This window comes from Loxodonta africana, chromosome 27, assembly GCF_030014295.1.
Source record: "Loxodonta africana isolate mLoxAfr1 chromosome 27, mLoxAfr1.hap2, whole genome shotgun sequence".
In the NCBI taxonomy this organism is placed as follows: Eukaryota; Metazoa; Chordata; class Mammalia; order Proboscidea; family Elephantidae; genus Loxodonta; species Loxodonta africana.
The window spans coordinates 20,675,942-21,252,657 of record NC_087368.1 but is presented as its reverse complement, the minus strand read 5'-3'; the positions used below and the strand labels follow the sequence as shown (position 1 = coordinate 21,252,657).

Genomic DNA, 576,716 nt, shown 5'->3' with positions numbered 1-576,716 from the left:
GAATTGGACTTAGTAACTCTGATTTCCTGCTGAGGATATTGAAATGGGTGAGACAGTTTAGCATATCACAATATGAGACCAATTGTTCTTAAATGTGGCTCAGCCTACATTAGTTAGCTACTGAGAAAACCTCAAAGACTGTGATGGAAATGTATTGCTTTAATAAAGAATCACGTTTTCCACCTACATAAATTCTAGTCTTGTGCGTGTAAGAATTTGTTGAAACATAATGAAAATGAAATGACCTCATTTTTGTTGTCAACATATTTTGTTTTGCTGTGCAGAAAACATTGTCTAACACTAAAATTCATTTCTCATCATTTCTAGCAAATTTATTTAAACCTGAGCCATTGCAAGCTTCAGGAACCTTGGAAAAGACTGCCAACCTATACGTGTTTATTCATATCATGAAATTGCATGACAGAGAGTGAATGTTGATAAATACAATCATAAAATTTTGTCTCTGAATTTATGTCATAAAACTTTGTGATCATGTGAAACCTCATTTTACAGATGCGGAAAACGAAGGCCCAGGATGTGTAAGCGACACACTCAATTTAGCAAGACTCTTTTTTGGCTAGAAAATACCTTTTTATATCTTTTAAGGTGGGGAGGGGTAAGAAGTGTATTGGTTTGCTTTTTAGGGATGAAGATATTATTTAAAAAAAATGTTAACTCATATTTCTAAATTTAAGATCACCTTGAATTTTCACCATGAACTGATTCTTGTAGATCAAACGATTTAATAATATAAAATGTTTCTTGATAAGAAGACAAGCTAATAAGACATTGTCATAAATCTAGACAAAACAGATAATTTTGTCTACATACAAACCAACCCGTAGATGACGATTGGTGTTTTCTTATGTCCCATCTTTAATATGGTAGGAGACAAAGCATAAATCTGTTGCCTCCAAATAACCATCAATAATGTTTTCTTAGAAAATAATCTTTAATGAGGGTTTTGTTGAATAGTAAGAAGCATTAAATCAGACACTTTTCTCTGGAGTAAATATTTTAAATGGAAGCAGTAGTCGAATGATCTTCCTAATCACATTTTCCCTTCATGTAAAGACATACTTTTTGAGGACAAAGTGGAGAAACTGGAAGGTTTCCAAGTAGCAGTGCTCTCTGAATAAGAAAGTTAAATAATTGGTTGAGCAAAGCCCAATGAAAATTGAAAACAAAATTTTAACTGATTTGTATGATACAGCCACCATCCATCGTTGCTTTGTGTACTGTGGTGGTTTTTGTGGTATGCTGATGCTGAAAGCTCTGTCCCATGATGGACATGTCTCAGCAGAGCTTCCAGACTAACACAGGTTAAAAAGAAAGGCCTGGTGATCTGCTTCTGAAAATTAGTCAATGAAAACTCCATGAATCACAACAGAATAGTGTCAAATATAATGCTGGAAGATGTGTCGCCTAGGTTGGAAGGCACTCATAATACACAGTGGCTGCAACGATGAACTGGAGCATATCAATGATTATGAAGATGATACGAGACTGGGCAGTGTTTCATTCTGTTGTGCATGGGGTCACCATGAGTTGGAGCTGACGTGACAGTGACTAACAAAAACAATAACATAGTATAGCTCAGTGCTTCTCAAGCCTTAATGTTTGAGAACCTGGGTATCTTATTGTCATGGATTGAATTGTGTCCCCCCAAAATATCTGTCGAATTGGCTAGGCCGAGATTCCCAGTATTGTGTGATTGTCCACCATTTTGTCATCTGATATGATTTTCCTGTGTGTTATAAATCTTATCTCTATGATGTTAATGAGATGGGATTAGAGGCAGTTATGTTAATGAGGCAGGACTCAATCTACAAGATAAGGTTGTATTTTAAGACGATCTCTTTTGAGATATAAAAGAAAGGAACAAGCAGCAAGACATGGGGATCTCATACCACCGAGAAACAAGAGCCAGGAGAATAGCACCTTTGGACCTAGGGTCCCTGCACTGAGAGCTCCTCACCCAGGGAAGATTGATAACAAGGACCTCCTCCCACAGCCGACAGAGAGAGAAAGCCTTCCCCTGGAGGCGACGCCCTGAATTTGTGCTTCTAGCCCACTAGACTGTGAGAGAATCAACTTCTGTTTGTTGAAGCCATCCATTTGTGGTATTTCTGTTATAGAAGGACTAGATAACTAAGACACTTGTTAAAATGCAAATTCTAATTTACAAATTCTTGGATGGGACTTCAACTTCTGTATTTCTAACAAGCTGGCAGGTGACGCTGATCCTGTTGACCTACAGACCACATTTTGATTCACTTTTATACATCTGGAACTTCTAAAGGCTGGGGTGGGAGCCTTAACGTCATTTGAAGCACTTTGAATGGCTTGACTTGCATGCCGGTTTGCATATCCATACTATTTTCACATTTTTAAAAATGCTTTAATCGATTCACTTTCTTACTGCCATGCAGAACCAAATCATGGCCAAGAGCTAATTTGGTGAACTGACTTAGAAGTTCAAGGGTACGTGGGAAAAGGGTTTGCTCCTCTACTTGCACAGCTGTTATTTGAAAGGTGAAAACATTGAAGATGGAGGAAAGAATGTCAGTTCTCTTCCCTCTCATTGTATGTTTAAAGGAATAAGGTCATAAAGCCAACTGAAGTCTTGTATATTTATGTGTCGTCTCATACTAAAAAGGAGCCCTGGTGGTGCAGTGGTTAAAGTGCTTGGCTGTGCACTATAAAGTCAGCAGTTCAAACCCACCAGCCACTCCTCCGGAGAAACACATGGCAGCCTGCTTCCATAAAGATTTGCAGCCGTGGAAATACTATGGGGCAGATCTACTGTCGCCTATAGGGCTGCTATGAGTCAGAATTGACGGGTTGGCAGTGGGTACTAAGTAAGGGACTGATGCTGAAACCTGTAAGTAACTTCAAATGAGGACCGTCTGGTGCCCTTTTAAATGCAACACCCAGTGGCTCCAAGACGGCTATTTTTATTACGTTTAGCTATTCCTAAATCATGTGACTATTTTTAATTGAAGTGCTGCTGGATGTTAGAACAGCTGTGAGAGAAGTGTTGTATTTAGAGAGTCATGTGAAGAACTTGATACTTGAGGCAATAAATTCTTCTTAATAGCTTCCTGCCTTTGAAGAAAGGTTAGTTTCTAGCAGTTAAACTAATGCACGAAAGCCTACACCATTTCAAGATTACGTTCCTGCTCTTCACGGTAGGTTTTTTGATGAGCATCCCTGTTTTTAATGCTAAACGAGTATATTAAGAACAAAGACAAGATGCACCTGTAAAGGTAGCTGAGAGCCAGCAGCTAATCCCAGAGATGGCAATAAACAGATCCCACGTGGCCTCTCTTAAGCAGACATTCTGTCACTTAGACAACGCTAGGGTTTGGCAGAGATAATTCATGAAAACAAAGGCTTTGGAGTCAAGAGGACTTAACTCGTTGTGCTGAAAGAACATGACGAATATTATACACAATTTTTTCCCCGTCATGATTTTTTAATCCAATAAGAGGTAAATTACCATATCATTTGATTCCTTGTTAGTGTCTTCATAAAAAACAACATGTCACCATCTTGACACATCTTACAAATTTGAAAAGCATTTAAATGGTGAAAAATAACAAGGACACCTCTCTTTTACTGGTAGTATATCACAGGAAAACTAGTCTTGGTAGCAAGTTTGGTCCTATCCCCCTTCTCTCCAAATTTCCAGGTACTTTATACAAAATGGAGCCCTGGTGGCACGGCGGTTAAGTGTTCAGCTGCTAACCAAAAGGTCGGCAGTTCAAATCCACCAGCCACTCCTTGGAAACCCTATGGGGCAGTTCTACTCTGTCCGATCGGGTCGCTATGGGTTGGAATTGACTCTACAGCAGTGTTTTTTTTTTTTTGTTTGTTTATGCAAAATATCTTTAGGGTGCGTATGAACCTAATTAAAAATGGTGTTATAAAATCTCCCCCACACAAATGCAGAAAAGCGCTTAAGTGAGTTTGTGAACTAACCATTCTGATATATAGTTGTAATTAAACTTGCTCATCTTGAGAATGAGGTGCTATATAACAGGCTTGGTGTGGTATGGATAAATATTTAAATCTAAATAGAAAACTGAAGCACATCCATAACCCAGAAATTCCACTTCTTGGTGTCTATCTAGAGAATCACTTGTTTAAAATGAGGGCATTTAAATATATTTCATTATAGTGCTATTTATAATAATACAAATATGAAAATCAGTGATGTGTCCATTCATGCAATGGAATATTATGCAGCAGCTAAAAAGGAAGTTAAAAAGCAAAAGATAAATTTATGTAGCTGCAGGAATGTAGCTCCAAAACTTGTGATTGAGAGACAAAAGCAAAATATAGATTTGTACAGTATGATACACTTTTATGTAAACATTCACAAAGCAATACTGTACATTTCCTATTTTATACTTACTAAAAGTTTTTCATACTGAAGGGACATCCATGAAACTATGATGCGAGGTCCTGATGAGAAGGTCAGGTTCACATGGCACTTGATTCATATCTAAATGGGGCACCGAGGCCATATCTCATAGTAATTAAGGATTTGGCATATGGAACCAGTCTGCTTGCCTTCAAACCCCAGCTCTGCTATTTACTAGATGTGACTCATTGGACAACTTAAGACTTCTCTGTGCCTCAGATTCCTCATCTATAAAATGGTATCGGTAAGAGTACCTTCTTTAGAAAATCACTTAGATGATCGCTCTGGTTATTACATGTCCTGAACATAAGATGTCATCATTTCTAAGATGTACCATTATGACACACCACCAATTTCAGAGATGTCAAAATGGGAAAAGGTGAGCTGCTTAAAATGGAAGAAAACATGTAAAGCACTTAGAATATTTAATATATGTTGCTTATTATATTCTGAAATCTTCAGCGTATTATTGTTATAAATATTAATAAAATAGCAATGCATAAAGAAAAGGGTGGTAACAGACTTTATGGAGTCTGTTACTTAGCTAGTATATTTCAGGAAATCATGAAATAGGCTCTAACTGCCTCCCCTAGAACTCTCCACAATCAGGCATACTGGTTTCTCAGCTCCCAAAATCAGCCAGCGTGGGTGGAGTTAACTTCCCTAGGTTCATCCATGGCAAATCCCAATTTCGACAGCATCTGACACAGCAGCTCCTGGGTTTCACTGATGGCCCCTTAAGAAAACCAGCATTATCAACTAAGTCCTAAAAATAGTTTATAATCCAGAGCAAACCAGAACTGTTACACAGCACAGCTGTGTTTTCCTTGAACCATTCCGGAGGCTCTCCAGAATCAATTATCACTAGTAATCTATTGTGCCTTATATTTATAGGGAGAGATCAGCTTAAATTAATTGACTTTAAATAACTACCAAAGTCTATGTGACACGGCTGTCCTCCTTCTAATCTAACACGTTTCTGAGAATGTGCGTGCTACCTAGAATCACGGTCCCAGTGAAGGGTCGTATATCGAGGGCATCTGCTCTCGAATTGATTTCCTTAGTGGATCAAAATTCCAGGCCACTGTGCTTTTGAGATTACACTTCAGTCTGCAATAGACATTTGTGTAAGGCGTTTGCTGGGTTGATTCTCAGCTTTAAAGAGAGTGAAAGGGGTGTAGTTATTAAAATGCCTGTTTCTATGCAAGCAAAAGTGCATCCAGGCTGACCTTGCTTAGCGAATCTGAGTGTTTTGGTGTTCCACATGGTGAGCCTTTCTTTCTTGCTGTCCAAGTCACTTAGGGCAGGAAAATCAACCTGATCCCATGCTACTTAAAGCCCTCCAGGAGTCCATAGTCTTGGTGTTTTACTACAAAAGCAAATTGATCCTAGAAATTAAACCGAGCTTTAATTGTGTTAACAGTTGCTCTTAATCCTTCCTTGGAGTGTGGAAAGGGGGAAAGAAATGCTTCTCTGCTTAATGGGTAAAGGCATAATGTAAACAATAACTCTTGGGAAGATTAGTGATCCTGGAGAAAGCAATTAGAGAAAGTAAGAACATTTAGACGCAAGCTAATGCTTAGTGGCTTGCAGCAGGGTGAAGCTATGCAGAATTTTATTTCCACATTAAACAGAATCCTTTCAAAGCTTTTGTACTGCAAAACAGGAAAACTGAGTTCCCAATGATTCAAATGATACCAAAAAAAAAAAAAAGATATGTAATATGACAAAACTTATTCAAACCCCAATGTTATTTTCCACTTATGAAGTCAATGTAGAAAAGCTGTTTTGTCCTTCATGTGTACCCAGGACTAATCACTGTGCCTGGGACATAGTAAGTGCTCAATAAACATTAGTTGAATTAATGGATAAGTAAAGGAGTGAGAAAGGAACCCAGACTTTACAGTAATTCCTAGCAGAATAAATAAACATATATTTTACTGTCACATTTTCCTAAAGACAACTGATTAATTAGTATCGATAGGCAAAACTTACTTAGGCAGCCAGTTACTCTTTAGTGTTATCAGGAAAATTATTTTGTCTATTGTGTTTAGGCGAGGCAGAATGAGAGCAATCACTGTGAGGCTCCTCTAGTGTATAAGTAATAGAACATAAGTGAAAGATCAGGAGATTTGGAATGTATCTCAAGTCATGCATTTTGGAAAATCATGTACATTTTACATCCCTTAGTATTTTATTTGTTTTTTACATTTACAAGGTGCAAACAATATCTATTCTTGATACGTCAGCATAATCAAATGGTATATTATGTGTGAGAATGCTTTGAAAGACTATGATGCAATGCTTCTCCAACTTTCTGTGATGAAGCACCGGCATTTCTTTCCTTGGTTTTTAATTTCTAAGCCATCAAGGACTGATACTTTTAGAACAGTAATGCTAAATCGATGCAGTGTAAAAGATAGTGAATATTTACACTCAGCTTCAGCCTCATCCTCTTGTGGAACAGTAGGAAATGAATTTCTGACTGGCCTGGGTCTGCCAGGGTCTTCCCTTTGAGTAGTGCTTCTATAAAGAGTGGTACAAATAGACCTGGGATAGTGATGATGATGATAATGCCAATGGTGACAATGATATTGCTCCTGGGAGTGGGCCCGGAGCTGGACATCAAACTGGACTGGATTTGAGCTGCATAAGAGGGAAGTGAAAGTACGTTGCATGTATAGAATAAAGGATGAACCGAAGTGAGATTAGCATCACACACCTTATCAAACCATTCCAAAATGGAGCAGACAGCATACGTTCAGAAAATAAGGTTGGAGGGTGAGATTTTGAAGGACATTAAGAGTTTGAGCAAGTGAGGGACAGGATTAAAGTGGCATTTAGAGATACTACGTTGGCAATTTCAATGGGGATATGTTGAAGCAGGAATGTTGTTGTTGTCAGGCGCCATCAAGTTGGTTCTGACTCATAGCAACCCTGTGTACAACAGAACAAAACACCGCCCCATCCTGTGCCATCGCACAATCATTGTTATACTTAAACCCATTGTTGCAGCCACTGTGTCAATCCATCTCATTGAGGGTCTTCCTCTTTTGCGCTGACCTCTACTTTATAAGCATGATATCCTTCTCCAGGGACTGATCCCTCCTGATGATGTGTCCAAAGTATGTGAGACGAAGTCTCGCCATCCTTGCTTTTAAAGAACATTCTGATTGTACTTCTTCCAGGACAGATCTGTCTGTTTTTTTTTTTTTTTTTTTTGGCAGTCCATGGTATATTCAAAATTCTTCAACATCACAATTCAGAGGCATCAATTCTTCTTTGGTCTTCTTATTCATCATCCAGGTTTCACATGCCTAAGAGGCTATTGAAAACACTATGGCTTGGGTCAGGCACACCTTACTCTTCAAGGTGACATCTTAGCTTTTCAATACTTTAAAGAGGTCTTTTGCAGCAGATTTGTAAAATGCAATGTGTCTTTTGATTTCTTGACTGCTGCTTCCATGGGTGTTGATTGTGATCTAAGAAAAACGAAATCCTTGACAACTTCAGTCTTTTCTCCATTTATCATGATGTTGCTCATTGGTCCAGTTGTGAGGATTTTTGCTTTCTTTATGCTAAGGTGTAATCCATACTGAAGGCTGTGGTCTTTGATCTTCATCAGTAAGTGCTTCAAGTCCTCTCTACTTTCAGCAAGCAAGGTTGTGTCATCTGCACAACGCAGGTTGTTAATGAGTCTTCCTGCAATCCTGATGTCCCGTTCTTCTTCATATAGTCCAGCTTCTCAGATTATTTGGTCAGCATACAGACAGAATAGGTATGGTAAAAGGATACAACTTTGACACACACCTTTCCTGACTTTAAACCATGCAATATCCCCTTGTTCTGTTCGAATAACTGCCCCTTGGTCTGTATGTAGGTTCCTCATGAGTACAAGTAAGTGTTCTGGAATTCCCATTCTTTCAGATGTTATCCATAATTTATTATGATCCACATAGTCAAATGTCTTTGTGTAGTTAATAAAACACGGGTATTGCGTAGTTAAGAAAACACTTTCTGGTATTCTCTAATTTAGCCAGGATCCATCTGACATCAGCAATGATATCCCTGGTTCTATATCCTCTTCCGAAACTGGCTTGAATTTCTGGCTGTTCCCTGTTGATATACTGCTACAGCCACTTTAGAATGATCTTCAGCAAAATTTTATTTGTGTGTGATATTAATGATATTACTCAATAATTTCCGCATTTGGTTGGATCACCTTTCTTTGAGATAGGCATAAATATGAATCACTTTCAGTCGGTTGGCCAGGTAGCTCTTTTCCAAATTTCTTGGCATAGAGGAGTGAATACTTCCAGCGCTGCATCCATCCGTTTGTTGAAACATCTCAACTGGTATTCCGTTAATTCCTCTAGCCTTGTTTTTTTCACCTATGCCTACAGTGCAGCTTGGACTTCTTCTTCCAGTACCATTAGTTCCTGCTCATATGGTACCTCCTGAAATGGTTGAACACTGACCAATTCTTTTTGGTATAGTGACTCAATGTATTCCTTCCATATTTTGGTACTTCCTGAGTCATTTAATATTTTCCCATAGAATCCTTCAATATTGCAACTGAAGGCTTGCTTTTTTTTCTTCAGTTCTTTCAGCTTGAGAAATGCCGAGCATGTTCCTGCCTTTTGGTTTTCCATTTCCAGCTCTTTGCACGTGTCACTATACTTTGTCTTCTCAATCCACCCTTTGAAATCTTCTGTTCAACTCTTTTACTTCATTTCTTCTTTTGCTTTAACTACTGGATACTCAAGAACAAGTTTCAGAGTCTCTTCTTGACATCTATTTTGTTTTTTTTCTTTCTTTCCTGTCTTTTTAATGACCTCTTGCTTTCTTCATGTATGATGTCCTTGATGTCATTCCACAACTCATCTGGTCTTCAGTCATTAGTGTTCAACATGTTAAATCTATTCTTGAGATGGTGTCTGAATTCAGGTGGGATATATTCAAGGTTATACTTTGGCTATCGTGGACTTGTTCTAATTTTCTTCAGTTTCATCTTGAACTTGCATATGAGCGATTTATGATCTGTTCTGCAGTCGGCCCCTGGCCTTGTTCTAACTGATGATACTGAACTTTTCCACAGTCTCTTTCCACAAATGTAGTCGATTTGATTCCTGTGTAGTCCATCTGGCAAAGTCCACATGCATAGTCGCCATTTATGTTGTTGAAACAGGTATTTACAATGAAGAAGTCGTTGGTCTCATAAAATTCTATCATGTGATCTCTGGTATCATTTCTATCACCAAGACCATATTTTCCAACTACCGATCCTCCTTCTTTGTTTCTAACTTTCGCATTCCAATCTCCAGTAATTATCCATGCATCCTGATTGCGTGTTCGATCAATTTCAGACTGCAGAAGTGGTAAAATCTTCAATTTCTTCATCTTTGGCCTTAGCAGTTGATGAATAAATTTGAATATTGGGTGTATTAGCTGGTGGTCTACCTTGTAGGTGTATGAATATTATCCTATCACTGACAGTGTTGTACTTCAACATAGATCTTGAAATGTTGTTTTTGATGATGAATGCAATGCCATTCCTCTTAAAGTTGTTCCTGGCATAGTAGACCATATGACTGTCCGATTCAAAATGGCCAATACCAGTCCATGTCAACTCACTAATGCCTGGGATATCAATGTTTATGCATTCCATTTCATTTTTGATGATTTCCAACTTTCCTAGATTCATACTTCATATAGGAATACAGTTTAATATTCAAGAAATGAGATGATATGAGCCTAGATGCCAGTGATTAAACTGGGAACCGAAAGGAATGAACACAAGAAGTATAATGAAGAAAGAACTGTTAGAAACCAGGATCTAAGTCACTGTCATGGGGATGAAGAAGAGAATGAGTGCAATATGGTGCAGCCATGAAAATACAGTAATAAGTAGAAATATAGAGGACAGTATAGTGTATTATATGTAAGAACAGACCAAGTGTTGAAACTATATTGTGGCTCTGCTACTTGCTAGCTGTGTGCCATTGGATAATTCATTTCAACTTTTTGAACCTCAGTTTCCTTATCTCTAAACTAACTGCAAAAATATATACTTCACGGAGTCATTGTGATATAGAGTGCTATAACATATGTAAGGTATATAACATAAAGCATGTAATAGCACAGGACAGGGGCACACTCAGTTATATAAAACCAAACCAAACTGGTTACCATTAAGTTGATCCAACTCACGATGACTCCATGTGTGCAGAGTAGAACTGCGCTCCATAAGGTTTGCAAGGTTGTGACCTTTAGGAAACAGATCAGCAGGCCTGTCTTCTGAGATACCTCTAGGTGGGTTCAAACTGCCAACTTTTCAGCTAGTGGTCAAGTACTTAGCCATTTGCACCACCCAACAACTTGTAGAGACACCCGCATATCTGTGTGTCTGTATTTAAGCCATAGCATTATCTTTCTATCAACCAGCTGTCTACCTATAAGTATTTTCTCATTTCAACAGAGAATGTTTAAAGCAGTTTACAAAATACGTTTTCGGTAGAAGTGAAGATAACTTTTGAAAGAGGGGCTTAACTAGACTAAATTATGTGATGTGGTCACCTTCATTTGACCTGGTTATGTGCCCCGCTTTTATTATACAAATCGACTGGCAGGATATCGTGGTAACAATCATGTCTTCCTGTCTTGGATTCATACTATAGCCATTCCATTGTAAGTAGAAGTTAAAACTGTTTTGTGGGCACCCTGTGTTATTAATACTGACATTATCAGTTGTATATCCTTGATACTCCAAATTATATGGATCCAATTACACCTTCAGAGAAAGTGTGTTATCAAGGCAGTATGCTAGTGAGTTCAAAATTTGCTGAAGAGAGACTGTGTGGCTTTATCAGTTTAGGTGTACAAGCTCAGCAAATAGAGATCTCCATTTTTCTTAGGCCATTTTGCTACACAGGGAATAGCAACCACTTCATTATTGTCTTACAGTTTGAATATTAAGGCTTCACTGAGGTAACCATTCAAGTGTACAAGGGTGGTATGTAAAACACTCTCGTTTGAAGACTTCTAGATTAAGTGTTATACTTTTTAAATTCCTTTCACCAAGAACATGTTGTTATACCATAAGACCAGTATTTTTTTTTTATCTAGGATACCTTCAGTATCGTCAATTCAGTAGACTTTCATTCTTTCAAAAATCATGTATTCTGAGTTCTTTTTGTGCTTCATGCTAGGACTATTCATATAATAAAAGGTAGTTCTTACACTCAAAGAATTTAAAAGCTAGTGTAGCATGCACCGTGGACAAATGCAACTTCAGACACACTCAAATAGAAATAAACCTCGTTAAAACTGTACAGTGGAAAGCAGTTGTCTCTAAATAATATCTATCATGCACTTTTTGTTGTATTTGCCATCGATCGAGTCAATTCTGACTCATGGAGTAGAACGTCTCCATAGGGTTTTCAAGGCTGTGACCTTTCTGAAGGAGATCACCAGGCCTGTCTTCCAAGGTGCCTCTGGGTGTGTTTAGACAGCCAACTTTTTGGCTAGTAGTCCAGCGCTTAACCATTTGCAACACCCAGGAACTCCTAACCATGCACTAGTATCAGTAAAGTTTTATTTTGTTTATATTATGTTATCTATAACTTTATGTAATTATTGCTTATAAATAATATTCTGACCTAATATTAATGTGCATAAACCAAAAAACAAACCAAACCCAGTGCCATCGAGTCGATTCTGACTCATAGCGACCCTATAGGACAGAGTAGAACTGCCCCATAGAGTTTCCAAGGAGCACCTGGCAGATTTGAACTGCCAACCCTTTGGTTAGCATCCGTAGCACTTAACCACTATGCCACCAGGGTTTCCTTAATGTGCATAAACATTTGTAAATATGGACATTAAATAGGATGATATAAAAAGAAATTAAACTGTATTTTAAGATATTATATTTATGAATGACATGACCCAGTATCCCTGGAACAAAACAAGCAAGGGTGCGGAGGATTGTGCTGACAGGATTGATTACAGAGTTGAGAAGGGGCAGCAGGTAGATGACCTGAGACCTTGAAAGCAGCTGTTATTCTGGTTGGGAGAACAAACTATTAGATTAGAGCAGAAGAGTGACATGATCCAATTAACAATTTTAAAACACCCTTCTGGCTGCTTTATGGAAAATAGACAAGGAGATTGGGGGCTAAATGAAGAAGACCTGATAGGAGGTGAGAGATGTGGCTTCGACAAGAGTGGTCATGATGGAGGAAGTTAGATCTGGTCAGATTCTGAATATAAAATGGGAAAGAAAGTGGACATAATGCAACTCTAAGAAGTGGCATGCTGGCAGATACTAGCAGCCAGCTCACAGGAGGAAAAATAGTACATATACACATTCATGAGCTTACATTAAATTTTACTAATATAACAGATGTGCACTACGTAATTTACTGCTAATAACAAAATACATCATATTCTTTGTTGTAAATTTCAAATAGCCCACTGATTCTCACAGAAAACTTTTGTTGATTTTTGTCCAGCTCTCGTATCTATGGTTGGACCTGACAAACAAGTATAGTTCCAAAATACCTAATTGTGGGTGGATATTTTTGTTTTCATCACAGTAAGATTAAAGTGAATTAATGAAGACTTATCTTGAAAGCACTCATTTATCAATGATATGAGTGACTTATTTGCTGTATAGAATAGTTTTCAAATGTTAAGAATATCTCTGTAATTTTTTATACTATTCACGAGGTGAGGGCTACAGCCACAGCACACTTTTAGCCTTAAGCTGCGCTATTAACATTTTTTCAATCACTTTCTGAAGTCCAGACAATCAGCAAAGCAAACTAAGGCCCGATTTGTAAAATTTGCATATCTCCATGGTGTAAATACTCCCACCATGGCCTATTTCAAGTTACCAAAGTTAAGTCACTGAACGTGGAGTTGGGAAGAGACGTATTATATAAAAAAAAAAAGTATTATAGCCCACCATTATATAATATTTCTACAACATATTCAACAGCTATAAATAAAATGAAGAGCATAGGTAGTAATAGAAAATAGTAAAAAAAAAAAAAGATGATTATTTTTTAGTATTTATTATCCTTGTTTTTAATATAATTTAATTATGTTTATATCATTTATGTTTTAATAATGGCTTTATTAAACAACTACCCAACTACTAGTTTACAAAATTCCTGAAAATTTAAAAATAAGCTCTTGGGAGCCAGTATAAGCTGGCTCCAGCATATCACTCGTTGATGGTTTTTGATCTGGAAACTAGAAGGATAGGGTTTCATTTAAATGAGGAAAAGCAAGAAGGAACAGTCATGGGGAATTAACCTAAGAGTTGGATTGGATCTTGCCAGGTTTGTGATGCCTATTAGATACCCACATGGAGATGCTGACTAGTTAGTTGGATATTCAAGTCTGGCATCCACAGCAGAGGTCCAAGTTGGAGACCTTGAAACTAGATAAAATCCCTTATGAGGTGAGTGCCATTAGAGAAAGAACAGAATCCAAAGGTATACTCCAAATTTAAAGAGAGAGAGAAAGAGAAACCAGCAAAAGAGAGCAAGAAGGAACAGCGGTGTGATAGGGAGACAATCAGGGAAAGCAAAGTCTGCAAGCCAAGTGAAGAAAGTAATCAAGAAGAAGGGAGGGGTCAACTATTTCAAATGTTTCTGCTCAATCAAATATACTAAGGACAGAGAGTAGACATTTCCATTTGGCTATAAAGAGATATTTTACAATTTTTGCAAGAGTTGCTTCAGTAGAGTGGTGAGGATGAGATCCTGGACAGAATCTGCTCAAGAGAGAATGGGACAAAATGGACAGAGCAAATACAAACAATTTTATTGAGAAGTCCAGTCCACCCAACTATTGAAAACGATTTTGTTGAAATTTGGCTATTTGCATTTCATCTAACTTTATGTCAATTACTCATTCTCACAAACTAAACAGATGTTGCATTTTTGTATTTTTAATAATAGTTTAAAACTCACAAAAATACTCTCGAGAAATTTTAAAGCAGGTTGCAAAGCTCTGTTTTAATTTTATTTCCTAAATGGCAAGTGGCTGAGCATGTTTTTATATGTGGCACACAAAATTTGAGGCATAAATAATAGTGCAATACAAGGAAAATATTTCCAAACAATTCTTTTCAAAATGCTCTATCCAGACTACAAATTTCTTCAGAAAGGCAAAAGTCACACCCATTCACTGTTAAAATGCCATCTTTATTTTGATAGAAAAGATCAAGTGTTTATTTTCTCCCAAAATATTTGCTGTGTAGCATATTGCTGACATCTACTTGTCATCACGGAAAATTTGGTGCACAACTTTTTTTTGTCAAAGAAAATTCATAATCTGTGTAAATTTACATCTGACAACTTGTATTAGTAGTTTCTCATGAGATAGACATCAAACTTTGTGGTACAAAGATTTTCAAGGTAAATCCCTGACTTAAAGAGTATTGAAAAGATTCGAAGAGTCTAAGACGATTTCATGAATAAATATCTTTAGCAGTGTATATGTTAATTGAAATATCTACTGAAAATATTCTGGAAGAAAAACAAAGACTACTAGGACCATGTTCAGCCACTGTGCCGTATTTCATACAAGTCATTTCTCCTTTCATCACCTTTTTCTTAAAATACTTGAAATCATGTAAGAAATTAAATTGCATTTCTGATTTTCCCTATTATTTTAGCATTTTGAATGGCACCAAAAGGGAGCCCTAGTAGTACAGTGGTTAAAGTGCTTGGCTGCTAACCAAAATATCAGAGCTTTGTGGAAGAAAGATGTGGCAGTCAGCTTCCATATAGATACACAACCTTGGAACCCTGATGGGGCAGTCCTACTCTGCCTTATAGGGTCATTATGAGTTGAAATTGACTTGACAGCAGGGGGTTTGATGGTTTTTTGTTGGTTTTTTGATTTAATTCACCAAATACTCATGAATATCATTTTCAATAGTTGTATATCTGAAGATATGATCATTTAAGATGTAATTTATGTCAGTATTTTCAACATTGTTAAGTAACATTACAATGAATATTCTTGCACATGAATCTGTCCAGGCATGTATAATTTTGTAGATTAAATTAAATTTATAGATTTTTTTTTTTTACCTTTTGGCTATTGTGAATACTGATGCAATGAACATTGGTGTACATGTATCTATTTGTGTTCCTGCTTCCAACTTGGCGGGGGTGGGAGGGGCATGTTCCTAAAAGTGGAATTACTGGATCATATGGTAATTCTGTGTTTAACTTTTAAAGGAACTACTAGAAATGTTTCCACAGCAGCTGCACCTTTTTACTATCCCACCAGCAATGAATGAGGGTTCCTATATCCTTACATCCTTGTCAACTGCTGTTTCCCATTTTTTAAATCATAGCCATCCTAGTGAGTATGAAGTGATAACAAATTGTGGTTTTGATTTACTTTTCTCTACTGACAAATGGGAAACCCTGGTGGCACAGTGGCTAAGAGCTATGGCTACTAACCAAAACATCAGTAGTTTGAATCCACCAGGCACTCCTTAGAAACTCTACGGGGCAGTTCTGCTCTGTCCTGTGGGGTCACTATGAGTCAGAATCAACTTGATGGCAACGGGTTTGGTTTTTTGGTTTTACTGACAAATGACATTGAGCATCTTTTCATGTGCTTCTCATTCATTAGTTTCTTCTTTTGGTGAATGTCTACTCAAGTCCTTTGCCCATTTTTTAATTGGTTTTTTTAATCTTTTTGTTGTTAAGTTGTAGGAATTCTTTATATATTCTGGGTATTAAACCCTTGTCAGATATATGGTTCCCAATTTTTTTCTTCCAATCTGAATGGATAAACAAAATGTGCTACATACATACAATGGAATATTACTCAGCCATTTAGAGAAATGAAGACCTGATACATGCTACAACATGGGTGAACATTGAAAAAATCATGCTGAGTGAAATAAATCAGTCACAAATGGACAAATATTGTACAATACAACTTATATGAAATATCTAGAATAGCCAAATGTATACAGACTGAAGTTTATTAAGTGGTAACTAGGGCCAGAAAGAGAAAACCAAAATGGATGTCAGAAGAGACCCTGAAAGTTGCTGTTGAATGTAAAGTAGCAAAAGCAAGTAAAAGAAATGATGATGTAAAAGAGCTGAACAGAAGATTTCAAAGGACAGCTCAGGGAGACAACGTAAAGAATTATAATGACGTGTACAAAGACCTGTGGTTAGAAAACCAAAAAAGAAGAACTTGCTTGGCATTTCTCAAGCTGAAAGAACTGAAGAAAAAATTCAAGCTTCGAGTTGCAATAGTGAAGGATTCTATGGGCAAAACACTGAACAAAAAACAAAACATCTTCAAAAGAAGATGGAAAGAATACACAGAGTCACTGTACCAAAAAGAATTGATTGACATTCAATCATTTCAGGAGGTAGCATATGATCAAGAACCGATGGTACTGAAGGAAGAAGTCCAAGCTGCACTGAAGACACTGGGGAAAAACAAGGCTCCAGGAATTGACGGAATATCAATTGAGATGTTTCAGCAAACAAATGCAGGGATAGAAGAGCTCGCCTGTCTGTGCCAAGAAATTTGGAAGACAGCTACCTGGCCAATTGACTGGAAGAGATCCATATTTATGCCTGTTCCCAAGAAAGGTGATCCAACCAGATGTGGAAATTATCGAACAATATCATTAATATCACACTCAGGCAAAATTTTGCTGGAGATCATTCAAAAGTGGCTGCAGCAATATATCGACAGGGAGCTTCCAGAAATTCAGGCTGGATTCAGAAGAGGACATGGAACCAGGGATATCATTGCTGACGTCAGATGGATCCTGGCTGAAAACAGAGAATACCAGAAGGATGTTTACTTGAGTTTTATTGACTATGCAAAGGCATTCAGCTGTGTGGATCATAAGTTATGGATAACATTGCAAAGAATGGGAATTCCAGAACACTAAATTGTGCTCATGAGGAACCTGTACATAGATCAAGAGGCAGTTGTTTGGACAGAACAAGGGGTTACTGAGTGGTTTAAAGTCAGGAAAGGTGTGTGCCAGGGTTGTATCCTTTCATCATACTTAATCAATCTGTATGCTGAGTAAATAATCCAAGAAGCTGGACTATATGTAGAAGAATGGGGCATCAGGATTGGAGGAAGACTTATTAACAACCTACAATACACAGATGATATAACCTTGCTCACTGAAAGTGAAGAGGACTTGAAGCACTTACTAATAAGGATCAAAGACCACAGCCTTCAGTATGGATTATACCTCAACATAAAGAAAACAAAAACTCTCACATCTGGACCAGTAAGCAACATTATGATAAAAAGAGAAAAGTTTGAAGTTTTCAAGGATTTCATTTTACTTTGATCCAAAATCAACAGCCATGGAAGCTGTAGTCAAGGGATGAAAAGACGCATTGCATTGGGCAAATCTGCTGCAGAAGACCTCTTTAAAGTGTTGAAAAGCAACTCACCTAGAAGACTAAGGTGTGCCCAACCCAAGCCGTGGTGTTTTCAATTACCTCATTTGCATGGTAAAGCTGGACAAAGAATAAGGAAGACCAAAGAAGAATTGGTGCCTTTGAATTACGGTGTTGGCAAAGAACATTGAATATACCATGGGCTGCCAAAAGAATGAACAAATCTGTCTTAGATGAAGTACAGCGAGAATACTCCTTAGAAGCAAGGATGGCAAGATTTTGTCTCACATGCTTTGGACATGTTACCAGGACAGATTAGTCCCTGGAGAAGGGCATCATACTTGGTAAAGTAGAGGGTCAGAGAAGAAGAGAAAGACCCTCAATGAAATAGACTGACACAGTGTTTGCAACAGTGGGCTCAAGCATAACAAGGATTGTGAGAATGGAGGAGGACCAGGCAGTGTTTCCTTCTGTTATATGTAGGAGGGTCAGTTTGAGTTGCAATCGACTTGATAGCACCTAACAACAATGATAGGGGCAGGTGGGAGGGAGGAGTAAGGGGGATTTGTTGCTTAGTGGACATTGAGCTTCTGTTAAGGGTGATAGAAAAGTATGAGAATAGATAACGGTGATGGTTACACAAAACGTTGAATACAATTAATGTCATATGAAGAATGTCAAAATAGCAAATATTTTGGTACCTATATATACTTACCACAATAAAAATTGGTTAAAAATGTTAAATTTATAGAAATGAATTATAGGTCAGAGATTATCATACCTCCTTTCTGGTAGTGGATTATATATATACTTCAATAGTGTGTTTATCTAATTATTCTCTTAGCTGTTTTTTTCACAGATCCATCTGAATACATACATGTATGTATACATATATTTTTTTCGCTTAGTAATGCTATAATTTTAATTGTAGACCATCATAATATTGCTAATAAATGATATGGCTCTTATTAAATACGTTCCAGTTTAGCTAGAAATAAAGTTTTTTTCAGATATGAAATATCCAGTTGGAATATTTACTATAAATCAATTAAAATTATAAATTTATCTGAGAAATAATATATATGATGGGTAATAGTTCCATAATAACCTAGTTTCTATGCTTCTCTATTACTTAATAATTTTTATAGTTATAAAAATTATGTATAGTTTTAACCTATACATAGATTAAAAGATAATTTTCATTAGAATTATTAAAAGTCATTTTAAATTTTGTATTGATATAATTAATGATATATTATTTTTTAATTAACAGAGTTCTTTTTTAGAATGGTTTTAGTTACAGAAAAATTGATCAGATAGCACAGAGTTTGCATATGGCATGCCTCCATTCCACACAGTTTTTTGTGTTATTAACATCATACCTTAGTGTGGTATATTTGTTACAATTAATGTACAGATATTTATATACTACTATTAATTGAAGTCCATCTGAAAAACAAAAAACAAAACCCTCTGCTGTTGAGTTGATTCTGACTCATAGTGACCCTATAGGACAGAGTAGAAGTGCCCCACAGAGTTTCCAAGGAGTTCTTGGTGGATTCCAACTGCTGACCTTTCGGTTAGCAGCCATAGCTCTTAACCACTAAGATACCAGGGTTTCTGATTGAAATCCATAGTTTACTTAAAAGAAAAAGAAAACTTCACTCTTTGCATTCCACAGTTCTATAGGTTTTGAAAAATTTATGATATCATATATCCCCATTATAGTAGTCATACAAACAGTTTCACCACCTTAAAAATTCCCCGTGTTTCACCTATTCATCCATCCCTCGCTTCCAATGAATCCCTGGTACCAATTCATCTTCTGTCTATGATTTTGCCTTTTTTTGGTAATATTATGTAATTGGACATTAAAATATAATAAGAGGATATTATGAATAACCCTTTGCCCAATAATTTGATAATTTAGATAAAATGGTATAATTTCTTGAAAGATGGCAAACCATGAAAACTAACATAAGCAGAAATAGATAACCTGAATTGGCTTGTATGAATTAAAGACATTGAATCAATAAATAATAACCTTTCACAAAAGAAAGCGCTGGGCCAAAAGGTTTTACTGGAAAATTCTACCAAACATTTAAGAAATACTTGAGACCAATTCTCTACAATCTATTCCAAAAAAAAGAGGAACAGAGGAAACACCTCCTAACTCACTTTATGAGGCCAACATTACCCTAAAGGCAAAACCAGGGGAAGTCATTGCAAGAAAGGAAAATTAAAAACCAATATTTCTTGGATATTTTAGTTTGAGGGTGTTTTATTTCTCATCTACTTCTGAAGGAAATTTCCTTCACAAGGATAATGGATACAGAATTATAGGCTTGTGGTTTTTACCTTTCAAGATGTTAAGTATTTTATTCTACTCTCTTCTTATTTGTTAAGCTTATGATGAGGAAAAAAAAAAAAAAAAAAGAAGCATGATGTAATTCTGATCCATGTTCTTCTATGTGTAAGATATTTTCCACCTTCCGGATTCTTTCAAAATTTTTTCTTTGTATTTGGCTCTTTGCAGTTTAAACATGGTATGCTAGGTATATGTGTATATGTATATATGTATATATATATATATATATATATATATATATATATGGAAATCCTGGTGGCGTAGTGGTTAAGTGCTATGGCTGCTAAACAAAGGGTCAGCATTTTGAATCTCCCAGGTGCTCCTTGGAAACTCTATGGGGCAGTTCTACTCTGTCCTATAGGGTCGCTATGAGTCATAATCGACTTGATGGCACTGGGATTTATATATATGTATATATCTCCTGTGTAATGTTTTCGGAGCTTCTGGATCTGTATTTTGGTGTTCGTCATTAATTTTGGAAATTCTCAGTCATTATACTTTCAAATATTCTGCTCATTTCTCTATTTTTCACCCTCTGATTTTCCCATTACACGTATATTGTACTGCTTTTAACCCTTACACAGTTCTTAAATATTCTTTTCTTTCTTTCATTCTTTTTCCCTCTTTGTGTTCCAGTTTAGGAAGATTCTTGTGACGTATCTTCAAGCTTGATTAAAGTAGACTTCAATATAGTGATGAGCCCATCAAAGACAACCTTCATTTCTGTTAATGTTTTTGATTTCTAGCATTTCTTTTTGATTCTTTCTTAGAGTTTTATCTCTCTGCTTACGATACCCATCTGTTCTTACATACAGTCTACTTTTTCCTTTAGTGCCTTTAACATGTTAATTATAGTTATTTTAAATTCCCTTTCTGATAATTCCAAAACCTGTGTAACATTTGAGCTTGGCGCTGATGCTTGCTTTGTCTCTTCAGACTCTGTATTTTATTGCCTTTCAGAATTCTTTGTAATTTTTTTGTTAAAAGCCAAACATGATGTATTCGGTAATAGGAACTTTAGTGCGAGAAATTATATTCATTTGGCTAAAAGATAGTCTGTGTTTAATGTTTGCTATAGCAGCTGGTGCCAGAGTTTTCAGTTTCCTTTTCTGCTTTTTTTTTTTCCTCCCCTGTTAGCTCTTTAAAAAAAAAACAAAAAACCTGTTGCCATCTAGTCAATTCCAACTCATAATAACCCTATAGGATGGAGTAGAACTGTCTCATAGGGTTTCCAAGGAGCTCCTGGTGGATTCAAACTGTGTACCCTTTAGTTAGCAGCCAAACTCTTAACCACTATCCCACCAGGATTATGTCTTTAGGTTACTCTAAAAGCTCCTTTTGTTTTGTACCTCTCTCATTTATATTCTGTTACTATACTGAAGCTCTGCTGATATAGTGGTTAGTTGTGAGGAGGGGAAGCATTCTATACTGATATGATCAAATCAAAAAAAAATTTTTTTTTTTTTAACCTTTCTTTCTTCTTCCCTGAGGTGGGAAAGGAAAGCTAAAGTGGTCGGGAGTTGTCATATCACCCTTCCCTATGAGCCCTAGTGGCGCAGTGGTTGAGAACTAGGACCGCTAGCCAAAAGGCTGACAGTTCGACTCCATCAGCCGCTCCTTGGAAATGCTATGGGGCAGTTCTACTCTGTCCTATGGAGTTGCTATGAGTCAGAATCGACTCAGCAGCAGTGGATTTTTGGTTTAGGTCACTTAAGGCTCTGCTATAATAGTTTCCTGTGGAGAGTAAGCCTTTTTTATGGAGACTATAGGGTCACTGTGAGTTAGAATTGACTCGATGGCAGTGGGTTTGGTTTTTTTTTTTTTTTTTTTTTTGGTATGGAAGGCATCTTTCAAAATGGTTACTTTTCTCCTTAGCATATTTCAAAATGGTTGCTACTCACTTCCTCCTGCTGGACTTAAGAGGGGATTCTTCTCCAATCTTCTTTTGTGAGATCCTCTTGGGGTTTTTCCCTCCTTAGACTTGACCCATAAAAATTTTTAAGTCTCAAACTAATCCACACTCAGTCTCCAGCAATTCATCAAATTAGCATTTAACTGTTCCAATAAATTAATGGCTTTAGGGGTTTCTTCTTTAAAAAAAAAAAAAAAATTTATTTTATTTTATTTTTTATCTTCTTTAGATAAGATAATTTCAGCTGTGATTCTCTGTATTTTCCTGTCTCTCCGTATTTCAGGGTGATGGTCTACCCTGTGACCTTCATTCTATGATATACTTAAGAAAGCTTATTCATTTCTAGTTCAGATTTTTTTTTTCTTGTTTTGAGAATGGGAGTGACAGCTTCCAAGATCTTTACGTGTCAGAGCTGAACCTAGAAGTCTACATATTGGAGCTGAAACCAGAAGTCAATTTTTTAATTATATCTTTTTACAGATAGCTAAATCACAACTGATACAAAGCTTTTGGGTGTAATTAATCATCTGCTAGTAATGGTTAAAAGCCCTCATGGTATAGTGGTTAAGGGCTTGACTGTTAGCCTATATGCATTATGGGAAAGGGCTTTTAGTTAATTAATGTTGTCTCTCATCGGTGTCACATCCTAAGGAAATGACGAGTTTCACCTAATTTGAAAGGTTTATTAGTAAAAATCTGACATTAAATACAGGTGTGTGAATGAAATTCATTTGGGAAACCCTTCCAGGGCACTTCAAGGAAACCCTGGTGGTATAGTGGTTAAGAGCTACGGCTGCTAACCATAAAGGTCGCCAGTTCGAATCCATCAGGTGCTCCTTGGAAACCCTATGAGGTAGTTCTGACTCTGTCCTATAGGAGCCCTATGAGTTGGAATCGACTTGATGGCAGTGGGTTAGAGGGCACCTTAAAGATAAACGCTGTCAGCCTTCAGAGAAACATCCTCTAGTTCTATTATTCAAAGTATTTTCCATAGACCAGAAGGAACAACAGCACATGGAAATTTGTTAGAATTCTTACTAATGGCCCCTATGTTAAATCTACTGAATTAGAATCTCTAGGGGTTGTGGTCTTAGAATCTGTGCTTTTTGCAAGTGTTCTAAACAAACGCTAAAATTTGAGAAAAGTTACAGAACCTTTGAACAAGAGGCTTGAGTGGCTGATGATACCCTGTAAATTAAGACACCACCAAAGAAGACCATATTGGTTGTAACAGAACTCCAAATTGCAAGTTATGATGTCAGATCATATTTCTAATAAAGCTACTTGTTATATGGATCGGAATTGTGCATACTGTAAAGTAGCTAGTAGCAAGGATTTATTTATTTAATGATAATTAAAATGAACAAAGCTGGTTAGAAAGACATTCATGTCTTGAATCAAGTCTTACTGGTAGCATAATGAAAACAGAGCTATGGCTTGCCCCTTTATCTCAGATCTGACATCTGAAACGAAGAGCCATATGTAGGAGGAATTGCTTTGTCTCTGTAAATCCTGCCTTACAATCCTGGGTGTTGAAATTATAGTTCACCCAAAGGGAGTTAAAATGTTCAGCCATGCTTGTTGAAAATTGTGATCTTGGCCATGAAAAATATAAAACTTCAGAAGGGAAAAAATAATTACTGAAGTGCTTAGCTATCCACCACCACTGATACGTTCTTTAAATCTGCAGCTGTCATTTATTTGAGTTTCACCATCTTTATTTACAAAAACTTCTTTTATCAGTTTTGAGTTTATCTGTTTTCATCTAAGTTAAAGAAAATTTACCGTAAAATAAGTTGTGTTTCTGGTCTTTAGCTATCCACACCTACTTTACTGAACTGCTTTTTATACTATTTTGACAAGAAGTTTATTTTAAATGTTGCCTTAGACTCGTTCCAGGTATAATTTTCTGTCTTATGGTGCAAGAATGGTTAACAATAGTTAAGTGCTTGGCTACTAACCAAAAGATTGGTGGTTCAAACCCATGAGAAACTCCGTGGGAGAAAGATGTGGAGGTCTGCTTCCGCAAAGATTTACAGCCTTGGAAACCCTGTGGGGCAGTTCTGCTCTGTCCTGTAGGGTTGCTATGAGTCAGAATCAACTTGACGGCAATGGGTTTGGTTTTCAGAATGGTGCAAGACCCTAAATGTGCTCAAAATAACTGATATTAAAAATTACCTTAGTGCATTAACAATTTTATTTTTCCCATGTAACAGTAAAGGCACACATAGTATGGTTTTTGTTTTGTTTACTACGAGTGTATCTGAACTGTATCATTTAGAATGTGTTAAACTTTTTAAGCCTGTACTTAGCTTGTCAATTATTTATTATCGATCCTGCAGAATATCGTTTAATGATGTTTATTCACCTTAGTGGATTTCACGGACTTTCTGCTCTGAACAGCATGTATTCAAGCTGGAGAGTATCAGGGTTGTTCTCTGAATGCAATATATATCTCCACTTTAGAAAAAGTCCTTCATAGGCATCACAGTTGAAAACATATTAGATTTAAAGGGTTGTGGTAGTATATGTGGGACATTATAGTTAATAACCACAAATATCACATAAAAATATATGTATCATGATTGTGTGTTTGTGTTAGGCAGGTTAGGAATAGAACACCCACATCCCATTTCTGAATAGGGTTTTGAGTCCCAGGCCAGTGCTGTACTATTTGATAATGCACCTCCTCCCTGTCAAAGTATACCAACCCTTTAGCACTGGAAAGGTAGTCTTTAAATGAAATGATGATCTTTTGCTATTGGCTTAATCTTTATGCTAATGAGTTTGTATAATGTTGTTTCTGGGTCCCTCAAAGCATTGTTATGCAGTGTACAACTTTCGTAGGAGGGAAAACAGGAACTGCAAATTAAAAAAAAAAAAAAAAAAGCTTCAATGGAAGTAGAGATAAAATGAAGCTTGCTTGTTCCATAATTCTTGCCAGCTGATACTGTGGTATTTTAATGTGCTGTGTTTTAGGCAATCTAGAAAATATGAAAGAGCTTAAAATTTCACCTCTGAAAATAGAATCTGATTCAGAAAGGCACAATTTGCTTGGAGTGTCCATGTAACAGATGGATAACATGTCACATGTAGTTAAGAATGTAGCCAAGAAAGGTATGACTGTATTTGAGAACCTGTGCTATATTCAAGTAAAAACATACTGTCTTCTACTAATCTATTTAGATGATAGGAAAATAGTTTTTACTTTCTATCTAATTTACATGTATGAAATAATGTGGTTTACCTCAACATGATACTTTGAAATAATATCTTTTGGATTAATGGCAGTATTTTTAGAACTTAAGTGGTAAAAAAAGGTCTAGTAGAATTAAATGCAAACAGTGTGCATTTAAAGGAATGGTAAGAAGAAGAAAGAGGAGAGGAGGAGAAGGAGGTGAGAGCAGAGGAAGGGGGGAAGAGGAAGAGGAGGAAAAGGGAGAGAAACAATTATATTGTTGATAAGCTGAAATGACAAAAGCATACTGAGGACTTTTTTTTTTTTAATAAAGATCAAAAACTAATGTCTGTAATGAGGGAATTTACTGTCCAATAAAAATATTGTTACTGTTTCATTTCTGTTAATATTTTGGTTCTTCTGTGTTGAATTCTACTTGCGGTAAAACAGATACCCAAGTGGCTTGTCCCAATAATAATTATTTACTGGAGACTTAACTATCCCTCATCTATTCAGAGATACCACAAAAGCCTTCAACGCATGCCTCAGATAGTCCTGTCATAAGGGTTCTTAGATTTCCCTGTTAACTGTACACACTTTGACACAGTCCGTTTTGGATAATAAAACGCAAAGACTTGAACACAAAGACCCCATTTATTGTTAGAGTAACAGGTATATCATTGACTTATTTCTCCTTTATTGTAAACTAAGATATCCACATGCTAATAAATATGACATTGCTTCTTGTGTAAACATATACTTTTTAGTGTGTAAACACACACTTCCAGAAGATGGGAGTACTCACAGGCTAACTACTTTTTACATTGCTCTTCCTTACTTCTGGAGCCCTGGTGGTACAGTGGTTAAGGGTGCGGCTGCCAACTAAAAGGTCAGCAGTTTGAGCCCACCAGCCACTCCTTGGAAACCCTGTGGGGCAGTTCTGTTCTGTCCTGTAGGGTTGCTATGAGTTGGAATTGACTCAAGGGTGAAGGGTTTTTGTTGTTTTGCTTACTTTTAATTTTCTTGACACTTACGTTGAATGGTTAAAACAATACTTTCGAAACTAGCTCCTTGGAGTTCCATTCAGTTGTTTGAAAAGTATATTCCTGCACTGCCTACCTAATAATATCTTAAGCTAAAGGAACAGAAAATCTAATCTTTTTCTTTTGTAGCAAAATTCTGGAGAAAAAGTAGACATTCAGTGAGTGATCATTAATTGAATTGAACTGAATTGTTGTGAAAAGAGATCTCTAGCTTCTCTGGACTCCTAAATACTTAGCTTCTACCTCCCTTAAGTCAACTTTTATTACTGTGGTTCCTGTATGTGACATCTCTCCTACTAGACTCTAAGTTCCCTGGAAAGAATCATGCTGTATTTCTCCTGAGGTCCACAATAGTATCTTGCATTATACTTTGAACATAATAGATATTGAATTACTGTTAGAGAAACTAATAAACAGATATAACAGGTCAGCATCTTACAGCTGTATTTAACAGCAATATACATACACTTGTGCAATCGTTTTACTCCTATATAGTAACTCTCTGCTCTGTATGGTAGTTGAAACCAAGAATTGCACAACAAAGTCCCAGCTTATAAGCACATTGTAGCAGTAGGTCCAATGATAGTATAAAGGTGTTTGTCTCTGAACAGATGTCCAGGAAGAAATTTGGGGGAAGGAGTTGCTTATTAAGGATAATTCATGCCAGGAAGATACCTCTTTGGGTTCCAACTAAATGATAATTGGAGGTGAGAAGGTTAATGTTGAACCAAGTGTTTATATTTGAAATAAGACTCTTGCTTGGTGTACTCATGCAGTCACTCCCTGCCATTATTTAGCCATCTGTGAAATTATAAGATCATAATGAGTAGATATCTACAAAATATGGCCCATTGGCCAAATCTGAATAAAGAAAATTTTATTGGTACATAGCCATGCCCATTTATATATGCATTGTCTATGGCTACTTTGGAGCCCTGGTGGTGCAGTGGTTAAGTGTTTGCCAGCTAACCAAAAGGTGGGTAGTTCAAATCCACCAGCTACTCCTTGGAAATCCTATGGGGTAATTTTACTCTGTCCTATAGGGCCACTATGAGTTGGAGTCGACTCAAAAGCAATGGATTGACAATGGATGGCTACTTTAAACTACTTATACTACTTTCCACCGTGTGTCTGTCAGTTTGTCATACTGTGGTAGCTTGTGTGTTGCTGCGATACTGGAAGTTTTGCCTCCAGTATTTCAAATACCAGCAGGGTCACCCTTGGTGGACAGCTTTCAAATGAGCTTCCAGACTAAGACAGACTAGGAAGAACGACCTGGTGGTCTACTTCTGAAAAAATTGGCCAGTGAACACCTTATGAACAGCAGCTGAACAATGTCTGATATGGTGCCAGAAGATGAGCTCCTCAGGGTGGAAGGCACTCAAAATACAACCGGGAAAGAGCTGCCTCCTTAAAGTAGAGTTGACCTTGATGACATGGATAGACTCAAGCTTTTGGGACCTTCATTTGCTGATGTGGCATGGCTCAAAATGAGAAGAAACAGCTGCAAACATCCATTAATAATCGGAATTGGAATGTACTAAGTTTTTTAAGTATGAATCTAGGAAAATTACATGTCACCAAAAATGAAATGGAACACATAAAGTTTGATATTCTAGGCATTAGTGAGCTGAAATGGGCTGGTATTGGCCATTTTGAATCAGACAATCATATGGTCTTCTACGCAGGGAATGACAAATTGAAGAGGAATGGTGTCATATTCATCATCAAAAAGAATATTTCAAGATCTATTCTAAAGTACAACACTGTCAGTGATAGGATAATATCCATATGCCTATAAGGAAGACTAATTATTATGACTACTTTCAAATTTACACACCAACCACCAACGCCAAAGATGAAGAAATTGAAAATTTTTACCAACTTCTGCAGTCTGAAATTGATCAAACATGCAATCAAGATGCATTGAGAATTACTGGCAATTGGAATGTGAGAGTTGGAAACAAGGAAGGATTAGTAGTTGGAAAATATGGCCTCGATGATAGAAATGATCCTGTATATCACATGGTAGAATTTTGCAAGACCGATGACTTCTTCATCGCAAATACCTTTTTTCAACAACATGAATGGTGACTATACAAATGGACCTTGCTAGATGGAATACACAGGAATCAAATCGACTACATCTGTGGAAAGAGATGACGGAAAAGCTCACTATCATCAGTCTGAACAAGGCTGGGGGCTTACTGTGGAACAGCCATCAATTGCTCATATACAAGTTCAAGTTGAAGTTGAAGAAAATTAAAGCAAGTCCACTAGAGCCAAAATATGGCCTTGAGTGTATCCCACCTGAATTTAGAGATCATCTCAAGAATAGATTTGACACACTGAATCCTAATGACCAAAGACCAGATGAGTTGTGGAATGACATCAAGGACAACATACGTGTAGAGCGCAAAAGGTCATTAAGAAGACAGGAAAGAAGGAAAAAAACAAAATGGATGTCAGGGAGACTCTAAGTTGATTTTGAACATCCAGTAGCTGAAGCAAACAGAAGAAATGATGAAGTAAGAGAGCTGAACGGAAGATTTCAAAAGGTGGCTTGATAAGACAAAGTATTATAATGAAATGTACAAAGACCTGGAGATAAAAATCCAATAGTGAAGAACACGTACCACATTTGTCAAGCTGGAAGAGCTGATAAAAAAAATTCAAGCCTCGAGTTCCAATAGTAAAGGATTCTATAGGGAAAACATTGAATGATGCAGGAAGCATCAAAAGAAGATGGAAGGAATACACAGAGTCACTGTACCAAAAAGAATTGGTTGATGTTCAGCCATTTCAGGAGGCAGCATATGATCAAGAACTAGTGGTACTGAAGGAAGAAGTCCAAGCTGTACTGAAGGCATTGGCGAAAAACAAGGCTTCAGGAATTGATGGAATATCAACTGAGATGTTTCAGTAAGCGGATGGAGCTCCGGAATAGGTCACTTTTCTATGCCAAGAAATTTGGAAGACAGCTACCTGACCAACCAACTGGAAGAGATCCACATTTGTACGTGTTCCAAAAAAAAGGTGATCCAACACAATTCGGAAATTATCGAACAATATCATTAATACCGCACACAAGTAAATTTTTGCTAGAGATCATTGAAAACCTGTTGCAGCGGCACTTCAACAGGAAAAGGGAAGCTGCCAAAAATTCAAGCCTGATTCAGAAGAGGACGTGGAACCAGTGATATCACTGCAGATATCAGAAAGCTCTTGGGTCAAAGCAGAGAATGCCAGAAAGATGTTTACCTGTGCTTTATGAACTATGCAAAGGCATTCGTCTGTGTCAATCATAACAAATTATGAATAACATTGACAAGAAGGGGAATTCCAGAACACTTAATTGTGCACAGGTGGAATCTGTACATAGACCAAGAGGCAGTCATTGGAACAGAACAAGGGGATGCTGCATGGCTTAAAGTCAGAAAAACTGTGCATCAGGGTTATATCCTTTCACCATGCTTATTCAATCTGTGTGCTGAACAAATAATTGGAAAAACCTGACTATATGAAGAAGAACACAGCATCAGGATTGGAGGAGGACTCATTAGCAAACTGCAGTATGCAGATGATACAACCTTGCTTGCTGAAAGTGAAGACTTGAAGCACTTACTGATAAAAATCAAAGACCACAGACTTCAGTATGGATAACACTTCAACATACAGAAAACAAAAATCTTCACAGCTGGACCAATAAGCAATTCCATGATAAAGGGAGAAAATACTGAAGTTGTATAGAATTTCATTTACTTGGATCCATAGTCGATGCCCATGTAAGCAGTAGTCAAGAAATCAAAGGAAGCATTGCACTGGGCAAATCTGCTGCAAAAGATCTCTTTAAAGTGTTAAAAAGCAAAGACGTCACTTTAAGGACTAAGGTGCACCTGACTCAAGCCATGGTGTTTTCAATAACCCCATATGCATGTGAAAACTGTGCAGTGAATAAGGAAGATTAAAGAAGAACTGACACCTTTGAATTAGGATGTTGGCGAAGAATACTGAATACACCATGGACTGCCAGAAAAAGAAACAACTTTGTCTTGGAAGAAGTATAGCCAGAATGCTCCTTAGAACCAAGGATGGCAAGACTTCACCTCACATACTTTGGACGTGATATCAGGAAGGACCAGTCCCTGGAGAAGTACATCGTACTTGAAGACATAGAGGGTCAGCAAAAAAGAAAAAGACCCTTACCAAAATGGATTGATGCAGTGGCTGCAACAGTGGGCTCAAGCATAACAACGATTGTGAGCATGGCGCAGGACCGGGCAGTGTTTAGTTCTGTGGTACATAGGGTGGCTATGAGTTGGAAGTGACTCAATGGCACCTAACAACAACAACACATTGTGAAGTTCTGGCTCTCACAGGTTTCACTACATACATAAAAAGAGTTCTTGAAGATTATAAGTAGTTATAAAGTAGTTCTATGTGCTTGGCTCTATGTTTGGTAGTGCACGTGCACTAAGTCATTTGATTCTCATGATCAGTGGTCAGCAGACTTTTTCTGTAAAGAGTCAGAGAGTAAGTATTTTAAGTTTGCACTCCATACAGTTTGTTGCAATTCCTCTTTTTTTTTTTGTGGTCATAGTGAAAGTAGCCATGTTGTTGTTGTTGGGTGGCATCGAGTCCTTCTGACTCATAGTGACCTTGTCTACCCTAACTTTACAATACGGCTTTTTTTTCTGGGTCTTGCAAGTTTTCCACCTTTGACAAGGTGCAGTCTTACCACTTTTCTATGGTATCTATTAGTGGAAAACATTTGAGTTTTCCTTTTCTGACAGATTTCTGTCTTACACAGGTTCCAGCTCTCACAGGTTTTATTGTATATGTATATCTCTTATTTGGGTATAAAACCACCAATACATACTCACCTGTTGTAATTTTGTTAGTAGAAATTTAGAAAGACTTACTATCACTTCTTGCAGGCCAGTTTATTACTACATATAACTTTATTATTTAAGGGTACCTTGTTTTGTTGGGTTTGCTTTGTCCAATATGGCGTCCATGGTAGCTATTTAAATTTTAGTTAATTAAAATGAAACAAAATTTAAAATTAGTTTCTCAAGTACATTAGCCACATTTTATGTGCTCAAAAGCCACACATCTCCACTGGCTACCGTATTAGATGGCACAGATATAAAACATTTTTATCATCTAAAAAATTATACTGGACAGCTATGGTCTAAGGTCTCAAAATAAGTAATTAGCAAAGGCGATTCTTGTGTGAATTAAGCTTATTTTTTTTCCTACTAAAATACATTTCATCTTGGTATTGAAAAAAAAAAGAAATTGAAAAACATTGAAATAAACTAATAAAATATCTTATTTAAAAATTGACATTGAAACACAAATTTCCATAATGTGTATAAGGACCTAAGGCTAGAAAATTTAATGTAAGTGGAATAAATACAAATGGCAATGAGATGTGTGGTGCCTTGAATGGTGGTTCCTCAAAAGACATGTTTACCTGGAACCTATGAATGTGACCTTACTTGGGAAAAGTGTCTTTGCAAGTGTAATTAAGAGTCTCGAAATGAAATCATCTTGGATTAGGTTGAACCCTAAATCCAAGGAAATATGCTTGTAAGAGAAGAAAAGGAAAGAAGATATAGAGAAGACAAGGCCATGTGAAGACTGGGCGGAGATCAGAGTTATGCTCCTACAAGCCAAGGAAAACCTGGAGACACCAGAAGCTGAAAGAGGCAAGGTTCTCTCCTAGAGCCTTTTGAGAGAAAGAGGCCCTGTTGTTTGATTTGGGACTTGTAGCCTTCAGAATTGTGAGATAAAAAATTTATGTTGTTTAAGCCACCCATTTGGTAGTGATTTGTTCTGTCAGCTCTAGGAAACTAATACAAGATGCTATCAAGATCCAGTCTTGAGCCTTGACAGAAAGGCAGTGACAGAGATTTATTTTCATGATCACTGAGATCCTCATAGGTAGAAAACAAGAGAGCTTTGTCTTTACTTTCAGCAAGCAAAGTTGTGGCATCTGCATATCTCAAGTTGTTAATAAGTCTTCCTCTAAGGCTGATGCCATGTTCTTTTTCATATAGTCTAGCTCAGCGTACATATTGAATAAGTAAAGTGAAAGGACGCAACCCTGATGCATACCTTTTCAAATTTTGAACCCCTTTCCACTATAAAATCTAACCAAACCAAACCCATAGCCGTCCAGCTGATTTTGACTCATAGCGACCCTATAAGGTAGAATAGAACTGCCCAAGGCTAAATCTTTATGGAAGCAGACTACCACATCTTTGTCCTGCGGAGCAGCTGGTTGGTTCGAACCACTGACATTTTTAGGTTAACAGTTGAGCACTTAACCACTGCACCACCAGGGCTCTTCTCCTCATGTTATAGGACTTTCAACTGAACAATTTGCCCCACAGTATTTAGCTCTCCCCTACCATTTTTACCATACATAGCAAGTCCTCAGTAAAGACACACTAAATGATTTCTAAAAATATGTTTTGTAATATTCAGGAATCCACATTAATAGTAATGTCAAATATCGTCTTCAAGTTCTTCTTTCATTTACTGATAGTAATGTTGGTGATGAGCAGATTAGTGCACGGTATCCGTTTGAGGCCATTTTAAAGTCTTAAATAATAATATATTCTTATGGGAAAGGTAAACGACTAACAAGGATTTGTTTTTTCTCTCTCTCCTCCCACAGATGATATAAAAACAAACTTCACTCAGACCTGTGTCTGGTAACTCACAAACTCTAAGCTAGCATGGAATGGATTTTGAGGTTTCACTATGTATTGATTCCATCTATTTATAAGTTGGTATGGCAGATTCATGGTATTTCTTAAGAGCTCAGGAAGCCCAGAGTGTGTAGTAAATGCTATAATTACTTGTAGTTTTATCGTCGCCTAGTCTTACAAATAATGACTAGAAGAAAAACAAGTGTATTATGCCGAATGAAAGTAGATACGGCAAGCAGCAGGCTCCTCTTCAAAATAAAAGAAACCCTACCTACGTCCCACAGAGGATTGGCTGCAAAAGACAAAAAAAAAAAAAAAAAATTGTTTCAAAGGTAGGATAGCTCCTTCAGACCATTATAATCACACTAGCAATGTTTATTTGGTCAGTAGCTCTATTAACTCTGAAGCCTTCATTTCACACACCGCTTGTATTTATTTGACCTACATTTCTGAGTTATTGGCATAATAAAAAATGATATCTTATGAGGACATTTTTAGGCTTGAAAACTAAGCTTCTTAGAAAATACAATGAACAGAATTAAACAAGGTGACAGAAAGGAATAAAAAAATGGAGTAGAAAGCTTTATCGTTATCTTCAGGCACACTTACAGCCAAAAAACTAATTTGAGAATCATAAAAAAGAATAAATCTGTAGAGTACTTTAGAAAATGCATAATATATATATATGTATATTTAATTTTAGTAGTGTGTATACATACCACTGTCCTGTATTGAACAGTTGTGATGTGTCAAAGACTGGGCTAGCACTTTACATGTATTACCCCGTTTAATCCTAAAAAGTATGTATTTTATCCATAATTAAAAATAGGAAAACTGAGCATCATAAGGATTAAGGAACTTTTCCAGTCACACAACCAGAATAAGAGGAGCAAGAGCTCAGGAGTGCAAGGTAAACAGCCCCAATCATAGACAATGCAACTTGTTATTTTCCCAAAATTAAAGGGTTCAGCAAAGTTAGAGCCGTGCTATTCTGATTCTCCATCTAATTCATTCCCTTTTTCCCAAAGATGGGGTTGATAAGAAAAGAATTCTTACCCAGTCAACCAATCAACCTCATAAGAAGGATCAAAAACCAGTTGGATACTCCTAGTTCATGTACCTCTCCTATAAAAGATCTGAGTTGGTCAGACTCAGGTTTTCAAAATGGCAACAAACGACTAGTTGAGAGCTACACTATGAAATGAATTATATGTGTATATGTGTGTGTTTGTGTGCATGCATGTATGCAAAATATTAGTGAGGCATTGGTAGCCTCACTGTCCTAGTCCTTACTTGAATCTCTTTTATTCATTGTGAGGAAGTGGCTCTTTGCGGTAGTATGTGAGGTCCATCTGGAAGCTCGTTGGAAACGAAGTCTCTCCAGCCAGGCCCTAAACTTACTAAATCAGATTATGCATTTTAACAAGTTCACCAATTGATTCACATGTACAATAATCTTTGAGAAACACAGTTTTCTCACTATGTTCATGTGCTATAGAGGTTTGGATCATGATGGCCACTTCCTTCCATTTGCACATATATGCTAATAGCTCTAAGTTTCCTTCTCTGATGGCAACTGGAGTCTAGTTTTTAAAATGCCGGCATCAGTCATACTGATATATATCAATTGTCTTCTCTTTGAAAATCTTTGTTCTTTTCTAAGCTAAATTCTTTCTGAAAAACTCTCTTCCAATGTTCAGTAGATCCTCCATAGCTTCTTATCTTATATCACACTATTAAATTCTCTCAGCTCTTGAGTTAATCGCTCTTTGGTTAAACACTGGCTTGCCCTGGGGAACATAGGTTTAAAGTCTGTGTTTTGATTATCATTCAGTGTGTTTTAAATGTGCGTAATGTCCTTATTTCCCAGGGCCAAGATGATTGCTCAGAGAACAAGGACAATGTTTAACATGAGCATTTTGACATTTATTAATTTATTCATCTATCCATGCATTCATCAAATAAGGAATGCCTACAATGACCTAAAAAAGAGAAAATCCATTGCAAAAAACATCAAATACTGACATTTATTTTGAAAAGGGTTCTCAAAATTTTAAGTACCTAGTTTGATAAAATTGAGACGAAGTAAATGACAAAATTCAGAAAGAAAATGAAGCATTAGTATGTAGTCTTATTTATTTTTTTTAATGTCACTTCTAATCCAATATCATGAGTTATTGTGCTTAGATATGAACTCTTGCATGGTCTCCCAACATGATTTTATGCTACTGGCCTCTGGGATTTTAAGGGCAGTGGAGTCTATAAATATTGATGTGTGCATTTTCAAAAATATATACTCCCTGACAAGTATATTATTAGCATATATTTGCACAAAGTTGTGCATGAAGTGAGGTAAAGTCAGGGAAAAAAAAAAAAAGGGAAAATGGATTTTTCAGGCTTAATAAAGTGGAATGGGAAGTAGGAAGACATTAGTCTACCTTCATTAGGCTCCGGAAATCTTGGAAGCGACTGAAACCACTTGTAATTGAGCTAATAGTTCAGTTTGAACTTGAAATTAGGTGTGTCTTAGGTCCTTAGAGCTTTGGCACAACAACCTGATATCTGTAGTAGCAGATGTAACAGGCCCGTGCAAAAGGGAAAAGACCCTCAATACTAAGCCTTGCGGGAAACTTGCCTGGACACCTTCACTGGGGCTGCAGGAAGTGGCCTCCAGAGTCTGGTGGCTCCTTCTAAGTTAATTCTCTCTCTTTAGCAGAACTTCTTGAAATCCCATACAGAAAAGCATAACAATGATACCAAGAGAACACCCACCATGGAACAAACATGCCACCTGAAGTGGCAATTATGGGAGTTACCTGTGTCCTTCTCATTGGAAAATCTTTGGTCAGAATTGATAGAGGGAAGTAGTTTGTTCAGTTCCTCATGCTCTAAGAATCCTAGTGTGATATAAGGAGATATAAGGAGCTCAGATTCATCCACATCCCAGGTTGATTCATATCACTCTGATGATATTTTTAATAACAAATCTGTATATAACCACATATTTCTCAGGCTTTTACCCTGAATTTGCGGGTGGGGGGGAAGTATAGATACCCTGCTTCTAGTACACCTAATTCATCAATGATGCTTCAGGGTTAAGGCTATTTCTAGACCTAATTATTAGCACACGGCTGTACCCATTTGTTTCCATGTGGCTGTTTTGGCACTAGAAGGACAGCGTGATAGTTACATTAGAGACCATGTGACTTGCAAAGCCTAAAATGTTTAATATCTCTCTGGATGTTTACAGAAAAACTGTGTCAAACCTCGATTGATACCCACATCTTTCAGAAATATTTTTGTATGAAAGAAGAGACGTCTGTAACTGCTTATGTGCTATTTCAACGTTCATCTTAATTTCCTATTTGTTAACCCAAGATCCTCTATATTAGTGAAAGTTTCTGAGTCTCAAAAAAGAGTGTTACAAGTTTTTTCTTTGTTTCTTTCTTTTTAAGGTTTGATAGTTTTTCAAGTCAAACTCTGTCTGAAATTATTTCCCCATTTCAGCAGGATGCAGAGCGTGACATCCTCCGGGTCCCAGTGAAGTAGGGTATACATAATGCATGAATCTTTGGGAAGATCTGAGCCTTTGAATATACAATTACACATTGGGCTTAAAATGGAAAGTGCCACGTTTGGAAGCAACTCGAAGTTTCCCAAAATATTTGTTTGCAGTTCTCATTTCAAAAATTAACATACGGATTAAAACATTTTTCTTATCTTCTAGTTCCAGCAGTGAGGTCAGCACCTCCCAGCACAGGATAAAAATGCCTTTAGAGCTTCCCGAGTCAAAGCCAGCAATAATGTTTCAGTGGCAGGTCCTTTGCAGAGAAGAGCTCTGCAGGCCGCTGAGTTGATGGGCCTGCACCTTGACATGGCATGAGAAATGTTTTTTGTCACCCTTTTTCTGAATGCCCTGTTCCGTGAGCCACTGAAGAGAGCAGAGAGGGGAACTGCAGAAGGTTCTTATCTATATGACTCTAAAAGCAGGGCAACTACCATTCTCCGTTTCTAGTTTCTGTCTCTTTCTGTATCATTCTTTCCCAGCTCGACTAGTTAAGAGGAGCCATAAATCCACATGTACATAACCCCAGACTCTCCGACTTCTAGAAACTCTCCACAGGCTGGTCTTGCACCAAGCTTTCTTCCTGGTACAGGAGCGATCTGCAGACAGTATGAAGTGCAGGTTTGCTGAGGGAAGTTCTTTGAGCTTCTGGAATCCCTTGGAGCAGAAAGGTTCAGTAGCTGCTTTTCCGTTTTAATTTCACACCTGTATTTCCTTGCTATTTACAGAAATGAAAAATTCTAGTTCCAGGTGGTATTTCTACTTTAAAAAAAAAAAATCCCTTTTCAAATCTCAGATATAAAAGCTGTGTCTTACTTTTTCTCCTCCCATTATATGGGGGTGGATGATAGCTGTAATGTCTGCTGTTCTGGCTTAGCGGTATCAAATCAGCTTCTAGATCTCCCGGTATGAAGCTGAGCTCACCAAAAGTCTACAGTTCAGGAAAGCAGAAACCACATGCCACTTACAGATTGAACCTTTTTTCTGATTGCTCATCACTTCTCTTGTGGAGTCCTTATGCAGTGCCCATCTGATAGTCAAACAGCACAGGACTGTACCTTGGTAAGAAATTGAGCTAATCATGCAAACCATGAATTCTACCTAGTTAAATAGAAGAGTTACAGGTAGAATTTATGAAGAACTATGAAATATTTGGGCATGTGTATCTATTCATCCATGTGAACGTCTTAATTTGACCAAAGAGTCCATTGTGCATAGAACTCTTCCTTGATAGCTCATGTTAGAACACTTGGAGGCTACCTACTTACCTTAACTCGTCTTAGAAATTGGCTCTTCTGAGTTCTGCTTTGATGTTATGACTATATCTTTTGTTGTTGTTGTTTGTTTTCTGAAGGGCTTCTGAGATAAACAGTCATTTGGATTCTATCTCTAGGTTTCCTTTGATATTCAATATCAGTATCTTTGATTTCTAAGGACATTGCCTTGCCTTTTTTCACAGATATTAATTTCTATGTGCTGGCTGTTCACCGATTGTTCTTCAAACCCATTTCCCGCCCTCTCTGCCTGACTGTGTCCCAAGGGGCTGACCCATTGGCATCAGCAAATTTGACAGCAAGAGACAAGAGAGGTCAATAAATAAACCCCCTCCTCCCCCCACTGCTTTAGGCTCTGTGATTGGGGTCAGCCCCTTTCCCTCCAGGAGTACAACTTCTGCCAGGCAACCCCTCCTCCATGGTGCAACTCTCACTGAACTCCAGTCCTACTTTATACCCCACTTTCCTCTTACAGCCTCAGAGTTATAAGGATTTCTGCTGTTGCTAATTACTGGGTGCCTCAAAAATCCCTCAGTGATTTCCTGAATTCGACCCAGTTGCCTGTAAGTACTCCCTACATAAAAATCCCTTACTCTTTGAGTAGTATCTCTTGGGACCTGAACAATATAACGTATTATGTGCCAGGCATTGTCCTGGGCCTTGATATACAACTGTGATCAAAACATCACGAAGCCCTGCCCTCATGTCATAGCTCTCTAACAGAAGAAATAGACGATAAGAATATAAAGGCAAATAACTAAATATATCATATGTCTGATGGTGCCAGAAGAGACAAAACAAAGAGAAGAGGGACAGGGAGAACTGAAAAGGGTTATTACTGTTTTAAATATGATGATGAGGAAAAGACTCAGTGAGAAAGTGATATGTGAGCAAGGACATGGAAATGTTATTTTGACCCAAAGGGTCTACTATGAATAGAAACTTCCGTAGGCAGTGTCATATTAGAACATGTGAACTCTACCTCCCTACCTTACCTACCCTCAGAGTTACCTCCTCTCAGTTTTATTTTGATTTTATGCCCTTCTTTTTTCCTAAGATTTCTTAGTTCCTTAGGTTTGATTTCTAAGTTTCCTTTGGAACCATATTTTAAGAAAATTGTCTTGCATTTGTTCAATAGCTGTTTACTGAACACATTCAAGCTGATTGTTCATTTGTCTTCTCATGGGTGTTTGAAAAAGAGCAGAAATAGGTTCACTAATTAGAGTATGGAAACCCTGGTGGCGTAGGGGTTAAGTGCTACAGCTGCTAACCAAAGGGTCGGCAGTTCAAATCTGCCAGGTGCTCCTTGGAAACTCTATGGGGCAGTTCTACTCTGTCTTATAGGATCGCTATGAGTTGGAATCGACTCGACAGCAGCGGGTTAGTTAGAGTATTTTGAAAAACTCCAGGCAAAAGGTGTTGGTGGCTTGGGGGTGGCAATAGTGGAAAAGATGAGAAGTAGTCAGATTCTGAATTAAATTCATTCTAAATGTGGAGCCAAGAGAATTTCCGATGGATTATATGTGGAATATAAATGAATGAAAGATATTAGCAAAAATACTCCCAGGTTTTAGACCTGAATAGCTGGAAGGTTGGAAAAGGCTAGAGTAAGGGCAAGTCTCAAGGGAAGATCAGGAGTATATATGTCAATTCTGAAATGGGTATTGATCTTCACATGGAGATATCACACAGACAGTTGAGTCTGAAGTTCAGGAAAGGGGTCCAGAAAGAAGATAAAAACTTGTGAATGTTACTTAAAGCCAAGGGAATAGATAAGATCATGGTGGGAGTGAATGTGCATAGAGAAGCAGAGAGGCCCGTGAATGTAATGCTGGGCACTCCAATGTCTAAACTTCAGTTGTTGAAAAAGACCCAGCAAAAGGGGCTGTGAGGGAATGGCCAGCAAGTGAGGAAGAATACTAGGAGAGTTGGTGTGACTCAATGCTACAAGATACCTCATGTGAATCATTTTCTCAGAGATTATAGCAAAAAGAAAGTTTCTCTTCTCAAATGATGATTAAGCATAGTCTTCCATTTTATGCTTTAATTGGCAGAAATCTTAGAGCCAGATAACACACTCACACACTGCACGCTTGTGTGTGTGTGAGTCAGTATCTACTTAATGGCAATAGGTTTATATATTTATATATATAACCCACTATAGAATCGACTCGATGGCACTGGGTTTGTATATATATATGTGTGTGTGTATAGAGGGTTTATAAATATATATATATATATATATGCAAATGGTGTTTTCAATAGCCTCATATGTATGAGAAAGCTGGACAATGGATAAGGAAGACTTAAGAAGAATTGATGCCTTTGAATTGTGTTGTTGGCAAAGAATATTGAATATACCGTGGACTGCCGAAAGAACAAACAAATCTGTCTTGGAAGAAGTACAACCAGAATGCTCTTTAGAAGCACGGATGGTGAGACTGCATCTCACATACTTTGGTCATGTTATCAGGAGGACCAGTCATTGGAGAAGGACATCATGCTTGATAGAGGATCAGTGAAAAAATAAGAAGACTCTCAGTGAGATGGATTGACACAGTGGCTACAATGGGCTCAAGCATAATGATGGTGAGGGTGGCTCAGGACCAGGCAGTGTTTCGTTCTCTTGTGCTTGGAGTTGCTATGAGTTGGAATCAACTCGACGGCACCTAACGACAACAACAATGCACATGTACTATACTCATGTAGTAATATACTATGCATGTGTATGTAGCGATAGACAGGGGTTTCGTTCGGTTATGTGGTATTTTATATTAACTGCCTCCTCTCAAAACCTTCTGGAAGATGTAAAAGAGCTGAATTAGCATCATAGCTGATTATAGTTATTGCCACAACTCATTTTTATAAAGATTCCGACATGATCTGAATCAACTCAGAGCCTTTAAAGCGTAACTCTTTATAATAGAAGTTCACATAAGTTACTTACTTTAAGTTTAATAAAGAACAAGCTCTCATTTTGTATCTCTTAGCACAAATGGATAAGAAACTTCTTTGGGATAGACTAAATGATGATTCTGCGAGTAAAAGAACTCCAGGTCCACATCTCCTTCAGAAGACCTTTGCTGATAAGTATGGGAATGAAGAAAACTTGAAACTGTACTTTCAATGGATTTTAATCAATACAGTAATTGTAACTTTCTGCGAAAATAGGGAAGAAATAAAATCCAGACTCACAAGATTAAAACACCAGAAATGCTAAAGAAGGCTTTGGTTCCGCAGAGGAGGGCAATGATACGGAGCCTGCAGTTCTTTATCCCCATGTAGAGATGCATCTTCCGAGCACTGTATGCAGAGTCTCATCTTGCCACACCACGCCATAATTAATTCCCTGGGTGGTCCAGGTGCCATCTTGGGGCAGTTTGGGATGCCAAAGAGTAGAAATTTTCAGCAACTGGAAAATTCTTAAGAGAAGGGAAATAAATTATTTTGAGCCAGTTTGTAAGCCCAGATCGCAAACAACATCCTAAAGAAAATAACAATTTACTTATAAGTTACTGTTGGGGATGCGTAGGGAAATAGGTTTGGGGCATGATAGTGTAGCTACTGATAACAACAGTGCCTGTTTATTAAAAGACCTAGCCACTGAGAAAGGCTCAGTAAGAACTCTGGTGGAATTGGGAATGGGTAAAACTCATGGTTTATCCAACAGCTGTCTTATAGGGAATTTACCAGCTGAAACAAAATGGAAATTGTGTGTATCTTAACCTCTCCCTAGCCATTTCCTCTGTCTCCTGTGTCCCACTTCCACTGACAAGGAGTGAGTTGTCAAGGAAGAATTTTTTTTTAGTGTTTTCTTTTTTTAATTTTTATTGTGCTTTAAGTGAAAGTTTATAAATCAAGCCAGACTGTCATACAAAAATTTATATACACCTTGCTATATACTCCTAATTGCTCTCCCCCAATGAGACAGTTTTTTTTTTTTTTTAATGAGACAGCCCACTCCTTCCCTCCACTCCCTCTTTTTGTGTCCATTCCATAAGCTTCTAACCCCCTTTCCTTCTCACCTCCTCTCCAGATAGGAGATGCCAACATAGTCTCAAGTGTCTACTTGATCCAAGAAGCTCATTCTTCACCAGTGTCTTTTTCTAAAGGAAGGATTTTATGAAAATATAAGATGAATCGAATTAAAAAAAAAGTAGTAGAAGGTGACCTTGAAAAAAAAATATGGCCCCTTGCCTTAAACTCACTGGTTCTATTTGGTCAGCTTTACCATTGGTTTCTACCATTATCTTCAGGGACAGATATGCTCCGTAGAGGCAACTGTCTCAGTTGCCTTGGCCTAAGCCTTTGGAAAGGACAGTCAGCTCAGGCTGGCAAAGAAGGGAAAGGACAGATGTGAGTGTTAGTAAATCAGATCTTTCTGGCACAAAGTAGGTATTTAATGTTAACTGAATGATTAATGAAGCAATTGCAGCTATTCACAGCTTCCTACTCAAATGTTATCCTTTCTTAGCTTGCCACATCATTCCCTTACCCAGTTCCACGAATTCATTCACTCAGCTATTCATTATTTAATTCAATTAGTGGATCAGTTAGTTAATCTATCAGTATTTATTCACTGCCTGTTACATGTTAAGAATTAAGCTAGGTTCTGGGAATAGAAATGGAAAAGATGAAATCATGATTAATGGATTCTTGGTCAGTCAAGGAGACTGACAAGTAAATAATAAATCCCAGCAACAAAAAAGATGGGGGTATAGGTACACCAAAAGATCAAAGGAGCAGGACTGGCTTCACAGTTTCAGAGCCCAGTGCAAAATAAGAGTGTAGGGTCCCGTGTTCAAAACTTGTTAAAAATGTTAAGGTGGCTACAACAGAGCATTAGACCAAGTATAGGACCCTCCTCAGCATGGGCCCTCTGTGACTGCCCAGATCACATACTTGTGAAGTTAACCTTGCAAAGGAAGATGGGTTATCTGATTACCTTTAACTGTTCAGAGTGTTTTTGGAAAGGTTTATAGAGTGACATGATTTCCATTTTGAGAGAAGACTTGGAGTTTACTTGGCAAGGTTGGAATAGAATATAAATAAACAAAGAGCTGGACTTTTTACAATTTCTTTGCAATTGTAAAAAAGGCAATTGTGGCCAGAAAATGATGATTGGCTCAAAAGCTAATTAAAGAAGTCTGGAGTAACCTGAGCTGAGAATAGAAACGTAGGTAAGGAGCAGTTCACAGCTGCCCTTGTTGCTGTGCTAAGGAGCTGGGATGAATATCAGAGTAACGATATCTTCTAAGGTTCCAGGGTGGCAGTCTACTACTAACCCAAATGTTGGAGGTTCAAATTCACCCAGCAGTGCCTTGGAAGAAAGATCTGCTGATTTAATTTTACAGATTATAGCCAGGAAAATGCTAGGGAGCAGCTCTACTCTGAAACACACTGGGTCACTACGAGTAGGAATCAATTTGATGGCATTCAAGAAATCAAATGATGTATTGGACAAATCTGCTGCAAAAGACCTCTTTAAAGTGTTGAGAAGATGTCACCTTGAAGTCTAAGTTGTGCCTGACCCAAGCCATGGTGTTTTCAATGGCCTTATAGGCATTGACACCTTTGAATTGTGGTGTTGGGGAAGAATATTGAATATACCATGAACTGCCAAAAGAATGAACAAATCTGTCTTGGAAAAAGTAGACTTCTTAGAAGCAAGGATGGCGAGACTTCATTTCACATTACTTTGGACTTGTTATCAGAAGAGATAGTCCCTGGAGAAGGACATCATGCTTGATAAAGTAGAGGGTCAGCAAAAAAGAGGAAGACCCTCAATGAGATGGATTGACACAGTGGCTGCAACAACGGGCTCAAGCATAATGATTGTGAGGATGGCACAGGACTGGGCAGTGTTTCATTCTGTTGTACATGGGGTCATCATGAGTTGGAGCTGACTCAACAGCACCTAACAACAACAACCCTTATAACCACCACCTAGATAAAAATATAGAACTTTTTGTCACCCAGAACGTCTGTTGTGGACCTTTCCAATCAAGAGCTCAACCAGTCATAACTGCTGTTGTGATTTCTATTACCAAGATTAGTTTTGCCTTTCGTGAACTTTATATAAGTGGAACCATACAGTATTCTTCCTTTTGTTTTGTACTTTATCATTTAATGAAAGATTTTATGTTCATATTTCCATTTGACACAGTAATCCTACAATGAAATTACCTTTGGTTCTCCTTTTTACAAAGGAGGAAATTAAGACTCATAGATATGAAATGATATGCCAAGAGCTACACGGTTAACAAACGATAAAATCAAGGCTAAAATCCACTCTTTCAACTTGAAGTTAAATTTTCCCTCTTTTTTTTCCATACCTGCCTATTTAGGCATTTATAATCGGACAAAGTGACATTCTAGAACCCAAAATGAACATGACTGCAAGATGTGAGAAAAAAAATTAAACTTTAAAACACTTGAAAATTAGAAATGGACACGAAAAGAGAGAGTGGAGCGAGGGAGCGGGCTGTCAGAGAGTAATTGGGAGTATGTTTTTTTTTTTTAGCAAGGTATATATAAGTTTCTGTGTGAGAGACTGACTTGATTTGTAAACTTTCACTTAAAGCACAATAAAAATTATAAAAAAAACCTTGAAAATTTTAACTAGCATTATTATTACTAATTAAAAAGATCTTGATCATCATCATGCTATAAATACGAAAGTGTATTGACTTAAAAAAAAAAAACACTGAGCATATTATTTGAGATAATAGAGGCTGTCACCTTCTTTTTCCAAGCCCAAAATTCAAACCACCAAGCAAGAAAGACAGTTTAAAAAAAAAGATTGACTTTTTCCCCAGACCTTTCATGGAAAAGAACGGTAAGAATTTCTTACTAACAATAAGAAAATTATGTGTCACTTTAAGGAGCTAAGTGTATATCACTTTGATCACACCTGATTTTAACATGTATCTGCTGTTTTTTAAACATTACTCTGAATGAAATTTTTTTGTTGTTTGTTTAATCAAAAACTGCTTTAAATTTCTTCAGAAGCCTATTTTTTGTAATGGATGCAAGACGTTGGAAGGCTTTGACCACTGGGAAAGAAAATCTTCGAACTAGGCATAAAGGATTTTTTCATTAGTATTTGGAGAGAAAAAGTGGAAGAAATTAAAATGGAATTCAGATGTCCCACGGTATTTCTGAACTTGGATGTTGAACTTATTCCCTCATGGCACTATCCCATTGTATTCCATGAAGACTTTATTAGGGGCTTTATGGGAAACTTTTTGGTAAAGTAGAGGGTGAGTGAAAAAGATGACCCTCAATAAGTTGGAAAGACACAGTGACTGAAACAATGGACTTGAACATAGTAACAATTGTGAGTATGGCACAGCACCAGGCAGTGGTTTGTTCTCTTGTGCATAGGGTCACTATGAGTCAGAACCAACTTGAGGACACCTAATAACAACAATTTATGGGGAACGTTTCTCTTTGGATACAATTTCCTTCCGGTACCATTTTCTTTCAATATCCTAACCCCTGCTCTATTCCCCCTTCCATTAAGCTTCAATTATTAATCTTTATCCCTTGAAATACTCCTCAATTTATAACTTTTTACCCTCCCTCCCTTATTATTAGTCAATTCTTAGTAATTACAACATCATCTTGTCCTAAATAGTACTGTAGAAATAATAGAAGCTAGTGACTGCTCAGGGCAGTAATTACTGCCTCAACTTATCCTTTTCAGAATAGCAACCTTCTTCAGAATTCTCCTGAGAAAATAACCCCTTACCAGTCAACTATTTAGCAAGATATTCATTTCGTTTCTGACTGTGATGCCTCAAAAATAAAAAAATAAAAAATTAAAGCAATGTGGAAATCAATAAAGCCACAGGTCTAGAGGTGACCGTTTTCAAGCGAATGCTGTCTGTAACAGTTACTTAAAAAAAAAAAAAAAATTTTTTTTTTTTTATGTGACCCCTTTTATGAATAAGACCTAGGAGCATTGTTGGCGATGTCCTAAGGTAAAGTAATATGCAATTAATTGAACTTGTTGAGATTTCTACCTTCTTTATATTGTCCTACAGTCAAAGATTCCTTAGAGATGTACCGCCAGATGAGAGACATGCCAGGTACATTTGCAGCTTTAGGAAGCAATAAACTGGCATTGGAAAATGGAGCAATTTCTAGTTGTTCAATAAACAAAATGACTTTTGAAAACTAATGCTTACAAAAACGGTCTGCTATTCACTTATTCATCCATTCAACAAATATGTTTTTAGAACCTGCCAGGCATAGTTCTAGGCATTGAAGGGGGTAAAACAAAGAGAAAAATACAATAAACCTTTTCCAATCATGAAGCATATATATTAGATGAGGGAAATGGGCAACAAAACCAGACAACAGTAAACAATGGAAAGATGTAACAGGAAAATAAGACAGACCGGGAGTCTATGGGGGCTGCTTTAGCTTCAGTAATGACACTAATGTAGGTATGAACTTGGTGTGTTTGAGATATAGAAAGAAGGCCAAGTATCTGGAATCTGGAGGGAGAGAAGTACAAGGTGGGAGGAGAGAAGCTGATTGGCCTCAGAACTGAGGAGTTTGAATTTTACCCTAATTGCATTGGGGACATACTGGGGAGTTTTAAGGGGCTAGAGATGTTTTTTTTTTTTTTAGAGAGGTAGGAGAATAATACAGCCACATTTTCATTACCAAAAAGATCATTTAGGCCTGCTGCTGTTAAGAGAATGGACTCTGGGAGGCAGAAGAACTGGTACAGCAGTTGTCTTCAGACCAGGGATGCCATCCCAGGGGTAGTCAGAGACTTCTAAAGGGTACTTTGTGGGCATAGATTGTTTTAAGAGATTTATTTTACAGCTCCTCAACTTCCATACGTACTTTGTTTAAAAACTGATCTCCCTGACGATATTTCATGCATGTTCTACTTTATCACCTACCCTTTCATAATTTACAAAAGAAAGCTTCACCTCCCACCCATTGAGAATCTACTACCATACATTGCCCTTGTGTAAAACCCTCCCTGGGCCCAAACAAAGGGGTAATTTGAATTATTAGTGTTGGTACTGAGAAAGTGAATGACTATAGTTATGGGATTACAAATCTTTTTGCAAATCAGGTGATTTTTCAATACTTCATTTTTAACAAGATCGTTAAGAATAATTATTGGTGATATATCACAGTGTGGTTATTGGTATTTAAAGAGATCCAATAATTTAGTAAAATTACCATAACAAAACCCCTTCTGTTGACTATCTACCCACTCCATTCCCACCTACTTATGTCGATCGATCAACGAATCTCTCTCTCTCTCTCTATGTTATAGACTATACTTCCTTGTTTAGCTTTGTAGTTTTTGCTTTTAAAAACTTGCCAACGTTTCCACTTCTTTTAACAGAAGGGCTAATCTGGTAAGAGTTATTCTATTACATTACTCTATGCATGATATTGAGCATCCATGGAAATTTTAAAATATTTTTATTGTTGTAAAAATATATATGACACATTTGCCTATTTAATATTTCTAACGTGTACAATTTCATGACATCATTACTTTAATCATGTTGTGCAATTATCATCAATACCCACTGCCAAATTTCTATCACCATGAACAGAAAAGCTTCCTAAACTATGGCTTGCCCTTCTCCTCCTCCCACCTGGTAATCACCAATAAACTTTCCTTTCTATACCTATGCCTTTTCTATTTCCTGTGAGTGACATCATGCAATATTTGTCCTTTTGTGATTGACTTTCTTCACTTGGCATAATGTTTCCAAGGTTCACCTATGTTATAGCATGTATCGGGACTTCGTTTCTCTTTATATCTGAGTAATATTCCATTGTATATCTGTACTACGTTTTTTAATCCATGCATCTATGATGCACATTTAAGCAGTTTCCACCTTTGGGCAATTGTGGATAGTGTTGCAGCTGAACACTGATGTACATGTGTCTGTTTGCATCACTGCTTTCAAGACTCCTGGGTATCTATCTAAAAGTGGGACGCTAGGTTATATGGTAGTTCATATGGTCATAAGAGAGTCCCTATGGGCATAGGAGTGGTTAAGAACTCAGCTGCTAATCGAAATATCAGTGGTTTGAACCCATCAGCCTCTCCGAAGAAGAAAGCTGTCTGCTACGATAAAGATTACGGCCTTGAAAACCCTATGGGACAATTCCACTCTGTCCTATAGGGTCACTATGAGTCAGAGTCAACTCGACAGCAATGGGTATGGTAGTTCTATGTTTAAATTTTTGAGGAACCACCAAACTCTTTTCCACAGTGGCTGTACCAGTTTTCATTCCCACCAGCAAAGCATAAGGGCTCTAATTTCTCCATGTCCTTGCCGACTTTGTTGTTTTCTTTTTTTTGTTTTGTTTTTATCTTAGCCATCCTAGTGGGGGTGATGTAGTATCTCACCATGGCATTGGTATCAACACCCTAATGGCTAATGATGTTAAGCATCTTTTCATATGCTTGTAGACCATTTATACTTCTCCTTTGTTGAAATGTCTAATCAAATCCTTTGCCCATTTTTTGATTGAGTTTTTTGTATTTTTGTCGTTAAGCTTTCAGAGGGTTTTTTTTTTTTTTAACGTTCTTGATAGTAACCCTTATTGGATATTTAGTTTCCAAATATTTTCTTTATTTTGTTGTTTAAAAAAAAAAATGCTTTTTAATTTTTTTTATGAAGCCTAATTTTTAATTTATATATTTTGTCTCTTGTTGTTAGTGTTTTTGGCATATATTTAAGAATCCATTGTTAAAAACTAGGTCTTAAGAAAATGCCTCTGTGTTTTCTGCTAGGGGTTTTATGGTTTTATTTCTTACATTTAGGTCCTTGATCCATTTTTAGTTAATTTCTGTGTATGGTGTGAGGTGGGAGCACCATTTTTTTGTTTTGCATGTGGATATCTGGTTGTCCACAAAAAAAAAAAAAAAACACTGCCATCTAGTCGATTCCGACTCATAGTGACCCTATAGGACAGAGTAGAACTGCCCAATAGAGTTTCCAAGGAGCGGCTGGTGGATTCGAACTGCCATCCTTTTGGTTAGCAGCCGTAGCACTTAACCACTACGCCACCAGGGTTTCCTCTGGTTGTTTCAGCACCATTTATATAAGACGTTATCCTTTCCCCATTGCATGCACTTGGCACCCTTGTCAAAAATCAATTGACTGTAGATATTTGAGTTTATTTCTGAATTCTCGGAAACCCTGATGGTGTAGTGGTTAAGTGCTATGGCTGCTAACTAAGGGGTTGGCAGTTCGAATATGCCAGGCACTCCTTGGAAACCCTATGGGGCAGTTCTACTCTGTCCTATAGGGTTACTATGAGTCAGAATTGACTCAACTGCACTGGGTTTGGTTTTTTGGTTTGGTTCTGAATTCTCAATTCTATTTAATTGATCTATTTGTCTATTATTGCACCGGTACCAGACTGTTTTGATTACTGTGGCATTATAGCATGTTTTGGAATCGAGAAATGTGAGTCTTCCTCCTTTGTTCTTCTTCAAGGCTACGTTGTCTATCTGGGGCCCCCTGCAATTCCATATAAATTTTAGTACTGGTTTTTCCATTTCTGTAAAGAAGACTGCTGGAATTTTTATTGGGACTGCATTAAGCCTATAGATTTCTTTGGGTAGTATTGACATCTTAACAATGATAAATCTTCCAATCCATGAACACAGAATGTCTTTCCCTTGATTTAGGTCTTCTTTAATCTCTTTCAACCCTGTTTTATAATTTTCATTATATATGTCTTTCCCCTCCCTTGTTCTATTTATTCCTAGGTATTTTATTATTTTTGATACTATTGTATATACAGTTGATTTCTTAATTTCCTTTTCAGATTGCTCACTGGTGGTGTGTAGAAACCAAACTTATTTTTGCGTGTTGACCTGGTGCTCTGCAACTTTGTTGAAATCCTGTATTAGCTCTAGAAGTTTTCTTGTAGATTCTCTGGAATTTTCTCTCTCTATATATATAGGATCATGTCTCCTGTGATGAGGCATAGTTTTACTTCTTCATTCCCTATTCGGAAATCTTTGATTTCTTTATCTTGCCTTAGTGCTCTGGCTAGGACTTCCAGTACAATATTGACGAGCAGTGATGAGAGCAGGCATCCTTGTCTTGTTCCCAATCTTAATGGGAAAGCTCTCAGTCTTTTTCTGTTGAGTGTAATGTTGGTTGTTGTTTTCTCATAAATATGCTTAATCATGTTGAGGGATCTTCATTTCATCCCTAGCTTGTTGAGTGTTTTTATCAAGAAAGGGTGTTGGATTTTGTCAAAGGCCTTTTCTGTGTGAATTGAGATGATTGTGTGTTTCCCCCTGCTTTGTTCAATTGTAACTCGTTACTGTCAAGTTGATTCCGACTGGTAGAGACCCTATAGGATGGAATAGAACTGCCCCACAGGGTTTCCAAGGAGCACCTGGTGGATTCAAACTGCTGACCTTTTGGTCAGCAGCTAAGATCTTAACCACTGTGCCATCAGGGCTCCATTTTTGTTCAATTAATGTCATATATTACATTGATTGACTTTCTAATGTTGAACTATCCTTGCATTCCTGAACTAAATCCATTTGTTCATGGTGTATAATTCTTTTAATATGCTTTTGGATTTGGTCTACTTGTATTTTCTTGAGGATTTTTGCATCTATATTCATACGTAATACTGGAAGTGGCTGAGCAAGATCGGTGTCAATTCTTTAAATACTTGGTAGGATCCCCCAGTGAAGCCATCCAGTCCAGGATTTTTTGTTGTTGTTTTTGGAAGGTTTTTGATTACGGATTCAATTTCTTCACTTGTAATGGCTCTGTTGAAATTTTCCATTTCTTCTTGAGCCTATTTAGGTAGATTATGCCTTTCTAGGAATTTGTCCGTTTCATCTACGTTATCAGGTTTGTTGGCACACAACTGTTCATAATATTCTGCTATAATCCTTATTATTTCTATTACATCAGTTGTAATGTTCCCACTTTCATTTCTTATTTCAGTTATTTGTATGTTTTCTCTTTTATTCTTCGTCAATCTAGCTAAAGGTTCGTCAATTTTATTGACCTTTTCAAAGTACCAGCTTCTGATTTTGTTGATTTTTCTATTGTTTTTCTAGCCTCTAGTTTGTTGATTTCTGCTCTGGCCTTTAACGTAAACATTTACAGTAAGTGCTGATAAGGAAGAATTTACTTCTGTCATTTTGCTAATTGTTCCTTATGTGCCTTTTATCTTCTTTGTCCCTCGTTTCCTGCATTTTGATTTCCGTTTTTTACCTTCTATGTGTGTGTGTGAGTGTATGTGTATGTAAGTATTTTTTTTTTTTATTAGGTATTTTCTTTGTGGTTACCATGAAGATTACCTTAACCCCTTACATTTACAACAGCCACTGGACATTTGAAGAACTAAAACAGCTTATTTTTAAGTGTCAGCATCTATAAAAAGTCACAAATTAGCATACTTTGCAACTGTTTAAACTCATAATGAGAATATTAGATTTCTACTTAATAATATGTAAGGCAGACCATAGACTTCTCAATTATTTTACCCACCAAAACTCACTGCTGTCTTGTCGATTCCAACTCATAGCTACCCTATAGTACGGAGTAGAACTGCACCGTAGAGTTTCCAAAGAGCACCTGGCGGATTCAAACTCTCGGCCTCTTGGTTAGCAGCTGTAGCACTTAACCGTTACGCCTCCAGGGTTTCCTCAATTATTTTAGGAAGTACACAAACAAGGAATTTAGAAGAACTCTATAACAGAAAAATATTAGAGTAGCTCAGACAAGAAATGAAGGTATCTAGGGTTATGGTGGTGATGAAAATGTAGGGAGGAGTGGGTTTGACATGTAATTTGTATTTAGAACTGAATCCTATGTGGCATATAAGGGAAGGAAAGAAATTAGGAAAATAATTTCTTAATCATTTTAATGTCCCCTTTTAGGATACTGCTGCATATATTATTCTTTTAGTTAAAAAAAAAATCGGGTTGGAGAAAAGAATATTTTGAGTGTTTAGATTTTATGTTGTATTAAAAAGGAAACCCTGGTGGTGCAGTGGTTAAAAGCTACAGCTGCTAACCAAAAGGTCTGCAGTTCTAATCCACTGGGCACTCCTTGGAAATTGTATGGGGCAGTTCCATTCTATCCTGTAGGGTCACTATGAGTTGAAATCAACTCGCTGGCCACAGGTTGGGCTTTGTATTAAAAAAGAAATAGAAAAGTAAGCTGTGTAATAATTAGTGGACATGTTTCAAATACATTATTCACAAAAAAATGAAATAATGCCTAAGTATTTTTTCACTATTTTTTTTTTAACATCAATTTAGGCATCTATTTCTGAACATAGAAGTGGCACTATCATGCCGAATGTGAAAGATGCATGAGATAGAGCTAGATTTTTTTTTTGAAAAAAATTATTCTGTGTTTTCAATTCTTACAAGATGTAAAACTAGTAAAATAGCTTGAATAAAAGATGTATTCCTATGTATAACTTTTTGAAATACAATACCACTAATAAAGGTAGTAACTATGATAGCATGTAGAACTTGGGTGTGTTCTGAACTGCAAACATGGTGAGAGTGATCCCATGTAGAAATGTTTTTACACTGTTAATAAAACCTCTCTCTTGCCATCTTCTCAAACCCTCTGAAGCACAGGAACACCAAAAGCAGCTGTGTGGATATGAATATAGCACCTTCTTCATTCTTTCAAGGCCCCTGAAAAACTAGTCAGAAAAGTATAAATTCCTCCATGTTTCTACTGGTAAAAAAGAACTTTAACAGCTGGATTTCCGGAGGTGAAATCTTTGGCGGCTAATGTAGAGTTAGAATCTAGAATTAGCTTCAACTAAAAAGTCTTAAAAAGTCTAGTTTGGAGCCCTGTAACAGAAAGAAATCCAGCTGGAGTTTGGAAAATCTGTATTCTTGCTTTTGCATTACCTCTAACAAGTCCTGTGGACTTGGTTAAGTTGTAAACCCATGTTCTTGTTGTTGTTAGGTGCCATCATGTCGGTTCCAACTCATAGCGACCCTATATACCACAGAACAAAACACTGCCCAGTCCTGCACTATGTTCACAATTGTTGTTATGCTTGAGCCCATTGTTGCAGTCACTGTGTCAATCCGTCTCATTGACGGTCATCTTCTTTTCCGCTGGCCCTTGTTGCAGGGGGAAAAAAATCACAAAGTTTAGTAAAGCAAAAAGAAAGTTTTATTTGGCATATATTCAAAAAGACAAAAGTTGAGAAGCGGACAAGCATGCTGCCGGAGCTAATTTCTGCCCAAGTCCGAGGAAATATTACAGAGTAAGCAAGAATGGGAAAACAACAAGCATGCTGCCACATACATCTCTGTCCAAGTCCAGAGAATATTACAGAATAAACAAGAATGGGAAAACGGACAAGCATGCTGCCACAGCCATGTCTGTCCGAATCCAAGGAGGGTTACAGAGTCATCAGTATATAAAACATTACAAATGGGCAAAACCATTGAAAGCTTCACCTCTTCACAGATTGGGTAGAAACTGTCATCCTACATTTTGAACTGTCTTTCTTAACCATCATTGGTACAGGTTTCAGTAACGATAGCCAGGAGGGTCTTCACTGGTCCGACAAATTTCTATTCACTATATTTTAATAAAAAAAAAAGATAAGAGTGGAAAGTCTTTTGTGTTCTGGCTTATGTGAAAGGTTCCCTAAAAGATATTTTCAAAGATTATCTATTGTCTTTATCTCAGGGCCCAGCCGATGTATCCTTGTGAGTCCTTGTGAGCCCTTGTGAGCCCAGCTCCAGCTGGGTCACATTCTCTATGCTCAAGGACAAGGAATAATGATTCCAATATTATTTCCTAAATTACCCTGTACTTTACCAAGTATAATGTCCTTCTCCAGGGACTGATCCCTCCTGACAGTATGACCAAAGTATGTAAGACACAGTCTCACCATTCTTGCTTCTAAGGAACATTCTAGTTGTACTTCTTCCAAGACAGATCTGTTCGTTCATAAATCCATATCGTTATGAAAATCACCCACCCACTGCCGTCGAGTCAGTTCCAACTCATAGCCACTCTATCAAGCATTCCAGTAACAGGTCATCGATTCTCAGTGTTTTTTTTTCTCCAGGACAGCCACAGTCTTGGCCTGTAAGGTCCCTTAAAGTACTAAGACTGTGGCTTTGGGCTAGGGCTTTGGCGGGTTCTAGCTTCTTTTGGTGTACCACTGAGTCATTCCTTTGAGATTTTCCCATTCTTACTCTCTAAACCAAGGTAGATATGTTGGGGGATAGGTAATGCCTGGCAGCCAGACCCAGGGACCCCAGAAGATCCCAGGCAGTTTCCATACCTTAGATCTTCCCTCCATCACAGCGGTACCCTCCCGCTTCCTGCCCTTCCAGAAACTGATTGTAGTCTTCTCAGTACTTTTCTATTTTTTTCACCTGTCTGGAGGAAAAGGCTGCTTCACCTTTCAGCCATGGCAAACCCCTACTGCAATATGCTGTGAACTCTTGCTACCTGCTTCAACTCAGAGGCAAGAGAGACAATCAGGAGGTCATATACAGTTGAATAATTCAGTCATTTTCCTACTAGAAGGTGCTTTATGAAACTGTCAAACTCTAAAAGTAAGGGGGTTTTGCGTAATCGAGGTATTACCTGTGCCATTTGAGGGCTGGTAGAGATATAAGGATAAAAATGTGGAAGGCTAGAGGATATGTCCATTAGAAATGAGCTTCTGGAGAAATTTAGAACTGAGAGTCACCTCTGAAACACTTTTTCTAATTACTCAGTCTACCATCCTTGGCTTCAGTTTCCCCAGTTGTACCTTCGTAAACAGGAAATACTTTTACAACATTGACTAACCTGCAATTTGTTTCTCCACTCCCCTGGATATGACAAAGTGATATAGCCTTTGCATTCATTCTGACTTTGGAGCAGAAATGTTTGCTGTGTGTTCCTCGCAGGCCCCCCAGCCATCAGAACTGTGGACCAGGTTTTAGCTCTCGAGTGCTTCGGGTACTTTACGCATCAAGTTCAACCTACTGGTTGTTATTAACAAGATGAATTTCTTTCACTCTAGTAATATCCTCAAATATTTTCCTGTCTTAACCTATCATTGATATAGACATTGCAGGCAAACCCCTCACCTTTAAAAATAGAAAATGTTGACTCTCAGAAGCTCTCATTAACCACTAAAATCTCATCTCTAAAATCAAGTCTTTGAAGCCTTCTCACTGAACACTCTGATGTTATAACATGGCAATTGTGGCTGACATTATTCAGGTGTCTTTTCAGGGGTTATGTTTATACATCTGAGAGCACTTACAGCACTGTTAAAAAAAAAAAAAAGTCCTTTGGTGGAGGTAGGGGCTTGTAATGTTGAAAGGTTTCCTGCATTAAATGGAAATTGGTGTGGTTTATTCAGTTCATCTCTCTCAAATTTAACACTGAACAAATTTTATTTTGCTGAGAAGGATCTCTATATTAGTTTGGAGAATAGATTTCCTGGCTGAAAAGGAATTTAAAGAAGAAAGAGAAGGAGAAAGGGAGACCGAAATAGTGTTATTTTGTAGGAGCTTCTGTGTGCTTGTATTTTTATGCCTAAATTCATGCCACATCCAAAATTATCATCCCTGTTATAGTCCATGACCCCAGAAGTCACATGTGTACAGAAAATACCACCACCAGGTAAATCGAAATCACCACACTTTTTCCCTTTCTTTTTCATCTCCCTTCTATTAATAAAAATTTGCAGCATAGCGATGCAACCTATGATCTGCTATTCTTAGAACTAGACTGGAGAATAAATGACTAATAATAGTTCCAGCCATTTCAACTCTAAGCAATGGTTGGGGAAGAAGCAGGTTACAAAGTAGTATTAAGATCTGGTTTGGTGATTAATAAGTTCTGTATCTCTCTCTTTTTTTTTGCACCTGTTCATGGTTTAGCAGTATATCTCATATGTTTGAAAGTGCCAGAAGCACAAGAGTGCTGGAAGTAAAGCCAACATCTGAAAAACGAGTTCTAAAGACCATCAGGATCTCTTCAATTATCTCAGCACAGTCACAGTCGCGCTGAACGCTGACGTTTATCTGCTTGTGAGGTTGAACAAGGCAGCTCTGAAAAATTACGGTAAAATTGATCTTTTTGCCTTTCAAAGCTGAGTGAAAAATACTAGCTCCAAGTGGAATGTAAGCAGTTTAGCAATAGTGCCATTTTGCTGATTGTGACAGATTCCTCATGGGCTCAATATTTTCAACGTCAAGCATCTTGCACCTGGATGAATTTTAAAAATGTGTCCACGGCAATGAATTTGGACTAAGTGTTTGCCATGCAAGCTTACCACCTTTGTGTGGTGATTTATTGTTTTTCAACAGCTTTGCCAGTTGATTTTTGCAAGCAGGGTAGGTATTATTATCCCCCAACTTGACACATGGAGAAATTGAGCTTCAAACAAATTCAGCATCCAGGTTGCCCATCAAAAATGCCAAGAAAGCATCCTCTGTGACTCCCAACCAGCTGGTGATCCAGAACAAAGGAAACAATTTCCTGGTCCCACCTTGGGATGAATTCCCTTCACTGTAAACACTTTTATGACATTGTATGTTGAGGAATGGAAAAAAAAAACTACAAGAAAAAATAATAACATGAACCCTCCTATCTTGGCCAGAGTTTCCTCATCTGTAAAACCTGAAATCAGGGATAATAAATCTTAGATACTGTCTACCTCTCGGGTGTCCTGATGGTGTAGTGGTTAAGCATGGGGCTGCTAACCAAAAGATTGGCAGTTCAAATCCACCAGATGCTCCTTGGAAACTCTACAAGCCATTCTGCTCTATCCTAAGGGCCGCTATGAGTCAGAATCCACTCAATGGCAACAGGTTTTTTGGTCAACCTCTCAGGGCACTATAAAAATTAAAATTAGATAACGTAGTGAAAATGCTGTAAGATGTCATGGGAGTGTCTCTAAATCCCCCATGTCTGGCTTCCTTTCACGCTGGATATCATCTAAATTCCAGCACAATTTTCAGAACCAGGAATCTAGACTTCCCATGTGATGCATCATTTTCTAGCTTGCATCATATTTATTTATGAATGTGTCTTATCTTCCTACTGAAATTCCTGCAGTGCAGAATCCGTGTCTGTTTCAACTTTGTTTTCCAAGCAGGAAACATGATGATTTGAAACAAGGATGCACTCCCTGGGAGCTTGATGAGTTGATGAGCGAGTGGATGTTAGAATGAATGCCCTCCTCTCTCCTGGGACGCACTAGGCCTCTTGCTCTCACCCGGGATCCTTGGAATCTTCTGCTTGTCAAAGTTCATATAGAATGACTCATCTTTCAAAAATTCAGCATCTTTTGGGATTTCTTCTCTTTTTAACAATTGCTATTTTAATACCTTGACTATTTCTCTTTACCATGTTCCAACTTTAATATATATTCACTATTTTTATTAGATAGCTCTTGGTTATATTCATCTTTGCCTTTCCTGTAGTGCCTCCATATTTTAGTTGTTGTTGTTGTTAGTTGTGGTCAAGTTGGCCCCCGACTCATAGTAACAGGCACAGCAGAAGGAACTGCTGCCTGATTCTGTGCCATTCCCATGATCGGTTGTAGATCTGACCATTATGATTCATAGGGTTTATTGGCTCATTTAAGGAAGTAGATCATCAGGCCTTTCTTCCTAAACCATCTTAGCCTAGAAAAAAAGTCCTGCTGAAATCTGTTCAGTATCATAGCAACATGCAAACCACCACTGATAGACTGGTGATGGCTGTATATAAGGTGCACTGGCGGGAATCAACCAGGTATCCTGCATGGAAAGGCGACAATTCTACCACTGAACCACCATTGCCTAGGTAGATGGATAGATAGATATTTTTTAATATATATATATTTAAGGGCTCAATAAAACTTACTGAATTAACAAATTAACAGATGTTGCCAATTGTTTTCACTATGTCTAAGTTGCTTGGGCTGCAGCACATAAGAAATATAAATGTCTTTGTATCCTCGGAGTCCACTTTTCTGAAATGGACAGCAGGCTTACATCTCTCTCAGGCTGAAACACATCATCAGGGGTAGCCCACTTGTCAAACACAACTCCTGAGCCCCTAGCACTGCATTGGTGAGCATTTTGACAAGGTCCATATGAAGACCCCTGCTCAGGGATGCCCATACAAGGGTGGTCCTGCTCAGGTTTTGTAATAGGACCAAGATTATTCTCTAGCAATTATCCAGGAGCTACTTTCCAGGATAAACCATACTTTTCTAATAAAAGCTAACCCCAGATCCTGAAAAGTCTGTTCTTAAAAGCTTTTACTCTAAATTATTTCAAATAAGGACCAAAGATTCTGCAGAAAATATAATGCAGGGCAATTTGAAAGAGAGCAGATTTTCTGAGGTGTCCCAACCATGTCTGGCAGATTCCCATTTATTTGACACTGATGGGGGCGACTGTAATGTTCTTGCTTTGAATTCTGTCTTTAGAAATGGCTTTATCAACACAATCCTCCTGCATCAGCCTAATTACTGTTTGACAGCAGATCAAATATAGAGGTAACCAAAGCTAAAAATACTGTATTTCTGCACTACTTTGGCATTCAAAGGTGATGGATTGACTGTGGACCTGAATTAGACAAGAAACGGCTTTTATTCCACTTACATGATTTTCCAGTTCTAAAACAACACTTTGGGTATAAGTTTACATCATCAGATCCTCAGACTAATATATAAGCAACTGTTCCAAAGATCTAGTTACAAGATCAATATAAAAAAACACAAAAAAACCTCTCCATGCATTTTTTTCTACAGGGTCCAAAGAGTGTATGGCCAACCACATTGAGTCTGAAGTCATTTTCCATGCCTATCAAGCACAGCCCAGCCTTCACAAATAGGTCCAAGTCAATTTATAACTGCTAGAAATAAGGAGAGGGAAAGTTGCAGAGTAGGAATCAGATCTAGGGCCAAACTTTCTCCTCATGCCTACCTTGACCCTTCCTATCCCAATTCCCAAATAACACATGGTTCCAAAATAAGAGGTATTACAAATTACATTCCTAATCTGCCAGGGAGTAACTCTTCTCAGCCTAGGCTGCAGAGCAGAATCCTAGTTAATCTGCATTGTTGAAAAAAGTTATATATTTATCGTTGCCAATATAATCAGTCATACATCTGAAAGAGAAAGCAAACCTGAAATGACATATAGTTTTAAGATGGATTAAAGGTCTAAAATTTTAAAAATGGTAAAAATACTAGAATACATTTTAAATTTCTATTTGCATAACTTCCAAGTATAGAGACTTTCCAGTGGAAGATCAGAAACTGGAAACCTGTAAAGTCAATGAAAGATGCATATGAATTTGCAAAAATTAAAAATAATGTCATAACAAAATACCCTATAAATGAAGTCAACAAAGTCAGAGTCATCATAAACAAAGTCAACAGACAAAAAAAATCCGAAAGAAATATTAATAGTCCAGATATTTAAAAAATCTCTAAAAATGACAAGAAAAAGACAATGAGGAAATAGCCAAAAGATAGAAACAGGCTAATTACAGAAGAGGAAATATTTCCAACTGCCTCAGTGGTCAAGGTAATATAAGTTACAATTAATATTATTATTATCCCCGTTGAATCAACAAAATTTAATAAGATTTGTAACCTACAGTGTTAGGTGGGAAGATATATTGATACAACTGTCTGGCAATGTCTTTTGATGAAATACCCATTGCCTCAACAAAACCAAATTTGGAAATTGATCTTAAGAGAAATCAAAGCATGGAAGTATAAAATTATACTTAAATGCATGTTTATAGTAGCAAAACACTGGAAATAATCTGAACGTCCATCAACAGAACAGTTGAATAAATGTGTTGCATCCATTATTGGTAGTAGAATTCAGTTATTGAAACGGGTGAGTTAGGTCTGATATTCACTGATCTGTGGGGATGCCCATGAGACACAGTTTAGTTGGGGGGAAAAAAAAAAAGCACAGAGTAATATGAACACTTTGTGCCATCCCTATGCTTAAATGTACTTGCTTCCTTGGCTTTTGACCAGGCCTTTTCCCTCTTAATTGCAAGCCATTTCTACCTATCTTGTCTAATTCTTAAAACACATTCTTGAATATGCTGCAGGAGCCTTAGATTATCAGGGAAACCAAATGGATCAGCCCAGGTGGGATACAGTGTCCATTACCTGTGCTGTTGAGTTATTCAACTGTTGGTTTCATCTTTTAAATAGCAAACTCTTTGAAGACAGGGACTATATATTTTATGTCAGCATTCTCAGCATTGTACAGAGATGTAACACTTGACGTAAGGAAGTGATTTATAAATTTGTTTCGAATGGCTGAAAAACTAATGACCCATCCACATTGCAAAAGTCAATAATGGAAGGATATCAAATTAGATGGAAAATCACTGAATACTCAAGAGTATCATCTGCTACTTTCATGCAGAAGCAGTGGTATCAAGCTTTGGGTCACCGTGCCTTAAATACATGTGTACACCAAAATTGGCTAAAGGCAAAACTTTTCTTGAAAGTTCTCAAAATTGCCCATAAAGTACAGAAATTTAAAGATTGTATATACAGCAATTCTTAGGCTTGCCGAAGTTTAAGCACTACTAATTAGAAGGAATGAAGAGTAAAATATTTTCAAGAAGATGGGACCAGAAAACACTGCTGATAATGTAACGACCAAATTCCTTACATTTCCCTCTAATAGGTAGAAAAGCAAGAGTGATCCCAGGTGCCTGCTGCTTTATCCCTATTCTGTTTTAATGTTAGGTCTCTGAAGTCTTAAATCCAGCTGTTTGTTTTTTTGTGAGGGTTAAGGGAACCACATCTTACTTCATGTATTGCCTGTTTAATCATCTTGCCAATGAAATGCTTGTACAAAGTAACTCTTAATCACAGAATTTTTCATGCCAATGTACTTTCAAATATATATCCTCGTATAGTTACTGAAATGCAAATTCATCGAAAAGCGTCGTTAAATTCATTTAAGCTTATTGTCTTAAGTATTTTCTCAAGCAATAGATACAAAAAGTACAATTTCCTTCAAAAGAGGTCATCTGATTCTCCTTTTTCCCCTTCTTTTCTAGAGGGGTCCTCATACACAAAAATGTTGGAAAATAATTATTCAAAGATAAGGCCATATAGGCAGAAGTATCAAAAAACGTGTTTATCTGAAGATAATTCAGAGAATTGTGCTGTCATTATTAATGCCACACCTTTCTGCCTTCGGACTCCCGTCAGGAGGCGATTTTTAGCTGCTATCATCTTTATGGGAGAGGACCACCACCTGTTTGTCAGTTTGTTGTACTGTGATGGCTTACATGATGTTACGGTGCTGGAAGCTACACTAATGGTGTTTCAGATACCATCAGGGTCACCCATAACGAACGGGTTTCAGCAGAGCTTCCAAACAAAAACAGACTAGGAAGAAAAACCTGGTAATCTACGAGGATTACCTGGTAGACCTGAAAAATAGCCAATGAAAACCTTATGGGTCGAATCCAGACATAAATCCATCCACATATGAGCAGTTGATATTTGACAAAGGCCCCAAAACAGTTAAATGGGGAAAAGACAGACTTTTTAACAAATGGTGCTGGCATAACTGGATATCCATCTCCAAAAAAATGAAAGAAGACCCATACCTCACTCCATGCACAAAAACTAACTCAAAATGGATCAAAGACCTAAATATAAAATCTAAAATGATAAAGATCATGGAAGAAAAAATAGGGACAACGTTACGAGCTCTAATACATGGCATAAACAGTTTACAAAACATTATGAAGAATGTAGAAGAAGAACTAGATAACTGGGAGCTCCTAAAAATCAAGCACCTATGCTCATCCAAAGACTTCACCAAAAGAGTAAAAAGACTACCTACAGACTGGGAAAAAGTTTTCAGCTATGACATTTCTGATCAGTGCCTGATCTCTAAAATCTACATGATACTGCAAAAACTCAACTGCAAAAAGACAAAGAACCCAATTAAAAAATGGGCAAAAGATATGAATAGACACTTCACTAAAGAAGACATTCAGGTAGCTAACAGATATATGCGGAAGTGTTCACGATCATTAGCCATTAGAGAAATGCAGATCAAAACTACAATGAGATTTCATCTCACTCCAACAAGGTTGGCATTAATCCAAAAAAACACAAAATAATAAATGTTGGAGAGGCTGTGGAGAGATTGGAACACTTCTACACTGCTGATGGGCATGTCAAATGGTACAACCACTTTGGAAATCAATTTGGCACTTCCATAAAAAGCTAGAAATAGAACTACCGTATGATCCAGCAATCCCACTTCTTGGAATATATCCTAGAGAAATAAGAGCCTTTACACGAACAGATATAGGCACACCCATGTTTACTGCAGCACTGTTTACAATAGCAAAAACATGGAAGCAACCAAGGTGCCCATCAACGGATGACTGGATAAATAAATTATGGCATATTCACACAATGGAATACTACACATTGATAAAGAACAGTGAGGAATCTGTGAAACATTTCATAACATGGAGGAACCTGGAAGGCATTATGCTGAGTGAAATTAGTCAGTTGCAAAAGGACAAATATTGTATAAGACCACTATTATAAGAACTTGAGAAATAGTTTAAACTGAGAAGAAAACATTCTTTCGTGGTTATGAGAGGTGGGAGGGAGGGAGGGTGGGAGAGGGGTATTCACTAATTAGATAAATTAGATAGTAGATAAGAACTACTTTAGGTGAAGGGAAAGACAGCACACAGTACAGGGGAGGTCAGCACAATTGGACTAAACCAAAAGCAAAGAAGCTTCCTGAATAAACTGAATGCTTCAAAGGCCAGTGTAGCAGGGGCAGAGGTCTGGGGACCATGGTTTCAGGGGACATCTAAGTCAACTGGCATAATAAAATCTGTTAAGAAAACATTCTGCATCCCACTTTGAAGAGTGGCACCTGGGGTCTTAAACGCTAGCAAGCAGCCATCTAAGATGCATCAATTGGTCTTAACCAACCTGGAGCAAAGGAGAATGAAGAACGCCAAGGACACAAGGCGATTATGAGCCCAAGAGACAGAAAGGGCCACATGAACCAGCGACTACATCATCCTGAGACCAGAACTAGATGGTGCCCGGCTACAACCAATGACTGCCCTGGCAGGGAACACGACAGAGAACCCCTGAGGGAGCAGGAGGGCAGTGGGATGCAGACCCCATATTCTCATAAGGCCAGACTTAATAGTCTGACTGAGACTGGAAGAACCCCTGTGGTCATGGCCCCCAGACCTTCTGTTGGCCCAGGACAGGAACCATTCCCAAAGCCAACTCATCAGACATGGATTGGACTGGACAATGCGTTGGAGAGGGATGCTGGTGAGGAGTGAGCTTCTTGGATCAGGTGGACACTTGAGACTCTGTTGACATCTCCTGTCTGGAGGGGAGATGAGAGGGTAGAGGGGGTTAGAAGCTGGCGAAAAGGATAGGAAAAGAGAGAGTGGAGGGAGAGAACGGGCTGTCTCATTAGGGGGAGAGTAATTGGGAGTGTGTAGGAAGGTGTATATGGGTTTCTGTGTGAGAGACTGACTTGATTTTCAAACTTTCACTTAAAGCACAATAAAAATTATTAAAAAAAAAAAAAAGATGTATGCATCAATTTGGTTGGGGCATAATTCCCAGTATCCTGTGATTTTCCTGTATGTTGTAAATCCTGCTTCTATCATGTTAATGAGTATGGGTTTACGATGTTAATGAGGGAGGATGGGCAGCAGAATATTGTGCAATACAGTGCTAGAAGATGAACCCCTAAGTTGGAAGGCACTAATACAAATACTGGGAAAAATGGTTTCAAATATACCAATGATTATGAAGATGGTGCAGGACCAGGCAGCATTTCATCTGTTATACAGAAGGTCACCATGAGTCAAGCCGAATTGACAGCTACTGGCAATAAGAACCTGTTAGAGGGAGGTCTAGAAACCAATTATGGCCGATTATATGCGTGGAAATGTTCAGAGTCATGTCCACGCCAAACGTTTACTTTCTGGTAATGATTCCTCATACTCTCTTTTCCAATTGTCAGGGTATCTGAGAAATGTTCCAAATAGCAGCCGCTCTGTCAGCTGAATCTTGAAGTGAAGGCCAAGTGACACAGAGCAGAATCCTAACTGACCCTCAATGTAGTGAAATAGTATAAATCTTTATTCTTGTTAGCTACTGAGTTTCTTCATTTGTTAGCTATCATGGCAAAATTTAGCTTATCTTGACTAATAGAAATTCTTCTACTTGAGTTTTTCTTGTGTGATATTTAATTATATTAATCAACTTAAAATTAGACCTTCAACTTGGACATAGATTTAGGTAAGTGAGGAATTTTGCAGCAACAGGAACTAGGAAAGAAGAAACTATTACTTTGGTTTAGTCATATTTTATAATGCTTCTAGTAGATGGTGATATTTTGGGCCGTGACATCAAAACCATTTTGGTTGCTGATGTGTAACTTCCTGAATGCTCTAATACCTTAATATGAGATTATAAAACTTGGTTGGTTGATTCATTGGTTTTTAAAAAGTATTCGTGTCCTCTGATTCTAAAAAAAAGCATAGAAATGACCAATTTTCAGTAAAATCCATAAAGCTTAGTGATTAAGAGCTCAGGCTTTAGAGTTAGAAACCAAGAATAGCATCTTGGCTGTGATGGTGAAGGTCATGTGTCAACTTGGCTAGACCATGATTCTCAGTGGTTTGGCAGATATTATGTAATCATCTTCCATTTTGTGATCTGATGTGAGCTGCCAATCAGTTGAATGGGGACTTTCCTTTGGTGTCTGGCCTGCGTCTAATATATACGGATGTTCTGGCAAAGCTCACTCTCTCTTGATCCTGCATTAGCCTCGTCTTTCTCTGAACCCTGGTTCGTGGGAGCCAGTAGCCTACCAGCTGACCTGCAGATTTTGGGTTCATCAGCCCCTGCTACCATGTGAGTCAGGAGAAGCCTCCAACCTGTTGCTGACAAACAGATTTGGAACTTGCCAACCTCCACAATTGCATGAGCTATCTCCTTGAAATAAATCTCTTTCTCTATATTTGTATATACACTTCACTGGCTTTGCTTCTCTAGAGAACCCAGCCTAAGTCAGCTTTGCCATTTGCTAGTTATCTGACCTTGAACAGATGATTTAGTCTCTTTAGCTCCAGTTGCCTCCATTCATAAAATACAAATTATAATAATAGGAACTACTTCATAGGCTATTACGAGCATTGATTTAAAAATATATGAAAAATGCATAGCATGTTCCTATGGATATTATTTAGCTGAAGTTGTTATTGTTACCAACAGATTCCATCACTTCTAAGAAGCATGTGTTCTCACACATTAACACCTTTGAAATCAGGATGCATCTTACAATTGGCAGTACTTTACAGTTATTGAATGGTACATAAGTCAGGATACAACTTATAGTAGATGGCATCTTAGATTTGAAGAAAACAGTCATTAGTAATTACACTAACAGGGTTTCTGAGTGGGCCAGACATGCACATTGTGGATGGATGGAGTCAGTGCTGTTTACCAGCAGTACCCATAACTCTGTGGAACCTCTCCTTCCCTTCACTCCAGTGGCTCAACTCAGAGCCCCTGTTGTTTCCTAATGACCTTTAATAATGTCCTTTCCAGTATTTTAGAGAGTTAGTGTGACGTTCTAGATAGAAAATGAATTATACGTGAACTAAAAACACCCAGTCAAAGAAGGCCGGCCTCTTTATGGTTGACTCATGCCTAAGTACACTATGACCAGGCCTGGGAGCTCTGGCTGACCACAATTCTGACTGTGACCGTGACTGTGACCATTACCTTTGTCTCTGCAATCTATACCAACATGGCTTTTCTCTGGAATCCTCCAAGTACATGTCTTGAAACCTTACTTTGACGTATTTGAGGTTCTTAGTAGCATTTTACCAGTGATCATACTCTACATTGTCTCCATAGATGATTTTTTGAACTTTTCATATTACCAAAACGATAAGAGCAAATACAAACCAATTTTATAATAGTACTTATTCTAATAAATGGTGTTTATCTGCATTGTTCTAAAAATTCATTGTTCAAGTTTTCCAATCATACCATTAAGGTTGTTTCCTTTAATCTACATTTATTAAAATCTAAATGCTTCAAAATAAAATGTATAATTTGGCTCCAAGGAATACAGAAGTCCTGAGATAAGTGTGATGTGGTAGTTAGTTTGGTGGTCACAGATTCCTCCTTTCCCTTGTACCCACTCCCCCTTTTGCAAGGGCATTACTGCCCCAGAGGTGGAGTCTATTCCTCCATCCCATTGAATACAGGCTGGCATTCTGTCTCACCTTGAAGAATAAAATGAGGAGGGACTGATTGCGTGCAAATACTGGAGCTAAGTCTTCAAGACCACCACTCTTCTGTCAGTTTGTTGTACTGTGGTGGTTTGTGTGTTGCTGTGATCCTGGAAGCTATGCCACCGTTATGGTATTTCAAATATCAGCAGGGTCACCCATGGTGGTCAGGTTTTATTGGACCTTCTAGACAAAGACAGACTAGGGAGAAAGGCCTGCTGACCTGCTCCTGAAAATGACCCATTGCCTTCGAGTTGATTCCTACTCAGAGCAACCCTATAGGACAGAGTAGAGCTGTTTCATAGGGTTTCCAAGGAATGGCTGGTGGATTTAAACTACTGACCTTTTGGTTAGCAGCCAAGAGAAAATTAGCTAAGGAAAACCCTACGAATATAACAGAATATTGCCTAATATAATGCTGGCAGTTGAGCCCCTAGGTTGTAAGACACTCAAATTATACAGTGGCCACAATGCTGGAGCCAAGCCTACCAACAATTTGAAGATGGCATACAGCAGTGTTTCGTTCTATTGTACCTGGTGTCACCATGAGTTAGAGCAGACTTGATAACTACTAACAACAGGGTTAAAGAGGCTTTCAGTTTATACCTACACTCACTTGGAATACTGCTCTGAGCCCATAGTTATCAAGAAGCCTGAGATGTGGAGAGAGGCCGATCCATCCTAACTGTCCCACCTGATCCCAGACCCCTATCCACCCATTAACTAAACACCGCTGTAAGAGTGAGCCCAGGAGAGATCCAGAGAAGAACCCTACAACGAACCCACCATATTGCTAGACTTAATAAATTGCCGTTGTTTTAAGACATTGCATTTGCAGTCATTTTTACACAGTGATAGTTGACCGAAAGAAGCCAAAGGCTTTCAATAGCTAGAAGGTGTTTCTCTGACTTAGAGAATGGAAGAAGGAGGCCTGTAGGAAGAAATCTGACAATGAAACATGAAAAAAAGTTTAACTTTTGTTTCTGTCACTCCAATGTTTGTGATATGTGGAAAACTTAATAGAACTGTAAAGATAAGTACTTCACATTTTTTACAACCTTTTCAACAAAACATCACGAAGTGTTCTTAAACAAGTTTCATGTCCCTACTTTACCATTTCTCCTACTGGGACACAGGGAGGTGACATGATCAGCTCAAGGAGTGTGAAGGGGAAGAAGCCAAGAATAAGCTAGTCGAAACTTCCTGGTTTTTCCCTTTCTAAGATATTTAAGAGGAGGTAGGTCTAGAACAGAGTCTGCAAACTAGTACTTGCAGGCCAAATTGTTTTTGTATCCCTGTAAGCTAAGAGATGGCAATCTGCTCCCATGAAGATTTTAAAAAACCAAAACCCATTGCCATCAAGTTGATTCCAACTCATAACGACCCTATAGAATAGAGTAGAACTGCCCCATAGGGTTTCCAAGGCTACAATCCTTATGGAAGCAGGCTGCCACATCTTTCTCCTGTGGAGTGGCTGGTGGGGTCAAACCACCAACCTCTCAATTAGCAGCTGAGTGGTTTAACCACTGTATTATCGTGGCCTAGGAAACTCTATGGGGTAATTCTACTCTGTCACATGGGGTCTCTATGAGTTGGAATCATCTCAATGGCACCTAACAGCAAGCTAAGGTTTTTTTTTTACATTTTTTTAAGATGGTTAAAAGAGAAATGACTGAAAAAGAAAATAAGAAAAAAAAATCCCATGATATGGGAAAATTATATGAAATTCAAATTACAGCATCCCTAAATAAAGTTTTATGGGAACACAACCATGTTCATTCATACCCATACTTTTTATGTTTAATTCTTTACTTCAACATCAGAGTTGTAGTTGCGACTGAGACCATACGCAAAGCTTAAAATGTTTACAGAAGTTTGCTAACTCGCAGTCTAGAATGGAGATTGAAGAATTTTCTTTTTAGGTCGCTGTGACACGTTATGTCCTGTGGCAGTATTTGTGTATCCATAAATAAACACATCCAGCTGACTCCGTCTCACCCTCAGCCTTCACATCTTGTTGGTCTAATGTGCAGACGCAGAAAAATATTTTAGTCTTGACTTTGGGGAAAGAGATGAGGGGAGGAGAGAACAAGAGAGCCTTAGATCATAGATGAAGTGTTTGATGATCATTTAATTTAAAAAGTGACTCTAAATTGACTTAATATCACTCAATATTTATGTTTCCCTTTTGGTACCACTTCTATATAATGTTTTTATTTGTAGATAAAAGCTGTTTTCTAAGAGCTAGAATAGCAAACAGCTAACACAGCATTAGCCCTAGAATTCACTTTTTTTTTTTCCTTTCCCATTTGCTTCCATTACCTGCAATGAAAAGATGTCCTCTAATAGATCTTAACTGATTGTAGGTGACAATAGATAAGGATATAAGTAAAAAGGCTTGATACATACTTTCTTACCCACCTGACCCTCATAGACTCTTGGGAGTCCATAGACTTTGCCCGTCCCCCCACTGCTCAAGAACTTTTATTAATATACTTTGCTTTAACAGCAGTTGGGGAATTACAGAACGTAATATCCAGATACCAAATTAAAAGTGACGTTTGGTTAGAGGGACAATTATTTTTAGGCATTTTTTTTTTGTTTTGCTGTAAATGACACTCCATCAGTTATGAATGGAAGAAACAAAAACAAGTTTCCTTTCCTTGTGACACTTCAGTTTCAAGTATAATTTATGGTTGACCAAGAACTTTCCCAAATAACATATAAAAACTTCTCCATTTTAGACTCCATGCCTCTTTCCCCATGTTTAACTTTTCTCATTAGACCATATATTCATATTTCTTATTTAAGTCTTTTGCCTTATTGAACATACATATTCTGTTTAGGCTTTGTTTTTAAGTAGTCTCACTTTGCCAAATCACAGTTGTTTACCACATTCCTGAGAGGAATAAGAGTATTTCAGTAGGGAACATTGCACAATGGAAGGACGAAGGGAGACAAAGTGTGCTATCATAACAACTTTCTGGAGAGAAAATTGTTCTAAGCAAATTTTTACAATGCCATTTGCTATATAGCCAAGCAGTATCTCCTTTGTCTTAAGAACTGTGTGTCATTTTGCTTCTGTCCACCTAACCTAAAAGAAAAAAATGCAAACTATAAATACTTTCATGAGTTTTCATCTTTCTTAACTATTGAACATTACTTGTTTTCTAGTGGGTCCCCACGTATGGCAACACCTTTATTAGATCTGATTTTAAATAACTAAAGCCTAGTGAAGAAGTGTTTATTTGAGGATATAATTGTCTGCTGATGAATAAGTGGATTTATTTAGGGCCAGAACTGTGCCTAGCATTTTCTAGGCCAGGCTATCACTTGGAATATGTGTAAGTAACAGAAAATATAACGCAGAATTGCTTTAATTTTTTTAAATGGGCCTTTTTATTGGCTTGCTTAACTGGAAATGCAAATGTAGGGTGAATCTCAATGTTGATTGACTTGACATATCGATGATAAAATCCACAATCATCTCTCCAGATCTCTCCATTCTATAGTCCGAAGTGCCAACTTTATCCTATGATGTCCAAGGATGGCAGCCAGCAGCCAATAGCATTCTTTGTCATTCACATAGAGGAAAGAGATCAGTCCTAGAATCCTTGGTAGATAAGCAAAAAGAACTTTCTAAGAAGTCCTCCACAAATGGGTTCTTTGTATTTCTTTGGTCAACTTGTGGCACAAGTCCATTCCTGAGCCAATTCTTTGTAAAGAGAATGGAGTTTTGCTGCTTAGCTTAGATTTGGAGCTGAGGGTTAGGGAATGAGGTCAGCTCTGAGTCACCTGGGCTGTGTGGCTGTTTGAACATAAAACTAGGGCTCCTTAGAAGAGAATGGATGTCAGATAAGCAAACATCAATGTCCACCTGAGCCAGCTATGTGTGCGTAAAATGGAATGAAACTTCGATGTTACAGAACCACCTACTCCCCTTTCCTTAATTGTCTTCTTTACTTTTTCCTTTTATAAAATAACTAACAAAGATCATAAGTAGAGAAAACATTTTGCATGTATTGATTCATTATCACCACAAATGAAATTCTAAAATGACTTTTTAAAATGCCTTTATCTTTTACATATCCTTTAAAAATGCCTACTAGCTAGAATATTCAAATTTGTATCATCACTGCATGCTTCTTATGGTCTACGACTGCCGTTCCAACTCACACTGTCTTTTAAGGCAATGATTATATGGGAGCTAGATAGCATTTTTCCCATTTTACAGATGAGTCAACTAAGGGCCAAGGAGATTAAGTGATTTGCCTAAAGTCATCCACTTACTAAATTACAGAGCTCAGAGTTTGATCCCAAATATTTAGACTCTAAGCCCTGATTTTCCTTACCGTATTTGCTTGTGTTTCCTGGCACTGTAGTAACAAATCCCCACAAACTAGGTTGCTTAAAACAAGAAAAATTTATTTTCTTTCATTTCTGGTGGACGTAAGTCCAAAATCAAGAGGCCAGAAAGACCACACTATCTCTGGAGGCTCTAGGGAAGAATCCATTCTTTGCCTCTTCTAGCTTATGCAGGCTGTTAACTTTCCTTCCCTTGTGGCCACTCCTCTCTCTATTCCATCTTTAGATCATCTTCTTCTCTGTGTACGCAGTGTTGAATCTCCCTCTACCTGTCTCTGATTGTAATACACGTGCTTGAATTTAGGGCCTGCCTGGATAATCTAGGATAAGTCCTCTTCTCAAGATTCTTAACCTAATCACATCTTTTGCCATATAAGGTAATAATAACAGGTTCTAGAAATTAAGACATGAACATGTCTTTGAGGCTACTATTCAACTAAAAACTTGATTGAGAGAAAATGCAATGAAGCAAGATTCATGCCTGTCTTGATCTCTGCTGTGTTCCTGGTATCCAACACTATGTCTTGTATATTCGTTGTTCAATACCCATATGTTGAAGGGATGAATAAATAAATTCATCATGCTATATGTAAGTGGAAAGTGTCATGATACTGGTAGGATGGGTCCTACCATTAAAAAGAAGCTGTGGATGAAGAACATATCGGGGGAAGTAAGATTGCTTTTATATTTGGATATTCTCATTAAAAAGGTTTTTGAACACAAGGATGTCCTTAAGTGAGGCAAGAAAACTAACAAAATATCTGCTGCAGGGTTCTTTTCCTTCTTATGAGTAAGGACCAGAAGAAGATGAAAAACGGGCAATGTAACTCATAGAATCAGATCATCTTCAAATTCACACCCGGTGACTAATGATTACACTTGTGGAACAATGACAGATTCCACTTAAATGTCCCCAGCATCTTACTACCTTGCTTCTTAGCCCATTTTATCTTTGGTCTGTTCCAGGAAGGTGAAGTTGAATAACACAAAGCCTCAGAAGTCTGTGACTAATCATGTAGGGCATTGTCTGGGACAGCTATGATTTTTAAATTTCAAGAGTCTGTGTTTTAGCTTCCTAGGACTGCTGTAACAAATTACCACAAACGTGGGAGCTTAAAATAACAGAAATTTATTCTCTCACAGTTCTGAGGACAGAACTCTGAAATCAAGGTGTCGGCAGGGCTGCACTCCCTCTGAGGGATCTAGGGGCAAAATCTTTCCTTGCCTCTTCCAGTTTCTGGTGTCCCCAGATGTTGTTTAGCTTGTGGCAGCATAACCCCAGTCTCTGCTTCCTTCTTCACACGGCCTTCTTCTTTATATGCCTGTGCCTTCTATCCTCCTGTTTCTTATAAGGATACATGTCATTGGACTTAGGTGTCACAACAGTTAAGTACCCTACTGCTAACCAGAATATTGGCAATTAGAATCCTCCCTGCTGTGGAAGAAAGACCTGGCAATCTGCTCTCATAAAGATTACAGCCTAGAAAATGCTTTGGGGAATTTCTACTCTGTCACACGGGGTCCCTGTAAGTCAAAAATTGACTCAGTACCTAACAACAACAACATAAATCTAGGATGATGTCTCAAGATTCTTAACTTAATTACATCTGCAAAGACCTATGTCCTTGTAAGTTCAAATTTACAGATACCAGGGGTTAGGACTTGGGCCACAATTCAACCCACTACTCATAGCAAAGGGACCTGCTTCTCTAACTTCTGAGACTTCAAGGCACTGTTAAATGGGAGGTAATTTGTACTCAGAAATAATGACCAAGTGCCTGTGTTTTTCAAATCATTTGTTTAAAGCAATGTTTATAGGTTTGCTATTCTTCATGAGAACGTAACAGGCTGTGAATCAGTCTAATACAGAAAATGCTAAAGGACAGTAAAAATTATAGAGATGTGCTGATTTCCTCTATGATTTGTCACATCAAAGAAAAAATGCTGCAATTATTTTTTACTTCTTATTGAATCTTTTTAAGATGGAAGTAAATATAGAGAAAATAATGCGGGTGGTTTATTAAATATATTCAGTACTGTAAAATTTATTAAAAAGAAAAAAAAATTTGTAAGATAGGTTTGAAGAAGACAAGGCAGAAGGAAGCAAACGATGCATTATTTTAACAGCCCTGTCCAGAATATCCATTGGCCTGATTTTTACTGTTTTTATATGTAAATCTGAAACAATGACATCTATGCTAGCTAAAGGGATGGTGTCTTTGAATGTCAAAAATGTTTATATTTTAAAAGCTAAATTTTTACCCCACTTCTCATAAGATGTTTAAGTCTAAACATATGCATGTAAGCTTCTTTTCTATTTTCCAACTGTAAGTTATTGTGTTATAAGCATGAAGTCATGTCATTTAAAATATATTACACAGATTAAGATAGCTGAAATTTCATGTGTTGAAACCCACTATGAAAATCCAGAATTCCTCAGGCTCAGTTGTTTGACTGCAGTGTTGATATTGCAACCTGGGAGGAGTCGTCTGCACATTTATGTCAACGGAGGAGAAAGGAAGCTTCTACCTATCTATGCTCGGGGGAATGATGGAGCATTCCAGTTGTCTAAGTTCCCAAAGGTTGTGTTCAGGGCTAAGATTGGGCTATTTGAACTGGATCGAAGCTCAGTAAATATTTATGAAATGAAAAAATTGCAAAGTGGGCTGGGTGATCTCTGAACTGAGTGTAGAAAGATATGAGTTTAAGTCCAAGCACTTCCCCTGGCTTAGAACAAGGCTGAGATTTTCTTATGCCCAGTTCAGGGCTCATTCATTAAGATCAAATTGTCATTGAATGAGTTAACTACAAAAGGGTTGAAGGAACATAAAAGAAATGAATAACACTTTTAAGTGTCTACTGTGTTCTAGTCACTTTACTTCATATACATTTATTTGCTCCTTTTTTTTTATTATAGCAATCCTGTATGCATAAGTTTGATTTAACACCAGCTCCACAAATGGGGGTAACCAAGGAAGCATCCTGGAACAGTTGAATTTTGAAGGAAACGGGAGAACATAAGAGAAAGGGCATTTCAGGTGACAAACCAAAGGAGAGTTATTAAATTGTGCCTCTAAAAACAGCCTTGAGTGTTTATTTGTTTTAAAAAGAAAAGCCAAGAAAACATTTCCTTTCATGCTTAGATTCAGTCTTTGGTCTGTGTACATAGATTCTGAAGTCCCAGTATCTGACTTGTTTACTTTTATAAAACTTTACTCTTGAAACCCAAATAGGAGTTTTTAACAGAGTATTCTATTCATCAGCTTTTAAAGCCAATTTGTGGTATGGCATCCTCCCCCATGAACTTGTGTGAATAAATTGGATCAACGACATGAATGCTTTCCTCCTGATGCATTCCAGGGTTTCTGTCTATCCCAAGGCAATGACAAACGCAGGGCATGCTGATATTTTTATTTTCCCCAGGAGTACAGGGTTTCTGTGTACACTGCAAGCAAAGTTTCCAGACACAGACATTTGCTAAGGAAAAGAAGTCATAAACATGGAACACCTACTTAAAATTTGACAAGCACATTCCAGAACTCTGCTAATAAAGAGACTATGAGCAAGACACTGCTCAGAGTTCAGCAGCATCATGGACAGGCAGGGGCAGGGAAGTGAGGAAGGAAAGCAAACAAACACCAGCTAAGAATGGCTAAGTAAATATAGTTGTGGCTACAAAACCAATTCAACATCAAATGGCCATCTGTTATGGATTGAATTGTGTCCTCCTCAAAATATGTTTTGTAAATCCTAACCTCTATGCCTGTGGTGAAAACCATGGTGGGGTAGCGGTTAAGTGCTATGGCTGCTAACCAAAAGTTTGGCAGTTGGAATGCTCTAAGCGCTCCTTGGAAACTCTATGGGGCAGTTCTACTCCATCCTATAGGGTCACTATGAGTTAGAATCCACTCCATGGCAATGGGCTTGGTGTTTTTTTGTTTGTTTTTTGCTGTTGTTTTGTTTTTTGGTTTATGCCTGTGGTTACAATCCCATTTGGGAATGAGTTGTCTTTGTTAGGTTAATGAGGCAGGATTAGTGTAAGGCATATCTTGAGTCCCAAACTGGTGGATTTGAATTGCTGACCTTTTGGTTTGAAACCAAGTTCTTAACCACTGAGCCACTAGGGCTCTCATTTGAGCTATAAAAGAGATTAAACAAGTTCAGAGCAGAAATGAGGGAAGAGAGATGCCAAGCCACATGAAGATTGCCCGGGAGGAGAAGCTCAGAAGAGACAAGGACCTTCCTCCAGAGCCGACAGAGAGAGAGAGAGAGAGGCTTGCTCTAGAGCTAGCACCCTGAATTTGAACTTTTAGCCTACTAAATTGTGGGAAAAAAACTTCTGTTTGTTAAAGTCACCAATATGTGGTATTTCTATTATAGTAGCACAAGGTAACTAAGACACCGTCTCTAGAAATTATATGTGGGGGGCTTTTCCCAGTTTAGCCAAGAGGATAACAACTAAGAAAATAGTAGGAAAAAAAAAATTAAAAAAAAACCAAACCCAAAGCCATTGAGTCGATTCTGACTCATAGCGACACTATAGGACAGGGTAGAACTGCCCCATAGGGTTTCCAAGGAGCACCTGGTGGATTTGAACTGCCGACCTTTTCATTAGCAGCTGTAGCTCTTAACCACTACGCCACCAGGGTTTCCCAAGACAATTACAAGTAGTTTTAAATCAGAGGAATGTAAGATTACTACATAAACTACCCTAGAGATGTCGATAGATATGTCAATACTATGTCAACACTACTAAAATAACTAATCCATCCAATCAGTTCAAACAGCTGGTCAACTCGGTTAAATAAATATCAGTCAAATAACACTTCTGAACAAATTAACAAGAAAACAATTCTAAAATACTCATGCTGTTTTGTCTGTAGGTAACAGACACAGTGTCAGTTTGGTGATTATAGAGATCTCATTTTGGCTCGAGTAGAGGCCTAAGAGCTAGTCCTTTCTGGAGCTATCTCTAAAACCTATAAGGAGGCTGGGTGGTGCAAGCTACTCTCAGCTACTAACTTAACCATAGCTGTTCAAACCCAACTAAGGGCACCACAGAAGAAAAGGCCTGGTGAACCACTTCTATCAAGATTACAACCAAGAAAAACCTATAGAGCAGTTCTACTCTGCAACACACGGGGTCACCATGAGTCGGGGGCTAACTTGATAGCAGCTAACAACAGTGACAACAACTAAAATAGAGACCAATCATTGCTCACTCTCTCCCTCATGAAAACCCTAGTTCAAGACACCGTCACCTCCTACATTCCTCTCCTAATGCAACCACTGCTCTCACTGCCTCATTGCCACTAGCTTGACTTTCTACAGTCAATCTTCTCAAAGGATAAAGCAGGCCATGTCTTTCCTTTGCTTAAAATTCTTCTTTGCCTTCTCTACTGATTAGGGTACAATTTGAGCTTTTCACCATGACCTACACAGACTTCCCTGATCAGGGCTGTCTCCTACCACCCTCACTGTAGGCCACAAAAATGGCCTTTTCCTGCTCTAAAACACATCAAACTTGTTACAGGTGCTGAACCTTTACACTTACTGCTCCTTCCCCCCTGGAAAGCTCATTTGCGCCTTCTCATCATTTAGATCTCAAATCTCATATCTCAGAGCTTTCTCTGAGTATCTACAATAAAATAGCCATCCCCTCCATATCAAATTATTCACACTCTTGGTGCCCTTTTACATTTTTTCATAGTATATATTACTTCCTGAAATTGTGGCTGTTGATTGATATGCTTACATATTCATCGTCTTCTCCCTAGAAGGTAAATTTCATAAGAGCAAATACCTGGCATGGTAGATAGAATAATCTGTGCCCATCCCCAAAATGTCTAAATCCTAATCCTGAGTCTTGAGGACCCATGAATATGTTAGTTTACATGTAAAAAGGACTTTGAAGATGTGATTAAAATAAGGACCTGGAGATAGGGAGATTATTTTGTATTATCCCTTTAGGCTCAATGTAATCAAAGAATCCTTATAAAAGAGTCAAAGTCACAGAGGGAACCAAGAAGGTCAAAGTCAGAAAGAGACAAGGCAAGGGAAGAAGCAGAGGTTGGAGTGATGCACTTTGAAGATGAAGGAAGGGACCACAAGCCAAGCAATGCTGGCGGCCTCTGGAAGTGAGAAAGGCAAGGAAACAGAAGGAACCACCCTTGCCACCCTCTTGACATTAGGCCAGTGAAATTGATTTCAGTCTTCTAACCCCCAGAGTATAGAGAATAAAATGATGTTGTTTTAAGTCACTGAGTTGGTGGTAATTTCTTACAGCAGCAGCAAGAAAGTAATACACCTTTTTTGCTTTGTTCTCTGCTGAACGCTCCATGTCCATACCTAGCTGGCACATGGTAGGAAATCAGCAAACATTGGTTGAATGAACAAATGATAAACCATGTGCCAACATTGTCTTATGAGGAGGCATGAATGCCGAAGTGATTTAGGTTGTATATAAGCAAGGCCACTGTTATAAAACCTCATTTATTGTTTTAAAAAGTCACAAAACTTCTCCCTCTTCTGTTTTGCTTATTTCTCTGGTGTGCAACAAAACAGTAAAACATTCTTTGATCATATCATTCAGATGAGGCATGCCAAATTTTGAGCTTACTGGAAACTGCCAGAGTCAATCTGCCTATTTCCCAGGAACTGACCTTTAGTGACACCCATGTTCAGGATGAATATTTGTGATTTTGTGGCCAGACCTTCTCCTCAGCCCAGATGAATATACTGATTTGAAGAGAGTGTTTTGTCTGGGAAATATGGCACTGGTGTTTAAAGACTATAACCAATCTCAGTATGCATGAATTTGCTCCTTTTTAAAGTACGTAGTATCCATTTTGGGTTTCTATTTCTGATTGGTTTATTGATATGTTATTTCCATAAGCTTAGTTGTAAGTATATGGTTGTTGTTATTGTTAGTTGCCATCTAATTGATTCCAACTCATGGCAACCCCATGTGATCAGGGTAGAAATGTGCTCCATAGGGTTTTATCATTACTTTTTGGAAGCAGATCGCCAGGCCTATCTGCCGAGGCACTTCTGGGTGAGTTCAAATTGAGAACCTGTTGGCTAGTAGTTGAATGCTAACCTGTTTGCAGCAGCCAGGGACTCTAAGTATAAAAAAAAAAAAAAAGGCAATCTGAAGAAAATGCATGAACTGTAAGTCACATTCCTTAATATCCAATATTCCTGACTCTCATGGCATTCATCCAGGTAAACCAGGTAAAGATTAATTGCCCTCAATATGTTGAGCCCTTTACCAATACTCTTTGAACATTAAAACATATGCTACAATTCACCGTGTTTCCTCCTGCACTATATATTTAACTAGCAAAAAGCAAACTTCAAAAGGATCAGAAATCGCATTTGAATGAAGAGCCAAATGTCATGCACATTTCGCAAACCTCTTTCCTAGAGCTGTAACTCAAGGGAGAATGACTTTTTCTAATTTGTCATCCTTCAGCATTCCAAGAGGATTTGGAAGGCTTCAAAATGGAGGCATTCCAGTGTATTAATGAACAGGACTATAATGTACTTACTGATCTTCTTCCTACATGAAATTCAGGTGAAACATAAACTACTTAACATGTGAATTCGGTTCGACAAGTGATATCACCGATCTCATGAAGCATGTGGCATCTTGAAACATGAGTGAACCTAAACCCGGCACCATTTTACAGGGGGTGCTGCTTGCCCACAAGTGTCAACGACCTTCTAAAATATATTTGAAGGAGTTCTTTCAAGGTGGAGACTCTCTGAAGCCCAAAGAAAGGTTTAAAATGATCCAATTAACCATATGTGTGTAAGCATGTGCACAGGTTGAGGAACATCGGATTTAAATATGCATTAATGTAAAATAAATAATATACAGTGATATTGCAATATTGATTGTGAGTCTCTGATTTTAAGGACCACCAATACTGATATATTTGTGGTTTCAAGGTATCAATGGTGAGGATCGATGCTAATAAGCTTTAAATACTTAGTGTGTCAACGATGTTTGTATTCAGTGCATCTTGCCCGTGTTACTTTATTTCATCCTCATAACAACTGTGTGACATGGATGTTATTAGAATCCCCACTTTACAGAATATGGAAATGGAAGCATAAATGGGTTACATGGGTTGATAAAAGCCAAACTCTTCAGCCCATCATCTTCACTGTTTCATTCAGGTGCCTCTAAAAGAGGACTCTGACAAACTTCACCCTAATCCGGGGGGGGGGGTTCTCCCACTTGTGTCTGTTTTTATACCAGTTTCAGAGAACTGCAGTTTTCTCTTCACAGGTGTTTAATGATCAGCTGTCTTCACGGCTATATGAACTACGTCATTACTCTAGTTATTCATGAAATGGTGGAACTTAAGGAGTCCGCCCTCCCCCCCCCTTACAGTGCATGTTCTACAAAATAGCTACCATATGACCCAGGCATTATTTTTCTCTTTGAACAGTGATAGAAGTTACGTAAATCATCCACACTTTTTGAAAGAAGGGAATAACTTCCAGGTGGCGTGCTATCAGAAAAAAGCTAAATACCCACTGTTTAGAACCAATAACTCAGTATCGCCCTCTATCGGCCTTATTAAATTATTTCTTCCAACTATTGCCACCCAGGGGAAAGATGCCAGTGGTGTACGGGTTGTTAAGCCGCCAGCACTTTACAAGCTACTGTACTGGAAGCAAGGAGCCCTGGTGGTGCAGTGGTGAAGTGCTCGGCTGCTAACCTAAAAGCCGGTGTTTAGAACACACAAGCCTACTTTGCGGGAGAAAGACGTGGCAGCTCCTAGAGACTTACAACCTTGGAAACTCTTTGGGACAGCTCTACTCTGTCCTACAGGGTGTCTATGAGTCGGAATCCACTCGACGGCAGTGGGTTTGGGTTTGGGTTTGGTTTTGGTGCTGAAAAGATAAGTGATACATGACCCAGCCTAAGCCCTCAGGTAACTCACAATCATGTCCAGGATAGCAGTAGACACGGTTTGTCTCCTACCCACCAGGCATTTCCCACTCCTATATTCTTATTGGCAGAGCCTGTCTTCCGTGATAGAAACTACAAAGGCCAGATATTTGCTTTGAGAGCTCCATTTGCCCCTGGGAGTGAGCATGTCACCTATTTCTAGCCAAAGTAATACAAGGCGCAGTTAGCTGGAGAGTTTCTGGAAAAAAATTAACCTACTGATTGATGGGACAGAGAAATGACCGAGATATATTTCTCCTCTTTCCCACTCTCCTTCTCTTTTGTTCTGCTCCTAAATGTTGCTCTGTGAAGATGTAGTGTTTGAATCTCTGCTGTCCTTTTAGAACCCTGAGGAAAGACAAGGCTAATAAGCTAAGGAGTGGAAACAGCCTGGGTCTTTCAGGAGATTTTAAAGCCACTGAAAAAACCTTGGGACCATCTAACTCTACGCCCTTTGTTATTAGCAAACAATATACAATGTTCAAGGCAATCTTAGTTGAGTATTCTCTATCTTGAAGCACTCTGTTTCCTGGGTATTCTGATGCAGACAGGCAAAGCACAAACAGGAGAAGAAATTCGAGAACGTAAAATAGTGTGTACCCAAGCGGCAAAGTAGTTCTGGCAATAAACGTTGTAGGTGAGAAGGGATGTGATACATGAATTAGATGCAAGCTTCATGGAGAACGTAAGCCTTCACTTGGGCCTCAAGCTCCTGTTGATGGCCCAGTTGGAAGAGTTTGTCATGTTAGAACATTCTTTGCAGAAATATAGTCATGTTCTTTTCCTGGTTTGTGCTGGTGGGTGCAGTCTCTAAATATTGGCAGGAGACAGAAGTTATAAACATTAGAGGAAGAATTGGAAAAATTACATTTTTCTTTCTAAATGACCTATGTGGTCCTAATATAGATAAACTGAAAAATCTCAGATAGACAATTAGATCAGTATTTCAATGGTATGGTTACCATCTTAAAATCTGAACATATTAAATTCCTAAAAAGCATTTATACATAACATTTTTAACTAAAGTGATTTTGTTTGAAATGCCACATTATCATATTATAGTTACAATCAGCATTATGGTACAGAAGGAGCAATTCGACATTTCTCCACCATTTCCTTACCATGTAAAAACGGTCATCAAGTCTTCTCAGCTGGGAATTTTAGAGCAATTTCTGGTTTTTCCTTAAACTCTCTAAATTATTTAATAAAATGTTGAACTATTCTATCCCATTTACATCCACAGCTAATACTTTTCACATACTGGAAATCCCACGTTGACTGTATCACCAGCTAGAATCATTTCAGCTTCATTTCAGTTGTATTCCGCTTCACCTCCATTCTGTATGAAGTCCTTAAAAGAAAATCCAGGCTATAGATATAATTATGCATATATATATATACACACACATATATATACAATATATATTACTATAAATAACTATAATGCATACATATATATGTATATATAACTGCATATAAAAACCCAGTGCCGTAGAGTTGATTCCGACTCATAGCAACCCTATAGAACAGGGTAGAACAGCCCCATAGGGTTTCCAAAGAGTGCCTGGCGGATTCGAACTGCTGACCCTTTGGTTAGCAGCCATAGCATTTAACCACTACGCCACCAGGGTTTCCAACTGCATATAGTTATATATATATATATAAAATCAGTATATGTAAGATATATAAAATCAGGTGAGATACACACAGGTATGTATGAATTATGTTTACGTGTATACATACTCACAAACACATATATATAAAAGTCATACCCCTTGCCATCGAGTCGACACCAACTCATAGCGACCCTATAAGACAGAGTAGAACTGCCCCCATAGAGTTTCCAAGGAGCACCTGGTGGATTTGAACTGCTGACCTTTTGGTTTGCAGACATAGCTCTTAACCACTACTCCACCAGGGTTTTATATATATATTTTCATATACAAAAAAACCAAACCCACTGCCATCAAGTGAATTCCAACTCATGGCAACCCTGTAGGACAGAGTAGAACTGCCCCATAGGGTTTCCAAGGCTGTAAATCTTTATGGAAGCAGATTGCCAATCTTTCTCCCTCGGAGCAGCTGATGGGTTTGGACCGGTAACCTTTTAGATAGCAGATGAGGACTTTAAGCGCTGTGCAGCCAGGGTTCATATATATATGTATATATATAATCTTTTGGTGTAAAGAAGGTAATTTTGTTCTCATTCATTTTGTGTATTAATGATTTCCATAGTCAATACATCGTTATATTGCTATACTTACATATATGGACAAATGTGTGCCCCAATAGTTGTTTTCATAAAAGCACCATTGCTATGTTATCTTTTTAATTAAAATTTGAAAAGGCATAAGTATGTCGTTTGGAATATAAAGTCAGCTTAAATGACCTGAGAGGTGAGCCTGCGCTCTCCTGCTCAGAAGTCTCAAGGCCTCGGGTGTTGCACTGCACTGTGATATAATGAAATTTGAAGGAAGTCGTGTTTTAATCAGTCACCTTTTGTCATATCTCCTTTCAGTTTCGGGTTTGCACAGGTGGCCATGCTGTGTTTGAGAAATGAACAGAAATGCACCATTTTGCGTTAATAAAACACACTGCCTATACCCCAAATGCTTTTCTTCACAATTGCATTTTGCTTTCATGCATCATTAAATAGTGTAATAATTTAATGATTTCTCAAGAAATGACAGCTTCACCTCAGGTTTGATGTACAGCTCTGTGCAATCCATTAACATAAATTGACTTTCAATAAACCTAAGCGATAGAGACCCTTGGGAGTTACAGAGGCAGGATTATTTTTTCTGTTGCAAGCTTATCTGACAACGTGGCACAATCTGTTTTGATCACATGTAGGTATTACGTGCTCTACTTGCGTTTACTGGGGAGCTCTTTGGAAAACATACCCTCTGTGGTTAAGGACTTTGCTGCTCTGATATTGCTATTGAATTTTGTTTCACTGGCTGGGTTTTCTGGTTCCCTTCTGGGATATTGCTATTGACTGTGTGCGAAATTATCTCCTTGGGCCAGAAAATTCATCTGAACAGAGCAACGCTTGACTTCATTCCCAGGGAGAGCCTGCAATGTCTGATGAAAAGAGAAGTGAATTAAAACAAAATGTGTTTATTTATATACTCTACACGCATAGTGTGTGTGTTTGGGGTGCTGAGATGGGCACGCTGTATTGGACACGCAATGAATGCAGAAAATGCCATGAATCAACATTTAGGATTCAAATAGGACTTTAGGATACAAACAGGAATTGAGAACACCCAGAAAGTTATCTTAGTGAATATTTGGCTGCAATGATTTAAGCCTTTAGTGTCCCAAAGTGATATGTTACCAATTTGTATAAGTTAGCAGATTTGGTATGAATGTACAACTATATAAAGTATGATGTTGAAATTTCTACCTATTTGCCACGGTCCTTGGAAGTTTTCATGCAGCATATTATTAATATCAATTACATATACCTGCGAGGTGTCTTGTGTTACCCTTTTGACTGCAAACCCCTTCCCCTCCTCCCCATGTAACTACCATACTGAATTCTGAGAAATCCTTTCCTTTTCTTTTCCTTATCCCTTTACGACGTATGCACATATCTCTAAACAATATTTTATGCTTTGGATCTTTCTCTAAGTGTAAGATTCTGCGCGCATTCTTTTGTCACTGTCCTTTTTCACTCAAGATTATGTTTTTGAGATCTATCCCAGTTGATGCGTGTTGCTGAGGTCCATGACTTTTCCTGCTGTTGTTCGCTCTGACTATACCACAGGTCACTGAGCTGTTCTAACATAGCTATACGTTTGGTTTGTGTTCAGGGTTTGCTGTGTTAATACTCCTACTGTGAACGTTCTTGTACATGTTGCCCTTTGGACCTTTGCACAAGCTTTGGTGGAGTATATAACTAAGAACTGAGTCCCTGGGTTGCAGGATATGTTCGTCTCTAACAGCATTAGGGTTCCTGTCAATTCACCAGTGTTTAGATTTAGTCGTCTGTTTATTTTGTCAATCTGGTGAGTGGGCAATGGAATATCCTTGGGATTTGAATTTACATCTTCCTAATTAGAAAAAAAAAATTTTTTTTAATTACCAATGAGGTTGAACATTTTTCCATAATATGATGACAGTTTATGGTTTTTGCTCAGTGAGATGCTTATTCAAGTCTTTGGCTAAGTTTTTCATTTTGTCTATTTTTTCTCTTCTTTCTAATTGATTTTTATAGGTTTTAAGTTATACCAGGTAGTAATCCATCATCAGCAAACGTCTTCTCTTGTTTGGGTTCATTTTTTACTCTCTTCATGGTATTTTTGAAAAACATTTTGTAATTTTAGGGAGCGAAAATCATTATGACTTCATGGTTATTAGCAAGGCATCCTTTCCTGCTAAGAAGTTGAAAAGATCAGCCATTCTCAGCTTATTTCTGATTTTTAAATGAATAAGTTCTACATTTCATAATTAACTATGATGTTTGCTGTAGAATTTCAAAATTATAATTACTCTTTGTTGGTTCAAGAAAGTTTCCTTAAACCATTATTAGGTTGTAGTTTTTAACATGAGAGCTTTAAAAAAATTTTTTTTTTCAAGTGCTTAAATTATTTTCCAATCTATTAAGATGATCAGATGAATTTTCTACTTGGGCCAACCTTGCATTATTGATATAAAGCTAATATGGCTAGGTGGTTTAAATTTTTAAAATATCCTGTAACATTTGATCTGCACATCCTTTTAAAGATTTTGCTTTTCATCTAACTCTGTAAGTGAGATGGCCCTGTAACCTAACTACCTTCCACTCTCCTTGTCTCATAAATTTAGTTAGAAAATTTTTCTAGTAAGATTTTAAGATTGGAATTAATATAAGTATTTGAATTCTGTTCTGTTTTGTTTTTGCTATCATTGTGAGCTCTCACATTGTATCATATTTGATATACATTTAATCTATTATATTCCTTCTATTTGTTGTTAAATTGTTCCCTTTTGGGAAGTCAGAGTCCCTCTTATTGTATAACTGTAATAGTCTTTGATAGCTTTCTAATATGAAAATATATATAAGTCGCACCTTGAATATTTTTTCTCTGTCCTAGAAATCAACAATTTTCTTAAGAAGTTTTGATTCCTCTCAGTGAGAAAATGATACATAAAGACCACAATCTCATAATTATTTATTTTCTATTACTTCACACACACACACACACAATATAATTACCATTAATCTTTGTGGTTTATTTTATCCTGAAGATATATCCACCAAGGAAGTATATTCGAATTACTTTGCTTAAATTCATGCAAAATAATTCTTATCTGTGTGATTAAGTCTCCAACTGGATATTTGTCCAGTTTCGTTTGCTTCTTTTTTTTTAAATTTTGGCTGTTTTCCAATTTTATTAATTTTGTTTAGTAATTATGTAAGACACCTATAATAGAGATACTAAATCAATTTTTTTTTTTTTAAAGCTGCATTCAGTGGATCCAGCTTCAGTTACTATTCTCTCCATATTTTTCCTTTCCTTCTCCACAGGTAACCAGCTTCATTAGTTTTGGGTTTACATTTTTATTTTTCAAACATAAGCATGTACATATGTATATGTGTGTTTGTGTGTGTATGTGTATATGCACACACACACGTCTTTTTAAAATAAAAAGTAACATAGGTGGTACAAAGATTTAACACACTTGGCTACTAACTGAAAGGTAGCTGTCCGAGTCTACCCAGAGTCACCGCAGAAGAAAGGCCTGGCTGTTTACCTCCAAAAAAATCAACCATTGAAAACCCTGTGGAAGAGAGATCTACTCCGACCCCACATGCAGTCACCCTGAGTTAGAATCAATTCAGTGACAACTGGTTTAACTTAGTACACTGAATTCCATCTTGCTTTTCATCATGAATAAGTCTTTAATTTTGTCAAATGCTTTTTCCTAGAATCAATTGATATGATCATGTTTTTTCTTCTTTATATTATTGAATCTTTAGGTTGGCCGATTTCCAATTATTGAATCACCCTTGCATTCCTAGTATAAACTCTACTTGATCATGATGTACTATTTTTTTTATACATTGCTGGATTTGACTTACTAATATTTCATTGAGACTTTTTGTGTCAATATTCGTTAGGAATATTGGTCTGTACTCTTTGATTTTTGTACTGTCTCTGTCTGGTTTTGGTATCAGTTTAATGCTGGCCTTGCAAAATGAATTGGGAAATGTTCCCTTTTCTCCTGTTTTCTGGAAAAGATTGTGTAGAATTGGCATTATTTTTTCCTTTTCGCATTTGGGAGAATTTGCCAGTGAAAAAAATCTGCTTAGAGATTTTGATTTTAGAAAGTTTTTTTTTTTTTTCTGTAAAAATTTATTTTTTGGTTATACAAACATAATCATTTTTCATTCATCTCTTTCTCTTTCTTTCCCTTCTGGTAAATTGTTTTAGTATTCAGTTTTAATTTATTTATAATATTTTTGAATATATCTCTTTGTGTAGAGTTTTTAGTGCCTGTTCTAGGGATTACAATATACATTCTTATGTTATCACAGTCTACTTGTTTCAATATTTTATGACTTCAAGTAGAATGTAAAAACCTTATCACCCTCTAAGTCCCTTTTCCTGCCACCTTGTCTTATTCTGGGTTCTCTAGAGGAGCAAAACCAGTGAGATGTGCATGTATAGATTTACTTCAAGGAAATGGCTCACATAATTTGGGGAGCTAGCAAGGCCCAAATCCATAGATCAGGTGGCAGTCTGGAGACCTCTGTGATTTCATGGAATTGTGAAGGCTGGAGAATCAAAAATCTGCAGGGTCAGGTGACAGGCCTGACTTCTGCAGGCTTAAGTTCCAGCAACTAGTGGTCAGGCAGTGAGAAGAATGCAGGGTCAAGAGAGAGCTGTGGCAGAGCATCCATTTACATACTGGAGGCAGGCCACACTCCCCAGAAAACTCCCCTTTCAATTGATTGGCTGATCACATCAGATCACATCATGAAAGTTCAGCATGTTATAGGACATTATGAAAGAGCAGCCAGTCCAGTGTCTGACAAACCACTGAGAATCATAGCCTAGCCAAGCTGACGTATAACATTTACTTTTACACCCCCTTTGTGATACAATTATCTAAAGTATTACGTTTACATTCATTGAAAACTGTATAAGTCGATGGTCAGATAATGTTATAGTTTTTGCTTTTAATCATCAAGCATAAATTTTAAAATTGAATAGGAGAATAGTCTATTATATTTACTCAGGTCTTTTTTTTTTTTTTTCTCTAGTTGAGGTTTTCCCAATCTCAGATATGATGAATAATTTTGCATTATGTCCTGGATATTTTGGCGGACTCCCAGTTAAATCTTTTATTTTAGAATGCAAACAACCCATTGAGGTTCAGGATGCATATCTTGGCCCTCTTTTGTGGGATTGGGTTCAAATATCAACTTAGTTCTCAATATCTTTGTAGTACTATTCTAGTCTGTCCCCCTTGTGTGCTACCAAAGGCCAACCTGAAACCAGGACAGTATTTAACAACATTGTTCAGTTCTCTGAGATTCTGTTGTGTTGATTGTGGTTAGTTTCATTTGTGAGTTGCTCCAGGCTGTCCCCAGGACTTCATACACTGACTTAAAAAAATAAATAAATAAAGCATCCCTTTATTCAGCTCACTCCTTTCCAAGATCCTTCCTCCACTGTCTGGTTGGAAAAGTGAAGTGATTTTCCCCTTTGTTGTCATTAGCTTAGAGAAGAAGAGGGATAGTTGACAATGCTCCACACTACAGCCTCTATGGCCAAAGCTCTGCAGAGGGGGAGGGGAGACACAAACACTGGCATTAGTGCTTGGCAGAGAGAGTCAACAGGGCTTCCCATCACACTCTTCAATCATCCCTACAGATGAGGGGGAGAGGTGCTCTCTCTGCATGCATTCACTTATTGCAGAGCAAGGATGGTCAACAGGGCTCCTCCCCTAGTTCTGGAAGCCATAGCACCCCATGTGGCAAAAGAGGCTTATACCTCTGTTTGTGGTGTTCATAGAAAGTTAGTGTGTGTATAACCTTCAGGGCTTCACCCCACAGTCTCTATAGCCATAGCAAAGAGTAAGATGGGGGATTCATGGTTCTTTCATGGTGTTTGCCTGCAGTGAGTAGGACAAGTATATTCAAGAAAGTTTCGTCCTGTGACATGGCCCTCTTCCTGGTCCTTTCGTAGAATGTTTTGTGGGAATGACAGGACTTTCTTTCCTTTTTTTTTTTTTTTGGTTTGCATGTATTATTTCTTTAATTCCACCCTTCAAACATCTTCGAATCCTCTTCTTTCTTTCCTGTATTTGAAAGAGTTCCAAGACTCATTTATTTATACTATGCCACCTTTATTTTATATATAAGCATAGTGGGTAGATGAGTGCTTTGTCTTTTTAAGTTAAAGAAAAGAACTGTTCTGTAAAAACCATTTAACTTTGAATTCTTGTCTTTATCCTTATCATTTAAATTAAGTGACAAATGGTTGCTATCATGGTTTTCTATGCTGGTAGCATTTTGTTCTACTTGAGTCAACAATCAATGCCCATGGAGGCAAACCAAAACCAAACCTGTTGCCGTCGAGTCGATTCCGACTCATGGCGACCTTATAGGACAGAGTAGAACTGCCCCATACGGTTTCCAAGGAGTGCCTGGTGGATTCAAACTGCTGACCTTTTGGTTAGCAGCCGTAGCTCTTAACCACTATGCTACCAGGGTTTCCCCCACAGAAGCAGTAGTAAGGAAATCAAGCGATGTAACACATTAGGAAAATCTGCTGCAAAAATCCTCTTTAAAATCTTAAAAAACAGTGATACACTTTGATAACTAAGGCGTGCCTGACCCAAGACAAGGTCTTCCCAATCACCTCATATGCATGCAAAAGCTAGACAATGAAAAAGGAAGACCAAAGAAGAATTTACACATTCAAATTCTGGCTTGACAAAGAATATTGAACACAGTCTCTGACTTACGACGTATTCGAGTTACAAAGAACCACACTTACAACCGTCTTTTTTTTTGTGTGTGTGTGTGTTAATCATTTAATATGTACTACATACAGTGCTGTAGCATGTAATTTGCTGGTGTTATCATTCTCATGCCAATCCCCAAAGACACGTAAAGATCAGATTTCTAAAGATACTGATAGTAAAAGGCAATAATAATGAAAACTAAAAAAACAAAATGATGTATTCTACTCATATCAGAACCTATTTTCAACAGAGTCATCTGAACAGAACCCTGTTCTTAGTCAGGGACTACCTGTGTACTGTGGACTATGAGAAGAATAAACAAAATCAATCTTGGAGGGCGTATAGCCAGAATCCTCCTTAGAAGTGAGGATGACAAGACTTTGTCTTGCTTACTTTGGACACGTCATCATGAGAGAACAAATGCTGGAAAAGTACATCATGTTTGGTTAAGGGTCAGAGAAAAAAGGGAGACCCTCCCTGAGATGGACTGGCACTGTGGCTGTAACAACAGACTCAAACATAGTGACGAGTGTGAGGAGGGCATAGGACCATACAACTTTTCATTCTGTTATATATAGGGTCACTATGAGTCAGAACCAATTCGATGGCAACTAACAACAACAGCATTTTGTTGTGCTATATATTTTTTTAAAAAGTTAATGATTGTAGTCTGTAAGTACTGATCCAGCCACATTAAAATAAATGAATTAAATGTATATACTCAGCACCTTATTTTTGCCATGGACATGTTCAAATTTTCACAAATGTTACTATATATTTTATGTAGTAATTTATATAATATATAAATATAATAATAGTTTGGTGTTTTTATAATTATATAATTTTTCATTGTAATAATGTATAACTTTATTCTCTTTAATTATTTGGCTTTCTACAACTCTTAGTTTTTTTACAAATATATTCCCTTCCCACCAAAAATTATTTATAGCATGAATTCTTTATTTTGGAAAGGAACCTAATAGATGTAGCAAAGCCATCTTTGGGAAATGCATATTAAAATTGAGGACAGACAACATCTCTCAGCTTCCTTATGGAATCCAACATGTGATAAAGCGTTTGCATCTGAAGCAGATGGACAATCTTATGATTTCATATTAGTCAAAGAAAGACAGGTCTATGTGCTTAGCGTGCGCTAGCCATCACAATTGACTTTCCAGGCAATGAGAATACCAGGATGAGCTCTGAAATAGACAATTGCAAAGAGCAGATTTAAAAATCAATTTAAAAAGTTCATATATTATATGTAAGAAATTACTATTTTTTATCAGCACAATGCAGCCCCTGTTTGTGGACACTGTAGGATGTTTCTGACAGTGTTTGGAGACGTTTTGAGTCCAAGTGAACTGCTTTCTGGTTTTCTCAACTCAATACCTTAGCAAAGTCAAGATGACCCTATTAATATATTTAATCCCATAGGCAAAGCTTTCAAAACTTTCCTCCTAATAATTGATTTCTACTTATCATTTCATCATAGCACGCATTAAGAAGATTCTAGCCAATGTCCGAAGGTGAAATTATACCTGTGCCAGTAGATTTTTCTAACACAAATGAAAAACCGAGGGGCCTTTTTAGTGTTTTTATTATTTGAGGCAGCTGTCATGAAGAGGAGAGAATAACATTATCACTGGCCTACTTCTTCTTTCTGAAAAGTGATGACATTGTAAATATATTCAGAAGAATTCTTCCATTTCTTTCAAAGCTTTTTTTTTCTCCCCCCCCACATTTTCAGGAAATGTTACCAAGTGGGCTTTAGCCTTTGCCATCAAGTCAACTCCTAGTCATAGCGGACCTGTAAGACAGAGTAGAACTGCCCCATACCGTCTCCAAAGAGCAGCTGGTGGATTCAAACTGCTGACCTTTGGGTTAACAGCTGAGGTCTTAACCACTGCATCACCAGGGCTCCAATCTCAGCTTTAGCAGAATACTATTCATCCTAACCTACAGCTGTATACACAAAACTCCAACAAATTATCTTTATGGTATTATTTGCCCAAGTCTGTTCCACACATGTAATTATCAGATAGAAACTTGAAAAGCTTATTGGGAGTTTTATTTTCTCCCTGCATACAAAGTCTGGGCAAGGACAGTTCTAGACTGGTGCAGGGATAGTAATCCCATGATGTCATTAGGCGTTCAAGATTTTTCTGGTTATTGACTTCACCACCCTTAGGATAAGCCACCATCCTCATGCTCATTGTTTTGGAGATCAAACGGCTGATTGGTCTCCAGACATAAAATCTGTGTTGTAGTTCAGAAGAAGAAATGTGAAGAGCTGTGAAAGAAGGATCAAACTAATAGGATTTCGCTATTGTAAAGGGCTTAACTAAATGCTCCAGCCGGACACATCTTACACTTAAGTGGTTCTCGCTGTGTCACGTGGGCAGCTCAAACTGCAAGGTGGGCTGGGAAATATTGATACCCTCAACTAAATTGGAGTTCTATTTATAAAAGTAAATGGGAGACTGGAGAGTGGAAACTTAGCAAAAAATGTCTGCCCCTGTGTTCAATGTGATATATTTAAATTTCTTTTATACCAGGGCCTGTATACTCGGCTAGATCCATAACTGTTTTTCCGTATTACAAAAGACGTATGTGTGTATGTGTACATATGTAAAAAAGTAGGAAAAACCTATGTGCAAAAATTAAAATGTCACCTTTATTCATTATGCATCATAACTTTTGATTAGCAAATCATGTTTGTTCTTATTGCCTCTAATGTTCTTTTGAGCTTCCCGTCCCTTGATCATTTCCTTGCAGTATCAGGGAACAATGGTCAAAAGAGAATCTATACTACAGAGAAATTGTTTCAAACGTATTGACCATACACAAGAATAGACCTAATACAAAATTAAGATTTTGAATTATCGGCACAAGACAAATGTTCAGAAAGGTTTATTCTATGAATTGAATTTATGTCCTAGGAGTAATGCAGATTTTGAATTTAGGATAAGCAACTAGGCAACTAAGACCCTTAAAATGTTTCTTATGGCCTTGTCTAATTTGGGGAGCAAATTCTTCTCCACATGTTATCAAAGAAATAGATTGACTTTGAGGTCCTTGTCCTGATATTTGTCCTATATTCTTATTTATTTTTGTAAAATAATATATGCATACCTATCTGCCTATCTGCATTGCACAAGCAGACAGGCTGTGCCTCAAACTTCCAGACAGCCATGAGACTGCTGGGAATGAGACACACATACCCACTGGCATCAGCCATTCCACGGTGCTACGTTCATCTGCAATCAAGCTGGACACACAAGATACTTTCACAGTGTTGGCAAAGTGAAAACCATTTTTATTATTTTTAGAAAGCAAAGAGCAAACAATAACAGATTCTCAATGGGGAAATGCTTACCCTTCCCCAGTTACCCACGCCCATTCTTATGTTGCTGGGAAAGCATGCTGTGATTCAGGTCAGATGTTGTGTTCACATCACTGCTGCCTCCAGGCACCATCATGTTGCCAGGGGGCCTGTCCAGCTCCTGAGGCTCCTGCTTTGCCTTTGAGCCTTGCCTTACTGTGGGAAGACTGCTGTACAGGATCTACTGGGCCTCTGCTCCTGGGACCTTCTAGACCTCTGTACTGTTTCCCGCCAGCTATCTAGGCCTGCGTGGTTCTCTCTCTTGCCGCCATGTTACTCAGACCTGCACTAAATTAGGGCCTGTGTGGCTCCCAGCACGTTGCTCAGTGGGGGAAGGGTGTTACATGGGGCACACTCAGGCTTCTGCGCTGTACGGGCAAGTGTTAAACAGCTCTTTAGCAGCAGGCAAACCTTCTATACAAAGGCACCCAGCTCTCTCTTCATAAGCCGGCAAACCCAATGTGGCCATCTCTCTCTTTGTGGGCCAGCCAGTCCACAGTCTTTTTGTCTTCACCGTTACATCTCTCTTTCTGGGTCTAGGGGGTTCTCAGCTCCGGGGTCCCAGGTCCAAAGGACACACTCTGCTCCAGACTCTTCTTGATGATATTGCCTAGAAGGATGGCAAAACTGACCAATCACATAGAAGGACAGCAAGGTACTGAATCCATTTAGGTTGATTTTCATGCCACTATTTATTTATTTATTTTTATTTGCATAGTAAACTGCCCAATCCTTTGTGCAATTGTTTCCCAGGCAATCATAGAAACCCATTGCCATCAATTCCAACTCATAGCAACTCTAGAGGACTGAGTAAAACTGCCCCATAGTGTTTCCAAGGCTATAATCTTTACAGGAACAAACTGCCACATCTTTTTTCACAGACAGGCTGGTGGGTTCGAACCAGTGACCTACTGTACCACCAGAGCTCCTTACCATGGCTAGAAAGACCAGACAAAAGTGGTTCATTACACCACAAATAACTACAGAAATTTATCTAGGTTTTGTTTTCAGGTTATACATGAAGATTGAGAATTTAGTAAACAGCCTTTTAGAAACTTTGATAGCAACTCAGACATTTTTCTCAAATCTACCTCAGAAGTGGGGGCCGTTTTAAAACCCACTGAATTTTGGCGTTGCCATTGGAAAAAAAATTGACATTCAAAAAGCTTAAGAAATAATAGACATAGTGTCTTATCCTGTGTAAAATATAAAAAAGAAGAACCAAAAATGTCCAAAGAAAATTTTCCAATGACTCCATTGTGTTGATACTAAACTTAATTATTTAATTATATTTTTAGATATAATGTATCATTAACATTTTAATAATTAATGTCTAATATTTAGTAAAAAAAGTAGAATGTATTCTCTATTTTTTTTTTATAGGATAAAAAGAAATATTATCTACAAAAAACCCCAATCTCACCATATTATTTCTGTAATTTCTCTCCTGGTTTTCTCTTTACTTTTAACCTTGACAAGTCAAGTCATCATTAGGATGCCACAAATTGATGCAGTTTTGTAGAAGATAAATGAACAAGGCAATTTAGAGTTACTGTACATCTTCATAGTGTCTTAAACCAATATATTCTAAATATGCACCGAATATGGCCGTGAAATGCTTGAAAAAGTGGCAAGTCAGAACCAAGAAGTGCTCTAGGTGTAAATTAGATTTCTAAAACTGATTGTAAAAAAGAATGCAAATTATCTTCATAATTATTACATAACTTACATGTTGAAAATATAATGTTTGGACATATTGGGTTATATAAAATAAACTATTCAAATTAATTTCATTTACTTTTAATAGTATATTCAAAATGACACATATGATGGGCATTATATTTTTATTGGACAGTGCTGTTCTAAATCTTTTATTTCCAGTCTGTCTTTTGGTCTCCTCTGTGACTGTGGATTATGAAATAGGATAGATTCACATTAGAAAAATAAGAAAGAGCCTTGAAATGACTTCAAAAAAAAGCACCTATGCACAATGAAATTCTTTTTTGGTTATAAGGCAATATTTTCCAAAGTTGGGTCTGATTGTAAGATTTACTGATGATGCTTTTAAAAACAGATGCTGATTTTCCTACCCTTGAGATTCTTTCTCCAGGTCAAAGGGAGGTTTCAAGATTTATATTTTTAATAAGAGCCCAGTTGAATTTTCTAACTAGTAAAGTTTGGGAACCACCAACATGGGAAGATATAAATGCCAATTTTTATGAGCTGATTTGAAAATTGAATGTTATTTCTATATAGCATGTGTTTTCTTGCACTGGCAATGCAAGTCTGCAAAAAATCAGGCACGTATAGTTCTGAGTAAGAAGTTCTAGAATGACATTCTTGTCTATTCTCCTATAAAAATAGCACTGGTTTCATGTATACTCTAATTATGACCTCATTCAACCCAAAACCAGCTCTGTCTGTAATAGTTATGTGCCATCCAGCCAGTTCCAACTCATAGCAACCCTATGTACAACAGAACAAAACACCACCCAGTCTTGCACAATCCTCATAATAATTGTTATGCCTTAGCCCATTGTTGCAGCCACTGTGTCACTGTGTCAATCCATCTCACTGAGCGTCTTCTTCTTTGTCACTGACTCTGTACTTTACCAAGCAGGATGTACTTCAGGGACTGGTCCCTCCTGATAACATGTCCAAAAGTCTTGCCATCCTCGGTTCTAAAGGGCATTCTGGCTGTCTTTCCTCAAGACACATTTTTTTTTTTTTTTCTGGCAGTCCCTGGGATATTCAATATTCTTCATCAACACCATGATTCAAAGGCATCAATTCTTCCATCTTCCTTATTCATTGTCTGGCTTTTGCGTGTATATGAAAAAATATATGAGGCGGTTGAAAATACCACGGCTTGGGTCTGGCAAACCTTAGTCTTCAAGTGACATTTTTGCTTTTTAACACTTTGAAGAGATCTTTTGCTGCAGATTTGCTCAGTACAACACATGGTTTGATTTCTTGACTGCTGCTTCCATGGGTGTTGATTGTGGATCCGAGTAAAATGAAATCCTTGACAGTTCAATATTATCTCCATTTATCATGATGTTGCTTATTGGTCCAGTTGTGAGGATTTTTGTTTTCTTTATGTTGAAGTGCAATCCATACTGAAGGCTGTGGTCTTTGATCTTCACCAGTAAGTCCTTCAAGTCCTCTTCACTTTCAGCAAGAGAGGTTGTATCATCTGCATAACTCAGGTTGTTAATGAGTTTTCCTCCAATCCTGATGCCAGGCTGTTCTGCATATAGTCCAGCTTCTTGGATTACTTGCTTAGCATACAGTTTGAATAAGTACGGTGAAAGGATAGAACCTTGACGCACACATTTTCTTATTTTAGACCACGCAGTATCCCCTCATTTTGTTTTAATGACTGCCTCTTGGTTTCTGTACAGGTTTTTCATGAACACAATTAAGTATTCTGGAATTCCCATTCTTTGCAATGTCATCCATAATTTGTTATGATCCACAGTCAAATGCCTTTGCATAGCCGATAAAACACAGGTAAACATCTTTCTGGTATTCTCTGCTTTCAGCCAAGATCCATCTGATATTAACAATGTTATCCCTGGTTCCACGTCCTCTTTTGAATCCAGCTTGAATGTCTGGGAGTTCTCTGTTGCTGTACTACTGCAGCCATTTTTGAATGATCTTCAGCAAAATTTTACTTGTGCGTGATATTAATTATATTGTTCGATAATTTCCGCATTTAGTTGGATCACATTTCTTTGGGATGGGCACAAATATGGATCTCTTCCAGTCAGTGGAACCCCCGGTGGCATAGTGGTTAAGAGCTACAGCTGCTAACCAAAAGGTTGGCAGTTTGAATCTACCAGTTGCTCCTTGGCAACCCTGTGGGGCAGTTCTACTCTGTCCTGTAGGGTTGCTACGAATTGGAGTCGACTTGATGCCAGTGAGTTTGGTTTTTGTTTGGATTCTTCCAGTAAGTTGGCCAGGTAGCTGTCAATTTCTTGGCATAGACAAGTAAGCACTTCTAGTGTTGAATTCATTGAAATGTCTCAGTTGGAGACTTGTTTTTCGCCAGTGCCTTCTGTGCAGCTTGGACTTCTTCCTTCAGAACCATCAGTTCTTGATCATATGCTACCCCCTGAAATAACTGAATGTTTACCAGTTCTTTTCGGTACAGTGATTGTATTACTTCCATCTTCTTTTGATGTTTCCTGTGTCATTCAATATTTTGCTCTTAGAATCCTTCAATATTGCAACTAGAGGCTTGAATTTTTTCTTCAGTTGTTTCAGCTTGACAAATGTCAAGCATGTTCTTCCATTTTGGTTTTCTTACTAAAGGTCTTTACACATTTCATGATAATACTTTACTTCGTCTTCTCAAGCTCCCATTAAAAATCTTCCATTCAGCTTTTGTATTTCATCATTTCTTCCATTCACTTTACCTGCTCTACATTCAAGAGCAAGTCTCAGAGTCTCTTCTGACATCCATTTTGGTGTTTTCTTTCTTTCCTGTCTTTTTAATGACCTTATAATTTCTTCAGGTATTATGTCCTCTCACAACTCGTCTGGTCTTTCGTCATTGGTGTTCAATACGTCAAATCTATTCTTGAGTTGATCTCTAAATTCAGGTGGGGTATAATCAAAGTCATACTTTGACTCTCTTGAACTTGTTTTTATTTTCTTCAGCTTCAGCTTGAACTTGCATATGATCATTTGGTAGTCTGTTCTGCAATCAGCCCTTGGCCTTGTTCTGATTGATGATATTGAGCTTCTCCATTGTCTCTCCACAAATGTAGACTGTTTGATTCCTGTGTATGCCATCCAGTGAGATCCATGTGTATAGTTGCTATTTTTGTTGTTGAAAAAGTATTTGCAACGAAGAAGTCATTGGTCTTGCAACATTCTATTATGCGATCCCTGGTGTCATTTCTATCACAAAGGCCAAATTTTCCAACTACAGATCCTTCTTTGTTTCTAGCTTTTGAATTCCAATCACCAGTAATTATCAATGCATCTTCATTGAATGTTTGATCAATTCTAGACTGCAGAAGTTGGTAGAAATCCTCAATTTGTATATCTTTGGCATTAGTGGTTGGTGTATAAATTTGAATAATACTTATATTAACTGGTCTTCTCTATAAGTGTATGGATATTGTCTTATCACTGACAGCATTGCACTTCAGAATAGATCTTGAAATGTTCTTTTTGATGATAAATGTGATGCCATTGCTCTTCAATTTGTCATTCACAGCATAGTAGGCCATATGATGGTCCAATTCAAAATGACCAGTGTCAGTCCATATCAGCTCATTAATGCCTACGATATTGATCTTTATGCATTTCATTTCACTTTTAATCATTTCCAATTTTCCTACATTCGTACTTTATAAATTTCATGTTCTGATCATTAATGGATATTTGTAGCTGTTTCTTCTAATTTTTGAGTTGTGCTACATCAGCCAGTGGAAGTCCCGAAAGCTTTACACCATCTATGTCATTAAGGTCTACTCTGAGGGATACTACTTTTCCTCAGTAGTAATTTCAGTGCCTTCCAACCTGAGGGGCTCATCTTCCTGCACTACATTACACAATGTTCTGCTGTTATTCATACGTTTTCACTGACCAATTAATTTTTAGAAGCAGATTGCCAAGTCCTTCTTCCTAGTCTGTCTTGGTCTGGAAGCTGTGCTGAAACTCATCCACCACGAGTGACCTGCTGGTATTTTAAATACTGGTGGCATAGGCTCCAGCATCACAGTAATAACAAGCCACTGTTTCACTGGGTTACAGTGTGACAAACTGACAGATGAGTGATGGAAGTTCTTTCTAGTCCATATAAATAGCTTCTGGTCCTAATTAACTGTTATAAAATGGTATTATATTTAATAGAGGAAGTGGACTTTAAAAGTAAAATTAATGTTTGTTACAGCCAAAAAAAAAAAAAAAAGCATTGCCATGTAGTGGGTTTTGACTCATAGTGAGCTTATAGGAGAGAGAAGAACTGCCCTATAGGGTTTCCAAGGCTGTAAATCTTTACAGGAGCAGACTACCACATCTCCCGTGACCTTTCTATTAGCAGCTGAACGCTTAGCCACTGTGCCAGCAGGGCCCCATTTTTTACAGAGCATCTGGTAAGTAGAAACTCTTGCAGGGGATGGCACTGGTGCTGGTGATATTGATGGCATTTTGAAAAGGGAGTGAGCAAAATTCTTGATAAAATGATGTTGGAGTCCATATCAACATTGTTGTTTCTTTACCCCTATCTCATTACATTTTTGGGGGGTACTAAATACAAAAGGAGTTTAGATGGTGAAACAGAAAACAAAAAGAAAGATAAAAGCCTCACTTGAATACTAGACAAGTAACCAGGCTTTGCTGTTTGGCTAACAGGCATATCAATTGCCCAGAGCAAATGAGAAGAAGGCTATAAGCAAGCTTGTTTATTCAAATACTGTCTATTATAGGAATTGTGTTTTTATGGCATCTAAAGCACTCTGAGGAAACCATGGTGGCGTAGTGGTTAAGTGCCATGGCTGTTAACCAGAAGGTCGGCAGTTGGAATCCACCAGGCATTCCTTGGAAGCTCTACAGGGCAGTACTACTCTGTCCTATAGGGTCACTGTGAGTCGGAATCGACTTGACGGCAGTAGGTTTGGGTTTTAAAGCACTCTGAAAGTGACATCTCCCAGATTCCCAACTTGTGGTTCATGGGAGGTTAGTAGGAGAGACATGACAGAGGCACTTGGCCGAATGCTGATGTTTTCAGGGACAAATGGCTCATTTTGTATGCAATCCTATGTTCTGAGTGGCTGTCCATTTTTTCTCTGGGTCTACATTATGGCCATTTCACTGCTCATTGGCATCTCCACTAGGTAGGCAGAAGAGGAAAAATAAAATGCAGTCTTGTCAGTGTTACTATACTCCTGGCAACTCTGGGGAAAGTTGTAATACGATGGAGGAGCCTAATGTCGGAGATGGTATGGTCAAAGGGATCCCATTGTTCTGCTTGTTCATTTTATAAGTGAAAAACTGATTCATAGGGGAACCAGAGGTCAAGGTCATATGGTCAGAGCCAAGTCTCTGAATCATAAATAGGTGGCCCATTCTTATTTCTCCTAATTACAAGGAGACTGTTCGACTTGAATTGGATTGAATGGACACTACTGATTTATGCATTTGATACCTATGACCATGAATCGCTGAGAGATAGCAGTATTTATTTTCAGAGATTGAGGCATATTTGAGCCCACCCAGTGAAAATTAACAGTGATCTGTTTCCATATCTAAACACTCATGTTTACAATATATTTACATCCATCCCTTATAATAGTGCCCTTGTGGTGCAGTGGTTAAGTGTTCCGCTGCTAATCAAAAGGTCAGAAGTACAAAACCACCAGCTGCCCCATGGAAACCCTATAGGGCAGTTCTACTCTGTCATTATGAGCTGGAATTGACTGGATGACGGTGAGATTTTCTTATGGTGGCACTGGAACCCGGGTGGCACAGTGGTCAAAGCACTCAGCTACTAACCAAAAGGTCAGCGGTTCAACCAACTAGCTGCTTCACAGGAGAAAGATGTGGCAGTCTGCTTCTGTAAAGATTTACAACTTTCAAGACCGTATAAAAAAAACAAAATTTTTTTTTATGGGGCAGTTCTGCTCTGTCCTGTAGGGTTGCTGTGAGTCAGAATGGACTTCACAGCAATGGATTTAGTTAGATGCTGGCACTTGCTTTGACTATGCTGTTTACCCCTTATAAAATATATATATATATATATATATATATATATATATATAATAAAAAGGAAGGAACTACCCACTAACTGCGGTCTTAATGCCTGGTGAATTATTTTGTCTGTAGAAGGCCCTGAGCAGCATTCTGCCTGGAGGTTGAGTTTTAGCACGGTTTCTAGGCTTCTCAAATAATGAGAGAAAATGCCTACTTTCAAAACTCATGGCTTATCTGTTAATTTGCAGTATGATTTCTATGTTAGCATATACTTGGCAAAATACTGATGAACACTGCCATTAGTGGTTATAAAAGAAAATTAAAATGTCATGTCTAGGAGTGAGACAAAGTACCACAGACAAAACGTTTGAGATTAAAATACAACGTTGAAAGCCCTGGGTCTAGACTCTAGCCAGCAATAGCCAATAGAATTTTCTGTGATGATGAATATATTCTTTATCTATGATGTCCAATATGGTAGCCACTAGTCATATGTGGCTACTGAGCACTTGAAATATGCCTAGTGCAACTGAGGAATTTATTACTTTTTAAATTTTTAATTTAAATTGTAATAGCCAGGTATGACTACTGGTTACCATATTGAACAGCATATGTTTAGTCTAGATTCTTCTAGAGATTTTATTGTTGTTCAAATTTTAATTTCTCAAACAAGATATAATGATGATTATTTAATTTTCATTCTTATGATTGATTTTTAAATTAATATTCCTTCTAATAATAAAGTGATAGATGTAAATAGTATGGAAAAAAAAAAAAACCCACTGCAATGAAAATGATACAAACAGAACTGCCTTGAGCTTAGGTAGAACGTTAGTAATCTTGGGCAAATTAATTAACCTCTCTGAAACTTAGTTTCTGAGACATTTTTAATTTGTAAAATTTAGTAAATAATGTAAATAATCACTTTAAATTAAGTAAACAATGAATAATCTGAAGATGAGAAAGGCTAAAATTAGTTGCCCAGAGGTGCACAGCTCTTAAATGAAAGGGCAGGGATTCGAACTCTTGTCTTTGAATGGTACACATGTACTTTTAACACTTTGAGAGCCTTCCCTTTGGGCAAAGTTGGACAGATGGAAAAGGATATCATTTCCTCTGCTTTTCAGCCATCTCATTCTCATAATGATTCTGCGTTCCCTGTAGAAGTTGAAGCACTTTCTTATGATACATTTATTTAATTTTTCATATCTGTTGGTAACTGCCATCACCACATGTGTGCATTTTAATTACAGCTTGCAAATAGAGACTTACTTAGCCTTGTCAATTCTAGCCAGCAATTACATTGCATCATGTAAGAAAACACAAATTCACAGGGGGCAATAATTGTGAACAAAAGACATGAGGTATATTTTTAAAAAGCTGCTCTATTTGCTAAAATAACTGCGTCAAATACATTTTAATTGTTGTTGTTTGCCATTGAGTCAAATCCAATTCACAGCAACCCTATAGGACACGGTAGAACTGCCTCATAGGGTTTCCTAGCCTGTAGTCTTTATGAGAGCAGATGGCCAGGTCTTTTCTTCTATGAAGCTGCTGGTGAGTTTGAACCCAACCTTTTGGTTAGCAGCTGAGTGTTTAACCTCTGCACCAGAAGGGCTCTTCCAATTTAATCATAATTGTATCCAAATAGTTTTATTGTGGGTAAAAAATGTACACTAGTTTTATAGTGCCCTGTGACGGTACTAACTTCTCAACTAAAATAGTTTACATGTTTATAAAATCCTTTAATTTTGGTTTGGGATGAGTTCAGATGAGACTTCTAGCAAAGATTCCTTCATTGTCTAAGCAGGAAATGAAACTCTATATTATTTGACAATATTCCTACTGACGTTGAGGAATACTGCATTTCTCTGCCTAAAATGACAGCTCCACAATGAGTGCAGTTCCAGATGAGCAATAATTAATTATCCCATGGGAACCTGTTAAAGGATTTTCCCCATCCACCAGTTTGCTCTCTAAACCTCTGAGAATAAATGGTTTCGTGCAAAACATATCTCTTATGGAGATTTTCAGTAACGGCTTGAATTTATCCATTTCCAGGAAGCCTAAAAAAATGGTGAAGCCTGAGGAAAAAAATGCTTTTGTTTCTTGGAGTGCTATCTGGGGAAAGTATGTTTCGTCTGAATGATAACAGGGATGGTATATGTATCTTTTATGTACTGGATCAAACATGGACGTTTCCTTGGATTGTTTTCAACCCTACATAGTTTTAAAGAAAAACATCTTTCTCATTGAAAGATTAAGCTGAAAATTGAAGCATTTCAAAAGGATACTTTATTATGGAATATTTGAGCTTTCTGCTGAACCATGGAATGATCACTGATTTGCAGAGTTATTAAAGCATCTTGATCTTAAATAACAATAACTATATCTACTCTAACACAGAAAAAAAAAAAATCGTGTCTAGACAAATCTTTTGATAACTGTTTAGAAAACTTAAATTTGAAAATAAAATTAATTTTAAGGGATACAGTTATAGTGAACACCTTGGTGCTCCTCCCAGATCCCGTCAGATCAGTTTTACCATTTTAGTGTATCCATCCTCCCTCTTCATTTGCTTCTTTTCTTCTAAGCTCCCACCTCTAACTGTGACTTTCTTTGGAGAACTTCCCTTAGGCTCCTGGAGGTACTAAGCCCACAGATACAGAGGGCTAGAAGTGCATATCTGTCTTTCTTGCTCATTAACAAATTCTTCAAAAATGAGAACCACTTCCTTTTCATCTTTGTGTATTTGTCAATAACAGTGCTCGGTACATGTTTGGTGCCCGAGTATATCAAATGAATAAATGAAATCACCTTGGTATCAAGTAGTGAATCTGCAGACTAAAATCTATTTATAATTAGAGTTACCTGGTGTTATGGATTGAATTGTGTCCCCCCTGCAAAAAAATGTGTGTCAAGTTAGCTAGGCCATAATTACCAGTAACGTGTGGTTGTCCGCCATTTTGTGATCTGATGTGATTCTCCTATGTGTTGTAAATCCTAACTTCTATGATGTTAATGAGGCAGGATTAGATGTAGTTATGTTAACGAGGCAGGTATCAATCTACAGGATTAGGTTGTATGTAGAGTCAATCGCTTTTGATATATAGGAGAGAATAGAGCAGAGAGGAAAGGGACCTCATTACCACCAAGCAAGAAGAGCCAGGGGCAGAATATGTCCTTTTTACCCAGGGTCCCTGTGCTGAGAAGCTCTTAGACCAGGCGAAGATTGATGAAAAGGACTTTCCCCTCAAGCTGACAGAGAGAAAAAGCCTAAATTTGGACTTCTAGTGTTTTTATATATAAACCCATTGCCATTGAGTCAATTCCGACTCCTAGCGACCTCATAGGACAGAGTAGAACTGATACATAGAGTTTCCAAGGAGCATCTGGTAGATTTGAACTGCCGACCCTTTGGTTCGCAGCCATAGCTCTTAACCACTATGCCACCAGGGTTTCCAAACGTATATATATATATGAATGAGTGAATGAAATTACCTTGGTATAAAGTGAATTCTGTAGACTAAAACCTATGTATAAGTAGAGTTACCTGGTGTTATGGGTTGAACTGTGTCCTCTAAAAAATGTGTGTCAGTTTAGCTGGGCCATGATTCCTGATATCGTACTGGACCTGCCACATTTAAAAACAAAGTAATTTTTCTGCAAGATAAGCTGCTGGTTCAAGTACTTTATGTTATTTATTCAAAGATGCCTACTGCATAAATGTTGCTTTGGTTCTGTGCTTTGGAAGGGACTCAGAGCCTTCTGCTCCTGGGGTCTTAAGCAAAAAAAACAAACAGGTTATTTTGAAAACACGCATGGAAAATCCTCTCAGGAGTGATCATGAACCAGTTTTCCTCTGTAAGCAATAACTGGAATAAATTATTAAAAGACAATTTTATATCTATGAATGAAGCTCAAAGACTTTCTCACTTTCTACTTTTGTTGGAAAAAATATTTATACACTAAATATCTCATAAGTGTAAACTCTTGAGTTATAATCTGCTAATCTGCTTTAGCTTAATGTAAATAATTTTCTTGAGCCATGTTATATATAGATTGGGTTTTTATACAAAATTTCCTCATCCTTAAGGAAACGTATACACTAGTATTTCTATAGCCCATGGTTGCCCAGTGTTTTACTTAGTTCTAGGAGTCTGTTGGAATCTTTTTATCCTCTTACAAAAGTGGAAGGTTGTCTTATTTCTCCTTTGTGGAGAGGTACCGTTACTTTATTTTTTTATATTTAGGAGATGTAAATTCCTTATGGATTGTTTGTCTTTTAAATCATCCAACTTCCAATACCTCTGAAGATAATAATAAAAACAATTTTCCATAGTTCCCAATTTCAAGATGGCAAAAAATGATTCTCCTTCCCCAGGAAGCATGGAAAGTTACAAAAAAATATGAGAGGAAAAAAAAAGTCAATGGCCCTATCGGAAACAGAGAAGCTACTGATGATCCAGAAATTTCCAGTCATTTCAGGAATCTACAAAGCCAACACTATCACACTGACAGACAATAATATTTACTGAACAACCTGAAACCCAAACTGGCCAGGACAGTGTACTCTAATATAGCACGTTTTCCTGATAGAGCCACAGAAAACCACTAAGCTCAGAGCAGTACTGACTTTAGCCAGAAGTGGGGATGGTCTGTAGATACCCAGATGTCTTAGCTCTCTAGTGCTGATATAACAGAAATACCATAAATGGATGGTTTTAACAAACAAAAATTTATTCTCTCACAGTTTAGAAGGCTAGAAGTCCAAATTCAGGGTGCCAGCTCGAGCGAAAGGCTTTCTCTCTCTGTCAACTCTGGAAAAAGTCCTTGTCTTCAACCTTCCCCAGTCTAGAAGCTTCTTGGTCCAGAGACACTGGGTCCAAAGAATGCATTCCATTCCTGGCTCTTCTTGCTTGATGGTAATGAGGTCTCTGTCCTCTCTGCTGGATTCTTGGTCTTATATCTCAAAAGAAATTGACATATAACCTAGCCCTGTAGATTCAGTAACATATTCTGCCTCATTAACATCATAGAGGCTAGGATTTACAACACATAGGATAATCACATCAGATCACAAAGTGGTGGGCAACCTCCCAATACTGGGAATCATGGCCTAGCCAAGTTGATGCACACTCTTGGGGGACACAATTCAATCCATAACACCAGAGCTATACCAGTTCCCCAAGCCACAGCAGCTGCATGAACCATCAGCTACAAGTTCACTCCAATGTGGTCTTTCTATTAGATAAAGTGATGGCTGTTACACAGTAGCTTCATAATGTGAATGATTTGGCCAGATGAAGAAAGGAAATAACTCCTTAGCTAAGTTCCCGCTACATGAATTGGAAGTTTATAATTAAAAAATAGTTAGATAAACAAAAAGATGGGATGAGTAATCAAAAACCTCCCTACAAAGAAAAGCTCAGAACCAGATGACTTTATTGATGAAATCTTAACATTTAAATAAGAATTAAACTTATTTAATTCTCAAATTCTTCCAAAAAACAGAAAAGGAAGGAGCACTTCCCCAAACTCATTCTCTGAGGCCAGTCTTACACTGAAACCAAAGCCAGATAAAGACATCAAACAAACAAAACAGAAAAAATTATAGACCAGTATAATATCCTATACGCATATAAATGCAAAATCCTCAAGAAAACAATAGGAAACTGAATCTAGTAGCATAGGAAGAGGATTATGTAACATGTCCAAGTGGGGTTTATACTAGTTATGCAAACGCGTTAGTACCTAAGAAAATCAGACTATGTAATACACCACAGTAATAGTGTCAAGAAAAAAAAAATGATCATCTCAATAGATGCAGAAAAAAAACATTTGGCAAAATGCAATATTCTCTCATGATTGACTAAAAAAATTCAACAAACTAGGAATAGAAGGAAAATTATAGGAGTTTATGAAAAGCCCACAGCTAATATTATACTCAATGGTGAAGGACTGAAAAAAAGCTTTCCCCCTAGATCAGGAACAAGACAAGGATGCTCACTTCCATCGCTTGTATTCAACATTGTACTGGAAGTTTTAGATAAAGCAAGTAGCCAAGTAAAAGAAATAAAAGGCATGCAAATTGGGAAGGAAGAAGTAAAATCATTTATATTCCCTGATGCCATGATCTTACATGTTTAGAAAGTCAAGAATCCATACACACAAATATGCACACACACATAAACAACTTTGATTCAGCAAAGTTGCAGGATCAGCATACAAAAATCAGTTTTGTTTCTCTATGATAGCAGTGGACAGCCTGAAAAGGCAATTAAGAAAAACAATTCCTTTTACAAAAGCACCCAAAAGAATAAAACACTTAGGAATAAATATAACCGAGGAGTTGTTAGGTTTGTACACTAAAAACTACAAATTATTGTTGAAAGAAATGAAAGGAGGCCTAAATAAATGGAAAAACATCCTGTGTTCATGGATTGGGAGAGTTAATATTGTTAAGATGGTAGTACCACCCAAACCAATCTCCAGATTCAATGCAATACCTATCAAATCCCAATGGACTTTAGCAGAGATATAGACAACAGATCGTGGAATTCATATGGACCGGTAAGGAAGCTCGAATAGCCAAAACACCTTGAAAAAAGAAGCACAAAATTGAAGGCCTCCCACTTCTCAATTTCAGAACTTGCTACAGTGAAACCTATGAGAGCCAGAACTCGATGGGACTACCTTGTTTTCCCAGGTCTTGCAAGTTTTCTGCCTTTGACAGGGTGTAGTCTTACCACTTCTCTGTCATTTTAGTGGAAAATATTTGAGTTTTCCTTCTCTGACAGGTTTCTACCTTGCACAGGTTCTGGCTTTTGCAGGTATTACCATACAAAATTACAATAATCAAAACAGTGTGGTACTATATACAGTTAGATGCATAGATCTGTGGCATAGAATGGAGAGTCTGGAAATAAACCCGTATATCTATAATCAATTGATTTTCAACAAGGGTGCCAGTGCTATTCAATAGGGGAAATACAAGCTTTTCAATAAATTGTACTGGGACAACTGGATATCCACATGCAAAAGAATGAAGATAGACCCTTTACCTCATATACAGAAATTAACTCAAAATGAATCAAAGGGCTAAACGTAAGAGTCAAAATTATAAAAGGGGAAAACATAGGGTTAAAAAGTCATGGCCTCCAACCTGGCAATGGATTCTTATATATAGCACCAAAAGCACAAGAAACAAAAGAAAACAGGTAAATTGGACTTCATCAAAACTAAGAATTTTATACCTCAAAAGACATTATCAAGAAAGCAAAAAGAAAACCTACAGAATGGGAGAAAATATTTGCAAATATTTTACAACTTACAACTTGACAACAAAAAGACCAAAAAACAAATTTTTTTTGATGTACAAAGGGCTTGAATAGACATTTCTCCAAATAATATATACAAATGGCCAATAAGTACATGTAAAGATGCTCAGTATCATTAGTCAATGTGATACCACTTCACATCACTAGAATACCTAGAATCTCAAAGTCCGATAATAACAAGTGTTGACATGGAAGTAGAGAAATTGGAACCCTTATACATTGCTGGTGGGAACGTAAAATGGTAGCACCCATTGTGAAAAAGATTTTTGTGGTTCCTCAAAAAGTTAAACATAGCATTACCATACAACACAGCAATTCCCTTCATAGGTATATACCCAAAAAAATTGATAGCAGGTATTCAAGCAAAAACTTATACAGGAATGTTTGTAGTAGTACTATCCACAATCACCAAACGCTGGAAACAGCACAAATATTCATCAACGAATGAGAAGATAAAATGTGATACATACATTCAGTACTAGTCATAACAAGGAATGAAATACTGATACACGCTACAACATTGATGAACCTCGAAAACATTATGCTAAGTGAAAGAAGCCAGTCTCAAACATTCACATATTTTATAAATCCATTCAAACAAAATAACCAGATTAGGTAAATCAATAGAAACAGAAAACAGACTAGTGGTTGCTAGGGGCTGAATTGGAATGACAATTTAATGAATACCAGGTTTCTATCTGGAATGATGAAAATGTTTTGTAAGTAGAGAGAGGTGATCGTTGCACAATATTGTGAATGTACTAAACGCCACTGAATTGTACACTTAAAAATGTTAATTTTATGTTAAGTGACTTTTACCTCAGTAAAGAAATAGTGTGGGATGCAGCATTCTAAGACGACTCCCAAGATTTCCACTCCTTACACACATACCTTTTGTTATCCCTTCCCCTTGAACAGTGGCAGAACCTATGAATATGATGAAATATCACAATCCTGATTGTGATGAAATACCACACCCTAGTGACAAAGGTGAAGAAATTTAATTAAGTTTCCAGGTCCCTAGGTGCCACAAACGGTTTAGCTGGACAGTGAATTTAAAGGTTGGTGGTTTAAACTAACCCGGTTGTACTGTGGCAGAAAAGCCCTGTAGATCTTCTTCCATTAGGATGATAGCCAAGAAAATCCTATGGAAAAAATTCTACTCTGTAACACATAGGGTTACGGTGAGTCGGAGTTGACTCAACAGCAACTATGAACAGCAACAGCAATTAAGGCACCTAATTACTTGACATTGAGTTAATCAAAAGGGAAATTATCCTGGGTGGTCCTGACTTAATTCGGTAAGCCATTCAAAAGACAAGAAGCCGTAGCAGATGGTTTCCTGACAGCCTTGAAGAAATAAGCTGCCCCGTTGTGAGGGGAGACAGCCACATCCTAAGGATGACCTCTAGTGCTAAGAATGTTCCCTAGTCTAGAGCTAGCAGGAACACAAAGACCTCAATTGTACAGACTTAAGGAAATGAATTCTGCCAGCAACCACTGAGCTTAGAAGAGGACCTTGAGTCTCAGATGAGATCACAGTTCTGGCTGACATCTTGATTTCATCCTGGTGAGACCATGAGCAAATGACCTAGTAACCTGTGTCTGGGCTCCCACCCATGGAACTATGAAATACATAAATGTGTGTTGCTTTAAGCTACTAAATTTGTGGTAATTTGTTACACTGAAAGAGAAAGCTAAGAGAGATAGATGAATGTATTTGTTATTGTTAGGTGCCTTCGAGTTGGTTCCATCTTATAGTGACCCTATGTACAACAGAACTAAGTATTGCCTGATCCTGTACCATCCTCACAATCATTGCTATGTTTGAGCCCATTGTGTTTTTGCAGCCACTGTGTCAATCCATCTTGTTGAGGGTCTTCTTCTTTTTCAGCTCCGGGGGAAACTTCTTCTGTTGGCTCTGGAGGAAGGTCCATGTCATCAATCTTCCCCTGGTGGAGTCACTTCTCAGGAGCAGGGACCCCGGGTCCAAAGGACACGCTCTGCTCCTGGTGTTGCTTTCTTGTTGGTATGAGGTCCCCCAACTCTCTGCTTGCTTCCCTTGTATCTCTTGTAAGACAAAAAGTGGTATAGGCCACACCCCAGGGGAAACTCTCTTTATATTGGATCAGGGATGTGACCTGAGCAAGAGTGTTATGTCCCACCCTAATCCTCTTTAACATAAAATTACAATCACAAAATGGAGGACAGCCACACCACATAATACTGGGAATCATGGCCCTGCCAAATTGATACACACATTTTTGGGGGGACATAATTCAATCCATGACACTGTCTTTCTGCAGAAATTGATCCCTCCTGATGACATGTCCAAAGTATGTGAGAAGAAGTCTTGCTATCCTTGCTTCTAAGGAGCATCCTGGGTATACTTCTTTCAAGACAGATTTGTTCTTTCTTCTGGCAGTCCATGGTATATTCAGTATTCTTTGCCAGCACCATACTTCAAATGCATCGGTTCTTCTTCAGTCTTCCTTATTTACTGTCCAGCTTTTGCGTGCATATGAGGTGATTGAAAATACCATAGCTTGGGTCAGGTGCACCGTAGACCTCCAGGTGACATCTTGGATTTTCAACACTTTAAAGAGGCTTTTGCAGCAGGTGTGCTCAATAAAATACATCCTTTGGTTTCTGGACTGCTGCTTCCATGGACATTGATTGTGGATCCAAGTAAAATGAAATCCTTGACAACTTCAAACTTTTCTCCATTTATCATGATGTTACTTGTTGGCCTAGTTGTGAGGATTTCTGTTTCTTTATGTTGAAGTGTAACCCATACTGAAGGCTGTAGATTTGATCTTCATCAGTAAGTGCTTAGATAGATAATAGATGGAAAGATAGAAGGTATATAGGTAGGTATGTGGGAGGATGGGTAGGTAGGTAGGTAGATAGACAAACTGATATATATATATACACACACACATGCGTAGATGGATACACACATAGATATATAGATAGATTTCACAGCAGTGAAATTCCCTAATACACTCTTCCTCAATGATAACTCCAAACCAAAAAAACAAACAAACTCACTGCTGTAGAGTCGATTCTGACTCATAGCCACCCCATAGGGTTTCCAAAGCTTTAAATCCTTATGTAAGCAGACTGCCACATCTTTCTCCCACTGAGCAGTCCAGCACTTTAACCACTGTGCCACCAGGGCTAGGGAATTCTACCAGAGCTTGATTAAAAAAAAACCGGCGTCAGTGTTTACATACAGATGGCTCAAGCATAATAATGACTGTGAGAATGCCGACACAGGCAGTCTTTCGTTCTTTTGTTCATAGGGTTGCTATGAGTCAGAACTGACTTGAAGACACCAGCAGCAAAACCAGTGGTGAGAAGAACCTGAGTGTTGTCTGGACTTTGCTCTGATGGTATGGCTGTATATACCCTTCTACTTGAGTGGACAAACCAGTAGTTGCCCTTGAGTCAACCACAACTCATGATGACACTGTGTGTGTCAGACTAGAGCTGTGCTCTATAAGGGTTTTTTTGGTGGCGAATTAATTGTACTCATGAGAAACCTGTACATAGACCAAGAGGCAGTCGTTCGAACAGAACGAGAGGATACTGCATGTTTTAAAGTCAGGAAAGGTGTGTGTCAGGGTTGTATCTTTTCACCGTACTTATTCAATCTGTCTGCTGAGCAAATAATCAGAAAAACTGGACTATATGAAGAAGAATGGGGCTCCGGTATTGGAGGAAGACTCATTAAAAAAAAAACAAAAAACTCATTAACAACCTGTGAAATGCAAGTGACGCGACCTTGCTTGTTGAAAGTGAAGAGGATTTGAAGCAATTACTGATGCAGATCAAAGACTACAGCCTTTAGTATGAATTATGCCTTAACATAAAGAAAACAGAAGCCCTCACACCTGGACCAATAAGCAACATCATGATAAACGGAGAAAAGTTTGAAGTCCTAAAGGATTTCGTTTTACTTGGATCCACAATCAACGCTTATGGAGGCATCAGTGAAGAAATCAAAGGGTACATTGCATTGGGCAAATCTGCTGTAAAAGATCCCTTTAAAAAGTATTAAAAAGCAAAGATGTCATCTTAAGGACTAAGGTACGTCTGACTCAAGCCATCGTGTTTTCAATCACCTCATAGGCATGGTGAAGCCGGACAATGAATAAAGAAGACTGAAGAATTGATGCCTTTGAATTATGGTGTTGGCAAAGAATATTGAATATACCACGGACTGCCAGAAGAAGGGATAAATCTGTCTTGGAGGAAGCACAGCCGGAATGCTCCTTAGAAGCAAAGATGGTAAGACTTTGTCTTACATACTTTGGACATGTTATCAGGAGGGACCAATCGTTGGAGAAGGACATCGTGCTTGGTAAAGTGGAGGGTCAGTGAAAAAGAGGAAGACCCTCAATGAGATGGATTGACATAATGGCTGGAACAGTGGACTCAAGCGTAAAAATGATTACGAGAATGGTGCAGGGCCAGGCAGTGTTTTGTTCTGTTGTACATAGCACCATTATGAGTTGGAACCAACTTGACAGCACCTAACAACAACATTCAGAACCAAACATTTATCCATTCATAACTTCTACATGTGAAGTTCAATACCTTTGGTTACATACTTCACAGCGTGTAACCATTCTTACTATCTCTACCCATACTGTGTTTTAGATTATCTATTGTTGGTTTGAAGTCATATAGGTAATTTTTTATAAAAGCTCAATGCTCAAGGCAAATATTATTAGTTGAGTTAAACTGTTTAGTTTAATGATGGTTTCAGGGGATCGTTTTGGTTCAAGGTTTAAAGATTATTTCCAAGCAATAGATCCAGCAATCCCCGCAACCCTTGGCCTCAATGAATTCAATAAGTCTGGTTTCCACGTGAATTGCCAAAGGGTTTTTCATGGCTGATTTTTCAGAAGTAGATCATTAGGCTTTTCTTTTGAGTCACCTCTGGGTAGACTTGAACCTCCAACCTTTTAGTTAGCAACTGTGCCTGTTAACCATTTGTACTGCCCCGTTTAGATTTTTGAAATATATGTCTTGAATACCTTTTTTTTTTTTTTTTTTGTCTTTGTAGCTATCTACCGTCTTTTGCCTTCTAGGTCTTGAACATTAATATTTGTTGTTCCAAAGAATATTATCTGTTTCCCACTCAGGATGGAGCATCTTTCTTCTCTTAACATGCTATGTGATCATCTTTCCCTTCCCAGTATTTGATTGCCTATAATTTGAAGGAGTGGTCATCAGAGAAAGTCTCCTTTTTTTTTTTTAATTTCATTGCCAAGTATCCAGAGTCAGAATTTTTTCCCACAGATTTACTGAGTGTTAGTAAATCATCTTGTTCCCTGTTTTATTTTTCCCCCATGACCTTCCTCTCCCATATAAAGAACACAATAATTTGGGCTTATCTTTCCTGTTTCGGGAGCCAAGGGAAAGGAATTTTTTTAATACTTTTTTTTAGCTTGTTTTCTCCCTGGGTGGCATCGAAGGTGCATTGTCTCCCTCACTGTCAATTATTTCCAGACCTAGCTTTTCTTGTGCACATTGCTGCCACTCCACCAAAGTGGAGCAGATGCTAATGGCCGTGTGCTCCATCCTCAGCCAAGTGTCTGGCAGTGGCCACTAATAAAACCATCTGTTACCAGGGTGAGTCCATAGCCTGTCACTGCTGTAATTTGGAGAGGTACAGACTTTCCAGGCTCCTCTGTTATTAGAGGGCCAGTGGGGCCCCTGAGGCCTAGAGCAACTGTGTACATAATTACATGAAAAAGACTTTGATGGCTTTTCCATTCACACTGGGTGATCTCAGAGCAGGCTAATACTTTTGTTTGATAACTAAACCTGAAGGGTGAGATGAGGACAACAAGGGCTGGAACACTCAAACTTAAGTATTTGATTCTTTGCTTTTTAATTTTTTCATTTTGTTTTATATAAGGATTGTGTCCAAACAGTCTGATACCATACCCAACACATAGTGGATATGGAATATGTAAACGTGAACTAGCAAACTAAGCCTTAGTGAAAAGGAAGGAAAAGGAATGGGCACGTTACAGGCACCTCTAATTTATCAGTCATTGTTTCACTTAATTGTCATAATAACATTATGAGATATGTGACAATGTCCCCAGTCTTTAGATGAGGCTCAGTGGGGTTGACTAGAATGCATGGGGTCACACAGTAGTATAATAGCAAGTGGCAGAACTGGGGTGGAAATCCAGGACTCTGGTATTCCAAACTCTTCCCCTTTCTACTATACTCCCAGAACGAGCAGCATCGTTACAGCAGCAGCAGCTGCGAAGATTATCTTTTTTTTTAGATTTTTTTAAAATTGTACTTTAAGACGAAGTTTTACAGAAGACACTAGCTTCTCATTGAACAGTACGCATATTGTTTTATGACATTGTGTAACAACCCCATGACATGTCGACACTCTCCCTTCTTGACCGTGGGTTCCCTATTACCAGCTTTCCTGTCCCCTCCTGCCTTCTAGTCCTTGCCCCTGGGCTGGTGTGCCCCTTTAGCCTTGTTTTGTTTTATGGGCCTGTCTAATCTTTGTCCTATAGGGTCACTATGAGTCAGAATCGACTCGACGGCACTGGGTTAATCTTTGGATGAAGGGTGAACTTCAGGAGTGACTTCATTGCTGAGCTAAAAGGGTGTCCGGGGACCATACTTTCAGGGTTTCTCCAGTCTCTGTCAGGCTAGTAAATCTGGTCTTTTTTTGTGAGTTGGAATTTTATTCTACATTTTTCCCCATCTCATTTTTTAATATCGTCTTTTGAATTTCTTACCCCTCTACCCATATCTAACATGCTCAGTATTCTGAGAGATAAAACATAAGGAAAATGCTGTATCCCAGTTTGTAAAGTATATAACAACTATATTCCTGGAAAAACCTCTGCTCTAAATCCCTGTCATTCCCTTAACTTGATCTGAGCTAGACAATCTAGAAGGAAACACTTCCCCTCTTTCGGTCTTTCTTTTAAACTCAGGCTATAAACTTTTCAATCCACTCCTTGTTTTCTGTCCTCCGAGTGGCACTCTGGCACCTCTAGTTCTCAAGAAGGTGGAAGCCCCAGAGCCCAGAGACCCTCGGAACTGTCCCATAGCCTCACTAGAGCAGAAGTTCCCAATGGTCTATATTCCATCCATTTTCCTGCTTGGTTAAAGGCCTCTTCAGTTTAGAATTTCTCATTTCTTCTCCCTTGCTTCTCATTCCCACACTCTGATCCCCCAACCTGGCAAGTTGTGTCCATGGCAGAAGGATAAGGGATAGACGGGGTACCTTCCCATGTCATTCAAATAGACATTGGTCCCCACATCCACTCCCTTGTTTGTTGTTTTTGGTTATATTGTCAACACTAGTTTTTTACGTATCTGGTCACCCTTTGTGCCTGCCCGATATTTTCTTCCATGTCATGTCCTTGATCTTGCCATTTTCTAGGGCTTCTTTCTTTAGTGGGAAAACTGATGAGATGTAGGGAGAATAGCCAATGAAGCCTAAATACTTTTTGTAACTGATTTTACTCCATTTTGGTGACATATTATAGGGAAAGAGACAGGCATTGTTTCCTTTTTTCCTTTTTTTTTTTGGACAGCCCTGGGTGGGCTCAAACCACCTTTTTGACAGTTTTGCAGATGAAAATGTCTAGATGTGTGTCTTGCCCTGATGATGGTTCCATGACTTCATAGAAATAGAAGCTATTTCACTATCATTTTAGTGACCTGGTCAAACTGTTCCAAAGCTTCCCCATACCATATCGTACACATTTAACGATGGGTCTATCTGTCCTAAGGAGCCCTGGTGGTGCAGTAGTTTAGCACCTACTTGACTGCTAACCAAAAGACGGGTGGTTAAACCTACTAGTTACTCCACGGGAATCTCTATGGGGCAGTTCTACCCTGTCCTATAGGATCACTGAGTCAGAATTGACTCAATGGTGGCAACAGGTATTTTTGTTTTGTTTTATCTTTCCCAAGATAGTCAGCACGCTTAGCATAAACCATTTCAAAAGCATTTCTGAAACCTAGTATTTGTTGTGCTCCCATCTCTTTGAAGCTCAACTTGCACAGTACCTCAGCAGGTCATCTAATCTCTATGGGCCTCAGTTTTCTCATCTGAAGGAACTTCGCTTTATGAACTAGTTTGTACTTGACCTGGAGAACTTTTATAAGGCAGCTCTCCTCAGACTTTAACACACGCTAGTATCACCTTCAGTTCTCGCTAAAATGGAGATCTTGATTCACGAGGTCTGGGGTGGAGTCTGAGAATTTGCATTTCCAACAGGCTCCCAGATGATACTGATGCTGCTGGTCTGAGAACCACATTTTTTTTTATTGTGCTTTAAGTGAAAGTTTACAACTCAAGTCAATTTCTCATATAAAAATTTGTACACACATTATGTGAACCTAGTTGCTCTCCCTACAATGTGACAGCATACTCCGTCTCTCCACCCTGTATTTCCCCGTGTCCATTCAACCAGCTTCTGTCGTCCCTCTCTGCCTTCTCATCTTGCCCCCAGACAGGAGCTGCCCACATAGTCTCATATGTCTACTTGAGCTAAGAAGCACAATCCTCACCACTGTCATTTTCTGCCTTACAGTCCAGTCTAATCTTTGTCTGAAGAGTTGGCTTTGGGAATGGTTTTAGTTTTGGGCTAACAGAGAGTCTGGGGGCCATAACCTCTGGGGTCCCTCCAGTCTCAGTCAGACAATTAAGTCAGGTCTTGTTACTAGAATTTGAGGTCTGCATCCCACTTTTCTCCTACTCCATCAGAAATTCTCTGTTGTGTTTCCTGTCAGGACAGTCATTGGTGGTAGCTGGGCACCATCTACTTCTTCTGGTGAGGACCACATTTTGAATATGAAGAATCTGTGGTTCTTTGTTCCCTCCATCTGTGAAATGGGTTGTTGAAATCATTCACTACTCACATGGGCACAGGGTTATTAAGTTTATGTTTTATGCGTTATCTCATTTGATTCTTATCAAACTCTGTCTAGCAGATAGGATATTCATTATTTTTTGCTATTTAATAAATAAGGAACCCAGGGCATGGAGTGCTTCAGTAGCTTATCAAGTCTAGTTAAATTTACCGACAATGCATAAAGTTGTCGTTTTGACTCCTTTTCTGGTGTTCTTTCTGCTGTGTCATGCTGGCATTTAATGCAAATAATAATATTGACTTTTATGGTGAGAATATTGTACAAATTATCTCGCTTAGAAATGATGGTGGTTATGGGTTCTGAAGCTTTAACCTAATGTTCTGGAGCCACCCTTCCCACCCTGGAAATTGGGTGTAAATTGTTTGAATTACATAAGCACATTTTCCTGGAAACAGTTGAGAGCATTAATTGGATTCTTAAAGAGGTCATTGGCCAATCATAAAGTGTATGTAAGAGAGAGGGAAGCTGGCAAAATTGTCACGAAAGGAGAGACTGAAAGGGCTGACTGAATAGGGGAAGAGCAAGTGGGAGTACGGAGTAAGATGTATGTAAACTTATATGTGACAGACTGATTGGATTTGTAAACGTTCACTTGAAGCTTAATAAAAGTTAATAATAAAAAAAAAAGTGTATGTACTTGTCAAAGATTAACTAAAAACCATATAGTATGGAAAACTGAGAGTTTTAAGAGTTTTTTTTAAGATGAAGAAAGCAATGATCTGGCATCAAATACCTTGATATTCCAAATGAAGGATTTTCTTTTAATCTAAAGATTCTGGATATTGGGCTTTGGTGGGAGAAGGGAGCCATCTTTGAAGAGTTAAAAGGATGGGAACTGGTTGACAAGGCCTGTCTCTGGCTGTGTACGCACATCTACATTCTAGAACTGATCACCTGGTGCAGGTTCCTACCAGTACCAGGTTCCAAGAAGGACCTTAGCAGTTCAAAGATCTCACAGACCAGGGATTGGCAAATTCTGTAAAGGGCCAGTTAGTGCTGCAGTGAGTAAGAGCTCCACTGTTAACCAAAAGTTTGGCAGTTTGAATCCACCAGCCACTCCTTGGAAACCCTATGGGGCAGTTCTACTCTGTCCTATAAGGTTGTTATAAGTCAGAATTGACTCAAAAACAATGGGTTCTGTTAGGAAATATTTTGGGCTTTCCTGGCCAGATGGTCTCTGCTGCAACCATTCCACTCTGCCATTGTAGCCCGAAAGCAACCACAGACAACATGCAAACAAATGGGTGTGGCTGTGTTCCAATAAAGGTGTAATTACAAAAACAGGAGGCTGCCCCAATTTGGCCCAAGGCCTATAGTTTGCCAACCCCTTCGCAAGACAAATCTTGACTTCCCTAGAGGTAGAGGGTGGTTGCCATGATACCCTCTAGATAAATACCCAAGTCCTTAGAGGGGACAAAGTGCTGTACAGATGGAGAAAACATGTCTTTGCCATTGAGTATATCAAAGTCAGGAGGAGCAACAGAGTTTATGGGCCCCACTCACTTCATTTTACAGATATGAAAATTAAGGGCCACAGAAGTTAATTGCTCAAAACGATACTTATTGATGAAAGAAACCTGAAATCTCGGGCCCCCTATCTTTTGAGCATTAAGTTTCTTTTGCAGAAAAGGTCAAAGAGAATATAGAAATGATTAATTTCAGGCCCAATATGTAGCCTGTGGGTTGTTAATGCTTAAACTTTCTAAACATTGCTTTACTTTTAATTCAAATGCATAATGTTAGAAACCATTAAGTAATGAAAACCGTTAGAGTTGCTAAATGTTTTGTAAAATATCCCCTGGGGACTCGAGTCTCTAAACACTGGCAGAGTTCCAGATTTTCGTCCCCAAAGCGGAAGGGGAAATTGAAGAAGCTAAATTTTTTCTCTGGGGAAGGGAGTGCCTCTTAAAACTTTCCAGTGAAAACCCTAAATTTAAGGGGCCAATTATCTGCACAGATGACATTTCTGTTGTGTCTCCCACTCCTGTCACTATTGCCTCAAAGGTACATGTTTTTCATTCCCTCTCGTCTGTCTCATATGCCACTGCACACCTTATGTCTGTCTCTCCGTCTCTGCCACTTAAGGAAAGTTTGTTTTTTGTTAAAAATGGACCCACATGAGATCAAAATAACTTACGACGTTGGAAGCAAAGCAATTGCTCTACCCGGTTGTGTCATGGAAAAGACATAAAAAGAACTTCTATTGTGTTCTTTTTACATACCTAAGAAAAGGACAGAAAACATGCAGTAAAGCTTATAAATTCTGCCTTGACCTTTATAAAGGCATTTACTTCCCATGAAAAGTACTTGTGATTCTTAGAGCTGTAACCTCCGGTAAATTGGAAATGAAGTTGCTTGTTATTCTGAAACGGTGCTATGCCTGGTTGGCGCAGGTGCCACTGGTCCTGTGAATGTCTTCATATTGGCTTATAGTTGTGTGTTCGTGTGTGTGCGTGTTTCTTATTCTATCCTGAGTCCTTGTTTTAATGTACTGGGCAATTTAGGAAGCATAAAGAAAAAATAAATAGGCTTAATAGACAAGCTGAAAAATTATTCTTCCCACCTAGCCAAGCTATCAAGATTTCACATTTTAGAATTCACAGTTTTTACAAAGATTTTTTTTTAAAAAATTGGATAATGGGGGAACTCCTTAAGAAAATCTGAGCAGATGCCTAATTCACATATTGGAGGGAGAAAAGTCAAGCATAAAAAAGTCATCCTCTGCCAAGGTTTAAATAGCAACTTGTGCGTCTACAGCAACAATTTTCCTTGAGAAAATCTACCATATGCTTGGTATGAAGTCCATCTGCAAATGTAATACCCAGATGCTCACCCACCCCCTTCCAGAAAAGCCGCAGCCAGCTACACATCTTCTGTGCCCCCAGAGAACTAATAAGGACATTTTTCTGTTTCTTCTTTTTAATAATATTTTTCATTTTCGGAGCCATACAAGCGTGGCTGTAGAAAATGTGGAAACTTCAAAAAAGCTATAAAGAAGAAGCACTCATCACCTCAAATCTTATCGCCAACAGATTACTCCGCGTCCATTTTACATAAATAAGATCGTACTACATGGGCATTTTGGTAATTCCTTTCCCCTGTTGAATACAATAGGTCGACCTTTCATTTCTTTTCCAAAACTGTCTGTTTTAATGGCAGCATGATAAGAATTGGCATTTTATTTATCTTTGTGAACCATTTTTTATTGGGAAAAAAGAGCCATGTAGCTGTACCTTTTTAAAAAATCAGAGTATTAAAAGAATTTTGAATTAAATGTGAATCTTCCCCCTGAGATTTTTAAGTCCCCTCTTTCAAAAAAAAAAAAAAAAATTGTTTTTTCTTTCTCAGAGGTCAACACTATTAGCTGTTGAGACAGTGTCCTTCCCAAATTAGTCTTTGCATCCACAAGCATAAGTGTGTGTGTGTTGTATAATTGTGTACACAAAAGGAGTCACAGAATACATACTGTTTTCTACATCTTGATCTTTGTACTTAATATTTACTGGAAATCTTTTCATATAGCTATCTTTTAGCCTAGTAACCGCTTCACAGTGTTTTGTTGCAATGTCTGACTGCACTTAACCAGTTTCCTGTTGAAGAGCTTCTAGGTCCTTCACCCCCATACATCCCTTCACTCCCATACTCTTGCTCTACTCTGCCAGCATTGACAAGTTCAAAGAAGTCCAGAAGTTATATACATGAAGATCATAGAATATTCAGTTATTGCATCCAAAATTTGATTACAGTATACGCAATAAATGCAATAAAAATGCAACGACCCCACTAAATAAACATTTTGGATTTTTGGTTAGGATTCAATTTAATTTCCTTCTTTACCTTATTCTTTTTTTTTTTTCTTAATTTTATTCTAAGCCTAAACATCCAAATCAAGAATTTTCTAAAGACAAGAAAACAAGGTTCTTTTCTGACCTGCTAAATCAATAATGTTTACCTTTATTTGGGACAATGGGAGACTTATATTTGCAGTAATGCCATTAAAAGTCATCTATTTAGGTTTTAATTCTTTTCTTAATTTTATATATTTAACAAAGGAACACATGCCCATAGTCTGAAAGTCAAATAGTGCTGGAAGATTTAGAACAACATCAACAAAAATCAGCATTGTACCCTAACCCTCCTCATTCTCATGCCCTGCTTGCCAGAACCTACCACGTTTAATTCTTCTAGGTGTTTCTCCTGGGTTTTAGCTTTTTGTTACTGATAAAAGAAGTGTACTGTTCTTGGTCAATTTATTTAATTTTAGATAGTATGTATTGGATTCCTAAATTGGAATGCCACACTTACACCCTCCCGTATCCTCCAAAGATAGTTACGGCCTGGATTGAATTAAATCAGTATTTTCTGCCATCTTTATTATGCTTTTGAACATGCTGTTCATGAGGGCTGCCAAGTAATGGATCATAATTACTTTGACTTTCTTGCACAGTTTATTTTTTTTTTCCTAAGGGTTAAACATTGTTTTAATGTTATCACTTGCTTAGGGTTTTAGGAATTGTATTTTCCACATCCTTCGATAGTGCATTGCCTAATATGTCAGATACGTTATCTGATCCTCTCTGACCTCCTGCCTTCATGTAGACCAGCTGCCTTCTAGGCTCTTGGGTAGCTGTTCCATCACAACCTCCCATTGACCATCACCTTGGAAGTTTCTGAACTTCTAGAGGGTGTTGGATCCCCCATTTCTTGACTTCCATGTTTTTTCTAGCATAATTATTGCCTCTTTTTGTGGTTAAGAGCTCAGGCTGCTAACCAAAACATCAGCAGTTCGAATCCATCAGCTGCTCCTTGGAAACCCTGTGGGGGCAGTTCTATTCTGTTCTATAGGGTCTCCATGAGTAGGAATCGACTTGAAGGCAACAGGTTTGTTTCTTTGATGAAGTACCTCCTGCAATGGAGAGAAAGAGTACAAAGGAGGTTATTTTTTGGAGTGCTTAGTGTCTGAAAGTGTTTTTACTCTAGCCTCATACTTACATAATACACTTAATGTAGGTCCTGTTTCTTCTCTTTTCATTTATTTAACTTGGTTCTTGATGGGCCCTATCTATCTGGATGCATGCCCTTCTATTTGTGTGAATTTTTTTTTTCAGTATTCTATTTTTTTTTTTTTTTTATATTTAGGAATGAGATCTTAAAAAGTCTATGGCAGAGCTTGTGGGGTAGAGACTTTCGCTGTCGGAAGATTGGGTGGAAAACTGGCTTTTCCCTTGACAGTTCCCCAAATTTCAGAGTCTGAATGGCAGTATTCCTGAATCTTTCTGTTTCTTCTGGGAAGGAACATCTACTCCCCTTCAGGAGAGAGCGAGAGTGTGTGTGTGTGTGTGTGTGTGATTGGCAGTGTAGTGGATACTGGTGTTTGGGTAATGCGCATGAGCAGAGGGTTGGGAGTGTGTGATCCCATTTAGCTCTAGACTTTCACTAAATGCTTCCATTTTTATTTTAGCTTCTCACACCCTCCCTACTCAGTGCCTCATGCCCCCACTTAGTGGATTTTGAGGTCCATTTTTTCCAAATTGGATCTCCTTCCTTCTGCAAAATGTAAAAAGGCTCAAAGCTCTCTGCACAATATGGAGGTTCTTTCAGCCCTCCACCCCACCCACAGTTTCTGAGATAACCTCAAATGTCCATGAGTCTCTAGATGGCCTGAGAGGTTAATAGGCTAAGCACTCAGAAGTCTCCCCTTTGGATACTAGTTTAGCTTCCACTGCTTTCCTTGGCAAGGTATTTTTCCTCCATTCTCTCTCCATCTTCCAAAAATGAGATGACATCATGCATATATTGTTGTTTCCTCTCTTATTTCATTGCCCTCATGGATTAATACCTTTTTGATTGCTTGCTGTCATTTAAAGTGTGGCTTTAGGCAAGAATGAAGATAAGCACATGTTCTCAATCCACTTGTGTTCTTATTAGTTTTAAATAAATGTAGTTTTTCTGTTTCTTTGTTGTGTGTGTGTGTGTGTGTGTGTGTGTCTATGTGTTTTAAGCACAATTCCTAAAATAACATAAAGCACTGCTTCACATGAGCTTAGGAAACTCTATTCAGAGATTTAGCTTGGGAATTTGTTTCTGGTTTAAAAGATAAGGTTCATTTATATTTAAAAAAGTCTGTTTAGTTAATTCATTAGCATATGTCCACAGACATGGCAAAGCTTAATGCTGAAAAAATTACTTAGACACAACTTGGTTTTCTGAAATACCAAATAGAAAAATATAAATGGCCTTATTATTGTGTCACCACCGATGCCGTACTGTTCCAGAACATGGTTTGTGCACAATGGGAGGTATTCAAAAGTTGTCTTTCTCACTGATAGCCCTGCACAGATTGATTCCGAAATAATGTACTATCCAAGAAAGGAAATGTGCTTTCAGGGTACTGGGAATGAGAGCAAAATTTCTGATGAAAGCTTTTTGAATAATTCTTGCTGGAGGCACTATATCCCATTTGCTTTGAATTGTGTATATTTAAAATCTGAAATATGCCAAAGCAAACAATAAAGATAAGAAACTGGCTTGCCTGGAGAAGTGCTGTACTCTCAAGCCTTGCTTGGCTATCTGGGACAGAGAATGTCACAATGTCCCTGGTCAGGCCATTAGATGTGCTCAGAACATAGTGCCCCATCCTTTCCCAGCACAGTCAGCAGGGGTACATTGACCATTCACAGCAGCTTGTAAGGTTCTCTGCAGGAAATCCTTGAAAGGTAGAGTCAGAAGGAGCTGAGTTTGAGTTGCATATCTACAGATTATGAAACTCTGAGAACCTCTTCGTTAGTATAATAAAGGCGTCAGCATCACGGATTTTATGAAGGTGAGATGAAATCAGATGTGAAAAAATCAAGTCACAGCACTTGGGATAGGCTATACGCTCAACCCTGTGAAGTAGTTCTACTCTGTCACAAGCGGTCACTATGAGTCGAAAACCCACTCAGTGGCACCCAACAACAACACACACTCGATAATTCTTGATTTCCTTCCTCTCTTTTTTTAGAGCAAGGTCAGGCTTGGTTTTTGCCTTCCAGCCCTGTGCAGCCTCTATGGAAATGAAAAGTATTACCCAGTTTGCATTTATGTGAGTGGAGGCTCTGTAGGAAAAAAAGGCAATTGTTACATGTAGTTCTGTTCTCAAATAGGATTATATGTACTTCAGTAGATTCTGAATATGCTAAAACCAGGAAGTGTCCTATTTATCTTCAAATTTTCTAGCAAAGTGCTATAAAGTATGTAAAAGACTCCAAATCCATTGTCATCAAGTCCAACTCATAGTACCCTATAGAACAGAATAGAACTGCCCCATGGGGTTTCCACGGAGCAGCTGGTGGATTCAAATGGCCGACCTTTTGGTTAGCAGCCAAGTTCTTAACCACTGTGCCAACAGAGCTCCACAAAGTGCATATATATATTAAAAACAAAAACCAAACTGTTTGCAGTTGAGTTGATTCCGGCTCTTAGCTGCCCTACAAGACAGGGTAGAATTGCCCCGTGAGGTTTCCAAGGAGCACCTAGGATTGAACTGCCCATGTTTTGGTTAGAAGCCATAGCTCTTAACCACTACACCACCAGGGTTTCCATAAAGTATATAACCAAATCAAACCCTTTGCCGTGGGGTTGATTCCAACTCATAGTGACCCTATATGACAAAGTAGAACTGACCCATAGGGTTTCCAAGGAGTGCCTGGTGGATTTGAACTACTGACCTTTTGGATAGCAGCTCTAGCTCTTAACCACTTGGCCACCAGGGTTTCCGTAAGGTATATAGGAGTTTGACAGGTGTTTGTTGAATTTGGTATTATGTTGTAATAACCCTAAACAGAAAAGGAAAGACAGCACAACACAATGATTAAAATGCAGGGCACAGACCAGGGCACATATCCAACTACCCTCGTAATAGTTACATGATTCGGAGAAAGTCAGTAAGGCTCTCTCCCCCTTGGTTCCCGTAACTCTAACATCTTTAGGCTGTGGGGGGAGACTAGACGTGATGCGACGCCTGAAGCATGCAGCATGGAGCCCCTGTGTGTATCTCTCTCAGGGCCCAGCCAGGGTGAGGTAGTGAGGCACTTCCCTCAGGCACAAAATTTCCAGAGGTGCCAAAAACTCAGTAATCAAGATACATAATACTTAACTGCCTTATCGTAAAAAAAATCAAAATGCAAAAAAATCCTGGAAGGACAATCTTGATCAGTAGCAGTGTCGTGTGGTGCCATACTGGATCCTGAGGCAAGAGGAAAAATCGGTAATACTGATCCTGTATTTATTTTAAAATTTTTGATTTTTTTATTATGGATTTTTTTGCATTAACTTTGATTTTTTTAAATGTGTATGAAAATACTACTTACCGTGATTACTGAGATGTTTGGCATCTCTTTAAATTTTATGCCTTAGGTGAATGTCTCATTCTACTCACCCTAGTCCTTGCTTGATTCTCTTTGTCCATGTGTTTGTACTTGTATGCAATACTTAATTGTAGACAATTTGGATAACTTTAGAGTTCCTATTTATCCAAAATCTATATACTAAATATCCATATTTATACCACGCAAAATAAAGATCTCAGAAACTCTAGGTGCCAACAAAATGGTTAACGTGATTAGATTGTGCTGGTATTTTTAGAAGCAACACTGAAAAGCAGGTCTTTAGGTAAACAAATAAGTAGTGAACGCTGAGAATTAACTAGGAAGAGATTTCTATTTTTGAGAATACTCATCCAACGGTCGATTGTAGTTTCCTTTTAAGCTTGTGGATTTTGAAGCCATAATAATGTTTTCCTTCTTTATAGGCTGATTTTTAAAGTTTTATTCTGGGCAGAATTTTCTCCCAGTAGCTCAGTCCCAATACCCATAGTGCACTAAATGGCAAACTTCTTCTTCCCAGAGACTGATAAGCACGTGTGTGAGAGAACCTGACTGCCTCTGAATTAGTCTGGCAATACTGATAAGGCCATGCTGCAGTCTATGAGTTCTGATAGAGAAAGAGGAAGGGGGGAAAAAAATCATCGCCCCAAATTTTCTCTCTGGAAGACTTGCTTACAAGCTGTTATTTTTAGTCTTTTCATAGGAAGTGGGTGTTGATCAAGATATTTTAGGAAAGGCTTAGCTTCCCCCAGCTATGTTGTAAGCTTTTGAATGGTTCCCTATTCAAATAAATGTCCCCATATTCAGAAGGGAAAAGATCAGTAGGCTTTGCCCAGGGCTGATATTTTCTTTTATTATCACTATTTATGGACTTATTTATTCTCTAAAGAGCCTATTTTAGCCAGCACCTTTGTGCTTCTGGGATGGTGTTTCTCTTGCATCCACAAGGCAGGTAAGGGGCTCCACACTGCGGGAACAAGAATGAAGAAATTATTGGTTCAGGTTGCAGTGAGATGGAATGGAATTTCCAAGGGCTCAGTGCTTATAAATTAAACTGGGCTGTCAGGGTGTCCGAGGTGTTTGCAGGCGATTTTCTTGATTCATGCTGCAGATGGACAGTCTACTCTAAAACTCTTTCTGCAATATGGTCGTGTATAGTAACATCTAGCGTCTTCCTAGGAGAGGGTGCTAGTTCCCTCCTATCTTGGAAGATTTGCATGGAAGCTCTCTTCTTTCGCTCTTCTCTTTCTACTGTTCCAATGGAAGGACTTGAGGCTCTCTGGGAGCATTTAAATTTGAATGTAAATTAATGGAAGCCCTGATCAGACTAGAAGACCCTTTGCCCACAAAAACATTGTCTGTGTTAACGATTTGTTCCCCATCTACCCAGGACCCTCATTTTTTAGGTTTCTTTGGGCTTTTGTGTCTTTACAATCAGAAAGTCACAATATAGGAGGGTTCCTAAATAAAATTTATTGGAGGGATATGGGGTTCTCCTTTTCTGATGATTCCGAAATCTTGAGCCAAAGATCAAGTAGAATAGTGCTCAGTTACCAATCATGAAGATCAAACAAGGATGTAAGTAGGAAATGCAGTTGAGGCATGAGTTTTTAGTTAAGCCATTCTTTTCCAAGTTTGAATGCAATTATAACTGTTTGACAAATTTCCAGGTAAGAATAATTATTCAGGATGTGATGTGAGCAGGTTAAATAACCTCCCTACTCCTCATGAAACGCATCATGACCTACATATTCTTTAATTCGGTATGTTTTATCATCGTCACCAAAGAGGAAGTAGGGAGCTAATATTTATCAAATACCTACAAAATAAGATAAGTAATAAACCAAGTTTCTAAATGTGTTGTCTCATTTGATTTTCCAAAGAAGAATAGAATTACATTAGTCATGTATATTACCATGCATGTTTTTACTCATAAGAAAATCATTTCAGAGAGGTTAAGTTACCAGCTCGGGATCAAACAGACAGCAAATCTGGAGCAACTCAAAGGTAAACAGAGGTTGGAAAACAAGATACAAATTAGATTGATGTGCAAAAATTAAAATAATCACAGTCTAGATGAAAAGCCCTGTATTAGAGGCTCGTTTGTCTTGAGGCAACTGGTGACCTTGAACGAACCTCTTAATCTCTCCAGGTCTCAGTTTCCTCATTTGTAAAAAGAAGTATTTAAATTCCCTGAAGCCTGGAGTGCCTACAGGTCACAGATCCCCTCTCCCAGTTTTATGCTGAGATTTCATGAAGGCAAATGCTCATGTTTTGCCCTCCACTTGGCATGCAACACTAAGTATTTCCATCTTCTTCTTTACTGGCATACTCTTGCAGGAATAGTTATCGACTGCCTGTGAAAAACAGGGCAGCGCCTTCTCCAGATGAATTATGCTAATGGTGCATTAGATGATGAGAGAGCTTCAGTCTTTGTTCCCAGCCATGAAATGATTCCCTTTGTCATCACAGAGAAGGAGCGGAGGATGTAGGGTAAGTTGTGCAGACAAGTCTCAGCCCTGGTGGAGAGACAGAGAAAGCTGAGAAAGCGAACTGCCTTGTTTTTTGATAGAGGCAATTATCAACAGTTTGAGGACTAAAGACTAGAACATAGTTGCTAGTTGCTCCATCTGCCTTTAGCCCTTTCAGTTTTCATTTTTGTTGCTAAAGCTTCTTTCTGGGTCAAATGCCATTTCTGGAAAGGCCAATAATTTGATTTCATTTTGACCTGTGGGCCAGAAGTCTGCTTGTAAGAACTTGTCATTCCAGTGAAGGGATAAGCCTCCAAACCCATGCTGCTTAGATATTTATAACCTTACATATGATGAGAGTGGGACTCAATATTAACAAGACTGAAGTGTTTGTTCAAGGTGTCTGGTTTATGTCATCAAGAACAGCAAGGGATCCTTAGTCATTCTCTGGCCTGAATTTATATGAGGTATTATTAGAGCTGGGACTCATGAAACATTTGTCCCAAATGACTTGTAAAGGAGTCATTGTTCCAAAAGGTTTTCTATAAAGAATTGTTTTCTCAAAATATTGTATGTCCTATGAAAACTCAAGAACTTAAAACTCTTTGGCACAGCTTTTGATACATTTAATATTTTTTGTACCCAGTTTGCTTCCAGATGAAGTCTAGGGGGTTGAAATAATTGGGGATAATTTTGGCTTATTTTATGCACTGTCTCTATATTAGATGTTGAGGGGCTACCCATCCTGTATAGAAGAGAGCTTTAGATTTCTACCTCTTGTCCTTCCTGACAATGTTTTCTCTGTAAACATTGAATTATTTTATTTTCTTTTTTGAAGTCCATTCTTTTCCTTCTCTTTTCTCTGTCTTTCAAAGAAATAGCCATCTAATTCCAAGCCTTTGCATTTATTTTGTACTTATTTTTGTTTCATTTTCTGTAAGAATAGTATAGTCAAATTTATCTCTTTCTTCTAGGTTACCTCTCTTTGTTATAATCTCCTAGCTTCTTCATTACAACCAAGGGGAATCCATGAAAATCATGGCCTCAGAATTTCTCAAGTGTGGTGGATCTAAAATTGAGTTACTTCAAATGTTCATGTCTTATGTAATTGCTATAACAGCATTGGAGATAAGCAACAGTCACAGTAAATCTCACAGGAGGGCCTTGGTCTTCTTGTTGTTGTTGTTAATATCTGAATACTTTCATTGGTCACCTGATTGAGAAGCTTCCAGGAAATGTTTCCTCAGGTGAAAGAGAAAAAGGATTTATTTGAACACAATGCAGTGTCTCACTGGGGGTCCTGTGGGTCGCCGTACTAGAATGACTTAAGGGGCACTAATGGTTAACGCACTCACTTGGTAACTAAAAGGTTTGAGTTGGTGGAGGTTTGAGTCCACCAAAAGATGGCTGAGAAGAATGTCCTGGTGGTCTGCTTTCGAAAGATCAACCATTGAAAACCCTATGGAGCACAGTTCTTCTCTGACACACATGGGGTCACCATGATTCAGGATGGACACCATGGCAACTGTTTTCCTTTCTTTAATGCTGTAATGGTGGACTTAGTACATTCAAAAGATACTGTGTGTCTTAGTAACATTTTAAAATGTGAACTACCATTGGTCTCTAACATAACTAAGAAAGAAAAAGAAAATACTCAACAAACCCACTCTTAAAATTTAGAAAGGGAATATATTCATATTTTTCAGTAAATAAATAATACCAGTAAATGGTACAAATGTATATTATATCCATTTAAGGAAGACATCAAGAAAGAAGGATACAAAGGCTGAGCAGTAGAAAAAAAGGTAGGTGAGAAAGCAAGGAAAATGTCAGAGGAAAACTCAGCTGTGACAGGAATCAGCTTGTAGCAGTTGCAATGATAACGTCCCCTATACTGAGTGTTCACTTTGGCCATGAGTAGCCAAGTAAGCTATTATTGTCCTGTGAAATGTATGAATCCTTTTTCATAGGATTGTTAAAAGGATTAAAATACAGTAAAACCTACGAAAGCTGGAATCTGTTTAAGGTGAAAACCAGTCAGAGAAGGAAAACAAATATTTTCTATTAATAGAGAGCGATAGAAAAGTGGTAAGACTGCACCCTATCAAAGACAAAAACTTGTGAGACCTGGAAAAACAAAGCAGTTCCATGGAGTTCTGGGTCTCACAGCTTTCACTGTAGTCAATAAATAAAGTACTTGGAACAGTGCTTAAAAAAAAAAAGAAAAAGAAACCATTACCATCGAGTCAACCCTATAGGACAGAGTAGCAACTGACCCAAGAAGTGGCTGGTGGATTCAAACTGCTGACCTTTTGGCTAGCAGCCATAGCTCTTAACCACTAGGCCACCTGAACACTGCTTAGAACAAGCTAAATACTATGTATATATATACTGCTATTATTGGTGCTAGTGGTGGTATTGGCTCTTCAGAAGTGTTTATTTCCTATATAGGCTGTTGTGTGTGTTTCTGTGTGATTGTGGGCCATTCTCTAACATGCTGTTTAAATCCTAAACGTCCTTTTCACATAATACAGTAGATAACCTCATCTTTCTTTATTCTTCTCAGAGAATAAGACAGTCTTGTAAGACAATGCCTGAAAATTACATTTGGAGCCAAGGGTTTCTTCTGAATATGTTTTTTAAAAATGAAATTTTGATTTTTGGACTAAGTTGAAGGAAATGCATAGTAAGGACAAAAAAAAAAAAAAAGAATAAGAAGTTCTTGGGAATAGCTGAAGTTAGTAGTTCCCTGCACTTTTCAACAGAATAGAGAATCTGCTAAATCAGACACCTTACTTAGAAACTAATATAGGACTAGATACAGGACTAGATACCTGAGACCCAGAACTTCTGAGTAGATATGTACTGCCTGTCCTACTTTTCTTTTGTCAGAGATGTTTACAGTACCGTATTCAATGAACTTACATATTAACATGGGTGGCATTCAGAAGGTGCTCAGTAGATATTCTCTATCCCCTTCTCTTTCTCCAAAGTAGAAATCAAAGTCAGAAAAATAAATTTTATTCCTAATGTTCAGAAATAGTGACTGTATAAAATCAATGTGCTGAACTCAGTAATTATGATAGATATTCGAATGGCCCTTTAATTATATATGCATGATACAGTAAACTAAATATTATCTTTTAGACCACACAATTTAAAGAAAAGTAGCGATCAGCCTTCTTTAGTGTTTCTATCTCATATTTTTTGTTAAAGCAGTAAAAAAGTAAATACATAATTCCTCAGGTCCGGTTAGAGCTATTTTAGGATACAAACCTTGGAATCATGTCGGGTTTATGGTCTTTGAGGCAGAAAGCAATCTGACTGGAATAAGCTGCTCGGATTTTGTTTCATAGAGTATAGAACATCTGGGATGTTTTTATCCTGAAATGCCCAGTAGTGGTTAATGACACTGATGTTTGTGGCTTTGTCATTGGAGCTGAGATGGTAATGTTTACGGCTGGTTAATCGCTAGGCAGTTATCCATGTCCCAGCCATGACTGTGGTTGATTTTTTTTTTCTGTACCAGGCTAAAAGTGGTATGCCCCTGTTCATACCAGCCACCAGATCACCTCTTCCTGAGGGGTGCTCAAAGAGTATCTCCTTTTCCAACCTGGTTCTTCATGGGCAAGGTTGAGTTCTGCTTACTGAAACAGGCTAGGTTTGTTGTCTTTAGAAAACCAGGGATATTAATAGGACCTGGTCCACATATAGTAATGTTCCCGACGATGTGCCAGACGGTGATTTTGTTTTATTAAAAGAGTATTTTCATCGCAATATTTTTCCTTGAGTTTGCTGACTGTTTACAAAAGCGTTGGCCACGGAGGACTTATTGATTTTGGTAAAACTGAGTCACAACAGGACAGTTCGGAGACAGTTTAGATTTTTAAATTTATCTTCATTACATTAGAAAGTAAATCTGATCTTTTTGTTGTTGTTGAGAGGAATCAGAAACGATCTAAATTACGTGATGTGATTTTTTGGCCTCATTTGAGACAGGTGTACAGAGAATTTTTTCTTTGATTGTAGGTTTCGGTTTTTCATGAGCCATGCCCTGAATGAGAATTGTTTTCCTGCATCTTTCAAGAGCTGGCAGGGAGAGCTTGTCTGATTGACTGTGTAGTGCTTCGATGCTTTGATTACCCCTGTGAGATGAATTGGAAATGGGAAGGCTTGCTTTATTTCTGAATTCAACCATCGTGACCTCTCACTCAGGCTCTTAGCATCCCTGTGGGTCCGGAAGAAGTGAGTAGTTGGGAGGAGCTTTGAAGAGAGATGGCTAGGTGTGTTAAGGGGGGAAAAAAGTGTATTTGTAGTGAGACATGTTTCTTTAAAAGCCAATAAATAGAGATGCTTCCTGTAGGAGGCACGACTCGGGAGCTGTAAACAAGAATCTGAGAAAACTAAACATCACCGTTCCTAAATGAGGGGCACTGATTGGCTTTCTACCTAACTGGGAAGCTTTTTAATTTTTACATTGAGTGCGTAGGTTGTAAGTTGCTAAATTTTTTATTATGTTAGTTTTCTATTACTGTTTATCAAACCATCCCACAACTTATCGACTTAAAATGGCAATTATTTCTTACCTTTATTATTATACATATGCGACATATCAGCTGGCTTCTAGGCTTGGCTTAGCTAGAAGGGTTGGCTTTAGCTACAGTTCTTGGACAACTCTGCTTTTCAATGCAGGTCTTAAGTGAGCTGAGGAGTCTGTGCTCCACATGCATCTCACCCCCCTTAGACCAGCAGGCTCACCAGGGCAGGTTCTTCTCATAGTAACACCAGGGACATAAGAGAGGTAGGCTCCAGTGGACATCTAGGTTAATTGACATAATAAAATCTATTAAGGAAACATTCTGCATCCCACTTTGGTGAATGGCATCTGGGGTCTTAAACACTAGCAAGCAGCCATCTAAGATGCATCAATTGGTCTCAATCCACCTGGAGCAAAGGAGAATGAAGAACACCGAAGATACAGGGTAACTCTGAGCCCAAGAGACAGAAAGGGCCACATAAATCAGAGACTACATCAGCCTGAGACCAGAGAACTAGATGATGCCCAGCTACAACCGATGATAGCCCTGACAGAGAACAAAAGAGAGAATTCCTGATAGAGCAGGAGAGCAGTTGGTTGCAGACCTCAAATTCTCAGAAAAAGATCAGACTTAATGGTCTGACGAGACTAGAAGGACACCAGAGATTCTGTTAGCCCAGGACTGGAACCATTCCCAAATCCAATTCTTCAGACAGGGATTGGACTGGACTGTAAGACAGAAAATGATACTGGTGGGGAGTGAGCTTCTTGGCTCAAGTAGACACACAAGACTATGTGGGCAGCTCCTGTCTGGAGGGGAGATGAGACGGCAGAGGGGGACAGAAGCTGGCTGAATGGACAGGGGGAATACAGGGTGGAGAGAAGGAGCGTGCTGTCTCATTAGGGGGAGAGCAACTAGGAGTGCATGGCAAGGTGTATATTAGTTTTTGTATGAGAGACTGACTTGATTTGGAAACTTTCACTTAAAGCACAATAAAAATAAAAACAAAAAGAGAGGGAGCTAGGCTCAAATATGGCACACCTCATTCTATTAACCAAAACTGATCACCAAGCCAAGCCTAAAATAAAGCAGGGATTGACATATAATACGACCCTTGGGGGAAAGAAGTACAAAGTTATATAAACATGGACATAGATATGAGAAGGGGTGCAAAAATAGGAGAAATGATACAATCCACAATGTGGGTCTAGAAGAACAACTTCACAAATGTCATCATAAACCTAAATGTGGAGTCCATATAGTGTTTCAAATAATTTCTCTCCCCGTCTGAAGATTTTGAAAGCTATTCTTCCATATGCACTAAGAATATTCTTGATTCAGAACTTGATTATTGTTTGTCAATTTTTATGGTCCTGGGATAACCATCAAAATGATGTTTTGTCCATCTGATCTTAACATGCTGCCCCAACCAGAGTCAAGAGAAAGACATATAAGGTGGATGTGGACTAGAAGGAAAGATCTTATGCAAATTTTTTGTAAATATTTATTTAAAAAAGGAAATTCAGGCCCATATGATGAAAATACGTTCCTGACAAAGATCAAAAACAGGTTTAGAGTCAGAATGGATTTATCAAAATGCAAATATTTTCAACAAAACAGAACTCGGCAATTGCATACAGAAGCTATTCCCTCAAAGCCTACTGGGGGACATTTTCTAGTTTACATAATATAATTAAATTCAAGCCTGATGAATTCAAATTTATCCCAAAGACATTATTGGCAACATGATCCCATGTGGTGAAAAGGCTGAGGAAGTAGCATGTTTGGGGACCTAGGGAGAATTAGAAAATCATATCTAAAGCTCTCAGCAATTGTTTGCAAGGATTCTTCTGCAGCACAGCTCAGAAGTGATGGTAAGGAAGCTGGGAACCCTTCTGAAGACCTTCTGAACCCTCTAAAAACCAACTGCATCCATGGATAGAAGGAAAAACTTCAGTCTTTGTCCAAAGGGGTAACAAATGTGCCTTCCTCATGGGGCCCTAATAGCTGTAAAGGGTAATGTTTCTTTCTCTTTATGTAATTACGATTTGTAAACATCAATTTTATATATTCATAGTTTAGTTTTATATTCCCTTTTATGGTAATTGCTGAGGCTCTATTTAGAAATTACATTTCCAGAAGCTCAAATAAAGTTTATTATTTGTTATCTCTAGATTACATCAAATTCCTTAGGTAAGGTAAAACACTAAACATAAATAGAAAAACGAGCAAGGGATATGATGAGAAATTTACACACACACACACACACAATTTCTTCTATGAAAAACATTAACCTAGCTTAATAAAAGCAAATAAATGGGAATAACAATAAAGATGCCAGTTATTGCTTATCAAATGGGACACACACATACATACACACACACACACATACAAACATACACACACACATGTGCAGGTTATGTGTGCACACATACATGCTCATTTTGCCTTTTTTTTTTTTTTAAAGATAATACTCAATGCTGGCGATGGTGCAGTGAAAATGGGCACTCGCGTCAGACGTAACTGTAAATTTGTACAGTTATTTGGGAGAGCAATTGAACAGTATGTACCAAAGTTCTTTGCAGCAATTTTACCCTTTAACCCTATAATTACATTTCCAGGACTTTGTCCAAAGAATCAATAAGTAATAAGTACAACTACTAATGGACGAGGATGTCCATTGCAATTCCATTTGCAATAATGAAAACTTGGAAATCATCTAACTGCCCGAAAGTAGGAGATGGTTTAAATAACTACGGTACACTCATAACAGAGGATATGGCTCAACGATTAAAATTATATATTTGTAGAATTTCACTGACTGGGGGAAGATGTTGATAGTATAATATTGTACAGAATTTCAGAACACAAAGAACTATTTAAAATATTTAATATATAAATAGTATATGCCATGGTGTATATAAACTACTGCATATAAAATTGGTGCATACAGTGTATATAAAATTGGACATGTTATCAGGTGGGACCAGTCCCTGGAGAAGGACGTCATGCTTGATAAGGTAGAGGGTCAGCAAAAAAGAGGAAGACCCTCAAGGAGATGGATTGACACAGTGGCTGCAACAATGGGCTTAAGTATAGCAATGATTGTGAGGATGGCGCAGGACCAGGCAGTGTTTCGTTCTGTTGTATATAGGGTTGCTATGAGTTGAAACCAATTCAAGGGCATCTAACACACACACACACACACACACACATATATACACACACTACTATATAATTGACTGTCTGACACTATTCATAGTATTTGTGTATGGAATTTGCCCTGGCGGCTCAGTGGTTAAGAGCTGCTAACCAGAAGATCGGCAGTCTGAATCCACCTGCCTCTCCTTGGAAACTGTATGGGGCAGTTTTACTCTGTCCTATAGGGTCACTATGAGTCAGAATCGACTCGATGGCAACGGTTATTTTCTTCTTTATATTTTTGTCATTTTCAAACTTTTAAGCAATATGTTAATTTTGTAATTAGTAAAAAGAGTGATTTATAAAAATAAGCTCTAGACCGAATGCATAATTTTTTAGCTTAAAAAATCCAGACGTGTACTCTACAATCATCGCTACATCAGTTGTTTGTTCTTCTTAGCCACTGTCAAGTTGATTCTGACTCATGCCAACCCCTTGTGTAAGATAACGACTTTTTTTTTCCCCCGGTCATTGAAAAGCTCAAGTATTTCAATAAAATTTTTAATTCCTGGGGATAAAACAAAAAGCAAATATCAACGGAGGAGGAGAAAAAGATGCATAAACAATCAAAATAGGACAAATTACAGAAGAGGGAAATTTCGAAATTGATGAAACAGGGTCCCATTTGCTGAGCGAGATAGATAGAGGTTATTTATTAACTTTAAAAACCTGTAAACCCATTGCCATCAAGTCAATTCCGACTCATAAAGACCCTATAGAACAGGAAAGAACTGTCCCATAGAGCTTCCGAGGAGCAGCTGGTGGATTCGAACTGCCGACTTTCTAGTTAGCATCCAAATGCTTAACCACTCACTGCACTACCAGGGCCCCTTATTAACTGCCCCATTGAGTCTGCAAGGAACATGTGGTAAACTTGAACCGCCAACATTTTGGTTAGCAGTCTTAGCACTTAATCACGAGGCCACCAGGTTTCTTATTAACTTTAAAAGCAAACCAAACCCATTGCTGTCGAGTCAATTCCGACTCAAAGCTGCCCTAAAGGACAGACTAGAACTGCCTCATAGGGTTTCCAAGGAGCACCTGGTGGATTCGAACTGCTGACCTTTTGGTTAGCAGTCATGGCTGTTAACTACTACACCACCAGGGTATTAACTTTAAAAAAAGAAAAAAAAAAACTTTAGACAGGTGCAAATAGACTTTTTGAGAGTTTAGACTGCCTGAAGGAAAAATGGAGCCTTCAAAGCAGTAGTTTCTATCCCCTGCTGCCTTTTTTCAATAAGGGGACATTCATTTACCTTAACCTTCAGATGACCTTGGGAAGTGGCAGGTGATAAAATGAAAGCTCAAAGCTAACTGCTAACTGATAGAACAGATCAAGTTCTAATTATCTCCTTTTATTGCTGCAAACACTATGCACCTCAATGTTAATGAAAAAGAAAATACAAGTGAACTATTTTCAAAAATCACCTCTCACCCGGAAGAATTTACTTGACTTTTCATGAGCACGTGGTGGCACAGTGGCTAAGTGCTCGGCTGCTAATCAAAAGGCCAGGACATGTGGTAGTCTGCTTCTGTAAAAATTTACAGTCTTAGAAACCCTATGGGGCAGTTCTACTCTGTCTATAGGGTTGCTATGAGTCGGAATCAACTCAACAGCAACAGGTTTTTGTTTGTTTTGTTTTGTTTTTACTATTTTCTGCTTCTTGCATCACCCTTTTTCTTGCCTTCAATGATACCATAATTTCTTGGGTTTTTCCCTCCCACCCCTCTGGCTACTCCTTCTCAGTTTCCTTTGTTCTTGTTAGCAGCCCTTCCGTTGCTGGACTTGTGGTGAACTATGCACAATGGGATGGAACCCTTGTGATCTATAGGTTTTAATTGGCTGATTTCAGAAGTAGATAGCCAGGCTTTTCCTCCTAGCCTGCCTTTGCCTAGAAGCTCCACTGAAACCTGTCTGGCATCATAGCAACGCACAGGCCTCCACTGACAGAAGACTAAAGACTACGCTTTAAGAGCGTTGGTCAGGAATCAAACCCTGGTTTTCTGCGTAGAAAGTGAAAATTCTACCACAGAACCACGACTGCCCACCCGTCTCCTACCCCTGCTCGTTATTCTCTACCCAGGAGCTAATTTTTGTAACTCAAGGCTGCCCTTTCTTCACCCTAACTCTATGCTCTCCCCAAGTGAATTTGTTCAGTTATTCAAATCTCTGCTTTCAATTACCACGCAATCACCATCAAATTGCATACATATACCCACTTCCCAGACCCAGTGTTGTGCTGGAGTCAGCTTGCACTCTCTTGCAAGAGCCAATTTTGCAAAACTCTTCCCAAGCTGTGATGGTAGCTTGAAATTGAATATGGTGCAAGTATTTATACCATGGAGACCGGCTAATGCTACACATCAGGACTTTTTTTTCCCCTGGAGAGCCAGTCATTAAACATTTACTAGCATATCATTGCGAAACCTTTCCTTCCAGTTTCAGACCCTTTGTTCACCTGCCTGATGTCCTCTCTGTCTTCTTGTTTCAGAGGTCCCACAACTTATCCAAACCTTACCTTTAACTATCCCCTTAAACTTGGACATCTTCAAAGTTCCCCAAGTGCCCACATCAGTGAGAGGTACTGAACTGAGAAATCAACAACCTATACATTATTCTTAGTGACATCCGCTCCTTCATCCATCCCACTACCACCCATCATCACCTGTCCAATTAGTCAACAAGCCCCCTTAAATATTTCTCCAGTCCACTCTCCTCCATCTCTGCACCTACCATAATACTCTTCCTAGAAACTTCTATTTCTTTATAACTGGTATTTGTGATTTCATGGAATTGTGGCCCCTTTACCTATTTCCCCATTGATGCTTTCATCACAATGTCCCACTGGCCTCCTTTTTAAAAGATGTTGCTTCTATTTGGCACCTGTTGTTAACAGAGATCCATGTCAGAGAGGAGAAAACCAGAGAAATCTGGAGTTGCCAAGTATGAAAGCACAAAAATAAACTTTTTTTCAATATTAACATAATTATTTTAAATTTACTATTAATATTATATTATTAAGGTATGATTATTAATAATAATAATGATAGCAGTCATTAAGTGTCTATGAAGTCCCCGGATGGTGCAAATTGTTAAGCACTTGGCTGGCTGTTAACTCAAAGGTTGGAGGTTTGAGTCCACCCAGAGGTGCCTTAGAAGAAGGGCCTGGTGATGTACTTCTGAAAAAATCAGCCACTGAAAACCCTATGGATCACACTTCCACTCTGACACACATGGAGTCACTCTGAGTCATTGTCAACTCAACAGCAACTGGTTTTATGACCCATCTGCTCAAAAGCGATGGAAATGGAATCTTAAAAAGTTAAGTAACTTTCATGGAGTCACACAGTTGCTGAATGGCAATGCTTGGATTCAATCCTGGGTCAGTATTACTCCAAACTCATGCTCTGCCTTGTCAACAAGCACAAGGGACAGCATGGCTCCTGGTGTTGTGACAATCTTGGTTCAAGCCTGCTAAACATTTAGATTCATTTTGATTATTTTTTCTCTGACCTCATAGCTAACTCCATCATTGAAACTTGTGTTTACCCTTTCCAATTCTATCATGTCACTGAACATTGTAAAACTTGGGGATAGAGTAGTTTCTTGAGACTTTTCTGGTTAAATAATAAATAAGTGCTTCCAAACTTGCAGTATCTTCACAGCACTGTCCGGATGAACAGGATGCTAAATTTGAATAACATAAACACTGAGGATATAAGACAGGGGTTTTGCTGAAGACCTCTCCACGGCCTGAATAAACCATAAGTTTTGCCATCTCCCTTTGCTCTGATGTTATGTTCCCCAAGACCAAACAACCATCTGACTAAGATTTATAGACTTGAGATTAAATGATGCTGGAAAAAAGGAGGAAGTCTTAAATATGAAACTATGGCATACCTGTTACTAGAAAAAAAAAAAAAGCTTTCTTATCTTAAGACAATAGATTGCTAATTTTGGTATAAACAAAGATGGCAAAATTACAACCTAAAATTTTTATTTACTAATTTATCCAAAGATTCATTAGAGAAAATATACAGATGACCACAGTCATATTGTCAATAGTGACTCTTCCTCTTCTTACATTTATTCATTCATTTATATATACATAATTCATTCATTCATCTAATATCAGTTGAAAGCTCACTAGGTACCAGACACTCTACTGCAAGTACCAGGAGTGCAGATATGAGTAAGACAAATATAGAGACAAAAATCTATGCCTTCAAAAAATGCACAGTCCAGTGAAGAAAAAGGATACATAAAGACATGCCACACTCTATGGTCAGTGCTTCAAGAGAATTGTGCTTAGGTTGAAACTGACGGAGAAAAACTCAAGTCCCTACCCCTTCCTTAGAAAAAGAGTAGTCAAGGAAGGCCATTTGTTGGACCTTTATTGCTTAAGGAAAACTTGGCTGTCACAGGCAAACCTGTTAATTGCACCATTATTTTGGTTCTTGAAATAGAGAGAAACAGGAAAAGAAACTAGTGAGAAAAAAAAGTAGTATTTCAGTTTAAGAATAAATTCTTCTTGTTAACTTCCTTTTTTTGTATATTTAATCATAGTACATCATTTTTTTTCTTCTTTTAATGTTGTCTTCTGGTTATAAAATGGGACAATGACTTGATCTTCAAGAAGGTCCTTCATTTTTGTCCATAACCAGCTTCCAGGCAAAGGACTCATGCCTGAATTACCTTGAGGATTCTCTCATTCACCACATACGTCTGTGACATCTCACTCACTAAGATAGCTCCCTCAAATACCCATATATTATACACAACAGGGCCATAAATAAGAGACAATTTTTTCTACAACTATTTCATCCTTGTTATTGTTGTTAGGTGCTGTTGAGTTGGTTCCAACTCGTAGTGATCCTTTGCACAACAAAATGAAACACTGCCCAGTCCTGCACCATCCTCACAATTGTTGTTATGATGGAGCCCATTGTTGCAGCCACTGTATCATTCTATCTCACTGAGGGTCTTCCTCTTTTTTGCTGACCTCTACTTTGTCAAGCATGATGTCCTTCTCCAGGACTGGTCCCTCCTGATAACATGTCCAAGGTATATGAGATGAAGTCTTGCCATTCTTGTTTCTAAGGAGCATTCTATCTGTACTTCTTCCAAGGCAGATATGTTCATTTTTCTGGCAGTCCACGGTATATTCAATATTCTTCGCCAACACTATAATTCAAAGGCATCAATTCTTCTTCAGTCTTCCTTACTCATTTTCCAGCTTTTGCATACATATGAGGTGATTGAAAACACCATGGCTTAAGCCAGGGGCACCTTAGTCAGTAAAGTGACATGTTTGCTTCTTAACACTTCAAAGAGGCCTTTTGCAGCAGATTTGCTCAATTCAATGCGTTGTTTGACTTCTTGACTGCTGCTTCCATAGGCGTTGACTGTGGCGTTGATCATTCTTAGGATGTACTAATAGGGATAACTATAACAAATTATAACAATGTAAAAATATTCTTTTAATTTCTGGGTAGAATTTATGATAAGGGGATATGCCATTTAGATATGCTATGGATATTCATAGTTGTATAAAAATATTACATTCATTATTGTGCTTTACCCTCTTTAATTACTAAAGAGTCCCTAAGAAAGGTCATATTTGTGTTATCCAACATATCTTCAGCTGTCACCTTATATACTCATACCACAGTATAAACTCATTTCTCTTCCTCTTCTCTTCCTTCCTTCTCCCTCTTCTCTCTTGCTGCCACCTCAACTTTCTCTACATTCTCCTTCCTTCCAACCATCCACTCACCCATCCACCCACCCACCCATCCATCCATCCATCCATCCATCCATCCATCCATCCATCCATCCATCCATCCATCCATCCATCCATCCATCCATCCACCCGCCTGCCCGTCTGTCCATCCATCCATTTAACAGGTATATATTAGGTACCTACACTGAATCACACACACACTAGACTCCAGATACATAGTAGTGAATTATCCATGGCATCTGCCATCAAAGATCTTACAGTCTAGTGAAAGAACAGGCATGTGCTGAGGCAATTATAACAAATTGTATTATAGCTACGACGAGTGTACTGATGAAGCACATAAGAGATTTATCAGCAGAGTCATAAAATACACTGGAGGAAATGGTGTCTAAGCTTGGGGCTAAATAATGAGTGAATGTTTGTCACGTGTAAGAGGGAGTTAGCCAAAAAGAGAACTAAAATGTATAGAACTATAGAAACCTAAGAAACATGTATATTCGATTTTATTTAAAGACGACCATCTCCCATCGTTCTAGTATTCCTCTAAGAATTGTGATTTCTGTAAGGTTCTCAACTGATATTTGCTACCAAATTCTCTTTCAATTTAGACTTAGAAGTAGTTGGGGTATTTGTGCGTGTGCAGGTGGTGTTTGGTACATATACTCTTTAGCTACTTAGTTCCACTTGAAAAGATCTTGTATTTGGTAGCTTCGTTAAAAATGATCATTGAGGCCACAACTTGATTCAAGTATTGGATTAGGTAAGATTTATAGTAATAGAACCTCATCTGGCTGTCCACTTTACCATTGCTACAAATCCTTTCAAGTACATTGGTTCAACTGTAAGTGATTTTTCAAGTAAATAGAATTTTAACTAAGTGTCCTTGACTTCAAGAATCTTTACTACTTTATACATCTTTTTAACTCGTGACATCCTTTCATTTTACCTTTATTCCATTTATACCATCTTTTTGAAAATTTCCCCTGTTCCGTCTTACTCTTCGTCTTCTTACTACTTATTTCTCTGTTATTTTCCAATGCCATAAGCAACTTTCCATAGATGTTTAAGAAAATTTTCTCTGTTTTCCTGCAAGATTTCCCTTGACATTTACATCTTATAGCAGGTTCATAGTGAGCTACCAGAGGCTGAGATGAAGGACAGAAGCAATAAATCTATATTTAAAATCCCAATAATCCTACTCTTCCTTAAAACACAGTCATTTCTAAAAACTGTGGTGACCATGCATCAATACATGGGTCCATGTCATGAATTTGGAGTCTAACACTTCAGTAAGCAGGCCCCTCACCTGTAACAGGTAGGAAATCATTGGCTATTTCAAAAAGTCTACGTCCTTCATCACACTTACAATAAAAGAAATTTGGTTGACAGAAAATAATACATAAAAACAATAAGGTGCACAGATTACTTATCCAACATGAAGAATCAAAAACCTTGACTCTCATCATTTGCATGTAAATCTTCACGAAATATAGTGGAGGATGTAAGTAAGAAGAAAATAGTTTTTGGATCTGTAGAGGTGAAAGCCATTATTTGTTCCATGTAGAAATCATCATTGTTAGTTCTGTAACTACTATCAGTTCACTTCCTGAATTAATGGATTCCCCAAGCATGACTGGGTCTTCTTTTTGTCTCTAGGCTGCCATCTTTCTCGTCTTCACAATGCTGCCATCTTGTGTTCTTTTGTTTAGCATAAGTAGTCAGAAACCCAAAAAACAAAACAAAGCAAAACAAAACAAGCCTGTTGCCATCGAGTCAATTATGACTCATAGTGACCCTATAGGACAGAGTAGAACTCCACCATAGGGTTGTCAAGGCTGTGAATCTTTACAAAAGCAGACTGCTGCATCTTTCTTCTGAGGAGTAGCTGGTGGGTTCAAACCACCGACCTTTTGGTTAACCGCCAACTGCTTAACCACTGTACCACCAGGGCTCCTCCAATTAACTAAGGGTATAATAAAAGATATTACTATTAAAGGAACAGGTACTTATTAACTAAAGCTTACCTGTAAGAATGTATCTCTTTTTCTAGTGCTCTTGCTCTCTGTTTCTCTCTTTCTCTGTCTCTGTGTCTTCCTCATTGATCTCCTTGAATTTACCCATCTTACATATGAATCTATATGACCTACGTCTATGTGACCTCCTAGATCCAGAGCCCATCACCAACTGACAACTTCCTTCCCCATCTCTTAGTTTATGTTTTTGGGAGCAAACATGATTGTCAGAGTTTATCTTTTCCCGCTAGGCCACACAAGTCATAGGTCTCAGAAAATTCTATTCAGAAGCCATCCTGATCAAATCAGTTATGTTCAGGGGTGAGTACACCTTTCATTTCCCTGCATATTTCATATGAAAAAAAGGAGCATGGCTAGGCGGCCACCGTAAAAAATGTCTAAGTTTTCTATATTACACATCAATATTGATGCTTTACTTTTATTTCCAGCAAAGTAGGACAGTGAGCTCTATAGTGCATACACAAACACACATTCACTTACACGCTCACCCACCCGCTCCAACATTACATATGTATATATGTATATATATATATGTATGTATAAAACATGTGGGTACATACATACATAGCCTTTGGGAAAATGGTGCTTTTATTTCTTCTGAAATAAGAATACAAAGTAGCATATTTTATGAAAATATCACTGGGATTAGCAAGACTCATTTTTTGAAACTTTAGAGAAGAGCAAAACATTTCTGGCCCATGTTGATATCTAGGACTTCTTTGAGGCAATTATAGGTGACGACAGTCTAAGAATACTTGTAAGTGCTTGAGGATCTTCAAAAGCAGATCTATATATAATGTGACAGAAGTTATTTAGGAATGCTGTAGGCAGGAGGGAAGTGGACAATTGGCAGAACTGGGCTTTAAAAACAAAAAATAACAAACCCGTTGCCGTCAAATCGATTCCGACTCATAGCAACCCTATATGAGAGAGTAGAACTGCCCCATAGAGTTTTCAAGGAGCAGCTTGCGGATTCGAACTGCCAACCTTTTGTTTAGCAGCCAAGCTCTTAGCCACTGTGCCTCCAGGGGCCCAAAATTGGCCTTAGGAGCCAGAAATGTAAACTTATACCACAATTTTCATATAAACACAAAGCATAAGGTATTTGCCTCAAAGCGTCATTTCCCTTATTTTTTTTTTCACAAATCCTGTATATATGTTCTAGTATTTTAATGCCAATATTTGCATGGGTGCAGACTCTAGTCTACACAGCACACTGACTCTGTGATTTGCAGGGCAACCTGGGTCAATTGTCCAAAAATCAACTGTTCAGCTTTCATTCTTGTATTCAATGCTCAATTCCCATGACAGCTAGAAAAGCTGATTTACCCTAAAACTCATTGAATTGGTGATTCCCTACTAGACAAACTCAGCTTGCAAGACATCTTTTCTCTCTCTCTCTCTCTCATCATGTAGACGGAAAACCCTGAGCAATGAGAACTGTGGCTTATACCTGAGCTTTACAGCATTAGTGGATACCCTTATCTTAAAGCTGTATGGTCGTATGAGAATTTTATTTGCCTCGGAGCACTCTGTAGTTAATTATTTTCGTACCTCGTGAACCTGATTTAATTCTCAGTGGTTTTCAAATCCTTGTTACAGGTTTATGATTGTCTCCAAGACACCTGTCCTAGCTCATTTGATACCACTTTCCCCTCACTCTCCTTATTGAACACCATTTAGTCTTTGTCCTCGCATCCCTCGTACCTCTTGGCCTCTGCATATGCTGTTAACTCTGCCTGTAACACTCTTAATTTTGGCTGGCTAATTCTGAATTATCCTTACTCTTCAACTTAGGTGCTACATTCCAAAGCTATTCTCTTACCCTTCTGATTGCTACCTTTCCCATCCTCTTCCGCCCATTCCAAAAGACTATTGCAGCCATTGATCCATCTTTCACGACACTAGTCTATTCTGCAGAAAACTGTAAGCTCCCTGAGGTACAGAACAATATCCATCTCCATCACTGCTATATCCCTGACCTCTAGCACAGTGGTTGACAAAAGGGAGCTTGATGATTATTTTTTCAGTTGGTGAATGAATGAAAAAATAATTGCAGATTGTGCACTGGATTTGAAAAATTAAGGGGAAAATCACCTGTTTTAGTAAATGGTCTGTAGTTAGTAACACGTAGCCAGAGTCTAAGAGGGACTAGATGACCAATTATTGATAATTTCTTTAGGGTGGGCTATCTACACATTTCTTTGCGTCACAGATTTGTACAGGAGGAAGTTTGTTTTTTAATTCTTCTTCAAAAAGCAATGGCCTGACTATTTGATATTTATAATATCATAGGCACTAAGAACATGATAAAACCAAACCAAACCCACTGCCAATGAGTCGACCCCATAGGGCTTCTAAGGCCATATTTCTATGGAAACAGACTGCCATATCTTTCTCCCACAGAGCTGCTGTTGGTCTCAAACTGTCGACCTTTCGGTTAACAGTCAATTGCTTTAACCACTGCACCACCAGGGCTCCTTAAGAATATGATAAATTACTCAATTTGAAAGGATTTCTCAATAAATTTTATATTCAAAACTTGAATTTTTCAGAGTTAATGTACTTTTTCATGAGCAAATTAATTATGGTTTTCCACTTCTTTAGTTTTTATTTTTAAGGTGAAGAAAAATCTTTCCACTACATAGAAACACTTGTGAGACATTTTTTGTCTTTTCAAAGTAATGACACTTTCGAGAAAAGATAAAATGCTGAGTGATTACCTTTATTGAAGAGAGAGAGAACAGTGTCTTGACTGAATATCTCCTGGCAGGCCTGACAGCTCCAAGCCATTGCTGTTACTCAGACAGGGTACACAGATCAGGGCATCCATTTATATACCAGACTTTTCTCTCCTCACATTAATTCCAAAATCAAGTATCTGAACAAAAGGTTGCCTTTATTCTGAAACTATCTAATAATTTTATGGTTTTTAGGGACAGTTACCATACTCTTATGTTTGTGAAGAGAGTCTTGTTTGTCTGAAGGACTTCAGTTTGTACCACCAAGCATTTATTAAGTACGTACTCAATGATGTTATCAAAGTCATGTTCCCTGGGAAGCAGGCTAAGATGAAGGTTAACATGAATGCTTTTTATTAGAGAGTGATCTGAAGACAGGACTGTGGAAGGGAGAAGAGGAAAGGACTTGGGAGAGGAAGAAGTTGAGTGGTAATGTAGGCCCAAAGAAAGCCTTGGATGACCTCATGGTAAGTTCTAGTACAAGAAGGTCTAAGTTGTGCAAGTTGTCCCAAGTTGGTCCAAGATGATGAGACCTGTTTATTTCCACATTGATCAGTCATTGGCTAAGGTTCAAAAGAAAGGGGAAATATGTTGAGCAAGGCAGCTCCCTGTAGCTGAGACAATGCCTAAAAGGGCTGCCAGCTGAAGGCAGCTGATAAATGAAGTGTCTTTAGAATTCACGATGAGTTGGAATTGACTTGGCAGCAACAAGTTTGTTTTTTTTCATAGAACTCCAGGAGCCCTGGTGGCACAATTTTAAGAGCTCAGTGCTACCCAAAACGTTGGCAGTTAGAATCCACCAGCTGCTTGTTGGAAGCCCTATGGGGCAGTTCTACTCTGTCCTATAGGGTCAATATAAGTTGCAATCAGCTTGACAGCAATGGGTTTGGTTTGATTTTTCTAGGGATTTGGGTAAAAATTCTGCCAATGTAGGGAGTTCTGGGCAACTCATCACAGGTAGGCATTGAAAATAAAATAAAGTAAGCACTTTAACTTTACTAACTGAGATTTCACATTACAAACAGGGAGATAGACATAAGACAACTCAGAAATAAAGAGAAATACTCTTGACAATAAGACAGATTAGGATGAGGGACCTGGCAGTCTACTTCTGAAAAGAACTGGCCAGTGAAAACTTTATGAATACCAGCGGAACATTGTCTGATGTAGCACTGAAAGATGAGCCCCCCATGTTGGAGGCACTCAAAAGATGACCGGGGAAGAGCTGCCTCCTCAAAGTAGAGTCAACCTTAATGACACGGACGGAGTAAAGTTTTCGGGACCTTCATTTGCTGATGTGGCATGACTCAAAATGAGAAGAAACACCTGCCAACATCCGTTAATAATAGGAACGTAGAATGTACGAAGTATGAATCTAGGAAAATTGGAAATTGTCAAAAATGAAATGGAAAGAGTAAACATCAAAATCCTAGGCATTAGGTGAGCTGAAAGGGACTGGGTCTGGCCATTGTGAATCGGAAAATCATATGGTCTCCTATGCTGGGAATAACAACTTGATGAGGAATGACGTTGCATTCATCATCATAAAGAACATTTCAAGATCTAGCCTGAAGTACAACACTGTCAGTGATAGGATAATATCCATATGCCTACATGGAAGACCAGTTAATATGACTATTATTCAAATTTAAGCATTAACTACTAAAGTCAAAGACAAAGAAATTGAAGACTTTTATCAACTTCTGCAGTCTGAAACTGATTGAACATGAGGTCAGAATGCATTGATAATTACTGGTGATTAGAATGCAAAAGTTGGAAACAAAGACGAAGGATCAGTAGTTGAAAAATATGGCCTTGGTGAGAGAAACAATGCCAGAGATCGAATGATAGAATTTTGCAAGACCAATGATTTTTCATTGCAAATGCCTTTTTCAACAACATAAATGGCAAGTATACACGTGGACCTCACCAGATAGAATACACAGGAATCAAATTGACTACATCAGTGGAAAGAGATGACAGAAAAACTCAATATCATCAGTCAGAATAAGGCTATAAGGGCTCATTTGTAGAACAGACCATCAATTGCTAATATGGAAGTTCAAGCTGAAGTTGAAGAAAATCAGAACAAGCCCACGAGAGTCAAAATATGACCTTTAGTATATCCCACCAGAATTGAGAGACCATCTCAAGAATAGATTTGATGTGTTGAACATATACGACCGAAGGCCAGATGAGTTGTGGAATGACATCAAGAACATCATACATGAAGAAAGTAAGAGGTCATTGAAAAGAAAGAAAAGACCAAAATGGATGTCAGAGGAGACTCTGAAACTTGCTCTCGAACACCAAGTAGCTAAAGCAAAAGGAAGAAATGATGAAGTAAAAGAACTGAAAATTTCAAAGGGTGGCTCAAGAAGACAAAGTACTATAATGACATGTACAAAGAGCTGGAGAGAGAAAACCATCAGGTATATCATTGCTAATGTCAGATGGATCCTGGCTGAAAGCAGAGAATACCAGGAAGATGTTTGCCTGTGTTTTATTGACTATGCAAAGGCTTTCGAGTGTGTGGATCATAACAAATTATGGATAACATTGCGAAGAATGGGAATTCCAGAACACTTAATTGTGCTTCTGAGGAACCTGTACATAGATCAAGAGGCAGTTGTTCAGACATAACAAGGGGATACTGAGTGGTTTAAAGTCATAAAGGGTGTGCATCAGGGTTGTATCCTTTCACCATACTTATTCAATATGTATGCTGAGAAAATAATCCGAGAAGCTGGACTATATGAAGAAGAACAGGGCATCAGGATTGGAGGAAGACTCATTAACAACCTGCATTATGCAGATGACACAACCTTGCTTGCTGAAAAGGAAGAGGACTTGAAGCACTTACTGATGAAGATGAAAGACCACAGCCTTCAGTATGGATTGCACCTTAACATAAAGGAAAAAAAATACTCACAACTGGGGCAATAAGCTGCATCATGATAAATGGAGAAAAGATTGAAGTTGTCAAGGATTTCATTTTACTTGGATCCAAAATCAACACCCATGGAAAAAGCACTCAAGAGATGAAAAGACACATTGCATTGGATAAATCTGCTGCAAAGAACCTCTTTAAAGTTGTTGAAGAGCAAAGATGTCACCTTGAAGACTAAGGTGCGCCTGATCCAAGCCATGATATTTTCAGTTGCATCGTATGCATGTGAAAGCTGGACAATGAATAAGGAAGACTGAAGAAGAATTGATGGCTTTGAATTGTGGTGTTGGTGAAGAATATTGAATCTACCACGGACTTCCAAAAGAATGAACACATCTGTCTGCGAAGAAGTACAACCACAATGCTCCTTAGAAGCAAGGATAGTGAGACTGCATCTTACATACTTTGGACATGTTGTCAGGAGGGGTCAGTCCATGGAGAAGGACGTCATGCTTGGCAAAGTATAGGGTCAGCGGAAAAAAAGGAACACCCTCAACGAGGTGGATTGACACCGTGGCTGCAACAATGGGCTCAAGCATAACAACGATTGTGAGGATGCTGCAGGACCAGGCAGTGTTTCGTTCTGTTGTGCATAGTGTCCTATGAGTGAACACTGACTCAATGGCACCTAACGACAACAATGTGAATTGATGCCTTTGAATTATGGTGTTGTTGAAGAATATCAAATATACCATGGACTACCAAAAGAACTAACAAATCTGTCTTGGAAGAAGTACAGCCAGAACGCTCCTTAAAAGCAAGGATGGCGAGACTTCATCTCACATACTTTGGACGTGTTATCAGGAGGAATCAGTGCCTGGAGAAGGACATCATGCTTGGTAAAGTAGAGGGTCGGTGAGATGGATTGACACAGTTGGCTGCAACAATGGGTTCAAACATGGCAACAATTGTGAGGACGGTGCAGGACTGGGCAGTTTGGTTCTGCTGTACACAGGGTCACTACGAGTCAGAATGGCACCTAACAACAACAACATGACTTTGAATTGAAGTTAGGTGATACTTTTGATCACATGGATAATATTTTAGTCACAGAATATAAAAGCTTGAAAAAAATTGAAGAACCTGGCAACATTGCGTCCATTTTCTCTCATGGCATACTATCAGCTGAAGTTAAGTCACAAACACCCTCTTTATATTTGACATACTCTTCAATCTTCCAAAGTCTCTAACACTCTATAAACACACATCTAACCCACCCTAGGCAACTGTGTTACTTTCCTCACCCCTCTCTATAGACTCTTAAATTGGTGACCCTCATTCTTTCCTACACCATCATTTCATGGATTAAGAAACCAAGACCCAGTGGGGCTACATGGCCTCCTCAGGGCCCCACAGTTTGTTTCTACCTTAGATGACCTCCAGGTCACATGGTCATAATTTTAATTAATACTGTACAGCAATCTCATTATTACAACTAGACTATAAAGTTTCATGATGTTATCTATTGATGTATAAAAAATTACCCCAAGACTTAGAGCCTTAAAACAATAAATGCTTATTACCTCAATAGTTACTGTGGATTAGGAATTTGGGAGTGGCTTACTTTTTTTACTAGGGTAGCTGTGATTTGAGGTCTCTCATGAAGCTGCATTTAAAATTTTGGTCATGGGTGCAGGCATCAGAAGGCTTGATTGTGGCTAAAGGATCTGTTTCCAAAGTGGCTCACTCACATGCCTGGTAAATTCACACTGGCTGTTGGCTTAAAGTCTCAGTTCCTCACCATGGATACCTCTTAACAGGGCTTCTTGAGTGTCTTCACAGCATGGCAGCTGGCTTCCCCAAGAGTGTGTGACTCAAGAGAGAGGAGCTGAGGCCACATTGTCTTTATGACCTAACTTTTAATTTCACACTCTGTCATTTCCACAATATCCTGTTGGTTACCCAGGTCAGTCCTATTCATTGTGGGAGGGGTCTACACAAGGGTGTGAATATCCGGAAGTAAGACTCACTGGGGACCATCCTGGAGGCTGGCTACACACATTAAGACAAGGCCATATTACTTTCTTGTATTTCTTCATCAGAGAGCACCATATGTGTCAAGTTTTGGTGAGTTCCTTTTCCAGTTCTCCATGCCTATCTCATAGGTTTTAATGGACTCTCATATAGTCAAAATGTGATCACATTTTATAAAATCATTCCAAATTCTTTTTTTAATTTTACCAAATTTAACGACCAGCATAGAAAAAAATGCAAAAAAAAAAAAAAATGCTACAGATTTAAATACATTTTTAAAATATATAAATATTGAGCCAAACTTTCAAAACTAAAACTCACAGAGAGGGCTGATACTACCATTGTACTATCAGTTAAATCCATGTCTCACCCAATCTACTTCCAAGTGGCCAGTAAACAAGTCCAAATTTCCTATGAATTATATTCTCTATTTAATCAGCATCGTTCCTAATACTGCACTAAGTATTCATGAAAAGAAAAAAAAAAAAAGTGACCTTTTATTTCAAATACATAATCTGTGTGTAGATTTTAAAAAAGTTTCTTGGTTGGAGACAGACCGGTCATTTGTTTGCTGTGATTTTATAATCTTAAATACGAATTGTGAGGGCTACCACTATGTCAGATAGCAGTAATAATGTCCATCTGCATAAAAGCTCCCTACCACAGAGGTGAGTCTGTTTACCTTTTGAAAATGCTTTTATAAGAGGCTGCGGGTAGCCATTTTCGATAGGAAGGCCAGTTGATCAGATAGCAGCAAAACTAATGAAAAGCATCATGGAAGTGACAGCAAGATTAATTAAGTTCCTCCAGTCATATTCACGTGTGGCTGTGCAGAGTTCCTTTGGGTACCGCTGCAGTTAAATGGTGTTCATGGTGACAAATACTGTAGATTTCCAGAACTGACACTTTTGAGTCAAGGGTAAAAATCACAGTCGGTCATTTTATCCACCAAAAGGATCAGAGATGAGCCCTGAGGATTATTACTATGTTTGAGCAAAGCCAAGATGAAACTGAGATATAATTAAAAGAATGTTGAAACTGTACTGTGCTGTTTTCTGTTTCCTTTTTGTATTTTAGACATTTTGACAGAGGAAGCCAAACAAATTTCCATCTACTATATTTGACTGGAGGCATAGAATTATGCACACTTGAAAATACTTTCAATTACTTGGTGAATTCTTGCAATACTGGGGCAGAGTTGTACTGTCTCTCTGCTCACTCTATATAGTTATTATTACAGTAAACATAAAAATAGAATGTCCATGACCTAAAGCATCCAAATTTACTAGAGCTATAGTCAATTTATCTTGAAGGATCTTTTTTTTAAGGCAAAAGAAGAAATTCAATATAATGCTGTTTTCTTCTTCCATTTTGTTTGCAAGCATATTTGTTGTGAGGCTGGAGTGAGGGGGAGCTGATTCTCAAATAGCTGCCCAGGAACCATAATGAATTTTATTTTAAGAAAAATTGGAAACCTCTGGAGTGTGTAAGATCTTTCAACCTGCTACACAAGATGTATTAACTCGTTACTGTGTCACCAAATGTCTTCGAAAGCATATTATTACAGTTCTGTCCTTGGAAACACTTTGAAGTTCATTCATGTATTCATTCAGCAAACACATCCTACATTATTTGTCAGATAAAGTGCAAATCTTTTAACCTAGAATAGGAGATCACCTCAGTTTAGCCTCTGTGCTTTAATCGCTAACCTTACTTTGCATGAAGATCTTTTATGAGTCTCGCTCTTCAATCATTCTGACTTGTTTTTGATCTCCCAGACACATCATTTTATGTCATTTGTCCAATATCTCTACATTATTTCAACCTGGGCCAAGATTAAGAATTGGGCTCACATTCCACCTCTTCCCTGAAGCTTTCCAGGATTTCCTGAAGCCCAGAATAATTTCATCTTTTTCCAAATCCTTGCATACATGTTACAGTTAATTAATTTATATTACCTTTGTTTTTACTTATATTTTTCACTCTATGCGTCAACTCCTCAACTAAGATACTAAGTGCTTTGGGAGGCAGGTCAGTAGTTTACACATTAGAGTTCAGTACCTTGCTATAATAGGACTTCCACATTTTTCTTGTCAGTGATGATGACCATTGTAGTGATTGTGAATTTTATAAGCGAGGCACTGACCTAGGTGTTCTGGGGGCTACCAAGCTTATGACATGGTGTCCGTCTACATAAGTAAAAATCAAGAGACCAAAATTAAGCTTATAAAAATCTAGACAAAAATATACGTAACTGTCTTGAAGGAGTTTCAGAAAGAAAAAAAGAAAGGTTGGTGTGGAGAGAGACGATGCAAGAGCCTTTAGGAAAGGAGTATATGCTGCTGCCTGTTGTAAAGGGATCAGAACTATTAAGCAATCAGGACAAATACACTGATAGAAGCCACCTAGGAGAGTCACTAATTGTTTGATTAGCTTTTGCTGAACCACCCTCTGCCTGAAATCTTTGTTCTTGACTCTGATACATGGGTCCCACATTGGTCTCTTGACCCTCATCCACCCACATAATTTCTGATCTGCATTCTGCCTGGTAGTTGGCTAGCTCTCTGATTCCTGGCTGGTCTTTCCTCAGAGATTTGGAATCTATCTCTACCCTAAGATTGTTTTTGGTTTCTCATCATTGCCCGTGTAACTCTGACCCTTGTCCCTTAAATCACTGACAATGTCTAATATTAATGGCATGCTCCAGTCACTACCCAATACACCATGCTTCTGAAGTGCAGTTCTGCTACGTTTTGGAGTATATTAAAATATTTAAGAATTAACATTTTTCTAAAATTTTCTGTGATTCTAAAAAGACTTCAGTCTATTGAAAGATATCTACAACTGAACAGATCATTGAAATGCAATCTGATAAATATGCTAATGTTGTTGTTGTTAGTTGCCATTGAGTTAGCCCCAACTCATGGCAACTGTAAATATAACAGAACAAAACATTGCCCGGTCCTGTGCCATTTTCATGATCATTGGTATGTTTGAGTTCATTGCTGCAGCTATTTGTGTCAATCCATATTTATATTACTGAGGGTTTCCCGCATTTTCACTGACCCTCTGCTTTATCAAACATAATACAGGAATAACAAAACATAACCCATTGCCATTGAGTTGATTCCCACTCATAGCGACCCTATAGGACAGAGTAGAGCTGCCCCATAGTGCTTCCAAGGAGCGCCTGGTAGATTCAAACTGCTGACCTTTTTGGTTAGCAGCCGTAGCACTTAACTACTACACCACCAGGGTTTCCTAATACAGTAATAGGGTTATATAAAAAGTGTCAGGAACTCATTATAGGAACACATGAGCCAGATAAGTCCAGAGAAGCCTTCCTAGAAAACAAACTGAGAAGTTTTGTACAGTGAATAAAATGGCTAGACAAATTAAAAAAAAAAACAAAAACAAATAAAGGGGACTAGAAAAGGGCATTCCTGGTAGAATATTATTCCAAATGTTCAGCAGGGTCAGGATGGAGCATCACCTAGAGGTAGATGATTTACGAGAAACTTATTGATTTAACAAGTATTTACTGCATGCCTCCCATGTGTTTTAGGCACTGGTTGAGACACTGAATATAGCATGAACTTGATAGGAGACATAACCCTGCCCTCATGACCAGTCTATTGGAGTGAGAGAGGCAACAAACACGTAACCCATAAATGAATGAGATTAAGGGTGTTAAGTTTCTTTCCTCTGCATGATAGAAGGAATAAAGAGGTTCCAAATCCTACCAGATACGATGGTATATGGAAACTCTTAGAATGTAAGCTACATGTAGACAGAGATTTCTGTAATTTCATCAGTAACCTTCAGTACCTGGAACATGGGTACCCAATCACTATTTTTTAAATGAATAAGCATCCCTAAGCCACAACTGGAAACCCTGTTGGCATAGTGCTACTATAGCTGCTAACCAAAAGGTCCACAGTTCAAATCCACCAGGTGCTCCACTCAGTACTACAGGGTCACTGTGAGTCGGAATCCACTCGACAGCGATGAGTCAGGTTTTAAGCCACAACCAACTCCAGGATAAGGCTTATGAGAAGGCTCTCAATGCCAGTTATCAAATATTATAAAAGATCCCCTACTAACTGGCTACCAGAATAGACAGGGACCAGATAGATAAGGGATTTGTTGGATGTCTTCAAAGTCAGAGAAATCTAAGTAGATATAATTTTGGAAGATTATAGCATTTTAGAGGGTTTTAATTCTTATCATAATAATAGCACTTGCATTTTTTTGTAGGCAATTGAATTTTCCAGAGAAGATTATATGGCCCCCTGTCGTTTGATTTTCATGGATGCATCAAGTGAGACTATGGGAATAGTCTCACTGATTTATGAGTTTATAGCAGTGTCGACATAATCTAAATACCCCCTCCCCAAAAAAACCAAACCCATTGCCGTCGAGTAGATTCCGACTCATAGCAACTATAGCTCTTAACCACTTCGCCACCAGCATTTCTATAATCTAATAATTCTGGTCAAAACACAGATAAATTGAAGTAGGTATTTGCTCTCATGTAAATAAATTACTTGTTGTTCAATGGAATTTGTCCACTTTTGTTTGACATTGGGTGTTGGTATATCAGATAATTGCCTAATATATATGATGGCATATCAGACAGAGGGAAACTCAGGCTTAAAACACACAGCCTTCACTCAAATGTCATTCACGTGTCCACAAATTATGATGTTTTCAACAAATACTCAATCACCAAACATCTACATACTTGGCCTCTTGCTCTTATAATGTCCCAGGCCTCAGAGTTGACCCTTTTATCTTTTTTCCATCTGTAGTTCCTTAATCCTATCATCCAGTCTTGTGGCTTTTTTGTCTATAAAATGATGACTTCCAAGTTTAAATATTTAAAACCCAAACCTCTCGCCTGAAAGTCACACCTGTACAAACAAACTGCTTATAGATCATTTCCACTTAGGTTCCTAATAGAAATTTCAAGGTAAATATGCCCCTTTATTCCCAATCCCAAATTTTCCTGTAGTCTTCTATCAGTTAGTGGCAATGTGATCCTTTCAATTGCTAAGCCATCAAATCTTGACCAACCCATCATTCCTTTATTTTCTGTTGATCTTATCATAATATATGTACAGAATATGACTTTTTTTTTTTTTTTTTTACTACATCTGCTGCTCCTACCGTGATCCAAACCACCAACTCTTTTTTAGATTCTTATAAAGGCTTCCTAAGTGGTCATCTGGTATCTATCCTTGCTCCCTTCTGCCTATTCTGCAAACCTCAGCCGTAGTGAACCTGTTAAGACGTGTCAGATTATGGCAAGGTTTTCCTTATAAGTCAAAGTCCTTATAACGGCCTACAAAGGGTACTGGATTTGGCTTCACGTTACCTGTTTGAATTCAGCTCCTAGTTTGCTCTTCCATACCTACTCTGCTCCATCACCTTGGCCTTCTTGTTCATCCTTGAATCCATCAGGCGTGCCCCACCTTAGGCTCTTTGTACTTTCTTCAGTGTTCTTTAGCCAGCATCTAGGACAATGCCTGGTACATGTAAAAAACCTAAAACCCATTGCCATTGAGTCGATTCTGACTCAGACTGGCACATAATAGGCACTCAGAAAATCCTCAATTATTCAATACATATGGAATGAATGAATATAAATGAATGAATTCATTCATTAAATGACTGATTTGCATGAGGTGATGAAGATAAACCATTTATATTAGGTCATATTTTCGTTTGGGAGACAGCAACTTAAAGGACATTCCCACACTATGCTTAAGTGTGGTACTAGGAATTAGAGTGTGTTGTCGTTGTTGTTGTTAGGTACCTTCAAGTCAATCCTGACTCACAGTGAACCCATGTGTAAGAGAACAAAGCTTGCTTGGTCTTGTGCCATCCTCACAATAGCAGTATGTTTGAGCCTGTTGCAGCCACTGTGTCAATCCATCTTGCTGAGGATCTTCCCCTCTCTTGCTGACCCTCTACTTTACTGAGCATAATGTCCTTCTCCAGGGACTGGTTCCTCCTAATAACATGTCCAAAGTATATGAGATGAAGTCTCACTATCCTCTTTTCTAATGAGCATTTTGGCTGTACTTTTTTTAAAGACAGGTTTATTCATTCTTCTGGCAGTCCATGGATTTATTCAATATTCTTTGCCAACACCATAACAGAAATTCATCAGTTCTTCTTTGATCTTCCTATTTCATTGTTCAGCTTTTGCATGCATATGAGGCAACTGAAAATACCATGGCTTGGGTTAGGTACACTTTAGTCAACAAAGTGATATCTTTGCTTTTTAAGATTTTAAAGAAGCCTTTTGCAACAGATTTGCCCAGTGCAATATGTCTGTCTTGGTTATCTAGTGCTGCTGTAACAGAAATATCACAAGTGGATGGCTTTAAGAAAGAGAAATTTGTTTTCTTAAAGTCTAGTAGGCTACAAATCCAAATTCAGGGCATCAACTCCAAGGGAAGGCTTTCTCTCTCTGTCAGCTCTGGTGGAAGGTCCATGTCATCAATGTTTCCCTGGACAAGGTACTTCTCTGCATAGGAACCCTGGGCCCAAACGATATGCCCTGCTCCTGGCACTACTTCCTTGATGATATGAGGTTCTCAACTCTCTGCTCACTTCCCTTTCCTTTTATCTCTCGTAAGATAAAAGGTGATGCAGGCCACTCCCCAGGGAAATCCTTTTATATTGGATCAGGGATATGACCTGAGAAAAGGTGTTTCATCCCACCCTAATCTTCTTTAACCCAACCTTGCCTCATTAACTACAGGCAGAGGTTAGGGTTTACAACACATAGGAAAATTATATCAATCACAAAATGGAGGACAAACTCACAATACTGGGAATCCTGGCCTAACCAAGTTGACACATATTTTTGGAGGACACAATTCAACCCATAACAATGTCATTTGGTTTCTTGACTGCTACTTCCATGAGCATTGATTATTGAGGCATGTAAAATGAAATCGTTGACAACTTCAACATTTTCTCCATTTATCATGGTTGAGTTGTGATGATTTTTGTTGTCTTGATATTGAGGTGTAATCCGTACTGAAGGCCGAAGTCTCTGATCTTCATCAGTAAGTACTTCAAGACTTAACTTTCAGCAAGCAAGGTTGTGTCATCTGCATACTTCCAGTCATCTGCATACTTCAGGTTGTTAATGAGTCTTCCTCCAACCCTGATGCTACTTTCTTCTTCATAAAGTCTAGCATCTCAGATTCTTCGCTCACCATACAGATTAAATAAGTATGGTGAAAGGATGCAACCATGACGCACATCTTTCCAATTTTCAACCATATTACAGTAGCCCCTTGTTCTCCTCGAATGACTGTCTCTTGGTCTAAGCACAGGTTCCTCATGAGCAGAATTAACTGTTAACTATAATTTGCTATGATCCACACTGTCAAATGCTTTTGCATAGTCAATAAAACACAGGTAAGATTCTTTCTGGTATTCTCTGCTCTTAACCATGATCCTTCTGACATCAGCAATGATATCCCTTGTTCCATGTCCTCTTCTGAATCCAACTTGAATTTCAGGCAGTTCCTTGTTGATGTACTGCTGCAACCATTTTTGAATGATCTTTAGCAAAATTTTATTTGTGAGTGATATTAATGATATTGTTCAATAATTTCCAGATTCTGTTGGATCACCTTTCTTTGGAATGGGTACAAATATGGATCTCTTCCAGTTGGTTGGCCGGGTAGCTCTCTTCCGAATTTCTTGGCGTAGACGAGTGAGCACTTCCAGTGCTGCATCCGTTTGTTGAAACATCTCAATTGGTATTCTGTCAATTCCTGAAGCTTTGTTTTTCACCAACACATTCAGTGCAGCCTGGAATTCTTCCTACAGTACCATTGGTTCTCGATCATATGCTACCCCCTGAAATGGCTGAACACCCACCAATTCTTTTTGGTACAGTGACTCTGTGTATTCCTTCTATCTTCTTTTGGTACTTCCTGCATCATTCAATATTCTCCTCCTAGGATCCTTCAATATTACAACTCGAGGCTTGAATGTTTTTTCAATTCTTTCAGCTTGAAAAATGCTGAATATGTCCTTCCCTTTCAGTTTTCTAACTCCAGGTCTTTGCATATTTCATTTTAATACTTTGTCTTCTCAGGCCGACCTTTGAAATCTTCTGTTCAGCTCTTTTACTTCATCATTTCTTCCATTTGCTTTAGCTGCTTGGCATTTAAGAGCAAGTTTCAGAATCTCTTCTGAAACATCCATTTGGGTCTTTTCTTTTTTTTCTGTCTTTTCAATGACCTTTTGCTTTCTTCATGTGTGACATCCTTGTTGACAATCTGCAGTTGGTCTGGTCTTTGGTCATTAGTGCTCAATGTGTCAAATTTATTGTTGAGATGGTCTCTAAATTCAGATGGGATATACTCAAGGTTGTGTTTTGACTCTTGTGAACTTGTTCTAATTTTCTTCAGCTTCAGCTTGAACTTGCATATGAGCAATTGATGGTCTGTTCCGCAGTTGGCCCCTGGCCTTGTTCTGACCGATGATATTGAGCTTTTCCATAGTCTCTCACCACAGAGGTAGTTGATTTGATTCCTGTGTTTTCCCATCTGGTGAAGTCCATGTGTATAGTTGCCATTTATGTTGTTAAAAAAAAGGTATTTGCAATGAGGAAATCACTGGTCTTATAAAATTCTACCATGCGATCTCTGGGATTGTTTCTATCACCAAGGCCATATTTTCCAACTATCAGTCCTTCTTCTTTGTTTCCAACATTGTCATTCCAATCACCAGAAATTATCAGTGCACCTTGATAGCATGTTTGATCAATTTCAGACTGCAGAAGTTGGTAAAAGTCTTCAATTTCACCATCTTTGGCCTTAGCGGTTGGTCTGTAATTTTGAATACATTCGTATTAACTGGTCTTCCTTGTAGGCATATGGATATCATTCTATCATTGACAGCATTGTACTTCAGGATAGATTTTGAAATGTTCAATAATAAGCATGACACCATTTGTCTTCAATTTGTTATTCCTAGCATAGTAGCCCATGTGATTGCCCGATTCAAAATGGCCAATATCAGTCAATTTCAGCTCACTGATACCTAGGATATCTATCTTTATGTGTTCCATTTCATTTTCGATGACTTCCAATTTTCCTAGATTCATACTTCACACATTGTATGTTCCGATTATTAATGGATGTTTGCCGCTGTTTCTTCTCATTTTGAGTCGTACCACCTCAGCAAATGAAAGTCCCAAAAGCTTGACTCCACTCACATTATTAAGGTCAACTCTACTTTGAGGAGGCAGCTCTTCCCCAGTCATTGTTTGAGGGCTTTTCAACCTGATGGGCACATTTTCTGGCACTTTACTAGACAATGTTCTGCTGCTATTCATAAGGTTTTCACTGGCCAATTTTTTCAGAAGAGATTGCCAGCTCCTCCCTCCTAGTCTGTCTTAGTCTGGAAGCACCACTGTAACCTGTCCACCATGGGTGACCCTGCTGGTATGTGAAATACCTGTGGCATAACTTCCAGCCTCACAGCAACATGAAAGCCACCATGATACGACATACTGACAGACGTGTGGGGCAAACCTGAAGTCACGTGCATTGGATAAAATTGTATTGCTGCAATCTAGGTAAGAGATGAAGGTGATCTGAATCAAGGCTCAGGGGTAGGCAAAGGAAGACACAAATGGGCTAAGCTAACTCCGTGCTAAATTACTGTTATATACAGCTTTGAGAGCTTGAAAGGACAAACAAGCTCACAAAGTCTGGCCTGCAGTACCACCTGGCATCTGTATTGCATGGAATTTAAGAACAGCTGCTGCTAAGCATGGACAAATTCAATTTGTGTAAACGCTTTGCACAAAACATCATCAACTTCAAAGAACTGACTGCAGGCATAGAAAAAAGTATGATGTTTTACACACAACACAGTTGTAGTCAATATGTTCATTCATTCTTTCACCAAAGATTTAACGAGGAGCAGCAGGTGTCAGGTATCTTTCTAAGGATTGTGGTTATAGCTAGGAACAACACACAAAAACTCCTGCCCTCATAGAGATTACATTCTAGTGAGAAGAGAGAAAAAATAAGTCAATCTAGCCAAAATAGTATGCCAGATGGTGATATCTACTGTGGAGAGAAGTAAGGAAGGAAAGATTAGGAATTGCCAGGGCAGGGGTGAAGGCAGTATGAAACCAGGAAATGGAGGAGCAGGAAAAAGTACCATGGTAAACTCTGAGCAAGTTTTGAAGAAGAGAGATCAAGGGCAGCTATCTGGATATTGAAGGGGGGAAATTCTCACCTTATGATGAGGTTTTAACCTAAAATATGTAACTGAGTGTCTTGTTTCAATACTGTATGTTTCTATGTGGCAAGGAGTTTGATGCCATGACTGGACCCAGAGGAAGTGACTTGATTCCTTCTCAGAAGCCCCAGCTGCTAAGGTCAAGAGCGTGAAGCAGGTCCTTCCCTGGAAGCTACTGGGTCTTCTCCTTGAGGGGTATAGGTGAGCATCTCTCAGGCCCAGATGTTCACAACCCACATCTAGCTAACATCAGTTGTGACTTCACTTAGTTGTTTTTCCATTTGGAAAAAAAAAAAAAGTTGAATTGTTCTCTTAATAAAAATAATATAGTCAAATAAAGTAATTTTAAGTGGAACAGAAAAAAGTGTAAAATTAAAATAAAAATCACTTACCATTTTCCCTCCAGAGATACACAGTATTTGTATCTGAGGTCTTGACTTTCCAGATAACTCTTAATGGGGGGGGGGGGGGAGGGTGTTGTCATACGCCTTTAAATAAAGAGGTCATCATTCTTTTTTTAATTGAATAGCATTCCACTGTAGCTATAATACTTAATTGACTCTTGACTGTCATACTCTTTTAGAGGTCACACAGTGCTCTTTTGGTTTAAGCCTCGATCGATAGATCAGGCAAAGTTTGGCATGAGCTATTACCAGATTCTCTCTGCTTGTATATATACATATATATATATATACATATATATATATACATATATATATATATACACACACAATTTTTTTCCGGAACATGTAGTGACATAATTTTATTAGAGAATGACCTTTACTTGAATTGTAAATGGCAAACTTATTTGAGTAACAAAATCCATTGGAGAAATCGAACATACCTAAAAACAGTAAAACAACTGCTCTTTACTCTCCTGCTACTGAGAAAGTTGCTTAACATCTCTGAGCCTCAGGCTCTTCATTTGTGACCTTCCTTTTTTTTTTTGTCACCACCTTTATATCTCAGTTCGTTAGTAAGAAAGATGACTATGTGAAAGTACTTTGTAACTGTAAAATGGCATGCAAATGCAAGGGTATTATTAATTTATGTTGACAGTCCTTTTGTGTCTCAGTTCTCCTCTGTTTATAACTCAAATCTCAATGCTCCCATCTTCCAACTACAGGAACTCAAAAGGACCAAACACTCTAAGATTAAACTACAGCGCCCCCTAGCTCATATAGGAGGTCAAGGCAGGTAACTGGCTTCATAAGTGAGCTCCGCCACAGATGGTTTGCTTTTGATCGCTTGCCTGAAGGAAAGGCCATTAATTTTACTTCTGGATTATTTCCATCTGCCCAAAAGAAAAAGAAAAAATACTTAAATTATCTTCTTCAATATTTACCTGTACCATTGTTTTTATTCTTGATAAAAAAGAGTAAACAAATAAATATTCTTCACTATTTAAATTTTCCTCCTACAATTTGCTTTAAATGAAGTTATTTCGAAAAGAACATCGCTAGATTTATCCTACGACCTACTGTAACATTTCTGATTTGTATTTGCTTGCCAGTTGGCATTTGCCCAATTCTTTATAATCTGGGTTGAGCGAGGATTTTGATAACAGATCTCCTTTCACAGAGGGGAAATACGGGGTTAAGCTTTTTTGCAGGATTGCACAGCAGGCTGTTATTAGGAGCTCCAGCCCCCTATTTCCAATATGCGTTAAACCCTCTGACAGATATAGGATTGTGAAGGAAAAAAAAAAAAAAAAAAAACCTATTGAATATTTGCGTATCAAATGTAGAAATATTTGCTTACATGGTTTATAAAAGCCCAGATGAAAAATATAAACCGCTCCCTTCCAGACACAGGCCACGGTTCTTGGTTTAGCTTCAATTCTTAATGTCCTGGATTTTGAGAGACATTTTTAAGTTCAAATGGTCCTGTAGGTAGTTGGGTCCCAAAGTGATGAGCCCTTAGGAAACCGTACTTGTTCTGTGGGTTAATTTTCTATTCCGAGCATTTAAGTATTTAATTAGCACAGTTTTCAGGGATTTCTTTCTAACGTGCTTTTTAGGGAAGATACGACTGCAATTCATTACGCCGTTGGAGGAGCCAGAGACTTGGCTAAGCTTTGCCTTTCTTGACTGTTCATCACTAATTTAATGGGAGTGTGTGTGTGCGTGTCTATACTATTTTGGTGACCAGACTTGAAATATGACATAATCTCGGTTGCCTTTCAGACTAAATGGCTCTCCTCTTTAGGGGCCAAAGGTCATTTCAGCCTCAGTGTCCTTTCCATTATCTACTAAGGGAGGCGGCAGGTGTTTTTTGATAGTATGAAACTAGGTGACTTTCATCATCCTTTTTTTTAAAATCAATTTAGCCCAGAAATTATTCAAGAAATGAAAATAACTCTTCACCTACTGACTTTCTGTGATTGGATCACTTCTAAGTGAAAACCTGTATTACCCGAGAAAGGGCTCCTTTGAGTTCTTCAAATTCTTTTTTTGGTATTCGTCTTTTATTTTGCTTAGGTATAAACAACACAAGCAAGAACAACAATCCACAAGCCACCAGCAAAGAAAACGCAGGCACACGGCACCATCCCTCTTCCTAGTGCTTTTTAAACTTGCTAGGATGATGGGGGGGGGCGGATTAAAGTGTGTCTCATTACACGTTAATGGCAGAACTCGCCTTAACCTGTCCCCTCCCGGACGCTGGTGCGTTTCCCCCGCGCGCTCCCGTGTGGATCCAGAGACCCTTCTCTCTTTAAGAGAGCCTCCCGCGCCCCTCACTCCGCCCCTTCCCAAGTCTCTGGGCTCGTCAAAGCTTCCCGAGAGCCATGGTTGGTCCAGGCAGGCAATGGGAGCACCTCGTGGAGCGGCTGCTAACCGGGGGTGGGGTAGGGTGGGGTGGGGTGGGGGGGTCTGTTGGTAGTACTCTCAGTCCTGATGTCACAGGCGCGGCAAGGACATCGCAAGGAGGAGTCGGATTACAGTAAGGATGGGCAGTGCAGCAGGCGGCCCGAGCGCACGCTCCAGCCGCCGGGGCTCGTAGCGGCCGAAAGGCAGGCAGCGTGCAAGGCGCTCAGCCCGCGGAGGAGGCACCCTGGGCGCTCGGTGCTCGGCGCTCTCCAAGCCGGGGACGTCGCCACCGACTGGAGCATGAAACGGCTCTGCTCGGCGTGCTAGCCCTGGGTGCCAGCTGATGCTGAAGACGCCGCCGTGGGGTTCCGGCTGTCTGATTAATGAGAAACAGAATGTATTTTGGTGAGTGGCAACTCTGATGATGTCATTGCGAGGGTGCCCGGGTCTTATCAGTGCAGACAAGCCCTTAAAAAGAAGAAGAAGAAAAAAAAATCTTTAAGCTGCTAGAATATATTATATTAAACGTACCTCCAATTGGCAACTGGAGGACCAAGCTTCCTTTGTGCTACGTTTGGGGCTGGATGAGTTGAAGTTGGAAAAGAAAAAGAAGGGGGGTTGGATAAACTTTGCCTCGATTTGTCTGCATGAAGTTGGCTTTTAGCTCGGCGAAGAAGGGAATGTGGTGCGGCGTGGGAAGCCACGAGCTAACTTAATGGAACGCAAAACAAAGTTCCTATGGCATCGATGCTGCCAAAGCTTAGCCAGTATCAGTGTTCTATTAAGCATTTGGTTTTTCCTTAATTCTGAGGCAGGAAGGGAAAACACTCCAGTGTGCAGTGATTGAGCAGCTGAGAACACTGCTCCATACCATCCCAGTTCCCCGTTTAGCTCCGAGCAGCCTAACATCAAATGCATATTCTTTTAAGCCTTGAGTGGTCTCGGAGCTGTGAAATATTTGTGCGGTTTAGTTTTGTGCCACTGTGGAAACCTCCCTTAGGTTTTCAGCTGAGCTGCCTGCATTTGCAGAAAACATGTTGGGGCTTAGAGCTGGGCTATCAGTCGAGCAGTAGAAGCGGGCTTGGAGCTGTACAACTGCACTGAAATGCTGCAACTTACTGCTAGGAGAGGAAGCAAAAGCCCTTCACTAAAGGAGAAGAAGCCAAGGATTAGGACTGAATATACTTTCCTTCTCCCTGAAGTTATGCTTTCCTTCTGTAAGTCCATTCTGACATCATCATTGACGGGTATCTATCTAATATTAAAAGCTTGGTGAGAATAACTGGAGACCGGCCAGGGAATGACTCCAAAATGCAAATACTCTGGGTGATTTCTTGGTTTGCTTTACGTATTAAATCGAGAGTTGGCTTTCAGATTTTATAGGTATTCAGTCGTTGTGTAGATAAAGTTGGATTGGGGCGGTTTTCGTTTCCTGGGTATTTATTTCCATGTGTATTATTTGCTTTGTTTTGTTTTCTTGAGCCTTTGAAACTATTTGAGAAAGTGTGAAAGGAACCCAAGTTGCAAAAGCTAAACACCTTTAGTTGTCTTGACCACAGTTTTGATTTCCCTGTAATTTGTGTCGTATTAGAAACCATGCCTTAAAATAACCGAAATTGATTTCGAAGCAACAATCCTTATTTCTTTCGTAGCCAAATTTAAGCAATATCCAGAGTTAAATGACACCTCTTTCCAGGGGTGGTGATGATGGGGGTGGTAAGCATATTCACCGCCAATTGATAAAATAGCAAGCATTTATCATGAATATATTTTTTGTTAAATGGAAAAGCTGGCAAAGATACGTCTTTTGGAAAAAAAAAAATTGGCATATGTAATGATATTGAGTAATGGTGAAGTAGATTATAATTTTAATTTAAGTTTTCAGTCTCTTGTGACAATTACTCCTGTGATTCTGGTGACCAAGTAGGGTTGACCAGAGTAACGGTATAGGTTAAAAGTACTGGTCAGAAGCCGTCCGGGCTATACTGGATTAGCCTGTGGCTGGTGGGGAAAGGCTTACTGGGCTAGCTCATGGTATTTACTGTAGGCTAGTTCAGCCGGCTTGTAAAGCAGCTTGATTCACAGGGTAATTAGTTTCACCATGTAATGCAAGTTTTTAATAGTACAAATTGAAATGTGATGTCCTACTTCATATGCAGAACTATGCTCTTTTCAAAGGTGAGGCTAAAGTTGCCTTCTGTGTCATGAGCATGGTTCAGTCTTACCATAATTTCAGCAGGAGATATGCTTTTCTATTCCTGGAGGCAACGGTATGCATTCAGGAATGCAATTTTTTTTTTTTTCCAGGTTATGCTATGCAGCCCCTTACTCAAGCTGTCAGAGACTTCCCGAATTCTGGGAGCCCACCTGTCTCTAATAAAATGTCTGGGACAAGAGCTAGGGCAAGAGGAATTGAGCAATACGCCCCAAGCATGTTAAGATTCAATAGCATTCTAATGTTTGCAAGTCCTTAAGGCTGGGTATTACACAGAGAAGAATATATACGTGTCTATGTGTGCGTGTGCACTGCATAGGTAATCTCCAGAAATTTGACTACTTCAGGTAATTTTTCAGGACAATGTTTTCACTTTGCAGTTTGGTTGGCCATGACTTACTTCTTCATTTTAGAACTGCAAATGGTCTATCAAGTCGGGGAGAACAGGGACAAAGGAAAGAGGTGCTGCATTCTTGGGCTTTTCTGGTGATTTGTGGAAATGGGGAGGGTGTCAGAAGTCTTTTATTTGCTTCCATAGCAGGGAGTGATGAAGAGCCTGGGGATACTATAGAATGGGATGAATTGATATGCAAGCAGGATATTTACTTCCCTATAAATAATCTAATTTGTCAGTGCTTGCCCCTCTTCATATATAACTAAGAACCGTTGACTGAACAGGCGGCATAGCCTATTTGCTTCTCTTTAAGCCTCCTTCCCCTTAGGGACTGGACAACTGGACCCTGTCCAGGCTCTATTGGTCAGTTACATGTGTGCAAATTGGCGGAATATGTAATATTTCCAGTTCTCAGTAATAGTGCATGTTTTGGGTGTGCTGTCTCAGACTTACAAGACTAATGGACCCTTTTAATGACTTAAGCCTCACTCTTATCTCCTTTTGAAATTGTAGTGCCGTGTTTTCCATAATTGTTCATTTGTACTTACTGCACAGTAATTTAAGAGTTTGCTGTTCAGTCACCGTGGATACTTTCGTTACTTACTCTATTGATCTTGCATTCATTACTTGGAGTTAAATATAAGGTTTTTCACTTTTCACACAGAAGAAGGAAGCAGGGAAAATCCCAGTCAGCAACCTAATCAGGATTTACTGTAAAGGAGACAAAAAAGAACAAATACTTGTGAAGTTACCCTTCCCACCCCCATAAATATTTTACATAGTTAAAAATTATATTTCCCAAGGCTGAATAGGCGTTAATAATTTATCCAGAAATAAAAGCAAAGCAGCTGGGAGACTTCTTCCCAGATTAGGAAGAGAGGCAGTGGGTGGTTGTCAGTACACCAGGCCTGAGCCAACGGGGCTACAGTTTGGTTCAGACGTGCATGCTGGTATGAAGCGCAGGTTCTTTGCTTGAATGCATTCCGGGTGATTTCACAGCGCCCAGCAGAAGGTCGTGACTGTGCACTGTCTCCAGCTCTGAGCGCTGTATGCCTGGATCATCTTCCCCTTTCCATCTGGCCCAGCACATCTCTCCACTGCTGGAGTGGTGAGTCCCTGCCAGTGGTCATGTCAACCACACACAGAATCCATAGTTGGCCAGAGAAGTGCCATGGCGCAACCCTTGGCTGTCAGGAGAGAAATGGGAGGCTGGCTCACTGAGGAGATTCCATGTGGCTGAAAATCAGTATGTTATCAGGCCAGAGTCAACCAGATGGAGATTGCGGTGAGCTTATAGTCCAGAAGAGGTGGGGCTTTCTCCTTGAGAACACTCCTGAAAAAAGAAGTGATACCCGTTAGACAAATGAGCAGAACTCAGAGACAAAAATATTAGAGCTCACTGTAAATGTTGCTATTCATGCCATATTAATTAAACCTGGAGAAAAAGGCGAGCGAAATTTAGAAATGTGTGAATGAGCCATTCAAGTTCAGCTTGGTGTTGTGGATCAACTGTTTTGCTTAAAATGCCTAAGACAAATAGGAAAAATACTTAGGATTGTGCCTACTATAACAAGAAATACACGATTGAGCAAGCTTTTAATACAACAGCTAGGAAAAGAAAAAAAAAATCTAGTAAGAAAATTCTAGACCAGAGCCGTATTCCCTTGCCTCTAACAGACGTGTTTGTACATTGTCAGAGGAAGGACTTTTGTGTTTTCCCTGGGGAGCTTAGAACATTTTCAAGTCAGCATTTATACTTTTGTTGGTGGCTGGACCATCAAGTTTCACCTCCAAAGCAGTATGTTAGGAAAACATTGAAGCGACAAGGTTATGAGGAAGGAAATGATCAGAAAACACTAGGCAGTTGAGAAGAGAGCATTCCTCTTTTTTTAGTGGAAACATTTAACTTGTCCTAATTAGTTTGTACTGGGTGATCTGTTCTGGGGAATTAGATCTACCAGAGTCTTGCTAACCACTTAGGAGGTGTTTCTGCCTTCCTGAGGCTGTCAAGGGGGGTAAATAATTCAGGAAGCAACTTGTAATTCCAGGTACCATCTTTTAAAGTTTGAAGTCATTGCAGTTATACTTTATTACAAATTAATATACATGACATGAAATAAACGACTAGCTAAGAGGGCTGGAGAATGTGACAGGTGAATACTGTTGGAAAGAATCATATGCAGACTTGAAATCTAAGAGAACTTCAAAAGCCCTAAAGATTTCTCCCTCGAGACCATTCTCTTTTGAATTCCTATGAAGATCTTATTTTTAGGAGCCAAATCCCCGAATTTGATCAGTAGGCTAGGAACAGGGATTCCTATTAACACCCTAAAATTTTCGAGCTAAAAAAATTTCCTTTTTTTTTTTTAAAGGACCTCCACATTTGCTGTAATTATATGGAAATGAGATGGGTTTATTTAAAGGAGAAGTTCCAAAATTCATGAGATAATGACGCATTGCAAAGTTACCCTTTTGTGGCTGGCATAACTGTTCCAGAAAACAAATGAAAAATTTAAATTAGTGGTTTCCGACTTCCATTCCAGATGATGTGCTCACAGCTGCTTTTGACTGAAACCTCCTTGTATAAGATAATATGTGTTGGTTAGCGTGTGTGTATGTGTAAAACACTGGAATAGCAAATAGTGCCTTGTTATATAAATACCCAAATATTGTACCTCATTCGCAACTTTTCTGTATCTTTTCACATCATTTGAAAATGCAAAACATTAAGTATTGATTTAATAAGCTGGATAGTAAAATCATTTTTTGGGCACAGCTGGCTTTCATGTTTAACAGCCATTATATACATTGGAGGTTTTTCAAATCAAGTCATAAGGATAATTTTCAAGCCTTATCCTGCTTAAGCAGAAATCTATTTTGGCTTTGACCTTGAGAAAGGGATGTTTCTGTTTGTATTACACTATGAAAGACATTTCAAAATACAGCAAAGGTCATAGTCGTTGCCCTCTCTCTCTCTCTTTAAAGAAGCCATTACCTATCATTTCCCACAAAGATTAGTTTTGCAACAGAATTTCACACATGATTGGTGGCATTAAGAAAAAATACAGCCTAAGAGGTGGCTAGAAATATCAAAGCTTAAAGTGGTTGAGATCATGCTTGAACCAAATTGCTAGGGTTGAAAATAGGAAGACGCTTTGCTCTGTCGCAGCTTTAAAATCATTATGGAGCACCCGGAAGTTGGCCCTCATTGAATGTGAACTTCAGGTTTGCACAGCTTTCAACATTGAAGGTGTTTCCATGAACCCGTCTCGATCCCCAAACCTCAAATGCATATGAACTTTTGTGGGAGCGATGAATGAGAGACAATGGACCCGTTTCTCCTTTATCAACCTTTCAGTTTTCTCTTTTTTCGCCCACTTGCCATATCACATTTCTGTAAGTGGAGAGGAAAAAGAAAAGTATCCTGGCCAAGCTTGACCAAGGTCAGAAAGGAAATTGGCAGCAGTGTCAGGATTGATGCTCAGAGCAAATGGCCTCTGCCCCCAAAGCATCGGGCGCCTGGTGGGAGATGGGTGGGGGGAAGGACGTTGTTGAGCTGAGAGTGTTTTTAAGTAATGAAAGCTGTTTAAGCTGTATCCACAGCCCTGACTCAGTGCCAGGCATATAGGCACTCACCACTGTCTACTGAGTGTACAAGACTGACTGGGTGATGGAGGTCAGCGAGGAAGGAGATTTCCTTCCTCAGCAGATCCCTCGAGGCTCTTGATCCCTGTGGAAGCTGATTCCTACAATGGCAAGAGAAACACAGTCCTCTTTGCTCCCTGAAACATGAGCTGCTGTTTCTTAATCCTTAAAAGTAAGAGGAAAACCCTGGTGGCGTTGTGGTTAAGAGCTATGGCTGCTAATCCAAAGGTCGGCAGTTTGAATCCACCAGGCAGTCCTTGGAAACTCTGTGGGGCAGTTCTTCTCTGTCCTATAGGGTCGCTATGAGTCAGAACCGAGCAACGGCAGTGGGTTTGGTTTTTGTTTTTGTTTTTTTTTTTTAAAGGGCTAGTCCTTAGAAGTTCAAAACAAAACAGGCCCATTGCCATGTAGTCGATTTCAACTCATAGTGACCCTATAGGACAGGAGAACTACCCCATAGGGTTTCCAAGGAGCTGCTGGTGGATTCGAATGCTGACCTTTGGGTTAGCAGCCTGAGCTCTAGAAGTTAGATCTTAAAATAAATGTAAGGAATTCCACGATCTTTTTCTGTTTCCGTATACTGCTTCCTACATGGGACTTAACAGTGTGGAGAGATGTGGGAGAATTCTATAGACTGTTAAGACCAATGTACCAAAACGTCTGAAAAATACTTAAAATCACCAGATAAGATGGTGGAATCATTGTAACAACTCACCTGAACACAGCTTCAGTTCTCAGCTTCACCTTGCTTCAGTGAGTTTGCCACGGGTATTGGTATTCCCTTGCCACATGGCTGGGATGGTCAGGAAGAAGGAAGACACCCTCATGTACGTGTAGTCCAAAATGCCTAGGGGGGAAACCAGTTTTAAAGCTTTGCAGTTGGGAAGGCTGAAGAAAATGGAGGTCATTTTGCCTACTATTTGCAAGGCTTTTGCAAAATTGTTCTGCACGCTTATCTTCTTCATATCCATGCATTTGGCTGATGAGGAAAAGTGCTTGTAGCAGATTGCTCTGAGAATAAAACGCAATAATAAATGTAAACATGCTTTAATAGACATAAGCCCTTACGTGCATAGCAATTTGTAGTTTTCAGAATGCATCAACATTATCCCCTTTTTTATCCTCAAAATGACCCACTGCAGGAGGTAGATAATGTGTAATTATTTCTAATTTTAGACGAGGAATTTGAGTCTCAGATGACCGAAGTGACTTTTTCAAGGTCATACAGCTAGTAAATGTGGTAATGTAGTCAATGTAGTCTGTAAATGCCCAAGACTCTGATGTACTCTTGAGACTTAACTTCATTGTTCTTACAACAACAGAGCATGGTTGATAGTGGTGTGTTTTTATGAATGGCTGGTTATTCATAATAGTAATACTAGAAAAAATACTCCAGCCAATAACCTGAATGCGAATGGTTGGGATCTAAGATATGCTTGTGTTTTGAATTTGTGGAATCACGATTAGTAACACAGGTCTGAATAGAATTCATGATTTTTCTTTATTCTACCTCATCTTCGTACCTCAAATAATTAATAATCAAAAATGTACTGATCATAAGGCATGGATCTGCCTCAGTCTCTGACGCAGCATTAGATCTTATGGTTTGTATTAATTATATGTTATGTGATCCTGCATCTCACTATTTAATTCAAAAACAAACAAGCAAACTAAACCCGTTGCCGTCAAGTCTATTCCGACTCACAGTGACCCTACAGGACAGAGTAGAACTGCCCCACATGGTTTCCAAAGAGCGCCTGGTGGACTTGAACTGCTGACCTTTTGGTTAGCAGCTGTAGCTCTTAACTGCTAGCCTACCAGGGTTTCCTATTTAACTCAATGCTTGTAAAAAAAAAAAAAAAAATACAAGTCATTTGTGATAGGAACTCCTTGATATTTATGTAATGATCCCATCTCCACTATTCGTTCAAGAAGTCTTAGCCTGGCCTTTATTCCCTCACTAATAAGAGGGAAGGTTGTCCTGTGGTAGAATCTTAGCTGTTCCACTTATAGGCTCTGTGTCCTTAGGCAAGTCACCTCACATTTTTGAGACCCAGTTTCCTTGTAAAAGGATAATAATAAGAATGTTTCTCGAAGTTCTATTTTTAGGACTAAAATATACAATGCATATAAAAGTGCCTAGGAAGCTCATGGTGAGAAGTCAGTTAAATTTGATTCTTTCTAACTTATTCCCTCTATATCTGACCCAATATACAAATACATAAAAATTGAGAAAAGTGATTATATCGGTTGGTGTCGAACCAGGAAACAAGAACCGCTCTGAGTAATTCACACAGAAGGACTTTAATGCAGAATAATTGATTACCAAGGTGACAGACGAGAAGGTAAATGGGGGCTGGTGAGGCAATCAGAGATTCAAAATATAGGTAGTGGTAAGATGGAGAGACACAAGGAGGAGAAAGGTGCTGGAAGCCAGGCCCAAGGTCACTGGTGGGAACTGCAACCATTGCAGACCTAAGACACAGAAGCATGGAGGGGACTGAGCCTTAGATGGGAGAGAGAGAAATGCCCTGCCTTCTCCCTTCTACTGCTTCTGTCTTCCATTGGTGGAACCCAGTCAAGAGGCCAACTGAGAAGGCAGGCTGGGAAGTGCATCCTGCAAATGTCAGCAGCTTACAGAGCAGGGAAAGAGCAAGGACCTATTGCAAGGCAACTGGCCGCCAAGGACCTGCAGGGTTTCTTCCACCTGATAGAAGTAGCACTTTAAATGGGAGAGTGTTCTGCAAAGGTATCGCAAGTATCAGTTGAGAGGTTTGGTGGAAGGAGAGACATAATGGGTAAGAGGGAAAAGAGGATAGTTAAAGGGCCTTGAGCAACTCCTCACCAATCCTTCTGGTTTCAGGACCAACTTTGTCACTTTCTGGCAGTGTGACATTGGGCAAATTAAGGAAAGTCTCTCTGCATCAATCTTTTTTCTTTATAAAATGGGTTCAACAGTCTGTCTTCCAGTGAGGTTTAATGAGGTTTTGAATGTGAGCTTCATGACCTGCAGAACACCCTATCAGTGGACCTTGTTACATGAATGTGAAAAATCAAGTGAATAAAAAAGAGGGAGATTAAAAACAAACAAAAAACCCCAACTTGAAAATACATGTTAACTCTTGTGCCTGGCAGGCATATATAACGACCATGAACTTTTTCAGCCTTTGGGGCTTATTGGGAATCTGTAGGAACCACTGGCCTTTATGATGGTTTGAAACCCAAGAAATAGGTGTGTGCCGCAAATTACTCTTTGTACTGGGTATTGTATGAGGTGTCTGAATTTTTAGTGGAAAAGTAGAAATTTTGAAAGTTTTTGTTTGTTACACATATGTACCGATAGACCCCGGTGGAGATTCTGAGGTATCATTAGTGGGACTTCATCTGTACCACTAAACACCTAGGGTAGGCTTGTGGGAGGGGGCAAGAAAAAAAAATCTATACTACTTACCAAAAATTCAGACACGCTCAATGATTCCGCGTGCTTCTATTAGTGAAAACACATGATATCAACAAAAAAATTTCAAAGCAGAAAGTAATTGGGTCACCCAAGGGTTAGGCTATGAAGCTTAGTATTCCAGCAGAGATTTCTGAGTGTACTGTTGAAGGGGAGCATTTGGCAACTTCCTCAAATAGCCCCACGTGTTGTGGGGTTACATGTACCTCCGAGGCCACATGTAATCTGTTCTTTGTTATTATTCTGTAACAAAGGGAAATTTCAGACGCCAAAGCAAGGGCGAGCAAACGAGCAGGCAGGAAACCCTATGTAAAGAGTCCATGTCCCATATTCCTTCCTCTCCAGGACTGTGATGGGGAGAGACACATCGAAAACTGAGGGAGTTTATTAATAGTTGCCTGGGAAGGGAAGAGGGATTTGATATTGATTTTTATCTCTCTCTCCATGTGTTATGGGACCTTTAAAGAGTGATTTCTCTGGCTGACTGGCCCTGCTATTAAAAGAAAAAATTAAGGCAAAACGTTTTGCCCTTCCTGTATGGAATTAATAGCATCCCTCTCGAAGCTTGCTTGTAAGGCTGTGACAGTTCGTAACTTATGGTGGCCTCGTTTTGAAGCCACGCTGTGCTAACTGCTGGGAAGTGATTCCCTTGCAGTGCACAATATGGAGCTCACATGATTACCACTAGGTGTTTTAATTAGCTGCCCGGAGGAATGGCGAGAGCTAACTTAGAGGTCAGTGGGGGTTCTCAGGATTCATATCCTTAAGGAAGCTTTATCAGTTAAAAGTACATTAAAAGGCAGCTTGCTTTTATTTAAAAAAAAAAATATATATATATATTTCCTTAAAGAAGAAAAAAAGCTGTGTAGGAATCTAAACACTAACCTTCTGGTAAATTACCCCCTCCCCCTTTTTAGGCCATATTGCCTGGTTTTTTCTAATTTTTTTTTTATTACCCAATCAGTAAGAGTATTGTAGTGAGAAGCTCAAGTCGCTGACTTCACGGACCTCTTGATTTCTTAGAGAGTTCCTCAGCTCCGGTTTATGTGCTGAGGATGATGGCTCTCGCTCCTGGGTGGAGAGGAATTTAACATTTCCTGAATGCCTGCTTTGTGCCAGGTGCTGACGCGACTTATTTCACTGGCGCCTCACCACCATCCTTAAGAGGAGGATTGGTGGTGGTTGCAAACCGTGGCTGCACAAAAAAAATCGCTTGAGAACCTTTAAAGATACTAACTCCAAGGCCCCACCACAGTTTGATTAAGTTGGAATCTCTGGGGATGGAGCCAGGCATCCACAATTCCTGGGAACGTTCCTAGTTAACTCTGAAGGACAGCCAGGATTGAGAACCACTCAGGTGGGTAATTTTAATCATTTTCAGGTGAGCCTGCTGAGGACCTATGTGTCCCCATCTACCTCAGGTCCCCTGGGCAGCAGTTGGCAGAGTTAGGATTCAAACCCAGGTCAGTCTGAGTCCCATAGCCTGCGTTCTTCCACTCACAAAATGTTACTTTCCCTTAGGGAACTCATTCCATGGTGTGAAGTTTTGGCTTGAGTGCAAACTCCCTTTTGCTGGTTTCCAGAGTAGAAATTCCTAAAGGATACCCCCCCTCCACCCTCATCTGCTTGGCCCTTTATAGAGCTGGCACCCAAATAAAGGTTCATGCCACCCTAGTTGATTCAGAATCACAGTGATGTGGTTCTGGAAAGGACTTTTAGGGTCATGCTTCTCAAAATGTAATGTTCAGTCGAACCACCTGGGGATCATATTAAAATGCCGCTTCTGATTCTGTAGTTTTGGGGCGAGGCCTGGGATTCTGTGTTTCTAACAAGCTCCCAGGTGATGCCAATGTGCTGGTCTACCAACCACACTGAGTAAAGTTTTAGAGGCTTTAGAGGTCGTGAAGCTGAACCACTGCTTTCTGGAGATGTGGGAGCTCGAGTTCAAGTCTCCAACCTAAGTCTCCCTGTCTTTCTTCGACAAGACCCTGAGTAGTCCATGTTTGGGATTCCAGTTAAGTGACCAACCATCCCAGTTTGCCCAAGACTGAGGGGGTTCCCGGGACATGGGACTGTCAGTGCTGAAACCGAGAAAGTCTCAGGCCATCTGGGGTGAATTTGTCACCTTATTTCCAATACAGTAAGTTTTAATACTAGTTTTAACAGCCTGGAGTGGGGAGTACTTGAGCAAGTAACTTGATGAACTTGATGTCTTGTTCTTTCTCTCATAAACTGCCGCTTCCTCTTAAGAAAAGCAGTCCATAACATGAAGCCTGGGCTTGAGTACAAACTGCCTTGTGCCTCAGTTTCCCTACCTGTAAAGCAGGGATACTAAATGATACTTCATATGGTGATTGTAAGGATTAAATTAAATGGTAAATGTAAAGCAGTCCACAGAGTCATGATGTTTGCTCTCAATAAATGTTGGCAATGGCTATTGCCGCTTATTCATAGACCTGACTTAGCACTCCCCTCCATTATTGAAAAGAAGAAGAAATACTCAAAGATCAAGTGCAAGTCGCCATGGATCATCTTTACTGCATCATCTCTGTACAGGGAGGCAGCTGGGAAATCACCCCCTGCCCCATGATGTGATAGGCAAGCTGGTATGTAGTCATTGCTGGTTCAGTGTCTAGTTTGGTTCCTCCAAACATTGTTACCAATGTTTTTTTGTTGGCCTTGTGGAAAAAGGAAGGCCTGGATAAGGCTTTGACACCTTGGAATATTCTGATTTGACCCCTAGTGTTCCTGTTGACCTTGTTAATCCATGAGTGTTTCTCTGTGCTCTGTGACAACTTAAGAGGGCCGCTGCAGCTGAGTGTGCCTTCCGTCTCCTGTCGCATCAGTGTTAACAATCAATACCCCCCCCCCCAAAAAAAAGGGAAAGCACATAAAGGGACCAGGCAGCGCCCATACCAGAGCCCCCACTCTAAATGCCCATGGAGAGGAGAAAAGAAAGACTTCTAACTCATGCAGTTCTAACACAGAGCCTGGCACTGAATTCATAACTCTCTGTTGAGGGCAATGCCAAGCCTTGGACATCCCTCTCTGATGCAGATGAATTTTCTCTAGCGACCAGAGGCTTCGCTTTCTCCTGCTAAATTGGCTGGTGTTGAGTGAATGGTGGCCTTGCCAATCCTAACCTGGGAAGGCCATTCATTCACCTCCTGTCAAATACCATCCGCTTATCAGAAGCATTTAGTCCGCCAGATAGGGGACTATTATATGGGAAGCAAAGTATGCTTTTTTCTATTATGACTAGTAAGTGGGGCTGCTACAAGCTGCAAATTATTCCACAGTGGAGGTTACCGGGGCTCAACCGCTGCCAACTAGCATTTTAGATAAGAAAACAAATGAACGAGAAAGCAGAAGCTATTCTCTCTTTCCTCGAGCATAAAATGTGGTTGCAAAAAGAGCTCAACGTAACTGCACGTTCACTATGCCCATTTAGAAGCAAAATTGGGAGATTGTGTCTCTGGTCCCATCTCTGCTTACTGTAGTCATAGCTGGTACCATTCTAAAAGGGCATTCAATGTGTGGGGCCAGAGTCTCGATTTCAAAGAAGGATAGAGACCGAGTGATAGATAAAAGTGTCCACCTGATTAGTGCCAATACTCAAACTAAAAATTAAAACCCAAGTCTTCATTTCAATTTGTTGTTGTTGTTGTGTGCCTTCAGGTCAATTCCGACTTCGTAGTGACCTATAGAGCAGAGTAGAACTGACCCATAGTGTTTCTAAGGAACGCGGCTCATGGATTCAAACTGCTGACCTTTTGGTTAACAGCTGTAGCTCTTAACCACGGTATGAATTTAGGCGAATCGCTCTGAGTGAGCCTCTGTTTACAAACCACTGATTTGAGATAATAATGGCAACTCAACCTACCTGACAAGGCAGAGCTGCAGCTATTGATAACTTTTGTTGTTAGTTGTTGTCAAGTCAGCTCCAGCTCTTGGTGACCCCACGTACAATGGAATGAAATGGCCAGTCCTGTCCTGTACCATCCTCATGATCCTTAGTATGCTCTAGTCCATTGTTGTGGCCACTGTGTATTTTCAGTGCCCTTCAGCCTACGGGGGCTCACCTTCCAGCATTGTATTGAACAATATCCTGTTGTGATCCATAGGATTTTCACTGGTTGATTTTCAGAAGTAGATCACCAGGCCCTTTTTCCTAGACTGTCTTATTCTGGAAGCTCTGCTGAAACCTCCAACATGGGTCACCCTGCTCGTGTTTGAAAATATCGGTGGCTTCGCTTCCAGCATTATAACAACGTGCAAGCCACCACAGTACAGCACACAGACAGGTGGTGGAACTACTAATAATAGCTAAGATTTGTTAGGTGCTTAGGCCATGCTGGCCACTGTTCTAAGTGTGTCAACTCAATCAATCTTCCCAATAGCCCTGTGAATGAAGGATTATCAATATGCCTATTTTACGGATAAGGAAACCGAGGTGCAGAGAAGCTTAGTAATGAGGCTAAAGTTAACTGGTTAAGCTGGGCCATACCCGCGAGATATGGCTCCAATCACAGGCTTCCCCACCACACTGTTTTGTGTGACCTTGTGTAAAGCCCAGCACCCAAAAACCAAAGCCAGGGAATATAATCTCACTATTCAAATATAACAGCAGGTTTTTGAAATAAGCAAGAAACTAACAAGACGGTGAACATACAAAACTGCCCTCGGTTTGAAAGCCAAGCAGTCACCTGGTTGGTAGTGAGGCCTGTGGCTCAGATCAGGGTAAGATTCCAGTCCTTCCAGAAACTCTCCAGAAGGGCTAGAGATATAAAATCTCGTTTATGAAACATACAGCATGAACCCTGGTAATTCTCCAAAACCGTGGCTTAAAAACAATGCTACTCATGATAATGGCTGGCTTCTTTTAAGTGCTTACTATGTGCCAGGAGATGTCCTATTGTGTTTACCTTTATGAGTTTGTGCCTGATATGGGAACCACACTCTTTCTTACCGAAACAAGAGATTTCCTTTTTCACAGACTTCTTCCTGGGCACATCATATAATGTCCACTTGTGAAGTGATCAGAAACCCTGGTGGCGTAGTGGTTAAGTGCTATGGCTGCTAACCAAGGGGTCGGCAGTTTGAATCCTCCAGGTGCTCCTTGGAAACTCTATGGGGCAGTTCTACTCTGTCCTGTAGGGTTGCTATGAGTCGGAATCGACTCAACGGCACTGGGTTTGGGTTTTGGTTTTGGTGATGTGATCATCCCTTATCAGATAATAACCTGAACTTCTTTTAGACCCATAGAGCACCAGTAACTGAGAGAAACTGTGAACTCTTTCTCTACCCTCCATAGAACTTTTCTAGCATTTTCTCAAGAGGTGATGCATCTATGATTATTTTAATTGGACGTTGTTGTTGTTAGCAGCAGTTGAGTTGGCCCCCGATTCATGGTGACCCCGACTACAGTGGAAGGAAATGCCGACCAGCCATGTGCCATCCACATGATCAGTTGTGGATTGAATCTTAGTGATCCAAAATGTTTTCACTGGGTGATTTTTGGAAGTAGATCACCGGGGCTTCCTTTCTGTCGAACATTGCTGTTACTAGGTGCTGTTGAGTTGAGATTTCGACTCATAGGCACCCCATGTGACAGAGTAGAACAGCCCCGTAGGGTTTTCTAGGCTGTAATTTTTATGGAAGCTGATCATCAGATCTTTCTCCCATGGAGCCTCTGGGTGGATTCGAATCCTCAACCTTTTGGTCAGCACCGAGCCCTTAACTGTTGGATCACCAGGCTCCAACTGACATTATAAAAGGGTAAATAGTGAAAATTAAAATTCCCTTCCACCCCATCCCAGTTTCTTTTGTTGCCTCTGAGAGTAAATTCTATGCAAGGCTACCTGTCTACATCTCCCTCTTGTATTTACATGGAATGCAAGCATACCATGTACCTTGTTTTGTATCTTGCTTTATTTAGTATAAATTGATGTTTCTGATTCTTTTTTTTTATGGCTACATAGTATTCCCAATGCAGGAACATACCATGACTTATTTTACTGACTCTTTTTTAAAAGAAGTATACATTCTTTCCATTTATTTACTAATAAAAATTATATTATTTTTCATAGTCACTTGATGGCAGTGGTTTTTTTTTTTTTTTTTTGGTTATACGTTCTTTTCATTCATTTACTAATAAAAATAATATTATTTTTCATAGTAGTAGTAGTATGCCATAGTAGTTCAGTGGCAGAATTCTCACCTTCCCTGGGGGAAACCTAGGTTCAATTTCTGGCCAGTGTACCTCAAGCACAGCCATCACCCATCTGTGAGTGGAGGCTTGCATGTTACTATGAAGCTCACCCCGTGTCAACAGAGCTTCCAGAGTAAGACAGACTAGCAAGAAAGGCCTAGCGATCTACTTTTGAACATCAGCCAATGAAAACCCTATGGAGCACAATGGCTCGATTCCATTGTGCCCGGGGTGCCATGAGTCTGAGGCCAACTCCATGGCAGTTAGCAACAACATCATGTGTGTACATACTTCATTGTGTGCATGGACCCACATATCTATAGGGCAAATTCTTAGGAATGGAATTGCTGAGGCAAAGTATATTTAATTCTCATGGAATTATTTAAAATTCTCATGAAAATATTTTTATGAATAATTTCTGCATATATTTCTATCATTAAAAAGTAGAATAACTGCTTTGAAACGGAGGAACCATTTATTTGAAAACTGCCTTGTCAGCTTCTCAGAGTGGGAATTCTTGGGGTGGAATGACATGAAGTGCTTCCCTGTGTTCCTGTCCTTACCCTCCTCTCCTCTCCTCCATTTCACTTCCATTGTGCCAATTTCATGTGGTTGTTCCGACATTCAAAAAATCAATGGTAAGCAGAGTCACTGCTTAGGGGTCACTGGTTTCTGTTAATGGTGGTGGAATAATTTGAAAAATGATAATGTTGATGGTTGCATAACATGATGAATATAACCAGTGTCACTGAATTGTACGTGTAAAATGTGTTGAATTAGCCAAAGTTTGCTACATATGTTTCTACCACAATAAAAAGATTAAAACAGTAATGGTGCCATAAAGCCAAAAGATGTCTTGTGTGTTAAGAATGGGAATAAACGCAACAGGAAGAAAGTATATTTTAAGTGAAATTTTACCCTGTAGCTTCAAAACTAGAAGGTTGATTCTTATAAAAGCTCATATGTCAGACCTAAAGCCAAGTTTATTTCCAAATGTGGTGGGAAGTTTTGTTTTCTTTAGAACCAGTGGGCATTAAAAGATAAAAGCACATTTGAATAATTTTCTCCATATTTCAGCGGTTCTTTCTTGTATTCCCAAGCCCATGTTATTCTTTTACTTCTTCAGCATTTCTACTAGGCTCAGAAATCATCAGGAGTGTTTATAGCATGTCACTTGGGTAAAAAGGAAAAAACCACACTTAATAAGGAAACAAAAACTGTATATAACATCGTCTCATTTATTCCTTAAAACAATGCTATTGTTTTAATAGCTAGAGGTTATTATCTCTGTTTTATGAGGGAGGAAAGAGACATTGAGAAGGGTTGAGTTTCCTGCCTAAAATCAGATCGATTAAAAGCCTCAGGCACAGGAGTCAGTCCCAGGACTGTCTGACCGGCCATCTTGTGTGACAGAATGTTAACTCTGTACTTTAGTATTTTCTGTCCTGCCCACTACTGTTGGAACCTATTTATGGAATCATGGTAGTATAGAACTCTTACATAAAATAAAGGCCCTTGCTTTTGAAGACTCTTAAGAAAGATTACATCAGTCCCTACTAAAGTATGTTATTGTTAACTGTCATCAAGTCCCTGATTCATGGCGACCCTACGTATGACAGAATGAAACTCTGCCCAGTCCTTCACCATCCCCATGATTGGTTATAGATCAGACCACTGTGATCCATAGGGTTTTCACTGGCTAGTTTTCAGAAGTTGATCTTCAGGACTTCTTCCTAGTCTGTCTTAGTCTGGAAGCTCTACTGAAACCTGTTCAGCATCGTAGCAAGACACAAGCCTCCACTGAGAGACAGATGGTGGCTGCACAGAGGTACATTGGCTGTCAATCAAAACCAGGTATCCCACATGGAAGGTGAGAATTGCACCGCTGCTCTCTTGCTAAGGTATAAACAGTACTGAGGTATGAAACCGAAAAACCCAGTGCCATCGAGTCCATTCCAACTCATAGCGACCCTATAGGACAGGGTAGAACTGCCCCATAGAGTTTCCAAGGAGTGCCTGGCGGATTTGAACTGTCGACATTTTGGTTCTCAGCCATAGCACTTAACCACTACGCCACCAGGGTTTCCGAATAAACAGTACTAAATGCTCACCCTAGAGTAAGGACTGTGAAGAGGGGACAGCAACTAGTCCGCTTTTCACTCCTTTCAGAGAGATAGTTTCTCATGTGACCTATCTAGCAGTGTCTAGTGCTGTCAAAGCCAAGAAAATTAAGTGAAAGAAATCAGTAAATCACTGTACTTTATGATATGCTAATTAGGAATGCTGTGCAGGAATCACTGTCAAGGGCCCTAATTTAGACCCCGCTGTTCACTGACTCAGAGCTGTGAGTCGGAAATCAACTTGGTGGCAACAAGTTTGGTTTTTAGTCTGTGTATTGAGCCATTTAAAGTTCTCCCTGTCCTAGTAACATTTTGAGTAATATGCAAGAGAAAAATCTCGTGTGTAGATGGCATTTTGGACTCTTATCCAACCCTGACACCCTTATGGTTATAGGTGAGACAGAGGAGATCGGTGGATTTCATTATCTAACCCAAGGAAATAGTAATGAGTGGTAGAGCGGGGACTGCCTAGAATTCATGTCTGTGGGCTCATTCCTTGTGCCATTGGTTCTCCTAGAGATATGAGGGAAGTTCATTGCCTTCTGTCTTCATAAAAATCTGGGAGATAGAAATATTGTTCTCATTTTACAGCCCAAGAAACTGACATTAAGTCATTCTCTAGTGTTATACAGATAGTGTGGGAGCAAAGAGTTGAATCCAAGGCTCACAGGCTTTGGACTCCACCTCTCTGCTTCCTGGATTCAAGGCTCCAGTTTCCCATTATTTGCATTTGGTTTTTATGTGGGTGGATCCCCCTAGTCCTCAGGATCTAAATGGAAACCAAGATCCCTCCCAGCCGTAAAATTCCCTGAGCCTGCAATAGCTGTGGAGATAAAAGGGTGGAACTTGTTGGAGCAGTAAATCACTGCTTCACACACCAGTCCCAAAGGCACGATCAAATCTCCCTCATTCCATTCCTTACTGTCAGCTGTGAGCATCATTTATCTCTTGCACGAACTGTTATAATCATCCATAATGAGTTTCCTGACTTGATTCTTCTATGCTTCTAGCACAACCAACACTTGGCTGCCCCCAGGCCTAACTACAGACATGGTATTCTCCTTCCACCCACACATATACACATGTGCGCACAAATGCCTTCAGTGGTTCTTTTTCCTGATACATAGGATCCAAATTCCTTATTCAGGTGAACAATACAGTCCAAGTTCTGGCCCCCATTTTACCTTGCAGCTTTAGGTTACAGAATTCCTCTGATGTCAAACAAAGGCCAGGTTCTGCGGAACCACGCCCTGTTAACTCTTCTGAGTCTGACTCAGGTTGCCCTTTTTACCGTTGAGTTGGAATCGACTGGACGGCGCGGGGGGTGGGGTTAGAGCTGGTTTTTCCCTTCAACTCTGCAAACTCCTAAGGGTTCATTGCTTTACTCCATTGATAGTCTTTTCTGGTCTTTAAACATTTTGTATAGGAACATAATTTTACAAATTCTTTAAGAAGGTCCATTGCAAATGCCACCTCTTTGATGAAGACTATCCAATTCTTTGTAAAAGGAATAAATGCTGTTTTCCCTGAGTTCCCATGTATTTCACCTCCCAGACCAATCTGAGCAAAAACCTTGAGCTACTTTAAAAGTTCTAGGCTTTCTCATTCCCCGCTCTAGATCTACGGAACCAGAATTTCCCAGAAGGGAGCCTGGGAATCAGCATTTAAAAAAAACTCCCAAATTCACTATCACAAGATTGTTTGCCATGAATTGACTTCTAAATGTAATGCAGTTATGCTTAAAATACTAATTAGATTTCATTTTGAATTGGACAGAACCATAAATTTACCTAAAAGACAAAGCGTAAGAGAATACTCCAGGAAATTATGAAAACAGAGCATTTTGGTAGGGGGAACTTATTCTAAAGTATATCATAAAGCCATGTTAACTAAAATAATTTGGTTCTGAATAATAGATTAAATATATATATAATATCCAGAAACAAACCTGAATACTTATCTACATAGGGATTTAGACTGTGAGAAAAATTGTATTTCATTCATTGATGAAAAAAGGAACTATTCATTAAATGATTTGGGGACAACGGGATAAACATTTAGACAAATAAAGTGGATTTCTTTCACTCCTTATACCAAAATAGATTGAACAAAGATTCAAACATAAAAATTGAAGCAATAAATTTATAGAAGAAATCCCAGTGAATAAATTTATACTCTTGCAGTGAACAAGGCCTTTGTAATCAGGACATAAACTCAGAGCCCTAAATGAGAAAACTGATCATTTTTAACTACATAAAACTAGTAACTTATATTTGGGAAAAAAATAACCCAGAAACTGAGAAAAAAATAAACGACAAACTTGAAAAACATTAGTTATACCACCAAATGTGTGATAAATGATGTAATTAATTAACAAAGAACTTATATGAATCAACAAGACAACTAAAAACAGTGGGTAACAAATACGAACAAAAACATTACACACAGACATGCACATTGCCAATAAATATGTAAAACTACTCTCAACTTCACTCATAATTAATCAAGTATAAATAAAATAATGGAATGTAATACTTCATTTAGCAGATTGGTAAAGTTCTAAGAGTTGGGAATGAGGAGAGCTACACTTAAACACAGTTGCATCTAAGGGAATATTTTTTGCAAGCACTACTCAAGCTGATTTGGTAAGATTTATATATGCATATTTTTGTAACAAGTGCCCTTTGTCCTAGCAAGTCTGTTACAAGGAATATGCTATATATTCCCAAAAGGTCACTTGGACATGTAATTACGGATATTAACTACAGCATTGGTTTTGTAAAACACAAACTGGTAACAACAAAAGTGAACATTGCGAGGGGATAAGTAAGATAGGTTTGGTTAACTAAAATTATGGTATATCTAAAATACTGGAATAGTGTGCAGCCATGAAAAATAAGTATATTTTTGTGTTGTGATATGGAAAAAATTCTAGAATGTAACAGCAGATAGTAAAGAAAGCAAGATTCAGAAGGGTGAGTAGAAACCCCTTTGGCAGTAAAAAAAAAAATTAAGAATGTAATTTGTTATGGAGTTCCTGAATGGTATAAACAGTTAATGTGCTTTTCTGCTAACTGAAAGGTTGGCTTTCTGGTCCACTCAGAGGCACCTTGGAGGAAAAGTCTGGTGACCTGCTTCCAAAAGATGAGCCTTTGAAAATCCTGTGGAGCACAGTTTTACTCTAACATACATGGTTCTGCCATGAATTGGCATCATCTCGAAGCCCTGGTGGTGCGGTGGTTAAAGTGCTCAGCTGCTAATCAAAAGGTTGGTGGTTCAAACCCACCAGCTGCCCCACAGGAGGAAGATGTGGCAGTCTGCTTCCATAAAGATTACAGCCTTGGAAACCCTATGGGGCAGTTCTACTATGTCCTGTGGGGTTGCTGTCAATCAGAACTGACTCAGCAGCCATAGGTTTATACTGATAGAAGCATGTGCATTTCCCCAAAAGGACCATTAAGAAACCATGAGCAGTTGTTAGATTTAGAAATGGGACTTAACACATCTTATGCCATTTTGTGCAGCTAGAATGCACCACGAGACCAGAGGTGTATGTGTATTTTGTTCACTGCTTGGTCGCTAGAATTACAACAGTGCCTGACACATAGTAGGTGCTGCTCAGTAGCAAAATGTGGAATGATAGGTGTTATGGATTGAATTGTGTCCCCCCAAAATGTGTGTTGACTTGACTAGGCTATGATTCCCTGTATTGTGTGATTGTCCACCATTTGTTATCGGTCGTGATCTTCCTATACATTGTAAATTCTACCTTTGTGATGGTAATGAGGCAGGATTAAAGGCAGTTATGTTAATGAGGCATAACTCCATCTACAAGATGAGGTTGTATCATGAGTCAGTCTCTTTTGGGATATAAAAGAGAGAAGGGAGCAGAGAGACAGAGGGACCTTATTACCACCAAGAAAGAAGAACTAGGAGCACAGTGTGTCCTTTGGACCCAGGGCCCCTGTGCCGAGAAGCTCCTAGACCAAGGATATGACTAGAGCTGACAGAGAGAGAAAGGCTTCCCCTGAAATTGGCACCCTGAATTTGAACTTCTAGCCTTCTAAACTGTAAGAGAATAAACTTCTGTTTGTTAAAGCCATCCACTTACGCCTTTCTGTTATGGCAGCACTCAGTAACTAAGACGACAGGTTTACTTGTTTTTTTCCTCATCGGGGTTATCTGGCATTGGATTTGAGCCTCTGTTCTGTTCTCTTGTTTATGATTACTCCAATTAACAAACTTCATAAATATGTTAGTTTAAAATGATTATGAAAAATATATAAAAGCTTGGCAGGTGATTCTGATACTTAGAGTTGGAGACCGCTGGTGGTACATTATTCTCCCCCTTTTTGGGAATTGTCTCTTTCAGATTGCAGGACAGACGGTGGTGGTTAGGAGCCGTCGCCTTTAAGGTCACAAGCCTTTGCACAAGGAGTCACTTCTAGTGCAGTGCTGAGAAGTGTTTTAGATCCTACGTTCTGTTGCCAGGGTGCTTGGGTCTCAGTCCCATATCTTGCATCTATTAGCAGATTGGCCCTGGCCAAGTCACCTGACCTCTCTGCCTCAGTTGCTACATAGAGTTGTTCTTAAATGTAGTAACACATGCAGTGTACGGAATACAACATGCTTAGTGTTAGATGATGGCATCCTGTTATCTAGCATGAAGCGATACAGTGAATGGTTACTGAATCAGTGAACAATGAAGGAATGAATGAAGCACCATGCACTGGGATGGGAGGCCTGGGGCAGGCGAGTTCTGCTTCTCAGTAGACCTGGAGTGAATTTAATGAAAAATTTTCTGGTAATTTACTCCAGACTGGATACAGAATTAATCTCCTACTAGCCACAAGCAGATCTTAGTCTTCCTTTCTTGTTCCTTCGCAGAGTCACTTAGTACTGCAGTATCTGGTCCTCTGGCAGGTTTCGTGAGCGGTGTCACCTCCCAAGGTTACTAAGGCAATTTTTCTCTACTGCCCTGACTTTCTGGGTTTGTTGCCATCCTTCCAAACCCTCCTGGTTTTCATTTTGCTCCAGATTTCCCACCCAGTCAATCGACAACACAATTCAGGACTGGATTTTGAGAGATTACAGAAACTCAGCTTGGTGAGGCATGGGGAGAGCCCAAGACCTTATCTTTAACATACCTTGTAGAGAGAGAGCAGCTTCAGGCCCACCCATCGGAGTTCCTCGGAGTTGACAAGCTCGCCGAAGTCCTTGAGTCACACTGCCTTCCACCTCTTACAGTTAGAATCTGGTGGAAATGACAGTTTTATCTTCAAAGACAGTGGAGTGGGAAGATAATCCCCTTTCACTGTGGGTTATGAAATAAATGTTGCCTCTCCCTCGTCTTCATTTTAAAATAGCTTGAATGAAGGCCTTTCGGCCAGTAACTCGGAAACCAGTATTTAAATAAATGTGCTCTAGGAAGCAATTCATTTCTAGGGTTTTATTACCTTTAAGTGATCATTGTTTATATATTCTTATACTTGAATGTTTATAATTCTGAGGTTTACGAGTAGTGAGACAAGAATGGCGGGAAGAGGCCACCTGCTCACCCGTCCTTCATCTTTCCCAGAGAGAGTGGCTCGACGTGGAATGAAATTGAATTTTCCTTTCTGCATGCAGAACAGAGGCGCTATGGAGCAGAAGCAGGCAGTGAACGCATTCAGACACTTTGTTAACCAGCTCATTGCAGATTTGCTGAGTGCTGCCATATCCCAGGCAGTGTTCTAGACACTTGAGGTGAATCAGTGAGCAAAGCATAGATCTCAACCCTCAAAAGGTTGACATGTTCTTGAGGAGAGACAGACATTAAATAGCAAATACAGTTTATAAATAAAGTATGTATGTGTTAGAATGTAATAAGCACTATAGGAGGGAAACTCAGTCCGAGAGAGGTCTGGCAAAATGCCAGAAGAGAGGGATGCCTTGTTAGAGTGGGCCTCCTTAGGAAAGTAGTATTTGAGCCAAGATTTGAATAATTTGGATCCCTCCTTTGCCTCGAGCTAGCTGAGTGAGGTTGGCCAGGCTTCCTGACTGCTAACGCCAAGCTTCCTCACCTGTTGTTATCGTTATATGCTGTCAAGTTTGTTCAGACTCACAGTGACCCCATGTGACAGAGTAGAACTGCCCCATAGGGTTTTCTTGACTGTAATCTTTTTTTTTTTTCTAATTGTGCTTTAAATGAAAGTTTACAAATCAAGTCAGTCATATAAAAATTTATAAACACCTTGCTATGTCCTCCTAGCTGCTCTCCCCCAATGAGACAGCACACTCCTCCTCTCCACCCTGTATTCCCCATATCCATTCAGCCAGCTTCTGTCCTGCTCTGCCTTCTCATCTTGCCTCCAGACAGGAGCTGCCCACATAGTCTCGTGTCTACTTGAGCCAAGAAACTCACTCCTCACCAGTATCATTTTCTGTCTTACAGTTCAGTCCAATCCCTGTCTGAAGAGTTGGCTTTGGGAATGGTCCCAGTCTTGGGCTAACAGAGGGCCTGGGGACCATGACCTCCAGGGTCCCACTAGTCTCAGTCAGACCAATAAGTCTGGTCTTTTTATGAGAATTTGAGATGTGTTGGCTGTAATCTTTACAGAAGCAGATCACCAGGGTGGGTTTAAAGTGCCAAACCTTTTGGTTAGCTGCTGAGTGCTAAACTGTGCCACCAGGGCTCCTTTCCTCACCAGTAAAGTGGCAGTAATATGTAGCTTATTGTATGGTGGTGGGAATTAAAGGGATTCATGATGGCGCAGTGGTTAAGCGCTCAGTTGCAAACTGAAAGGTAGGCGGTTTGAACCATCAGTGATTCCGTGGGAGGAAGATGTGGCAGTCCACTTCCATAAAAATTACAGCCTTGCATCTGGGGTCTTCAACGCTAGCAAGCATCCATCTAAGATGCATGTATTGGTCTCAACCCACCTGGAGCAAGGAAGCATGAAGAACACCAAAGATAGAAGGTAACTATGAGCCTAAGAGACAGAAAGGACCACATAAACCAGAGACTACATCAGCCTGAGACCAGAAGAACTAGATGGTGCCCAGCTACAACCAATGACTGCCCTGACAGGGAACACAACAGAGAACCCCTGAGGGAGCAAGAGAGCAGTGGGATGCAGACGCCAAATTCTTGTAAAAAGACCAGGCTTAATGGTCAGACTGGGAATAGAAGGACCCCAGAAGTCATGGTCCCCAGACCTTCTGCTGGCCCAAGACAGGAACCACTCCCAGGGCCAACTCTTCTGACAGGGATTGGACCGGAATATGGGATGGAAAATGTTACTGATGAAGAATGGGGTTTTTGGTCAAGTAGACACATGAGACTGTGTTGGCATCTCCTGTCTGGAGGGGAGATGAGAGCGCAGACGGGGCCAGAAGCTGCCCGAATGGACAGGAGGAGAGAGAGTAGAGGCAGGAAGTGTGTATAAAGTAGGGGGAGAGCAATTAGGAGTGTATAGCAAGGTGTGTATAAATTTTTGTATGAGAGACTGACTTGACTTTTAAACTTTCACTTAAAGCACAGTCAAAATTAAAAGAAAAAAAATTACAGCCTTGGAATCGACCAGACAGCAATGGTGCGTAACCTTGGTTAAACGACTGACATAGTGGATCTTCAGAACATTGTAGGTTTTTATTGCTTATTTTATTATTACATGTTCGGCAAGTAAAACCCCTTTTTTATTGAAGGTATTTATGTTTCAGAGTGTCCTGTGATGTTTGTCACACAAGCCTTGAGCTTCTGTCACCTGATAAGACCTTGGATTTCCACCCCCCCCCCCACCCCAACTAAGCTGAATCTAAGAAAGAAAATGCAGCCCTACTGGTTGGGTGGCCATCTGGTCTCCTCTTCCTTTTCCTTGTATAGTATTGGGGAAACCACCTGGGTCCTAACCCGTTCAGGCTCAGCTGTGAGGCTTCAAGACCAGAAGACAGCATATAGCTGGGTGGGCAGAAGGGTGAGCCAGGACTGTGAGCCTGGAGAACTTACCAAGGACAACCAGGCTGGAGATCCAACATCCAGTTGTAGCAAGCTCCAACAGGTATGTGGAATAGCGAAGCAGGGAGACAGGAAAACCTGGGGGATGAGGCCACATACACTGTAGACGTAGAGTCAGTTAGAGTTACTTCTAAGTTTTTGGAACTTTGTTCAGTGCCAGCAGGCTCAAAATTGGTTTTGAACATGTAGAAAATACCTGATTTCCTTGATAGGAAGGTTGGCAAGAAAATCTAGGTCACATCCAGGGGACAGAAGACACAAGGTGTATAAAGTATAAGGTATGGGATAATGGGCCTTTGGAGGGGGTGGGATGAGGAAAATCAGTCCTATATCCCAGAGGCCACGGCGTTCAGGCCTCATGCCTGGCCGGGCTGAAAGCAAGATATAATTCTGTGTTCCTTCAATATTAAAAAAAAAAAAAAAAACTAGTTGTCCTTCAGTCGATTTCAACTCATGGCAACACCATGTATGTCAGGGTAGAACTGTGTTCCATAAGCTTCCAGAATCAGCGTCTTGATAATTCAAGCCCTGTTCTATTGGGAAAGCCTGGGTCTGCCTATGGGTCCTATCACATGTCCTGCTGTGAAAAACAGGGAAGAGAAGGCAAGGCAAACAGGTAGGGCCCAAGCAGCAGACAGTCAAAAGCGTTGTTTTCCAAGGGGAAAGGAGAAAGGGAGAGAGAGCGGAAGAAGAATGTATACACGCATCTTACCAAATATCTGTTGTTCACACATGATGGTATCTGAGGAAAAGTTTTTTAATTTTTATGTTTTTCTAGAGTTGCTTGCTGGCTTGCACAACCACTGGGCAGGAAAATGCTATTTTACAGCACGTCTGTTCAAAACAGCAGCATTGCTAGGGGCGACCATTGTCTTACATCAGTTGTCCCCTTTGGGAAATGGGTTCCACCCCTGCTGCCTTGCTATTTGTTTGCACATTATCTTTGGAAGACCGGACACTATTACAGTCCAGACACAAAAATGCCAGATTTGGCTCCAGATTTCCTGCTGATCTTTAAAAAAATCTAGTTGAGAGGCTTTGTGGACTTACAAACCTAGCTATCTCTTCCGTAAAGTGTAACTCTTCACTGGAGTAACTTCAAATAGTGTGAATTAATATTACTATCATGACTAAGGGATTTAAGGATCAAAAATAGTGTAAAATAAATGCAGTCCCCTCCAAAATAGGATTTTATTTTCTTCATTTTGATTATAAAACCTCAAGGAAAAAAAAAAAAAATCAAGGCACAAGAAAATTATCTCTTGGTATTTAAAAATGGACCTTTTCCTTTGTGGAATCCTTTTTAGGATCTGCCAAGTTTTGGCGCTCCCTTCTCTGGACAATTTCTTTTCATAACCATGGGAAGAATATTTCAGACCATTAAAAGAGAATGTCTAAAGGATTTCAGTTGTCCTTTCTTCCCTATCAAGTAAAATGGACAGTAATATTCAGATATTACTCACCCTTCAACTCTCTGCCTGAAGGTGGGAATATTAAGTCGTATGGCTGGTCTTAGGTCCTAAAACTGGCAGAGTCAGTGCCAACACCAGCTGAGTCCTCCTAGGGGACTCCTAGGCAACCATTCTAGCAATGGAGAAGGGAAGGTGGTTATACGGCCACTGGGGTAAATTTACATAAAATCTCTACCCTTAAAAATGATTACAATTTTCTCTTGATAACGAGGGGTATGAAAAAAAAGGAGGGAGCTGTAAACATAGAATCGTTCAGCAGGTGGGCATATGCTCCTCATCCCCCCTTAATAGTGAAGTTCATTTCATCTTATAGGACAAAGGTACCAATAATCACATGGTTGCTAGGAAGGATTTTTTTGTCACCATTTTGGAAATCTCCCTCAGAATTTCCTCTTTCTTTCCAACCTCACCACTTCCCCCAAACAGAAGGTCTTCAAATCGTAGGTCAAGAGACTTCATGGAATTGGCAAACATATTCAGTCACAAATATGTGCTAAAATCCCAGCTATGCAGAATGAAGGTGAATGAAGCTATGCAGGTGATTTCGTCAGTGCTCTCAAACCAGGGCTTTGAACTGGTTAGGTCCAGTTTGAGTGCCTACTGAAAATTTACATTTCTAGCAAGTTCCCAGGAAGTTATACGTAAGAATCACCTGGAGATCTTGTTAAACTGTTGATTCTGATTCAGTATATTTGAGGTGGAAATGCAAATTCTCAGCAGGGGTTCGAACCGGAATGAACTGGTTGGAAGCCCTGTCTGAAACTTCAGGAAACATCAGAATCACCTGGGGGGCTTGTTAAGCAAAGATTCCTGGGCCAATGCTGATGCTGCTGGTCTGAGGACCACATTTTGGGAACCAGAGACCAGTGATTCTCACCTTGGCTGCACGTTTGAATCACCTGGTGTCATACGCCAGCACTCTTAGAGAACTAGACATGAGTATTTTTTTTTCTAAGAGTCCCAGGTGATTCCATTGTGCAGCTAAGTTTGAAAACCGCTGTTCTAGGGCCAGAGCCCTGGTAGTACGGTGGTTGAGAGCTCAGCTGCTAATTAATAGGTTGGCAGTTAGAATCCACCAGCCGCTCCTTGGAAACCCTATGGGGCAGTTCTACTCTCCTACAGGGTGGCTAAGAGTCAGAAGTGACTAGATGACAACAGGTATTCTGGGCCCACCTGTGTTTCTCATTTTTCAAGTAAAAAAACAAAAAACAAAACCAGGGCTTCGAACCTGTTCATTCTGGTGCTAACAAGACTCTAACAAGCTCCCAGGAAGTTATACGTAAGAATCACTGAGGGATCTTGTTAAAATGTAGACTCTGATTCAGTATATCTGGGATAGAAATCCAAATTCTCAGTAGGGAACCAATTTGAAGCCGTGGGGAAAAAAAACTCTGACCTAAGAAAATGAAATCAAGGTTAAACAACTCATTATGACAGAGTTCACCTGATGGCCAGGCAAGGGGATTTTGATTATGAAACACTTCTTACCAATATGCTTGGATTTAAAATTTAACGACAAGTGTATAAGGCCAAGCTCTGCCAAGTTCAGTCACCTGGGATTTTGTTAGAATGCAGATTCTGCCTCAGGAGGTCTGGGGTTGGGTCTGAGACTCTGTATTTTCAAGCTCTGACGTTCTATCCCCGCTGCTGGCCCACAGACTACAGTGTGAGTAATAAGGGTGGGCTGTGCCCCTGCCTGGACCATATAGCATTTCCAATCACAACATAATAGCAACTGTGGTCCCAAATGCCAGATAAATAACTGCTACATGAAAATTGGCATGTCTTAGGCAAATATATTAGATCAGGTTACGTTCATTTAGATTTTCGAGGCTTTTGAATTATTATCCTTTTTTGGTGGTTAAAACTTTCACAGCTTTTTAATTTTATTTTTAAAGCTCTCTACTGAAAATATAGTTTAAAGTGAAGAAAAAGTAAAAACTGAGTGATTTAGAGATAAGTAAACCCTGCGATGCCAATTGTTCTAAACATTGATCCAAGTATGTGTCTTTTTGTTTGTTTGTTTCTCACTGAATATTCCCAACCCGCGCTGGGAGGCAAACACTTTAGTTATTCTAGCTTTCCTCTTTCCTGATTTCATGTTTAGGAGAAGGCAGTATGGTCCGGTAGTTATAATTTTGACTTCCAGAATTAGAATATCTGGGCTGTGCCACTAACAAGCTACATAATTATGAGCACGATAATTAATTTTGTTGGGGTTCAGTCTTCTCATTTATAGAAGAGAGGTATTAATAGTACCTGCTTTGTGGGGTTTTGGAGAGCGTTACGTGAGGTAATATATGTAGAGTTCTTAGCAAATATCCTGGCACGTAATAAGCTCTTAAATAAATATTGACACTCATTGTTATCGTACCTTGTTGGCCAGTGGCTTCAGCTGGCTGACTGATGTGGACAGCAGTGGTTCCCAGGATGTAGACTCTGACTTGGCTCTCAGGAATGTGCCTGGAAGGGTTCCTCAGGAGACCAAATAAAAACCACTCCTCGTATCAGCCCCAGGGGTTCAAATTGCAGCGTGGAGTTGTGTGTATAAGGGATCTGGAAGGATTGGTTGGGAGCAAACTAAGAACAGCATTCCAGGAAGGCTCTCGGTGGGTTTGCCTGGAGGGCCCCCGACTCCGTTTCTGAAATAAATAACACTGATTCATCTATGAGGGACATCATATGCCAAGTAAACATGTTCACTTTCTAGTGGTCTACAATGTGTGGTTGGAGCATCAACAGTGACCAGAGGTATAAAAAGGGTGGAAGAGGAAAACGATCTCCTTATAAGAAGATTTCAGGGAAAGTAGTGCCCACATTGGCAAAAAGTGAAGGGAAACACCACAGAAGAGGTTTGCAGGAGCACACAGAGTTTGGGGGCTCCCACTGGATCCTGACTATGAAAGAGTGCAGGTCTGCTGAGGGGCAGACTTTTTTCTTGTGTGGGACTTCCCTTGTATTCTGCTGGGAGTATGCTTCAGGCCAGTAGGTTCGGATTTTCAGTCCAGGCATGTGGGTTTCCATATGGACAGTGGAAATAGAGGGGCCATCTTTACTGTCAGCACATAGGCACTCTCTTGACTCCTTCTAATGGAGGCCCTGAGATTGGCCAAATGGGCATGAAAGGAAATGAATTTATTTTTACATTGAAAAGTGATGCTTATATTCATAAGGGCTGACACAACTCGAAAGTTGGAAGGAGAGAAAGTGTGGGGTGTGTGTGTGTGTGTGTTGGATTTAGACTAAAAGCGTCAAAGCCTGTTAGAAGTCCATTGCAATATTTTAGGAGGTAAATAATGAATGAATTAATTCACTGCCGGTAGAGGCTGAAAGGATATGGTGAGTTCAAGAAATGATTCTTGATTCAGTAAACTGTATTTGCTCAGAGTAGATAAAGGCAACCAGCAGGTTTTATGAATTCAGACACAGTAAAATCCATGTCTTCAAGAGCTTATGTATTTGCAAACTAAAATAATCGCCTTGTGAACTGTTCTCATTTCTATCCACGAGAAATTTTCACGTCGGACACCAATGTGTACAGATAGTGAAATTTCTCAAATTAAAAGTTTTATTTAATGAATTTCTCAAGAGTGTACAAATTACTGAGAATTTTTTTTTCTTAAAATTCTACTTTCTGTTATTTAAAATAACATTATTCTCGCATGGCTTAAACCAAGAAAATGTGAGTATGTTACAGGTTACAGAAGAATTACAGGTTGAAATATGGGAATAGGAGTGATGGGCATTCCATATAAAGAAATAAAAAAAGAAGAAGAGACCATAAACTCAACTGGCCAATGGACTAGGCAAAGCAAGGTAGTTGAGGTGTTCCTAAAGAATAAGAAATGAGGGCATCTGGCCAGAAAGAGATCCTTCTCAACGTGGGCACCACACTTCTGCAATGATTCTTAAAAGCAGACATGCCCAGTGGAGAGTGGGAAGAATTATGGAGATCCGTAGTGGCTTCCAAGAGAGAAGAACATTTTAGGGCAGAGTGACCACTATGAGTAGTGGTGTAAAGATATGAAAGACCACAGCAACTTCAGAAGTCATTACCTGTCCATGGCTATGTAGGGTAACGGAAGTGATGGGCAGTGGTGGTAAAAAAGGCCAGAAATGTTGGGAGGGGACATCTTTATACAGGGCCTCAAGTGCCTTGTTAAGGAGAGGGTTAGGTTTTATCGGTATAATAGACTATAGGGAACCACAAAGGGGTTTTAATTAGCAAAATGACATTGGTATCATTGTATGTTTTTAAGAATTTAAGTTTTTAACAATGTGCGTTAGTCTGTAATTCTGTAATTTCATTCCGTAGGATTGTCATGCCCAATGATATGGGAAAGGTAGAAAAATGGGTTTCCCAGATGTAGTGGTCGTCTCAGTCCCAGAGCTGTGGGCCATCTTCTAGAGTCTCAGCGTTCTCTCTCACAGCTCTTGGATTAGATAAGGTTTGTCCTTGGACGTTGCTGTTTCCGCTGCTTTTAATATCTTTGGAAATGGATATGTTAGTAAAACTAAATATAAACACCAAATCACTTGGAAGTGTTTTAAAATTTAAAAATGCAGGATAAGTGAGGGTTTCATTTTGGTTTCTTTAGGAAATGTGTGCCCATCTTCTCCGTAGGATAGAGACAGACGGCATGTCAACTGTATGAAATCAGTGGCTGTTGGAACTGGATGACTTATATCAGAATTGTCTTATAAGTACTGTTGTAAAGAAAAAGAAATTGGTGTGAGTTAGAGGTGAAATGGTTCCAAGTATCCTAACCATTTCTCTAATATTTACAAAATTATTATTAGAATTATAAGGCATTCTGAAATTATCTTAGAAGGGGATTATATGTTTTATTTCTAGAAAACCTTGAGGGAATGAGGAAACTAAGGCCTAGAGAGGTTTAAAAAGTTGTCCAAAGTAGAAGAGGGGCCTTTGCAATTACTCAGTGTGAGCAAAATCAAAAATTCAGGTAGGCTTTAGGTTAGTAAAAATGATTTGATTACTTTGGTTCGTGAGGAATGGGTTAATTTTAGGAAGAACTACTGAGCATCAAGGCTGTGGAAGATTTAATCAATTTAGTTCATGAAGTGATGAGTTGTCTGACCGTAGATGTATTCAAGGAGATGCCAGATAACCCACTGGAGGAAATATTGTGGAGGAGATACCCAAGCATCAACTCCCATGGTTCAAAGAACTCTAACATTGCTTGCAACACTGAGAGTCTCTGGAATTAGCACAGATTCTTTCTTTCCTCTAGCTTTAATTTAACAGAACCTATCCCAAACATGCCTGAGTACAGGTAAAAACAACTGAAGATCAAAACTAGCGCAGGACTAGGAAACATTACTTTAAAAATACAGTATCCATTGAATACTGGCCACCAATATGCACTGTGGGGTTGAATAATCTGAACTCACAACTCCAGGTCATTGGGTTGTATTTACCCATAAAGCAGGTATATGCTGTTAGAGGTTTTAGTGAGTGTGTTTGTGGAGGGAGAATCAGGAGCACATACCATTCTTTCAGGAGCTGCAAAATGGAGAAAGAGTAGAGTGGAAATTTAGCTCAAGACATGACCCGTGGTCTTCCTGGAAGGCTCCTCGCATATCTCAGGTAATGGAGGCTGTTCTTGGTTGAGTAGCTCCCCACCACCCCCCCCCAAAAAAAAAAATTCTTGTCTGCCTAAAACCTTAGAATGTAACCTGAGTTGGAAATAGGGTCTGTGCAGATATAACAGAATTAAGATGAGGTCACAGTGGACTGGGTGAGTCCTAATCCAGTGGATGATGTTCTTATGAGTAAAGAAAAATTTGGACACAGCGATGCAAATACACACAGGAAGAATGGCATGAGAAGACAGAGGCAGAGATTTGGAGGCATGTGTCTACAAGCCAAGGAACACCAAGGATTACTGGAACCTACTAGAATCTAGGAGAGCTGCATGAACAGATTGTCCCTCAGAGCTCCCAGAAGGAATAAACTTGCTGACAGCTTGATTTTTGGACTTCTGACTTCCAGAATTGTGAGAGAATACATTTCTGTTGTTTTAAGCCATCCAGTTTGTGACAATTTGTTACTTCAGTTTTAGGAGACAAATACAGGAGCTTACGATAAATATTCGGGTGGCAACAAGGGGTCAAAGTACATCATAGGAACTGAAAAAAAGTTATACAGCTGGACCTTATGGAGAACAAAATGGAGTTCAGGAGTTAGGTAATTTTGATGCCTCCCCAGCAACAGTTCACGTGGCCTTATTCTACTACTTGTCCAATAAGATGACTCAGCTACTGCTTCTCTCTGACTGTCTTCACTTTCCACTTCCTAATCCTCTTTTTCCAGTTCAAACTCTACAAAGACGTTCTGAGGGCCTGGACTGAAACCCAGAGTAGATTTTTTTTTTTTTTTCATAAACTCTCACCTCAAAAACACCATGAGTACGTGCCTTGGAGTTGAGTCTCAGTCTGAGTCCAGTCAACGATAGCCAGGGGAGGAGGCAAGGCCACATCATGAAATACAGACATGTCTCTCCCTCCTTGGCTTTCTCCCTCAGGAAACTCTGATTAGTACAAAGCTAGAATCTTTCCTTTGCAGGCTTATAACCCATCCTACCCAGCCACCGTCTTACCAAATCATTGGCTTTACCAGATACAATTTAGTGCTTATTTACCTATTTATTTGTATTATGGTATAATTCACCCCTTTTATTCTATAGTTCTGTGAGTTTTGAAAAAATGCGTACATTCATGTAGCGATTGCCACCATAAAGATATAGAACTCTTCCATTATCCTCCCAAATTCCTCCAACCTCACCTTCTGTCCCTAGCTCCTGGAAGCATTCATCTGTTTTCTTTCCCAATAGTTTTACCTTTTCCAGACTATCATATAAATGAAATCATGTGATAGTCTTTTGAGATTGGCTTCTTCCACTTAGCTTAGACTTTGAGATTCATCCATGTTATTTGGTGTATCAGTAGTTTGTTGCTTTCTATTGCTGAGCTGTATTCCAGTATATGGATGTTCCACAGTTTATCATCGTTCAAGGACATTTTTGTTTCCAGTTTTTGGTAATTACAAATAAAGCCATTGTATGCATTTGCAGGTAGATTTTTTTTTTTTTTTGTACCAAGTTTCATTTCCCTTGGAAAAATACCTAGTAGTGAGAGAATGGGGTCATATGATAAGTGTGTATATAACTTTAAAAAATATTGGAAAACTAATTTACTTTTTAAAATATGGAAAAAAATATGTACAGTAATTCCTCTCCATCCATGAGTTTTCTTTTTTTTTTTAAGTCTAGCACATGGAAGCCTTTTTCTTATGTTCTATGAAGCCTTGAGATTTTTAGTTCCAGTATTTTTTTTTTTTTTATCATCCTAGAGTCACTTCTTTTGAGAATAATTAGGAAATGAAATTAACTGATAGTTTAGGAAGAGGAGAGGGGGCTAAAGAGAGAGGTGAGGTTTTTATGAAGACGCCTAGGGAGGGATGAAGTCCTCTGAAAGTTCTGTTAAGACAGAGGGAGGTAAGTGATCCTGCGGGTTGGAGCAACTTCCTTGGAAATCATGGCGACCACGTTATTTGTGAGAAGAACATGCAGACAGTGCTGGGTAATAAAATCAGAAAGGTGCTGAACACTTGGAAGTAGGATCTGACAAAGAAAGCCAATAATATACCTACCTTTTAGTGTATTTTTTTGCCTCATGAAAGCAAAATGAAATTGTGGGCAAGTGGGCATTTCACTGTCAGTAAAGGTGCATGAGATCCTGAAGAAGATGGCCAATGGAAATAATAAACAGCTGTTTAATAATAAACAGCTTTGTCACTGACACGCGTTATATTTATGGTTGGTGTACATTTTATTTTATGAATATGGAAGGAGGTATTGGGCCTGTGAGAATTTTAGTCACAACCTTAGTTCCAGCCCATCCCTATGGCCTTAAATCACTCACTATGGATTCTCCTATCTTAGAAGTTTTGGAAACTGACCTCTGCCTTCGAAGAGAAACTGCTTTGTGATAATTTAAATCAAGTAAGGACATTAAAATAAATCTATTGCTTTTTGAAAGTTGATGATGTAGTATAAATATTAGAGTTGTGTAGACCCAAACTGTACCCTGATAAAATGATTTCTAACATTTAGTACAAAAGACATCAATGAACACACATAAGGAATGAAATGATAATCCTTTAATCCTCTTCAATTCTAAGTAATGTAATAGAATAATATCAAATTTGTTTTCACATTCTTGGAATAAATAATATCTTAAAGAAAACTGGTAAAATATAAAGGCACTTCAAATGTCCATGGGTGGGGGAGGCTATGCAATTGTCTAGAACATTCCAGAATCACAAATTATAAGAGAAGGTGATAGTGGATAAGAGTGATGGCATTATAATCTTCTTCTGCAATTTATGAGCTGTGTCTTCTTGGACAAGTTATTTTATCTACCTGACAGGAAATAACAGTAAGCATTTCCTGAGATAATGCTTGGGAGGTTCTAAGCTCACAGCCTAGAAAATAGTCTTTGTTTTTTCCTTCTGTTGTCCATGTTAGTAAGCGTAACCAAAATTAACCCAAAGTGGTTTTTTATTTTTTACTTAAGCACCAAGAATGTCAAGTGACCCTTGGGGGGCGTTGACCTAATATTAAGTGATCACCTTGTCATAAAGTTTTGTAGCTAAAAGGAAGTCCAGATACGATTTCCTGCTGCTCCTTTAAACGATAAGGAAAATGAATCACATAGGGATGGTTACATACCAAGGTCCTGTGTTCATTTAATACCAGAGCCAGTGCTAAAACACAGCTGTCCTTTCCCAGCCTGGAGCTCCTTTCCTGCCACTACTAGATGACTTCGGGTCACTAACCACAGACACACATATATAATCTGGCTCACTCCTCATCTTTTAACATTTTAATAGAGCTGAGCAGTCACCTTTTCCAGTTCGTACTTTTTCCTGTCTCTGAGGACTGGTTAGAGGACTAGCTATTACTAATTGGAAACATTAACCAAGACACAGTTAAAGAGACCAGTTCTTTCTCAAATGATCTCACCTTCTGAAGAGATTTATAGCTGTACTCAAATCAGCCATGCCCTTTCCAAGTGCTGCCATCCCAGGGGAGCCCATTTCAGGATTTGCCCATATTAGCAGACACTTCCCTAATTGGAATCTTTTTCCCTCCCTAGAGCATTGAGAGGTTTAAACCAGGCTTTTCAAATGTTTGCAGGTTCAAACCCCTGCTGAGAATTTGCATTTCTAACAAGTTCCCATTTTCACCCCAGGTATACTGAATCAGAATCTACATTTTAACAAGGGTTCTTATCTATAACTTCCTGGGAATGTGTTAGAAATGCAAATTCTCAGCAGGGAACTTGTTAGAAATGCAAATTCTCAGCAGGAGTTCAAAATTGAGTTAACCAGTTCAAAGCCCTAGAGCCCTGGTGGTGCAGTGGTTAAGAACTTGGCTGCTAACCAAAAGGTTGATGGTTCAAGTCCACCAGCCTCTCCTTGGAAACCCTATGGGGGCAGTTCTACCCTGTCCTATAGGTTCGCTATGAGTCAGAATCAACTATGAGTTGAAATCAACTTGATCGCAATGGGTTTTTTTATTTTTTTTTTTAACATGTAGGGATCTCCCTTCACCTTCTAAGTTTCTAACAAGGAAACACTTGAAATGTCGTTAAAGGAGATACCGTAATGGCGGTTGAGTCTAAAATTTGATCTGTATTGACAATTGCTTCATATTTTAAGCTTCCTTGTAATGATCCGAACATTTCAGAGTTAAACAGTACCTACTGCACTGTGAAATATAAATGAAAGCTTGACTTCCTACTGCACCAAAGGGCTGTAAACAATCCCACACCTGTGCAGAATTTATAGTAAATCAAGCATGTGGAATTTCATCTCATGTTGAATATTTTAAGTGCCTTTAATAAAGATTTGATTTGTAAGTCACATAATGAAGCCACTCTAAGTAGGAGTTATTAAAAAAGAATAATAACTACTTAACTAAGCATCTTTCTCTCCCCCAGCAGTAGAATTCAGATCAGAAGTTCACACTATTTTTCTTTAAATGATAACAAATATCCTTGGCAAGTAAGGCCACTCAAGTTTGAATCCCATCTAGGTTTTATTAAAGGTAAGCAACTGAAAGCCTTTGAACTTAAACTTCATCAACCTTTTCAAATTGTCACTGTGGATGTGTCTGTACATACAGATGAGTGCAGGCTGAGGCAGCCACTCAAAAAAGAAGGAAAACAGGATAAATCGTCAGCTTCATAAACCCAATCTTGTCCTTATTATTAGGAACTATATTTATCTCTATCCTTCCTGTCCTATCTCATCCTACCACATCCCATCTCATCCCTCCCTTCGTCCATCCGTTATCTAAATGCCCCCCAGAAGTGGAGTTTAGGAGAATGTGGCATTGTGTTACCTGCACGGTTTATACGGAACCACAGGTCTCTGGGTATTGGTCTTAATTATAATTGACCCTGTGGCACCTAAAAGATTTGAAACTAGAATAAACCTTCTTGTCCCATGACCACCTTCTCATGATAGGATTAGAAAGCTAACATGGACATGTGCTTGACTACATGTCCCTGAAGCCCGCTTTCTGCCTTTAGTCAAGGGTATAGCTATGCTTGGAAAAACATTATAAAATCTTGCTTTTTTAAAAATCCTGAAGTCATAAATATTACATGACCCATGAAAAACCAATTCCTAGCTCACTCTTGTTGTTAGGTGCCGTCGAGTTGGTTCTGACTCATAGTGACCCAAATGAAACACTGGCCGGTCCTGAGCCATCCTTTACAATCGTTGTTATGCTTGAGCTCATTGCTGCAGCCACTGTGTCAATCCACCTTGCTGAGGGTCTTGCTCTTTTCCACTGACCCTGTACTCTGCCAAGCATGATGTCCTTCTCCGGGGACTGATTTCTCCTGACAACATGTCCAAAGTATGTAAGACGCAGTCTCGTCATCCTTGCCTCTAAGGAGCATTCTGGCTGTACTTCTTCTAAGACAGATTTGTTCATTCTTTTGGCAGTCCATGGTATAGTCAATATTCTTCACTAACACCACAATTCAAAGGCGTCAATTCTTCTTCGGTCTTCCTTATTCATTGTCCAGCTTTCACATGCATGTGATGTGATTGAAAATACCATGGCTTGGTCAGGCGCACCTTAGTCTTCAGGGTGACATCTTTGCTCTTCAACACTTTGAAGAGGTCCTTTGCAGCAGATTTACCCAATGCAATGCGTCTTTTGATTTCCTGACTGCTGTTTCCATGGCCATTGATTGTGGATCCAAGTAAAATGAAATCCTTGACAACTTCAATCTTTTCTCCGTTTATCGTGATGTTGCTCATTGGTCCAGTTGTGAGTTTTGTTTTCTTTATGTTGAGGTGTAATCCATACTGAAGACTGTGGTCTTTGATCTTCATTAGTAAGTGCTTCAAGCCCTCTTCACTTTCAGCAAGCAAGGTTGTGTCATCTGCAAGATACACCTTTTTGTAGAACTCTGTGGCTTTTTGTTGACCACAGTGTAAGAGGTCACAGGTGAGCTATCAAAAGCTGATTACACAACAAGGGCAAATTTCCCAGTGAGAACTTTGTGATAAGCCAAGGTGGGATCGTGCAAGATTGTGTGACCTTTTTGAAGTCTGTTTTGTTTTAGTCCTGTCTGGAAAGTAGGGTGATTTTGTAGTCACTGTTAGTCCTGTGACCAACGAGTAACTATTCTAAGATCAGTTCATCATGCGGGAGTGAGTTAGACCCTTGGAGGAGGCAAAGCAGCACATCAGATGTTCTGCAGTATACAGGGATAGTAAATTTCCATTTTACATCTCCACCTCCGCCATCACTGGCCAATTCATGCTTTCTCCCTGGTGACTGAGCTCATCTGGGCATGTGTCCCAGGCTGAGGCTTTTGGCAACCAGGGCTCGGTGTGGGAGTGGCAGGATTCAAGCCATTGGGTACTACAGATCAGGAAGTGAGAGGCGGTTCAGAGAATCAAACCTAAACCTGTGACTGGAACAGAAAGAGCCACATCTAATGTAACAGGTCTGAACCAAAGGAAAGGCATGATGGGGCAAGTGGATTCTTCATGAGGTGGTGGAAAGAGGTGGTGGGACACCAAGGGCATTCTGTTTCTAGTTCTGTCATTACGTGACCTCAAACCAGTATCCTGTTCTCTCAGCTTTAATTTCTTCATCTGTAAAATGAAGAGATTGGCAAAATGACTTTTGAGGAACTCTTCTTATGCCCATGTTCTGAGTCTTACCTTATCTACTTAGGAAGAAGACCCTACATTACAAATGAATTGAAGGTCGTGGGGTCATTGAGATCATTGAGTTGTCAGCATATGAGAGTTCACTTTTGATCAAGTTTCAAACTAAGCTCTAATTAGTAGCTTTGTGACTTCTCCAAGTGATTTCTTTAAACATGTAACAAAAGAACATTTGTTGCTCCTTCTTAATTTATATCAAGAGATTACTTTTGAGGTTTTGAAAGGAGCTCATTTGTCCAGGGTGCTGACATTTATTACATTTGCTTTCTTTTACAAAGGCCATAATTTAGGGCAGGGAGGTAAGGAATGGTTCTCAAACTGATAGCCCACTGGGTACATTACACTTACAAACATTTAATGTGAGTCACACATAGGTAGTATTGATTTTAATTCATTACCAACTTTTAAAAATGGGGGAATTTTAACATAGAAAAATCAAGATTTTTTTTTTTTCTTGAAATATGGAAAGATCTAGCAGCACCAAGCCTACATTCTCAAATGGCAATAAATGTCTGGAGTTGAGTCCCAGCTGTCCCTTCTGGATGGCTCAGGCTCTTTCTAGTTCTTTCTGTGCCATGGGAGACCTCTTCATGAAAATAGTAGTCAGCACTCCTAGGGTGATGGTATTCAACATTCAAGCAAGCATTTTTTAAGCACATACTCTGTCCAGTATTGTGTGAGAAACGTGGGATACAAAGGTTAATTTATTCATGTAACAAGTATTTATTGAGGAATACTATATGCCACATACTCTTATAGGTGTGGTAAGTTCTCTGGACAAGGGAAAGGAATTTTCTTATCTGAGCTATGGAAAGTGTTGCCTCCCAGGTGATTGGTGGAAGGATGCAGCCAACCCTTGGTGACCCATCAGGGAATTTAAAGCCCCAAGCTTATAATTGTTATGACTTCAGATATTCTGATGCTTCCAATGACCAATGCTTCCAGAAGCCTGAGGGCCAAGGAGCTTGCTGATTCAGTTCATACTAGTCAGCCTTTTCACAGAAAAGGGTAGAGAAACATGTAGGAACAGAGAGATATCATATAAGGTATATATAAACCAAAAAAAACCAAACCCGTTGCTGTCGAGTCAATTCCAACTCATAGCTACCCTATAGGACAGAGTAGAACTGCCCCATAGAGTTTCCAGGGAGTGCTGGTGGATTCGAACTGCTGACCTTTTGGTTAGCAGCTGTAGCGCTTAACCACTACACCACCAGGGTTTCCAAGGTGTATATATATATATATACATTTTTTTAATCTGAAGGAAAATTCTTTTCAACATAAACCGTTATAGGCAATTGAAAGAGATGAACTAGAATTGTTTTGAACATCTCACCGGTATGTTTCAATGCAGACATTTACATTTGCATATCATGTGAGTATTCTAAAGTGATTTTTCTAATATCATTTAAATAACTCACAGCAATCCCCTACAGAAGGCAGATCGGATCTTCTTATTTATCTCTCTTCTTCGTTTTACATATGAGTAAATGAGGCTCAGAAAGATCATATGGGACACTGGTCGCAAGGTCACAGTGTCTCAAAGTCAAAAACAGTGAGCCCAGGCCTTCTGTCCAAATGCTTTTCCATAATCCCTAATAGTGGTTAATCCTGGCTATATTGAGTTCATGCTCAGAAACACAAAACTCACAACTAATTTTTAAAATAACTCGTATAAATGCAGATCTATAAATACCAGTCCATTCTTGTGGAGCTAATAATCATTAGAGCTCAAGTTTGTCCTTTTGCTGTACATCAGGTCCCTTTTTAGTTGTCCCAATATAAATTATTTCATGTGTTCCTGGCTGTTTCCTCTGTTTGGAATTCTTCTTCCTCCGCAAACCCACATGGCTCACCCTGTCACTTCCTTCTGGTCCCTGCATCAGTGTCACCTTAATAGAGAAGGTTTCCCTAACCCCTTTCTGCACCCCCTCAAGTCCCACAGTGTCCCATCACCCTCTAGCCCAGTATTGTCCAGTAGAAATAGAACACGAGCCACAAATGCAAACTGCATAGGTAATTTTAAATTTTCCAGCAGTCACATCTAAAAAACAGCAAATGAAACAAGTGAAATTAATTTTAACAATGTATTATATTTAAATTAATATGCCCAAAATATTATCATTTGAACATGTGTGATCAATATAAAATATTCATGAAATATTTCCTATTCTCTGTTTCATCTTATGTCTTCAACACCAGTGTGTATTTTACCCTTAGAACACATCCATCTCAGTTTGGACCAGTCACGTGAGGCTACCATATCGGACAGTGTAGCTCTGCTCATTTTTTTTTCCCCTATGAGACTCAGTGAGGCTAAATGGGTTTCTCAGGACATAATGCCAAAAGACTTATTACTGTCAGAGTTAAAGACAATGCTCAACTTACCACTTTTAATAAACTGTATTTTACTTTTTGTCTTTCTTCCCCCATGTGAATATAAACGTTTTAAGGGCAGAAGAAATAGCCCGTTTTATTTAATGTTGTACCTACAGTGTATGGAATAGTATCTGGCCCAAAGTAAGCACTCGAATCTTGGTTGGATGAACTAGCTGTCACATGTAGTAGGTTCAGTTTTTACCATCCCTGTTTTAAAGATGTTTGATTTGTTGTTTTAAAGATGAGGGAACAGAGGCACAATAAGGATAAATTCTTCTCTCAAGACATACAACTAACTAATTAATGTCCTAGGCAGGATTTCCATCCAGACAGTTGGCCTGGAGAGATAGTGCGCTAAACCTACACTGTTCGGCTGAGCTTAAAAATATTCAAACACACTAATGAGACAATGAGAAACTGTCACTTCATATTGTTTTTCTCATAATTTTCCTTTATCTCAAACGTTATTTAAAACAAAGGAATAGTAACAAGGCACAAACTGACAGGTAAAATAATAACTTCAGCTCCCTTATAAATTGTCTGTGAGGACTGGTTTAGTGGTAAGGCCCCCTCCCGGTAACTGCATGACTTAACGATTTACAGGGAGGTTAACTTAGGAGTGGATTTTTCCCCACAATAAAATATTGTTTTGTAGAACCTAGGCTCTCATTATTATTATAATTTTTTTTCTTATGATTCACTGTAAATTCATTGCCCGGGCTTGATGGACAATGATCAACTACTTAAATAGCTGCAGTTTGATGGATGTGCATATGTCATATGGGCACACAGTTATGCTGATAAGATCAGAAAGGCTATTTATTAAGTGGTTTAAGAGAGAAATGTTTAAAGGCTCTGAAAGATGGCTGAATTTACTACCTTGATTTCACTCATATGGACCAGCTTCTGCATAACTATTTAGTAATCATGTCCATGGACTCTATATGTGTATAATATATAGTTAATAGCATCTGCAGTTTGATTAGTAAGGATAATGCAGTGAATATCATAATAACAACCAACATGGTGTTTCTTTTGTGTGCCAGGTATGTAAGGGATCAAGGATTATCTCAAGCATGTTTAGGCCCCATTGCTGTCAAGTTGATTCCAACTCATAGTGACCCTATAGGAGGACAGAGTAGAATTTCCCCATAGGGTTGCCAAGGAGCAGCTGGGGAATTCCAACTGCAGACCTTTTGGTTAGCAGCCGTGTTCTTGTCTCCATTTCACAGATAAATGAATTGAGGCATGGAGAGATTATGTGCTGAAGGTCACACAGCTGCTAAGCGTCAATGTTCAGTGTTCTGAGTTGAATAATCAGGTTCCAAAGTTAATATCAATCTCCCTGCCCTCTCCCTTAAATTTAAGACACTGCTGCTCACCTGGCTGCCCTCTGGTTACTCTCTGAAGGTATTTCAGAGGAAGTGCACTCTAAGAGACTTGGGGACACACAGAACTGGGTCCCAATCCAACTCTGAAAGCTTATTAATTGCAGGAAATTGGGTGAAATAATTTACTTGGTCTGGACTTCACCTCCCTTCATTGTAAAGTGGGGCTAATATGCCACTAATACTGAACGTAAGTTGCTTAGCAGCTCAGGGCCTGGCTCTGAGAAGACACCATAATGACAATTAGCTTGATAATTACAAAGTACTACAGGAGAATAAAATTCTGATCTTATTTACACTACATCGTTTTCACCCTAACAAGAAGGAACAACAGTTAGAAGTGAAATGGAGAGCATTTTAAAACATACAGTGAAATATCTCCTTGAGCTCTCATAGACTCTGTGTGTGTATAATATATATTTAATAGCCCCTGCAGTATTACGAGGGCTGTAAGATCTCATGCTCCTGGGCATAGCTCGATGACTGGCTGAGGTCAAGAATAAATTCTCTCTATGGTGTTGTAGAGCAAGCATAGTGAAGAATATTTGAGGCATTTTATGCTTTCCACTGAAGCATCTGGCGCTATTTGAAGAGGCCTGGCATTAGCTGGATAGGCTATTGGTCAGTTCTCTTCAGGCTGTATAATACACACGGTGTCTTGCAGTGACGATTGCTTAAAACCACATGTGTCTAAAACCTTTGAACTAAAAAGTGCTGCACCAGGTGGTATCTTGCTGATGACACACATTTTGCAAACCAGGCTGTATCCCTTGAGCATTACCATCCACTATGGATTGGCTTCGCTTTCACTTAGCTGTTGGAAACCATCTGTCTCCAGAGGCATTCCCAGATTAATTTAAAAGGGAAAAGTAATTTCTGAAAGCAACCGTAGGAGAGAAAAATAACACCCTGACACTGGTCTTTTTTTGATGTCCTTTTGGATGTCTTTCTCCTTTACACATCACACTTTGTATTCTGGGAGGTGATATGATGCTGAGGTGATGATGACGATGACAAGATTATGAGGTCCATTTATGAGCAACACCTATGTTTCAGGTACTTTATATATGTTATATCTAATCTTTAAGATATGCTCCCATTTTACAGAAAATTTAAATAACTTATTAAACCTCAAAAGCAATTCTGTGGTTGAGCTAGAATTCAAGCCCAGGTCTGCCTTACTTGCCCACCCCCATTTCTTCCATTTTTTTCCTTCCCTTGCCCTTCCCGAGTGTGATGATTAAATCAAAAGTAAGATATCAGTTACATTTTAGTATTGGAAAGAATTGAGCGTGGTTTTAGAAAGGAGTTCATACTGAGGGAGAAAATCAACCCAACTGAGGCTAGACATTTGATGTATTACAGTCTCCGGAGAAGTGGAAATATTTGAGATTGAGTCAGTGGGATGTAGTGGAAAAAGCCAAAGACATAAAGTGAGAAGTTCTGAGATCTGGTTATTCTACCTGCTTAATAGCTGTGTGTTAAGTTATTTAACCTCTTTGAACCTCAGGATCCCTGTCTGTATATGTTATGAGAATTCAGGTGGGCAGTACATACAAATACCAGGGTTCCATAACAATGCTTATCAGAACAATTGATAGACAGGCATCAAGATCTTGGTGGAAGTGGGATCAGAGAAAAGGGAGATGTGTGGGATTACCTAGGAAAGGGGTTCACAACATGTCTTCTTGTAGTTGTTGTTGTTAGGTGCCCTCTAGTCTGTTCCAACTCATAGAGACCCTATGTACAACAGAAGGAAACACTGCCTGGTCCTGCGCCATTCTCACAGTCATTGCTATGTCTGAGCCCATTGTTGTAGCCACTGTGTCAGTCTGTCTTGTTGAGGGTCTTCCTCTTTTTCTCTGACCCTATACCAAGCATGATGTCCTTCTCCAAGGACCGGTCGCTCCTGATAACATGTCCAAAGTATGTGAGGAGAAGTCTCGCCATCCTTGCTTGTAAGGAGCGTTCTAGCCGTACTTCCTCCAAAACAGACTTATTTGTTCTTCTGGCAGTCCATGGTATATTCAATATTCTTCACCAACACCATAGTTTAAAGGCATCAATTCTTTTTCAGTCTTCTTTATTCATTGTCCAGCTCTTGCATGCATATGAGGCAGTTGAAAATATCATGGCTTGAGTCAGGTGTACCTTAGTCTTCAGAGTAACATCTTTGATTTCCAACACTTTAAAGGGATCTTTTGCAGCAGATTTGCCCAGTGCAATATGTCCTTTGATTTCTCGACTGCTGCTCTCATGGATATTGATTTGTAACAAAGTAGAATGAGGTCCTTGACAATTTCAGTATTTTCTCCATTTATCATGATGTTGCTTACTGGTCCATTTTTTTCTTTATGTTGAAGTGCAATCCATACTAAAGGCTGTGGTCTTTGATCTTCATCAGTAAGTGCTTCAAGTCCTTTTCACTTTCAGCAAGAAAGGTTGTGTCATCTACATAATGCAGGTTGTTAATGAGTCTTCTTCTAATCCTGATGTTGTGTTCTTCTTCATAAAACCCAGCATCTCGGGTCATTTGTTAAGCATACAGATTGAGCAAGTATGGTTGAAAGAATACAACCCTGATGTACACCTTTCCTGATTTTAAACCATGCTGTATCCCCCTTGTTCTGTTTGAATGACCACCTCTTGGCCTATGTACAGGTTCTGCATAAGCATAATTAAGTGTTCTGGAATTTCCATTTTTTGAAATGTTATGCATAATTTATTATGATCCATACAGTCCAATGCTTTTGCATAGCCAGTAAAACACAGGTAAGAATCTTTCTGGTCTCTGCTTTCAGCCAACATCCATTTGACATTAGTAATGATATCCCTCCATTCACATCCTCTTCTGAATCAGGCTTGAATTTCTGGCAGTTCCCTATAGATGTACTGCTGTAACTGTTTTTTTAATTATCTTCAGCAAAATTTTACTTGTGTGATATTAATGATATTGTTCGATGATTTCTGCATTTGGTTGAATCATCTTTCTTTGCAGTGGGCACAAATATGCATCTCTTCCAATTGTTTGGCCGGGTAACTGTCTTCCAAATTTCTTGGCATAGACAAGTGAGCACCTCCAGCGCTGCAAGCATCTGTTGAAACATTTCTATTGGTATTCTGTCAACTCCTAGAGCCTTGTTTTTAGCCAATGCCTTGAGTACAGTTTGGACTTCTTAGATGGAAAGAAAGAACTGATGGTAACATATATGTGGATACATTTAGAGGTAGAGGAGAGGGCTCCTGCCTGTTGACTTTTTTTATGTTGAAGGCGTATGAAGGTTGTAGGTGAAGTTGGGGGCATGAGTAAAGTTACAAAGCCTTGGAGCAGCTGCTGTTGGTGGGAAAGAAATCGGATAACTACTGAAGAATAAAAGGATTGCCAAGTAGTGGAGAGAAACCAACTGAAGTTGGATTTAATAAATTTGTAATGAAGCCAGCGAGCATGGCTATGTCATTTTCTCTAATAGTACTTAGCATCACAGAAACAACCTGGAGAAACAGGCAGTTGGATTGATTTAGGGTATGGCATTGGCAAGATAGTTGTGGTCAAACGTTAAAGAGTTGAGGGAATTGAGGGAACTCATGAGAATACAACTTAATTGGTTGACCGTGTGGTCCAGGCTGGAAAGGAAAGGAAAAAAGGAGGGGTTGAGAGACTGAGAGAAGACAGGGACTGGAGGTATTAAAGAAGGGAAAAGGCAGTAAACATGGATTGTGATTAGAGGTTAGAATGCCAGAGTTCAACATTTCAGATGAGGACCAGTTCCAGATATTGATCAGATAACATGAGAAGGCTGAAGACAAGTGGATGTGAATGATGGAGTAGAGTAAAAGTAGAAGGTCTCAAACTTTAGCAAGCTTCAAAATCACGGCGGCGGGAGGGCGGGGGGGCGCTCTTTACAGGGGAAACTGCTGGGTCTAACAGCTAGTTTCTGATTCAGTAGATCTGGGATAGAGCCAGAAATTCTGCATTTCTAACAAGTTTCTGTGCTGCTGGCCTGGGGATCACACCAAAATAACCTTGAGAGTAGAAAGTAAAGTCTATGGTTAGGGATAGGGCGGATCTTCAATGTAGGTGTTAAACAGGACAGAAGATGAAGAAGGAGAGCTCTATGTCAGGTGCCAGAGTTTTTAAGACTATGAGTGAATGACCTGGGAGTCTTAAGAATATGAAATTAAGACGTTAAGGGGGCTTGAGAGTAAGCATGAGATATTTGCTGGGTTGGTCGATAGCCCTCCAGTCAGGGCTTTACCCAGTATCCAGACCTTGCTGTAGCAGTCAACCAGCTCAGATCCTTAAAGACCTCTAGAAAAGGCTATGTTGCATCGTATATGCACTCCAGCTGGCTGAATGATTTAATGCCCCTTCAAAACAATATTCTTTTGAGTTTTTTTATATGTGCATATGTGTGTGTGTACATACCCACGCATTTATTTGTTTTATATTAAAATTATTATATGTATTTAATGGGGAAAATAAAAATGGAGGTTTCTACTAATAAAAATTATCTGTTTATATATATATGGAGCCCTATATAAATGTTCCCTGGTGGCATAGTGGTTAGGAGCCATAGCTAATCAAAAGTCGGCAGTTCAAATTCACCGGATGCTTCTTGGAAACCCTATGGGGCAGTTCTGCTCTGTCCTATAGGGTCACTGTGAGTCAGAATCTCCTCAATGGCAATGGGTTTGGTTATATAAATGTTATGTCTAGAATAATGACTTTTTACATGCACTTTATTCATTTAGCATATTTGTTATCTTTAATTTTAAGTCTTTCCGTTATTCAAGATATATTTAGTGTATCACACACTCATTTAGACAGTTGAAAATCTCATTCAAAATGTTTAAAAATTTCCATTTCTTATTGGCCAATGTTTTTCACTTGTTTTTTATTCTTCATTTATTTATTTTTGCTTTTTTTTTTTCTGACCCAGCAAACTTATTGGAAGGCATATTAAGGAGGTTTACATTTAGATTTTTTTTTTTTAATTTTTATTGTGCTTTAAGTGAAAGCTTACAAATCAAGTTAGTCTCTCATGAAAAAATTTATATACACCTTGCAATATGGTCCTAATTGCCCTCCCCCTAAAGAAACAGCACATTCCTTCCCTCCACTCTCTTTTCATGTCCTTTCGGACAGCTTCTGACCCCTGCTGCCCTTTCATCTCTCCTCCAGACAGGAGATGCCAACATAGTCTCATGTGTCTACTTGATCCAAGAAGCTCATTCTTCATCAGTATCATTTTCTATCCCACCGTCCAGTCTAATCCCTGTCTAGAGAGTTGGCTTTGGGAATGGTTCCTGTCCTGGGACAACAGAAGGTCTGAGGACCTTGACCTCTGGGGTCCTTCTAGTCTCAGTCAGACCATTAAGTCTGGTCTTTTAATGAGAATTTGGGGACTGCATCCCACTGCTCTCCTGCTCCCTCGGGAGTACTCTGATGTGTTTCCCATTAGGGCAGTCATCGGTTGTAGCCGGGCACCACCTAGTTCATCTGGTCTCAGGCTGATGTAGTCTCTGGTTTATATGGTCCTTTCTGTCTCTTGGGCTTATAATTACCTTGTGTCTTTGGCATTCTTCATTCTCCTTTGCTCTGGGTGGGTTGAGACCAATTGATGCGTCCTAGATGGCCACTGGCTAGCCTTTAAGACCCCAGATGCCACTCTCTAAAGTGGGATGCAGAATAATTTCTTAATAGATTTTATTATGTCAATTGACTTAGATGTCCCCTGAAACCATTCCCCCCCCCCCCCCCACCACTACACTGGCCTTTGAAGCATTCAGTTTATTCAGGAAACTTCTTTGCTTTTGATTTGGTCCAGTTGTGCTGACCTCTCCTCTATTGTGTGTTGTCTTTCCCTTCACCTAATATAGTTATTATCTACTATCTAATTAGTGAAAGTGGGTTTTTGGTTAATTAGTGAAAACCCCTCTCCCTGCCTCCCTCCCTCCCCCTCTCATAACCATCAAGGAATATTTTCTTCTCTGTTTAAACTATTTCTTGAGTTCTTATATTAGTGGTCTTATACAATATTTGTCCTTTTGCAGCTGACTAATTTCACTCAGCATAATGCCTTCCAGATTCCTCCATGTTGTGAAATGATTCGCGGTTTCATCATTTTTCTTTATCGATGCGTAGTATTTCATTTTGTGAATATGCTATAATTTATTTATCCATTCTTCCGTTGATGGGCACTTTGGCTGCTTCCAACTTTTTGCTACTGTAAACAGTGCTGCGATGAACATGGGTGTGCCTATATTTGTTCGTATGAAGGCTCGTATTTCTCTAGGATGTATTCAAGGGGTGGAATTGCTGGATCGTATGGTAGTTCTATTTCTAGCTTTTTAAGGAAGTGCAAAAATCAGTCTCCAAAGTAGTTGTCCCATTTTACATTCCCACCAGCAGTGTATAAGCGTTCCGGACTCTCCACATCCTCTCCAACATTTATTATTTTGTGATTTTTGGATTAATGCCAGCCTTGCTGGAGTGAGATGGAATCTCATTGTAGTTTTGATTTGCATTTCTCTAATGGCTCGTGAGCGTTTCCTCATGTATCTGTTAGCTACCTGAATGTCTTCTTTAGTGAAGTGCCTGCTCATATCTTTTGCCCATTTTTTAATTGGGTTGCCTTTTTACAGTTGTAGATTTTAGAGATCAGGCGCTGATCAGAAATGTCATAGATAAGAACTTTTTCCCAGTCTGTATGTAATATTTTTATTCCTTTGGTTAAGTCTTTGGATGAGCATAGGTATTTGATTTTTAGGAGCTCCCAGGTATCTAGTTTCTCTTCTGCATTATTGGTAATGTTTTGTATACTGTTAATGCCATGTATTAGGGCTCCTGACATTGTCCCTATTTTTTCTTCCAAGATGTTTATAATTTTAGATTTTACATTTAGGTCTTTGATCCATTTTGCATTCACTTTTGTGCATGGTGTGAGGTATGGGTCTTGTTTATTTTTTTGCAGATGGATATCCAGTTATGCCAGCACCATTTGTTAAAAAGACTGTCTTTTCCCCATTTAACTGACTTTGGGACTTTGTAAAATATCAACTGCTGATATGTGGATGGATTTATGTCTGGATTCTCAATTCTGTTCCTTTGGTCTGTGTATCTGCTGTTGTACCAGTACCAGGCTGTTTTGACTACTGTGGTGGTATAATAGCTTCTAAAATCAGGTAGAGTGAGGCCTCCCACTTTGCTCTTCTCTTTCAGTAATTCTTTACTTACTCGGGGCCTCTTTCCTTTCCGTATGAACTTGGTGATTTGTTTCTCCATCTCATTAAAAAATGTCATTGAAATTTGGATTGGAATTGCCTTGTATCTATAGATTGTTTTTGGTAGAATAGACATTTTACAACGTTTAGTCTTCCTATCCATGAGCAAGGTATGTTTTTCCACTTATATAGGTCTCTTTTGGTTTCTCGCAGTAGTGTCTTGTAGTTTTCTTTGTATAGGTCTTTTACACCTCTGGTAAGATTTATTCCTAAGTATTTTATCTTCTTGGGGGGCTACTTCGATGTTCTTTTTGTTGGGGCAGTTCTGCTCTGTCCTATAGGGTCGCTATGAGTCAGAATCAACTCGACGGCACTGGGTTTTTTTTTTCTGGGTTAGAGGAATCCAACTGATTTTTGTATGTTTATCTTGTATCCTTTTTCTTGAGGATTCTTTAGGGTTTTCTGTATATAAGATCATGTCATCTGCAAATAGAGATACTTTTAGTTCTGCCTTGCCATTCTGGATGCCCTTTATTTCTTTATCTAGCCTAATTACTCTGGCTAGGACCTCCAGCACAATGTCGAATAAGAGTGGTGATAAAGGACATCCTTGTCTGGTTCCCGATCTGAAGGGGAATGCTTTCAGACTCTCTCCATTTAGGATGATGTTGACTCTTCGGTTTGTATAAATGCCCTTTATTATGTTGAGGAATTTTCCTTCTATTCCTATTTTGCTGAGAGTTTTTTTTATCAGGAATGGGTGTTAAACTTTGTCAAATGCCTTTTCTGCATCAATTGATAAGATCGTGTGGTTCTTGTCTTCTGTTTTATTTATGCGATGGATTAAATTAATGATTTTTCTTATGTTGAATGATCCCTGCATACCTGGTATGAATCCCACTTGGTCATGGTGAATTATTTTTTTTAACATGTTACTGAATTCTATTGGCTAGAATTTTGTTGAGGATTTTTACATCTAAGTTCGTGAGGGTTATAGGTCTGTAATTTTGTGTGTGTGTGTGGCATCTTTACCTGGTTTTGGTATCAGAGATATGCTGGCTTCATAGAATGAGTTTGCATGTATTCTTCCTTTTTTATGCTCTGAAATACCTTCAGCAGTAGTGACGTTAATTCTTCTCTGAAAGTTTGGTAGAACTCTGAAGTGAAGCCGCCTAGATCAGGCCTTTTTTTTTTGGGAATTTTTTGATTATCTTTTCGATTTCCTCCTTTGTTATTGGTCTATTGAGTTGTTCTACCTCTGTTTGTGTTAGTTTAGGTAGGCAGTATGTTTCTAGGAATTCATTCATTTCTTTTAGGTTTTCAAATTTGTTAGAGTACAATATTTCGTAGTAAGCTGATATGATTCTTTTAATTTCAGTTGGGTCTGTTGTAATATTGCCCATCTCATTTCTTATTCAGGTTATTGGCTTCCTCTCCTGTTTTTCTTTTGTCAGTTTGGCCAGTGGTTTATCAATTTTGTTATTTTTTTCAAGGAACCAGATTTTGGTCTTGTTAATTCTTTTTCTGTCTTTTATTTCATTTAATTCTGTTCTAATTTTTATTTTTTGCTTTCTGCTGGTGCCCGAGGGTTTCTTTTGTTGCTCTCTTTCTGTTTGTTCACGTTGTAGGAATAATTCTTTGATTTTAGCCCTTTCTTCTTTTTGTATGTGTGCATTTATTGATATAGATTGACCTCAGAGTGCTGCTTTCACTGTGTCCCGAAGGTTCTGATAGGAAGTGTTTTCATTCTCATTGGAGTCAATGAATTTCTTTATTCCATCCTCAATGTCTTCTACAACCCAGTCTTTTTTGAGCAGGGTATTGTTCAGTTTCCAAGTGTTTGATTTCTTGTCCCTGCTTTTTCTGTTATTGATTTCTACTTTTATGGCCTTATGGTCACAGAAGATGGTTTGTAATATTTCAGTATTTTGGATTCTGCTAAGGTTTGCTTTATGACCTAATATGTGATCTATTCTAGAGAATGTTCCATGTGCACTAGAAAAGAAAGTATAGTTGGTTGCTGTTGGGTGGAGTGTTCTGTATATGTTTCTAAGGTGACGTTGGTTGATTGTGGTGTTTAGGTCTTCCTTGTCTTTATTGAGCTTCTTTCTGGATGTCCTGTCCTTCACTGAAAGTGGTGTGCTGAAGTCTCCTACTATTCTTGTGGAGGTGTCTATCTCACTTTTCAGTGCTGTTAGAGTTTGTTTTATGTATCTTGCAGCCCTGTCATTGGGTGCATAAATATTTAATATGGTTATATCTTCTTGGTATATTGTCCCTTTAATCATTATATAGTGTCCTTCCTTATCCTTTGTGGTGGATTTAACTTTAAAGTCTATTTTGTTAGAAATTAATCTTGCTACTCCTGCTCTTTTTTGATTGTTTGCTTGATATATTTTTTTTCCATCCTTTGAGTTGTAGTTTGTGTCTCTAAGTCTAAGGTGTGTCTCTTGTAGGCAACATATAGATGGATCATATTTTTTTTTTAATCTACTCTGCCACTCTCTGTCTCTTTATTGGTGCATTTAGTCCATTTACATTCAGTGTAATTATAGATAGGTATGAATTTAGTGCCATCATTTTGATGTCTTTTTTGTGTGTTGTTGACAGTTTCTTTTCCCCACTTTTTTGTGCTGAATAGTTTATATATCGTCTTTTCCTCTTCTTTGTTGTTGTTGATTTTGTTTCTGCTGAGTCTCCTTTTTTCTTGTATTTTATTTTGATGTGTAGGATATTTAGTCTCCTTTGTGGTCACCTTAATATTTACCCCTATTTTTCTGAGTTGAAACCTAACTTTTATTTCCTTATATCTGCTTGTCTTCTTCTCCATACAAATAATCTATGACTACAGTTCTTAGTCCATCTTTATTGTTTTGATGTTTTCTCCTTTTACATAATAACATTGCTGTTTCTGTGTTTTGAGCATTTTTTTATCTTGATTTATTTTTGTGATTTCCTTGTCTGGGTTGACATCTGATTGCTCTGTCATTCTAGTCTTGGGTTGATGCCTGGTATTGTTGATATTCTAACCAAAGAACGCCCTTTAGTATTTCTTATAGTTTTGGTTTGGCTTTTATGAATTCCCTAAACTTCTGTTTTTCTGGAAATGCCCTAATTTCACCTTAATATTTGAGAGACAGTTTTGCTGGGTATATGATTCTTCGCTGGCAATTTTTTTCCTTAAATTTTTTATGTAAGTCATCCCATTGCCTTCTTGTCTTCCTGGTTTCTGCTGAATGGTCTGACCTTATTCTTATTGACTGTCCTTTGTAGGTGACTTTTTGTTTATCCTTAACTGCTCTTAAAATTATCTTTTTATCTTTGGTTTTGGCAAGTTTCATTATAATATGTCTTGGTGACTTTCTTTTAAAATCTACCTTATATGGAGTTTGATGAGCATCTTGGATAGATATCTTCTCATCTTTCACGATATCAGGGAAGTTTTCTGCCAACAAATCTTCAACAATTCTCTCTGTATTTTCTGTTATCCCTCCCTGTTCTGGTACTCCAATCACTCATAGGTTATTTCCCTTAGTTGAGTCCCACATGATTCTTAAGGTTTCTTCATTTTTTTTAATTCTTTTATCTGATTTTTCTTCAAATATTTTGGTGCCAAGTGTTTTGTCTTCAAGCTTACCAATTCTGCCTTCCACTTGCTTGATTCTGCTCCTCTGACTTTCTATCGAGTTGTCTAATTCTGTAATTTTATTGTTATCTTCTGAATTTCTGATTCCTGTCTCTCTGTGTGTTCTTGAAGCTTATTCAATTTTTCATTATGTTCTTGAAGAACCTTTTTAATTTCTTGCATTGCTTTATCTGTGTTTTCCTTGGCTTGTTCTGCATATTGCCTGATCTCCTTCCTAATTTTGTTCTTGATGTCTTGAAGAGTTCTGTATATTAATCTTTTGAATTCTGCATCCGGTAGTTCATGATGGCATCTTCATCCAGATCTGTTGATTCTTTATTTTGAAAGCCAGTTGAGGTGATCATGGCCTGTTTCTTCATGTGGCTTGATATTGACTATTGTCTCCAAGCCGTCTATAAGTTATTGTATTAGTTGGGTTGCTTGAGTGAGCTAGCTTGATTATTTTCACCTTTGAAGCTCTGACATCCTGTCACCAGCTGGCTAGAGCTGTTATCAGGTATATCAGTCTATGAGTCCATTCATTTTTCTTGTATGTATTCAGCTCAGGTGTCCAGGTAGCTGGTCAAGTGTGTGGTACATGCTCTGTCCTACAGTCTTAGAGGGCAGGGGTGATTGGTATAGTTACTGGTTTCTGGTTGCAACAGGAGGTCATGCTCTGAACAAGGCACGGAGCTGAGAGCCATTCCTCAAATGTCTGTGAGGCAAGCATGCCTCTGTTCCCTAGAACATACAGGTGGGTGGATTCTGCTCACAGACCACTGGCCCCCAATGCTTTTGGTTTTACACGCTGCGAGGTACCATTTATCCTTGGGCCACTGTCTTAAGTGGCTTGGTGACCTGAGTGGAGCCATTAGGCCTTAGACCCCTGATGTTGGTAGGTGAAGACCCTATTTAATAGGCAAAGCTGTGTCAAATATCAAACACCCACCTCTCCACCACATAGCTGAAACAGTTGCAGCCTGCCAACAAGGGCCTATTCTCTTGAAATAGGCCCACAGAGGCACATGCAGGGGGGAAAGAATATTCAAAGTTCATGGTCTTTTTATGCCTGGACAGGAGCTGCTTCTGTCTGGAGCGCCCCAGGTTAGTGGAACTGGCAAATTATCTTTTCCCTCAGTAGTGAATTTATTCTTTCTCCAAGGCTGGGAGAATGGCTCCCAGTTCTCAACAAGGCCTATCTCAGGCCCAGGGAAATCAACAGCCTCTGAAGCTGGCTTGGTGGCAGGGAGCGAGGTAAAATATACGCAAGTACTTATCTTTTGCCAAAAGCACCATTCTTCTCTGGTTCCAGAGGTGTGAGTAGGCTGTATGGCTGGCTGCTTCTCCCTGAGGAAACTGGAGCCGAACGCTACTACCAGCCCACTGCAGCCACTCCCAGGTATGGTGCCTGAGGGATCCCGGTGATTCAGGTCAGGTAACTCCTCTGCACTTCTGAACCATGTCTCCCTCCCCCTGTTGCTGAGTCCATTTTCTAACTTTGCCTTTGATGTTCAAGGCTCTTAGATTGTCATAATATAATCGTTTCACTTTGTTTTTTCGGGTCTTTGTTGTAAGAGGGATCATCTGCAGTGTCTGGCTATTCCGCCATCTTGGCCCCGCCTCTAGATTTTTTTTAAATAATGAATATAATTCCCTCGTTGCTAGTAAGCAGCACCTTGGCATACATTATTCGGCCTTAGAATTTTAGCTTACAGCATCTAGCATTTTCAGGCAACTGTGAGCTGAGTGACCTTAGGATTGATAGAAGAACTGTCATTTGAGAGTTTGATAGCACTTATACTGCTCCTATTCATTGGTGACGAGTTGGTGAAATTGAGGTAATGTTTTCAATTTCTACTTGTATCAGATTTAATGAGCCTCCTTGGGTATTCTCAGTACTTCTATCTTCCATACCCTCAACTTCCTGCTCTGCCTTACTTGCCTCCGAATCAAGGAAGTAATTCTGTCTGTGCCTTCATAGTCCTCCATCATGGCATAGTCCAGTTGTTAGTTTTGAAGGTCAAGTCGTTCCTCTAGGCCACTGCTGCATGGCCAGTTTAGTCAGCACCAAGCCCTGAGTCTTTGGCTCCTTCCTAAACTTCCAGACTCGGACAAAATGCCAAACCTCTTGAAAATTGGAATGTGGGTTTCCACAAACCTGTAAGATGCAGCCTGGAAGAGCAGGGGAGTCACCTTTGTGTGGGGCACACTTAGAATGAGGGGGGGAAGGAGATGGAAGACAGTTAAATTCCCTCCCCTTCCTGTGTCTCATGAGCTACTTCAAGGTGGAGTTTCTCTGAATAACTTGTCTGACAATGTTACAGGTGGCACAGCAAAGTTATAAAGCAGTGGCCAGCATGTTGGTGAATTTCCTTGCATTTTTTTCCCATCCTTCCTTCTCTCACATCCCTTTCCCTCACTCTCACTGTCCTGCCATTGCACTTAAGTCTTGCCTCAGGCTCTGTTTCCTAGGGAACTAGGTTGGAGACATCATTCAAGGGTATGATCTACTTTGGCAGGAGCAAAACTACTGACATTTCAATAGTTTTATAAAGAACTGGGTTTGGAAACCTGCGTAAACTATCATCACATTCCCAATTCAATCCAAGTATATTTTAGTGCAGTGATTTTCAAAGGAAGACCCCCAGATCAGCAGCATCAGTATCACCTGGAAAGTTCTTAGAATGCAGATTCTCAGGCCCAGAAATTGCCTCCAGGCAATTCTGATAAAGTTTGATAGTCAGTGTTTTAGAGCTCCTTGTAGGTTGATGCCCTAGGCAACTATCTGACTGGCCTTCCCACAAGCTGATTCTGCTATCAGAAGAAGCAAGCAGGCTCTCAAAGATTATACCTAAGAACTAAATATACATGAAATCTAAACCCAGGTGTCTAAATATTAATGTATAATCTATAAGATGTTTGCCTGTGTTTTATTGACTATGCAAAGGCATTCAACGGTGTGGATCGTAGCAAATTATGGATAACATTGTGAAGAATGGGAATTCCAAAACACTTAATTGTGCTCATGAGAAACCTGTACATAGATAAAGAGGCAGTCATTTGAACAGAACAAGGGTATACTGTGTGGTTTAAAGTCAGGGAAGATGTGTGTCAGGGTTATATCCTTTGACCATGCTCGTTCAATCTTTATGCTGAGCCAATAATCCAGGAAGCTGGACTATATGAAAAAGACTGTGGCATCAGGATTGGAGGAAGAATCGTGAACCACTGGCAATATGCAGATGACACAATTTTGCTTGGTTGGCTTAACTGCTCTGAGATTCAGTAGTTCAGTTTTTTTAATTGACCTGTATCTTCTTTCCTTCAAGGAAGTAGGGCAGGGCAGATGATTCTAAATATTTGGATATCGAAGCAATTTCGGGATGTTGGAATTGCACTGTCTCAGCCATGGGAGTATATAAGATTTCTACATCCAAGTTCCCTTTCTTTGTCACAGAGGATATTTTCTCTTATCTCATTTGTTTAAATAGACAACAATCTTCTTGGATAAGGACTCTATATACTGAAGTATATTGTTGGGAGTGTGAGAATGTTATAATAATTTCCTAGCACACACATACTGTTTTCTGATACCCTGGTGTGCTCTTAATTGATTTTCTAAACATATGGTATCATACCAAGCTGTTGAGTGGGAACTGAGAAATTTCTCTTTGTGTAGTTTTTAAAATTATGTGGCTTCCTATTTAGTTTTTATGTCGCATTTCTGGAATTATTAATTAAATATATATTACATTTTCATCAGTTGACAATAGTTATGGAAGAATTAATGGATTTAAAAAGTTTATGGGATATTCATGCACTGTGGGAATAGAGACATTGATAAAAACACTTAAAGCAGTTGAGAACTGGAAGGAATGCAGTTAATGTCTAGCCGTGATAGAGACTTGGTTTCTTATGTAAAGAAAATTAACGAATAATGTCATATGTGTTTCTTGAGCATGTATTATCTTCCCTCCAATGTATTGTTTGCCTTTTAATTTTGTTTTATTTTTAACAACTTATTTATGTTTATAAAATTATTATACATTAGCTTTATTTTAATGGTGAAAATTGAGCATACCATAGAAAGGCATTGGTTATATCAGTTATGGTTTATCCCTAAATTATTTGTCAGATTTTAAAATTGTGGTTTGGAAGTATGTTTATTGTAATGTGCAATTATTTACAACAAGACAAAGAGAATTTCAAATGATTCTGTTTTTGTAAACTAATGTGTGTGCCCCCATGAAATACATAGTAAAAAGAAAGAAAAGCAGTAGAGGCCCCAAAAATAACAAAAGCGATTTCTGATAGTGAGATTACAGTGATTTTTTTTTTTTCCTATTTTCGCTTATTTATGTTTTCTAATTTTCCTACAAAGAACACATGGCTTCATTAGGCCAGTTAGCTCTTTTTCAAATGAAACAAACCAAAATTATACATGATCACAATTGGTGTGCCATGGTACCTCCATTTTTGTATTGATTCCATGTAAATTTAAATACACCTTTTGCTTTACCAAAATATTACAGGTTGTGGGTGATAACTTCATTATCTAAGGCTGTATAACAAACCAACCCGAAAACTTATTGGCTTATAACCACAATATATTATTTCTCCTGGTATGTTGGGTTTGGGCACTTCCTCTGCTTGTTTTATGTGGCTCATTCATATTAGCAGCACTGGCCTAGAGGGTCAGTTGGGCTGTAAGGTATAAGACGGCCTCACTCGCATGTCTGTTGGCAACAGACCTTGGTTCTCCTCCTTATGGTCTCTCATGCTCCCATAGAATAGACCAGCTTCTACCTGGTGGTCTCCAGGCAGTGTTACTAGAGAGCAAGGGCAGGAGCTGCAAGGCCTTCTGAGACCCCGGGACTGGAATGCATGTGATGTCACCACACCACATTCTATTAATCCGAGCAAGTCATGAGGCCAGTTCTAAGTCATGGGGTGGGAAAATAGGCTACACGTCATGATAGGAGGATCAGCAGCATATTTGTGACCATATTTAATTTGCCACAGGGGATGACTAAACCTTTAAAGGCTGATTTCCAGTTATTGATAAAAAGTTTTTGGCGGCTGTTGCATTTTTTTAAAGTAATTTCAGAGTCATCTTGAAATATTATTAACAATTTAAAAATTATTGAGGATTTACCAAGTTATTGAACATTTACTAAGTCAGGTCAGTATTAAAGTTACTTTTATGTGAATTATCTCATTCAATCCACGGACTAACTCTAAGGCTGATTGTTATTGTTGATAGTTGCCATCGAGTTGATTCTGACTCATTTCGACCCCATGAGTACAGAGTAGAACTGTTCCATAGGGTTTTCGAGGCTGTGACCTTTCAGAAGCAGATTGCCAGGCCTGTGCTGCGTGGTACCTCTGGGTGGGTTCGAACTGCCAGCCTTTCGACTAGTAGTTGAGTGCTTAACAATTTGTGCCTTCCAGGAACTCCAAAACTCTAAGGGTAGGTAATGTTGTTATTCCCATTTAACAGATAAAGGAAATTAGGTTAAGAAAGATTAACCAAGTTGCCTAGACACAATTAGATGATGGTGAAAATTAAATTTAAATTCAGGGTCTGACTTTGAAGCCTGAATTCTTAACCTCTATACCAGCATGGTCCCTGGGTGGTGGAAATGGTTAACTGTTAGCCGAAAGGTTTCCAGTTCAAGTCCACCCAGAAGCATCTTGGAAGGAAGACCTGGTGATATAAAAAATATAGCTCAGAAAAATCAGCCACTGAAAACTCCGTGGAACACAGCTCTACTCTGACACACGTGGGCTCGCCACGAGTCGGAATTGCCCAATACCGTAGCCATTGCACATTTGGAATGTGGCAACTCTGCACTGAAATGTGCTGTAAGTGTGAAATACACACTAGTTTTTGAAGACTTAGTCCAAAAAAAAAAAGTAAAATAGCTCATTAATTTTTGATATTGGTTATATACTGAAATAACCTTGTGTTTATATTGAGTTAAATAAAAAATATTATTAAATTAACTTCACCTACATATTTTTAATATTTTCATGTGGCTACAAGGAAATTTAAAATGACATTCGTGATTCTGTTCTTTGGCTCAGATTATATTGCAATTGGACAGCACTGTTCTATATACCAATGCTTTTCGTATCATTTCAGGTAGCAGCTACAAATGGTTATTTCTTGCAGTTATATAGCTAGAGACCATAAGTAATTTCAAAGTGGAATATTTAAACGTTGTTATACCTACGTATGGAAACCCTGGTGGCGTAGTGGTTAAGTGCTACAGCTGCTAACCAAAGGGTTGGCAGTTCAAATCCACCAGGCGCTCCTTGGAAACTCTCTAGGGGCAGCTCTGCTCTGTCCTGTAGGGTCGCTATGAGTCAGAATTGGCTTGATGGGAATGCGTTTGATTTTTTGGTATACAAGAAAAATCCACTGCTGTTGAGTCAACTCTGACTAAAATGCAAGCACAATAAACATTTGGTGTTACATCAGTGAAGTGATTTAGAAATAGACTATTAAAAATTAGGTTCATATTTCTGCACAATATTATAATATTTGCAACCACCAAATTGCCTGATGTTAGAAAAAAAGTTACATTCTCAATTTTCATTGTGTTTCTTTTTCCTTTTCCACTACGATTTATCTTTAATTCTTCTTATGCGGGTCACATGAAAGGCTGCTGGGATGTTTCAGTTTGCCTTTGACCAATATCAGTGGGGGAAACCAAGCTGGCATGTGTGGAGCCCTGCCCCTCAGTTTTCACCATTATCCTCTGTCTCCTTTCTTGGTTGACCCATTCTCCCTGCTCTGATTTCCTCACTTGAGCAATTTTTGCCTGGGGAATTCACCTATCTTGCTATCATACTTGACCGATTGCTCTGCTCAGTTTCTTGGCCAAAACCACAGGTGGCCGATCATTTGGACCTAGCATTTCATTTTCTAAATTAAGAGAGATGGCTGTGTTGCTCCATACAAGAAAGGTTTTCCAGACTTCTCGGATCATTAGTAATTTGGCAATGCCAATTACTAATTTCACCATTTTCTAATGGGTTTGTGCCTTGTCTTTTTATGAGCCATGCTATTCAGAGCTCTTGAAATTTGGCTGGAGTGGGATCATTTAGTTTAAACCAGTATCAGGTGCAGCAGCTCTCTGGAGCCGATCCTTCCTCTTGTTGGAGCAATACTATAAGCGCCAGCTTGTCTTGTTTGGTTTGTAAAGTTCATCACACACAAGGTTAGAGAAACTCGTATGGAAAAACCGAGGAGGGATACGGAAATTTGAAAATCAGATGCTTAAAAATCTGCCATTTATGCTGTCTTTTATGAACTGTTAGGCTGTGCTGTATTGAATGTTTCTTTTTGTTAAGCTGAAATATTTTGCAAGTGTGCTTGTGTTTCAGGGTCAGGTTGAATTCTTGCCACCAAGGCAAATAATGTTTCCAAATAGCCAGTAGCCATAAAATCTTTAGGGACACTCCTGTTCTTGGCATTTCTGGACTAATTAAAACCAAAGAAGTCCATTTCTCTGCACTTAACAAGAAGGAATTTATCTAATAACTCTTTTGCTGAGACAAAAATGGGAGGGTTAGTTTTTGAGACAATGAAGTTTCACACCTATATGGACCAGGATCTTGCAGAATTTATTAGTGTTATAAAAAGATATGTTTCTTCCACTGGATGAGTATTGGAAAAGCCTACCACCACGACTCACTGGATTCTGTTGGTTTCCTTGCTATCTGGCAAACTACCTGCTCTAAAGCATTAGCTTAAAATTTAGACTTTTCCAAATTGCCATGCAAGTTTGCTGAACTAGCAGAATACATCTCTGTCATTTATTTTCCTAAGCTACACTCCGATTTGATTTAAAATGAAGACACCCCTTTGAACAAAATTAATTGTTATTTTTTTTTTTCCAAGTAGGCTCTTGAAAAATGTGACAGTCTTCAGGAGCTGATATGTTCAGGAGAAAAAAAAAGGGAAATTCTTTGGAAGTCTGTTTGCTACCTAGCTTTTCTCTGATTAATAACCCTTGCAAATGTGTGCTTATTATACCATAAACATGACCTTTATAAAAACATTAGAAAAATCAAACTATGGATATGCCATGTCAGAGACTTTTTAAATGTCAGAAAATGTAATGCTTTTAAATTAATGTGATTTTATAACACTTAACTGTTGAGAGTATTTTTTGAGCTTTTTATGAATTGGGCTTATTAAAAACTCTTAAAGGGATTCTGTCATTGAAATGGTAGATGTTGACTCACAATTGATGTTAAAGATTTAAAGTTACCTGGAAAGAAAGGAAGAGAAACAATTAACTATATGTTTAATATCGCTAAAACCAAAAACGAAACCCACTGCCATCGAGTCGATTCCAACTCACAGAGACCCTATAGGACAGAGTAGAAATTCTCCATAGAGTTTCCAAGGGGCACCTGGAGGACTTGAACTGCTGACCTTTTGGTTAGCGGCCGTAGCACTTAACCACTACGCCACCAGGGTTTCCTTAATATTGCTAAGCATCCGCAAAATGTATTTATTACCTCAGTTTCTCTGAGCCTGTGGCCAGAGGAGGAGAGTGAGCATTTGGAGAACACTTCAATATAGAAAGAGACTATACCTACACATGATGCTATGGCAGGTGTGCAGATAAAGAGGGGCAGTGGGTACAGCAGAGCAAGCCTGGAAGTAGTTAGAGCTGATAATATTGTTTGGCACTGGGTTTATACAGTCAGTTCAGTTGGCAGAACTTTAGGTCTGAAGTGGGACGCTTACACACTGTGTTAGATTTCTATCGTTGCATTAACACATTGCAACTTGGTGGCTTCAAACAACACCCATGTATTAGTTTGCAGGTTAGTAGGTCAGAAGTATGCATTGATGTGGCTGGGGTATCTGCTCAGGGTATCATAGACTTGAAATCAAAACGTTGGCTGGACTGAGTTCTTTTCTGAAGGTTTTGGGGGAAAAAATTGCTTCCAAGCTTGTTCTTGTTGGTAGAATTTAGTTCTTTGCAGTTGTAGGACTGATGTTTCTGTTTCCTTGTTGGCTGTCAGTTGGGAGCTGCTCTTAGTTCCTACAGGCCACCTGCATTACTTAACACGTGGTCTCCTCCGTCTTCCAGCCAGCATCCATGTATGGAACCCTTCTCGTGCTTCAAATTCTGACTTCCTCTTCTGCAGTCAATTGGAGAATGTCCTATGCTTTTAAAGGGCTCCATGGTTAGGTCGGGCTCACCCAGATAACTCCTAGTCTTGGGGTCCACTGTGTCATATAGCATAACCTAATCATAGAAATAAAATCCAACAAATGTACAGTCTTGGGGATTATGAAGGGCATATACACCAGGAGGCTGGAAATGTTGGGAGGCCATCTTAGAATTCTACCACATTAACACATACATACACACACACAGTCATCCAGACCTTGGGCTTACCATTTCTGTTTCTGGCCTCAGGGTTCTCAAAGTGTGGTGCCTGGACCTGCATCATCAGCATCCCCTGGGGATTAGTAAGAAATGCAAATCAGCAGGCCCTACTCAAGACTTGGAGCCCTAGTGGCACAGTAGTTAAGAGCTTAGCTGCTAACCAAAAGGCCAGCAGTTCACATCCACCAGTTCGAATCCACCAGTCACTCCTTGGAAACTCTATAAGGCAGTTCTACTCTGTCCTATAGGATCACTATGAATCAGAATCCACTCCAGGGCAACGGTTTTACTCAGAACTTACTGAACTGGAAACTCCAGGGGTTGGCCCCAGCTGTCTGTGTTTTAGCAAACCCTCCAGTGTTTCTGTGGCTCACTAAAGTCTGGGAACCAGTGCTCTAGAACAGGGTCAGCAAAGTGAAAAGTCAAATTTGGCCTGATGACTGTTTTTGTAAATAAAGTTTTATTGGAATATAGCCACACCCATTTGTTTACATATTGTCTGTGGCTGTTTTTACTCCTCAGCACCAGTTTAGGAGTTGCAATATAGACCGTATGGCCCAAAATATTTACTACTGAAAAAGTTTGCTGACCTCTGCTAAGGAAAGTAGATTACTTGATTGCTTAGGTCTCATTCACTTCTAATTTGTTCTTTTTTCCAAACCTTCGCATATGAATCCTACAAAACTACATGAGATTTAGGAGTTCATTCTCTTAAAAAACATTAACCCTTGATAGTCATTCATACTAGATAGCCCAGAAGTGTGTCGTTTCCTGCAGGCATGATTGCAATTAAAATGACTTGTTCATCTTTGCACTTTGTGTCCTCAGTCAGCTTGTTCCTCTCTTGGGTGGAAATGGAGAACATATGTTCCCGTCCCGCCTATGTTAGTTTTCAAATAGTTAAGCCTATTAAGACATCCTTGAGAGTCTCTCTCCTTCAGGAAAAACTTAGCTAATACCTTTAGCTCTCTCCCATTCCTTCCATTTCCGTACCCTTTAATCATGTCTGCTTCTCAGCTTTGGGTATTTCCCAGGTTGTATACATCTTCCATAAATTATGAGACTCTGAACATACTTAGCTAAGCCTCCTGGCTTCTACATAAAACAAAAACCCTGCAACATTCCAGGATTCAATACTTTATTTTTTTAGAGTTCTGTGTAACTTTACATATTCCTATCTTGCCTTTCCTTAAAGTTCACTAAATGTGATCTTCATCCCTTACTTTATATCCATTACTCTCCAGAATCAGTTGAATAATCAGGCTTAATATGGTTAAGTCTTACTTTCTGAGGCTGGCCTCAAGGATGTCGAGTATTTGGCATGATGGAAGTTCATACTGGCATCTAATTTTTTTCCCCTCCAATGGTTGACCAGTTGGTTTGGCATACCCTAGGTGCCCAATTCTAGTTTTATATTCCATTGCTCGTTTCTGTCAGTTTCTCAATACCTGGCTACTTGATCAGTGATTGCAATCAGTGAATTCTCTGTTTTCTGTTTCCTTCCTTCCACATTAAGTTTCATCCTTAATCTTGATATTATCCGATTTGTTGTACTAAAAGTATAAATGAAACTGGTGGCATAGTGGTTAAGAGCTACGGCTGCTAACCAAAAGGTCAGCAGTTCAAATCTACCAGGTGTTCTTTGGAAACTCTATGGGGCGGTTCTACTGTGTCCTGTTGGGTTGCTATGAGTCAGAATTGACTCAGCCACAACGGGTTTGGTTTTTTTGTTTGTTTTTATCATCCTTAGTGTGGATTCTTCCTGAAAACATGTTTTTGTTCCTGTTTTGTTTTTTCCATTACAAATATATGCAGGGCCATTGTTTTCCCCCCTTTGGTTTCTCTTACAGCCACTTAATCTACAATGTACATTTGTGCCCTTGGTTTTATGGATTTATTTGAGGGACAGCCAGCTTTCCTAAGCTTGCCCCCTTGAGGTATGCCCTGCTATTTCCTTCAGCAGATTAAAGCCTACTTCTTTGAAGTGTCTCATTACTGAAATAATCACTTTTAATTTACCAATTGTATTGCCTTTACCTTTCCAGAAGCATAATGAATAACATAATTTGCCCCATGCCAATCAAATTTGAATCCCATTTCCAAAAAAATTGTAGCTCCTTTTCATAAAATATATTCACATAGGCTTAGGGCATATGACTCATTTAAAATAAAAATAGCGTGTTTTATAAGACGATTTATATTACCGTGTTGTTAGGTTATCAGGGAAGGACTTTCGATATCTTGCAATGGGATAATACTCTGAATTGTGATGGTAGAGTCTTGAGTTTTTTGAAAATGGTTCTTCTACCCTCAGATCTATAACTGGAATTTATCAGTGAATGGAGACACATCCTAGATCAGCTAAAGAAAAATGCATCCAGTGGAAATTCAAAGTGGAAGACAAAATAAAACAAAGTACAGAAATAAAACCCAGAACGTCTACCTGGCTTCTTGGCAATGGCCATTGAAAAAAGATCGTGTACGTAACATAGTTACCTGTGGACAAGAAGGGATGTAAGATCATGAGCCCGTGTGTAAGAATAGGGAAGAAAAGATATTTCTGTGTAGAACTGTGTAGCACTAAGGATTTGGCTAGGGTCTTTGGAAAAATGAGCCAACGAAAATTTTGACTGTACTAATTGAATTGTCCAGCTACAGGCAAGACTGCCATAAACAATTATTGTCAAGATTTCCCTGGCGTCAATATGCCACCAAAAATTTTGTCTGACTTGAACAGTTGGTGAAAATGTAGCAAATGGATAAGAAGGACGCTTATGAAATGAATGGACTTGATTCTTGTCTATGCGAATGATAGAACTTGTCACCTTTGGTAAAAAAAAAAAAGTGCCATCATCATATCTGATACTGTTAATTAAGTACCACATATGACTCTTTGGTAAGAAAACAGGTTTCAGACTATCGGAAAATATCAAAGAAAGACCAAACTGAAGGCAACCAATGCCCAGATAGAAGCTTGCTTGCTTTCGTTAGTATATGGTAATATTACAAATTTCACTAGTTTTACTTGATGGATTAGAAGGGGTTTCATTTTATTTAACAAGAGAAAACTAATATCCTGGAGTAGAAACTGAAGAGAACAAGAATGGAAAAAAAAAAAAAAGAGAGAGAGAAAAGTTTTACCTATTCCTTCCCTATTGCTTTGCTTTCTCTTCATTTAAAGGTCTTGGGATTATATTTGCTATTTTGAAACTAAAACAGTGCATTCAAAAGAGTGAGAAAGCCATAAATAATTGATGAATGCTAGTGAGTAAGAATGAATGATTAAGCCAAGAAGTAAATCCAAAGGGAAAAAGAGATGAGGAGCAGGCAACTAAGAAAAAAGAAAGAGCAGGTAAATAGCTGAGAACAAAGGGAAAAAGGGGGGAATGTGAATTAGTGTGTGTCCGTGTTTCCACTAACAAAAAATGATATTAAATTCTTCCATCTCAGATGCAGACTCACCCATCATGTCGTGAGGGTCCACTGTACGTTAGATACTGAGCTAGTCTCTTTCCTATACAGTTGTTTGTCAGGTAATGTTATGGCTTTGACTAGTTACTTTCCAATTTGAGTGATAGAAATACTTCTGTGGGTTAGAAATAAGAGTGGATGCCTCCATAGAGGAGTCCCTAGGCAGTGCAAATGGTCAACACCCTTGGCTGCTAACTGAAAGGCTGGTGGTTTGTGTCACCTAGAGGCACCTTGTAAAACAGACCAGGTGATCTACTCCTAAAAACATCAGCATTTGAAAACCCTGTAGAACACAGTTCTACTCTGACCCATATAAGTCAGAATCAACTTGATGGCAACTGGGTTTTTTTTTTTTTTTTTGTCTCTTTTGTTTTAATCTCCAAATAGGATGTCTTTTGGCCAGATCCAAGCTGTTTATAGGCTGTTTCAGAAACAGTTCTTTCTAGGTCAAGTGAGTCATCTGGATATCTGATTTGGATATGGTCCTTTGCCCCAATTTTTAAAAAGTCCTTTCTTTCCTCTTTCCTTCCTTCTCTCTCTCTCTTTTTAGGATTTTTTTCCCTGCCCATCATTACAATATTGATACATTGAAAATACACACCAATGAATATTTCATGTTCTTTATTGGAATAAACTATTAATGAACTTAAATTATATTTTGCCATTTCTTTTTGTTATCTTTAAAGTAGTTTTCAAAGAAATAGTATGTTATTTGCTCATTTATTCATTCATTCATTCAAGAACATTTAAATCAGTATCTATAACTTTCAAAGCATTTTGTTAAGTACCATGGAAAATAATTAATATAAACATGGACATTTCCTTTCAAAAAATTTTAAACCAGGACCAAATAACTCTACTAGTAAGTAAAAGGTAAAACTCATGAGACACACTGACTACTGATTTAAACAATAATAATTTTGACAAAATATTATATGTACTTTATTTCAAGCCATTTTAATAAATTAATAATAAAGAGAAACAAAAGGAACACTTACTATAACTGAATATTTATACTGTGTTAAATATTTTTCCATTTCATCCTTATAGGAATCCTGTAATTTACGTGTTATTTTCCTTATTTCACAGGAAAAGGAACTAAATGCCTATTATGTTACTTGGGAGAAGAAAATGTTAGAATTTGGATTCAGGTTTCTGATGACAAAATCTGTGCACCGAACAACTTAAAATACTCTGTGCAAGTTCGCAGAAGAGAAAAATTGATTGTGGTGGCAAATGGACAGGGGAAGACGGGGCAGGGAAGTCTTTGTGGAGAAGTGACATTTCAGCTGGACCTTCAAGGATAGGAAAGGATAAAGTAAAGACACATATTAAGAAAATTTAAAAAAGCAATTTTTAAAATTCTAGTTGTAGGAAGAGGCCTCTAAATGGTATGAATAGGCAAGAAAAGGTCATAATGACTTTGATAATATTGGAGAGAGATACTTAGAACCTGGCAGGTATAATGACTTCTGAAAACTATATGCAGGACATATCAGAATCATTCAGGAAAACGCTGTGCCAATTTCAGAGGCCACGCTTCTTACAGAATTTCTCTCCAGTCTCAGCAGGCATTCCTGCTCAAAGCAATTTGACTCATTCTGTTTTGTTCAGCCTTTGGGATTAATTTCCTTTCAAAAGCAGAAAATAATCTTTACAATTGAAGGCAAACAGGCCCATGAATTTGAAGAGACTAACTCAGATTCTCAGTAGAATCGAATCGATGGCACTGGGTTTGGTTTTTTTGTTTATGATCAAAGCTCCTTCTCAAGTTTCCCTTTAGAGTCAGCAGTCCTTTTGTTTTTCACATAGCTATTTAGGATTACATTGATCAGACCACTCCACAGATTTCCATTGCCTAAAACAGATCAATAAGGAAGAGCAGCTATAAAAAAAAAAAAAAAAAAAAAGTTTATTCTCAAGATATTTAATCACAGAGGAATCATGAAGAGATCTCAGAAAAAAACATTTACCACATCAACACTTGCTCTTGCAGAAAGCCTAGGAGGGGAAGCCTCCTACTTACTGAAGAGCAAGTACAAATCTCCAATTATCTTCATAACCTGGGCAAGCCTTGGCAGAAAAATTCAGATGTCTTTTCTTAGTCTTTTCCTCAGATTTTAAACAAAAGAAGGCAGAACACTTCGTCAAATGGCTTGGTGTAAGAAAATCATAAGAATTGTTCCAACTGTCTTCAATAATTACAAAGGATTTTATGCGTCTTCTGGCATGATTGATAATCATAATAGTATGTATGTAACATATATGGATAATATATATGCAACAAAAAATAGTAGAGGTTACCTGTTGCCATCGAGTTGATTCTGACTCATAGCGATCTTATAGGACAGAGTAGAACTGCTCCATAGGATTTCCAAGGAATGCCTGGTAGATTCCAACTGCTGACCTTTTGGTTAGCAGCCATAGCTCTTAACCACTGTGCCACCAGGATTTCCTGTGGAGTCAAGGATCTACATAGTTAAGTCTGCAATATACAAGAAGATGAGGATGGCAACCAAAAAAAAAAAAAAATCTGTGTTCCCTGCTTTGTCTTGGCCTCTGATCCTGCACTTCTGGTCAGTGCTGGGGATTCTCTGAGCTCAGGGATGCTCTGTTAGTCCATGTCAGAGTTAGCATCTAATACTCAGCATCCCCACCAACATGGCTCCCAGCAACGATATCTTCCACTGATTATCTGCTCCCCCTTCATTTTAGGTTAGCTTTTATCCTTGTGTTTAACTGCAGTCTTTTATGATCTGTTTTATTTTGTCACACTGTAGATGTCCCTTTTCATCATGTGTTGCATTCTGGCTGTGGCTTTATAACCTTGGTAGGATGACTTTCTCCTCTTTGGGGCTATGAGTATTTTCTGTTTTCTGGATTTGTAAACCCTGTACCTGCTGCCTCCTGGCTACTGGAATGTGAAAACTTAGACCCTTTCTCAGAGGCAATTTCTGCTCCCATTAATTTCTCTTTCAAATTGTTGGAAAAATGAACCTGGTAGGCATTTATAAGGAGAGGGATGTAATATAATCAAAAAATGTTAAGCTTTGGAGTCAGACATCTCTAGCTTCTAATTCTTCTCAGCTCTACCATTTAACGAATTGTTTTTTCCAGAGTAAAATGCTCTCAATAAGTCTCTTTTTCTGTATCTATAAAATGAGGACAAAGGAGTCTTCATTATTTACATAAAGTATGTAAAGCCATCTTGCGTAGAAACTAGGGTATAGTCAGGGTTCAAAATGACAGGATTTCTTATAAAAATAAAAAATGATAAGGTGTGTTTCCTTGCTTGCAACCACTTAATCCGTGTTTTATTTCTCTTCCGTTTAAACCAAATCGTTTTCAGGATCCCACAATTACTGCGATTCCATTAGTAACTGATTTTACATCTTTTGCAAGCACCAAATGTTTCAGAATTAAAAGAAAATATAAAATTAGATTTGTCTTAAGGAAAACCTGCCAGGAGAAACAATCACACAGAGTCCGAGACTAAACAGAGCACACATCAACTCCGCAGGGAACGTTCCTGGGGAAATTGAAATGAGTATTTTTTAAAATTTTTTTGTGTTTTTATTGAGGTTGTAAGAAGGTTCACCAAAGCGGTGGAAACCAGAACTCACAGTTCCTAAACGTTGAGATCTAATGGATACAGTGGGTGCTGGGATGTGCTAAGTGTTGGCCCCTTGGGATGACATAAGTATGAAAAAAAAGAAAAAGAAATAAAATATGGCATAAGTGTGGTCTTCACTGTTCCCAATGCATTTTAATTAATTTCGTGTTAGTGACATAGTCTCTCTTCTCTTATTTGTAAATGTTACCCAATGGCAACTCCAGTGGGATTTCCTAGGAATTTTGTGCCATGGCTACTATAAAAGGAAATTCCTCCTCTTTAAGTATCTTTGACTAAAATTTGAAAACGGTCACAATGAAACACTGAATTAAAATATTTGCAATCAAGTGAATGCTCTAGGAGTTACTACCGCTATGTTCAATTGGACTAATAATGAAGGATATAAATCTAATTTCTGCTTTGCTCCTCTGGACTCCATAGACAAAATGAAAGGGAAAACTGAGCCAATAAAGTTAATTCAAATAGAATAAAAATCTGAGGCCTTTAGACTAATGCATGGTGTCTGGTAGACTCAATATATACATAATCTCTAAATAGTAGATTATAAATCCCAGTGAAGGGAAGAAACGTGTGAAATTGCTTCTTATAAAACCCAGTGCTTACCAGTGAGTGCCTCTTGATTTGATTTGCTTTGGCGAAGTTTAATTGAAATCAGCATTTTGTTTATAGAAATGTTTTTCTCTACTGCCTTTCATAGAAAAAAAAAATGGCTACCTCTGAATAAACTATAGATATAAGAGCTGACACTCTAGAAACAGAATTTCTGGTGATGGATGCTGACTTTACCGCTTCTTGTATGTGTGACTTCAAGCAATTGTCTTAACCTGTCTATTGCACCGTTTCCTTATCCACACGAATCTTGAAGGACCAAAGGAGATAATACCACATAAAAGTGCCCGGCTCAATGCCAATTGTATGTATGTTGTTGTTGGGTGCTGTTGAGTTGTTTTTGATTCACAGCTACACCATGAAGGGTTTTCTTGGCTGTGACTTTTATGGGAGCAGATCTTCAGGCCTTTCTCTCTGGGGGATGCTAGGTGGATTCAAACTGTCTACCTTTTGGTTAGCAGCTGAGTGCTTAACTGTTGCATCACCATGGTCCCTGCCCAGTGTATAGGAGCAGAAATATTACTGCTTTTATGCCTGTGGAGGAGAGGGGAGCCGTTTACAAGGAAAGAAGAAATTAACACCTAAAAATGAAATCCAAATTTAAGAAACATATGTAGAGAGAAAAACTGTTAATTAAAACATCATATAAAAAGACGAGGGCTTTTTATGTTGAGGCCATTTGCTTATTTTTCTTAAAGAAAAAAATCAACAATAGAAGCTTAATTGGACTGAAAATCTGTAAAAAATAAATAAATAAAATAAACTGTTCCTCACCTTTTAGTAATGCATTTCAGTAAACTCTCTGATTGTTTAGCACCCTTTTGTGTCTTCAGGAAAGTTGCTCGTTTTTTAAATGGATAGGATCGTTAAGTTAGGCATAGTAGAAGAGGAGATACAACATCTCAGCAGGCTTTGATTCAAATTCATTCATTTATTCATCCATTTATCCATCTATTCCTAAAAAAAGAAAGGCAAATCACTGAATAGGTATAACACGTTGCCATTGAGTCAATTCCAACTCATAGCAACCCTATAGGACAGAGTAGAACTGGGTTTCCAAGGAGCAGTTGGTGGATTCGAACTGCTGACCTTTTGATTAGCAACTGAGCTCTTAACCACTGCACCACCAGGGCTTCAAATACAAGTAGTCCCCTAACACATAGAAGACAGGGAAGAATAAAATAGATGTTTTCTTCAAGAACTAACACCCTCATGTGGTTAGGCAAACACAGAAGTAAGTAAGTGCCATAGTGTGCTCAGATGGAAGCCTGGACAGGGTAGGACAGGGAACCAAAGTGTGACCTTTGTATGGAGATGGCCAGAAGGTACTTAATGAAGTAAGTGATACTGAGCCACTTCCTGAATCAAGAATAGATTATTGGCTATTGGCCATATTTTAATGTAGGTTGAGAGAGTACGTGGGGTGGTGGGTGCAACATAGATTAATACAAATTACAATGCTGAGTAAGCTCTAATGAGTTCTGACTCAAATTTTCTAGAACTAATTGCTATCAAAACTTACCATTATAACAGATATTCCAGATTGAATCAGTTCCTTTCTATAACTATGAAACTTTTTTTTACCACTATCTATAGAGTTGGAGCCAACTCGACAACAACGTAGTATTCTATATCTACAGCTTTGCATCGCTTAACGTCCATGATATGTTCTTTGAAATAGGCCGTTATGTTATTTGGACGTTGTACGAACACCATATTATATACAGGCAATCCCCAGGTTATGAAAGTCCAATTTATGGACAACTCATACTTAAGAACAGACTGCTATAAAACATATTAAAAATTTGAGTTAAATACATGCAATAATTTGTAGTAATGAAAGCATGCACTACTTTGTGATGCTCGTGAAAACATTGCTCGGTTTGGAAGTGTTTCTTAAGTATTAAGTCTGCTATGTCCTGTTCTCTGATGGAAATGTCTAAACTCTGTTATAACCTTATGGGACCACAAATATATATGTGCTTGGATGTTGTCTGAATGGACGTCATGCAGCACATGACTGCTTTTACTTCCCAATCAAAATTTTCAAAATAACTGTCCCCACATCTTTCCATTCTAAAATCCTCATTCATTCTTAACCCTCCTCAAAAATGGCTTCTCTGTGATGTGACTCACTTAAATGACTGCATGTACATGACTCATAAAGGTCACCAAAAATCTCCAAGATATTAAATCTAGCGAACATTGCCATCTGACTCAGTCCCTCCACAGCCTTACACAACGTTGACCTCTCTTTCTTTTTGAAACAATCTCTCCCTTTGCCTCTGGAGTCCACATTCTCCCCCTTGCCTGTCTCTGTCTTTTGCCAGTCCTTCATCTTCTTGACAGGGCTACAGATCCTCAGGTGCTTGGTCCACCTCTCTTTGTTCTACATTTTCCTAAGAAAATCTTTTTCATGTCCATGGTTTCAGTTACTAACCAATTACTCTCCAGTCTGCCCTCAGAATGTAATTTATTGCATATCCAATGGTCTACTCCACATTTCCACTTAGACCTCAAACTCACTATACCCAAACTGAGCTTGTAACCCTCTCCAAGACCTGTTCTTCCTCAGTTGTTCTCTAACATAGCCTCACCATCTATATAATGAGGATGCTTTAGTTAGACAAGCAAAGATGTTCTTTAATTTGTATGATTTTCTTACCTTACCTGATGGCACTGGGAAAACTACACTGAACCACTTCATTTCAAGAAAAGTTTCATTTATGCCTTGGATTAGATTTAGTGCCTACACAAACTGACAGGTACCGGGAATTGAGACAGATAATATAACACAGTTACATCATGGGGACAAATGGGGAAAGGAGGTGTGTATTAGGCTGTGAGAGAACCGCATGCCCCGCCTCACAGGTGCAGAGCCAGGTCCCAAATGAAAGGATAGAAACAAGACTTCAGCATCTGTTTTTCTCTTAAAGAGTGAGGTGACCATAGCCTAGATATCATGAGCCAGACTACCCCGAGAGTTAGATGCAGTGAGGCAGGTTTTACTGCCTCTTTTAGCTTGGTTTAAATATTTGGCTGTTAGGGAGACCCTGAATTGTGACAGTTCATTGAGTGAAATAAAAGCCTTGTGATGACACTCTCAAAGATTATCAGATATTAGTAAACACCTATTTGCCCCAGGAATGGCATTTTGCATTCTTGGTTTGAAGACATGGTATCATATCTTCCAAAATACTCATTATTCATTAATATTTCAGTATTTAAAAGATAGGTTGCCATCTGAGTATTATTATCATTGATCACACATGAAAATTCATAGATTGGCCATTGTTATCTCTAGAAATGAAAGGAACTAATCCTTTCTGGCTGTCCAGTGGTTTAACTATTGATAGGTGGATAGATAGACAGACAGATGGACGGACAGATAATAGCTGCCATCCAGTTGACTCCGACTCATGGCAGCCTTATGTACAGCAGAACAAAATGTTGCCTGGTCCTATAGCATCCTCACAACTGCCAGCATGTTCAAGTCCATTGTTCAGGCTATTGTGCCGATCCATCTCACCGAGGGTCTTCCTCACCTTTATTGGCCCTCTTCTTTACCAAACATGATGTCCTCCTCCAGTGATTGATCTCTCCTGAAAATGTAACCAAAGCAGATGAGTCAGACAATGTTGTGTTGTGACTCACAAGGTTTTCATTGGCTAATTTTTGGAAGGCCTTTCTTCCAAGCCTGTCTTACCTGGAAGCTCCACTGAAACCTGTCCACTATGAGTGACCTTGCTGGTATTTTCAGTACTAGAAGCATAGCATCTGATCTTACGGCAACATGCAAGTCACCACAATACGACAAACTGACAAACGAGTCAACACAGGTACCTAGCTATTTAAAAAAAAAAAGCTGTTGTTGAGTGGATTCTGGCTCATGATGACTTCATGTGCTTCAGAGTAAAACTGTGCTTCGTAGGTTTTTCAAAGTCTGTGACCTTTTGGAAATAGGTTGCCAGGCTTTTCTTCCAAGGGACCTCTGTGTAGATTCAAAGGCTGCTATATATAGTACAAAATCCTAAGAGCATGATCCCAGCAGTTTCTGGCTTAAGACAGTGGACACGATTAACTGTGATATAGCACTCCGTCTTGATCCTAAAAGGAGAATTACTGAGGAGAAAGCCAGAATTTCTTTCCTAACAGCAATGCATTCTGAAACAGATTGCATCAGGTACCTTATCTGTAGATTATGAGTTGCTTTAGGCTGCTGGTTTTGCATTGGAGCTACGCTGACCAATGGAAACTTCAGTGATGACGAGAATGTTCTTTATCTGTGATGTTCAAAATGGCGGCCACTAGCCATATGTGGCTATTGAGCATTTACAGTATAGCTAATATGACTGAGCAACTGAATTTTTAATTTTTCTTTATTTTAGTTTTAAAATAGCACATGTAGCTAGTAACTACCATATTGGACAGCCCAGCACTAGATCAGCTTTGTTTGATAGCACTGACTGCTGACTTGAGAGTGTTTTTCAAGGGAAACTTCTGATTTTTTGTGAGGCAGATACCTGTCTTATGCACTGTTGAGACATAGAGGCAGATTTGAGGTTGAGTACTTAAAACTCCTTACCTGCCACTGCTAACGGAATCTTGTCAAATGTTTCCCAGACACTGTGAATCAGTCACAAAAGTTAGTTAAATAAATGAGAGATTCCATTTTCCTCTCAGTGAAGACTTGGTTCAGGGTGGTAGCAGCATTTTAATTGTGATGATGACATTCAGTGACAGCGACAGAGAGCAAAATTAGCCTTTCCTTCTTTCCTAGCTTCTATCCAAAACGAGTTTTGAGATGGTTTCCTGGTGTATTTAAATACCAGAAATTAAAATGAGTAAAGAATTTGGGCAAAAGGAAAACCTGGATCACTCACATGTGTTTTCCTTTATGAGTAAGATCGAGTCACCGGCCAGAGACTTGGAAAATGGTTTTGAATCATTGTTTCCTGTGTGGTGCTCCATTTTCCTGATTCATACTCCCATTCCCACCTCATTTCTCTCTGTGGTCAAGAGCAGAGTGTGTGAGACAGCAGTCACCATTTGGTGTGACTTAGTGCTGCCAACTTGCTCTTTTGGGCAAGATCTTGTAGACCTAGTTTTGACATTTGAGTTCATCTGTCAAAGACAGGACATTGTACACCAATTAGGACCTCTGTTAAACAATAAATAAGTAAAAAGAAAGAAAGAAAGAAAAAAAAAACAGTTGCCATGGAGCCGATTCCCGTTCACGGTGACCCCATGTGTGTCAGAGTAACACTGTGCTCCATAGAGTTTTCAATGGCTAATCTTTCGGAAGTAGATCAGCATCCCGTTCTTCTGAGACTCCCTGGGTGGACTTGAAATTCCAACCTTCCATTTAGCAGCCGAGCTCATCTTCTAGGTTTTAGAAAGCGGATCCAGCACTTTCTACCTCAGCACGAAGGTCTTCGGAGAATCAGCAATTCCAAACTGAGGGAAAAAATTAGAGCAATAAAAGCAAAATTGCGACAAAGTCACACTTAATTCAAATTTTATCTCAAAAAAAGTTGCTGGTGTTATCGTTCTGTTGGTAACAGCATTTACACAAATATAGGGACTGAATGGAAGTGTGGATCCCTGAGGTTTAAGGAAACATGATAAACATAATTTTCCCACCCAAGGCGTCAGAAATTATCTCAACAACAAAACTGCCCATTGTAATCCCCAAACAGCAACCTTGAGTTGTTCTGAGAGGCAACTACACAAAGGGATACAACAAGTGGATGTTTATTTTTCTGATTTGGCAAGTAGATGCAAAAGAATGTAAACTCCAGGGCTTTTGAAACACATTTAATGTGATATCTGTGTCTTTCTGAATCTTCTTCCAGTGTAGAATAGTGTCAGCATGTTCCCATGGTAGATAAATATCAGTGATAAATACTGAATATTCCTTTGTGTCATCATCTTTGCAAAGAATGTGTCTACTTTAAAAAAAAAAAAAAAAAGAATAAAAACTTCTCACAGTATTGCTGGTTTTAGTGCTTTATGTTCTGGCTGTAACATAGCAGGCTTACCAAATGTGACAAAACTCACTCTGTGAATTGTTCTTTTCTGTTATCATTTGGTTTTGTTTTTGTTGTTGTTCTAGGTGAAAAGCTCTTTGAATCAGTGCGTTGAAAATTGTGAAATTCCATCAAATGCCATTTATGACCTGTGTAATTTTAGATAATGCATTTAGCTTCTTACAGCCTTGGTTTCTGATTTGTAAATTGGGTATCACAGATACCTGGCAGAATTGTTTTGAGTTTTAAAGGTATTAAGAGGCGAGCAGGCCCTGTCCATGTCAATTACTCTGTAGATTTATACAATTTAGTTATTTTCTCTCAGTCCCACCCTGGCCTGCCAATTTTAAACTAGAGCACTCCATGGCAGATGTTTTGTGTCAATTCAAGTTTTCCCTTAAGGGTCCAAGTCCGTCCTTTTGTTCTCCTTCCTATGAGTAGTATTAGCTCTAGTTTTTTATGCCCACTATCACATTGACTTTGACTTCCTGTAGTCCACCACTCCCCTCCATGGTCATGGTGAATTTTAATTGAAATTATCTGTAAATGGATGGGAGCAGTTTCCCATGAGTATCAGATTAGTTGCGTATCAAAAGTAAGTACATCGGATCCAAAATTCTACAAAATTATCAGATATTTTCCTCCTGAGTATGACTATTCTGAGCAGTTCAGTAGTTTAACCATGGCTCATCATTGAAATACACACACATATACACATATTCAATATATAAATACTAATATATTAATATATATAAATATTACTAAGTTGATGGTGAAGGAAAAAGATACAATAGAAAGTCTTGCTCCCATTGGAGAAATCAGAAATTTGTTCAGCTTCCTGTAAACACAGATTTAAAAAATATTCTGTTAACAATTCCCAGTTCCAAGGCACACACTGGCATGAATATTTAACAGCAAAAACCCCTGATCATTTTGAACTTCAGTTTTGTCATTTGGGGAAGTGAAAGATTAAGTAGTAGGTTAAGCTGTCAAACAGGATGTCTGTGACGGTTTGATGAACTCTAGCTGGATCAAGTGAAGAAGTTCCAGGTGAAAAGTGTGGTATTATGGGAAGAACATCACCCCTCTCTCCAGGAATATTTCAAAATATTGATATACAAAGTTACCTTATATTGTGAGTGTCCTCCTCCTGTAGGGGTCAAAATAAATTGAAGAATGGGAAGGTACTGTGTCCTTTTAAAATTATTTTGACTGACTGCTTTTAGAGAGCCTGAACTTGGAATTGGCCTGAACAGCTGCCTTAAAAGTTACTTATGGTCATTGAAGAGACAGTGCCTCACTTAGTGAGTGTCAGGTGGCCAGGCGCTGGGCTAGACACTTTATATACATTATGTATAACACCACAAGTTCTCAACTGAGAACCATTGGCTTAGAATTCCTATGTATCTGTATATATTATTACAACAGAAACTTCCAAATTTCCATCTTAACTTTGCTTTTGAAAAGGCAAACTTCTGAAGTGGATGTGTCTTACTTTCTCAGACAGCCTCTATTAACAAATATGGGTAGGTTACTCTAGAATTTTTTTTTTCTTTCAAACTCACAAAAGAGTACTTTTCGTGAATACACAGCTGTCTTGTGAATAGACCAAAGTACTGTTTAATATGTTTGCACTGTTGTTCATTATTTGCCATTTCAGTTCTCAATATTAACCGACAGCAATCAACACTAAAAAAAAAAAAAAGAGAAAGAGAAGAGTTTGGTGAGTTTTAATAACCACTGACCTAATCTTATTTACCATATTATCCCATCTCTTACTCAATTTCTTATAGCTATTCTGTACTCAGTGAATGTTTTTAATTTGTTGACTTGAGTGAAATATAGGAAATTTGTTATAGAGAGATAGCAATTGCTCTAAAATCAGAATAGCCAAATTTGTTAAAACTGGGAATAAATCAAAATTGCATAGGCTATGAAATATGTAGTGCTAGATATAGGCAGTCTATGCCAAGAAATTTGGGAGACAGCTACCTGGCCAGCCAACTGAAAGAGATCCATATTTGCACCCATTCTGAAGAAAGGTGATCCAACAGAATGCAGAAATTACCGAACAATACCAATATCACATGATGTAAAATTTTGCTGAAGATAATTAAAAAAAAAATGGTTGCAGCAGTACATTGACAGGGAACTGCCAGAAATTCAAGCCTGATTTAAAAGAGGATGTGGAACAAGGGATATCATTGCTGGTACCAGATGGATCTTGGCTGAAAGTGGAGAATACCAGAAAGATGTTTACCTGTGTTTTATTGATTATGCAAAGGCATTCAACTGTGTGGATCATAACAAATTATGGATAACATTTCAAAGAATCAAATTCCAGAACACTTAATTGTGCTCATGAAGAATCTGTACATAGACCAAGAGGCAGTCGTTCAAATAGAACAAGAAGATAATGGATGGTTTCAAATCCGGAAAGATGTGAGTCACAGTTGTATCCTTTCACCATACTTATTCAATTTGTATGCTGAGCAAATAATCTGAGAAGCTGGACTATATGAAGAAGAGTGTTGCATAAGGGTTGGTGGAAGACTCATTAACAGCCTGTGATATGCAGATGATACAACCTTGCTTGCTGAAATGAAGAGGACTTGAAGCATTTATTGATGAAGATCAAAGACCACAGCCTTCTTCATGGATTATACCTCAACAAAAACAAAAATCCTCACAACTGAACCAATAAACAACATCATGATAAATGGAGAAAATATTGAAGCTGCCAAGGATTTCATTTTACTTGGAATCAACACCCATGGAAGCAGCAGTCAAGAAATCAAAGGACATATTGCATTGGGCAAATCTGCTGCAAAAGATCTCTTTCAAGTGTTGAAAAGCAAAGATGTCGCTTTGAGGGCTAAGATGCGCCTGACCCAAGCCATGGTATTTCCAGCCACCTCATATGCGTGCAAAAACTGGACAATGAATAACGAAGACTAAAGAAGAATTGACACCTTTGAATTACAGTGTTGGCAAAGAATATTGAATATACCATGGACTGCTGGAAGAATGAACAAGTCTGTCTTGAAAGAAGTATGGGCAGAGCATTCCTTGGAAACGAGGATGGTGAGACTTAGTCTCATGTACTTTGGACATATTATCAGGCGGGACCAGTCCCTGAAGAAGGACATCTTATTTGGTAAGGTAGAGGGTTGGTAAAAAAGAGGAAGACCCTAACCATGGTCAGTTGACACAGTGGCTGCAACAATGGGCTCAGACATAGCAACGATTGTGAGGATGATGCAGGATCTGGTAGTGTTTTGCTCTGTTGTACATAGGGTCACTATCAGTTGGAAGTGACTCAATGGCAACTAACAACAACAGATATAGGCAGAGTATCAAATACAAAGGGTACGAGTTTATATCTTTTTTAACCCTTACCCCATGGAGACTTTTCATTGCTTTCCTCAAATTACGAATATTAGTATTTGTTGAAGCAACACTGTTGGTAGACAATAAGAAGAAAACAACTTTTAACTTATAGAAATATTTATATACTTTGATATTTTTATCAAGATGTTTTATGATAAGTAAAATGATAATGTTCCACTGCTGTTCATAAGGTTTTCACTGGCTAATGCTTTTCAGAAGTAGACTGCCGGGTCCTTCTTCCTAGTCTGTCTTAGTCTGGAAGCTCAGCTGAAACCTGTCTTCCATGGGTGACCCTGCTGGTATCTGAATACCAGTGGCATAGCTTCCATCATCATAGCAACACACAAGCCCCCACAGTACGACAAACTGACAGACACGTGGGAAAGAAAAAATTCAAGCCTCGAGTTGCAATAGTGAAGGATTCCATGGGGAAGATATTAAACAATGCAGGAAGCATCAAAAGAAGATGGAAGGAATACACAGAGTCATTATACCAAAAAGAATTAGTCGATATTCAACCATTTCAAGAGGTGGCATGTGATCAGGAACCGATGGTACTGACGGAAGAAGTCCAAGCTGCTCTGAAGGCATTGATGAAAAACAAGGCTCCAGAAATTGATGGAATATCAGTTGAGATGTTTCAACAAACAGATGCAGCGCTGGAGGTGCTCACTTGTCTATGCCAAGAAATATGGAAGACAGCTCCCTGGCCAACTGACTGGAAGAGATCCGTATTTATGCCTATTCCCAAGAAAGGTGATCCAACCAATTGTGGAAATTATAGAACAATATCATTAATGTCACATGCAAGCAAAATTTTGCTGAAGATCATTCAAAAATGGCTGCAGCAGTATATCCACAGGGAACTGCTAGAAATTCAGGCCAGTTTCAGAAGAGGACATGGAACCAGGGATATCATTGCTGATGTCAGATTGATCCTGGCTGAAAGCAGAGAATACCAGAAGGATGTTTACCTGTGTTTTATTAACTATGCAAAAGCATTCGACTGTGTGGATCATAACAAACTATGGATAACACTGCGAAGAATGGGAATTCCAGAACACTTAATTATGTTCATGAGGAACCTTTACATAGATCAAGAGGCAGTTGTTCAGACAGAACAAGGGGATACCAGTTGGTTTAAAGTCAGGAAATGTGTGTGTCAGGGTTGTATTCTTTCACCATACCTACTCAATCTGTATGCTGAACAAATAATCTGAGAAGTTGGACTATATGAAGAAGAACGGGGTATCAGGATTGGAGGAAGATTCATTAACAACCTGCGTTATGCAGATGACACAACCTTGCTTGCTGAAAGTGAAGAGGGCTTGAAGCACTTACTAATGAAGATCAAAGACCACAGCCTTCAGTATGGATTGCACCTCAACATAAAGAAAACACAACTCACAACTGGACCAATGAGCAACATCATGATAAACGGAGAAAAGATTGAAGTTGTCAAGGATTTCATTTTACTTGGATCCACAATCAATAGCCATGGAAGCAGCAGCCAAGAAATCAAAAGACGCATTGCATTGGGCAAATCTGCTGCAAAGGACCTCTTCAAAGTGTTGAAGAGCAAAGATGTCACCCTGAAGACTAAGGTGCGCCTGACCCAAGCCATGGTGTTTTCAATCACATCATATGCATGTGAAAGCTGGACAATGAATAACGAAGATTGAAGAAGAGTTGATGCCTTTGAATTGTGGTGTTGGCGAAGAATATTGAATATACCATGGACTGCCAAAAGAATGAACAAATCTGTCTTGGAAGAAGTGTGGCCAGAATGCTCCTTAGAGGCAAGGATGGCGAGACTGTGTCTTATATACTTTGGACATGTTGTCAGGAGGGATCAGTCCCTGGAGAAGGACATCATGCTTGGCAGAGTACAGGGTCAGCGGAAAAGAGGAAAACTCTCAACGAGGTGGATTGACACAGTGGCTGCAACAATGAGCTCAAGCATAACAATGATTGTAAGGATGGCGTAGGACCGGGCAGTGTTTCGTTCTGTTGTGCATGGGGTCACTATGGGTCAGAACCGACTCGATGGCACCTAACAGCAACAACAACAACAACAAAATGATAATAATCATAGATTACAAATGCAATAGTTTCTACTAAAATAATGAAGGAATGAAATAGCTATTATCTCAAAGAACATATTTTACACTATTTGCAAATAGTATGCTTGCTGCTGAGTATGTACAGTTTGGTACAAGTAAAATAGTTCAGGTTTTAACTAAATTTTAAAAGCAAAAATGTTAGTCACAGATAATTCTTAAGAGGTAACCTCAATTTTGTATATCAATGTCAGTACTATAGATTTGGAGGCAAGCATCTACAGTATTTTTAGAGTAAAGTAATTGAGTATTTCACTTAGACTCATTAATTAGCCTCGTAATCCTAAATTATATCTGGTGTCACAGGTCAGGTTCCTGTGGAAGCAGACTCTGAGGCTTTATTTGGGACAGCTCTTGGGGATACCACCTGTGAGGAGTGAGGGATATAGGATTTGGCAGAGGGAGAAGGTGAACTGGGATTCAATCACAACAGAGGCCTCTGCCTATTCTAGATTTTATGAGGCACTTTAGAGCTCAAATAGCACTTTAGCACTGTCCTGCTTTGAGGCAAGTAGAAAAGCCATTAAGCCCCTTCATTGATCAGTCATTCAGTGGAGCCACCAACTTCTCCTCCTGGAAAAGGACCATGACTTGGATGAGGCAGGTCCCTTTGGCCCAGGGCCATTTTCAAATAGAGTCTCAGATCAGAGCCATCTGCCACCAAATCTCTCAGAAGCTGGGGAAATGAGTGTCTCAGCTGTAGAGGGGCATCTGGGAAGCACACCACAGCATTCACTACAGCTATATTTGCCTAGCAAGAGGCCAAGGAATATGTAGTCACATGTCCTCTGATTTTCACTGATATTCTAGGCTTTCTGTCTTCAAGCAAGTAGGAATACTTACATGCAAATATTTTTCCTAATTTCCTAAAATCTTTCAATTCATCCCTAGTGTTTTTTATCCTCTCTGATGGACAATTTGGTTGTAATGTTGAGAGAGGGCTTTGAGTTGTACGTATAAGTATAAACGAAATACATATCCTGGAAAAAGAGAGAAGGGAAAAAGAGTACAACTAACTTCACGTCACATAAGAATCAACATATATTTATTTGTTGTGCCTCTCAGTGCACTGGATAAAAAAGGAGCTTGAGCTTAACTTCTTTGAATCCCTTGAACTTGAAAAAATAATGAAATACAGCCCTGTAAATTGCAGTCTTATGACTATAAGCCTTGAAGTTTTCTGTGGAAGCAACATAAAGAGCTGAAAAGCTTATCAACTTACTTTTTCTCTCCATGAGTTTATTTTACCCTTTACCTAATTTTGGCAATGTTAGGATTAAACAAGGTAATGGATATATATGAACATCCTTTATAAAACATGACTTTGAGTCATAGATGAATGTATTTTAAATTTTTTATTGAAGCTTTCTATTATTTATGGACATGTTAAGCCATACCACTGATGTCAACAAAAACTTATTATCTGTGTTTTCTAGACAAAAGCCAATCAAAAATTTATTTTGGTGCTTTAACTTTTCATCAAAAGAGAAACTTCTAGCAGTATTAAACTCTCAGCAGGTCTGAAGTCTTTTGGATGCCCTTACTAGGGAAGTATGCACAACCATACTCAATCTACTCCCCCAAACTCATTGTCGTGGAGTCAATTCGGACCCATAGCCACCATGTTGGACAGAGTAGAATTGCCCCATAGAATTCCCAAGGCTGTAAACCTTTACAGAAGCACATCTTTCTCCAGTGGAGTGACTGGTGGGTTTGAACTGCTGACCTTTGGGTTAGGAGCAGAGCGCTTTAACCGCTGTGTGCCATCAGGGCTCCTTAATCCACTACCAGGTGGACAGTAAAAAGTTTGTGGTGTGTTCTGGTAAATGCAGACTTGTTATATGTTGCTTTTATCTCTGTTTTAACATCTGCTCTCTATTTCTTCCCTTGTACTACTTTTTTTTTTTTTTTAATTGTTTTGCTGACTCAAATGTCAGTTGTTGGCCTTGCCATTGTTGAGGAATATTTCAAAACAGAAGTAAAAGCAATGGGGAAAGATAGTGTTTTTGCTAATTTGGCTCCAGCTGATTTTAGACCTGGAAGCAGGAGAGCTGGTGGCTCTTGTGTGCTGTTAATTAAACCCTGGGCTGATGGCTTCTGTTATAGGTCTGAAGTCACCCAATTTGTTAGCAGGTCCTCTGGTCCAATGGGGTTGGATTTACCGTTGGGGAATCATTTTCAGAATTTTTTACCGTGTATTCAGGTAACCATTTGAAGGGAGGATGATGGCCTGATGTTTGCATTTGGCCAGAGAGTTGGCTATGAGATGTGTGAAGGCAATTTATATGGAGCCTCCCTCTACTTCGCTTTAAGAACAAGATGGCGTCAACTAAGGGCCATCGATGTGAACTTCTCTCCTCTCTTCCACCTCCTAGAATTCTCTTCAGTGAGAAAAGAAAACTCTCACTGCATTTTGTTTTCCTCATGCTTCTTGGATTCTCGCCAGCAGGTTTTTACAGTCTGTTGCTTGCCTTTCAGATTAGAAGAATGCTGGCATATTTTAACAGTTTCCTAGGATTCAAACAGCCTTTAATTAGCAGCAAATTGATGTTTTGGAATGTTACCAAATTATGGGAGACTTTGAACTTTGAAGCTGAGCTTTCGTCCTTCCAGGTTCTGAGCGCAGTGGAGTCCTATAACGGGGTGAAGGTGTGTGCTTCTTTACAAAACAGCTGGCTGTGTATTAGTGTGCAAAGGGGGCGTCTTTGTTGCCATATGAGTCCCACAGCCTGCTCATTGGTGGCCTTCTAATTTCCGCCTACCCATACCTGGCAAGGAGGCAGGTAGTTTTGAGTGCTCAAAGCTGAGCAGCCCAGGGATTACTCAGTTTGTTGCACTGGGTTTGCTGGGTTTTAATCCTCTAGTTGCCAGGGCAGTAAGGTACAGCTGCCTGTGTTTGCAGTTGAGTTTCTTTTCTGTGCCAGGTTCATGTCATCTTGCTGCCAGAGCTCTGGATGTGGGGGAAAAGAGCAGTCCTGGAAAGTAATCACTCAGACTGAGTGTATTTTCTGAGCAGAAGTTGGGTTTCAAAGAGGGAGAGGTGTGCATTTGAGGGGTTTTTCTTTTGAATCCAGGAATCTTGGTTGCAGCAGATTTGTAGCTGACCCAACTCAGAGGCAATTGGGGAACAAAGGGAAGGGAAGGCCAGATTGAAGAGTGACTGCCTCTTTGAAATGTTAACTGTTATTTACATGACCAGATAGCTATAATCTGAAGAAAAGAGAGCCATTCAACTAGCTTACTCTGCCTAATGGCAAATCTGCTCATTTGGCTAGTTCCCAGTTGAGATCAATAAACTCCATGTCTTGTTTTTCCTGTGACCCATAAAACTGCCCTTTTTTGCTCAAGAGGGACCTTGGCGGTTTTTTCCATGCATGGTGTCCCTGACTGCTCTCTTCTCTCCTCTCTGCAGGTGGTACATGCCAGAGCCCTGCTCTCCCAGCCCTGGTCCGTCCACCAGCCCCTCCTTTGCAGCCATCGCTGGATATTAAACCGTTTCTTCCTTTTTCCCTTGACACTGCAGCTGCAGTCAACCTTTTTCCCAATTTTAATGCGGTAAGTACCATGGCCAAATTTGCGTCTGCCAGAGCATTGGGAAACCTTGAAGGCCCGGGGTGATTTGGTCACTACCCTCCATCTCACTGTGTCATTTATCCCATGGTTTGTCTAAAATCCATGCTGAAGTTAGCTGTCTCTGGGTGTGTAAAGTCCTCAGAGCCAAGCTCCTGTTCAAGGGAAAAGGAAAAATGATTTGATCTGACTGGATTGTTTGTGACTTGATATCTCCCCTTTAGTGTCTTCTGGGTAACATCCACAATTCTGTTTTGTTGGAATACTTACAAATTGAAATTTAATGAATTAGTTGGAGAAAGCATTGGAATTCAAGTAAATGTCTAAAACTGTAAATGTGTGTTTCTTCTATCTTGGCTATATACTTTAATTTTTAAACCTGTTTCTTCTTTTGTAATTTAATAAAGAGGATCCTGATAATCATAATAGTTACACATTTCATATAAAAAATAATTTTTTTCTCCTCCTCAGCACGAAACACATCAGGCTTCCGGTAGCGAAAGTTTTAATATATATATTTTTTTCTTCCTGCCCAACCAGGGTTGCTCAAGTTAGCCTTTCTTAAATTATTTCTCTCAGTTTTTTAGGGCTTTGTCAACAGTCTTAATCAGCATAAGTTCAATTACCCTCTTGCTTCTATTTTCACTCTTAAACATGTTTTTATAAGTTGGCAGATTCATCATATTCATTGTCTTAGTTATCTAGTGCTGCTTAAACAGGAACAGCACAAATGGGTGCCTTTAACAAATAGAAATGTATTTTATCAGAGTTTAGGAAGCTAGAAGTCTGAATTCAGGGTGCCAGCTCTAGGAGAAGGCCTTCTTTCTCTCTGGGATCTGGAGAAAGGTCCTTGTCTTTTTGAGCTTCTGTTCCTGGGTGACCTCCATGTGGCTTGGCATCTCTCTTCCCTCATCTGTCTTGCTTGTTTAATCTCTTTTATGTCTCAAAAGAGATTGACTCAAGATGCACTCTACACTAGCCCTGCCTCATTCACTTAGCAAAAACAACCCGTTCCTAAACGGGGTTATAACCACAGGCATAGAGGCTAGGATTTACATCCCATATTTTGGGAGGACGCAATTCAATCCATAATATTCACCATCATGTTTATTTTTGTACAGGCTGTGAGAGTATTCTTAGGATGGAAATTGAAAAGGTTAGAAACAAGTAAGCGACCTTGTTTAATAATGTCATCTGGTTCTGCATTCAGTAGCTTTTATAAAGCAGATCTGAGCCTGTCAACGACAGGACCTGTCAACACAACCAAAGCAAAGTGGATTACAATGGAAGGCCCCTAAATGCCCAGTGGTCTAAATAATCCAGCTTCCTTGTTGCACTGTCTTGCCCTTGTGATGGATTTTGTATTTTAATCCTGCCAGGAATTTAATTATTTTTACTTAAGAGGTAGAAGTGGTCTTATTTTCTTTAATGGTACTTTGTCACAGGGAGTTTGAATCAGCTCAGTGACAACTAAAAACGACAGTGAGATGGGACAATAAGGCGCTGTAGTTAGCTGCCACTGAGTTGACTCCGACTCATGGCAACCTTATCTATATCAGAAAGACACGTTGCCCAGTCCTGCATCATCCTCACAGTCACCAGCATGTTCAAGTCCCTCACTGGGGCTACTGTTGTACTAATCCATCTCACTGAGGGTCTTCTTAACCTTTGGTGTCCTTCTTCTTCACCAAACATGATGTCCTTCTCTAGCGATTTATCCCACCTGATGGTGTGTCCAAAGCAAGCAAGTCAGACAGTGTTCTGTTGTGATCCGTAAGGTTTCCATTGGCTAATTTTTGGAAGTGGATGGCCAGGCCTTCCTTCTTAGTCTTAGTGTGGAAGCTTCACTGAGACCTGTCTACCATGATTGACCCTGCTGGTATATAAAATACTGGTGACATAGCTTCCAGCATCATAGCAACACCCAAGCCACTACAGTGCAGCAAACTGATGGGTGATGGAGTTAGGGGCTATTCCTCAATAAAAAACAAGGGAGAATTAAAGCCATCCCTTTCCTTTTTGGAGGAGGTGAGAAATTTTCCATAGGACTCTTATTTTGAAATTGATGAACCATAAATAAAGCAGGAGGAAGATTGCATTTGCAAAGTATAGGTTTCTAATTCTGAATGTTTCAGCAAGAGTAGGGAAAAGATTTACTTAGCGTCACATTCCCTTATTCTTAGATGACTACAGTGAAGTCTCCTGGGTTCCTTTTCTCTGAGCTCCTTGACTGTCTTTCTGTGAAGTGGCGTCTTGGCATAGCCTTGCTTCGCAGACACCTGGGAGATGAGCCATCATGGAACCTTACCTGGCCTCTGACACCACTCGGCACCCTGTCACTCAGGTCCCATATGGGCTTTATAGCAGTTTAGGTGAAATTCTTGGAAGGTTGTAAAAGGCTGGGTTTAAAACTTGATTTGTTCTTTGGGAAACATTAAAATCAAAATGATTTGATTCATAGTATTTTTTGTCATTAAACAAAAATAAGTGATATGTTGAACTATATGACACTGAGCAAATCTCTAACTTCTCTGCTCCTGTTTTTCTTTAAAATAAGTTGAACCTAATGATCTTTTCCTTTGGGGGTTATACCATTGAAATACTCTAGGTGGTTTTATTTTTTTTGGGCAGGGGCAAAAGTAGCAATGCATATTGGTCAAGTGGACTCTGTAGCTAGACTGCCTAGGTTCAAATCCCAGCACTGCCACTAGCCATCAGTAGGACGTAGGGTAAGTTTCTTAACTGCCATATACCTCAGTATCTTCATCTGTACAATGGAACTAATAATGTAACCCACTTCACTGGTGTGGAGCCATGGTGGTGCAGTGGTTAAGGGCTACGACTACTAACCAAAACGTCTTTAGTTCGAATCTACCAGGTGTTCCTTCGAAAACCTATGGGGCAGCTCTATTCTGTTTTACAGGGTTGTTATGATTCGGAATTGACTCGACAGCAATATGTTGGTTTTTGGTTTGGTTTCATAGGTGTATGATAATGATTCTGTGGGTTAACATGTAAATCATTTAGAACAAGGCTTGGCATAGAGGAAACACAATTTAAGTGATAGATTTTATATATCTGTAAATAGCCAGTACACCTTTCCTATTTTGAATTTGGCAGCTCATTGACTAACTGATTGCAATAGTTTGACTTAGTTCTTTTTCCTCTTCAGTGGGTTTTGACTTGTGCTGGCATGCATTCCAGTTAAACCAAGAGGCCCCTTATTTCTAGAAAACAAACAAAAAAAAATTAAAACCATTGCCATTGAGTTGATACTCTCTCGTAGTGACCCTATAGGACAAAGTAGAATTGCCCCATAGGGTTTCCAAAGGTGTAATCTTTACAAAGCAGACAGCCACATCTTTCTCCTGAGGAGTGGCTGGTGAGTTCAAACTACCAACCTTTCAGTTAGCTGCCAAACAGTTATCAAAAAAACCAAAATACGATCTGGTTGCCATTGAGTCAATTCCTACTCATGGCCACCCTTTAGGACAGAATGGAACGGCCCCATAGGGTTTCCAAGGAGTAGCTGGTGGATTCAAAGTGCTGGCCTTTTGGTTAGCAGCTGAGCTCTTTCTTAACAACCGTGCCACCAAGGCTTATTGCCTTGCCCACTACTTATTCCCTCTCTATTTCTTTACGGTGCTAGTCAAGCTGCAGCCAACTGAGGGGTAAGCCACTCCTTCTAACTGAAAAGAATGGTTGTAAAGCCCATATCCAGGTGGCTTGGGCCTCAAATAAGGGGGTAGAGCATCTCCCTAAGTAACAGCCAGAGTTCTTGTTTTTTGTTGCAGGTATGAATCTCAATCCAAAAACTCATGGGTGTATATGAAATGTAATTTTCTGTGGCTATAACTTGATTTAATGTCTGATTCAAGGCTGGAGGGAAATGCGATCTATTTCAGTTTCAGGGCACGCTAAGGCTTTGGAATATAACAGGTTATCCAGCTGTTGGTGGGAGACTTTCTGTGGTCATCAAGTTATTTATCTGCATAAGCATTTGTGAGGTGGTCAGTACTCCAGTTAGCATGACTTTTTAGGCTCCCAGCTTTCTGCCTTTTCTGTTCCATGCATGGGATGCACAAACTCTGCGAGACAGTCTGTTGTTCTCCTGCCTAGGTGCGCCATACAGCCCTTTCTCCTTTGCCAAGAAAGCGATGAACCACTCTGCCACCTTAACAGCCTTCACCTATCTGAACTTTATAAAAAAAAAAAAAAGTCCATGAGGCTCAGAGACTGTCTGTTAGATTTCCCCCCAAGAATATGAATAGGGAATCATCTATTTGGGGCAAGGGGAGGTACAATGGTGAAGGAAAAGAAGCATAATTAGGAGGGAAAGAAAACAAATTTATGGTGAAAATAGAAACTATTCTAAGCATCCAAACAAGAAGGAACTTAATATAAGGACTTAAACCCAGAATCAAAGCTGTTGCTATCGAGTTGATTCCTACTCATAGCAACCCTGTTGGACAGAGTAGAGCTGCCCATAGGGTTTCTAAGAATGTAAATCTTGACAGAAGCAGACTGCCCCACATCTTTCTCCCTCAGAGCAGCTGGTGGGTTCAAGCTGCTGACCTTTCAGTTAGAAACTGCGCACTTAAACCACTGTGCCACCAGGGCTTCTAATATAAGGACTCGGGTGCTTACAAAACCTTTGGAAGTACAGAGCAAACAAAGGTCAGAGAAAGCTTTTGCTAGCTCTTAGTTTTTCTGCTTGCTTTCATAGAGTCGGAAACTTGCAGAAACACAGGACACCCTGTAATCCCAATTGCTTTCATCCAAATCCCATTAAATGCTTCTCTTTAATGGAATTTAAGCCTGAACACTGCTGGCAGGGATCCTTGAGTTTCCAGTGCCTGTGATATAAGGGAGAACATAGAAGAGGAAACACAGTGCTGAGTTGCCCCAATAAGGATGGGAAGGCCTGTATAGAATCACAGAGGCTGGATATCTCTGTAACCATGGGCAGGAGGCTAAACTCATTTCCTGTTCTGTAAAAAGAGAATAGCTAAATACCTCTTAGGTTTGTTATCAAAAATGAGGCTGGGTTTTAAAATGCTAGAGCTCAAGGCTGAGAATGTACTTGGGCAAGACCCTGGAATGTTGTTAAAAGGGGGAGCTAGTCGTTAAAAATAGGCTGCACTCCTTGACAATTTTGTCCCAGGATTTCATGATTTCTTTCTTATTTTTTTACCATCTAAAGTCTAGTTGTCATACAATAGTTATGACAACAAAGATTGATTAGAATATTGAAAAGGAGCCACTTTTGAAGAATGTGCTGATGGGGAGTGACTGAGAACCTGATTCCATCTCCCCTCCCCATGGCTGTATTTGTTGGTATAAGGGTTAAATGAGCAAACTGTCCTAACACACCTGCGTGGGACAGATACTCCATGGATATTGAGTCCTTCTCCCTCCCAGGAGATGAACAAGGAAGAGCAAGGAGGTCAGATAGAGGGCAAAGAGGCAGAAGAAAGGCGGATAAAAGAGAGTGGCTTTGGCTAACCTTTAATGTTACTGTTGTTGCAAGTTGTGGTCGAGTCAGCTCTGACTCATAGTGAACTTATGTATAACAGAACTCAACGTTGCTCGATCTCGTGCATTCTTCATGATCTTAGCATAGAAAATTCTGACTCTGTGCTGCTCCTCTGTGAAATCTGATTTCTTTTATAGAAATAGAGGGAGAGAGACATAGAGCGAGATTAAATCCTAGTGCCTGACTCTGCTGTCGTTCTTCCTGAATCTTGAAAGCACACACTTTCCTGAAAACTTAAGTATGGTGTTAGTTTGGGTTCCACTTAGTAGGTTCCAACGTTTTATCACTTGCCGGGGGGTCAGGGAAGTGGAGTTTATGTGATTTGCAGTAATGGTTCTTCATATGTTAGGCTGCGTACAAATCTCCTGGTGATCATGTTAAAATGGCAGTCCAAGTTCAGCAGTTCTAGGGTGGAGGCCTGAGAATCTTCACTTCTAACAATTGCCCAGGTGATGCTGTGCTGCTGGTCCATGGGCCACATTTTGAGTCCAAAGACGTTTGAACATTAGAGGTGGGAAGAGGGAAAGCCAGGAAAAAGATTAAATATATTGGACAGTTTTTACACTGCTGGGGAGAGTATTTTTCATTCATTCAACAAATATTTATTGAGGACCTATTAAAAAAAATTTTTTTTTTTTTTTTTTAATGGGGATCAGCAGTGAAACTAAAAGACTGAATCTTTGCAATGGTGGAACGTTCTTATGTTTGTGTGGTGGGACATTTGTGTGGTGGGATGTTGAGGAGATAACAGATGCCGAAATTTGAGGTATTAGGAGCTTCAGCTCTGCCTCAAGCGTGATCCTTCTGTGGTTGTTTTGGTTCCCAGGAATATGTACTATGAGTCTCACTTGTAGGCTTACATTGTTCAGGACCTTGATTATAGCTTTCACTTACTAAGTGCTTCCAGTATGCCAGGTTGGTGCTCAGCACTTTACGTGCATTATCCCTTGCATCTCAACTAGTTTAAGACTAACCTTTTCCTATGGATTATTATTTAACTTTTATACATGTCAGTCCCAAAAGTGATGGCAAGAAAAGTGCACGAGTGAGTTTTTTAATCCATGTATTCACTGAATGATTTCTTCATTCTACAAACTTTTGAGTTCCACCAAATAATTCTACTTATCGAAAAACATGCCTACTGAAAGTACCTCTTTTCAAAAGCCTCTGTTAAAACATAGTAGTGATAGATATGATGGGGAGGATGATAAGGGAGAAGGGGTAATTAATCTCTTCCTGCTTCAGTCACTGGGTGTTTATTAAGTACCATGTGTCTGATTGGAAATCATGGTAACATAGTGGTTAAGAGCTATGGCTGCTAACCAAAAGGTTGGCAGTTCGATTCCACCAGGTGCTCCTTGGAAACTCCATGGTGCAGTTCTGCTCTGTCCTATAGGGTTGCTATGAGTTGGAATCGACTCAACAACAGTGGGTTATGTGCCTCATATTATAGTAGACACTAGAAACACAACAACAACAGTAAGAAAAAGAAGATGAAGAAGAGAAGGAGGAAGAAGAGGGGCAGGAGAAATGGTCCTAATAGCTATGGAGCTGGCAGAGTTTATTAGCCACTTCTTAAATATTGTCTTCCATCAGCTACTGGTAAAGCATCTAGATGATAAAATACTATATCAGATAGTAAGCTGTATGGGAGGAGGAATTCTATCTATATATCTATATTCAATAAATGGTTGAATGAAAAGGTTAAATCATTCTGTAAAGAACTCTATAATTAAGTGCTTAAGTAAAGTCATTTAAAAATGAGTACAGAGAGTCCTCAACTTAAGAAGGGGTTCTGCTCTGATGACTCTATCATAAGTTGGTTCTGACATAAGTTGAATACCTCTTGTGTATTGGTCCTTGTCTCTTCTTTGTAAAAATTGTTGATTTTATGCCAACTGCTCCTTTAACTGCCTCTAAAATCCTATACTTATCCTTAACGGTTATTGAAATGGTTGAACAACACAGTCCTTCCTCACATGCTATTTTGCCAACTTTCTTTCCATTATCATAGGCCTTAGTGGTTTTCGTCTTTATATCCACGTCTATAGCCTTCCTCACCTTCTTTTTGGGATTAGAACTTGCAGTGGCATGACTTCTTTTGCTAGACATATTGTTGGAGGTATAAGTAGTACATGTGTTACAGTCAGATAATCTTGAATAACTTGGCTTCAGATTAACAACTGATGTTTCTGTTGGTACAAAATGGTCAATAAGATCACACAGTAGATCTGGTCTACAATGAAGTTGGCATCAGTGTCATAACAATGAAGTCGGAGTCCTAAGGGTTGTTGGGTGCATGTGCAATTCAATTATATATGTCTTTAGAGTTAAACATTGCCCAACTTTCTATACATTGTGATTCCCCATGCTGACAACAACTTCATTGTAGCTTGCTGTGTGGCAGTGTTTTGAACAAGAAGGTGAAGGAAGGCTAAATGGTAAAGGTGAAGTTTGATTTGGGATCTGAGAGCAGCTCCATATTTACCCTGTTTGTAAAAGTAGCCATAGTTCAAGTCCTGGACCTGTACATAGCAAAGACTCAACTCATATTTCTTGAATGAATGAGTAGTGGATAGATAGATGATAGTTAGATAGACAGACAGGAAAAAAAAAAGTGACAGATAATTAATACAAGAGAAATAGCCATAGGAGTTGTACCATAAGAAAAGTAATTGAAGAAAGTATCTCAATTAAAAAAAAAAAAATCCAAGATTCATTATTTTCATAGACCAGATTGCTTGTATCTAATGCATGTTATCATTTAAGCAGTTTTTAGTAAGTATGAAGCTGTCTCCTTAATCTGCATCTATAAGTTCATGTAGACTCATGTGTTTTTTTCACTCTGGCTATTTGAAAGGACGATAAGGTAAAAATCCTAGTGGTTGCCTGTCGAATATACTGTAATATCTGCCCTATATATTACTCATCAACTATTTAATGTAGTTACTGAGAGAGTCAGATTAAGAAATAGAACAAATATATTGGTTTTGATAATAAAGATTTAACACATTATTAGATTAACCACATAAAGGAAAAAAATACATAGAATGTGTGTTATGCAGGAAGGGCTATCATGAGAATAAAATATTGGTAAGACACTTGAGAACTTTCAGAGGGACATGCTTAACATATAGAGCTTATTCTAGAACTGTAGCTAAAGTGTACATTTATAATAATGGGGAAGGATGACAAAACTATGTGGAACCCACAACATTAGAAAATTAATGTAATCCACCACATACATACAGTGAAAGCAAAGAGTTATGTGATCATCTCAATCAACACAGAAAAGCATTTGATAAAGTCCAATACCCATCCCTGATTTAAAAAAAAAAAAAAAAAACTCAATAAAATAGGAATCGAATGGAAATTCCTCAACATAATAAAGGGTATCTGATACAAAACCAATATCCAACATCAATCTCAACAAAGAGAGCCTAGAAGTATTCACCCTGAGAACAAGAACAAGAGAAGGATGCCCTTTATTACCACTCCTATGTAACATTGTGCTGGAAGTCCTAGCTAGAGCAGTAAGGCAAGAAAAAGAAATAAAGGGCATCCAAATTGGGAAGGAAGAAGTAGAACTAGCCCTTTTCATAGATGATATGTCCTATACATAGAGAACCCCAAAGATTCCACAAGAAAACTACTGGAACTGATAGGAAGATTCAGCAGAGTAGCAGGATACAAGATCAACATACAAAAATCAGTTGGATTCCTATATACGAACAAAGAGAACTTCGAAAAGGAAATTAGGAAAACAATACCATTTATAATTGCCCCCCCCCCAAATAAAATACTTAGAAATAAATCTGGCCAGGGATATAAAAGACCTAAAAACAGAAAACTGCAAAACACTATTGCAAGAAACCAAAAGAGACCTACATGCTCATGAGTAGAAAGACTCACATTGTGAAAATGTCAATTCTACCCAAAGTGATGTACAGATATAATGCAGTCCTGATCCAAAAATCAGCAGCATTCTTTAACGAGATAAAAAGACTAATCACCAACTTCACATGGAAAGGAAAGAGGCCTCAGATAAGCAAAACATTATTGAAGATAAAATAGGAGCCCTCATACTACCTGATCTCAGACACGGTAGTCAAAATAGCCTGACACAGCTACGATGGCAGACACATAGACTAATGGAACAGAATCAAGAACCCAGATGTAAATCCATCCACCTATGATCAGCTGATCTTTGAAAAAGGACCATAGTCTATTAAATGGGGAAAAGAGAGTCTTTTTAACAATGCACTGCTGGTGGGAATGTAAAACAATACAACTCGATGGCACTGGGTCTGGGTTACTATTGAAAACGATATGGCTAGAAATAGAAATAGCTAGAAATAGAAATACCATACGATCCAGGAATCCCACTCCTAGGAATATATCCTCAAGAAATAAGAGCCGTCACACAAATAGACATATGCATACCCATGTTCACTGCAGCATTATTCATGATAGCAAAAAGATGGCAACAACCTAAGTGCTGATCACCAGATGAATGAATAAAATAAATTATGGTACATATACACAAGGCAATACTATACAGCGATAAAGAACAATGATGAATCCACAAAACATTTCATAACATGAATGAATCTGGAGGGTATTTTTCTGAGTGATATAAGTCAATCAAAAAAGGAAAAATTCTGTATGAGACCACAATTATAAAAACCCAAAAAAAGGTTTACACACAGAAAAAAACAATCTTTAATGGTTACGAGGGAGGGTAGGGGTGTGAAGAGGAAAAGCGCTAACTAGGTAATAGACAAAAGTTAACTTTGGTAAAAGGAAAGACAACACACAATATAGGGGAAGTCAGCACAACTTGACCAAGACAAAGCCATAGGAGCTTCCTAGACATATCCAGACACCTTGAGGAGCTGAGTTACTGGGGCTGAGGGCTGGGGACCATGGTTTTAGGGGACATCTAGGTTAATTGACATAACATAGTTCATAAGGAAAATGTTCTAAGTCCTTTAGTGAATAGCTTGTGGGATCTTAAAAGCTTGCAAGCTGCCATCTAAAATACATCTATTGGAGACCAATATAGGTGTAAAAATTCTCAACAAAATTTTAGCCAATAGAATTTAGCAGCATATCAAAAAAAAATAATACTCCATGACCAAATGGGATCCATACCAGGTATGCAAGGATGGTTCAATAATAGAGAATCAATCAATGTAATCCACCACATAAATAAAAGAAACACATGATCATCTCAATCAGCACAGAAAAGGTATTTGTTAAAGTCTGACACCCACTCCTGATAAAAATTCTCAGAGAAATACAAATAGAAGGGAAATTCCTTGATATAATAAACAGCATCTATACAAAACCAATATCTAACATCATTCTCAATGGAGAGAGACTAAAAGCATTCCCCCAAGAATGGGAACAAGACAAGTTGCCCTTTATCACCACTCCTTTGTACTATTGTGCAGAAAGTTCCAGCTAGAACAACAAGGCAAGAGAAAGAAATAAAGGGCATTCAAATTGGGAAGGAAGAAGTAAAACTATGCCTATTCACAGATGATATGATCCTATACATAGAAAACCCCAAAGATTCCACAAGAAAACTACTGGAACTAATAGAAGAATTCAGAAAGTTGCAGGATACAAGATCAACATACAAAAGTCACTTGGATTCTTATACACCAACAAAGAGAATTTTGAAAAGGAAATCAGGAAAACAATACCATTTATAATTGCCCCTAAAAAATAAAATTGACAGGGATCACAATAGAGGGTCCTGGACAGAGCTGGAAAAAATGTAGAACAAAATTCTAACTCAAAAAAGAAAGACCAGACTTGCTGGCCTGACAGAGAATGGAGAAACCCTGAGAGTACGGCCCCCGGAAACCCTATCAGCTCGGTAACAAAGTCACTCTTGAGGTCCACCTTTCAGGGAAAGATTGAACAGGCCCATAAAATGAAACGAGACTAAAGGGGCACACCAGCCCTTGGTCAAGGACTAGAAGGCAAGAGTGGACAGGAAAGCTGGTAATAGGGAACCCAAAGTTAAGAAGGGAGAGTTTTGGCATTTTGTGGGGTTCTTAACCAATGTCGTAAAACAATATATGTACTAACTATTTAGTGAGAAACTAGTTCTGCAAACCTTCATCTAAAGTACAATAAAAAGAAAAAAAAAAAGAAAAGGAAATACTTAGGAATAAATCTGACCAGAGACATAAAAGAGCTATACAACGAAAATTACAAAACAGTATCACAAGAAACAAAAAAAGACCTACACAGATGGAAACACATACCATGTTCATGGATGGGAAGACCCAGCATTATGAAAATGTCAATTTTACCCAAAGTGATCTACAAATATAATGCAATCCTGATCCAAATACCAACAACATTCTTTAACAAGATGGAAAAACTAATGGCACTAGGTTTTTTTTTTTTTTTTTAACTTTATATGGAATGGAAAGAAAAAAATCTTTGATGGTTGGGGAGGCGAAATCGTCAATTAAATAGTTGTTGTTAGATACGTCCAGTCAGTTCCAACTCATAGTGACCCTATGTACAACAGAACAAAACACTGCCCGGTCCTGCACCATCCTCACAATTGTTGTTATGTTTGAGCCCATTGTTGCAGCCACTGTGTCAGTCCATCTCATTGAGGGTCTTCCTCTTTTTCACTGACCTTCTACTTTACCAAACATGATGTCCTTTTCCAAGGACTGATTCCTCCTGATAACATTTGCAAAGTACATGAGAAGTAGCCTCGCCATATCTGCTTCTAAGTAGCACTCTGTTTATACTTCTTCCAGTACAGATTGGTTTGTTTTTTGGCTGAATGTGGTTTATTCAATATTCTTCACCAACACCACAATTCAAAGGCATCAGTTCTTCTTCAGTCTTCCTTATTCATCGTCCAGCTCCTGCATGCATGTGAGGTGATTGAAAACACCATGGCTTGGGTCAGGCACACCTTAATCTTCAAGGTGACATCCCTGCTTTTTAACACTTTAAAGAGGTCTTTTGCAGCAGGTTTGCCCAGTGCAATGTGTCTTTTGATCTCTTGACTGCTGCTTCCATGAGTGTTGATTCTGGATCCAACTAAAATGAAATCCTTGACAACTCCCATCTTTTCCCCATTTATCATGATGTTGTTAATTGGTTTATTTGTTTTTGTTTTCTTTATGTTGAGGTATAATCCATACTGAAGGCTGTGGTCTTTGATTTTCATCAGTAATTGCTTCAAGCTCTCTTCACTTTTAGCAAGCAAGATTGTGTCATCTGCATAATGCAGGTTGTTAATCAGTCTTCCTCCAATTCTGATGCCCTGTTCTTCTTCATATAGTTCAGCTTCTTGGATTCTTTGCTCAGCATGTAGATTGAATAGGTGTGGTGAAAGGATATAACCCTGATGCACACCTTTTCAGACTTTAAACCGTGCAGTATCCCCATGCAGTATCCCCTTGTTCTGTTTGAAAGACTGCCTCTTGATCTATATACAGGTTCCTCATGAGTGCAATTACGTGTTCTGGAATTCCCGTTCTTTGCAATGTTATCCATAATTTGTTATGATCCACAGAGTCAAATGCCTTAGTATAGTGAATAAAACACAGGTAAACATCTTTCTGATATTCTCTGCTTCCAGCCAGTATCCATCTGACATCAGCAATGATATCCCTGGTTCCAAGTACTCTTCTGAAACCAGCTTGAATTTCTGACAGTTCCTGTCGATATACTGCTGCAGCCACTTTTGAATGATCTTCAGTAAAATTTACCTGAGTGTGATATTAATACTAGTAGATAAGTGTTAACTTTGGTGAAGGGAAAGACAGTGCACAACATAGGGGAAGTTGGCACAACATGACCAAGACAAAGTCATAGAAGCTTTATAAACACATCCAAACTCCCTGAGCGACTGAGTTACTGGGGCTGAAGCCTGGCAGCCATGGTCACGGGGGTCATCTAGGTCAACTGGTATAAAAAATTCATAAAGAAAATGTTCTACATCCAACTTTGGTGAGTAGCATCTGGAGTCTTAAAAGGTTGTGAGTGGCCATCTAAGATACATTTACTGGTCCCATCCCATGTGTGGGAAAGGAGAATGAAGAAAACTAAAGACACAAGGGAAATATCAGTCCAAATAGCTAATGGACCACAAGGACCACAGCCTCCACCACTGAGCCCAGAAGTACTAGATGATGCCTGGCTACCACCACCAACTGCTCTGACAGGGATCACAATAGAGGTTTCCGGATAGAGCCGGAGAAAAATGTAGAACAAAATTCAAATTCACAAAAAAAGACCAGACTTACTGGTCTGACAGAGACTAAGAACCCTCGAGACTATGGTCCCTGGACACCCTGCTAACTCGGAACTGAAGCCACTCCCTAAGTCCACCTTTCAGCCAAAGATTAGATAGACCTATAAAACAAACAACACATGTGAGGAACGTGATTCTTAGTGCAATCAAGTATATGAGTTGAAATGGGCAACATCTGCCCAAAAGAAAGACAAAAAGGCAGGAAGGAAAAGGAGATGTGGACGAATGGACATGGGGAAATGGTGTGAAAAGGGAAAGGGGGAGAGTGTTGATACATTGTGGGGATTGCAACCAATGTCACGAAACTGTGTAAATGTTTGAATGAGAAACTAATTTGCATAGTAAACTTTCACCTAAAACACACACACATACACACAAACTGTAGAACCCAAAAAGAAAATTTGAAATTCAATTTTTTATTATCCTTGGCAATAAACTCTTAAGTACCTTCACTTCCGCCATCTTTATAATGGAAATTTTACCGCGTTTTATTGACACACTTTGTTTCCTTTCAAAAATGGATCATTGCTCCCCTCTGTGGCTCTGCATTTTGTTACGTGCTCAAACTTTGGGAATGTTCCCATCACTCACCTCATTCTTTCTTCCCACCGTCACCCCCTCACTGCAGCACTAAAAGTAAAAAGTGATCAGAGTTATGGAAACAGTGGTTAGGTATCCTTCCATTTGTTCTCTTCAAAGGATTATTAATTAAATTCAGTTTGCACATTCATAATTGCTCTGAGTTGTTTTTTTCTTTTTTTTTAAGGCACTGCTGCTGTCACTAAAATTTGTAGGAAGCCAGGGAAAATTATGAGTGGAAAAATAACCCTGCCTTTCTTAGACACCACTGGTAGAGGGGTGGAATGTTTGTGAGGTGGAAAATACCACAGTAAATATGGTATCGATTGCTATGGTCTTTGTCCTTTGAAGATGGATGTAGCAGATTGCTGCTTAGTTCTGTGCATTAGTTGTGTCATATTTATCTAGTAAAAGCCTCCTAAGAAGCATATGCTTATGAAGTCTTCTTTTATTATATGTTTTCACACTGAAACAAATATCTAAGCATGTTTGCTGAGCCCCAGGGCTTGCTGTGAAACAGAAAGTTTATAAAAGTGAAGCCTATGATAATGACCCCAAAGCACAAACTGTCTGAAATATAGGATATCCAGACTTGGGAATAAAAGCGTAAACGAATCTATAATACATGAATATTTCTTAATACTTTTTTACTTTTTAAATAGGCAATACATTTTCCTGTAATCCAAAACACTCAGTCCTCCACTCTTAAGTGACAATCCATGTGATAAATGACTTTGGTGTCTATTTTTCCAGAGATATTCTGATGCCTGAGTATATTTATTGTTCCTCTTTCATTAAAGACAAGCATAACACACATTCTATGTAGTTTTTTTCTTTTTTGCTTTATGTGGTCAATCAAATATAATAATGCCCTGAAGTTTTATTCTTGTAAGGGATACATTTGGCCTGTTTTTTAGACTGACTTTCCTACTAATTTGATTCTGAGCAAATAAGGGGACCTGAATAAGAAGGTATGTAATCTCTTATCCCTAGACATTTTATGATCCAGTACTCCTTTTTGGAAATCCACATTCCACACTTAGATACAGACATTTTAGAAATGAAAAGAACTTTTTTAGAGTTAATCTGTTTCTACCCTAACTCATGTATTTTATAGATAAACCTAGAGTGATTGAGAGTGTCAAACAAAATTTCATAACTAGTGAATGCCAGAGCACGCAGGTAGTGTGGCCGAGTGGTCTAAGGCACAGGCAGGCTCCAGTCTCTTCAGAGGTGTGGGTTCGAATCCCACCGCTGCCAGACCAGAGTTTTGTAAACCCTGGTGGGATAGTGGTTAAGTGCCATGTCTGCTAACCAAAAGGTTGACAGTTCAAATCCAACAGGCGCTCCTTGGAAACTCTGTGGGGCAGTTCTACTCTGTCCTCTAAGGTTGCTATGAGTTGGAATTGACTCTAAGGCAGTGGGTGTGTGTTAAATGCCAGAGCTAGGGTAAATTGCGTCTTTCAGCTTCTATTTCTTAAGAGTATGCTAATAACAGAATCAAAATAAGCAAAAAAGGACTTTTAGGGCCATGTGATCTACCAGACCACACATAACAGAATCTACTCTAAGTTTCTGACAAACAAACCAGCTTTTTTTTTCTTGACCATCTCCAGTGATGGTAAATAAGCCTATACCTGGAGAAGAGAGACTATATCATCGGTCATGTACACTGGTATTGGGAAGTTCTCTATTTGGAGCCAAATTAGCCCCCCCTGTAATTCCCTGTCATCGATTCTAGTCTACCTATTTCCGCTCCCATATTTAAAGCAACTGTTCTTTGGACAACCCTATGGGAAGCTCAACTCTGTCCTATAGGGTCGCTGTGAGTCAGAATTGACTCGACAGCAAGTTTTGGGTTTATTCTTTGAATATGGTTGCCAGAGCAGTCTCCATCCTGCCCAGCTTTTCTGAGGGTAATACAGTATGTGGAGATCCTTTTCAGAAATATTCTGAACTACTAGCCATACTGTAAATGAGGGCTATTCCTCTGGGTAACTATTTCTATAAATACATCCTGAGCATGGCATTTGTCTACCCATCTTCCCCACTAGTCCATGTCCTTAGCCACCTGTGTCGCCAAAGCCTGTCCTACTGCCTAGAACTTAGTAGGTGTTAGACAAATTACTTTAGAATGAATAAACCAAGAATGAAGATAATTTGATGTGTGGTGGCTAAAAGAAAGCTATATGTGACTAAGCATAATTATCATCATTATTGCATTAACTCATTTATTAAATATTAATATCTGCTGAGTGTTTACTATATGCCTAGGTATAGGTAAGTAATATATGTGTGCTGAATTAGTACATGGTGAATAGATATCGTCATTAAGTTCTCATACTGAAATATTAAAACACTGGTTAATAGTGGGCATCATGTTTTCCATGGTACGGTTTTTGATGATCCTGTCTTTTACTTATTCATCATTTTACTTTACTTTGTTCTGTGGCCTTTGATTTTACTCCTGACGCGTAACCTCTTGCAAGTATATGCCACTGGTCACTAACTAGCTCCAAAACGGAGTGGGTTCATTTATCCACGTAGTATATAAGGAACACTTACTACATAGTTTCTATTATGTTCTGTAGGAAGCATAACTTTGAATGAGAACTTTTTTTTTTTTTTGGACTGGGGGTTTTCCGAGTCATTTGGCTTATGGTCTTGTTAGGTGCTTACAAATATGTCTTAAATATTGAAAATACTAATAAATGTGCATATTTTGCTATTTCAAACTTACTAAGTCAATTTGCCAGTAAACTTGGTAGATTCTTGTTAAGTGTTGGTAGCATTCTACTCTTAGAGTCGGTGAGTATATATTTCTCTCCCCTTCCCCTACAACCTTGCTACCATGTGGTCTGTTGTGATGTGACTCCCCAACCAAGCCTCACACATAAATGCAAACTTTTATTAGCAAGCATGTTAGAACTGGTTCTACAAAGTATTCTCATGAGCCCAGTAGCCTTGGCACACTCTATGTAGCATCTTCCATAAAAACTTCACACTTAAGTGGCTGCAGTAGTCATCTGACAGCAGAATCAGCAAGGCTTCTTTTTGGTTTAGGCAGCCAAGTCTTTGATAAATTGGAGTAACATGACCAAATAAGTTCCAGTCCCAGATGGCCACACCAGATTCTAGACCTGGGATCACCAGAGACTTACACATTATTTATGCAAGGATGACAGTGCCTGTACTTGATAGTAGCCAGCCACATATTCTTGAAACCGCTCATTGTTCCAATGAAAAGTTAGTCCAACATATGTTGTTTAAATGAGCATATCTTTTGCTGCTGATGTACATAGGGATATTTGAAAAACGTCTCCTCAAAGCCTTCTGCTTAGAGTGCTTCAAAGCAAACTACCCCTAGAGCGTAGAGTGAAGTTAAGCAATACATCATTTGTATTGATATATTACCAAGTAAATTAAAACAGCATAATTTTGCACTGCCAAGGATGGCAAGATATGAATTAATATTAAGAGAGATTAAAATTAATACCCAGCATATGCCTTTTTATAAAGAAATATTTATCAAAGACCCTACGGAGCACAGTTTTACCCAGACACACGTGAGGTCACCTTGAATAGTTGGAATGGACTTGACAGTAACTGCTTTGGGTTTTGCTGTTGTTTTTTTTTTAATAATCCATTAGTGGAGTAATACTAATGTAGTCCACTACTAAGTGACAAGGGCTGTAGGGAAGACACTTTTACACACGTTGTTTTGTAAATCTGATTTCTTTTTTTAAGAGCCGTGCACAGTGTAGGTATTACCTGAACGTTATAGGTAAGGACACTGAGCTGAGCTCTGAGAGAGAAAATGAATTGCCACAAATCAGACAAATAGTGCATCGCTGAATCCCGGCTAGATTTCAGGTTCAGTGATCCAAGTCCAGTGCAATTCCATCTACAGTCTAGCTAGCTGGTCTCTTGCCTGCAAACTGTTGTAGTCTCTTTAATCAGCTGGCAGGCCCTTGGCACACTATAATCGCTAATTAACTGAACAGTCTGTAGTCCCTCAGAAGATTTAACTCTAAGAAAGGAAGCTATTTCATGAACAAGATTCTGGCTGTGACTGGATTATTATGAAAAAGAACATCTGGCACCTCAATGGACTGTATATTATGTCATCCTCAGAAGACGTTTTGTTGCATCTGGACAATCATTGTTAGGGGAATAAGTAATTTTAAGTGGTATAAAATAAAAGTCCATTCCTGTGATAGAAACAATGAAGGCTTTTTAAGACTCAAGATCAGTCTGCACCAGAGGACACCCAAAAGTATGTCAAGACTAAACTTAAGGTCTAGAAGATTTGAACCCTGTGTTTCATACTTCCTTATCTGCAGCCTGAGAAAAAACCCGGAGTCCGTACTTCATCATCTGTAAAACCAGAAGAGATAACCTCGGTGGTTAAACAATCGGCTGCTAACGCAAAGGTTGGCAGTTTGAATCCACCCAGAGGTATTTTGGAAGAAAGGCCTGGTGATCTGCTTCAAAAAGATAACAACCGTAGAAAATCCTATTGAGCACAGTTCATGAAAAATAAGGGGATACCGTAGATCAACTTGATGCAACTGGCTTGTTTGTATTTAAAACTAGAATAATCATATTGACCTCTTAAAAAAAAAAAGAAACATTGCCATTGAGTCAATTCTGACTCATCGCGACCCTGTAGGACAGAGCAGAACTGTCCCATAGGGTCTCCAAGGAGCAGCTGGCGGATTCAAACTGCCAGCCTTTTAGTTTGCAGCCATAGCTGTCAGACACTGCACCACCACGGCTCTGTTGGCCTCTTAAGAGTGTCTAAAACTGTTAAATATTTAAAAAAAAAAAAAAAAAAACCCATTGCCATCAAGTCAATTCCAACTCATAGCGTCCTTATAGCATAGAGTAGAGCTGCCTCATAGGGCTTCCAAAGAGTGGCTGATGGAATCAAACTGCCGTTCTTTTGGTTAGCAGCCGAGTTCTTAATCATTGGGCAACCAGGGTAAAAGTGCTCCAGAAATAGTAGACAAGAAAGAAGAGTATTGAATCAGAGTCTCTGGTGTTTGAATTTTAATGAGAATTTTTTAACAAGTTCCCCAAGGTACTCCAGCCTGTGGCCAAAATTGGTGGGAAAATCCGTTCTTGTAGTAAAGTGCAGATGAAAAAAGTCAACCTCTCAGGCCGTTTTTTGAGGAAAGTTGTCTCTTCCACGTTTTCTATCCACCACAAATGTGAAGAACGATGTTAATGGTATTTCTCATTACTCTTAGTCAAAGGAATGAGGATTTTTTGCCAACACAAGTGTATTTGTTCCATGGCTCAGTGGTACTACAAGTGTGGTTCATGGGCCTGTGCTGGGCCAAGAACTGTTTACAGGTCTGCAATGAGATATGTACAAAATTGAGAGTGAGCATATAGATGTTTTTCTAACAACGGAACAGAGCAATTTTACATTTGTTGCAGTTGATAAAGAATTGAGACTTATCTTTTGTATAACTTTTTTCATTTCAAATTTCTGGTAATTGTTTTTATTTTATTTTATCAAAGTATCAGTATGTGGTAAATTGGGGTGCATGCTTGTCCTTCAGCACAGAGAGTTGAGAAGCACTGTTCTGTGTTAAAGATTTCAGCATTCTGTCAATACATAGAATGTGGAAGGGGCTTTTAAACAGTTATGTAGTTAATCTCCACAACATATGGTTGAGAGAGCCACAAATACAATTTGACTCAAATTTCTTTAGCTCTACCAATTTCCTTTATCCTGGTGAGGCATGGCAGTGGCAAATGGCCCTCTCTGAAACTCATAAATCAAGACGGTAGTAGAGTCAAAAGTGAAATAATTTGCATTTTGTTTTCTCTGAAGCATAACCCCTTTATGCCACATTTTGTTTTGTGTTTGGGTGAATAATAAAGTGCTGAGATCAGTTGTTAATTCTGGAAATTCTTTCTGTGGACACTCTAAAATGGAATTTCCTTTCAAGGACCTTTCCTAGGGATTTTTAAGAACTAAAAAAATGGAAAATATCTTGGTTGCGCAATGGTTAAGCACATGGCTGTTAACCGAAAGGATAGCAGTTCGAACCCACCATCCACTTCACGAGAGAAAAGACCTGGTGATCTGCTGTGTAAAGATTACAGCTTAGGAACCCCTGTGGGACAGTTGTACCCTGTCCTATAGGGTTGCTATGAGTTGGAATCGACTCAATGGCACACAGCAACAATATGTATGGGAACAAGAGACATTATTCTCTTGATTTCTAAATCTTATTTAAAAAAAATAGAAACTAGAAGAAATGATAATCCAGTAATGTAATAGTGCAGTATTTTCAGCAGTTTCTTCAATGAGATCACACAGAAAAAGAGTTTTAGCAAAATGTCCTTGAGCTCATTAGAACATCTATGCATACTTACCGTGTTAGTGCTTCTGTGACTTTTGTCACCTAATACTACGTTAAAAGGAATAGTCCTTGCTTTCCAAGGAACTTGTGATATGAAGGATAGACAAGAGAAGTAACCAGCATTTTCTAACACTTTTGACATATATGGAATTTATATAAAGGCACTCAGCTTACAAACATGTGACTTAGGATAGCGTGCACTTGCCCTATAGTGTGGCAGCGCAGTGGTTAAGAGTTTGGCTACTAACCAAAAGGTCAGCAGTTCAAATCCACAAGCTGCTCCTTGGAAACCCTATGCAGCAGTTCTACTCTGTTCTATGGGGCCTCTACGAGTCAGAATTGACTCAACAGCAATGAGTTTTTTTGAAACTATTGAACCAGCCCCCACTTGTAACAAAGTCTTCATCACTATCACCTTTACTTGCTGCGTGGGCAGCTTTTAATCATTGAAAAAGCCTTCCAGCCTGTTCTTGCACTAAGGTAAGGCTAAAAAAGAACTGTGTGCACCTGTTCCCACTAACCTATAAATTCGACTAAAAGACACAATTAGGAACGGATCTCGTTAGCAACCCAGGGACTGCCTGTGCTCAGATAGATGATATTTATGTATGGAGATAGTGGAGAAATAGGCCTTTTTTCTGCAGATAATCATAATTGTTTTCTAATGTAAAAAAAAATTTTTAAATTACTAACTTTGATTTTCAGAACCAACTTTCTAGCTCTTGGACCACCTAAAAGGTCTTTGTGACTTACTCTGGTTTTGAGAGCCTGGTTCGGAAAGAGGCAGAGAAAATAGAATGATTTCGAACTTAGAGTTTGTTTGTATTGTTCTGACTTTAACTTACTTGAAATCATAGTAAAAAAAATTAATTTTGAAAGAGGATGCTTGAGATATATATATATACACACACACACATAATATGTATATGGATACGTGTGTGTATGTCTGCATGCTTGCATGCTTCTTACTGTAGGTCGCGGTTAAAAATATTGAGTGCAAGCATGAGCATCAGGAGGTTTGATTCAGAAATGTTCATTGGAGCGTTGTTTTTATTAACAAAAAATAAAACAAATACATCACAATCAATATAATCATCAATGAGAAAAACCAAAACCCACTGCCGTGGAGTCGATTCTGACTCATAGCGACCCTATAGGCTGGAGTAGAACTGCCCGATAGAGTTTCCAAGGAGCGCCTGGCGGATTCGAACTGACGACCTCTTGGTTAGCAGCCGTAGCACTTAACCACGACGCCACCAGGGTTTCCATCAATGAGAAGTGGATATATAATTTGAAATCTATTTATGAAATACACTTTAAGAGTCACCTGAAATAAAAGAAATGTTTTAACATGGCAATATCATAAAAGCATAATGTTGTGAGGGGAGAGGAAACATAAGTTGCAGAATCTGTACAGAATGTTGGAATATGTGTGTGCGTATTTGAAAATCACACAGCAATGAGAGATTTAGATTGATTGACAGTTTACAACGGTGTGAACTAGGTGACAATACATCAAATCCTTATTTGCATTTGGTTTTAGGGAGTGAGTGAGAAAAAATGGGACTGTGAGGGAAAGAAAAGAGAAGTTAATGTTTCTGTAATGCTCAATTTTTTGGTATTTAAAAAAAGAAATACATAAAACAAAAATGAAGAAATGTTAATATATAGGTTTTCATTCTCGGTAATTAACCCAACTCATTGCTCTTGAGTCGATTCCAATTCATAGGGACCCTATAGGACAGAGAAGAACTGCCCCATGGGGTTTCCAAGGCTGTAAATCTTTAAGGAAGCAGACTGCCTGCCACATCTTTCTCCTACAGAGGGGCTGGTGGGTTCGAACCATAGACCTTTCTGTTAGTAGCTGAACACTTAACCACCGTGCCACCGGGGCTCATTCTCAGTGATTAGTACGTGGCTATTTATTGCAGTATTTTATATACTTGTACTGAAAAAGCTTTTCAAATTTTATGTGGCAAATGTATTCAGCAAAGTACTTACTTGTATCATATTGCCACTTATATTACTAGTTAAGGGCCCAGCTGATATTACTACAATGATGTGATGTTTTTAGCCACAAGATTGCATCTTTTGATCAATAGGTCCCCAGCTCTGTTGTCTCTTTGTCACAATTATGATTTGGCTTTTTCAGGGGCTATATAGTAGAACGTCAAGCTGTATGGACTAACGTCCAGGTAGAAAGATGAGTGCATCAATTCTTGCAGCCTGCTACTGTTTCGATGTGGTTGCAAAGTCCATCAGAAAATGGGTTGAGCAAACTCAGCAGCCCACCCCTAAAACCCAATACAAATTTACTTGTTAAACACATTATCATTTACTTTCAACACTTACATAGCCAATGAAGGTAAAGGAAGTTAGTAAAATTCCTGGATTTTAATATCAAATTGTATTGGAACCTGACTGAGAATGTCTTCTAGCTTGCATCTCTTGTAATATAGTAGGGATAGTCTTTTAGAGTCTTGGACAAATTAATCACTGTTCAAACAGTATACTTTGATTATTTACCAGATCTGGTCATCTCTATTTATACTTCCTTAGAACAAGTGGATCCAGCCAGCAAAATGAAAAATGTCAAGTTGATAACATAAGTTTCTGTTGAAAGGTCTGTATGTTTCAAGGAATTGTGGTAGCTTTTAGATAATCGCTGGACTCTGAGTATTGGGGAGAGTATCATTTTAGAAGCAGGGATCACTGATATACTATATCTATTATAAGACTCCTGAATGAGGTTAAAAAGTCTAATTTAAATTTAATATTGGTTGACCAGACTGGCCTGTACATTCAACTTGCTATGTAAATATCATCGTTCGAAATAATTTTAGCAATGACTTTCAGGAGTCCCACCTTCTTCCCTGCTCTGCAAAAAAAAATCCGAGACTGTTGTGCATTTTAGCCCAAACACAACAATTTCTTCCATGCAGTAGAATTTAGTGATCACAGATGGACTAATTTGGTTCATCTGATGAACATATTTGATGTTAGCAGAACAAAAACAACATGAGCCAAAACATACATGAAGCAATATTTTATAGACTCTTGGCCCCAGAATTTTTCTTCAGTTTTTTCTTTTTTTTAAGACTCCAAATTTAAAAAAAAAAACTACAAGAGCCTATAAAACATAATTCTGGCAAAAATAGAAAGGTAAATGTTAACATATTCCTTAAAAAGGAAAAAAAAACAGCCCACACCAACAACAGGAACCGACTTCGAATCAATTAGCTCTTTCTTCGAGTGTTGGTTGATGATTTCACTCTATTCCACGCCAAATAAATTCTTCTTGGAAACTCTTAGTAAGTTCGAACTGAGGAAGAAAATTCAAATGCCTGCGTCACATTCACTGGTCTCTAAATTCATTTAAAAGTGTTGGAAATCTATGAGAAGGACCATGCAGAAGGAGAGAGCCCATGTTGCTGTCTGAACTCCTTTGAAAGAATGGTCTATTATATATGTTGTCCTGAATTACCTACTTTTTGTTGGTGCCTGCCAGCCGTTTGGAGGACTTATCTTTTCATTTCATGTTTTAAAAACTTTCATGCCTAATAAAGAAAAACAAGTGACTGTAACTACTTCCTACTCATTCGAGTGTCTGTACAGCCTGTTTACTATGGTCTGGAAGTCCCTTATAGCAGCCGAAAAGTAAAGGGGGATATTAGCTTTACTCTTAATAGAGCTGAGGAAACCTGGAAGAAGAAGCTGGAGAAAAATACTCCCCATAGGGAATCGACAATCAAAGTAAAATGTTCCAAATTGAGTTTGGGCTTCTGAAATCTTTCCAGGGATTTAAAATTGACAAAACATGAACATCGTTTATATTTAATATGTAATTTCATAGGTTTCTGGAAACGTTAAATACGTAATTCCTTATATTCTGCCTTTATTTTGGTCAGCTCTTCTACACCTCAGTTTCTGAAATACTAGAGCTCAACGATGCTTCCCTTCTCGTCACATCTATGGGGTGGCTTCTTGCCAACTTCAATGTTTGACTGAATACAGTAATTCATTCTGTAATCACTCTCTGATTCCATATTTATTACAGTGACTGCTATCAGTAGAAGCCATTTTCTTTCTTCATACGGATATACTGGATGGCCAGGAGCCATTATGGTTAACTGGTACTGGCAACTATTTTATTTTTGAAGAGATGAAGTGAACGAATAAGTGACTGTAGATTTTTCATGTGCCCTGAATTATTTATGCATTATTTTCTTCTTTGTCTTATTTTGTTAAGGATGACATAAACAAAAATCATATAAAGAATGCTTTAAAAAGCACCCAATTATAATTAAAAATGTGTATTTTATCTATACGCCTTTTAAAAAGTATCTTCCTGTGGAACACTGATGTTTAAGGATGTGGCTTAAGGAATTCTGCTACCAAAATCAACAACGTATGTCGTTTCCAAAGTTGTGAGCTTTACCCTCATAAATTTTGACTCTTGATAATATGGATATTAAGGAGATGTTAACTTTGGGGAGTGAAAGAAACATTTGTGAATATATAAATGTGTATCAGCTTGTTTTCTATCAAGTAATATTGTGTCACAAAAGGTGTGAACAAAGTGGAGGTGAGTATAAAATGAAAACCTTGAAGCTTGCTAACTGGTTGACTTGAACTGGTAGATATTTGGGACAGAAAATTTTGGTTATTTATATTTCAAAATATAAGGTATTTATGTTTTACCATCAAAGTGCACACTATTCATTTGTTGGAATTAACATATTCCATCAGCAGTTCGAATCCACCAGGCACTCCTTGGAAACTCTATGGGGCAGTTCTACTCTGTTCTGTAGGGTCACTATGAGTCGGAATCGACTCGACGGCACTGGGTTTTGGTTTTTTGATTTGGTTGGGGTTTATGGCGCCCTTCAAGACCATAGTAACTTCCTATTTCTCTGCTACCTTTTGTTCATTCACTAATTCAGTAAATGCTGTGTTACTGGCAAGGTTCTAGACCTAAGAAATACAACAGTTACAAAGAACCAATCCATTCCCTCAAAGAACTTAAAGTCTTGATCCAGGGAACCTGAGCAAGCTTTTTTTTTTTTTTCTAAACGATAGATGAACAAGCACTTATTTACAGTGCAATTAATATAACTCCAGTACCATGCTAGGCACTGTTTTGGAGATGTAAATGACAGACAATTCATAAACACTTGAGGGATGTTGTAGAAGAAATTAAGAATAAGGTTCATAATTTGGCTGAGGAGGCAGGCACAAGAAAGCAACATATTTTAAATAATTTCTGTAGTAAATTCAGTATTACCAATCGGACAGATTGATTTCCCCTTAATGAATTGGATGTCCTTTAGACAAATTAAAAGAATTGGGAAAAAATAAATTCTAGCCTATTGAATTTATAATAAAAGAGCTATATCCCGTTTTGCATGCAAAATTAATTAATTTTTGTGTTTCTTAGCTATTTGAAATGTTCAGTGGAAGAGATTATAGCTTTCAAAATTTCTGGTTCTGAAGAGTTGCTTTGCCAGGATTTCTCCTTGCATAAATGAAACTCTTATGAAATGACTTTCATTATATCCTCAGAAAGGACAGTTACTGTGTCTTTTGGTCAGACAACTTTATGACGTGATTGGACAATCCTTCCTAGGGCAGCTCAACCCATTTGCATGATGTCAACCCCTGGGAACATGAATCCATGGCCACTCCCTTCTCAAGCCTCCAAGAATGCAGTGTGTTCATGTTATCTCATAAATTACAGGGCAAAATGCCTTCTGGAGGTATCCAGATGCAGTCTTCATCGTCCCAAAAATTGTTCTTATTTGCCTTTTTGCCTTGTCTTGATACAGTTAGTAATATATGTGAACATACCTTTACTTTATTAAGTAATATATAATGTAATATATATCATTATTTATAGTATTTTTTATAGTTAGAGCAGTGTTCTCAAATGTCAGTGAAATCAGATTATACACTTGTAACAAAGTACAGGTGGTGCTGAGGCAGCTTGTCTGTGCATCGAGTAGAGAGCAGGGCTGTGGTGTTGAAGAGCATTTATTTTAAAATCAGGCAGCCTTAGATTTCTACTCTAGATTCACCACTTATTGGAAATATCATGTTGGGGAAGTTACTTGGTTTTCCTATGTCTCGGTTTCCTCAAGTAAATTGGAGATAGTATTACTAAGTGCCTCACGGGTTATTTGTGGATTGAATGAGACAACACATTTATCCCATCTATCACACGTGTCTCGTTTTCTGGAACTTGCCTGACCTCAGTGATACTGCTCTTGCTTTTGGTAGTTGAGAGGATGGCAGTGATGACTGCTTCTTTGTTATTTCTCAGTAGATTTTTTTCCAGTTCCTTGGTCACGTAACACCCTTCCAATCTGTTGAATTCCTGTTATGGAGCATTTTAATCAAGCAGTCATGAGAGATTTGTAAGAACTGCAGAGATTTCAACTTGGCAGTTGTTCCTCTTTCCAGTTGAGATTGTCTATAGAAACGTATGTTTATAGAAAACTAAATCTAAATACAAGATTCTGAGGCCCTGCCTCTTTTTTTCTCACCTGGATTTGTATAAGGAGCCATTTGCTCAGCAGATCTGCAAGAAAAAACTGCTTCCCAGTCCCTGTGCTCCAGTCCGCCCAAGCCTTTCTGGAATCTCAGTCCCGTGGGTTGTCCCTTGCATACAAAACATCCTCATAAAGGAGATTAAATGAAGTGCTCTCCAGATTTGTCAAGCCTTAATGAGAAAAACAGCTTTAAAATAAATTTTAATAAAGCATTTTAAGTAATATTTTAATCAGTTGAAGTTTATACAGTTTTTCTTAATAGCATTCAGATGAAAAAGATCAATGATGATTTTATTCTGCTAAGCCTATAAAGTTGGTAATGGATGACATATAATATTATAGGACATAAAATCTATAGTTAAATGTAGGCAGTTGTTAACCTGTTTTTTAAAGCTACATTTAAAATGAATAGTGATGTCCTTTAAGAAACTATTTGATAAAACTAGTCAGGAATATAAAAGGAGAAACACATTTTATCACCACAGTTAATTCTGTGGGTAAAATAAACAGAGTTATAGATAAAGAAAGTGGAACAAAATCATTATTTTAGGGATTCACCTGTATTAACGGGCCTTGCATAATTAGCTGTGTTACCTAATATTCTTTAGAACCTAAAGAGCTCTTGAAAAATAAGCACAAATTAGTTGTGTCCACGGTGGTAAGTAAATGGAAGGATGAAGAAAAGGAGAGAAGGAAGGAGGCAAGTAAAGAAAAAAGGAGTGAGTAAGGCAGGGAGGGAAGGAGCCCTGCTGGCTTGGTGGTCAAGCGCTCAGCTGCTCACTGAAAGGTCAGTGGTTCAAACCCACCCAGTCAGTGCCTCTGTGGGAGAAAGATGTGGCAGTCTGCTTCAGTAAAGATTACCCATTGCCACCAAGTCAATTCTGACTCATGGTGACCCTATATATGACAGAGTAGAACTGCCCCATAGGGTTTCCAAGGCCATAACCTTGACAGAAGCAGACTGCCACTTCTTTCTGTCACATCTTTCTCCCGAGGAGCAGCTGGTCGGTTCCAACTGCGGACCTTTTGGCTAGCAGATAATTGCTTGACCGTTGCACACCAGGGCTTCTTCCAGAAAAATGTACAGCTTTGGAAATCCTATGGAACACTTCTACTCTGTTCTATAGGGTTGCTATGAGTCAGAATCAACTGGACAGCAACTCCTTTTTTGTTTTAAGGGAGGGAGGAAGGGAGGCAAGGGCAAGGGAGAAAAGAAAGATTGAGGAAGGGAGGAAGAAGAAAAGAAGGAAAGAAGATTCATTTCTACCCTTTTAGAATATTGTGCTGAAGAAATGTAGGTTAAGAAATGGTTTACAGTAAGGCAGTAAGGAAACTCTTATATTGAGGTTTTGTGTTGTTTTATTACATGCAATTTAGCAATCTCTTTAAAAGATCACTGCTTCGAGAGCAACTGTAATTTACTTAACAGCCATATCAGGATTTGGATAACGAGAATTATTCCGGACGTTTAGGTTATCTGTGGATATGATATTGAAAATCCTAGATCTGTCTAATTCTGACTGTTTTCCTTGGAGTTCTGTTTTGCTAAGAAACTAGAAACTACATATGCCATTAAGAAATTGATTACCAATTTAAAAGATTACTGTTAGCGTAGTATAATGACAGATTACTGAATCGCTTTGGACTGCCTCTCAATTCTGTCTAGCCTTGATTTCAGCAAGCCAAAGAATCAGTCAGAGGGACTGGGTAGTGTTGCCATTACAGGTAACTACTCGGGACTTTTTTTCTGTTTGTAACCCAACATACTGAAGCTTTCACCTCTGAAGGCTGATCGAGTACATTCCCACAATGATATAAGGAAGGAAAGTAAACGGAATGGCCTATCCAGGCCTCTGATGGTGAGGAAGGGAAGAGAGGTTGGTTTCTTCCTTTGGAACTGTGCCTGGAGTAGGTGGTAACTGCTGAGTCATCAAAATTATCAGGCTTTCGCTTGGGCTCATGTGTTTCTAAATCCACAATTCGCCATTTTCTCACAGCAGCTGTCAGCGTAAGGTTGACACACACAATTAATATTTGTTGAATGAACTTGTCTCAGTTACCACCAAAAATAATCTGACTGGATAAATCCTTTTTAAATTGATAGCTTAGTTTTGAAAACTAGAAAGATCTGGGTTCAAATCCAGGAGGCATTGCAGCTTAGTAGCTGTGGATCCTGGCACATTTACTTCACCTTTCTGACCCTCTATTTTCTCATCTATAAAATAGGGATAACAATGTGTGACACAGTAGTAAGTTCTATGTAGATTAACATGAGATGTCTATGCAGTACCAAGCACAGTCCCAGATAAGTAAGTCAAACCAAACACCAAACCCACTGCAGTCGAGTCGATTCTGACTCATAGTGACCCTATGGAACTATCCCATAGGGTTTTCAAATCTGTAGTCTTTATGGAAGCAGACTGCCACATCTTTTTCCCAAGGAGTGGCTGGTGGGTTTGAATTGCCGACCATTCAACTAGCAGCTCAGCACTTAAACACTGTGCCACCAGAGCTCCTTGGATAAGTAAGTAGGTACTCAATAAATGACATTGTCCTCCCTCCATTTTCTAAAACTGAACCAAATCCATGATTGTGTTTACTTCCGTGACCTATTTACCAAAACCAAACCAAACCTGTTGCCATTGAGTAAACTCCGACTCATAGTGACCCTATGGGACAGAGTAGAACTGCCCCAGAGGGTTTCCAAGAGGCAGCTGGTGGATTCGAACTGCTGACCTTTTGGTTCGCAGCTGAGCTCTTAAACACTATACGACTGGGGCTCCAGAACTATTTACGCACCCCTGGTGGCATAGTAGTTAAGTGCTACAGCTGGTAACCAAAAGGTTTGCAGTTCAAATCCACCAGGTGCTCCTTGGAGACTCTATGGGGCAGTTCTACTCTGTCCCAAAGGGTCACTATGAGTTGGGATTGACTATCAGCAACAGGCTTGGTTTTAGTTGGTTATATACGGAGACCTGGTGGCACAGTGGTTTAAGTGCTCAGCTGCCAACCGAAAAGTAGGCGGTTCGAAAGCAGCCACTCCGTGGGAGAAATCACTGGAATCACTGTAGAGAGTTCTATGAGCTGAACTCAACTCAATGGCAACGGGTTTTGGCTCACTCTCTCTCTATGTATATATATGCATATATTACTCTTCCTCAATTTTTGAAAAGAAAACTAAAATTTTCCTGAAATTTATCCTTAAAAAAATTAATTTGGCAGCATGACCATTGCCAGCCTTTAGCTCTTTTCTCAATCTCATTAATAAATGAGCCTGGCACTTCTCTGAATGAGAGTTTTACACATTGCTCATTTTTTACACAAAGCTCAGTTCTTGGAGTGCATTGCCTATATTGAATTCCAGACTTAACAGGTGCAAAAACTAAATCCTTTAGTAGTGAAAGAGACATTTTCAAAGTTTTATTAATGTACAATTTTTCTGTCTATATAATTCTGAACATGCTTTGTATTTAGCAAGACCTAGAAACGAGAGAAGAGAGAGCTAGTTGGAATGAAGTCATTCTACTTTTGCCCAGCTGTTCTTCTTTGTGTCTTCCCTTCCCCCATTCATAGACTGTTGGCATTAAACTTGGCTGACACTGAGGGCTGGTGACTGCCTCTGCAGTAGGTGGGGGCTGCAGTGAAGCCCCTTCAGCATTCCCGGGAATTCAAGGCTTTCTGTTCATCTGTAGCGGTTGTACCTACTAGCTAGCTTAATAACTATTTTTCTCAAATTCCCACCCTAGCTTTAAATTCCTCATTTCTACAGGTAAGTGGATTCAGGAGTTTACCATTTATTTCTAAACATAGCTTTCACCCTCAGAGTGTTGGCTATATATCAGGAATAATACCCTAGAGGCTTATCTGTTCTTTCACCCTTTCTTTCGATACCAGTTCCAACTGCAGTTAAGATCCTCCGTTATTAGAGACTTAGAGACAGCAAGGATAGTGGGTTAATTACACTAGGGTCTGCAAATGTGTAAGGTGCAGGGGTCTCAATTGTCCTCTTACTTTCTGTGCATCTTCATACCCCAAGTTCCAGCTGCTAGCATGATCTCACCAGCTTGCACCATCATGCTCTCAACAACTGTTTATTCTATCAGTGACTTTAACAACCTTGGCTGCAATTTGATTTGGGCAACTGTTAACTGATTAGTGTGAATTTGACAGCACAGCTGCTGCCAATTCCGGTACTGCCAGTGAGTACAAGAAGCTCGTTTATTCTGCAATTTGGAATTCACAAAACTTTCTAAGGAACCATTGCATCGAAGACCTACTGAGTTTTGTGACTTCAGAAGACCTTAAGGCCTCTTTGCTCTTATTGGTTGCTTATTTTCAAAGTTATCTTTGTCACTTTTAGAGGTGGGCCTTTTGCCCCTTATCAAATTCATACTTTTTTTTTGCCCTAGAGTGGGTATGATTATGACAAGACGGAGCTAGGGAGTAATAATCAAAAAAGCTAATGATTTTGAGTACCATCTATAAGCTAGGCCCTAGGCTGGGCATTTCATAGAGATAGTGTTAAGAACGTAATTTAAACAATAGTGAGATGTCATTCCACACATATAGTAGAATAGTCACAATCCAAAAAACTGACAATAACAAATGCTGGCGAGAGTGTCAGAGCTATAGGAACTGTTGTTCATGGCTGATGGAAATGCAGAATGGTACAGCCACTCTCAGATAACTATTTGGCAGTTTTTTACAAAGATAAATATAGTCTTGCCATTCACACTCCTAGATATTTACCCAAATGAGTTGAAAACGTATGCCACACAAAAACCTGCGTATAAATGTTTATAGCAACTTTATTGATAATTGCCCAAAACGGAAGCAACCAAGACATCCCTCAGTAAGCAAATGGATAAACAAACAATGGTGCATCAAAATAATGGAGTAATCTTCAGCAGTAAAAAGAAATGAGCCATGAAACCAGGAGAAGACATGGGGGAAACTTAAATGCCTACTGCTAAGTGAAAGAAGCCAATCTGGAATGGCTGTATACTGTGAGATCCTAACGTTCTGGAAACGTTCTGGAAAAGGTAAAACTATAGGGACAGTGAAAAGATCAGTGGTTGCCAGGAGTTTGGGCGTTTGGGGAAAGGCGGTATTATCGGTAGAGTACAGGGGATGTTTAGGGCTGTGCCACTCTTCTGTATGAGAGTATAGTGATGACTGTAGCCCGGAGAACTGTACAGCACAAAGAGTGAACCCTAATTGAAACTGTGGATGTTAGTTGATAATAATGTGTCAATATTGGCTTATTGATTGGGACAAATGCACCACACTAATGTAAGATGTAAAGGAGAGGGAGCGACACGGGGGGAAGGGAAGGGGTGGATGAGAACTCTCTGTACTGTCTTCTCAGATTTTCTGGAAACCTAAACTGTTCTACAAAATAAAGTCTTTTTTTTTTTTTTTTATATTTCTGTAATCACTTTCGTGTAATAGGTGTGTAGCCTGTTTTGTCTCAGGGGAGTGCAATTTATGTGAAATGCAGTATAAATTTTAATCTGCAAGCCTCTGTGGCCATAGAAAACTTCAAGTTTTTTTTTTTTTTTTTCCTAAATCTGAACTTGGTTTCTTTTTTGAACCTCCATTCTACATGTGGTAAAAATGCAACCTTAACGTGGTAAAATACAATTTTAGGTAATTCAGAGCCTCTCCACTTTCCTGGCTTGTATCTAAATTCTGGGTGCTTTAAAAATATCAGGACAGGAGACATCTGGCACCTTGGTCCTGTTCTGTCTATCCATATGATACGTGGTTGTCCATCCATCTAAGTTGCTATTTCAGCCCTTTGTTCTAAACCAGTACTCTCCAATAGTGCTTTCCATGATGTTGAGAATGTTCTGTGTCCACACTGTTCCATTGGGTAGCCAATAGCCATATATGGCTATTGAGTACTTATTATGTTTCTAGTACAGCTAAGTACCTGAATTTTTCATTTAATTTATTTAAATTTAAATAACCACATGTGGTTAGTGGCTACCCAACCAGACAGAACAGTTCTAAGTCACTGGGCCTCTGTAGGTAACCTGGCTTCCATACGTTATTCTATGTCTTGGAATTTATTCACAACACTCTTAGACTCTGGATCCTTGGAAAATTGGGAGGAAGCTCTAAAACCATAATAGCTTCAGGGCTACTTTGGGGTGCATGAGAAGTTATTCTGCTGAACATCACGTCACTGGAACATTCTAGAATTCTGTGAGATTGACTGAGACCCATCTGTTTAGATGTTCCCCTCCCCATGCAGATGTAGATTTTGCTTTAGAGCTATGCTATGCAGAAGAAAACTCTGGACTCTTGCTGTTTTCTGGCTTTTCCTGATGGTGGATGTGGAGATGGAGAACGTATGTGAAACAGTTTCCTTTTCTCTACTTTTCAAAAAAAGCATGCAGTAGTTCTGTTATCCTGCAGTGCACCTTGGGTCTTCTTATTTACCAACCAATGCTAAGTTTCTCTCTTCTCCTATGACTCTCTGCTGTCTTCCTCAACCCAGACAATAGTATTGTTCTTTGAAGTGAAAAAGATGCTTCTTAGAGGATCAGACATTTTTCTCAGTCTGTCTTTTTGAGGTGGAGACTTTGTGCATTATGGCCTTTAGAACTTATGCTTTTAAACTCAAAAGCCTAGCTCTTGGAATTCAAAAGCTTTGGCTTTTGAAAATCAAATGCATTTTCTCTACTTTCTCTTAACCAGTGAACACCGTTGACTGAAAAGGGGGAGGGTGAAAATACCTTGACAGGCATCGTCATGTATAAAAGAGGTGCCTACCTCATGTTATGGAAGGAGATTGTTTGAAAGTAGAGAGTTAATTTTGCTGAGCATAGTAAAGAGCGAGAAACTTTAAATTTTATGATTGTAGAAAGTGGGTGATGTTTGGAAATAGAGAGAATGGAGAGATACAATGTTGGTTTAACAAGAAGAGACTGAGTTACATAGCAGAAGTACCAGGCGATAGAGGGATATAACTCATGAAGTTTCCAGCAAAAGGAAATTCTAATTCTGATTCTTTTTCTTCCTTTTACCTTGTGTCTTTTTCTTTACCCTCTTCCTCATCTTCTCCTTCTCTTCTTCCTCTCTTTTCCATCTCTTCTTTTTCTTGTTGTTCTCCTAATCCTTCTCCTTTTTCTTCAGAACAATCTTGTCTGGTCCTGAATTTCTTTCTTTCTCATGCTAAAATTCACTTTAAACCAAAAACTGAACCCATTGCCTACGAGTCAATTCCAACCCATAATGACCCTATAGGGCAGAGTAGAACTGCCCCACGGGGTTTCCAAGGCTGTAATCTTTCTGGAAGCAAACTGCCACATCTTTCTCCCATGGAGCAACTAGTGAGTTTGAACTGCCAACCATTCGATTAGTAGCCAAGCATTTAACCACTGTGCCACCAGGGCCACTGTATTGTCCACGGTAGCCTACTATCGTTCTAGGGAAGCTGAAGATGAGTGGCGATTTCCAGTGTGGGCAGCAGCAGACTAATGAGGAAGGATGCCCACTGCGAGAGGTAGTGGGGAATTGGCCACCGCAGGGCAAATACAGGAAAATCATGACTCTACTTCCAACCTTTGGAGATACTATTGAGAATTTGGAGTAGTCTACCATGTTAAGATGGGACCTTAAGAAATGTGCTTATGAATGAGTAAACTAAAGATTGAATGACTTGGGGCTCTCTTGACTTGAACATTTTGGCTATACATGCAGTTAGAGCAATTTAGTGTACTAAAATTGTCCCCATTTTAGAAAAGAGGATATGAGACACAAAGGCAGTAATTACCATATTTTTACCCAAATATCATTTACCTTCTACATTTGTTTGCCAAGTGCACACTGCCCCATGATGTATTTTCATAAGGATGCTTTGCTAATTTTTTTTTTTTTTTACAGCCACATGTAAAAAAATTGGCATAGCTGCACTTATAAAAATAACCTTGGGGTAGGGGGAGGGCATAATTGGCAAATAAACATAGAAGGTGCACATCATTTGTGTAAAAATACAGTAATTTGTCTTTTTTCCTAAAACTAGAAAGTGACACTTCAGACTGTATTTTTTTGTGTATACTTAAACGTTACCCTTGAAATAACTGAGGCAGAAACATCAAATAAGGCATCCTATCAAATCTTTGTGTGTGTGTATCTATAACAAGAATATTTATAGGTGAGTATGTGATTGTCTTTTTGTGTGGACATATATATACCAGTATCTTTAGTACACACAGAGCCAGTCCCCGGAATACAAACAGGATCCATTCCTAAAACTGTCTTTAAATCGAATTTGTAGGTAAGTTGGAACAGGTATGTCTTAGTTATCTAGTGCTTCTATAACAGAAATACCACAAGTGGATGGCTTTAACGACGAGAAATTTATTCTCTCCCAGTTTAGGAAGCTAGAAGTCCAAATTTGTGGTGCCAGCTCCAGGGGAAAGCTTTCTCTCTCTGTTTGCTCTAGGGAAAGTCCTTGTCATCAATCTTTCCCTGGTCTAGATGCTTCTCAACACAGGAATCTTGGGCCCAAAGGAAGTCCCCTGCATTTGACATTGCTTTCTTGGTGGTATGAGGTTCCCATGTCTCTCTGCTGGCTTCTCCTTTTTATATCTCAAAAGAGAATGACTTAAGACACAACCTAATCTCCTAGATTGAGTCCTGCCTCATTAACATAACTGCCCCTAATCCCACCTCATTAATGTCATAGAGGTAGGATTTTCAGCACATAGGGAAATCACATCAGATGACAAAATGGTGGACAATCACACAGTACTGGGAATCATGGCCAAGCCAAGTTGACACAAATTTTGGGGGGACACAATTCAATGCATGACAAGGTACATATGGATTTTATTTAGTCTCAAATATTTATTTTAGTATGTAGTATGTATTTTACCTTTCTGTGCGTATAAACACTTAAGAAACACTTCCAAACTATGCACTGTTTTCATGAGCATCACAAAGTAGTGTGTGTATTCATTATTATGAACCACAGTATTTAACTGAGATTTTCAATATAATAGGTTTTATGGCAGTCTGTTCTTAAGCACCAGTTGTCCGTAAGTCCTACGATCATAACCCAGGAACTGCCTCTGTGTGTGTGTGTCTGTGTATGTGAATATATATATATATATACACATTGTATATGTATGTATATGTATTGTGTATGTATATGTGTATATATATATATATGCGTGTGTGTATGTGTGTATATATATATACACACATAAGTACATATATAAAGAGAGAGATTTTTTTTTTTAATAGGTGGTAAATTTAAGGATGTAGTCACCATTCCAGAATAGAGGTCAAGAGCCTAGACCAGAACTTGGCAAACTACAGCCTGTGAACCACATTCAGCCTGCCACCTATTTGTATAAATAAAATTTTATTGGCATGTAGCCATACTCACTCATTTACGTATTGTCTATGGCTGCTTTCATGCTATGGCCCACAAATTCTTAAATATTTACTATCTAGCCCTTCAGAGAAAAAGTCTGCAACCACTGGTCTCCACTGAGTCCTGTTCCAATGCCGTTTACACTGTAATAGCATATCTCAGGTAGTGCTTCACATGGATTCTCAGCTCTCCCTACAGCCGGTTTACAGACCACTAAATATAGCCTGGGCTGGACTGAAATAAGTTGAAACTTTAAATTCAGTCTGTTGGAGTGCCTTTGACCCAGTAGTCAAGAAAATAGCAGAGGCCAAGCTACACTAGCCTTTATCACAAAGAACCCCTAGCCTGCTGTAAGGCCTGTTCTCAAAGCTTGTAAGAAGGCAGTGATACGGTTTAACGGTTAGAGGTATCATGCCATCCCATCCCTTCATTCACGTCTCCTAGGAGACAACACAGGTGTAGTCACACACATGGCAGAATATATTCACAAAAAATTTCTGTGTCGTTGTGTATATCTAGCCGGTAGCTGAAGATCATAACGGGCACTTTCAGTGGGCATCATACTTCTTAGTGCCTGGAAAAAAATATAATAGGTTTAGAAAACAGTAAACATCTGAGTTTCAAGGGTGGTGAATCTGAGATGGTCCATTGTTTAGAGATAGATACAGGAGCATGGTTTGAGTGTGATGAGACTCTCTTTTACGCTTTTCTTTTGCCACTACCATGGCTCAAACAGAGTCAGAGAGGCGAAAGTATAATGGTAAATTACTGTGATAATTTAAATAAGTGTGTGTGGGCTTCCGCTGGAAGGTCCACTGTCGCCGTCTGAATAGCAGTAAAATGTGTTAATCAGAACCATTTGGAGGACCAGTGCCCTATCTGCAAAGCCCTCATAGTACAGAACGAATTCCAAGTTTCTTTATTTCTCAATGATTAGAAAAAAAGAAAATAAGTTGACACTTTAAATAAGAGAGAAATAACTCCAATTTTAATATTCAAGATCATCTAGAGCTGGTAATTTAAATTTTGAATTGCTTAAAATGCTGAGAAATATGAATAATACGGAAAGATTTTTTTCAAAGTCATAAAGTATTTTTGGACTATTCTTTATATAATGAAATTATGAGATGTTTGGTTTCAGTCTTCATTGCGTTTAACTTCTGCAGTCATGTGGTAAAACAATTAAAGTAAATGTATAAAAAATCTATCACTAAATATAAATAATTACACTTCACTCATTTTATTTTAAACCAGGCATATCTGTTGTGCAATTGGCTTTTATGCAGAAATTGTATACATAGGAGCTCATTGGAAGGAGAATATCATATTTAATCCATGTTAGGATAGTCAAAGGTTCACATTCAAGAATGTACAATGCCCTCTGAGGGAGCAGGAGAGCAGTGGGATGCAGACCTCAAATTCTTGTAAAAACACCAGACTTAATGGTCTGACTGAGACTAGAAGGACCCCAGAGGTCATGGTTCCCAGACCTTCTGTTAGCCCAAGACAGGAACCATTCCTGAAGCCAGCTCTTCAGACAGGGATTGGACTGGACTATGGGATAGAAAATGATACTGATGAGGAGTGAGCTTTTGGATCAAGTAGACGTATGAGACTATGTGGGCAGCTCCTGTCTGGAGGGGAGATGAGAGGGCAGAGGGGGTCAGAGTCTGGCCTAATGGAAACAAACATAGAGAGTGGAGAGGAGTGTGCTGTCTCATTAGGGGGAGCACAAATAGGAGTTTATAGCAAGGTGTATATAAATTTTTGCATGAGAGACTAACTTGACTTGTAAACTTTCACTTAAAGCCCAATAAAAATTAAAAAAAAGAAAAAAAGTACAATGCAAGATCACTTATAATATCAAAACCCTGGACAAAAGTGAATCAACTATCAATGAGGGAATCTTTAAATCAAATTGGTAGCTTGGTGCAGTAGAATTGTACAGTGCCATTAAAAATAATGGTTTAAAAGAATACTTAATGACATGGGGAAAGCCTTTTGATATTTTTATTCAACAAGCATATAAAACTTTTATTAGTAATGTCCCAATTTTTTTTAAATTCCGATTATATATTTATGCATTTATTTAATGTATTTATTAATTCTTTCAAATATTTATTGTGTACCTACTTTATGTCATATGCTGTTATATCCTGGGGATCTAAAAAGCACAAAAATACCATCCTTCATGCTGCTTGTGTTTTATTGGAGGGGGACAAAATAAGTCAAAAAAGGAGTATACACGATGTGTGCTAAGGGGCCAAGTGCTTTGGGGAGAAATAAAGCAGACAAAGGGGAGAAAGAATGCAGGGCATTAGAGGTCTGTTTCTGTTGTTGAAGGGCTTGAGTATGAGAATGTCATATATGACGAGTCTCTTCATTGTTCTTTAACAATTTGAAAAATTGTAATTGGTTGCTACCTAGATTCTGAAATGCTAGGTAATTCACAGAGTTGTAGTTGTTTTAGATGGAATACGAGGTTTACTGTGTTCGAAATTGCTTATGTATCTGTGTGTGTGTGTCTGTATCTGGCAGATGTGAAAAATTTTCTGTTGTAATGTGAATTAGATCTGCCATCTCTTTATGGCTTCATTCCAATGAGTATGTGAGAATGCTTCAGCAGCTGGGGAAATTTCTCCAAGCAAAAGACTCAGATTTGATTGCCATTGTATCATTTATTGTCAAGTTCAAGGGCAAGCTTATGTTTTACTAGATGTTCCTCTAGAAACCTGAGGATTACAAGAGGTGGATAAATATTGAAGTAATTAATTGATAAAGTAGCTTTCTGTGCACACAACCAACACGCCTCTCATTGAATTGGAATAAGTCAAGCACGGTCAGCATCTGAGATTTTACTCTATTCGTAAGCTAACCAGTTAGTCTACCACAGTTTCATAGATGCTGACAGGAGACATGAGACTCCTGGATCAGAGACAAAGGACTTTAATACTTGCAGCATATCAGGTACCATGAGCTTCATCTATGTATCAGTTAAGTCCCACCAGGCAATGTAAAGGTGAGCTCAGGTGGATGCTACACCCACAGTGAGTTCATGTCACAGTTCAGGAGCCCTGAGTTTAGGAAACCACAATCTTTTAAAGGAAGTTCCTGGAAAACCTACCTAATCTTTGCCCCAGAAAAAGACATCATTTCTGTTATGCTGGTCAGGAAACAAGTCTGCCCTTTGCCCTCTATTCTGACTCACAGCAACCCTATAGGACAAAGTAGAACTGCCCCATAGAGCTTCCAAGGAGCAGCTGCTGGATTCAAATCACTGACCTTTTGTTTAGCTGCCGAACTCTTAGCCACTGTGCCACCAGGGCTATGTTGTTGCTATTGTGTTGTTAGGTGCTGTCAAGTTGGTTTTGATTCATAGCGACACTGGTGGATTTGAACTTCCTACCATTTGGTTAGCAGCCGAGTTTTTAACGACTGTGCCACCAGGGCTCTACCAGGGCTGTAAAAAACCAAAAACGAAACCCCTTGCCGTAAGTCGATTCCGACTCATAACGACCCTATAGGACAGAGTGGAACTGCCCCATAGGGTTTCCAAGGAGCTGCTGTTAGATTTGAACCCCTGACCTTTTGTTTAGCAGCTGAAATCTTAACCTCAATGCCACCAGGGCTCCCCCAGGGCTGTAGTAAGCCTCAAATCAGCACATACTGAAGGAAAAGACCAGGTTTGAGGACATTGGTTTATTTACGTTTAATTTGATTAGCTGAATATTTGTGTTCTTAAGAAGTCATCACAAGACCATACTTTACATGCATTTTACCTGAAATGTTTTTATGTAGCTGGAAAAACTAGAAGGTTGTTAAAAACAGTTGCTAGAGAGTTGATTCCAAGTCATGGCGGCCCTTTGTGTGTCAGAATCGAACTGAGCACCACAGGGTTTTCAGCGAATGCTTTTTCAAAAGCAGATCACCAGGCATCTCTTCTGAGGTGCCTCTGGATGGACTCAAACTATCAACGTTTTGGTTAGCAGCTGAGTGTGTTAACTGTTTGTGCCACCAGAAGGATGTTACTTAGCCTTTATGTCCTTCTAAACGTCACCTTTTTTATTGACTGGAAAAATGAAAATCAAGATGTGACAAGTACCCTTTCAAATTTAGTACTAAAATATATGTCTTTAATGCTTTAGGGAATAAGAGAGATGTGTAGCATACCATACTGTTTGGGGCTAGAGCATCAAGAGTTTTCTTTATGGAAGATTTGGTGGTTTGTTTTTGTTGTGAGAAAGAAGAGTCCCCTTTTCCTTTCATTCACTTTAGTTAGCCACCAGTGGCGTTGTTTTAAAACATTAAGAAACTCATAAGATCATAGGTTGTTATAAAGGTTCTTGTATTAAGTATAAGATCATAGGTTCATTAGGTTTATCAATGTGTTATGGATAATACAATATATTATACATTACTGAGAGGTTAGACATGGAAGAAATATACAGTCTGATGAAATGTTTACACTTGATTAGAATTTTTCTGTTTAGTGTGTTACAAGAACACAGTGCTAAAAGCTCCTTTTTGCAGAATCTTAATGCGTTTATTGATTATTTAAATCACTTAAGATATAATTTGGAGTTTCTTCAGTGAAGTCAGAATATCCAGAAATAATGTTCATAAAGGTCTGAAAATATTAATTCAGCTGGAATGTAATTCTGTAATGAGAAGCATCTATTCGTGATTTATACAGTCACAATAGCTTACAGGTAAATATATTTAAAAATTTTTTTTTCTGTCCTGCCTCTTCATCTTTTGTTTCTTGTTTTATTTTTAGTGTGTTTTTGGTTTTCTACATTTGCATACATCCTTAAGTTTAGATGGCTGTCACTCTGACGCACACACACACTGTCATGACTTTGTATAACTTGAGTCCTATAAAAAAAAAAAAAAATAGCCAGCTCTTATTCAAGGTGATTGAATGATCAGGAAAAAAAAAAGGAAAGGTATAATAAGATAAAAACTGCTACACTGCTAACAGTTTCAGTTCCACTCTCCTCTTGTAAAAGACCAAAAGAAATGAGTTTATTATTCCTTTTTTTCCCCCTCTGCCCCTATCAAAAAACAATAGCTAGAAAATTGACCACTTTACTGTTAAATCTCGAGAATGTACCAAATTTTTTATTTTGTGTGTATTTAAATTTTAACTAAGTTTAAAAAACTCTAGTAGCATCATGGACTTGTTCAAAATAGATGTCTTGGTGTAAATATTCGGGAATAATTTTCCTATAAATGAATTCATCAAATAAATAAGTAAAATTGATATATTGTAAACGCCTCAGTTATTCAGATTATGATATTTGGCGAAGATACTTGGAAACATGAATTCTCAGAACTTCCAATTGCTTGATGACAATGCAGCTTGATTCTGGTATTCACACAAATAGTGGTTTCTGTTTTGTTTCTCCCAATTCTGTGACATCCAATCCGACGGAGATGATGTGCACTCCACTGTAAATTAGGGAGAGGCAACAGTCTATGTCAAGTGACTTTGAAAATAGATTTGTTATGTCTCCTCCCTCTGGTTTCCTTCATTAAAGGATACACTCCATGGGTCTAATTCATATTGCACGTTATTGTTCAATCTCCCAGAGCAAAATGCTATTATATTGCCTTTTTCCCCCTTAACTACATTCTTCTGGAAATTAACTTAATGCATTTCATGCAGAATTGTTTTCAATTGACAAAAATCAGCATAAGAAGTAAGTAAAAATTAAACATATGTCCTAAGGGCTTAAGCTAATGGTATAAGCTCAGTAAATCAATAAATTAAAAAAAAGCAGTCTCAAATTGGTCACTTTTAATTAAAACTCCTCATCTTCCATTACCTTATCAACACACCACGCCCCCTTCCTATTATTACTTTTCTATATGGCGCTCACCAAAATCTGACATTATTTCACGTATTTATTCATTTATCGTCTGTCTTTTCATCACTAGAGATAAGCTCTCTGAGGGTAAGAGTGTTGTAATGGTTTTCCTCCATTTTTAATCAACTGTCTCTCTACCATTAAATTGTGACCTCTGTGAAACGGGGATTTTTATGTTTTGTTCACCACCATATCACCAATGTCTAGGGAGGTGCCTGACACATATTAAAAATCCAATAAATTTTCATTAAACGAGGGAAATCTCAATTGGGCATTCATAATTAGACATATGACCAGTTGCCGGGGAGTCAGTTCTGACTCATGGCACCGGACGCATATCAGAATGGAATTATGCTCCATAGGGTTTTCAATGGCTAGTTTTTCCTGAGTTGCCAAGCTTTTTTTCTGAAGTGTCTCTGGGTAGGCTCGAACCTCCAACCTTTTGGTTAGTAGCGAAGTGTATTAACTGTTTTCACCACTCTGGGATGCCAGGTAGACGTATACAGGATATCAGTACACTTACATAAAATTGGATTTTATGGAAGCTCCAAATTAATACGAATCTGCTTCTGGAAATCTGAGAGCTTAAAGAAAGGCTTATGTTTCCAGCAACATGATGAGAGGGCACCTTTGATAACTTTACCCCAGTGCTCATCAGAACATCTGCTCATTTTGTGCCCCAGTGAAGGAAAAGAGACAGCTATATAGCATGAAAAGGCTATGTTGTTGTTAGGTGCCGTCGAGTCGGTTCCAACTCATAGCGACCCTATGCACAACAGAACGAAACACTGCCCGGTCCTGCGCCATCCTTACAATCGTTATGCTTGAGCTCATTGACAACTTCAATCTTTTCTCTGTTTATCATGATGTTGCTCATTGGTCCACTTGTGAGGCTATATTAGTTGTAAAAGGGATAGACATTAAATTGGCGTAGTATTGTGAGTTCTATTAACTACGATGTTTGCTGCTAAACTAATAAGTTACAAAAAAGTTCACAGAACTCACAAAAGAATCTCATGGTGTTGGTCTTGTATCGGTTTTTGTCCCCACCACCCCCCTCCAGAGGAAAGCAAAATGAAAAAACAAAACAAAACAAGAAATCAATGTCCATGTACCATCGTAGATAAAGTGAACCTATACTTTATATTTTTTAAATAGTTCCAAGTAGGGCATTCTATATTACCAAACGTTTATGGTAAATGCAGTTTTATTTATCTGGAAATAAGTTGAAATTAATATTAGCTAAATTTGAACACATTTTTATGAAATGAGTTATTGGATGGTATCATTGGAAGACAAAAAAATTAAAGAGAAGAAACAATGTAGGATTCAAATCCAGGAGTTTCTTAAAATACTTAGAGCCTTTTTATGCTCTGATATTATTCTCCTAAAACCAGGACCCAAGTTCTGGCACTGGAAAGCTTTTTCTTCATATCCCAAGTTATGACTTAGTTTTTTTTAATGCTACAAATTCAAAGATTTTTCAAGCTGGAAATGTCTTTTAATGCCTGTCTTTAAAACAGAAAACTATGTAGTTTGGAAAGGCTGTTAACTTACCTAACAAACCATGGACATTTTGTAAAATGTATGCAATTACACATTTTTTGTGTGGGAGAGTTGGAAAGACTACTGACAATAGGAAGAGAAGAACTTATCCATGGTGCTTTCCTTGCTGTTAAAAGAGGCACTTCCTCAAGAAAGAGAGATTTTTAAAAAATCGTTATTTGCTTGGTTCCAGATACATCAACAGCCCATCTGACATGGGGAGAGAGGGTAATAAGATGTAGGTCTGCTGTTGTGATCACATTGAATGTAGGAGGCTCCAGGGACGTGATCTGGAAATACTGATTGCCATAACATAGTTTGTCAACCTATCTTAGAGAAACAGGAGAAGACGACTCTGTATCTTTGTGACCATGTCTGGGAGGGGGTAACTGAGGAGCTAGGTGCTAATGCTGCCCAACCTCCCACTGAAGTCTGATGTGGAAAAGGAAACAGTCAGCGGAAAATCCCTATTCAATGTTTTCTCGTGTTTGTGTGTGTATATTATAATGTCACATTAATATGCTTCTCCCCAGAACCGCAAATACAAACTCACACATGGTAAACGTCTTAGGCTGAGTTTTCCAGAGAAGCAAAACCAGTCAAGCTATATATATATGTATGTGTGTGTGTATATATATATATATATATATATATATATATAGAAAGAGATTTATCTCAAGGAAATGGCTCACATGGTTGTAGACGCTGGCAAGTCCCAAGTCTGTGGGTCAGGGCATCAGGCTGGAGGCTTTTCCTGACTCACATAGTTGCCGGGGCTAATGAACCCAAGATAGCAGGTCAGACAGCAGGCTGCTGGCTCATGGGCTGTGGAGGCTGACAAATCCAACATTGGCAGGTAAAATGAAAGGATCCAGGCTCACAGGCTGCAAAGGCCAACAAATCTCAAGATTGACGGGTAAGATGGCAGGCAGCTGGCTCAAGTCCGAAGAGCTGGGAGGTCAGATGATGACAAGCCGGATATAGTATCCAGAGCAAGTGAGCTTTGCCAAAGCAACCATATATATATTGGATACAGGCCACACCCCCGAGGAAACTCTCCTTACAACTGATTAGATGATCATATCAGAATCACATCATGGAAGATGACTACATCATTACATAGTTATATCATTACATAACCACCAAACCCCTGAGAATCATGGCCCAGGCAAATTGACACACAACCTTAACCATCACAGTAAGTTTGCAGACCCTTGGTGCAAGTGATTAAGTATAAATATCCCTTAAAATATTCCTTTACAGGAGTCAAAGGGCTGCTTCCCAGGATCTGTGAAACTCAATAGATTATTTGTATTTGTATCGTATCTTCTCCATCTACTAATTATGTGAACTTGATCTATCACTTCATCTCTCTAACTCTCTCTTACCTCTTCTTGGGGTGAGTTAGAGAAGTAAAATCCCTAACATGGTGATTAACACATACTGTTTGCTTAATAGATACTTGTGATGGGGATTAGGACGCTGACGGTGACAATGAAGAGGAGCTTAGAATGCACATTTCTGTTGGAAGCAATGATTACAAACTCATCATAGCATCCAGACTCTAATCTGTTTTTTAGTCTGTTTACACCTCTCTCCCTATTTTATAGATGAGTCAAAACAAAACAAAACAAAACAACCAAACCCATTGCCGTCGAGTTGAATTCCAACTCATAGCAACCCTATAGGACAGAGTAGAACTGCCTCATAGGGATATCCAAGGAGCAGCTGGTAGATTCAAACTGCCAACCTTTTGGTTAGCAGCCAAGCTCTTAACCACTGGGCCACTGGGGCTCCAGATAAGTAAGGTGAGCTTCAGAAAGGTAAACAGTTGTCTAAATGTACGTAGTGTGTTGGTGACACTGAGGTATGTGTGGTGTTTCAGAAGTGCAATAAAACTTTTGAAAATAACGTTTTGGAATTTAGACGACCCTGATTTTGAATTCTGCTTCCACCATTTATTAACTGAATAAGGATGATAACATTTCTTAATTTTCATAATCATTTTTCTCATCTATCAAACGGTGATGATAATAATAAAACCTACTTTATAGGATGATAGGGAGACTGGAGTAAGAAAAGATATATAGAGGGACGCTTTGTTCGTGGGTCCTCCCAGAGAAAACGGCATATATATGATGAATATTTAATTATATCTGCAGCAAATATTGTGATGGGCTTTCTCGCCCTTATTTCACAGAAACCAATGAAATGATGGCAGAATACAATTTCCTAAAAGAAATTCTAAAGTGAGCCAGAAAAATATGCTCTAGATTTACATCTTTCTGCTTAATCCATGACTAGACTTTCAAAAGCAAAGGGAGTTAGTTATATGTATTGTGCATCTTAGGTTTTAATCTCTGATAAATAATGGAAACGAGTTGATGCAGAGCTTAAAAGAGTGGCCCTTGTGAAAGGCCCCCACCTTTTGGTGCTAATTGAGGCTACTTTTACTAGGAAGGAGCCTGAGAAAATGCTAGTGGTGGGTTAAAAACAAGCAAACAAACAAACAAAAAAATGAGTAAGACGCTCCATATAGGCAGACAGAAGTGTGTGCCTGATTAAGTAGCCATTGTTAGTGCCATTACATGGGCAAGTGGTAATTTCTCAGGTCATTAATCCTTTCATTCTCAAGGTAAAGAAGTGAACATGGAATATAGAACGAGTACATTTTCTTATTTTTTTTTACTTCTGTCTTAAGAATGTACCTTCTTTAAGAGGAGAGTAGGCCTGGAAAAAAACAAATTTGAAATCATAAGTAGATTTTCATAGGGCGTGTTTGGACCAGCTTCTGCAAGGCCGCAGCCTCCATCCCACACTCAAACGGGCTCTGGTGAGAGAAGCCTAATAAAGAACACTGTGTATTTTTGGCTCTCCCGAAAATGGCTTTGACAGATCACTAGTTTGCATTTCACCCAACTAATCTTTACTGAGTGTCTGTAAATTTGAATGTACAACGCTGGGTGCCAGGGTGTGATTTCCTTTAAAAAAAAAAAAAATTGGTCCTTCCCTTAACTATCTTTCAGGTAAAATATGAGTGGGAAGATACATAGAGCCATAGAATAATAGAGTTGGAAAAGATATTCTAGGTCATATTTGAAAAATATTTTTGTATATTACTTTAGTAGGGTCCCTGGCACATATTAAGTGCTGTGGAAGTTCAGTTATTATTATTGTTTTTATTATTATGTCTACTACTACTCCGCATATTGGTTGTGTGGCAGAATCGGAATACAATACAGATTTCATGGCTGCACCTCAGACTTACTAAATCAGAATTTCTAGTACAGATAGACCCGACTTACAAAGTATTCCACTTAATGACAAACCTCACTTACCACCATCTTTGTTTTTTTTTTTTTTTTTTTGTACATCTTATCATTAGTAATGTATACTACGTACTGAACAAGTTGTAGGCCTTGGAGATCTCCTTGAACTCCTTCTAGATGCCTCGCTCCTTGCTCTTGGCTCGGTGATAGTGCAGAGCCTGATGGTGATAGGCCTGCTTGATCTCCTCGTCTGACACGCTGTGGTAGTCCTTGCCCATGGCTCATGTGTATATATACATACACATATATATATACACATATAAACTCTCTGGGGCAGTTCTACTCTGTCATATGGAGTCGCTATGTGTTGGAATCCACTCCACGGCAGTGGGTTTTTGTTTATATATCTCACACACACCAAAGGCATAACCTTAGGTGAAAAAAGGAAAATCCTTCAATTGTATTCATTTAGTTTTATGGAAGGGAAAAATCCTCCCTAACCTGCTCTAGTTCCTTTTTTTTTTAATTTCTCTGCAAAGCACTGAAAATCTCATCGTAGATAGACATCACATCTCTAGTTCACATTTGCTTTTTCACCCTAAGCCCCTCAGTACCCAGATCCTTTAAAACCTTTGTGCATTGAAGCATATAAACAGCCCATTAGCCTTGGACCTTGGCTCTGAGATCCATCCACGTATTTGCCCATTTACAAATTCTAACACACTTGTCTTCCTCTCATTGCCTCGGGTTTCCTATCCCCAATCTACCTCTGGAGTTTTGCATCAGGTCTTCTTGCATTGGCATCCCATTTTGGACTCACTGTTGAAGTTACATCTTGGTGCTTCCCATCACACCGAGTCACCGCAACCAAAGGTGAAAGTTACTTCCTTTACCCTTCAGAGGTGGCAGTAACTGTAGTGGCCATGGTCGCCACAAGGTGGTGGTGGAGATAAAGCTCCTTCTTGCCAGAGCCACTGGGGATCTCTCTATCTTAAATCAGAAAGGAATATCTCACAAGTAGAGAAAGATAAGAACCAGATCTTATATCAAGAAATGATATTTCATTGACTTCAACTAATTAGCCATTTTATTACTTAAACTCAGTGACTGTCTCTGCCTGTCTATATTGTACGTATACATTGTCTGGACTTTTTGTGCAGATTGAGATAACACATGCGTCATAGTTCCTGGCCCAAAGTGGCTCTCGGTACATTGTTAGTTCCCTTTTCTACTTCCTCACCCTGTCATGTTTTCACCCAGAGAACATATATGAAGGTGCATTTGGGTGTGTTTGTTCTGTATCCCATGCTCCTGGATATCTTGGACCAGTGGGTATAAACTCCAGAAGCGTCGCAACAGCACTCATAGAACAGGAGCTCTGACTTAGATAGACGTGGGGTCGAACCTTAGGTAAGTGATCTTGTGTAATTTGCTCAATCTTCTTCAACTTCGTGTTCTGTATCTGTAAAATGGGAATTACATCCTTTATCTCATAGGGTAGTTCTGAGAATTAAATGGAAATAAAATATAGGAAGACCTGACCAATGGTAAGATTTAAATAAAATAGTAGTTTTAAGAAATCTGAAAGGATAGAAAAGGGCTTGAATGGCAACCTCGAATGCTTTGACTTCATTGGCAGCACTGCCCAGTAAGACTTTCTGAGATGATGGAAATGTTCTATTCCTGTCCGGTAGGGTAGCCATTTACCACATATGGCTATTGAGTCCTTGAAATGTGGCTGGTGGATCAAGGAACTGAATTTTTAATTTCGATTAAATATAGCCACATATGACTGTATTGGGGAGCACAGATAGCTGTAGGACTTGTCTGTGTCTCATTTAATCAGCATAGTGGGCAAAAATGAGTTCTTAACATTTAGCTGTTTGTCAAGGGCTGTATTTGGGGACAAGTCAAGGCTTCTTCTTTAATGTCGTCCAGTAACATTGTTCTCTTGAGTTGTTCAAATGTGGTGAATACATGTGTGTTTCTATAGCCACCAGTGAACAAAAAGAAAAATGTTGCTGAGTATTCTTCTTTAACAGGCTTGGATTCAGACAAAGATTCGTTGATGGTCTGAAGGCTTTAGTAAGTTTGGTTTAGAAACTTTCCATCTGAGTGTGCCCTACAGCAAAATTGTCGTGTCGTCCTTTCCGGTTGCTCCTTGCTTGGATCATTTAGTAATCTGAGTCTCAATGGAGAGGGCAGAACATGTATAATGGCTGCATCTGCACGAACAGGAACCTTGGGAGAACTTAGAAAGCCCCTTGTCATAGACTTGGAAACATTAGGAGATGTGTTCTTTATTGTTCATAAAGCTAAGTTAATAAATGAAGCTAATTAGATTTTACCTTTAATACTTTACCTGACTGTTGAGGTCTACCATCAAATTATTGCATGTATTTTCTAGAAACCAATTATGTTCTGTCTTGTTACACTATATGTCTAACTTATTTATCCTTATGGCTAGGTCAAAAGAAAGTATTTGAGAGACATATTATGCACATATTCACAAGTGCATGGACCTTTACAAAGTTTAATTTTTATAGAATCTTAATCCTTCCTTTTAATGTCTCCATGGTGGGAGTTGGTGGTAGAGCAAGTTTGGCAGGTCACGCTAAGCAGAAAGTTTTTACCTCTACTCTTTGACTGATTTTAAATTTAATTTCAACTCGGGAACAGGAAACAGGTCTGGCAGCTGCAGTGGGACTTCAGTTGAAATAAGATGTTCTTTTGCCTTTCCTCAGTTCCAGGATTCAGATTGCAGTTGGCTATGGTTTTCCTGGAAGAGTCAGCATTTGCTAAACCTGCATGGTGCTTGAATTGTGTCTTCTGAGGCTGGTGGGTGAGAGCTGGGGAGAACTGGTTTCCTTCCTGAGATCCGGGGAGGGACTCATGGTTTTTCTGTGAGATTGTCAGGCCAGCACTTTTCTAGCTGCCGGAATTTCTCCAATCCAGTTCTTGCCAGTAGTCATTATAATGCCTCAGAGTATGATTATTTTCCAGATTTCTGTTATTTTAAAGTAAACGAAATCTTTTCCAATTCAGGTAACGTATCTTTCAGTTTTTCCTATGGTTGTCTCTGACTCAAAATATCATCCTTATTTTATAATCATACCTTTTGAAAAGAGAAAAAAAGCATTACCTCCTTTATGCCAATTTCTAATAGCGGACTAATTTCATATCACCCAGAGAAGCAGGCAGGGTGAAGGGGTGATCCTTTATGCAAAGGAAATCTGGGCTCCATTCTGAGGCTTGTGACCAAACCTGGAAGCTCCAAGAACAGACCAAATTGTAATTTCCAAAACTGTGTTGTGATGGCAATAAAAGACTTTTTTTTTTATTGTACTGTTGGTTTCCATCAAATAACATTTATTGGTTGTGTGCGAATTGGGATGGAAAAACCAAACTGAATATTTCTAACATTTTCTTCACTGTATTTGGTTCCATCTTGACTAGTCATATGGTCCAGTCAGTTTATATCTCTCAGTAAACAAACCAAACAACCACAATAAAGCACCTTAGTCTTATTCCTCTTTTTTCTCAATACAGATTGATTATCCTAACATATCTCTGCTTTTCACTTCAAACTCACTGACATGCATAATACTAAACTTAAATCTGTCAAGATGTTATTGTTTTGCTTTTGCAAGAAAGAGAATCTACAGCTCAGAGAGTCACAGAAAGCTGATTGGGGAAAAATTATTTCTTTAAAGCCAGCATCATCAGGCTGTGTGATTTAAAAAAGAGACAGCTCAAAACTGCTGAGGTACCAACAAACATACCAGATACTCGAATGATAGTGTAAAATCCATTTGCAAAGCCATGGATTTTTTTTTTTTTTAATTTTCTGGTAAGAGCTTTGTGAAACGTATTAATTCAAAATATCATTTTGTTGTTATCCATGATAAAATAATAAAAAAAAAATAGCAACTTGTATTTATGGAATACTTTTTATTTTCTAGGTATTATACTTACACCTAGATTATCTCCTTGGATCTTAACAGCAGCTCAGTGGGGTTGGTACTGGGTTGCCCTTATAATACAGATGAGGAAACTGAGACTCAAAATCACATAGTAAAGACTAGACTGTAATGTGAAGGAAAACCAAAAAAAAAACCATTGCCTTCGAGTTGATTCTGACTCATAGCGACCCTATAGGACAGAGTAGAACTGCCCCATAGAGTTCCCAAGGAGTGCCTGGTGGATTTGAACTGCCAGCCTTTTGGTTAGCAGCCATAACTGTTAACCACTACGCCACCAGGGTCTAATGTGAAGGAGGGTAATATAAAGTCAGGGTCCTGTTTTCAATCACAAGTTATACTGCCTGTGTATAAAATGGTTCTTCTTTGAAAAGAGAAAATTATTTTATCCTTACTTTGTTTCAGTGACACACTGGGAAAGAAGGCTATTTTTCATTTGGGGCAACATTTTTATGTTTTTCCTTCTTTTTAAAGTGTTTGTGTCTAGGGAAGTGCTTTGCTTTTGGTCTGGTCTAGTTGTACTGACTTCCCCTGTATTTTGTGTTGTCCTTTCCTTCCCTGAAGTTGACCCCTGTCTACTATCTAGTTAGTGATTTTCCGTCCGCCTGCCTCCACACCCTCATAACCACCAAAGTACGCTTTATTCTGTGTTTAAATCTTTTCTTGAGTTCTTATAATAGTGGTCTCATACAGTATTTGTTTTTCTGTTACTAACTAGTTTCACTCAGCAGAATACCCTCTAGATTCATTCATATGGTGAGATGTTTCGTGGATTCATCATTGTTCTTTATCGTTGCATAGAATTCTGTTGTGTGTATGTACCATAATTTGTTTACCCATTCATCTCTTGATGGGCATTTAGGTTGTTTCTATCTTTTTGCTATTGGGAATAGTGCTACAATGAACATGGGTGTGCATGTGTCTATTTGTGTGACGGCTCGTGTTTCTCTTGGGTATATTCCTAGGAGCGGGATTGCTGGATCATATGGTATTTCTATTTCTAGTTTTTTAAGGAAGCGTCATATCATTTTTCTTAGTGGCTGTACCATTTTACATTCCCAACGGCAGTGCTTCGGAGTTACAATCTCCCCACAACCTTTCCAACATTTGTTAAATTGTGTTTTTTGGTCTTGTTGGGGTGAGATGGTTATCTCAGTTTTGATTTGCCTTTCTGTAATGGCTAATGATTGTGAGCATTTCCTCATGTGCCTGTTGGACGCTTGAATGTCTTCCTTGGTGAAGTATCTGTTCATATCCTTTGCCAGTTTTTTAATTGGGTTATTTATCTTTTTGTTGTTGAGTTGGTGCAGTGTCTTGTAGATTTTAGAGATTAGACCCTTATCGAATATGTCGTAGCCAAACATTTTTTCCCAGTCTGTAGGTTCTCTTTTTACTCTTTTGATGAAGTCTTTTGATGAATTTAAGTGTTTGGTTTTTAGGAGCTCCCAGTTATCTAGTTTCTCTTCTGGTGTTTATACATTGTTAGTTATGGTTTGTATACTATTTATGCCGTCTATTAGGGCCCCTAGCATTGTCCCCCTTTTTTCTTCCATGATCTTTATTGTTTTAGATTTTATATTTAGATCTTTGATCCATTTTGAGTTAGTTTTTGTGTATGGTGTGAGGTATGGGTCCTGTTCCATTGTTTTACAGATGGACATCCAGTTATGCCAGCACCATTTGTTAAAGAGACTGTCTTTTCCTCATTGAATGGACTTTGGGCCTATGTCAAATATCAGCCGATAATAGGTGGATGAATTTATGTCTGGGTTCTCAATTCTGTTCCATTGGTCTGTGTATCTGTTGTTGTACCAGCAATCAGGCTGTTTTGACCACCATGGCAGTATAATAGATTCTAAAATCAGGTAGTATGAGGCCTCTCACTTTGTTCTTCTTTAGTAATGCTTTACTTATCCTAGGCCTCTACCCTTTCCATATAAAGTTGATTTATTTCTCCATCTTGTTAAAAAAAGCCTTTGGAATTTGGATTGGGATTGCATTATATTTGTAGATTGTTTTAGGTGGAATTGACGTTTTCACAATAGTGAGTCTTCCTGACCAGAGCATGGTATGTTTTTCCACTTATGTAGGTTTCTTTTGGTTTCTTGCAGTAATGTTTTGTAGTTTTCTTTCACGTTTCTGTCTCTGGTTAGATTTATTCCTAAGTACTTTATCTTCTCGGGGGCAATTGTAAATGGTATTGATTTGGTGATTTCCTTTTCAAAGTTCTCTTTGCTGGTGTAGAGGAATCCAACTGATTTTTGTATGTTTGCCTTGTATCCTGATACTTTGCTATAATCTTCTGTTAGTTTCAGTAGTTTCCTTATGGATTCTTTGGGGTTTTCTGTGTGTAAGATCATATCTGTATATAGGGATACTTTACTTCTTCCTTACCAATTTGAAAGCCCTTTATTTCTTCTTCTAGCCTAATTGCTCTGACTAGGACTTCTTCCAGCATAATGTCGAATAAGAGTGGTGATAAATGGTATCCTTGTCTGGTTCCCATTCTCGAGGGGAATGCTTTCAATCTCTCTCTGTTTAGAGTGATGTTGGTTATTGGCTTTACGTAAATGCCTTTTATTATGTTTAGGAATTTCCTTTCTATTCCTATTTTGCTGAGAGTTTTTATCATGAATGAATGCTGAACTTTGTCAAATGCCTTTGCTACGTCGATTGATAAGATCACATAGTTCTTTTATTTATGTGATGGATTACGTAGATTGATTTTCTGATACTGAACCATCCCTGCATACATGGTATGAATCCCACTTGGTTATGGTGAATTTTTTTGATATGCTGTTGAATTCCATTGGCTGCAGTTTTGCTGAGAATTTTTGCATCTATGTTCATGAGGGATATTGGTCTGTAATTTTCTTTTTTTGTGGTATCTTTGCCCAGCTTTGGTATCAGGGTTATGATGGCTTCATAGAAAGTTTGGGAGCATGCCTTCCTTTTCCATGCTCTGAAATACCTTTAGTAGTATTGATGTTAACTCTTCTCTAAGTCTGGTAGAATTCTCCAGTGAAGCCTTCTGGGTCAGGGCTTTTTTTTTTTTTGGTTGGGAGTTTTTGTTTTTTTTTAATTACCTCTTCAGTCTCTTTTTTTATAGGTATATTTAGTTTTTCTACTTTGGTTTGTGTTGGTTTAGGTAGGTAATGTGTTTCTAGAAATTTGTCTATTTCCTCTAGGTTTTCAAATTTGTTAGAGTACAGTTTTTCATAGTATCCTATTATGATTCTTTTTATTTCAGTTGAGTCTGTTGTGATATCAGGAGGTGAAATTTTTAAATTGTGGCTTTCCTTTACCATTATATTTTACTCAGTGCGTGAACATGCATCATTTTGGAAGAACAGATGAACGAGTTTAAAGAGGTAATTCTTACTTAAAAGGTGCCTAGGTTAGAGAGATATTATAGCTATCATCAAGTAAAGTGAGGATTAGACAAACTTCATTGTTTATTGTAGGTTAAAAAGCAAAATAATAATTAGGTCCAAGGGAAATTAAAAATAAGATTTCTTGAGTGACATAGATGGACTGAATTCAACAAGGAGAATTAATTTGTACTTACGAACACTTTCTTATCTGTCACCTCACATGAAGCCTTTAACATCTTAATGCCTCCTTAGAAGGAAGGTTATGCACTGTTTTAAAACTGTCTCCTTTTAATAGATGAGAAATCTCACATTCAGTCTTCCTCTCCTACTAAGTGTCAAAGCTGCACTTGAACCTTGATCTTTGGCTCAAAGTTTAGAACTCAGTTTATTCCATTACTTAACTTCTCAAATCATTTGCCTTTCCACTGCTTCGTGTGGTTCGGTGTGCATCTAACTGAAAAAATCCAGTCCTGCAATCTGTAAAGCTTGGAGACATATGTTCTCTCCTGTTTGTGTCAAAGCAGATTTGAAATACTGAGAAGTTGAGGGCAAAATCTCTTGACTTTATTTTCTTCATAAAGTACTATTTTTAAATGCCTTTCTCCTCAATCCCAGTTTTCCTATTAAAATAATTCATCTTTCATCTGTGATAACACTATGGGAAGTTTTCTTTTATCAGAGTTTCAATCTGTGAGTAACTCTAAATGAGTTGAAGCTCATGTTGTTTCCTGTACAAAAGAAAAAGTGCACACTTTATTAGCAAAGTGAGTCTCTTCTGGACTGTGAAGTGACAAAGCGCATGTTCCTGAGGAAGGAAATAAAAGCCGAATTGAAAAAAAAAAAAAACTCCAGAAGAGTTTAATTTTCCTCTGTGTGATAAGGACCAAATACATATACACACACACACACACCACACTACACCACACACACACACACACACGCACACACAGTGGTAAAGGGATAGAAGGGACACTTCACATGCATACAAAAGCATACAGAAGACATAAAATTAATAATCAAACTGGGAGCTTTTTGTGATGAGAGTAGCAATGTGCTTGAGTATCTAGGAAGGTAACACACTGCATTCATGTTTCCTCAGTTTTACAGCTAATTGAATTCTGCAGCTTTACAGCGTGCAGGCCATTGTCCTTACATTATTAGCTGAAGTCGACATTTCCCACTGAAAGGTCATCCTTACTGCTGATCACTTGCTGCTGCATAAAACAAACGACTTTACACCCACACGCACACAAAGGTTTTTGTAACCGATAACACTGTGAATTGGCAGCTTCTTGCTCACTGCATCGTGAACACCGTGCCCCGTAATCCCTGGTAGCCCCTACTGGGGCTTGCCTTTAATGACCCCACTTACGCTTTAGCATAGCTGCTACTAAGGTGTGTTTTATTATTTCCCCACCGCAAACTATTCTTTACAGAAGAATGTTAATTGGTAACTGATAGATATAAAGATTGCCAGCGACACCCCATTAATTTCATTTACTTTAATAGGACTTAGAACTTAGCTTGCAATACAGCTGTATTCAGACTGGATTATAAATGTAATTTTTTGCATCATTAACTTCCCTGATTAATCTTAGACAGCAAATGCATAATTAGCAGGGGAAGAAGCCACCCAGTACTTGCAGCAAGGAGTCCAGCTTTACAAAGTTGTGTTTTTGCAGCCTTCTTATTCACAGCATTGCAAGTAGCACAGGTTTTTATAAGGAAACAGCTGCTTTCTATTGCTTAGTGGTTAGCACAGCCAGGTATTCACTGCTTTAGGAAATAAAAAGTGTGTGTGGGTAAGTGTTTCTGCACAGCACGCACACACACACACAGGCACACAGCTTTGCTTACCTACAGTGTTTGATTTGTGATGAGTTCCCTCGCAGTGGATTTGTGCAGGAATCACATACCATTAGCATTTATGCATGTAGCTTTCCAGTTTTGGGCTTAGAGCCCCTTGCCAGTTTTGCCTCTTGAGCCCTTTGTGGAAAGCTGCCTCTACTGAGACCTTTCAGAGATGGAGTGTACTGGCAGGCACTATATCACAGCCACCTCCTGTTCCCATTGGGTGTATGACTCAAGATTCAGCACATTGGCCGGAACTGAAATGTGCAATCAAATAGGCTGTGGGCATTCAAATAGGAAAACCAGTGGGCCGAGATTAAAATATGTGGCTTGCCTTCTGTGCTGCTTAATGTTAAAAGGAAGAGCCTAGATACTAAAAGAAGGCCTTGGCATGGGGGTAGCCTGAATCCAAGGCTGTACAGAATGTCTGCTTTGAATGGGACTAATTATTAGCTAGTTAGTATAAAATGACACTTCATTAACATAAAGCTTCCTGCTAAGGAGATAAGAGTCCCATCCCAATCACATGCCTGTTCACCCAAAAGAGTCATCAATAGGGGGCTGAGGAGGTGGATCGGGGCAGGGGAGAATGTTTTAAAAATTGACAAAAGAGGCCTCTTTTATAGTGAGCTATGATGATTAATTTAAATAGCAATCAGCTCCATTTTAGCCCCTCTGTTTTGAACACAAGAGGTGGGAAACCAGTGCTTAGATCTTTTCTGGCCTCAATTTAAAAATAAATACAAAGTAGTCAGAGATCTCTGCTTTTGTTTTCAAACATGCACTTCGCCCTGCCGTGTATTTCTGATGCACTCTTCATTGCTTTCTAAAACAACTTGATCTTACCTTGTAATATGAGCAGATGCTTTGCTAACAGACCCTTGGATACTCACAGTGTTAATTCCGCTGGTATTTCAGTCAAGTTACCATATCGTACATCCAAGAGAGATGCCTGGTTGATACCCACAATAGGGTACTGTACCTCCCCAATTCTTTCTCAGGCACATATAGGCAAATTATATATCCATGAGAGTTCTGGTAATTTCTTTGTCTGATGAGGTGTTCCCTGAATCACCTTAGCAATTAAGCCCAGAATATAGCGGGAACCTCCCCATCTCTTGTTCATACCCTACTCCCTCAATAGGATAGGGCTGGGACCATGAAATTTGCTGTAAATTTCATTAGATAGACACAGACTTGTTTTCTTAAAGGCATTTTTAGTGCAATAGAGTCTCTTTTACTAGCCAACATTGCTAGTTTTAAGCACAGTAGGATAAGATTATCAGTTTGTGTTTTATCAGTGTTGTTTGGCAGGATAATGGAGTGAATTTAAAAAGTAAATGACCACAGGCATATCTGGTTAGATCTAACTATGCATATACTTATACATATATACTCACACATGCATAAAGGTTGAGGCCTGAGAATGATAGATTTAAATTTCATGTGTCTGTTTTTTTTGGACTGTATTGCTCTATGCTACACAGACTTTTGTTCTTTTACTGATGGGCTTTTTTATTATTTAAGAATCCTGTCCTCGCCAGTGTTTCCAGTTTTTATTTAAAGAGCCTAAAGCATATTGCCTTCTGTGAAATTATATTTTGTTGTTGTTGTTAGGTGCCATCAAGCTGGTTCTGACTCACAGCCACCCTATGTATGACAGAACAAAACACTGCCTGGTCGTGTGGCATCCTCACAAGGGTAGCTATGGCTAAACCCATCATTGCAGCCACTGCATCAGTCCATCCCCTTGAGGGTCCTCCTCTCTTTTGCTGACCCTCTATTTTACTAAGCATGATGTCCTTTCTAGGAACATGTCCAAAGTACATGAGTAAGACAAAGTCTCGCCATCCTCATTTCTAAGGAGCATTCTGGTTGTACTTCTTTCAAGACAGATTTGTCCGTTCTCTGGGCAGTCCATGGTATATTCAGTATTCTCCACCAATACTGTAAGTCAAATGCATCAATTCTTCTTTGGTCTTCCTTATTCATTGTCCAGCTTTTGTGTGCATATAAGGCAATTGTAAATACCATGGCTTGAGTCAGGTGCGCCTGAGTCTTCAAAGTGACGTATTTCCTTTTTAACACTTTAAAGAGGTCTTTTGCAGCAGATTTGCCCAATGCATACATCGTTTGATTTCTCATCTGCTGCTTCCATAGGTGTTGATTTGTGGATCTAAGTAAAATGAAATCCTTGACAACTTAATTTTTTCTCCGTTTATCATGATGTTGCTCATTGGTCCAGTTGTGAGGATTTTTGTTTTCTTTATGTTGAGGTGTAATCCATACTGAAGGCTGTGGTCTTTGATCTTCATTAGTAAGGGCATCAAGTCCTCTTCACTCTGCAAAAGCAGATTTTATAATTAAAAGACTATATCTGTTGACCATTTACCATGCGATCACTGGGGTATAAAAATGATTCAGACTTTACTCTCCGACTTACAGAGCTTATTTAGAATAGGGCCTCACAAAGTAGAAATTGAACATTTATAATCCAGTGTCATAATGCAATACGCTGGTGGCATAAAAGAAGTAACTAATTCTGTTTGGGTGAAGGTGGGGGAGGATTAACAGGGGAGGAGATACTTGGGCTTTGCATCATAGTAAGAGTAGGAGTTAGACTGGTGCACTTGGAAGAGAAAATCATATCAAGCAGAAGAAACAGAATGTGCCAGAATTCAAGGAAATGCATCAATGACTCAGGCTTAGTGAGTATTTTATTAAGGCTTACGTGTAGAGTTTGGGGATTGATGACACACAAATAAATGAATTAGGAGAGAGAGATAGGCCATGATCACAGAGGTCCTTATAGTCTGTAGTTTATCTTCTAGGTCAGAGACTGGCAAATTACAGCTAGCAGACCAAATTTAGTTTGTAACCTCTTTTTGTACAGCAGGCTGACCTAGAGTGAAGAATGTGTTTTACATTCTTAAAGTGTGGAAGCAACCTGTAATGTGGTAGCATCAGGTCTCGTCTGACTTTGGGGAATAGGTGAGAATCAAGACCACCCGAATCTGATTCCAATGAGGTAGAAGTCAGACATACCTCCACTCCTCAACTCTTTCCCAATTCTGCCACCAGCCATCCTTCTCATGGAGCTCTCTACTTCTCTACTGCACTCGATAGTTCACTGCACTAGCCACACAGAACTCACAGACCATGGTCACAGTTGTGGGGTTCATTAGGGAAGTAACAGGCTATGACTCAGGATCAGAATCAACTCGGAGGTAACAGGATGCAACTCAGGAAACAGGTTACACCTCATCAATCAGAACAGCTTTGAACCAAACCAGCTCTCAGCTCCTCCTGAGCTATGTCTACTGGCAGGCCCTTGGCTCCTGCCTCTTCAGCTCACTACTATTCTGACCAGGCCTCTCCCTCCAGGCCTTTGCTCTGCTTAAGAAAATGTTATAGGTCTTTAACTCTGCTGACAAGTGCCCGAAAGCACCCCATTCCGCCAACAAGCCTCTTACCTGAAGGTGCTCAGCTTTCTGTCTCCATGGATCAGCAAGGGCCACCGCTGGTCTCCTCCTTCTCACTGACTCACACAGCTGCCACTCGTGCTGCACCATCTCTGATGGTCTCTCACCATCCTCAGTGTTACAGCTTTCTGTCTCCTGGGTCTAGGAAGTTCTCAGTACAGAGAGCCCAGTTCCAAAGACCTGCTCCACTCCAGGTTCTTCTTTTTGGTGATAATGAGGTTCCCCACTCAACCTTTGTGGAATTGGCTTTTTTAAGCCTAGCAGGATGGGAAAACTGATCAATCCCCTAGGTAGGCCACAGCCACCTTGTTTTCATAGTAATTGACCAATCCCTACAGATGTTTTACACACCTTAGTTGCATAGCAGACTAACCAATCCCTTTGCAAGATTGTAGCCTAGCAAATCATCTTAGCAGATCTACAAACCCAGGGCCAGAAAGGCCGTATATAAAGAGAAACATATTGCCCCCAAAAATCCAAAAACAAAAGCAGAAAAATATGTGCTAGAGACCACATGGGACTTGTAAAGGCTAACATACTTGTATTTACTATCTGGCGCTTTATAGAAAAGCTTGCTATAAGCAAAGGGGAGACAATGAAGTGTTTATACTAGTGGAGGCACAATTATAACAGTCTACAAAATAAACAATGGTAACCTAAGCTAAAGAATTAACCAGAATGAGACAGAATCCACCCAGCAGCAGTGGGTTTTGTTGTTGTTGTTGTTGTTCTGTTTTTATTGTTTGTTTGTTTTAAGCTAAAGAAATTTTAGTGGAAATTAATGGAGTATCAGATTGAATACTTACTCGTGAGATGTAGTCTACATGATTTTTTTTTGTATGTGTCAACAATTTATTAAAAAATACTCTAGGGCTAGGACGAGCTGTAGTAGTCTTGATGTCATTTTCCTTGCAGTTTACATTTTCAGATGTACATAATCTAAAGTGTATTATTTATTGTCCCAACATCCAATAAACAAAATCCTTGAGAAGACGTGGGAAATGAGTTTGATGCAATGCCAAATAGAAAAAAAAAAGAAGTGGCAGAAATTTCTATTTGTAATATAAAGAAAACCTTGAAAGAGACATTACATTAGTATATACATTAAAAAAAAATACACCCAAGTGCTAACTGTGAATTTTTGGAACGTACCTATTTTCCGTTTATAGTAAAAATCTGGGAGAATCAGTCTACAGAATTGAATGAACAATTAATTAGATACAAGAGCTAAGGTAGAGTGGCAACCCAGGATGGCCCTCAGCTTTTGTGACTAAGGTAAAGATAATATTGTTATTCTAGGGTATGGAATACAAGAGGAGAAATGTATATTGAAGTAATATAATAAATTTAGTTTTGAATATGTCAACTTTGAAGTGAGTCTAAATTGGAGATATTCAGTAAACCGTAAATCAGTGTAGGGTTCAAAAGATATGTGAGCTGCAGACAGGGATGTGGGATTAGTTAGCATATAACTGCTGCGGATATTGTGCACATGGATGAGATCAAAGTATGTGTGCAGAGTGGGAAGAGGAGCAAGAACAGAAATCTAGTGGCTTTGTGAAAACGGCAAATTCCCTAGCTCCTACAGTCTTTTTTATTTGTCAGTCTGGAGTTGAGCCCAGGAATCTGCTTTAAACAAAAACAGTTTAGAAGGTACTAAAGGAATGGAGGAGATTTGAGAATATTTCTTAAATATATGGTCAGACAGAACATCTGAAAGGTTCAGAACTGCGTCATGTGATTAATGTAGAGGAGACTGGTTTAGCCGACTATACAGTTGGCCCTCCATATCCGCAGGTTGCGCATCGAAAATACTTGGAAAAAAATACAATATAAGAACTACTTTTATAGCACTTACATTGTATTAGGCATTATAAGTAATCTACAGATGATTTAAAGTATACAAGAGGATATGTGTAGGTTATGTGAAAATATATGCCATTTTATGTGAGGAACTTGAGCATCCCTGAATTTTGGTATTTGCAGGGGTCCTAGAACCAATCCCCTGTGGATACCAAGGGATAACTGTGTTCTTCCTCTAGGGCTGAGTGTTAGCCTCCGGTTTAAGGGCTCTCTGCCCCCTATAAAATCAGCCTTCTGTTGGCTAGGGAGAGTGACTGATGGTCGGGCAACAAGTAACTGCTTAAGTAAGGAAAGCTGAAAAAGATAAGAAAATAATGGACATTTATGGTAGTCATTTATGATGTATTAGTTTCTTAAGGCTGCTGTAACAAATTACCACAAATTTCATGGCTTAAAGCAACAGAAGTTTATTCTCTCAAAGTTCAGGAAGTCAGGTGTTGGCAGGATTGGTTCCTTCTGGAGGAATTGAGGTGAAATGCCTCTCTTCTAGCTTCTGGTGGCTGTGGGCAATCCTTGACATTCTTTGGCTTATTGCCACATCACTCCAATTTATGCCTCTGTCTTTACTTCACCTTCTACTCTGTGTGCCCATGTATGAGACCTCCCTTTGCCTCTATCTTATAAAGATGTTTTGTAGTGGCGTTTATTTAGGACCCATGTGGGTAAATTAGGGTAATTTCCTCCACTCAGAATTCTTAATTACATTGCAAAGACTCTTTTTCATTAACATTTACTCTCTTGCCATATAAGGTAATATTCACAGGCTCTGGAGATTAAGACATGGACACATCTTTTGGTGGCCACCATTCAACCAACTATATACCAAGAGAACCAAACCCGTTAGCAGTTGAACGATTAACCACTGTACCACCAGGGCTCCAACCAACTGTATACAAGAAAAGAAAAAAATGGTTGTTCCAGCAACGTAGACCTCCACTCGCGATGAGATATGTGCCATTTGTGAATTCAAAATTAAAATACCACAAATGGAGAACTGGAAGGGACCTTAGGGATCTGTGAGGCACAGAAAGTTTATAACAACTTTCCTGGGTACACATGGCTTTTTAAGGGTGGAGAGGGAAGAGAAGGCCAGTTGCCCGGTTTTGGTACAGAGTTCTTTCCCTTCCACCATGTTACCTGTTACCTGTCTTACGAAGAGCACTAAAGCTAAGTGTTTTGTAAAAGAAATAGAGCATGCCTGCTAGAAAGGACCTTAGCAGTATAATGCGGTGGCTAAGAGCATTTACTCCTGGGTAGAATTTCTGCTTCACAACTCGCTGCTTTTGCCTTGGCAAGATTTTTAACTTCACCATGCACTGGGTTTCTTAATCTGTAGAGCAGAAGTTATAAAAGTTCCTTTCTTTTAGAGTTTTTCTAAGATGCCATGAACAGAGATATATAAAGCCCTGCGAAGTATCCATAGGAGCACTCTAACTATTAGCCATCATTGTCCTTGTTAGCTGTTGTTGATTTGGCTCCAACTCATGATGACCTTACATACAACAGAACAAAATGTTGCCTCGTCCTGCATCGTTCTCATAATCACCAGCATGTTTAAGTCCATCATTGTGGTTATCATGCCAATCTATCTTACTGAGGGTCTCTCACCACCCTCACTGGCCTTATTCTAGTGATTGATCTTGCCTTAATGACCTGTCCAAAGCAAGGAAGTCAGACAGTATTCTGTTGTGATCCATAAGGTTTTCATTGGCTAATGTTTGGAAGCATATGCGAGGCCTTTTGTCTGGAAGCTCTGCGGTTTCCTGTCCACCATGGGTGACCCTGCTGATATTTGAAATAATGATGGCCTAGCTTCCACATCACAGCAACATTCAAGCCACCACAGTATGACGAACTCACAGACAGGTGTTGGGTTAGTTATCAGTAGCAAGCATCTGAGGAGTCCCTGGGTGGCACAAATCGTTAAGTGTTCAACTACTCACCAAAAGGTTGATGGTTTGAAGCCACCCAGAGGAGCCTCAGAAGACAGGCCTGGTGATCTGTTTCTGAAAGGTCATGGCCTTGAAAACTCTATGGAGCTGCTCTGCTCTGACACATGAGGTCCTGTGACATGGTATCAACTCCATGGCAGCTGACAATAACAGCAACACCACCCAGCATCTAATCCCTAGTCTTCCGTTTACAAATGCATTCAGGAGGTCCTGAGAGTTGCGAGTTGCTCAAGGTCACACAGGTATTTAATAACAGCTAGGACTCCAACTCAGCTATGTGGAACGTAGGCCAGCTCTTTGTATCCAGCACCATATTAAATCCTGATTTTTTGCTGGGGACATTATGTATGAAGAACCCATCTTATTAGTCTGAACACAGGAGAGTCAAGACACCTTGGTCTCAATTTTATTAAATGTAGGCATAGAAATGAAAACATGGTATCCTTAGTGGCAAGAGAGGGCAGAATTCTCTGTTACTCAACACATTAAGGCTTGTAAATGTAGAAATTGTTATTGATGGGACCGGTTTCAAGGACAGAGAGGAGGTTGCTGGAATTGGGGCCCTTGCAGAGAAGCAAAATATCATTAGACCAGTATTTTATGGTATGTGGTCAGGGCAAAATCAATGTGTTTTTGTGATGTAGTCAGATGTGGGACCTTCTAACTTTTTGGAGGCCTTTTTCAAAAATAATCAGGCAAGAGGAAATCAGAATTTGGATATTTGATACAATAACATACTATATTGTAGGCTCCTAACTCACAATAATGTGCACATTTATTTTTATAACACATTAAAAAGCTTCAAAGTGACCTGTGTTGGTAATTTACATCATCAATGTATCAAAAATATACAGATATTGCAAGAAGCATTTTATAATATGCATTTAGAGACTAGATAATATGTGACGTAGGTAATGAGTGAGCCTTACATGTATATTGCTCAGAGCTGTTCACTATTGTTGAGAGACATTTTAACAACCTACTTTCTAAGTCCAATAAGCAATAATAAATAAGCAGAAGAACATGAGTTGTTTTTTGTTCTATCGTAAAACTAGTTAGATTTACAGAATAGGGAAACATTTGTGGTTGCAAGACTAAATATGGTGTTTTCCAGAGGCCATTTTAGGAATGAAAGTGAGTTTTGCCATGACTAGTTATTTAGTGTAATAGTAGAAGGTCTCCTGGCCTCCCTCAAAAATTCTGCTGCAAGGAAATTGATTTTCTGATGGAAGGTACTGAAGGATATCTTTAGCATCGGTGGAGAAGCAACTAATTTAGCATTATCAGTGAGTCAGATGTCTGTAGATTCCCAACAGTAAACAAGAATTAAGCCATCCTTCCCCTGTTTCTTTTACCCAGATTCCTTTGTGTGAAATGTGGCCACCCGGGATTGTCATATCACCTGGATTCTCAAATACTGTGTGTTCTTACCCATTCAGTTGACCTTTATATTCATTGTATTATTTGTCCACATTATTTGATTAATATTATACCCCCTTTTTTTCTAAGTCTTTATTTTCTAATCTTCAGAGGGGAGTTGTCTAAGGTAGTTTTTTTTTTTTTTCCAATTCTAATAGATTTCAGCTTATTTAAATAAAGCAAACTTGATGCCTGATTAAAATTTTTCTTTTCCTAATTTTCCATGTATTAATTCTATTCCTTAATTTTTCTATTCATTAATTCTGATTAGCCTTTCAGAAAGTTGTCTGTTTATATCCCAGGTAAATAAAATTGCTCAGATTCCCGAAGCTGCTTATAGATTAGCTTATTATGCTTTCTACCGTCTTTCACTGAATAATCCGGTCTTTTCAAATTGATCCTTTTTCTTTTTCTTTTTTTTTTTACCATTCTCCCAACATGCACACGTTTCCCCCATTTCCTATACAGTTGTTCTCTTTAGTGATTTTAGGGGAGGCCTTATAAGATGGGTTGGCCACCTGAAACCCTAACCATCAAAAAGTTTTTATTAAATAGAAAATGAAAGATAAGCAAAAGAGTAATACCAAACCAAACCCGTTGCTGTCGAGTTGATTCCAACTCATAGCAACCCTATAGGACAGAGTAGAACTGCCCCATAGAGTTTCCAGGGAGCGCCTGGTGGATTCAAACTGCCAAACTTTTTTGGTTATCAGACATAGCTCTTAACCACTATGCCACCAGGGTTTCTTAAAAGAGTAATAGCAACAAGAAAACTCTTGTGCTTTGAAGGTGAAAAAACTGAGTAGAGGACATAGCTAGGGGGATAGTCTGGAAGAGTTTTAGATGATGATAGTGGTGGAAAATATGAGGTACAGAGAGTTAAACAAAGGCACCCTGGTGGTGCAGTGGTAAGGACTCCACTCCTAACCAAAAAGTTGGTGGTTCGAACCCACCAGCTGCTTCATGGGAAAAAGATGTGCCAGTCTGCTCTCATAAAGATTACAGCCTTGGAACCCTATGGGGCAGCTCTGTTCTGTCCTACAGGGTTGCTGTGAGTCAGAATCGATTCGATGGCAATGGATTTTTAGAGTTAAATGAGGTAGAATGAGATCTGGAGAGCTGCTATTGTGGGACTTCTGTGCTCGTTACCTGTCAATAAGAAACCTACAGGATTGAATACTATGCTGTGGCAGAAACACCTGCCTTTTCCTGTGTGAACTTTTGCTGAAAGATGGCTACTTAGAGGTCCTGTGTTCTCCAGGTTTCCTTGTTAGCAGCCACGTATCTAAGTTCTAGCTAAAGGAATGTGACTGGAAGTGATAATCCTGCTCTATGAGGCTTGGTGGAAAAAAAAAAAAAAATCCCCCATGCCATGTTCCTTCATGTTCCTTTACACTTCTGTCTGGCTGGAATTAGGAGAACCCGTCAGTGACCTTGGAAGCCACATGTCAAAGGTGGTGGAACATTGGTCATCCCAGGACCCTGGCTAACCGCATGGACGAAAGTTTCTCTTCAGACCTGCTTACCCACCCAGTATGACCTTGTGGAACAACAAATAAACCTTCCTTGTATTTGAGTCATTTTTTTTATATTTGAGGTCCAATTCTTATGGAAGTTTGCCTATCCTAACTAATCAAGGTGGTTTCTGATTACAACAACCTTAAAATATAGGGGCAAGGACTGATTGCTGAAATCAACATGGGTGTACTGTGCGTGGAAATGGCCAAGGACCCAGTGTGTCAGTTCCCTTACAAAGCAGTCTTTCCATGACTCGTTTACATGCTTAGCCCCAGCTTTCAACCCCAGTATTCTCACTCTGTCTCAGTCTGGTAATACAAGTTTGCCGATTTGCTTTTCTAAGAGCTCAAAGAGCCATTCAATGCACAAAGAAACAGAGGTTTCTGTAATTGCAGCACCAGAAAGTTCACTCAGGGTCTTCTTCATGTGGTTTTGATTCCTCTTATCTCTTATCGGTAACACACAAAGGAGGATTTACTGTGAAACTAATAAAAGGGCAAGCTTCAGGGCCCCTCGAATGTCTGAGTCACTTCCAAGACCCTGTAAATGCTCTATTGATGTGTTTACATGGTCACATATTTTTGTCTGCTAAAAACAAAATTTTAAACACGAATCGTTAAGACTAATCTCTGACTTCTTCTTCTGTACTTCCGTACGTGTTGGATGGTCTTGGAGTGGCCACTGGTATTTTTAGAATCCAGCTAAGGGGAAATTGGACTGGGAATACATTCAGTTTGAGTTTAATAGGATGTATTCAGTGTGGTTTAGGAGCTCTTCTTTATAGAGTTAAGTTGATGCTACCCATCCTGGTGTAAAAATGACTTCCAGAAATACAGTTTCCACTCCATTGTTAGTTTAGCTTGCAGCATAGCAGGTAAGCTGAGGGTCAGGGTTTAGATCTCAGTATGAACCTATTTTAAAGAGCTTAGTACTGAAGGTATGTGTATAGTGGAGGAGAAACAAGGTTTGAAATGTTTAGAGCCTGAAACTAGTCTATAGAAAATACTTCTAACTCTTGAAATATAAAAGAAACTTAAGAGAAACATTCCCAGTTTGACAACCCCCGAAAACCAAACCCGTTGCTATCGAGTCAATTCCAACTCATACCCCAAATTTATACTATATTACCAGTGATGAGTTTTGAAGATGAAGGAAAACTGTTTTTTTTTTTTTTTTTTTTTAATCAGTTCAACATACTACAACAGACTGATTTAATTCCTTTATGGTCTCTCCATAGAAAATTATAGTACAAAATCATTGTCATATGAAGAAGTAGTAAAAGAGTATATAGCCAAAAAATATAGTGGAAAAAAGTGATATCCTGGTATGTTAATAAAAACAAATGCTGGTTTTTTTTTTTTTTTTTTCTGTATTTTATATTTGTGGTACCTATTAGTTTTTTTTTTTTTTTTGGTAACATTTGAAGCTCATTGTAATTTTCCTCACTATAAATAAGTATTCTCTTTCCAACCAAATTTTGTATTGGAAAGTGTATATTCTTTTTCTTTAAAACACTCACCAAAATTGTATAAACTTCAGTTTTAGGCCCCACAAAATCAGGGTCTGCCCTAGTGATAAGCCCTGGCTTGAACTCTTATCGACAAGACCCTTCCACCCCCAACCCAGGCCTTCCATTTCAGTGTGGGGCAACCCTAACCATGAAAATGTTTGTTGTATTGTTACTGTTGTTGTTACTTTCTTCTTTGTTTTTATTCTTTTGTGTTGAAATCAGTTTCTGCCAATAGTCCTGTCTCTACACGGGACACGGAGTGAAGAAGTTTCTATTCCTTATCCAGGTATTCACAAATGCATACTGATGTTATAGAGAAGCAGGTGTTGGATGCCTGGTATATTTCCTAGGTCATTTTTTATTTAAAGCCATCATGGTTTTAAATGATATTTTGGGGGAAAATATGTTTCTGTAAATAAGCTGCCTGTATCTCTCAGTGACTCAAAATTTCATCATCATTTTCTGGAATTAGTCCACTTTGGGGTTTATAATGATTAGAAGCCAGAATTATTTAATTTAATACTTTCTTTGATGTATTTTACTATCCCATGACTGTGACAATTCCTTACATTTATAGTGCTTTATTTTTATAGACATACTAATTTATTTGATTCCAATAACTGCTTTGAGAAAAAAGATACAACAGGGGGAAGGGCCAGGGTTTTTACAAAGGGAACACTGAGGTTTAGTCTGCAGAATCTAAGTCAGGTAACACATAAATATTTAGCAGTGTGGCCAGGAGTAGGATGAATGTCTTTTGAGTCCCAAGTCAGTGGTTTGTCTTTCAAAATTCTGAGACATGATTTAATTTGACTTCTCATTTCTTTTACATATTTTGGCCTGAGATATTTTAACAGCTCAATTACTCCTTGGTGATTTGATAACTGAACAAATGTGTGAATTCCATCATGGCAATACTGATCGATTCCAACTCATAGCGACCCCATAGGACAGAGTAGAACTGCTCCATTGGGTTTCCAAGGAGTGCCTGGTAGATTCAAACTGCTGACCTTTTATTTTGCAGCCGTAACTCTTAACCACTGAACCACCAGAGTTCAATATATATATTTAAGTATGTATATTTCCCCTATTTGTCCAACCTCAAGCAGTCTTGGATTTGCAGTCTACCTTAAACAAGTTATATGACCTCCTGATTCTTAATTTCTTCATCTGAAGGTAGAGTTAATAATGGTACCTCACAGAGCTTCCTGCAGGCTAAACAAAAGAACACCTGTGAATTGCCTAGGACAGGTAACTTTTGTAGATACTCAATAGATGTGAGCTTCTTTACCTTTCCTATCCATTGTGACAAAAGACCACACTCCAAGGCTAGCCATCGTAGCAGTATTATGGGGCATGAGAAGCAAAAGTATGTGGGTGAATTTGTGCAAACCAATCCCTCCTTCTAGACAAAGTGCTCAGGTCTCATGTCCTGGTAATGGCAAAGCATCATGCCACCATTCGGAACTTTCATCTTCCTCTGCCTGCCAGGACTGAAGTGGGTGTCAGCGTTGCAGAAAAATGGGAATAACGAAAGCCCTTGATGATCTAGGTGTATAGAATTGTACCAACTTTGAATAAATGTCATACCTAACTTTCAAAGTGTTTTCATATGCAGTATGCCATTTACCCATAAATGACACAAACCCCCACAAGTGTTATTATTCATTATTTCTGCTTTAGAGAGAGGGAAAAAAAAGTGAAGATCAGAGAGGCTAAGACTTTTGCCCCAATTCACATAACTATTAAATATCAAGTCCGAGACTAGTACTGAACCTGCCATACACCACATGTAGCTTTTTTTTCCATAAGGTGTAGCGTAGTGGAAACGGACTGCCTGGACTTGAAGGCTGGGTCTATACCTTAGCTGTGTGGTCTTCAGCAATTTACTTAGCTTCTCTGTGCCTCAGCATGCTCACTTGTAAAATAGGAATGATAATAATATCTGTGTGGTGGATAGACTCTGGGGCAGTCCCTATGATTCCTGCCTCCGGCTATTCATGCCTTTATGTAATACCCTTCCCTCGAGTGTGGGTGGAACCTCTGATTTACTTCTGACCAATAGAATGTGACAAAGGTGATGAATGTACATACATGACTATATGTATGTAATTATATTACATAGATTGTAACAGCAGTCTCATGAAGAGAGTTTCTTGCTGGCTTTGAAAATTCATTTGCCATGTTATGAGTTGCTTACAGTGAAGGTCACATGGCGAGGAACTTAGAGACACTGAACCACGGAGTAGGACTTCCCTATAGGGTTTTCTTGTCTGCGTTCTTTATGGAAGCAGATAGCCAGGTCTTTCTCTTGCAGAGCCACTGGGTGGGTTCAAATCACCAACTATTCTTTTGGCAGCCAAGCACTTAACCTTTGCACCACTAGCGCTCCTTAATAACTCAATAAAAGTTAGTTATTATCATCATCATCATGCTTAATCCAGGACTGTAATGTCTATTTGTGTTCTTATGCATTTGACTCCATGATGCCTGTCCTTTGTGAGAGTACAATCTCTTAGAAAGTCACTGTGAGGCCTTAATGAAGATATATTACCAGGTATATGCATATATATGTGTGTATGTGTACGTATACACATTCTCTTCACTTATCAACTCTCTCATTATCTGATATTTTGCACGTACAACAATGGCAAAAAAATCTATCCAACTATTTTGCTTATTAACGGCTTACATCTGGCACAAACAAATGCCTAGGTGCGAAGCAAGAGTAACACTGGCTGTGATGGTTAAGGTTATGTGTCAGCTTGTTTGGGCCATAATTCTCAGTGGTTTGGTAGTTATGTAATGATGTAATTTGATACTTATGTAATGATGTAATTTGGCAGTTATGTAATGACATAATTTGGCAGTTGTTTAATGATGTGGTCATCCTCCATTTTCTTATAATTCTGATTTCACATAATGACCTGGTCTTTGAAACCTAACCATGTTGATAAGAGAGGAGAGGGGGTGTATATATATATATATATATATATATTTATATTTATATATATATATTTATATATGTATGTGTGTGTGTGTATATATAGTCTAAATTTCTCCTGTAACTGTTGAGTCTTTGAAATGAATTAAGCCTCAACAGTGCTCAAAGGCAGTAACACTGGTGTACTGGCATATTATTCAAGACACTTCAATTGCAAGTGATAGAAACTTAACTTGAATTAGTTTATGTTTACTAGCTTGAATAATTGGGAATGGAGCCCTAGTGGCACAGTGGTTAAGAACTCAGCTACTAACCAAAAGGTCGGGAGTTTGAATCCATCAGGTGCCCCTTGGAAACCCTATGGGGCAGTTCTTCTCTATCCTATAGGGTCACTGTGAGTTGGAATCAACTCGACGGCAATGAGTTTGTTCTTTTGTATAGTTGGAAATGGTAGGAGAAAGCCTAAAGATATTTGAAGGAGGCATTCAAAAGCCACCAGGCCTCTATTTCCTTCTTCTCTGCATCTCATCACTTTCTGTCTGCAGGTGAGTTTCATTTGTCTCTGTGTGGCTATGCAAATAGCTACAATAGCTGACTTTTATATCTTAACCCTTCTAAGACCAGAGTGGTCAAGGTAAACATGTGTTCTTAGCTTCTTGAAAGTAATCTTTTTAGGCTCCCTTTAGGTTCTGTACTGACATCTTGGATCATTAACTGTGACCATTAAGATGTGAGATACTATAAGAAGTTCTGCATAGTTTATAAGTACACCCCTATTTATAGGGAGTGGAGCTGTTCCCAAAGGAGACTGAGAATATGACATGTTAACTAGACAAAACAGTGGTGTCTAGAATTTATTTGGCAACATTTTTCACAAGTGCCTGGAATTTAAATATTTACTACTGGAAAACTTGATTTGGATAGCGTTCTCCATGAATGAGCCATTTGGCATACTAATAGATGATTATGAAGCATAAATTGACTCTATACTTCTGAGGAGTTTTTTCTTCCTTATTTCAATTAGTGATTCTGAAATGAAAGGCCCAGGGATTGAAATCTGAAAACAATTAATTGTAGTTCTAGCTATAGCTGACCCTAATTATTTAGTTCGATGGGCTAGAGCTGTGTGTTAATGAGGCTCATGTGGTTAGTAAATCCCTCTGTAGGAGAGCAGGTTTTACTGTGCTCTGGAATATGGACTCTACCCTTACTCTAACTGCGGCTTCAAACCAGTTCATTCTGGTTCGATCCCCCTACTGAGAATCTGCATGTCCACCCCTCTGATATACTGAATCAGAATCTTCATTTTAACAAGATCTATGGGTGATTCCTATGTATAAACAATTTTGAGACCCACTGCTTACTAATGGTTCTCGGAATTGGTCCCTAACCAGCAGTATTAGCATCACCTGGGGACTTGTTAGAAATGCAAATTCTCAGCAAAGGCTCGAACCAGAAGGAACCAGTTCAAAGCCTTGTCTCTGATATACTTCTTTGGAAACACCTGCTTTGGGATGTGGACAACTACCAAAAAAAACCCAAACCCATTGCTGTCCCGTCCATTCCAACTCATAGTGACCCTATGGAACAGAGTAGAACTACCCCATAGAATTTCCAAGGAGCTGCTGGTGAATTCGAACTCCCAACCTTTTGGTTAGCAGCCGTAGCTCTTAAACAGTATGCCACCAGGGTTTCCTTGGGATGGGGAGGAGGCCAAATATGTTGTTTCGCACAATCCCATTCAGCACAGATGGAAAAAACATCTCCAAGGCAGCTGCACGTGAAAGGAGTTGGCAGTCATTTACATTTGTGAAAGACAGCACGATTATTTTCATATTAGTTACCTGATTGTATCCCAAGGTTGTCTGACTTATCATTGACAGGATATTTAAAAAGAATTTTCCTCCCTGTCTCAGGAAAGCCTCATCTTCTCAACCCATCCTTATGATGGTGAATGAAACTCGTTGGAAATTTAAACAAAGATAAGGGAAGAGCTATAAATGTTAACATTAATGACTATGACAGGCCTTTATTTCATTTCACAACTGGATTTGGAATTACTTGGATTTACGGATAGAATTTTGACTCTTCTACATGAAACCAATAATCAAACTTTATCTAGAGTAAGACACAGGACGTGACACTATGGAGATGATCAAGGTAAAAAATAATAGAAGAAAAAACCTGACATTTTTTGAGTTCTTCCTTTGTGTCAGCAAGTGTGGTAACTGCTTTACATATATCATTTTAATTTATTTAATCTTATTATCCATATTCTGTAGCAGAAGAAGCAGAAGCCGAATAGAGAAAATAACTTGTAGTATGCTACACTCGATGCGAAGGTTTGAACTCAGGGACTGTGAAGTCAGAGTCCACATTTTTAACCACAGTGATAATTGTACCTTTTTAGTCAGTCTGACATTCCATTAATGCTTATTGTTTAATAGCCAACAATGCTTAGAATTCATGTTCTTAATGACATTCTTAAAAGTTGCACATAAGTGTCAGAAAAAATAGATTTTTGCATTCTGGGTCACTTGGTTAGTCAAGTTTGCTTATGTAAATTAAGGAGGGGTAACTGAGGGGGCATCTCATGGATCTCAAAGACAGGAGCCACCATCAGGCCTTTTAGGAGATGAGACCAGGGTCCGGGTTACTCTCTCCCTCTCTCCAGAGCTACCTGGTCTCTCATCTCTGCTTCTCTCTAGAGATAGGCATTTGTTCTCCTCTGTCTCTATAGGTTGATTCTCCCTGATCCTATACGCACATGGCCTCCAGTCTTGGCTTCCATAGGGTGTTACCATCCAAGCACCCAACAAAGCCTCAAACCTTTATCTCCAACACCCATATCTAAATTCCCAAGAGAAAGAATGGGAATTTGACCAGACAGGTGCTGTCCCTTGAGGGCTATCGGGTGAGATGGCTTTCTGAGAAGAGGATGTGGGGCCAGGAAAGAAAGAATTGGCAGAGGACATCTTTTGACCTTGTCTGTACAATTGCTATACTTGGTGTGTCACCCCAGTAACGGTATTGACTGTACAGCATCAGGAAAATGGAAAGAGTATTTTTTTAGGTTCAAATTTGGATTTCTCCACTTACTAGCTGTGCTAGTTTAGCCTATCTTAATTAATCTTAATATGCTTTAATTTTGCCATCTATTAAATGGCAACAAATAATAAATGCTAACTATAAATGTTGAAGGATGATATAATGCAATGCCATTAATGTAAAAGTTTCCCCAATTAAGCAGTAAATAAATGTCATTCTTTATTGTAGGTTTTTAAAAGTCTATGTCTGTCTACACACTTACATGTACATATGTATACATTTATGTGTATATTTTTGTATATATATGTTTATACATGCATATATATACACACGTATGTGTGAGGTGCCATTGATTATTGTGCACACCATCAATTTTAAGAATAATTTTGGGGAGAACAAAATCGTTAGGAAATTAATTTTGATTAAATAAATCCTTTGCTTCTTAATGCATCAGAATTAACAAATTATTGTTTCAGCTAGAAGGCGGCATTCCTCAAGATATTCCCCTCCACCCCAAAATAAGAAGCAAATCTAAGAATTTTACCCATTTGGAGAAGAATTGATCAGAAGACAATCGTTTTGACCTTTAAGTAATATCTCTTTCTGAAAGCTAGCAGCTTTTTACCTCCAACATGGAGGTTAAACCCTAATTATCTCCACAGAGAGAGGTGGTAGGACTGTTCTAACAATGGGGTGGAAAGGTCTGACAGTGGAATTTATTTAATAGAAGCTACCGTACTGTCTTGCAGATGTGTCCTATAATCAAAACTTTTTGTTTTCTAGTTCAGGTCCGCTTGTGAGGGAGATGACAGAATGGAGCAGAAAGTCCCTGTTCTGGGAGTCAGGAGACCTGGCTCTTCTCCACTCTGCCCTTACTAGCTTTGCAAACGTGGAACCAAGTTACTTCTCCAGGACTCAGTTTCTTCATCTATTTCAAATGTAGTCTGAAGTCCTATGTGGATCTAAAATTCATTTTTGGCATTCTATTTTGTACATAAAATATATAATATTTCATACAGACTGTGGATCAGTCTGGACACAGGGAAAACAAAACTACTCAAAAAGGATTTAATAGAAGATAATGATGGGACTATGCTTTGAGTTGTGGGCAAGGCTAAAGGAAGCAAGTCATGTCAAAGCACCCAGAGGCGGCCATCTTACCACAGCTAGTCCTGAGGTACCAGGGGAGGAAGTAGTTTTGGTGCTGCGCAGGAAGGGCTGCCGGGCTGGAACTGTGGTCTTAAAAAGAAGCAGCTACTGCCAGACTGGTGTGAATGTTGGGAGGGAGCTGGGGAGACTGAACCCTGGCCTTTCTCACCTCCATCCCTCGGTTCTCTTGGTGCCTCTAAAAGCCAAAGACAACCAGAAGTCAGATGGAAGGGATCCAGGTGATAGAACCCAGAGTGGTGAGCCCTCAGATAACAGAGGAGGGGAGAGAAAGAGAGAGTGGATAAGGAGGCAAAAAAGAGGATAACCAGCCCAGTCTGCATGTTCTAAGGGGTGTAATATGTGATTTCTGTATATCTAGTGCATGTTGTATTTGATTCATCAAACACTGGATTGTGTTGAGTAAGGTAGGCTCAGTAGAAATCGTTAAAGACTAGGGTTAAACGCTCAGTTTTTTCACCTAAAACCTTGAAATTAATAATAATACCTAAGTCATCAGATGTAAAATAAAAAGTTTGAGTGATGATAAAATGATATAATAATATCGACTAATCTTTACAGCAATCTATGGGGTAGTTGTTGTCACTATCCCAACTTTACGGATGATGAAACTGAGGCACCGAGAAGTTATGAATGCTATGGGAGTGGATAGACAAAAATGCTGAAAGAGAGCAAGATCTGTTTTATTTGGAGTCAAGAAAAGCTTATTTAACTAGCTTATGTCCTCTGTTCCTTTTCCACTGGCCCTTCACAGTACGCCCGGCCTATCATCTGTGTTTAGCAGATACTTAATTTCCCAGCATAGCTCGCACCTGTGGCGAGGCATTTAGAAAATTTGATGATAACCGTGCCATGACCCAGTACACTTTGCCTTATCCTTCTTCCCTCAATGTAAGCACAACCCAGTGTCTGGTGAGTCGACTCCCAACTCATGGCAACCCCATGTGTGTTAGAGTAGAACTATGTATGCTTCATAGGGTTTACCATGGAGGATTTTTCAGAAGTAGATTATCAAGTCTTTCTTATGAGGTACCTCTGGGTGGACTTGAACCTCCAACGTTTCAGTTAGCAACCAAGTGTATTAACTGTTTGCACCAGCCAGGGTTTCCAAAGAGACCCCAATTTTCTGCTTTCTCTTCTCCGTCCCAAGGCTGTTGTGCCTAACTAAGGAAAGCCACCAAACTGAAGAGGGGTCCAATCTAAATCCTTTCTCATTTTCTCTGGGCCTTCAAGGAGGCTCAGTTATCCTTGTGTTTCTCTCATTCTAACTCCCTGTCTATTCCTGGAAATTAAATGTCCCAGTCCCCTTCTATGAACTTCTCACTTCTAAACTACTTGGCAGCCTCCGTACTCTCATCAGGAGACCTTGCCTTTTATTTCTTCCACTAAGAAGTTTTAAGACTAGCTAGTTCAAGCCCTCCAATCTTGATGCCCCGTTCTTCTTCATATAGTCCAGTGAGACTGCGTCTTACATACTTTGGACATGTTGTCAGGAGGGATCTGTCTCTGAGAAGGACATCATGCTTGGCAGAGTACAGGGTCAGCGGAAAAGAGGAAGACCCTCAACGAGGTGGATTGACACAGTGGCTGCAACAATGAGCTCAAGCATAGCAACGATTGTAAGGATGGCACAGGACCGGGCAGTGTTTCGTTCTGTTGTGCATAGGGTCGCTATGAGTCGGAACCGACTCGACGGCACCTAACAATAAGCTTAAGCCCATTTAAGTTTCTATTCTTTACCTCCAATCTTTCAGTGTCAGAGGTATGCTCAAGACTAATTCCTTTGCCTGTGTATTTCAGACTACCCATTAATAAAAAGTGTGGGCCATGGACAATTTTTTTTTTATCATCCTATGGGAGCCCTGGTGGGGCAGTGCCTTAAGAGCTTAGCTGCTAACCAAAAGGTTGGCAGTTCAAATCCACCAGGCACTCCTTGGAAACTGTATGGGGCAGTTCTACTTTGTCCTACAGGACTGCTATGAGTCAGAATTGACCCAACTTAACAGTAAAGGGTTTTGTTTTTGTTTTTTTTATTCTCCTATCAAGGTGTCCTGATGGCACAGTGGTTCAGCATTCAGCTGCTAACTAAAAAGTCAGTGGTTTGAACCCACCAGCCCCTTTTCAGGAGGAAGATGTGAAAGTCTGCTTCTGTAAAGATTATAGCCTTGGAAACACTGTGGGGCAGTTCTACTCTGTCCTATAGGGTAACTATGAGTCAGAATTGACTTGACGGCAACAGTTCTCATTGTCCTATCTCTGCTGCCAACCCAGTTCCTCTTTGGCCACAAATGTTTCATTATCTTTCGTATCTAAAGAAATAACTCAGTAAATAAACAGGCACCAACAAAACTAACCGTTCTTTAACTTTGCATTTTCCTCAAGTTGTTCCCATGTCTCCTTTCTCTTTGCAAATTTCTTTGCGAGTTTCCTACCAAGTGACCTCATTTCCTTACCACCTACTCACTGTTCAACTTCTTATATCCTAATTCCTTCCCATCTTACTCTACTAATTACTTTCTCTAAGTGTGTCAGTTAATGACCACAGACATCCTTCTCATGTCTCACCTCATTTCACCTCCTTGGATTTCATATTACTAACCATACATGCCTTCTTCATTTAGCTTTCATCTTTAGATTCTAGTAGAGTTTGGGGTTGAATAGAGTCTGCCCAAAATTGACATGTACCCAAAAACCTCAGGTGTCACCTTATTTGGAAACGGTATTTGCAGATGTAATTAGATAAGATCATACTGGTTTAGGGTTTTCCAGTCACTGGTGTTTTTACAAGAAGGCCATGTGAAGACGCGAAGACACACAGAGATAAAATGGCCATGAGAAGAAAATCCACTGCCATTGAGTCGATTCCAACTCGTAGTGACCCTGTAGGACAGAGTAGAACTGCCCCATAGGGTTTCCAAGGAGCAGCTGGTGGATTCGAACTGCTGACATCTTGATTAGCAGCCTGAGCCCTTAATCACTGAGCCACTGAGAGAAGATAGAGGCAGAAATTGGGAGTGAGAAGCCTATAAGCCAAGGAACATGAAGGATTGTCAGCAACTACCATAAGCTAGGAGAGAGGGTAGAACAGCCTCTCCCTCAGAAGGTACCAAATCTGCCAGTACTTTGATTTCTAACTTTTATCCTCCAGAACCATGAGGGAGAATAAATTTTTGTTGTTTTAAGTCACGCAGTTTGGGATAATTTTCACAGCAGCCCTAAGAAACTAATACAACAAAACACTCCTACTTTTCTCGGACTGTTTCCTGTTTTCTTCGCTGATTACCCCTCTTCCCCAGCTGCCAGGCTGATCTTCCTAAATAATTAAAATTTGTAATCTTTGATCATGTCACTCCCCAGCTTAAAAAACAAAAACAAAAAACTTTCAGTAGCATCTTAGCCCGAACAAAGGAGTTTAGTTCTTCAGTGTGGCAGTAAAATCCCTTTGCCTTTTAACCCCTAACCACTTTCTGAATGTCCCCTGTACCTGCATCTCAACACACATATTGGACACTCGTTAATATAACTTAAAGGAGCCCTGGTGGCGCAGTGATTAAGCGCCTGGCTGCTAACCGAAAGGTTGGCAGTTTGAACTCACCCCAGCTCTTCCGGAGGAAGATGTGGCAGTCTGCTTCTGTAAATAGGACAGCCTTGGAAACCCTATTGGGCAGTTCTACCCTTTCCTGTAAGATTGTTATGAGTTGGAGTTGACTCAACAGCAGTGGGCTAGTAGAACTTAAAATACCAACCCCCACACAAAAAAGCAAAAAACATTGCCGTTGAGTCAATTTTGACTTATAGAGGCCTTATATGGCAGAGTAGAACTGCCCCCATAGGGTTTCCAGGGCTGTCATCTTTACAGAAGCAGGTTGTCCCATCTTTCTCCCACAGAATGGCTGGTAGATTCCAACCATCAACCATCAACTTTCCAGTTAGTAGCTGAGTACTTAATCACTGCATCACAAGGCCTCCTTAGTATAACTTAAACACTTTTCTCTATGATGCTATTTTCTTTCCTGAAGTTGTCTGTATTAGTCATACCAGGCTAGACTATAGTACCAAACATCCCCACATCTCTTTACAGAGTGAAAGTTTATTTTTGGCTCTTGAGGGTACATATAATACCAGAGAAGCCCTTCTCCTTACTGTCACCCAGCAATCTGTACTTCTTCCATCTTGTCGTTCCACCAACTCAACACAAGTCCTTCTTTATTATTGAGTCCAGTTACATAAGGGCTTCCAACTGCCTTACCTTGGAAGTAGGCATATCACTTCTACTCCTATTTCATTGACTAGAACTAGTCATATGGCCATACCTAGCTGCCATGTGCTGGGAAGCATGGTCTACTTTGTGCATAGAATCCTTCTACTATCTTTGTCTGTAGAAACACTAGGTAGCCTTCATGGAGAGTATAAAATAATTGCTATCTCGTTTAACCTTTCCCTAATATTTGCTCTACCTTCCTATCAACTAAGTCAATATCCACAGACTTTTTAAAAGTTTAATTAATTTTGATAAATAATTATGGATAAGATATCTGTGTGTGGTTAAAAAGTCAAATACTGAAGGATAAAAAATGAAAAGTAAAGACCAATGCCCAGCCCACATCCCCAATCTTATTTCCTGGAGGCGATTGAGCACTACTTGTGTTTTTTAACTATACGTTCTTAATTGTAATATGTATGTATATATTTTTATATAAAGGTATAGATATGTATTTTTATACAAATGAAATTGTAGTATATATATCATTCTGCCTGTTACTTTTCTCGCTTAATATCATTGAGTTTTTTCTGTAGTAGCCTATAGAGAGCTAGCTCATTGTTTTTAATAAATGAAATATTTTCTGTGGAGTTGTAACATGATTTATCTAACTAGTAGCCTATAGGTGGGCACTTATTTTTACCAGTTCTGGTCTCTTACAAAGACTGCTACAGTCATCATTCATATTTATAAGAATTTATAAACATCTAGGAGAATATCTATCTGATAAACTACTAGAAGCAGAATTGCTGGGTCTAAGGGAACATGTACTATTAACATGGAGAGATATTGCTACATCTTCCCTTCTCAAACAAAACAAAACTGTGGCACTGATTTACATATCTACCAACATTGTGTAAAAGTGGCTGTTTCCTTACCCTCTCACCATTGCTAAAAAGCAAAGCTAAACCCATTTCTGTTGAGTAGATTATTTTTTTAGATTCTGACTCATAGCAACCCTATAGGACAGAGTACGACTGCTGCACAGAGTTTCCAAAGCTGTGAATCTTTACAGAGGCAGATTGCCACCTCTTTCTCCCACAGAGCAGCTGGTAGTTTCGAACCACTGACCTTTCAGTTAGCAGCCGAACGCTTTAACCAAATGCGCCCATGTACCACCAGGGCTCCTTCACCAACACTAGATATTATCAAACTTTTAATACTATTAAATTGTTTACATCTTGAGGAGAAGCTATTTGTTTTCCATGTCCCTGTCTCCTTTAGTGCCTGGTGTATAGAAAATGTTCAGAGTTTTAATTCTTTTTTTTTTTTTTTAGTGATAGGATTTTAGCTGGACCTGAGTAGTAAATTTGGGGGAGTTAAAGGTAAAGGCAAGGAATTCCTGTTATGATCAAAGGTATCAGAGACCAGCAGCAGAGGTAAGATGGGTCCATCTGGACAGTAAACAGGTCTTTTCGTCTAGAGGTTATGATTCGTGTATAAGAGAGCAGAGAATAAGGTTATGATCCTATTTTAGAGGCTCTTGATGTGAACTAATGATTTCTGTTCTAATACTTAGAAAAAGCATTAAGCAGGCAAGCAGGAAACCGAAGTTATACTCCTGGCGTTGCTACCAATTGATCCTGGGCAAGTGGCTTACTTTTCTATTACGGCATTTCCTGATCTGTGAAACCAAGTTGCCCTTTATTCTTTCATTTACTCTTTCCATCAATTTCACATACTACCCAGACTAGTCTGTTAGTAGCTGTGGTTACAGCAATGAATAAGATAGCCTCATCCCTAATTCTCTCTGAACATAAAGTATCACAGAGAATAGAGACCAAATGAAGTGATTATGACAACAGCATAGTAAGTGCTGCAAATGGAGACTTAGAAGGACCTCTGGGTACCCATAAATTGGAATTGATGTGAGTTGATCTGCTCAAGCTTCTTGGGGGAAGGGACTGCTAAATTCACCTTCGAGGTCAAAGTTGTCCTCAAGATCATTAATGAAATGCAGTTACCTAGCCTGACGAGGAGCAAGACATCTTTGGACACATTTAAGCCAGGGAAGTGGTGGGAGTGTTTATAGGATAATGGTAACGTTTTATAAATAATTAGCATTAAAATTTACTTTGCTTAACTGATTCACATTAGCAGCCTTATATAAGTGAAGCTATTGCTCTCCTCTGGTCTCATAAGTACTCAGCGTTACAGTGGATGTTTCCTTTTAGAAGAATTTCACTTGCGGAGGAGGCCAGATGTTTTCCGTAACTCCCCAGTGCCTCATCGCCAGGGGTTTCCGCCATCTTGGAAGAGCAGCATCCAATCTTGTCTGTTGCTTTTTACTCTGGAGTTTTCTTGTAACACTTCGTGCTAATCAATTGGAAGTGTTCGTGCTAATGAATTTGCACAAATGGCCTCATTAGCTGGAGTTTTTATCTTTCTTGTGGTTTTGAACGTTTTACTTGATTCATGCAAATGAGTCAGCAGGAAGAAATCAGATCTGTCTTGGCCTATGGCTTCTCTACTTGCTAAAGGAAAAAAAACAAAAAAGCCATGCTTTTAATTCACCCTAAGGAACTTACCTCAAATACGCACTTTGTGAATAACTTGGTGAGCCCTCCAATTGAGCATGTGGACTCAAATTCATGTTTTAAAATCATTGGTGAATTTTCAAATAATAATTATTATTTTTTTATCAGTGTGATGCTCATAGAGGGGAAAGGTAATAATGATAGAAGCCTCCTTAACAAAAATGACAACAATAGCAAAAATAATAGATGTTCCCTGGATTCCTGTTACAACTTTATAAGCAAATTTTCTCAGGTTTTGTTTTTTCTTTTTTTTTTCCCCTCGAGCTCCCATTAGTCAGATGTTCCCTCTCTACAGTTAGTCCTTTAATTTTATCTGTTCCATCTATTGTTCATCCTTTTGGCTTACTTTTTGTTTTTAATTTTGGGAATATTTTCTTGAGTTTAAGCTTTCTATTGTTTAAAAAAAATTTTTTTCTATTGTTTTTTATGTGTGTGTGCTCTCATATTTTTAATATCTCAGAGCTTTTTTTTTTTTTTGCTTTCTGAATATATCTTTTTATCAGCATCCTCTTTTATTGTCATTCATGAATATTTCCTGTTATTTATCATGGATGCTAATACTCTCTGATCCCTCTGCATTTCCTGTGTGTGTGTGTGTGTGTGTTTGGTTTGGTTTTTGTTTAGGTCTCTAACTTTCATGTTGGAAGTGTTTCCTCAAATATCTCAGGATTCTCAATTTTAAATTCATGTTAAAAAAATGAAGTAAGACCAAATGGGCAATACCTGCCCAGAAAGCAAAGATGAGAAAGCAGGAAGGGACAGGAGAACTGCATGAATGGATACACGGAAACTGGGGTGTGAAGGGAAAGGGGGAGACCTGCTGATATACTTCTGCAAAGATGACAGCCGAGAAAACCCTCTGAGGCAGTTCCAGTCTGTCACGTGGAGTCGCTAAGTGATGCATTGCATTAGGCAAATCTGCTGCAAAAGACCTCTTTAAAGCGTTAAAAAGTAAAGATGTCACTTTAAGGACTAAGGTACACCTGACCCAAGCCATGGTGTTTTCAATCACCTCATATGCATGCGAAAGCTGGACAATGAATAAGGAAGCCCGAAGAAGAATTGATGCCTTTGAATTATGGTGTTGGCAAAGAATATTGAATATACCATGGACTGCCAGAAGAACAAACAAATCTGTCTTGGAAGAAGTACAATCAGAATGCTCATTAGAAACAAGGATGGGGAGACTTCCTCTCACATGCTTTGGACATGTTATCAGAAGGGAATAGTCCCTGGAGAAGGACATCATGCTTGGTAAAGTAGAGAGTCCATGAAAAAGAGGAAGACCCTCAATGGGATCGATTGACACAGTGGCTGCAATAATGGGCTGAAGCATAACCATGATGGTGAGGATGGCACAGGTCCTGGCATTGTTCCGTTCAGTTGTACATATAATCGCTATGGGTAGGAACTGACTCAACAGCACCTAATAACAACAGCAACAACATATTTGTCTTCAGGGAGACTCCAGTAACACTGAGTATTTTGTATTAGAAACTAGCATTCATTTTCAAGTCCCCAAATACTTACCTACTTTACCTAAATCACAGTACCTAATTTCTACTTTAAACTGAACAATCCCTTCTGATACAAATTCACACTTGAGATTTCTTTTTCTTTCTGGATTCAAATCAGTAGAAATTATTTGAGTCTCTAGTCTCTTGTCTGTTGGGCAGAAATCCCACTTTCTTCGTCTTTGAGCAATGACATTGTTCCACTGTCATTAAATCCAATTGTAATATTTTGGTCCAGTTATTCTGTTTATTCACATATAAAGGTTCCAGTTGGAGATATGTTATTAGTGCTCGCCAAGCCTCCTAAATTTCCTTCTTAATGATCAAGCTTTGAAATGCTTCTGGGTTTTCTAAAAGTTAGTATTGTGGATTTTTCTGCCCTTAGGCTAAAAGCTACATATATGTGATTCTCTAATATTGTCTCTCCCTACTTTTTGAAATACTATTTTAATATATAACTCTTTGAATATAATTTAGAAATGAGATGTGTGTGTGTTTAATTTTATCCATATAGATAATAAGCTAAATATATCTGTATAGGTATTAAGCTTGTAAATGACTTACCTGTAAGACTGATTTCTGTAAGACTCTCATGGTTATCTTCTAACACAAATGGTTCAACCCCTTATGAATTATTAGAAATGGATTTGCTAATAGATGTCCTATAAAGTAGTAAGTTATCTTTAAGGTGTCACATAAACCTGTAGATATCTTGCTGATTTTGTTTACTTCTTTCTTTCTGCAATCTCAGTCATCCTTCCAGTTCACCTTTTGCTTTATATCATCCACCAAGTATTGCCTGGATTAGTGTCTAATCGGTCTCCTTGTCTTCTCCCTTCTTCCTTAGCCAGTCCTCTTTCCACGTGGTCACTGGATTAAATGTTCTAAAGACTATGTATGATGCCATTTTCCATTATTGAGAAACATATTCCTGGTCTTCAATGAGCTTAACTAAAATCACATTTTCAGGTTTATCACCCACTCCTACCTAATAATCTAGACAAACTGTAAAACCCATAGTTTCCTGAAAATGGTTTCCTACCTCTATACCTTTTCCATTCCATCTATTTTCATTTGTAGTTGTCTTGTCTGATATGCCTCTCTCTACTCCTTCCCATTTTTACGGTTTTACCCAACTCTTTTTTTGTTTTTGTTTTAATTCTACTTTAGATGAAGATTTACAGAACAAACTAGCTTTTCATTAATCAATTAGTACACATACTGTTTTGTGACATTGGTTGCCAACCTCACGACATGTCAACACTCTCCCCTTCTCGAACTTCGGTTTCCTATTACCAGCTTTCCTGTCTCCTCCTGCCTTCTAGTCTTTGCCTCTGGGCTGGTGTGCCCTTTTAGTCTCATTTTGTTTTATGGGACTGTCTAATCTTTGACTGAAGGGTGAAACTCAGGAGTGACTTCATTACTGAGCTAAAAGGGTGTCTCGGGGCCATACTCTTGGGGTTTCTCCAGTCTCTGTCAGGCAAGTAAGTCTGATCTTTTTTTGTGAGTTAGAATTTTGTTCTACATTTTTCTCCAGCTCTGTCTGGGACATTCTATTGTGATCCCTGTCAGAGCAATCAGTGGTGGTAGCCAGGCACCATCTAGTTGTGTTGGACTTGGTCTGGTAGAGGCTGTGGTAGTAAAGGTCCATTATTCCTTTGGACTGATCTTTCCCTTGTATCTTTGGTTTTCTTCATTCTCCCCTGCTCCAGACAGGGTAAGACCAGTGGAGTATCCTAGATGACTCCTCACAAGCTTTTAAGACCCCAGACACTACTCACGAAACTAGAATGTAGAACATTCCTTTATAAACTATGTTATGCCACTTGAGCTGGGTGTTCCCCGAGACCATGGTCCCCATAGCCTTCAGTCCAGTAATTTGGTCCTTCGAGGTGTTTGGATGTGTCTATGGAGCTTCCATGACCTTGCTCTTACCCAACTCTTAAGTCTGAATTTTAAAGACGTTTACCACTGATGTCTTTCTTTACATGCGAAAATTCACCTTCTCATTCTCTTTCTCCCCTCTGAACTCATTCTGTTTCACTTGAATGTTATTTTTTACTCTGTGTGCATTCTGCTTTATAAATTTTGGGGGAGTAGAAATAATGTCTTATTTTTGTTTGAATTATTTTTTGAATAACACATTTTCTAGATCATAAAAGTTGAATACAGTTAGAAGAATTTTGCTTATTCCTTTTAAAAGATACCAATGCAATATGAATTATAGAACTTCTTGAGTTGCATGATAACACTAGTTGAAAATAATCTCTAGGAGTGTTCCCAGGAAAGAAAATGAAGTCACTAATTAATTAGGTTATTAATTATAACTAGTGTCTTAGTTATTGGAGCCGTGGTGGCAGCATAGTGATTAAGAGCTTGGATGCTAACCACAAGATCGGCAGTTTGAATCCACCAGTCACTCCTTGGAAACCCTGTGGAACAGTTCTACTCTGTCCCGTAGGGTCGCTGTGAGACGGAATCAACTCTATGGCAACAGGTTTTTTTTTTTTTTTTTTTTCTCTTAGTTATCTAGCGCTGCTATACCAGAAATACCACGAGTGGATGGCTTTAACAAACAAATTTATTTTCTCATGGTTTAGGAGGCTAGAAGTCTGAATTTAAGGTGTCAGCTCTAGGGGAAGGCTTTCTCTCTGTTGGCTCTGTGGAAAGGTCCATGTCTCCTTTCAACATCTGTGGGCCCAGCTTTCTTCCTACATCTCCATGTGTCTTGGCATCAATCTTCCTGTGGGTCTAGGAGATTCTCAGCTCAGGGACCCCAGGTCTAAAGGGCACACTGCATTCCTGGCTCTTCTTTCTTGGGGATAGGAGGTTTCTTTCTCTCTGCTCGCTTCTCTCTCCTTTTATCTCTCGTAAGATAAAAGGTGATGCAGGCCACACTGTTGGGAAACTCTCCTTACATTGGATTAGGTTTATGACCTGAGTAAGGGTATTGTATCTCACCCTAATCCTCTTTGACATAAACTAACCTTGCCTCATTAACCACAGGCAGCGGTTAGAATTTACAACACATAGGATAATTACATCAGATCACAAAATGGAGGACTACCACACAATACTGGGAATCATGTTTAAGTTGACACATATTTTGGAGGGATACAATTCAGTCCATGACAACTAGTTAATTAAACCTTGAGCTAAAGCATAGCTTCATTTTTAAAGCAAACACTGTTTTTAAAAATTGCCTTCTTAATTTGGTGGTCAGTATTTTCTCAAATCCACAAATACAGCAACTACTGATTGAGATGATATGATCCAGCATCAAGATTACTTGGATAACTTGACACCGAGAAAAATATAGGGAAAACTAGCATAACTCTTTTAGCAGTAAAACTTGCAACTGCTCAGAGTATATTAGCAGAGGGATGCAATCTTAGACTGACTTGGTTGTTTTCAAGCCTAGAAGTGGGGGGAAAGTCAAAGCATGTCATAATGCTCTGCCTTCCTTTTCCCTCCTTCCTTAACCTTGACCATATCTCTTAATTATAAAGAGAAAAGAGGGATGTCCCATGACCCAAGTCCCAGGAAAGAGAAATTCAACTAATCGTGGAAGCATCCCTGATTTTGCTAAACCCAGGCTTCCATATCCCCATAGCATCACCTCAGAGAAATAGAGGATATTTGACAGGTGAAAAATCTGTCTTCAGACTGCACGCACAACTTGTGGATTATTTTAAGATGAGGCTAGGAGTGTCCCAAGGTTAGTAAGTTCTCACTCTTATATGGCCACCCCCAGCTCTATAAACTGAACAGTGTGATTTGTGACTTCCTAATCTTATCTTGCTTTGTAATTTTATTTATCCTTTTAATTTTGTTATAAAATTATTGAAATATATCTGACAGTAAATGGTTCCAACTTATATTACCCTTTTTCCTGGTATTCAATATTGCTCATATAATAATAATAAAAAAAAATAACAGGTTTCCCATTTTCCTGTTTTATATTTATATCATCATTACATGATTCAATAGCTAATTGAAAAGGAAAATTATGTCTTAGATCATGGAATTATTTTGCATCTACTTTTTGCAGATCATGGCAAAAGGGTCTGAATGTTGTTGCGATGAACATAGTTGTAAGAATACAACTGCCAAGCCTGGAATTCAGAGTCATTTTGGATAACTTTCTTTCCTGTGTTATCTTTTTCTTTTATTGAAGGGTGATGGAAAAATAGTTTTTATGAACCTTTTGCAGCTAAATGTTATGTTTTAGACAAAGCTGTCAAATTTCTGGTTCTTACAACCTGAAAAATAAAAACGCCTTTGCTTTGTGAAATTGAGTTATCACTTCTGCATCTAGATTAATGTTTTTAGAAGGGACTGAATTCATAATTAGATAGTGTGTGTTTTGTTGGAGACTGAAGTTCAGTATCCGTTGGTATTCACCGAAGATCACTGTAAGATTTTCATGCTTCTCTTCTTTGTCTTTCTGAATCCAGATGGCTTATTTCTAAAGCTAGTTTTAGTTTGCTTCCCTAAGAAAACTTTATCATCATTTGTGCTGCTCAAAAGTCACCTTGGTTGCTAAAATGTGATCCAGTTGAGAACAATGTATTCCTCTACAGTGAGCAGGTACCTTCAATGGCGGGACGATGTTGAGCAAGAGTTCTAGGATGGAAGGTAAAACTTAGCAAATTGGAAACTGAGTCCATCCCAATTTCTAGAAGTGGCCTGGTTTTCAATATTGCTTATGTTAGGTCCCCCATTTTCCTGTTTTATATTTATCATGACACAATTCAAGAGCATATGGAAAAGGACAATTATATCTTAGGTTGTAGAATTATTTTGCATCTACTTTTTGTGGATCGTGACAAGAGGGTCTGAATGACACTGCCATGAACATAGTTGTAAGAATACAACTGCCAAACCTGGAATTCAGAGCCATTTTGGATAACTTTCTTTCCCATGTTGTCTTTTCCTTTTATTGAAGGGTGATGGAAAAATAGTTTTTAGGAATCTTTTGTAGTTAAATGTTCATTATGTCTTAGACAAAGCTGTCAAACTTCTGGTTCTTACAACCATAAAAATAAAAATGTCTTTGCTTTGGGAAATTGCATTTCCAGTGGTTTCCAAACACGTTTTATTTCCTCTTGTCCACTGTAATTTTAAACAAAGCCTATAATATATACTTGGGGATTCAAAGGCAAAAATAAGCTCTTTTTAAACTAAAAAAAAAAAAAAATTTTAACTGTAATGAAATACATTTATAACAAAACATTTGCCAATTCAACATTTTTACATGTACAATTCAGTGACATTAATTATGCTCACTAAAAATTATGCTCACTAAATCTGCCAGGCGCGGCACTGGTTTTTTTTTTAAGTTGTGCAACCATTATCACTATCCATTTTCAATTTTTTTCATCACCCTTGTCTTAGTCAAGGTTCTTTAGAGAAATAGAAGCAGTGAAATATGTGTATACACACACACACACACACACACAGATTGATTGATCGATTTACCTCGTGAATTGCCTCCTGTGATTATGAGAGTTGGCAAGACCAAGATCCGTAGATCAAGCCACAGGCTGAAGACTGCTGCTGGCTTGCTTCCCAAAATCCTTAGTTTAGGCAGCAAGATGAGTGAAGGGTAAGAACGTTCTGGCAAAATGTCTATTTCTAGTCTGGAGGCAGAATACTCCCTAAAGAAACTCCCTTTTTTCTCTTAATGGATTGAAGCCTGCCTATGCTATGGAAGGTAATGAGCTTTACTTGAGGCCAACTGAATTAATGACATGTAATTGCTTTGTAACTGCAACTAGACTAGTATTTTACCAGACAACTGGGCACCATAGCCTAGCCAAGTTGACACATGAAATTGACTGCCACAACCCTTAACAGATACTCGGCACCCCTCAAGCAGTATCTTCCATATTCTCCTCCCACTTATCCCTGGTAGCCACATATAAACTTTGGTTTCTATGCATTGGTTTTTTCTAGATATTTCATATGTGGGAATCATACATTTGTCTCTTGTGTCTTGACTTATTTTACTCAGCATATTTTAAAGGTTTATCCATGTCATCTCATGTATCAGAACTTCATTTCTCTTCATGTGTAAATAATATTCCACTGTATATATACATTTATTTATCTGTTCACGTATCGGAAACCCTGGTGGCACAGTGGTTAAGTGCTACAGCTGCTAACCAAAGGGTCAGCAGTTCGAATCCGCCAGGTGCTCCTTGGAAACTCTATGGGGCAGTTCTACTCTGTCCTATAGGGTCGCTATGAGTCGGAATTGACTCAGTGGCACTGGGTTTGGTTTTTTGGTTTTGTTCGTGTTTTGACTACCACTTGGGTTGCTTGCACGTTTTGGCTATTTTGACTAATGCTGTAGTGAACACTGGTGTACAAACATCTGTTCGAGTTCCTGCTGCCAGTTATTTTGGGTATATACCTCGGAGTGGATTTGCTAGATCCTAGCTTAATTCTAAGTTTAACTTTTTGAGAATTAACCATGCTGTTTTCCACAGCAGCTTCATCCTTGTATAATCAATAAGGTCTTTTTAAGTTTTAAAAATTAACATGTGAACATGCGTGCACACGAACATGTTATGGTGTGGGACGGGATTGTGTTTAGAAAGAAACATTGACTACAGCTGCTAACCAAAAGGTTGGCAGTTCGAATCCACCAGCTGCTCCTTGGAAACCCTATGAGGCAGTTTTACACTGTTCTATAGGGATGCTACCAGTCAGAACCAGCTCTACAGCACCTAACAACAAGGATAAAACTGAAAGCAAGACATGGCAAAAGGCTCTGTTTTCCTTGTATGTCCCTTGTCTATCCTTTTTCTTTTCAGTTAAACTCATAGGGAAAAGATGTTAATCATGGAAATTGGTCCACAAAGGATCAATAAGGATCATTTATATTTCAGAATTTCTATTTGCTCTTTTGGCCCAGAGCTGGGTCTAGTTTGAGGATAAAAAGGGAAGAACTGAAGATTTGTATAGGAAAGGAGGCAATGGAATGGGAACTGGAAATACTGCTAAGACACAGCATTGGAGCTATGAGATGTAGGTAAGGATGGAGAAAAACCAGCTCCTTGCCTTCCTCACCACACTTCCGCTACTAGTCCACTGGTCCTTCCCCTAAAGAGAGAGAACTAGAAAATCTCCATCGCAAAAAAAGAGGGGGAATCGGGGTTGAGAGATGTCACACAGGACTGGTTAGGAGTGACTAAAAAAGTGGGGCAAGCGGAAGCATCTCTTACAGCAGGAAGGGGGGCTGGGTTTTATGGCTTGGGGCTATTATTCTCTGGTGGCTGCAGAAGTGCCAGATACCCTGCGAGCACGCAAGGGTCTGTCACGTATGGAGTCATGTCATGGTCATTCAGAACCCTGTGGTGCAGGCCACACTTTACCTCTTCTTGTCCCTTAGCTTGTGTAGGGAATAGAGCCCGTTAAGAAAAGGGCCTGCCTAAGAGATCCACCTTTTCATTTGATTTAGATCAATGAATGTCTTTATGTTCCAGAATGGTTTTCCTCTGTGGAAGTTTTGTACCTTGATTGACAGATTCTAACTGCTTTCTGCTTAGAAGAAAATGGAATAGGTTTTATTCTAGAAAGGTACATGTTGCTGGGATTCAAAATCTTAAAATAGAAGTTGCCATTCTTTTCCCATGTAAAAGATTGAATCTAAGAACAGGAGTTTGAGGAAACCAAAGCTTTACTGCAAATAGATATTTTTTTCTTTTTAAGTTTTCTCTTTTCAAAGAGCAGAAAATTACACGTATTGCAGTAATTGTTTTTTGCCATGAAGACAAAATTATTACAGAGGGAAGGCTCTGTGAGAAAATATAAATCCTATTATAGAGAAAGGAGCCCTGGTAGTACAGTGGTTAAGCACCCATTGCTAACCGAAAGGTCAGCGGTTTGAACCCCTAGCTGCTCCGTGGAAGAAAGATGTGGCAATCTGCTTCCATAAAAATTACAGCCTTGGAAATCCTATGGGGCAGTTCTAAATCGTATTTGACTTAACGGCAATAGGTTTGGTTTTTTTATTATGTTGCTGTTAGGTGCCATTGAGTCAGTTCCAATTCATGGTGACCCTGTGTACAAAAGAACAAAACACTGCCCGGTCCTGTGGCACCCTCACAATCATTGCTATATTTGAGCCCATTGTTGCAGCCACTGTGTAAATCTCATTATAGGGAACGCAATCAGACGAAGAAAACACAAGACACATCAATATATTGCCATGCGTGGCAAACATTAACTCATTTCTCTTGATGTTAGTTTACATTTTTAAAAGTAATATCCTTTTTACAAGGACACTAAATCATGACAGATAAATAAGTCATTAGATTGGAATACAGATGGAATACTGAAAAATGATATCATTTAAAGGACAAGCAGAGAAATAGGATTTTGTAAAGAAGTTTACACAGAAGCAGCCAGAGAGAGTGGAAACCAAGCAGGTGAGAATGTGGTCAGGAAATCTACATGGAGGTTTTTGTTTGTCTCAGACAAGTTAAAAAAAAAAAAACACTAATAATCGTAACTAATAATTATGAAATTTTATGTACCACAAATATAGTAATTGAATCCTATGCAAATATAATGTCACTTAATCCCTACAGCACATTCATACATCACATGTTATGATCACATTTATAAATAATGAGAGAGAGGTTTATTAACTTGCCTAACATCTCACAGCTCGTAAGAGGCAGGATTTGAAGCTCGGTCTCTGACTCCAGCCTTGAGTGGTGAGAAAAAAATACAGGAGGTATCAGAAGAGCTAAAAATGCAGGTATTTGGTTGATTCATGATGGGAGCTTTTAAGAAAAAAGTGATGGGCATACAATGGAACAATGGAGGTATAGAAGTCATTGGCTTGAAAGTTCAAGGTTTCTAGGGAAGATACTGGAGAAGGAATTACAACTAGCAAAACTAAGTTTCTGGATGAGGTTAAAAATAGTATATAGTGAGGAAAAATAAACGAGGAGCAGAGCTGTAAAATCTTGGGGACAGGATGGATGATACATTTGATATTTAAAAGGCAGAGTAATTCTGGGGAAATCAAGGTCCAGGCTGTGACCCTAAGAATAGGTTAAAAATAATTGTATTGTGTGTTTTCTCTGTCTGATGGTACTGTATCATATATTTGTGATATTTAGTAAGTTATTTTATGTTCATATTAGACTTAATGTAGTTGGCTTTTGAAGTTAAATGTTAATTATCATAGTTTTTAATTGTAAAATGAATCCATTGACGATCAGTCTTGGTGAATAATGATTTGGGAAATCTATAAAATTTCTGTTTAACTTTGTTCTGTTTCGCTAACCATGCAGTTTTTTTTTTTTTTCCTAATAAATAATATAGGAATAAAAAGACTCTTCATTTCCTCTTGGTTACTGTCTTAGGCTGGATTCTCTACAGAAGCAAAGCCAGTAAAGTGGATAAATACATATATAGAGAGATTTATATCAAGGAAACAGCTCACATGATTTTAGAGGCTGGAACATCCCAAGTCCGCGGATCAGGATAGAGGCTTCTTTCAACTCATGTAGCCGCAAGGGCTAGCGAACCCAAGAGCAGCAGGTGGGATAGCAGGGCTCTTGCTCACATGCTATGAAAATCGACAAACCCTAAGATTGGCAGGCAAGACTGCAAGGCTTCTCCTGATTCACTTAGTTGCAGGGACTGGTGAACCCAAGATCGGTACATAAGCTGATAGCTCAAGTCCCAAGAACCAGAGGTCAGACAAACAGGAGACTGCTGCAGGATCCAGAGCAAGCAAAAAGCCAGAATGTCTGCTTATATTCAGATGCAGGCCACACCCCCAAGGAAACTCCCCTTCAACTGATTGGCTACTCAAAGCATATTCCATCATGGGAGTGATCACATATAAACACTGAGAATCGTGGTCAGCCAAGCTGACACACAGTTTTAACTATCACAGTTAGGTAAAAGAGAACCTTGCAAAGTAGTTTTGTTTGTTGATGAGGCAAGGGATCATTTGTGAAAAATGAGAAATGTATAAAATGAAATTTAAGTTTGTTAGACAGGGTACAAGGAATTTCAAGAAACATTTTTTTATACCAAATTTTCTGAGTTGCCGTGTTTAGCATGTAACTTTAAAATTGCTGTGTACCTATTTAAAATTTTAATTTACTTTCTAAAAAAATGTAGTGAAGTTTGTTTTTCTCCTTGGTTAGATAGATAGATAAAAACTATTTTAGTCTAATTGGTTCTGACTCATGGCAACCCCATGTGCTACAGAGTGGAACTTCTCCATAGAGTTTCCTTGGCTGTAATTTTTATGGAAGCAGATCATCTGGTCTTTCTTCCATGGCACTGCTGGGTGAGTTCAAACTGCCAAACTTTAGGTTAGTAAAACTCAACAACTCGTTGCCATCAAGTCAATTCTGACTCATAGTGACCCTATAGGGCAGAGCAGAACTGCCCCACAGGGTTTCAAAGGAGCAGCTGGTGGATTCGAACTGCCAACCTTTTGGTTAACAGCTGAGCTCTTAGCCGCTGCACCATTTGTGCCAGCCAGGGACCTTATATGGCTAAATGCAATTAGACAATTGACTAGATTAGTCATGCAGCATGATAAGAGATGAGGTGTAGCTATATGTATCAACATAGATGAATTGCAGACACTTATTGGTGGGCGGAAAAGACCAGAGAGTATAGATCTGTTATACTACAGATGGATAACTGGGTCCATGTTTTTGCTGTTACTAAGAGTATGACTCTTTCCATTCTCACCCTTGCTTATTTGTTAATAACAGCATGAAATTTGCTAGAGTCAATTACGTAGGAATGGAATTGCGGGTTCTTAACCTTACTTGCTCTTTAACTTAACAAAAACTCGCTGCCATCAAGTCAATTCTGATTCACAGTGACCCTGTAGGACAGAGTAGAACTTCCCCCACGGGGTTTCCAAGGCTTAAATCTTTAAGGGAGCAGACTGCCACATCTTTCTCCCACAGAGTGGCTGGTGGGTTTGAACCTCCAACCTTTCAGTTAGCAGCAGATTCATTAACCACGGTGCCACTAAGGTCCTTCACTAGATGTTACCGAAAAAGTGGTATCGGTTTTTACTCCCACCTGGTCTAAGAGTTCTCTTTGCTCTACGTCTTCACCAATTGTTAATGTTTTGGGGCATTTTCAAAAATTTATGTTCCTCTGTTGGATATAAAATAGAATCTCAATGTCATTTTAATTTTGGTATTTCCCTGTTTGCTAAGATTAACCAGTTCTTCCTATGTTCGGTGGCTGTTTTTCCTTTTCTTTGAAATGCTCATTTTATATTGAGTATCTGACTTTTTCTTACTGAATTGTACAAGTTCTTTATAAATTAAAGATGTTAATTCTTTGTCAGATTTGTAGCTTGTCTTTTCATTGTCTTTACAGAGACTTTTGATGAAAAAATGTTGATAATTTCAAAGTTGTTTGAACCTTTTTTGCCTTATGTAAGAAATCTTTACCTACCTTAAAGCCATAAAAATGTTCTCTTTGTCTTCTAAAAGGTAAAGTTTTGTCTTTCACATTTCGCTCTATAATCTACTCAGAATTAATTTTTGTATGTGGTTTGACGGTTAATTTCATTTTTTTTTTTCTGTAAAAGCAAACAGTTGTTCCCTTCTCGTTTACTGATTTGTCATTTGTCTTCCCTAAGTGCTAATTATGTGCCAGGCATTGTTCTAGGTGTTGGGTCCCAACAGTAAATACGACAGATAAAAATTCTTCCCCTCATCATGTTTACCTTAGAGTGGGGGAGATATACAATAAATAAAACAAGTATACACAATTTTAAATAGTCATGAGAGTGATGGAGTAAAATAAAGGAGAGAGAGATTGAAAACGGTTGGGGAAGCATATAAATGGTCAGAGGCAGCCTCCTTGAATGATGACTTTAGATAAAAAGCTTGAAGGAGATGAGGAAGGGATCGTGTTGCTACCTAAAGAAAGATTTCATGCACAGGACTAAACAAGTTCAAGGATCCTGTGATAGGAGCATGAGAGCTACAGCTGCTACCTAAAAGGTCGGCAGTTTGAACCCACTAGGCATTCCTTGGAAACTTATGGGGCAATTCTATTCTCTCTTATAGGGTCACTAGGAGTTGGAATCGACTCAGCGGCAATGGGTTCGGTTTTTGGTATATGTATTGAATAAACGAGCTTATTAAGTTACAAAAATGGATCTGTTTGTATTTTGGGTTGCCATGAGTTGGAATCAACTCCAGGGCAGCTAAAAACAACAACAGCCTGGGCTTTTGGTCTGGTTTTAATGGTCTATTTGTTTAACTCTGGGTTAATACTATTATCTTACTCTATAGCTTTACAATAAGTCTTGATGCATGGTAGGACGTGTCCTCTCTATTTTGTTCTCATTCTTTTAGGGTGGTTTGCCTATTCTTGATAATTTGCTCTCCCATGTAAATTTTAGAATTCTCCTTATCAAGTTCTATGAAATGCTTCATTGCTATTTGCTTCACATTGCATTGTCTCTGCAGTTTGATTTGGAGAGAACAAAGAGACATTTTTTATTATTTTGAATCTTTCTATCCATAAATATATTCCTCACTTATTTAGTTACTCTCTAATGCCTTTCAGTTTATTTTCAAAATTATCTCTGGAAGGTTCTGAACTGTCTGATAAATTCTTATTATTCTTGCAGACAGTTAAATTATTCATAGGTTGTACAATAAAATCGGGAGGTCTTTATCTTAAACTCTGATACTATGCATTCTAGAAATTATAAAATATCATGGATTTTTAAATAAAGGTAAAAGTTTGAAAGTAGCTAGTAATTGTAATTCCTCAGAAATTTCCCATTTAACTGAGAAGAGAGATGAGAATCTAAAAGAAGGTGGTAATTAAACTACCAAAGAGACTTAAGGAGAAGAGAAAAACACTTTGGTCTTAACTTTTTACTTCCTGTGAAGCCTTATATGACCCATCTCAGAGAAAAGTTATTATTTCTTCCCTGAAGTTTCTAAATATGACCTTTTTTGGGTTATAGCAATTTTTATAATTGTCTTGTGTAGTAATTATCTCTACATACGTCTGTCTTCCCCACTAAATTGCCCAACTCATTGAGACCAGGGACTTGTCTTTGAATCCTTAGGCTCAGTCACAATACCTGCCATGTGGAATGAGTCTCAATTGCTTAAAGGCAATAAATTGGACCTCCAAAGGAGCTAATAGAGTCTGCTTTCATTAAAACTTTTGAAAGTTATACAGAATTTGGTCTGCATGATAATATTACATGGCAGTGGGGGCACTGGTCATGTTGAGCATTCCTTATTTCCAGAATCTCTCTCCTCTTGGATACTAGTGTTTCATTGGCTGCTATTACTCCTTCAAGTCTCATCTCCTCAGGCTCTGTGTTGGATCTTCTCCTTCTGCCTTCCTTGAAACACAAATGCTTACCTAGGACTCTCTTTTCAGCCCTCACTCTCTTACTGTACCCCAAACCCTACTGCATATCACCCACTCCTATGTCTTCAACTAAAACACAAATTTTTGAATTTACAATTCCTGCACTGAAGACCAGAGGAGCCCTGGTGGTGCAACCGTTAAGTACTCAGCTGCTAACCCAAAAGTTGGTGGTTCCAACCCACCCGTGGCTCCTCTTGAGGAAGACATGACAATCTGCTCCTGTAAAGATTATGACCTAGGATACCCTATGGGGCAGTTCTACCCCATCATATGGGTTGCTATGAGTCGAAATTGACTTGACAGCACCTAACAACAACACTGATCACTCTTTTTAATCTCCTAAGTCTTATTTCTAATTTCCTACTATGTATCTCAGAGAAAATCTTCTGTTAGCACGTATGATTTAATATGTTCCAAACCAAACACATTAATTCACCTTCTACCATGCAGTTGTACTCTGTCCTTCAGGGTCACTGAGAGTCAGAATCGACTTGACAGCAGTGGGTTTGGTTTGGTTTACCACGTGTGCATACACACACACACACACACCTTTCTGAAATTTGCCATTCTTCCTTTATTCATTTGATGGTTAGCGCTGTCACTATCGATTCAGTTACTCAAATGAGAAGAATCAGCCTTTCTTGGACCTTATTTCAGATAGATAATGCTGTCTTGAAAGCCTGCCTCCTAAAAATCTTCCAATCTCTCAATCTCCCTACTACGACTTGATGAATTATGGTTTGTATATCTCAGCTGGACTATTGCAATAGCCTCCTAATTGGTCTTCCTGACTCCAGATTGACTTTCTTTCTTCAAGTTTCTGCCACAGTTATTCCTCTAAAATACAAATATTTTCATATACACTTGGAATATTTTCTTATAGCTTATCTTTGCTCAAAGGACAAAAGTCAAAATTTATTAACAGAGCACACAGGACACTTCATGTAATTGCCCCAACCTACCTCACCACTTTCATCTCTTTCACACACACATTTTCCTTCATACTTAAACTTTAAATGTCTACTGACAACATCACATTCTTTGTATCTACACATGGGCTGTTTCTGTTACAATTATCATTTCCCCGTTTTCTATCTAAATCATTCTTACTCATCCAGCACAAATAGCTGAATCAAATCATTCCTTTGAAGTCTTGCAGGACACCCCAAACTGAGTACTTGCCACCTCTCCTCTGCTCCCTTAATACTTATGTCTTTATTCTAGCATATACCAAATGGAACCATAACGTATTTATATGTTTGTCTATTCTCCAACATCTTTCTTCCTGGAGGTCAGAACCATTTCTGGACATTATCGTATCTATCCCAGCAATTAGCCCGCATATCTCCCCCTCACGCCAAACTTTATTGAAACCTAGAAAGCATCTTCTGTCTACTTCTTGGGACATCCTTCACTCTCATCAATACTGATTGAATGCAATCTTCTTGAAAGCTCTTTATCAGTGTACATTTTCAGCTTCTTCCGTAAAATCTTAACAAACTGCTCAACCCACTCATGTGGTCTTCAATTCATTGCTTTCAACTCATTATTATATTAACTAATTTTTCAGCAATCAATACAGAATATTTCTTAATTATACTATTTTTCAGGCATGGGCATCTTACTATTCTCCCAGTATTTGGCTCTCAGTACTCCAGGATGAGAGCATTGGTGGCACAGTGGCTAAGAGCTCAGCTGCTAACCAAAAGGTCAGCAGTTTAAATCTGCTCCTTGGAAACCCTATGGGGTGGTTCTACTGTGTCCCGTAAGGTCACTATGAGTTGGAATCAACTTCACATCACCTAACAACAATAACAGCACTCTAGGATGATGGTATCTGAAAACCACAGTACCATTTATGGACTCTGAACTTGCCTAATTCTGTTTCAAGTGCTTTGTATACATTATCTCATTTGCTTCTCAAAATAAGCTTGCCAAAGATCAAAACATCAGTAGGTGACTCATCTAGAGTGTAATACCAGTTCTTTCTGCCTCAAGATTCCCATTTGTATTCCAGGATATCAGAATTCTTTATAGCCAAGTTCTCTCCATGTTTTAATGTTCCGCCATCCTCTTCATCGCCATTTTGAACGCTGCATTGTCTTTATTTTATTCCTGTGTAGATTTATATGATCAAGTGCAAATGGTTATAGGAACTCTGGCCAAGTTATGTCATGCAGTGCATGGTCTTTTCCTGTTTAATGTTTTGGAATTGTTTGAAACTCAGCTTTGCAGCCTGACACTTGATCCATGATGTGTTTTTCTTAAAAGTTAACATCGCCTTTCCAGAGGTGCTCAGGCAAGCCGATTATTTTGCCAGGCAATTAGAGGAAGTCTTTAGTACTAGTACATTTTCTTCATTGTGATTACCTTTTTTTATGTTTGCTTTTCTTTAGCCAGGAATCCTTTATGGATTGCATGTTGTTACTCAGAGAGATCTGGAGAAATGATTTAGAAAGTTCACTTAATATACAAAGTAAATTCTGCAATGGAGGCAGGATGAAAATGAAGTTTTTAACTGTCATAAATTATTTTCAATGATGGAAGGAATTACATAGTCCAAGAAGGAGAAAAGCAACGCTCGCTAGGAGTCTTCAGAAGATTTCAGAGAAAGTGACACGATCCTAGATCGAGTTCCTAATGTTAAATTGTTTCAATGGAAGAGTATTTAAATGGCATAGTTTTTATAACTTAAATATAAATAAAATAGTTTTTTTTTTTATGTGAAACTATAATTTATTTATATCAGGTAATTACTTTGGACTAGAGTACACTTTTAGGAACCAAGATTCCTTTTTTCAGATATATCATTCAAATTCACATTTAGAAACAACGTGTAGTTTTATTTCAAAGTGGCATGGAGATCACATATGCACAATTCCTTTCTCCCAAGATTTCCCTGAAATAAATCTAAGAAATACAAAATGGAGACATAGCTGCAGAAGAAAAGAACATTTTTGGATTGCTAACAGATAAAAAATTTAAACAGTTCTGGAAACCAGAGGGTGGATGGGAGTGTTTGGAAAAGTGAAGTGGAGAGACCTAGGAGGTCGCAGTCATGAAAAAGGTGTGGACTCAGGGTCTGCAGGTGTAATGGTGGATGGATAAAGCAGAAAGCATGAGACATGGGCATGGCTGAAAACATGGGATTGACTGAGAAGATAAAACTTATTTTATATTAAGATAAAAACACATTGTTCATGGAAAAAGAAAGGCAAAAAAGAACCAATACAAAAAGTATGGCTTATATATATATATATGAGTCAAAGTGTCAGATACAATTTCAAGCAATTGATCAATAATAAGAAAATAGAAGCTACTTGACTTGAAGCTAAAGATTCTCTTTTGTAAGAGCCAAGAGTTGTGTCATTGACACTACAGAAAAAGATGTCTAATCCTATCACATTATCTGCCTACCAGAAAATATTGGCAAGGTCAAAGCATTGGTAACGTTGTTTTATTAGCTTTCAACTTTTAGAGTTACCCTTGAACAAAGCTTAGAACAATGGATTGTAGCTGTAGGACAGAATATTTCAGTTAGAAGACTTTGAACATATGAAAGTGTAACAGTAGTTGAGAAATATTAATAATTGGAAATTGAGGGAAAAAGATATTAGAAAACTAGTAACTTCAGAGCAAGGAAACTGAGATCCTGATTCAAGGTAACGGACCAAAACATAAAAGCGGAAACATACTATATATAGTTGTAAAATAACTGTAGAATGTTCAAATTAATAAAACTTTAAAAGGTATAGAAGAATGTCGAAAGAAAATAGGATAGTTATGTACATTAAGTTCTCATCTTTCCTAGTAGGATACATTAATTAGTGTCTAAAAATATAAATATATTAGCATATTGTTTAGAGTTATATCAACTGGCAGAAAAAAACTAATAAAATAAAGCATTTGCCTCTGGGTTGGGAAGGTTAGAGTTTGAGAGTTTTGCTTTTCATTTGAAGCACTATTTGTTTTTTTTACTGTGGAAGCAATATTTGGATAAAAGTTAAAAAAGAAATTATAACACATTGCATTCATAGAGTCCCTATGGAAGAGGACTTGGACTGTGTAGGAGATACAAAATGTAGCATTCCAACCAACAAACTAGCCTCTTAAACCAGTGCTTCTCGTTCTTGCTCATGGCAAGCCAGTTGATATTTACAAACCTCCTTTTTTTTTTCAGTCCATGTGGAGTGTGGTTTAAGTGGTTACAGTTTATACTGTAGTTTATATTCAGAAACTGCCAGTAGTCCTGCAGCACTTTATTTTGGATATTTCAAAAATTTGTGCGTGTGTTTCTATGCAGCAGCCGCCAAAAGTGTTAAAAACACGAACAAAAGCTTATTTTTAACCTCCAGAGGAGTTGCCAAACCATTGATTCACTTCTTCCTTTATCTTTCTTAAGAGAGGTTGCTAGGTATTGGATTACCATCATCTACAATTCAGGTTAAATTGAGCTTTAGAATTTCTGGAAGTGCCCGATATTCTCAGCTTCATCCTTCCTTGATTTCCATAATTAAAAACCTCTTCTGACCTATTGGCCTTCATTATAGCTGATTGAAACTTCTACCTACTGTTTAACTTTCCAATAATTCCTTGCATTTAAGTCCTTAAGGATATCAGCAAGTGGAAAAAATGGACACGGTAGAGAAAGATAAAGGAAGAAGTGAATCAATGGTTTGGCAACTCCTCTGGAGGTTAAAAATAACCTACAATTTAATAAAAACAAGTCAACTACTGAGGATATTTTATATAATACCATGAGTGTTTCTTTCAAGTTGTTTAATTTACTTTTCTCCAACAGTTCTTTTGCTTTTCTTTCTTTCTTTTTTTTTAATGTGATGTGCTTCAGTCTCGTGGCTTGCCAACCCACAGCAACCCAAATTCAGGTCCAGTTTTTAGATTGAGTTCAGAAGTTTGTTTAGCTACTACACATGTTGAAAACCAATGGAAATGTAGGAGGAACCCTGAATTGTAATAAACCTAGATTTAATCTTGAAACTGGCTTGATCACATGTATGTGACAATGGCAAATCATTTATTCTGGCTATTTCTCAGTTTCAGTTTCTATAAATAAGGAGGATAATACTGTCTCTTATATGGGATTGGAAACCCTGGTGGTGTAGTGGTTAAAAGCTATGGCTGGTAACCAGAAGTTTGGCAGTTCGAATCCACCAGGTACTCCTTGGAAACTGTATGGGGCAGTTCTAATCTGTCGTATAGGGTCACTATGACTTGGAGTCAACTCGACGGCAGCAGGTCTGATTTTTTTTTTTTTTTTTAATATATGGGATTATTTGGCTAAAAGTATTTACTGGTGAAAAAGAAGACAGTGGTTGCCTGGAAACATTTGGTGAAAACTTTATCTTCACAAGAATGTAATTCTATTGTTAGGGTTTTGCCCAGTGATTCTTACTCATCCCCAAGGAGCTTTTTATAAAAATTGAACTGTATTCTCCCTGTGTTGTAACCCTGGCTCTGTACCTTTAACAAGCTCCCCAGGTGATTCCTGATTTACAGCCAGGGTTGGGAATGATTGGCTTAAATACATGGCGAGCATTTTAAAAACCAGATTATTAACTTTACTTTTTAAACGTATGTTTTATTTGAGAATTTATGTCAAGGCCCCAAAACACATTATGTCTCAGGTCACAATGCAGTTCTTCTGTAAAGTGGAGCAGTGTGGCTTCAGCCAAGAATTAGATCTTGGGCCACCTTGTTCTCATTAAAATGATTGTCTGTTACCTAAACAGGCTATTTTTACATACCTAATTACTTTCTTCAACAATATACTTTCAATGGCTCTGGCATATGTTAATCAAAGATGAATAAATGTACTGTTATTTTACAATTTATGGAGAGGAGATCCATAGCACATGGTGGTATATGGTAAATGATACAATACTAGAATTTATCGTGTGTTGTGTAGACTGGGGGAGAGCTATTTAGCCTAGCCTACTAAGGGACTAGAGAGGGATGTCTTGAAAAATTGCATTTGGGGGGAATAGATAGGAATTAATATATGTAATACATACATGGGGTGATCTAGGAAAAGAAAGAGCCTCAGCAAAGATAAGAAGACAGTATTACACACTGGATTATGCAAGAAATTGTCAGTAGGTCTATATAGTGTTATTGTTAGGTGCTGTCAAGTACTCATAGCAAACCCATGAAACAGAGTTGAACGGCTTCTTATGTTTTCTAGGCTATAATCTTTATGGGAGCAGATCTCCAAGTCTTTCTCCAACAGATCTATTGAGTAGCTTTGAACCACCAACCTTTTGGTTAGCAGCTAAGTGCTTAACTGTTGCACCACCAGGGCACTTAGGTCTGTATTATTGGAAAAAAATATCTGAGGTAAAGAGGAATAGAAAATGAATCCAGAGGTTCACAACTTAACAAAAGCAACAATAACAAAGACAACTCAGTCAAAAAATGGGCAAACAGGATATTCAAATGGGCAAAAAACACATCAAAAGATGCTCAAAGTCTTTAACCATCAGAGAGATGCAAATCAAAACCACAATGAGATACTACCTCATTCCCACTTGGATAATTAAGATTAAAAAAAAAAAAAAGTATAAATATTGGCAAGGATGTGGTAGTTTGCTTCTTTAAGATTACAATCTTGGAAACCCTGTGGGGCAGTTCTACTCTGTCTTATGGGATCACTATGAGTCAGAATCAACTTGATGGCAATAGATTTGTTTTTTGTTTGTTTTTGGTGGGGGAGGGAGAAATGGCAAATAAAAAAAATATATATTGTTTAAAAAAAATTAAAAGTCCACTAACTTAGGACTTCCACGTTTTAAGTTTTTCAAACCAGGACATTAAAAAAAAAAAAAAAAAAAAACTCTCCATATCTCCATCTAATAACAACATGATTTTGTAAAAAACAGGGAAAATTTAACAACAGAAAAGTAGGGAGGATATAATTTCAGAATAAGAGAAAATCCTTCCAATTTAACCAGCTGTGACTTATTCACAAAAGTATATTGTCCTTACTTTTCATTTCCAAGTAAAGCACATTTCAGTATAATGACCTGCCCAGAAACCAGCTATGATAGTGAGCTTCTAGTACAGCTGGAACTAGAATGGATTTCTGGAGTCATTCACCTGCTAAATCAATGCTGCCATGTTATCTGGGGCATTCTATGGAAATGGAGCACCTACTCTGGGGTTGTTGGGCTTAATCACTTTAGACCTGGTTCAGAGGCCAGGCCTGAAGACCACTGAGCAAACTGATTCCTCTTTACACTGACAGCTGCCATAGGTGTTCATGGCCTTCGACAGATATTTTGCTGTTTGAAGTTCACCAGAAAATGGATTCTGATTAAGACGTTTGTGTCAAATTCAGCCCCTGTAAATGCCAATGACGAGGTTTCTAAAGTGTACAAGTTAAACACCAGAGTCTTCTCCACAGGGTAAAATTAGGACATTAGGTCAACATTCTTATTAAAGAAACTTAATATTCTATCAACTAGAAAAATTCTCAAAAAAGGCTATCAATTGAATAAAATAAACGTCTTGCCTTCCTTTTTCCTCAGGGCCTAGATCTCTCATTTATAAAATGAGAAGTTTCAGTAAAGTTTAAATAGATTTTGAGTGCTTGCTGACTGTTAGAGAAAGGAATGAGAACCATAGTGGATATGAACACATGTGAAACATATTCCCTACCCACTGGAAAGAGCACAAATGGTGATTTCCAAAGTTGTGCCAGGGTTCAACTTCCATGCCTGAGAAATTGTGCTGGCAACAATTCTGTATTACTGTTTAAAAATCTCAGAGTGCAGTTGGCATCCTGTGACAGGGCCACAATATATTGGTTAAAAGCAATTTGCCTGGGTACATAAATGATTCTGAGAACAATAATGTCTGCAGATCTCCCTCAAGTTCATCTATCCGTTACTTTGAACTTTCTGTGTTTTCACTTTATTAACCCTCCCATAGAACATTAGGGAAAATAGCCATGGAAGAAAGTTACCGGCAAGGAAGTGTTTCTTATATTTGGACATGTCCTGAGTAATTGGAGGCCATCCAAATAGCTTTGCTCGTTTAACTTCAAGCTTTGGTTTCCTGAACACAATCAGCCTCTCTTTAGCACTGGAGTCAAGGGAAAACTCTGGGTTTAGCCTTTGTCTAGGAAGATGCCTGGTGGAAAATGGTCTTATGTTTGCACATAAATGGTAGATGAGAGAACTTAACAACAATTGCCCCGTTGCTTAGATGGAAATAGATTGTAGGCACTTTATGTCTGGTGGTTTGTGGCTGTAGCTTCTGCTCTGAGGGTCTGTATCCTTATGCCAGACTATATCCTGGAGGCATCCTCCCTTGTGCCCTTGTTGCTAATAAGCTCTTTAACCTCCGTTCCCAAGATTTTCTTATGGATTCAGGTCTCATTCCAAGGCTGATACTATGTTTTTAATTTTGGCCTCAAATTTGTTCAGCTTATGTAGGAACTCAACAAACAGGTATTGAGTCCTCGATAAGTGTAAGCCACTCTGCTAATTGGTCTGCAATGAATTGTGAGACCCAGCCCTGCCTGGGCCTCAGTGTCTGTTGGGAGAGGGAAACAAGTCAAGAATCATTTTCAGAATAGTATGATGGACTGTTGTATAAAATGAGTACCTAGCCCAGCTGAAGGAGGTCAGGAAGGAATTCTGAAAGAGGCGATGCCAGATTTGATTCCTAAATGGTGGACAGGTGTTAGCCAAGAGATGAGCAAGTACAGGGCAAAGAGTTTTCAAGACAGAAGAAGACAAGTACAAAAGGTTTGAAGGTAAAAGAGACCTTGGAGCACTGAAAAATTGTGCCCTTAATGTAATTATTTGACTTACATGCAATATATTTCCTACTGAAATTTATCAAGTCCCCAGATTTGGCCTTGACCTCATTACTGAGATTGATGGAAATAAGCCTGCCTCTAGGTCAATCAATTTATTTGCTGAATGAAGTCGTGCATGTTCTTTGCTATTTGGAAAAAGCAAATAAACCATGATACTCACGTGTGCCTCTATTAAACATCCCTTTACCCACTCGGAACCATGTCTTGGGTAATTGGTATGTTTGTAAAACTCTCTACTAATCCAGATTCCGCATAAAAAAGAATAAAGGTAACATCTCCCAAATTAGTTTCACTCGTGTGGTATACTAAATGACTGACACATGAATTTTTTATTTTTAGATTTTTGGAAAGAAATCAAAAGAAAAGTACAGTAAATGTTATAACAAAAACCCATAATTGTGGTACCCAGAGCTCTCTAACTATTTATATTTTGTCCTTTTTGCTTCCAGTTGTTCTATACTTTAACTCATTGCCATTGAGTAGATTCTGACTCATAGTGACCCTATAGGGCAGAGTAAAACTGCCCCATAGGGTTTCCAAGGAGCGCCTGGTAGATTTGAACTGCCAACCTTTGGTTAGCAGCCATAGCACTTAACCACTACACCACCAGGGTTTCCTGATACTTTAAAGGAAATGAAGTGTTACGGATGTAGCTATAGTCCTCTTTACTCATTTTCCTAGTCCTGTCCTTAGATCCCCAAGAGCAACCACTGTTAGTTTGGTATGTACCCTTCCTTCCATTTCAGTTTTCATACTTTCATATGCAAATATATGCATCTCTACAAATAATTTATACAATTGTTTTGTATGTGTGATTGTTTTTAACTTCTTATTATGGAATATTTAAAACATATATAAAAAGTAGAAAAAAAGAGTATAAAGAAAACTCACGTACCTGTCACCTAGCTTTAACAAGGATCAACTCAGGGCCAACCTGGTTTCATCTATTTGCCCATCCATTTACCCTCTTTCCCCATTGATTATTTTGAAGCCTATCCCACACATAGCGTCATTTTCTCAGTATGTATTTCTGAACAATAGTGACTTTTTTAAAAATGCATAACCACACTATGGTTATCACACCTAAAAAAAAATAATTCCTTATTATTATAAAAAATTCAATTTTATTTTCTCCAGTCATCTCCTAGTATTTACCATGTGGTTTATTTTTTTAGAACCTGGATCCATGTAAAGTCTATACTTTGGAATTGTTTGTTGTATCTATTGTTGTTGTCATCGTGAGGCGCCATCAAGTCAGTTCAGACTCAAAGCGACCCTATGCACAACAGAACGAAATATTGCCCAGTCCTGGGCCATGCTCATAATCGTTGTTATGCTTGGCAGCCCCATGCACATTGGAACAAAATGCTGCCCAGTTCTATGTCATTCCCCATGACTGGTTGTGAATCAGACCATTGTGACTGAAAAGGTTTTCATTGGCTTATTTTTAAAAGTAGATCGTTAGGCCATTCTTCCTAGTCCTTCTTAGTCTGGAAGCTCTACTGAAGCCTGTTGAACATCATAGCAATATGTAAGCCTCCACTGAAAGATGGGCGGTAACTATTCATGAGGTATATTGGGAGTTGTTAAATGTCTATCCTAGTTCTATCCTTCTGAGTTTATTTATTGACCATATGTATATGATTTTTCATTGTCTGACATCTTGTTATATTCTTCTGCATTTTGCTTTTGTTTATATGTCCATACTGATAAGTATCTAATGAATTTATTGTAACTTCTATATGGTATTGTCTTATAGCTCTTTGACCATTAATTTATCATTTCTCCTATTGTTAGCCACTTAGGTTGTTCCAGAATTTTTGGTAATAGAAACATAGTGAACTTCCTTGTAATTATCTTGTGGTGCACATGAGCCAAAATTTCTCTAGAAATTGAATGTTTAGTTCATATGTTAGATTCATTTTCAACTTTAGTAAAATGTTGCCAGAGTCTTCTCCATTTTCCCCAAATCCTTCTCAATACCTGATATTGACAGGTTTATTTTTTGCCAGCCTGCTGTGTAAGAACTCTTTCATTGTTATTTTAAATTTTGTTTTCCCAGTAGTCAACGTATTTTATATTTGTATTGGCTATCCAAATATTCTCCTATATGAACTGCCTTTGAACATGTTTTGACCATCTTGACACTGGTATTTTATTTTTTACATAGTGGTTTCTAGAGCTCCTGGGTATATCTGGAGTACATAATTTTGATTAATTTAGATGTTGCAGAAACTAACTTTCTTTTTTTAACATATTTATTTATTTTTTCTTTACTGATGAAAGGAAGAGTAGTATAGTCTTTAATAGTACAGACCTTGTCAGACTGCCTGAGTTCAAATCCCAGCTGTAGAAGCGCCTCGCTGTAAATCCCTGATCCAGTAACTTCAGATCTTTGTGCCTCAACATTCTCGTATGTAAAGTGGGAGTATGCCCTCCCTAGGGATATGGTGAAGACCTAATGATATATTACATATAAGCCCTTATGAATGGGGCCTTGAAAACCAGAAAAACTACCGATGATAATATACATACATACAATAAGGTATGACTGTTTTGATCCATTGCCTTCAAGTCAATTCTAACTCATAGCCACAGACCTAACCTATTAGTTCCTGGGGGAGAAACTCAACCTATATGGCTTTCTTTTGTCAAATAGCAAACTGGTGTTTCTGTTAAAATTAAAAAAAAAAAAAAAAAGGCTTTATTGAAGGCCTAAAGCAATCTGGGCTCAAACTGTAAGTGCTTACTTAAAGTTAGCTATTATTGTTTTCTTCATATGTATTTTAGGTTTGATGTCATTGAATTTATTTGTTTTTCTTTATGGTTTTGGTCACATGTACCCTCTGAGGCATCTTTCTATTCTTTGTAAAATTTCTACTGCTAGAAAGGGATGGTGAACTTTACTAATATGGCTATAAAATAATAATGGCAGAAACAGCAACACTTACTGAGTGCTTCCTAAGTTCTATACACAGTGCTGGGCACCATATATATTTTATATAACCCATTATTCACAAGAACCCAGCAGTGATCATTCTTACTACATTTTAGAGGTAGGAAAGTAGAAGCTTAGAAAAGTTAAAATAAAACAGCTGATACGTAAAAGCAGCAAGATTTTAGACTATATCTTAACCATTAGTTACTTCCTATATATGGGGGAATGAGAAGGGTTGGGACCTAGAACTGGCGAATGGTGAGTTGATTTTTGGTCCATTTTCTGCTATGAGGATTTCCACTTCTGGGCCTTAGTGGGCTTGTCAGTAGATTGAGAGTGCAAAATATGATCGCTGAGATTCTTTCCAGTTCTAAGATGCTCTGGTTTTTACACATAGAGATTATCTGTGCAGTGCTATTTAAAATTTTGACAACCTAACATCCAGCAGCAGAAAATTGGTAAATTATGGCACAATCATTTAATGAAATAATATGCCACCATATACTTAGAAAATATGAAAACTGAAGTTAAATGAAAGTATCTTTTTCATATGTTGTTAAGAGGAGAGAAAATATTCCATCTACATTATGCTTAACTATATAAAATTATGTATTTAAAGGTGCAAAGATGAACAATCATTTTGAAGAGCTATTTTTTTTTAATTTAGTAGTATCTGTTAAAGCTTCACTAATGCATATCCTACAACTTAAGAATTTGATTCCTAGATTTAGACCTCACAGAAATGAATGCTATGTCCAGCAAAACGCATGCTCAGAAATATTTATAGAAGACCCAAACTGAATATAACTGAAATACCCATCAACAGTTGAATTGGTGAACAATTATGTTGTTGTATGCTGTTGAGTTGATACCAACTCATAGTCACCCCATGTGACAGAGTAGAACTGTCCCATGAGTTTTCATGGCTGTAATCTTTATAGAAGCAGATCACCAGGTCTGTCCACCACAGAGCTGCTGAGTGGGTTCAAACCACCAACATTTCAGTAAACAACCAAGCTGCTTAGCTGTTGTGACAGCAGGACTTCTTAGCAGTGTGGTATTGTTACCCAAAGCAGACTCTGCTTGGTGTGGCTTCTCATCAATAAAGACACACGGAGATGAGGAGGGAGGAAGGACATTTATTGCAAAGACACAGGCACGGAGCAAGGAGGTGTATACCTCAAATCAAGCTCTCTGAACAAAGGGAGGTAGAACCTTTTATACCTCCTCTCACAAGGAAGTACATACAGACATTGTGGACCACTTAGTTTTCATGGTGGACAAGTGCAGTAAGACAAATTGCATTTTTTTCTTTGGCATGTAGGCTAGTAAACTGGGTTTGACTGGCTTGAGCCACACCCAGTTCTTTGAGAACAATGGACAGGAGGAGGAAGTTCTCCTTGGTCTGAGCAGCTCCCCACTGAGCCACACCCATCCCCATCACCTAAGGTTTTATTTGCTAATGGACAGCAGGAGCAGGTAAGCAGCTCCTGGTTGCCTTGGTGATCAGTATGATCACACAATGGAATGCTATACAACAATGAAAAATAAGCAAAATACAGATATAATGTTGAGTGAAAGACGCAGACACACACACAAAAATACATAGCATATAATTACATTTTTATGAATTGCAAATACAGGTAAAAATGATCCATGGTGTCAGATCTCATAATAGTGGTTACCGTTAAAGGGTAGAGGGTCACTACAGAGCAGAATTAATCCGGCAGCAGTGTGTTGTTTTCAGTGAGTACTGAAGGCTAATGACTAAGCAGAAACAGCAAGGAGGCTTCTAGAATTGCAGAACATGTTCTATTTCTTTATCAGAATGATGGGAACATGGGTGTATGCATTTATCAAAAAAATCGAAGAATGATACACTTAAGATATATGCAGTTTTTTGTATGTAAGTTATATGTTCATTAAAAAAGCTAAAGAAAACGACAGAATTGCAAAATTTTCAAAAGGTCGATTTGTTGTGGGAATGGGATTATTAGGAGTTTTTTTTTGTTTTTTTTCCTCTAATGTGTGACTGTAAGTAATACAAACACAAATTTTGGTAATTCTAAGTTGATACAATACATCTGATTTGTACTCAATGTCACTTAATACTACAAAGACACAAATTCGCTGGAAGATGTGTATCACAAAGCTTGAATGTGGCACTTGAGACAGACAGTGGGACAGAGTGGAAGGTTTGTAGGTATTACCTGGCTCTGACACTACTAGTTCTGCACAGGGCAATAAGAGCTCCTCAGTAAGTTGTGCGAATGGAAATAATGCTTATAAACATCAAACACACAGTAAGCTTCCATAAAGTGTAACCTTTAAGTTATTGTTGCTGGCCATTATTAAGTAAAAATACCAGTTGGAAGAGCCAACCTTTACATTTCTGAACTTCTAAACTTTCTGGCATTTAAGTTTCTATTCTTTGATTTAAAAACATTGATTTAAATACTGTTGCCATTGAATAGATTCTGAATCATAGTGACCCTATAGGACAGAGTAGAACTGCCCCACAGGGTTTCCAAGGCTGTGATCTGCCACATCTTCATCTTGCAGAAGGACAGGTTTGTTTGAACCATTGACCTTTCAGTTAGCAGCTGACTGCTTTCTTAACTACAGTACCACCAAAAAAAAAAAAAAAAAAAAAAACACCAGGCCTCCTTAATGATAGGATGTTGGAACAGAGAGCAGGAAATGTAAACTCAAGGTTAAGCCCCATCCTCTCAGAAAACAAATCAGGCTTCCCAGAGCCAGGAATCTTGAGTTGCCTGTGCCTGAGGCATCTCCCCTGTATACTCATTTACAAATCAATTTAGCAGAATGCCCAGAGGGAAGTAAGGGACAACCTCAGCCTTAGATAGAAATGCAAAGATCCTTAAACCTGAAATGAAGAAAAACGTATTCATTAGGCTTTAAATGAGGCCATAGGCCGAGTCTGAGATTGAATTTTAGTCTAGAGTTTGGCTGAGCATATCAATAAGTAGTGTATCATTCTTTACTTTTGTTTGTTTGACTTGTGGGGGAGGGGTGGATAACGGCCTTAGAAAATTTTAGCTTTCAAAATCTTCCAAATTAGACATTAGATAAATATGTCTGAAAATATAGTATTGAGTTTACCATTTCTTTTAGGTTTTAATTCAGTGCTGTATGGTTAAGTAAAATGTACCTGAAATGTTACGCATTTGATTTCTATATATTACATTTTTAGTGTAGTGTTTTTACTATTGTATGGAAGGTCTTATACTTTATTTATATTTTTGTAATGATTTTCTTTTCCCAGGTGATTGTTGCCTAAGCTGTGCCAAAGGAAAAAAAAAATAATAACAGACATCTTACTTTGATTTCAAGGATTTTTTCTTACTCAAAAGCAAAAAACAAACACAAAACCCATTGCCTCCAAGTCAATTTCTACTCATGGCAACTGGGCCACCAGGACACTTTTTTTCTCACCCAAGAAACCAAACATTTAACAGTGAAAGCCTGACCCCCAAAACTGTAAAACTACTAACTTTTGTTTTTCTAGCTTTAATGAGTGTTAATAATAAGGAAACTGAGGCCCAGTTTAACACAATGATTAAATCTGTGCAAATCCCTTTGTGACAAAGACCCATTTCTTAACCATAAACTAGCTCAGGGATTATGTAATGCAAAAAAAAATGTCACTTTAGGTAATTTTTCTTGCTTCCTGAGACATGAGGTGCATTTTATCATTTTAAAGCTTCAGATTACATTTAAAGACTTGTGCAAATGAATGGGGGAGGGGCAGCCAGACCAGAAACTATCTCTAAGTAGTTATCAGTTGATCTCAGTAAAGGAGATGGGGTGCAGGGCTCAATCCATACATTAAGATTACTTAATGATTGATTTTCTATTTTCCTTCCTCTTCTCTTTATAAGCTTCATTGTAATTAGTCTACTTCTAACCAAATTTGTGTTTGTTTGTTTTTGTCTTTTAGAATCAGAATGGTTTCCCAATATGCAAGTAGAAAGCTGCTTGGAATAAACCTTATGTTTCAATTTCTTTTAGTTTTGATTATTTTGTAACAACTATATAACATCAAACAATGGTATCAAACAAATAAAGCAAGGACAAGAAACTTGGTTAAATTATTTTAGGAATCATTTATTGAAAACTTGTATTTTTCTTTTACTGTAGAACATCTCAAAGAAGTTAAGATGTTCTAAGGAGTCTTTCAATTGATGTCTTTTTCAATATATAGTCTCCTGGGATGATATTAGGTAAATTTTGGGATTCTAAATTCTGGTCATCAAATGTTTCTTTAACCTGTGAAAAATATTGTTTCAAAGTGGAAATAAGTATGGTAAATCAGCATTTTATAATAATGGAGATGACGAGAAAGATTCTAAAATATAGAATATAATATCAGTTAAGGAAGCAACAGGACCATTGAAATTCAACATTAACGATCATTTTTAATAATGGTATAGGTGCATCTTTGTGTAGTCAATAATGATGTAGAGGGCCATTTGATTTTGAAGAAGTATTTCTCCCATCATAGTTATTTCAGTATTCATTTCTTGGAGTCCACGGGTGGAATTATTCAAATCATTCTGAATATATTTAGTCCAAACTTTGACATGTGCCATAACATTTTCTAATCCACAAGATATTCTGCAATTAATGTAATGCTATTAGTTTTAACTGGTATTTATATTGAAGGAGGAAACCCAGGTGGCATAGTGGTTAAGAGCTATGTCTGCTAACCAAAGGTCGATAGTTCAAGTCTACCAGGTACTCCTTGGAAACCCTATGGGGCAGTTCTGCTCTGTCCTAAAGGGTCACTAGGAGTTGGAATTGACTCCACGGCAATGGCTATATTGAAAGAGAGAAAGGAAAATAAAAATGGTTTCCTATATTTAGAAAATAAAACATTGAACATCAGCCATGTTTTTATGAAAACCTTATGGTCATTCTTTTAGTTTCCTTACTCTTATGTAGTTAATTTTGTTTCCATACAATTGTGGATCAACAGCAGTCTGTTAGTTTCTGCATAGGAGTCTTGGAAGTCTCGATTTAGTCCCTCTGGCATTCACATTTGAAATGTTATAATCTTCGTAAGTCTGATGTAGTCCGTTTTTGTTGAAATGTTTTGGTTAAGCAAGGTGAAATTTATCTACGGATGACAAACTTAAAATGGTTGTGGTTAACTTATAATTCTCTTAAAAGTGAAAGATTTGCTAGGAATAAGTTATAAAAGTAATAGAAAGCCAAATAAAATCAATTCAAAAACAAAAAAACTTTAAAGTTATCTCCAACCATAATCATAATGATCAAACTTGTTTTTAAAGAGTTTTAGATATGATATGTGATAATATTAAGATATAATGTTAAAGAGTCAGGATATACCAAGGATAAACTAGGATTATCAAGTTTCTAAACATCTGAATCATAAAAAAGCAAACAAAAAAACTTCATGGGTACATGTTGTGAATTCTCCAGTTAAACCATTGGCTTTATTGGTGCTAGATTTAAAAGAAATAAAGTTGCAACTAGGTTAGCAAAGGAAACACTGGTGGCGTTAGCAAAGAATAGTAATAATAAAATTATGATATAGCACCATTAACATATAAATTTTAACCCAAAGAAAAATCATGCCCTTCTCCTGATTTGACAACACATTTTATATAACACATAAAAACCTTATTATTAAATTTTCATCTTTCTCTTCACAAGGTGGGAATAAATCCTCTGTGGCTTTCCACAAAGTTTCCTAATAGTCAGGAGCTATCTGAGATGGATACCTCAGAATGTTGTGCAGGCATGGGCCTAGGTAGCACTGAGTGGTTAGGTCTTCATATATGTAGCAGATGCTGGCCGATAATGTAAACGAAGTCTTACCTGTCTCCCAGGAGACAGTTTCACTTGCCTGCTGCCCATTTCACTTAGACAGTGATGTTCTCTTGACCTTCATCCTTTTAGATAACACAGGAGGATTAGGATGGAACAGAAAAATGAAAAGGCTCTTCAGAAAGTTGGCTGTCTTACATACTGTTGAGCTTCTTTGTATCCATCAGAGAAGTTGTGTGGTCACCTTCTTGTTGAAGGGCTGGCATTTCTCTTAGGAATCTGGGGTGGATGTACTGTGCCTTTACCAACTCAGAAGAACGAGTACCAGGAACAGTCAGCAGCCACATGTAGATAAGTGAGAACTGTTTAGCAAACAGTATGAAAATTGTTGAGATACTCTGTTTATGTGTATAAAGAGGAAAAACAAAATTATAAGATAAGCAAGGTGGCTTTACATAAGTTACTGCTTAATAGAAACTTTATTTGTAATTACTTTTAAAAAAATGTTTAAGATGCTTTAAAGATTCAAAAAGCTTCTCTCTCTATATATGTGCGTGTGTGTGTATATATATATATACACACACACGCACATATATATTCAACTTAAGTGAAAAGGGAAAGTTATATTTAGATGCTGTATTTTGAAAACCTAGGGCACATAACATTTAACAAACAACTTTGTTTTCAGGATATAATTTGATAAATATTTTAGTCTACATTAAGAAATAAGAGTTCGTTTTCTCTGAATTTGACCAAAACATGCTGGTTGGCAACTAGCATCTGGCATTTAGAACAAACAATACTATAAGAAAACCTGGCTTTCCTTATTTAACCAAAATCTTTATCGATAGAGATGGCTCATCAACAATCGAATGTAAGATATGGAATCTTCTGAAAGCATCTTACCTGTTAAAGTGCAGTAATAAAATAATCTAACTTGGAGAAAATAAAGCAAATTAATTGTCAAACTAAGGTAAACTAAGAGCACATTCATGCTCATATTTTTTTCTAAAATCATGAATCCAATCCTGTTTCTCAATTCAAGAGGTTTTATAGTCTCAAAACTCTAATTGGCCTAAAAAAATTATCGCACCATGTTGTTTGAGCAGGGAAGAGGTAGATAAAAAGCCTGAGAACTTCAAAAGAAGCTGGAAGTCATGGCTTGAAACCATCGAAAGCACATTTGCTATTGCAAAACATGTAAAAAGGCTAATGTATTTTAATCTTAAATATCGCACATTAACATTTGCAGTCAATATGTGAATTCACGCCAAGTGAACCTTTAGATGTTACATTTTGAATTGTACCTCCTCTTGCTGTCACTGGTCACTCATTTTAATGGGCTTTCTGCTTAAAACCTGGTCATTGATTTAAGTCTGCATTTCTCAGTTCACTGTGTGAAGTCCCTCATGTTCCACAGGTAACAGTTCAGTTATAGAGAAGCAATTCAGTTAGAAACAATTCAGTTATAGAGAAATAATTCTGCAGATATAAAATGTAAACAGTTAACATATACTTGTCAGGAGAAGCACCATTCCTCAGTATCAACACCTACCTTGTGTGTTGCATTGAAAGTCAGGTATAAAAAATGAAAGACAGACCAAGTAACCACCATTTATACCTGCTGTGCTCAATGTATAAAAACAGTCCTTAGAAAATAATATTCTACATATGGCTATGTGCTACTTTTGTCAGGTGGGCTGGGGACATAGAAGGGTAGTGGAAGAGGCCCAACATTTTCAAAAGACGTGGTGTGAGTTATTCCACTGTTTAGATGATGGGGAGTTTGCCAAAATTTAAATAGGTAGGAGAGTCCACCAATTGTTGTAACTAAGTTAGGATCACCAGAAAAAAAAAAAAAAAAAAAAAAACAATTACCATCAGGTCAATTCTGATTCATAGCAACCCTATAGGACAGAGTAGAACTACCCCACAGAGTTTCCAAGCAATGGCTGGTGAATTCAAACTGCCAACCTTTTGGTTAGCAGCTGAGCTCTTAATACTGGTGTTTTCTTAACTTGTTCATCATTTACAGTGATTATTCCTTAATATAACTAGCTGCAGGTTATTTTCTGTCACTCCTTTGGGGTTATTTCATTGATAAGCATGTGACCCTGAAGGATAGTATCATGAACAAAATATTTGAAATAAATTCTAATTAAAAAATAAAATAAATATTAAATATTTCATGTCATAGGCAAGCCACCACATAATAGTTGTTTTGATAAACAAAATCTTACAAATTCAGTAAGAAAAAAAAAGCATAAGAAAAAGCAAATATGCAAAATTTAAACCATGATAAAATAATTAGGTTTACACTGTACAGTTAGAGTAAAGAAATACAATACAGTTTTGTTGATGTTTTTAAACACAGCTTAAGTTTTAAATTATAGCACTTGAAATTAAAAAAAAAACTACAAAATGAATTCTACAATTTTGAAAAATGACTCAAAAAAAAAAAAAAATCACTGAATTGTTTTAAAAGTAGTTCTCCGGGGCTACAAAGGCAAGCTGTAGCTTTGAGGGTGGGGCCATGGAAGCCAAATTCTGCCCTCAACCCTTTTAAGTAATCTAAGTTCATTTACAGATGTTTGGGTTGGCTTAAGTAATTTGAAAGACAAGAAACACTGTAATTTTTTAGAAACCAGTTCCTTTTCAGGACAAAGTTACTATTTTTTTCACTAAATGAAACATATTTCATGTAATATCTAGCCCAAATTACTTAGATTTTTTATTAAAAACTGCTTTTAAGATTGGCGTAACACAAAACATAAAAAACTTTGTTAGAATAAAATCAATCCTGTTAATTCCAGAGAATATTAGGACTACTAAATATATAAGCAGTTATCAGTAATTATCATTAATCAGATTAAATTTTTGTTTTTTTATCATTAATTATCATTAATCAGATTAAATTCTTTGAAGAAATATTATAATCTAATAGTACCTCCCAGAGGTACAGAATCATTATAAATATTTTCATAACCTTATCTTTGAATATTTTGTAGTATCCTTTAGAAAAGTACCTTAGACTAATAGGTTCATATTAAGGTCTTATTATACCAACTAAACAAACAATTTATACAGTATGTCTTTCAGATAGATTGACAAATCCTGAACATTAAAGTTTCCCAGAAGAAAGAAAAGGCAACACACATGGGAACTCATTTCCCTAAAATGATCACTGAAATTCTAAATTACTTCTAGTATAGTGTTTTGAACCCCAAACCTGGTAGGCAGGAAATCGAGTCTCACTTATCAGGGGTATTAAGAATTAGGTTGAAACTTTGGCTTTATTCCTTCTAAGCCTAATTCATTCTGCCAGCCAGAGACCTAGTCTCTTATTTTAAACATACTAGTTTTTCTACTGGGAAAGTACCCTCAGTGTCCATAATAAAAGGATGGATATTTAAAGGGGGCAAAAGGAGCAGGGCTTTTACATTGTAGCTCTCTGCTTTATTTTGTTAATTTTGACACAGTAACCTGCAGGAAAATAATTCTGCTTTCTTGACGTTTCTTAGAATCTTCTTAATTCAGATAGTTCAAAAGAACTCTAAAGTGGCCACTTTTTTTTTTCCACACTGTCCTTAATAAGTCTATGCCAAGCAGATATGTATAAGCAAGTGGCAGAGCCGTAGAAAAGAGAAAAGAAAAAAAAAAAAAAAAAACCCATCGCTGTCAAGTCAATTCCAACTCATAGAAACCCAGTGGGACAGAGTAGAACTTTCCTATATAGGGTTTCCAAGGAGTGGCTGGTAGATTTGAACTGCCAACCTTTTGGTTAGCTGCTGACCTCTTAACCACTTTACCACCAGGGCCCACCGTAGAGCCATAGTGCTTGTGTATATATCAGAGTCCCATAAGGAACTCTGCATTGCCCCTAGATAAGGCATTTCTCATTTTCAGGGAAAGTTTGAGTTTGTTCAAAGTTTAGGACTCTCTGACTCAGTAAAATCCTGACAAGGGACTGCATGGGGTTTGGACAGTATATCGCTTAAACCAATACGTGCCTTGTTGGAAGCACATTGTCTTACAACTGGCAGATAGCCTATTGCTTCTGGCTCATCCCCTGAACTGGTTTTTCCTGATTCAGGAGTCTTTTACCATCTTTCACAGCAGGAACCCTCCCTAATGGCATTTACTCATCATCCTGTGCCTTTGTTTTTGTGGTTTATAGAGTCCAAGATTCCACAAACTCAAAAACTTTTAGGACGGTAATTTACCCAGAACTTCACTCTTCACTCTCCTGCCACCAGTGGAGGGAAAAATCTCTTGGAAGAGACAGAACCAGAACTTCACACCACAGCCACTATTGGAGGCAAAGTCTTACAAGAGGCAGAATGAAAGCAGACAAGACAAAATTAAACAGTCAAGAAAAAAAAAAAAAATTAGAATCCAGTAATTCTTGAAAAACTCAACACAAGAAAAAAAAGAAAGCAGAGCTCAAAATTCAAGAGGTTATTTACGTGGTGATGATCCCTGAGAACTTTGTGGAGTGGTGAGTCCAAACAGCCCTGCTTTGGTACCAAAATCTGGTCCTTGAGTCCTTGTGGGGTAGCTTCAGGCAATGCACTTTTAAAATCCCACTTCTGGCACCAAGAAATATCAAAGAGGAAACTGGAGCTTATGTTAAAATCAGAACAAAGAGTTTTATTGAAGGAATAGAGTAATCTGGATTGGGCAGCACTCCGTAAGGATTCTCAAAAGCACTCCAGCAAAAGGAACTTTTCACAGATTTTAAGTACAGAAAATCCAGGAACTTACAAGGAAAAAATTCTGATTGTTTGGCTTTTACAAAATCATGCTTTAACAGTTACCAGACAATTCCAAGAGTCCGTAAGCATTGTTTTATTAATCATAAAATTTGAGTCAGTTAAAATCTTGATAATCTGTGGATATTTCAGGGGCCATGGTGGCACAGTGGTTAAATGTTTAGCTGCCAACCAAAAGGTTGGCAGTTCAAATCCACCAGCCTCTCCTTAGAAGCCTTATGGTGCAGTTCTACTCTGTCTCATAGGGCAGCTACGATTTGGAATCGACTTAGCGGCAGTGGGTTTGATTTTTAGCCTGAGTGAATATCCTTCCTGGGAGCATGCTGTAAGAGGAAATGAGAAGAGGAGAGCCCACAGGCTTCCTGAGGTATGATGGCTAGTTGACTTTTGCATGTCAGCTCAGAGTAAGCAGTAAACAGTAAAAACGGAGTCCGGCCTGCAATTCTGGCAGAAGCCTCTCCTTATGCAAAGCACCTAGATTTTTAAAAAAAAACTCTTTCACACTTTTTACATAAAGTGTCTGCTTGTAATGGTAAGTTTGAGCCAAATGATCAAAATGGCTATATATGTGTATCCCCTGATTTAATAGTAGATGCTACTTTCAGATATATAACATGGTAACATCTAATTAACAACAGAACTGTAATTATTTAGATACAGCCCCCTCATATTTACATCTTATGAATGGTTTTACATGTATTTATATATGTATATATCAGCTAGGTCCCTGGGCGGCACAAACAGTGAAGCACTTGACTACTAGCCAAAAGGTTGGCAGTTCGAACCCACCCACAGGCACTTGGGATGTAAGGCCTGGCAATCTGCTTCCAAAAGGTCACAGCCTTGAAAACTCTATGGAGCAGCTCTACTCTGCACACGTGGGGTTGCCCTGAGTTGGAATGGATGTGACAGCAACTAACAACAACATGTATTGTCTACGTGAATATGATTTGTGTTCATTAATAAAGAGTTAAACGTTAATCGTTTTTTGGTTTTTTTTTTTTATTTTTTTAGACTCCTAAAATGATAATAGATAATTACTTTTGGTTGTGTAGCTATTGTTCCCGAAATCCATCTTGAAAATGTAATTCCTTTAAGTGTTTTTTTCTTTCTTTAAATACACTGGGAAAGAAAATTGTCTCTGAAGAAGAATGCGCCACTTTGCATTTTTAAATCTGATTTCATAGCCAAAGTGATCAGAACATCATTCAATTCAAACAAAAGAATTACATCTAGAAAATATGCCACATTTGCATGAAGTGTCCAGTTCCAAAATGCCTCCTACACAAATTTGGATTGAATGTGGACACTGCTTCCCCAGCATTGCTAAAAGACCGAAATAATATTCTGCCCACCAATAGATGAGAAAAACTCAGCACTACATATTTCCAGAGAGCATCTATGATTTAAATATATAGTTCATTTTTATTTCAAAGGATCATTAGAAGAGGACTTCAATATTCCTTAATGGATTAGAGGCATAATTCGCCTCATCCCTTGATATAAACAAGCCCCATTTATGCACAAAACAGATGCCACAGAACGTGATGAGGGAGCTACCTTTATGTCAGTGACCTCTTTCTGCTTTTAATTTTTTTCCCCCCAGCTATTGGCTGAAGAGATAATTATCCCCCAGGATTCTTTTTTTTTTTTTTTTTATTCCCTGTGGTGGTTAATCATAAAAGTTCTGTGATACTGTTTTAAAAGTAGTATAAGAGTGATCTTGGGGAGCAGAATGAGGTCTGTTTAAGCAGCCCAGATCTTCACTCTTGTGTGGCTGCTGGTTTTCTCAAACTCTGTGCATTGTCTCTTTTGGTTTTGAGGAAATAAGCATGAGGCAGGATTGAGGAAGGGTTGGAAATTTAGCTGGGGTAGGGGACTTGGCAGTATACCTAGAGAAGAAACCTCTTTCCCCTGTGGCGTTTCACACTACTAGCCTGTAGTAGGCTCAGTCTAAGGAAAACAGATGCTGTCATTTTAAATGAATTTTTAATGTTTGGATTAAGATGCTGAACCAAATTTATTAAGGAATAAGCTTAGATTGTATATTAAGAATGGAAACGATAGCAGAATTTACTGGAAACACCTCAAATGTTCATCAGCTGGCAGATAGGTGAACAGATGGTAGTAGTTCCACACAAAGGAATGGAACCAGTTGCCTTCCTGTTGAATCCAACTCGCTGTGACTACATGTATTTCAGAGTAGAACTGTGCTGCATAGGGTTTTCAGTGGCTGTGATCTTTTCAAGTAGATCACCAAGCATTTCTTCCAGGGTACCTCTGGGTGGATTTGAACTGCCAGACTTTTGATGAGTAGCCAAGTGCTTTTTATACTCCCCCAAAACTCCAAAGGGATACAACTCAACAATAAAATGGAACAAACTACTGATACGTGGCACAACATGGATGAATTTCAAATGCGTTGTACTAAATGAAAACAGCCAGGCCCAAAAGACCACTTACTGTACAATTCCATTTATATGAACTTCTAGAAAAGGCAAAAATACAGTGACAGCAGATCAGTGGTTCCAGGGATTCAGGATATAATGCAAGGATTGACTGCAGAGGGTCAGGAGGGAACTTGCTGGGGTAATGAAGTATTCTGTATGATGACAAAGGTGACTATGCAGTTGTCAAAACTCATCAAATTGTGTACTTCAAATTACATCTGTATGTAAAATTTTATTGTATATAAATTATTACTCAATAAATTTGATTAAAAGGAAAATATGGTGAAATTCAACAGTAAGGAGGAAGAGGATCCTAGAATCAGTTAATACCTACAGGTGAACACAAAAATTGTGGGTCCAGCCTGAGTCCTCATCCAGAATCTGGGCAAGGGTTAACATTAGATAGACATTGCATTGGGCAACTCTTCTGCAAATGACCTCTTTAAAGTATTAAAAAGCAAAGATGTCATTTTGAGGACTGAGGTGTACCTGACACAAGCAATGATATTTTCAGTAGTCTTATAAGCGTGTGAAAGTTGGACAATGAATAAGGAAGACCAAAAAGAATTGAAGCCTTTGAATTATGGTGTTGGCAAAGAATATTGAATATACCTGCCAGAAGAACAAACAAATCTGTCTTGGATGAAATACAGCCAGAATGCTCCCTAGAAGCGAGGATGGTGAGACTTTGTCTCATGTACTTTGGACATGTTTTCAGGAGGGACCGGTCCCTGGAGAAGGACATCATACTTGGTAAAGGGTCAGTGAAAAGGGAGAAGACCCTCAATGAGATGAATTGACACAGTGGCTGCAACAATGGGCTCAAATTTAGTAGTGAGGATGGTGCAGGACCAGGCAGTGTTTCATTTGGTTGTACATAGGACTGCTATGAGTTGGAAGCAACTCTAAGACACCTAACAACAACAATACATTTAAAGGGACAGTGGAAGATATCAATGATTACGTCCCTGAGTTTTTCTTGATAAATGTAACTTTAACATGTAAATCACCTAGCCCAGTTCTTAGCCATAGTAAGCACTTAATAAATGCTAGTTATTAGGATTTTTATTGTTGTTATTATTTAGAGGAATGTATTAAGAGTGCCTAGACAAGCCAGAAGGAGCCCTGGTGGTGGAATGGTTAAGCGCTCAGCTGCTAATGGCTGCTAACCAAAAAGTCTATGGCTTCAACCTACCAGTTGCTCCATGGGAGAAAGACCTGGCAATCTGCTCCTGTAAAGTGTACAGCCTAGAAAACCCTACAGGGCCAATCCACTCTGTCCTATAAAGTCACAAAGGCACACAACAACCACCACAGACAACCCAGTACCCATTGCAGTCTAGTCAATCCCGACTCATAGTGACCCTATAGGATAGAGTAGAACTGCCCTATAGGATTTCCAAGGCTGTAATCTTTATGGAAGCACACTGCCACAGCTTTCTCCCATGGAGCAGCTGGTGGGTTTGAACTACTAGCCTTTCATTTAGCAGCTGAGCTCTTTAACCACTGCACCACCAGGGCTCCCTGACAACCCAATAGAAGTTGTGAATATGGAGGAGACAGAGATTTCTCCTCCTCACCAGTGGAGAAAGCCAATGAATTAACTGGTTCTAATGATTTCAAATACAAAAGAGGAGGTGGAATGAATCGCTTCCTGGTTCAGGAGCATTAATAAATTATAATGTATCACAGAAGTTGAATATTAAAACATCATTTCTCAGATACATTCATAGCTTTTGTTTGGAGATCACATCTGAGCTGTCTTCACTCATTGTGCAAACTGTCATAGAACTTTGTATCTAATAAGAGTTAAAAGTTTCAGCATTTGCAGGTATTCAACAGAAGCTATGGCTACACGTTTTAATCATTTGGAAATGTTATGATGTTTTGGTCATGTGAGAAATGGGTGGTCCGCCAGCAATGTACTACTATGGGAGTATGAGACTCATGTTAACATTTATTTTCACATGTGTGCAGTAGAGAAAACCTAGTAGCCAACATTTATTGACTTCTTAATGTGCCCGGAACTCACTGAATTATCAATGTTAAACCTCATCACAGCTGTAGGAGTTAGATAAGAGGTTACACAAGTATTAAGAAGGAATTAAAAATTTTGATCTGATATTACCAGTTGAGAACCATTGATAGGGATCAAAGCTCGGTGACGACACATTTGGTTTTATTGAGCTGGATTGCTGACATTATGTTCCAGCGTTACTTTTCCAGTCCTGTGGGTGAGATGGAGAGAGAGAGAATCCACTTCTGGCACAAACTCTAGGAATGCCAAATGTAATAAGCCCTCTAAGATAGCAGTGTGTGTTAGGTGACCGATTAATGATTTTTGAATGAATTGATTAGCTGTTCTATTTGTCTCAAATCTTGGAAATCAGAATTTTGAGAAAAATTTTTTTTTTTTTTTTTTATTCTTAGGATGGAGCCCTTGTGGCACAGTGGTTAAGAGCTTGGCTGCTAACCAAAAAAAGCTTGGCAGTTCAAATCCACCAGCCGCTCCTTGAAAACCCTGTGGAGCAGTTCTGCTTTGTCCCATAGGGTTGTCATGAGTCAACTTGACGGCAATGGGTTTGGGATTTTTTTTTTTTTTTTGTATTCTTAGGATATCAAACATTGCACAAGGTTGATGTTTGATAATGGGGTGATATTTATTTTGATAGCTGTTCAACTGACCACATTTATCTGAGGTCCATTTTTGGGCAATGATATAGGCATTTTTTTTTTTTTTTATAGGCATACCTCTGAGTAAGATTGCTGGCATTAACAATAACTTGAGTTTTGATAATACCCTTAATTATACTTCAGGTTTAGCAAACTCAGACAATTCTTGATCCTAAATGAGAAAAATGGTTAGTATGCAGATTCTAATGGGTAGATTTATCATTTCCTTATCATACTGAGTTTTGGGTTTGTTCTCTTTTTTCAAAGAAAGTAGAAATGCTGTTTCTTAGACTAAAAATGTTCTTTATTATGTGAGCAGTAGATTAAAGCTGTACAGATTGGCTCTTTAATGAAACAGGCAACATTCCAATGGAACTGACAATCTTTACTTCTATTTGTTGTATTTTTTTTCTTATTTCAGATGGACCCAATTCAGAAAGCTGTAATAAATCATACATTCGGAGTTCCTCTTCCTCATCGAAGAAAGCAAATCATATCATGCAACATTTGCCAGTTGAGATTTAATTCCGATGTAAGTTCATCATTTAGCATTCACTAAAAAAAAAATAAAAAAGTGTCATGCTGTTCCAATCTTATAGAAGAGATTTCTTAAACATTTCTCTTCAGTAACTGAGCATGTCAAAATTCAAAGGTAAAAGATAAAATTTTAACTCCTCATGTGCTTTAATTTTGGAGTTTATTATACAATGTGTAGTTGTTTCCTATAAAAAAAAAATCACACATATACAATCTTACATACTTGCAGGGCAATGGAATGTTTTAATCTCTCGGGAATGCTGCATTTAGGTAACACATTTCGCCTTTGAGAAAATAGCCGAATTTGGGAACAGTGAGGCTTTCAATAGGTCACACTTCTGAAATAAGATTGCAGATCATTCAAGGCCAAGATTTTGACTGTAAATTCCCACTGACAGCTTTTCGACCCCCCAATTCCAGGTCAGCCCTTGTGTTGTCTTTAATTATACTTATATTTGAACTCTCAAGTTACTGCCCTAGGAGTATTAGCATTTTCACAGGTGCCCTAAAGGCCTCAAAGCACTCAAGACCCAAGAGAATAAAACTTAAGTGAAGAACTTGACAGACAGGGAGAGATTTGTGAGCTTGACCATTGCTTTGCAAGTGATTCAGAGCCACCTTTCTCACCTTTTCTAAGGATCAGGAGGGATTCTGGACCCATCACAGTGATGCTAATTTTGGTTTGGGGCCAGCATGAAAAATATTGACCCCTCAAATCTGCTTATTTATCATCTTAAAATTCTGAAGGTCTGAAGTCAAAAAGTTATCAAGTGATGTCGAGAGAAGGGGGAATGCTGGTTTGGAAGGAATAGAATTCGGAGACTCTTTTCACAATGTAGGCAAACAAGGGGCCCTGCCTATCAAAATGGCCTCTGCCAAGATACCATTATCTTGTCTTAACGCTGGTATACAGTGTGGAGATGACCAAACAGATCTGGATTCTGGAGAATGTTAGGGCATCCAGTGTTTAATCTCTCCAGGAAAGTAGGTCTCCTAGATGCCCTCTCTAGTGATGAGCATAGACCATTAGACAATCAGGCACAGGCAATAAACGTAGCACAAATTTCATGGCTCATTTCTTCGTGAGAAAAAAGAAAATCTCATTTTTATTTTAGTAAAGATTATTACTGTCTTATGAACTCATACTTACTAGTGCAATCTTCAGGTAGTTTTATAACATTCCATCTGATGGCTTAAAAAAGAGGACAGTAGATTGCCTGCATAGTGCTTCTTTGTGCACTGACTCAGGGATAGTATTTGCTGCTATGAAACAATGTACCAAACATTTGTAGCGATTTATTTGAAGGGATGTTTTCCATCGTTTAATATTGAATACCTTAACTGGTTTTGAATTTTAAGAAATTTGCCATGGAGTATTCCATTTATTAACAGTAAAATGTTTCCAAGTGATGAATGTTACATAATAATCTCTCCCAGCAGTTGTAAAAAAGAGTCCTCCTAACATGCAAATAAGGGTTCTGAGCTCAATAGGTGTACCTTTCATAATCGCTAAACACTTAGCAAATAATCATGGAGTCCTGTAATTATTTTAAGTGGTTCCTTCTTGGTTCCTTTGGTCCTTAAGTGGTACCAGCATTTCCCTCTGGAACAGGTCAGATAATGATGCAAAAGTCTCCCAGGACCCATGTTACCAGGTCTTTACATCTAATTGGGTCTATGTCCATATATCCCCTCCTGCCAACAATTTCACTGTCAAAAGTTTCCTCTGTACTAAGAAAGCTTCCTGTAAGCCAGGAGTCAGAAAGAGACTTCAAGGTCATTGAACCTAACCTCCCACCCAGTGCAAGAAATCCATCTATACACCCATGTATAATGTCTTTTGGTTGATTATTTCCGGTGACAGGTCACTCACCATCTCAACACAGTGGTTCCATTTTTTAAACACCTCTGATCCCATAGCTGGATATCAAAATGATGTTTTGGAAATTCTAGAAATATTGTCCGGTAGGCTGTAGAAAACATACGTATTTATATACATGCTTACCTATTAACAAAATTATTTTCTAAAATGTAATCTTACTTCATTTCCTTGGTCAGAGAGAGAACTAATTGTGCTATTAAAATTTCACAGTGATACAGGAATCAGCATGTATTTATTAGGGACAGTTAGGGGACAGCGGTGATCCAGCGGTGGTATAATTTTTACAGTAAAGTTTACAGTAAGGGCAGTAAAGAGTACACTGCCTCCCATGCAGGAGACCTAAATTGGATTCCTGGCTGATGTACCTCATGCATAGCCACCACCCTCTGTCAGTAGAGCTTCCAGACTAAGACATACTGAGAAGCCTGGCAATCTACTTCCAAAAAGCCACCAATACAAACCCTGTGAATCGCAGCAGTCTGATCTCATTGTACATGGGGGTTACCACGAGTCAGGGGCTGACTCTGAGGTAGAGACCAACAGCAACAGGGTCAATTGGATAATCTCCCTACTTTAAGGTCATCTGATTAGCTACATTAATTCACCTGCTGCTTTAATGTCCCTTTGCCCTATAACACAATATATTCATAAGTTTCAGGGTTTAGAATGTAGATATCTTTGGGAAGCCATTATTCTGCCCATCAGATACTCAGATGGGTGTTGGACTTAAGCTTGAACTGAATTTTACGACAACCTGAATTCATCAGATAATTGCCCAGCTCAGTTTCTTTGGTCTATGTATACTGGACACATGTGAATTCACTGCCCTTATATTTTTCCTTCTCTTGAACCTTGAATATAGTTTCACTATGCAGTGCTAGAAGGAGCCCTGGTGGTGCAGTGCTTAAAGCAGGCAGCTACTAACTTAAAGGTTGGTGGTTTGAACCCACTAGCGGCTCTGAGGGAAAAAGATAAAGATTATAGCCTTAAAAACCCTCTGGGGCAGTTCTCCTACAGGGTCACTGTGAGTTGGAATCAACTGGAGGGCAACGGGTTTGGTTTTTTTGCTGGTTTGGTTTTTATGCAGTGCTAATTTTAAAAATTACAGTTTTAATGATTTTTTTTGAATAGCAAGACCCAATGTTGTTGAGTTTATAAATGATATGGCAGAATGCAAACAAGACATGACCGTTGCAGAACTGAAATACAGGAATGGAAACTTCCTTGGAGAATTTAAACATGATTCTGTGGCATTATGATGTCAGTAAGGGGGACTAATAAGCTGGAAATACTAGGTGTGTTTACTTATTGACTGATCATGTCCATAAACACAAATTTTATAAAATATTTAGATGCTTAGTGCCAAGATCAATTGGATTTATCATCCATATATAAGAAGATAACCCCCAAATAATCAAAACAGGTGTATATGTGTATATGTATAACACAGATCATTTTAATCCTAAGAAAAGACTTTGTAATTCCACTAAAAGTGCCATGCTATTTTGTCCTTTCCAGATAAGTCTGGAATTTGTCTTCTGTTTCTATTCTTAAATCTAGAATCTTTCGGGGAAAGTAACACTGTAATTCACTTTTATGCTTAGTTGAATTCTCTGTCACATAGGAAAGTCTTTTTGTCTTATGAACCTTTTTACATTTCAAAACTTCTTTCCCTTCCAAACAAAATAATAGCTTGTAATTCTTTTCTTCTCTGAACCATGGAAATTCAATTTCTTCTCCCTCTGAGTTTTTGTTTATTTATTTTACCCCTTCGTATTATAAGTGCTCTAGTTTGGTATTGGGCCATATGTTGTTCCTGTGCAGTACATTTTCCATTTTTGACCCTACAGATATCCTAAGAAATGGCATAAATTATATTTTATGCACTTTAAAACAGATTGCATTCTCATGGTGTAGGCTTTTTCTTGAAAAAACTCTACATATATGAGGCATACATGGGGTTATGTAACAAGCTTCCAATTGAAGACAGTAAGGTTGTAATTTGTCCAATTATTTTATCAACATCTTAAAATAAGCATAAATTACCATGTGGCCTCAGTAAGTTAGCAAGTGTGCCTTTGAAAGATAACTTATATCAAGGCCAGCATGGGTATAAGATTATTAAATGAAGTAGAGAATGGGTACTCAGTGATTTTTTTATAGAAGAGGAAATAAGATTTCAGTTCCCAAACTACCCATTGCTGTCGAGTTGATTCTGGCTTATGAAAAAGAATCATAAAAGTATAGCATCTAAGAGTCATTGTGTTTAACCTCCTAACCATAGGATTTCATAATATGCCAAACGCAGAAGAAACGTTTTCTGATTTCACATGCCAAAGCTGAGGTATAGAGAGTATGGGTGACTTGTACAAAGCCCCATGGCTGGAAGCTGTCAGGGCAGGGACAATGTTTGCCTCTCTGCTGTTTCTACCTTATCTGGTCAGTGTGGAGCACCAAGCCCATCCTCGGGTTCCAGCGGATGTCCCAATAATGGCATGGATGGGTGTCTATGTGTTTCCTGTTCCATCAGGCTTTCCTAGAGCAAAGGCTTGAGTTTCCTTCCTTTCTGGAACTAACTAGGTGTAATTATAGCCATTGTGGAAAGCCATTCACTGGCTAACCCTGACTCACATAATTATGACCCCTTTCAAATGGCATCAGTCATGTCTAGAGATACATTCACAATTCAAACATAAGTGCATTAAATATTTAAATATAAATTCAAATTACTGAATATATCAAAGTAGCAACATATCATTTTAAACTCAGAACTGTCAAGCTTTAATTACATTCCCACTGCTGTCAAGTTGATGCCAACTCATAGTGACCCCATTGGGTTTCCAAGGTGGTGAATCTCTAAGGAAGTCACATCTTTCTCCTGAAGAGCTGCTGGTGGTTTCCAACCACCAACCTTTTGATTAGCAGTTGGTCACTTTAACTGCTGTACCACAAGGGCTCCTTAAAACCAAACCCGTTGCTGTCGAGTTGATTCCAACTCATAGGGACCCTATAGGACAGAGTAGAACTGCCCAATAAGAGTTTCCAAGGAGCACCTGGTGGATTCAAACTGCCCTCTTGGTTAGCAGCCATAGCACTTAACCACTACACCACCAGAGTTTCCTCCAGCGACCCTATCAAAAAAAAAGAGGACTGTTAATAAACCAGATGGGGGAAAAAACTCACAAAAACATTGCTTAGAGGAATCAGACCCTTCCAAAGGGGGATCCTTGGAACCATCATCAGTATAATCAATCAACTTTCCAGTAATATGGTAAAAACAGAAGTCATAATTATTGTTTTGTGTTTTAGAAACCAAAAATGTGGTGAAACTAAACCCCGTGTCTGAATTTTAGTTCGTATCTCTTACTTATAATTTCTATAACCAGGTGTGAAATACATAATGATGAAGATGCCAATTGTTTATTTGATTTTTCCTACCAAACAACTCGACTGGATAATTAAATTTTCTTAAGATCACATCACATTTTTTTTTTTAATTATTGAAGTCAACATTATTTGTGGGGCTGATGTTTAAAGACTGTTCTGTTATAGGGTGGGAAAGACAAAAACTAAAGATGGTGGGATCAAAGAACTAGTCTTTGACTTTCTACATTTCTTTTTTTTTTTCTAAATTTCCTTTTTACACCTGCTCTGATTTTATCAAGGAAAAAGATTTTTTTGCATCTACTAGTTTTGCATCTACTATACTGTTGTGGAAACCCTAGTGGCATAGTGGTTAAGAGCTGTGGCTGCTAACCAAGGTTGGCAGTTCAAATCCACCAGGCACTCCTTGGAAACTCTATGTGGCAGTTCTATCCTGTCCTATAGGGTTGCTATGAGTTGGAATCATCAATGGCAATGGGTTTGGTTTGGTTTGGCTTTATACTGCTACGGATTTTAAACAGTGTGCTGTGTCTCAAATTATAAATTTCATTTTGAAGGCCTTGGTTGCAATTTTCTAGATATTGTTTTGAATTCTCTAGCAGTGTCTAAAGTCTGCAGACATGCCCAGGAGATATCATAGATATTACTGCTCTCGCATGTAGATGTTAGCATTTTAGTGCATATCCTAGCAGAAAGGTTAATAAAAATCTCTGTACATGGGATGTGTGTCTAATCCCAAACCTGAAAGCAGCGTCTAGGGAAGCAGCATGAAGTCATAGGACAATCATTGGATCTGGAATTAGACAACCTGTTGTCTAGACTCGTTGTTGTTGTTAGGTGCTGTGTGGTCAATTCCGACTCATAGTGATCCCCTGTGACAGAGTGGACCTGCCCCATAGGGTTTCCTAGGCTGTAATCTTTATGGAGCAGATTGTCCGGTCTTTCTCCTGAGAGGTTGCTGGTGGGTTCAAACCACCAACCTTTCAGTTAGCAGCCAAGCCCTTTACCATTGCCCTACCTGCCTTGTTTTAATTGTCTATGTTAACTTGGGCCCTTCTTTGAACCTATAGGGTCCGCAGTCATCTCATTTGTAATCATCATTACATGATGTTGCAAGGATCAATAAAACAGAATACGTATGTACTTGGATTATAAACTGAATAGTGAATGAAAGGGAAAGGTCATTATTGTTATATGGGATAAGCGACACAGTTATTATTTTTTCTCTGAATGCTCAATTACTTCTTAAGAAATATCAAAGCTTAAAATTATCATTACTGTCTTTTAAAAAAAGTATTTAAAGGGGTTCTAGCCTGTTTAAATTTTTTTTAGTTTTTTAGTATATTTAGTATTTACGTGTTAAATCAGTTGCCGTTGAGTTGATTCTGACTCATGGTGACCCCAAGCACGTCAGAGTAGAACTATGCTCTGCAGGGTTTTCAGTGGCTTTTCTTCCAAGGTGCCTCCAGGTAGACTGGAACCACCAACCAACCTAGCACTTTAACCTTTTGCACCTCAATTTACAGTGTAAGAAAAGACATTCACCCCTGGTAAATTTTTACCTTCTAAAAAATGCAGTAACAACCTGTCCCTCGAAAAGTTTCATCTATGAAAACTCCTAACCCCTTTAAGTCTATTGCTGCTGCTACCGTGTCCCCAAGGATCTTCTGGGAGACCCAGTTTTAAATTAAATTTTCAGGCGGCTTTGAAGCAGGTCTTTCAGAAGAGCGTGTCCTCTGTTAGTCTACAGAATTCACAGTTATTTGGAGCTTCGGCTTGAGCACTGTGGCTTTCGTACTGGGTGCTTTTTCTTCTTCAAAAGCAGCTCTTTGAGGAGGCCATTCAGCTTCCATGAAAGAGGAGCCACTGGATCAGGGACATTCAGTTGAGCTGTGACAGTCGTCCCTGCGTGAGGAGCTGACTCTCGAGTGTGTGGTAACGTTCTGTAGGCTGTGGCTGCATTTGAAACAAGTGACAGAGAGGTCTCTTTTGAAGGGCTTATACTCCGAATGTTCATTGGAGACCCATTTCATGCTTCAGCTTCACTAGCTTCTACTTCTTGAGTGGAGCCCATGGCTCTGTCAGGAATTCTTTGAAAGCACAACTTGAACAGGAAGACCAAGCGGGAAATACTGGGTCTGGCTGTTAAGAGATTTCAGGAGAAAATGAGCCAGCTGAGAGCAAAGGAATCTACTTAAGCAGTGTACTTTATTGGAAAGCTTTTAAAAATAAAACTGCACCTATTAGGATATTTAAGGACTCCCACGAATCAAGCTCCAATATTCCAGGGTTTCTTGTCGGGGCAGAATGAATGGAAGGGACTAAGAGAATTCTTTTGAAAGCAGTCAGTATTTCTCTGGGCTGTTTTTTTTTTTTTTTAAAGAAAATATTTACCTTTCTACTGATTTCTCCTGGACACGGAAAACTTGACCTTGAAAGCCTAAAAATGAAAGTTGATTTAGATATGACTAGTTCGATGCCTGCTAACCTCCAGTAATCAAAGGGATATCTGTATGAAGTACAGTGAACAACTCAGAGAATTGTTATATATTAGGGGGTAAAGATGTCTAAAGGATGATTCTGTCCATTTTTTAGTTTTTATAGATAAAGGAACCAAAGACCAGGATAATTATTTGACCTTTTTGAAGTCTCTAAGCAGTTGGTACCGCTAGGAGGACTGGAAACACGGCTCTTTAGTCCCAGTGTGGTGCTTTTATTTATCAGACCAAGTGACACATCCTAAGTGAAATTGATTTTGAGTCTTTCATTGGCATCAGCTGGCAGTTTTCAACTAAGACAATTGGTCACCCAAGTTCTAACACACAGTAAAGAAGTTAGTCAAGGGTGGATGCCAGTAGTACACTCATAGATTGCTGGAAAATAGAAACATATTTCAAAGTTGCTAGCCACATAAAGGGCAACGCTATGGTAGTGAATGAGTATTGTCACAGCAAGGGAGAACTCATGCTGAGAGCTTATTTCATCAAACATCACCCGTTATTGAATAAGAAAGGTTTGAGAAGAGAGTTAAACATGCGCCAAGATAGAAAGACAGAATGTGGTCCAGAGGTTATTCTCTGGTGAAGTAAGAGGTGTGTTCCTGAATAAATGAACTAAACGTTGTCCACAGAATTCCCAGAAGATGGGGCAAGAAACCTGTGAACGCTAGTAGAGCCCTGCAAGTCTTAGGCGTCACTTACTAAATGATGAATGAATGAGTGACTGAATGAATGAAGTGCTCCTGAATGATATGCGCCCACAAGAAAATGAAGGTAGGAACAGGAATCTCTAAAATGGTTTGTTCAACCTTCACTCCAGGGCATTTAGAATAATTGCTACTTTTTGATAAAAATGCATTTCAGGCTTCCTTTTCCCAAGTGCCTAATCCCTCTACAACGCAGGAGTCAAATCCTAAGCAACAGGTTCCCTGGAAGCCTAAATATGAAAGTTCATTATGTCTTGAAAGGGGAATGTTAAGTGGAATTAGACTTGAACATGACCTAAAATCTGGATTTTATGATTGTGACACTTCGCTTTGTAGCAACCTCCGAACTTGAGGTAATTTGCAGAGTCACTACACTAAGAAAACCTCCAAATGTTGACTTTATAATTCTACCTTGAAGATGTCAGAGCACACCAGTAACCTCATCAGAGCTTGACTTATGAAGTCTTTAGAATAAAATCCGTACTGTAACCCAGTTGCCCAGGGCTTGCTTGATATACATAAAATATACCTAACATATATTTCATCAGTTGTTTTATATCTCTTTCTACAACTTGGTGCATTTCTCAAAAAATTACTAGACACTAATAAAAGTTGTAGAAACCAAAAGTGGAGGCTGGATTGATGTTCACCAATAATCGAAAGTTTCAAAATTAAAATTTGCTCTCTCCTTTCCATTCATTGTACCCACTCTGATCAGAACCCTTGCCTTTTTTGTTGTATTTTGTTATAGTTTATTCCAGCATTTGATAAATCAGCAGTTTCACCATAGCAAAGAATCCTAGAAACTAAGAAAATAGAAGGGGTTGTTCCCAGACAGAGCAAAGGAAATTAAGCAAAAAAGTAACTTACATTAAGTGTCTGTTCTTATGTCATTTTGGGTTTTATGGCCCTTTGTATCCTTCCCTTATTAACAGTTACTATTTTTTATTGTCTCTTTTCTGCTGAGGCCCATTCTCTGTATTAATTAACTAGAGTAATTGTGATGAAATACATTTACCTTTCCCAGTCCTCTACATGGCCAAAGATCTCTATAAAAATGAAATGAACCTGCTCCTTCATTTTACCTTTTTCACACTGAAGCTTTGTCTGATGATTGGTTTAGGAGTGGTTATTTGGTTCGATTATGAGCTTACAGAGAATGAAAGTGTACCAGACATGCTATAAATTACTCACTATATTTAGCTTACACTGCTAGGTTTTCTTTTAGAGCATTAGAAATGGTTACCACAACTTAATAAGATATATCTGTCCTTTTATAGTCAATCGATCTCTGTACTATCTAGCTTCTGTTTGGAACCACTGTGCTTACACCCAACATCTTGGCCAAGATTCACCTTTCCAAGCCTGCCAAACCTCATTTTCAATGCAAAATACTGCCTCTGGGATCTGCTGTCTCTGTCCAAATCTATGTTCTGATGTAAATTGAATGTGATGGTGGTAAAGATTGCAGTCATTTGGGGAACGCACATCTTTGTGAGATGGGAGCGGAGGAGGGCAAATGGAGGCACAGTTTGCTAGGAAAGATTAATTTTCTGTGTCCATATGTGCTTTTCAGCATTGTTTTGTATGTTGGGAAGCAGAGAGATCTAGTAATCGCACAAGTAAAATCGAGAAGTATGTGGTTTGGTCTTTATTGGGCCTACATGAGCTTTTAAATTTCTTGCATACATAGGAAATCCGTGAAGACTGATGGATGGTAAATTTATTCTTATCAGGTTTATTGGTATAGCAGGTCCATCTGTACAACTTGAAACCTTTTAGATTCTTTTATAAATAAGGTTTCAGAAGGTAGTCCCTGAACAGTTTTATCCATTTCCCAAGCAGAGCTTATTTTCTCTGCATCAGTGAACTTGTCATGATAATCAACTTTTTTGTCTCAACCATCAATCACTCTTGATTACAGCTGGGTAGAAGTTCTGTTCTGTTGATCAGCTCATCAGTGCACATAATATTACACCTGGAGGCCAGTACCAATCATCCCGCAATGGGAAAAGCGCTTTCCTTCAAGGCTTTTGTCAATGGTTTAATCATTTACATTTGGGTCTCATTGAGTTGTCATGTCTGTCTTTGACTCTGTCATCCCTGTGGCATAAAATATTCTCCCAAAATAGCTCTCAAAGTTTGGTTGATAATTTCTGGTATATTATTATCATTATTAGGCCTTTGCCTTCTTAATTCAAAAAAGTAGCTCATGATCTATTGTTGCCTTATTACCACGTGCACTTTTGCTAATTCTTAGAGCAGCTATTGTGGAAATTAAAATCAAAAGAATTACAATTCAATGAATATTCAGTGCTTCTGTAAAAAAAAACAGTTTTAGCATATGTTTTACTAGAATGTTTGCAAGTCTAATTTTGTTGATTTTTAATGATTTCCTAAGTTAGGTTTTTTTCAGGTTTTGTTTTGGCTTGGGCTGGGGAATATTTAATTTTCATCTTATTTTAAGTAACACTAACTACCTACCTTCATGGTTTAAAAAGACACTGAGAAGAAAATGGTTCAAAATCAGTTGCTCGAAGTCCGTGTACTCTTACACTGCATCTGTAATATATATTATATGCAATATAAGTGTCACTTATTTCTCTAAGCCAACTCATATATCTTAAAACAGTAATATTTTTAGAGCAGTTACTAGTGCAATGATCAAACGTTATCATGGCAAAATATGTATTGATTTTGGAACCCAAACCCATTGCTGTCGCATGAATTCTGACTCATAGTGACCACAGAGACAAAGTAGAACTGCCCCATAGGGTTTCCAAGGAGCGCCTGGTAGAGTCAAAGCGCTGCCCTGTTTTGGTTAGCAGCTGTAGCTCTTAACCACTACACCCCCAGGGTTTCCTGATTTTATGAAGTATTTTTAAAAATATCTGATTAAATAAACATTTAGTATTTCTTTGTGGATTCCACAAAGGCATTCATTTTCTTTCTTGTATTTTGCTTTATTTTGATTGTTTTATAAAATCTGGAACAGTAATTTAAACCAAAAACCAAACCCATTGCCATTGTGTCGATTCTGACTCATAGTGACCCTATAGGTCATAGTAGAACTGCACCACAGGGTTTCCAAGGAGCAGCTGGTGGATTCAAACTGTGGACCTTTTGGTTAGCAGCCAAGCTCTTAACTACTGCAACACCAGGGCTCCATGGAACAGTAATTTAGAGGATCAAAAAACATTCTAATATTTAGAGTGCAGAGTATAAAGAAAACGGAATAGAATATAAGATTTCACAATAGGGAGGATTTGATTAGAAATCATGCCTTTCTGTTGAAGGCCTAAAAATTTCCCCTATGATTGGACTTCCTATGACAATGATGTACTTTGATTTTTAGGTGAAATAGGCCAACAGAGTTGCTACATTTTCATTGAATACAGGTGTTTGGATATTATTAGCTCTTAATCTGTGAAACAAAACCAGGGCAAATGGCATCAATTAATGAGAAGTTGATCCCTGGAGAAACATATAAACTGTGCATCACCGAATGGGATTTGGTTTTGAAAAGCTGAGCTAAAAACTTAAACTGACTCACTGATATCTCTGTGGTCTTGAATTTTCCAGGGATGGGAGTTGACCCATTTTGTCAAGGGGTGCTTTGTCATTATGCAGTTTTTACAATTAATGTGTGCCCATTTTTCTGTGCCCATTTCTCTGGCTTCTTCTTAGCCCCCAGCAGACTGGATCCTGCCGTGAACAGGTCAGGTCAGATAGTTCATCTTTTCTCAACACAGAGAGCCTAGTCAAATGATTTGCCACAAGGAATTTGTCATCTTTTAGCCTATAGTAAAATCATTATGTAGAAACTACCTGTACTCTTTAAAAAAGGGGCCACACAGTATATGACCTAACTTCGTATGTTAGGCAATGTTTGTATGTTCATAAGACACCCAGATTGACCAAAAAAATTATTGTAACTTATTGTAGACTATTTGGTAGGAAGTGACAGACCTTTATTTTAAATAAATAATTTAGGGAAGAGTTTTTTTTTTTTTTCCCCCCCCAAACAGTTTTCCCCCCTTGGGATGTTTAGCTCATGTGGTAATTCTATTAGCACATTAAATGTTGGCAGAAAATTTGATGCATAGTTGCGAAGTGACACATTTGTGGTGAGATCCATTTACTAAAACGTTGACCCTTTCTTTCCCTCTAACTTGAAACGTGTTTGCTAACCTTTAAATTGAAAAATGCTGAGAATTGAAACCTCAGTAAAAACAGACTCCATCAAAGGTCATTCATATACAGAACCAGGTTTTTTGTTTTCGTTTTAACAAACTCCTAGGCCACTGACAAGTTTTAAAAGGGTGAGAGTTAACATCTCACACAACTTGGTCACTATCTCTTGAGGAGATGTAACTCTCTGCAAAAGGCTTCCCAAATCACACAGAAGAATCGGTTCGGTATCTGGAGGTGGAGGGAGGGAGTAAGTTATCAGTATAGATTTCAAGATTCACCCATACTGACCACTGGCATCACTGTCTCTGAGGGTGGAATAAAAGAGTCAATATTTTAGCATCTCCTCAAGTAATTCTGATGTGTAGCAGGTTTGAAACCACTATTCTGTTCTCTCACTATTGGTTAAAGTACTCCCATTGTTGTAGTCATGGTTGCTTGGGGACAAGCAATAATGGTGAGCATACAGGGACTCTTCTGGTTAGAGGAGGACATATTGATGTCTGGTGAGCAGGGATCCTCTTGCCTTCAACCCTCTAACCCCTTGCCTTCTCTAGCTTCCTTATATTTACTTGGCAAAACTCCAACCTTGGCTAACTCTTGCTTATCCTGAGCCTACTTTTGGCTGAATGTGGCTAGAGAAAAAAATTCCACTCTGCTGAATGGTCTCATTTTAAATTCCTGATCTTAAACCCAACCGGGACCAATTGCCGTTGAGTTGACTTTGACTCATGGTGCCCACATGTTTGTCACAGTAGAAACGTGCTACCTAGGGTATTCAATCACTGATTTTTCAGAAGTAAATTGTCAGGTCTTTCTTTCAAGGTGTCTCTGAGTAGACTCGAACTGCCAACTTTTCAGGTAGCAGCTGAGTGCGTTAACCAGTTGCATCACCCAGGGACTCCCCCTAAACTCAAAGTGCCCACTTAATGTTCCCTAACATTAAGCATTTCCCTCTTACTTTCCTGCTCTCATACCTTCTATTTTCTCCTCAGCCTTCCAACATGACTTCCACCATGATAATTCTCAGCTGAGAACCTTGTATCCTACTTCACTGAGGAAAAAAAAATCAGAAGAGACCTTCCACAACATTTTGTCACTGCCTGCAACTGTAACCTGTCTTTTCTCCTGTTCCTATTAAATGAACTGCCAGCCCTCATGTCCAAGGCTATCTCCTCCTCCAAAATATCACTGCAGCAACTTGTCTCTCTCTCTAGTATCCTTCATTTATCCTCTCTACTAGATCATTCTCTTTGGAGATACAAATATGCTGTTATTTTTGCCACTATAAAATAAAGTCTCTCTGGATGCCGTTTACCCTACCAGTCAATAAACAGTCTTCAGTTCCACCTCTCCCCTTTCTCTCAAATCTATCCAATTACTTCAACTATTCCCCTAACAGCTTTTATCAAGTTTACCCTGACCACCCTCTCACTACATTCTGCAGTCAGTTCTCAGTCCTCATCCTACCTGACCTATCAGCAGCATTTGAAGAGTTGGCCACTCCCTCTCCTGGAAACACTTCTCCTGGCTTTCTGGACACCACCACTCTCTCCTGGTGTCCTCACTCCTCACTAACCATTTGTTTTAGGTTGATTTCTGCTCTTCTTCCCAAGCTCCCAATATTGAAGAATCACAGAGCTCAGTCCTTGTATCGCTTCCCATCTTTATCTTCACTTGAACGTCTTCCCTGGTTTCACGGATTTAAACACCAGCTTTGTTGTGGATGACTTCCATGTTTATATCTCCTGTTGAAATCTCCTCAATTCCTTACTTAACTACTCACTTAACATCTTCACTCGATTAGCTAACGGAAGTCTCAAACCTAAAATTTTCAAAACTTCAGGTCATGCTTCAGTCCCCCAAACCTGCTCTGAAGACAGTATTCCTCTGATAACAACCCCAGCTTTCTGGAGTTTCAGAGTATTGGAATTGTCTCTATTCCCCTCACACCCTGTATCCAATCCTCACAAGTCATGTTAGGTTTATCTCCAAAATATACCCAGAATCTCACAACTTTTTACCACTTCATGCCACCACTCTGGTCTAAACCACCATAATCTCTCATCAGGATTATTTTAACAGACTCTTAATTGTTCAGCTTCTCACAATCATTATTTAATAACATAAATTGAGATCAGTTTGCTCTTCTGTTTAAAACCCTCTGGTGAAAACCCTGGTGGCATAGTGGTTAAGAGCTTTGGCTGCTAACCAAAATGTAGGCAGTTTGAATTCACCAGGCCGTCCTTGGAAACTCTTATGGGGCAGTCCTACTCTGTCCTATAGGGTTGCTATGAGTCAGAATTGACTCGATGGCAATGGGTTTTTTTTTTTTTTTTTGGAGTGGTGATGCATTTTATTTAGATTAAAAGGTAAAATTCTTGGAATGGCTACACAACCCTATGGAAAGTGGCTGTCAGGTACCTCTCTGAGCCCGCCTCCTCCCACTGTTCCCCTCACTCAACTCTTCAGCCACACTGGCCTCAGACTAGAATTAGGTACATGAGGCAGTTGCCTTGGACATAAAATTTAAGGAGTACTGAAAAATTCAGTAATCAAGATAAATAATATTTTAATGGAAAAAAAAAGGTAAATTATAGCCTGTTTTTGTGAATAAAGTTTTATCGGAACCAGGAGTGCAATTAGGGTGAGAGGCAAGTGAGGCAGGGCCACACAAGTGCAGGATCGGATCCTGCCTTTATTTAAAATTTTCATATTTGCTTCATTATGGATTTTTTGCCTTTATTTTGATTTTTAAAAATATTACACTAAAATATTATTTACATTGTGTACTGAGTTTTTTTTTTAAATGTTGTGCCCGAGGTATGTGCCTCACTTACCACACCCAAGTCCTGGATCTGCCCTTACTATCCCCTGAACACACCAGGCCCACTTACATCTCTAGATCTTTGCACTGATGCTTCTCTAGGCCTTGAATATTCTCAGATTTCTGTGTGGTTTGCTTTTTAAGCTGTATTCAGATATTACCATCTCCTGATGTTTACTGTGACCATGGTATTTAAGATTTCAACTCTGTTATCTCTACCTCCTTACTTTGATCATTTTTTTCCTAAGCACTAATTATCTTCGACATATAATTTAAGTATCATGTTTATTGCCCACCCCCCAGCTAGAATGTAAGCTCTATCAGGGCAAGGATTTCTATGTCTTTGGCTCACTGCTCTATCCAAGTACTTAAAACAGTGCCTGGCATATTAAAAAAAAAAAAGAAAACCATTCCCGTTGAGTCGATTCTAACTCATAGTGTTTTTTTTTTGCCTGGCATATAGCGCATAATATATACTGACTGTATAAATGAATAACTAGATGAATATAATGATGCTTGCCATTTATATATTTTCTAAGCTTTATTTCATCCAAGCTCTGTAAATATTTCAGTCCTCTCTCAGCTTAAGTTTTTTTTTTTTTTCCCCAGGCTTCAAACCATTTTTTTCTGGTTCAGTCATGGCCAAGGAAGTGAAACTAGAACAGACCCAAATTATTAAAATTTGGGTGAACCAGAACAACCACCAAAATGGGAAAATTGTGGGTGAAGCCCTGCAAGAAACCTAATCTCCATCTTAGGAAACAAGGGTAGCATATGCATTGCACAGGGACGAAATCTCTTGCTTCTCGGATTTTGAGCAGAGTTGGAAAGAGCAAAAGATGGCAGCCCAACCTGCAGCTTTGGATGTGTGTTGCTCTCCACAGCCCTGTCGATAACTCAGTCTCACACATCAGGCTCCTGAAAGAGCTTACTACACCTCTTCCAAGTCTCCCATTCCAGGGCTTTGGTTCACTCACGTTGTAAAAATTTGGGTCTGTTCCAGTTTTGCTTCATTGGTCATGATTGAACTAGTTCAAACCAGTTTGAAGCCCTGTTTTTTTCTCCCCTTTCCTGCCTAAACTGTAAAGGCCCACAGTTGATGTCAAGAAATGGAAACATCCTTAGAAGAGATGGGAGAAGCTACCTCTTTTCCATCCTTGATGAACTAATATGGCCTTCCTGCGAGCTTCCTCTATTTTCTGAAATCATAGTATCTAGGCTTTTCTGGATGTCTTAGCAGCAAAAGCATTGTTAGAATCCTCCAACAAATTAGATGACTACCCAGTTAGGTAAATTCCCACATGCCAACTAAGGGAATAGTAAAATGAAAGAGAAACACAGTTTCTAGATGAGCTGTCACTGTTTAATCATTAAGAAAATTTAGATGATCAAGGACTTTGTGACAGTGCCTAATCTTGGAGAGCATTGGGGAATATTTGTTAACCATAACAGATCTCGCTCCAAAACACTGTTGTGATTGTGGAGAATCCAAGCTGTTTTCCTAATTCCAACTGACGCTTCACTCTTTCCACCACAGTATCATGCACTTCATAGATGTAGACAGCTGTGTATCTAAGAAAACATAGTGACTAGTGATGGGATAAAGAGCCCTGGTGGAGAAATGGCTGATGACCCCACTGCTAACCGAAAGGCTGGTGGTTTGAACCCACCAGCAACTTTAGAAGAAAGAGCTGGTGATCTGCTTCCATAACGATTACAGCCTGGGAAACCCTGTGGGCAGTTCTACTGTGTCACACGGGGTTGCTATGAGTCGAAAATCAGTTCAGTGGCCCCTAACAACAACAGTGATTGGATGGAGTCAGGGAAAAGCAGGACTTAGAAATGGCCATGGTCATTGATACCACTTTGTTCTCTCCTTTGTGCATGTTAATTTGTGTAAAACAGTGAACACATGTGAAAGTGGCCAATCACATTATGTGTACATCTAGTCTAATATTCAAAATTAAATTATTTAAATTGTAACTTCTCCTTCACTGTATACAAAACATAGGGGAAAATAAATACCGCCAAATGGCTACGTCTTTCTTTCTCTAATCCTTCGCTCATGAGAACAATTTTCCCTTATTCTTTTTCTATTTGAATTGATTTGAAGTTACACAGTAAGCATTCTCCATGCCTAAGAAAACAGGAATAGATAGAGACATATATTTTTCTGTTTCATTAATTTTGACAGTTTCATACGATGAGATCTTCATAGATAAAGTTCAAAACCCAGCTTTCTCCAGTAAGTCGACAAAATAATAAGCAACTTCCTAATAACCAAGACTGAGGATTTTCAAAGCTTTTGTTGAAATTGGAGAGATGTGGGTCAAAGGTGCTGAATGATTCAGTGAACTTGGCATGTATCAGGCATCCCAAAAGGTCACTGTTTGCTGCTGCTTTTGTTGTTGTTAGGTGCTATTGACTCAGTTCCCACTCACAGGGACCCTATGGACAACAGAACAAAACAAGTTTCTTGTTTATTGCCCACCCCCCAACTAAAATGTAAGCTCAGGGAAAAATCCTGTCCAGTCCTACTCCATCCTCACAATTGTTATGCTCGAGCCCACTGTTGCAGCCACTTTGACAATCCATCTCCTTGAGAGTCTTCCTCTTTTTCAGTGACTCTCTGCTTTACCAACCATGGTGTTCTTCTCCAAAGACTGGTCACTCCTGATAACATATCCAAAGTACATGAGATGAAGTCTTGCCATCCTTGCTTCTAAGGAGTATCCTGGATGTACTTCTTCTAAGACAGACTTCTTGGTTCTTCTGGCAGACCATGGTACATTCAGAATTCTTCACCAACACCATAATTCAAAGGCTTCAATTCTTCTTTGGTCTTCCTTATTCATCGCCCAGCATTCTCATGCATGTGAAGTGATTGAAAATACCACGGCTTGGGTTGGGGCACCTTAGCCCTTAAAATGACAGTTTTGCTTTTTAACACTTTAAAGAGGTCTTTTGCAGCAGATTTGCCTATGCAATACCGTTGATTGTGGATCCATGTAAAATAAAATCCTTGACATCTTCAATCTTTTGTCTGTTTATCACGATGTTCCTTATTGGTCCAATCGTGAGAATTTTTGTTTTCTTTATGTTAAGGTGTAATCCATACTGAATTCTGTAGTCTTTGATCTTCATCAGTAAGTACTTCAAGTCCTCTTCATTTTCAGCAAGCAAAGTTGTGTCATCTGCATATCACAGATTGTTAACGAGTCTCCCTCCAATTCTGAAGCCTCATTCTTCTCCACATAATCTAGCTTCTAGGATTATTTGCTCAGCATACAGATTGACTTTGTATGGTGAAAGAATATAACCATGATGCACACCTTTCCTAACTTTAAACCACGCAGAATCACCTTGTTCTGTTGGAATGACTGCTTCTTGGTCTATGTACAGGTTCCTTATGAACACAATTAAGTGCACTGGAATTCCCATTCTTTGTAATGTTATCCATAATTTGTTACGATCCACACAGTTGAATGCCTTTGCATAGGTAATAAAACACAGGTAAACATCTTTCTGGTATTCTTTGATTTCAGCCAAGATCCATCTGACATCAGCCATGATATCCTTTGTTCCATGTCCTCTTCTGAATCCAGCTTAAATTTCTGGCAGTGATATACTGCTGCAACTGCTTTTGAATGATCTTCAGCAAAATTTTACTTGAGTGATATTAATGATATTGTTTGATAATTTCTGCATTCTGTTGGATCTCTTTTCTTTGGAATGGGTACAGATATGGATTTTTTCCAGTCATTTGGCCAGGTAGCTGTCCTCCAGATTTCTTGGCACAGATGAGTGAGGCCTTCTAGCCCTGCATCCGTTTGTTGAAACATCTCAATTGGTATTCCGTCAGTTCCTGGAGGCTTGTTTTTTGCCAATGCCTTCAGCGCAGCTTAGACCTCTTTCTTCAGTACCATTCATCCTTGATTATGTGCTACCTTTAGAAATGTTTGAATGTCTACTAATTCTTTTTGGTACAATGACTCTGTGTATTCCTTCCATCCTCTTTTGATGCTTCCAGGGTCATTTAATATTTTCCCCATAGAATCCTTCAATATTACAACTGGAGGCTTGAATTTTTTCTTCAATTCTTTCAGCTTGAGAAATGGAGAGCATGTTTTTTTCCCTTTTGGCCTACTATCCCCAGGACTTTGCATATGTCATTATAATACTTTGTCTTCTCGAGCCACCCTTTGGAATCTTCTGTTCAGCTCTTTTGCTTCATCATTTCTTCCTTTTGCCTTGGCTACTCTGTGTTCAAGAGCAAGTTTCTGAGTCTTTTCTGACATCCATCCTGGTCTTTTCTTTGTCTCCTGTCTTTTTAAGGACCTTTTGCTTTCTTTATGTAAGATGTCCTTCATGTCATTCCAAAACTCATCTGGTCTTCGGTTATTAGTGTTCACTGCATCAAATCTATTCTTGAGATGATTTCTAAATTCAGGTGAGATACACGCAGGGTTGCATTTTGGCTCTCCTGGACTTGCTCTAATTTTCTTCAGCTTTATTTTGATCTTGCATATGAGCAATTGATGGTCTGTTCCACAGTCAGCCCCTGTTCTTGTTATGGCTGATGATATTCAGATTCATCATCTCTTTCCACAGATGTAGTCAGTTTGATTCCATGTATTCTATCTGGCAAAATCCATGTGTATAGTTACTGTTTATGTTGGTGAAAAAGGTACTTGCAATGAAGAAGTCGTTGGTCTTGCAAAATCATATCACACTATCTCCGGCGTCCTTTTTGTAAGCAAGGCCGTATTTTCCAACTACTAATGCTTTTTTTTGGTCTCCAACTTTCACATTTGGTCTCCAACAATCACCAGTAATTATCAATGCATCTTGATTGCATGTTCGATCAATTTTAGACTGCAGTAGTTGGTAAAAATCTTCAATTTCCTCATCTGTTCCATTAGTGGTTGGTGCATAATTTTGAATAATAGTCATATTAACTGGTCTTCCTTGTAGGTGTATGGATATTATCCTATCACTGACAGCGTTGTACTTCAGGATAGATCTTGAAATGTTCTTTTTGATCAGGAATGGGATGCCGTTCCACTTCAGTTTGTTGTTCCCAGCATACTAGTCCATATGATTGTCCCATTCAAAATGGCCAATACCAGTTCATTTCAGTTCACTAATGGCTAGGATATCAATATTTATGCATCCCATTTCATTTTTTACTTCAAATTTTCCTAGATTCATACTTTCTACATTCCATGCTATGATTATTAATAAATATTTGCAGCTGTTTTCTTCTCATTTTGAGTCATGCTGCATCAGCAAATGAAGGTTCCAAAACCTTGAGTTCATCTTTGTCATTCAGGTTGAATCTACTTTGAGGAGGCAGATCTTTCCCAGTCATATTTTGAGTGCCTTCTAATCTTTCTAATCTGAGGAGTTAATTTCCTGGCACTGTATCAGACAAGGTTCTGCTGCTTTTCGTAAGGTTTTCACTGGCCAATTCCTTCCGAAGTTGACTGCCAGGTCCATCGTCCTAGTCTGTCTTAGTCTGGAAGCTGCGATGAAACTTGTCCATAGGGTTAGCCTTTCTAGTATTTGAAATACCAGTGATATAGCTCCCAGCATTATGGCAACATACATGCCACCACAGCACGACAAACTGACAGATGAATGGTGGGTTAGCTGCTAGCCAGATGAATAAAAAGAAAAACATTATCAACCATAATTGATGATTTATTCCTTTAACAACATGATTCTTTTTAAAGGCAGGATCAATGACAGGTGCTAATGTTGCCATTTCCTTGACATCAGAAGGAATTCTAGGCAAATTGTTACATCCCCATTACCACGTGATTTAGATGACTTAGGCTAGAGTAGTGTAGTCCTAGATATTAGGAAATCATTTCCGTCTTCAGATCTAAATTTTATTTATGTGGAAAAAGAACTGAGGCAGATTTTAAACACATGGAGTCTCTTTCTATCTGACCCCAGTACTCAGTTGCTAAAAAGAAAAGAAATAAACCCAAAACAACAGTGAAATATTTCTTCTTATAGAATGCTAGAGGGCATCAGGGGTGTCTTTCATGAACTACTGCTTCAAAAGCCATCCATTGCTTTAGAAATCTTCCCATAGATTAAGGACTAGATTTGCATTCTGAATTATTTCTTCCAGCAGCTCTTGTAAGATAACTTGGCTGTAAGTTAAGAGTTTGTATTTGATCATCTGCCAGTAAAGATCATAAAATTCAGCTTGGCAACAGAATTTAGGAAAAGAGGTCTTCTGAGCCCAGCTGTGCTTCCCTGAGTTAGCGGCATGCGTCAAAGCACTCCTTCAGCTCCCTATTGCTCTAGTCAGCTCGTGAATGATTCGCTAAATGTTGAATTGAGTTCCAGTTTTTGTGATTAAAAACTGAACTACCTTTTGTTGAGTATTTGGGGTAAGGGGAAAGAATTGCATTAAGCCTGCTATAGTGAGCATCTTAAAGTGTTGGAGGAGCAATCTGTTGAACTCTTTGAGTGGTCTCTTGATGAGCATCTAGACCAGTGTTTGTTTTGCACATAGTGTCCAAAGCAAGCTCAGATGAGAAGGGAATTATTTTCCAGGACTGCAGCTTCATAAAATGAGAAGACTTAGGACCTGGATCAGATTAATCCTGGCTCATTGCTTATTGGTTGTGTGATCTTGAGTAAATTTTTCAACTGCTAAGAGTGTCAGAGTCTCATTGTACAATAAAGATGTTAATACTATGACATAAGATGTTTCTGAGGATTAAAGAGGTTACTGTAAGCAGAGCAGCAGATACGCAGTTGGTACTCAGTCTTAATTTTCTTTGTACCTTGTATTTAATGTAGGCATGAAAATAGGGATGCTTTTGGTACTTAGTATGTTTCCAAAATCACAAAGTGACTGTGACAGAGATTTCTAGATGTCAAATACTACTTTTGTCTTTTTTCCTTAATAAGATAACTGAATTTTGATTGGGTTCATTGCTTTTTAACACAAGGTCAACATTTGCCTGTCTTCCTGGATGCTAGGGGCAGTCTTATGACACATTATCTGGCCTTGGAATACATCCTGTTCTGTCTACTGGGATTTTGTGACAAGTACAAATTCCAGGAATCTTTAGAAAAATGGACTGTGCCCTTCCACTTGCCCTTCTCCATCCTGTTGTCTGAATTTCACCCATGATGGCTGGTCCTAGAGCTGCCATGTTGGGTCATGGAGCTAACACTGCATATTGAGGATAACCAAGAGGCTAGCAGTTCAGATCCGCCAGGCGCTCCTTGGAAACTCTATGGGGCAGTTCTACGCTGTCCTATAGGGTCACTATGAGTCGAAATCGACTCGACGGTAATGAAAGAAGAAGTCTGGAACCTGATGCTCATAGAGCCTCCTTAACAACTCGAGATTTCCCATAGTTATGTGAGAAACAGATAAACTATCTTATTCCATCACCTATTATTTGAAGTTTTCTGCTATCCACAGATATTTTGTAACCTGTCATGTGTTCTATCCCCTTGAGCAGTTCTTTCTTTCAGTAAAGCTTTGAACAGGCATATTCATTAAGGTTTTTTTTTTTTTATATAGATGGTATAAATTAATTCTGGGAACAATTTACAGCTTTACTTGGTAACTGACAGGTTGATTCTGGGTTTTCTCTCTCTTGCTTTCTAATCTTAAACTGCAAGATCTTGAATGATAAATGCAGGCCTGACCTAACATTTTTTGAAAATGGCATCCAGTGAATTGCTGTTCAGGTATCAGACAGTTGGCATAGAGATAGATAACAGATGTGCAGCTATAGTTATAAATAAATTTGTAAGCCATTGACAGATTTGCCAAAAGTTTGCTTCTATAGGATTAGTGGGAGATGACTAGAATTCAAATGCCCAGTGTGCCAAAATATGCCTCAAAGAGAGCTTGCCTTTATTTTGAACAAAAGGCACTTACCCTAGGCAAAAATAAAACATTAAACAGATATTTTCCAACTGATAAAGTAGCTTGGTACATGTAGTTTTCTATATGGGGAGAAGTTTCTTGTGTCAGCAGTTCGTGTGACAGGCCAATGATGAAGTGACTTCCTCTGCTCATGTTAAATGGCGAACTGCTTATTTCCCAGTTCATTGGGAAGATTTAGAGCTACAGGCTACAGGGCGAGGGCCACCTGCTCGTTCACTCACTGATGGTTTGGTAGTACATCAGTAATTCTGAGAACCCGTGATGGTTTGTGGCCTTGTTTGTCACTGTAGCTTTATGCGTAACTCATCAATTTATAGCAGTGATTATATCCATCTTCACGGAATACTGACCCAGAGTTTGAATTGCCAGATATTTAACTCTCAGATTTCTGGACCTGTGTGAGGCACTTCAACAATCTCTTCAAAAGCAAAGACCAGCAGTATTTTGGAATTCCAGATAATGTGTTTTTTAGGCAATTTGCCTCCGTAAAATGCTTGGATTCACTACCTTAAGTATTATGTATCTTGAATACACAGCATCTAGAATAGTATCTGACCATCACAGGCACTCAGTAAATGCTGAATAAACTGAATACATGCTGGAATAATTTGGTGAGAGATTTGAGTGGAAATTTGAAGAAGAAAGATGACCCTGACTGTTTCTGGATGTTTTTATTTGGAATATGGACCCAACATATTAGGTTATGGAAAACCTAACTGGTACAAACTTTTGCATAAATGTGTCCTACATTTGTTTCAGGTATGTTCAGGTATGGGATGTACGTGGTTTTATTTTAAAAAGTATTTTTCAGCAGGCTTTGAGAACTCATATTTGAGCTACAGCCAGAAGGAAGCCCAAATGTTCTGTTTTTAAGAACATTTTTAAATCTAGTGAACAGAAATCTATATTCTAGTTAGTATGATGTTGCATTGACCAACACTTCAGCAATCTGTACTGTTAATGGAAACCCTGGTGGCTTAGTGGTTAAGAGCTATGGCTACTAACCAAAAGGTCAGCAGTTGGAATCTACCAGATATTCCTTGGAAACTCTATGGGGCAGTTCTACTCTGTCTTATAGGGTCACTATGAGTCATAATTGACTTGACGGCAGTGGGTTTGGTTTGGGTTTGGTAGTATTAATGACTCTAAATTCTCATATTGATTCTCTCTCCTCCTTCCCTCATGCATCTTTCCATGCACTCCCTTCCCCACCACTGAAATATTAGGATAAGCATATAAAATTTCTGTTTTTATAGATCAAAACTGGTCAGATGCTGGCAGTTTTATATAGTTTATGTGTATGTGCATACGAATATTTTTTAGTTGGGTTGGTATCAAATTGAGAGTGGGAGAAACGCACTTGGTCTGAAAGGAAATTGCTCTTTTTCACTCGTTGATTTTTTCTTTGGAATCTAGAAATCCACTAGAGGTCTCATAACTTGCATCAAGCTTCATCTATGCGTCATAATAACAATAGCATCCTGGGCAATAATGGCTATTACTATCATATATTGAGAAGGTAACATTTTTAAATTTATTGCCTCCTGTCATTCTTGTGATGCCAGGCTCCGGAAGGACAGGAAATGAGTCTGTTTCCTTCACCATCATAATCCAGTATCTAGCACATTGTTTGGTACTTTTTTTTTTTTTTTATAGATTCTAATGAAGCCCTGGTGGTGCAGTAGTTAACAGTGTGGCTGATAACCAAATGGTCAGCAGTTCGAATCTACCAGCTGCTCCTTGAAAGCCCTAGGGGGAAGTTCTACTCTGTCCTGTAGGATTGCCACGAGTCGGAATCGACTCAACAGCAATGGACAATGGGCTACAGATTCTAATAACAGTTGATACAAGAGTTAATGCAAGAATAAGTATGGATTATTATTTCCACTGTGCCAATGGGAGGCTTGAGATTTTAAAAGGTTATATAATTTGCCCAGTGTCAGCAAGTGGTGAAACTGGGATTGGAACTCAGATCTTGTGACCACAAAGTCTATGCATTTCATGACAATCAAGAACCTCCTGTAGCCACAAGAAGGAAGATACATTTGGGGGAGTTTACGTGACTTTGTTTCTTATTTTCTTGAGGGCCTAGAAAAATCTGACATGAAAACTTGCAATGAATTATAAGTATAGAGAAAAATGAGGGAGTGGCAGTTGAAATTAAGTGTGATGATAGTCAAGCCAGTATTCCTAAAAAAAAATGAAAGAAAGGAAAAGATTTTTAAAAAACCTGTTCATATTCCAACCAAGAAATAAAAGAGAAAATAAATTTGAGCATTTCTTTGCGGGTAACTTTAACACATATTAAAATGTTCAAGAAGGAAAAAAATTAAATATTTCCAAAACACTGCCTTGCTCCCTCTTCTTTTTTAATGTATGATGACAGACACATGTAATGTTTTAACTGAAAGGGACCTCAGAGCACCTCGTCGGGTGGTTTTTTCCATCCCTTCCCCTTGAGCCGTAAGGGTCCCACAGGGAGTCCTCAGTAACCATCTGAAGAGGGATCAGCTAGCATATGTGGAGAGGAGGACCAGGAAGGTAGGCATTGTTTCTTGTGTTCCTCCACCCCCAAGGTGTAGCAGAGCAGCTATTCTTTATTCTGTATGTCATCAACTGTTAAAAAAAGGAAGACTGATTATTTTTTCTGCAAGAAATTTTAAGAACATCACTATGCCCATAACATCAGGATGGGACAATCCAGCATTTGTTTTATGGATGAAATTGTGTTCCCTCAAGCTATGTGTGGGTATCTTAACCTTTATACCTGTGGCTGTAATCCTGTTTGGAAGCAGGGTTTTCTTTGTTATGTTAATTAGATCATACCAAGTAGGGTAGGTTCTAAATCTAATCACTTCTGAGTTATGAAAAGAGATTAGACACACACAACACACGTGGGAGTGGGGGGACAGAAGGAAGGGGGAGATAAATGCCATGTGAGGATCATCTACAAGCCAAGGAAACAAGGTGTCAAGAAGCAAAGAAGTACCTGGGACTACCTACAAGGAAGGAATTTACATGCTGAGACCCTGATTTGGACTTACAGTCTCCAAAACTAGGAGGAAATATAAATTTCTGTTCTCAAAATCCACCCACTTGTGATATTTGTGTTACAGCAGCACTGAGGACCTAAGACCTAAGGCATATTGCCCAGAAGAATATCATATATTCTTTCATTTATTCCAGATTGCTCTAAAATCCATTCTTTCAATTAATGGATTGTTAAATTTTAAGGCCCTGTATCAGAGTCACCAACAATATACATGTTGCAAAATCCAGTGGATATTTCTATGCTCTCCTTTTAACTGACATAGCAGCAGCAGTCAATCAGCATAGCCATTCCCTTCTTGGAGCTTTTCTCTTTCAGGGCTTCCATGATTCCAGATTCTGTATGTTATTTTCCTTTCTCTGTGGCTACATTTCCTGCTTCTCCTTTTCTTCCTTCACGTCTTCCAGTGAAGTCTATATATTGGGATGCTGTTTATATATGAGGATGCTTCTGGGCATGAAAGTTTGTTGACTACATAGACATTTAAATGAAAAGAAAAATAAATAAATCTAGTCTTTCACCCAAAGAATGACAAAGACTAATACTGGGAGTTCCAGACAATGGGAGAGCCATGATCAGGAGAAGCTGTGGACCTGTTCTGCTTGGAAGTTTGCTTACAGGACGATGCCTACAGAAATAAACACAATGTTCAATAAATAACTTAAAGGAAACGGAGCTCCATAATCCCTCGTTGAAAAACCAAAATTTGCAATAATTTTGCCAACTTCATGCCTGATTTTACTCTAGGTCTCTCTGCAGCTTGAATCACTGAATCATTCCTGAAGTTCTTTTGTTGTTTTAACACATTAAATTAGCTCATTACTGCTGAATATGTAGTGGAAAATAGCATCTGTTTACACTGTAATAAAATAAAAATTACTTACCAGTAACAGAATAAAGAGCAATTTGCAAAAGCTAATCATATTTGTGCACTTGTCTGCAAAAAGTAAATTGTTAATATATGCCCAAAGAGGGAAAATCACTTGCTGGTTTAGGCACTGGAAGCAGTGATATTAACAAGCGTCACTTAGACAACTCCTGTGTTCAAGCTGGATCTAAAATGTCCCAACTTTTCATGAATATGTCGATGTTCATTAATTTTACCAACTTACTTTGACCCTAGAAAGTTCAGACAATTTAGAGATTCAGAGAATTACACAGTCAGATGCTCTATAAATTTTTTTTTAGTATTTTCCAAGTCAAAATTTTAATATTATTTAAGAAAAACGCTTTTGACTTTTGTCACTGCTGGTCACATGTACTGTTGGAAAAACATGGCGAATGCAGTTCCTGTTTTGATCCCTTTTGCCAAGAGCATTGAAATAAAGGTATGTTTAAAAATTGAAAATTAACGTTTGAAAATACAAAAAAATATAGACTAGAATTGTAGTTTTAATGGACTCACTGAATTGCAGCTTTTTGTTTGTTTTTTACATGCAGAAGCCAAAAACCCATTGCTAGAGTCAATTCTGGCTCTAGCGACCCTATAGGATGGAGTAGAGCTGCCCCATAGAGTTTCCAAGGAGTGGCTGATGGATTCAAACTGCCGACTTTTTGGTTAGCAACCATATCTCTTAACCACTGTACCACCAGGGCTCCAAAGAGTGCTTAAATTTTCTAATTGCTCATACCTTTACATGTTACATTTATAAAATTTCAAAGAATGTGATTTATAGGAGAGACCCTTTTTCTTTGATTGTAATTAACACAGACGACATGTTCAAAAGTATGTTTAGGTTTTTTTGTTTTGTGTTTTTCTCCTGTATTTCTAAGGGGGAGAGAAAGAATCTGATGTGAAGATAATCTAAGTTTCCTCTTTCTAGATGCCAAGATGGAGTCTATTCAGCTAGTACAGTCCTACTTCAGACATGATAATAATACTCATTAAACACAGCTCTCTTACTTCCTCAACCCTGGATTAGTCCTCCCATCCAGCCTTCTAAACCAAACCAAAAATAAGGTTCCTACAAATCGCTAACTCCATCCGCTTCAATTTTAACTCAAAGCAACCTCACTGCCAGGTCTGGAGGACACCTCATTTATTGTAGCCTTCTATAGTCAGACTTTATCAATCCCGTGTTTTTGTTCTCATGATATAACTTTTACTCCATTACTTTAGCCTCTAGACACCAAATGTTGAGATGTGATATTTCATATTTCAGAGAGAAATGTTGCCTTTCTAGTAAACTTACTTTAAGGTGAGGATGAAAAGAGCAACCTGAAGGTTTTAAGTACTCTAAGAGACATTTTTAAAAGCTAAAAAAAAAAAAAAATGTGATGCAGTCTAGCTCAATGAAGAATTTGAAAATATATTATACCATGCACCATCAGATGGATTCTTAGTGCGTTCATTCAACTGTTGCAGCTGATTAAGGATTGTGTCTCAATGGTTGAACAGGAGAAAATCCTTATTTGCCTTTCAAATGGCATTTACTAGTAGCTTCAGTTACCATCTGTTGATGACAACTCCCCAATTTAGCTACAGCTAGACTTTACCCCCACGCTCCAGAACCATGTAGCTAATTGCAGAGCCCATATTTTACTTACATGTCTCAAAGGCTCTTCACACGTAACATCTCAACCCAGCTCATGCTGTTTTTTCTGCAGCTTTGGTTTTTTTTTTTTTTTTTTTGGTCATAGAGCAGTAAAGAAAAAGTGCTTTTTGCTGCTGCCCAAATATTTTCCAAAGACTGGAAAGAAACCATTATTTGAAAAGTTGGTAGAGTTTCCCAGATTCTACCCAAAAAATGTCTTGCTTCAGAACTCTCTGGCCACAGGGGTATCCTGAGGTGGATCAGGTCACCTGAGCTTCTTTTGTTTAAACACATTTTCTTGCCCTTTTTTTCCCTAAACCCACAGAAGTATAGTTTCTTCACAGGTTCATCTGTTTACAGTGCTCCAACCCAGGCTTCAAATTGATTTATATAGGTGAACCCTAGTTTTTCTTTATTTTGGCCAAAACTGGGGGCATTTATTCTTATTATTGAGTTCCTATTCTATGCCAAGTCAGGAAAGGCATGCATTAGGTTTGTATCCTTTCACCATACATATTCAGTCTGTGTGCTGAGCAAATAATCCAAGAAGCTGGACTATATGAAGAAGAATGGGGCATCAGGATTGGAGGAAGACTCAGCAACTACCTGAGTTAAGCAGATGACAACCTTACTTGCTGAAAGTGAAGAGGACGTGAAACACTTACAGATGAAGATCAGAGACTACAGCCTTCAGTATGGATTATACCTCTACATAAAGAAAACAAAAATCCCCACAACTGGGCCAATAAGCAACTTCATGATAAATGGGGAAAAGGCTGAAGTGGTCAAAGATTTTATTTTACTTGGATCCACAATCAACATCCATGGAAGCAGCAGTCAAGAAATAAAAAGACGCGTTGCATTGGACAAATCTGCTACAAAAGACCCCTTTAAAACATTGAAAAGCAAAGATGTCACCTTAAAGACTAAGGTGCGCCTGACCCAAGCCACGGTGTTTTCAGTCACCTCCCATGCATGTGAAAGCTGGACAATGAATGAAAAGGACCGAAGAAAACCTTTGAATAAGGAAGACCTTTGAACTGTGGTGTTGGAAAAGAATATTGACTATACCGTGGACTGCCAGAAGAACGAACAGAAGAACGAACAAATCTGTTTTGGAAGAAATACAACCAGAATGTTCCATAGAAGCCAAAATGGCAAGACTACATCTCACATACTTTGGACAAGTTGTCAGGAGGGATCAGTCCCTGGAGAAGGACATTTGCTATGAGTTGGAACTGACTCAGTGGCACCTAACAACAACAACAACATTCTATGACAGAGGCATTGTTGGTTCAATGATAGAATTCTCCCCTTTCATGCAAGAGATGAGTTCAATTCCTGGCCAGTGCACCTCATGTACAACCAGCAATTATGTGTCTGTCAGTGGAGGCTTGTGTGTTGCTGTGATGTTGAACAGGTATCAGTGGAGCTTCCCAACTAATACGAGTAGGATGAAGGGTCTGGTGATCTCCTTCCAAAACTCAGTCAGTGAAAATCCTGTGGATCATGCAGTTACAGTCCCCACAGCAGAACATATGGATGGAGCAGTACCAGGCAGCACTCTGTTCCGTTGTGCATGGGGTTATCATAAGTCAGAGGCCAACTTGATGGCAGCTAACAACAACAACTCTGTCCCAAGAGGCCTTAGGTACTTTAGATAATTTATCTCATTGGACTGAGTAAAGGCTTTGCCAATTTCTCTTATTGCTGGTGTCTTTTCCTCCTGGCTTCCTAGGTATTCTTTATGTAACTCCTCTTTGCAGTAGGAGTTGCAAATATTTCTTGTAGTTTTTCAAAACTTTTTACTTTGCTTATGGTGTTTTTTTACATAGAAGATTGGTAAATGTAGCTTAATTTCTGAATCTGACTTGTTCTCCATTCTATCTCCGGTGAATAGTGTCTGGCCCATGGTAACTGCTTGGTGAATCCTTTGTATATGAGTGAACTTGAATGAATGAACTGTGAATGAGGACTTGACCACAGCTAGACTTTACCTTTTAGGGTCCAGGTTCTTGAGGTCGTTTGTGGTTTCACTCTCTGTCTTTTTGCCATATACACAAAGTAATTCAGAAAATTGTTATGGTGTTTAATACCAACAAAATGACTGGCACAAATACAAACCATAATTCTGGGGACCCAGTGGATCTTCAGGACAAGTTCATTAAAGGGACAACCAGAACAATTCTCAGAGTTATTAGCTAGACATGAGGAATGGTGCAAAACTATAGAGGGAAGCCCTTCCCTGATCTTCTTCAGCAAATACAAAGAATATATAATTTTGTGGATTTATAGGATGGAAATAGGTTAATGTTGAAATGATCGATTTCTTTTCATTGTTTTAAAACATAAAACATTCCATTTTGAAAGTTAAAAACAAATATATTAACAGAGAAGTAGCATTCCTTGAGTACTGAAAAGTTCTATATGCGTATTTAAAAGAATTTGGACTTTTAGATAACTCTTAAAATGCAGAGTTATCACTGGAATTGTTCCTGGGATTTCCCAGATTAAAAAAAAAAAAAAGCCTGTTAGTTATTCATTAAAATTTTAAAAAGGTAAAACACTCTCCATATTATTCCTTTGCTACATCCCATGCGAAGACAGCTCCCATAAATAACACAATCTGTGGTTGATGATAAGCTTCGTCCCAAAGAAAAAATAATAGTTTGTGTTTGTGCCAGATGTTTTTCCAGTGTTAAGTGCCATAAAAATTCCCCAAAGTGTGTTCAACAGATAAGGCAAAGTGCCAAAGAATGGCAGAAAATTAAGTTGAACCCTGTTCACATGCAAAAATCCATCGAGACACCATATGCATATTTCCATTTTAAAATCAAAATATGAAATTAATTCAACATGCATTTAATAGGTGCCTATTTAGGTATGTATAGATGGTGGGGACAGAAGGATAAGTAAGATCAGGCCAGCATCTCTCTGTTGAGGATTCAGGCTATTAGGGGACACAAACATTTAACCCTTCTTGTGCACTGTGTAACTACTGTAATGCAGGCTTCCCAGAAACTACAAAGGGGAAGTGACGTGATGAAAATCCATTTGCTAGGCAAGTCAAGGAGCTCCAGGCAGTAGGAACTACTCATACAAAGGCTTAGAAATGATTTCTTCTTGTGATATTTTCCTTAAGAGACTAAAAGGTAAGACTATCATATCATTTTGTTTAAGATTCCTAGGTGGCATGAACAATTTGTGATCAACTGCTAACCTAAGGTTGGCAGTTTAAACCCACCCTGAGGTACCACAGAAGATAGTCCTGGAGATCTACTTCCTTTAAGATCAACCAAAAAAAAGTTGCTGTCGAGTTGATTCCAACTCATAGCGACCCTACAGGACAGATTAGAACTGCCCCATAGGGTTTCCAAGGAGCTGCTGGTGGATTTGAACCGCCAACCTTTTGGTTAGTAGCTGTAGCCCTTAACAACTGCATCATCAAACCCTATGGAGCAGTTCTACTCTGTAACACACGGGGTCGCCGTAAGTTGGAATCTACTCGATGGCAACTGACAAAAATAATTATTTTGCTTATCTAAACTGCAAGCAATTGTTAGAAAGCAGACTTGGTGACTGGTAGGACCCTGGGAGGAAGCCAGAGTTACTTAGAGGAAGTATGCCTGTCACGCCAGGAAGTAAAGAAGTTTTTCTCTGCTGACACCAAATCCTATGACAGCTTGACCTTTGGACATATGTTTCTTAGATTCAACATCTCTAAATCCCTGCAGGCGTTTTTCAAGTGGTATGTGGCAATCACACACACGCACTGAGCACAGTGTTAAGCTGTGGTACTTGTGAAGGGATTTTGTGCAATGGGAGTCATTAGACAACTGTTCAGTTAGACGATTTCTCTGAATTCACTCAGTTCCGTACAAGCCTGAGATTTTTGTGATTGTATCACTAGAGTTAGAATTCATTTGAGGTCTCTGGATTGCAAAAAAGCTCCCAAAAAGATTTAGCTGGAGTCAAGAGTTACTTTTATCTATATTAGACAGTATGAGGCAATTTTTCAAGCCCACTGTCATGAGGTGTCCCCAGTCGGGACTCCACCACTGGAGTTCATTGAGGCAGCTGTTTGAATTCCAGAAAGGACAACCGTAGTGGTTTCCTTCACAGCAGAAACCAGGCAAAAATTCTCAAATGAGATTCTCTCACTCATTGGAGTTCTGTCTACTCTATTGGGTCACATCAGATACTTGAAAACATTAAATACTTAATGTTTAGGTAAGATGAAGCTGTTAGCGGAGTTAAGAAGCTTTGAAAAGATAAGTGAGTCTATCTGCATTATTTTTTTACAACCAGAAAAGTACTTCATGACAAAGTGTTTTCCTTCATTATAAAATAGAAGTTAGACTTAGCTAATGTATCTGAGAAATTGTGACATGTCTCTTTTACTTTGTTTATTTGGATTTTTTTTTCTCCCAGTGAAGAGTGGTGGTATATAAAAATCACTGTGCTCTTGTGGTATGATCTTTTTCTTTCTTTCTTTCTCTTTATTCCTGTGGCTGTTATGGTTAGTTTCTGTATTGAAGGGTACAGAAGACAGGAACACTTTTAAAGTAAAATATCACTCACCGGAGTTCAGGAAGCCCACTGCCATCAAGTTGTTCTGACTCATAGCAACCCCATAGGGTTTCCAAGGCTGTAAATCTTTATGGAAGGAGACTGTCACATCTTTCTCCCACAGAGCAGCTGGTGGGTTTGAACTGTCAACCTTTCGGCTAGCAGTCGAGTGCTTTAACCACTGTGCCACCAGCACACTCTTAATTGAATCATATGGTTCACTTTTGGACTTAATGCAAGTGAGTTTTAATTTTCATTTATAGTATAGGCATTTACTTCCCTGTTAACTATACAATCATGAGATAAAATACATTATTAAATATCTTATAGGGGTTGCTATGAGTTGGAATCAACTCGATGGCAATAGTTTTTTTTTTAGTTTTATATGGGACATGTAATTAAGGAATAAATATATATTGTGTCTTTTTCCCCATTACTTAAGAGAATTTGAAAGATACACGTATTTACAGTAAGGAGAAAAATTCATAACAAAGACCTATTCTGTCTTTAAGTTTCTTCTTCAAATATTTTGTTAAAGGTAATACAGAGAGCGCCCTCTCTTAGTTTACCAGAATGGTTTTTGTTTGCCTGCTGGCTAGGGATTTCTCTCAGTAAAGAACTTGACCTAAGTAAAGAAAGAACCTAGACATGGCTAACTCCAAATCAGATTAATGAAAATAAAACAGTGGGTTAAATACTTATTTGGTATAGTGAAGTTTTAATAGTTGTGACACTGGGCTTCACCTTTGCTAATTTTTTCTAGAGCTAGGGGTTCCCCCAGGCCACTCAAATTGGATCACAGCAGACCATTAAATATCCAGGTAAAAGTAATGGGGTCAGAGATCAGGCTGCACCAATTATTAGCTTGAAGAGAAAAGGTAAAATCTTGAAAGAGAAAATCACAGGAATTTGGAAAGCATGTTTATGTGGCTTTTGGAATTGTAAGCAGACTTCCAAGGTTGATTTGCTATTTTGGTTCATCCCTCTTGGACAGATGGTCCCAGATTACATATGCATCTATCTGAGTTATATACGGGGCTCTGAACCTTCGAGTTTCTAACAAGTTCCTGGGCAATGCTAATGCTGCTGATTAGGGACCAATTCGGAGAACCACTAGTAGAGCAGTGGCTCTCAAAATTTATCATACATGAGAATCACCTGGGGTTCCTGTTCAAATGTAGATTCTGATTCAGTGTATCTAGGGTGGAAATACAAATTCTCAGTAGGTGTTTGAAAGGAAGAAACCAGTTTGAAGCCCTGGTGTATGCCTTGTTTTTAAGGAAAGAAATTTTTGATGATTTTTCCTGGGTAATAGACATTGCTCAAGGATGATATAGACATATGTAAATATATATTAATTTTTAAAATCCTGGACTTTGGGTACATATGCAAAAAGGAACCATTTTGGGACAAATCACACTAAGCCTTAAGGTCAATGGTTCTGAAACTTCAGTGTACGTCCGAATCACCTGGAGGGCTTGTTCAAACAAGGACTGCTGAGTTTCTGATTCAGTAGGTCTGAGGGGAAGGTTGAAAATTTGCGTTTCCAACAAGTTCCCAGCTGCCACTACTACAACTACTGCTGGTTTGTGGGGCGGGGGCGGGGAGGGGAGAGAAGGTTGGGAACCATTGCTTCAAAGGAATGGTAAATGTAACTGAGTTCATCATAAAGGAATTAAGAAAGAGAAACGACTTGGACATCTTCCACTGGTGTATGCAAAAGTGATATTAGAAATATTTTATTTAACAAACCATTTGGCAGGGACACTGACCGATTAGAATGTACCCTGGTACTAGCCCATATGGCTGGCCCTGTGCACACTGCCTCAATATTAAGCTTGAGTGGGTGTATGTAGCATAAAGCAATTGTACAAAGATGAATAAACAATTTTTAACTTTTTTTCCTGGAATTATCTTGCAGTAGTTCTCAGAATATAAATCTGAAATAAGCCTTTTAGAATTTAGGGTGGTCTGAGTCAGAATCGACTTGACGGTAGGCAATGGGTTGGATTTAGTTTTTTATAACATATTTTATCAGTTTATTTCTCTTCACCTTCAAAACAATGATCTAAGGTAAAATAAAAGAAATTAGAAAATTTTATTTTTAAAAAAAAGAACTCCCCTGGCTTAAGTATTTTCTTTCCTCTCCCTAAGGAGAATGATGACTTCTTTAATAACCATTATTTTTTTTTCTTTTTCTGATGTTACATTTTAATCTGATAATGTTAATTTTATATTAATAAAAACATACTATGTGATGAAAGTACATGAAATCACAAAATAATTCAAGACCACCTGTTGGTTTTGAGTCTCACGTGTTCATGAAAATTCATTGGTTGTTGTAACCAGATATACGTGTTTGCAATAATGTTCCTAGTTTGTAAAAGCAGATTAAGGCCTTTTATGTAAAATGTGGAGTAAAATTGTACAAGGTATCTGTGCTAATGGAGCAAATGATACCTGAGTGTTGGGTTTTCACGGGATAATAGTGCTTTGTAAAGCTTCTTACTTAAAGGAGGGTAAATGTGTGTGCCTGTGTGTATTTCAAAGGATGACCCTCCTCCTTCCCAAATGTTAACCAGGTAATAATTATTTTTTTCATGGTTAGGAGCTTCCATTGCATTTAAACTGGAAGGCTTTTTGAAATAGTATAGGTAGAATTTGAAGATCGGCTGGATATTGATGGCTAGGATGTGGTGATAACATTTAAAACAACATCATTCTATTTTATAGGAATGTGTGTGCATATCTTTAATGTCAGCACTTGCCCCTGGGGTGACACTTGTTAAATTTCTTGGTGTCATCTGCTATTTCAAGGTCTGTTGTAGTGATTTTTATTACACAATGTCCTAATATCCCACCTATTATATATATAAATATGAATTATGAAAAGCCCACTTTTTATTTTTCTGCTGACTTCTGTGTGTATTATGATCACCTGATTCTGTCTTAGTTTTCAAATATGGAATTCTAAAGCGTACTGTAATAAAGTAGCCTGCTTACGTATTTAATGTTGAAATCATTCCTGTGAAAAAGAACGATTTGGTTGTATCTGATGGTTCCCAGGTTTCTGGGAATTACCTGGCCCAAAGACTGGCTAATATATGTTGGGAAACAACCTGTGGGGGGCTGGGGAGGGATGGGTAGGGAGTATGGTGCTGGCTTACATCCTGCTGTCTCTCTGCCCAAGGAGAAGTAGATGAGGCTCAGGGAGACATCACTGGCCAACTGCTGTTTTTTAAAAAACTCTCCCACCAGGATCCTTACTTACTGTGGCTTTGTCTACACTGACAGAAAGATTAAAGGTGTCTGTAAGATCTGTCCAGTCCAGTGAAGTGGCTTAAAGGACTAAGGGGAGCTGGCTGAGTTTTCCTTTCTTTCTTGTTTTCTTGATAAAAGTCCTGCTCTCCTGTATCAAGATGGACCTAGAGTTATCAGGTCAATACGCATTGACTGGAGCCCCTGCTTGGTACAAATACTTAACATGTTTGTCTTCTAACCAAAAGGGTGGAGGTTTGAGTCCACTTAGAAGTACCTCAGAAGAAAGCCCTAGTGATCTACTTTTAAAAGATCAGCCATTGAAAACCACAGTTCAACCCTGACACACATGGGGTTGCCACATGTAGGAATTGACTCAATGGCAACTAATTCCCGCCTCCCTCCCCCCGCTCTGGCTTATGCATAAAAAAAATAAATAAATAAAACCTAGAAAAATTAGTGCTAGAAACTCTTTGGATAACCTGAAAGCAGCCCAGTAAATTCTAGAAACATTAAATAAAATTTGACAATACAGAAAATTTTAAACACCCAGATTTTCCACATATACCCCTACCCCACCCCAACGCACATTCCTTACACAGATACAATCACATTGATTTCCTCTGCTTTCATCACCATTCACTCTACTCTGTCATTTCGCCAACATTCTACTTGTCTTGGTCTCTCCATGGTACTTTGGACCCTTATATTATTTGCATTTTTTTCATTTTGGAGGTAGGTTTCAAAAACAAAAAAAAAAAAATTTTTTTTTTTTTTTTTTTACAAGGTTTAGTTACCATTATTTAGTTCAAATAATCGTTATCAAGGTGCTTTGGGACTATTATTCAATGAAAAAACATGGGTATGCACCCATTTTTTGTTTTGTCCTTTTTTTTAAAAAAAGATATCAGGCATCTCAGTTGGGAGCTCACCAACTTTTAGTCATTTTGCCCCCCCCATCTACCCATAACACCCTGAGGCATTTCACTTATTGGAGAGCATTGGCTTAGCTATATGTGTAGGGAGCGTGTGTTTTGTTTCGGTAACTTGCTGGGTTCTTATAGAGTAAGTGTCTTAATTTCAAAAATAGTGACATTCACCTGGTCCCTATGATTGTGGTAAAACAAGGTGTTGTCTGGTTTGAAATACCACTAAGAAGTAGATAAGATTTGTTAGGAATCTTAAAAAGGTATGTTTTGGAGGCATAAGTGGAAAAAGCACTGTTAATCTAAACCTTATCTTTGAATATATATATTATATATAAAGCCGTCTGTCCTATCACTAGGGATAGAGGTACTGCCAGAGGGAAGGGGACTTTGTTTTAAGGAAAAGTATGCCACCTGCCATGAAAAGATGACCAACTATATTGTGATTTCATTGAATATAGCATATTGCTCTCAGAAGACAAGGTCAAAGGACTTGATTTATTAAAAAAGAGACCGGGGAAAAAAGGGACACAACTGTGTCTATCAAAGTGGCATTCTCCATGTAGAATCAAGCCAATCCAATCTATCACTGGGTCTTCAATTAACTACAGCATGTCTTAACTTCATAATTTGGCTCACACTATGTCTTTTGATGTTTTGTGTTGTTGAAAGCTTGTAACTGATGCATGAGTGTGCTCTCTGTTCAAACTGTTTCTAATGTATAATTTCCTTGTCCAGTGTTCTTTCAATAAGGGTACCTGGCCTTTAACGATATCTTGTCAGAATGATGCAAATGAAGGTGTGAATTTTCTATGTATCTATTTATTAAACTATATTATCCTGCAACATCCTACCTCCCTGCCCTGTGGATGTTGTGACAAAGAGAACAATATGATAATTATTGTTCTGCAAAATGGAAAACTTAGTTTAAATAAGCAATGGGAAGCGATGGATAGTCTAACGAGAGTCGTGCACTGATATTTCTTCTTTCTGAGGTAGTATTTTTTTTAACTTTTTGAATAGGAAAACCTATTGATTTATGAGTCTCCTTGCTTCTCCACACCACACAAAGGCTTTTTCTCCCAAATAAATATGCATTAATAGATATGTATTTCTTTAAAGATAATTTTCTATTTCGATTACAGTATCTCTGGTACCAGAAAAATAGCATTCAGAAAATGTATATCACTGTTAAACAAAAAGAAACACCTCCGAACAGGAAAATGAATTGTATTGGCTCTGTTAGGTAGTCATAATACAATGGACCAGAGCATGAAACATCCACATGTTGAAAATGACACTGCCTTGAATTTCTCAGGCTATGCTCTGTAGGAAGCAAGGAAATAGAAGGGACATAAAATTGCCAAGATTCTGTGCACTCCATTTGGACTTAGGCAGCACATTTATTTGAACTCTCAAGCTTCAATCTCAGTCTCCAGGGTTCCCTTGTTATATGTGAGCCCTTCCTTGTAGTCACCTGTTGGGGACTGTATTAAGACACGCTGAAGAAAGAGAAAAGACATATCCCAAGCCAAGAAGGCGAGAGCTACTCTTTTCTAGTTCCCTTGTTAACCTTTGGGAGCCTAGCATCTTCTGTGGTAGAACAAAGGCAACAGAGGTGTAAATGCTTCTTTCTTTTTCTTTTTTTTTTTTTATTCCACTCCACAAAGAAAATGTTGTTGATGTGTTAGCGTTCAGCAACATTGCTCTTAAGAGATGCAATAGAATATTTCTTTCTTCTGCCCCAAGGCTTCAGAACTTGATTCCCATTGCTTTCTAGCATCATTCTAAATAGAACCCCACTGTCTGGCCACGGCCAGAACTAGCTTGTATGGTACCTGTTATTGAAAGGGAGTCTGTATTTGCAGTAATACAGAGAATGCCAGTTTAGAAATGAGCCTGATTGCATGGTTCATTTTGTTCTCCTTTGTAGAGCCAGGCTGCGGCCCACTACAAAGGCACGAAACATGCCAAGAAGCTCAAAGCACTGGAAGCCATGAAAACTAAGCAGAAATCTGTAACTGCCAAGGACAGCGCAAAGACTACCTTCACCTCCATCACTACCAATACCATCAATACCAGCTCTGACAAAACAGGTTAAGCGATGATCTTTGTTGTTGTTGTCATCGTCATTGTTGGTTGGGGGTTCCCTCCCTTGTCTAACCTCACGTCTATTTACTTATGTGCCTGTCACATCGATTCACGCTTGATCCATCTTTCTGTGTGATGGTAATTGTTTCCCCTCATTTTTCTAATACCCTTAAGAGATGATGGTAATTACCAGTTACTTTGCAGATTTTGCATTTTGAAAGAGCCCTGTGGCTGTTTTAGAGCAACGCGGTAGTCATAAAGCATTGGGGGCCATGTCCCTGATACCGTTTTGGGGAAGTAAACCTTTCAAGTGTGTATTGTTTGTATCTTTTATGCAGCACCTTAGCTTATAGCTACATGGCAGATTTAACTGTGAATACACAGCAAAGTATGCCAAATGAATCCAGAAGGCTGCAATAAGGACATTATTACTGACAGTCGTTATTCTCATAAACTGAAAACATTACATTGTTTTAAGTGGTGGCTGTGTGACTCTTGGCTTCTTATGGCTGGGTAACCTTTCCTCTGCATACACAGGTAAGTGTTATTGATACCAATTATTCTTTTTAACAGAGTCTTCCCAGTGAAATAATAGCTTCTGAATGGCCCTTTGGGACAGCTCCTGCTAAACAACCAAGCCAGTGGAGTTTCTGAAGCTGGCATTTTAAAGTATAAACTACTGTTCCACAAAGTTTAGCCAAAAGGAAGCCCTGTGTGATTCACGGATGTAACTTTAATAAATCACCTTCCATCACAAGCTCTAGTACGTGCCAGTTGTTTTCCTGTCGGTACAAATGGCAATGGTGAGGAAGCATTCATACTGTCACCAGTGGGAAAACCTTAGCCAGATGAGAATCTTCTGGCCATGACTGATGAAAATGTAGAATGCTACATGGTGAACAAATAGTTGTTTAATTGGATGGTTTTATTGCACATGGCAGTATCCATTGGCTATGTATATGCTCCTCCAAGGGTCCAAGGTGATGTTTGCTCCCTTGTCATTTTGACGGAGGTCATGGTGCTCTCTCTGAATTTTTATAGAACATATTACATCCTTTACCCAGGCCCCATATCACATTGTATTATGGGTAGATCTATACATGTCCCCTTCCCTAAGAATACTGTGTACTCTGAGAGTTGTCGTCTTTGTACCCTGCCACCTGGTCAGCTATGGTGTCAGTGTTGAGTAAAATGTCTGTTGAATGACTGAATGATCTCTCTCCCCTCTAACTCTCTGGTTCTTCTGTGTTTGTACCACTCCATATTAAAGGGAAAAAGCAAAAACTACTTGGCTTTGTTCACTTCTTTGGTATCCAGAGTAAGAAATTCATTATCCCAGTTTATTAATGTAGATGTTGTAAAACTTTACAGGACAAGGGTTCATCTCTTTCTTTCTCCATTCCTTTTTTTTTTTTTAGTGTATTCTGATACTGATTTTTAAAACTCTCCATCCCTCCCTCTCCCCATCCCCTGGTAACCACTAGCCTTCTTTTGTCTCAGTGGATTTACCTATTCCAGATATTTCATATAAGTGATATCAAACAATATTTGTCCTTTCGTTTCTGGCTTATTTCACTTAGATAATGTTTTCCAGGTTCACCCATGTCATAGCGTGTATCAGAACTTCATTTCTTATTATAGCTGGATAATACTTGTGGTTAAGAGCTCAACTGCTAATCAAAAGGTTTCCACCAGCTGCTCCTTGAAAATCCTATGGGACAGTTCCACTTTGCTCTATAGGGTTGCTATGAGTTGAAGTCAACTCAGTGGCAATGGGTTTGGGTTTTTTCTTGGTTTATATGTATATACCACATCTTGTTTATCAGTTCATTTGTTGATGGACATAAGGTATTGCAAATAATGCTACAGTGAACACTGGTGTTTATCTGTTTGAGTTGCTGCTTTTAGTTTTTGTTTTTTGGGGGAGGGGGAAGGTATATACCTACGAATGGAATTTCTGGGTCTTTTGGGATTTCTGTGTTTAACTTTTTAAGAACTGCCAAACTGTTTTCCACAGCAGCTGTACCATTTTATACTCCCCAAGCTTTTATGTCTTATTAATTGAAAGCTCACTGCTTTTAATTTTAAGGCTGTTGGGAAATGAGAGGTGATGAGGCATGTGAGCATCCATTTCTGCTCCCAGGAATTGGGGCACAAATTGGGACCCCAAAAGCCACACTTGCCATAGGGAAGTAAAGATGTCTGTCTTTTGCAAAGAAGTTGTAGGTAGGGCAGACAGAGAGGCAAGTTTGTTGTAAGGGTTAGAATAAACATTTTTGGTTCCCCCTAAACTTTTCTACTTCCATATATTTTTTATCAATAATGGTTATTTGAATTACCTTGTCTCCTCTTTACAATGCAAAAATCTCTATGACTTTAAGGATACATGTATATATGTGCATGGTGGGTAGAGTTGATAACTTGGTTAACTTGGTTTACAGAAGACTCCCAAATGAATTGGGCAATGGTGATAACCTACATAAAATAAACAGGCTGCCAGTAGAGATGTCAGAATTTCCCTAGTGGTTGAAATGGTGTTCAGAGCTACATCTTCCCAGCTGGAGCAGGAGAAAATTCCAGAGGGGTGGAAGGGGTGGTAGAGTCTGTAAAACTAGTATAAATACCCTCAAGTCAAAAGGAAAGAAGTAACAGGCACCAGAAAGGACATTGCTTTTCTAACCCATGAGGACCTATACCTAGAAAAAAAAAATCATATGGGTTCAGAGAGACTAAGCATTCAACCACACTCAGCAGAAGTTTCAAGTGGAATTCTATCCCTGGACTGGAATTTCTACAAGGTCAGCTATGAGAAATAGCTCTACCCATATCATAGATCCTCATCACACTTGTATTGAAATGTAAACCAGAGGCAGCTAGGCTGACAAATTTGTGCTTTCTTAAAATGATTACTTATCCCTTTTATTACTGCTTACTTCCTTATAACTCTGAAAACAAGATGAGTCTCCGAGCTAGTTTTCCAGAACAGTAAATACTTAGGGACAGAAGAAGGCAGTAACTCTCAAATCAAATTTCATGTATTTAAGAATCAAACATTGTACCCCTTCTGCTGAATGCCTAAGAAGGTTTTGTGATTTGTGGATTTATTCATGTGTGAAGTATATAGACGCCTTAAATCACATTTCAGTAATTTTACCTAATCATTTTTTTTTTTTTACATGGGGAAAAACAAATGGTCACTTTGAAAAATGTTATGTATGTGTTGATTTGGTAAATGAAAACCCTAAGATAACAATAGTGAAAAGGGCAAGAAGTGCTATGGACTTGAATCAGAAAATTGATTTGGGGGTTCCCCTGGGATTCTCTGAAATATGAGGAACAAGATACTCATTCAAAAAACAAACAAAAAAACAAATTTTAATTGCAAGCCTACTTGTTACAAAGGGAATTTTGGAAGGCAAGTCCTCTAAAATTCCTAAATCATATATTATATAGGGTTTATTTGTTGTCTCGGGGGCAACACACATGTCTAAATTACCTACAGGGTAAACTCCTGTTCACTAACCTTATGGCCTTGGGAGTTTGTGGTCATTCCTTCCCTCAGTCTGCATGCTGGGTGGTGATCAGCAGGTCCAGGATAAGCCACTGATTGCTCACAGTCAGCCTAGTTCACGTGTCTCTAGGCAAGAAGACACTCCCTAACACCAGGGCATGATTTTAGTTCTTATAATCTCATGAGGAGTGTTAGGTTGGCGAATTTACACTCAGAAAATTTTACAGAAAAAAAGTACCATGTCAGTCAAAATTGTTGGTATATGTATTGAGGGCAGTTACTATTCATTATAGAATATTTCATAGCCATTTCCAAAGATGACCAGAATAATTTTGTCTGATCTAGCAATTTTTATGCAAGTATTTTATGCAGTAAAAGTAATGACAGTGCACCATTATTTACAATAGCCAAGAGGCTGAACAACCCAAGTGTCCATCAACAGAGGAATGGATAACAAAATACAATTTACGTATATGTCTGTGTATATACATATAAAAAAAAAAAAAAACCCACTGCCGTCGAGTCGATTCCGACTCATAGCAACCGTATAGGATAGAGTAGAACTGCCCATAGAGTTTCCAAGGAACACCTGGTGGATTCAGACTGCTGACCTCTTGGTTAGCAACCATAGCAGTTAACCACTACGCCACCAGGTTTGATGGAATATTGTTGAGCCATAACGAGAAATGAAGTTCTGATACATGGTATGACATGGATGAAACTTGAAAATATTATGTTAAGCAAAATAGGCCAGACACAAAAAGACAAATATTATATGACTCCATGTAATATGTAAGATAGGCAAATTCATAAAGACAGAGTGTAGATGAGAGGTTATTAGGGACTGTGGCAAGGGGTGAAGAGGGAGTTATTGCTTTATGGATACAGGTTTCTATTTGGGGAAGTGAAAAAGTTTTGAAAATAGATAGTAGCGATGGGTGCACAACATTGTGAATGTAATTAATGTGACTGAATTGTACACATAAGAATAGTTAAAATGGCAAATTTTGTTATATATTTTACCACAATAAAAAAATTATGACAAAAATTAAGAAATTTATCCTCAAAGGAAATTGATAAATGTAACACAGTTGGCTTTTTTTTTTTTTTTTCCTATGAAATGAAATGACCAATTCAGAATTGTCTGATTATGTCTTGTGCAGGTCATCCTCTGATCTTTCTTTGCTTTTTCTTTTTGGGTGAACTGCATTTATTCTTTTGGTGTATCAGTCAGTTTAGGCTAGGTTATGCTGCAGTAACAGATACCTCCAAATACTAGTGGATTTTACAATATCTGTTTTTGTTCTTATGCTACATATCAGCAATGTCAGAGGCATAGCTAAGGTATGGTAGGCAGAGTGCATGCCCTGGGAGCCTCTGGATGAGGTGGCGTTAATATGCAGTTTCTATTGGGTATCAGGAAACCCTGGTGGTGTAGTGGTTAAGTGCTACGGCTTCTAACCAAGAGGTCAGCAGTTCAAATCCACCAGGCACTCCTTGGAAACTGTATGGGGCAGTTCTACTCTGTCCTATAAGGTCGCCATGAGTCGGAATTGACTCAACGGCAGTGGGTTTGGTTTTTGTTTTTTTTATTGGCCATCATAGTTTCCATTCAGCAATTTAAAACTAATTGCCACCAGCATTATTTTCCATGGATAGGCCCCTGGCTGTGGCTTTTCTCCATGTTAATTTAACTCAGGGACCCAGGCTGATGAAGCAGCCACTATCTGGACATTAGCAATTCTTATGGCAGAGGAAAAATGAGAGTTGTGAATCAACGGGCTCTTATTGCTTTTTAGTGGAAGTGGCATATATCATTCCTCTCACATTTTATTGGCAAGTTGCGTGGCCATACCTGAGTATAATGGGGCAGGAAGGGGGAACAAATATCAATGAGCAATAATACAATAGTCCACCCACAGCTTTAACTACAACTTGTGCTTACAGTGTCTCAACATTCTACCTTCTCTAGACCTGTCCTTCTTCTATGGCCAGACCGGCTGCTCCGCGGCATATGGATCACTCACTTAGATGGTTTGCTTGCAACTCTAATTAACAGGCTCAAAAAAAAAGTTCTCATCTTGACCATCATCCCTAAATTTCTCTTCATCCTGTCTTTCCTAGTTTTCTTTTTGGTCCTACAGTTTACTAACTTGAAGGCTTGTAGTTGTCTTTAGTTCTTCTCTTTCCCTTAGTCCACATGTCTAGTCAATTGCTGGAATCCACTTCCCTCCCAATCCTAGAGCACATCTTTCGCATTCTTACACATTGTTACTACACTTATCCTGGCCTTGTAGGCCTGTGCCTTGCCTGTACAGTTGCCTTAGCCACCATGCACAATTGCCTTAGCCACCATGTAAGTTCAGTTGCCTCCACTCTTGACTGTTGACAAGCATATCCTTTATTCTATGGTGTGTTTTCACTACACAGTGCATAGATCATGTCATTTACTCCTTCAGAAACCTTCAATGTACCTTTCTGCTGGACTTCACGGCCCTCCATAGTTTAACCACAACCTCCCTTTCCAAGCTTCTCTACCACTGCTCACCTGAAATATTCCTCACTGGAGACACACCTTGTTTTTCCATCTTTGTTTCTTCCCATTCTTCTCTTTTACCTCCCTCTCTTTTTTTTTTTTTTTTCTTGAAAGTCAAATTATCTGTCAAGACCCATCTCTTACTTTTCTCCCTCCTGCCTGTGAAGTTCAATATGAATTTATACCTTCTAACTACCCTCAAAAAAAAAATTTTTTTTTTTTTTTTGACTACCCTCAGGAAACCCTGGTGGTGTAGTTGTTAAGTGCTGTGGCTGCTAACCAAAAGGTCTGCAGTACAGATCCACGAGCTGCTCCTTGGGAACTCTATGGAGTAGTTCTGCTCTTCCCTATAGGGTCGCTATGAGTCTGAATCAACTTGACGGCAACGGGTTTGTTGTTTTTTTTGGTAACTACCCTTATCAATTTCTTTTTAGGATTTAATCTTTATATGTCTTTATCTTCTTTCCATTGCTAGATGATACATTTCTTGAGAGTTCGTACTTAATCACTCATTCTTTTTTCTTTACAGAGTACTTTTTATATAAAAGATAATACATTAAGTAAGTAGTTTTAAAACTGAAAATAATCCGTTTTGTGTTTTTGTTTTTGAATTGAAGCATAGAAAAACATTAGACTTTTGCATTTGTGAAAGAAAGAACCACCGTTCTTGATAAACCAAGGAATTCTGTGATATTGCTCATTGAATTTCAAAATGGCAAGTTTTAACAAAGGTCATCAAGTCTAACCCCTGAAGTTTTTTGTTTGTTTTAAGATTCTCTAGTTGCACAGATAAAAACACTTGACATTTCTAATGGCCCTTCCGTAACTATCAATCAGGAGTTAATTAGCCTATTGAGTATATAGATTTGTCTTAGTCATGTAATTGGTAAGGTCTTAGAACATTTCTCCCTGGTTCTATTACATAATCCCCTTTAGCAGTGTCAGTTCACTGCAAATATATTCATCAGATAAAACTACTAAAGTACAATTTAAATTTGCACTTTTCCCTCTTATGACTCACTCTTCTTTGTACCTAGTTCCCCCCTTTTTTTAAAACTTTATAATCCAGGGATGTTCTACTCATCTGACTCAAAGGCTCTAGGAGTGCAATAATTCTTACTCTACTGTTGAGAAGTTCTCTGAATGCAAAGGAGTCATTTATTTGCCCTGGATTAATAATTTGTTCTAAGTGCTTATTGGAATTTAAACTGTTTTGTTCAGGGACTTAGAGTGATAAAGAGACTTTACTAATAGTAAAGAAGATACAAGTAACTGAAGCCGGGCAGTGACTAAAAACAAATATACCAGGAAATGAAGGCTCATAGAAGTTAGTCAATTGTAAGGCTACAAAATCTGTGTTCTTTCCTTTCCTGCATATTACTCTCCTCAGCCTACTGTTTGGGTCAGGCTTAGTGCAAGGCAAAGCTATATGAAAGCATCTTTTCCCCTTCTAATTAGGTAGAAACCAAAGAATGAGAACGACCAATTGAAGGTAGAAGACTAGTTTTAAGGAAAAAGCAATCCAAATGTTATTTAGAAAACAGACAAGCCCTTCTCAGTGGAGGACAAGTAAAAATTGTGTATATTTCCATAAAGAAGGTAGGGAAAGTTTGTCTTTCTTGGCCTAATCTTCAAAAAAGATTCCAAGTATTGAAAATTATAACAAAACACCTGCCACGCTGCTTGACTTCAGAGAGCCACGTATCTCATGTAAAATGTATTATATATTTGTATATTTGACATTTATATATATAAATATGTTGTTGTTGCTGTTAGGTGCCGTCGAGTAGGTTCCAACTCATAGCGACCCTATGCACAATAGAATGAAACACTGCCTGGTCCTGCGCCATCCTTACAATCATGGTTATGCTTGAGCTCATTGTTGCAGCCACTGTGTCAATCCACCTTGTTGAGGGTCTTCCTCTTTTCCATTGACTCTGTACTCTGCCAAGCATTATATCCTTCTCCAGGGAGTGATCCCTCCTGACTTGTCCAAAGTATGCAAGACACAGTCCCACCATCCTTGCTTCTAAGGAGCATTCTGGCCACACTTCTTCCAAGACAGATTTGTTCGTCCTTTTGGCAGTCCGTGGTATATTCAATATTCTTCGCCAACACCACAATTCAAAGGCATCAACTCTTCTTTGGTCTTCCTTATTCATTGTCCAGCTTTCACATGCATATGATGTGATTGAAAATACCATGGCTTGGGTCAGGCGCACCTTAGTCTTCAGGGTGACATCCTTGCTCTTCAACAGTTTGAAGAGGTCCTTTGCAGCAGATTTGCCCAATGCAATGCGTCTTTTGATTTCTTGACTACTGCTTCCATGGCTGTTGATTGTGGATCCAAGTAAAATGAAACCCTTGACAACTTCAATCTTTTCTCTGTTTATCATGATGTTGCTCATTGGTCCAGTTATGAGGATTTTTGTTTTCTTTATATTGAGGTGTAATCCATACTGAAGGCTGTGATCTTTGATCTTCATTAGTAAGTGCTTCAAGTCCTCTTCACTTTCAGCAAGCAAGGTTGTGTCATCTGCATAACGCAGGTTGTTAATGAGTCTTCTTCCAATCCTGATGCCCCATTCTTCCTCATATAGTCCAGCTTCTCGCATTATTTGTTCAGCGTACAGATTAAATAGGTATGGTGAAAGAATACCACCCTGACGCACACCTTTCCTGACTTTAAACCAATCAGTATCCCCTTGTTCTGTCCGAACAACTGCCTCTTGATCCATGTAAAGGTTCCTCATGAGCACAGTTAAGTGTTCTCGAATTCCCATTCTTCGCAGTATTATCCATAGTTTGTTATGATCCACACAGTCGAATGCCTTTGCATAGTCAATAAAACACAGGTAAACATCCTTCTGGTATTCTCTGCTTTCAGCCAGGATCCATCTGACATCAGCAATGATATCCCTGGTTCCATGTCCTCTTCTGAAACCAGCCTAAATTTCTGGCAGCTCCCTGTTGATAAACTGCTGAAGCCGTTTTTGAATGATCTTCAGCAAAATTTTGCTTGTGTGTGATATTAATGATATTGTTCTATAATTTCCATATTCAGTTGGATCACCTTTCTTGGGAATAGGCATAAATATGGATCTCTTCCAGTCAGTTGGCCAGGAAGCTGTCTTCCATATTTCTTGGCATGGATTTGTGAGCACCTCCAGCGCTGCATCTGTTTGTTGAAACATCTCAATTGATATTCCATCAATTCCTGGAGCCTTGTTTTTCACCAATGCCTTCAGAGCAGCTTGGACTTCTTCCTTCAGTACCATCGGTTCCTGATCACATGCCACCTCTTGAAATGGTTGAATATCGACTAATTCTTTTTGGTATAATGACTCTGTGTATTCCTTCCATCTTCTTTTGATGCTTCCTGTGTTGTTTAATATTTTCCCCATGGAATCCTTCACTACTGCAACTCGAGGCTTGGCTTTTTTCTTCAGTTCTTTCAGCTTGAGAAATGCCAAGCGTGTTCTTCCCTTTTGGTTTTCCATCTCCAGCTCTCTGCACGTGTCATTATAATACTTTACTTTATCTTCTCAAGAGGCCCTTTGAAATCTTCTGTTGAGTTCTTTTACTTCATCAAGTCTTCCTTTTGCTTTAGCTGCTCGACGTTTGAGAGCAAGTTTCAGAGTCTCTTCTGACATTTTTCTTGGTCTTTTCTTTCTTTCCTGTCTTTTCAACGACCTCTTGCTTTCTTCATGGATGATGTCCTTAATGTCATTCCACAACTCATCTGGTCTTCGGTCACTAGTGTTCAACGCGTCAAATCTATTCCTGAGATGGTCTCTAAATTCAGGTGGGATATACTCAAGGTCATATATTTTGGCTCTCATGGACTTGCTCTGATTTTCTTCAGTTTCACCTTGAACTTGAATATGAGGAATTGATGGTCTGTTCCACAGTTGTCCCCTGGCCTTGTTCTGACTGATGATATTGAGCTTTTCCATCATCTCTTTCCACAGATGTAGTCAATTTGATTTCTGTGTTTTCCATCTGGTGAGGTCCATGTGTATAGTTGCCGTTTATGCTGGTGAAAGAAGGTATTTGCAATGAAGAGGTCGTTGGTCTTCCAAAATTCTATCATTCGATATCCGGCATTGTTTCTATCACCAAGGCCATATTTTCCAACTACTGATCCTTCTTCTTTATTTCCAACTTTTGCATTCCAGTCACCAGTAATTATCAATGCATCTTGATTGCATGTTCGATCAATTTCAGACTTTAGCAGCTGATAAAAATCTTCTATTTCTTCATCTTTGGCCCTAGTGGTTGGTGTGTAAATTGGAATAATATTCATATTAACTGGTCTTCCTTGTAGGCATATGGATATTATCCTATCACTGACAGTGTTGTACTTCAGGATAGATCTTGAAACGTTGTTTTTGACGACGAATGCAACACCATTCCTCTTTGAGTTGTCATTCCCAACATAGTAGACTATATGATTGTCTGATTCAAAATGGCCAATACCAGTCCGTTTCAGCTCACTAATGCCTAGGATATTGATGTTTATGCGTTCCATTTCATTTTTGACGATTTCCAATTTTCCTAGATTTATGCTTCGTACATTCCAGGTTCTGATAATTAATGGATGTTTGCAGCTGTTTTTTTCTCATTTGGAGTCGTGCCACAACAGCAAATGAAGGTCCCGAAAGCTTTACTCCATCCACGTCTTTAAGATCGACTCTACTTTGAGGAGGCAGCTCTTCCCCAGTCATCTTCTGAGTGCCTTCCAACCTGGGGGGCTCATCTTCCAGCACTATATGAGACAATGTTCTGCTGCTATTCATAAGGTTTTCACTGGCTAATGCTTTTCAGAAGTAGACTGCTGGGTCCTTCTTCCTTTATACATATATCTATATCTATAATATTTTTTTGTATATAACCAAAACACAAACCCAGTGCCATCGAGTCTGTTCCGACTTATAGTGACCCTATAGGACAGAGTAGATTGCTCCGTAGAGTTTCCAAGGAGCACCTGGTAGATTTGAACTGTCGACCCTTTGGTTAGCAGCTGTAGGAGTTAACCACTACATCACCAGGGTTTTATATATATATACACACACATATATATATGCACACACATATATTTATTTATTTATCGTTAGGTGCCGTCAAGTCGGTTCTGACTCATAGCAACCCTATTTACAACAGAAACTCTGCCTGGTCCTGCAGCATTCTCACAATCACTGCTATGTTTGATCCCATTTTTGTAGCCATTGTGTCCATCTACCTCACTGAGGGTCTTCCCCTTTTTCTCTGACCTTCTACTTTACCAAGCATGATGTTCTTCTCCAGGGACTGATCATTCCTAATAACACGTCCAAAGTATGTGAGAGAAAGTCTCACCATCCTCTCTTCTAAGAAGCTTCGAAGGAGCAATCTGGCTGTACTTCTAAGACCAATTTGTTCGTTCTTCTGGCAGTCCATGGTATGCCATATTTTTACACAAATAAGGCGTGCCTTCTATGTTTGTTTGCCAACCATACCCTCCACCTCTCAGGGTATTTTTATGAGTACATTATGCTATTTTTTTACAGGAATATGTAAACAAATATTGGCATAGCAATGCTTACGAAAACACCTGTTCGGGGCGGGGGAGGGTACAGTTGGCAAACAACTATAAGAGACATGCATTATTTGTGAAAAAATACGATATTCAATATTTTTCATCAACACCATAATTCCTTATTCATTTTCCAGCATTTTCATGCATACAAGGTGGTTGAGAATACCAAAGTTTGGGTCATGTGCACCTTAGTCCTCTAATGATATCTTTGCTTTTCAACACTTTAAAGGGGTCTTTTGCAACAGATTTGCCCAGTGCAATAGGTTGTTTGATTTCTTGACTGCTGCTTCCATGGGCGTTGATTGTGGATCCAAATAAAATGAAATCCTTGACAACTTCAGTATTTGCTCAGTTTATTATGATGTTGCTTACTGGTCCAGTTAGGAGGATTTTTGTTTTCTCTACATTGAAGCATAATCCATACTGAAGGCTGTGCTTTGCTTTCAGCAAGCAAGATTTTGTCATTTGCATGTCCAGGTTATTAATGAGTCTTCCTCCAACCCTGATGCCACATTCTTCTTCACGTAGTCCATCTTCTCGGATTATTTGCTCAGAGTACAGACTGAAAAGTATGATGAAAGGAAACGACCGTGATGCACACCTTTTCTGATTTTAAACCATGCAATGTCCCCTTGTGTTCAAATAACTGCTTCTTGGTCTATGCTCTGATGGTATAGTGGTGAAGAGCTCCAAAAGTTTAACAGTTCGAACCCACCAGCCACTCCTTGGAAACCATATGGGGCAGTTCTACTCAGTTATATAAGGTTGCTATGAGTTGGAATCAACTTAATGGCAACAGGTTTTTTTTTTTTTTTTTAGGTTCCATATGAACATAATTCAGTGTTCTGGAATTCCCATTCTTCATAATGTTATCCATAATTTGTTATGATCCACATGCTCGAATGCTTTTGTGTAGTCAGTAAACAAAAGTACACATTCTTTGAGTATTCTCTGCTTTCAGCCAAGATCCACCTGACTTCAGCAATGGTATCCCTTCTTTGGCGTAGATGAGTGAGTGCTTCCAGCATTGCATCCCTTTGTTGAAGCATCTCAGTTGATATTCTCTCAATTCCTGGAGACTTATTTTTTGTCAGCAGGCTTTGGTGCAGTTTATGCTTCTTCCTTCAATACCATTGGTTCTTGATCATATATACTCCCTCCCGAAATGGTTGAATGTCAACAAATTCTTTTTGGTGTATTCACTGTGTATTTCTTCCATCTTCTTTTGATGCTTTCTGCATCATTCAATTTTTTGCTCATAGAATTCTTCATTATTACAACTTGAGGCTTGAATTTTTTCTTTCTTTCTTTCAACTTGAAAAACATTGAGTATGTTCTTCCCTTTTGGTTTTCTAACTCCAGGTGTTTGCACATTTCTTTATAATACTTCACGTCTTCTCAAACCACCTTTGAAATCTACTTTTCAGCTCTTTTACTTCATCATTTCTTCTGTTCACTTAAGCTACTCTACGTTTAAGAGTACATGTAACATACACACGTATTCGTTTATATGCATTATTTTGTCCTTAATACCCTCTCCCTGAACTCTATGAAGATACCAAGGCTTTGTAGTCAGTGTTGCACATTTTCTTTAAGAAGTGAAATAAAGGATTTTTAGACTTATGAATGCATAGCTCTGTTAAAGTTTAAGAGGTCACCTAAAGTCTTTCGAAAAGTGATATTGCCACCACCATTTAGAGATCTGGTGCAGTGGCTTACAAATGCCCTTCTTGGCATGGCTGAAATTGTGGTTACTCCTGGAATCTTTTTTTTTTTTTTCACCCATTCTCTCAAACAAAGCATCCTTGGGACAATCACTGCCATGACAAAAGATCCCTCTGCAGGCCTCTTGGTGCAGTCCTTGAAGCCCTACTGTGAGTCCATTTATACCTAAAGTGCTTTTCCTTTTCTTAGCCCTGGCTCTTGAAGTACTTCAGATTGGTCAAAGAAAGAAACTTTATCAAGTGTTCCCTTCTCAAGGTGCGTGATGAATGCCAGCAGAGTGTGCTGATAACAGACCTGTAGAGAGATTGAGAAAGAGAAGGAAAATTTAGAAGAAGAAATAGGTAATGCTTATTTGAATCCTGTGGTTCCCAGATCTTTGTATGTGAACCAGTGGTGACAAACTGTACATGAGTGGTAAGGAAAAAGTGACAAAAATATTCTGTCCTGTCCTTTTTGTGTGTGAGGAAATCAAGATGAACGGTGTTTTGCTGGTTCTATTATTAGGCTAATAAAAGTTTTGACCTAGATACATTACATAAAACTGCTCCTTGAATTATAGAAGAATTTCACAATGAATTCTTCATTTTGACAGGACCGTGTTGTCTTCCTCAACATAATGAATGAGCGAAGCAGTAAGGATCTAAACTCCTAAAGAACCTGTTATCAGCTTTGTTAGGTTGCTAGCGAATGGTGTGCAGGATAACGGGGGTATTAAGACTAAACTGAAGAGCTAGAGTATAATTTTATGTCATGCTAATTTTATGTTAAAGTAAAAAAGGAATGGGTTTCTTAATTGTGTGTGCACATGTGTGTGTGCATGCCCTGTGTATATGTGACTGTTTCTCTTTTCCAGAAATATCAAATCTATATGGGCTGGTTTTTATAACATAAATGATAAGCTGAACCACCCAACCAGTATATATGAAATAACTAGACATCTGGATGAACCTTCAAAAATTAAATGAAGTCCCAGTGGCTTTGTCTACAGATGCCACAGACCTGGAAGCATCTGTGTCTTGGTGTGTCTATGCGTTTTTTAGTTCATGTAGATTTTTTTCCTCCATTTTTATGTCATTCTTAGCCATTGAGTAGACATAAGCTTATATAATGGTGAACTATTTCCACTGAAAAATGATGATTCCTCAAGTCAGGGATCTTAAATGTAGTGAAAGAAATGAACAATGATCAAATCTGAGAGAATATCACATGAGCACCTATAAAAATGTGTGGACCGTTAGAGACCTTTGTCTCCAGAATGGAAAAGTGAAGGTGTTTCTATCTAATAGTCATAGACATGACGCGTGGAGAAATGAAGCCTGGTTAGCAGCACATTCCAGGCAGTCAGGAACAATGAAGCATCCTCTGGGTTCTTTGTTAAGTCCTAAGTTGAGCACATACTTGGATTAAAAGTCAACTAAACCGCATACTTGGATTAAAATTACACTTTGATTTATATCCTATGAATTCCAAACTTCCAAACATGGTTTCAAACCTCTTGATGATCTAGTCTTTGTCCACAGTTTCTGCCAGTCCTCTATGTCTCTCCTTAGCTCCAGCCCAACAAAATCATGTGGGGTTTGAAAGCAAGGTACAGGCATTCTTTTGCCTGGAAAAATCCTCCCTGTACTTCACCCCATCCAGTGCATCACATACTGACACACAAAAGGATACACGTGCTCTGTGCTGATGCGGACATGTACATGCAATCACATACAAACACGTTCATACTACTGCCAGGCTTCTGTGTCAACTCTGCCCTAGCACGTAATGTAATTGCATATCTTCCTATTTGTCATCTCCGTGAAATTATAAGCTTGTGGATGGATCATATGCCTTATAAATCTTTATCCTAGAGACTAGCATAGTTTTACATTAAAAAATATCGACAAATAGTATTGTATTAATTTTCTTCTCAGGTAGATCATCCTAAGAATTCTTTTAACAGTTAAAGCTAACACACCCCTAAATAGACAGCCAACAATTTGAATGAATATCGTCAATACATTTTATTAATTGAATTCTAATACATTTCACTACTTTGTAATACAAATCAAAGATATTAATCAGTATAACTCGGAATTTGAATTTGCAACCAAGAGGTTGAGCATTTCCCAGAGACAGCATAAAATTAAGTTGCTATTTTAATTATCATAATTGCTTTCAGATTCATCATTAAATTACTGTGCTACTTCAGCCTCTAATGAGAGTTAAGAACATTTTTAAAAACTCTATTGAGTCAGATTGACAATTTATCCAACTTTAAGTTGTGACATTGAATTCAGGTTGAATTTGGGGGCAGAGAGCATATTTAACTCCATGCAATAGAAGCCTGTGCCACTGTGCCAATGCTACAACCCAGTGCTCTCATTTTTCTTGCTTTTGCTATGACTGGCTGTCTAAATTTGGGGGTAGCCTTAACAACATTTTATGCTATGTGATTGTTCATATCAATCATCCTCAGACCAACAGTTCATGCCTGGCCAGTCTCCAAGGTGAAGGTCAGGATGCAAAATGTGTGTAGCAGGAATGATATTGACTCATCTGAGATCTTATTTTACTTTTTTGTGCAGCCCTCTGTTTCCTTGCTAGCTCTCTAGAATTTAATAAAGCTGTGGGGAGAGGGAGTGATAATGCATTTCGTTCATGCTGCCTAGAAAGTAGATGAATTTGCAGAAGAGATGAACTTTCTCATCCTCTACTAAATTGTCACAGATATGAGAGGCTGACTCATGAATTGTAGGCTGTTTGTTTCTCCATTTATCTACCCAATGATTCATCCCTACTCACTCATCTACAAGTGTTTTTGCAATAAGAAGATACCGCAGTGATGAAAATGAAGATGCAGAATAGAAATTCTACCCTCTAGGTGTCTTTAGTCTGGTTGGGAAAACAAAACATAAACACAAAATATAATCCAGGGTAGGAAATGGTTTGTCCAGGGAAAATACCAGCTATAATGACATGAAGATCTAGAGCAATTATAATGATGACCCTTTCAGATAAGGGGAGGTAGAAAGGGAGACAAATATTTTTAACCAGCCTCTATATGTTAAACTAATGTCAAAGATTTGAATCCTGAAATAACTTTGGGGATGAAATGTCTCATTTACCCACCAGTTAGCGAGTGCTCAGTGTTTGCTAACCATTAGCTGGAGGTCCTGCCCTCTAGTAACATACTTTTGTGGAAGAGACAGAACAAAAGGCCTGGGCCGAGATCTTTAGAAGTTCTGTTAGAGCCTGTGAAGATTATGGGGCACCTAACCTTGTAAGTGGAGCCCTGGTGGCGCAGCGGTAAAGAGTTCGGCTGCTACCCAAAAAGTTGGCAGTCCAAATCCACCAGCCACTCCTTGGAAACCCTATGGGATGGTTCTCTTCTGTCCTATAGGGTCAATATACGCCGGAATCTACTCGACGGCACAGGTTTGGGTTTTGGTTAATCTTGTAAATAAACCATATTCTCAATTTGCAGGTAAAGAAACCAGGCTCTGAGTTAAGTAACTTGCCCAAGATCAACAAATTTTAAGAGAAAGAAAGGTTCCTGGGTGGTACAAACGTTTTGCACTCAATTTGTACCCAAAAGTTGGTGGTTCATACCCATCCAGGGGCACAGTCGGGGGTGTTTGGGACAGGCCTGGTGATCTGCTATGCAGCAGTTCTACTCTGAAATGGATGAGGTCTCTCCAGAGTCACAAAACAGCAACAAAATCAATAAGGGCAACAACAAAAACAAAATCCAGTTTTAAGAGTAAGAGCTAGGACTTGAACCAAGTTCTGATTCCTCCCAGGGCCATTTGCCTTTGGCTTTACTGTTTCCTGTTAGGCAGCAAAACACTTAATCCTCCCATCATCCTTGTCAACACTAGTCCACATTTTGGTTGCTAAGTGAGATCACCATGTCTGTTAGATTACTCAGGATAGTTCCACATATTTAGCAAAACCCTCTGATACCTCTAAGGATACGACTGTCAATATTTGCCTCTACATATCAGATGTTGGACCTGTTAAGAGATTCTAATGTGTGTATCTGCCCTTGATTTATCCTTTTCACAGCTTTACTGTGGTTTTCACCCGTGTGGACACTGGTGGGAGAAATTAAGATCAAGAGCCAAAACTTTTTGTTGGCCCTCATCTTGGTAACAGAAATCACTCTATTGCTTTTATTATTTTGCCCAACAAAAAAGCTCTGTGGATTATTGGAAAGTATTGTCTTTGATCCCTCTGTTTAAAATTTATAGAAGATAATTCAGGCATTGCCCATGCAACCATTTCAACCTTGGTTTTTCTGTTTCTGTTTGATGTTTTTGAACACAATCTAGAAAATAGAAAAATTCTCTGGAAGAACAAAACTCAGGTTTCAAATGGAATATTAAAAACAAAAGTCTTTTTTTTTGTAACTAGATGTCAATTTTTCTATATGAATATACAAAATTATGAAAGAAGGTAGAGTTTCCCAGGACTTGAATTATCTCCTAGGAACTGGCATTTTGGAAAAATGCTTTAATTCTTTCAGGCAACTAAGGTGATATTTAGTATAGTGATTTGGCTCATGGCTTATAAATACATGCCCCCTCCTGTGTTACTACAGCATTTTAGCTCAGTACATGTTGTTGTCCATTCTGTTTCATGGAGACCCCATGTGTGCAGAGTAGAGCTGCTCCATATGGTTTTCAAGGCTGTGACCTTTCCAGAAGTAGACCAGTAGTCCTATCTTCTGAGGTGTCTCTGGGTGGTTTTGAACAACTAATCTTTTTTTTTTTTTTTTTAATTGGGTTTAAGGTGAAAGTTTACAGTACAAATTAGTTTTTCATTCAAAAAATTTATACACAAATTGTTCTGTGACATAGGTTGCAAACCCCACAATGTATCAGGGCTTTCCCCCTTTCCCTTTTCACTCTGGGTTCCCCATGTCCATTCATCCAGTTTCCCAGTCCCTTCTGCCCTCTCGTCTTTGTTTTTGGGCAGTAGTTGCCCATTTGGTCTCAGTAGACTTGATTGAACTAAGAAGCACATTCCTCACATGTGTTATAGTTTGTTTTATAAGCCTGTCTATTATTTTGACTGAAAGGTGAACTTTGGGAGTGGCTTCAGTTCTGAGTTAGCAGGGTATCCGGGGACCACAGTCTCAGAGGTTCCTCCAGTCTCTGTCAGACTATTAAGTCTGGTCATTTTGTGAATTTGAATTTTGTTCTACATTTTTCTCTCAATCTGTCTGGGACCTTCTACTGTGATCCCTGTCACAGCAGTCGGAGGTGGCAGCCAGGCACCACCTAGTTTGTCAGGGCTCAGGCTAGTGGAGGCTGTGGTTCATGTGCTCCATTAGTCCTTTGGACTAATATTTTCCTAGTATCTTTGGTTTTCTTTATCTTCCTTTGCACCAAACTTGACAGGACTAATAGATGTATCTTAGATAGCCACTCGCAAGCTTTTAAGATCCCAGATGCTACTTGCCAAACTAGGATGTAGAACATTTTTTATGGACTGTGGTATGCCAATTGACCTAGATGTACCCCGAGACCATGGTCCCAAGCCCTCGGCCATAGTAACTTGGTCCCAAAAGGTGTTTGGATGTGTCTGGGAAGCTCCTATGACTTTGCCTTGGTCAAGTTGTACAGCCTTCCCCTATATTGTGTGTTGTCTTTCCCTTCACCAAAATTAACTGGTCTACTCTCCCCTCCACACCCCTCCCCTCCACGGTAACCACCAAAGATCATTTTGTTGTTGTTGTTGTTGTTCTGTGTATAAACCTTCTCTTGAGTTTTTATAATAGTGATCTCATACAAAATATGTCCTTTTGTGATTGACTTATTTCACTCAGTACAATACCCCCCAGATTCATCCATGGTGTAAGATGTTCTGCAGATTCATCATTGTTCTTTATTGTTGTGTGGTATTCCATTGCGTGTATGTACCATAATTTGTCCGTTCATCTGTTGATAGGCACTTAGGTTGTTTCCATCTTTTTGCTGTTGAGAATAATGCTGCAGTGAACATAGGTGTACATATGTATATTCGTGTGACGGCTCTTATTTCTCTACGGTATATTCCTAGGAGTGAGATTGCTAGATCATGTGGTATTTCTATTTCTAGCTGTTCAAGAAATCGCCATATCATTTTCCGTAATGGTTGTACCAATTTACATTCCCACCAGCAGTGCATAAGAGCTCCAATCTCCACATATGTTCTCCAACATCGTGTTTTTTGAATTAGTGCTAGTCTTGTTGGGGTAAGATGCTGTCTCATTGTGGTTTTGATTTGCATTTTTCTAATGGCTGGTGATCTTGAGCATTTCCTCATGTGTCTGTTAGATGCCTGAATGTCTTCTTTGGTGAAGTGTCTGTTCATATCCTTTGCCCGTTTTTTAACTGGATTATTTTTTTGTCATTGAGGTGGTGAAGTATTCTATAGATTTTAGAGATTAGACCCTTGTTGTATATGTAGTAGTCAGAAATTTTTCCCAGTCTGTAGGTTCTCTTTTTATTCTTCTGATGAAGTCTTTTAATAAGCATAAGTTTTAATTTTTTACGAGCTCCCAGTTATCTATCTTTTCTTCCGACGTTGGTGTGTTGTTAGTTAAGGTTTGTATTGTATTTATGCCATGTATTAGGGCCCCTAGCATTGTCCTTATTTTTTCTTCCATGATCTTTATCATTTTAGGTTTTATGTTTAGGTCTTTGATCCATTTTGAGTTAGTTTTTGTGTATGGTGTGAGGTATGGGCCCTGTTTCATTTTTTTTTTTTTTTTACAGATTGACATGCAGTTATACCAGCACCATTTGTTTAAAAGACAGTTTTTCCCCCCATTTAATGGACTATGGGCCTTTGTCAAGATTAGCTGACCACAGGTGGACGGATTTACTTCTGAGTTCTCCAGAAGTTCCATTGGCCTATGTGTCTGTCCTTGTACAAGTACCAGGCTATTTTGACTACTGTGGCTGTATAGTAGTTTCTAAGATCAAGTAGTATGAGGTCGCCTACTTTGTTCTTTTTCTTCAGTAATGCTTTGCTTATCTGGGGCCCCTTTCCTTTCCATATAAAGTTGGTGATTAGTTTTTCTACCTCATTAAAGAATGCTGTTGGTATTTGGGTTAGGATTGCATTTTATCTGTAGTTCACTTTGGGTAGGATTGACATTTTCACAGTGTTGACTATTCCTATCCGTAAGCGTGGCGTGTTTTTCCTTTTTCGTAGGCCTCTTTTTGTTTCTTGCAATAGTGTTTATATAAAAAAAAAAAAAAAAAGTGGTGTTTTAAATCCCCGTTTAGATTTATTCCTAAGTATTTTATCTTTTTAAAGACTATTATAAATGGTTTTGTTTTCCTAATTTCTTTTTTGAAGTTCTCTTTATTTGTGTATAGGAATCCAATTCATTTTCGTATATTTATCTTGTATCCTACTACTCTGCTGAATCTTTCAGTTAGTCCCAGTAATTTTCTTGTGGAATCTTTGGGGTTCTTTGTGTATAGGATTTTATCATCTGTGAATAGGGATTTTTTTACTTCTTTCTTTCCAGTTAAGATGCCCTTTATTTCTTCTTCTTCTTGTATTATTATTCTAGCTAGGACTTCCAGCACAATGTTAAATAGGAGTGGTGATAAAGGGCATCCTTGCCTTTTTCCCATTGTCAAGGAGAATGCAACAATGGTTTATGCTGACTGTGGGCTTTGTATAGATGCCCTTTAATTATGTTGATGAATTTCCCTTCTATTCCTATTTTATTGAGAGTTTTTATCAGGAATGAGTGTTGGACTTTATCAAATGCCTTTTCTGCATTGATTGAGATAATCATGTGATTCTTTTATTTTGTTCTATCTATGTGGTGGATTACATTGGCTGATTTTCTAATGTTGAACCATCCTTGCATACCTATTATGAATGTCACTTGGTCATGGATTCTGGTGGTTGACTGAGATTAAGAAGCAGGTAGTTTTTGATGCTTGGAGATCTTCTATGTAGTTGCAATCATATGGTCATCATGAAGCCTTCCTTACTTATGTACCTAGCCATTGGTTTGGTTGGATGTTGGCTAGAACCTAGCTGAGACTGGTCAGAGCCCAATAGCCAGGTCTTCCTCCACATCGTGGCATCTGGGTTTTAAGAAAGCCAGCCAGGCTGAAGTTGTATCTCCTTTTATGACCTAGGCTTGAAAGTCACAACATCCTTCCACCATACTCTGTTGGTTGAGACAGGCACAAAGGTTTGCCCATGTTCCTAGATTCCATCTAATGATGGCAGAATGACAAAGTCACATTGTAAGATGAGCATATAAGATGGTAGTTATTGCTATGTATGTCTTTGGAAAATGTAATCTGAAACAGCAGACTGAAAAAGCAGGAACAGAAAAGGCAGGGCAACAGTTTAGAGACTTAGGAGAAATTGTAGAAATAATGAGAAGAACACATGGATAATTATGGCTAAAGAAAGCAGGAGTTCAAACCAGGTCAGCATAAGGCTTCACAACACCAGAGCCATAGGTTGAAGCAAAAGAAGTTTAGAGGCATATATAAAGGGTGAATGGATAGCCTCAAGTGGTTAGGGAAAGTCCGTAAGTCCAAATTCAGATAAGGAGGAAAGAAAGTCAGAAGCAAGCTATAGCCAGAAAACTCAGATGCCGTTGGCATTGAAACCACTTTCTGACTCAACCAGGAGCTTCTTAACCTTCTGGAGGTCTGGAACCATGATCTTCATTATCTTTGTAGGGCTGGAACCCATCAAAGTCAAAAACAAACTCTAGCATAGGGTGGGTCAAATAATTGAGTGTTCCACATTGGAGAGGAAGAACAAAGTGTTCATTTGTGAAGCTGAATCTTGACACGTGTCCCAAAAGCAAAATATCACTGAAATGACTGGATCAACTGGTTGGCTGGACATCACTGATCCAAAAATAGATGGAAACAGCCCATCTGGGAAGGTAAAGAATGAGGGAAGTCTTGAAAACTCCATTCCCTAACTTCTCTCATTTTTCTACTCAGTAAGCCATTCTCTGCATTACAGCTCCCGGAAGAGCCCTTCAGAGCATGCCCCTTGATATGAGAGCCCTGAGACATCTGTTGTGCCATTTGAATCCTCTCTTTGCTATACCCAGCTTTCTCTGTCTGTGGACCAAATGTGTCTATTTTTTGCTCGACTAATTTAATAAAAATAGCTGCAAGAAAAATTGATAATGTAATCATAGAAGTCCTGTCTGAGTGGAATGTCTTCTATTCCATCTCTGGCATTTCTGTGGGCCTCCCTGGACCCTGGTGACTCTAAGTTTTACCACCTTCCAGCTGCTATTGGTACAAAGCCTAGTGAAATTCATCTCCCAGTTGTATGTTTGTGTGTATTCTTGTCCCTCTATTAACTGCAAGAAAAATTCGCCTTATTATTTAGCAGCATTTTAACAGGTTTCAGTCCATTAAAAGCAAAAGAGGGCATTAAGTGGCATTCTTTAGCTTTTAGCTGGTAAGCTTTCATCAGTTTATTAATAGACTCTAACTGCAAATGTGCTTGTTACACACTAGGGCTTTAGGCCGACTCTAGCAGCAATGGCGGTGTCCTCTGGGACTGGAAATTCAATTCTAAGTTTTACCTTCAGGTAATGCTTTTGGACGGCTTTGGAGAGATTAAACAAAAAAATGCTGAAACTTTCTTGAGAGCTGAAGCTGACTGGGTTTATTCAAGCTCTAAAAACCATGGCCTAAGAAAACAGCCAAGACCGTAGTAGCAAACAGCCCAGTGGGCCCAAGTCTATTCCAATTCCAATCTCTTTAATGCCATTTCTGTCCTGTTTCTACAGAGCTGTGACATTGGACAGACACGAGGCTGAGAACCAGGATAATTGGGGTGATACATTTTAAGTCTTGTACAGAGAGCCAACTGCGCTAGAACAAAATCAGGAGTTTGGCCTGGATGGTTAATATGGTAGAAGGTTCTATTCCAGATATGTAGAGACATGGAGACACCAGAGAAGCAAAATTAATGTCAATTCCCTGTGGAACTGGCAGGCTTCCTTCTTTCTCATAATGGTAGTTGATTGTGTTTCCCTTTTTACCATCACTGCCAGGAACATTAGAAGAATTTTTATGAACAAATTATTCAGTCCTCCTTGAAGTTAATGGAAGGGAGGGAGGAAGAGGTTAGATCAAGCACAGAAAGGGAAAGGGACATAAATATAGTTCATAAAATTGTATCTCTCTTCCAGGAAGTTAAAAATATCATCCAATAGTGACTATTCAAGCTGGAGAGATTGTAATAATATAAATCAGTAAGTTTGTTGTTCAAATACGTCCCCCTATCCCTTCCAACATAGCAGGATGGGAGCTCCTAAGGAAGACTGGCTTGGTTTTAGAAAATGAAAAAATCAGATTTCCTTTGCACATATAATTGTAATTACAGCCAACACACCTACCGCACTTACCAGGAGTTAGGTGCTCTAATGCTTTACGTGGATTAAGTCATTTAATTCGCACAACAGCTCAACCAAGGTTCTGATCTATTCTTATTTTATGGCTGGAGATAATAAGCAACAGAGAGGTTAAGTACTTGCCCAACATCAGGCACCTGGTAATGATGGAACCAGGATTTGAATACAGCAAGTCTAGCTCCAGAGTTCTAATCCTGAGTGCCAGGCATGTTGCCTCTGATATGCAAGGTTGTGATCCAGCTGTATGTCTTATAATTACAGGGAATATATTTGATTCTCTTTCCTCAATCAAATTTTCTCCATTCTACTATTACATTAATTTTGTGTATGTGTATATTATATAGTATACATATATGTATGTCTATGTGACAAATAAGCATTTATGTATATATATATATGTATGTGTGTATGTGTGTTTGTACATATATATATATATCCATTGCTGTAGAGTGGATTCCGACTCATAGCGACCCTACAGGACAGAGTAGAACTGCCCCATAGGATTTCCAAGGAACAGCTGGTGATTTGCACTGCCTACCTTTTGGCTAGCAGCCGAGTTCTTAACCACTGTACCACCAGGTCTCCATATAGATATACATATACACACCTACCTTATTTTAAACTTGTCTATCTCATGTATAATTTTTATACTTTAAAATAATTTTTTCCCGGAAAATAGGAGCTCATCATTTGGAAGTATCAGTAAAGGCATAGGGTTGACAAGAGGAACGTGATAGTGTTGCTGGATTCAGCGCTACTAGAGTACAGACAGTATCACCAAATATCCATGAGTTCCCCTTCATTTCCAAGCCCACCTTGCAGGCCATAATTCTAATAAGTGTGATTATGAACAAAAGTGATGGGTTGAGAATCACTGCTTTGACAGAGAAAAAACCTGGCATGTGGGACCAGAGTGGTGAATAAAGGACCCCAACGTTTTGTCAAGTAAGAAAGAGTTAAAGATACTGTAGTCATTTTCCCCTCAAATATGTGATGTGTCTCCATGCAGAAAAATGGAGAACTTTGTTCTGTGTCACATTAAGCCTTGTTGTTGTATGCCATCAAGTCGATTTTGACTCATAGCAACCCTATAAGACAGAGTAGAACTGCCCCACAGGGTTTCCTAGCCTGTAATCTTTATGGAAGCAGGCTGCTGAATCTTTCTCCTGTGGAGCGGCTGGTGGGTTCGAACTATAGACCTTTCATTTAGCAACCACACGGTTAACCATTGCACCACTAGGACAGCTTTTTAAGATATAAAACCATGGCTAATTGTGAAAAATAGTTAGAAACTCAGATCAATATAGAGAAGAACTTAATTTCGATACCATATTATGGACTCTCCATCATGGGTGTAGATAATTAATTTCTCATGTAACATTGTTTATTGTCTGCCAGTTCCACTAAAACAGAGTCTCCTTAAGAGTAGGAATATGCCTGTCTTGTGCACTGCTCTTTCCCTAGTATACTTCTGACTCATTAAAAAAGCCTGATATAAATATTCATCAAATATATGAATTAACGAATGAATGAACAAAGGAACTTTCTGCCAAACGGAGCACTACAGGTATTTTCCTGACTCCGGAGGAATTTCAACTCTGAATTGTGGTTGTACTAAATGTGATCTAATGTCTATTCCAATCCCCAGATCTTCTGATTTTTATCTCTCCTCATTTAAGCTTTCATGATGGCTAAAACCTTTTGCTTTTCACACCCCTGCATATAGGAAATCCAGTCAAGAGGTTCATTGTTGCAAAACCAGAAAGAAATATCGCAAGCCTTTTTTTTTTTTCTTTTTTAAGCCCTAACTGTTTGTGAGGGCATTTATCATCTTTTGATAGCATGTCATCATGTTCAGAGAAATGGACAGCATGTACTTTGTAATCAGGGAGGGAGGCTGTGGCATGACTGATGTGAGCCTTTATCTGGTATCATCGTCAAATACGAGCCTCCAAAATGGTGTGTGTTCGAAAGGCTTGTACTTGCGTTTATAACATTTGGCTCCATTTCTTCATATGTAGCTATAAATTAATGCAGGCAGTGACACCTCATTTCCAGTTGGGTGATCATATTTATGCGCAGGCAAACCTTGATCATCAGTGAGATTGGCCATATTATTCACTGAGCATTCCTTCCACTCGGCTGGGCGTCGGCTGGATTTGTGACTCTCTAGATAAATTCTTTCAGTCAGCCCCCTAAATGGGCACCTATGAAAATAAAGCCGCTAACTTCTCTGTGTCCGGTAGGTGTTTTAAAACCTAAGATAATTCACTGCCATCAAGGAGCTTTCAGTCTGGTTTGGGAGATAAAACCAAGATGTATGCCTAAAGGTACAGGCAAAAAGGGTGATGGAGACATAGTGGTGGTGAGGGTACTGGGTGCAGTTCTTGGGGAAAAGATGAGATTTGGAATCAGACTCTGGGTTTCTAATCTTTGTTCTAACATTTAATTTTCTGCGTCTGAAAAATAATGAGTTGCTGGATGGTGAGTGCTTGGCTACCAACTGAGAGATTGGTGGTTCAAATCCACCCAGAGGCACCTTGATAGAAAAGCCTGACGATCTGCTTCCAAAAGAAAACAGCTGTTGAAAACCCTGTGGAACGCAGTTCTGCTCAGAAACGCATGGGGTCACCATGAGTTGGAATCAACTCAATGGCAGCTAGTTTGTTTTATTTGGTTTTGGTCAATTCATAAATTGTAGTGGGGGTGACCAATAATATAGTTAAGGCACCCATTATAATGCTGGCACATACTAAAAATGGTAGAAGGGTTACTAGCATTATTTATTGTTATGGTCATTATTATCATCATGTATTGTAAATTTGAGAGAGGAGTGTGATTGTCCACCTGCCTGTGACCCTGCCCGATAGGGAAAAAATTGGATTCAAAAGATGTCATCTGTAAGAAGGAAACCCTAAGGAGGAACTGATAGAAAGCTAGCGTAGAAATGGTCATATGGGCAAAGAGTGCCAAGTTTTAGTGGCCAGGTAACTCCGGGCTTCTTGTATGCTAGAAAGGTGAGATCAATGATGCCAAATATGCAGCCACGGACAAGTCAGTTCTTTCTTCAGGTGTGGACCATTATTGATGGAAGCCTGCCCTTCATAATATAGGAGTATCTCTTTAATGCCCAAATACTGCCTTTTTCTAGCGTTAGCAAATATAGAAGCCTTGTAGATTAAGACAAGCAATGCTTAGAATGAATCTCTCTGAGCCAGCTGGTTATGGCAATGCCATGACCCAGAAACACCCAAATGTAAAATAAGCCCTGGAGTGCTGTCTCAGAAATAAATGGAATGAATCATAGGCCGTGAAGAGTTTCTGGTTCCAGAGAAGAAATAAGCACTTTCCACCGGATTCTACCTGCTAATCACGACTGTAAACCCTGGGAAAATATGCAGAGTAGCTATCAGAAGAATCTGAAGGGTAGAGAGAAGTAGCGTTAACTAGGAACCCGGGGATTTGAGGCATGACCCCATGTAAGTTCCCTGGTATTTTGATTTGTTTGTTTTTGTTTTAGATTTGTTTGGTTTTTACCTCCTACAAAAGCCAGCCTGGGCACTAGAGCAGCCTGCAACCCAGAATTGATGATGGGTAAAGACTTTTTATTTTTTAAAGACAAAAAAAAAAAAAACTTCAAAATAAATAAATAAATAAAAGCCTGCCCTTTCTATCCCTCTTGTAGGCTTTGAAGAGGGTGACCCTGTAGGACAGAGCCCTTTTGATTATACCTTCTCTACTCTAGGTGAAAGGAACTCTGAGGGTGCAGTGGGTAAGAGCTCAGATGCTAACAGAAAGGGCAGTTAGAACCCACCCAGCAGCTCTGTGGGGGAGGAAAAAAGACTATCTGCTCTGGTAAAGATCACAGGATAGAAAACCCCATGAGGCAGTTCTACTCTGTCCTATAGGGTCGTTTTGAGTTGTAATCCACTCAAGGGCTCACAACAACAATGACTCTAGTGGAACACCAGAAACGGAGCCAAGCCTAGCCCCCTCCTGACTATTTCAGAAACTGAGGAGTAACATCTTGCTGACCATTCCAGCTTAGCTGGCACAAAGGCACCCTGTGAAAATAGATCTAGACCCTTTAAATATCTTTACCAGCTGGTGCAATGCTCAGCTTTGCCAGTGGAGGGCGATAGAGAGACATCGCTGGAGGAAGGGGTCTCTCTTCCTGGTCCTGTGTGCTCACAGTCAGACATCTGCAGTATGGACAGCTTCTCTGACACCCACAGCTGTTGCAGAGCGTGGAGGCCAACGGCACTCAAAGGCCAGCCCCTTCTCCCAGCATTCCATTAGAGTGGTTTTGTAGCCTTGTGGCTCTGGTGAGACAGCTCCCTGTGAACAGCTTTCCCTAGCACCTTACAGGGCAGTTTCCCAACAAGTCCTACCACGGAGACCTGGCAGTGGTACCTCTGCCATCTAGTGAGCCAAGGCCACACCCTCTCCCAGGAGCAGGGGGTAGGGTGGGCTCAGCTCTTCCTTGGACACCCAATCTCAGAACTAGGGTTGGTGGCTGCTCCATATATCTGCTATCTAGACATATATTCCTGTATATTCTTACATTATTTTGAGCTCTCTTTACTTCTTTTTAGCTAATCTCTTGTTATGTAATCCCTGTTACAGTTAGTGTGTGTGTGTGTGTGTGTGCGTGTGTAACTTTTCCTTGTCAAATCACTGAGTAGCTTCTCTCTCCTAATCAGGCCCTGACCAATAAAAAAGATACCAAAAACATGATCTATAAAAGAAGAAACTTGATAAATTGGACTTCATCAAAATTAAAAATGTTGCTCTGTGAGGGAATATTTTCAATTCCCCTATCTGATGTAGGTCTTGGATCCAAAATATATAAAGAGCACTTTAAATTCAAGAATAAGAAGGCAAACAATTTAATTAGGAAATGGGAAAAGGGCAAAAGACTTGGACAGTTCACCAAAGAAAGGATGATTCTAATAAGTACATGAAAATATCGTCAGCCCTTAGGGAAATGTGGATTAAAGCCACAATGAGATACTACTATACAACTACTAAAATGGCCAACATAAATATTGAATACTGACCATACGAAGTGCTGATGAGGGTAAAGAGCAACTGGAACTCTTACACATTGTTGATGGAAATGCAGTCTGGTGTAGCCATTCTGGAAATGACAGTTACTTACATGGTAAACATTCCTACCCTAGTGGGTAGTGGTTAAGTGCTATGGCTGCTAACCAAAAGGTTGGCAGTTCAGATCCGCCAGGCGCTCCTTGGAAACTCTATGGGGCAGTTCTACTCTGTCCTGTGGGGTCGCTATGAGTCGTAATCAACTCAATGGCAGTGGGTTTGTTTTTTTTTGGTTTTCATTTACCATGTGATCCAGCAATTTTATGCCTGAATATTTACCTAAGAGAAATGAAAATTTTGTTCACATGAAAACCTATATATGAATGTTTATAGTATGTCTATTAATCACCCCTAACTGGAAACAGCCCAAATGTCCTTTGCTGAGCAAACAGTTGAACAAACTCTGCCACATGGAATACTACTTAGCAATAAAAAGGAACAAACTACTGATGCACACAGCAGGTTAGGTGGATATCGAGGGCATTATAATGAGTGAAAAAGATTATCTCAAAGATTCTGTTCTTTATCATTCTATTTATATGACATTGTCAAAATTATACTGATGGAGAATAGGAGTTGCTAGGGTTTGGGGGAGAGAGGGGAGAGAGGCTCTATCTATAAATGGGTAGCATGGGGAAGTTTCTTTGGGCTAATGGAACAGTTCTGTGTCCTGGTTGTGGTGGTGATTACATGAACCTATTCATGTGATAAAATTTCACACAAATAAGCACTTAAAAGATCTGAGTAATGTCTATCGTTTAGTTAATAGTACTGTACAATCTCAATTTTCTGATTTTCATAATTTTACTATGGTTATATAAAACATTATCACTGGGAGAATCTGAGTGGAGATTACATGGAAACTCTGTCTACTGTTTTTTTAACTTTAATGTGGGTCTAAAATTATTTCATAGTAAAAATTCAAGCAAGCAAGCAAACAACAAAACAGAGGTTATGGCCCAGGGTACACTGGTAGAAGGATAGGACTAAGACAAGGCTGCTGATGCCGGGGGTTATTCAAAGACATACCCTTGAGTTTCTGAATTAGTTGACCTAGTTCGATGCCCAGGAGTTGGCATTTTTTAAGTTTTATAGATATTCCTACTGATTGCGGAGGCTCTGATCATGGTTCCTTTAAAACGATTATTTAAAGGAATTCTAGGGAAAACATCAGCTTTGCCTAGGAGGGAGTAGTTTCAAAGGTTCCCATAGTTAGGAGGTACTGCTTTTATTGGCCTGAACTTCAATTGATCCCAGTCAGAGGTGACAGAGCAGGGTTCAGTGAAGTTTTGTGCGTAAAGGACCAGATGGTAATAAACATTTTAGTCTTCTGAGGTCACACAGTCTCTGTCTTAGCTACTCAATTCTGCCCTTGTATCGTGGAAGTAGCCACAGGCAATACATAAATGAATGGGTGTGACGGGGTTCAAATAAAACTTTATTTATAGAAAAAGACAGTGAGCTAGACTTGGTTACTTCTCATTTAGGGGATTGAGTGGACCACACACTTAGTTGGAGACAAATGTGTGATGGCTCTAGTGCATGAAACTTTTGCAGTCCTACTCAGAATTAGCAAACAAACAGGTCCAGATGGATGGAGTCACTGCTGTTGTCAAACCACCCTTGGTGTATTGTGTTTGGGTCTGGTCTCCCCATTGCAAAGCAAGTTTACAAAATGACGCAAGGCTAGAGCAAGTCACCCAGGTTGGTGAAAGGTATGGAAACCATATCATGGTAGAAATACAGAAGAAAATGTTGAAAATAGTGTCCAAATACTTAGTTTTTCCTTTAGAAAAGAATTAGTCTTTAGTTGATGACTTCGAAGAAAAGAACTGGTGTTGTTTAGCCATTCATTTATCCAGTAACTATTTATCGAGCGCCAATTACATGTCACCTATTGCCCAGGCACCAGAGATATACCAGGGTTGACCAGAAGTGAATGGATATCGCAGAAGATGGATTTCAATTCAATTAGGAAGACTTCTCTAAAAATTAAATGCTATCTGAAAGTAGAGTAGGCTAACTTGGGAGGTGAGGATGTCTCAGTCTTTGGAGTTATGGATTAAAAAAAAAAAAAACATAAAGACTAGCAAATAGAATAGGTTGGCCTGGAACATTTTAGAGATGTTGTATGTATATGTGGGAGTCCCTGGTGGTGTAAATAGTTAACGTGTTCAGCTGCTCACGGAAAGGTTGGTGGATTGAGTCTACCCAGAGGCACCTTGGAAGAAAGGCCTGGTGATTTACTCCCAAAAATCAGCCATTGAAAACCGTGTGGATCACAGTTCTATTCTGACACGGGGTCGCCATGAGTCAGAATTGACTTGATGGCATCTGGTTACGCATAGGTCAGTGGTTTGCAGTCTGCTTTCGCTGAGCTCCATAAGAGATCATGGTGTGGAGTTCAGAACTCTGGATTCCTCCCCCCGGTTTCAACCTGTGTTTATCTATTAAGATTTATACTTTTATATAGTCTTTCTCTGAAGAGTCTCTTTGCTGAATTACATATTAAAGCCATTGAGAGAATGATTTCAATTAAATGTCCTATGATGTACGGCCCTTCTAAACTTAAGGTTCTGTTAGTTCATCAAAGTATACCCATATAACCCTTCACCATCAAGTTGATTAGGACTCATAGTGATCCCACGTGTTATAGAGTAGAACTGCTTCATAGGGTTTTCTTGGTTTTGATCTTTACAGAAGCATATCACCAGGCCTTTCTTGCACAGCACCACTAAGTAGGTTTGAAACACCAATCTTTAGGTTAATAGACAAGCGCAAACCATTTGCGCCATCTAGAGACTTACTCTTCATCGGAGCAGGCAATAGCAAATGGAACACTTCAAAATTAAAATACATCCTCAGAAATGTATAGCTTTGAAGAGATAATTTAGAGCAATGCAAATGTTATATTCTCTGTAGGAAATAATACCTATTTTTAGTGATTCCATAGTGTCTTATTTTTACTTTGCACATTGCTTTTTATTTATATATAAGTGATTCATTTACTACACCACGTTCTTTTTGTGTTCAAATTTTCACTCTGTGCATTCTGTTATACAATATGTTACTTATTTTTCCAAAATTCGACAAAATTCTGTCTAGATTCCCACTTGCATGATAGGAGCATATTGTCCCTTCCAGCTGAAGTCAGTCAATATCAGTGGTTTCTCTGTCAATATCTTTGTCAACTTTGTGCTTCCCATCACCTCTTATTCTGTCTGGCGATGAGTAAGCCTTAATAAATCTACTTACAAATCTGGAAAACCTTGAGGATAAAATGAGTATTTAGCTATTATGTGATAAATAAACGTGAAATATGCTTTCTGAAAATGAAATTTTAGTGATTTATGGAATTGATGAAATAATGGCTAATGATAGCATTACTTGGTTAAAATAAGTGAGAACTCCATATCCAAACATACATTTAAATACATTGGCATCATAGGATAGTTTTAAACCACTTGCAGCTTTAAAATAATCCATACTCTCATGAATTAAAATGGATTATTGGGAGATGACTATATTTGTGGGCAATTGAATGAGGCTATTTCCCAGCAGAGTATTTTGCTAGTAAATCAGGCTACATATGTTAAACATTTTAGTAATCATCTAAGGTAAAAATATCCCCCTTCATCTGCTCGATCCTTACTTATTGGAAGGAGCTGATAATTTGGCTGTATGCGATGAGGACAGGGGACCAATTAAGGAGATGTCATTTTACCAGATAAAATAATATTAATTTTCCATACACATTGCCTGATACAGGCCGCCCATCTGGGATCCTTGTGGCTATCAGAGATCCAGGGTTTTCTAGGAGAGGGCTAGACTTGAAATAGAATAGCAGAAGAGGACGTGCGGGACAGTTCACTTCTTTAGAACTCATTAGATGATGAGATTTTGGATTTAAAGACAGCTATGAAAACCCTGGTGGCATAGTGGTTAAGTGCTACAGCTGGGAACCAAAGGGTCGGCAGTTCAAATCCACCAGGTGGTCCTTGGAAACTCTATGGGACAGTTCTACTCTGTCCTGTAGGGTCGCTATGAGTCGGAATCGACTCGATGGCACCGGGTCTAGGTATTTGTATAGTTCTGCTCTGTCCTATAGGGTCGCTATGAGTCGGAATCAACTCAATGGCAACAGGTTTGGTTTTTTTTGGTTTAGGTATTTGTATGGCAACCCCATGTGTGTGTCAGTAGAACTGTGCTCCACAGAGTTTTCAGTGGCTGGTTTTTCAGAAGTAGATTGCTAGACCTTTCTTCTGAGGAGCTTCTAAGTGGACTCGAACTTTCAGTGTTTGGGTTAGCAACCAACCAGTCTAACCCCATCTGAGTTGACTTGACAGCAACTGGTGAGATATGTATGTGTATACATGTCTCATTTATTCCTTTCCGTTACAAAACCCTGCTGTTACTAATTCTAGAAACCCAACCAATTTCACTCACTTTCCTGGCTCTCCTATCATCTTTGACTAGACATTTTGGAAACAGATTCTTAGATGGGGAGTTGTGTGCAGAGGTTTATTGAGGAATGCTCCTGGGAAACGCACACTCAAGATTAGGCAGAGGGAGGAGCTGACTCGTAAAGCAGTTGCACCTGAGACTCAGCTGATCCTATGGGTTGCTATGGCTCTAGGATGGCTCCTTATTGTGGTCCCAAGTTACGGGGAGGAGGCCAGGCCTTTGTATGCCTATATCTGCCAATAATTGACCAGGGGCTGCTTCTGGGGTGGGGGAGGGGGGAGGTTAACTTTAGATAAGGCAGTGGCCTGTTACACAGGGCACTTTTCATGAGAGAAGATCAGCAGTTGATATTCCCAGCAGCTGGGAGATGAATGCAGAGCCCCAAAGAGGGGGTTTGGGCAGACCACCATAGGATCCACTGCATGTTTTCTATGTAGCAACCCCTCCCATTGCGCAGACTGTCCTATTCCACAACACACCACCCTGCTTCCCAACACAGTTGCCTATGACTCTTCCTGTGGTTCACTCCCTGCTGGGCTTAGTAGTAAGGATAAGACCTCTTGTCACTCAGTATCAACTCATCCTCCTGAGGTTCCTTTCTCCTATACAAGGGAGAAGGTTATCCTTTTTTACTTGGCCTCTTTCCTCTGAGTAGATCTATGAGTCTAGCATGATCATTTTATGCAACTATCTCTGTATATGACTGCTTTAATATGGGACAATGATATTAATGCAAAGTGTATTTCAAAAGCTGATAGTTGTAATCTCTGGTGGTTGTGGATTTTATTTCTGTTTTTAAAAAGCAGACCAAAAGGAATAATCTTCGTGTTTAAATAGCAATCATTACCATAGGTTCTGCCTGCATTAATACTGTCTGAATATATTAGGAAACGTTTCTCATTGCTAATGCATTTCTGTCAAATCAAGTAACATTAGAAGGGGCTTTTATAATGAGTGTTAATGTAAGACACAGCCTTAAGTGAACCAAATTATAGAGGCAGGTAAATGTAGAATTAACTACAACTGCAAAGTAGCCTTTTATTGTAAATGAAGTTCTTCTTATGATGTTAATATGAATTTAAGGTTCTAGGTAGTCATCAGGAGCCTGCTGAACACTGATGTGTGTTTGAAAGCACTTGTCTAGTACTCTTCATTCTAAATTGAAAGCCTTAAAAAAAGTTTGTCATACAAAGGAATATTCGCAAATCTTAGTTTTTTATTCTTGCCTTTAAATAAATGTTCTTAAAGAATTCTACTCTTTAGTGCAGTTAATCTAAGTTCAAAGATAGTTCCAGATGCACGTTTAGAGTATAAATTAAGTAAATAGAGTACTTTGTGTTCATTGAAGCTAGATGCTGTATAAATAAGAGATCATTAACACATCATTACATGTGTTAATTACACATGCTAAATTATGGATCAGATCTGAGAAGGGGAATTGCCACAAAAGTTACATAAAGCAAAGGGAAATTTCTCAAGTGGTATCCTAGATGAAATTATAGAGGAATATGCATTTCCTGCCTGAATATTGAACTAAATCAGTTTACAGCTCTAGAATCATCTAAAGCGTTCAGAAGAGAGAATAATATCACTACCTCTAGGCTACCAGTTCCAGTATAAAAACATTTGCTTGATAATGTTTTCATTTGAAATAGTTAATATGATCACAAAAATGTTTCTCATCAATATTTATAAGTAATTCATGATTGTTACTTCATCCTGTCCTGTATTTCTTCATTATTACAACTACTTTAATTATACATAATATGAGCTCATTATACACATTTTAAAAGATATATAATCCCCCCCCGCAAAAAATAAATAAATAAAACTTATTGCCGTCAAGTGGATTCTGCCTCATAGTGACCCTATAGGACAGAGTAGAACTGCCCCATAGAACTTCCAAGGAGCACCTGGTGGATTCAAACTGCCAACCTGTTGGTTAGCAGCTGTGGCACTTAACCACTAGGCCACCAGGATTTCCAAAAGACATATAGGACCTGAAATTTTAAAAAAACACCCCCTGTAATCCCCTTTTCTTCAAAATCTACTGCTACTATGTTAGAGCAAAGGAAATGGGAAAAAATACAGTTTTCATGTCCCTTTCAGCCCTTGCAGTTAGTCTGTTTTCTTTGTTACTGGGAGCAGTGCTTTTGTATTGAAGATACTCATAAACTCCAATAATAGAAATTGCCCTTTCTTTCAAAGGCGTTAACCGCACTGTCTGCATCAGTCAGCATAGGCTAAGTTCCGCTACTGTGATAGATGACCTCCAAACCTCAGTGGCTTACAAAAACAAAGGTTGGCACCTTGCTATGGCTCTGCTCAATATGTATTCATTTCTGAACATAGACTGATGGAACAGGTGTACCTGGGCATTGCTTGTCTTAAGGTTCAGGGGAAAAGAAAGCAATGGCAGGCCGCACACTACGTGTTAAACCATCTGCTTGAGGTGGCATGTGGTGCTTTCACTCACCTTTTGTTGATCAAACTCAGTCACGTGGCAAGACTTAATGTCAGTGAGACACAGATGTATGCAGTCCACAAATATATATACAGAGGGGGACCGTAGGGAGAGATTTTGAATATTTTGAACAATGCTGCCATCATCCACACATTAAATATTTATATAATACGTGTTTTGGAGCAACTTATATGTGCTAAGCTTTGTGCTGGTAGTTTAGACTAGTGTGATGAATAACAGGCATACGACCTTCTTTCACAGATATTGCATTGATTGAAATTTTATACTACGTTTATAGAAGTTGCAAATACTTCCTCCTAAAAGTAATTCCAACTTGGGATGAGGGAGCATGGAGTGAGCCAAGGACATTTTCATGCACAGCCTTGGAAATTCTGATTGACTCAAAGGGTGCCCCACTCCCACGCCATTGTAAGAGTAGAGAAAGTCACTGTCCCTGATGGATTGTGTCTTTTAGAAGTGGAGGGTAGTGGCATATAGGGCAGAAAGTTGGTGACCGTGTGTACACGTCTACTGGTTATAGTTTCTGCAGAGGAGACTCCATAAGAGATATGAAATTTGAAGGAAATGTTTGCTTTGCACAGATTTTTTGGGATATCAGAGAAAAGACAAACCTGGTGAGAGAGAACCCATGAGCAAAAACAGGGAGGTGGGAATAAACATTACGTTAATTGGTGGGGGAGTTAGAGTGCCAGGGTTGGATAGGGAAGATGGAATTCCAGAAAAGAAGCCTATACTAGAGTAGTGGTTAAGTGCTACGGCTGCTAACCAAGGGGCTGGCAATTCAAATCCACCAGGTGCTCCTTGGAAACTCTATGGGGCAGTTCTACTCTGTCCTATAGGGTCGCTATGAGTCGGAATTGACTCGATGGCAATGGGTTATGGGTTTATACAGTAAATTAAGGAGTCAGGATTTGACTGTAGGAATCCAGGATAGCCAATCTGACAGGTAGTAACTTCAAGAAGAAAGTATGTTGGGGAGATCTTTGCTAAATTCCAAATATGATGCAATCACTACCCAGGATGCAAGGATGCTAAGAGGAAGATAAGAAATGCATGAGCTGGAGAGGCAGTCAAGCCTGGTGGATTGAGTCTATCAGATACAATAAAGGAAGAGGTAACAGTGCCTTCAAGACTGTGAGTTGGAGCATCTTAAAAGAACCGTGGGTGGTTACAAAAATGAGCAAGGTTGATAGGTGACAGACAGTGGTTCAGAAAGTTGCCCTGAACTTTTCAAGAGATGGGCAGCATTCAGGGAGTTGTGAACATGGACGACATTCTGCATTCAGGAATATGCTGATCCAGAAGCTCTTCCGTGGATGGGAAAGAATGAGAGCTTCCTAGAACTAGCTTTGGGAGGAGAATAAGGTTCTGGACAAAGCAATGAGAACTAGATTTCAGATAAGGAAAGTCTTCCTTCAGTAGGAGAAGTTTTGTTTTAATTCTGACCTAAGTCTAAGAAGAGTAGCCACTCTATAACTTAAATACAATTTGATTTTATATATCACAAAAACAAAAGAGAGTATAGGCTTCTGTCTGGTGTACACATGCCATATACACACACATACACGCACCCACCCACTCCCAGCATAAGTACTTTAGAGACATAATTCAAACAAATACATACACTGCCTCCTACGGTAAGATGGAGGAGATTAAACTCCATATCGTTAAAAAAAAAATTCAACTTTCTATGTGAGGGGAGGGCCTAGTTTTTAGAATTACCATTTTTAGTTAATAAATTTGACAATCATCCCTTTGAAGCAATCCCTTTTTATGGATTACTTTGTCAGCTCTGTTTTTAGGAGCTGAGAGGAGCAATTACATAAGGAGTGAGTGGCCTTCCCTCATGAAAAAAAAAAAGGACAATGTTTAAATTCAGTCTGAGATTAAGACTAAAGTGGATTTAATTCTATGTCCAAATTCTGTGTTTCAATAGGGTAAAGCTTCACAGCTTCACAGCTTCACAGCTTCACAGCTTCACAACCCAAACTAGTTTCACTGTTGAAAATTTTAACACTGAAGTTCAGAGTTGTGGAACGTATACAGGGCTATGTTCAAATAATCAGGAAGACTTAACTGCAGTCTAGATCTTAATCCACATGACCTGCAATTGCTGAAAAAGCAACATGCTTATGCGTGTGTCAATTTACTAGGCATGCAAAATGCATGAAGATAACACATGAGCTGTAGCTAAAAGATGAGCTCTTTTCCGTATAGAAATTGAAAATGGTTTTATATCGAGCCGTAAAAGCCAACAGACGAGAGATTTTTCTAAGTGTATCAGTGGAGTTTGCTTTGAACTCAAAATTTAAGCATCTATAAAATACAATATTTTTCCCTGCCTTAAATTTGCTGTGCTCTAATGTAAGTATGCAGCAGTTGTTTCCTTGGGCGCCTGAAAGAGTTAATAGACCTAACATGTTTAAATGTGTGTGCTCTTAACTTTGAGCAGAATGGAGCTGATTGGCTCCTAAGAAAAATTAAGATGTCTTGAAATTTTATGTAACTTTTAGAACTTTGGCTTCCGGAGGGTCTATCTTTTTGGCTCTTTTTAATACTAGGGGAAAAGAAAAAAAAAAAAGTTGCCATCAAGTCAATTCCAACTCATAGGGACCCTACAGGACAGAGTAGAACTGCCCCATAGAGTTTCCAAGGAGTGCCTGGTGGATTCGAACTGCCAACTTTTTGGTTAGCAATATTAGAAAAGTCAGTCTAAATTCAGGCCTTGAATTTTTCGTAACTGTGAAAGATTTTTAAAAACTGTATTGAATCTCTAATTTCCCAAAGGTAAAAATTAACATAAGACTAAAAAGAAAGTATATTCTTATTTTATGCATGAAATTATTTACTTAAACATCAAAAACAGGAGTTGATTGCTTCAGATTTGAAATACATTTCTTCAGACAGGTGGTAATAGTATGCATATGTATTTTAATATAAAATTCTTAATCTAATAGCATTGTCTAATATAAATAACAATTCAAAAACTAGTAATGTAAGCAAGTTAAAACAAAACAATTATTGACTCCCATGACAAATTTCTTTTCATCATTTCTTTAAAATTCCTAACTATATCCCTGTAGCATTTTATCACTCTGGAAACCATATGAAAAATAAATAACATGGCAGGGATTTATCTAAACACCAAAAAACAAAACTTTTTTTTTAAATTAATTTATTCTGTAAAGAGGTTCTTATTAATTATACCAAATATGTCTTCATGTTGTGTTGTTAGGCACTGTCAAGTTGGTTCCAACTCATAGCGACCCTATGTACAACAGAACGAAACACTGCCCACTCCTGTACCATCCTCACAATCATTGCTGTGTTTGAGCCCATTGTTGCAGCCACCATGTCAATCCATTTTGTTGTGGGAGTTCCTCTTTTTTGTTGACTCTCTACTTTACCAAGCATGATGTTCTTCTCCAGGGTCTGGTCCCTCCTAATAATATGTCCAAAGTAAGCGAGACGAAGTCCCACCATCCTTGCTACTAAGGAGCATTCTGGCTGTACTTCTTCCAAGACAGATTTGTTCGTTCTTCTAGCAGTCCGTGGTATATAGTATTTTTACGCAAATAACGTGCATCCTCCAAGTTTGTTTGCCAGCCACACCTTCACCGTGCCAGCAAGGTATTTTTTTAGTACACTGTGATAATTTTTGTTATAGCAACATGTAAAAAAAGTTGACATAGTGGCGCTTATAAAAATGCCTTGAAGGAGGAGGGCACCACTGGCAAACAAATGTAGAAGGTATATGCTATTTGGGCAAAAATACTATATTCATTGTTCATCACCAGCACCATAATTCAAATGCATCAAATTGTCTTCGGTCTTCCTTATTCATTGTCCAACTTTTGCTTGTATATGAGGCAATCGAAAATACCATGGTTTGTTTCAGGTACACCTTAGTCCTCAGCTTCACATCTCTGCTTTTTAACACTTTAAAGAGGTCTTTTGCAGCAGATTTCCTCAATTAAATAGGTCATTTCATTTCTTGACTGCTGCTTCCACGGGTGTTGACTGTGGATCTAAGTAAAATGAAGTCCTTCAATATTTTCTGTGTTTATGATGATATTGCTTAATAGCCCAGTTGTGAGGATTTTTGTTTTCTTTATGTTAAGTGGTAATCTGTACTGAAGGCTGTAGCCTTCGAATTTCAACAGCAAGTGGTTCAAGTCCTCTTCACTTCCAGCAAACAAGATTGTGTCATCTGCATATCACAGGTTGTTAATGAGTCTTCCTCCAATCCTGATACCGCATTCTTCTTCATACAGTCCAGCTTTTCAAATTATTTGTTCAGCATGCAGATTGAATAAGTATGGTAAAGGATACAACCCTGACACACACTTTTCCTGATTTTAAACCATGCAGTATCCCCTTGCTCTGTTTGAATAATTGCCTCTTGGTCTATGTACAGGTTCCATATGAATGCAATTCAGTGTTCTGGGATTCCCATTCTTTACAATGTTATCCATAATTTGTTACGATCCACACGTTTAAATCCCTTTGCATAGTCAATAAAACACAGGTAAAAACATCTTTCTGGTATTTTCTGCTTTCAGCTGTGATCCCTCTTACATCAGCAATGATATCCCTTGTTCCACGTTCCTTTCTGAGTCTGGCTTGAATTTCTGTCAGCTCCCTGTCGATGTACTGCTGCAACCATTTTTTAAATTATCTTCAGCAACATTTTACTTGTGTGTCATAGTAATGATACTCTTCACTGATTTCTATATTTTGTTGGCTCCCTTTTCTTTGGAATGGGCACGTATATGGATCTCTTCCAGTCAGTTGGCCAGGTAACTGTCTTCCAAATTTCTTGGCATAGATCAGTGAGTGTTTCCAGAGTTGCATTCATTTGTTTAAACATCTCAATTTTTAATCTGTCAATTCCTGGAGCCTTGTTTTTCTGCCAGTACCTTGAGTGCAGCTTGCATTTCTTCCTTCAGTACCATCAGTTCTTGATCATAAGCTACTTCCTGAAAATGGCTGAATGTCTACCAATTCTTTTTTTTTTCTTTTGATACAGTGACTCTGTATATTTCTTCCATCTTCTTTTGATGCTTCCTGCATCATTTAATATCTTAGTCATAATTAAAACATAAAACTATTTAAGAAAACATGTCATGAGGGATATGAGTATCAAAATGGGGAAATTATCATTTAAATATAATTTTTTTAGCTAAAGCCTAGATCTGAGTTTCAAGTAGTACAGAATCATTTTAGATATTGAGGACAGGAAGACGTCAGAGAGGATTTTGATTAACAAATAGTTGTATGTTTTAAAGTTTAAGTATCCAAAATTGTCATTACTGTTCTTATGATTTACCATAAATGAATCATATTTCTAACATTAAAAATAAAATGGGAGAAATTTCAGAGGTATGGCAGCTTGAACTGTAAGGGGATGGTGTAAGGAAAAGGATAATTTCTTTGTATCCAATGATACAGGACCTGGAATGTTTGATCTTGAGAAAGTAATTTGACCTCCCAGGACCTAGCATTACTCTCAGCTGAAAGGAGAGAATAAAATCAGTTCCCTCCACAAATATTTAGTTTTTGAGAACGTCTTCTAGATCCAGAAACCTTGCTAGGTGCTATAGAGATAGTGATGAAGAGTACAAACTCACAGTCCTTGCCTCTAGGATCTTAGTGTCTAAATAATCTACATGCTCCCTGACAGTTGTACAATTCTTTGGTCCTTGGCCTGACACTGGAACATTTTCAGCCACTATGGGTAGAGATATCCTTGTTGGTTTCCCTAGCTAAGCCATAGTCCAGGAAAAACAGTGACATAAGGATGGCTAATTGAAAAGTAGGACAGCTCCAAGAAGTAACTTTGATATGTTTTTAAAATTACTTATGCAAGGTACTAAGTATACATTACTAAGCAAATGGCAGAACCTATAATCTCATGGGTGAATATATGAAAAATGAAGTTATGTATGTATCTGTGTGTTATGTGTGTGTGTGAGAGAGAGAGAGAGAGAAGATACAGGTATTTATATCTAATGTGCTATACGTTTACACATATAGTTTGTGTTGTTCTAGAAAACAAAAAATAGCTGAGCATTTAATGAGAGAAAATTGTTCCATCTACTTTACATTGATCAAGCAAAAAAAGTATCTCTGAGGAGCTAATAAATACGTCAAGAACTGAGAGCTGAGAGGAAGCCCAAAGAAGGCCAGCTCAGTCAAGGGAGAAAGTATGTGTAAAGGCCTTGAGACAAGCAAAAGTTTGGCATTTTAGTAAGTATATCATTCAGGGTTTCAGAGCAAGAGTTCAGAATCTATTTTAGCAAGAAGGATAAAATAGCTTACAGATTCATTAGGGAAACCAAAGAAACAAACTCTAGGCTGAGCTTTCAGAAACAACCTTGAGATCCACGCTATGGAATTAGGCCAGCAAGGGACCATTTCCAGTATCAGGAAGGCACTGCAATCAGAAAACACCCACACACAGGAAACTTTTCCAGAAAAACCAGGCCCTTCTTTGACAGTACTTGCCTGATTAAGGGGGAAGGGGAGGAGAGGTATTATATTTTTATGCAAATAATATGCACCTTCTATGTTTGTAGGGCAACCACTCCCCCCCTCCCCGAGGTATTTTTGAAAATGTCTCTATGCCACTTCTTTTTTACATTGTTGTTGTAAAAAAAATTAGCATAGTGTGCTTACAAAAATACCTTGCTGGAGGGTGAGGGCGTGGTTGGCAAACAAGTGTAGCAGGTGACTGTTATTTGCATAAAAAATACAGTAAATGTGGCCTAAATTCCTTTTTCCAAATCTTATGTCAGGACTCTTATGGGGCCCTGGTGGTGCAGTGGTTAAGCATTTGGCTGCTAACCAAAAAGTCAGCAGTTCGAATCTACCAGCTACTACTTGGAACCTTATGGGGCAGTTCTACTCTGTCCTATAGGGTTGCTATGAGTCAAAGCAACTAGACGGCAACAGATTATTTGGGTCCACCAGCTGCTCTGCTGAAGAAAGAGGTGGCTGTGTGCTTCTGTAGAGACTTACAGCCTTGAAAACTTTATGGGATACTTCTGCTCTGTCCTCTAGGGTCTCTACGAGTCCAAATCAACGCTATGGCAGTGGGTATACGGAGTGAATCTGGGAAATAGAGTTTCAGCTCTCTAGCCTCTGACATGGATGCTGAGACAGACTACCATATTGTCTTGAAGGTGATGAGAGGCAATCAGGCAGGAACCAAATCATGCCAGGCTTTTGTAAGTTATGTCTAGCAGTTGGACTTTTAAGAGCAGTACGAAGCCATTGAAGGATTTTAAGTAGGGGTCATCTTTTTCATGTTTCAAAAATGTTTACTATGGTTGGAGAACACATTAGAGAGAAATTAAGAGTGGACTATCAAGGAGACCAATTGAGGGCTATCTTCAGAAATCTAGGCAAGAGGTGACAGTGTCTTGGAACAGTCTGGGGACAGAAGTGATAGGTGGATCTAAAGTACATTTTGATATAGAAACAAGAGGACTTGTTGGTAGATTGCATGGGGTCGTATTTTCTAAGTCAGTTAGGTACTTGCTCTTTGGGATTCCCATACTACATTGTACCTATTCTGTAGCCCTCGTCCTGTGCCCCCTTACATTGACATTGGGTGCAGTTCTTTGCTGCTTCCTTTTCTTAATTTTAAGCTCTTCAAGAGCCGAGATTTCTTTTTATGCTCTTTCATTTATTTATTTTTGTATTCCCCTAAAGTGCCCAGTAAGGAGCCCTAGTGGCACAACAGTTAAGTGTTCTGCTTCTAACGGGAAGGTTGGTGGTTTGAACCCACCCTGTAGCTCCATGGGAGAAAGAACTGGCAATCTGCTTCTGTAAAGATTACAGCCCTAGGAAACCCTTTGGCGTGGTTCTCCTCTGTCACACGGAGTCACTACGAGTCAAAGTTTTAACTCAATGGCACCTAACAACAACAAAGTGCCTAAAACAGCCCCTTATGGAAATAGAATTAAGTGCTCTTTCTTTTGGCAGCTTCTGATCTTTGGCAACATGGACTTATTATAAATATAAAGAATTATCTCTTTCAAAGCACCTGGAAGAAGCTGAGTCCTGAGAATTCTTTGGAGCATATAATGTGAGATAAAATTTAAATGCTTGGGTCACACTCTATTTAATATATCTCAAGAGGACAATAGTACGAATCAGTCCTTGCATAAACACAAAATTTTTCTTTAAATGAAGCAAAATAATTTAGCAAACTTGGCATTTTGCTTTCTGGAACCATGTATTTAATGAAATGGGAAGGAGTAATTATTCTGTTTTCTTCCATTGGGGGGAACCCTGGTGGTGTAGTGGTTAAGTGCTATGGCTGCTAACCAAAAGGTTGGCAGTTCGAATCCACCAGGCACTCCTTGGAAGCTCTACAGGGCAGTTCTACTCTGTCCCATAGGGTCCCCATGAGTCAGAATCAACTTAACGGCAGTGGGTTTTTTTTGGTTCCACTGGCGGCGGGGGGTAGGGGGGAGAACTAACCAGCAAACAGTAATTGATTTCTTTCATCTCCCTGGGATTTTCATGCTTAAAGTTATGTAGAAAAAAAATGTAGAAAGCCCCTGTACATATACTCAGAAAGAAATCATTTTTCCAATTGTATCAAAACTAAAGAGTCTTAAGGAAAATGTTACCCTGCCTACTACAGGCTAGATTAAACAAGAAAAAACTGATTTTAATAAAAATATTTTGATGTTTTAATTTAAGCGATGAAGAGTGTTTCTCTGTTCTCCATCCTCTGGGAATTTCTCATTATTAGAAGGTTTCATATAATATATTAATTAGCAGAAATATTTCTTCCATAAAGTACAGCAGAGTGACATTTTGTTGAAGCAAAATGAGTTGCTTATTTGCCTTGGGCTCTTTAATGAGAGTATCAGAGCTGCTTGGGAAGTTATGTATTCATGTAACCTCTACAGTATCAACAGACTATGGTTTTGAACTTTGCCCATGAAAATAATATGCTTGTATGAATAGATCCTACCAAGTAATATTAAGAAAACTTCCTGGAGTATAAATGGATGTGAGAGAAAGAGACAGAAAATGATGTATTACAAAAAACCCTAACTCAGAACTTAGGAGAAATTTTATATTTTTTTTGGTTGGGGGGGTCCTGCCTATGACATTAACTGTGGATGTTTTCTTGGGCACGTCATTTGAACTTTTCTGGCCCCTTATTCTGGGTGGGTTATATCTTCATATTTAAATTTAGAGAGTTGGAACATGAGGTCCACCAGCTAACTCTAAATTCAATGATTTTATGAATGGACAATTTATTATATTGTCTTTAACTAGGAATTAGATATGGAGTATGAACTTGGAGTTCTATTTGCTTTAATCTACTATCAGATGCTAGTGACCCCATCAGGCTAAAATTGAACCGTAGACTTTCCCAAGCTGTGTTCCATGTGCGTAAGGGTATAACCAATTACTACCGAGTCTATTCTGCCTCAAGGCGAACCCATGTGTGTTAGAGTAGAGCTGTGCTCTGCAGGGTTTTCAGGTCCTGACTTTTCAGAAGTAGATTGCCATACCTTTCTTCTGAGGTGGCTCTGGATAAACTGAAACCTACAACATTTTAGTTAGCAGCCTAGAAGGTTAACTATGTTTTGTCTTTCCAAATTGTATTTATCTTTTTTTTTTTTAGCATTTTATTGTGCTTTAGGTGAAAGTTTACACTTCCCATTCAATAGTTCATGGATAAGTTGTTGTGTGATGTTGGCCGTAGTCCACACAAGGTTTCATTTCTGCCCTGGGTTCCCTGTTTGCATTTGTTTATTTCCCTGCCCCTTCCTACCGTCTCATCTTTGCTTTGGGGCAAATGTTGCCCCCTTGGTCTCATATAGTTGGTCATTCTAAAGAGCACATTCCTCATGGGTGTTATTGTGTACCTTTTGGATCTGTCTATTATTTGGCTGGAAACCCCGGTGGCATAGTGGTTAAGTGCTACGGCTACTAACCAAGAGGTCGGCAGTTCAAATCTGCCAGGCGCTCCTTGGAAACTCTATGGCGCAGTTCTACTCTGTCCTAAAGGGTCGCTATGAGTCGGAATCAACTCGATGGCAGTGGGTTTGATTTGGTTTTTTATTATTTGGCTGGAAGGTGACCTCCAGATGTGGCTTCAGTTCCAAGTTAGAATGGTGTCTTAGGGCTATAGTCTCAGAGATTCCTCTAGTCTCTATCAGACCATTAAGTTTGGTCTTTTTTATGAATTTGAATTTTGTTCTACATTTTTTTCCCACTCTAGCCAGGACCTTCTATTGTGTTCCTGGTCAGAGTGGTTGGTCATGGTAACCGAGTACCATCTGTTCCTTCTGGTCTTAGGTTAGTGGGGGCTGTGGTTCATGTGGACCATTAGCCCTTTGGACTAATTGTTTCCTTGAGTCTTTGGTTTTCTTTACTCTCCTTTGCTCCAGATGGTAAGAGACCAATAGTTAGGTCTTAGATGTCTGCTGGAAAGCTTTTAAGACCCTAGACGCTACTCACCTCAGTGGGATGTAGAACATTATCTTTAGGAACTGTTATGCCAATTGACGTAGATGTCCCCCAAGACTATGGCCCTTAACCTTCAAGCCCAGTGTCTCAGTTCTGCAATGTTTTTGGTAGTGACTAAATAGTTTCCATAGCCTTGCCCCCTATGTGGTCTATTACATACATGAATATACCTGCAGTAATACAAATATGTATATGTATTCACAATTATACCTTGTACGACCTCTCTCACCTATTTAGCATACATATCTACCTATGTATCAACTCGTAAATTATTGTTTATTCTTATTGTTGTTGCAGGTTTTTATATATTATAGCATTTACTGGACCCAGAATAACCAAACCCATTGCAGTTGAGTTGATTCTTGTGTACCTCTGTGTCTTCCTTTGCCTTGGTCATGTTGTACCGATTGCCCCATTTTTGTGTATTGCCTTTCCCTTCACCAGAATTAACGTGTGTCTACTATCTGTTCAGGAAACCCTGGTGGCGTAGTGGTTAAGTGCTATGGCTGCTAACCAAAGGGTCTGCAGTTCAACTCCACCAGGCGCTCCTTGGAAACTCTATGGGGCAGTTCTACCCTGTCCTGTAGGGTCGCTATGAGTCAGACTCGACTCAATGGCACTGCGGTGGGGGGAATGGCTAATAATTGCAAACATCTCTTTATGTGTTTGTTAGCTGCCTGAACGTCTTCTTTGGTGAAGTGTCCATGTCCTTTACCCATTTTTTAATTGAATTTTTTGTTTTTTTGTTGTTGAGGTGTGGAAGTTCTATAAATTTTAGAGATTAAACTCTTGTCAGATATGTCATTGCCAAGAATTTTTCCCAGTCTGAGGTTCTCTTTTTACTCTCTTGGAGAAGTCGTTTGATAAACCCAAGTGGGTTAACTGTTTGCATCACCTAACAACTCTGTATAAAGGTATACTTTGGCCCAGTGATGGCTGAAGACTGAGATGATCATGCAAATACAACTGCACCACAAAGAGGTAAACTACTCTATGCTCTCTCCTTAGCATTTATCTCTATCCTGTATTTTTTCAGCTCCACAGCCCACCCTAGAAGGGACTTCTTCTGTTTGCTGGTTGTCTAAGTCAGCTAGTGCTGCTATAACAGAAATACCACTAGTAGATGGCTTTAACAGAGAGAAGTTTATTCTCTCACAGTCTAATAGGCTAGAAGTACAAATTCAGGGTGCCAGCTCCAGGTGAAGGCTTTATCTCTCTGTCAGCTCTGGGAAAAAGTCCTTGTCATCAATCTTCCCCTAGTCTAATAGCTTTTCAGCACAGGGACCCAGAGTCCAAAGGACACACTGTTCTTCTGGCTGTGCTTTATTGGTGGTATCAGGTCCCCATGTCTTTCTGCTGGCTTCCCTCTTTTATATCTCAAAAGAGATTGATTTAAGATAGAACCTAATCTTGTAGATTGAGTCTGCCTCATTAACATAACTGCCACTAATCCTACCTCATTAACATCATAGCTGTAGGATTTATAACACATAGGAAAACCACATCAGGTGACAAAATGGTAGACAATTGCACGATACTGGGAATCATGGACTAGCCAAGTTGACGCACATTTTTGGGAGGGACACAATTCAATCCGTAACATTGATGAGCGTTTCAGACTCTGAGTCTGGCTCTGTTAGGATCTATGATATGAAAATAAAGAATGCTTCCTGATGAAATGCTAGGAAACCCATTTCTTTGTTGGCTTCCCTGGCAAAACTAAAGGTAGAAATTAGTCACAAAACACAATGGATTTTATGTCATATCCTAGTTTATTTTGACTGATGCCTTCTGATACTAATTCTTTGAAGCAATATTTGGAAGTTTTAGAAAGGTTTAATTGTAAGTTTATATTATATTTTCCCTTTTTTTTTTTACTCTGGCAGCTTATAGAAATTTTGGGATAATGTAGGCAGAACACAGCCACCCCCATCATATTTTAGGACAATGCTAGTAACTTTAGACCAAGAATTCTAAGCCTGGCAGGATCCTACTTTCCTCAGGCTACCTAGGTAATTACTTAGTCTCCAGTTCATTTGTAATATAAAAGTGGTTCATAATGTGTTCTTCCTTAAGTCTTTCAGTACACATTTGTTGAAGGTGTGGCCTGTGTAGCACTGTACTAAGCAAAGCTGGGAAATAGAAAAGAAGTGCAGGATACGTTCCTTTACCCGTGATTATGCAATGAAGCTTCACTTCAAGGGGGAAGAATTCTGTAAGTGCCTAATACGACACACAGCAAGGCAAGTGCTGAGAGAAGAGCCAAGTTTTTGTTGATGTGACTTCCATTTTATCCCACCTTAAAATCAACACATTCCATTAGTAGTGATATTCTCAGTCCTTGTACCCATCAATTTTGTCTTAATGCACCTGCTTTGTGGAGTACTTTTCAGTATTAAACTTCTAGACCACAAAACAATTACTATTTTTTTTCTTCTTCTTTAAATCTTTTTTGTATGGTTGTTTAATATCTTCAGTTCCATTTTAATAATTTCTTCTTGGGCTTTAAGTGGTCATGTCCATCCCAAATTATTTGTTACACTAAAATAAAAATAAAACTTAAAAATCTTTCTCAAGTGATCGAACTTCCATCAGTCTATGTTGTTGTTGTCGTTGTTAGGTGCCGTGGAGTCTGTTCCGACTCATAGTGACCGTATGCGCAACAGAACAAAACACTGCCTGGTCCTGAGCCATTCTTACAGTCATTGTTATGCTTGAGCTCATTGTTGCAGCCACTGTGTCAATCCACCGCATTGAGGATCTTCCTCTTTTCTGCTGACCCTGTACTCTGCCAAGCATGCTGTCTTTCTCCAGGGACTGATCAGTCTATGTAGTCATTTAAAAAAAAAAAAAAAGTAAAAGGAATTTAAACATCAGTGGAATAAGTTGGAATCAGAACAAACTAAAAACTTTCCCCAGAATGTAAATCTAAATCTACTCCTTTATTCCAATATGTTTTCAATGAATATTTATTATTATGTTGTTTTCAGTTGCCACTGAGTCATTTCCCACTCATGGTGACCCCATGTATGTAGAGTAGAGCTGCTCCATAGAGTTTTCAAGGCTGTGGCCTTTCAAAAGCAGATCACCAGGTCTGTCCTCTGAGATGTTTCTGGGTGAGTTTGAACCACCAACCTTTTGGCCAGTAGTTGAGCACTTAACCATTTGTTCCACTAGGTGAAGCACAGTTCCACTTATGTTGACACTTGCTATACTTTTTCAGTTCTCTTTGAAGAGAGTTGTTTAAGAAGAAGGACTAGTACAATGTGGATATATTTATGCCCTCAAAGAGAAAGCAATGTATACTAAAACGTGTTCTGTGAGGCCTAGGGAGAGCTGGAGGTGTGAACTCAAGCTTATGATGGGTTACAGGGAAGGCTCATTGTGAAATCACAGTTGGCCCATGATAATTCACTCAAGTTCATGAGAAAATTCCATTACGCCCATTCTAGTCAATTCCTCCCCACCAGAGGCAACCACTCTTCTGCGTACTGTCCCAGTGGATGCTTTGCCTTTACTAGAATGTACAGGTATATGCTGCTTACAACCACTATATGTTCTGTGAGATGGAACATTACGTGATTTGGATGTTGTGTGGACACCGTATTATATACAGGACAGACACACACACGATGATTACCAGGTGGGCCTGGACTGGCACTGCTGCTGCTAAGCTGAGGGACTGTGTGAATATTTTGGCTTGGCGGCTATAGCCCAGTGTGGTCATAACCAGGTCTCCAGGAGCTAAGCCCGCCCAGCTTTGGCTTGCACTCTATGTCTGCCCGGCTGTCTCCAGGCAGGCTTCCCTTCCTTCCTCTCTGCCTGCCTTCCATCTCCTCCATGGGCTTTTAAAGTCTTCTATCCCCACCCATTGTAGTTCTATCATCTCTGCAGCCAGGACTACTCAGTGGCCACCACCGCAGGAGCAGTGGCGGACTCGGGCGGTGTGATAGGCAGGTTGCACTGGCTGAGTGGGGCATCCCGCCTGGCAGCTTGGCAGCATCTGCATGGTCCCTTCCTGAGGTAAGCATGGTGGGACAGACAGCCGCAGATGGATGTTGGGACCCCCTCCCACTACCGCCCCAGGGCCGGTGGCTGATTTGGGATCCAGACAGCTAGTGAGAGACAGATAGCTTCTGTAGAACTTAGCAGAGTATGTCTACTATGTCCACTACATTCAGGATTTCTGAATTCTGTAATTCTGTTATAACCTTATGGAACTACAGCCACATACGCAGTCAGAGGTTCCCCAAATGGAAGTTATGTGGTACATACTCGTAACATAAATGGAATCATACTGTCTGTTCTTTTGTGCCAAGCGTGTTTTCTGAAAATTGTGTTTTTGAGCTTCATCCCTTTTTTTTGTATCAGTTTTTTTTTCTTTTTATTAGTGAGTAGTATTCCATTCAATGAATATACCACAGTTTGCTTATCTATTTATCTGTTGATGAATATTTTCATTGTTTCTACTTTGATGTTATTATGGATAAAGCTGCCTTGAACATTTGCATATATATATATATTTTTTTCTTTTTTACAAACTTATTTTGGTAAATTCCTAGAAATAGAATTGCTGTGCCTGAGGGTATGTGTATGCTTCACTGTATTAGAAACGGTCAAACTGTTTTTCAAAGTGATTATACCATGTTACACTCCCCTAAACAATATATGAGTTTCAGTTGTCCATATCCTTGTCAACAAATGACACTTCAGTCTTTTCAATTTTAGTCTTTCTAGTGGGCGTGATGTGGTATCTCACTGTGGTTTATACCACCACTCTATAGATGCTGAAACTGGAATTTAGAAACGTTAATTTGTTCGAATGTACAACCCTCACAAGTGGGAGAAGCAACATTTTGAATGTGCTCTTTACACTATTCATACTCTCACAAGCAGAATTTCTGGGTCCTGAAGAATGTGGGACACAAAGGATCCTCAAATTGTCACTGAGGAGAAGCAAGGGTTTGTTGGGACAGAACTGGGATATGATGAGTTACTAGGGAAATTCCACCAAGGGTTACTACTGACGTCAGGTATCTAAGCACAGGACAAAGCTCTTGAGGGGGAAATGAACGTGTTTGTTGACATGAACCTTTCTCCTATTCTCTAGCTTAGACTAAACAGGAGATGCTTAAGATGACAAATTGTCTTAAACTATTTTTGAAAACGATTGTATCCCCCAAAAAATATAGATTCTGCGTGCATAACTAATGTCTCAAAGAAACTATCTTAATTAGTCTTCTGATTTATATGTACTTAGAATTGTCTTAACAAGGAATACTTAACATCCACAGTATTTTGCAAACCCCTAACAACAACAACAGTGAAAACAAAAACAATTCTTGCTTTTCATATTTTGAAAAAGGTGCCAAGCTCATATAGTAGAAAACTTAGTGTGAAGTGTTCATGTGTTGACACAGAATTTTACTGACTTATTACATGTGCAGTAGCTGAAGGGGCTTAATTACGAATTACTGAGGGGACATAAATGAAATCAGCTTCCGACTGCCATTAGTATTTGGAATGGTTGAGGGGATAGATGCCAGTTCCGGCCACAAGGGAAGTTAGGTAAGAGGGAATTGAGGAGAAATTCCTGATCAACGGTAAGTAGCTTGTTAGAATGGACAGCGCACAGACCAGGACTTAGAACATTCGGGTTTAAATCTGGAGCCTTCTTCTCCCTATCTAAATGTCCTGGGCCACGTTGTCTCACCTCTCTGGGCCAATGCACTCTTACTTGTTGAATGGTTGAACTGAACTAGGTACTCTCCTAAGCCTCCAGCCTTCTGAGTGTTGCTGTAATTCCTTGTCAGGGCAAATAGCTCCTGGAGACGTAAGTCAGGCAGGAGTGTGCATAGAGGCAGAGGATGTAAATTTAAAGGGGATGGAACCAGCTTTTCATTAATTTAGCAAACATTTGTGCTTGTGTGTGTATGTGCCTTATGAAAGCCCTGAGCAGGAATCACAAAAGATCATGGAGAACAAGATGAATATGTTAGTATTTCTGGCTAGCAAGGAATGCAACTTCTAGGCAGCAAAGTGAATATAAGTGCTGAATGCTGTGATTAGTGGCTAGAGGGACAAAGGATTTAGCAGCAGCCCGCAGGAGGGTTGCCAAACCATCTTACTGGATCCTTGAAGACTTCCTGTAAGAAGAGATCTCTTAGCTTAGAGCTTTAGTCATATGAAGAGGAGGAAGGATATTAAAAGGCAGAAGTGACATCAATGTGATGGAAACAAGGAAGATAACATGTTCAAGGAAACGAAAGAAGTTCAATATGATTAGAGCAAGGTGAATCCATGGAGGAGAGGAGGTGAAAAATGAGTCTAGAAAGTTAAGCAGGAACCAGAAAATGAAGGACATTATAAACCGTATTAAGGTCTTTGGGTTTTTTCTCCAAAATGCTGAGCAAATGAACATATTAAGCTTTTAGAACGGATTGCGGTAGTGTGGCAGAGGATGGAGAGACATCAACTAGGGAGCTGTTCCAGTGATCCAGGTGATAAATAATAGTACTCTGAACTAGGCTATTAGAAATATAGAGACTCAAGTCACCAAGACTCTTGCACACCCAAGTTGCAATCCCTGGCATGAATGTATGCAGAAAAAGAGCATCTCTCTTTGTGCTCACATCACTCTCTGCAGCCTGAAGTATGATGAAGAATGCATGTGATGGAGCCTGGGAGAGCAAGTTGGCAGAGGCAGACTGCAGGCAGTAAGTCTGGTTATGTGCCAAATCCTAACACTCAGCCCCCCGGCTCAGGTCTACTGTGCAGTTAATCACAAAAATAAATGGACGATAAAGAAACAGATTATAGAAAGGTTGTAAAATTCAGGTGGACTCTCAATGAATTCTTTTTCACAGTACAGGGAAGAAGCAGGGTTAGGAGAGAAAGCAAGACACTTTGAGACTCACGCAGATGTGAGAGAAGAGTGCCAAGAAAAATGAATAACTCAAATGCATTCTTGGAGGAGAATTTAGGCTCAAGCCCCAGCGATAATTGACAAGTTTGGCTTCTGATTCATTCATTCTGTTGGGGCCGTTGCTGGACTTTAAATTGTTTTGTCTTGTGTTATCTAACATTGCCAGGTGGCGAAAAGCTGTGGCCCTGTGGGGGGTGGGAGTGAAGGAGGCATACAAAAACATGGATAGGAAAAGAGAAGCCCATGAGAGCTAAGCTCAGCATACAAATATTTTAACATGTGATGAGTTTATTTTTTTCCCATTGAGAAAAAAGAAAGCACTTCAAATTAGCTGAGGCGTATGGCTTTGTTAGGTCGATACATTGCACATGCGTAGGGTTCGGAGTAAAAAATATTCAGTGAAGGGAACAGTCATTCAAAGTTAGTGTATTGCAGTAAACACTTGACAGGTTACATATAAAAATAGTCTAAAAGCAAAAGAAATTGGGAAGACGAGATATAAATTTTATTCCTACATGGGAACAAAGTTTAGGTTTTACAGCTGGCCAAGGGCCTAGTAAAAACATACAGGCAAATACATATCTAACAGAAGGTGTTCCGTATAGACAGAGATGGCCTTGTGAGATCTGTTAAACACAGGGTGTGGAGTATGTGAATAGAAGGTCTTTCCCTGAAGATGAGGAGGTATTTAATGAGAAAGGAATTTATAGCGTCTTATTTTGTAGCCACGTTTGGCGGGCAGCGGGGTCACATGATGGCCTCATAAACGTGGTTGGATCTCTCTGCCTGTCCCCCCCACTGAGAAGGCAAAAAGTAGGCCTGGTGATGTGTGTTAAGCAAAAGTCTACCTCATTTTCACATGGCTTATATTTCTGCAGACGTTTTAGTATGCCGCACATCAGTTATGATTGTCTTTTATTCAGAAATTATTACAAGAATGGTGTTCATGAGGTGTGTATGTGAGTGTACAGATGTGTGTGTGTAATTTATTTTCCGGTGGCTGTCAGTAATTGAGTGTGTGTCTCTGTTTTTCACAATAAGGGATTTTTGGAGACTGTGAGTTGAAAACATGGCATAAACATATTAACTTTGGACCGCAGCTTCTAACAGCTGTGGTTTTAAAAATGCAGTTCTAGAGCCTACCCTGTTTGGGGAAGAGTTGGCTGCTGTTGTTTCTGAAGCTAATACAGTGTTCCGGAGAGAAAAAAAAAAAATACGATTGAACTATTTGAGCGTTTGAGATTCTGTGGCGGAAGGGAGGTTTTGTGCGTGTGTATGTATCTGTGTGAGAGAGAATGAGAATATATATATATTTGCTTCAAATTAGTGGGTTGATTCTAAGATAACCATTTAAAAGCCTTTTGTTTTCCATTTTAGAATGTAAGATTATGTCGATAACAAAAACTTGTAGACGTTATTTTGCGTTAAACTTTCCAGTCAGTGATTATAAAATTGCTCGGAAATCTCTGCAGTTACTTTCTCAAAAGTATGCCTTATGTGGTTGAAGTATGGCTTTATCAAAGACCCTGAGAACACTGTAATCAGTAAGATATTTACTTTGGAGCGAGATTTAGATGAGTTTCAGGCTTATTGTAACTTTTGCTTTCTTTGGTGGAGCCCTGGATTGTGTACGGCATTTACTTCAGCGGAACCTCACTTCACTTCATTGCTTTGTTGAATTCGTTTCATTTATATGTATGATGCAGTCAGCCTCCTGCAAATAAATTCGTCTGGGACACATACTCTTATTTCTGGTTGCCAACGAAGAAAGTGAGACAAAGTGGCTCTTTGAGGATTAGATTATATGATAGCACTAAATTTGGGAAGAAAAATGTAATCTCTAGAGCTGTAAACATTTAGCTCTACCTATAATTTCAGATTTCATCTAGCAAATTCTGTCACTGAAAAATGAAGTACCGCAGATCTGAATAGATTTCCCCTGATCCTCAGATACCTGAGCTGTGGTGTAACTACCTGGAAATAAGGAATGTTTTCCTACCTGAAGGGGTCTGTGGAGAAGGTCAGCCATCTTGGAGTCATGGGTGATAGACAGCTAGCTAGCTGCTATAGAAGGGCCTGTCTTCAAGGCCAGACATGAAAGGGCTCAGCTCCTCCTCACTCCTCCCTGAGATGCAGCTTTGAGGATGCCTGTCTGAACTGCTTGGCCCCCGCTTTGTGGGCTTCTGTGGGGTCTCAACCTCTGAGCTTGCTGTTCCACTGCATACGCTGTCAATCTCTTCTTTTTTTAAGTAATTAAAAACTTGGCCTCCCCTTTGTGGGCTTGGCCTCCCCTTTGTGGGCTTCCGTGGGGTCTCAACCTCTGAGCTTGCTGTTCCACTGCATACACTGTCAATCTCTTCTTTTTTAAGTAATTAGTGTCTTTTTCCAATGGAGAGAGCAATAAATGATACATTTTAATACAGAAAAAAGTGATAGTGTCAATCACGCACTTCCTTCTAGTCTCCCTTTAAAAATATATGTGATGTATTTTTTTAATAATCTTTTTTATATTATTGAATATTTTCTGCTCTACTTTTATTCTTCCTCAGTCTGTTTTGGTTTTACTATTTCTAATTACATATTTTAATAAAATTATATGAATTGCCCTTACTGTCACTGGAGCTTAGTCTACTTTTTTATTATTTTTCTAATTTTTTTTTTTCTTCGAACAAAATTTAAAAGATTGTCTTCTTCGGTGTTGCCTGTTTAGCTTTTTAGCTTACCATGTAAAGCAGTTTACTGTAGCCTTATAAAATTCAAAATTGATAGTTTTTTTAAAATTTGTTTTATTTTAGCATTTGCCTCTATAGTGTTTTTATCTTTAGCCTCCTAAAAATTACTATTTACTTTTAGCATTTTGTTAAATGTATTTTACTACATTTTACCCTTAAAATAACATGTAGCTATTCATCAACTTCCCTCTCTTCCCCCCTTCCGTATCACTCTGTGTGATCCTATAAATTGTATTCTCTTCATTTACTTAACTGTAAGCAAACGTCACGGATGCTACAGTCTGCTCAGAAGTGAATCCTCTCAATCAGTTGGTTCCTTGATGACTATTCTAGATACTCATTGTACACTTCACCAGACCCTCTGGAGACCTAATCCTGACTCAAAAACCCATAGCCCAAGAAATCCTAAATACCAAAGAAGCCTGTGCACCACATCTCGGGGCGGGGTGGGGGGGTGGGATAGAAAGGAAATTAAATTAAAAGTAGAAAAAATTGTGTTTAGATTTGAACATAACGATCCCCACCACCAAGCCATTATAGGGTTCTCTGGAGTTTTTAGTCTAAGGCATATGTGTGTGTGTGTGTGTGTGTGTGTGTGTGCACACTCGCACCCACGAGTGATTGCTGTTGTTCAAGCAGATAATGTGCCAGCCTGTCAAATCTCAGCTATGAATATGTAATTAATGAGCAAAACATTGTCACTCATAAAATATTTATTAAGCAACTACCGTATGCGAGGCACCTACTTCTAGCTATTATGTTAAGAACTAGGAAGTCTCTAAGCCAGATACTTGAGTGCTCAGAGGTTAAAAATGCATTCATATGGCTGTATGTGTCTTGGTCCGAGTTTGCAACAGCAAGCGGCTTTACCTGAGGTTTGCAGCTCTTCAGTGAGTCCACTATGGGAAGGGTGTCCCACTCCTTTCTGTGAATGTTTGAAAAGTATAGCTACAAGTTGATACTGGGTGATTTCAGCTGACTAGAGGCCTCATTAGTTGCTGTGCAAATTTGAAGGCAATGAAGTTACTATTTAACACTTGGCCCAAAATGAATAATTTGAATTTATAACATCCTTATTGGAATTGCTTTCTTCAATAGTCTGCATCAAAATTAAAACTTAATTTCAAAGATGAGTTTTAAATATTAAAAGAAGTTCACGTGTCATATAAAGTGTGAACGCCAAAGAAAAATCAATAAACCATTCAAGTGATTTTAAAAGATGAAAGGCAGAGGGTCCTCTTTCTTTTTGAATCCTCTTCTGACCTCGTGTTCCTAAAACACCACGTGAAGGGAGATGTTTATCACGATCTTGGGCTGCAATGCAGGGTCTGTGTCTTTCGGTGAGGTAAAAGTGTCTGAACTTTTGTTCCTGCATTTTAAAAAAGAGACAAAAATAGTTCCTGCTCTTATCTTAAAGAACTATATGAGAGTGAATGGATGGGAAAGCGTTTAGCAAATTGTACAGTGCTAAACCAATCCCAGCTTTTATTAAAGCAATCAAGTTAATATTTTTTACGTGACAGAGAAAAAGATTAGCATTGAGTCTTTGGAAGATGAAATCATGAATCGGATTGCCCTAATTAATTGTTCTTTTCTTTAGAAAGTTTTGCATCATGAATATATGCAATTGAAAAAAAAAATCAACTTTGGAGACTACACCTGCTGTAATAAGTAACTGTCGTGCTTTCTTTCCTTAAATTTTTTTTGTAGTAGATAGAAAATGATATAAAATATAGGTTGTTCTTACACAGCACAAAGACTACACACACAAACACTTATGTGTTCATTAAGGGATCCATTTATTGTAGCTCCATCTCAAGATTATATATTAAGATTTAAATTCTAAGCTGCATGCAACGTAATATTTTAATGAAAAATCAATTTCTTTAATCTTATTGTCTCTATCTATACATGAATCTTAAAAGCATGTTGTTAAGGCTTTATTATGAATATAACCTGGTATATGCAAAGTCAAATGCTAAATACCCAAGGTCCACCCACTGCTTTATGGCTCTACACTATTTCTCGCATGACGTGATCACTATGAAATAGTTAAATTACAGAGCATTAGGCTGGACATCTGAATTTCAGGCAAATATAGAAACTCAAGCAATCTGTTCCATATGTACATCAGTCATTCCTGCAAGCCAGGATGCCCAGTATTAAACTATATTTAAATTTGATTTTGTCTAGCACTGCAAAGAAAAGAGTTGATGCTACCGAAAGAGCATCCGAGCGTGGAACTGAGGTTAGGCCTGCATCTTTGGGGAAACCTTATGTCAACAACATCAACAGAAACGTGGGCACAAAAGAGCAAACTTAACATTCAGGGTAAATTAACTGAGAATTCAGAGATTTTGACAGGCGATTTAACTGTAGCCAGTGATATTCGTGATGTGGGTTGATGTTTGTTGTAGCCTAGGTTGTGAAGCAACAGCACGGGAGATAGTAAGTGGTGGGGCTGGGACCTGGAGCTGGATTTTATTATCCTAGGCCTAGAGAGTGGAGTCCAGCTCACATGGGTGCTGAGTTCCAAAGTCTTCACACAGAGTGAAAATTGGGTAATGTCATAATTACCCTTCAATATATCTTAGATAGATACCTCTTGAATGTCCAATGGGATCCATTTTCCATAAAGCAACACAACAGATGAACGCACGTTGGATGACTGCCAGATGAGGGAGTTGACTTGTGTTTCTGGGCCATGTTGTTTAAAAATAAAATGTACTCAGTACGTGAAATGCTGTCATGATTAGGATTGAAGTCATGGAGGGTGAAACATGTCCTAATTATCCATCTTGTGCTTATACCAATGTGACTACCCACACCATTTAAATTATTTAAAAATGAGTTTTCATTTATAAAGTATTGTTTTACTCCACTCTTCCTTTTTTTACCTCCCTGTAGAGCAGAGATAGTTAAATACAATACCGAGTCAGTCACTCATCCATCCAGCCAAGTAATAAGTACTTTGCTTAACCACTTACCATGTGCTGTGTTTTGCTCTTGAGAGACTCATGACCTGGAGAATAGATTATTAATTTAAAAAATAATTACAGTAACATGACTGATACCAACATAGGCATATAGACAAATGCGTTATGGCCATATGGAGAAGGAATCACCTAGCTTCTCCAGTGATGTTCATGCTAAGCCTTGGCCAAAAGGTGCACAAAAAGCTATGTAAGAACATATCATTTGGGACAAAGAAGAGTAGTTTAACAGGATGAAAATGTAGTGTGTGGGTGATGAACTAGGGAGTTGAGGCTAGAAGGCTTTGCAAGGCCTGACCAGTATGTCATTCAAAGGAATATAGGTTTTGTTCTGCTAGGTCTTCAGTAGAAGAGTGATTATTGGTGTGTTTTCTAAGGGTCTGTTTGGCTTGAGATACATAATGACTTCCACTCAATTTATGTGTACTGGTTTATAAGACTCAACCTCTCAACAGAGCAACCTGAAGGCATTAGTGGCACAGGGGCCCTGCCCTGTCTTGATAGTTCTGAAATCCATCCCTGTACCAACAACATAAGTCAATAGCCTGTGTTCCCCTTTATCCTCCCAGATGACAAGAGTCATCATTTGGCCATGCTTGTTCGCAGTAAATCAGAAATAAAGATGTAGAATTCAAGAGGAGTTTTCACAGCTTATTAGTTTTTTTGTAAACAGATTCATCAAGACATAATTCACATACCATACAATTTACCCACTCAAAGTATACAGTTCAGTGGTTTTTTAGTATATGCACAGAGTTGGGCAACGATCACCACAATTTAAAAACTTTTTCATCACCCCCAAAAGAAATCCTGGACCCATTAGCAGTCATTCTCCATTCTCCCCGCCTCCCCTCCAAGCCCAGATTGCCACAAACCTACTTTCTGTTGCTACATATTTGTCGTTCTAGACAAGACATATAAATGGAGTCATATAATATGTGGCTTCTTTCACGTGGCATATTTTCAAGATTTATCTATGTTATAGCATGTATGAATACTTAGGTTTTTTTTTTTTTTTTTTTTTTTTATTGCTAACTAGTTAACAGCTCGGCTGTTAACCAAAATGTTGGTAGTTGGAATCCACCACTGCTCTTTGGAAACCCTAGGATAGTTCTACTCTGTTCTGTAGGGTCCCTGTGAGTTGGAATCAACTTGATGGCAATGGATTATTACTCCAGTGTATGGATATGTGGAGGGGAACCCGGGTGGCACAGTAGTTGAGTGCTCAGCTGCTAACTGAAGGGTTGGTGCTTCTAACCTAACAGCTGACCCTCAGGAGGACAAAGTAGCAGCCTACTTCCATAAATATTTACTGCCTTAGATACTCTATGGGGCAGTTCTATACTGTCCTATAGGGTTGCTAGGAGTCAGAACTGATGTGACACTAACAAGTTTTTGTTCTTGGTTTTCAGTTGATAATCATCATTTGGGTTGTTTCCACTTTTTGGCTTTTAGGAATAATGCTGCTATGAAAATTTCCTCTGCAAGTTTTTGAGTAGACATATGTTATTATTTATTTTGGGTAGATACATGAGAGTAGAATTACTGGGTCCTATGTTTAACCTTTTGAGTAACTTTCAGACTCTTCTCCAAAGCAGATGCATGATTTTATCGATTATTTGTCTTGACACTGTTTCTTCTCCGTTTAGTAGGTCAAAAAGTGTTTGTCAAGCTTCCTTACCAGGTAGCTTCCTCATGTGTTTTCACTTATGGATGGTGTTTCTGGAGAAATAAAATCATGAAATGGAAAAGATAAAGTATAACTATTAACTACTAAAAATAGGCATAGAATATTAGTAGTTGTTTAGAAGATTTAAACAACTGTAATATCTAGTAAGTTCAAGTTTAGTTTTTCACATAGTTTTAAAGAAAGAACCTCAGTCTGTTTCTTAACCTGAGTCACATTTCTCAGGAGTTACACAATTCCTTGATGTTTGGAATTCATATTTTTCTAGTCTTATAAAAAAAAAAAATTTTTTTTATCCCCACCCCATTACTAGTTTTTATCTTAATCTCTTTTTAGTTGTTTAAAGTTGTTTTCTTTTTTTTCCTCTAAGAGTTTTAACACCTTTTTCTTCTATATTATATCATCACTTTCTTCCTAACTTAGCAGAACACCCCTCAACAACCAAAAAAAGCCTGCCGATAATCCTTTGATGTGATTCCTGGCATAACTTCCTGAATGCAGAAAACAATTTTCCACATATACACTATCTAACTTAGATGTTGGCCTTTGGGAATGGAAGGGCCAGCGAAAATTACTTGTGTGTAATTATCACATTTTTAATCTCTTCTTTAGAAAATCTATGGACCTGAGAACTGAAGTTTTTTATAAACATCCTATTTTTTAGAGAAGCATACCATTTTGGAGTTGGAAGACACCTCAGAATTCATTTTTTAAAATTACTTATTTGAAAAAATTATGACCCCTTTCCTTAAATCTGAGTCCCTGGGTGGTGCAGACAGTTAATATGCTCAGCTGCTAGCTGCAAGGTTGGAGGTTCAAGTCTACCCAGGGGCCTCAGAAGAAAGGCCTGGCAATCTACTTCCAAAATATAAGCCACTGAAAACCCTATGGAACACAGTCCTACTCTTACACACATGGGGTTTCCATGAATTGAAATCAACTCGATGGCAACTGCCCCCACCCCACCCCTTTAACCACCTAATTAAATTACACTTGAGCAGAAGAAGGCAAATATTTTAAAGAGACAAAGAAATTATTTCAGTATAAATGCAATTCCACACTAATAGTAGGCCTTTCTCTGCCTTCTTCTACTATTTGTTCTTCCTTTCCGATCATCACTTTATTTCCTGAATTCATTCAATCATTCAAGAAATATTTATTAAGTATCTATTGTGTTTCAGATACCATTCTAGACTCTAAGGATGAAGAGAACAAAACTACTAGAAATACTTGCCCTTATAGAGTTTATATACCATTGAGGGGAATCCATAATAAACAATCTAAGTAAATAATAGGTTGGCTAGAACTCCCAGTACAGCGTTGAATAGACGTGGTTAGAGAGAACATCCGTGTCTTGTTCCTTGTCTAAGGGCGATAGCTTTCAGAAAGCCATTGGCCTTCACTTGAAGTGAAATAGGGAGCCATTGTGGTAGTTTGAGCAGGAAAATAATGTGATCTGATCTTGATTTTAAAGACATCTCTGACTTTAAAAAAATACTTTATATGATTACAGTTTCTAAAAAAAAGGCTAGATACCTTGGTAAGTATGGTAAGTAGGTAGTAGAAGTGTGACAGGTATATTACATTTAAATAATATTAGACAAAAATGTTCAATGTATACATCTCTAAGTATTATAAAATTAAATACATAATATGTGCTAGTCATACACATTTTCTAAGCCATAATATTTGTATAGAAATAAAAAAAAAATCGTATTGTATGATTGCTGCAGTGTCCCATTGGTATATATAATGGAATTTTTGTACACTTAGCTCTTGATTATGAAAGACAGTATTTTCTGTTGGGTGGCAACAATAAACCAGCATCCTCTCGATGCTAATAGTGGCTTTGCTACTTATTAGCTGTACGATTCTAGCAAGTAGCTTTTTATCAGTGAGCCAGTTTTCCTTTTAATAAAATAAGAGCTCTAATGTCTATCTCTTGGTATTGTTTTGAGGAAACAAAAGAGAAAAATGTATACAAAAATTTCTTAGAAACTAAAAGGTACTAAACAAATATAAAACATGAGTTGCTCTCTAGTCACTTTCAACTCTTGGTGACCCATGTGTGTCAGAGTTGAACTGTGCTCCATAGAATTTCCAATGGCTGATTTTTTTTTTTTCTCCCCAGTAGTAGATTTTTTTTTCAGTAGTAGACTGCCAGGCCTTTCTTCCGAGGTGCCTCTGGGTAGACTCAAACCTCCAGCCTTTTAGTTAGCAGCTGAGCATGTTAACCTTTTGTATCATCCAACACACCAAAACCACTGACTTGGAGTCAATCCTGACTTATAGTGACATTTTTTTTTTTTTTTATAGGACAGAGTAGAGCTGCCCCACAGGGACTCCAAGGCTATAAACCTTTATGGAAGCAGACTGCCACATCTTTCTCTCAAGGAGTAGCTGATGGGTTCAAACTGCCTAATCTTTGGTTAGCTGCCGAGCACCTTAACCACCGTGCCACTAGAGCTTCTTTTGTATCATTCAGGGATTCCAAATATAAAAAAATATATATATATATTTATTTATAATTTTTTTTTTTTGAGCAGTATTATTATGGGCTCCAGATAGGATGAGTCAGAATTGACTCAACGGCAATGGGTTTGGGGTTTTCGGGTTTGGATATTATTATCTTGCATTTTTTAATTTTTCTTGGCTATTTTTTTATGTATGTATGTGCTTAATTTTATAATTATTTAGGTTTACCTTTTGAGAGAGTGCCCTGTTATCGCCAATGACTGATTCATGTAACAGTAATGATGTTTCAAATGAAAAGCCCGTTGCCTTCGAGTCAATTCTGATTCATAGCGACCCTATAGGACAGAACAGTACTGTCCTATAGGGTTTCCAAGAAGCAGCTGGTGGTTTGAACTGCCAATCTTTTGGTTAGCAGCTGAGCTCTTAAGCATTGCACCACTGGAGCTCCAGCTGTTTCAAATAAGGGCCTATAAAACAAGACAAATAGGTTGTTGGACCAAGCAGAGAGAGCCGCTCTGTATCACGTAATTTTTAAAACAGCAAAAAATAATAAGACATAAAAATAGTGGATGAAGCAGTCTTCATCTCATTTTGAGTGATATATGATCTAGCATTTTGTGTATACTGTTAAAATATATCTTACACCGTCGACTGAAGACTTCTTTGGCATTTACCGTTCATTGGCACGTTTCAGTGATAGTCACATCAGACTTCATATATCATCGTATCTGGTGGCAGCTCTTCCATTAGCAACTCAGACATCTTAAGAGGATATATCCTTCAATAGAGACGAAGCATCTGTGATGATGGGACCTTCAAAGATTGAAAGAGAAGAATTTCATCCAAATCCTGTGGATTGGTTCATGTATTGATCCATCTGGACTGACTGATAAAAATATCCTTTTAGGACAGACACAAAAATTCTGTATCTTAAGAGGTCAGATAAGACACAATTCTATTGCTCTTCTCTATAGAAATAATTTATATTTGCTTATGAACTCTGTTTTTGAATTTCATATTCTGCCTTGCCTTGCAAAAACAGAGTTCATAAGCAAATACAGATTATTTCTAACACAGTCAGATTTTTTTCTACTTAAGCTAATTGAACTTCTAGTCTGAAGAAACATTTATTGACCCAGATTGACAAATCACTGGTAGAGAAGAGCCTTTTACTGGCTCTGGAATTATTCTGAAGATAGGTCATATTGGAATCTTTCAGAACTTGCAAACCTGGCTAATTTTAGAGATGAAGTTTTCAAAGAGATCAGGGAAGAAACTGATGAAATATGTTCTGTAAGTGAGGAGTAGGTAGAGAGTTCCTGCCTTGACTAAAATTGGTGGTGTATTTTGTTTTATTTTCTTGGAGCCAGGGAACAGGAGACATGCAATGGTTGATGAATGATTGAGTAAGATGATTTCCATGAATTCTCTCTCTTAAAGCAGTTTTCTTTTTTGGAGTTGCTTTTGTTTTATGTCTAGTTGGATATACTAGAGTTTAAGTGTTCTTATGGCTGGGTCCCTGGGACAATTCACAGAGTAATGAGTAGAGAGACTCTATTTGCCCTCACTTTCCTTGACAGGCCTGAGGACTTGGCTGTTTTTCCTCTTAGGAGTTGCCACCTCCCACTCCATCCCTCAAGGATCTTCTCTGCTCTTCTCATTCTGGTTCCAGAGTCAGAGGCCATCTCTTCTTCCACCTTTTCTCCTATTCCCATTAGACAAGTACCAAACCAAAAAAAACCAAACCCAGTGCTGTCGAGTCGATTCCAACTCATGGCAACCCTATAGGACAAAGTAGAACTGCCCCATAGTTTCCAAGGAGCACCTGGTGGATTTGAACTGCTGACCCTTCGGTTAGCAGCTGCAGCACTTTACTACTACACCATCAGGGTTTCCTAGACAAGTACACATGTACCTTTTCTTTTTATGTGTATTTTGTTGTTGTTGCTAAACCCTAAGCTGCAGTGTTCTCTGGATGACCTGAGAAAAGGTGAGTTCATGGAACCAAAGCATGTAGTTCAATTCCATTAGCCAACCTGCTCAGTGCTTGGTCGCATGTGTGTTTTTGTTCGTTCATTTTGGTTTTTTCCAAGCAAATTGGGAAAATTTTAAATTCCCTTTCTCTAGAAATATCCTTAATGAGGGACAGCTTCTGGGATCCCATTGAAATTTCAAAAAAAGAAACCCATATATAGATGTATTATTTCCTTTATTTGTTTATTTTGTGCTTTGTCGAAGTAGGGAGTAGGCAGGTTGAGCAGAAGCAGAGGAAAGAAAGGAACTTGAACCTACCAGTTCATCACTGTCTTCTGTAGTGCTGTCCAGGGACATAAAGCACAGCCTCTAGACTCAACAGCTTCCATCCTTTCCTTTGTATCTCTAGGGAAATGCAGCTAATGACCAAGAGTACTTTTTCCTCAAAAGAGCCCTAACAGGGCTGCCCAAGAAGTAACACTTTCAGGCTAAATATAACCCAATATAGTCACCACTGTGTCTGCCTCCCATGGTCTTAAGCCATGTCCTCATATACCCCAGGCCTGTTTCTTCTCACCCAGCTTGTCTTCTGGATCGTACTTCTCTCCCCACCTCTGTGAATTGGCCATCGTGGCTTGGCTGTGGTCTTGACTGCTTGGCAACAGCCTTCCATACCAGGCTTGGATATGGTGTTTCCTCACGCTTTCCCTGTCCACTCAGCCTTTTGACGTCCAGTGCTAGACTGCTAGCCTTCTTGTCCTGGCTTCCTCTCTGAGCAGCAGGAGCTTATTGTTAAGGACACCAGCAAAAGTATTCACACATGTTCCATAAGGCTTTCCCATCTCTAAAGAAAGATCTTCAAAGGAACCGAATGTCCTTTTAAAATGAGTTTATAGCCAACAAAATCCATAAAAAAGAAAATCTTCTATCCCAAGAAAATTAACCCATTTTCAGAAAGTGACCTATAAAGCAATTTATCCAAAGAAGTTACTAACTCTTAATTGTAATTTTCACAATTCAGTTTATATTAAGCGTAATAGAAATAGTGATGATTCCAAACAGCTATACAACTATGTATCCTAAATAAAATAATGATTGTAAGGAAAGGAATCTACTCTTAAAGACTTGGTTAAAAGTTTGTATTTTACAAGTCATTTTATCTAAATTAATGGTGAACTCTCAGAACTCCTGTTTATATTGAATGGGCTTTAATGTGGTGTTCTGATTTGATTTATGAAAAGTGATTCCAAATGGTAAAGTGGAATAGAAATGCCAACATCCTGTGAGTGGGACTATGTAGATTTCTATCCTTTTGTAGGTATAAAAATATTTACCATTCTACAGGATGAGAATGACCAGCTGTGACAGGTTTCAAGGTAATAAAAATGTATTTGAAATTAACTCTCAGAAGTTGTCTCCTCTTTTTTTAATATTGACCTAGATCTTGGTTGACAGAGCTAACCAAAAGGAAGTCTCTTTTACTTTTTATGAATATATACTCAAAATAAATAATGAGAATTGAGGCTGTTACATAATGCCAAAGTACTCAGTCTTTTAAATGAGGCCCGAGGAAAATCAAAATAATTATTCTGTATTATATAAAGAAGAGACATTTAACTTTTTTTTAAATTCTCACTTAGTGTTTTGGTGAAATAATGATACAAGTACAGTGAATGTGTTCTCAAAGCAAAAGGAAGAACCAATGATGTGGTCAAATTTTGTGAAAGAGGCAGTTTACTGTAGTTTGGAATTTCTGGAACACTCTAATAGCTTATGGGAATAATAGGAGAGGCTATCTTATATCTGGAATTTTCATGAAAATCTGGTTTATAATTTTTTTGTCAATAAAAAAGGGAATCTTACCAACTTGGAAATAAGTCTTTTGGCACTTCTGGGGAAGCGAGGCATTTGTTCCAGGATTTTATTCATTTTTAAGCAGTTCTATCAATTTTTCAGTGGCCAGCCATTAGGTAAATGAGTAGAATTCTGATTTCTCCTGTTCTCTTTTGTGGTGAAAATCTTGCTTAGTTTTTATATGTCCTTCAACCTGTAAAAACGTTCTTTGCTGAACGACGTTAACACAACTTGGAAACAATCACTTTGAAGAGAGAAATTCCATCAGGAGGTGATTGTGTTATGTGATAACGTTACCTTGATCCCCTCCCGGAAGGGGGAAAAAATAATAAATTGCTGTATTGGGTGAAATGTCTCCTGGTTTCAATTTTGTGACAACTCCGCTTATGATTGAAATGAAATGCTCAGCAGTTGTTTAAAAGTTGTCGGGGTAAAATAAATAGTATGATTTCTCAAATTTTGGAGATTCCCCTTTTTCTATATTTTATCATTGCCAGCCATTTCCCATAATTTGTTCGACGGAACTCACACCTTGAAAACTTCTTTCTGAGTTGCCTGAAATATGAAAAAAGCCCTTTAATCTGGATGTCTGAGTAATGGATCATGGCAAGTGCGTATTGGTTACATCATCCTTTCTGCTGATTAAAATATTTTCCGCATAATCTATGAAACACTAACACTGTAATGAAAAAATGCTAAGTATACAATAAAATGGTTGAGACCAGATGGGATAATGTTCTAAATTATGTCCACACTAAATATTTTATCATTGCACCATCCTTTATGAGAGTTTTCTTATCTTCAAGACAGCTGTATGGAACAACAGAATGAAAGAGCTGACAATTATTACTTCATTTTTATCACATGGGCTGCCTAACAAGATTCCAGACCAAAGATTTGTATCCTAAATGGCTAGGCGTGACACCTCCACATTTTGAAGTCTCTACGTATTCTAAATTCTCTAATCAAAAGGCACTCACTTCCTCACTTTGTGTACAATTTCAGTTAGTAGCAGCTTTCAAGATTCATGTTTTATCATATCATAAATTTTAATAGGTATTATGGAAGCTAAGGACATAAGGCAAACCCATCTAACCTAAAGCACATGGCCAGAAGAAAGAAGAGTAAGATTACCGCTATATATATATTAAAAAGATACCACCAAGGAAAATTACTGAAAAACCATGCCTTGTCTTTTTGCCAGATTTAAAATTGAGGTTTTCAATGCACGGGTCTTTTCATTAAGGAAATGGGAACCATTCCTGTGGTGGGTAGCACTTTTTTCCTTCCTCTGAAAGCTCTTGGAATAGGAGAACTACCATTCATAGATTTTGAAAGATTTTTTTCTTGTTCTGCCTTATAGACAGGGGGAAAAATCTTTATTACAAGCCTGAAAAGACAGCTTCCTAATCTAGTGGCATTCGAGTAGCTTAAAATAGCTTTGGAATAAATTGATTTTCTCTTCCTTTCCTTTCTTTTCCTTCTGTAATATGTATCAGAAAGTTCACAAATTCCAACAAAACTCACCCATTCTTCTTGTTTTATCAAATGTCTTTCAGCCTCTGCTGTAGGTACAGTACCCAGACTCACTCAATTACTATACCAGGGCCTAGTGATTCTGTCTTCCAATTAACTTAGCTTTAGATTAATTTACTTTTGGATTAATTTACTTTGAGAGGGGATGAACTGTGCTTGAAACAGAAGGTCCAGCTAGTAAAATTGGAAACAAATTCCCTTAGAAACATACAGACTTTAAATTAGGGAAAGGAAACTATATTCTTTAGAAAGAAACCTTGGTTCAACCACTAAATGGAAGGTTAATAGGCCCCATAATTATCGTTCTGGGCCTCGTGGATCTGAACGTGCTTCATCCTCCCTTGTTTATTATCATGTATACCTCAAAAAGTGTATCTCCCAAGAGAAATGTTTATTGTTTGCCTAGGTAGGATCTAAAATATTTTTAAAACTTTTTTCCTACCTTTTTTCAAATTTCTATCTTGGATGGCCACCTTGGTCTCGTTTACCTGAGACTTTCTCTCTTGTACTCTGAAAGTCTCATGTCCCAGGAACTCCCTCAGTCTCCAGCCAATCAGAACACTTGTCATCCAAGGTCTCAGTTCGCCTTTCTTACATTCAGGTCTTGGTATTTAAGTGACGTATAGCTTTACAGCTGAGGCCGGTTAACCTGAACAAGAAACTAATTCACAGCTCTGTCTATGCTGGGCCTTGAAGTATGGTCTTCAGACCAACAGCATCTGCAACAACTGGTAACTTGTTAGAAATGCAGATTCTCAGGCCCCTCCCCAGACCTGCTGAATCAGAATCTCTGGGGAGGTGGGGGAGGGGGTTAGACAACAATTTGTATTTTACCAATCACTCCAGGTAATTTTGATATATACTGAAGTCATTTTGAAACCACTAGTTTACAGCACCGAAATTATTTCAAATCACAAAAGCTCCCAACATCTTGGCCCCATCATAGTTGTTGTGAAAGCCAAAGGAGCATCGAGTAAAGAGACTGAAAGAAGAAATGCTTTAGGTTTACAAGGGGAAAACGATGAAGGAAGAAAACTTAGGTTAGCAGGTCTAAGATGTACTATTTATATTGTTATGCTCATTTCCAGTCTAGCACCTTATAGAAATGTGACCACAAGTTTGAAAGAAAGGCAAATGCCTAACAGACCAAATTTGGTCACAAACCACAAAAACGAAACCCACTGCCATCAAGTCAATTCCAACTTAGCCACACTATAAGACAGAGTAGAACTGCCCCACAGGGTTTCCAAGGAGCAGCTGATGGATTCAAACTGCTGACCTTTTGGTTAGCAACTGTAGCTCTTAACTACTATGCCACCAGGGTTCTGTATTTGCCAATTACCAAATACTCACCAGGCTCTGTTCTACTTGTGTTACAGAGTCTAAAGGAACAGAGAGTATAATCCCCGTTGGCTTTCAGAAGCTAAGGTTCCAACATGATGAAGGAATTTGATTCAGAGAGCAGTTTAGGTGACTGTTAACAACCAGGAACATCAACCAAACCAAGTCAGACCCACTGCTATCGAGTGGATTCTGACTCATAACGACCCTGTCAGACAGAGCAGAACTGCCCCATAGGGTTTCCAAGGCTGTAAATCTTTAAAAAAGCAGGCTGCTACATCTTTTTCCCGCCTAGCAACTGGTGGGCTCGAACCATCAACCTTTCAGTTAGAATATGCTGAGCCTTCTGCCGTACAGTAAAGTCCTTCTTGTGGGCTCTAAAGAAGGGTACCAGGAAAAATTATCTGATAAAAAAATAACACTAATCATTATCTCTCTCCTTAAAATAGAGACTCTGCCTTTGAGGGAGCCCCTAAATCAAGCCATATAGTCAGATTCTCTGAACCACTGTAGAAATGAGCAGAGTTTGGGAGCACAGCTACAGTGTCCCTAATGTTTCACAACTGGCCATCCACATAGAGCACATGGAAGATTTTGACCCATACAGGAGATATATAGATAGAGATATATACGTAGACATATATCTATATTAGTTGCTTTTCAATGATAGTAATACAGGAATTTGTCTTATTGCTTGTGCTTGTAAAAATTCTCATAATTAAAAAGGTGGATTTATATTACCTATAGAAATAATGTAACAGTGGTCTCCATTCCCAATCATACACAAAAGATTTTTTCCTAAATAAAATGTATTTCTGAAAACGTTTAACTTCTGGCCATACTTTCAGTTAGTAGTCTAATGCAAACCCGGGGCATCACTCAAGGACCTCATATGATAGACTACCTTACCATAGTCTCTAACACTATTATTGTCTGTTGACCTGCTTCATTCATTTACATCTCCTGCCTTCTGTTGGCATTTGTGTGTGTGTGTGACCATTGTCTAGAGGGAGTATACCTGTTTTTACTTGATAAGATTCCTGTTGAAGCTAGAAAGGTCCACTCGGAGGTCAAGGACATAAAGTTTGAAGATATAAAGTAGGTCTCAGTATTGGTTGGCCCACTATTGGATCCTGCCTAACTCCCCAGGGGAATGGACAATTCATGCTGAGCTCTCTGTGTTTCAGGAGTCTTCCCTCCTCCCTTGGCCTGATTCTCTTGCCCCTCCTGCTTTTCATTAGGTCCCCACATAAGATGCCTGCCCCAAATAAGCCTTCTTTGACGTGGCCCTGATCACCTCTCCTTTCTCGTGTTGTCTACAACCATGCTGTAGCTTGACCATCAGATTCTGTAGTTGTTTTACCCCAAAATTTGAACCAGTGATAGGAATAGCCAAAATTTTGGAGAAATTATTATATGAAATGAAAGTTGTCCAACATTGCCCTGTCAGATCACATGATCTCCTAGTAAATGGCCAATCTCTGTGAAAACTAAATGATCCCCGGCCTCAAGAGGGAAATCCAAAAGTTGAAATACTGTTCTCACTCTCTCTGTTTTGAATAGGCCCTGTCTCAAATACTTCTTCATCAGAATAATTCCTGTTCTTCTAATATGTATGTGAAGTACCTGTTATGATGTGTGTTCAACAGATAAACTTTATAACATTATCTTTGTGTATGAATCAACTCAGTGTCATTGAGACAACCTGATCATAGACTGGACAGCCTTGGAAAGCATCTCATAAGTTGCAGTTGGATTTTTTTTTTTTTTATAAGTTTTTAAAATCTCTTGCCTTTCTGTAATTTCTAAAACATGCAAGACATGGGAAATCTAGTTCAAATGGTGTAAAGGCAGAAAGAATTACTCATCTGATCCCCTCGAACATCACGTTTCATGCAGGACAGTATAGGGAAGAACTTGCCACTTGATTTAAAATATGTTTTTTGTTGTTTGTTGTTGGCTGCCATCAAGTTGGCCCCCAACTCATGGCGACCCCATGCAACATGGAACAAAATGCTGCCTGGTCCTGCTCCATCCCCAGATGGATTGCAGATCGGACCATTGTGATTCATAGGATTTTCATTGGCTTGTCTTCAGCAGCTCTCCTGAAACCTATTCAGCTTCATAGCAACACGCAAGCTTCCACTGAGGTGATATCAAACCTCAGTCTTCTACATAAAAAAAAAAAATGGGAGGTAAGAATTCTATCGCTGACCACCACTGCCCCATATTGATGTAAAGTACAGGGGACTACTTTATGTGTTTCACTTCCAAGTCATCAACCACTGGAGATGTAATAAAATCTGAGCTTGAAGTACAACTCTTTTTTCTAACATTTTCTAGTAATGCCTCCTCTGGCTCCGCCTCCTCAAAGAGAGAAAAATCCATTGTTCCCTCAGCTGTTATCTATTTAAAACCCTAATCAGTCTTTAGTATACAAATCCTGTCTCATTTATTTCCCCCAAATGACTAGCACAATCAGGCCCCCCAACCCCATAAGTTTTCATGGCAAGGGCAGGAGTATAAATGGACACTCATATGCCGTACATCTAAATATCTGCAAGTGATATTTAAGCTTCACCCAGCAGCCTTACACCCGGATCCCCAGGGACTGTCCTTGTGACCTGGAAGATAAAGAATCCCTTCACCTGGGCCAGCCCTGAGCCCACCCTAGCAGCAACACAGTCTGCTGGAACAGAGCAGAAGCTTCACCTGAGGCTAGAACTCCTGGATGGTGACTAGACCCACCCTATTCGGGTACCCCAGGTGGGTGGGTCCCTTACCACCCAACCTCACTTGGTGAACTTAGGTTTTCCAGGTATTTCTAAATACCTCATATTAATCATATTGCCCTAGCAGAGAAAACCAACAAAAAAAACCAAACTCTTTGCCATCAGGTCAATTCTAACTCATAGCAACCCTATAGGACAGAGTAGAACTGCCCCATAGGGTTTCCAAGGAGCAGCTGGTGGATTCAAATTGCCAGTCTTTCGGTTAGTAGCCAAGCTCTTAACCGCTGAGCCACCAAGGCTCCCTAGCAGAGAGGAGGGAGCAAACGCTTTTTGGGGACTTTGCCTGCCTAGATACCCATTTTGGTGACTTGGCATAGCCAAATTTGAACAAAAGCTGCCATTCTTTCTCTGGTTTCCAGACACAAACATTTGTGAACTGTGTCAGCTCTAACCCCTGGTCTTGGGGCATGCAACTTAGATCGCACTTACCTCTTCCATTAGTCCCATTTGTTCAATTGTACCAAATACACTAAGAAACTTTTCCAAGACCAAAAATTACAAAAATAAAGAGACTTTGTATTTGGGTGGTTTGTGATACGTGGAGCCCTCAAAAGTGCAGAACCTAACACCGGGGCCTTTCCTTCCTTCCCAGATCACAGAATGTGGTTCCGTGTGCAGGAGCATTGTTTAAGTGAACTAAAAACAATAAAAAAATAAACCACCAGTAATAATCTCTAAAGACGTGATTTTTGTGTGTGTCACGAAGCACCTTTTTCTACTTCAGCACATCAGCATATTTAAGAGGAAACAGCTGTTCTGTTTGCTTACTAGCAAGCCAGGGTGAGACTTAAACAAGAAAGAAGGCAATAAATCAGCTGTAATTCTGAGTCTTCAGTCTATATGAAAACATGATGAGCACCTTGGGGTCATAAAATTAATCAGTGTTACCTTTAATAACTAACTCAGAATGTTTTTTCTACTTGGGTTATGAGGTCTGTAACTAAACCCACTGCAGTCGAGCCGATTCCAACTCATAGCATCACTATAGAGCAGAGTAGAACTGCCCCACGGGACTTCCAAGGCTGTAATCTTTATGGAGGAAACCCTGGTGGTGTAGTGGTTAAGTGCTGTGGCTACTAACCAAAAGGCTGACAGTTTGAATCCAGCAGGCACTCCTTGGAAACGCTGTGGGGCGGTTCTACTCTGTCCTGTAGGGTCATGTCTTAGTTATCTAGTGCTGCCATAACAGAAATACCACAAGTAGATGGCTTTAACAAAGAGAAATTTATTTTCTCACAGTAGGGTAGGCTAAAAGTCCAAATTCAGGGTGTCAGCTCCAGGGGAAGGTTTTCTCTCTCTGCTGGCCTTCTCATCAATCTCCCCCCTCCCCAGACTAGGAGCTTCTCTGCACAGGGACCCTGAGTCCAAAAGACACGCTTTGCTCCTAGCACTGCTTACTTGGTAGTATGAGGTCTCTCTGTCACTCTGCTCTCTTCTTTCTATCTCTAGAGATTTGCCTCAAGACACAATCCAATCTTATGGATTGAGTCCTGCCTCACTAACACAACTGCCGCCCATCCTCCCTCATTAACATCTTAGAGGCAGGATTTACAACATACAGGAAAATCACACAAGACCAGGAATCATGGCCCAGCCAAATTAATACACACATTTTTGGGGGAACATAGTTCAGTCCATGACAGGTCCCTATGAGTTGGAATCGACTCGATGGCAATGGGGTTTAATCTTTATGGAAGCAGAGTGTCATGTCTTTGTCCTTCAGAGCCGGCTGGGGGGTTCAAACTGCTGATCTTCCAGTTAGCAGCCAAGCGCTTAACCACTGCACCACCAGGGCTTCTCCATATCTGTCATGGGTGGAATAAAGTTCCTACCAAGATCCTCTCACTTAGGAGGTTGCTCCTTTTTATTATCCAGAATTCAAGTCGTTGGTATTTCCTGGAACCCCTTTCTTATGCTTTATGGATTTTTAAAAAAGTATTTACAGTGTTTTTATACAAAGATTAGAGACTCAAATAGGCCACTGAATACTGACATCTTTTCTTTCAATTCTCAACTGAAGGCCCATTGTACAAAGTATTAGCAATCTGTTTTGATGCCAAAGCCAAATAGTGACAGCTGCAATACTGAATATTTGCTGCAGGGCCCTGGCAGATCAACGCGCTGAAATGCAAGCCTAAACCATCTCGAGCCTTTCTTTCCCCATGGAACCTCACCCATTATTTTCGACTCCTTGTCACGTATATTGCTCCTAGAGGTCATTGGTTGAATAGTCCAAAGCAATCTGAATCAGCCTTTGGGAAATATAAAGAAAAATGAGTAATTATCCTAGTTTCTCATCTTTTGAAAAACAATGCAACGAGGAAAGACTGTAGTTTATTCTTACAGATTTGCACAAGAGATTGAGAGCTTTAGGTGTTTCTTTTCTTCCCTCTTCGTAAATGAATTCGAGCAACTCAATACTTTAATGGAAATGAATGATTTGACATTTGTGATTGACTGGAGCCCTGGCCATGTTTAGTTTCTTTTAAAGTCAAATGTTTCAGATGTTATCCTCATGCACGTGTAATAAATCATGACTAATTCAAATTAGCCGAAGGGCAAGGAGTGAATTATTTTAAGAAAAAATTAACTTTTAGGAATAAAAAATAATGACCAGCATAGCTCCTGAGCCAGATTGCCTGAGTTCAAATCAATACTTCACCTGTGACCAGCTCTGGCATTGGGCAAGCTCCCAAATCTCTCTGTGCTTCAGTTTCCTCTATAAGATGGGGATAAAAATGATATGCACCTCCTAGGGTTTTCATGAGGATTGAAGGAGTTAATACATTCCAGTGCTTAAGAATGCATCAACCATCATTAGCTATTATTGTTGTGTGTTCATTTATTCAATATTTTTATTCAATAATATCTATCAAGTGCCTACTTATGTCAAGTGTAAGTACAAAGATATGGCTATGAACAAAACAGATGTAGTATTATTAAGTTGTTTGTTATTATTATTTCCTGCCATTATGAAAAGTCTAGTCAACTATTTTGCTCCTAAATGTCTGATCTATGTTTACTGGTCTTATTATCTCCAGTGGTTTAACAAAGAACCTAGCACAAAATAACTGCTTAATAGATGTTAGTGGAATGAAGTTCAATACATGAGCCATTGCAGTATGGTATGACAAGCACTGGATTTGGAAACAGGAGATTCAGCTTAAAGCCTAGTTTCTACTCTAGAGTACTATATATGACCTTCAGAAATTTACTGAAGGGTCTTCATCTAAAAACCAAGAAAGCTTATACTCTAAAACCACTAAGATACCTTGTGACTGTGACTCTACAAAGTACTGGAATGATGCCATTATTTGCTGACTGGTTATAATTCTGTTTCTTTTCACATTTAATAAAATTTAATTTTAGAAGAGGTTTAGGTGTTCAGAAAAGTTGCAAGAATATCACAGAGCGTTCCCATATATCCCAGAACCAGCTTTCTGCATTGTTAACAGTTCACATTATCATGGCACATTTGTCACCATTAGTGAACCAATGTTAATACATTAATTAAAGTCCATACTTTTTTCAGATTTCCTTAGTTTTTACCTAATGTCCATTTTCTGTCCCAGTTTCCCATCCGGGATACCATATTACACTTAGAAGTCATGCCCCATTCTCTTTAGGCTTCTCTAGACTGGATGGTTTCTCAGACTTTCCTTGTTTGAGTGACCATCATAGTTTTGAGTAGTTCAGGTCAGATATTATATAGAATGTCCTTAAATGTAGGTTTGTCTGATGTTTTTCTCATGGTTAGGCATGGGTGATGGGTTTTGGGGAGGAAGACCAGGGAGGTAAAGTGCCATTTTCATCACATCACGTCAAGGGTTCATATTATCAACATGATCACTGATTTGAGATTCTATTTTAAGGGGTAAGGATTGCACATAATTGATAATTTAAGGTATATTAAGGAAAATCTCTTTGATATGTATGTTATTCTGTCTGCAATGTATAAAACAGTTAATTCTCTTTGCATACAGCATAATCTTAAAATACACCGTACTTTTTTGGTTAAAAAAAGACTCCCTTTATCAATGATAAAAAAGAAAGAAGTAAAAATTGATGTCATGTTATAAATTAATAGTAATCTGACCTTTATGGAGTCTAGATCTGTATATTAAATTTCAAATGAAAAATAGGACTGTTCATATTTCTTTCACATTAACACAAGCTTGAGAAAATAACAGATCTATGTTCAGCTATGTGGTTAGAAGTGTGCTACAAAGTAGAAACACTGGAGTTAAGCATCTTGATATTAATTCCCCTGAGCCTGTCTCATGCGAGGGGCTTGCCTTAAGAAATGTTAATACTGTACTAAGCCCTCAGGTATAGACAATCTGGTGTTTCTAATCTAGCGGTGTCTTTGGTATAGTGTACATTATCCTCTGAGATCAGGAGAGACGTAAAGTAGCTAGAACAGGGACTGGATGATCCATGGTTTTATTTATTCTATTCTTTTGTTAACAAATTTCACTATAAATAAAAAAGTTAGCTTAGAATTACTATGATCTGTGCTATGTACCCTTTTCAGATTAAGCCATAAAATAAACATTGTCGATCCAGAGGGAAAGTTGTTAGAATCGGGTATCCTTACCACCAAAGAATTCACTGAGATAAATACCCACAGTATCATACTCTGGCTTCCCTGTATAGCCACAATAGGTTTAGATATAATATCTGTATTTATAATTGTCACTCCCTGTAGAGCTGATCCTAGGAGCAATTTAGTGGTTTTAGCCCACCACTGCTAACTGGCCTGGGCTAGTGACCTTATTATGGAGAATCATAGTCAGAGATGAGAGTATTATTCACAACATTTTTTTTTTTTTGTCTCCAAAATCCCTGGTTTCCTTATTCCATGAAATGTTTTACTCTAGCTCACAAAATTCTACCTTTGTGACCTTAGGGAATTTCCTTAACTCCCTGAGTTTCCTCCTTTGCACAGGTTTGTGTGATGGTTAAATGCAATAATGAATATAAAGCGCTTAGTAAATTAACTGTCCATGTGTTATTTATGCACAGTCACATATATACAGCCAGTCATTTCTGCCCTGGCTTATTGGGGGCAACGAACAGCTACTGGAGCATCTTAAAATTGTGACTTTGTTTTAAGCCATGTCTGGGTTCTCAGAGAGGTTTTCTGTCTGTTACCTGACATTTTAATATTAGTACCTTAGTGGTCAATTAACAATCAGGAAGTGGACTTTCCAGTGTCCAAGGGAAGAAATGTTTTTTGACAGAGTTTTTCATTTCTTTCTCTAGTCATTAAAGTCTTTCATTAGCTGTGTGTGTGCATGTGTGTGTTTTTTTTAGTGGTCAATTAACAATCAGGAAGTGGACTTTCCAGTGTCCAAGGGAAGAGATGTTTTTTGACAGAGTTTTTCATTTCTTTCTCTAGTCATTAAAGTCTTTCATTAGCTGTGTGTGTGCATGTGTGTATAGATGTAGATTCAATTGTAGATATATATACACATATTAACATGGTGGATATTCTACATGACACTGAAGGATACTTGGTGATCTTAGCAGCTAAATGAATAATTAAAAGTGTATGAAGTGTCAGGCAAAGGAAACAAGATCCAGACGAATTATCTTATACAACAGCCTGCAACAAGAGCCCATTTCTCTTCTTATTGACTAGAACTTCCAATGCCATATTTATGAAAGAAGCAATAAATAACCTCACCCATATTTTGAATTCTATCCCTGGTAAAAGGGGATATCCATGTTAAAAAGCATCCCCTAGCTGTGATGAACTCTTGATGATATGAGCTAACGGAAGTAAGCATTTATGCAGACAACGCTGCATTGCAGGCAGACCACTGCCCTTGATACCCACTGCCCCATCCATTTATCCTGAACTTTTCAGTGTGACACCAAGGAGTAACCATAGCAGCATACGGATTAAGAAACCGTTCCAAGAGCAGCTGTAGCTGGGAAAGGCAGCCTGGGAATATTTTGAATAGGAAGTCAAGAACTCGCCAGAAAATAGAACAAGTAGTATAAGAATAACTAGGACATAAGCATAGATCTCATTTGTAATTTATTATTGTGAATGGCAAGCATTGTTAATATCATGCCATAGTTACGATCATTTGGGAGGAGAGCTGCGTGTACTCATGGGAAGTTAGGACTGGGTAGTTTCACATTGGAGGCTGACCTCTCCAGATTTAGAATCGTACTTTGGAGCCAGCAGGGCTATAGGGTTACAGTGCATCAGTGCTTTCATGGCCATCAAACTCTTGAAATGACGTGTCATTAACGTGGTGAGACGAGTCTGTGAATTCCTGGTGAATAGTGACCATCGTTGTCTTAGTACGCATGTTGCAAACTCCCCACACATAGCCTGGTATAAAGCATGCATTTAGTAAATATGCTGGACTAGAATTCCACTTATTTGGGTATTGATGATTTTCGTACCTACTGTAGAATCTGCAACTGTCTAAATAGGGACAATGTTTTTCTGAACTGACCTGGACAAAGCAATATGATATCAGGGTTACATTTTATTTTGTACAAATATATCCAAATGAATTAGAAAGTTTTTTTTTAATTTAAGAAATTTAAGAAAGAAAATAGAAAGACAAGTAGTAAATAAAAATATCTTAAGCATATTTATCTTCTATTTTATTTTTTAAAATGCTACCAGTATAGAAATATATGTATATGGAGAGAGTACAATACTTTATAAATATTGTTTTACTAAGGTCATATGGTCAAAAGAGAAATTTGTGGGTATGTGTATTTACCATCTAGAATTTGTGTGTGTGTGTGTGTACTTTACGTGAAAGTTTACAAATCAAGTCAGTCTCTCATACAAAAACTAATACACACCTTGCTAGGGATTCCTAGTTGCTCTCCCCCTAATTAGACAGCACACTCCCCCTCTTGACCCTGTATTCCCCATGTCCATTCAGCCAGCTCCTGTCCCCCATGCCTTTCCATCTCACCTCCAGAGAAGGGCTGCCCAGATAATCTCATGTGTCTACTTGAGCCAAGAAACTCACTTCTCATGAGTATCATTTTCTGTCTTATAGTCCAGTCCAATCCTTGTCGGAAGAGTTGACTTTTGGGAATGGTTCCAGTCTTGGGCTAACAGAAAGTCCGGGGACCAGGACCTCCGGGGTCCCTCTAATCTCAGTCAGACCATTAAGTCTGGTCTTTTTACAAGAATTTGAGGTCTGCGTCCCACTGTTATCCTGCTCCATTAGGGATTCTCTGTTGTGTTCCCTGTCAGGGAAGTCATCAGTGGTAGCCGGGCACCACTGGGTTCTTCTAGTCTCAGCTGATGTAGTCTCTGGTTTATGGGGCCCTTTTCCATCTAGAATATTTTAAGAGTGCATTTGTGTATATTTTCTAGAATTGCCTGAACGTTTATGTCAATATATGAAAGTAAATGTGATCATCTATATAAATTTCCACAGAAAATGATGGATGTATAGTAGACAACCAAAACAGCAATTACAACTGGTCTTATCATTATGAGAAGGATGTAATATTAGTGATACATTTCCAAATCGGAAAAGATAAAACCACTTTTTTTTTGTTTGTTTGTTTCCCTCTTTCTTGTGCTATTTTGAATGCAGATAGTACCACAGGGCCACCAGCAATATCAACAACAACTGTGGAGGTTCGCAAAAGCAGTGTTACGACAACAGAGATCACCTCCAAAGTGGAAAAAAGCCCCACGACAGCCACTGGCAATAGCTCATGTCCTTCCGCAGAGACTGAGGAAGAAAAGGCAAAACGGCTTCTTTACTGTTCTCTATGCAAGGTTGCTGTCAACTCAGCCTCACAGCTGGAGGCACACAACAGTGGTGAGATATAGCGATTTCTTTTCTGTCTCAACAGCTCTGCAATTATCTTACTCTGAATAGATTAGATCTTTTGCAGCAGGGGACAAAGGGTGGCAGAAAACTGGCAATTATTACATGGAATTTATTAACTATTGAAAAATATGAATGACAGCAGAATGCCATTTACATGAGGGCAAGGGAGCATTTCTGGGGCTTACAGAGCATGTTATATATGTGTGTGTGTGTATGTGTTTATTAAACATTAGGAGATAAGGTAAATATAATTCTAAAATATGTTTTGCATTTGTATGATTTCTAGCTTTTTATGTACTTCTATGCAACTTCTACATGACGTTTTCTAAAGTCGTACCCATAATATAGTGGGAAAGTTTGGCTGCATAGCTCTGTTAAAACCCCTCTATTATGGCTTTTATGGCAAATAACATTGCCTGGGCAAAGTCTATATGACCTAAACGATTAAGCCTAAGAAAGTGCTCAGTATATGCAGCCACTGACCAATGATATTTTGTAAAACAGATGTAATATTTTATTTACTCTTCCTGACAAGCTAAAGATAATGTTCTCATTTGACTGAAGCTCAGAGAAGGCATGTGAAAAATTAAATGAGAGCGCCAAGGTCTTTCTGACTTAAACAGGGGCGAGTGTAAAGGAGAGAGGCTCTATGTACGCTCACTCTCCCGTCAGAAATAGGAGTAGTAGTTGGCAAATGTGTCACAGGAGCACTGTGGTATGTTTTAGTTTAGGTTGCCTCAGAAGCAGTCTCTGATAAAAGGATTTGAGTACAAATAGTTTGGGGGGGAAATAAAGGAAACAGGTTAGGAAAGTGAGAAAGCAAAATATTGAGTGGAAGGCAGCCACTGGAGGATACATCATTTAGCCAGTTCCAACATGGGCAACTGGAACTTAATCCTACTGAGTAAATTATGGAAGCCAATGAGAAACACACCTCGGTATTATTCTACCCAAGAGGCAGTAAGCCAAAGTATTTAAACACCAACTCTCATCAACTCACGTTAGTTGTCGGTTGAGAACCACTCTTGCGGGAACATTAATTCCTTTCCCGGGTCTGCTATTTGGATAGCAGAGTGGCCCCAACAGCCAGACAAAACATTTGGAAAAGACAGGTGGGTATGGAAGTTAAATGTCGGGTAGCAAGTACTGAAGTGGTTGAAGGGATAATGGACAGAGAACTGATTGGGCTAGGATGTTAGACACACAGAAAGTGCTCCAGAAAAAAAATGTATATATATACAGGTATGCACCGCTTAACATCCATTCAGCCAATGTCCCAACATCCATATACATCTGTAGTTCCATAAGGTTACAGTAGAGTTAAGAAATTCCAATCAGCAAAAGGGAGGTAGTGGATGTACTTTGCTAAGTATAACGATCTGATCTGTCTCTCACCAACTCTCTGGGACCTTGTCTGCCCTGACCTGGCCCTGGGGCAGCTGGGAGAGCGGGTCCTGGCACCCATTCCAGGCTGCCTATCCCATGGTGCTTGCCTCAGGCAGTGACCATGCAGTCAGTGCTGGAGTCACCAAATAGATGCCCCACCAAGGCGGCTGCCCCACTCGGCCTGGGTGCCCTACTTATGACACCTGGCCGAGGCCAAGGCTCCTCCTAAGGTGGCAGCTGCTGAGTGGTCTGGGTTGTGGCTGTGGGTGGCAGGAGGAAGAGCAGGAAAGGTGGCTAGGGAAGGTGGAGGAGGGGCTGGTGGACCTAGAAGGGTTTTAAGCCCATTAGGTAGGGAAGGGAAAGAAAGGGGAGGCAGGCAGGGAGGAAGGAAGGGAAGGGAGCTGGGACAGGTGGGCTAGAAGGTGGCTGGCTGGACGAGTGCCCCTCAGAGGGCATATGGGCGAGGGCCAGGCATGGCTCTTGAAGACCTGGCAGTGACCATGCAGGAATGGTGGCAGTGGAGCCCAAGTTTTCGCAGGTTCCAGCATGGCGGCCAGTGATGTCCTGCCCATCTCTTCTGTATATAACGCAGTGTTCACATAACACCCAAATCACATAAGTCCTGTTTCACAGAATGTGTTGTGGACGTTAAGCAACGCTGATATACCTATATATGCAAAAGCTATACTTCCAACTACTCTTGGAAATGTTATTACACAGCAGCTTTCCATTAAAAGTTTTATCCACATTGTCTCATTTAAAGGTCACAATTATCCTATTATGCGCAGGTATTATCATATGCCTTTTACAGATAAGAAAAATGAGCTTTCTTCATTCACCAAACATATATGTACCAAACCCTTGGTAACCAGTGTTGAATAAGACAGGAGAGTTTGCATTCTAGTATTGCAGGAAGGGTTAGACAAATAAATGTGCAAACAAATAAATGACAAGAGACTGATGTGTGCTGTGGAGTTTAAGTTGACGAATGACAAGAAGTAAACAACCATGTGAAAATCATCCAGGTGGCTGTAAAGGATAATGTAAAGGCCTCAAAGTGGGAATGACATCACACAAGGGCTGTGAGGCTAAAGATAAGTGGACAGAGGATGAGTATTTAAAATAAGGCTACGCTAGTAGATATGGGTCAGATGGTAGAGGAATTTGTAAGGCGGAATTTGGGTTCTGTTGTTAAGTTGATGGGCATTCATTGGACAAATGTGAACAAGGGAGGAAAACAAGATGGAAAACGGAGTGGAAGGAGCAAAGATGCAAGTAGGGATGTGAATATCATGGCTTGGATCAGGATGATGAACGTGAAAATGAAAAGATTTGGGATGTTTGGAGGTAAGGTTGGTAGGACTTGCTGATAGATTGGACATAAGGGTACCATCTGTACCACACATAAACTGTACCACGCATAAACTTGTGTAAAAGCACCCTTGCAGTGGGTCTGCTCCACAGGGTCCCTGCCCTAGCCCTCTACTGACTGTACTCCTCTCCACGGTTAAAGAATCCACAGAACCAGAGGATGGGCATTCTTGGAGCCAACACCCTCCCTTCTAGGCTAGGGTCAAAAAACATTTCCTGTGAAGAGCCAGATACAGGAAATATTTTAGGCTTTGCAGGTTGTATTGTCTCTACCATGTCTGCTTAACTCAGTTGTTGTAGCAAGAGAGCAGCCATAGAAAATACGTAAATGAATAAGCACAGTTGTGTTCAAATAAAACTTTATTTATAGAAGTAGGCAGGGGCAGAATTTGGCCCACAGGCCGTAGTTTGCTGACCTGTGTTCTAGGCCACAGAGTCTCTGGGTGGTACGAACGGTTACACACTTGGCTGCTAATTGAAAGGTTGGAGGTTTGAGTCTACTTAAAGGTGCCATGTTAAAGAAGGCCTGGTGATTTACTTCTGAAAATCAGCAACTGAAAACCCTGTGGAGCAAAGTTCTACTCTGACACACATGGGGTCACCATGAGTCAGAATCAACTCAACAGCAGCTGGGAGTTCCAGGACACCATAATTCCCTCACCAGAGACCGCAAACCAGTTTCCAGGGTTTGTACAGACCTGTTTTCTGAGTCAGTCCTCCAAAGTGTGGGCTGTAGCCGCCGTGTGCACATGTCTGGTCCTGAAGGCACGGGCCACAGGGCTTCTGTGGATGTGTGGGTGGGATACTCACCTGTATGCTTACTAGGCCCCTTGAGGTGCTAAATAGAGCCAGGATGAGAAGAATAGAACATACCAGCTTCACATACAGAACTCCTAGGAGTCCAACAACAACAAATGTCAGCTTGCCCTCCTAGTCATTATCAAGGTATATTTGTCAAGGTAGAAGAATATAACGTTTATTTAGTAGTTTTATAATATGATTTAGTACTTTCTACTATTTGACATATGTTATGTGGGCCTCTATTTGTATTCTTGTCTTGGAACTTGCAAATGTTATGATCAGGCCTAGGAGTAAAAGAATGAGAAAGATAAAAAATAACTCCCAGTTTTTTGTTTTTCTTTTGGATAGAATTTGGTGCCAATTAAGTGCGGGAGACTTGGGAACACTAGATTTCTCTGATAGGTGATACAGCATGAAGGGTTGTGTATTGAGATCTACAATCCGAGTTGTCTATGAGGAATCCAAGGTAGAGATTGATAGACGAATCTGGAATTCTGCTAAATATCAAGGCTGGAGATAAATTTTAGGAGCCATCTTCATCTACTTGCCATAGAACTAAATGAGGCCTGCTAGGGATCGGATCTGGATACAGGTCTCAGGAAACCAATGTTGGCATGCCAACATTTAGAGGTCATGTAGGGGAGGTACCTGTAAAGTAGCCAAAAGCCAGTAAGGTGGGAGGAAACCAAGAAGAGGCTTCACTCCAAAGCCTATGCTTATAGCTTCTATCCAGTGGTTCTCAGACTTTGGTGGGTGTTAGGATCACCTGGAGGACATGGTAAATGTCGTAAAAATACAAAAGCCCAGGCCCTATCCTATGCAAATAAATCTAGGTCCTTGTGTTCTTTATTAGTTCCCCAGGAGAATCAGATACATACCCAAGTTTGAGAACCACTATACAACACACACACCTTCATTTCTAAACTCTCCACCAGGTGTGTACCAAGTCTACTTGACAGCCAAAATTACTTTTAGTAATAATCATGTAATAGCCGGTAATAAAAGTTATTTTCTTGATTCATTCTTTGGTTTAAAAACATTTCATTTGAAAGGCTAATCAAATTTAGAGATAGAAAGTTTTTTTTTCCAAATTCAGTAAAATATTTCATATACAACTTAAAAGTCGCATTTCTCAAACAAAAATTTTACAATTACAGTTCACACTCTGTTTCACTGTTTTATCTTAAACATGAAAACTTTAAGTGATCACAGAGAATGACAGAGTTGAATTGTTTCTTCATCTTTACAATCACTATGCTATCATTGTTTATTTATAATGTACTGTGTACATTCAAAAATAAGTAGTACCACAGGGATTGAAGTACTAACTATGCCCTTCCAAAAAACCGAACCAAATCTGTTGCCGTGGAATCGATTCTGACTCATAGTGACCCTGTAGGGCAGGGTAGAACTGCCCCGTAGAGCTTCCAAGGAGTGGCTGGTGGATTCAAACCGCCAACGTTTTGGTTAGCAGCCGAGCTCTTAACCACTGCGCAACTAGGGCTCCATAATGGAGAATTACATAAATAAACTTCCATGTAGCTTATGATGTTTATTACAGGTTAAGTAATAAAACTGTTCCAATTTAACAAATACAAAAACTCTGCGATGGCCATATCAGTTATTTAGAACCTGTTGTGGTTGTTGTTAGGTGCCGTCAATCAATTTCCGACTCATCTAGACCCCAAGTGATAGAGTAGAACTGCCCCATAGGGTTTCCTAGGCTATAATCCTTACAGGAGCAGATCATCAGGTCTTTCTTGCATGGAGTGGCTGAGTGGGTTAGAACCGCCAACCTTTCAGTTTGCGGTTGTTTAACCATTGCACCACTACGGCTCCTTCGTTTAGATCATAGACCACCAGAATATTATTTAGGGGCCAGTCATTTATTGCTAACATTATTTAAAGTTGCCAGGTTATGATATTAGTGGAAAGCAGACACATTTTTTTGTCCATTGTGTTATTTCCTACTCTTTCTTTAAATACACCCAGGGCAGAACTACAGTCACTGCCACACCCTTGGCATTCCACTGCTCCCCATACAACCCCCTAAGCCTCCAAAATAACTTCAAAAGACGTCTCTTTTTTCTATAAGACTGGGTTTTTCTTTCCAGGATTCCAGATTTGAAGGAAAATTTTGATCAAGAGAAACCGGGCTACAAAGTGACAAGATGTGTCTCTTGCATTTAAAGTGTAAATCGAAATGGTTTTTTCCCCTTTAGAAACACATTATACACATAAAATAGGGCCTATTGCACTATGGCTATGCAATTATGCCTCTATGAGCTGCTCGTGGGATCCCAATCATCTTTCAAAATATTTTTTTCTTTTAATCTTGGGAAATGCTTTCTTAATCCTCAACAACTGACTACAAACACATTTTTAGAACATTATCTCCATTAAGCACTGCCTGTGGTATGGTACAGAGGAATGAACCGGAAGTGTTCAGATTTAATTTCTGTCCTGAAATTTGCAAATAATTTCTCTTTGTGAGCCTGGGCAAGTCACTCGTCCTCTTTGGGCTTTCATCTCATTCTTTTTTGTTAAAGAGGAGTGAAAAGGCCATATGGCACCTTGTTAGGATAACTATTATGGCGCATTACTGGTATAACCACAGGTGATGCCCACATTATGCAGGAGTCAGTCATGTTATTTAATATGCTTTCTTTTTTTATTTTTCACCAATGTGTAATCATTTGAAGTTGCAGCTAATTTGATTTGTATTTTATAATATAGGAAGTTACAGGATTTGAACAGGGGCTGTGATGTTTAAGGTTGTGTGTCCACTTGGCTGAGCCATGATTCTCAGTGGTTTGGCAGTTGTAGTGTAGTTTGGCAGCTATGCAATGATGTAATCACCTCCATAATGAGATCTGATGTAATGCAGCCACCTCTGTGACGAAATCTGCTATGAGCAGGCAGTCATTTGAAAGGGAGTTTCCTTGGGATTGTGGCCTGCATCTGATATATGTGGACTTTCTTGCAAAGCACACTGGCTGTTGTTTGCTCTGGATCCTCATCTGACTTCCAGCTCTTGAGATTTGAGCTAGCAGCTTACCTGCCGTTATTAGGATTTGTCAGCTTCCGCACCCTGTGAGCCAGCAGCTTGAGATTCATCAGCCTCTTCAGCCTATGAGCCCGAGGCCTGCTATCTGTCCTGCCAATCTTGGGTGTGCCAGCCCCTGCAACTACATGAGTCAGGAGAAGCCTCCAGCCTGACCCATGGACTTGGAACTTTCCAGCCTCTAAAACCACGTGAGCCATTTCCTTGTTATAAATATCATGCTCTCTCTCTCTCCCTCTCTCTCTGTATATATATATGTGTACATATATGTACACGTCCCTGGTTTTGCTTTTCTAGAGAATCCAGCCTAAGATACTTGGTATTGAGAGTGATTCTAGAAGAACAAAATTATAATGATGAGTTTTCTAAATTGGTTCTCAAGTCCAGTTAGTCTTAAAGATGTTGATGTCTCTGCTTCCGGTAGTAAAGAGAGCACTGCTAACTCATGGCTTGAGGTGGCAGTAGAAATAAGCAAAATATCACCACCAATAGATCAAGCATTGGTGAGAGGAGAGGCTCTGGGTGATCACATGTTTGACGCCTTTCTACAATTTTGTCAGACAGCAAAGTACAAGGAAGCTAGTTGGTTGGTCCTACTTTTGCTAGACAAAGTGATGAAAGAAAGAGATGAGCTCAGGGCTTCAGAGTCACAGCTCAAGCGCCACATAAATGACCTCGAAATTTCCACTTGTGCCATGACAGGATGCCTTATTTCTTACAGTAACAGAGCTGATATCGCCAAAAATCAAGCCAAGAGTCTTATCATAAGAGTAGCTAAATTACCACACCAATTGAATTCCCAAACTTGAATGCTGTCGAATGGTGTCTGGAAACTTGGGATGGGAACATATTGGCAGATAATCAATAAGCTGGGGACACTGAGCCCCTAAATTCCATTGCACCACTCCTGCCAACAGAATCAGCCCTGTCATTCCCATCTGAAGAGATTACTCCATCTTTGTCTGCTAAACCACCCTCCCCAGTAAAACCATTAGCCCCAACATCCCCACCTAATGAGGTTAGGCCAACAGTGCCTGAAGAGCCTTTGTCTGAGTCATCCCTGAGGCATGATCCCTTACAAGACATTATTAAATATTATCAGAACACATACCCACCATTCATTTTTGTTTCTAGACTTATAGCTAGACTTAAGTCCCAGTGAGCCCCAAAAAATGAAATACCAACGGTGACCTAGGAGGAGGTATGCTATACTACAAAACATTCAGGATATGTAGGCACCACTCGAAAGTGGCAACACTACAGCCCCTTTCTGGGACCTCCCTGAAGGACAGTGATGAAGGGAGATCCTCCCAATGGGCAGAACTGTGAGTGGTGCACCTGGTTTTTCACTTTTCATGGAAGGAGAAGTGGCCAGAGGTGTGATTGTGTACAATTCACGGGCTGTAGCCAGTGGTTTGGCTGAATGGTCAGGGATTTGGAAGATACATGATTGGAAAATTGATGACAAGGAGGTATGGGGAAAAGGTATGTGAATAGACCTCTCTGAATGAGCCAAAGAAGTGAAGATATTTGTGTCTTATGTGAATGCTTACCAAAGGGTAACTTCGGCAGAGGCAGATTTTAACAATCAAGTGGATAGGATAATGCCTTCTGTCGAAACCAGTCATCCTCTTTCCCCAGCCACTCCCATCATTGCCCAATGCGTTCATGAACAAAGTGGCCATGGTGGCAGGGATGGAAGTTATGCATAAGCTCAACAACATGGGCTTCTACTCATGAAGGCTGACTTGGCTACAGCCACTGCTGAGTGCCCAATCTACCAGCAGCAGAGACTAACACTGAGTCCCTAATAACACCCCATTCCTTGAGGTGATCAGCCAGCAACAGGTTGATTACATTGGACCACTTCCATCATGAAAAGGGCAGCATTTTGTTTTTACTGGAATAGATCCTTACTCTGGATACAGATTTACCTTCTGTGTACACAGTGTTTCTGCCAAAACTACCATTTGTCAACTCAACTTGCAGAATGGCTTATCCACCGTCATGGTATCTCACACAGATCACCTTGGATCAAGGGACTCACTTCACAGCAAAAGAAGTGTGGCAGTGGGCCCATGCTCATGGAATTCACTGGTCTTATCATGTTGCCCACCGTCCTGAAGCAGTTGACTTGGTAGAACAATGGAATGCCCTTCTGAAGACACAATTACAGTACCACCCAAAACCTTGCAGGATTGGGGTAGTGTTCTCCAGGAGGCTGTGTATGATCTGAGCTCTAAACCAGCATACAGTATATAGTGTCATTTCTTCCATTGCCAGGATTCTTGGGTTCAGGACTCAAGGGGTAGAAATGGGAGTGGCACCACTCATTATTACCCCTACTGACCACTCAAAAAATTTTTGTTTCCTGTCCCCTTGACCCTATGCTCCTCAAGTCTAGAGGTCTTAGTTCCAAAGGAAAGAATGCTCCCATCAGGAGACACAACACTGATTCCATTGAACTGGAAGTTAAGAATGCCACCCAGACACATTGGTCTCCTCATGCTTCTGGATCAACAGGCAAATGAGGGAGTTACTGTATTAGTTGGTGTGATTGATCCTTATTACCAAAAGGAAATTGGATTGATAGTACATAATGCAGGTAAAGAAGAGTGTCTGGAACACAGGCAACCTATTAGGACATCTCTTAGTACTACCATGCACTGTGATTAAAGTCAATGGAAAACTAACCAAACCAAACCAAGCCCATTGCCATGGAGTCAATTCTGACTACAGCACCCCAATTCCAATATGATTACTAATGGCCCAGACCCTTCAGGAATGAAGGTTTGGGTCACCCCACCAGGCAGAGATCCACAACCAGCTGAGATGCTTGCTGAGGGTAAAGGGACTGCAGAATTGGTGATGGAAGAAGAGAACTCTAAATACCAGCTAAGATCACGTGACCAGTTGCAGAAATGAGGACTGTAATCGTTATGAGTATATTTTCTTTGTGTGTGTGCATCAGATATTTTTGTTTTCTTTGTTTATAAAATACATAAACAGGGCTAGTGCATTTCTGCTGTATAAGTGTTAGTTGTACCATTTAGGTGCATGTGTGACTTTATAATTGTCTTTGTTTAGAAATTGTGTATGGTTGAGGAAGATATGTACAGGTGCCAAGTTGACAAAGGTTGGACTGTGATGGTTAAGGTTGTGTGTCCACTTGGCCGGACCATGATTTTCAGTGGTTTGCCAGTTATGATGTAGTTTGGCAACCGTGTAATGATATAATCACCTCCATAATGAAATCAGATATAATGTTATCACTTCCATGATGAAATATGCCATGAGCAGCCAACCAGATGAAAGGAAGTTTCCCTGGGGGTGTGGCATGCATACAGTATATGTGGACTTTCTGGCAAAGCTCACTAGCTGTTGCTTGCTCTGGATTCTCATCTAACCTCTGGTTCTAGGGACTTGACCTAGTAGCTTATGGGCTAATCTTGGGAATCATCAGCTTCCACAGCCTGTGAGCCAGTGGCCTGAGGTCTTACTTGCTGATCTTGGAATTCTTTGGCCTCTTCAGGCTGTGAGCCTCTGAGCCTGAGGCCTGTTTTCTGACCTGCTGATCTTGGGTTCCCAGGCCCCTAAAGCTATGTGAGTCAGGAGAAGCCAGCCTGACATCCAGCCTCTACATCTGTGTGAGCCATTTCCTTGATATAAATCTCTCTCTGTATATATATGTCTCATAGCGACCCTATGGGGTCACTATGAGTCGGAATCGACTCGACAGCAGTGGGTTTTGGTTTTATATATATGTGTGTGTGTGTGTATGTGTGTGTGTGTGGGTTTTGGTTTTATATATATGTGTGTATATATATGTATACACAGATGTACACTTCACTGGTTTTGCTTCTCTGCAGAACCTAGCCTAAGACAGGGGCATTCCTACTTAAATTTTCATAGAATTTGGGAAGAGGAAGAAGCTCTCCTGAGTATAGCAGCAGTGTCCATAAGACTGCTTTAAACTCCTTAAACTTCAGGAGATTCTGAAGCTACCTTTTGCTTGTACATTATAGACACAAATATTACAAAAGATATATTTTGTCTTTTTTGTTCAAAGAAATTCCCCCTAAACATTCTAGTAGGTAAAACTTTGTTAAGCTAATTTTGAGGGACTTTTCTATATTATTGGGGGGGGGGAGAAAAAACTTTAAAATATATTTTAGTGGAAGCTCATTACTAATTTAGGCAGTTTTTTTTTTGAAATAGTAACATTTGATAATATTCACTAAGCTCGTTCCAATTATTCTTTCCCTAGTCTGAGCTTATTCTATCCCCCTTGCTAAGTTTGGGAGCCCTGATGGCCCAGTGGTTAAAAGCACACAACTGCTTACCAGTAGGTCAGTGGTTTGAACCCACTAGCCATTCCCCTGGAGAAAGATGTGGCAGTCTCCTTCTGCAAAGATTTTTAGCCTTGGAAACCCTCTGAGCCAGTTCTACTCTGTCTTATCGGGTTGCTATGAGTTGGAATCAACTCAGCGGCAGTGGGCTTTGCTACATTTTAATATACAGAAAAGACATTGTTGAAAGGATGGACTTTACCAAATTTTAGAGCACTTGGGGATTTCTAAACATTTTGTTAATAACAATGTCATGAAGGAGAAAGAGAAGACAGTTAACTAAAACTTACTGAGCACACAGAAGTGCCAAGAATAATCCTTAAAATAATAAGTGTATTTAATATACCACTTCAGTAGAGCAGATAATTTCCTTTTTTTTACAGCCAAAGACACTGAAGCAAAGTATTTACTAAGATCGCAGATCTTACGGAGGTAAATTCTGACCTCCACCATTCCAGAACCTGCGTTCTTTTTACAAATGAAAACAGTCAACCAATATGTTCAGTCTTTGTTCATCAAGTTTTATTAATATCTAATAATTCAGCTAATTTTCATTTTTATCTATTATATGTCAGACACTGAGAATTTAATTATGAGCAAGACCCAGTCATTGCTTTCTGGAAACCCACGTCTAGCTTGTAATTCTGCGTTCAGGAGCAGAATACGTAGAATTTTGTTCCATATGAAACCCTCGTTTAAGCCAGTCAGCTATGGTCTATGTTCATGGCCTTATTTTTATTGAGGTCCAGAGATTATCTGCCAGTCCTATCATAGCATCTTCTAGGATGATAGTAAGCTTCAGTCTGAATGAAAATAAAGGTAAAGATTTTCCTGTCACAATTGCACAGTCTTTAAGTTTTCTACAAATGATGGAAAAAAAAAAATCCTCCACTGTGTTCCACATGCCATACAGGGCATACTTAAATACTAGAGTTGTACTATCTCATACAGTTAGCCACTAGCCTCATGTGGCTATTTAAATTTAAATTAATTTTAATTAAAAATTTAGTTCCTCAGTCGACGGAGCCTGAGTTCATGTGCGCAAGAGCTGTATGTGCCTAATGACTACCATATTGGACTGTACAGATATAGACCATTTCCAGCATCATGGCGCTTTCTCTTAGACAATGCAATACTAGGGCTACAATTCATGAATAACATGGGGGATTGAAACAGTGGTTGATGCGTGGTTTATTATCCTAATGAAAAGAAATTTTGCACTCAGAATTGACTCGACGGCAGCAGATTTGGTTTTTTGGTTTATGGGCAGTCAGGGTTGAATTGTTTCACATTTGGGGAACTCTTCACTGACTACCAACTGGAATGAATGACTTCAGAGATTTGTCTACACACTTTCTTACAGAGTGGACTTTTACGTGACTGTTGGTCTTAAACTGGTTTCATGTGTAAACTAAGTAGAATGCTCAACCTGTATATTTTTTTATCTACTGATTCCTAATATAAAATCATTAATGTTTAAACATTTATGGATGTTTACATATGAAAATTATCAATACTAAGGGCATGGGGCTTGAAGTTAAGAGGTGGGGAGGTTTTTGCTTTTCACTTTATACCCATCTGTGCTCTTCAAGTTTTCTACCAAGAGTATTTAGCTCCTCAGTCGATGGAGCTGTATGTGACTAATGACTACATATTGGACTGTACATTATTTAAAAAAAAAAAAAAACTATTTTAACAAAGTAATCTGCTTTTATAAATAACTAGGAATTGTATCTCAGTTATACTACAGATGTGTGATTAATTTCTCCATCACTAATAGTTGAGTACTTTATTACATGAAGCACTTTTTGTGAGGCTCTCTTAGTACATATGCTGCCGAGGCAAGAACAAGGCTCTCTTAGGGAATGGATATAAAAGCAATGTGTCATTGCCCATGCTTTTAAGGACTTGTTTTGAAGGAGATTAGATGGGTTCTTGGAGAGATTGTTAAATGCATGTCTAAAGCATTTCTTCCCTAACCAGAGTATCAGGGCATCATGGATACAAGAGGCTTTCTGGATGCCTGATATTTCTCCTCTCAGGCTGGGATTTCAAGGGTTGCTGCTATATTGATTCCACACGTTTATCTCCCCATAAAACCCAGATATTAGTTCTGCAAGCCTGGTCCCTCAGCCTGCAAAGCCTATCCTGGGTTACTATGGTCACTGGTCCATTCCCACTAGTGTTGTGTGTGTTTGGTGCATCTAATTCCAACTTCAGAGCTCTCCTTCTGTGACCCTCTCTGACGCTAAAACCCCGGTACTTTACTATGTTTTTGATTTCTTGTTTTCCTTGTCTCCGCTTTCACCTCCACAAATTGAACTTTAGATACATTACCAGTGAATCAGAAAATGATTTTCAACAGGAAGCTAAAATAATAGCACCATTTTCCCCTTATTTTGGGCATTACCTGGTCATCAGAGACCATGGAACCTCTTCTGAGTGCTTGATGTTTGTTGCTATGCTGATGAAGCAACCCACACTTTCGTCTCTAAGACAAAGTGCAGATGTCACTGACCTGGAAAATACATCCTCTGCGTATAAGGTCAGGGTAATAAAAGGTTAATTTGACATTCAGAGGTTAAAAAAGAGAACATGGAGCCTTTTGATACTAATTATATACATTTCAGTTATATAGATTTGAGAGAACATCTCTTCCTTTCAAAACAAAAACTTTTGCTGTTGAGTCAATTCCAACTCATAGCGACCCTATAAGGCAGAGTAGAACTGACCCCATAGGGTTTCCAAAGAGCGACTGGTGGATTTGAACTGCTGACCTTTTGGTTAGCAGCTCAGCTTTTAACCACTACACCACCAGGGCTCTGCCATTTCTTCTTTATGATACACAGGGTTTGGAGTAAAATGCCATATACTGAATATCATAAATAAAAACATTAAAAAAAACCTTTGTACTGTGTTCCTTGTATGGAGGCAGATCACTTTCCTGACCACTTATTTATAAGCTGAACCATATGAGCTTGTCAGTGACAAGGTAACAAATAATCATAGGCCGTGGCATAAGTTTGCTAAGGGTCTAGTCTAACACAGTTGAGTATCATTTAATGGGCATTGGGGGCACTTATATTTCAAATATTGAAGCTTATTTTACAGAGGCTAAATTTTGCAGGCTCTACTAGGATAGGTTTCCCTATAAAATAAATCCCTCTGAAACTCCCTTTGTGATGTTCAGAAAGTAATGTGGCAGTTTGAATCAAGAGACTTAAAAATAGTCACAGTCTTTGTCCCTATAATACCACTCATGAAAGTCTGTCCTAAAGAAACAATCAAAAACGTGATAAAAGATTTAAGGAGTAGGATGTTCATTACAGCATAATTATATAGGGAATAAAAGGAATACAAATGTCTAATAATAGATGAGTGGTTAAATATATCATATATATATATATATTGCAAGCCTATGTTGTCATTAAAAATCATGTACATTTCTAAGAGTATATCTAGTTCCATGGGAATTTTTATGCAGGTCCACTTTAATTAAGTTACCCCAATGTTTTAAAATGCACATATACAAATAGAAAAGAAAAAAAAAAACTGATACATGATAAACCAGAACACCAAATCCGTTGCCGTCGAGTCGATTTGGACTCGTAGTGACCCTATAGGACAAAGTAAACCTGCCCCATAGGGTTTCCAAGGAGTGCCTGGTGGATTTGAACTGCCGACCTTTTGGTTAACAGCCTTAGCTCTTAACCACTATGCCACTAGGGTTTCTAGTATGTGATAGTTCCCCTTTATATTTCGATCTCAGTATTTTAAAATTGTATGTGTTTTTCGTTTGTTTTTTCTTTCTCAATTTTCCTAATGACTGTGAATTATTTATTTACATTTTAAAAGTTATTTTCTAGTTTTCTTGCTCACCTACCTCTATTTTATAACAGTCTGTAACTTGAAACCCTGGCAGTGTAGTGGTTAAGTGCTACGGCTGCTAACCAAGGTGTTGGCAGTTCAAATCCACCAGGCGCTCCTTGGAAACTCTATGGGGCAGTTCTACTCTGTCCTGTAGGGTCACTATGAGTCGGAATCGACTCGGTTGCACTGGGTTTGGTTTTTTTGGTTGGTAACTTGAAAGCCAACTTAAAAAAAAAAAAAAAGAAGTTTCAAAATAATGGGGGGTGAAGGGGAAGGCTAGCCCCTTCCTCCCATATCCCTTTGATTTTTGCAGATATAAGAGCAATAAGGTAGCTGAGGTATCTTGCCCCGAGGTAACCACAAACAAACAACAAACAAACACACAATATTTCCGAGAGCATTAGGACTTAATGATTTTTAAATTATGAATGGGGTATGGTTTCACATTTCAAAAATAGTGATCCTTCAAATAAAGCCGTTGTCAGTGTCAGCCTTTTAAAACTGAAAGGAGGAAAACAGACCATTTAGCTTCTTGCAGATTGTCTCTTTAGAGGAAGAAGGGCTAAAGTGTGGATGCAGACTTGTGACTGCCCTGCTGTGTGATCACAGAGGAGGGCAGGAGCCTTGTGAAATGTTTACGCACTGTTGAAACCAGAGGTGAAATCGCTGCCTATCAGAGAGCCACAGACTTTCTAGAGCATCATGGTTCATGGCCCTGTGCTTGAAAGAAAAGAACAAAAAGAAAAAAAGGTAAAGTAAAATCCTGGTTTAGAAAATACTGCTTCAAACAAACAGAATATTAAAGGTGCTGTGAGGGATTTGAGTGTAACTGGAATTCAGCTGGCTAAGAAATTCACTGTCTACCTGCCGGGAACTTTCAGTAACTCTTGTTTTGTGACCCTAGGCAAGTAACCCCTCTCAGTCTCAGTGTGTTGTCTCTAAAGTGGTGATAATAATACCACCAAACTGATAGAGCAGCTGTGAGCATGCAAATAATATAGCCCAGTATGTATAATGTATTAAAGATTAAATAATATGAGCTCTCTGAATTATCACTATTTTTCTATGATTAATGTACATTTTCTCTCTCAAAAATGTAAATGTTTTAGAGTTAAGGAAAGAGCGCTCTTCCCCTTAATTTTAGCTGTATTCGGAGGGAAAAACAGCTACCTTTATAGTCCTTTGAAGCTTTAAAACCTTATTGAACAATCTAAACAGCTATTTAATTATGACTGACAATCTGCTGCTAAATTAGGTTATATTATAGACAAGTTCTACTCTATTTGATGATGAATAATAACCCCAGAGTCAAAGCTATTAGCTGTAGTTTTGTTTTTGTTTTTTTTCCTCCCCTCATTCTTGCAATGTTTTTAGCTATATGTGTATTGGGTATGTGTGTGTGTGTAGAACGTACACAGGTGGGTATATTTTATTTCTATCTTTTCTTGCCTCTGTGAAGAGTCTACGCTGAAATAACAATGCTAACAACCTCTTTGCTGAGAGAATGGGTATTTCTTAGATGTTTATACACACGCACACACACATATATATGTGAATATAAACACACACATATGTCTGTGTGTGTGTATGTGTGTATGGAGCCCTGTTGGCTCAGTGATTAAGAGCTATAGCTACTAACCAAAAGATCGGCTGTTTGAATCCAGCAGCCACTCCTTAGAAAGCCTATGGGGCAATTCTACTCTGGGTGTGTTATGTATGTATGTGTATATATATATATATGTGTGTGTGTGTATATATATGTATATATGTATGTATGAATATACATATACATAAATATAGATACATATACATATATATGTATACCCCTTGCCATCAATTCTGACTCATAGTGACCTTACAGGACAGAGTAGAACTGTCCAGTAGTGTTTCCAAGGAGCAGCTGGTGGATTTGAACTGCCCATCTTTTGGTTAGCAGCCGTAATTCTTAACCACTGCACCGCCAGGGTTCCATATGTATATGGAGCAGAAAGAATATACCATATATACCATTTCTACTCTTTCTCTAGGGACCAATGGCATAGGTAGTCTTAGCTAACTTTCTGGATTTTTGCCTGTGGTTGCCACACTGCTGCTACTGGGGCCAAATCTTTTGACTTCCCTCTCATCTCCCTCACTCACATGGCACTCAATTCTGAGGCAACCCACTTACATCGGACTTTTTCTGCTTCCAGTCCAAAAGAAAAAAAAAATTACTTAAATATCGTTGAATAGGTTAAAACAATTTTCTGATCCATTAGGTTTCCACCTGCCAAACACCAACTCCCAACAGCAAAATATGCTAACCAAAAGTAGATAAGGAGACCCTCAAGGAAGTCAGAATGAGAATTGGTCTACTCTTGACTTCTTAGGCATTCATTAGCCAAACTGGCCCCACAGATTCTTCTCAGTATGATTGAAGAAGCTGCTTGGAAAAGAAACATTTTGATAAAATCACCTAGTGGGTTAAAGAAGTTTGGATAACCATCTAGATCTATATCTCAGAAGAAGTGGAAATTGATTGTGCTGACTACAGCGCAAGGAAGACTTGTGAAAGCCAAGCTTGAGTGAGGCCTCACAACCGCCACCACGGAGAAGTTCCGTGACCCCATATTTCATTTCCTCCAATCTTCCTACAAGGTGCTGACTTGTTTCTCTTTTCTTAGTATACTGAGATGGGAATATTTTGATAACTATGCAAGTTTTCTTATGGATATGCTTATAATTAATAAACTGGGCAATTGAAATTATAAAAATACACATTTTTCTATCAGTCTCAATAAAGTTATAATCATTTTGAATGAGGAAAATATTTGACTATAAATATTTTTCGTGTATTTATTAGGGCTTATTTAAAATAATAAGGAGCCCTGGCGGTGAAATGGTTAAACACTCAACTGTGAACCAAGAAGGGTTGGTGTGGTTGGAACCCAGCTAGCTCCATCCTGGAACAAAGACCTGGCAATCTGCTCCCGAAAAGATTGCGGCCTAGAAAACCCTCTGTCACGTGGGATCACTATGAGTCAAAATAGAGTCAGTGGCACCTAACAACAAAATTTAAAATGATGGGGTAACATTGACCTGGAATGCCCCGCACCCCAATTATTCTAGGAGGCTTGGTCATTAAGCAGAAGTTAAGAATCATTTTTACATCAGCAGAACTGACCAATAATATACTAAAGACGGTATATTGTAGAACTGCCCCATAGGGTTTTCAAGGCTGTGATCCTTATGGAAACATACTGCCACATCTTTCCCCTCGGAACAGCAGGTGGGTTCTAACCACGGACCTTTTGGTAGCAGCCAAATGCTTTAACCGCTGCACCACCAGGAGTCCTATAAAAGCAAATAGGAAAGAGAAACTACTAAAAAATATATTTTTTAAATTATAGTAGTGGAAACAACATAAATAAGTATGAGAGGCCATCCCATAGCAAAAACATATGACTAAGTGAAAAAAAATAACATTGTCAACTCTAACCAAAAGGAAAATGAGAGAAATCTTGAGAGAAAAATTGTCATTAACTTTTATATAACTTCAGTGATTTAAAATAAAATGTTGTTAATGGTAGACTCCATCATTTATGTGTGACAGCTCAAAGATGTTGTTACTGGTTTATTAAAAAGAAGCATTTATTTATAGTATATCTACTTCAGCTTTGATTGCATCCCTTGTCTTCTTGGTCACTTGTTGACATTTGAATCACAAAATCCGTGAGGGTTTTACTATCCTAATATGGCTTTTCTTCTGAGTCATGAAGATCTTTATACTCCTCCTCTTTCCCTCTGAACCTAAAACAAATAGCCAGAAAAAGCTGGTTAGTATTCTCTTTAGAATGTGCATATTTAATGAGTGCAACTTCCGTAAACACACCAAGTTTAAACTGCTTACGTTTGTTACCCATCACCTCCAACTATACCTTTAGCAACTAAATCACTCTTCCTTGTCAGCTATCGTTTATGTCTTATGAGCATCAAGAGGAAATGAAAAGAAGTCACTCTCATTTAATTTCATCTCAGGACTCTGGAGTTTGGGTACCGTATTGATAGTGCTTGTTTATAATGTGGGGCATTATAAAAAAAAAATGAATAATTTCATAATGATACGTGAGGTGGTTAGAGAACACTGTGACCGTCTGCCCTTCCATGGCGTGAGCATGCTTCCACCATAATCCCTGGAAGAAGAGGTCTAAAAGTGGCATCAGATTTTGTTATTGTGTTGTTTTTTAAAGACATACTAGCTAAGATTTTTTTTTTTTTTTCCTATTTTTCTTTCTCTTTGTCTAAATATTCCTGGCAGGTACTAAGCACAAAACCATGCTAGAAGCCCGGAATGGAAGTGGGACCATCAAAGCATTTCCTAGGGCAGGAGTGAAAGGCAAAGGACCTGTTAACAAGGGAAACACAGGCCTGCAAAACAAAACGTTTCACTGTGAAATCTGCGATGTGCATGTCAACTCGGAAACACAACTTAAACAGGTAGGAGACACGTGTTCTAGGAATGAAAGGCAGGTAGGAGACACCCTTATGAGTAGGGTGTGTAGGCTTCCTTCTTCCCTTTCCTTTCTTGCTCTCTCATTGACCCATCTATCCATACACCCATATACCCATCCACACGTACACCTATTCTTCTACCTGTCCATCTATTTGTCTTTATTTATGCTTATTTTAATTGCTAAGGGAGTACAAAATAAATGTAATGGCTTCTAAGACCTTTCAGAAATTGTCTGAAGTGAGTTTGTGCTATTCTTGTCCATGAAATATGGGAGGAAAAGGGGGTATCAGAACTCTTCTACCAGGTTTTCCACTCGAAAGTGATGATTCTCTTTAAAGGTCAAATTGCCATGTTCCATTTTTACTTGTTTAGACATTTACATGCTGTAGCTAGTTTTCTGCTGTGCTGTTCTTTTATTTCATGTACTTTATTACATGGTGCTTTACTCTATTTCTGGATCATCCAGCCACCTGCTCAAGGATGACTACTCATGGTACATTCACTTTCACTCTAACTAGCCTTCTGAAAAGACCAATTATACGTTGTCAACTGAAGGTCTAGCCCTCATATTGTTTTGTTTTACATGCATGTGTACATATTTTGCTGATTTTATGCACCTTAGTTATTTATTTTCAGAATTTAAGGGGTTGACATTTGGCTGTATGAATGTGAGGATAAATATTAGTATGGAAATAAATTCAGTGCCTGCCTGGGCCTCTTTGTTTATTTGCACATAAAATTCTTTCAGACATTCCTTCCCTTTGTAAACTCTTCTGAAAAAAAAGGAGATCTGTGCAGTGATGAGGGGATCTTAAAAAAGAAGATCCTTTTATTTGTCAAAAATATACAGCTGAAACGTATATCGTCAAGGCATCTGAATCCCAAAGTGCAGGCTTTTCAATGTGTGTCTCTTTCTGAAACTTGGCAAGAAAAAAATTCTTCCCCAGGTTTAAGCAATCTTGGTAAGAGTTCCTTTGGATGACTTTTTAAAAAGCTGTTATTTTTACTACCTTTTAATAGCACATCAGCAGTAGAAGGCACAAAGACAGAGCTGCTGGGAAGCCCCCGAAACCTAAATACAGTCCTTACAACAAACTACAGAAAGGAGCACATCCACTGGGGGTGAGTGTTATTTTTGTTTGCCAAATGACAGTGGTGTTTAATGTCCCTGTCTGCTGAACATGGATTTTTTTTTTTTTTTTGCCAGTTTTTAAATGGAATAGATAGAATGTATATAAGTAATGGCAAACAATAGATTTGAGAGTCCAACCCCTCTTCCATCAATGGATCTATTGGTTTCAGGGTTTGTTCGGGAGTTTTGTTACCTTGTAGCCACAGTCCAATGTCTTATCACTTTGAATTGGGCTCGTATTTATCACAGAGCATAGGGAAGGAAAACCAAAAAAACCCAAACCCGTTGCCATCAAAACAATTCCGACTCACAGAAGAGGCAAACTCTTCTGGGTCAGGTAAGTAATCACCTGAAATTTGGTCTTGATGTTAGCGGATACTTTCAAGAAAGAAGGTCAGTGAAAAAAACAAGTTCATAATGTCTCATTCGGATTATCTTCAAGAGACAAAGCAATGGTATCCTTGAGACCTTCAATGGCTTTGTATTTTGAATAACCCAGTCTCAAGTGTATGGCTTATTTTATTTAATTATTCATCCAAAAAAAACTAAATAAGGCAGGTTAAGCCTGGGAAAATAAATCCTTGGAAATCCACTCCCCACTTCACTTTCAGATTAGTAAGTATGCTAGTACAATGTCCTGATGTAGAATTTTGGGTCAGGCTTGGGGGGAATCTGTGAACCTCCTGACATCGTAGGCTAATATTTGTGAGTATGTCCTTTTTTCTAGTTGAGGTGACCACAGCTTTCATCCCAGAATCCCAGTACTCGTTGAAACATTGAGAATTTCTGATCTATATAGTATGTGCTAAATTGTACATTTTGAAATCTGTTTTCTTCAAAATAGAACTTATTAATAATTTGTGTCATTGTGTGCTGCTGACACATTAAAATATAGCTAAAAGGAAGCTGCAATTATCTACTAGGAAACCTCAGTATGGGTCAACCCAATTAATTTAGTAGAATTGCCTATTTTTATGCAAATGAAATCATTTTATTCTTTTGTACAGAAGCAAATGTAGCTGCGTTGGGAGGCTGAGAATCCTGGGCAGAGCTGACGTTTCAGCACCAGTAGTCATAACCTTGAGTGATATCTCTGGCCAGCATAGATGCAGCTTTTGACATTCAGGTGGATGATTCTGAAATAAACAGAGTAGCCAAAACTGTGTTAATATTGGCATCTAAAAGTTCCTTCTTGCCCTTCGTATATTACTGTCTCCATAAATGAGAACTTTCCCTCCATGAGAATGATCATCTTACTGCTGCTTCCAGCCAGAAAATGAACCACTTTTGTAGAGTAGGATTGAAAGAATGTACATAAGACAAAGTAGAGCACGTCAGACTTTTGGGGAGATCAGTTTTCTTTCACTTCTCTATTGGTAATAGAATTTTTTTTTTTTTTTAATTTCTCTTGATTACTATTTCACATAATTGGGAACAAAATTCTGTATGCTACCTAGTTTATACACCAGATGGTCTATTATCAGTAGTGGTAATGAAGCTCTCTTTAAAAATGTCTATTCCTTAATGGTTAATGTGTGTGTGTGTGGAAGGTGGAGTTAAATTCTTTAAGTTTTTCTCAAGATGAACACTTTCCTCTGGAAGTATAATTATCAACAAACAAATAAAATAAGGTTGCTAAGTATCTTTCCAGAGGACTTTTCCACACCCTAAGTCAGCCATTTTCAGGTATCTTCCAAAGGAAAGATATTCTACACTTTCCATTTTCTTTACTGTCAGTTTGCAAGTATGAGTTTATCTTTGTTATTAACTGCTGTATTTTAATAGCTACCCACCATTTTGGGTTCTAGCAACAGACTAAAAATTTCGTATTCTTCTACTCCTTTTTTCTGTCCCTTGCAGGTAAAATTAGTATTTTCAAAAGAACCTTCAAAGCCATTGGCTCCACGAATTTTACCAAATCCGCTGGCAGCTGCAGCCGCTGCTGCGGCTGTGGCAGTGACTTCCCCCTTCAGTCTTCGAACTGCTCCAGCAGCCACACTGTTCCAGACTTCTGCACTTCCTCCGGCACTCCTGCGGCCAGCTCCTGGACCCATTCGGACCGCCCACACTCCTGTGCTGTTTGCTCCTTACTGAATTCCAAATGGGAGTAATTGTACTGCAATAATTTTTTTCAAAAAAAAAAACAGAAAACAAAACAAAAGAGAACTATGCAGTGTTTATTTATAGTTTAAAGTATATCTGAAGAGCCAGGACTTTTGATAGTGAATTGAAAAGATTATTAAAAAAAAAATATTAGGGGAGGGATAGGGTGGGAAGGGAGGGGGTGGTATTTTCTCCAAATTAAAGCATTCCTCTTAAACATTGATTGTTTTAGAAGTGATCTCCAGCATTGACTTGTAGTGGTATCTAGAACTTCTGAAGCCTTTGTGACCGTGCTTTTGGGCACCTATTTCCCCTTGCATTGTCTTTCCTGCTTTATGAAACAACTATACATTGTCTAAGGGCATTAACTGGTTCCAATGTATATATAATAATTTACTCTGTAGATTAAAAAAAAAAAATACAAAAAAAGAAAAAAACAAAAGCAACACTGTGAATAGTAGTACCCGTGCTGGTCCTCTTGCTATGATAGCAGTTACTGGGTATTTACCCCAACAAAAGTAGATACAGTAGATGTCTTGTAAAACAATAGTGCTGTGTCTCAATCTATGCCACTAGGTTTTCAAAGATTGCAAAAGGTAGAACAAAAAACTATCTCATGCCAATAAGCAGTCAAAAAATAAACAAACACCAGATGGTGTTGTGGAGGTCTCCCTGGTCAACGTTCTCCCCCCTCCTACCCAGCTTGGAGATGACTGTAAGTTCAGAACAATAGAAAAGTGCTAAGCTGAGAGGTGGGAGAGGTATTCATAAAGAGGATTTATTGAAAAATGCTAGTTTCCCACCCTGAGTGAATATTATTGGAAATAGGAAAGTGCTTGTAATGAGCCTGTATCTCAAAACAGGTAAACCCATGCATCATGGGTATTTAGAAAGAAATCAGTACAACTCTTCTGTTTCATGAATGATGGATGGTCATAACCTAGGATGATAATGCAAAGGAAATATCTTTCACGTTAGCACATATCCAATAAAAAGAGAGAATATTGCACCTCTGCAGTATCCCTTTATATCATACCAGTAGGGTTGTCTCTTAGGCAAAGGTTTCTGCTTTGAGTATGATGCTAAAATTAAGCATTAGCTTATTGTTGTGGGATTTTTGTTGTTTTCTAGATTTCCTACTGACATGATATAAACAAGTAATATATATTTAAATGTTAGTAGCAACAAGAAAAATGAACAAGAGTTAATTGCACACCAAGGATATAACATTGAAAAAATACTGGGAAGGTCTACTAGACCGTTATTTCTCTAGTAGGGTTGTGAATACTGACAGCCTTCAATTTTCACCATAAGGCTGAAAGGAGTTGATGTTTTACCTTTAAAACAAGGTTTATCAGGGGTATATATAAATATATGTATATTGTATATATGTTAGAAAGATTAAGAAAATAACTTATAAAGAGAAAAATCTATATAAAATAATTATATAACCATCCAGTGTTACGTGTTATCATTAAATTGGTAACAAATGGCATAAAAATAGCTGTGCCTTTAATTTGTGATAAAGGCTACCTGCTTTTTCCCTTAGAAAGCTAAAATATACCTGTCAGTGTGATGGGGTTCAATGCAGCCAGTCTTTTGCATTAATAAGAACAATGGCATTCATACTTAGAACAATGACGAAACATGTACAAATCAACCCTACATGATTTAGGTTTAGAGAAAAAGAATTATTTTTGGAAAGGTTTTGTAAAGACTATTAAAAAAATATAGGGAAAGGCTGGGTATGGCCTTTCTGAAACTGCTCTTATCTAAATTGTAGTGACCTTTTGAGAGGTGCAAAGATTCCAGATGAAACCATGCTTTTGTGAGGTAGGTATTTAGCATTTGTCATTTTGTATTTAAGAAACACCCACCACATGCTTGGTGCTCAACATTAAACATGGTCTTTGGAGTTGTTCTCCACCATCTAGCTTATAAACATTTTTCATATAAACATGTCTTTAAGCGTTTGGCTTTATGTTTTTCATTAAACAAAGAAAAGGTATCCCATGGGTCTTCTGGTAAAAAGAAATTCAAATAACGCCTTTCTAGTTCACCATGTTGGTTAGCATTAAAATTTGTTTTTGAAAGTACCTGGTGATTTTGTGTTGAACAGTATCTCTGCTCTTTGGTTTTAGCATGTCTTTCCTTTTTTCACCTATAGACCATGCTAGTTCAGCCAGGTGGATAGTCACTTATGAGTTTACTGTCTGGGGTTCTGTCTCAATCCCATGTGATCAGCTTCTGACTATTTTGAACGTTAGTTTGCTTATCCGGGAACTTTTACACCTGATGTAGGACCTCTTTTTCCATTGTAAAACTTAGCGTTGGTTGATGCAATATCTCACTATGGTGTGCTTTTCTCTGTTCTTCCCCAATTTCACCAAAGTGAATGAGCCAGTCCACTAGAAGTCAGGGCCTGTGGGTTACACAGACAGAGTCCTGGATCACAAGGCATTATTCACCTTAGCCATTTGCTGGGAACAAATGAATCAGCCATATATTCTCCATTAGCCATAATGAAAAAACTCAGAAATGACTGGATCCCTTTTGCCTCACTTCATTAAGGAACCATTTTTGTTCAAATGATCTCTCTTAAATCGGAGTTGTAAACATCGGTTGTCTTTTACTCACTACCTAATAAAGGATGAAGCCTAACCATAGTATTTATAGTGGATTCTCTGTGAATTGTTTCACCCCATTGCACGTATTTATCAACACCAGATCAACATCTGTTACAGTTCAGAGTGCTGCAAAGCTATAGCTTTTTCCTTAGGGAACTTCTTTCATGAATAAAAATCAACAATTCAGATTGGTCAGCAGTGGTGCTGTGAATATCCCCAAGGGCGATCTGACTTTGTGGGTACACATCTCTTCCCATGCATCACACCCATGGCAAGGAAAATGACAGTGAAAGCAGCTCTGATTTCATTCGAAACAAATATAAATGCGTTGCAAGAGCCAGATGCCCCTGGAAAAAGGATTGTTGCACCTCATTCAGATCTTCCAGGCAAATGGGAAACAGTCATGGTGGAGGTACTGTATTTCTCTTCCGGGAAAACCGGTGATTGCACACGACAAATGGCTCCTCTCACTGGTCTGAAACTTTGAAGAGTGGTTGTTTTACTCACATAAGTAAACACAGTTGGCTTTTAGCAATTTATATCACCACTGCCTCATCCAAAAAGGATTGCTGTCTTTAGGCACAGTATTGGGCTGCCCCTCATTGACTGCAGTCACTCGCTGCCATTATCATCTGAGACATAATTTGGTTTTCTGAAAGGTGCTATGTATTTTGCTGCCAAGAAACTATTTAGTGAAGGCTTTAAAAGAACAGGAAATCATAAAACAAAGCATTAAGCATTAAAAGACAATGAAATTTTTAAAATAGGGTACAACATATATAGAAGATACACCCATGTAAGTTTCTAAGGCACTGGAACAATATATAGTAGACATGGGCATTAAATTTTGGTACCCATGTAACGTTTCAACTTTCCTGGAGAAGTCAGATCACAAAAGGTAAAAGATGACTCAAATGGTCTAGTGGCCTCTACCTTTAAATCTGAATTGATGTATGGAAGTACCTTTCTGTGCAGAAGCATGGCGACATTGTGTTAATAATTACACACAACAAAGCACAAAGTGGTGGGGAAAACAATAAGCCTGAAAGGCATCAAAGTCTATTGTAGACTTTGTCTCTGACCATCAGGGTAACGTCTGAACAGTCAACTGATGTGTAGTCCTTAATTTCGTCATCAGTAAAATGAGTGAGTGAAGGAAGGCTGAGCTGTTCATTATTTCAGCACTAAAAGCTCACTTCTCTCTTCCTCTCAGGAAAAATAATAAATAATGGCATTCTTTTAGTCAACCGGAAACCCTGGTGGTATAGTGGTTAAGTGCTATGGCTGCTAACCAAAGCGTCGGCAGTTTGAATCCGCCAGGCGCTCCTTTGAAACTCTATGGGGCAGTTCTACTCTGTCCTATAGGGTCGCTATGAGTCGGAATCGACGGCACTGGATTTTGTGTTTTTGTTTTTGTTTTTTTTGGTTTTAGTCAACCACACGCTTACTCAAATACTTGCATGTGTCCAGAAAAACGTTCTTCATTCCTTTCTGAGGTCATCCATCTGGATCAATCGGAATGTAGACTTCACCAACTACTATCAGAGGAGTTGCTAATCTCATTGGACTTAATGCTAAAGTGATGAATGTTGCCTCTCTTTTCCCAATCTAAAGTATCATAAATTCTGAGCACAACTAACCCTGATACAAGCAATAGAAACTTGGTGACATGGGTGTGGAAGGGAGCAACAGATACATTAAATGTCTTATCGTTACTGCTTTTGTTGTGCTTTCTTCAGTAGAAAGGGGCCCTATCTGAGTCATTGCTAATTCTGCCCTGAGTTTGTAGGTGTTTTAGCTAATGACCACCTTATTAAGTCTGTTTCCTCCACAACCAAAGCATATCAGTTAGCCCTCTTATTGTTAAAACAAGAATGATTTGAACTGAGTCCTGACAGTGAATGTTTTATATATTGATTGCTGTCGTTTCTGGTAAACGGGCATATTTATTTCTGGACCATCTCTTCTGTTCTTGGGTGGTATGCTTCAACAACTAGAGGGGCTACTACCAGGGAGTGAAATGGACCATGTATATGGCCGGTCTCATTGCCTTTTTCCTAGTTATGTGAGTGATATCATGACTTCAGGTGAAAGATGAATGAGCTGACATGTCATTCTCACAGGGTCTAAAAGGTTATAAATTTTAGGAATGGTTTCATAGCTCACAGAATGATGAATTGTGGTGGAAGACAGAGCCTACGCTAGAAAAACTTCATATATGCTAGTTGATCGACAAGTCCATCCAGGTTATTAAGGATCAGAGTTTAAAGAGTTCTCTAACTGGGTCATCAGTGTTCAGAAATAAAGGACTGATAATTACCTTCTGTCCGTGGTGTCTTCTTTTCCTTCTCAGTGATGGTTGAAGTGACTATAGAAACTACCAAAATGCATTTGAAGTCAAATCAGATGATCAATATATGCAGTCAAGTTGAGCATCTTGGAGTTTGGACAAGTTTACAAAGACCATACAGAATGAGGTCCTGTTCTTTTCATGACTGGCAGGTCAGCTCTAAAAACAATTTCCAGAGAATAGGGCTAAAATGATTTGTGAGCAAATAGTGTAACTGCAAGGAAATAATTACACAGTGACCAATTCTAAGGCTAATGCCCACCTTCATATATAAGAAATGAGTCTCAATGTCTTTTATACCTGTCATGCCTTTTCAAAGCTTATGGTGATTTTTTTTCAGTGATTAGGTTGGTTTTACTTTGAGAAGAGAAGCTCTAATTTCACACTTGGAAATTTTAATCATTCTAGGGCACTGGAGGGGTTGACAAGTAGATGTCTAGGTACTGCGCTCTCCAACACAACCTCCAGCAAGATTATAATGCCAGCAATTTGAGTTGAATAATGCAACTCTATCATTTCATACAGGTTACTGACGTGAGCATAGAAGTTGAGCCCTTAATCAAATCTTCAAATCGAGCTAGTGTGCAAGACTGGGTAAAACAGGACTAAGGAAAGTTAGCAAAGAGAGAATTCTTCAAGGAGGGCCCAGATTGCATTTTTGCCAGAAAACATTTTTTTTAAGTCTCTCAACTAGAAGATTGCCCAATTCTAGTGAGATATAAATCCACTGAGAAGTGTTTGTCACAGTTTTGAAGTCACAGTGAGGGTGGATGGAATTCTATCACCCAAAAGTAACATTGTGAGTTTTATTGGATACTTGTCAATCCAGTTCAAAATATGGTTTTCTATAATTTCAACACAGGACACTAGGGCTCGGAGAGGCTAACATTGGGTAAAACACTCCATGAAATGTTGTGTGTCTATTGTGACTGTAAAATAATGTTGTTAGTGGTGGAAAAGAAAGTTCTTGAGATTCTGGAAAGTTCAACTTTTATGAACCAGTCAAGAAGAATTTCGTGTGATGACATCTGGTTTTACAAGGAATTATGGAAAAATGTGTAGAAGTGTTTGACAGTGGGGAAAAGCCTTGGAGCCAAGGGAACTGGGCATAAGACTGAATATCATAGAACAGAGAGCAGAGTTGCTGACTTTACCACAAATTATCTATGAGGAAGCTGGGCCAGCTCACTTGGTATTTTGATGATTATCTTCTGGAAAAAAAAAAAAAAACATAGGGATGTCAATGGAATTACTTTATAGAGAGGTGCCAAAAAATAAAAAAGCTGATTTTAGTAAAAGCAAGTCATCAACCTCTCAAAACTGGTTCCAATACCTAAGCCTAATTCCCATAAATTTTAGTGAAGTTCTTTTTAAGCAAAATTTATATTTAGTGTTCATATTCCTCCATAGTTGAAACAGAACTGATGTGATACCAAAACAAAGTCATATGCAGCCATAGTAGATTCTCTATTTTGTCCTAAAAATAGCCTTGATAGGTTGTTTAAAAAATACTTCATTATGTTAACATGCATACACTAGGAACCAGGGCTTCAAATTGGTTCTAATTTCAACCCCTGCTGAGAATTTGCATTCCCACCCCAGACATACTGAATCAGAATCTACATTTTAACAAGATCCCCAGGTGATTTTTATACATAACCTCCTGGGAACTTGTTAGAAATGCAAATTCTCAGCAGGGGATGGACCCGGAGAGAACTGGTTCCCCTGCTAAGAACATTGGTTTTCTCGAGAAATTGATCATATTTTGTTCATTTCTTTTATCTGTTTAAATCTTGAGTCAGTTTCAACTAAGGTCTCCTGACTTAATTATAGTCCTTTTATGAATGGTCAGAAAGAGAAAAATTTAGGATTAGCCAATGTATGATGAAATATTTATCTCTTATGAAAACTGTATGTTTGACTATTTTTAAATGGTTATTCTTAACAAAAGAACTATAAACAGAACCCTATCAAATATTGAGTGATGACTATGCCTGTTTAGTGACATCAGCCAATTTGGGCTTTAATCTTAAGATCTAAAAATATCTTAATCTGCATGCATTTAGTGACTACAAACTTAAGGCATTATTTGTTTTTGACAACCAGTCTCCTTATTGGAAACTTTGGCATGAACATTCAGAAAACTGAATAATGTTTTGGAATTAAAAATAGACTATGATTTGTTCTGGAGCCCTGGTGCCACAATGGTTAAGAACTGGGCTGTTAACCAAAAGGTTGGCAGTTCAAATCTACCAGCCTCTCCTTGGAAACCCTATGGGGCAGTTCTACTCTGTCCTAAAGGGTCACTATGAGTCAGAACCAACTTGATGGCACATAAGAATGACAACATGGTTTGTGCTACACGTCTGTAAGCCTGAAAAAGTCATGTGATTTTGCCCCTTATAGTCTCATGGCTTAGAAAATACAATAATTGTCTAATATTAACCTGTTGGCAAGAGATTGCATAAGGCTTTACCTAATAAGAACAATACCTTGTATTTGAAGAGGATTTTACCACGAGCATTGGAAAGAGGTATAGTAGACTATTTTGACTTTACAAAGAATCTTGACTGTCTTGATTTTACCAAAAAAAAAAGGAAAAGAAAGAGAGACTGAGGATCAAAGAAACTGACTTGCCTAAATTCACACAACAGAGTTGGGATTCTGTTTCTTCAGTCAGGTCCATGTAGCTACCTTGGTATGGAACTTGCATGTCCCATCCTTGTCTGTGCATTTAGGAGCATGACTTGAACACAAGAAGCCAAAATGCTCAGGATGCAAATTTGTACCACCGTATCAGCCAATGTGTTCAGTAAGTGGCTTTGCTCTTTTCTTCTCACGAAGTCATGTTAAGTAATTTTCCACCAGAGGTTCTAGGCGTCCCCAGGTGGACTTGGACAGTTGAAATAGGATTTTTTTTTTTTTTTTTGGTGTTTTACATTTTGATACTTGAATTGAGATTATACATGGTGTTATTATTTTAATCCCAGACACAAAGAGTTGTCCCTTATATGCCAGTGAAGTCCTAAAATGAAAAATATCAGGGCAATTCACATAACTTGTATCATGCCATTCTTTTCTGTTTTAAATCATGTAATAAAATCCTTCCTATGTTAAATTCTCCCATATGTCAGGTAATAAAATCCCACTATATGTCAATAATTTCCCAACTATGAAATGGAGCTGATATCCACTTTATTGACTCAGCAATGTAAAACGTGGCAAATTTTATCTTGTCTATGGCCCTGTACTAAGCTAAATTTGCAGCTGTGAACAAATTAATCTTTATTTTTATCAGAAATTCTTTAAGAAGAACTTTGCAGTTTCAATAAAAGAAAGACAGCAGTGATACTTTTATGTGATGAAAGCTTTCTGGTTCCATCAGCAGCTGTAGGAACACCCTCTGCCATTATCTCCTCTCTCTTTGACAATATCAAAATTGCCCAGGTAAACGCAACATTACCAGTAGTTTTATGAAATTGGTGCATTTATGTCCGTATTCTTCACTTAGCTCAGGAAATAAACATGGCTGCTTATTCTTTTCCAAAGATAACCCATAGGCAATGTATCCCATCTGGGAACCATTTTCTATCCTGGTTTAAGTCTTAAGTCTCTTCGGAAAAGAGTATTAGAACAAATTGTGTTTTCTACATGTTCTATTCCATTTGTTTGTAATATTCTACCATTCCAAGAAGAGCAGTAAACCTACATAACACGATTGTTCCAAGTGCCAACTAAGACACTTAGTGACTCACGGAACATGTGTCTCATGACTATCTCTGTAAGTAAATGTGTTAGAAGGAGAAAAGCAAGTAAAATATTGTTTGTCTTCATCTCTGAAGGATGCCTGTTCCATTGTCATTTTTCCTCCCATTTACGAAGACAGGAATTCTCATGTTCAAACTGAGCAACTTAATACATTTCGTGCATTTCATTAAGTGTAAGGGAAAACGATCATTTTATTTACAACTTTGAAACCCTGTGGTTGGTCCTTGCTGAAATGAGATTTCGGTACAGACAAGAGGTGGCAAAATGATAGTCCACATTTCTATGGATCTCAAGAAGTTTTGGCTTGGACAATGTTTTTTAAACAAATTTGAATTAGCTCCCAAACATCTCCAAAAGCATTTTTTTTTTTTTTTTTTTTTGGCTACAGTTAAGCTGTGGCTGCCCCCTTCAGGCAAAGCCAGGTTTTACAATTTGCTACAACCTGTACTCAAGAGTTCCCACTCATTGTTTCCTGCCAGACCCTTGTTATCATTTGGGTTTACACATCCCGACATGGAGCATTGGTTCTCAGTCACCACATACTCCAGTTTTCAGGGTGAACTCCATTCCTTCTACTCCACATCCCAATTCATTACGGCTAGGTTCATAAGAAGCCTTGGTGGCGCAATGGTTAAGCACTGGACTGCTAGCCGAAAGGGTGGTACTTTGAACCTACCCAGTAGCTCTGTGAGAAAAAGACCTGGTAATCTTCTTCCATAAAGATTACAACCCAGGAAACGCCTTGTGGCATTTCTACTCTGTCTGGGGTTGCTATGAATCAAAATCATCTCAATGGCACCTAACAGCATCAACATCATGGAAAGTTTTCAATTCTCAAGAGCAGTTTCAATAAAGGGAAGTGTTTTGCAAACATTGATTTCAGCAAAGTTTCCGTCACCAGAATATGACCTGTGACAAATTAATGGGAGTGTTTGCGTGATAGCTTAGAGTGGATGTTCAAAAAGCTTTACTTCAGGCAGTGGGTAACTATATTCACGAAAGGGATTCTGTCGTTCTCTTTGGGCCTCCTTGAAGGAGGGTTTGGCTTCTGCCAATAGAAGAAATTAGATTTTAAAGAGAAACACCAAGCATATTTCATAGGAAAATAACTCCACTCTTTTCTATTCTTGGTTTAAATAAAATATGAAGAAAAATACATAAATAATATTTCTGAATATACATTTGCAGAATACACTTTGGAATTTTATATGTTCATACATACTCACCTTCAAATACGTGTAAGCAGACAGATTTTTTTTTTTAATCCCACATAAAGATGTTTTATTAGCTTTTGAAATAACCTCCATCCCTCTGACATTTCGGAATTATGTTTAAAAAGTAGAATTAGACAGAGCATACTAAGTATCAATCCTTATCATCTGCGTGGAGGGAAAAACTGATACAATTGACATTGATACGAACATTGATAGTTTTAAACTTGCTAATTATCTGATTACAAAAAAGGTCTTTTTTGTGTTGTTTTGCTTAGAAATACAAAACCAAGGCTGATCATAAGTTTCTGTTGAGTCCTCCAAGCCAGAAGGCTGTGCCAAAGCTAGATCTGGAATCTCACACTAACAGACAACTTCACATTTTTCAAAGTGTGTAATCCAGGCGTTGTGAATAATTTCTGGCCAAGTACTAGGAAATTGCTCATGGTCTTTCTAAACATAGCCTGGGAATTGTTACGCTGAAGCTAAAATCAAATGTCAGTTAAGGTCAGATGCTGGGGAAAAACAATTAGAACATTACTGAATTACCCTCCTGTTAAGAGTTCACCTTCAAAAGCTAATTATCAGTTTATCATGTTTTATTCATTAATCGGAATTATTTTCAAGAGTGTCAGAGCATTTTAGGTGGGTTGAGTTATGATAGGAAAGACTACATAAACATACCCTCTGTAAGCTGGTGATTTATTTAGCCAAAGACACAGAGCTTAATGGAAGCAAAATGCTACTCAGAAGTAGGATAAAATGAATCCCAAACCTTGGTGGCGCAGTGGTTAAGAGCTGCAGCTGCTAACCTCGGTTCGAATCCACCAGGCATTCCTTGGGAACTCGATGGGGCAGTTCTACTCTGTCCTATACGGTTGCTATGAGTCAGAATCAACTCGAAGGCAATGGGTTTGGTTTATTTTCATTAGTTTCCTTTTCTCTGGATTCCTTCTAGTTAAGAAGTAGGAGAGGCAAGGGATACCTTTGCTAGGGATACCCTGGTATAGACATGGTTCTGTCTTATTTACAAAAACAAACAAAAAAAATCCCTTTTTTCCACCTCACTGTATTGTATCCTAGGCTGACCTTACTTTTCCCAATGAACTTATACCCATAGCTTGTGCTCTTCCCTTTAAGGGAATTTCAGTGTTAGGACTTTCCTAGCTCTTGAGCCAAACAAGTTCCGTTAAAACCATCTCCTTTACTACTGAAGTTCAGAGTGACAAGCAAGCTGACTCAGGAGCCTGAATGCTACCTTTTCCCCCATTTTTTCTGTTTCTCAATAAGTCTGTCCCTTGCTGTCCACACTCAATGTTACTGAATATCCTCCTTCTCCCAATTTATAAAATGAATGGGTTGAAATAGATGATACCTATTTTCTCTTCCAATAATAAAATTTTCTGCATAGCACTTTGTATTTTGATAAAACATGTTGCCATATGCAGGAAATTCGACTGGGGCCAAGTCTGAATGTTGCTCTTAGAGAAGTAGCTGATATTTTAAATTACAAAATGTTATCGAATGTATTATTTGTCCATCCATCCATCCATCCATCCATCCATCCATCCATCCATCCATCCATCCATCCATCCATCCATCCATTTATTTATGTATTAGTCCATCTTTATGATTATACTGATTGTACACTTACAATGTACCCTATACAGATAAATGAGGGAAAGAGAAATAAGACATGTTCAGTGACAGGCTCTATGCCAAATGCTGTGCTCTGTTATTTTACTCATCTCAATGACCACATGGGGAAAATATTACTATCCTCATATTACAAGTAATAATTAAAAAAAAAAAAAACAGACAAGACAAGCAATTGTTCCAAGATAAACATAAACAGGAAGTAAACTTTGGAGACAATATTTATATCAAGAACTCAAATGTCTTGTTTTTTCCTACCACGCAATGCCAAATTTTTAATCAGAGTGTTTCACGGGGTGAATGGCAAAATTTCATGGAATCTAGCTAAAGATTGTTGTTGTTGTTGTTAGGTGCCATTGAGTCAGCTCTGACTCATAGCAACGCTATGTGCAACAGAATGAAACACTGTCCAATCCTGCACTACCCTCAGAATCATTGTTCTGTTTGAGCCCATCATTGTAGCCACTGTGTCAATCCATTTCTTTGAGGGTCTTCCTATCTTTTGCTGACCATCTACTTTAGCAAATATGATATCCTTCTCTAGGGACTGGTCCCTCCTGATAACTAGTCCAAAGTATGTGAGGCTAAGTCTCACCATCCTCACTTCTAAGGAGAATTTTGGCTGTATTTCATCCAGGACAGATTTGTTTGTTCTTCTGGCAATCCATGGTATATTCAATATTCTTTGCCGACACTGTAATTCAAAGGCATTAATTCTTTTTCACTCTTCCTTGTTCATTGTCCAGCTAAAGAATACATAACTAGAAATTACTTGTAGTACAGGATGAATAATGCAGCCATTTAATTAAACTTGTTGAATAATAATAATAATGACAATGATGATGATGACACTTGAGCTCATTTCAGATTTGGAGCATTTCCACCGTTAGCCATTTTTTTGTTTCTCAGGAAGGAGTGATCTAAGATTTTCAGACCATAGGTCAAAAATGTATGCCCATCAACTCTTTCACTGTATTTAGCAATTCCTGTTGTACAATCTCAAAAGCCTTTAATTCAGTCTTCAGTGTGTTACACTAGCCTTGACACAATGATGAGTTTGAAGTTGGAAGGGTCATCAATTACCAGAAATGAGAAGACCGACTGAGCTTAATGAATTCCTTAACATCAGTCAGAAGTCATAGAGCCTAGGGCTTCTGGACAAAGCAGTTTGCCTACACTCACTATCTATGAGCAAGGCCTCCAGCCAAAAAAAGGCTGGTGAAATTTATGACAATGAATAAACATTTTAAAATGGCAGAAAAAATTACAAGGCCAAATTTCCTGTTGGCATCCTAAAAGCTCTGAGAACGAAAAGATTTCTATCGCTTAATGGAGTATCCTGTTATAACCTATAATACTTTGGTAATTGCATTCCAATTTCTAGTATAAGAATTTCTGCAAATGTTAGGATCTAGGGTAATGACATAAGGGTCAAGAGATAATTTCTGTAATTCTTTACAGTTTTTGAGGAGTTCAAAACAAATCTTATTAACTATTACCAAGACATGCCCCAGAGCAGTATTTCTCCAAGCATGGTACATAGACCATAGTATCAAAATCACCAGAAGATTTTCTTATGCACATTCCTGGCCTCCACCTGTTTCCAGTTCTCTTGGTAATTCTTATGTACACTAAACTATTGTCAAAAAGAACTACTAGGCTTGAGGGATTTTTTTCACATTAGTATAAATCTTCTGTAGTAGATACATTTTCAGGTGGAAAATACATTATTTTGGAATTCGTTATTCATTTGTACTGCACCTCTTCCACAGATAAAACAATGTGGAATACATACAGTATACACATTTTCAGCAATGATTGCGAGGATGGCGCAGGACTAGGCAGTGCTTCGTTCTGTTGTATGTAGGGTAGCTATGAGTTGGAATCGACTCGACGACACCTAATGACAACAACATACATTGTTCATTTTCAGGGATGACGCCTTAAGTCTCTGTAATAAAAGACCAACAAATGGTGTTTCATAGATTAAGTATTATGCAGACCAACAAAATTAAAATGGGAAGGTGTAAATACCAGCTTATATGATTACACAGCTGGGGTGGCCCCTAGAGAGTTTATATACTCCAAAAATCCCACTTTGGGGGTGAACTGTACACTGGATATTGTGAGGTTGAAACCCAAATGGCATCCTAGGTGCCTATCTCCCGCCCACCTTCCTGGAGAGTCCTGCAACTCTGGGTGCTGGCGGGCAGCAAAAAAATAAAAAGACAAGATTCACTTGGGTTGGAAACTAAAGACTTCTGGTCCAACCACGCATGTCTTGGACGCTGTTCCTTTCCAGGATGTATAGCTTGATAAGGTTGGGAATATTCTGATCTACAAATATTGAATAGTTCCTGTTCAGCTACCTCATTCACAAAGAGGTAACTTCATGTCATTGCTATTTTAATGGAGCTTGCCTAACTCACACACCACTTATTAACTGTATGAGCTCGGGCCAGTTTCTTAATTACTCTGTTTCAGTTTGCAAATCTGTTAAATGGGGATACTGATAGTGTACCTATATCAAAGCATTTCTATTCTGATTAATTAGCTTAATATATGAAATGTACTTAAAACAGAACTTGACACATAATTGTTATATACATATCATTATTACCATTATTAACATCCCTTTGTATGCCTTGTGCAAACAAGCACAAGTGCCTGGGCCAAAATTAGTATTTTCAAGGAACAACAGACATTTTGTAGTCATGATTACATATGTGTGTGTGCATATGTGTATATGATATGTGTGCATTTAGGTCCATATACCTATTGGTTTGAAAGTGTTAAGGAAGAAGTGTGTATAAATATTTTGTGTGTATTGGGAGTTCTTCAATAATTTTTATTTAGAAACAAAAGTATGTTTTAAAATGTAGAGGAATTCTTAGGTTTAGATATAATAATAGCCAAAATTTATTGAGCTACAATTGACCACACTCTATGTACAATCTTACTTAATTTCTATAAAAATCCTTTGAGGCAGGCTTTATTAGACCCAATTTATGAAAGCGATAGCTGATGAACTATGAAGTTAAGCAATCAGAGCAAGACCAAATAGCAAGTAAGTAGCGTGTAGGTATTTAAACTCAAGTCTACTTGCTTCAGAGCGAATTGCTTTTTCCACTCTACTTAATCATCTCCTCAATTAATAAATCTTTAATTAGTGAGACTTTAAGGTAGCCATGGCAAAATTTTTGCTATTAGGTCTAATCATTTAATTTATCCATACAGCTGTCTAGTCATCTAATAAACACTTCTCGAAACAGCGCTTTGCTAGGCAATGGGAATAAAAGAAGCCTAAGACATAGGACCTTTCTTGAGACACTCACACTTTAGAAGACAAGTAAAAGTGGATTATGCTGGGAGGATAGACCAAGCACTTCAAGAACTCAGAAGAGAGATTACCAAATTTCCAGATGGGAAGAGGAGAGCATTTCAGACTGTTGAAGGATGAGCCATGTGTTGTTTAGAGCTACACAAGAAAGGGTGCCATGATCTTTCTATATGACAAAGTTCTGGTTTATGAAGAGGTTGGGGCAAGTAATTTTTACACAATGAAAGACACGTGTATAGGAGAAGCCTGTGGCCCATGTGTAGAGTCACTCACAGTAGACCATAGAGGATAGAAGTTAGTTAAGATGAAGTGTGAGTCAAAATAATGATATATGGCATCCCAACAGAGATGACTTGGAATTTAGCCTGATTTCATTGTTTCAACCTCACAATTCCTCACATAATTACATGTGTAAAAAAACAACTGATGTTCTACCTTGTATCATATTTTTTTTCCCCTGTTGCTCCACTCCACCACTAAATTGCAAGATCCTTGAGAGGAATGCTCAAGCTATGAGTTGACTGGAAATGAAATTGCATCTCCTCAGACAGTTCAAAGTGTTCTAGCTGGGGATTTGGAAATGACATCCTAGGGGGATTCATCCCTTTAAATCAAGCTCTCAGCCCTGACATTGTTTCTCTAATAACTCTGGAGAACTTTGAAAAGCAATGTTTTACCATCCCCTGAAAACCAAAGCATTTTCCACTTGTGATAACAATTTACAGAGGGAGAAGAAAGTTTGTGTGTTTTTTGATTCAACACAGGAAGAATGGAACATCAAGTACTATTCAGACTGAGAGACAAGAACCTGAAATCTCTCCTCAGTGAATAAAGTTATTTGGAGAACCATGTATTTATTAAAAATGTGTATGTTGCTATGATACAAATTTGTAACAGGCACAAAACTTCTCTAAAGTTGCTGAACCCTGGAGGGAGTCCCATTGAGTTGTGGCTGTATGGTAACTGAGATTGCCAAGCCCAAAGACCCCTCTAGGGCAAAGTGAAATCTGCACATGCACGCCCTACCTCCTGGTACTGAAGAAGGATACAGAGTGGATTCCTCTCAGAGAACTCACTGGGAAATTCCCAGGTTCAATGTGCTGCCTCGTGATTATCATTTTCCAGAATAGAAGCATACAATGAGTAGATCTCTATTTCTTATATTTCAGACATGTTCACCTGGTTTATTGGCCAAACACGTTATGAAAATTCTGTTTTCTTGCTTTGGATTACATGTATTTGCTTTATACATTTTCCCCAGAATATCAAATGAAGCGGACTGTTGGGGTGGGGGGTGGATGAAGAAGGCTGTGGAACAGGAGATGGAAGGAAAGAGAAAGTGAAGTATTCTCAGGGCTCAGTGATGTGTGCCAACTATTAATAACTAATACTAAGTATGAAAGGTTGAAGTTTCATGGACACAGTTTGGACTTAAAACTGAAATATATTCTCTAACCATTAGTATTGTCTTACAATAAACGGTCAGTGTAAGCCAGCTACTGAGAGGCAGGTTTGGACCCAGAATGCCTGGATTAAGATCCTGACTCAGTCACTATTTGCTCTGTGTATTTGGGCAAATTACATAACCTTCTGTGCTTCATCTTCCTGGTTTGTAAAATAAAGATAATTGTAATGCATACCTCAGAATTACTACGAGGATCAAGTGAGATAAAAGAATAATACATGCAATTAATTACGCCATTTTCTTACATACAACCACAATAAAAACATAACAAGTTAACACATAATAAATGCCAATAGAAAAAAAAAAATTTTCTTTTTTTTTTATGTAGCAGGCACGAAAGCCCTGGTGGTGTAGTGGTTAAGAGCTATGGCTGTTAATCATAAAGGTCAGTGGTTCGAATCTACCAGGCACTCCTTGGAAATTCTATGGGGCAGTTCTACTCTGTCACATAGGGTCACTGTGAGTTGGAATTGACTTGATGGCAACAGGTTGTTTTTTTTTTTTTGTTTCTTTTTAATGTAGCAGGCACAGTCCTAAGAGTTATAAGTATCTTATCTAATTCTCACAACAACCCCTGTACTATAGCAAATACTATTATCCCCATTAAACAGATGAGAAAACTGAGACATTAAGTAAGGTACAGAGGTCCAAGGTCTCACAGTGCTAGAACCCATGGTCATGTTACGTTCTGGGCTCAGGACTGTGCCTGGCACATAGCAAGCATTACATAACACTCTTCCTGTTGTTATTAGTAATGGTGTAAATGCCTTGGAAGACAGAGTCCTGGAACTATTCACAAGTTGGTTAATCACCTGTAAGGATTCTGAATAAAGGATGACTGCATTTTGTAGAAAATTACTCACTGACCTTGAATGATCCTGTCAACTCTACACTGGCTTTGGAAACAAGCTGATGTAGATTAAAATCCCAAATCTGCTGCATTCTAATTATATGACCCTGGACAAGATGTTTAGCATCTGGGGGAACTTCAATTGCCTGAAGATCAAGACAATAAGATCCATGTTGTAAGCTTTCAATGAAATATTGTGTGTAGAATTTAGTCCACTGCTTGACACATAGTAAACACTTGGCAGATGATGACCATAATTGCTAATATTGTTATTACAATGATTATATTTATTTAGGTCTTTATGTCTTCTCCAATCTGTTTTAGTCTCTGATCTCAACGTTTTATGTTAGACCAGTTAATATCTTAGACGGAACACATTTTTAAGGCTGCTGTACTACTCTGTCAGGATCAGAATTTAGTGCCCTTGGGTAAAGGTGCAGACCTAGTAGCACAACATTTCAACACTTGGCTGCCAATGAAAAGGTCAGTGATTCGAACCCACCCACTGGTTCCTTGGGCGAAAAGACTTGGCTATCTGCTCCCATAAAGATTACAGCCTAGGAAACCATATGAGGCAGTTCTACTCTGTTCTATAGGATCACTATGAGTTGGAATCGATTCAATGACACACAGCAACAACAACAGGTTAAGGGAAGATGAAGACCAAAAGGTAGCATTCAAAGCGGAGAAAGTACATCTAAAGATAAAGGAAAAGGGAAATATAGGACCTTCATGTGATTGACTTCTCATTTTAGCTTAAGTCTAGTGCTGCTGCTAAGAGCAGTCAATTCTGGGACTGCATGTTAAAGCAACAGCTGGCCGTTAAAAGCAAAAACAAACAAACGAGAAAACCCAAAGAATCTAGTCACTGTCATATTGATTCCAACGCATGTCAACTTATGTGAGTTAGAGCAGAACTGTGCTTCATCGGGTTTTCAACGGCTGATGTTTTAGAAGCAAAACACCAGGCTTTTCTTCCAAGGTGCCTTGGAAAGACCTTGAACCACCAACCTTTTGGTTTAGAAGCCAAGCTCTTAACCACCCAGGAATTTCAATGCTGCAAAATGCCCATGTATACCCAGCAACAAGGAGAAGGGAAGATGATCCCCCATCAGTCACCATACCTAGTTACATCTTCAGAAGCTATCCCCAGCTCCACTGTGAAATGGCCATAGTGAGTTCTGCGTTGGCCCCTATGCCAGAGCTACGAACTCTAATCAGAAAGCAGAGAGAATACCCTAATGGTGATTAGTAACCTTGATTGGAATAAATCAAGGCAAATACCACAAAATGCAATATATTTAGGTAAATATATTGGGTTCGTCTTACAAATTTAACTCCTCAAAGTGATCTCAAGGTCACAATCCTTGTAAAAATATTTACATGGAGCCAGCTAGATTTAACATCCTTTCTAATGGGGGAAAACAAGGAATTATTAATGGGTCTATTGTAATTTTGAAGGATTTCCATCTGTTTACAGGTTTCAGGCTTATGTAAAGGGAGGGTGGGAGGCGGGCTTTCTCGTGAGAGCTGAGTACCACAAAGAGAATGAAATGGGAGCAGAAAATTCAGGCTCCATGTGCTTCTCACACTATAGTTAGGCTGTCACTAATGTGGCTATTAACTTTTCATGTTCAGATTTATTATGCTGTCATTATAGCACTTTTCTTCACTGATGTATCAAACCACTATTACATATTTGTTGGCATCTCATCTATTTAAGGGAAACAAGTGATTACCCGTTGCCAAGGAGACTAATAAGGAGTGTGCAAGCAAAAGACTGCAGAGTTCTCGTTGGAAGATAACAAGTCGCTGGTATTTTATTTTCGATTAAACCATAAGCTACCTCTTTGTCTGAAGAAAAATTACCTTTATGCTTCCCATTTAAAAAAAAAAAAAAAAAAGCCCCAAGGGCACTTATTTGAAAGATATACCTATAGACTTTTTAAAAAAACAAAATTGATGGACATGATAGAACAAAGGTATTTTGGAAGATCTAATAAGGCTTCCCGAGAAAGGAAAGTTTTTCCTGGAATTTTTGAAAGTTTTGATCTCTGTTGGATAAGCATGGAACCAAAATAGGGCCCAAGAGTTTCTGAAAGAGATGAGACACAAGATCATGGATAGGACTTGCAGATTTCCACAGACTCTGTGACACTTTTTTTAAGAAATTAATGTGCCCTTTTGGGGCAAATGGTTAACACACTCAGCTGCTAAATGAAAGTTTGGAGGTTCAAGTCCACTCAGAGGCCCCTTAGAGGGAAGGTCTGATGATCTACTGCTAATAAAGCAGCCATGGAAAACCCTGTGTAAACCCAAAAAAAACAAACCCAGTGCCGTCAAGTCGATTCCGACTCATAGTGACCCTGTAGGACAGGGTAGAACTGCCCCATAGAGTTTCCAAGGAGTGCCTGGAGGATTTGGACTGTTCACCCTTAGGTTAGCAGCCGTAGCACTTAACCACTACACCACCAGGTTTTCCAAAAACCTTGGGTAGCACGGTTCTATTCTGACACACGTGTGTTGGAATCAGTTGGACAGTGACTGGTGGTTTATGCATCAGTTCTAGTTCTCAAAACACTGTTACCCTTACTAAAATTACTTGCTTTCTCATACTCCTTTTCTTACTTCTAAAATAGAGAAAATGATACATACCATGAGAATTGTTGTTAGAATAAAACGGGATAACATTTGTAAATCACCTAAAAGACATCAGTTCCAAGAATGTGTCACTCAGTACGTCAGTTCCTCAAGCATTCATAGAAGACCTCCATTTCCCTAGGGATACAAACACAAATAAGGCATGGCACAGTCTCTAAATTCAAGATTGCCTTAGAAGTTGAGTAACTGATTCAGGTATATAAAAATATAATTTCAATACAATGTTTTCAGCATGATCAAGGAGTGTATTTGTTGGGGGTAATGCTAACTGCTGTGACAAATAAATCTCCAAATCTCAGTAACTTAAAGCTTCTTACTCATGAGTCAATATATATGTCCCTAATGGGCAGGCGGATGGGTTTCCCCATATTAATTCACTACCCAGGATCCTTTCACCTTATGATTCTTCTTTCTTCTGAAAACCTTTGCTTAACCTGCAGTTCAGCCAAGAACAGATGATTGTTACTACAGAGGTCCTCCAAGCCCAGACCTGGAATAGTCACATGTTGCTTCTGCTTGCATTTCATTGGTTAGCAATCAATTCTATTGGCACACTCAACCTCAGGGGAGATTGGAAAATGCTGTTCAGCTGTCAGCCCAGGGAGAAGAAGGAAGTGGTTAGCCCCAGCAATCCAGAGTTAAGCATAGATACAAAGAAAACACAGCGGGACCACTGAGTTCAGCCTTCGGTGAGTGGTGAAGGGCGTGAGAGAGAAGACTTCCAGGGGGAGGTGATAATTATCTAGGCAACGAAGGGCCTGGGAAGGGCATATGAGGGAGTGAAACAATGTAAGTAAAACCATACATAGCATAGTGTATGCAGGGCAGTATGAGTAGTTCACTATTACTGGATCAAAAATATGAAGTGTGGTAAGTGATGAGTAAGGGATGGAATCAGAGTAATAAGAAAAGCAGTAAGAAAAATAATAGTATTTATTGACCATTTATTATATATCATGTTCTGCAGGCAGTCACTGGATTGTGAATGTCCAACTTATTGGCCAACTCGTACTTGCCTTTTTATGTTATATAAATTTGTCCTGACTTTGAAATGATTGAACCAACCCATGCTCGCAACAGATTCTTCATCACGGTCACCTTCGCTTGCTGCACAAAGAGTTTTAAATCGTTGAAAAGGCTTCTAGCCATTTTTTTGCACTGAAAAAAAAAGAAAAACAACTTGTTGCCTTTGGGTCTCTTCTGGCTCATAGCGATCCTACAGCAACCCTATCGGACAGAGTAGAGCTGGCACCTAAGGTTTCCAGGGAGTGGCTGGTGGATTGGTACTGTCGACCTTTTGGTTAGCAACTGAGCTCTTAACCACTGTGTCGCCAGGGCTCCTTCTTGCACTAAAGTAAGGCTAAATAAGAACTGTATGGACCTGTTCCAACTTACCTACAAATTCATCTTAAAGACACAGTTAAGAACGGATCTCTTTCATAAACCAGGAACTGCCTGTATTCTGCATTTCATATGTATTAACTCATTTGATCATCTTAGCAATCCTATGACATAGGCATTATTGTTATCCATATTACATGGGTGAGGAAGTTAAATAATTTTTCCGTAAATGAAGAGTGAATAAATAGCAGAGCTGGAATTGAAACTCATGCTATGGACTCTGAAACCTACCGCATAAGCATATGACCACTCCTCCTAGTATAAGCTCTTGGCATGATCATTCTAGTTATGGGCAATTTACTGAAGTGTTGAGCAGGCAAGAGGGGTCACAGAAGCAAATTTCCATTTGAGATCTATAGGTCACCCTGGTGGATGGATGGTGGAGGTGGGTCAAAACAGTGATTCTCAAACCTGAGTTGCATTGGAATCACCTGGAGCGCTGGTGTTGCTGGGCTGCAACACCTGGGTTCCTGCCTCAGTTTCCCTGGAGTGGGCTTTAAAATGTCCATTTCTAAAAAGTTTCCAGGAGTTGCTGGGCCCACATCCTTCAGACACTAGATCAGAAGAAGGTAAGATTGAAAGGTGCTTATTTTGGCCAGCATTAGTTGATACATTGAGTTAGTACATGGTTAAACAACAACAAAGCCGCTCCCATTGTCATCAAGTTGATTTGCACTCATGGTGACCCCTCATGTTTCAGAATAGAACTGCTCCATAGGGTTTTCATGGCTGTGAAAGCAGATCTCTGGGCGTTTCTTCCAAGGTTGCTCTGAGTGGGTTCTAATTGCTAACGTTTTGTCTCGTAGGCTAACACTTAACCACTTGCACCCCCCAGGGACACCTTACTACATGGTAGGCACATAATATTACATTCATTCCCTGCCCCATTGTCATAGACTGCCAATGTTTTTACTTCATTTTCTGAATTATATCAATTGCTGATAGGAACAATGGTTAGCTTCTTCCAAACTTAAGTCATTAAAAAAAAAAGTCATTACTACATGGTAAATCTACCATCTGCTACTTTAAGACTACTGTAAACTTTGTTTTGGTTGCAAAACAGTAGTAATACAGGGTACCTTCCATCTTTTTGCCAAATCACAGCAATTGACATTGTCTAATTCAATAGCCAAATAGCTAAGATACAATTTCTTATTTTTCGGACTAAAGTCCAAACGCTTGAGAATATACTGTGATGGTCAGGCTGTTGGAAAACAGGCACTACATGCATCGATAGTCTGAATGCCAAATGGCACACTCCTATGGAGAAGTTGGCAATCTCTGGTAAACCAACAAAGCATTTTCCTTTTCATCTAGCAATCTCACTTCTAGGAATCTGTTCCCAAATGCACTGCCTGAAGTATAAAAAGAAAGATCAAAGCAATCCATTGCACTGCTATTTTATGTTATTATTATTTTAATGATACTAAAAGACAGACAATAAGCCAGAAAAATAGCATCCATACTGAGCAGTTAAATAAACTATGGTACATGGGGTGAAGCAAATATGGCACTCTAGATGGAAGGAAACACCACATAATTCCTCCACAGCAAAAACATGAAAAACTAAGTAAAACAGAGACAAACATCAATCCTGGAACCCTAAGTATCAAATGAAGAGATAAAGAACTCAGCCAAGTACCAAATGGAATAAGAAAATAACAGAGATCAGAGACTGAGGAGAGATACGTGCAGAGGTCCCCTATCAGATAATGCAGCATGGATTTGCCATCTTGGACCCCTGTTGGAGATTGGCAGACAGGGAGTACGGGAAAGCAGCTTCACAGAGCTCCCAGCAGGAGACATAGCACCCAGTAACCAGCGATATACGCTTTCCCATCCTCCATCCTCTTCCCCTTGCTCAGCCTCCTCTGCTGTCCCCCAACCACAGTCTTTTGTCTGGGAGGCATTAGCTTTGGCCCCTTGCTGCTTGGATTTGGCCCACCTACATTTGCCAGCTTCCTGAGTGCCATTTGTTTGTTGATGGTGTTGCTTTTTTCCACTTGTTTTGGTTTCTTCCATGTCTCTCATCACCTCCCCCTCCTTTCTCTTGAACACCTGGCACTGTGTGTCATCTTTGCTTCTTCATGAAAGGCTGTGAAGCACCACTTGACTGGGGAAATGCTTCCCTAGCCCACACTACCATGCTACCATGCTGTGGTGGGATCCCTGGGGACTTTTGTTGTTGTTGTTGTTCTGTTATGTTCTGTTTTCTTTTCGTGGCTTGGGAGCCCCTTCTAGCTGGGCTGTACTGTGTGGTTTGGGAGCCACTCTCTAGTGTGCCTAGCTGCACTGGTGGGATCCCTGGGGGCATTTCTTTTTTCTTTTTGTCTTTTTTCATTTCTCAGTTTCTCATCTCTCTACACTTACCTTCTTTTCCTGTTTCCTGAATAATTGCCACTGTGTGACATCTCTACCCCATCTGGCCAGGCTGTACTGCACGGCCCGAAAGCCACTTCCCCAGTCTTCACAGTCGCACCAGGGAGATTTGCTTTTCTTTCTTTTTTCTAATATTTATTTATTTATTATTTATTTTCCCTTTTTCTTTTTCTCCATTTCTCAGTTCCTCATCTCTCCACTCCAATGGCAAGCTCCCTTAGCACTTTTTTGTTTGTTTGTTTTAGGCTCCTGTTTCTCCTCTTTCTTCTCTTTCCCACGCCCACCTGAGTTCCACATATTACGATCACCCCACTCATTCCTGCCTACCTTCACTGTGTGCTGAACATCACATCTCTGAGAAACATAGACATGGCCTACCAGAACCTACCCTGGACTGATTCCTGACCCACACTTTTGGCCCTAATATGTGCCACAAACAACCCATTCCAGCCCCTCCCCTTCAGCTGGACCTGCCCTTCTGCATCAGAGCTGAGTGACTGATCCTGCCCATTGGAAAAGGAGGTCAAAACTATCATGACCACAGACAAGCAAACAACAAAGAACACACACCCCACCTGCTCAGACATAACCAAATAAAACAAAAAAGCAGGATAAAACAAACAGGTCTACAATCGACAAATGAAGAAAATAACTCTTGAATGTCCCAAAGACAAAAGACAATATCAAAATGTATAAAAGAACAGGACAGGATGGTTCCAGTAGGCATCCAAAATAAAACACCAGATGATTTTCCAGGAGAAGAAAAGGCACTAGAACTACCTGACAGGGAATTCAAATCTCTAATATTTAGAGCTGTCCACCAGTTGAAGCAAAAAACTGATGAAAATGAGGAAAAATAGACAAATTCATGGAAAAGGCAGACAAATTCGCGGAAAACACAGACAAGAAATAGAAAAATTCAGGAAAATAATACAGTAACAAAATGCCAAAAAAAAATTCACAACTAGAAATCATACATAAACAACAATTAGAAATCCAAAAGATAAACAAATATATTTCAGAAACGGACAGTGTCATAGAAGGGTCGAGGTGCAGGTTTGAAATGATGGAAGACGGGATCAGTGAAATTGAAAACAAACACTTGGATACAGCTCTGTTTGAAATAAAATCAGGAAAAAGAACAAAGAAAAATAAACCCTGAGAATTATGTGGGATACAATCACAAGCTAAAATTTTCGAGTGATTGGAGTTCCAAAACAGGGGGAGAAAATGGAAAACACAGAGAGGATCATTGAACAATTGCTGACAAAAACCTTCCCTAATATCATGAAAGATGAAAAGCTGATCATCCAAGAAGCTCAACAAGCCCCATCTAAGGATAGACCTCAAAAGAAAATCACCAAGGCATATCGTAATCACAGTCGCTAAAACTAAAGACAAAGAGAAAATACTGACAGAAGCTTGACAAAACAAAAAGTCACATACAGAGAAGAAACAATAAGACTAAGCTTTGATTATTAAGCAGAAACCATGCAGGCAAGAAGGCAATGGGATGACATATATAAAACCTTGAAAGAAAAAAAATGCCAACCAAGAATAATATATCCTGCAAAATTCTGGTTCAGATATGGTGGTGAAATTAGGACATTTCGAGATAAACAGAAATTAAGGGAATATGCAAAAACCAAACCAAACTGACAAGAATTATTAAAGAAAATCCTTCAATCTGAGAACAAACAATATCAGACCACAGCCTGACTCTAGGACACAAGGTTGTACCAGCCAGATACATACCTAGGAAATGAACTCTCAAGGACTATAAAAACCCAAAAGAATTACAACAGGGAACCAGAGAGGTTAATCTGTAAATGACAAAGTCAGAACAATAAAAGAGGGAATAAACGATGTAGGCATAGAACTTTCTAATGGACAGGAAGGCAAGGCGATACCAATAGAACAATAGACTTGTTCAAACCTAGGAAGATGAGGGTAAATTTCAAGGTAACCACAAAGAAAGTTAACAAACCTACTCATCAAAATAAAGAAAAAAAAAAAAAAAGATCTCAGTAAAAAACAAAATCTACAAAGACAAAAGAAATGAAAAAAAAACCCACAAACAAAAGGAATTCGGCACAGAAGAGTAAAAGGAACAAAGAAAACATCATCACCACAAAAAAGTACTACAAAATGACAGCAATAAACTCACACCTATCAATAATTACACTGAAGTCAATGGCCTAAACGCATGCATAAAGAGACAGAGAGTGATAGAATGGATTAAAAAAACAGGATTCATCAATATACTGTCTACAAGAGACACACTTTAGTAACAAAGATGTAAATTTATTAAAAATCAAAGGATGGAAAAAAAATATATCAAGCAAACAGCTACCAAAAAAGAGCAGGAATGCAATACTAATTTCAGATAAAATAGGCTTTAAAACAAAATCCACCATAAAAGACAAAGAAGGGTACTATATAATGATTAAAGGGACAATTCATCATGAATACAAAACCATAACAAACATCTACACACTCAATGGCAGGGCTCCAAAATACATAAAACAAACTCTAACAGTTCCACAATAAAAGTAGGAAACTTCAACATACCACGCTTGGTAAAGGACAGAACATCTAGAAAGAAACTCAACAAAGGTACAGAAGAGCTAAAGAGCACAATCAGCCAACTTGATCTCATAGACATATACAGAATACTCCACCCAACAGCTTCAAAGTACACATTCTTTTCCAAAGCACATGAACCATTCTCCAGAGTAGACCACATCTTAGGCCACAAAGCAACCCTCAACAAAATCCGAAACATTGAGATAATACAAAGTGTCTTCTCTATCCACAACACCATCAAGGTAGAAATTAACAACATGAATACCAAGGAAAAATAATCAATTATATGGAAACTGAATAACACCCTGCTTAAAAGACACTGGGTAATAGAAGAAATCAGAGATGGAATCCAAAAATTCCTAGAATCAAACAAGAATGAAAACACATCATACCAAAACCTTTGGGACACAGCAAAGGCAGTCCTGAGAAGTCAATTTGTAGCAAAAGATGCACACATCAAAAAAGAAGAAAAGGACAAAATCAAAGCATTACCTGCACAACTCAAACAAAAAGAAAGAGAACAGCAAAAGAAGCCCACAGCTACCAGAAGAAAGAAAATAATAAAGATCAGAGCAGAAATAAACGAAATAGAGAATAGAAAAACAATAGAAAGAATCAACAAAACCAAAAGTTGGTTCTTTGAAAAGATCAACGAAATTGGCAAACCACTGACCAAACTGAGAAAAGAAAAAGAGGAGAGGACACAAATAACCCAAATAAGAAATGAAATGGGGGACATTACAGCAGGCCCAACTGAAATAAAAAGGATCATTACAGAGTATTATGAAAAACTATCCTGCAACAAATTTGAAAACCTAGAGGAAATGGACAAATTTCTAGAAACACACTACTTACTCAAACTAACACAAAATGATGTTGAAAATCTGAACAGACGCATAACAAGAGATTGAAAAGGTAATTAAAAAAAAAAAAAACCCAACCAAAAAAAGCCCTGACACAGATGGCTTCACTGGAGAATTCTACCAAACGTTTAGAGAAGAACTTGCACTAGTACTACTCAAACTATTTAAAAAAATAGAAAAGGAAGGGATACTCACAAATTAATTCTATGAAGCCAGCATAACTGTGATATCAAAACCAGGCAAAGGCACCACAAAAAAAGAAAATTACAGAACAGTATCTCTCAGGAATATAGATGCAAAATTTTTCAACAAAATTCTAGCCAATAGAATTCAGCATCAAATCTAAAAAATAATACATCACAACCAAGTAGGATTCATATCAGGTTTGCAAGGGTGGTTCAACTTTAGAAAATCAATCACTGTAATCCACCACATAAATAAAATAAAAGAATCATATGATCATCTCCATTGATGCAAGAAAGACATTTGACAAAGTTCAACACCCATTCCTGATAAAAACTCTCAATAATGGAAATTTCTCAACATAATAAAGGGCATCCATACCAAACCTACTGCCAACATTATTCTTAATGGAGAGAGGCTGAAAATGTTCCCCTTGAGAACAGGAACAAGGCAAGGCTGCCCTTTATCACCACTCCTATTTAACATTGTGTTGGAAGTTCTAGCTAGAGCAATAAGGCAGGACAAAGAAATAAAGGGCATGCAAATTGGTAATGACGTAAAACTGTCCGTTTGTGGATAATATGATATTATACATAACTCAAAAGACTCCATGAGAAAACCATCAGAAATGATAGATTCAGCAGACTAGCAGGATACAAGATAAACATACAAAAATCAGTTTGATTCCTATACACCAATAAATAGAACGATGAAAAGGAAATCAGGAAAACAGTACCATTTATAACAGCCCATAAAAAAATAAAATACTTAGGAATAAATCTAACGAGGAACGTGAAAGACCTATACAAAGAAAACTACAAAACACTACTTCAAGAAAACAAAAGGGATCTACATAAATGGAAAAACATACGATGCTTATGGATAGGTAGACTCAACATCATGAAAATGACAATTCTACCCAAAGCGATTTACAAGTACAATGCAATCCTGAGCCAAATACCAAAAATATTCTTTAAAGAGCTGGGAAAACTAATCATTAACTTTATATGGAAAGGGAAGGAGCCCCAAATAAGTAAAGCATTATAGAAGAAGAATAAAGTAGCAGGACTAGCACTATGTGACCTCAAAACCTACCGTAGAGCTACGGTAGTCAAAACAGCCTGGAACTGGTACAATGACAGATACCTTGACAAATGGAACAGAATTGAGAATCCAGATGTAAATCCATTCACCTGTGGTCACCTGATCTTCAACAAGGGCCCAAAATCCATCAAATGGGGAAAAGACAGTCTTTTTTAGTAAACGGTGCCAGCAAAACTGGATGTCCATCTGCAAGAAAATGATACAGGACCCATAGCTCACAGAATACACAAAAATCTAATTCAAAATGTATCAAAAAACCTAAATATAAAGCCAAAAACTATGAAGTTCACAGAAGAAAAAATAGGATCAATGCTAAATGCCCTAATACATGGGATTAACAGGATACAAACCATAACCAACATCATACAAACTCCAGAAGATAAGCTAGATAACTGAGATCTTCTAAAAATTAAACATTTATGCTCATCAAAAGACTTCACCAAAAGAGTAAAAAGAGAACCTACAGACTGGGAAAAAAATTTTGGCTATTACAAATCAGACAAAGGTCTGATCTCTAAAATCTACAGGAAAATTCAACACCTCTACAACAAAAAGACAAATAATCCAATTAAAAAATGGGCAAAGGAGATGAATAGACACTTCACCAAAGAAGATATTAAAGTGGCCAACAGACACATGAGGAAATGCTCAAGGTCGCTAGCTATTAGAGAAATGCAAATCAAAGCCACAATGAGATACCATCTCGCTCCAGAGTTACTGGCACGAATCAAAAAAAATAAAGAAAATAACAAATGTTGGAGATGCTATGGAGAGATCGGAACTTTTATGCACCACTCATGGGAATCCAAAATGAACTAACCATTTTGGAAAATGATATGGCTCTTCCTTAGAAAACTGGAAAAAGAAATACCATATGATCCAGCAATCCCACTTCTAGAAATATACCCTAGAGAAATAAATGTCGTCACAGGAATAGACATATGCACACCCATGTTCACTGTAGCATTGTTCATGATAGCAAAAAGATGGAAACAACCTAGATGCCCATCAACAGACGAAAGGATAAACAAACTCTGGTACATACACACAACGGAGTATTATGCAACCATAAAGAACAATGATGAATCCATGAAGCATCTCATAACATGGATGAATCTGGAGGGCTTTTTGCTGAGTGAAATAAGTTAATTACAAAAGGACAAATATTGTATGATACCACTACTGTAAAAAATCATGAAAAGATTTCCATACAAAATGAAACAATTTTTGATGGTTATGAGGGAGGGAAGGCGTAGAGATGGAAAAACACTAAACAGACAATAGATGAGCGATAGCTTTGGTGAAGAGTAACACAACTGACAATACTTGTAGCCAGCATAACTTGCACAAGTCAAGGTCTTGGAAGCTCCGTAGAGAGATCCAAACTCCCCGAGGGACAGAACTGCTGGGCTGAGGGCTGCAGAGGCCACAATCTCAGGGAATATCTAGCTCAACAGGCATAACATAGATTATAAAGAAAACGTTCTACATTGTTTGTTGGTGAGTAGCGCCTGTGAGCAGCCATCTAAGATACTCTACTGGTCTCACCCCTTTGGGAGGAAGGAAGAATGAAGAAAACTAAACATAAATATGAGGAAACGATTAGTGCAAAGGATTAGTGGACCACATCTACCAAGGCCTCCACTAGACTGAGTCCAGTACAACTAGATGGTGCCCAGCTACTACCACTGACTGCTCTGACAGGAATCATAATAGACGGGCCTGAACAGAGCTGTGGAAAAATGTAGAACAAAATTCTAACTCACAAAAATAGACCAGACTTACTGGCCTGACAGACTGGGGAAACCCCAGTAGTATGACCCCCGGACATACTTTTAGCTCAGTAATGAAGTCACCCGGGGTTCACCCTTCAGCCAAAGATTAGACAGGCCCATAAAACAAAACAAGACTAAAGGGGCACAACAGCCCTGGGGCAAAGACTAGAAGGCGGGAGGGAACAGGAAAGCTGGTAATAGGGTACCCAAGGTTGAGAAGGGAGTGTTGACATGTCATGGAGTGGTTAACCAATGTCATAAAACAATATATATACTAACTTTAATGAGAAACTAATTTGTTCTGTAAAACTTCATCTAAAGTACAATAAAAAATAAACTATGGTATAGCTACATAATGGAGAATTATGCAGCTGAAGAAAAATTATGAGGAATGTATACATATACTAGCATGGATATTGTTGTTTTTAGGTACTATTGAATTGATTTTTGACTCATAGTGACCCCATGTGACAGAGTAGAAGTGCCCCATGGAGTTTTCTAGACTGTAATCTTTACAGGAGCAGATAGCCAGGTCTTTCTTTCATGGAGCCTCTGGGTGGGTTGGAACTGTGAATTTTTAGGTTACCAGCCAAACTCTTAACCATTGTGCCACCTGGCTCCTTACTACTCAAAAAGCCCATTGCCATTGAGTTGATTCTGACTCATGGCAACCCTAAAGGACAGAGTAGAACTGCCCCATAGGGTTTCCAAGGAATGGCTGGTGGATTCAAACTACCAGCCTTTTGGTTAGCAGCTGAACTCTTTACCACTATGCCATCAGGGCTCCTTACTACTACTACTATCCAAAACCCAATACCAACCCTGTTGCCGTTGAGTCGATTCTAACTCATAGTGACCTCATAGCTCAGTGAAAATTCAAGGTGAACAAAAGTATGTATGGAATTCTACTACTTAAGTTTTATAGCATACAAATATTCTAAAAAGTGTACAAATTTCTCACCCATGTAATATGCATAAGATATTTTAAAATGGTTATCTATAGAGGGAGGAAGGGAACAGGGTAGAACTTTTGCATGCTGGTCATTGTATGGATATAAGGTTTCCTTTCTCTTGTGTGAATACCTAGGACTGAAATGGCTGGGTCGTATGACAGATACATGTTTTACTTTTTAAGAACCTGCCAAACTATTTTCAAAGTGGCTGTACCATCAGTACCATCAGCAGTTTATGAGAGGTTCCAGTTCTCTCCAGTGCTTGGTATGGTCGGGCCATTTAATTTAGACATTCTAATAGGTGTGTAGATGATACAACCTTGCTTCCTGAACGTGAAGAAGACCTGAAGCACTTACTAATGAAGATCAAAGACCGCAGCCTTCAGTATGGATTGCACCTCAACATAAAGAAAAAAAAATCCTCACAACTGGACCAATAAGGAACATCATGATAAACGGAGAAAAGGTGGAAGTTGTCAAGGATTTCATTTTACTTGGATCCACAATACAGAAGCAGCAGTCAAGAAATCAAAAGATGCATTGCATTGGGCAAATCGGCTGCAAAGGACCCCTTTAAAGTGTTGAAGAGCAAAGATGTCCCCCTGAAGACTAAGGTGCGCCTGACCCAAGCCATGGTATTTTTAATCACGTCATATGCACGTGAAAGCTGGACAGTGAATAAGGAAGACCAAAGAAGAATTGACACCTTTGAATTGTGGCGTTGGTGAAGACTATTGAATATACCATGGACTGCCAAAAGATCGAACAAATCTGTCTTGGAAGAAATGCAACCAGAATGCTCCTGGGAAGCAAGGATGGCGAGACTGTGTCTTACATACTTTGGACACGTTGTCAGTAATGATCAGTCCCTGGAGAAGGGCATCATGCTTGACAGAATACAGGGTTAGCGGACAAGAGGAAGACCCTCAACGAGGTGGATTGACGCAGTGGCTGCAACAATGAGCTCAAGCGTAACAATGATTGTAAGGATGGCTCAGGACCTGGCAGTGTTTTGTTCTGTTGTGCATAGGGTCACTATAAGTCAGAACTAACTCCATGGCAGCTAACAACAACAATGACAATAGATGTGTTAAAAAAAAAAAAAAACAAACAGTTACTGTTGAGTCGATTCCAATTCATGGCGACCCCATGTGTGCAGAATAGAAATACTTTCCATAGAGTTTTCAAGACTGTGACCTTTCAAAAAGAAGATCACCAGGCCTCTGTTCTGAGGCACCTGGGTGGGTTTGAACTTTCAACCTTTCAGTCAGTATTTGAGTGCTTAACTGTTTGTACCACCCAGGGACTGTAATCAGAAACTAGGGGTATCTTATTGTGGTTTAATTCATATTATTCTAAAAACTATTGATGTAAAACATTTTGTGTACTTATTTGTCATCTGTACATCTTCGGTGAAGTGTCTCTTCAAGTATTTTGTCCCCCCCTTCAAAAAATTTTTTTGTTTTTATGAGAAGTTTTAGGTGTATAATGTACAAAAAAGGTTGTGCAGCTGGTATGCTGTACACAGTTTCTCCCATTATTAATTTCTTCTATTAGTGTGATATATTTGTCACAATTAATCAACAAATATTGACATATTATTATCAATTAAAACCCCTGGTGGTGTACTGGTTAAAGCACTGGACTACTAACCAAAAGGCCAGTGGTTCGAAACCAGCAGGAGAAAGAGGTAGCAGTCTCTTTTGGTAGAGATTTACGGCCTTGGAAACACTATGGGGTTGCTATGAGTCAGAATCAACTCAACAGCACTGGGATTTTTTGAGGAGTTTGGTTTACACTAGGGCTAATGCATTGTGTTATATAATTCTATGGGTCCCGAGAATGCGTAATGTCATTTAACCACTATTACAGCGTCGTGCAGAATAGTTTCATTGCCTTTAAAAGGTGCTTTATACCTATCATTACCTATCTCTGAACACCTGTCAACCACTGATCTCTTTTGCCTTTGCCAGAAATGTCATATAGGTGGAATCATACCGTATGTATCTTTTCCAGACTAGTTTCTTTCACTTACCAACATACATGTGTTACCAAGAATTGAGGTGACCAAAAATTGGCACAATCCACATGTCCTGACAGCACATGGAATAACACTTTACACAGAAGGGGAGACAGAGTGAGATTAGCTTCAGTTGTGGGCACCAGGCTCCCATGGCCAATGAGTCTTTCCTTGTGGCCAGTGCAGGGCTGCTGTTCCATGCACTCCCCTCTCGTGCTGTGGTCAAAACAGAGACCCTGCTTCCTTCTGCTGGGAAAAGATATAGAAGTGGGATTGGCCAGGTGCCATGTGGGGCCTGTACACGAGCAAGAGACAAAGACAGTTACTCTGTGCCCGGAATAGGTAGGAGATCTTCTCTGATAAGGCGAAGGAACTGGGAGAAAGTGAGAGACACAATTCCTAGCCTCCTTATCAGAGAATAGTCCACCCTTACCCCAAGGGTTCCTCGTGTCCATTTTTCCAGATTTCCTGTCCCTTCCTGCCTGCTCGCCTTTGCTTTCAGGCAGGTGTTGCCCATTTGGTCTCATATACTTTATTGAGCTAAGAAGCACGTTCCTCACACGTGTTACTATTTGTTTTATTGGTCTATCTAATCTTTGGCTGGAAGGAGAACTTCAGGAGTGGCTTCAGTTGTGAGTTAATAGGGTTTCCAGGGGCTGTGGTCTTGGGGGTTCCTCCAATTTCTGTCAGACCAGTAAGTTTGGTCTTTTTCTGTGAGTTTGAATTTTGTTCTACATTTTCCTCCTGCTCTGTCTGGAACCCTCTATTGTGATCCTTGTCAGAGTGGTCCATGGTGGTAGCCTGGCACCATCTAGTTCTTCTGGGCTCAGGTTGGTGAAGGCTGTGGTTCATGTGGTTCGTTAGCCCTTTCGTCTTTTAATTGTCTTAACAGTGCCTTTCATGGAGCTGAAGTTTTTAATTTTAATGAATTTCATCTTACAATCTTTTTTTCTTTTATGAATTATGCTTTTGGCGTTGTATCTAGAAAGTCATCTCCAAACCCAAGGTCACTTAGACATTCTCCTATGTTATTTTCAAGAGGTTATATAATTTTGCATTTAATAATTAAGTTGTGATCTGCCACCCTTCTTTTTAATTGTGTGGCTTATTTTCTTATTATTGAATTCTGAGAGCTCTTTATATATTCTTGATATGAGGTGTTTTTTTTTTTTTTTTTTTTTTAAATCAGATATATGCTTTTCAATGATTATTTTTCCTGGTCTCTGGTTTGCCTTTTCATTCTCTTAACAGTGTCATTTGAAAAGTATATCTTGATTTTGGTGATGTCTACTCTGTCATTTTTGTTTCTTCTTTGGGTCATGCTATTAGACTGAAAGGAGTCCTGGTGGTGCAGTGATTAAGTGCTCAGCTGCTAACTGAAAGGCTGGTGGTTTGAACCCACCAAAAACTCCGTGAGAGAAAGATGTGGCAATCTACTTCCATAAAGATTATAGCCTAGGAAACTTATGGAGCAGTTGTACCCTGTCTGATAAAGTTGCAAGAGTCAGAATTGAATTGACAATGGTGGGTTTTATTGGTGTCAAAACTAAGAAATCTTTGCCTATTAAATGTCACAAAGATTTTCTCTGCTCTTCCTTTCTAGAAGTGTTAAAACTTTAAGTTTTCCATTTAGAGTTACGAATCTTTTTTGAAAACTTTTGTATACAGTGCAGGTATTACTGCAGTTTCATTTATTTTGCAAATGGACATCCAATTGTTCTAGGATAATTTATTGAAAATACTGTCATTTTCCCACTAAATTGTCTTTGCATTCTTGCTGATGATCAGTTGACTCTATATGTGTGGGTCTATTTCTGCACTACATGATCTGTTCCATGTCTATATTGGTGTTGTTGACCTTTCATTATTTTAGTTTTATAATATCTTGAAATCAGGTAGTTTTAGCCCTCCTACTGTACTCCTCAAACTTCTTTTTAAAAGTTTTTTTTTGCATTTCTATGTAGATTTTAAATTCAGTTTATCAATTTCTACAAAACAGCCTGTTGGGATTTTAACTGGAATGCCATTGAATGTATAGATAAATTTGGAATGAATTGACATGATATTGGTGTGTCACTTCATTTATTTTGATTTCTTTTCATTCTTCTCAGCAATGTTCGATAGTTTTCAGTATATAGGTCTTTCATATTTTTCTCAGATTTATCTCTACACATTTTATATCTTTATGCCGTTCTAAGTAGTATCCTTAAAATTTCAGGTTCTGGTGGTTTGTTGCTAGTATACAGAAAAAGATTTTTATGTATTCATATTATATCTTTTTTTAACAGAACGATAACTACTTTGCAATAATTTTTATTTTTTTTTAATTTTTATTGTGTTTTAGGTGAAAGTTTACACAGCAAATTAGATTCCCATTTAACAATTTTTATACAAACTGTTCTGTGACATTGGTTATAATTTTCACAAGGTGTCAGCATTCATGATTTACATTCTCTTTGTTCTGTTTCCATTGATCTAGCTTCCCTTCCCCTCCTTGCCTTTTCATTTTGCTTTTGAGTAAATGTTGACCATTAGATCTCATACATGTGAGGGTTTCAGAGACACATTACCCACAGGTGATACTGGTTATTTTACAAGCCAGTCTATTATTTGGCTGAAAGGTGACCTCTAGAAGTAGCTTCAGTGCCAAATTCAAAGGGTATCTTAGGACAATAGTCTTGGAGGTTCTTCTAGTCTCATATTAAATTGTGAAATCTTATTAAGCTCACTTATTAATTCTGGTATATTTTTATGGATACCATCAGATTTTTTATATAGCCAGTCATGTTCTCTGTAAATATTGATCTTTTTATTTCTATCATTCCAGTCTGGATGCCTTTCTTTTCCCCCTTTGCATCATTGCAGTGGCTAGAAACTCCAGTACAATTCTAAAAAATCAAACGGATTGCTTCCTGTTTGGGGCTATTACAAGTTTCTTGTTTCTTATCTTAAAGGAAATTAATTCAGTCTTTCACTATCAAGTACGTTGGTAGCTGAAGGTTTTTGGTAGAAGAAAAATCCTTCGGGTTATTAGGTTGAGGAAGTACCCTTCTCTTCCTAGTTTACTCAAAATTTTTCTCATGAATTGAATTGGAAGTTAGTCAAAACCTTTTTCTGAATTTATTAAGATGATCATATTGTTTTCCTTTTGTATTCCAGTAATATGGTAGATTACACTTATTGATTTTTGAACATTAAGTCAACTTCATATTTCTGGGATAAAACTTATCTAGTAAAAGTATATTATCTTTTTGTATATAGTTCAACTAGTTAAAATTTTGTTAAGATTTTTTGCCTGTTTGTGTTTATGATAATGGGGGATATTGGTCTGTAATTTACTTTTCTTGTACCATATTTGTTTTGGTATCAGACTAATGCTCACTTAATACTATGAAGTGGATGTATACACTCCTTTTCAATTATCTGGAAGTTTCGTGTAAAATTGGTATTATTTCTTCTTTAAATATTGGGTAGAATTCTCAAGAGAAGCTGCATTGTGTTTTGTCTGTGTGTGGGGGGGTGGATTTTTAACTACAAATTTAATTTCATTAATAACTATAGAACTATTTAGGTTATCTAGCTCTTCTTCAATGAGTTTTAGAAATTTATGTTTTTAAGGAATTTTCCCATTTCCCATAAATTACCAAATACGTTGGTGTAAAATTGTTCATGATATTCACTTATTCTTTTAATATCTGTAGAATCTATACTGGTGTCATCTCTCATTTCTGATGTCTGCAATTTGTGTCTTTTTTCCCTGGTCAGTCTGCTAACATTTATAAATTTTATTGATCTCAAAGAATCTGCTTTTGATTAAATTGATTTCTCTGCATTATTTTCCTGATTTCCTTTATATTGATTCCTGCACTGACCCTTATTATTTTCCTTTCCTCTTCTGTTTACTTTTTTTTTTGGGGGGGGGTGTTTTCTTTGTTTTTAGTTTCTAAAGGTAGTAGCTGAGGTCTTTGATTTGGGATCTCTTCCTCTCTCTTTCTTTCTTTCACGTAGGCATTTAGTGGTATATACCCCGGTGGTATAGTGGTTAAGTGCTACGGCTGCTAACCAAAGGGTCGGCAGTTAGAATCCACCAGGAGCTCCTTGGAAACTCTATGGGGCAGTTCTACTCTGTCCTGTAGGGTCACTATGAGTTGCAATCAACTCGACGGCACTGGCTTTGGTTTTTTGTTTTTTTTTTCAGTACTTCCTTCTAAGTACTTCATTAGCTGCATTCCACACATTTTGATATATTCTGTTTTTATTGTCTTTCAGTTCAGAATGCTTTCTAACTTCTCTTGTAGTTGATTCTTTGACCCACGAGGTATTTAAAGATGTGTTGTTTAATTTCAAAGTATTTGTGAATTTCTCTAATACTGTATACTCTGTCTTTGATATCTAAATTAAAATTCTTTAAAATACGTTAAGATTGGTTTGATGGCAGCCAAGAACATGGTCTTCTTTAGTAAGTGTGCCGTATGCACCTGAAAGAATATGCATTCTGCTATTTTTGGTTGGAGTGTTCAATAAATATCTATTAGGGAGATTTGACTTAGTCTTGTTCAAGTCCTCTATATCTTTAGTGATTTTCTGTTTACATTCTCCTATTAATTGTTGAGAGAGGATATTAAAATCTCTGATCATAATGATGAATATGTGTATTTCTCCTTAGGGTTTTATCAGTTTTTGCTGTACATATTTTTAAGCTTTGTTAAAAAGTATATAAACATTTAAAATTGTTAGGGCTTCTTGCTGAATTGACCCTTTGCATCATTAAATAACCTTTTTATGAATCATAATATCCTTTGCTCTAAAATCTACTTTGTCTGCTATTAATACAGACGCATCAGCTTTTAAAAAAATTACAAGTGTTATCACGGTGCATTTTTTCCCACCCTTTGCTTTTAATCTGTTTGTATTTTTATTTTTAAAGTGGGTTTCTTCTAGGCAGCATATATTTGAGTATTGCTTTTTAAAAATCCTAATAGTTAAGTATTGCTTTTTTATTGAATATTCCAATCTCTGCTTCTTAATTGTTTGGATTATTTACACTTAAGGCAATTATTAATATTCTTGTGTTTAAATTTACCATTTTGTTACTTATTTCCTATTTGTCCTGTCTGATCTTTTTCCCCGTTTCCTTCCATTTCTTTCTTTTGTATTAAACATACATGCCTATTTTATATCTTTTGTTAACTATTAGACTAAATAGTTTTTTGTTGTGTTGTTTTAGAAAGACACATATGCAAGAAAAAAAAAGAAGTAGAGAGAGAGAATTGAGAAATGTGAAAACTAAGGGAGATATTTGATGATATTAAGGAGTTACTGTAAATGTGTTTAGGTGAGATAATACAATTGTGGTTATAGTAAAAAGATTTGCTTTTTTTTTTTAGAAAAACAAACTGAAATATTTGTGGTTGAAATGATAGAATATTTGAGATTTTCTTCAACATAATCTGAGGAGGGTAAGTGATTCGGTCCATGAATGAAAAAAGATTGGCCATGAGATAATAAATATGACACGTGCATAGGGGTTCATTATCTATTCTGTCTGTCTTATTTGCATTTGGCATTATTCATATTAAAAATATTTTCAAATAGAAAATCCAAAGCAGAATTTGAGTTGTCTTGCAGAGTTGTATTCAAATAAGCATTTGCTATGAATCTACATAGTACATAACTGGCACATAGTGTGCACTTGACATCTTAGTTATTATGGGTAATCCCCGACTTAGGACCAGTTTGAGTTACAATGAGCCATACATATGACCAACCTTGTTTTTTTTCCTGTACATTTTATTGTTGGTAATATGTACGTGTGTGTATGTATTAAAATATATCTGTAAGTTTATATGTAATGTTTCCAACCCCCAAAGACAAATAACGGTCAGATTTATAAAGATACTGATAATAAAAGGCAATAATAACGAATGGTAAAAAAAAAAATGAGGTATTCAACTTATGTCAGAACTGACTTATGGTGGATTCATTGCGATGGAACCCTGTCGTAAGTCCAGGACTGCTTGTGTTGAAAATCACACTAATAGATCTGATGTCTTATATTAGGACTCTGTAAGCACATACTTCATTGCCTTATAAATTTTTCTCAGCCATATCCGAATACATCTATTAGAAGAATTTAGAAAATTGTGAACTTTCTCCCCAATGGGACAAGCCTCCACAAGGAGCTCAAAAGATGTGTTAAACTCTCTGGCATTTGGTCCTGGAGTCCCCTGTCTCTCTACATATAGCTTCCTCCTGGTGTCTGAATTCTCTCTCACTTTTTTTTTTTTTTCCCTCCAATTGCTCTCCCATTTTTGGCAATCCACCAACATTCAGTGAAAATTACTTTCTAATAACCAACTGTTCAGTATAATATTTTAAATATACCAAAGAATTGATGATACCCCAGAGTAACTGTAAAAAAAAAAAAAAAAACCCACCAAATTAAAATTCACTGCCCTTAGACTGATACAAATTAGTTTTCCCAATTCATGAACTTGCTCACATGAAAATTTGTAAATGCATAAAAATAAACATGTAATGATACAATTAATAACTGTAATATTTATATTCATTTTATTGTGCACTAGAAATTTTTGTACATGTTTTTAGATATTATTTCTAATTATCATAGAAATAGTAGAGATTCTTTTGTAAATTTTACACGTGAAAGAAAACTCTGAACTTTTAAGGGAGTTTTATAGCAAGCCCAATGTCTCAAAATCAAGTGATTGGAGGACTTGCAAAGTGAACTCAGGTCTACTGAACTGCTAAGCCCACAATTCTTCAGTGACAACAGTGATTTCCAAATTGGTACGTATTAAAAATGGTTAGAATTTTTGAATAGGATCTTCACACAATTGAAGCTGTACTTTGCTTCGCCTGATTGGAAAATATATATATATAATACCACTTCAATTGACAGATAGAAAACTATCATATGAAAAGAATCATGTACGGATGTTTGCTTCTGAGAAGATGGAGTAGATGTACCTTTCCCTATTCCTCTAACTAAATACAACTAAAAACTCTCTGTATAAAACAAACATAAAAAGACCCTGAAAGTTGAGGAGAAAAAGGCATACTGGCAAAGGGCCTCAACCTCAAGACCCAAGGAAGACAAAGTATTGACCTTGGGCTTTCTTTTGGCTTTATATAACCCACATTTCAAGCAGAAGAAGCCAGTAACCCAGAATCACTGACAGACACAGACAAAACTGTTCCCAGCAAAAGTCTGCTCTCTCTAATCAAAGAATCAGGAAAATGGCAGCCTAGCTACACACAATACTTTTAGAAAATCTGTTCCACTCCAGACAAACACCACAGGACAAACTGTGGCCCATTCCCATCTATGTCAGCAAAGTTTGAGAAGGGAATCTGGATACCCACCCTTCTGAGGCTATAATGAGGTGCTCCAATAGCTCTGCTGGGGTGGTGTCAGAGAAGCCTATGTAGTTAGAAGGTGCATTCATCCTTGCAGCTGGTAAATGAGCTTCCCCAACTCCACAGTGTCAGTGGAGACCATGTGGTGAGACAATTTCCACACCCTCCTGGCAGTAACATGGCACCTCACCCTTTCCCCAGTGGGGTGGTATCAGAAAATAGAAAATACCTAGTGGAGAATCAAGACTTTTATCATCAACCAGTAATAATAAGGCCACCCTGCCACAGTGCTAGTGGAGACCAATTGGGAATCGGTACTCCCAGCCCACCCAGCTGTAATGAATATTCTCCCACCTCCACCTCTACCCAGTGGTGTCACTATAAACTGGTAGAGAACTTAGACTCCATCTGTCTTAGGCTGTGTTGTCTAGGGAAGTAAAACCGGTGAGAACCAGTAAAACCATATGCATATATGTAGAGAGAGAGATTTATAGCAAGGAAATGGCTCACCTGGTTGTACAGGCAGAATGTCCCAAGTCCATGGGTCAGGATAGAGGCTTCTCCTGATGCATGTAGCCACAGGGACTGGTGAGCCCAAGATTGGCAGGTCAGAGAGCAGGGCTCTTGCTTATAGGCTGCAAAGATTGATGCATCCCAAGATCAGCAGATAAGCTACTAGCTCAAGTTCCAAGAACTGCAGTTCAGTTGAACAAGAGTCAGCTGTAGGATCCAGAATAAGCAAAAACCCACAAGACTTGCCAGAATATTCACTTATATTCAATGCAGGCTACATGCCCAAGGAAACACCCTTTCAACTGATTGGCTTCTCACAGCAGACTCCATCATGGAGGTGATGACAGAATATCAAATCTCATCATGGAACTGATCACATCATATGACTGTCAAACCACTGAGAATCATGGTCTAGCCAAGCTGACACACAATCTTAACCATTACACCATCTGACAGTCGTAAGGCAGTAACCAGTCTCTGTGGAAGCAGTGTCAGAGAAAGCCAGCCAAAACTAACTGTTTAAGTAAGATCCAGAGTCTAAGTACATAATACAAAAATATCCAGGTTTCATTAAAAAATGACTTATCATGCCAAAAACCAGGAAAATCTCAACGTGGGTTTTTTAAAAAAGACAATCAATAGATGCAAACACTGAGATGACAGTGATGTCAGCACTATATGGCAAAGATTTTAAAGCAGCCATAGGAAAATGTTCCAACAAGCAATAATAGACATGCTTGAAACACATGGAAAAATAGAAGGCCTCAGCAAAGAAATAGAAGGCACAAAGAAGACCCAAACTGAAATTTTAGAACTGAAAAAAATAACCAAAATAAAAATCTCAGTGGATGAACTCCACAGCAGAATAGAGTGGAGAGCAAAAAGAATCAGTGGCTTGGGGTATAGAACAACAGAAATCACCCAGCATGAAAAACAGAGAGAAGATAGGATGCAAATAATGATCAGAGACAGAGTCCTTTTGAACTATAACAAAAGATCTAACCTTTGTGTCATTGGAGACTGGAAGGAAGAGGAGAAATAGGGCAGGGTTGAAAAAATTATTCAAAGAAATAATGCCTGAAAACTTCTCAAATTTGATGAGACATAAACCTAGAGATTCCAGAAACTGAGCAAAACTCAAACGGGATAAATACAAATAAATCCATACTGTTGTATATCATAATTAACCCATTGCTGTTGAGTCGATTCTGACTCACAGCAACCCTATAGGGCAGAGTAGAACTTTCCGGTAGGGTTATTTCTGGGAGTAGACTGCCACGTCTTTCTCCCATGGAGCAGCAGTTGAGCTCGAACAGCCAACCTTTTGGTTAGCAGCCAAGCACTTAACCATTGTGCCACCAGGGCTCTCTTACATCATAATTAAGCTTCTGAAAACTAAACACAAACAAGAAATTTTGAAAGCAGCCAGACAAAAATGATACCTTAATGATAGAAGAAAAACAATTCAAATGACAGCAGACTTGTCTTCAGAAACCATGGAAGCCAGAAGAAAGTTGCATAAAATTTTCAGGTGTTGAAAAAAAAAAAAAAGACATATCAACAGAGAATCCTATGTCCAGTAAAAAATACTTCAGAAATGAAGGAGGAAACAAGACAATCTTAGATGAAGGAAATTTAAGAGAATTTATCAACAGCAAATGACTGTAAAAAAATCACTTAAGAAATTTTTCAAAACAGAAAACAAATGATATAAAAGTAGGAAACCTAAAACATCAAGAAGAGAGAAAGAAAATGGTAAGCAAAAATATGGGATGATACAATAGGCTTTCCTTCTCCTTTTAAGTTTCCTAAATCAGGTTTGACAGTTGAAGCAAAAATTATAACTCTGTCTGATGTGGTTCTAAATGTACGTAAAGGAATTATTTTAAATGGGGGAGGGGTAAAAGGAATATGAATGGAGGTAAGTTTTCTATAACTGGTAAAATGGTAACAGTAGATTGTGATAAATTATGTATATATAAAGTAATACCTAGAACAAAAAAAAAAATTTTTTTTTTTGTTTTAGAACAGCCACTAAAAAAAGCTATACAAAAAGATACTCTAAAATTACTACGGATATATCAAAATGAAATTCTAAAGAATTTTCAAGTAACCCTCAGAATACCAGAAAAAGAAAACAAACAAAAACAAAGGACAAACAGAAAACAAAAACTGAAAATAAAATCAAGCTCTACCCTATTAATAACTACATTAATTTAAATAATCTAAATGCACAAATTAAAAGACAGAGATTGGAAGAATGAATTAAAAAACATGACCCAACTTGGTGCTGTCTGCAAGAAACTCACTTTGATCATAAGTAGACTGAAAGTAAGAGGATGGAAGAAGATATAGCATGCAAATATTTATCAAGAAATACAACAGAAAACAGGGCTGACTATATTAATATCAGATAAACTAGACTTCAAAACAAAGAAAACTACTAGAAATATAAAGAGACATTATATCATGATAGAAAGTGCAATTCACCAAGAGATCTTAGCAATCTTGAATGTGTATATACCAAACAACAGAGAAGTCAAATAGGGAAATTGAAAAATAATAGAACTAAAAGAAAAATCTAAAATTTCATTTGGCAGCTTTAAGGCTCTTCTCACAGCAATTGACAGAATAACTCAATTGAAAATCAGCAAAGATAGAGAAGACCTCAATCACACCATCAACCAAGAGGATCTAAATGACACCTGTAGAACACTCTACCCAGCAACAGCAGAATACACATTCTTTTCAAGTGCCTATGGAACATGTACCAAGATAGACCGTATGCTCTGCCATACGGTGAACCTCAACAAATATAAAAGAATTCAAATCATACAGAGTATGTTTGTTGAGTAACCTGGAATCAAACTAGAAAGGAATAACAAAAATAACTGGAAATTTTCCAAACATTTGGAAACTAAACAACATATGTCTGAATATTCCCTAAGTCAAAGAGGAAGTTTTAAGTGAAATGAAAACTACATTGAATCTGAATAAAAATGAAAACACAACATAAAAAGATTTGTGGGACACAATTATAGCAGCACTGAGGGGGGAATTTGCAGCACTAAATGAATATCAATTACAAACCAATAATCTAAGCTTAGACACCAAAGACCCAGAAAAAGAAGAGTAATGTAAACTCAAAGCAAGCAGAAGGAAGGAAATAATAAAGGTAAGAGTAGAAATAAATGAAATTAAAAACAATACAGAAAACCAATTAAAAAGCTTGTCCTTTGAAAACGTCAGTAAAACCGTCAAACCGCTAACGAGACTGACAAAAGGAAAAAAAAAAAAGAAAACACAAATTGCCAGTATTAGAAATAAAAGTAGATATCATCATAGACCCTTAAAACATCGAGAGAATAATAACGGAATATTACGAACAACTCAACAGACATAAATTTGACAGCTTAAATGAAATTGACCAATTTCTCAAAAGGCACAAATTATTACAACTCATCCAATATTAAGCAGACAATCTGAATAGTCCTATAACTACTAAAGAAATTAAATTTGTAATTAAAAAATCTCCACCCATCCACTCCCCCCCCCAAAAAAAAAAGAGATCTCCAGGCCCAGATGATTTCATTGGAGAAATCTAAATGTTTAAAGAACTAATACCAATTCTACACAATCTCTGAGATAATTTAAGAGGAGATAACATGTCGCAATTTATTTTATGAAGTTAGTATTACCCTAATGTTAAAACTGGGGCCCTGGTGGTATAGTGGTTAAGAGCTTGGGTGCTAACCAAGAGGTCAGGAGTTCCAATACACTAGCCACTCCTTGGAAACTTCATGGGGCAGTTCTACTCTGTCATTATAGGATTGCTGTGCATTGGAACTGACCTGAAGGACCTAACAACAGCAACAATATCAAAACTAGACAAAAAAGGAAAAAGAAAACACAGACCAAGATCCCTTAAGAATATAGATGCAAAGGTCCTTCGCAAAATATTAGAAAATAGAATTCAGCGGTATAAAAAAATCATTATACATTGTAACCAAGTGGAGGTTATTCCAGGGATGCAAAACAGACTCAGTGTCTGAAAATCAATCAGTAGAGTCCACCACAGTAACAGGAAAAATCACGTGATTTGAAATTTAATCCCAACTCAATTCCATACTGTGTGCTTCCATCCATGTAACTTTGTTGAAATTACAAAATGGCAGAAATGGAGACTAGATCAGTGGTTGCCATGGACTAAAGGAGAGGTAGCGAGTAGGAGAGAACTGGGTGTGTCTATAAAAGGACAAAGTGAGGCATACTTTTGGTGATGAAAATGTTCTGTATCTTGGCTATATCAATATCCTGACTTTGATATTTTTCTATGGTTTTGCCAGACGTTGGGTACAGGGTACACAAGATTTCCCTTTCATTATTTGTTACAACTGCGTGTGAATCTACAATCATATCAAAATAAAAAGTTTAATTAAACAAATAATCATATTAAAATAAAAATGTAGAAAGTAGCAAAGCAATACTGGAAACAGAAAATGAAATGACAATAATAGATGACGAAATAAATGAAAATGGAACAATGTAATCTATAAACACAAAAGCTCACTATCTCAGTTACATTATAAAACAAAATTAACCTTGGTCTGCCTGTAAAAGACTCATGAAAAATTGATTTAGCAAAGATGACAAACAAAAACGATGGGCAAAATTATAACACTAAAAAGCAAATAAAAGAATTGAGATTCCTATTAATATTAGATAAAGTAGAGTTCAAGGACAAAAAATTAAAGGACACACACTCAGGAAGTTTATACTGAAGACATCACAGTCATAAACCTTTAGGCAACTTGCGGTCTAACAACTAAAGCAAAACTTTCAGAAACACAACAATAAATTGAAAGAAGTACAGTAATGTCGCAATACTTTAATGTCTTTATCAGTCCCTGGTCAAAGGATTATTTTAGAATTCTTTAGGTTGCAAGTGATAGAAATTCGCTAAAACGGGGTGCCCCAAGTAAGGGATCTGTTGACAAAAGTCCCAAGAAAGAATAGGATTCAGACATCTTTTTTCAAGGAGTTCTAAGGGGTTTTCATACTCACACTCTATGCCTTCTGAAAATGATGACTTATCTGCAAATCAGCTGCAGGACCTTTAGACATTTATGTGTGGTGGTGGTTGACCTATGTACACACAGCCTATAGGACTGTCCAAAGTAAGTCAAAAAGGGGAACACTCAGCTCAAATCCTGGGTTGGGTTTTCCATAGATATTGAATAGACAGAATCAAAGAGCTTTCACACCCTGCAACAATGTAATAAGAAACTTCTCATTAGAGCACTAAGAAAAAGAAAAGGAATGAGGGAAAAAGAAACAAAAGAAGACAGAAGGAAAGAGAGATGGAGATGCAGAGAGAGAAAGAGAAAGGGAGAGAGATATGGAAGCTTGTATATATTTACACGTCTCCAAATGCTACATATTTTGGCCTTTGAAGATAACTAGAATATACCTGCCTCTGACATCTGCTTTTGCATTATGTATTTATGTAAAATACACTTAGCTAGGAGGAACCTTTGAAATTCTCATTACTATTCCATGGAGGGAAATTATAAACTTGTTTCTGCTCTTACAAACTCAGAAAGAGTTGTCTGAGATCCTCTGCAATTTAATTATTTAATCTGAGCCTAACCACAATACATCTCTCATCTCTTCCTTGCCATCTGATTGATTGACATGAAATTATCCTAGTTATTATATTTCATTAATACTTTTGGATCCTTTACTCCCATTTTATTATGTCATGGTTGATTTTCAATGTGTTAGAGATTTTCATTTTAATCCATTATACTGTATCTAAGAATTTGCCACCTACTGAATTTTCAGGTGTCTTTTTGGTTTACAGAGCAAAAATGGAACTTTGGCATCAACCTGGACTGAAAAATGGAATGGTAGAAGCTGAAAAAACTGACATCCAACTGTACGAACTCTTTTTGTTTTGCAAGAGTTACAGATTTGAAGACAACGTTGGGTAGTTTACTGGATATTACAAAACCACCCAAAGGAACCATTTAAATAGTTAAATATAAACATAATATAAGTATAAATTAAATATGAATCAGTCTACAATTAATATGCAGATGTTAGGAGTAATTGTGGCTGTAAGACCTGAACAGTGTGATAATACAAAAGTGCACCTTAAAAGCATTGTAATCATGAGTTCTAATACTCTGACTTTGACTTTAGCTGTGGGTTCACACCTGGGCTTTGAATCAAGCTAGTGCTAATTTCATTTTTAACACTGTGAATATTGTGACCGTGTTTTCTAAGAGTTCAGGTAATGAAAATGATTGCAACATCAATGCTAGCATGACCCAGGTATCACTGAACAAAAAGGCTAAATGCCTGTGTTATTTTAACGACAGATGGCGGGACACATACAACTGAATTAAAAGAATAAAGAATCAAAGCAGAACGTATCACACAATATGCAGAAAAGACCTAGGAGTGGACGTGGTAAAGAAGGTGGATAAGAAAGCACTTATGGGGACTGAATTTCACAAGTTTGGGATGAGATAAGCAAGTACTTCCAAACCAATCAAAAGTTTTTTTTTTTTTTAAATCTCCCCCAAAGGTTTACCAATGCTGAGTCAAAAATGTGGACACTGAACTAGTTTGGGTGTACCTCGGGAACGAACCCTCGTTATTGTATCTTTCCCTTTATTCCCCTATGGAACTGAGTTATATTTCCTGATTCAGAGGTTACAACTAACATCTCCTGTGGGCCAACAAAGGGAATAATTTTGACAAGAGGTATGTTGTCCCCTTTACAGTGTATATCTGATTCTGTCAGATCTCATCAGCAATCATGCTTTCTACACTGTATCAAGTGATGAGTTGAATCATGGCAAAACGAGATGGTATCCCTAGCTCTTACATACTTTGATTTGAAAAATGGAGTTTAATTCATCTTTTCTTTAATTTTTACGTTGTTTTTTAATAATACTTCTGAAGACGAAAGATTGTTGATATTCTGTCCAAATACCAGTCTGACTTGGCTTATGTATCTGTGTATTTGACAGGAGAAAAGTAAATTTTTACAAGTTTTATTTAGTTTTTATATTTCTTAACAAGGAAAATGAAAATACCTTACCTATTAAAGGTTCTGCATATCTTGTACACAACAGTGCTGAAAAAGGTTGTGATTTGCTTAGTTGTAATATTGAGACCTTTATAATGAAGGTTTTGGTCACTTTTTGGATTCTTCAAAATGTGCATAAGCATTGATAATTTTGACTTTATTAAAGGAAATGCATACATGATGACTATCACTGATGCCAGCCATACAAAATACATTAAAATATTGGCTTACCATAAAATTGTACTTTCAAAATTTGGGGTTAAGAAGAATGTCCTCCTCTAATTTGAAAATACATTAAGGATAAAAATGAGGACATGTTAAAACAGGAAGTTCTATGTTGGTTCTCCAAAGCTGTTTGATAATCTACGAAAGGCCATAAGGGACTTAGAAAAGGAAGAACCGACCATACCTGAGTAGTTTGATTTTATGCGTGGGTTGCAACAAAATCTCATACAGTGGGAAAAAAAAGACAAATTTTTTGGAAATAAGATTATTTCCGAATCCAAAACTATGCCTCCAGAAAAGGGAGTCAAGTTAAATAGAGCTTTTTTCCATTCCCTTACCTAAAAGTGTAATTTATTCAGAATGCAACTTCGATTTCCACAAGTTCAAATTACTTCTATCTTTTAACACTATTTTCCCTCAGAAAGGGAGACTTAGTGTAGCATGCTTCTGAGTTGTTAAAAATCATTGGCATTTTAGACATAAACCAAAAAACCTAAAACCCATTGCTGCTGAGTCGATTCCTACTCATGGCAACTCTATAGGACAGAGTAGAACTGCTCCATAGAGTTTCCAAGGAGTGCCTGGCGGATTTGAACTGCCGACCTTTTAGTTAGCAGCTATAGCTTTTAACCATTACACCACCAGGGCTTCCATTTTAGACGCAGGAAGCCTATATGATGAATTCATGAATGCAAAAGGCCTGCCTGAAAAACAGCTGGTCTACCAAAAGGAGTCTGTAGATACAAAGTGTTTGAACGGTATTGAAAAATTGAAAAATAATTCCTATAAATCTTAAAAGCCCACTGTTGCTAGTAAGTAAAATCTTAAATATGGCATGCTTAAACACTTTGGATGAGAGGATATTTACCTTGATGTCATCACATTGAGCTGGCATCAGGAATCAGTGTAACGTGGGCTTGATAAGAGCAGAGCTACAAGTCAAAGTGAATTACACGTTGGACTGTACTCAGTTTTGCCACTACAGAAAAGAAAAGAAGGATGCCATAAAGGGTGGTAACAGTTCAGAGGAGTGTTACTGGAAAAGTAAACAGAAAGAGTAAATATAGGTTACTCTATTAGGGACAGAAAAAAAAATTTTTTTTTCAGTATTTTTTTTTTATATACTTGATATCTGTTTAAATAGACCTATTGTGCTTATTTTCTCCTTTTAAAAGGCCTCGTATGTATCTTAAGAAGAAACAAGAACACAATCTACACGATTTAAATATCTACTAAAGAATTTAAAAAGAGTTAAACTGTCATAACAGAGGACAGGAAAAAATTATATTTTTGTACATATTATTTATTTAATTAATCCTGCTATTGATTATTACCAAACGCCACTGTTACTAAGTCCTTTTGTTTTACTTAAGTGGTAGCATTTCTATAACGTAGAAGTAGAAAGCACAGAATAAAACATAATGTCACACATCTATTTTTCATATTTAATATTAAGTAATACCTTTAATACCACACGTATGTATACTTATTTATTCTATCTGATATCATGATTTTTTTTTTTTTTTTTGATATGACTGTATTCTGAACTGATTCTTTAAAAAGTTGGTTACTGTATTCGACCTTGACTCCAGGAAGTATAGGCTTCCTAAAGGCAAATTCTCACCACTGTGAGCAGGAAGGGCAATGCCGTAGGTTGCATAGAATTGAGCCAGGAGCCAGTCAAGGAAGCACTCTGTGTAGACCCCCTGAGTATATGCCAATAGCCTATCCAAGGCCACAAACTGTATCTTATAGCCTGTTATAAGTCATTTATTCTTCAGCATAATTTTCAGATGGATAGTAAAATCCTGTTAAATATTATCAGCCCACAGCAGTGCTGCAGGAATTGAGGGACGGGGCTGTCTGCATGCTTAGACAATGATAGTAAAAATGAGGCGACTACACACCAGCAGTGTCCCAGGCTGAAAAATCAGGAGGCATTTGTCAGCTCTGAGGCTCATGGGAATAAGAACAGGTTGCAGAAGACAGCCTGGTATAGACTGGGGAGCCAGTCATAGATAAGGCGCAGAGGCTAGACTATTACCCATCCAGAAAGACATGGGGAGGGGTCTGAATAGCTAGGGTGAGAGTAAAAACAATAGCTTCAAATAACCTGTCAGAACATGTGAGACGTTTTTTTTTTTTTTTTGTGAGACGTTTAGGAGTGCGTAAATCCCAAAAACCAGACCTAGTGCCATCAAGTCGATTCCAACTCATAGCGACCCTATAGCACAGAGTAGAACCGCCCCACAGAGTTTCTAAGGAGCGTCTGGTGAATTCGAACTGCTGACCCTTTGGTTAGCAGCTGTAGCACTTAACCACTGTGCCACCAGGGTTTCCTAGGAGTGCATAGAGCCATTAAAAGCAATATAAAAACAAAGAATTTGCAGGGGTGGAGATAGGATGTGTAGAGAATAGATTGTTATAAAGGCAGGGACTATAAATTGGCAAAATCATTATATTCATACTAACCGTATTGCATATTGACCTTATTTGCATATAGAGGAGGGTGAAGCTTGGAAGACACAGGGCATCTTGTGAGGTCATTGAGAACTGTGTCTCTGCATTGTTCATAGCTGCGACCCTGGCACAACAGCTCCTCAGTAAAAGCTTGTGTAATCGAAATAAACCGCAATATAAGAAAGGGGGCCATATGCGGTTAGAACATAGTTCCCAGTGTCTTCGAGTCGAACATAGTAGGGTTCAATAAACAGGTATCGATTTCAAAGAAAGACAGAGCAATGGACTTTGCTAAAAGCTAGGTAAACCCTAGTGGCATACTCTTTGTATTCTAAGTTTATTACTCACATTTATAGATGAGGAATTTGAGGCTCAGGGCAATGAATTTGCCTAAGATCTTATAGTTAGAGAAAGAACTAGAATTAGAACTCAAGGGGGTTTTTCTCCAAACTCCTGCCCTTCGCATTACAATGTCTTCACTCTCTTGTTCAGTGCTTTTTTGGCTTAATTTTAACTTTGTCTGGTATTAGGATTACAATCACACTTTTCTTATTGTTTCCCTTTGCCCATCTCTGTTTTTAGATCTATTCAATCACTATATTTTATGTATATTTCTGGTATACACAGAGGTAGGTTTTGCTTTATGAGCCAATTTGAAAATGTCTTTCCTTCCAAAGACGAATTAGTCCTATAAACATTTATCGATGACTGATATGTTGAACCTCAACTGTTATTATTATTTGATAATTACTGTGTTTCTCTCTATATTTGGTGTGTCTTCCCTACTTTAAAAAATTCTTTTGGTATTTTATAAAGATCAGTATTTTTGTTCGTTTGTTTGTTCTAGAGTTACCCTTACTTTATAACTTTTTAAGTGTCCTTAATCCTTTTTTCTCGTACTTTTTACTAAGCTTTTACTATCTGGTCAGTCAGTCTTAATTGGTATTCTTCTACAACAGTCTATGACTTATTCTGCTTTCCTCTTCTTTCTTTTTGTCCCATCTTTTAATTGCATTCTTTTTATTTTGTAAAAACATATCCTGTATACATATTATTTCCATACTTTTGTTTTATAGTCAGTTCTATAATTAAGTGTGTGAATCACTTCCCGTCTGTCTGTCAAAGTGTTCTAAGCCATCTCTTGGCTGAATAAAGTTCAACCTCTGATAGATTGCTTAGTGAGGACATAAACGTACAGTATTCTCTGTGTTTCTGCCTGATTACAACTGTTTTTCAATAGCCTTGGTACTTGTTTGAAAATCCTTGGCTCAAATTTTAAAAGTTTTCTGGAAAATACTCCTCCATTTTTTGCATTGATTTGTATGTTGTTTTTGAAAAATCTGATGCCAATGTAATTATCATGAGTTTGTAAGATATTTCATCTTTTTTGCCTAGAGATACTGGGGATATTTTATCTTTGAAGTCTAATCATTTGAGATGGTAGGAAATATCTTAAGATCAATTATTGCCAGTCACTTTTTCAGAGGACTTGGTGGACCCTTTGAATGTATAGATCCAGGTCTTCTATTATATCTAAAAGTTTTCATTGGATAATAGTTTTAAACATTTGTTCTGTTCCATTGTTTTGATTTTGTTTTTCAGGATGTATTCTGGTACTTTTCCTTTCTTCCATTTCAACTGCTTTCTCTTTGACCCATTTTACTTTTTCTTTATCTCATTTTTATTGTCTGTTTATAATGTTCTATATTTGATTTTTTTTATATTTAGTCTCTCTTGGATACCTTATAAAATTATCTTGATTTCATATATGATTTAGTATTTTTCTTCTTCATCTATCTTTCTTAATTAAATCAACTAATTCGTTTTTTTCTAGTTTTGTTCATTTCTGTTTCTGTTTTGAATATCAAATTCAAATTATTTTACACACCCCACAGGTTTGTGTTAGAATATTTAGTTTAGTTTAAAGAGTGTGTAGTAAAGAATTTGGCCTTGTCCAGAGAGAGATCTGGCCTTTGCCCTAAGCTTCTATGAGGTTGTCTGTGTCATACTTGACAGGATTGTCTTTGTTTTGGATTGGTATGGCCACGCTGAATCTTTAGGATAAGGCTGGCCACATCCAACCATGTTAGGATGGGGATTTGCCATGCCAGAAAGACCAAACAAGTGGCTTAGTGTGGGGGTTTTGGATTATGTGGTATCAGTCTACCTGGCCAATCAGTCAATCAAGCAGGTCTATTTAATGAAGTCCCTATAAAAACTCTGGATACTTTAGCTTGGATGTGCTTCTCTGGTTGGCAATATATCGTGTATATTGTCACACATCAACACCAGAAGGGTAACATGTCCTGAGTACAAAAGGAGCTTTTCATTTAATTTGTTCCTTTTCCTGCAGTAAACCATAACCAATAGTATAATAGTTTTTGGTGAATTTTGTGAGTCTTTCTAGTGAATTATCAAACTCAAGGGTGGTTTGGGGAACCCCTAAACTTGCAATTGAAATCAGAAGCGAGGGTGGTCTTGTGTGTGTCCTTATCTCTAACTTTGTAGTTGGAGCCTAGCTCTTTCCAATTGTCATCAGAAGTCTTGGGCTGACTTGGCCATCTGGAGGACTGTGCCTTCAAAATTTTCAGCTTGACTGAGTCTGGGTGGACAGTGACTGTGGTAGGCTGAATAATGGCCCCCTGAGATATCCACGTCCTAATCCCTAAAACCTTTGAAGTTTACCTTATATTGAAAAAGGAACTCTGCACATGTAATTAAGTTAAGAATCTTAAAATGGAGAGATCATCCCAGATTATCTGGGCAAACCTTAAATGTAATCACAAATGAACTTATAAAAGAGAGGCAGAGGAATATTCGACTATAGAACGGGAAGTAGGAGATGACACAATAGAAGCAAGAGGCTGGAGTGATGAGAGGAAGAAACCACAAGCAAAAAAATATAGGCAGCCTCCAGGAGTTGTAAAAGGCAAGGAAACAGATTCTTCCCTAGAGATTCCAGAAGGAACCAGCCCACTGACACCCTGATGGTAGTCCAGTGAAGTTGATTTCAAACTTCTGGTTTCCAGAACTGTAACAAATAAACGTGTGCTCTTTTAAGTGACCAAGTTTGCTTGTTATAGAAGTCACAGGAAACGAATACAGTGATGTTATAGCTTTCTTCTGTTTTGTGGTTGATTTTGTGAGGAAATTTTTTATTACCTGAAATATTTTGATTCATATTTTTTGTTTTTTTTTTTTAGAGTTATTTAATGTAGAAGAAGTCTGCTGTTTTCTATTACTATTTAATTCTGATACACTGGTTTGATTTTCTTACTTAGAGACTTCAATTATATGTACATTAGATCTTCTCTAGTGAGAATATGCTTTAGTTATCCTTACACGGAGGTCGCTGGTGGTTCAGTGGCAGAATTCTCACTTTCCATGAGGACGACTTGGATTTGATTCTCAGTCAAGTACCTCATGTGCAGCCACCATGTGACTGTCTGTAGTGGCTTGTGTGTTGCTATGATGCCTAACAAGTTTCAGCAGAGTTTCCAGACTAAGACCAGGAAGAAGACCTGATGATCTACTTCCTAAAATCAGCCAGTGGAAACTCTATGGATCAGAGTGGTCTGATCTGCAACTGATCACAGGGATGACACAGAACTGGGCAATGTTTCATTCCATTGTGTATGAGGTCACCATAAGTCAAGGGGTGACTTGATGGCAGCTAACAACAAGAACAACAACATTCATATAAGGGTTTCACATACCACATTTACTGTTCTACATTATTGTCATATTATAGTTTAAAAATGACTTTATTTCTTCTTTTTATTCTCTTTTTCCTCCTTTGCCTCCCATGTTCCTCCTCTTACTACATCTCCTCTTTATTCTTCTTATTTACTTACCTCTACAAGTTCTTTTCTTTTTCTTTTTACACAATACTGTGATTGTATTTTGTCATTGTTAGGTGTTGTTGAGTTGAGTTTGACTCATAGCAAGCCTACGTACAACACAATGAAACATTGCCCAGTCCTGTGCCATCATCACAATCATTGCTATGTTTGAGCCCATTGTTACAGCTACTGTGTCAGTGATTTTGTTTATATGATACAGAATTTCACAAGGGCAAACTTTATTACTTGATAAATGTCAATTAGTTGCATTGTGATGCTTTAGGCCATTTCTCCTTTAGATTTACCAAATGCTCTTTTCTGGCACCTCAACTTATACTATATATACTGAAATGTTCGCATATTTCTTTCTGAAGAAATTCTTCCATTTGGTGTAATGGTAAAGTCAGACAAAACTGAGTTTTAGTAGGATCGCTCACACTTACTACCTAAGGGATCTTGTTCAACTGATTTGACATTTTTTACTGTCAGTTTTCTCATTTTTTTTTAAAGGGAATAACAGTATCCATGTTTGAGGTTTGTTGTGAAGATTCAATGTGAAATTGTTTATAAAGCATTTAGCTCATCAGTGAAATGACACTAATGTCTACTCCGCTGAAAATTTTGTGATGATTGAGATAATGCACGTAGAGCCATTAGTATAGTGCTAGGTATACAGTGCTTGACACATTGATGTCTGCTTCCATTTGACTTACAATAGTCAGCCTTGCACACAACCAGGCACAAGAGGAGCTCAACCCAATTTTTAAAACTCCTTCCACCATTGAGTATAGTAGGAACCATGTGATAATATTTTGTTAGATTTCATCATGACTCTCTCTACTGCATGAATCTAAAGGCACATTTACAAAATTACATCTACGAATTCCTATAATCAAATCATGTAGTAGAAAAACCAGAAAGACAAACATCTGTCTATTGCGTAGCGTCAATGTGTGTGGGATTTGGTTATGAAAAATAGGAGCTATGACTCCCTTTCTTCTTATTGTAGTAATATCTGATTGATAACTCCCTTCAGGAGAAGTGCTTCAGGGATACAGAGTGCTTTTACATTTTTACCTCATTTCAGTACTTACACCAACCTCTTGAGGAAAGCATTCTTATTCCCCTCTTATAGATAACAGGTTATCTGCAAAAGTTAAGTGTCTTGTTGAAGAGCACTGTGTAGAAGTGGGATAGACCTCATGTCCTCTGGGATTTGGTCCAATGCCTTTCCCTTACTCCCTGGAATTTACTGTCGGGATTCACTGCTGGCTTTTCAGAGAGATTTCAAGTTCCTTGAGCATGGCCCTTCCTAGCACATGAAAATTTTATTAATAGCCTAGCGCTTGGTGTTATACATAGCCACAAAGACAAAATCAATTCCATGCCATAAGTTGAGGAGAGGGATAAAACTGCTAGGTGACGTTGTTGTTGTTGTTTTGTGCATTTGGGTCAATTCCAACTCATGGAGACCCCATGTGTTACAGAGTAGAACTGTTCCATAGGGTTTTTCATGGCTGTAATCTTTGTGGAAGCAGATTTCCTGGCTTTTCCTTCTTCAGTGCTGTTGGGTGGGTTTGAACCACCAACTTTTTGGTTACCAGACAATGTAAACTGTTTGCGCCACCCAGGGGCCTTGATGGAATAATAAAATTAGTGAGATAATTTGGCATAAGCATAGAGAATCTTCAGTTGCTTCCTGCCTCATCACCAACATGTACCTTCGCTCTCCTCCTAATATGGCCCTACGTGTCCATTAAGGTTGCAGTGGCTTAGTGGTTTCTAGCTTCTCTTCATTTCAAGACTCTTCATGCCAGCCCCAAATATGGTCACATTTTTCCATCCACTTTTTCCTTTTCTATGTTGTTGTTGTTACATACTGTTGAGTTGATTCCAGCTCAGAATGACCCTGTTGGACAAAGTAGAACTGCCCCATAAAATTTCTTAAGCTGTAATCTTTATGGGAGCAGATTGCCAGGTCTTTCCTCCCACAGAGCTGCTGATGGAATTGAACTGCTGACCTTTCAGTTAGCAGCCAAGAGCTCAACCATTGCAACATCAGGGCTCCTTTTCCTTTGCTATAGAACTCCAGAAATGGTATCTGAACTGTGATAACATCCTATTTGATTAGGTCATGGTCAAAGAATCAAGTATGTTTACACAATTAGTGCTTAGTCAAAAACAAATAAAAAAAATTTCCCTTTAAAATTTCTTCTCAAAAGCATTATATGATCCCTTAAGGCTAAAATAAATTTAACTGCTTAAACATATTCCTTTGAGATGTAGGCATTTGTGTAAATCTTAGTCTGTCTTGGGGATTAATTTCTTTACAAGAATAATAAAACTTAAAAATTTTTCAATTAAAACTTTTTCTTTCTAAAGCAACTAGAGTATCTAATATCTACTACTGCTCTTGATTTTAAAATATTTCCTCTGTCAACTTATAGTTGATTGTTGTGCATGTTGTTGTTGTTATTGTTGTTTCAAACTTCAAACAACAATGTTTACAAAAATACTTTCTTTGATGTGCACAGTAATACATATTGCCACATAACTGTTTTTTTCCCTCTGAAGAACTAAAAACAAATCAAAACACATCTACGTATCATTTCTTTATTTTATCCTTTCAACACCTATTCAGTTTCCTGATAGGTAAATTGAGACTCAGAGAACTTCCATGACTTTCTCAAAGTCTTATATTAGGACAAAGTAGGAAGAAAATAGATGAGATGTCACAGTTGGGCTACTTTTCATCCTGGTGGTTACTGAGCCTTTGGAAGCCCCAACATGTGTTTTGTGAACAGCACACATGTAGAGACAGCATGTCCTTTCTAGCTGGTAGCAGGGTGAAGCAAAAATTTTCCATACAACTATTTTATGCCCAGCTGAATGCTTATATTCATTTTTATGGAAATTATTATTCAATAAGGGTGGAGTCAGGGCTGGCGAGAACAAGGACAGGCTGGAGGTAGGGGGTGGCCCTCTTGGCATCAGTGGAATGCTTACAGATCTTACACAGTAGGTGGACAATTTTTGTCCGAGCTGATAGTTGATAGAGGGATTAATCGACCATGGCCCTCACATTCTACTAAAGGCAAAAATGCAGCCAATATGAGGTGGAACTAAATAAGAGAATTAAAAGATTCAAATACTTGAAGAATGAGAAACATCTTGCAGTTCCTGGAAGTTAAGGTCAATTTGCATGATGAACTATAAACCAGGAAATGAATATTAATAGTATTACTGTGCAACTGCTCTGAGCTTTGGACTGTACATCTTTTTAGAAAAAAAAAAAAAACTTGATTTAGTGGATTTTCATTTTTCAAAAAGAAGCAAACTTACCATTTTCCACACTATTTGCTATTCTTGTGAATTTCCACTGACACCATAGAAATGGCATGACACTGACATTTAAAACAAACAAACAGAAGATAATTTAATCCACATCATGTCCAACCCTTTATATTATTTTGTATTGGAAAATACTGCTTATTATATCCAGAGACACACAGAATTTTGACTCAGGAGGCAGGGCAGAGATTTTAGCAGCATTTCTGTGGAAAACCAAAGTTGAAACACATCACCATTGCTTTCACACATACGGTAGCCTTGATCCTTTAGCTAAGTGATCAAAAAAGTTCCCAGCTTCACTTAAGTCCATTAGGGCCATGTTTCTGGGGTCTCAGTTCTGGCTGTTGGCTGGTTTCCTCAGAGCATGGTGATTCCAACAAAGAGTGTTCTATACAGTCCACTTCAAACACTTACCAAGCCTCTACTGGTCTCACACTTGCTAATGTCTCATGGGCCAAAAGAATTTCAATGGCCAGGGCCAGAACCACTGTGGGAGGGGCTAGCACAAAGGGGTTAGTATGCAAGATATACTTCACTGAGGGCCATCAATGTAACAGTCTGCCCCACCTTTGGGGTAGAACTGTGTCTTTCAATCTAGAAAATGGCAGAATATATATACACATATACATATAATTTTCAAGTTATAGGTTACTTGAAAACCCTAAGCAGGGATTGGGGAGCCCATAGGTATGTTCCATCCTTTCCCCACTGTATCTTGATGAATATATTGCCTTGATGTACCTTGATGAAACCCCTAGGACTGGTGAGCAGAGTTGGATTATCTCCTATTATGAGCAATGTCAATAATTCA

At 38.5% G+C, this 576,716-nt stretch overlaps 1 protein-coding gene across 1 annotated transcript; it reads left to right on the top strand.

Moving 5' to 3' along the window:
* Positions 1-249,516: 249,516 nt before the first annotated feature.
* ZNF385D (zinc finger protein 385D) lies at positions 249,517-517,941 on the top strand (the record flags this gene model as incomplete). The annotated part of the gene is made up of 7 exons (XM_010595557.2): positions 249,517-249,678; positions 374,863-374,973; positions 414,667-414,829; positions 495,033-495,263; positions 514,414-514,592; positions 515,629-515,730; positions 517,601-517,941. Coding segments are annotated over 7 exons (1,182 nt in total), but the record flags the coding sequence as incomplete, so codon positions are not given.
* Positions 517,942-576,716: the final 58,775 nt, after the last annotated feature.